Genomic DNA, 576,716 nt, shown 5'->3' with positions numbered 1-576,716 from the left:
AAAGTGATTCACTTGGTAAACAAGAGTAGGTGTAATTATCACAAAAGCAAACTTTGCTAAGGGGATAACTGTCAGAGCTCTTGCAGTAAAAGGTCTCTTTACCATTTTAATCCGACAGGCTGAGAGTTCCCTAGTGAAAACAATTCTCAGTAAAATCACAAATGTAACTATGGTATTCTTTTAAACTTTCATTTCAGCCATGGCTACCAAAACAAGCTTAATATTTACAATTCAAATGACATTGGTAGATTGGCTGATAATATGGCTTATGAAAAATCTTTTAGCACTGTATTTTTATGTACTGAACAATACTCTCTTATCAGCAGTGACACTTTAAAGAGTTTTGTTTATTTGCTTACTAGAAACCAAATAGGCCTGTCCCCTGAAAGAAACCAAAGTCAAATTCAGTTTATGGGGCAATTATGCATTCAGAATTTTTTTTTTTAATTTTTATTGGAGTATAGTTGCTTTTAACACAAAATAGATAGGCAACAAGGATTTACTGAATAACACAGAATTATAAGCAATATCTTGTAATAACCTATAATGGTATATAATCTACAAAAAAAATGAATCACTATGCTGTTGTACACCTGAAACACAATATTATAAATCAACTATATTTCAATAAAAAATAAATAAATAAAAGTACACTTTCCAGAGACTCCAGATGATTCTTAGCTCTATTACATAACAAAACCTTATAGTATATGTGTGTCATTGCTAAGCAGATCTTGTGGATTTCAAGCAACCTCCTCGTTTTAAAAAGAAAGTAAAAGTAACTTGTTCCACATCACACAAAATAGTGACTCAAACTGTGGTCTCTTAACACTCAGGTCACTGTTTTTTGTTTGTTTGTTTGTTTTCACTTTGGCCATATCTTGCAATGCTGCCCAATAAAACTTTCTGTGATGATTGTAATACTCTGTCTTTGCACTACCCCATACAATATCCACAGGCTAGGTATGGTTCCTCAGCACTTGAAATTGGTTAGTGTGACTGAATTAAAAAGTGAATCATTAATACTATTTAATCTTAATTAATTTAAATTTAAGTAGCCATATGTGGCTAGAGGCTACCATATGAGCAAGCAGTAATCAGCTCACTAAGAAATGTCCAGGATACTCTCTGTCTCCACCAGCTTCTAGTTAAACTGACACAGGAAGGGAGAGGATATGAGATTTGTTGCCTCTTTGAAATAGGGGTCATGACTTGTGTTTCCTTTTATTTCCCACATTCTAACACCTGGCTTTATACAGAGTAGGCAAAAAACCTAAATCTGTTGATGCTTTAAATATTCACTTGCTTTAACAAATGCTAGGGGCAGAAAAGAACAGTTTAGAAATCTGTTCACAAAAATTGCCCTGCTTGCATTTTCCTGCATTGAGAGAACCCATTCCTTCCTTAAAGTAGACTGAACCTCATCCAGGAGAGGAACCCTACATACACACTAATCAGGGCTCAATTTACATGGGATACACGGTAGTGGTGTTCAACCCAGAGGGTAGGAAGGCTCAATGAAATTGCTGCTAAGCAGTTTACGGCCTCTACTGTCCACATAATAGCAAGTGCATCCCCTCTTTATAATAAAAAGCCATTTACCTCTGCCTGGAGAGGAAACTTGGTAAGATCGATTAATTTTTTTAATGGAAAAAATAATTGAAAATAGTATTGATTTTATTTTTCAGATGGCCATTTAAATGGTAAATGTAAGCTTTCCTTATTAACAACAGGAAGAAAGTTGGTAGGAATGTTAGAAACAGAATGTAACCGTAGGGCAACCATCAATTATCATTTCTTTTTATTATAAACACTTTTATTTTTTCAAACTCTTATATAATTCTCTCCTGAAGACCCCTGAAACACAAATAAAATTAACTGTTACTGCAGCATAATAGTCTTCTCTAGTTTCTTTTAGTTATCTGTTTGTTCATTTGATTTGTTTCTAGAAAAGCAGGGCTTTTGGTACTATATGTTATAAGTACCCTTTTCCCAGGGCATGTATTTCCTTTCCTGTCTTTCTTTTTCTCTCTTTTTTTTTTTTAATAAATAAAAACATTCTTAAAGATTTAAGAATGGATGGCTTAGAACAACTACCATCAGTCAAAAACTCTTGTTGAATATATCTCAAGGGAGCTACTTTACAAATCCTGCAATGCATGTCAAATTCCATCCACTTCTTAAGAGGCCAAAAGGTCTTTTGACAGGGTCTCAGAATTTCATCTTCTTAAGCTGTCCTCTTTGAAGCAAACAGTTTTGATGCTCTGAAAACCAGCATTTATATCTATTGCTCCCAGTCCCCAAAGATCATAATTTCTTTGAACTAAATAATCAATGATGTTACCTAGGTTGCTTATTTAAAAAAATTTTGTTGTTTCTATGTAATCTTAGTGCTGTGTCAGGAATTCTTTTTTTAAATCAAATGCTCATTTTACTTTATATATTTAGGCTTTTACCAATCCTATTCTTCTGAATTAATGGAAAGTAGTTCATTGTTTGGTGGAATTTGTCCTTAACAATGGAACATTGTGCTATACACCATCAGTAATGGGCTTTGAATAACTTCATTATTGCCCAGAAAACATATACACCTAGGGTAAGAGAATTGAATGACCATTGTAAATATTTATAATAGACATAATCTTGGGGTTCTGACCAATAATTCAATTAATAAATTATGAATGGAAAAATACAGGTTTGTAAATATTGTCTTCTCTGTTTATAGGCTACACTGTTATTAGTTGCAACAGCAATGAACTTCACAATGTTGCATTTGGAGATGATCCTAAATCACTGTGGCAACTACTGAGATTTTTTAGAGTCTGTAGTCAGCAGTACCATAATTTTCACTTAATAGGCTTAAGAATTGGCCTGTCATTCATCCTTCAACTGAATGATATAAGCCCAAGATACCATCCTTTAGATCTCGGGAACGACCATAAAGAGAATATATATATATATTCTTGGTATATACATATATATATATATATATACCAAGATTTGGGGGATTCTAAGCTTAACACAGTTTCTAAAAAGGACTAACCCTACTGAGCTTTCCAAATCTCCAAGGCCCAATTATATTTCTTTGCTTCAGCATCACTTTTCAGATGTTTTCACCACTGCTGGTGAACACAGATAACATTGGGGTCACTGATGAGGGAATTCTTAAAAAGTGGGTTATTAAATATTAAGTTAATTCTAATTTATTAGTGATCTCAATCATTGCTTCATGAAGAGGTTAGTATCATTCATAAAATTATGTAATCTCAGAATTGAAAGTTCCTCAGATATAAAATAGTCTAAACCATTGCTAAAGTTTAATCTTCCTTCCATATTGAAGTTCTTCAACTATTTTAAGACAGCTATCATAACTGCCCCTAGAGTTTTCTCTCCTCCAAGCTAAATATCCTTAGTTTCTTTCTACTGTTCTTAACGTATGGTTCTTTCCCCTCCCTCCTGCTTCAACCTCAGTCACATTTCAAAGCTAATAGAGCCTTCAAAGGCATTAGATTTTAGAGGCAGGCACAGCACACTTGATTCATATGGAGCTTATAGTCAAATTGAAAATCCTGCGTCTTTTTGAATGCATTTCAGCTATAGGTTCTTCTATCTTATTTTATTCAGTAAGACTTTTTGACTTAAGAGCAGTTTTCACAGTCATCATAAAATTCAGGTAGTCTGTTGTTTCAGTTTGATGTTAACTTCTCGTATCTTGATTTGACTAAATAATCTCAGAAGAATAAAGTATGTGTATTGAAGTGACAAAAACAAATGCAATAAGTAATATGAAATTACGCAGGGAAAGGAAAAAAAAAGGTCAAATACCTTCGCTTACCCTTCTTTTCTCTGTAGGTTAATAGAGATTTATGGATCACAATAAATAAAATTATGCGGTCAGAAGCTCTATTATGTAACAATACATTCAAGCTAAAGTTTTTACCAACTGTTAAAAAAAAATCAAAGAATGTTTAAAAACCTTAAGAATATATATATAATATACATATTTCCCAAAGATTGTGTCTAATCAAAATGATTACATATTCAAAGTCATTAATACATCTGTTAAAATAATCCATATCTTAAGCAATCTAAGTGTATAAAAATTATTTGCCAATTTAATGTTATGAAAAGCATATAACTATTTTAACTGGTGTGCATTTTTAATAAAAATGTAGCAATGCTCTAGTAAAAATGAAAGCATTAAGATAATGCTTATGGTTGAATTCATATTGTAAATATTTCAAAATCAGAGGAATTTTAATGTAATTTTATTGAATATTATTTTACCTATCAATATCTAAAGATAATCTTTTAAGCTTGAAACCTAAGGTTAGTTCATTTCTTGAATGTACGTTTCACTCTATTATTTGTTATTAGAAGCTTCAATCATCACTGGTTGATTTACTTACCCACTAACTCAAAATTATGCTAGATGCTGATATGTCACTAAAATTTCAGTGGATAAGTGACTCTGATTCCCCTATGGAAATGTGATCCATGAGGAATAGATCCAAATTTTTCAAATTAACATATGTTTGGGGGGAGTATATGATGTTTTGTCAAACAGCAACACTTCCTTTGAAAAGCCAATGATAGTTGCTCTTCCTACTCATTTCAAATCTGCTCTATTCAAGTTTATATAATTTATGCAATGCTATTTGCAATATCCAGCTGCCTTGTAGTTCCACATATTTAAGCAATATAAGGAAATTTTCAGCAACATTTTCACTTTTAGAAGTGCTACATTGCACATAAAGACCTTATTTTTCAAAGTATTATAAATTACTAAACAGTCCTCCTATTTGGGTTGCATTTGGAAGCAAGTAATATTCTTAATGCATAAACTATTTTCAGATACAATCTTTTATAATGCTTACACTTGAAAATAAGCAAGCTTAAGCAAAACAATTCCTTCTAATCATTTTAAGTGATGTGATAAAGCATTTCATATGAGCTGGTAGTTCATTTGAAAGCCAAAGGTTTGCAAATCATGTCATCAGGCTTACATACACAAATAGTATAGAAAAAGATGTAGTCATACATAGCTGAGCAGGTAGGTACAAAACTAATCTGTCCTCTCTTTTCAGGGACTAGCTAGCATTTGCTATACTGCTAGCAAATTCCATAAAATCAACAATATCATACATTGTTCAACTCTTTCCTAGTCAAGGGGTCATAATAATTACTGTATTTTTTTAAGCCTAGAATTGCCAAAATCGAACACCTCTGAGAATCCTAGAATTGTTCATCATCAATCAATGTACATGTATGTACAAGAACTATTTTTAAAGTCAAGATTAGAAATTTATGAATAATATATCTGTCTTAGTTTGGGCTGCTTTTACAGAATACCATATACTGGGTCACTTATAAACAACAGAAATTCATTCCTCACAGTTCTGGAGGCTGAAGGTCCTAGATCAGGGTGCTAGCATGGTCAGGTTCTGGTGAGGACCCTCTTCCAGGTTGCTGATTGCCAACTTCTCCTTGTGTCCTCACATGATGAAAAGCATGAGATAGCTCTCTGGGGCTTCTTTTATAAGAGCACTAATCCCTTTTATGAGGGCTCCACCCTCATAATCTAATTACTTCCCAAAGCCCCCACCTCCTACTTCCCTCACATTGGGGATTAAATTTTTAACATGAATTTTGGAGGGACACAAACCTTCTGTCCATAACAATATCTAAGCCAAAAGGGCAATGTTATGCAAACCACAGTTTTAACTAGAAACACTGCAATAACTCTACTCATGTAGAATTTTCTTTTCTTTTTTTTTTTTTTCTTCTAACCCTCCTCACCCCTCACCCCACCCACAGAGTACTGGTCAGGTTTAAGCATAACAGCTAAGATTTACTGAGTGCTTCCTGTATGCCAAGCACTGCACTTAATTTGTATATGCATTAATTCATTGGATATGTAGAATTTTCCAAGGATTTGGGTAGTTTCTAAACATGGTCATATCACATTCAGACCCAGCCTGAACTTCTTTAAAAGTTTAAACGATATGGTATATTTCCAGACCCAGATGTCTGAACTTTAACACCTAGCACCCAATGTCACAATACCATATGCCTACTTCTTATTATCAAAACTTATAATTCCTGTTTTTTGGTTCTCTGGCAGAACACAAGTCTATCTGTAGATTAAGTAATGACTTCAATTAAAACGGTCTTAGTTCAGGTTACAAAACAACATATCATTCTATTTCCAAAAATATATACGCGTATATGTGTATAATTACAGCAGTGATTATTTTTGATTCTTCGGACTCCTAATGATTTTATTTTCTTTATTTTCTATAGTCCCTACAATAGCCATGCATTATAATAAAGAAATGAATAAACAAAAGTATTACCAAACTCAGTAATATAATAATAATAACCCTACAACATATTAGCAGTGAAGGCACTAAATCTAAATAGCAAAGTTCTGTCTTTCCCTTGCCTACATTTCCATAGTAGCTGATTAATTTTTGTGAAATGTTAAATTGCAACATAAAAGATTTCCCTTCTATGTGTTCTTATGTATAGAAATGCAGAGAGGAAGCGAGAGCTCATGTGACGTGTTATGAAAAATAAAACAATTTTTGACTACAAAAGAATTACCTGTCATGCAACACAGCACTCAGGTTACACAGTAACAATAAAACTGTCTTTCAATAAACTATTCAGGTAACATCACTGATTCTTCAGGTCCTTGGAGACCAAGAGCAGTAGATATAAGTATTGGTGTTCAAAGCTTCTAAAGTATTTGCTTCCGGAATGACAGCTTCTACAGATGAAACAATTCTGAGTTCCCACCTAAGACCCTTGGCCTCTTAGTAAGTCAGAGGATATTTGATATGCATGGCAGGGTATTTTGAAAAACGGTTCTCTCAAGTGATGTATAAATGAACTTTTTGCTAGATTTCTCCTGAGAGGGTGTGGACTTGGCAGCTGGGATCCAACATCAGAGTCCTGTACTGAAAAGATGACTCAGTCATAGAGAGTTTGAGACAGAGTGAAACTGGCCCGCCAGCAGTGTACAGAGTTGGGGGACAGAAACATTAGAGCCAGTAATAACTGCCAAGGGACAAGGCACCGAGAGAGTGTTTCAAATACAGGGCATCAAAAGTCCTTTATTATTTCCTAAAACTTAAACAAACCTTAGACTTGGGAAATGTTTCTCATTTCAAATTGAACACTTTGTAGCCCAGAAGGGTTGGCCGCTAGTTATTATATTCAGTTTGTTAGGTCATAAATTTATTTAAGTGGCATTTGTTGTTTGTGAAATATAATTTCTTGGAGCATTAAGTCTCCATTTTATAAGTATTAGAGCACAAACAGAAAAGGTGCTGGAGGGGTGTCAATGTTTCTAACATAGATGAAATCTCCCCTGAGATAGTCTCCACAGGGTCTTGATCTACCAATCTTAGGTCAAGTCCTGAATACAGATTTCAGATCTTCCTCCACTTATGGTAAACCCATCTTAAGTTGAAAATATCATAAGTGGAAAATGCATTTAATACACCTAACCTACCTAACACCCTAGCTTAGCCTAGCCTACATTAAACGTGCTCATCTAACGCTAAGACGTTTATAAAAAACAGTTGAGTTGAACATCTCACGCAATTTACTGAATACCGTACTGAAAGTGAAAACCAGAATGGTTGTAAGTTTATTTATTGGTTGTTTACCTCAGGATCGAGTGGCTGGCTGGGAGCTGAGACTCACTGCTGCTGCCCAGCATCATGGAAGAATATTGTACTGCATATCACTAGCCCAGAAAAAGATCAAAATTCAAAATTTGAAGTATACTGTCTACTAAATGCATATTGCTTTTGCACCACTGTAAAGTGGAAAAATAATAAGTCAAACCATCGTAAGTCAGGGACCGTCTGTATAGGTCCAGGCACAAACATTTGGAAACAGTGAAACAATCACTCTCTCCCCAACAATTCCAAACATCCAATAATAGAAGTCTCATTGGCTTGTCTTGAGCCATATGCTCACCCCAGTCCAGTCACCTAGAGCTGAGGGATAGGGCACTAAGGAGGCAGACATATAAAATGGCTGGGGTCCTGCCATGGGTGGATGGACCAAATAAGGTATCCACCACAACCTCAGAACAAACCCAAGAGGTCGGCCTAATCGCCTTCATCTTGTATTTCAGGCAACTGAAATCCTAATTTGTCCAAGGGCACACAGGTATTAAATGGAATCAAAACGACTGCCTCTGATTTCACATCCCAAGTCCATCAACTTTACCACCTGACTAAATTGATATATTGCCTCACATTCAAATAGTTTTAACTGAAGCATTAGCCTTTAAAATTCAAATATAGATGAAACTGATGATTACTTTAGAGAGATATATTTCATTCATTGAATTTACGAAGCTGATATTTTTAGCAGAATCTAAGTTGTGTAAAATGCAGATTTCTCCCTTAAGTTCTATGTTGTTAACTGTCACATTATATGTGAAGATAGTTCATTTTCAAAATGCACCAATACTCTATCCTTGGGGCAGTGTGAAAATATGAGTGATGAACTAGATATTCTTTCTTCTTTATTCCTAGGATACTAGCAAAGAAAAAAACAGTAGGGAGTCCCCATTACTGTCTCCTTTCTATTTATTACTGGAAGTCAGTGGCTTTGCTTTCATTTAATTTATGTTCAGTTCTATGGGAAAAATGTTGTCATTCATTACTGGAGACAAAAATAACAGTAATAGTGGAAGTCACCTTGATAATTCCAGTTAAACTCATTTACTTTCAAAACAACTGTGATTTTATAAAATCCCATAGGACTTTTTTTTCAGGATTGTGATATTTTTTAAATAGAATTTTTATAGGAATAATACAACTTAAAAATACATACAAAAGTGTTCTTTTTGTTTTGTCTTGTTTTGTTTTACAAAATGTCAGATGGAGAATAGCAGAGTACTTTTAATATGCTAGTTATAATACTGACCTTAGCATCTGCACAAATTTTCTAATCTTAAAAATTTCTAAAGTATTTTTTGCCTATGTAATTTTCACGTTGTGTCCTCAATTAGGTAATGGAGGCACAGTACAGTCTATAGCAAAACAAACTATCTCTTGGTACATCTAGCATACACTACACAAAAGTATGTATCAACCAGTCCTTTACATAGTGTATGAGTCAATATTCTATCCAATAAAGAATTAAAGGTAAAGAGGTACAGCAGCCGCGATGAAGAGTGGCCCCCACTTGCCGCAACTAGAGAAAGCCCTCACACAGAAATGAAGACCCAACACAGCCATAAATAAATAAATAAATAAATAAATAAATAAATAATTAAAAAAAAAAAAAAAAAAAAAGAGGTACAGCAGAAGCTCCTCTATTCTTATTTCCATTTCATAAAAGTCATGGGAAAGTCATTCTGGATTCTGGAGGCACCCCACATGGCCACCCAATCCATGATCAGTGAAGCAAATATCCTCCACATCACCTCTTTCTTGTCCTCTCTTCCTTTTCAAGTACTCACTCTTACATCATCAGCCTCTGGTACGTTGCACCTTTCTGTCATTTACAACCATCACCTTTTGATCCTGTCCATATAAATTCAGTGCTAGATGGAAACTGAGAAAGAGACTGGAGAGTAAGGACAAGAAGAGAATAAGAGTGTCAAAACCTATGGGGTGTGTTTATACACGACAACAGCACATCCACAGGTTATTTCACACTATTTTGACACATCTTAGACTTTCTCTTTGTTCTATTTAGTCTCTGACCTTACTCTCAAAACACTTCTCTTTCACTTCCTCATGTACAAAATCAGATGAGGGATAGCACCTCAACTAGTCATTTTGTTAAATGAAATGCCTGTTCCTTAGGGTTAAAAAAAAGAGATGGGCAGTTTTGCATAGAAATCCACACACTTGATTCCCCTCACTCACTTTCCCATTGGTGCTTTCTGTCTGGAACTTGCTTTCTCTCTCCTGGACCATCACAATTCAGCACAGTCAACTAGTTGTATATAGATACACACACACACACACACACACACACCCCAACCACCAAGTATTCAGACATCTGTGAATATTAGCTTTGTACAGGTGAGAAAAATTATCTGCACAGTCTATGTTGTTTAATCTACTTAATGTCTCTAGGCAGATTTACATTCCCACATTGCTATGGGTGAGAGATCCTGTGTAAAAGTATAAAATGAACTCTCCTAGGAACTCAAAGAAGTTAGAACTGGAAGAAATTCAGAAGTTCTCTGGTTCAATCTTCTCCTTTTACACATAAAAACTGAGGCTATGAGAGGTGAACTGATTTGTCCTAGGTCTCCTAGCTCTTTAGTGTCTGTTGAGGGTTAGGAGACTTGATTACAATCTCAAAATGAGTCAACAGGTAATATGTTTACTTCAAAAAATGGATTTAAAAAATAGACTTCATGATAAACAATAAGGATTTACTTATAGCACAGGGAACTATATTCAATAACATGTGATAAACTATAACAGAAAAGAATCGGGGAAAAAAAGGATATAGATATATGCACATATATACATGTATAACCGAATCACTTTGCTGTACACCTGAAACTAACATAGTATTGTAAACCGACTATATATACTTCAATTTAAAAAAATAGACTGCATGAATTAACAAAGGCTCCCTTATTGCATCTTAGGTAGGTATACATGAGCCCCAGGAAGTGTAACAAGGACACAGTGGGGATGGGGGGCGGGGGTGGGTTGGGATCTGTAGCACAGTATGACATTTTACTAGAACTCTTTGAATCATTTAAATGGATTTCAGATCCTCCCCTTCCTTTCTCAGTTGGCAGGGGAAGAGTTGGGTATAAAACTATTCCATATTGCAACTCAAAATTATCCACCTGAAGGCATCTCCTTGGCCATGGTGAGGTTATATATAGTGGGTTGCCTGCAGCCTCTGCAGAAGAATAGTGCCTCTTGGAAGTGGCAAGCAATAAGTAGTTTAAAAACTTTTAAAAAGAGACAAATATAAACATACATACTTGAAGTTATACAAGGAATCTGCTTAAAACATGGATTCCTGTAGAGAATGGAATCAGTAGACAGTATTAGAAGGATACTTACTTTTATATTGTGCTCTTTGATTTTTTTTACCACATACAATGAATTACTTTGAATCAAGAAATAATTGATAAACTTAAACTTTCTAGTTGGGATACCTCTGGAAGATAAAGGGCAATAGTACTGGGTCTTTTAGTCTCCACCAATCGATTTAATTCCCAAGTAATCAATTCTTAATATTTACCTTTTGGTTAAAGTAGATCTTTAAAAAAAAAAATTAATCCTTTAAAAAAAAAGAATTCCCCCTAACCCCAAACCCAAATCGTATCCTGAGAGATTGTAACCACTGGACACTACCTGGATGTAACAATTACAAAAGTTCATCCCTACACATATAATGCTAAGATTTGGATTATCCAATTCTAGTTCTAAGTCACTCAGTGTGATTCTTTGCGGGTGTTTGTTTGTGTCTTTGACTGTTTGCTTTGGTGTGAATCATCTTCAGATAAGCAGCCTATGTGGGAAACATTTTCAATTGAATAGTTCCTCTTTGTCTGAATCTCTTCTGCAATATTGGGCCAAAGGAACTATCTACCTTAATACCTTAAGAACTATATACCCTGCTTACCCACATTTATTCCCCTGAGATATCATGCATCACTCTCAACACAATGGGACATTCTTTCTTAGGTAGTACTAACTGATGCTGCAGATATCATCAGGTACTGTGCTCCCTCACTCTTCCCTCTCTCCTCACTCTTCCCCCTCTCTGTCCATCTCTCTATATGTATCTACATCTATGTCATACACACATGCTTCATTAGTTAGTGATAGTTTTATCCTTCTAAGATCAGATCTCTCATTCTGTAGAAAAGTCTTTAATCAATCTCTTTGAAAAAACTCACTTCTCAATGCTATGGTTTACAGTTCTGGATTTTCTCACCATGGGTCATATTCGCCCATCTGCAGGGGTGTAGGTTTAGGAATGGCTTTAGGGTTAAATAATTCACAGCTTCCACACCACCCACCTGGGCCCCCAACCCTTTTCCTATCCTAAGTAGCCTGAGCATACTTGCCAGAGACGGTATCAGAGACCTGAGATGAACATCAAAGCAATATAGCTTTTGTATCTTTGTGCTAAGCCAAAACTGATACTAAATTCTGTAATTAGAGACAACAAAGGGCTCCTTCCCAGCATAGCCTCATAGAACCCTATTTAACACTGTAAGGACACTAATAAATGGTTGCATAACTCCACACCTAAACGCATTTTCCTCTCCATTCTTTTTGCTCTTATTCGGCATTGCTGATGTTAGAACTAAAATATCTTCTTTAAGTGTGCTGTATCTTACCTGGACAATGGATAGGCTCACATTAGTGAAGAGCACAAGGTTAATTTTTTGGAAGCCACCTCGTGTGTTACCCACACCCTGCACACACATATGCACGTGTATGTACATGAACATATACACACACATATACACTATTAGAAGCTAGTGTCAGCTTGTAATAAAATAAATAAAAATAAATAAATTTGAAAAACTCCTTGGAGTCTGGAAAAGTCAGTACCGTCAACCCACTTGTTTTATTGACGTAGAAGCATGAGTTTTTTCCACCTCGCTCTAAATGTTTCTAAGAAACAGTAGCTCTGCCCTTCTTTAGTGCCTGTGGTGGCAGGATAATTCTCCAGAAATACTTTGAAGCCTTAGGCTCCCTTTAATCACATGGCTCTTGCTGTTCTTGATATTTTCAATGAAAGAAAAATCCTAGCAAGAATATTTATGTGCTAATTCTCAAGTAACTAAACTGTACTTCATCTATAGGTCAAATTCTATTATGACAGAAACTACTTAAATAAATTTTTCCATATAACAAAAATACCCAGCTGATTACATATTTCATCAAAAGTATAGTATAAGGACCACAGCCAGACTTATGTAGAGTTCACTGTAATAGGACCTGATTTATTGTGAGTCTGTAAATACTCTCATTCACATAAGCTATTCATAAGCAATCCTCTGTTTTCTGTATTGATGGTTTCTCTACCAGGGATAGATGACATCAAAATTATTATTCTCTTTGTGCAGTTCCAAAACACATAAAATTCATTGCTTTTAATCAAGTCATTTCACTTTCCAATTCACAGCCTCTTATTTGCTGTGAGTCCTGTTAGTCATTAGTATAAATTAAGATGGGTCTACAATTGTAATGATCCATGCCTTATTAACTTCCTCCCTTTATCAAGCACTGTGATTTAAGAGATATCAGTTCAGCCTACACATTCTGCAAAATTAACATTAGTCACTCCGGAAATAATTATCAAAGAAAGCATTTTGACAACAGAGAAAGAAATCCTGAGCCATACAGTACCATTAGCCATTTGTAAACTTAAAACTTATGGAAAGATAAAAGAGTAGAGCTCCATATGCAAATATGTATGCATCTATCCAGGAATATACGAGTGCACTTGTGTTGGATTTAATTACTCCATACACTGGACTCTAAGCATATAAAAGGTCTGGGAGTAGGTTTTAAATGGAGGTAGCATGGCTTAATGGACTAAGCTCTAGGACTTAATGGAATCAACGAGTGAATTTTAAAACCTGGTCTGCTACTAAAAGGTTATATAAACTTTAGGAGTCACTTAAATTTTTAGTACTTTCAGGCTCATTACTTCCAGTCAGGAACATCTGAAATATTGTTTGCCAAAATACACCCTGTTATCAGTTTAAAAATTACTAGTAGATGTTTCTGTCTTTACATGTGTCAATATTTTCATATTGATATTTTCTCTTTACCTACATGCTTAAAGGAAATAATTGTTAAATGAGATTTTACTTTTTACTTCTATTGCCTTTCCCACAGTACCTTTGTAAACCTATGGTTGTTGATGAGAGACCATAACCCTCTTTTTTTCGCTTAGACAATGGTAAACATTGAATCACTTAGATATTTATACTGAAAATAGTACAAAAAGGTAGATGTGGTCTGCCTCTTCAAGAAAATTCTGTTTTGACATTCTACCAGTCACATTTCCTGGTGTACTAATAATTAGCATAGAGAAATAACTGAGAAATGAACATAATCCTTAGGCAAGTTCTAATCATCTTGTCTCTGGATAGCCGTTCTGTAATCGTATATGATTCCTCACATTATCTGTCCCTTGGAGTTACGTTAAATTAAGTCATTTAAACCACCACTCCTACCAATAGATCTCCTAGACTAAAATAATAAAAGGTGAAAATTGTAGAGTGTGAATATAGACATCATAAATAAGACACCTCCTTCTTTGTTTATTTATAATTAATTCTCCAAAATATCCATCCAACATAGTTCTAGCAACCCTTCTAACATTGTGACTTGTCTCCTGGAGTATGCAATTCCAATGGAGTGGTTATGCACTGGCTTAAACAGTTTCTCTGCTATTTACTCCATCATTTATTCTGCTACACTGGTGATACAGAGGTGATAAGAACAGTAGGAAATCCTCATCTATTGGGATAATAAACACAACACCAAAGCACTTTCAAAGATCCAGGTGCTTTGTTGAGTGCTTTAAGTGCTTTACAAGGATCATCTCAGTTTATCCTCATAATAACCCTACTGGGAAAGGCACTGTAATTGTCTGACACTTTGCAGATAAGGAAACTGAGGCAAAGGATAAATTATTTGTCTAAAATCATATGCTAGAAAGTGGCTAACCACGGATTTAAACACGTGTAATCCAGCCAAATGTATGATCTGGAAACCCAAATTGAAGCCTGCTGGTTGGAACAATGATGCTGTAAGTGTAACAAACCATATTTACTCTCAGAGAATCAAGTCTTTGCATTCCAAATGCCTCCTTAGTTCTGATGTAGGTCTAAATCAGTTTTCTACAAAACACACCTTGCCTAGGCAGTATTATCCTGTGGATCCACTCTCTATTAATGTGAACAAATCCATGTCCCATGTAGAGGGAGAATATTTGAGGAAAAAGAAGGAGAAGGCAGCAAGCATTTATTGGATACTTACCTTTAGAAGGCACTAGGAAGCTATGTCAGCAAACATTTAAAACAACTCTAATATATAGGGACTGGCAACTCCATTTTACTGATGAAGAATCTGAATTGCCAAGAGGTTGATTAACTCCCAAAGATTATTCTGGTCGGAATCCAAGCCTACATATTTAAGATTTGGAAATATTCATGTTCTTTTCATCACATAAATAAAAACCCTAGACCCAACATCATTCCTTTCCACTTCCAACCCCAACATACAGAGTTAAAGCTATTTGTTCATTTTAAACTTAATTTTGTTTTATTTTGTAGGTTCAATAGAATTATTCCTAAGGAAAAATTTCACTGCTTAAGATGTAGCCTAGTTATAGAACAGGCTAAGATGCAGGTTGGGGATCAAAAAGAGTTCATTTGACCATATAATCCCTGTTATCTATTAAAACAGATTACATAAATTGCACTCAATAAGACAAAGCCTTACCATTATTTGATCTGCAACAACACATGTTCACCCTTCAAAACACAAAAAGGCGGCATAGGCTTTGGCAGAATTATGTGCAGATACCATAGCTAATCCCTTGAAAGAAATCCAAACTGATCACAAAGTCTTTTAGAAGACCATAACAAAAAAGAAAAGAAAAGAAAACCAGCAATGTTAAGGGAGATGAAAAATATACATGCTGATCAAATTAGTCTTGGAATCCAGTACTTAGGTGATAAAATAGTTTTATTCTAGAGACTCTCAGGAAATAAATGGATGGCAAGGGTTAATATAAATGCAACCCCTATGAACAGAAAAGAACAACGCCAGCCCTCAAGGTAGTGAGTCTTTCAACTGTATTTGAGTAAGGCTGTTCCTCTAAGTCCATGCCCTTAGTAACACTGTGCAATTTTCCTATGTGCTTCCAGTGCTTAATGGGAACAAACTGAGAACTGGAAAGATCTGCCAACTCCTGGATTTGCAGAGTAACATTAACTTTAAACCAGACAGCTGGAAATGGAAACTTAGCTGGAGTTTTGCAGTGGCAACCATGAATCAGAGACACTGTCTTTGGGAGAGTGACAAGCATAAGCATGACCTTGAGTATACTAGATACCAAGATCCTAAGAATACGAGAACTCCTTTGCTTTGGTAAAACCTAGCTAAACAAAAGGCTGCCTGAAACCTAATTTTTGTCAGGACCATAAGCAGAAATTCCTCAAATTCCAAACAGTCCTCATTTAAAGTTGGAAAAACCAGGTATGCCCCTAGAAACTGGGCAAAGCCATAAGCCATGCATAAAGTCAAAGGTGGCACAATAAGCCCACTTGAGATTCAAAATTCACAATCAGAAATCACGCAATCTAGGGCCTAAATCATCCTTACGCAGTCTAGAGAGATGCAGGGATGTCAATAGAGCACGTACATCAACCCAGAGTTGATGTATGTGCCAAAAGTTTCCAGATAACAATATGGGACAATGTCCTGGGGATACATTGTGGGAATATAGATTTTGACAACTGGTGATTTAACATATCCTTGCCTTTTTCTTCTTGATAACACTTCTTTTTGTTAAACATCACTTGACATATTGTCAAGGAAAAGGCACCAGGCTCCCCAGTGCAGAGAACCTCCCAGGATAATTATAATATCACAAAAAATAAGTTGGCCCTTCTTGCTAAGGATAATGGTATCAGAGACAACACATGTGGCTGAAAGCACACTGGGCTAGGATAGCAGAGACCTACAGCTATACCACACCCCACCACAAATTAACGGATTTCTTCATTGGTAACTGCATCAGTGGTGTTAAATGACTGTATACATGTAACCTTTCAGGAAACAAAACATGACAAAAAATAAACACATACATGCACAGAAGCGTGCCCACACACACACACATACACACACATACATACATACATACACATGAATATATGGGAATTGCTGCTTCAGGGAAACCAAGATGAAGGGGCTTCTCCCACATGCTCCTCTACAGTTGGTCTCTAAAACCCCTCTATAGAGACCCTAAGTCAGCTAAAAGCTATTTGAAGTTGCTAACATAATTTTCAAATGTGTTACCAGAAGACAGTGGGATGTTAACAATAAGAAACCATTTCTTAAATTTGACTTTGAAACCCCAACTACACTGTGTTTCAATAGTATTTTCTGGAAAATAGTATGGGAAAATCTCTGAACTCCTTAGGACGTTTTATTTTTTTTAACATCTTTATTGGAACATAATTGCTTTACAACGGTGTGTTAGTTTCTGCTGTATAACAAAGTGAATCAGCTGTACATGTACATATATCCCCATATCCCCTCCCTCTTGCATCTCCCTCCCACCCTCCCTATCCCACCCCTCTAGGTGGTAACAAAGCACCAAGCTGATCTCCCTGTGCTGTGTGGCTCTTTCCCATTAGCTATCTATTTTACATTTGGTAGTGTATATATGTCCATGCCACTCTCTCATTACGTCCCAGCTTACCTTTCCCCCTTCCTGTGTCCTCAAGTCCATTCTCTATGTCTGCGTCTTTATTCCTGTCCTGCCCCTAGGTTACTCAGAATCTTTTTTATTTTTTATTTTTTTTACATTCCATATATATGTGTTAGCATACAGTATTTGTTTTTCTCTTTCTGACATACTTCACTCTGAATGACACACCCTAGGTCCATCCACCTCACTACAAATAACTCAATTCATTTCTTTTTATGGCTGAGTAATATTCTATTGTATATATGTGCCACACCTTCTTTATTCATTCATCTGTCGATGGACACTTTAGGTTGCTTCCATGTCCTGGCTATTGCAAATACTACTGCAATGAACATTGTGGTACATGACTTTTTTTGAAATATGGTTTTCTCAGGGTATATGCCCAGTAGTGGGATTGCTGGGTCATACGGTAGTTCTATTTTTAGTTTTTTAAGGAACCTCCATACTGTTCTCCATAGTGGCTGTATCAATTTACATTCCCACCAACAGTGAAAATGAATTCCCTTTTTTCCACACTGTCTCCAGAATTTATTGTTTGTAGATTTTTTGATGATGGCCATTCTGACTGGTGTGAGGAGACACCTCATTGTAGTTTTGATTTGCATTTCTCTAATGATTAGTATGTTGAGCATCCTTTCATGTGTTTGTTGGCAATCTGTATATCTTTTTTGGAGAAATGTCTATTTAGGTCTTCTGCCCATTTGGGGATTGGGTTGTTTGTTTTTTTGATATTCAGCTGCATGAGCTGCTTCTATATTTTGGAGTTTAATCCTTTGTCTGTTGTTTCATTTGCAAATATTTTCTCCCATTCTGAGGGTTGTCTTTTCACCTTGTATATAGCCTCCTTTGTTGTGCAAAAGCTATTAAGTTTCATTAGGCCCCATTTGTTTACTTTTCTTTTTATTTCCATTTCTCTAGGAGCTGGGTCAAAAAGGATCTTGCTGTGATTTATGTCATAGAGTGTTCTGCCTATGTATCCTCTAAGAGTTTTATAGTGGCTGGCCTTACATTTAGGTCTTTAATCCATTTTGAGTTTATTTTTGTGTATGGTGTTAGTGAGTGTTTTAATTTCATTCTTTTACATGTAGCTGTCCAGTTTTCCCAGCACCACGTACTGAAGAGGCTGTCTTTTCTCCACTGCATATTCTTGCCTCCTTTATCAAAGATAAGGTGACCATATGTGTGTGGGTTTATCTCTAGGCTTTCTATCCTGTTCCATTGATCTATATTTCTGTTTTTGTGCCAGGACCATACTGTCTTGATTACTGTAGGTTTGTAGTATAGTATGAAGTCAGGGAGCCTGATTCCTTCAGCTCCATTTTTCTTTCTCAAGATTGCTTTGGCTATTCGGGGTCTTTTGTGTTTCCATACAAATTGTGCAACTTTTTGTTCTAGTTCTGTGAAAAATGCCACTGGTAGTTGGATAGGGATTGCATTGAATCTGTAGATTGCTTTGGGTAGTATGGTCATTTTCATAATGTTAATTCTTCCAGTCCAAGAACATGGTATATCTCTCCATCTGTTTGTATCGTCTTTAATTTTTTTCATCAGTGTCTTATAGTTTTCTGCATACAGTTCTTTTGTCTCCTTAGGTAGGTTTATTCCTAGGTATTTTGTTCTTTTCGTTGCAGTGGTAAATGGGACTGCTTCCTTAATTTCTCTTTCAGATATTTCATTATTAATGTATAGGATGCAAGAGATTTCTGTGCATTAATTTTGTTTCCTGATACTCTACCAAATTCATTGATTAGCTGATAGCTTTCTGGTAGCATCTTTAGTTTTCTGGTAGCATCCTCAGGATTCTCTATGTATGGTATCACGTCATCTGCAAACAGTGACAGCTTTACTTCTTCTTTTCTAATTTGGATTCCTTTTATTTCTTTTTCTTTTCTGATTCTTGTGGCTAAAACTTCCAAAACTATGTTGAATAACAGCAGTGAGAGTGGGCAACCTTGTCATGTTCCTGATCTTAGAGCAAATGCTTTCAGTTTTTCACAATTGAGAACGATGTTGGCTGTGGGTTTGTCATATATGGCCTGTATCATGTTGAGGTAAGTTCCCTCTATACCTACTTTCTGGAGAGTTTCTATCATAAATGGGTGTTCAATTTTTTTGAAAGCTTTTTCTGCATCTATTGAGATTATCATATGGTTTTTATCCTTCAATTTGTTAATATGGTGTATCACATTGATTGATTTGCATATATTGAAGAATCTTTGCATTCCTGGATAAACCCCACTTGATCATGGTGTATGAACCTTTTAATGTGCTGTTGGATTCTGTTTCAAAGTATTTTGTTGAGAATTTTTACATCTATGTTCATCAGTGATATTGGGCCTGTAGTTTTCTTTTTTTGTGACATCTTTGTCTGGTTTTGGTATCAGGGTGATGGTGGCCTCATAGAATGAGTTTGTGAGTGTTCCTCCCTCTGCTATATTTTCGAAGAGTTTGAGAAGGATACGTGTTAGCTCTTCTCTAAATGTTTGATAGAATTCGCCTGTGAGGCCATCTGGTCCTGGGCTTTTGTTTGTTGTAAGATTTTCACAGTTACAATTTCAGTACTTGTGATTATTCTATTTATATTTTCTATTTCTCCCTGGTTCGGTCTCAGAAGGTTGTGTTTTTCTAAGAATTTGTCCATTTCTTCCAGGTTGTCCATTTTATTGGCATAGAGTTGCTTGTAGTAATCTCTCATGATACTCTGTATTTCTGCAGTGTCAGTTGTTACTTCTCCTTTTTCATTTCTAATTCTGTTGATTTGAGTCTTCTCCCTTTTTTGCTTGATGAGTCTCGCTAATGGTTTATCAATTTTTTTTATCTTCCCAAAGAACCAGCTTTTAGTTTTATTGATCTTTGCTATTGTTTCCTTCATTTCTTTTTCATTTATTTCTGATCTGATCCTTATGATTACTTTCCTTCTGCTAACTTTTGGGGTTTTTTGTTCTTCTTTCTCTAATTGCTTTAGGTGTAAGGTTAGGTTGTTTGAGATTTTTCTTGTTTCTTGAGGTAGGATTGTATTGCTGTAAACTTCCCTCTTAGAACTGCTTTTGCTGCATCCCATAGGTTTTGGGTCATCATGTTTTCATTGTCATTTGTTTCTGGGTATTTTCTGATTTCCTCTTTGATTCCTTCAGTGGTCTCTTGGTTATTTAGTAGTGTATTGTTTAGTCTCCATGTGTTTGTATTTTTTACAGTTTTTTTTCCTGTAATTGATATCTAGTCTCATAACATTGTGGTCAGAAAAGATACTTGATATGACTTCAATTTTCTTAAATTTACCAAGGCTTGATTTGTGACCGAAGATATGATCTGTCCTGGAGAATGTTCCATGAGCACTTGAGAAGAAACTGTATTCTGTTGTTTTTGGATGGACTGTCCTATAAATATCAATTAAGTCCAACTTGTTTAATGTGTCATTTAAAGCTTGTGCTTCCTTATTTATTTTCATTTTGGATGATCTTTCCATTGGTGAAAGTGGGGTGTTAAGGTCCCCTAGTATTACTGTGTTACTGTCGACATCCCCTTTTATGGTTTCTGGCATTTGCCTTTGTACTGAGGTGTTACTATGTTGGTGCATAAATATTTACAATTGTTATATCTCCTTTTAGATTGATCCCTTGATCATTATGTAGTGTCCTTCTTTGCCTCTTGTAATAGTCTTTATTACAAGTCTATTTTGTCTGATATGAGAATTGCTATGCCAGCTTTCTTTTGATTTCCATTTGCATGGAATATCTTTTTCCATCCCCTCACTTTCAGTCTGTATGTGTCCCTAGGTCTGAAGTGGGCCTGTTGTAGACAGCATGTATATGGGTCTTGTTTTTGTATCCATTCAGCCAGTCTATGTCTTTTGCTTGGAGCATTTAATCCATTTACATTTAAGGTAATCATCGATATGTATGTTCCTATCACAATTTTCTTAATTGTTTTGGGTTTGTTTTTGTAGGTCTTTTCCTTCTCTTGTGTTTCCTGCCTACAGAAGTTCCTGTAGCATTTGTTGTAAAGCTGGTTTGGTGGTGCTGAATTCTCTTAACTTTTGCTTCTCTGTAAATGTTTTAATTTCTCAGTCGAATCTGAATGAGATCCTTTGTAGTTAGAGTAATCTTGGTCATAGGTTTTTCCCTTTCATCATTTTAAATATGTCCTGACACTCCCTTCTGGCTTGCAGAGTTTCTGCTAAAAGATCAGCGTTAACCTTATGGGGGCTCCCTTGTATGTTATTAGTTGCTTTTCCCTTGCTGATTTTTTCTTTGTATTTAATTTTTGATAGTTTGATTAATATGTGTCTTGGCATGTTGCTCCTTGGATTTATCCTGTATGGGACTCTGTGAGCTTCCTGGACTTGACTATTTCTTTTCCCATGTTAGGGAAGTTTTCAACTATAAATTTTCAAATATTTTCTCAGACCCTTTCTTTTTCTCTTCTTCTTCTGGGGCCCCTACAATTCGAATGTTGGTGCCTTTAATGTTGTCCCAGAGGTCTCTGAGACTGTCCTCAATTCTTTTCATTCTTTTTTCTTTATTCTGCTTTGCGGTAGTTATTTCCACTATTTTATCTTCCAGGTCACTTATCCGTTCTTCTGCCTCAGTTATTCTGCTATTGAGTCCTTCTAGAGAATTTTTAATTTCATTTATTGTGTTGTTCATCATTGTTTGTTTGCTCTTTAGTTCTTCTAGGTCCTTGTTAAACGTTTCTTGTATTTTCTCCATTCTATTTCCAATATTTTGGATCATCTTTACTATCATTACTCTGAATTCTTTTTCAGGTAGACTGCCTATTTCCTCTTCACTTGTTTGGTCTGGTGGGTTTTTACTTTGCTCCTTCATCTGCTGCATATTTCTCTGTCTTCTCATTTTGCTTAACTTACTGTGTTTGGGGTCTCCTTTCCGCAGGCTGCAGCTTCGCAGTTCCCGTTGTTTTTGGTGTCTGCCCCTGTGGGTGAGGTTGGTTCAGTGGCTTGTGTAGGCTTCCTGGTGGAGGGGACTGATGCCTCTGTTCTGGTGGGTGGGACTGGATCTCGTCTTCCTGGTGGGCAGGGCCATGTCCAGTGGTGTGTTTTGGGGTGTCTGTGAACTTATTATGATTTTAGGCAGCCTCTCTGCTAATGGGTGCGGTTGTGTCCCTGTCTTGCTAGTTGATTGGCATGGGGCATGCAGCAGTGGAGCTTGCTGGCCATTGAGTGGAGCTGGGTCTTAGCATTGAGATGGAGATCTCTGGGAGAGCTCTCGCCGATTGATATTACTTGGAGCCGGGAGGTCTCTGGTGGTCCAACGTCCTGAACTCAGTTCTCGCACCTCAGAGGCTCAGGCCTGACACCTAGCCAGAGCCCCAATACCCTGTCAGCCACCCGGATGTGTTATAGGGTCTTTCTTCTCCTAGGGACTTGGCCAGCATTTCAGGCAATGGGTTCTGAGCCCCAAAATTGCCTCTATTTGTCCCAGGAGAGGCTTCAGTATTTTCTTGGAGCTGGATTTGCTCTCTTGTACTTCTCCCATTGCCACAAAAACTCCTTCCCTGAGTAGCTGCTGCTCCTTTATCCTTAATGCCCCAATTGAACACACTTGAAGGAGACCTGAGCCCAGCCTACAGTAGCCGGGAGGAGCCAAAACCAGTCTCTCCTTAGGACATTTTAATCTAATTCTACTGATTTCATGTTTGCTAAAGGAATCATAAAATTTCACTGATTTGTTAGAGAAAAATGAGTAGAGGCACATGCTAATTGAGACATAACTCTGAGTATGACTGAATTAGATGCAGGATTCAATCTTTATGAAAAGGAAAAGAATTAAGACAAAGTAGTAAAATAGAGTTAAAAAGAAAAGAATAAAATAACGTGTATAATGTCAACTTTTCTAAGAGAAGCAAAGTCAGATCTCACCCTCTCTTGGGTAAAGTCACCTCAGGGTAGGGCGGATATTGTAGCATTTCATAAGTGAATCAGTGAGTTTCTAGCAAGGTGAAATCCCTTCACCTGAAACTGGAGACCTGTATCTCACCTGTGCAAACGGACTGACTCAAGATAGTTATGGTAAAGACTATGTAAACAATGAGAATGCCTGTAGGGTTCACTATTCTCAAACAGTTAGAGAAAATTTAAAAATTACAACAGTTCTTTTCAGAAAAGTGAAAAGAAAATATTCATTTTGCAATATCGGGGACCTCAAATTGAACAGTTATGATCCACTGTTTTTTATGTACCAAGAAGAGAAATCATGAGCCTGTTCTAGGAGTGTGAGACTCAAGAAATATGATATACAAAATAACAGAATGGTAAATACAATAACAGGATAAACCCTGATCATCTGAGAAAACTACGTAATTAAATTATGATGGGCAATTTATGAAATTAGAAAAGAAAGAGAAAAAATGCAAATTCAGAATAATTTCATTAGCAAAAGGTAACTAATCCCCAAAGAAACACGTCAATTATATCCTTGGTTCTGTCAGATTTGGGGCAAACTTAAATGGAGTAAATAACATGATACTCCAAAAATGATCTGAACTAACTTTCAACCTTTGCCTAGGTGTTTATCTTCTCATTAAACTAGCAAAGCGGTTTTTTTTTTTAATTGAATGTCCAGAGGAAGTTTATTACTATTTTCAGTATGTGAAATCTGACTAAAAAGAAGTACTGTTCCCTACTTAAGCCACATGCCTTATAATTACCAATTCATTAATTTATCCTCATTACTGTCATTCCCGTTTTGTGTGTGAGGAAACTAAGAGACAAAGGTTTCAGTTCACTTGTTTAATACAGCATATGGTATATGTGATGTCAAAAGAAAGGCATTCCAAAAACAAAAAGAAGCAGATTCACAGATATAGAGAACTAGTAAGCAGTAGGAGTGGGAAGGGGGGAGGGGCAATATAAGGGTGGGAGGAAAAAAGGGTCACTCTGGGATTATATGAAATCATGTGTGTCAAACTTTTGAAAATTGTAAAGCACTATAGAATTTAAAGACGCTATCATTTAATTTAAAAAAAAAAGGCATTCCAGAGAAGGTAAAACATGAATTGCATATTGCAAAACATGGAGGAGGTAGCCTAGACAAAGGGATAGGTATGAGGAAGCCTTTCCCGGCAGATGGAGCTGCTTCTGGACAGAGGGAGAGAGAATGATACATTTCAGAGACTGAGTGTTTTTGGAGAACGAACATGAAGATGTAGCAACAGAAGAAGGTTTAGGGAGTCAGGCTGGTTCTGTGTCATGTAGTATCTTGAAGGCCATGCTGGGAAATGAATACTTTTCCCACAGACCACTGAGGAAACATCAAAGGATTTTAAACAAGGATATTTGCATTTCCAAATAATCTTTCTGGTAAAATGTTGAAAAGGATTTGGAAGACAACAATTCTGAAATTAGGGCATTCCATTATAGGATTCTTTCCTTTTTTTCCCAGCTTCACTGAGATATAATTGACATATAACATGATATAAATTTAAGGGACACCAAGCGAGGACTTGACACATCTCCATCACCTCACATAATTGCCTCTGTGTGTGTGTGTGTATGTGTATATGTGTGGTGAGAACACTTAAGATCTATTCTCTTAGCAGCTTTCAAGTACATAATAAATTATTGTTAACTATATTCACCATGCTGTACAGTAGATCCCCAGGACTTATTCATCTTATAATTGAAAGTTTGTACCCAATACCCAACATCTTCCCATTTTCCCCCAGCCCCTGGCAATCACCATTTGATTCTCTGTTTCTATGAATTCAGTTTTTTTAAATTCCACATATAAGTAAGATTATACGTTATTTGTTTCTCTCTGTCTGACTTTTTTCACTTAGCATAATATCCTCAAGATCCAAGCATGTTCTTGCAAATGACAGACTTTATTCTTTTTAATGGTTGAACAATATTCCACTATATAACACACATATATACAAACACACACACACCATTTTCTTTACCCATTCATATGTCAATGAACACTTAGGTTGTTTCCATGTTTTGGCTATTGTAAATAATGCAGGTGCACAGCTGGAGGGGCTAGCCCCAAGTGCATGCACAGCTGTGGGTCTCAGCTGTGGGGATCTAGGCCGGCAGTTTGTACTCACACAGCAGTCCACTCCTACTGTGTGGATGATACTGGTAGCCCCTGCCTTCTTCCTTGTTCCAAGCCATCTCTGTATGTCTCAGCTTTGCTGGTATCTGGGAATGGTGAAACTGAAGGGGGACCTTCATGCGCTGCCCTGAAAGGCTGGGAAGTTGTTTGTTTACCACCCACTCCCATTTTCAGAGAGGAGAACTCTTTCCAGCAGAGGAGTTCCTTCTTGGTGCTGCGCAGTGCCAGTCAGGGAAATGGAATGATACAGGCAAAATAAAGATGTTTTTCCTTACCATTTTGTGTAGTTATTCTCAGGTTTTTTTGCTCCACCGTGTTGCTGAAGTTTCTTAAATGGACTCCTAAGCTGTCCCAGAGCTACTTTTGTTTGTAGATAGCCGTCTAACTATTGATCTTTGTGTGGGGACGGAGTCTGTGGTCTCATGAGTCTCCATTTTGGTGACCTCACTCCATATCATATTTACTGATTTGCATATGCTAAACAATTTTTGCATCCCAGAAATAAATCCCACTTGATCATGGGTTATGATCTTTTGAATGTGCTGCTGAATTCGGTGTGCTAATATTATGTTGACAAATTTTACATCTATATTCATCAGGGATATTGGTCTGCAATTTACTTTTCTGGTAGTATCCTTATCTGACTTTGGTAACAGAATAATGCTGGACTCATAAAATGAGTCTAGGAGTGTTCCTTCCTCTTCAATTCTTTGGAGGAGTTTGAGAAGGATGGGTGTTAACTCTTCTTCAAACATTTGGTAGAATTTAACCTAGAAACCATCTGGTCCTGGGTTTTTCTTTGTTGAGAAATTTTTGATAAATGATTCGATCTCCCTACTCATTAGTCTGTACAGATTTACTATTTCTTCATGATTCAGTCTTGGTAAGTTGTATGTTTTTCAGAATGTATCAATTTCTTCTAGGTTATCCAATTTGTTGGCATAAAATTTTTCGTAGTAGTCTCTTTTGATCCTTTGTATTTCTGTGGTTTCATTTGTAATGTTTGCTCTTTCATTTCTGATTTTATTTCAGTCTTTTTTTTTTCCTTTTTTCTTACTTAGCTGAAGTTTTGTCAATAGTGTTTATTTTTTCCAAAAACCAGGTCTTAGTTTCATTGATCTTTTTTTGGGGGGGGGATCTCTATTTCATTTATTTATTTTGCACTTGTTGAAATGCTGCAGGATGGTTATGTAAAGGAGGTATAGTGCAGGTACTTCTCAAAGATACGTATGGTCTATTTGGAAAGGACACGTCCACACAATATAAGGAACTGATTAAAAAAACATAGGATATGAATTAATGTGTGGTTGCTGATGAAGGAAGGCATGAGATTAAGCTTCAAAACAGAATGTAATGTTTACACGTAGTGTGATTAATTTTCTTTCATGTCTCATTGTCATAATGTTTCCTTCAATCCTTCCTTCGAACAGGCTGGATAAAACAAGCTATATATAAGCCCTCTCTGTGCCACTCCTGGGAATAGAGAGCAAAAAAAAAAAAAAAAAAAGTTACACAAGCATTTCTCAAAGCCTGATTTACAAAATACATGATGCTTTTCATGGAAAAGTTTTTAGATATTCACAAAGGGCTTAAGAATCTTGAAGACAATGAGAAATTCTATGATAAAAAGTCCTGCTTGTTTTAATGTAGCATTTCACAAAATTGTTTAACCACAGAAAAAGTTATCTAGTAATGTGAGTTAACATGACCTATATTGTCATCGGATTATTATGGCATTAATATGAGTAATCTTTGGAATGCACTTTGAGAAATTCTAACTTCTATTACTTAGAAGTGCTTAAAGGGACCTTTTAAAGAGAAAAGGAAAGCCTGTGGACAACATGATGCAGTTTTTCCTGAGTCAAACTGATCAGTGGGATTACTGAAAGATCCTACATAAAATGGTCTTTAAGAGTAAAAAAATAATAAAGCCACTGATCCCATAACCATACATCTCAAGAGGAGACATATGGGAACTATGTTTATGCAGATGGAAACACTGGTCATGGAGTAACTTAGAAGTCAGTATATAACAGAGAAACTGAAGTCAGGATATATTATTCCAGTGTTCAAAATACAAAGGTCAACAGACAAAAAGACAAATTACAGTATCTGGGTGAGACAGAGCAGCATGTCTCTTACTAGGCAATGTTGCAGAAGGAATATCTGTACTAATGGAAAAGTCAGAAACAGGATGGTGAAAAGAGCAATGTAGTAGCAACGTCACCAGCCCAGTTAGGCCTTTTTATTAAAAAAAAAGGAATAGAGACTTAAGGGAATACAGAAAGATTGTGATGAAATCCAACATTGTGCTAAAGAAAATGTTTCATAGCACACATTACAACCATCAGACACATTTCTACTAGCAGGAGGGGATGGCCTGCCTGAATACTAAGAGAATGAAAATAGAAAAAAATGTTTCCTCTTCAGAACCTGTAGCTCAAAGAGTTTATCTATTAATCATGAAAGGAACAGTGATTAAATAGGTGTCAAACAAGTATCAGTTACTTACAGGGATAAATTATATGCAAACCTGTACTGTTTAGCTATTAACTGAGATTATTCTCTCATTCATTCATAATTTGTTATTATTTGTTGACCAATAATAGTATTCTAAAGTAATTCAAATTTAGGTTGTTTTTAAAATGGTAATGTTTGAACTTGGGTGAAGTCAAGTCATGATCTTGGTGCCTGGGTAAAAACTATTCTTGACTATATCTAAGAGATGAGAGTTAACCAGGTAATGAGACTGTATGTACTTTTCTACCTGCTACATAATTGTGTTTCATATTTTACCTTCAGACAAACAGATGACAGTATTGATCCATCTTCAATTAAGGATGAGTTTAGAGGTATTTACAAGGTGTTTTCCTTGTGCTGAGTTTTGGTTTTATACATGTGGAATATGATATATACAATCTAGCCATACTACTAAAAACAGAGTTATGTCCTAATTATTAGTACAGTGCTCTAAAACAACCATGGACCAACATGAGAGTTGTCCTTTTAAGGAAAAGCTACACTTTCTAGGAAATATTTGTTGATCTTTTGTTTTTCTTTGACTTTTCTTTTTTTCAGTTACACCTGTTATGAAATGGAGAAGGAAATGTTATGCTTGCATTTTTTTAAAAATTTCAATCTGGCTAAATGTATCTAAAATATTCATAAAATTAAGCTTTTTCAGGATAAAAAAAAAAGACATGGTTTTCTAAACTGTTTATAAGAGTGACTCTAAGCTGATGGAGATATTTTGAGCACAAGGTGCAGCAGAATTTTAAATAACTTCCTCTCACTCCTCATCAGTGTCTATATGATTTCTAATCATTCCTCTACACATCAGCTGTGATGAGAATGAATCCAGGTGTGATGAACATGATGTTCTTGTTATTCTGAAGGACATTTATTTTTATTTATGCCATTGTGTTTAGGCTTCTCAAGCAATATTTAGAACAAATAGGCACACAAAGCTTCTAAGTTACACCTTCTACTAGCTCCATTTGTAGGGTGGGGGCAGAATCTCTTCTTGTTTGCATAAAAGTTTCCAGCTGGAATAGGATGAGTGAGGCCAGGACACTAATTCCCAAATTGCCCTTAGTCTGACGTGGCGTAAGGGAGTATTTTCTAAGCAGTAGTTTCATCTGAAGTTCCAGAAAAATTGAAAAGAAGAAAATACATATTTCCCAATGTCAACTTCTGTTAAAAGAAAAACTTTTCAAGCACAGATGTCGATCCATAGATAGAGTTGTTACGGCAAGAGGAACTTTCCATAATTATAGGTAATCATGCAAACCCCTTGGAACACAGATTCCACTTCATTTTTTGTTCCTGAGATTACAGAGTCTTGGGAAAGGGAGTATTTTCACTTATTGAGCTAACAGCAGATCTTCTGAAAAGCTTAGCATAAGTTTTTTTATTAGGCATATATTTGCTGACTAAACAAGTGACTCTTGTTTATTTCCACAGGATAATAATTTTGAAGTTCAATTCATCCACATGTCTAATGCTTCACATTTGTTGCTGTGCAAATAAGAAAATATCAAGAGCTAACTAAAGAAACAAAGCTTAATGTTAGGAGGCCACTTGATCACACCCAGGAAATGGTTATATTTGGTTGGCACTTATTAAAGCTGCATATTTAAGTCTATTAAGATGCAATTCATTACCTCTCCCAAATGCAAATAGGCTTTCAACCTTTCCAGAGCATCAGGATTTATTGTACGGTTCAAAGAATGATTGTATCTGCCTTCTGGGCTTGGTGTAGTCTAATTTCATAATATATACACAAATAGGATCTGTTCTCGGAGTAACATTGAGACAATTTCAGAGCTGTAAGTCAGGTGCTTGATGAGCTTCTGAAAATATTTGTTTAGTATTCTGAATAATACATATAATTTACAGTGTTATCCTGAGATAACAAGGAAATGTTATTTCAAATAACAGCTTACTTAGTAAACACGGGTGCCAGTGGAGATAACTACCCAGCTATCACAAGACAACATACATTCACTTTAGGTAAGCCCATATTAATAACGCATGTCCCAAGAAAATTATGAACATTGCTGTGAATTGGCTGACATTCTGCTCAAATAAGATTTCTCTAGCAGCTACAAAATTGTAAATGGATTAATGCAACTTAATTGCTTTGAAAATGCTTTACTGCATTGATAAAAATTACATTTCACTTAAAGTGAAGCCAGGGAAAAAATAATTCTTAAAGGCCACCAGCAAAGTGTAATCAAAATACATTTGAAATAATTATAATGTAAAGCATTAACAATATTTCCACTTTCATCAGAAGTTACTATAAAAATATTATACAAATCAATATTCACTTGAATTTTTAAACTTCATCTTTAAAAAATTTATACACTCCCACAAAAAATAAGGTACACCTAAATGTTTTGGTACATTTTATTTCAACAGTTAACTTTGAAATTTAGGTAGTCTGAAATTTATTTCTTCTATCATTAAAAAAATACATTAATTATCAAATCTGAATTTGTTATTTTTTCTGTTCATCCAAGTTTTTATGAACTTAATAAGATTTCAAACTATAATTCCAATTAGTTGCTTATCTATTTGCTTCTGAGGTACTTGTTACTAAGATGATAAAACACGCAAACATATTATCTCTCTCTCTTTATATAGTATATGCATATTATATATATATATATAAATTTTAAAATAAATATATACTATACAGAGTAGTTCTAATAATCACAATAAATACAGAATTTTTAACCTACATATATATCTTAGAGCAATGTCTGATGGAGTCTTGTAGAATTGAGAAATGAGACATAACTCCTTGCATTATCAGTTTTGTATTTATCATTGTTTTAGTATATCATTTTTTCCTGACTAGTCTTGTAATGTGAGAATGGTAGAGAAGTTTGGATATAATAAAATTAATCTAGATAATCAAAAGGAAAACAGAAAGTTAAAAAATTTCAGAAAATACATTCTGTTAATTAAGGCACAATTCTAAATCAGTGATTTTTAGTTATAATTCACTGTTTATAAAGGTTTTAAATATATTAAAAGACATTAAATTCCTCCAAATATTAAAGCTTTATTTCTCCATTTCAAGCTTTGGACCTACATCAATTTTATTTATTTTACAGAAAAACCAAAATGTATTCCAAGTTTTGTATTTTTGTTTACCATTTAGATATATGTCAACATGAAATAAAATATATGTAAAGAAATGAATGAGGAAACTTTATTATGAATAAAGAATATGAAAAATATAAATCATCAATAAGACACATTAGGACAGTGTTAAAGTTTTCTTAAAGATACACACACATGCACACACACACACACACCACCACCACCAAATAAGACCAATGTCCCCTTTCTCTGATCTCCATGTAAATTCCTCACTCCCATCAAGGAAAAAAGACAAGTTCATTTAAGAGTGCTCCTAGCAAATAGAAAAGTAAATTAGGCCATAAATGGCCCCCTTATCCTTAAATTGCCCCCTTTTCTCCATTCCTACTGTAATTGACCCCCATCATCTTGAATACTCTCATATTTGCCACCACATGCACTCATCTGTCATAAGAGAAGAGTCCTTGGACATTGATATCTGTCTGCTCTGCATGTATCTTTCTACAGAATGACAGGCAGGCAAGATTGAAGAAGGTTTTAAGTCTTTTTAGTTTTCAAACTTGCCCAAGGCTTCAACATTCTGGAAACAACTGGATAGAATGCCTAAATTCCTCCTTCAACACGTTCCAATCTCCAACTGGAACACAGGCCAATAAATATCTTCTCTTAAAATTGACATCAGTTATGTGAAAATTATTTCAAAGATTTGAAAATGGTTGTTGCGGTCTTTGAGCCTCATCACTGACAAAGCAAAATGTGTCATTCATTCCACTGGTATGTACCAGGTGTACTCATACAAGAAGAGCCCTACTTTTACCCAGCTTCATTCTCATGGGGGTAAGAGATAGATTACAAGAAAACAAATAAACAAGATAATTTCATCTTCCTTAGCCTTAGCTTACCCACTATAAAATTACTCATCAATTCACCCAGTCATTGAAGATTTATTGAGTCTATAATGTGTGGGCACTGCTCCAGTAGTTGTGAATAAACACAAAATTCCAGGTCCTCATGCATTTACATTCTAATGGGAGGAGACAGAGAATAAGCCAAATAAGCAGGTAAAACATATATTATGTTAGATGCTAAAATGTACCACAGAGAGAAAATAGCCAAGGATAGTGCATAAAGTAGGTTACGGTAATGGAGGCAGGGTATCAGGTTTCAATTTAAACTCAGGTAGTCAAGAAATTACCCTCTGTGAATGTATTAGGAGAGCAGAATTCTGAAGGAGGTGAGGGAGCAGTACCTGGGAATCACCTGGGGGCGATGAATTACTGGTACCTGACTTATTCCAAGAATAGTAAGAAACAGCATGACAGGACTGAGCAATCAAGGGGAATCATAGTAGAGGAAGAGGTGAAAGAGATAACAGCATGGTTTGGAGGGAGTGAACTGATGGTTTTAAACCTTGTAGACCATTCTAAGGACTTTGGCTTTTAATCTGAGAAGCCACTGGAGCATTCTGAATAACAGATTTCAAATGACCTGATATGTTTTAACAGGGGAGAGTCAAGACAAGCAATTAGGATGCTACTGCAATTAATTGGATGAGAGATGAACAAGAGACATTACTGTTATTCCACCAAGAGTGTAGCAGTGGAGGTGGTGAGGAGTAGCTGGATTTTGAAGGCAGAGTCTATAGGATATATTGGTGATTTGGATTTGGGATGTGAGAGAGAGAGAGAAGAATCAAGGATGACCCCATGATTACTAGGCTGGGTCATAGAAAGAATGGAGTTGCCATTAACTAGGATGGAGAATCAGGGGAAGAACTGACTTTGGAGGAAAGGTCAAGAGTTCTGTTATGGATATGTAGTCTTAAGATGCTTACTAAACATCTAGGACATCTAAGTATGGAGATAATTAAGAAATCTGGAGCTCAGGGGAGAGCTCCAGGTTGGAGGTATACATCTGGAAGTCATGACATTTAAAAGTATTAGAATGAATAAGAAAAGTAAGATAGTCTCATTCAACTACACCTTAGGGTATTTCTAAAGAAAATACTCTTTTAGATATTTATATTGGACCTAACACAAAGTTAAGCCTTTAATAAATGTTAGCTATTATTATTATTTACGATTCTGCTTTGTATCAACTACTTCTTATTCATACTTTCCATAAAAGTTAGTAACTACCAGAAACCACAGTGTCAAGTCTGATTAAAATGTGCTTCTACCCTTGTAATTGAGGTCATACATCACAGATTATACAGCGTTTAGAATATGGGTAGAAATAGGAAACAACATCCCTAGAGTAGTATGTTGCAACACTATACATAGATGGTGGTTTCATGAATATTAACCCTGGAGTATAAACTTCTGATAAGAAATAAGTAAATGTACAAATCAAATTAAGCACCCCCCACCCAAAAAAAGTAGTTTTATGTTGCTCTGTTACATGGTAATTTAGACTCAAAAGCAACTCAGAAGCAACTTCATTGGCATACAAAAATCATGAAAAATTAAACTTGGCCATATTCTGGACTATCAGATATAGAAAGTGTGTTGGGGGTATGCTGTGTTACCTTTTCTTTGTTTATGCTTTTCACTGGAAGAATTCTTCTATTTAATTAGTAAGGATAAGACACACTTAAGCATTTCCCAGTTATTTCAAAATATGACATGCCTTAAGATTGTTTTGAATTATAACCCTACTGAGCTATACTTAAAAAACAAGAGGGAATATTAAAGAGCAACAAGTGTTCCCACAATAACACTATGTTGATCTTAAAGAATGGGCTTTATGGGTAGCAAGTGATTAAGAGTGAATTAACTCCCATTCCCAAGGAAATACTGACAGACTCTGCAGTTACATTTCCTGATCTTTTCATATTTTTGCCTTTATGGTTCAACCAAATTTGGCAAAGCAGATGATTCACACTCAAAAACACATTTTAAAATCAGTATCAGTAGTTTTTCTTATTAGTTTTCTCATTTGAATCACTGTTAAATTGTAAAGCAGAGTAAAAATTAGTATTTTCTTGATCAGTCATTATGTTTCCACACAAGTTCCAAGATGCAAAGTATAAACACTGAAAGGCGTGGTTATGAAAAAAACCCTTAGAGACCATTGCACTATCAGCATACTTGCACTAAGAAGTCCATTAACAAACATAACTGAGAGCATTAAACATTTCAAAACATGTTACAAAAGCACCTATACCTTAACAGATATTAAAAAGCTGCATCTATTATGTCACCTAGTGGATAAAAAGAAAATAGCAAGACTACTCCCTATGTATTTGTGGGCAGCAAAATCAGATCTCATTTCTGAGTGTATTACAGTACCTGACTAGAAAATTTGTAGAAGCAACTGGATGGTGGATATAGTGGCTTCTTGTTCTCAGGAGAAGGAGTTCATTATTCAAACATAAAGTTATCTCCAGTACTGAGGAAGAGAAAAATCGAGAATCAGGTGATTAGTCTTAAGAAGGATTTTGTTTTTCATAAAAGTCAATCCAAGTCCTATCCAAAGAGAAATGTGATATCAATATTAATAGAAGATATGATGTCCAAGCTGCTTCTAATTTTAGTTCTATGTGAGTTGACCCAAAGAGAATATCATTTCTACTTTCAGCAAATAAAGTTATCATTTCCCTAAGAAATGAGGAAATAAAGCCAAATCTTAATATAGCAAAATCATATACAGACATGTTTAGAGGTTTCAAAAACCAGCTTGTAAGGGAATTTTTAGACTATTCAAAATCCAATTACTCCCAGGAACAAATATGATTGAAATACTTTGCCACAGAGAAAAGAGAAGGTACTTGATCAATGTCAAATATAAACTTAATTGATAGTCACAATTTTAAACCCCAAGACTGAACAATAGGTTAAGGATTTACATTCATATTGAGCACATTTTTAAAAATTGAGGTGTAATTGACTACAATATTATATCAGTTTCAGGTGTGTAATATAATGATTTGGTATTTGCATATCTTGCAAAATGATCACCACAATAAGTCTACTTAACACCTGTCACCATACATAGTTACAGATTCTTTTTCTTGTGATGAGAACTTGGAGCACATTTTTAGCAGTACTTGACTCTATAAATTTTCCACCCTATGCTTTCCAACAGAAGTATATAACCCAGATATGGAGCTTACAACTTCACAGCACAATCCTCAGAACTGGGAGATACATCATGCAGTTTTATTTTTCTTTTTAAATAATAATAATAATAAAAAGATTAGTTATTGTTAGAGTAGAGCTTTATTTACTGGAGCAACAAACACAAACTTAAAGAAAAAAAGCTCGCATATTCTTATAATGTCAAAAGAGGGCAGAAGCTTATATTCTAATCAATTTGTATGAACTTTTCTCTTCACCCCACTAATGAATACTTACATGGCAGAAAAGCAAACGTGAAATCTGTCAACAATTTTAACATGATTAGTTAAGGAGAACTGCTGCTAGTTCTCCTTACACTGATCTGAAGCATTAATATAGTTAGCTTGGGCAAGCTTGTCAACCAGGTCATCTGCCTTAGGCATGAACCTGGCATACAGCATTTTTGATAATCTTTTACTCGAGTCCAACTGTCAAGCAACGCTAATGCTATTTTTCTTAGGTGTCAGTGTAATTGCTCCTGACTGAGAAGTGACTTCGTTTCTTGGTGTGCCACATATCTGTAGCTTCTTGCCCAAGGGACTTGTCCCAGGCTTCGTTCATGTCATGTTCCATTAGCTATGGTTAACTAGGAGTAGACTTAAATAGCCTATTTTTTCTACAAATGGAAAAAGTAAAAGAATTGAATTTTCAATTAGTCACAAAGATTTTTCATGTAGGTGGCTATGTATGAGGACTTTTGTACATGTGTACATAAATGGGCACCTGTTGTTTTTTGCCTCAATCTTTACTGATAAAAACAGGCAAGTGGCAGTGATAAGCACTTCAATATTATCATGAGCCCGGGATCCCTGGTAGTACAGCAACAAGACTTCTGATTTTTCAAAACCAAATAAAGTCTAGCAGATACTGCTATAAGTATTAAGGCAAAAATCTAGAAGCACTGCAATATTACAGTTACACAGATTTAATCATGGCATTTTTGTAATAGTAATGAATGGAAAATAAGTATAAAGGACCTGTTAAATATTTAAAATATGAGAAAGGTCTAAATTTATTAAAATATAAAAATATTCATAATATATTATTAAATTAATGAGCAAATAGAAAGCATGTGTAATATGACTTTGTTTGGAGGAGGAAAGCTAAATATTCATAAGTGAGTATATAAACACAGAAAACTATCTCAAGGACACACTCCAAAATGACAGTGGTTGTTATTCCTTAATAATAAGACTTTAGGTACTTTTTTTTTCCTATTACTCGTTATATTGATAAAACTGTGGTATATCCATACAATGAAATACTACTTAGGAATAAAAAGAAACTAATAATAAATGAAAAAAACACAAATTAATCTCAAAATAAGTATGCTGATCTCTACATTAGTCAGCCTAATTTACCAATCTACAAATCAGTAACCAAAGGTATACCTAAAAGGTGAGTCACGTAGGAGTATTAGTGAAGGTGAAAATTATTAGTTTCCTTTCTAATTGCAAAGTTTTTCTCATGAAAATAAGATGTTACATATTGCTTAGCCAGACTGGGAAAATATGGAACAAAATTAACATTCCTTTACAGTCAACATAAATACTGCTATTAGCTGTGAACTTCCTAAATCCTTTCAAAAAGTTCATATGTTATGGTTCAATGCTCCCTAATTTCAAACAACATTACAAAGCTACATTAATCAAAACAGTGTAGTACTGGAACAAAAACACAGAACACAGACACATGAATCAATGGAGCAAAATAGAGAGCCCAGAAATAAACCCACACTTATTTGTTCAATTAATCTACAACAAAGGAGGCAAGAATATACAATAGGGAAAAGACAGATTCTCCAATAAATGGTGTTGTGAAAACTGGACAGCTTACATGCAAAAGAATCAAACTGGAACACTTTCTCACACATGTAAAAAATAAACTCAAAATGGAATTAAAGACCTAAATATAAGACCTAACACCATGAAACTCTTAGAAGAAAACATAGGCAGTATGCTCTTTGATATTGGTCTTAGCAATATATTTTTGGATATGTCTCCTCAGGCAAGGGAAACAAAAGGGGACTACATCAAACTAAAAAGTTTTTGCATAGCAAAGAAAACTATCAACAAAACAAAAACACCAGGCTGCCTACTGAATGGGAAAAGATAGTTGCAAATGATATATCTGATAAGGGTTAATATTCAAAATATACCAAAAACTCATAAAACTCAACATTAAATAAACAAAAAAAACAATGGGTAGAGGACCTGAATAGACATTTTTCCAAAGAAGACGTACAGATGGCCAACAGGCACATGAAAAGTGCTCAACATCACTAATCATCAGGGAAATGCAAATCAAAACCACAATGAAGTATCACTCACACTTGTCAGAATGTCTATCATCAAGAAGACAAGAGACAACAGGGGCAGAGAACAGGGATGTGGAGAACAGGGAACAGTTGTGCACTGTTAATGGGAATGTAAATTGGTGCAACCACTATGGGAAAAAGTATGGAGGTTCCTCCAAAAATTAAAAAATAGAACTACAATATGATCTACCAATTCCATTTCTGGGTATTTTTCCAAAGAAAACAAAAACACTAATTCAAAAAGATATATGCACCCCTGTGTTCATTGTAGCATTATTCACAAAAGCCAAGACATGGAAGCAACCTAAGTGTCCAATGATAGATGAATGTATAAAGAAAACGTGTTATTATTATTATTACATATATATACATACATATATATATGAATATTACTCAGCCATAAAAAAGAATGAAATCTTGCCATTTGTAACAACATGGATGGACCTAAAAGGTATTATGCTAAGTAAAATAAATCAGATAGAGAAAGAATTATTTTCTTATTTTGGGGGTTAGAGAAAGAGGAAGTGAAGGTAGTTGAAAGAAACAAACTTCCAGTTATAAGATAAATAAGTACTAGTCATGTAACATACAACATGATTAATATAATTAACTCTCCTATATGTTATATATGGAAGTTGTTAAGAGAGTAAATCCTAAAAATTCTCATCACAAGGAAAATTTTTCTTTTTTTTTTTTTTTTAAGATCTTTATTGGAGTATAATTGCTTTACATTGTTGAGTTACTTTCTGCTGTATAACAAAGTGAATCAGCTATACGTATACATGTATCCCCATATCCCCTCCCTCTTACATCTCCCTCCCACCCTCCCTATCCCACCCCTCTAGGAGGTCACAAAGCACCGAGCTGATCTCCCTGTGCTATGCGGCTGCTTCCCACTAGCTATCTATTTTATATTTGGTAATGTATAAATGTCAATGTCACTCTCTCACTTCGTCCTGGCTTACACTTCCCCCTCTCTATGTCCTTAAGTCCACTCTCTATGTCTCTGTCTTTATTCCTGTCCTGCCCCTAGGTTCTTCAGAACCATTTTTATCTTTAGAATCCATATGTATGTGTTAGCATACGGTATTTCTTCTTCTATTTCTCACTTCACTCTGTATGACAGACTCTAGGTCCATCCACCTCACTACAAGTAACTCAATTTCGTTTCTTTTTATGGTTGACATTCCATTGTTATATGTGCCACATCTTCTTTATCCATTCATCTGTCGATGGACACTTAGGTTACTTCCATGTCCTGGCTATTGTAAATAATGCTGCAATCAACATTGTGGTACATGAGTCTTTTTAATTATGGTTTCCTCAGGTTATATGCCCTGAAGTGGGATTGCTGAGTCATACGGTAGTTCTATTTTTCGCTTTTTTAAAGCACCTCCATACGGTTCTCCATAGTGGCTGTTTCAATTTACAGTCCCACCAACAGTGCAAGAGTGTTCCCTTTTCTCCACACCCTCTCCAGCATTTATTATTTGTAGATTTTTTAATGATGGCCATTCTGACCAATATGAGGTGATACCTCATTGTAGTTTTGATTTGCATGTCTCTAATGATTAGTGATGTTGAGCATCCATTCATGTGTTTGTTTGCAATCTGTATATCTTTTCTGGAGAAATGTCTATTGAGGTCTTCTGCCCATTTGGGGATTGGGTTGTTTTTTGATATTGAGCTGCATGAGCTGCTTGTATATTCTGGAGATTAATCCTTTGTCAGTTGCTTCATTTGCAAATATTTTCTCCCACTCTGAGAGTTGTCTTTTCGTCTTATTTATGGTTTCCTTTGCTGTGCAAAAGCTTTTAAATTTCATTAGGTCCCATTTGTTTATTTTTGTTTTTATTTCCATTTCTCTAGGAGGTGGGTCAAAAAGGATCTTGCTGTGATTTATGTCATGGAGTGTTCTCCCTACGTTTTCCTCTAAGAGTTTTATGGTGTGTGGCCTTACATTTAGGTCTTTAATCCATTTTGAGTTTATTTTTGTGTATGGTGTTAGGGAGTGTTCTAATTTCATTCTTTTACATATAGCTCTCCAGTTTTCTCAGCACCACTTATTGAAGAGGCTGTCTTTTCTCCACTGTATATTCTTACCTCCTTTATCAAATATAAGGTGACCATAGGTGCGTGGGTTTAACTCTGGGCCTTCTGTCCTGTTCCATTTGTCTATATTTCTGGTTTTGTGCCAGTACCATACTGTCTTGATTACTGTAGCTTTGTAGTATAGTTTGAAGTCAGGGAGCCTGATTCCTCCAGCTCTATTTTTCTTTCTCAAGATTGCTTTGGCTATTTGGGGTCTTTTGTGTTTCCATACAAATTGTGAAATTTTTTGTTCTACCTCTGTGAACAATGCCATTGGTAGTTTGATAGGTATTGCACTGAATCTGTAGATTGCTTTGCGAAGTATAGTCATTTTCACAATGTTGATTCTTCCTATCCAAGAACATGGTATATCAATCCATCTCTTTGTATCATCTTTAATTTCTTTCATCAGTGTCTTACAGTTTTCTGCATATACGTCTTTTGTGTCCTTATGTAGGTTTATTCCTAGGTATTTTACTCTTTCTGTTGCAATGGTAAATGGGAGTGTTTCCTTAATTTCTCTTTCAGATTTTTCATCATTAGTGTATAGGAATGCAAGAGATTTCTGTGCATTAATTTTGTATCCTGCTACTTTACCAAACACATTGATTAGCTCTAGTAGTTTTCTGGTACCATCTTAAGGGTTCTCTATGTTTATTATCATGTCATCTGCAAACAGTGACAGTTTTACTTCTTCTTTTCCAATATTGATTCCTTTTATTTCTTTTTCTTCTCTGATTGCTGGGGTTAAAACTTCCAAAACTATGATGAATAATAGCAGTGAGAGTGGGCAACCTTGTCTTGTTCCTGATCTTAGAGGAAATGCTTTCAGTTTTTCAACATTGAGAACAATGTTGGCTGTCGGTTTCTCATATATGGTCTTTATTATGTTGAGGTAAGTTCCCTCTATTCCTACTTTCTGGAGGGTTTTTATCATAAATGGGTGTTGAATTTTGTTGAAAGCTTTTTCTGCATCTATTGAGATTATCATATGGTTTTTATCCTTCAATTTGTTAATATGGTGTATCACACTGATTGATTTGTGTATATTGAAGAATCCTTACATTTCTGGGATAAACCTCACTTGATCATGGTGTATGAACCTTTTAATGTGCCATTGGATTCTGTTTGCTAGTATTTTGTTGAGGATTTTTGCATCTATGTTCATCAGTGATATTGGCTTGTAGTTCTTTTTTTGTGACATCTTTGTCTGGTATTGGTATCAGGGTGATAGTGGCCTCATAGAATGAGTTTGGGAGTGTTCTCCCTCTGCTATATTTTGGAAGAGTTTGAGAAGGATAGGTGTTAGCTCTTCTCTAAATGTTTGATAAAATTCGTCTGTGAAGCCATCTGGTCCTCGGCTTTTGTTTGTTGGAAGATTTTTAATCACACTTTCAATTTCAGTGCTTGTGATTGGTCTGTTTATATTTTCTATTTCTTCCTGGTTCAGTTTCAGAAGGTTGTGTTTTTCTAAGAATTTGTCCATTTCTTCCAGGTTGTCCATTTTATTGGCATAGAGTTGCCTGTAGTAATCTCTCATGATCCTTTGCATTTCTGCAGTGTCAGTTGTTACTTCTCCTTTTTCATTTCTAATTCTGTTGATTTGAGTCTTCTCCCTTTTTTTCTTGATGAGTCTGGCTAATGGTTTATCAATTTTGTTTATCTTCTGAATGAACCAGCTTTTTGTTTTATTGATTTTTGCTATCATTTTCTTCATTTCTTTTATTTTATTTCTGAGCTGATCTTCATGATTTCTTTCCTTCTGCTAACTTTGGGTTTTATTTGTTCTTCTTTCTCTAATTGCTTTAGGTGTAAGGTTACATTGTTTGAGATTTTTCTTGTTTCTTCAGGTAGTACTGTTTTGCTATAAACTTCCCTCTTAGAACTGCTTTTGCTGCATCCCATAGGTTTTGGATTGTCATGTTTTCCTTGTCATTTGTTTCTAGGTATTTTCTGATTTCCTCTTTGATTCCTTCAGTGATCTCCTGGTTATTTAGTAGTGTATTGTTTAGCCTCCATGTGTTTCTATTTTTTACAGTTTCTTTTCCTGTAATTGATATCTAGTCTCATAGCATTGTGGTTGGAAAAGATACTTGAAATGATTTCAATATTTTTAAATTTACCAAAGCTTGATTTGTGACCCACGATATGATCTACCATGGAGAATGCTCCGTGAGCACTTGAGTATAAAGTGTATTCTGTTGTTTTTGGATGGAATGTCCTATAAATATCAGCTAAGTCCATCTTGCTTAATCTATCATTTAAAGCTTGTGTTTCCTTATTTATTTTCATTTTGGATGATCTGTCCATTGGTGAAAGTGGAGTGTTAAAGTCCCCTACTATGACTGTGTTACTGTCAATTTCCCCTTTTATGGCTGTTAGCATTTGCATTATGTATTGAGGTGTTCCTAGGTTTGGTACATAAATATTTACAATTGTTATATCTTCTTCTTGGATGGATCCTTTGATCATTATATAGTGTCCTTCTTTGTCTCTTGTAATAGTCTATATTTTAAAGCCTATTTTCTCTGATATGAGAATTGCTACTCCAGCTTTCTTTTGATTTCCATTTGCATGGAATATCTTTTTCCATCCCCTCACTTTCAGTCTGTATGTGTCCCTATGTCTGAAGTGGGTCTGTTGTAGACAGCATATATATGGGTCTTGTTTTTGTATCCATTCAGCCAGTCTATCCATTCCGCCACTCTATGTTTTGTATCCATTCAGCCAGTCTTTTGGTTGGAGCATTTAATCCATTTACATTTAAGGTAATCATCGATATGTATGTTCCTATTACCATCTTCTTATTTGTTTTCAGTTTGTTTTTGTAGGTCTTTCCCTTCTCTTGTGTTTCCTGCCTAGAGAAGTTCCTTTAGCATTTGTTGTAAAGTTGGTTTGGTGGTGCTGAATTCTCTTAGCTTTTGCTTGTCCGTAAAGGTTTTAATTTCTCCCTCAAATCTGAATGGGATCCTTGCTGGATAGAGTAATCTTGGTTGTAGGTTTTTCCCTTTCATCACTTTAAATGTCCTGACACTCCCTTCTGGCTTGCAGAGTTTCTGCTGAAAGATAGCTGTTAACCTTTTGGGGATTCCCTTATTTGATGCTTTTCCCTTACTGCTTTTAATTTTTTTCTTTGTAGTTAATTTTTGATAGTCTGATCAATATGTGTCTTGGTGTTTTTCTCCTTGGATTTATCCTGTAAGGGACTCTGTGCGCTCCTGGACTTGATTGACTATTTCTTTTCCCATGTTAGGTAAGTTTTCAACTATACTCTCTTCAAATATTTTCTCAGTCCCTTTCTTTTTCTCTTCTTCTTCTGGGGCCCCTATAATTCCAATGTTGGTGCATTTAATGTTGTCCCAGAAGTCTCTGAGACTGTCCTCCATCCTTTTCTTTTTTCTTTATTCTGCTCTGCAGTAGTTATTTCCACTATTTTATCTTCCAGGTCACTTCTCTGTTCTTCTGCCTCAGTTATTCTGCTATTGGTTCCTTCTAGAGAATTTTTAGTTTCATTTACTGTGTTGTTCATCATTGTTTGTTTGCTCTTTAGTTCTTTTAGGTGCTTTTAAACGTTTCTTGTATTTTCTACATTCTATTTGCAAGATTTTGGATCATCTGTACTATCATTACTCTTAATTCTTTTTCAGGTAGACTGCCTATTTCCTTTTTGTTTTGTCTGTTGGGTTTTTACTTTGCTCCTTCATCTGCTGCATATTTCTCTGTCTTCTCATTTTGCCTAACTTACTTTTTTGGGGGTCTCCTTTTTGCAGGCTGCAGGTTCGTAGTTCCCATTGTTTTTGGTGTCTGCCCCCAGTGGGTGAGGTTAGTTCAGTGGGTTTTGTAGGCTTCCTGGTGGAGCAGACTGGTGCCTGTGTTCTGGTGGATGGGGCTGGACCTTGTCTTTCTGGTGAGCAGGACTACATCCGGTGGTGTTTTGGGGCCTCTGTGAACTTTTTATGATTTTAGGCAGTCTCTCTGTTAATGGGTGTGGTTGTGCCCCTGTCTTGCTAGTTGATTGGCATGGGGTGTCCAGTACTGGAGCTTGCTGCCCATTGAGTGGAGTTGGGTCTTAGCATTGAGAAGGAGATCTCTGGGAGACCTCTCGCCTATTGATATTACTTGGAGCCGGGATGTCTCTGGTGGCCCAATGTCCTGAACTCGGCTCTCCCACCACAGAGGCTCAGGCCTCACACCCAGCTGGAGCACCAAGACCCTGTCAGCCACACGGTTCAGAAGAAAAGGGAGAAAAAAAAAGAATGAAAGGAATAAATAAATAAATAAAATTTATTAAAATAAAAATTTTAAAAATTATTAAAATATAAAAAGTAATAAAAAAAAAGAAGAGAGCTACCAAACCAATAAACCAATCCACCAATGATAACAAGCACTACAAAATTATACTAAGATAAACATAAAAACATAAACTAGTCAGTCACATACAGCAAACCCCAAGTCTACACTTGCTCCCAAAGTCCATCACCTCCATTTTGGGATGATTCATTGTCTATTCATGTATTCCACAGATGCAGGGTACATCAAGTTGATTGTGGAGATTTAATCCACTGCTCCTGAGGCTGCTGGGAGAAATTTCCCTTTCTCTTCTTTGTTCGCACAGTTCCTGGAGTTCAGCTTTGGATTTGGCCCTGCATCTGCATGTAGGTCGCCCTCTGACATTTGTTCTTCGCCCAGACAGGAGGGGGTTAAAGGAGTGGCTGATAAGGGGGCTCTGGCTCACTCAGGCTGGGGGGTACAGAATGTGAGGCGAGTCTGCAGCAGCAGAGACCAGCATGACATTGCAACAGCCTGAGGCATGCCGTGTGTTCTCCCGGGGAAGCTGTCCCTGGATCACGGGACCCTGGCAGTGGTCGGCTGCACAGGCTACTGTAAGGGGAGGTGTGGATAGTGACCTGTGCTTGCACATAGGATTCTTGGTGGCTGCAGCATCAACATTAGCGTTTCATGCCCGTCTCTGGTGTCCACACTGATAGCCGCAGCTCATGCGCGTCTGTGGAGATCGTTTAGGCGGTGTTCTGAATCTCCCCTCCTCGCACACCCCGAAAAAATGTTCTCTTGACTCTTAGCCAGCTCCAGATATTTTCCTGGACTCCCTCCCAGCTAGATGTGGCGCACTAGTCCCCTTCAGGCTGTGTTCACGCAGCCAACCCCAGTCCTCTCCCTGGGATCTGACCTCCAAAGCCGGAGCCTCAGCTCCCAGCCCCCAGCAGCCCCGGTGGGTGAGCAAACAAGCCTCTCAGGCTGGTGAGTGGCTGGTGATCCTCTGTGCAGGAATCTCTCCACTTTGTCCTCTGCAGCCTTGTTGCTGCACTCTCCTCCATGGCTCCAAAGCTTCCCCCTGCCCTGGTCACCCCCCTCACCCCGTCCCCAACAGTGAAGGGACTTCCTAGTGTGTGGAAACCTTTCCTCCTTCACAGCTCCCTCCCAGAAGTGCAGGTCCCGTCCCTATTCTTTTGTCTCTGTTTTTTCTTTCTTCTTTTGTCCTACCCATGTATGTGGGGAGTGTCTTGCCTTTTGGGAAGTCTGAGGTCTTCTGCCAGCGTTCGGTAGGTGTTCTGTAGGAGTTGTTCCACATGTAGATGTATTTTTGATGTATTTGTGGGGAGGAAGGTTATCTCCACGTCTTACTCCTCCGCTATCTTCTCCCTGTTTCCTTTTTCTTTTATTTTGCATCTATATGAGATGATGGATGTTCATTAAACTTACTATGGTAATTATTTTATGATGTATGCAAGTCAAATCATTATCCTGTACACCTTAAACTTAAATACTGCTGTATGTCGATTTTATGTCAATAAAACTGGGAGAATAAATAAATAAATAAATTAATTAATTAAAAAATTTTTTAAAGACATGAAAAAGCATTGTGGTGAACAGACAACAGAAAGCACCAGGAAACATGAACAGAAGGGAAGACAGCTCTATTAGTAATATTTTACTTTTTTAAGCTGGATGTGGAAACATGGGATTTAACTTATTAATCATCATATTTCATTTACCTTACATACAAACATTTACATATATACAGATGTAATATTTTGGAGTCTGAGATATAATAATGAAAACAGTAAAATTAACAATAAAAATCAATGTCTGGGTAGGAACTCTTTTAAAAAGATACTTATTGTAAGTCAAAAATGAAAACATTACAAACAATAATAGCAAAAAGAAAGTTCAAGCAGGATATTGGCAGAAGACAATAACAGGGATAATTAATGAATACTGCTCTATTTATTATTCAACTATTTAAACAATAATTTACTAATTTTCTGTAAGATCATACAATATAATTACTGATATAAATACATTTGAATGTTGAATTAGCTTTGGTTCTTTCTATTAAGTACAATACATGTGAAATTAAAACACTATTCTACTGCTAATTTTATAGTTTTGATAATTGGACTGTGGCCTGCAAGCTGTTAACATTAGGGGAAGCTATGTGAATTCTATACTGTTCTGCAACTTTTCTGCAAGTCTAAAATTATTCAAAATAAAACAAAATTTTAAAGGAAAAATTATGATGAATGAAAGAAGCCAGATAAAACAAGAGTCATGCTACATGATTATATTATGTGTACCACCTAGAAAATGCAATTCTATAGCAACAGGAAGCAAATAAATGGTTGTCTAGGGCTGAGCGGGCGCAGGAACTGACTGCAAAGGGGATATAGAAACTTTTTAGAGGTGATACAAGTATTCTAATAGTAAATTGTCAAGTTCTTTGCGTGACTGTATACATTACTAAAACTCATTGAACTATACATTTAAAATAGGTACATTTTATGAAAATAACTATATTCAATAAAGATATTAAGAAAAGAAATGCATGTAGTTATATTCACACACCTATGCAAAGAGGTACATTCAAGGAAGTTCATGGCCAAATTGGTCATAAGACAGAAAAAAAAAAAAGGAATACCTTGATGATACCAAAATATCCAAAAGCAAGAAGTTGAAAAAGTTATTGTTCATTCATATAATTGGACAGTGTACAGCTACTAAAGAAAAAAAGACGTATGTGCCGATACAGAAATATTTCTAAGCTTCGTTAAGTAACAAAACATAAAATTATATGTAGAGTAAAATAAACTTTAAGAAAAAGGGGGAAATACTATAATCTGTGTATTTTTTCCATGATTATTTTAGAGAAGGATAAAGCTCCTTCTACACTCTTAGGTACTGTAGCTCAGCCTGTGAATTAAACTAATATAAAATTAACAGGAGAAAACATATATATATATATATATATATATATATCTTATTTAATATTTTTATATGCACATAGAAGTCTTCAAAAGGAAAAGGAGAAAGGAGCCCTGGGAGGAAAGGGTGGAGCTGGGAATTTACCAGAAGGAAAAGCTAGCTATTTCACTGAGCAGAAGTGAAATCATTTTTCTCTTCTCTACCAATAGTGAATTAGAAATGTTCCTCGGGAAGAACACCAGAATCACAACTAACTGCTGAACAATCATCGACAGGAAGACACTGGAACTCACCAAAAAAGATACCCCATATCCAAAGACAAAGGAGAAGCCACAGTGAGACGATAGGAGCGGAGCAATCACAATAAAATCAAATCCCATAACTGCTGGGTGGGTGACTCACAAACTGGAGAACACTTATACCACAGAAGTCCACCCACTGGAGTGAAGGTTCTGAGCCCCACATCAGGCTTCCCAATCTGGGGGTCCAGGAACGGGAGGAGGAATTCCTAGAGAATCAGACTTTGAAGGCTAATGGGATTTGACTGACAGGACTGGGGGAAACAGAGACTTCACTCTTGGAGGGCACACATAAAGTAGTGTGTGCATCAGGACACAGGGGAAGGAGCAGTGACCACATAGGAGACTGAACCAGACCTACCTGCCAGTGTTGGAGGGTCTCTTGCAGAGGCAGTGGTGGCTGTGGCTCACCGTGAGGACAAGCACACTGGCAGCAGAAGTTCTGGGAATTATTCCTTGGCGTGAGCCCTCCCAGAGTGCACCATTAGCCCCACCAAAGAGCACACAGAAGGCTCCAGAGTTGGGTTGCCTCAGGTCAAACAAAGAACAGGGAGGGAACCCAGCCCCACCCATCAGCAGTCAAGTGGATTAAAGTTTTACTGAGCTCTGCCCACCAGAGCAACAGCCAGAGACCTCTGGGACAATATTAAACGCAACAACGTTCGCATTATAGCGGTCCCAGAAGGAGAAGAGAGAGAGAAAGGACCCGAGAAAATATTTGAAGAGATTATAGTCGAAAACTTCCCTAACATGGGAAAGGAAATGGCCCCCCAAGTCCAGGAAGTGCAGAGTCCCATACAGGATAAATCCAAGGAGAAACACACCGAGACACACAGTAGTCAAACTGGTAAAAATTAAAGACAAAGAAAAATTACTGAAAGCAGTAAGTGAAAAACAACAAATAACATATAAGGGAACTTCCATAAGGTTAACAGCTGATTTCTCAGCAGAAACTCTACAAGCCAGAAGGGAGTGGCATGATATACTTAAAGTGATGAAAGGGAAGAACATACAACCAAGATTACTCTACCCGGCAAGGACCTCATTCGGATTCGATGGAGAAATCAAAAGCTTTACAGACAAGCAAAAGCTAAGAGAATTCAGCACCACCAAACCTGCTTTACAACAAATGCTAAAGGAACTTCTCTAAGTCAGAAACACAAGAGAAGAAAGGGACCTACAAAAACAAACCCAAAACAATTAAGAAAATGGTAATAGGAACATACATATTGATAATTACCTTAAACGTGAATGGATTAAATGCTCCAACCAAAAGACACAGGCTTGCTGAATGGACACAAAAACAAGACCCATATATATGCTGTCTACAAGAGACTCACTTCAGACCTAGGGACACATTCAGACTGAAAGTGAGGGGATGGAAAAAGATATTCCATGCAAATGCAAATCAAAAGAAAGATAGAGTAACAATACTCATATCAAATAAAATAGACTTTAAAATAAAGAATGTTACAAGAAACAAGGAAGGACACTACATAATGTCAAGGGATCAATCCAAGAAGATATAACAATTATAAATACATATGCACCCAACATAGGAGCACCTCAAAACATAAGGCAACTGCTAACAGCTATAAAAGAGGAAATCGAGAGAAACACCATAATAGTGGGGGTCTTTAACACCTCACTTACACCAATGGACAGATCATCCAAACAGAAAATTAATAAGGAAACACATGCTTTAAATGACACAATAGACCAGATAGATTTGATATTTATACGACATTCCATGCAAAAACAGCAGATTACACTTTCTTCTCAAGTGTGCACAGAACGTTCTCCAGGATAGATCACATATTGTGTCACAAATCAAGCCTCAGTAAATTTAAGAAAATTGAAATCATATCAAGCATCTTTTCTGACCAAAACACTATGAGATTAGAAATCAGTTACAGGGAAAAAAACATATAAAACACGAACACATGGAGGCTAAACAATACGCTATTACATAACCAAGAGATCACTGCAGAAATCAAAGAGGAAATCACAAAATACCTAGAGACAAATGACAATGAAAACAGGATTATCCAAAAGCTATGGGATGAAGCAAAAGCACTTCTAAGAGGGAAGTTTATAGCTATACAAGCCTACCTCAAGAAACAAGAAAAATCTCAAATAAACAATCTAACCTTACACCTAAAGGAACTAGAGAAAGAAGAACAAACAAAACCCAAAGTTAGCAGAAGGAAAGAAATCATAAAGATCAGAGCAGGAATAAATAAAATAGAAACAAAGAAAAGAATAGCAAAGATCAACAAAACTAAAAGCTGGTTCTTTGAGAAGATAAACAAAATTGATAAACCATTAGCCAGACTCATCAAGAAAAAGAGGGAGAGGACTCAAATCAATAAAATTAGAGATGAAAAAGGAGAAGTTACAACAGATAACGCAAAATTACAAAGCATTATAAGAGACTACTACAAGCAACTCTATGTCAATAAAATGGACAACCTGGAAGAAATGGACAAATTCTTAGAAAGGTATAACCTTCCAAGACTGAACCAGGAAGAAACAGAAAATATGAACAGACCAATCACAAGCACTGAAATTGAAACTGTGATTTAAAATCTTCCAACAAACAAAAGTCCAGGATCAGATGGCTTTACAGGTGAATTCTAACAAACATTTAGAGAAGAGCTAAGACCCATCCTTCTTAAATCTCTTCCAAAAAGTTGCAGAGGAAGAAACATTCCCAAACTCATTCTATGAGGCCACCATTACCCTGATACCAAAGCCAGACAAAGATATTACAAAAAAAAGAAATTTATAGACCAATATCACTGATGAATATAGATGTAAAAATCCTCAACAAAATACTAGCAAACAGAATCCAACAACACATTAAAAGGATCATACACCATGATCAAATGGGATTTATCCCAGGGATGCAGGGATTCCTCAATATATGCAAATCAATCAATGCGATACACCATATTAACAAATTGAAGAATAAAAACCATATGATCATCTAAATAGATGCAGAAAAAGCTTTTGACAAAATTCAACACCCATTTAAGATAAAAACTCTCCAGAAAGTGGGCATAGAGGGAACCTACCTCAACATAATAAAGCCCATATACTACAAACCCACAGCAAACATCATCCTCAATGGTGAAATACTGAAAGCATTTCCTGTAAGATCAGGAACAAGACAAGGATGTCCACTCTCACTACTATTATTCAACATAGTTTTGGAAGTCCTAGCCACGGCAATCAGAGAAGAAAAAGAAATAACAGGAATACAAATTGGAAAAGAAGAAGTAAAACTGTCACTGTTTGCAGATGACATGATACTATACATAGAGACTCCTAAATATGCCACCAGAAAACTACTAGAGCTAATCAATGAATCTGGTAAAGTTGCAAGATACAAAATTAATGCACAGAAATCTCTTGCATTCCTATACAGTAATGATGAAAAATCTGACAGAGAAATTAAGGAAACACTCCCATTTACCACTGCAACAAATAGAATAAAATACCTAGGAATAAACCTACCTAGGGTGACAAAAGACCTGTATGCAGAAAACTATAAGACACTGTTGAAAGAAATTAAAGATGATACCAACAGATGGAAAGATATACCATGTTCTTGGACTGGAAGAATCAATATTGTGAAAATGACTATACTACCCAAAACAATCTACAGGTTCAATGCAATCCCTATAAAATTACCAATGGCATTTTTTACAGAACTACAACAAAAAATTTTAAAATTTGTATAGAGACAAAAAAGACCCCGAATAGCCAAAGCAGTCTTGAGGGAAAAAAGCAGAGCTGGAGGAATCAGACTCCCTGATTTCAGACTACACTACAAAGCTACAGTAATCAAGACAATATGGGACTGGCACCAAAACAGAACTATAGATCAGTGGAACAGGATAGAAAGCCCAGAGATAAAGCCACACACATATGGTCAACTAATCTATGCCAAAGGAGGCAAGGATACACAATGGAGAAAAGACAGTCTCTTCAATAAGTGGTGCTGGGAAAACTGGACAGCTACATGTAAAAGAATGAAATTAGAACACTCCCAAACACCATACACAAAAATAAACTCAAAATGGATTAGAGACTTAAATGTAAGACTGGACACTATAAAAGTCTTAGAGAAAACCTTGGAAGAACACACTTTGACATAAATCACAGCAAGATCTTTTTTGATCCACCTCCTAGAGTAATGGAAATAAAAACAAAAATAAACAAATGGGACCTAATGAAACTTAAAACCTTTTGCAAAGCAAAGGAAACTACAAACAAGATGAAAAGGCAACCCTCAGAATGGGAAAAAATATTTGCAAACGAATCAACGGACAAAGGATTAATCTCCAAAATATATAAACAGCTCATGCAGCTCAATATCAAAAAAACAAACAACCCAATCAAAAAATGGGCAGAAGACCTAAACAGACATTTCTCCAAAGAGGATATACAGATGTCCAAGAAGCACATGAAAAGGTGCTCAACATCACTAATCATTAGAGAAATGCAAATCAAAACTACAATGAGGTATCACCTCACACCAGTTAGAATGGGCATCATCAGAATCTACAAATAATAAATGCTAGATAGGGTGTGGAGAAAAGGGAATCCTCTTGCACTGTTGGTGGGAATGTAAATTGATACAGCCACTATGGAGAACAGTATGGAGGTTCCTTATAAAACTAAAAATGGAATTACCATATGACCCAGCAATCCCACTACTGGGCATATAACCTGAGAAAACCATAATTCACAAAGACACATGCACCCCAATGTTCATTGCAGCACTATTTACAATAGCCAGGTCATGGAAGCAACCTAAATGCCCATCAACAGACGAATGGATAAAGAAGATGTGGTACATATATACAGTGGAATATCACTCAGCCATAAAAAGGAACGAAATTGGGTCATTTGTAGAGACGTGGATGAATCTAGAGACTGTCATACAGAGTGAAGTTAAGTCAGAAAGAGAAAAACAAATATCGCATATTAACGCATATATGTGGAACCTAGAAAAATGGTACAGATGAACCAGTTTGCAGGGCAGAAGTTGAGACACAGATGTAGAGAACAATCGTATGGACACCAAGGGGGGAAAGCAGTGGCAGGTGGGGTTGGTGGTGTGATGAATTGGGAGTTTGGGATTGACATGTATACACTGATGTGTATAATGGATGACTAATAATAACCTGCTGTATAAAAAAATAAATAAAATTAAATTAAAAAATTTTTTTAAAAAAAGAAAGGAAAATTAATACCCAAAGGAGCTGTCAGGCACAAAAGTTCTAATAAGGCTCACAGGAGGCTGGCTAGGGACTGTATTTCCCAGTCTCTCTTGCAACTAACTAGGATCATGTGATAAGTTCCTACAATGAAAAGTGAGCAGAAATCAGGCATACAATTGCCTGGGCATTTTCTTATAACAAAATTGCTTGTTTTGTATCCTGATCTTTTCCCCTTCCAACAGGCTGTAGGATGGACTTTAGCCAGCTTTGGCCTGCAGTGAAGATAGCACCAAGGTGATAGTGCGTTGTGAAGTTGAACTGAGCACAATGGAGCTAGGCATCTGCTTTTTATCTTCTTCAGGTCACTTGGAACAGTTGTTCTCTGAGGGAGAAATAAATACCTGTCTTTTGTGAGCTCTTACATTTTGAAATCTTTTTACAGCATCTTGGCCTATCCCCAAGCAACAACAGCAAGCATTTATTGTGTTTTAAATATAGTCTAAATTTTAAAGTTCAAGATCAATGGAACAAGTATATTTTAAATTAAGATAAAGTGTCAATCCCATTACTTATTTACCCAGTGTGCATATGTCAATAATATTTGAAACTTCCATTTTAGAATGGCATAGTCACTTCGTTGATTTTTATAACTCCTGTAGTTTAATTCCCAAATTGTTCCTAATATAATTACGTAAAAAAATTGACCCATTGTATGTCCAAAGGAAAAGGCTAGTTCTTTTCATTTTATTTCAGAGATTTGTTTTGATATTCACGTTTCTTCATTTTCCTAGACAACCTCTCACAGGATTATATTTCATTTTGACTGCTATGATATTGTTACTTGTTTACTTCTCATCAAATAATGTACTTTGGTATCTGATTAGCTTTACTATATTCTTGAAAGAAAAATGTCATCCTCAGGCTAACATATCTTACTGATAGCTGTCAGTAAAATAACCTTTGACACCTTCTCGATACTGCTCTAACAACTTCCACAAAACATACTGCAAACAAGGCTAGCTGGATTCAAAAGTGGCATTCATAATTTGAATTAAAGGCTCCCAATAATTATGGCCTACAACTCTATAACATTCTTAAATTTGCAGGAAATGTACATGGCTTGTGAATCACTTAATAATCAGCCAATACAAAAGCTTTCACATCTTGTGTCACTATTAAAACGATTAGTATAGTGTCGTTACTTCCATTCAATTCTTCTAAAACATGAAATATTTTCTATCCTGAAACTTCTATACAGTGATTTCAGAGTTTTTAACATCAACATTTAGAAACACAACTGACTGTTTTTCAAACTCAATATTCTGTAACCAAATAGATTATTGCTATGATTATTCTCATATTTATAATATGTTTACTTATAGGGGATTCTACATCTAAAAGTAAAGTTTTTCCTGAGAGTATTTACATAAGACATCTCTACTTTTATTTGGTCATCAATTTTATTATAAATTTATATAATTGTAAGAACTAAGATATCTCATATTAATGGGCTGCTATAGGGGATTGACTCCCTTTATGCTTAAATGATCCCACTTGGTCCCTAAAATTCATTTTGGCTTTTTTGAGGTTATTGGTGTTGAGTTTATTTTGGAACTCTAATAAGTAATTTTTTTTTAATTGACAAGAAAAGATATTCCAAAGACAGGCAAAGCCTAGTATGTGTTATGTAATGATGAAACATAGATGAAGGCTATTGCAAAACTCTAAATTTAGATGATGCCCAGAACCAAGGAATGGTCAATGAAGATGAAAGGGAAGGTGCAGATGTGAGAAACACTAAGAAATAGAATCCATAATGATAGGTAACTAACTGAATATGGGTAATGAGATTAAAAACAGGTCAAGAAGGCTATGAGGCCTTAAGTTTGGCAAACTTAGATAACGGGAGAGATGTAAAATAAGCATTTGATGAATGAAAGTAAAAGCCATGTCTACCTTGGTTCGTGAAATGGCAGGCACAGCAGGACTGTTGCAGGAGTTCAATAAATTTGGGACTACTGTTAATGATAATAGATGTTCAAATTCTTATGTTTAATTTACTTGGAATCATTCTTGTAGAAGGCACATCAAAGACTCTGACTTTGAGGCATGCCTTTCTTTCTGTTATAATTAATTGCTGCAGAAAAAATGGGGGAGGATAGGCATTTAATATAAATTTTGAAAATCTATTTCCAACAAGAGATTTAAGAAAATTGCAATTCAACAAATATTTACTTGAACATTTAGTTCTGGAGTTTGGGCTGGAGTTGTCCTCAAGGGGAAATTATAATTATTGAAGAACTCTAATAGAGTAGGGATTACATCAATTATTATAGGAGAAGTAACAACAGTGAACCATTGTTTTCAAATAAAATTTAGATCACTTTAGAGATACACAGAAAAAATAATTGGATCAGATAGCATTTGTGAGGAAAATTATGCTCTGCTGTTGCTGTTTACCCAACAGACGTCCACCGTCTTGAGTCATGGAAATGTTTGTCACTGATCTATGAAGACATAAATACAGAGATTCAAAGACTTTAGAAACTTTTATAACCATTTGAAAATGTGTTTTGAATATCATAATGAATGTATAAGGCTTTTTATATTTATTTCATACTTCTAGCAATTTATGTTTTTATATTGCAATGTTGGACTATGACTGAATAGAAACTTCCAAAAAAACTGGTCCTTCATCACAGAGAGGTTGAGAAGCTCTGTATTAGAGGATGGGTAATGTTTCTACATAAATACGGAGGGCATTCCAAGGTTTTCGCAAAGCAAAGTATTTCACATGTTCTAGGATCAGAAAGTAGCCTAGTTTCACTGAAGTACAGTGTGTATAAAGGTTTAAAGGTAGAGAAGGTTGTGTGTTAACTTTAGATTATCACTTAGGAAGTCTTGAATGCTATAGTTTAATTAAAGAGAACTTTCCCAAGGTTTCATTTACTGAATGCTCATTTGATTAAGCATCAAGATCAGGCTGATGCTAAACACAACTGCAACACGTCATTTTTCTATTAAAGGCACTTTGGTTTCATTAATGAGCATGTGTTATTTTCAAGTCACTCTCAAATTTATTCCTTATTTTCTCCCATTGTGGGGGGTATCTATGGTTTCTTTTGGAGAACTGCATTTTAAATTACAAGGTCTTCTCAGTATTAATTTTAAAAAAAGAATCCCCTGAATTAATGTTAATAAAGGATATATTTTTTAAAAGGTAGTATCACAACTTGCATAGAAATATAAAATGAACATGTGCCAAATATTGTATTTACCTCATTAATTAATGAGGGAACCAGTAAGATGTTACAACTGGTTCAAAGGAGAATTCAAATAACTCACACATATAAAGGCAATCAAGAATACTAAAATAAATGTGCAAATATATGTAAATCTGATGAATATCCATGAGGTAATAATCTACTGGACAAAATTCACTTTCATCTCTATGGATAAGAATTATTTGCATTACTAAATAGATCAAAGAGTATGAAAGGATCAGAACCAGATAGAATCAGATAACCAGGAAAGGTTATCTACCCAGAACAGTAAGTAATTTTTGATTTTTGTTCATTTTAATGCCTTTGGCAATTTTCCCCTACAATCCTATCAACTGAAACTTTCTATTTTTGTATGTTGTGTTTTGTTGTCATTGCTATTATTATTTCAATTTATCCTAAAGTAAGAAGAGGAGACTTATAGTCAAGCTTCCTTAAAAGTGGGGTTTCAGGGCTTCCCTGGTGGTGCAGTGGTTAAGAATCCTCCTGCCATTGCAGGGGACATGGGTTCGAGCCCTGGTCTGGGAAGATCCTATATGCCACAGAGCAACAAAGCCCATGTGCCACAACTACTGAGCCTACACTCTAGAGCCCGCGAGCCACAACTACTGAGCCCATGTGCCACAACTACTGAAGCCTGCACACCTGGAGCCCGTGCTCCACAACAAGGGAAGCCACTGCAATCAGAAACCTGCACACCACAAAGAAGAGTAGCCCCTGCTCGCCGCAACTAGAGAAAGCCCACACGCAGCAACAAAGACCCAACACAGCCAAAAATTAAAAAAAATTTTTTTTTTTAAAGTGGGGTTTCAAATCAACTGCTTTTCAAAAAGTTTAGCTGCCAGGCATTTGAGAAAAGGATGCGCTAAATCACTGTAGTTTCTATGCCTAACATCTTTTGGTGGCACTTATAAGTAGCCATGTGCTGTTTGTACAGTTTTCTTCCAAGTCTCCATTCAGAAAATTCATTTGTTTTTTATCCACCACCATTTACAGGCACTTAAAAGATCATGTTTGTTTCAGAAAATCTGCTTGACAGCCTGTGGTTTACAAGAGAAATTTGGTAGACATTCTGTTATAACATGGCAGGAGAGTGTAGAGTGAGCACGTAGCATCTCGGATTAATAAATGGGAGTGTCAGCACGCAGTGGGATGTTTAAGCAGCAAACGGCTTCTATGGAGGAGGCCCATACCTTACTATGTCTACTCTACCTTACACTGTTGATTTAAAGCCCAGATGGAACACAGCCTCGGGTTGATTGGTACCCTCTAAAAAGGAGCTAGTGGTTTCCAAAAAGGCCCTATTAGGCAGGCATCAATTCTTCCTAGAAACTTGAAAGGGATATCACAAGCCTAAGGGGCTTTCCAGTTTACACCTCTCAGACATGTTGGTTGATTAAGTTTGAGGGTCTTGTGTGAAGTGCTTTGGAGGAGTCCACACTGTGAGACTGGCAATACAATACTTCTTTTTGTGATTAACTTCCCTAGGGTTCTCAACTCAAAACCCTGCACTTGTACTCACTTCACTTAAAATTTTACAAAAGCCAGAACCCCTGAGGCCTCATTGGCTTCTATAGAAATTTGTCTTTGCTGCCAAAAATTTATCTTCTTTAAGAGAGGCCTATATCTTCCCACCTAGCTCCCCCTTGGAATACTGTCCAGCTGTGTTATCAGACCTCATACGCTATCCTTCCGATAGCTAAGATAAATCTGACTCTGTGCATACAATCATTCTGATTCAAATAATTGCATGCTTGGCTTAGTAGTGGGTGCCAGCCACAAATGTGATAATTTCTTCTTCCCACAGCCTCACACAAAGAGGTAATTTGTTCCATGCCCCCAGCAACAGGTAAACGGCACAAAACATGAGCAATGCCTGCATAGAGAGAACGGCACGTTTTACGGATAAAATGGGTGACAGAGAAATGATCCATATGCACAATTACTAAATTTGCATTAATCATTTTGGGATGGATGCTCTCATTGTATGAGTCTTGAGAAACCTGGCAGAGGAAAGCTGTTGCCTGGAGGATAAAAATAGCTTTATTCTTGCCGTCATAAGCCTGAGCTCTGGGGGATTCAATTCCCTTGCCAACTTTTTGAAACTCCAGCCCAAGGCACTAGAGTGTCACTTAAAGCCCTCCACTTCTTAATCAAACTCCAAGTTTTTCTTTTTCCAATACTTAGGTTTTATTTGCTCGCAAACAACAGTGTCAAACTTGCCTTTCTCATGGCAATTATGTGCTGTTCTTATACCCGTATGAGAAAAAGTATCCCACAGGTAAATACATAGAAGGTGAAATACAGCTATTAGTATAAAAAGAAAGATTTTAGGCTTCTTACAAACCATTCATTCTGCTTCAAAAATAGTCAGGAAGAAATGGTCACTCCTTGAGTGCCACTGAAACCAATTCTTAAGCCACTGATGAAAATGAAAGATCTGTGCCAGGAAGGTTGTACGAAGAAAACTATACATCTCAGCTGCACTACAACTACAGATGAACATTGAGAGGCTTGGAGGAAAACAAATTAAAACATAATAAGTGGTGAATTAGGGAACCAATCAGTACTTACATATAGTCCATGCCCACAAATTCAGACTGTCACTCTTGAATAGCTGCTTTCCATCACTCTCACAAACACTAAAAGCCTCTTCATGCCTCATTATGATCAACCCCCATACACATATCCCTTTAAGATTTCTCTTGTCTCTACCTCCTATATCTGCTTGTACCATCTTTGTGAGCACTGCTATAAAACCTTTCCTTTGGACCCTGTTCTTGTTCTAGAGGCATGTTCTTGAAGCAAGTTTTCAAACTAATCTTTTTGCTACTGAGGCCACTCTCACTTGCAAAATGAACTTTGGTTCTCCTTCATTCTGCCTGCAGATGACATCTGGAGTAGGCCAAGGGAATGTGGCGTGCACCTACAGCATCTGTTATCTCTCCCAACTCCAGTGAGCTCTGTCTGTATCATTCCCATCTTTCAAAGCTTTTTTTTTTCTCTCCGTGAAACTAGGCAAGACAAGCAACATGCCCTGGTGGCAAGAGTTGTGAAGTGGGAAAATACCAATTTTTTACAGAAAATAGTGGACTGCTAGCCATCTGTGGTAGGCAGAATAATGGCCCCAAGTCAACCTAATTGTCAAAGCTGAGGTCCACAGATGAGAGAGCCCAGGTGAAATCAGCAAAGCTGCCTACTCAACTAGAAGAGGACACAGGTAGGTGACAGGGCCCAGGCAAAACCAGAAGAACTGCCTAGCTAAACCTCACCTGAATTGTCAAACTATAAAATCATGATCTACATTCACATTGTTCCAGTAACTAAATATTGGGGTGACTTTTTGTACAGCAATAGCTAATTCCACACTAGTACCTCCACTATCTGACTTCACAGAGAGTTTGCATGCCTGGATATTTGTATGCCTAGATTCTTACATTCACTGATTCCGTCACAAGCAAGCTCTATGACCTCTGTCAACTCATTTAGCTCTCAATCTTTTCATCTGCAAAATGAGAAGTTGCTACCGTGTGATAAACAATACCACATTTAGCTTTATGAATCCATCAAGGATAAAAAGAGAAAAGGATTTCAAAATATTCCTTCCATTAAGACCAACAAACAAAGACAATGGCTGGCATGTCATCCACAAATTACCATTCATATTTGACTGGGAGAATGAATTTTAGCAACTCTGAAATCAAAATTAAGCCCTGAGTTGAATATATACATTCATTTCACATTTCCTCTTCTCATTCATTTAAGAGCAGAGCAGAAGAAACTGCAGGATATAGTCCAGTAACAATAAAAGTAAACAGCAAATAATAGATAGACAGGAGTGTTTGAATTACCAAGCAATAAGCCCCATTACTGGCCCCTAATCAAAAAATAGCACACTGCTCTCTGTTTCTATATAACTTAGTGATTTTGATTTGTATTGGGAAAGATGAATCTAGAAAATAGCTCTGTGCCTTCTGAAATAGACCCAGTCACCATAACAAAACTGAATATTTACTTTAAATGTAAGACAAACAGAACTGTGTGTGTGTTATCAATTTATTTCCTCTCAATTTCAAATCCATGCTCTTTAACTCTTCTTTGTGATGTTGACGTTGGACTCTACAATTTTCCCCATGCCAGCTGGCACAGTGTCAGGCTTTGTCAATAGAGGAAGCTGAAGGGATGCAGCAAGACCAAAACGGAAGAAGGAGCTCCTCTTCCAGATTTAGTAGGTTCTTATGTTGCAGCTCCCAGTAGATGGGTATGCAAGAGGCCCAGTGGCAGTCACTCTCTGGCAAGTTCCTCGGCCATGGTGGACTGCTCCTATGGGCTAACTCAGTCCATGGACACTGCAGCAAGTTTCTCTGTCCCCAGCTGACGACTTTCTGTGGATGGACTCAAGTTCTTACTACTTGCATTAACTATGGTACATGAAACAACATGTGTATAATGTCATTTTGATCCTTTTGGACTAGCAGTCATTATATCAAAAAATTATCATATAAAAATTCATGAAAGTTAACCATTCATGAATCATTTCTAAAGTTTCAGAAATATGATTTCTGGGTCCACAAAGTGGGAAGCATAAGTGTACTATCAAAGAATAAGCAAATTAAGAGAGTTACATTCAGGCTGATGTTTTTTTCTGGAGACTATAAGTTCACTGATTACAGTCAGAGGAAAGTCAGTAGACTTATTCTTTGTATGTAAAATATCAATCATGGTTTTAGGAAGGTATCAATCTAAAATATCAGTAGTACAAACACTTAGTCTTACAAATATTGTGAAATTTTGCTAAAGAGAACTGAATTCACTTTGGAAACTTATAGTGGACATAGGTTAGAAGAAGTTAATCATTTGGCTTATACTTTCTTTTAGGCCAGGTTCCCCAGAAGCAGATCTTAAGAAGATTCTTTTGCTAGTGATGTAGTAAGGAAATAATCCCAGAAGAAATCACTAAGAGAAGTTGATTGGGAGGTGGGGAACACGAGACAGAAAAAGGGAAGAAGATAACCAAGAATGCAATTGCAGACAATGTCCCAGAAGGGTACCTGCAGCCTGCTACTACAGAACTCTGCAGTATTATGTTTCAGAACTGTCCCAAACTGAGGTGAGGGAGCTGGGTTGTCATACTTTCACAAGACTGGTCACTAGCTAAGGGCCTGCTAGAGGAAAGTCCCCTTCCAGGCATTCTGGGCTCTCTGCCCAAGTGATCAGAGTAGCTCTAGTAAGCTGAGGGCTGACCTCTGTAGAAGACAAAAAAGCACACCAGAGCAGGGGGTTGCAGGTGTGGATGGAGTTAAGGATGAATCCCAGGGCATCTAAGCAGAGCAATAAGAGCATTTGATGCTTAATAAAAGAATTCTCTCCTTTTCAGCGTTTTTATTTCAGATGACTGTCAGAACTATTCTGAATGATTTGCAAAAGAGAAAACATCTGGAATCAAAGATTTTATCAAAAGATCAGGCATGGTGTCCAGTAGTAATAACCAGAGATGGATTTAGTAATCCCATGATAGTCAAGACCCCTCTTTTGTAAAATAAACAGAAATGGTCTAAGGAAATACAATGTAAGAAATTTAAAGATTACATGAAATTCTGTTTAAGTATAATCATTGGAGACTGTAGAGGTGAAGGTATTCTCCAGGGACCTCTAAGGTTTCTTTTCTTCTTAACAGTGTCACTTTATGTATTTGTTTGAGACTCCAAGCTGAACTCAAAGATTTAGGTATGCTTTCCAATTTGGGTTCAGAATATTTCTCTTTGCTTCTATGCAGCCTGAATCTGAATTGTACACATTCTCTGATGGTATATAAATACTGAAAGTAAAAAAAGTGGAGAGAAAACTGCTAAGCCAGAGAATACAAAGAATGCAGGAAAAACATGGGTTTTTAAAGGTTGCAACTAAAAAGAAATTTGGTAACTGATAAAATTATTACATGAAAAATTTGAATTCCACCCTCATGAGAAAAAAATACAAGGACAAGGAAGATGGCTTCAGGATGGCTTAATTGACTAAGGAGGGCTGCTTATGGATTAGAGAGCACCAGTATCCATATTTATGTCAGGTTATGATATATCACTCATATCCAGAAAGTATATTTACCTGGAAATAAATCTTAGCTTTCACTGACATTCTGAGAGGGTGGGATATACAAAAAATGCCTGGACTGATGTGTTACATTGTCAAATGGTTTTGTTTCTGGCAGATTTCCCCCTACGTAAGGCAAATATGTCTGGGTTCAATCTTTGGCAAGAATGAAAAATACAAACCAGATTCCACTCCTTTTCAAAAGAAATAGGATATAACAAGATTAATCAGATAAGTCAGAATAATCAGGAAAACTCAATTTAATCCTCAAATTAACAAACCTAAAATTATAAAGAATGTCAGTATCCTAAGAAATAAAGGAGGTATGAATAAGAAGAGATGAGAACAGATAATAGAGACTTTAGTCATACTGAAATCAGACATCTTTTTATTCCTTCTTTCTCTCTCTCTCTCTCCCTTCCTCTTTCTCTCTTTCTCCCCCTCCTCCACCACTCCTCCTTTTTCTAATGAGGAATAAAATACATATAATAAAGTGTACTAATCCTTAGCATACAGTTCAATGACGGACTTCACACACACACACACACACACACACATACACACACGTATATGGATCATTTCCAGCAAACTCCCAATTAAATCCAAGTAGCATATTCTAATTCCTATCATCATACATAAATTTTTTCTATTTTCAACTACTCGTAAGTAGATTTTTACAGTATGTATTTTTGGACATAACACTTTGTCCATGTTGTTGCACATAGCAGAAGTTTATTCTTTTTTATTGCTGTGTGTGTTACGTTGTGTGAATAGCCTACCTTTTAAATATCATTTCTATTGTGAAGGAAATTATAGCTTGTTTCTTTCGGGGAGCCATTATGAATGCTGCAGCAGAATACTTTTATACATGTTAATTGGTGAACATTAAGACTCATTTCTGGAGGTAAGGATATACAATGGAGAAAAGACAGTCTCTTCAATAAGTGGTGCTGGGAAAACTGGACAGCTACATGTAAAAGAATGAAATTAGAACACTCCCTAACACCATACACAAAAATAAACTCAAAATGGATTAAAGACCTAAATGTAAGACTGAACACTATAAAACTCTTAGAGGAAAACATAGGAAGAACACTCTTTGACATAAATCACAGCAAGATCTTTTTTGACCCACCTCCCAGAGTAATGGAAATAAAAACAAAAATAAACAAATGGGACTTAATGAAACTTAAAAGCTTTTGTACAGCAAAGGAAACTATAAACAAGATGAAAAGACAGCCCTCAGAATGGGAGAAAATATTTGCAAACGAATCAACAAAGGATTAATCTCCAAAATATATAAACAGCTCATGCAGCTCCATATTAAAAAAAAAAAACCCAATCAAAAACTGGGCAGAAGACCTAAATAGACATTTCTCCAAAGAAGAAAAACAGACAGCTAAGAGGCACATGAAAAGCTACTCAACATCACTAATTATTAGAGAAATGCAAATCAAAACTACAATGAGGTATCACCTCACACCAGTTAGAATGGGCATCATCAGAAAATCTACAAACAACAAATGCTGGAGAGGGTGTGGAGAAAAGGGAACCCTCTTGCACTGTTGGTGGGAATGTAAATTGATACAGCCACTATGGAGAACAGTATGGAGGTTCCTTAAAAAACTAAAAACAGAATTACCATACGACCCAGCAATCCTACTACTGGGCATATACCCAGAGAAAATCATAATTCAAAAAGACACATGCAGCCCAATGTTCATTGCAGCACTATTTACAATAGCCAGGTCATGGAAGCAACCTAAATGCCTATCAGCAGACAAATGGATAAAGAAGTTGTGGTACATATATACAATGGAATATTACTCAGCCATAAGAGGGAATGAAATTGGGTCATTTGTAGAGACGTGTATGGACCTAGAGACTGTCATACAGAGTGAAGCAAGTCAGAAAGAGAAAAACAAATATCGTATATTAACACATATATGTAGAACCTAGAAAAATGGTACAGATGAACCGGTTTGCAAGGCAGAAATAGAGACACAGATGTAGAGAACAAATGTATGGACACGAAGTGGGGGAAGCGGGGGGTGGGAGGTGGTGGGATGAATTGGGAGATTGGGATTGACATATATACACTAATATGTATAAAATAGACAACTAATAAGAACCTTCTGTATAAAAAATAAATAAATAAAATAAAATAAAAAGACTCATTTCTGTTTGGTATGTGCCCAGGAGTGGAACTGCTAGAACAGAGGGCATGATGTTTGGCTTTGTAGATACAAACAGTTTCCAAAGAGGCTGTTCCAATTTATATTTCCACTAGCATTGTATCATTGTTTCAAATGCTCCACACTCTTCCTAGCATTTGATATTGCTCTCCATTTAATTTAATCATTCTGGTGAGTTTAAGTGGTATAGGTTTGTGTTTATAGTTTGCACTTCCAAAATGACTAATGACATTACCTGCTGTTTTGTGTTTAATTTGATATCTCCTTTCATGAAGTGTCTGCTCATGACTTCTGCTCATTTTTTTTCATTTTAATTTATTTTTTATTGAACTATATTTGGTTTAATGTTGTGTTAATTTCTGCTGTACAGCAAAGTGATTCAGTTATACATATATACATTCTTTTTTAAATATTATTTTCCACTATGGTTTATCATAGGATATTGAATATAGTTCCCTGCGCTATACAATAGGACCTTGTTGTTTATCCATTCTATATATAATAGCTTACATCTGTTAACTCTAGCCTCCCACTCCACCCCTCCCCCAAACCCCTCCCCCTTGGCAACCACAAGTCTGTTCTCTATAACCTTGAGTCTGTTTCTGTTTCATAGATAGGCTCATTTCTGTCATACTTTAGATTTCACATATAAGCGATATTATACGGTATTTGTCTTTCTCCTTCTGATTTCCTTCACTTAGTATGATAATCTCTAGTTGCATCCATGTTGCTACAAATGGCATTATTTCATTCTCTTTTAATGGATGAGTAATATTCCAGTATGGACCACATCTTTATCCATTCACCCATCAATGGACATTTAGGTTGCTTCCATGTCTTGGCTATTGTGAATAGTGCTGCTGTGAACATAGGGGTGCATGTCTCTTTTTGAATTATATTTTTGTCTGGATATATACCCAGGAGTGGGATTGCTGGATCATATGATAATCCTACTTTTAGTTATCTGAGGAACCTCCATACTGTTTTCCATAATGGCTGCACCAATTTACATTCCTACCAACAGTGTAGGAGAGTTCCCTTTTCTCCATACCCTCTCCAGCATTTGTTTTTTGTAGACTTTTGAATGATGTTCATTCTGACTGGTGTGAGGTGGTACCTCATTGTAGTTTTGATTTGCATTTCTCTAATAATTAGCAATGTTGAGCATCTTCTCATATGCCTATTGTCCAACTGTATTTCTTCTTTGGAGAAATATCTCTTTAGGTCTTCAAAATTCAACATCCATTTATGATAACAACGCTTACCAAAGTGGGTATAGAAGGAACATATCTCAACATAATAAGAGCTATTTATGACAAACCCACAGTCAATATAATACTCAACAGTGAAAAGCTGAAAGCCTTCCTGCTAAAATCTGGAACAAGACAAGATGCCCACTCTCACCCCTTTTAATTCTACATAGTATTGGAAGTCCTAGCCATAGCAATCAGACAATAAAAAGAAATAAAATGTATCCAAATTGGAAGGCAAGAGGTAAAATTGTCCTTATATGCAGATGACATGATACTAAAGACTCCACACAAAAACTACTAGAATTGATAAATGAATTCAGCAAGGTAGCAGGATACAAGATTAACATACAGAAATCAGTTGCATTTCTTTACATTAACAATTAAATATCAGAAAAGGAAAGTAAAAATATAATACCTTTTAAAATTGCACTCCCAAAAATAAAATACTTAGGAGTAAACCTGACCATGGAGGTGAAAGATTTATACACTGAGAACTATCAAATATTAATAAAGGAAATTCAAGCTGGTGTAAAGAAATGGAAAGATATCCTATGCCCTTGGATTGGAAGAATTAATATTGTTAAAATGGCCATACTACCCAAAGCAATCTACAGATTTAATGTGATCGCTATCAAGTTACCCATGACATTTTACACAGACCTAGAACAAATAATCCTAAAATTTATATGAAACCATAAAAGACCCAGAATTGCCAAAGCAATCCTGAAGAAAAAGAACAAAGCAGGAGGCATAATCCTCTCAGACTTCAGACAATACTACAGCCACAGTAATCAAAATGACATGGTATTGGCACAAAAACATATATATGGATCAATGGAACAGAATAGAAAGCCCAGAAATAAACCCACACACCTACAGTCAATTAATCTTCGAAAAAGGAGGCAAGAATATACAATGGGGAAAAGACAATCTCTTTAGCAAGTGGTGTTGGAAAAATTGGACAGCCACATGTAAATCAATGAAGTTAGAACACACCCTCTCACCACACCAAAATAAACTCAAAATGACATAAATACTTAAGCATAAGACATGACACCATAAAATTCCTAGAAGAGATCATAGGCAAAACATTCTCTAACATAAATCCTACCAATGTTTTCTTAGGTCAGTCTCCCAAGGCAACAGAAATAAAAACAAAAATAAACAAATGGGACTTAATCAAACTTACAAGCCTTTGCACAGCAAAGGAAACCACAAACAAAATGAAAAGACAACCTACAGAATGGGCAAAAATATTTGCAAACGATGCGATCTACAAGGGCTTAATTTCCAAAATATACAAATAGCTCATACAACTCAACAACAAAAAACCACACAATCAAAAAATGGGCAGAAGACTTTTGCTCATTTGTAAGCCGGGTAGTCTATTTCTTAGTAATGTGAAGTAGTTCTTTATATATTCTGAATATAAATCCTTTTCCAGATATATTTTTACAGACATCTTCTCCCATTATATGGTTTGCTGTTTCATTCTTTCAGCAGTTTCTTTGGAAGAACAGAATTCTTCATTTTAATAAGATCTAATTTTCTTTTATGAATAGTAAATATATTGTGCTGTTTATGAAAGCATTGCCTACTGAAAAATCATGAAGTTATACCTCGATAATTTCTATAAGCCTTGTAGTGTTTTTTTTTTCCACATTTAGATCTATAATCTATCTAGAAACATTTTTGTGTATATGGTTCAGGTTCTGGTTTTTCCATATGGACAATTGATGAAAAACCACTTATTAGAAAAACTTTTTTCTTCTCCACTGATTGTATTGGCAAGTTTGTCACAAATCAGGTTATTATTACACTCATAGATTTAGTTCTTCATTCTAAGCTGTTCTATTGATTTATTTGTCTTTTCTTGCATGGTATCATACTGGTTTAATTACTACAGTTTTATAATGTCCTTATATTCTGTGTTGTATGTCCTCAAATTTTTCTTCAATATTGCATTAGCTAATCTAGATTATCTGAATTTAAACATTCATTTTAGAATAAACTTGTCAATGTCCACAAAAAAAGTAATGCTGGGGTTTTACCTAGGATTATCTTAAATCTATAGATAAATTTAAGGATACACATCTTAACAATATTTCCTCTTCTGATTCATGAATGTGGTATAGATCTTCATTTGTTTAGTTCTTGAATTTCTCCTAGCAATATTTTATAGATTGAAGTATAGAGATTGAGCACATTCTTTATTAGATTTACTCTTAGATGTTTTATGCTTTTTTCTTCTATTAGAGATGGAGGGTGTTTTTCAAATGTCATTAAAATTATAATTTATATGTAAATACAGCTGATTTCTAAATATTAACTTTGTATCTAGCAACATTTTTAAGTTCACTCTTAGTTTTCCTCTTTTCCACATTCTTCCTTTCTCTTTCTTTTTCAATGTAAGACCCCTTCATTTGAAAAAAGAATTTATTTTGTAGCCCTGTTCAATGCTACTCACATATTTTTATAGGACCCTTTTCACAGTTCTGTGATGATAATCAAGGATAAATCATTTACATTTATGTCAATTGCTAAAATAAGACCATATTAAAGTGTTATTTGGAATATTTTCATCTATCTGAAAAGTTCTTTCTATAAAAATATGAGAGTAAAGGAGTCTTCTAAAAGTGTTGTCATCAGTGTATAGAGAAGAGAGATAAGAATGAAATTTTAAGTCATTACTATAAACAAATCAGTGTCCACACACACAATGCCAAGAATAGGACTGAGGTAATTTGGGGATGATTTAGATAATGAAAAATTTAATCAATTTTCTTTCTCCTTTGTATGTGGATCAAATTTTCTAGTGAGGATTCTGTATGTATTTAAATTTAGTACATAAGTTTATTCTTTAATTTGACAAACATTTATTATGTACCTACTAAGTACCAAATACAAGAAATAAGGATTTTTCAGTCTAGTGAGAGATATACAACTACTGAGGCAATAAAAATTCGGTGATTGTTTTCTTGATAGGAAGAAAGGAACTGATGCTGCTCAGTTTGGGAGGTATGATTAAGAAGTAAGGTAGAAGTAGGGAAATGAGGTAAAAACGTTGTCTTAGCTGAGACACGAAAAAAAACAGTAGTTTTATCCAGGCAAAGAGAGGGAAGATAACATTTAGCAGAAGAATGAATAATATGTGAAATTGATAAATAAGTACAAATATTAGCTGTCTCTAAACAATATCCCCTGATTGACTTTTAAATATAATTTTTTGTTTTTTTCCCCCCTGTGGATAAATTCTGTCCTCCACCATCTCTTCTCCAACCTCTACTGTAAAGTATGTTGGAGGATTACTTTGTAATTTTTTTCCTTGCGAATGAGATATAGAGCCATATGACCTTTAATATCTTAGCACCAAAGATAAAAACCCGGGACCATTTTCTTAGAAGAAGGATAGTTTTATTTATGGTGCTGGAATGAATATGGAATTAGACTACAAAATTGGATTTCTCTTCTCTTTCATTTTGTTCTCTTTCCATTCCTCACCTTACCGTGTTCTGGAAAGGTACAGATTTCCATTTTACCTTCAATATACCGTAAACTTTATGTAATGAGCTAGGCTACTAGAGTTCAAAGACAGGCTTAAAGCATCTAAGAACTTTTTTTTTTTTTAGAACTTCTTAAATTTTTTAATTTAAATTATTGAAATGTAATGATTTTTAAAGCATTTTGAGTGATTTTTTGGGATATAAAATTATAATAATATATCTAATGTATATGTATTGTTCAAGAGGAACAATATGATATGCTATTTTACTCTTATGTTCAGCCTTTTGAGAATATAGGAACAAACTATTAAATACCCAAACACAAAATACAAATACATGCACTTTCCTCTACCAAATATAGGAACAAAAGTAATCCATTCAGATAAAAGGTTGATATAATCCAATAAAACAAAATTTCAGAAAATAACAGTGAGGATTATGCTAGTAATAATGAACCAGGATTTGAATAACAGGAGAATGACTTCATGCCTATAGTCTTATGTATAGGCTCTATTACAGATATATACATGCATACATATATATATATATATATATACGTATATAATGCTATATTACCACTAACTTTGTTGCTAACTTATTTATATCTATTATTTTAGCCAAAAGATAAAGAAATAACAACACTAGCCAAAGCCATCTCCTGTTTGATGACTTCTCATAGGAAAATAAACCAAAAAAAAAGATTATTTACACATGTGCACTTTTGTGTGTGTGTGCTTGTGAGTTCAAACATTGAACTCTACTTAGGGATTTAAGGTCCTATTCTTCATCTTTTCTAAGATTAGGGGAAAAAAATGTTTTTTTCTTTTTCCCTTCCAGGGGTGAGAGGCGGCCTTTTTACTAATCTCCAGGAGTACTTATGAATTAATTGAAACTTGGCAAAACCTTTCACTTTAAAGAATGGAGGTGGTTATGTTATAGAACCCCTGTTAAAAAAACAGAGGCTTTGAAGGTACTGCCCTGTCTCTACAAGTTATTTATTCTCAGGAAGAGAATATCAAACCTGCTCCAATTCTTTTCAGAAAAAGTGCTTCTTTTTGAGTTTTATTTTTAGAACCAATATGCCAAAATAACTTTAATCTTCTGAATCATTCTTAAAAACTTTAAAAAATTTAAATACTGAAGTATTCTCTTTGGAAAAAATAAGGATGGGATGGCAAGATGCTGGGCCCTAAAGAGAACCTTCAGATAGGGCAGTTGGGGAGACAAATGAGAAATATTGCACAACTCAAACTTTATTGACCCAACAGACGTTTAGGAATTGTTCTTTAACCTCTCCATCAGTTTAAAAGTCTTCACTGAAATATGAATATATCCAGAGAATTGAAACAGGATTTTAAAAAGTGCAGTTAATTGAAATTCATATTTAGAGAAATTTCTCAGACTCTAGGGCAGCTACTTTCCAGTGTGAATTATTATTATTTTTTCCCTGTGAATGACACACAATTTTCTGCACACCTAGTTTTAAACTGTGAGAAAAAACATAAATACTGTTTTATGCTAAATGTAACAAAAAGATAACTATTTTCTATTTCAACATTAGATGTTTCCTTATAGTATGTCAAGTGTTTTGAGCAGTAAATCTGCACTCCTGAAACTGAAAAGTACTACCATCTCCTGGGTATTCATGAAAACTGCATAAATGATTACAGTGCTAGTTGTAACAACTCCTAATATGTTCACTACAAACCTGATGATTCCTCTGCTGGGAGCTCTCATCCCAGTAAGCAAAGAGGCAAAATTCAAAATCTTTACGGAGGCTTTTCCAACTTTTTCAATCAGTCCATAAAGTAAACTGAAATGATTCCACAAGTTTCAACTAAACAAATACTTCCAAGCAAATCAGTATAAAAAGATCATTTTTAATCCTGAGACATTTTCAGGTCATGTAAAAATTGTTTGTCAAATATAATTGTTCTCTGTCCCTTTTTAAACATCATGATGTTTGGCTTTGAAATGTATTTGACTACAGTAAAATTAACAGTACACAGCAATTTATATGTAGATTCTAAATTGGTGAGTACAAAGATTCAGAACCTCAAAGAAAGCCTGCAAAATATAATTATAAACTGGAACAGAAAGAATCCTCGGTTTCTGCAACCTACTTAGAGATATTACTAGTAGAAACAGAGTATAGAATATTGCAAATATTCCAATAACTACTGTCAGGAATTCACTAATGTTTCTAAGCCTCCTTTTCCCACTGGGGAAGAAATAATTGTTCTTCAGGCATAAATTATTCACAGAAAAATAATACTCCTTTATTTTATGTGCTGTTTAAAGTCTTATAAAGCACTTAAATATGTGTTTAAATGTAAAACTAAATATTTATATACACATATATGTAAATATATATATAATAATCATATGTAATACATCATAGATACATATATACATACATAAAATTTAGAACTCAGAACAAAATTATGTGATTGAGTTCACATTCTCACAATAATGAGATTGATATTATTAAACAGATCTTTTTATGAGGAATCTAAGGCTTACAATAATAAATTATCCAAAGTAACATAATTAGTAAATGATAGACCTGGATGCAAAGTAAATTCTTTATAGAGTGGAAGTCCTATGAACTTTCCGGGCACCAGGAAAGGAAAATATCGTAGAATTATTATTTTAAAAAGCTCTGTAGAACCTAAATATTGAACCCCAGAATGCAATACTTTGGGTTTCCGATTGCTGAAATGTCCCTGTGAGGGTCACCTCTTTTTCTACATCCTTACTCACGGCTCCAGCCTGAAGTGATTAGTCAGAAAGGTAAACGCGATAAATCAATTCTTAAACCACCAGGTGTAACTGCATAAGTGACTATTTTCAGAGGTTAATTTTCTCTCCTGAGGAAAGACTAGAATCCCAGAAGGAATTTGGACACCCTAATATATCATGGATTAAGCTAATGCCTTTGAAATTGTAGTGATTTACTCTATCCAAAGATAAGATAAATGGAAGAATACCAGAGGAAACAAAAATAGAAATTGGATTTACCATTTCTTTTTCCTTAATGAAAGGATTTACTCAGGAAGCTTTTTACTTAATCATTTCCCATTGAAAAATGTAAATCTCCTAAGTACTGCAATGGGAGTCATCTTCAAAGAATTCCAAATATGCCCTGGTTTCAAGGCATACCATTAATTTTACATTATTCATCATCTTCAATGTCAAAAGTTGTATTCTCATCTATTAGATCATCAGCTAGATGACAATTATTTCTCAGCCATTATTCACTTTAGAACACATGCAACTATCTTTCCCAGCTGGCCAAAAAGAAATCTAAGAGATCTGAAAAAAAATGCTGGAGCAGCAATGTATTTGAAAATGTACCAACAGTTTCAGAATTCATAAATTGTGAAATGACTGTGGTGATGGCCACGATGAAGTGTAACCTATAGCTTGCAATGGTAATAACTAAAACTCTAGAGGGAATACAAAGAGAAACTATGAAAGGCTCTAAAAATAAACAGTAACAGACAGATTGAGGATGGAAGTCAAAACTTGAAGAGAATCCATCGTAGTGGTGAGTTAATAGCTTTTTTTCCCCCTTTTTTATCTCCCATAATTGATCTGAGAGCAAGCTGGGCCCCATAACTGCATAGAAGCCATGGATAAGAAAATCTACCAGTGAAGCCCCATTAAAAATGGGACTGTGAAAAGGAAACTCTTCAGTTGGAGAATGCAAGAGGAATCCCTGGTGGGATTTTATTGTTGTTGACTTGTTTTTGGTTTGTTTCTTTCCTGGGCCTGCTCTGAAGTCAGCCAGTATTAACTGGTTACAGCAGCAGAGAAACCTAAAACCTTAAGAGAATGGATCATTCATACATTGCTGGTTGGAACGTAAAATGGTACAACCATTCTGGAAATCAGTATGGTAGTTTCTTAAACAAAACTAAACTTGTATTTACCATACAACTCAGCATTTGCACTCTTGAGTAATTATCCCAGAGAAATGAACACTTATGTTCATACAAAACCTTGTACAGGAATACTCAAAGCAGCTATATTCATAACAGCCAGAAATTGGAAACAATCCAACTCTTCAATGGATGAATAGTTAAACTGTGGTATATCCTTACCAAGAATACTACTTAGTATTAAAAAGGGAAAAAGCAATGATAAATGCAACAACCTGAATGAAACTCAAGGGAATTATGCTGGGTGAAAAAGACAATCTCAAAAAGTCACACACTGTAAGTTTCCGCTTATGCATTGTTTCTTAAATGACAAATTATAGAAATGGAGAACAGATTAGCAGTTGATAGAGGTTAGAAAGCAGGTTAGTAAGGGGACTGGAAAAGGTGACTGTGATTATAAAAGGCGTAGATGACAGATCCTTGTGACAGAATTGTTCTGTATCTTGAGTATTATGGTAGTCATACAAATCTATACGTGTGATAAAATTGCACAGAACTACATTCATAAATTAGTGTATGTAAAACTAGTGAAATCTGGTATTGTCAGTAGACTGCATCAATTTCCTAATTGTGATATTTTACTCTAGATACACAAGATGTTACTACTGGGGAAAACTTAGTGAAAGGTATACAACATTTCTCTGTATTATTTCTTATATTTGCATCTCAATATACAATTGCCTCAAAATAAAAAGTAAAAAACCCCACAAAACCCTGAGGGAAATCCTGTCTAGGCATGTATAGCTAACAATATCCCTTTGAACACTGCCTTTGCTGCATCCCATAAATTTTCATTTTTATTCATACTAAACTATTTCCTAATTTCCCTTGTGATTTTTCTTCTTTGACCCATTGATTAAGAGTATGTCTTTTAACAGAATCACAGACATAGAGAACAGACTGGTGGTTGCCAAGGGGCAGGGGCTTGTGGAGGGATGGAGTGGGATGCTGGGGTTAGTAGATGTAAGCTTTCATATATAGAATGGATAAACAACAAGGTCCTACTGTATAGTACAGACAACTATATTCAACATCCTATGATAAACCACAATGGAAAAGAATATTAAAAAAAAGCATGTATATATATGTATAACTGAATCACTTTGCTGTATAGCAGTAATTAACACAACACTGTAAATCAACAATACTTCAATTAAAAAATAACAAAAAAGAAAATTAAAAGTGTGTGTTAAATTCCACATATTTTTAAATTTTCCTGTTTTCCTTCTGCTATTGATTTCTAGCTTCATTCCATTACAGCCAGAGAAGCTACACTGTATGAGTTCAATCTTTTAAAATTTATTGAGACTGTTTTGTGGCTTAATATTTAATCTAACTTTAACATTATATTTGAAGCAAGTTTCTTGTGACAGCATATATTTGATCCAATGTGACAATCTCTGTCTCTTAATTGGTGTGTATTTCATGCATTTACATTTATTACAAGCCAATCTTCTAATTTACATGGAATTACAAGAGCCCCAAAGAGCTGAAACAATTTTTAAAAAGAAGGATAAAGTTGGAGGACTCATGCTTCCCAATTTCAGAACTCACTACAAAACTATGATAATCAAAATAGAGTGGTTCTGGAATAAGGATAGGTATATAAACCAATGGAATAGAGTTGAACCTGTACTTTTATAACTAATTAGTTTTTGACAGAATTGCCAAGTCCATTCAATGGAGAAAGAACAGTCTCTTCAATAGATGATGCTGAGACAACTAAATTTCCACATGGAAAAGAATAAATTTGGACCTCTACATCAAAGCATATACAAAAATTAACTAAAATGTAATCAATAACCTGAATATAAGAACTAAAACCATAAAACACTTAGAAGAAAACATAGAGGTAAATCCTCGTGACTTTGGATTTGGCAATGGATTCTTAGATAAAACACCAAAAGCATGAGGAACAAAATTTTAAAAATAGATAATTTGAACTTTATCATAATTTAAAGCTTTTGTGTATCAAAACGCATCATCAAAAACTGTAAAAAGACTATGTAAAGGGAGAAAATGTTGCAAATCATATATCTGAAAAGGATTTAATATCCATAATATATAAGGAAATTCTATAACTCAAGAATAACAGAAAACAAACAACCAAATTAAAAGAATGGGCAAAGGACTTCCATAGTCATTTGCCCAAAGAAGATATACAGATGGTCAATAAGCACATGAAAAGATGCTCAACATAATTAATAATGAGAGAAATGTAAATCAAAACCATGATTAAATAGTACTTTACACCTACCAGGATAGCTATAATCCAGAAAAAAAAAAAAGAAAGAAAAGAAAGGAAAAGAAAAAAAAGTGTTGGTGAGAATGTAGAACGTTGGTGAGAAGGTAGAAATTAGAATCCTTGTACATTACTAGTAAGAATGTACAGTAATGAAGAGCTACTGTGGAAAACAGTCTGACGATTCTTCAGAAAGATAAACACAGAATGACCTCATGATATAGCAATTTCATTCCTATGTATATATCCCAAAGAATTGAAAGCAGAGACTCATACCTATATTTGTACACCAATGTTCATTCCAGTATTATTCACAATAGCCAAAAGCTGGAACTGAGCAAAACATCCATCAACAGATGAATAAACAAAATGTGGCAATATACCTACAATGGAATATTATTCAGCCATAAAAGAGAATGAAGTTCTGATAAATGCTACAACATGGATGAAACTTGGAAACATTATACTAAGTGAAATTGGCAATACACAAAAGGACAAATGTTGTACAATTCCACTTGTATAAACTATCTATAATAAGCAAATTCCTAGAGACAGAAAGAGATTAGAGGTTACTTGGAGCTGGGAAGAGAGGGAAATAGGGAGTTTTTGCTTAATAGTTATAGAGTTTCTCTTCGGGGTGATGAAAAAGTTTTGGAAATGAATAATGGTGATGGTTGCACAGTATTGTAAATATAATTAATGCCCTTGAATTGTACACTTAAAAATGATTAAATGGCAAATTTTATTTTATATATATATATATATACATTTTTATAGGATTGGAGGACAGATCTGTAGTTATTTGGGTTTAGAGATGGGGGAATGGTGTGTTTACAAAGGGTCAGCATGGGGGACTTCTTTGGGGTGATGGATCTTTTCTGAATATTGATTGTGTTGGTGATACACAACTCTACGCATTTGTCCTTACTCACAGAATTGTATACCAAAACACGTGAATTGCATTGTGTGTAAATTTAAAAATTTAATCCATTCCCCAAAATAAAAATCCCTTAGAAATAGTTTCCAGAAATAGAACCCTTTTGCCCACTAAAATAGTCACTTGATACACTCAAAGAATTTCCACAGAACTTCCAATTTTTGTATGATATTCTTTTTATTTGACTGGGACTGTTTCCTTATACTTTAAAAATATTTCCAAATTATATTTAAAAAAACCTGTAAATGCTTCATTTGTGGGGACCTTGGCTATACACCCAGGTTATAATCATAATTTACAGAACATGCACCAGTGTAGCATTCATGAAAATTGAACAAGAATATTATTAAGTACCTCATCAAGTAGATGGAATTTCATGATTTTCTGATGGAACGGGTTGGCTCAATCTTTAAGAATTGACAGGCCAAGTCTATCATCATATTTAAACCTTTACTTTGCCTCAGGTTCAGCTCTGTTCCTGATAAAGGACAATGGCTATTGGTCCTCTGAGCTCTGCCATTAATCATTTCTGAAGTCACGCCACTAAAATTTTTAGTAATTTTCATAAGATTGAAGAAGTGCTTTTTTTTCACTAAGATAAAACACTAGCTATCTTCTTTATTCTGTTTTTTCCTTAAGATTCATGAATCACATTATCTGTAACTATTTCTGATTTTCCATATTAGAAGTAATCATTTTTCTCCCAATGTATTTTTAATAAGTCCAATAGTGAAGAGTACTATCATTTCAGTTCTTTCAAAATGTCTAAAGTGAACAGTAGCTATACTTGTCATAACTGTCTCTAAGACTTTGCATTCTTTACCTATGAGTTCATATGCTAGTAATTTCCAAGATACTCCTTTTTCAGGGAATCATTTCAAATTCCATCTTTCAATTCCACTAACTCCCCCTGCCTGTACTACTGATGCAGAATCCCTCTATAGCTGCCACCTTGTATTTGATGCATACCAAGATATGAAAAAGCTCAAGATCAACACAACCAATTCTTTAACAATGATACCTGATCTCCCAAAACAAAAAAATCAAACTGCTTTATAACTCACCGAATTGCACTGAAGTCACAAATGTTCCTTTCAATGCGATATGGAAACACGAATTTCATCATTGGTCTCACAATAAACATACAAATGAGATTTGTAGTTGTATGTCTGAGCTTGGATGATCTCTAGTAAGTAGGCCATCTTTATGGAAATCCCACTGGAAAGAAAACTCATGTGTATTCCTTTCCAGTATATAAGATTGCTTTTATTTGAAACATTGTTCACCGAGCTGAAACTCTGTGCACTGTGATTTATTGTATTTCATATCTGGATTTTACAGTTATAATCTAATGGTAATAGAGGCAGAGTTATCTACATGCACTAAAGGCCTTGTAATATTTTCCTCTGTCTTCTGAGGCAAGGCCTATTACAATGTATTTACATCTTATATTTGAAACCTTTTCAGTTATGCATTACATATTCATGGGTTTTAAATTATCCACATCTACTTGAAATAATGTTGACAAATCTTATGTTTCCTTTTGGGTCCTTAATAGAGCTTCTTCCTCCCCACCATCAGGGTTTAAACAAAGGTTTATGGGTAAAAACGATGCTTATATTCTTTCTGCATTTGTCATCCATGGACACACATATATCATGGTACTATAAGGTGTAAAGGTAAAATAAAAGAAGGTTTATCGGGAAAACTCACAAGCAGAGATGCAGCAGAGTTCATGACTCTTCCATCCTCTTGGATCAAGTAGAGAGGCATGCTTGGGTAGAGCACAGCTGGAGAGCCTTTAAGCTTAGCTTCTGATACCCGGCTGTTTTACTATTGAGCTAATTCAAAACTGCTGCGGGAGCAGCCTGCTAAGCTATCAAAAGAGTGTGGGAGTTCTGGGAGGGGGAGAATGAGCCTCAGACTCATCCAAATTTGTCTCTCCTCAGCCCACCCCCTAGCCCTTGGTGGCTCATTAAGTATGAGTCTTTCCATTAGCTCTCATGGATTCTGGGTCACAGTGATTCTTGCATAATTACCTAGTAGGTCTCCTGCAGCTGAGAAAGATAGCAAGCCATGGCTTGAAACAATTGTGAAAAACCATTTTGGCCTTTTCATCCATATCTAAAATAGGAAATCTACATGCACCAAACTTTCTGGGGTCAGAGGTACTTGTGCCTGTCTAGTTGAGGTCTGCTACTCCTCTTTGTTTATGTTAGGCTGTATATCCACTTTTAATTAAAAATAAGTTCTTCAGAGATTCAGAAATCACCCTTTTGTTATCAAAAGCAACTTCTGGGCATAGAAGGTAGTTGTACAGCTATAAGAGGCAGAGCCACTACCTAGATTCATATCTCTCCAGATGTCCTTAATCTTGGCAACATACACTATTCATCCACTCACCAAGGTCATAAACCATCCATCCATAGAGCATTGCCAAAGCAAACACAAATTTTGAAAATACTGAAGATGGCTAAAATGTTCCTCCTCAAACTCTTACTAACTCATGACTTCAAGGTGCACTGTTGCTCAGCCGAGGCAAACTAGATATAAAAGCGTATGTACAACTTTTAAAGAGCGGCAGGTAGCCAGCCCAGCCTTATAGATATAGTTAATGGAGAGTCTAGAATAGGGGCAAACCGAGGATACTCGGAGTGTCAAAACTTTTCCCATTGAGCACCCCCATCCATTATGGTGGTTCTATGCCACTTGTTAAAATACCACTGCACAGACTTGAACAGACACTACAAAGAACTTATTGTCTTTAGAACTTGGAACACCTAGGGCAACTCACCAATCTGGGTCTATAGCCTATTCAGTCACCAGCCCTCCCACTTTCCTTCCTCTAGGAGGGTGTATTGCCGAAGGAACATTGTTACTTCCAAGAACAGCCCAGAATGGAGTGGTGTTTGTCCCTTCGTGGTTACCTGTTATTATGCAAAACATCATTTGACTCACCACTCCAAATGTAAAATCAAGCTTCTTAGAGGAAACTTGAAGGCATTGATGGGGGAATGTATGTCATCTGTGTTTGCTAATTGGATTTACTCAAAGGAAAAGTAAACTCTCTCCTAGCTTCATAATAGGAGGTAGTTTTACAACTTAGAGCAAGGTATCCCCCTAAATTAAGCTCTTACTCTCCCACAGAGACTGGTAGACAGAGACACTCTCTGCCTTTGTGATTACATTTCAAAGGGGTGGCTCCCAGGTCCTTGAGAAAGACCATGCTGGGCTGTAAAACTGGCAAGAAGCTTTTAAAAGATTTACACTTCAAAGGGGCATGAAAATAATTTATAATTATTTGTTTTCTAAAGTAAATGTTCCAAGAAAAGGGAGATCAGGGGCTTAGAGACTGGAAGAAACTTGTCTAAAGTTTAGCCATGCTGAGGGAAATGTTAAGGTCTTCTTGGTTACCAGGTATCCTGCCTGGACATTATAGTCACCAACCTGGGAGCCAAAAATGAAGGAAGACTTGAGTTTAAGCTCCAGCTCTGATCTATTCAAGTAAACATCTATTCATGTAAACATAATTCAGAGAAATACTGTACATGGAGCCAGGAACACTACACCTAAGAAATAAAGTCAGTAAAAAAAAAAAAAGAAAGTAATTTAGAAGTGGGGATCCAAAACTTATCCACTCTGAGTAGAAAATGGAACGTAAGTCAGGCAAGGGAGCCAAATATCAATGCGACCTCTCCTGGCCCAAGACACTACGTTCTTCTGCCATCCACAGAACACCTCGTTCATAGCATATTTTTCAAAGACTCTGCCATCAAAGTAGCTTCTCTTTCTAGGGATGTAGTAGTTCACTCACCCAACAGCTGCATGCTCTCTGATATGAGTGTTCTTTACCTGAAAAACCCTTTCAAACATACTTTAATTTGTTCATCTAATTCATCCTGTTTGATGTCCTTAAGTTACTGAGTCTCACACATATTTTGCAAAGCTACCAAGTCTTAGATACTGATACTTTTTTTCCTAGGCTACCCAGCAGACAAGCACAAGTCAGCAGGGCATTTGCATGGAGTTTCCAGAGTTACTGGGGAAAACAAAAGTAGCAAACAGGTACAAGAAGTCAAGCAGAAAGTGAAAGAGAGATGCCAACCACCTCCCTTTCCTCTACCACATTCACTAGTATACCTGGAGTTAAGTCAGTTGACTGATTTGCCATTTTTCACTACAAATATATTAAAAATATTTAATCTCAAAAGGAATGTTGAAATAGCTATTCTCCTGCTTTCAATCCACTCTCAATGCTGCCATTTAGCTTTTTAAAACTCAGAAATAATCCCTCATTCACTTCCTTAAAACTTAAGTGGTTCTTCCCAACTTCAGAATAAAGTCACTACCAAATTGCTTCACCTAACAAAAGGGATAACATGCCCCAAACATATTTCTTCTTCCCCATTTCACCCCAGTGGGACCTTGTGTACTGTTGCCATGTGAAAGGCACCTGCTGGAATTGTGCACTATAGTGAAAATTTCCAACACATTCCTTTCAAAAGACATTCCTACAAAAGACATTAATCATGAACTAATATATTTGCAGCAAAGGGATGGAATTTTCACTGTTAGAGTCAAAGTCTCTTTTCTGATCCCTCTTAAGAGTAGAACATAACCTCTTTAGGGACTGGATATATTACACTCATCTTTTGTCCACACTGCCTACGGTATAGAGCCTGGCTCATGGTTGACCCTCAATAAGAGTGTGCCAAATAAATGAAATAAATTAACTGTGAATGAATGAGCAGATAAATGACACTATGGAACAACTAGTTAGAATTAACTTAAAGCTCTGGAAAAGAGAAATGCAAATGTGTACTCTAAGGGATCAGATTAATGAAGTTAACCGGTATCAATGAACCACAGGTTCACCCTACACAGACAAACAAAACACTTATATGTATCCATGGGAAAAATGGCACAATACCAAGGATTCTTTTATCTTATTCTACTTTGGGAAGCCGGAAAGTACATTCCATTTCTTGAAATCACTTTCCCTGACAATTTTTTTTCAGTCGGTTGTATTGATTGATCTTCATCAGTTTTAGCCTTGAAATGATAAAAAGAGTGGAATATAAACAAAGAGCTGCCTGCACAATATTTAGGTGGAGAACATTCATCAGTGTGAACAGCTCTAACTTAAAAGCAGTAAGAAGAGTATTCCCCCAATGCCCAAGTATAGTTCTCAGATTTAATGAAAAAGAGACAATTAGAACAAAGGCACTTGCTCGCTTCAAGTCACAATTCATCAAGCTGTCAAAGACAATAAAATGCTACACACCTAATCTTTCCTGTTAACCATAATGTAGGCAATGCAATTACATTGTTGCAGCAAATTGGCAAGAATTAGAGGAAGAATTAATGTAAAAACCTTGTGAAATTTTCTGTTCCAGTAAATGGTGTCATTCATATTTAAAAATCCGGTAAAGAAATAAGTATTAAGTGAATTAGCAATAAATACTTCTTATTAGGCCCACTTTCTTGCTCAAAAGTATTAGAGATTTTTTTAAGTATATAAGCAAGGAAAAATTAATTTGTACCACCAAAGTCATCTAATTTTAATAAAAACAAAAGATAATTTTAGGTGAAATGGAAAGTAGCAATACAAACATTCAGTAATACATAGAAATGCAAGAGGACAGATAAATTTAATCTCAAAAATGGTCAAAATGCTTTCAGTGGACTTCTTTCATAAACAGTAGATCCATATGCACACAGAAGAGGAAACTAAGCTGATTACGAAATTATATGGTTAACTATAAAGAGTATTTTCTAAATGACTATTTTTCAAACTCAGCTCATGGCACTATAAGAAATACAGAAAAATAAAGCAAAGCCCCCACCCTTTAAAGGTACAAACGTTAATTGAGGACTATAAATGCCGGCCCAAGGATTAAAAAGATGCCGAGAAGTCGTGTCTGATCGAGAGGAGCTCACAATCCCCTGAGGAATGCTGTGGATAAACTAATCATTGCTGTTTATACTTTACTGTTCATGTATGCCAAGAAAATGGAGGACATGTATTTTTCATGTCAATCTCATCTTGCTTCAAAAGTCTCCACCTTGGTGCATAACAGTGATGAGACTGGTTCTTCAAGTTTGCTTGACAGTCTCATTTTAACTTATTAATTATTCAGCTAATGCAAAGTTTAACCCCTATCATGCTGTTTCTCCTACTTCTACTTCTGTTTCTTAAGAAACCAATGCATATATTGAGGGGTGGAGCTTGCAAGACTCCCAAGACTTCGACACTCTCCAATCTGCATCTTGTCTTCTGAATCCTGGCTGCTCTGTGCTGTGGGTTCACCAAGCTCAGTTCCCCTTTGCTTTCTCATCAACACCTTGATCCTTGTTGCCATTTGGACTCTCCCTATGTTTTCCTTATAGCCTTGGTCATGTGTGTACTTTGTCCCACCAGATCAAGCTTTCCTCCTCATCCTCCCCCAAGCTCATAAGCCAGCAGTATCAGTCACCTTCACCCTTCCAAAATCATGGAGGAATGTTTCTATTTACCCCTTCTGCACACACACCCAAACTGTCACTAGCTCCAGCTCTCTGTCTCTGTCTCTCTCTGCTTGCTCAAACAGAACATACATCCATTTCTACTCTGATGTAGCTACCCCATGTTGAATTCTCATTTTAAATTCCAAATAGGAAATAGAACAAAAAAACACTCCTTCCCTTTTTTTTCCCCTCAACAAAATACTGTCTTACCTCTCACCTATCTATACTATAAAACCTATACTTCTTTAGAGGAAAAGAAGATCTCTCTTCTACTATTTTCTGTCACCAGATACATACCATATGTTATATTCTTCTTATGTTTCTTCCAGGGGGCATAAAGCCACATACTTTAGCCCTAATTATGGACAGATTTTAAGAAGAGGAAATAATTCTTTCCAGTAAGCAAAATACATACAGAAATTCCTCACAAGTATTATCCCTGTTAGACCATAATTTTATTACAATATGGTATAGGAAGATGATGTTAATTTAAGAGACTAAAGAAGGTTTGGAAAAGAGGGCAGTTGATTACAATGGTAAAGAAAAGTTGAATTTTCAAAAGTTGAAATGACAAATACTAAAAACCAAAAGATCTACTTATATTTATACAGATGTATTTATTGACCAACAAAACATAAGAGTTCTGTCATAGACACAGATATGTGCTGTCCAGAGGCACCTCTTCAAGAATGAACTTGGTGTTAAGCTACGGCATATTGAGCAAGCAGCCTGCAGCTCTTAGCTCCTTCAGGGTGTGCCCCAGTTTCAGAAGTAACACCGTTTTGAGCCCATATTTATTACTGAGTAAGGTGAGGGTATGAAGTCCCAGGAATTTGGGCCTGATATGACACTCTGATGAGCATTACTCACTCTAGAGCTCCCTGCCAATTCATCTAGGGCTTTATGGGGCCCACACTACAATTCAACTCTTTCAAGGTCAAGTTTTGCCTCCTCCTTTTCCTTTCACAGAAGTTGATCCTTAATAAACACTTTGCACCCCAAGCTCTATCTCAGCTCCTGGAGAACCCAGAAGTACGGTCTATGAAAGTAGGCCAAAAGATGGAGCTTTGGGGCTAGATGACTCAGCAACCCGTAGGCAATGAGGACGCCATCACTAGTAGTAGGTCAAGAACATTCCTCCAACAAGGTGGCAGTCAATGCTTTACCAGTGGTGAATCAGAAGGGTATCCCAGGGAAGGGGGAATAAATTAGCACAGGTAAAGATCAGGCATTGCAACTTACAGAGAAACCTGTAAAGATAACAGGATGGGCCGGCTATGGCTAAGAGCCATTCATGCTCCATTTGGAAAGATAACAAGCAGCAGAGGTAACAAGGAACCAAAAACCAAGTATGAAAGCCAGAGGTCTGCGTGGCTGCCTACAAAGATGCTCTTATCATCTGTATGGCATGAAAGAAAAAGCCAAAGACAAGTCCAGGACCTAAAAGACCAAGTGGTTAAATGTCCAATAACAAACAAGGTGAAATGCCCAACTGAGGCAAGTCAGTTACACCACGGACAGGGCTCTGAATAGGAAATCCTAGGATGCTGACACACGTGAGATGGAGCTGCTGTCTGAGTATATACGAAGTAGATCCTATGGTGCAAGAGGTACACTGGGATAGATGTGATGTGGCCCAGATCCTCCATAGAGACGTGACCTGATGTGGGGAGTACGCTCCGCAGACACCCTCCGGTTATCACCCACACGGGTTGCTAAGTGAGGAGGGGTATAAAGTTTAGACAGTTCAGCCCGATGCAAATCACTCTGACAAGTGGACTTGCTCCAGAGCCCCTTGTTGGTTTGTTCTAAGTGTGTCTAGTTTGTTTTCACGATCTCCTCTGCCCAAGCTTGCCTCTTTCCCTTTCCTTTCACAGATTTCTCTCTCTCATATACATCTTGAATCCCAAACTCCATCTTAAAGACTGCTTCCAGAGACACCAACTTGCAACTCAAACTGTTCAAAGACAAATTGTAGTACCAGTATTAACATACAATTAGAAGGTATTTGTTGGCGGGGGGGGGGGGGGGGGGGGGGGGGACACAGGTTGTTGCCTATAGATAATTGTTAATGACTATTTGATAGGAAGTATTTGAGGTGAATGTTTGCACTTCTTTCTGTCATCTGTAAAACTATCCAATTCCTTGTAGGTTCTCAATCTTGGAAATTTCCCAGGTGAAATTTGAAACTGCCCTCCTCACCCCAGACAAGGAAGGCATGGAGAGACTTAAGAAACAGGCAGCCACTCCAGATTGGTAGGCGGCAGTTTTAAAAAGCACAAGAACTTACTTACAGGACTTGTCTTGGGTGGCAGCAAGATGAGTAGATCTCCACACCCGCCAGGATCTTAGTTTATGTAGAGGCCTTAAGTGGGTTCACTAACATATACTGTCCAGCTGGTCTCAGCACACATTGTTCTCTCGAGGCCTCATCCATGAAAATAGCTCCCGCTGTAGAAATGTTACCGCCCTTCCCGAGTGGAGCCCCACCAAGGGTCCACCTAACCGGTGTCACTGGAACCAACAGAATGAGACTGAGTTCGGCTCAGAAGCAAAGGAAAGCTTTGTTTTTTGATCAAAGAATGGAGAGGCGCAAGCTCACGCCCTAGAGTATATGCTCTCTGTCGGGCTCTGGGCTCCGTGGGCGGGGCTGCTTTATCTGCGGGGCTGAGGCGCAGTTCTCGCGAGTCCCGCACAGTCGCGTTGCTCACAGCACCTCAGAATGAAGCGCCTGGATTGGTGTCTCTGCACACGGCCCGCCCTCCGCCGCCGTCTCGATTGGCGGTGTTGTGCGCAGTGCTTCTGCGCATGGTCCACCAAAGGGACCAGGCATCAGGTGCAGCGGTTCTGCCCCGGAAACTCTAATCCGACGTGTTAGGTGTACGGCTTCTGCACACAGCCTCCTACAGGCAAGTGAAACTAGACTAAGCACAAAAGAAGAGGTTAGACCTTATCACCTAGAGTCCGTCTTATTTTTCCCAGGGACCCCAGTGGACTTTGCTGGTGACAGAAATGGCAGGCAGAATATACATTTCAAGGACGGGAGAGGGTGAGGAGACTCTGATGGGCCAGGTCCAGCTGGTGGGTCAGCCACAGTCAGGTCCTCCCAACGACCTCATCCAACACTCTTATGACCTCACCCACCTCCTTCTTCCTTAATGTGCCCCAAGAGGTCAGCAAGGGGTTTCACTAGCCTGGAGGTAGCTCGTTTGGCAGCTATCTGGCTGCAGTAGAAGGAGATGCCCAAGCAACAATCTAAGCACATGCGAGAGAAAACGCAGATTAAGATAATGATTTCTGATATAAGTAACAAATTTTTCAACCGAGAGGCCCATGATCCAAAACCACCGATTTACTAACTCTTCTATGTCTTCTCTGCCCCAGGCCGGGGTGGGGCAGAGTGAGGAGTTTTGGGGGGCCGGGGGGGTGGATCACTCAGAGCGTTCACTTGTATCCAGATTAATCAGGTATGAACATACATTGTTTGGATAATGGCATAGATGCCTCCTTGTGAGGCAGTAATAATGTCCCAGGCATTCTGTTTTGAGGGACAGCTTTTCTCATTGGAGACGTTTCAGTGTTCATTAAGGACAGGCTTTGCCAGCTATCATTTGAGGCAGGCTGGGTGAATTTAGTAAGGACTTCTACGTGTGCTATAACATCCTCCAGGCCCACGGAAGTACTAGTGGAAAACACATTACTTTCTCAAGTCTGTAGTCTTGAAACAGCAGTTAGCGTGGGAATGGTGGGCAGAAGGTACAGTCCAAGGACAGAGGAGGGGGTGAGGAGCCTCCTATTGCCTGGGTCCATCCCACAGGTCAACATGCAGTCACGTCCTCTTGATGACGCCCTCAAACATTTTTCCAAGCGCCCAAACAAAATATTGTATCATAAACTTCCATTTCAATTGTCCTTTATGGGGTGCTTCTGTCTTTGGTTCAGTCTTACTATTCTGTGCTCATTCTTAGTCTGAAAATTGGCAAACATTTGGATTCTCTGGTGTACCTGAACTAAGTACCATAAAGTTCACCTTTGTAACATATATAATGGATATGAATTGACTGAGATAGAGTATATGCTTAATATAGTATAGCTAGAAGAGTAATAATTATTATCTCAGAGCCATTCAGTCTAAACATCTTATTTAGGGTTCAACAAAGGAAGTCATGCAATTGGACAATATCAGGAAGGGAATCAATGTAGAAAGAAAAAAGAAGACGTCTGTGGACTTTCAGCATTAAAATGTCAGGGAGATAAAGAGGAACTGAGGATGAGCCGCCAATGAGGGAAAGGAGAAGCAATGGGGAATGCATGCCATGGGCCCTGCGAACAAAACTCCTTAGGAAGGAGGGAAGAATCAACTGTGTAAAATCCTTCTGAGAGATAAATTAAGATGAGAATACAATTAGTAACTGGATTTTGGAGTGTGGAAATCATTGGTGGCCTTGACGGAGGGTTTTTACGGTGTGACAGGGTCAACATACTGATTGAAATGGGTATAAGAGAGAATAAGAGAATACAAAATAAGGTTACATCTGTAAACAATGCCTTTTAGAATTTTTGTTACAAAGAGGGCAGAGAAGTTGGAAAGTTGCTGAAGATAAAATGGGGAAAAACATTTTTTAAAACAATGGATGAAAAGATGCAATTAAAAGGACTCTAGGCTCCCTTTTAACTTCAAGATTCAGCATCGTGATCATGTGAAGAACAGCAATGCAAATGCATTATTCTGCCTTACTGGGTCAATTTTTTTTTCCATATAGAGCTTTTACCAAAGATTTAACACGTAAATGTCATTAAAAAGTATTTCTGTTTTTCAGTCAAGTACTTTAAATTATGATCCACTCTCTTAAACACCTGCTCACTTCAAAACAGCTCATTGTTAAACACCCAAGTTAACTTATAATCTCTTAACAGGTTAAACAGGAGCACTTAACTCCTAAAGTATATTAGCTACAAATTGAACATTAAGTAAAAAGCACTCAAGGCTATTTAAGGCTTTAGTGCCTTCTTATAAAGGTATGGTATTTGCAATCAGATATGATTTCCATTAGTTATTATGGAAATAATCCACAGAACAATGTTCCTAATTGGCATTATAATAAAATGTTTCTCTTTGGAGCAAGAGTGGAATCAAGGCAAAGATGTGGATTAAAGTAAATGGCTCCCTTACCTTCCGGGACCATTTATTTTTGTCTCTCTCTGGTTATTTGGCCAGGAATAAGCAGGGACCCTGGAATGCAGGTTATATTTAGTTGACCCTCTCTATCAGTAGCTGTTTGCTTTGGGAGGCAGGTGAGTGTCTGAATATCACCTGCACCCACTGCCAGAGTAAGCAGACATCTAACTACTCCTTTGGCTCCTGGCAGTAACTGCATTACCACTTTCCTATCCAATTCCTTGCCCTGCTGTCCAGAGATGAGTTCTAAATGCCCAGGGCTCAAGGTGAAGAGATAGAAGCTAAGGCAAAGAGTTATCCCAATATCCAGTGAATTTGTATTGTTAACAATTTAACTTTTCAAAGGATTTTAGAGTAAAGCAATCAGCTCTCTGCTAGAGTTGGGCAGGACATAAGGCTGAGACTGCTGAATCAATATGTGGAAACCTGACTGACAACTCAGGTAATGTGATGCAGGATTTTGGACAACAACTGGAGATAAATTACTTAACAGTCGGGAACCAAAATTGTATTCAGAAAGAGACGTATTTTCCTGAGAGAAGTGAGGAGAATTGTACTGACAGGGAAGTGATGGGCACAAACAAAACTCTTGCAATTATTTCATATGCAACTGTATAAGTTCTGATGAATATCTTTGAATTGTCTTTGTGGAAGGTAGGGAAGTATTGCGAAATATATGTAAATTAACTGTGATACAAATTCCTCCTCTTTAAAGTACGTAACTTTAGAACAGTTAGGGCTGAAATATAGAAAGATGCTTATTTTGTGAAGAGAAAACTCAGTATAAAAAGTCGTATTTTTATCTCTCTAAATCATGATGCAATCCTTTTAGAATTCAATTTGACTTATGACAAACTGTGTGAAATACTTTATATAAAGTTTATTTGTATTTTTAACTAGTTTGTATTGGTGTGCTAAGGAAAGTTTCTTCCCCTCCTCCCAAACTAATACCCCCCTATAATGTAATATATTCAGTAGTTGCAAAATCCAAGATGAATAGATCTAGCAACCTTATCAACCCTAGAATATGTGCAGTGAAAAAGGGAAGGAGGATGCAGAGAGGGGCAAACTCAATTGATTATTCACTGCTGTAGTCACTGCCAATCAAGAGGCTGCTCCTATTTTCACATGTGTGAGCAAACAATGTTTGAAAGGGTTACTTCATTTCTGAATTTCTTCAGTAAAGACTCTTAAGTGCCTTCCAGGGTGTAGCCAAGATTTGTTTCTGGCTTTTCAGATTTCAATTCCCCTTTCTAATACAATCTATATATCCTTTTGAGGAATTACCTTCTCCAGTATGTTCTGCTGTTGCCATATTCAATAGATGACATGCTATATGAGCTAAGCCAATCAGATGCTTCCTCTTGAGCAGAAGGACAAAGGTACCAGATGTAATTGGAATCTATCCCATTCTAACAACCATAACTCACCCAGATTATTACTCTTCCTAGCCTGTTGTTCTTGCTTCCTAGCCTCTGGGACTACTTGACCTACTCATTTCCAATGCTCATACCCAGTGTCCCATGAATTTTTTAACCTCCATTATTTCCTCAATCAACTCTCTTTTGCTTAATTTAACCAGAGTTGATTTCTGTTGTTTGCAGTTAAATATCCAAAAATTTATACACAGGATAATAACTGACTGGCCCCAATGCTGATAGTTCTACTGGGTATTATGCCACCATCCTAGCTCTCCATGAACATACATGGGTGTGTGTGTATAAGAAATCTCAATGTGAGCTGTTCAACACTTATGTTACATCTTGGCCACTTCTTTTAATGTCTTTAGCAATCTGTGCATATGGCTATGATACCAAAACTAATCTTTTTCCTTGGCATCCTTTCTTGATGAAATTGATCAACAAGGGTACAATACCAAATACCTAGGAATTATCCTTTATACCTCCCTCCCCTTCACTACCTTTATCCAGTGCCTTACCAAGTCTTAATGATTATAATTTCTAAATACTTCTTAGGTCTGTATATATAACTCCATCTCTACCACCACTGCTCTGGATGATTATCATTTCTCTCCTGGGCTACTGCAAGAGCTGCCTGAATTATAATTATTTGTGTCCCTTTACAATCTATTCTCCACACACAGCCAGCAGAACAACCTTAATGAAATAATAATTTAAACATTTCACACTCTGCTTTAAACACTTCAGTAGCTTCCCAGAACTCTTAGGACAATGTCCAAAATCCTTAATATATCCTGCAAGCCAAGTAGTCTGACATTCCTCACTCAGCCCCTTACTTTACATAAAATGTGTAACCTGGTCACACTGATCTTTCAGCTCCAGGAAGGAGCTATGTTTCCTCCCATTACAGGGTCTCTGTACTTACCTCTATGCATTTTGCCTTTTCTAATTAAATCTTAAGCACCCTTCAGATTAGCATCCTTCAGTTAGTGTTTCATGCCCCCAGAAACACTTCCCATCCTCACTAACTACATCAAATCCCTCTAGTATATACTCTTCAGAATCATAAACCTTTCTTGACACCACTTATCTCAGACACACTTGCATTGTAGGATTATATGATTATCACTTTTCCCCCTCTCCCAACAATGAAATCTAAGCTACATGAGAGCAGGGACAAAATCAATGGTTTTCATCATTGTTTCGCCAGAACTAAGTGCAGTGTCTGACAGATGTTAGGCACTTGGTAATGGATGAATAAGGCCAATATTCTCTGCGAAAATATGAATTCCTTGAATTCTCTGTGGAAATATAAACTAATGTCTGACACAAGTACTCAAAAACTGATTGGGTTCTTCCACACTCGGGTTCAGTAAAGGAATTGCTGACCTTAACAACTGATGAAGGTTATAAACATTTTCTTTATCACTCAAGGTCAGGTACACATTTTGATCATAATCTGATATTGCATAATTTTTAAAAAAATTATTCTCAGACTCCCTTTGAACAATCAGATTCAAGATGCCAGGCATGGTAGTAGATCATCTTCATCAACAGTCCATGATATTGTTTTTTGACAGAGAACATTTCAGAAGAACTGAAATCATGTACTTCAAAAGAACATTTAACTTTTCCATTAACAGAGTACTTTATTTGAAATGCTTGTTAATAAACTCAAGATATTTAAGCAAAACCCTAAGTTAAATATCAACCCAAAGCCAATTAACTCTCACACATGTGCCTTTGATTTTCTGGTGACAACCTAAAGTACAGATTCAGACTCAAATCCAGTACCAAAGTCCATGATCCTCCCAAGGACTTGATGAGACTCACTTGGTCTGCTCTCATAGTTACAGGGTTTCCCCTGGTTCTCAGATGGTGACTAGTGTTGGCAATTGTTTCTGACTGAAGATGAGCCACTTTTCCTATATAAGTGTTCCATTCTGAAAGTGTTCCAGATGTTCCATTCTGGAAAAAAATATTGAATCTTATGCCTACTAAGGAATAGCCAGGGGACACAAGCATGCTTTCAAAAAACAACTATATCATCACTCCCATCTCTTGTCAATTCAAACCTGTCCTGTTGAACTACTTATTTCCTAACCTTTAGATGAAATAGAATGCAGATATATGCCTTTTCTCATTACTCTTAGATAATAAAATGGTTTTACTCTGGAAGTGTTGACAGCCATCTTCTGACATTTGAAGCTGAAGAAGGAAGCCAAAACCAAGAGAAAGAAGTTGAAAAATACAGAGAACATTTAGTCCATGGTGAAATTTTTTAGCCGAAGATCACATTGTGCTCAGATCTATTCAATTATGTGAGCCAATAATGTTCCTCTTTTACTTACTTCAGCTTGGTGTTTTAGTTCTATGCATAACTGACATATGATCTGCCAACTATGCCCAAGAAAGATTTCCCCCAGGTGGCTAACTGCTCGCTGGTACATGGTACTTAGAGATATCTTACTCCCAACTCCAAAAACACAAATCCACTCACTGAGGAAACATAGACAGTGCTATCTGTTCTAAAAACTCAAAGAAGACCACTAGAGGTAACAGAGTTTTCTGTTCTTATTTCTTCACTTCCTCAACCTTGACAGTGAGGAGGTCTTTTGATGCTGCCCTGTGATTATTTTGAAACACTTAGGCCTACTCCTCCAAAGACATAAGGACATAATTGCTATCAGCTACATGCAAACCTACCCAGGATTTCCTACATGACCTTGATGTTAAAGATCCTTGTCAAGATGGAGCCTACATCCTAATATCCTGGTGAATAGGGCACAGACAATTGGAAAAAATGTAGAAGAAACTAAGGCACTGAGGATGAGGAACAGTGGAGAGAAAGAAGAGATGTCAGAGAAAGAGATGGTTTCCAAATGCCCATTTAACCTAGGCATGCCCCGTGTAGACTGAAAGGTGACAGTGTGAAAAGGAAAGAATGTTTTGTATCATCTATCAGCCTCCATGTGCTTTCCTTTTTATGAAAAATAAGATTGTATTCCCTCTGCTAACAGATTGTTCATACAAAGCCTTTAAAATTGTACAAGATATAGCAAAGCAGTTAGAAAATGAACACTCCTGGAACTTGTTTAAATATTTCTTCTCCATTCTTTCAGCCTTAAGTCCCATTTTTGGCTCCCCTTGGGGGTGCCTTTCCTCTCATATAATAAATCAACAACTATATCTAAATGCCATATATGTACACATATATATATACACACACAAATATATGTAATTTTCTCCAGTGAAACCTTAAAATGGAAAGAAAAATACCAGTTGTGCATATATATACATGCACATACATACATATATATACATATGTTATGTTTACTTTTTCCAGTTGTCCATCATAAAATCTGTGCCAGAATCTATACTTGGTCCAGCATATGAAGGACCCACTTCTCTATGTTTTGGATAAATTTCTTCTTGTTTGTCTGCTTTTATAACACTTCCTCTCTACCCCTCCCTGCCTCTCAGAATTGCTGTGCAATTGGAAACTGTACCAGAAACTGTACTAAGAAGTCAGCACTTCATTGTTGCTTTTAAATACAGTAATTATTTATGAATAAAATTACTACACATACATAGAGTGAGCATTATATAGCTCAAGATTTTACAGATTCTAAAGCAGCTTCTTCCCAAGTAGGAGTAGACATTTAAATTACTTTCAAATACAGATACCACAAATTCAAAAAAACTTGGAGTGGGAAAAAGAGCAATGGGGATATATTGTCTGCCTTGTGTCTAGAGGGCAGTTGTTTTCTCCCCATTTGCCAAGGAGAGAAGTGAACTGAAAAGAAGTGCTTACCCAAAGCTGCCATGATTATGTTAATGCTTTTGGAATTTTTCCAAAGATTTTAACCAAATATTCAATCCATAACAAGTATTCCCTGTGGCACCGTTGAAGCATGCTGCAGTTACACATTATAAATGAAAGCCAAATCACACACTTATGTAAAATGACTGGTACAGCAGAAAAACAAGTTATGTATTTAATAAGCAATCTCAAGCTTGTAATGTAGTGAAACCCACTTGTAATGTCTTTCAAAGTTTTTTTTTTTCCCCTGCACACACTATTCATTTCTAAAGCTCTCTACAAGGCTTTTACAAAAATCAACCTAGCCGATATACCATCACTCCAATTTTCTTTGCCCATTGCTTTGAAAAACTGTACTCCCATTCACGAATATTAGTCATATCAAAATGCATGAAATGTGGTTGTACGGCATTCCTTGAAGCATGGTTTTTACTTATAAAATATGTATGTTAAAAAAAGAAGCCTTCAACACGGGCTTACACTCCATATAGTAGGCATGCTTTCTGTATTTCTAACCTGTGGGATACTTTTACATACAAAAGCCATTCATCTGTATTTTGTCTACCAAATGAAAGTTGTTATAGTTCCTCACATTGACATTACCCATAATTCTGATTGCCTTAATGAAGTAGCATAATGGGCATTTTTGCCAATTAAACATAAGGCTTTTGTTAAAAATTAAAATACTGGATGTGGCAGTCAATTCTGAAACAGACTAACCTGAAATTCTGCCAGCATATTTAAGCTGTCCATTTAAAGGTGAAACTATCCATTGTTGCTTTCAGCAGGCCCTTTACTAGCTGGGTTCCCTCTCTACTGAATTTCTTCATTAATTCCTATGACATTTTACTTTCCTTTAATTAGATAATTATCTAATTCCATTTGAGCTATTTGTAAATGTGTTTTCATGCATCCAACTCCTCAGAACACATTGTTTTCTATCAGGCAGGGAAAACATATTATACTGATAATTAGTTACCCCATGAAACAGTGTTATAAGAAATTTTTCTCTGATCAACTTTGATTGAAAACAAGTCAGTATTTTGCCAGTGAGTGCATACTGGCTTAGGTTTTCAGTGTATTTTAGATTTATTTTTAACCTTGGCTTTCTGTTTGAGCCAGAAAAGATCATCTTCTTCTGAGGATTTTTCTCCTCTTTTGCTGATTAGCTATAGAATGAGGAGAAGCACCTGAGGGGCCACATTAAGAAGGATGCTAAGCGGTTTACAAGTCTCAGTAATTAATGACTATTTTTACCACAAAGAATATAGACTGGCTTCTTCCATCTATCTAAAACTCAATGTAAGCCCCTATAAGCCTCAATGCAGCATAATTGGTGCAATAGAGCTGAAAATGAGATGGAGGATATAATGCAGCTTCAATAATCATGCCTTTAGCTAAAATGGAGCAGTAGAAGCCTCTGGCAGCCTCCAATGTGGTTGCCACTAAGATTTAAAGACAGCCAGCTGTTTAGTGTTCCTTGTAAAGCCCACATCACTGTTTATGTCCTTAAATAGAGTTCAAATGTTTTAAATAATGATATTTATGAGAATGATTTACTATGGTAAACAATTTACTTCTCAGCCTTTTGGCTCTAATTCGGTGTTTTCTCTGATTAGGAGTAATCATAGACTGTGTGCTTCTATTAGTTTTTATTCTGACCACCCTGTGCTTAAAATGTGCTCTCAAACCTCTTGGGATGAACAAATGAGTTTTGCTTTCTCAGTGTTGTTATTAAAAAACCCACTCTGCTGTAAATCATAATATGCTAATAATAGGTCTGAGGACTCAATTGGGAAAATGCAAAAAGCTTCACATTCCTGAAGGCATACTAAGTGAGACCACAATAAGTGCTGGATAATGTGTTTGTTTTAGATGTGTGACCATCCCCTCTACAGCCTGGATAGCACTGTTTTGTCCAAACCAGCCATAATCACAAAATAAGCTCTTGGTAGTTTTCTACAATATGACTGGAAAGAACACTCGAAACAAAAGAAGCAAACAAAGGGAGGGGCTGGGAATACCTTCCAGGAGATTCTAAGACAAGCCAGGGTTATTTTCAGCTACCTCTTTGAATAGCACCTAAGCATTTCACTCATGTTCTTCCTCACAATGCTGGCACCACCAACCGTAAAAATGAAAAGACTGGTTTCTTCAAAAAAAAGGCTATATTTGGAGACCCATTAACAGCATCTTCTATGAGTATTATATAACAGCTGAATGCCACCTCTCTGTGGATATCAAAAGTTAGAAGGTCTTTCTAAAAGCATCTCTTGAGGATATGCCAGGTATCCAGAATTCAAAAGATTCATTGTAGAAACCAAATGGAATCGGATTAATCAGGGATATGGTTAGAGTTAACACAATAATAGAGATAAATCCAATGGGACAGAGAAACCAGTTGTAGTTCAAATCTTTTAAGAATTACTATAGGGACTTTCCTGGTGGCGCAGTGGTTAAGAATCTGCCTGACAATGCAGGGGACACGGGTTTGATCCCTAGTCCGGGAAGATCCCACGTGCCGCTGAGCAACTAAGCCCGTGCGCCACAACTACTGAGCCTGCGCTCTAGAGCCGGCAAGCCACGACTACTGAGGCCGCATGCCACAACTACTGAAGCCCGCACACCTAGAGCCCGTGCTCTGCAACAAGTCACCGCAATGAGAAGCCCGCTCACCGCAACGAAGAGTAGCCCCCGCTCGCCGCAACTAGAAAAAGCCCGCACGCAGCAACGAAGACCCAACGCAGCCAAAACTTAATTAATTAATTAATTATTTTAAAAAAGCATTACTATAGATCAGGGGTCCCCAACCCCCAGGCCGAAGACCAGTACCAGTCCGTGGCCTGTTAGGAACTGGACCGCACAGCAGGAGGTGAGCAGCGGGCAAGCCAGTGAAGCTTCATGTGCTGCTCCCGATCGCTCCCCATTGCTCGCATTACCGCCTGAACCATCCCCCACTCCCCTGAACCATTCCCCACCCCCATGCCCCGTCTGTGGAAAAACTGTCTTCTATGAGACCAGTCCCTGGTTCCAAAAAGGTTGGGGACCGCTGCTGTAGATGATAAAATTCTGTTAGGATGAGAGTCTAAAATACTACCTATTCCATTACCCCATGACATATAACAGGAGGGTTTCACTGTGAGACAGTCTCCTGAAAGACACTGTGTACTCCCCAGTTCACTACTGCAGGAGTGCTTAGTAGGGAAACAAGTTCATAAGGAGCTGTGAGGAAGGTCCAAGAACAACTCCAACTGTTGAATGAAAAACAGAATGAAACAAAAGGAAAATCTGAATTTACTCATTGCAAACAAAACATTCATCATAAAAGAACAGATTGGGTATTTATCTCTTATTTTATTTTGACTATTCTCACAAGGTTAAAGACTTTGGTAATCTGAATTGTACAGTTTCCTATGATAAAGATATGAGCACACCAAATGTTATTCCCTTTAAACATAAAGCTGAATCCTGTGAAGATCCAAAGTTATAGCATCTAGGCAATATTACAGAGGTGATGCAGCATAATGCTCAAGATTGCTGGACTCCAGAGCTAGACTGCCTTGAAGTGATTCTTATTTCTGCCAGTTTTCAGCTGTGTAACCTTGGGCAAGTTCTTCACTTAATCTGTAAAATGGGGATAATAGTACAAACTATCTCAACAGATTATTGGGATGATTAAATGAGTTAATGTATAGAAACACAGTACTATTTAATAAATAAGTAAATAGAAGCCCAAATATGTACATCACTTTTCCAAGATCACATACTTAGGAAATAGTGAGGGCAGGACAAGCATCCTGTGATTCTGACCTGTACTTCACTGAGACGCCCACACTGGCTTGATGAAAGTACTGATGATTTTGGTGAGAGTGATTCTGGTGATGGGAGTACAAGTAAATGTAGGAACAAGTAATTAGGAGAGGAAGATGCAACCTAGATTCTGAATAAGCAAAATGAAGGAGGAACATTGAAAGGATTAGAAGATCAAAGGAAGGTGATGAAATACTCCACAGCAGTGTCTGTCTGCCCAGGTACTTGATTGGAACTATTATATATTAGATGAGGCGCTTATACTAAAATAGATGTGAACAACTGATTCAGGTGAACAATGTACAACTTATATTTGTACTTAGTTTATTCCTGCCCTACACATCTATGCTACCTTTCATGCATGGTCCTGAAAAACTGCTAATTCCTCAGTCTCATCCAACTAGGGAATACAATCCTGTGACAGGCTAGTCACTCTCCTTCAAACACACCTGGATTCCTTTTAAGAAGATTTTCAATACTATAAAGAAGTGGATATTACAGTTGCCTTCTTCATAATTGTTTAGTTTCATGAGCTCTACATACTGTCAAAAAGCTACTGGCTATTCTGCATAAGAATGCTGATTATATTGAACATAATGCCATATATTTGATTAACTTGTCCTTCCAAAAAATAATTTCCATTAAACATTGTCTGTGACAGAAATACCTCTTTTACTGTTTATATTCTCCAATGTCACATGGAATGTTTTGAAATTTTTTTTTCTAAGTTTGGTACTTCTTCATCCAATTTAAAATGATTTCCTCACTGGATAACCTTGGCTACATCTGACTCAGAACAATTCTTCACATTTTCTATAGGATTATCATACTATTACATGGTTCTGTTGCTACAACGCTATTGCATTAAACTAATAATGCACCCCAGATAGCATTCTAGATTATACATTTTTTAGGCAAGAAAATAAAATATTTTCCCCGACCACTCTAGAATTGAATATTCTCATGAATTTACCTATACACTAAGCTTTAGTTTTGCTTACATCCTCTTTAGCCTCACACTTTGTATAAAGAGATTTTTGTGACTTACTCTGGTTACTACAGAATTAGAATCAATGGTGGGTGTTAATAAAGGCAAATATCTGCTCAATAATAGAGAATTTTAAAAATAGAAAAAATAAAATTACAATGGTCCCTAATTGATATAGATACACAAATGCCTTAAAAGAAGGGAGTTGTCTGCTGTTCGAAATATTTAGAAGAAGGAACAAATCTATTACCAATATTGTAGAGAAGATTCCTGAGTCAAATGCAAAGTTAGACTCAGGGTCCTCTGAGATTCCATAATCCTAAACCAACTCACAGTAGATCTATCACAAGAGGTGGGAACAATTTTCAAGAAAAGAAGTCATAATTCTTAGTATATTTTCCATTTGATGTTTGGAAATTCATTTATTGGATTATTGTATTAAGGCAATAGCTATGGACTCTGGAGTACTATAGACTTGGCTCTGAATGCCAGCTTTGACATTTATTAGTATGTAGAATCAGGCAATTTACTTAACCTCTTGGAAGTGCTTTTTTTAATTGGTAAAGTGAGATTAATAATACCTATTACATAGGGTTAGTATAAGGATTGAGTAAAATAACCTTTTAATGCTAATACAATTCTCAGCATGGAGTGAGGGCACAATACATAGCTGCTATTATAATACATATAAATCAATAGAAATAAAACTTTTAAACAGCCATATCACTGAGGATGTTTTTAAAAGTTATAAAATGCAATTGTGCCAAAGTTGTCCATAAAACCGATTCATTTATAAAATGATTAAACCATTTTTTATCAGATCAATATATTCATTCCTGTGATTCAATTATGACTTATTGATCTGCTAATATTTCTTCATTTGCTTATGTCATCCAACTCCTTTATCTTGACATCCTCTGAAAGCACTTCAAAATGAATCTAGCACTGTGTTTTTCTTTTTTGGCAGTTACCTTCTTCAGTAGCTATAAATTTAGAGACCATTACCTTTGATGGAGAATCTGAAGGAAATTGGGGGGCAGTGGAAGGGTAGTAGAAGTGTTCATTGGAAGGAACCTGTTTGGTGTTGAGTATAGAAATAAATGTTGGCTACCCAAAATGAAGGTTCTAAAGAAATGCAAGGAGAAAACTCAGCACTGAGATCCTAAACACTAAATGGAAAATTAAGAAACCAGGAAACCCAACAAAAATAACAAAACACGACTTAATGAATAATTGGTTTAAGCTGGGGATTGTGTCCTTTTAAAATACTAATTTTAAATACATCACAAGTTATTTGTTGAGGAAATCAACTTAATTTATAAATTACCATCAGACATCAGTTATTTTTTATTTATTAAGACAGTGAGCAATAAAAACTTATTATATTTATAAATTTTATTGATTGTAATGATCAGTGTTGAAAAGAAGAGGAAAAATTAATGTTTCCAAATAGCAGATATGTAGTATTCTCTGCCAAAAGGGTAAACTCCAGGCAATGAGAATACAAAATTCAAATTCATGTCTTCTTTATATTCTCCAAAATTCATTTCCCTCAGAGTTTAAGTCACCAAACATTATTAAAGCAGAAACAATTTGCTCTCTTTGATCCCCTAGGTTGCTAAGTTGCTTCAGTAATCCATTGACAATAGTCATTGTCTAACATAGCTCTTTTGTTCTTCTACTGTATTCTCTGTCCATTGGTACCTGAAGATTCAAAAACCAAAATAAAAATAACAGCAATACTTCCAGCCTTTCCCTATCCCCTTCCCACTAAAAATACTTCTGGCTCTGCCTGCTAAGTTTCTGCCTTTTCCCCAAACAATGAGGACCATTCTGGAATTCCAAGCAGCTGTGTGCATTATTGTGATGCATTATTATGGGAAAGACTGAGGAAGAGGTTACACTAGAGACTAGAAGTTTGGGGAAGGCATTTTTTAGTAGATTTAGATGTTAGAGTTTGATACTGGGTTTGTTGTAGGTGAAGAGAAGAGTAATATTACAATGAACCTTATATCTTCTTGTGGAGTTTGAAACATGTAATCAATTTAATTCATTTTCACATTTCTTTTTAGTGGCCAGTCTTTGTTTTTTCTTGACCAATACAAGGCTAAGACTGGATGCTTGAATCATGGCTATATTATCTACACAATGAGTTTTTACTACCAGTTTACTGAATCCTTAGAATTGCAAATGAAGAGAACCATAAACAACGCAAAAGATGAAGCATATTGGGTATTGTTTTCAGTAAAGCTTGTCCAGCGCAGAATTCACCACCATTTACCTGGTAGTAGTACCCATCTGTGTGGTAATGCTGTTATAATGGTGCTTGGAAATTAAGTATAATGTACAGGCTGATCACACGAGGTCTATATAGATCTATCTCGGGGGCTAGGTTTTGAATCAGGGTTAGTAGGCATTTCTGTTGAAGGCAAAACTGAAAAGTCATAATGAAAAGAATTTGCGTTAAGTATAAGAAGGCTAAATTGCATCTGCAAGTTCAATTGAGCCCCAAGGTGCTGCACATAATTTGCTTTGCCTACTGACTCCGGTCACGTCAGTGTCCACAATTAATCATAAGGTTGTAATCCATGAAGTTCTGCCTGACCTACTGGTTGGTATATCTGCCTGGAAGGAAAACCCAAGAACTGAGGAATGGAGAAATCTCTCTTCCGAGGCCTTCTAAAGTAGCCTGGGATGACAGTAATTGTGGCAGCCCAAACTTTCTATCACCTAAAAGGGTAGTGAGAGTAGAAACATAAGGAGGATTATATTCCAAGCTTTCACATATATCATCTCCTTTAACCCGTGTAACAACTAAATGCAATATGAACTATGTTTTATGTTTTATGGATAAAGAAACTAGGACTCTCAGAGTTATATGCTCCAAATCACTCAGCTAGTTTAAGGCCAGAATTTGAACCAAATATAACAAGTGCTTTTTATTCATATTACTCCACATCCTTTCAGATTTCTTCCCCTTCTTTCATTGTTTTTCCATCTATAAGAATATGCCTTCTGGGACCTCCTTGGTGGTCCAGTGGTAAAGAATCTGCTTTTCAATGCAGAGCACATGGGTTCAATCCCTGGTCTGGGAACTAAGATCCCACATGCCACGGGGCAACTAAGCCGCACGCCACAACTACTGAGCTCATGCGCCTCAACGAGAGAGCCCGTGTGCCGCAAACTATAGAGCCCATGTGCCCTGGAGCCTGAGTGCCACAAATAGAGAGAGAAAACCCGCACACCACAACTAGAGAGATGCCTGCATGCTGCAACGAAAGATCCCGCATGCCTCAACGAAAATCCTGTGTGCCGCAACTAAGACCCAAAGCAGCCAAATAAATAAATAAATAAATAAATAAATAAATAAATAAAAAGAATATGCCTTCCTAGACTTTATACTCTTTTTTGTTTTTCTATCAAAATTATTGTAGAAAAAACAAGGGCAGCAATATTATTATTGAAATAATATGCCTCAGAATAATTCACTGAAAAAAAGTCTGAAACCTTGGTTGATATAAAACAAATTATCCTAACTATCAGGCTTTTGTCCTAAATTTAAATAGTCAAATAACTTAAAAATTAATATTTTCCGCCAAGATTGCAATGCCATTAATGAAGATCTTAAATAGATGCAAGTTTTCTAAGTGGCTTCGAAGCCATTAAGGAAATATTAAAATATATTTAATAAGTATCAGTGTTATGTATATCTTACTGCATTATAATACCTGGAACAATGTTCAGTTTATTTATGGTGCATATGTTACTCTCAGCCAATCCCCTGCTTGTGACTTATAAATGAATTTAATAGAATAGAATTGAATTGATTATTTATTTAATAGAATTGTCTTTATTCAAAGCTACAGGGTTGCTGGGCTTCTCCACTGCTTTTCTGTACTAAAATATTATCTTTTACAGTCCTAGAGATTATGGTACACAGTGAGAAGAGAAATATTCTTTCTACCAGGGTTGCAAAGTTTCCAAATATAAATTGAAGTAGAATCTACATAAATATTTAAATGTTCCTTGGCCTATTATTATCATTGTGTTCATAGTATGAGACTCATCTATGAAAGGAAGGCTGAATTTAAACTCTCTAACAAGATAATTACCCATTGCATCTAATTTTGAGGGTAAATTATTAAAGAAACTGTGTCTGTTTGCACGAATATTCTTACTGTGAAAAGTTACGTGGTCATGATTATGAAATAATCCTGGTGGGTGAATGTGGATATACCAGGATTCTCTGGTGATGTTTTTAAGAGATTCTGAACAGGTCTGAACTCAGGCTTTTAAAGAATTTCAAATCTGTATCTACTCCTGGTGCTGCCTGCCAGCTCCAATTTCTTTACTTTAAAGGGCTAATCTCCTTTTAAGGAAGGGCAGTAGCTCACCAAAAAGGAAATGGTGTGCTTGTAATGACAAATGAACATGGCTCTTCTCTTCTATTTGATAGAAGGGCACTTGTTCTGTCTAAATCGTATATTCTTTTGTAAACAGACTCTCCAGCCCTCTAGCTAGAGAAATCAATGCCCTGTGCAGATGGTGCCAGACTTTTATTCAGAAATGCATGCACTTGATTTATATTAAAGTTCTGATATTTAACCTTCTGTCTAAACCTTAAATCAGGACCCTAGGGCAAGGTCAAACATCTTCATCTTTTTAAATTTAAAAATTTGTTTCAAACTATAGAAGAGAAATTAAAATCCCAGAATGATTTGAGTCTGTGAGCATAAAAATAGCCCTCTAGCATAGTATGCATTTATAACGAGAGTCATAATCTAAGGATCAGTCTCTCAAAATGAGAATGAGAATCAAAAAGAATTAGAGGAAAAAAGTTGTGTCTGTGGAAAGACATATATAAAGCCCTATGAATATAAAAACCAAGCCAAGCCAATTAAAATTCAAGCTTATTTAAATACAACTCCATACCCTGTTCTCCAACATACATACAAATATACACATAAAAAATACAATGTAACCTAAAATTATGCTATTTAGAATTTTTAAAAAAGTAATTACAGGACTTAACTCATATAGCAGCTAGGGAAATTATCACAGGTTGTAGCTACTGCCGCCATAAGAATTGGTTTCAATTCAGCCTTTAATGAGATCAGCTATTTCTATTCATTTTCATGGGTACCTACTTCTGTAATGACAAGGATTAATTTGAAGTTCCTAGAAATGCATCACCTAGCTCACGTTGGAGGGTAGCTAGTCTGTGGGCCATAAATATAAATTCTTCAAGTAGTGAGTTGACTATTTCATTAAAACTGATGATGCTTTAGTATTTCATATGCAGAGCCATGCAAAGGTGGTATAAAGCAAGGTTTTAATATAGAAGGTATTTAAGGAGGAAAAGCTGTCATGGAAAGGTGATTGTTACTCACAGATGCACGAGTCGGGGTAGGGGGATGCTTCCTTTGTCAAGCAAGTGCAAAATAATGTCTGAATTTCAGGTGTCTCTTATGGCTAAAACAGGCCTGCAAAACATATCCCCACATTCAACATAGCCAATACAAAGACAGGGGAAGGCTTCTGTGGCATGGCTACCCTTCAAATGTCAATGATATGAATTTACTTCACTTTTCTTTAAGTAAAGATAATAATGATTGGAGGGTAATATTTGAGGTTTGGGAGAAGATAGTGCACACAGTATGGTTACTCAGCCTCCTGTAGGTTAGCCCCTGTTTGTAAGTCAGTATTTCCCAGCATTCTTCTCTAACACTGTAACCAATGCCATTCAGAGAGACAGTGCTGGCAATGGCAGGCTACTGTCATGCTCAGTGTGAGGGAAGCTGCAAAACCGGCATCAAGTCCACAAAGCACAAGTTCATTAAATTCCCTGAGAAGCCCGCAGTGACTCAGACACTTTGTGTTATGTAAGTTATGCGCATGTAATAACCAAGCAAGTAATTTAGCCTCAATTTGATCAATTCACTGAGGAGAGAAAAATAAAAGAGAGCCATTGTGGTTTCTTATGAAATCAGGGGCAATCACTGTCCTGCACTTCTCAATAAGAGTGTTATAGACATGTTTTCCAGATTCTATTTTTCCGGTAAAAGAAGAGTTGACCAGTATTTTTGAGAGTTAAACATTAAAAAACATTTAAAATATCAAGAATTATTTGTAAAATAGTAATAATCCACCTACTTTTTTTAGAGTGGAAATTTTATAGAAAATGATAAAATGTTTATTTCTTTCAAAATTCTTTCCAGAAGCTGTTCTGAATCTTAACATAGTGTTCATCATCTTGCAAGTGAATAATAACATATAATGATTCTTAGCCCTGCTGCAGAAATCCCACTTTGGGACCAGTATCCTCTGTGACATCTATAAACCAATGACAAGACAAGATCACCAATAATGATGTCCTGGATACCAATCAGCCATAATGTAGTGAGCCCATCTGGGGTACTTTCTTCCCCTGCACCAGACAGGTGAAGAAGGGAGCTCATAAGTGATGTATGAACCCTTCTGTTGTACCTAACAGAGGCAGAGTGTTTATCTTCCTAAATATCTGTTAGACTCCTGTCACTTAGATATATAATACTCCAAGAAGACGAAAGGAAGAGGAAAAAAGGAAGTTAAAAAAATGTATCTTTCAAGCCATTGTGCTAAGGAGTGTCAGGTCAGGGGTTACTGCCAAGTCTGAATAGCTCTTCAGTGAATATGTTTATGTAACATGAAAACCACAAATTAATTCAGAGGGAAGAAGCGAATGAAAAAAATTCCAAATTCATTATTTCCATAATACAGCCCAAACCATTGGTTAACTTCTTTCACTCTCAAGTTTTGACTGGTTGGTTTTGTTACTGTCATGCTAATCAAAGGCACAATTGGTAGACTATCATATGGAAAGGAAGAGCATTCATTTTTTTCTCAGCTTTATTGAGGTATAATATCATCTTCTCCTAAATATCTAAACTAGTATGGATCTTAACCTCTAAAAGAAAACATTTATTCCTTATCACTCTGATTCTTAGTTCCATCCATAAAATTGGATGAATGATTCAGTGGGTGGCTATATAGATTAAGTGAAGTAACATATGTAAAGTGGCTAGGACATTGCAAGCACTCAATAAGTATTAAATATTATTTTTATTCCTATAGGCGTGCAATATTTCAGTTGATTTTCAGTAAAAATCAACTTTTCCTTAATTCAGACTATGAGCAAGTGTTAGTTACAGTTTGAAAAAAGTGAAACAGAAGATTAAAAGAAACTGAAGATCCGGATAACTATTATTCACTATAATTGAATTTCCATTTGTGATTAAACTTCAGCTTCTTCATAACTGAAAAGATACTAGAATAGTAGGTCATAATATTTGTTGTAAATATTTCCACATGTAAGAAGACTGATTATTTCTGACTTCAAGGCCCCAGAGTACTTACACTACACTTCACAATTAAGATCCCAAAATCAGCTCCCAATTTCATATGTGAAAACAGCAAAAAAAGACTGGACAATTTGAAATTCAGTGTGTGAACTGCATTTTTGTTTTCTTAAGTAGCTCATTTTCTCATACAGTTAATCATTGATTTAGCAATATATTTTGGGCACCTACTATGTGCCAAATATATAATGTTAGTACTAGCAAGAAATATTAGAGTTAATAAGACAAGATAGAGCTTACAATTGACACACACACTGAACACACACATTTGCAATCAATTGAAAAACAAATATTGAACAAGAAAGTCAACCACAGGTCCTAGAGTCGAGTGGGATTTTGACAAGTAGAGCTAAAGGAGAAGAGAATTATGGGCAGAAAGAATAGCACAAACAAACGTCCAGATAATGGAAACACAAGATCTGATTTATCCTTTCTTTGTCTGCCAAAATCCCACTCTTTCTCCAAAGTGTAATACAATATTTAAACTGACTGCTTATCCCTTCCCCCATCTTCTTAATTGTTCTTCTTCCATAACATCTTTCATTTTGCATTAGTAAGTTAAGACACTCTCAAGATCAGGAACATCTAGAATCAAGAACATTTAGTTCTCTAGGATCTTATATGGTACCTGGAACTTATTAGTCACTAAAAAAATGTTCATTCTAGAATATAGAAAATGAGGGAAAATGAGAAGCTGTGATATGTGATTTATAAAAAGAAATATATATTTGGTCTTCATCCCCATTTTTGGCTCCTAAAATCCTTGGAATTTCCTAAGTGAGGAGAGTGGAAAAGGTACCTTTTTTATGTTAATGAGGTGACTTTTGGACCCCACCTAGGGATGGGGGGTAGGTTGACAGGAGAACCAACCATGTAACTTGAGGCTTGGGATTTTCAGTCCCACACACCCCTTCCCCCCGCCCCCCTCCCCCCCACCCCGACCTCTGGGAACAGGAGAAGGCTGGAGACTGAGTTCAAGCACCAATGGCCAGTGATATAATCAATTATCCCTAGGTAATGAAGCCTCCATAAAAAACCAAAAGGAGGGTCACAGAGCTTCTGGGTTGGTGAACACACGGAGATCGGGGAGAGTGGCACGGTCAGAGAGTACGGAGGCTCCACGCCCTTTCCCCATACCTTGTCCTACACATCTCTTTCACCTGGCTGTTCCTGAGTTATATCTTTTAGAATTAACTGGTAATCTAGTAATTAAAATGTTTCTCTGAGTTCTGTGACTGCTCTAGCAAATTAATAGAACCCAAGGAGGAGGTCATGAGAACCTCTAATCAATAGAGTCAGAAGCACCTGGGCTTTCGACTGGCATCTGAAGTGGGGAGAGAAGGGGTGCAGTCTTGAGGGACTGAACCCTCACTCTGTGGGATCTGATGCTCTCTCTGGGTAGAGAGTATCAGAATTGAGTTGAATTGTAGGACACCCGGCCAGTGTCTGGAGAATTACTTGGTGCTGTGCGGGAACCACATCCCCCAGACACCACACACACCCATTGGAATTGGTACCAGAATCTATTTAGATCTCTAGAATTTAAGTTTCAGTGACTGGATAGAAAGAGGTCAGAAGCGTGGAGTCCCTGAATAAGGAGGTAATTTAAGTTATTTGAGAAGAAGAGAATTATGATGATTTTAGTTTTGATGGCAATTAAATAGCCAAGTGAAGGTTCTGGCCAATTTTTGCATATACAGGACTAGAATTAAAAAGGTAGCCAGGACTCTAGAAAAATATTTGAGAGTTGTCCACATAGTGGTAACTGTGTATCAAAAAAAGATGAGGAGTGTCCTAACAAAGAAAGCCTGAAGGACAACTATTTGGGGGACAGAAAGAACATGAGAATACAGAAAATTGAGAAAAATTAGAAAGAGAGCTAGGAGAGCTTATTGTCAGAGGATTCCATGGAGAACAAAATAGTCAAAAAGAGAGAGATCAAGAAAAACTGAGAAAGAGTTATTAGAGTTGTGATTTCTGTGTTCACTGGATACCAGCACAAATTATTTGGCGGCAGAATGGAAGTCATTTTATCAGAAGGAATTTTTCTTCCCATGCTGGGTACACTTACATCTAAAACATATCGCAGAACAGAGTCTATAAAAAGTAATATGATATATCAATAGCTTTATGAGGAGTGAAAAGAAAGTGTTAATTCAAAGCCATTTCAATATATTACTGTGATTTGCACATAGTGACATCATTTTAGGAGTGCATTAGATGAAGTTTTTGTACTTAGGACTTTATAATACGATTTTTTTTAAAGCCTACCATTATTAACATTTCTGAAAGTTAGAAAATTTACACCAACTATTACAATTAAACTACGGTAAGAAATCAGTCTTGATGCAGAAATAAGAAGCCCGAATGCTATTTTGGAATCAGTAGTTACTATTTTTATGAGGGAAAGTGGATGTACTTATACAATACAGTAGGAGGAGAATCAGACTACCCAGAGGTAATTTAGCCTGCAGGTAGCCTGAATGTTTTGCACTTTAGAAATTGTGTATAGGTTGTGAGGACAGGAGTGTAAAAAGTGAAGAAATGAAAATAGATGACCAGCTACCCAGAGAATCTGCCTGATTCAGTTTGTAATTAGATGTTTAGATTATCACTCTTAATCTTTAAATTATATCAATTCTGTTGAGAGTGGAAGTCAAATTACAAATTGTAGAATCTTGTTAGCTGAGCTAGTTTAAGACACAATAAATTCATACTGAGGGTGAACCTTCTTTCTGTATCAGATAAATATGCAAAGAAAACATTTCCCATAGTAATATGAAAGTTAGTATATTTTCATGGTGGAATTAATTTAGTAATCTAGATTCGTGTCTTACGAAACCATATAGAAGTCAGTGTATTATCCTTTTCCCCTTTGGAGTAGGTATTCATTCAATCATCCACTCATTTACCCATTCAAATAATAATTGAATGCTTATTATACATCAGGCACTGTGGTAGGCACTGGTCATCCAATCATGAATAAGATCCATCCCTTTCTCTCAAGAGCCGAAAACCTAGAAGTGCTTTCTAGATACTTCAAAATTTGTTAAAGAAAATTAATAGAGCAACTTTTAAAATCCAATATATATATGCCATACAACTACCACTTAAATATCTCACTATATTAACCAACATTCTTTATTTGCCCTATATCATAGCCAATGTCCATAGCATACTGAATGCTCAAAAACAGGATCTCTCTTATACTCTCTAATACTTTTCCTTCCACTAGTAGAAGGTTTTCATGTTTTTGTTTTTGTTTTTATCAAGAGTACAATTTGGATTTGCTCCCAAACATGTTTATATAAGTTATGCTTATGATCGTAATTAGGTAATTCAATTAAATATTGCTTAAGCTGATTAAATACAGTTGTGAAAGTGTTTCTTTGATGCTGTTTCTAAGTTGAATGCTTTGTTAAGACTCAATAAAAATAGGTTACCAATAGGGCTGAACTAGTTTAGGAGACGCAACTTTAAATAATTAAAGGGAAAAAACCTTAAACGTCTTAAAGTCTTCTCTACCTAGGTTAGATTACTTCGCAATGGTCTTTAAGTTCTTGGTCCACTTAAAAAAGAAAACAAAACTGACTTTCATACAAGATCTATTATGTGAATGATTTATGTGGAAAGATGAACTCTAATCATTGGGCCCATCCTTTAGGGGAAAAAAAGCAAAAAATAACTTTGGTCTAATATTTAAAAAATAGTTAATGAACATTATTTGTAGGTTTTAGGTTAATAGGAAACCTTTAATGCATGCGTATAACATTATTTTGTGATTCCTCACTGTAACCAACTTTTTCAATTAATTGATCTACTACCAACCTTACCTGCATGTGATAGAAGGCTTTTTGCTGTGCTAGCTACAGACTACAATTCCAAAGACACATGGATATGGCATAACAGTGTTGCATACTAATTGCTTATGTAGATAGATATCATTTTGTTACTCTGAAACAGAGAAGATGTCTTTTGTTTCTCAACTTAAAAAAGGAATACTTTATTTAAAGGAACAGTTTTTATTGGGAAATACAAGAAGTTAGAACTTCATAGCCCTAAGGTCCTATTCTATGTTTTCTTCTTAGAGGCACAACAGTTCTCCCAGTTGATGGATAAAAAGTCCACAAAAGGGAGCCATGAGTTGGGTAGCATGTCCCTGGAAAGGAATGAGATATGACAGTTTGAAAATTGACTTTTCTATCAAAAATGTTGAGTTATTTAATTCTCAGTGATTCAGGGTACCGATAAATATTTTTACTTGGAATGAACATCCTTGAATGTTATGTTGTAAAAATGTCCAGAAAATGGGATCTGAACAAAGCCATTTTTCTTCCATTACATAGTAACAGAACAAAGAAAAACAAATGTGTTTACATACCCTATGCTTTATTAAACTACAATGACTTCAGTTGTTGCCTGTGGGATTTTTATGAGAAACTTTTCTTTGCTCACTCACGTGCAGGCCATTTAATGGTCTTGTTTAGTTCACACTCATTAGCAGGCTTAATGATTTAGTGGATTACAACATTAAAACTAAAATAACAACAGATTAAACTATCCAAAAAAAAGAAGAAAAATCCTCAGAAGGTTTTCTCTTGTGAATCTCTTTGGAAAAGCTAGAAGTCCTATTGTATTCAGTCTTTAGTCTAGAAAGATATGTAATTCAAATTATGACTTCCCTGTACCATTTTTACCTTCTTGTTTTATCCCAGTTGCTGACTTTAATAAAATTGCCATCTTGTTTAGCCATCTCCTCCATTTTACCCTTAAATCCAAATGTTCACCAAGTTTTGTTGCTTCTTCCTTTTTCATCTTCCCAATTCTCAAAGCCACCCACCAAGTCAACGACCTCCTTAGCTGACACCTGGATTCACTTTAACTCATGTTTCCTTTTGCTGTCCACACTGCACAGCACTTCCAGATGAATCTTCCTCAAACATGGTTTGTATCACTTAATTCTCCTACTTAAGAATAAATAAAGCAATCTATTGACAACATCGTTTATCTAAATGCCTCTTCTTGTTATTCCAAGTCTTCTATAATCTGCTCCCACTCAATCTGATATTTAGTCTCTTCTAATCAATTTTTAATTAGCTGGGGGTTTGAATATATAATTCCTTAACCTCAGCATAAATCCCATAGCTTATATCAAGGGTCTATAAACTATAAGCTGTGGACGAAATCTGCTCTATCACCTTGTTTTTATACAATCCATGGTCTAAGTATGATTTCTACATTTTTAAACAGTTGGGAAAAATTACAAGAATTCTATTTCACGATATGTGAAAATTAGATAAAATTCAAATTTCAATGTCTATAAGTAAAGCCGTATTGGAACACAGCCATGCTCATTTGTTTATATATTGTCTATGGCTGATTTCACACCACAAAGCTGAGTTGAATAAATGCAACAGAAACCACATGGCCTACAAAGTCTAAAATACTTACTATCTGACCCTTTACAGATATATATATATTTCTCTCTATATATTCATTTCCCTTTATTTAAAGCAATACATGCTAGCCATGTTATACTCTACTTCATAAGCAATTTTAAACATGAATCTCCTTTTGCAAACTTAGAAAAACATTTTCATCAAAATGCTACTTGGGGTGTAGTGAAAAATAACAGCAGGAGAAGAGGGGAAGGGAAGAGGCAACATAAGCATGGAGAAAGCGGAGAATTTAGTGAAAGAAAAAGGTAAGTAAGGAGGGCAGCAGGGAGCAGATTGTACGACATAGAGGGAGAAAAACAGAATCAGAATTACGTAAAAGTTAGAGCAATATTCCCAAACTAGCCAACTCCTGCCATGCTGCCCTTTCTCCCTATTAAAAAGAAAAATAATTAGCTCTTACTTAAAAGATGTAGTTATTTATCAGTTAAGCCTCACAACAAACTGCAATTAAGGCAATAATGTTATTCGAAGTTAGACATGAAGGGTGTGAGACCCACAGATGTTGACTAAGTGACAGACCTGTAACTGTAACTTAGATATGATGCCAACACCCACTGTTATAACACCACGCTGCCTTTCGTTATTCTTCAAGAGTTCTTTATTCAAGAGTGTATGTTTAGTTCTTTAGAAAATCATGCATTTTTAAAATCACTATGGAATACTATCAAATCTAAACTCAGCTTGCCTCTTACACTTAATAACTTCTTGTAAAATCCAGGTGTTGATTTTTACCTAAGAGGCTCTTGTGAGAAAGAGTAATCAAGAATTCTGTTGACCCAGGGAAATAAACTACACTGGTAGGTTTCAAGGCTATTGACCGATGATTAAATATCATCCTAATAGTGAATATTTATTGACCTCTTACTATGTTTCAGTCATACCTTTCTCACAATAATCTTAAAAGGTATGTACAATTAATATCCCTATCTGCATCATCACAGAAAAGTTTTGAGTAAATTGCCCAAAGTTACAGAGCTGGGCAGAAGCTGGGATATGAACTTAAATGGTCTAATACTAGAGCCATAAGATTAACAATTATGCCAGGTTAAGAAAATCTTTAAAAGATTTAAATATATGAGACTCATGAAAACCTAAATGTATGAGATTTACATTAGTGGTTTCTATTTTTTTAAAAAAAATGAATTACCTTGCTTTGATAAGGCAACAATTTGAATTTATAAGACTACTGAAGTGCTATCTTTGAAGACAAAGCAGCACAGCATCATGATGAACAAACACTCACACGTGCCTGTGCACGCATACACACACAATTACAAACGCAGTGGTAAGAAGTGCTATTGTGGTCAGGAAGATCCCAAATGGCATTATGCTTATCAACTTACCAGTAAACAGGAACTCCTCTGTGATGAATGGCATGCTTGGACCATAGTGTGGAGTTGCTTTAAGTTCAAGAAGTGTCTCTCCTTCAGGCAACACTCCAAGCCAGCTTTCCTCATGATCAGATCTTGGGACTGTTAACATAAAATGTTTGCTATCGTTACTGGGCTGTGAACGGTGCATAATGAACAGTCTGTCCCAGGGGGCCACAGTTCATGTAGCCCCCAAACACTGATGAGGCCAGAGATTGAGATGTCTGTTCAATCTTATTACTATTTTTAAGTCGATTTCAAGATAAAAAAGTTCTCTGGAATGAGGCGGAGGAACCTCACTGCTGCTGGCATAACCTTTTGCTGGTACATTCTCTTGGATGTTTCATCAACATAATGCACTGCATTTCACAGGAGCTGTACTATTTTAAAAGACAAATGCTAAAACTATAATGTAATGTTTAGATACTCTTTTCCTGGAGGTCAGTGTAAGGACACCGAGTAATTATATCATAACATGAGATACTTTATTACAGAGGTGCATATATATTACCTCTACTGGATAAAGCCATTTTTATTACAGCAATTTCTCATTTTTAAGAAACACTTTTTCCCCATTTAGGAAGTCTGACACTGGAATACATCTTAACATCACAAAAGCAGACATAAATGTGTACATTTAGTGAGGTGATACCCTACCTCAAATGTTGATTTTTACATCTTAAACTAGAGGGTCTCTTAAAATGGAAAAAATAATGCCATGATTTAATATTGGTATGGTATCAAATTATTTTTTTTTAATTTAAGAAAGCATTTTCAGGGTTTTCCAGTGCTGTTAAAAAGTGAACATATTTGTCTGGATCACATGGAATGCTCACCACCTCCTCCTGACAAAGTAAAGCATTAATAGTGGCAGCAACCATAACATTCTTGTCTCCCTTACTGCTAAAACCAGCACCCTGAGACACAGTGAGAATTGAAAATTCCTAACCTTCACCTCGGTTGATTGGAAAGTCTTCATTAGAAGTAGGTTCTCTTATGGCCCCATAATCTACATTTTAAAGCTTATTATCCACTGTTTTAGCCATTGATAAGCTGACAACTGTAAAACATTCATGAAAACACACTTGCAATCTTGCTAAATGCCTCCACTGTGCAATCTATTGCAGCAATGATATGTATTACAATTATTTCTTAAAGTACCCCAAATTCACAAATTCACCTTGTTTATACACACATACATAATGATGTAGTACTAGACCTAGATTTAGAATGATGCCCTTTTCTTTTATTATCAGGGAATTTTGCTTTCCATACTCCTATAATTATTTAACATGAACAGCTTTCTTTTTCCTTCCATCAAACAGCAGTGCTCACCAGCAATACAAATAACCAGAAGACAATTAGCCTTAACAGTCAACAAAGTGTTAATCATTATATATACTATGGTACATTTACAACCTGTAATGTATTGTTTTCCTTTTCTCATATAGTGTGAAGAAATTTGCAGGCTTGCCTAAAAGGTTTCTGACAACATAACTATCAAAATGATTATATAGGTAAAAAATAGAAGCAAACTTGTTTTTATTTAAAATTAAAAGTCCAAAAATTTTAATATCCTGTGTAGATCCAGTAATAACTGAAATGTTCTCCCTTTACTTGAGTCTTCATTTGATTGAATATATTAAACATATAAATATCAGGACTTTAGATTATAGAAAATGTGTCTGAAAATTCTTTCCAAAATATACCCCTGTAGACCTCTAGATGGCAAGCTTTAGTAAATTTTTAAAACTGGGCTGAATTCACAGTTTCTTACCAACTCTGTCTAATCCACCTATTGAAATAATTTCCTGTTAATAAGCTACTCAGAGGTATTTGTGCTCTTATGGAACAATGCATGAAAAGAGAACATTATATTTTTTTCTGAAATTTAATCCTCTTCTTTGGGATAAACTAATTGTATCTACATGGTGTACTAATGTCTTCTAGCAGTGTCATTTTGGTGTATCGGATAATCTGGAAAAGTTTTACTTGATAGATGATTTCAAGTGGTTTCTAAAATCAACTATTCATTTACAATTATGAAGATTAGCTACAGCTTTTATTTTAGGAATTTCAGAAACCTTATAGAATAATTTTTTAAAAGTCCTTTGAGAAACGTAAAGTATGAAATATGTGTGCATTGGTCATTAGAATTTCAAGCATGCCCTTTACAAAACAAATACTAACAAAACAAATTTCCAAAGCATGCATCTTTTTGGGATACATCATTCATGTCTGTTTAATTCTATAATCACTGCTATTCCTTTAGTCAAGTTAAAAATATTTGTTTTGAATGCCAACTATATTCAAGAGTTGTCATGGGATGAACTGAAAAAAATTAGTAAGAGAGTTGATAATTAACATATATGCAAGTGGCGTTGAAAAGGACAAATTTACTTTGCATATAATATTATTAGCAAGAATGCTGAAATATGAACTCCAGTTATAGCTAGGATACATATGTTAAATCTTCAATGAGGACTTGAACTAATATCAATATCACTGGCTATGAGAAAATCCATTACTTAGTGTGCTGGATATTATAGATCCCTTTCTGAAAGGTAGCTCGTCCTCAAACACATAGTAACTATGGAAAGAATACTTAGCATCATGTCATACTGGCTACTGACGACAACTGGGAATCTGCTCTAATTGGCATAAGCATCTGACAAAAGCTGGGACCAATTTCTTTTCAAATTCCAGATTCGGGTCACTAGGATGGGTCCCTAATCCAAGATGAACCAATAAGAGTCTTTCCCTAAAGATTATAAAACTAGAAAAAGGGGAACAAATCTCTCTCTACTAGCCGAAGCTATAATATATAGAGATAGAGATAGAGAGATAGAGACAGAGATAGATATAGAGATATAGAAATAGAGATAGAGATTGAGATAGAGATAGACATAGAGATAGAGATATCTATAGTTGGTGAGTTAGAGGCAACCACTTTTGCTTCAGATTGGAGGAGCCTAAATGGGAAAGAGTTCTGAGGGATTAACCCCTGATTCCAGTTATTTGTGAGGTTGAGCTATTTTCTTGTCTTCCCAGTCTGTGAGATAGCCTAGAAGCCAGTCATTAAGTTCCCATTTTACTTCAGCTTGTTCAAGTTGTATCTGAACACTTAAAACCAACAGAATCTTAACTAATACTTTTTGTTCTTTTGATAAAATAATATCTTTTGTAGTTGTATTCTGAAGGTAAATCATTTTAGAGCTAAATCAAGCAGCTAGGTTTTTAATTCTTATTTATGTAAATACTAACTGAGAGTGTAGACATCTTTAAAACATGACAGAACCAAGATATACCTTCTTATAAAATCCAGGTACATTAAATATTATTTATGGACAATAAGTAGAATAGTACATTTAACTTAGAAGACTTCAATACAAAGAAAACTTTGTGACCATAGAAATGTAAAAAGAACCCAAATGAATAAAGATAAGATTTTCTTTCATTCATAATTATAAGTGTAAATGAGTCTTCTTGGGGGATACATACATGTATCATCCAAGAAATGAAAAGACTGAGAATTTTTATAGCTCCTATAAAATACTTTGATCTAGATTGTGCATGTTAAACTGAAATGAGGTATAGAGGTGAAGCCCTGGCTTGAGCTCAGCTCTCCTCATCACAAGCTGGGTGCCCTTTCGCAAAATCCTTACAACTCAGTGTCACATTCTTTTCAGACAATAGACCTCCTTGTTTTCAACACAAAACCTTGAGATTTGCTCTGTAAATGCTTTTTAGATGAGCATGGATTTTCTCCTAATTTTGGATGGTGGAAAATACAGATGATTTCCACTAGGGGCTCCTAAAGTCCTACAACATGGAGAACACCTGCCTGAAGGTTAAGTCAATTCACAGAGAGAAGCAGATCAGGTGAAGAGAAATGCAGCAAGGGTATCACTTGAGCACATAGATCCAGTCATGCTGAGTCAGTCCAGCCCTGAGACTTTACATTTATGTACACTAATAATTTCTCATTTTTATCAAACCAGCTTGTGTATGGATTAATTGGGAACCAAAGGAGTCTTAAAAATAGCGTCAAACCCCACTTTTTTGACTCATGTATTTCAGTGGAATCTCTTATTCTTCTCCAAAGGGTAGAATCAGAGCTAGAGGATAAGAGAATCTTTAGTTTTATACAGGAAACTTAAAATGCTGATAGCTAGATAGAATGACATACCTAGAAGCAGCAAAAAGATTCATCAGATCACATATCCAGATGTCTGCGTTCAGGAAAATGTTATTTACATATAGTGATTGACAGAATAAGGTTTTCAAAAAGTTTGAGACGCTAAAAGAAAAAGTGGGTCAAACTTGAAACATGAAATATCAAAGAGATTTATCTTTTTAACAGAAGATTAGTGAGTCCCACCTAACAGATCTTTGCAGGTGAAAAATATAAGAGGTTTTTGATTATTGCAGAAATGTCCAAAATGACTAATGTGACTTAACTGAATAATAACATTATAATAATGCCTTTAAGAGGAATATTTTGACTTTTTCCTTGGTTTTCTTTATTCTATAACATAATTTTGCTAAATTCTGGTACAAAAATATGCATAACTTGAACACTTGTAAGAAGAGTATAATTGAAAGATTATATCCAGATAGTCAGCTAAAAACTGGAGTAATTCAGGTTAGAAAAGAGAAAATTCTGGGAAAAGATTAAAAAAAAAGATGTGATGTCAAAAGGCCTGAAGTTCTTGACCTGTCAATTGCTAGAGAAACTGTCTTGGATAAATTGCCTGGTATCTGTAAGTTTCGGTTTCCTCATCCATAAAATTGGATTGATGTAGTAGATAACCATGTGCCTGTCTTCCCAACAGCTTTTCTTGGAAAACATCCACTATTTACATGGGAACTATGATCAACCTTGTTTGTTTGCAACCTTGGGAATTTTCAGGGTGAGATATGAAGCTGGTCCCCATACACAAAAGGCAGGAAGAGGCTGAAGAAAGAGGCAGACCACTCCAGATTAGGAGGTGGTAGTTTTAAGGGAACTTAACAAGGCTGGTCTTGGGTGATGGCAAGAAGAGTAGATTTCTGTATAACTCTGCTCAATATTCTGTAACAACCTAATTGGGAAAGGAATTTGAAAAATAATTGATACATGTATATGTATAACTGGATCACTTTGTTGTACACCTGAAACTAACACAATACTGTTAATCAACCATACTCCAATATAAAATAAAAAGTCAAAAAAAATAAAAACACTGAATCAAAAGTACAAAAAAAATTTTTTGTTTAATTAAAACTAAAAAAAAAAAGAAAAAAAAAGAAGAGTAGATTTCTTCACCCGCCCACCAGAATCTTAAGAGTTTATACAGAGGCCTTAGCTAGGTTGTCACCTTTTCAGTCCAGATGGTCTCAACAACATCTTACTCTCTCGAGGCTATGTCTCTGAAACAGCTCCTAGTGTGGGAACTATGGACAGAACTTCTTCTCAACCCAGCCCTTGATAGGAAGAGAAGTTCTTACGATGATTGAGAGGCTCTTCCTGGAGGAGCGCCATGTACACTACTAGGAGCACTGAATAGTGAGCTCACCAGGAAGCCTCCTATTGCCTCCAAGGGCCCTCACCTGGAAGCAATCTCAGCCTGCAGCATACCTGGGGCATGGGAAGCACCCAACCCGTCAGGGATGGTAGGGAAAGGTGGGGCAGCTGTGAGCTGTTGTTCAGGTTTTAAGGCTTTGCACAGGCTGACCAACACAGCCTTGGGTGGATGGTCTGTCTTTTCAGGTGGGTCTGGCAGCAATGAAGTCAAACCACACCACACTGCTTCCCAGTTCCTGTTACCACACACTTTACGTTGACTGGGGTAGCCTTTTGGCTTTTTGAGCTCCCTCTCTGTCTTGGGCCTTTCCCACAGCCTGTACCCATTCCCAGGATTTGTCAGTTTCCCCCAGATCAGCAATGGATTTTCCAACATCATAAATATCTTGTCCCACAACTGGGCTCAGAATGGATATCAGCTTTCCATACCAGGTGCTGGGGGTGAATTGGAATATCTTGGCCTTCATTCCTGCAGCGAATGTGGCACACTCAGGGCCTTTAACAATGAGCAGAGATGGCCTGTTTCATTTCCAACTCCTAAGAATTTTTGGTACCTCCTCTATAGATTTCCAAGGCCCCAGGCACCCACAGAGATCCCCCTCACTGGGCCAAGCTTCCCTGCAGGATAGAATAGTCCAGTCTACAAGGGAGTGAGTACCTGGAACCTCCCGAGTGCCACGCGGGCGCTGCCGGAGGACAGGGAGTGTGGGGTGATATTGCTCATTCTCTCTGCCTCCTGCCTGGTCAGAGAAATGCCATCACCCCCTGTATCCCATAGCTGCACTAACCATGCCTGGATACTTTCCCTGGCCTTTGGCTGGAACTTGGAAGTTATATTAGTAAGCTTAGCGGGAGCATCTTCTCTCATCAGGAGCATTTCCTGAATTGGGGGCTGCCCTGCTGGCTGGGGTTGCTGTCACAGTGCTTTGGATTATCCTTTGTGCTAGAGATCAGATGTCGCAGGTGCTCTGTCCATTTCACTGTCGATCACATCCTCCTCTTCACTCTCCTCACTTTCCCAGGGATTCCACCTCTTACTGTCCTAACCAGGCTTTGTCACAAACATCTGGACCTTACTCCTCAGCGGTCTGCACCCTCCCAGCTTTGCAAAACACACACTAAGGTGTCCAACTTGTGATCCTGCTCTCCTACCTTGTCCGCCAGCCCCAATGCGAGCAGAGCAGTGGACACCCGCATGTCCTGCTCTAACCTCAGCTCTTCTGCCAACTCTCTAACTGGACCTCAGCCTCTAGTTGGACATTGGTGGCCACAGTAGAGGCCAGTCCACTGTGGGGGCCATTTGTTTCCCTTCTTTGCCACAGCATGCTCTGTGCAGCTCCTCAGACAAGGGTGTTAGACCAGCTGGCGTTTTCAGGGCATCCGCAGACTCACAGAGTGGTCCACAAACATCTAACATATAGGCCACCCCTCCCACATAGAGGTCAATGGCCAACTCATGATTTCCCTGGAGGATGCCTCTTTCCTGTCAAAAGCTAATAAAAAAACAGCAGTAAAACCAATGAATTGCTTAAGTAGTAATTAGTAAAAGTTTGTTATTCACACACCAAAAAACAACTATTTACAAACTGGGAGCACTCAAACTAGAACATGGAAGGAAGCTCAGAGGTGTATTGTCATAACGAAGCTTATATAGTGTGAAAGCAGTAAGTGATTATTCTTTACAAAGATTGGTTATAATACTAGAATTTTCTTAAATAAATGGGAATTGGTTAGTGGTTACCACATATCAACTTTGAGGAACGCTTTAAGTTCTGCTTATAATTTTCAGAGGCACAAGCAAGAAGTGACCCAGGACAGGTTAACCTTGCTTGTCTGGCAAAATAAACTAGATTAAAGCTTTGCTTGTATGACTAACTGGTTTTGTCTGCTCAGGGAATTTTCAAGTCTGGTGTCCATTTGCACTTGATTTTAATATTCCCAAGACCCATTTATTTGGTCTCTCAGTTGGCTCCCCAATCATCGGTTCTCGACCTCTGGAATTTCCCTAGTGAAATCTGAAACTGGCCTCCATACACAGAGGGCAAGGAGAGACTGAAGAAAGAGGCAGAGGACTTCAGATTGGTAGAGGGCAGTTTTTTTGTTTTTGTCTTTTTGGGTTTTTTTTTTTTGTTTTTGCTTTTTCTGCATCTATTGAGATGATCATATGGTTTTTATTCTTCAATTTGTTAACATGGTGCATCACACTGATTGATTTGCGTATACTGAAGAATCCTTGCATCTCTGGGATAAATCCCACTTGATCATGGTGTATGATCCTTTTAATGTGTTCTTCGATTCTGTTTGCCAGTATTTTGCTGAGGATTTTTGCATCTATATTCATCAGTGATATTGGTCTGTAATTTTTTTTTTTTGGTAGTATCTTTGTCTGGTTTTGGTATAAGGGTGATGGTGGCCTCATAGAATGCGTTTGGCAGTGTTCCTTCCTCCGGAATTTTTTGGAAGAGTTTGAGAAGGATGGGTGTGAGCTCTTCTCTAAATGTTTGATAGAATTCACCTGTGAAGCCATCTGGTCGTGGACTTTTGTTTGTTGGAAGATTTTTAATCACAGTTTCAATTTCATTACTTGTGATTGGTCTGTTCATATTTTCTGTTTCATTCTGGTTCAGTCTTGGAAGGTTATACCTTTCTAAGAATTTGCCCATTTCTTCCAGGTTGTCCATTTTATTGGCATAGAGTTGCTTGTAGTAGTCTCTTAGGATGCTTTGTATTTCTTTGGTGTCTGTTGTAACTTCTCCTTTTTCATTTCTAATTTTATTGATTTGAGTCCTCTCCCTCTTTTTCTTGATGAGTCTGGCTGATGGTTTATCAATTTCGTTTATCTTCTCAAAGAACCAGCTTTTACTGTTATTGATCTTTGCTATTGTTTTCTTTGTCTCTATTTCATTTATTTCTGCTCTGATCTTTATGATTTCTTTCCTTCTGCTAACTTTGGGTTTTGTTTGTTCTTCTTTCTCCAGTTCCTTTAGGTGAAAGGTTAGATTGTTTGAGATTTTTCTTGTTTCTTGAGGTAGGCTTGTATAGCTATAAACTTCCCTCTTAGAAGTGCTTTTGCTGCATCCCATAGGTTTTGGACCGTCTTGTGTTCATTGTCATTTGTCTCTAGGTATTGTTTGATTTCCTCTTTGATTTCTTCAGTGATCTCTTGGTTATTTAGTAACATATTGTGTAGCCTGCATGTGTGTGTGCTGTCTACGTTTTTTTCCCTGTAATTCATTTCTAATCTCATAGCGTTGTAGTCAAAAAAGATGCTTGATATGATTTCAATTTTCTTAAATTTACTGAGGCTTGATTTGTAACCCAAGATGTGATCTATCCTGGAGAATGTTCCGTGAGCAGTTGAGAAGAAAGTGTAATCTGCTGTTTTTGGATGGAATGTCCTATAAATATCAATTAAATCTATCTGGTCTATTGTGTCATTTAAAGCTTCTATTTCCTCATTTATTTTCATTTTGGATGATCTGTCCATTGGTGTAAGTGAGGTGTTAAAGTCCCCCACTATGATTGTGTTACTGTCGATTTCCTCTTTTATAGCTGTTAGCATTTGCCTTATGTATTGAGGTGCTCCTATGTTGGGTGCATATATATTTATAATTGTTATATCTTCTTCTTGGATTGATCCCTTGATCATTATGTAGTGTCCTTCCTTGTCTCTTGTAACATTCTTTGTTTTAAAGTCTATTTTATCTGATATGAGTATTGCTACTCCAGCTTTCTTTTGATTTCCATTTGCATGGAACATCTTTTTCCATCCCCTCACTTTCAGTCTGTATGTGTCCCTAGGTCTGAAGTGGGTCTCTTGTAGACAGCATATATATGGGTCTTGTTTTTGTATCCATTCAGCAAGCCTGTGTCTTTTGGTTGGAGCATTTAATCCATTCTCATTTAAGGTAATTATTGATATGTATGTTCCTATGACCATTTTCTTAATTGCTTTGGGTTTGTTTTTGTAGGCCCTTTTCTTCTCTGTGTTTCCCACTTAGAGAAGTTCCTTTAACATTTGTTGTAGAGCTGGTTTGGTGGTGCTGAATTCTCTTAGCTTTTGCTTGTCTGTAAAGCTTTTGATTTCTCCATCGAATCTGAATGAGATCCTTGCCGGGTAGAGTAATCTTGGTTGTAGGTTCTTCCCTTTCATCACTTTAAGTGTATCATGCCATTCGCTTCTGGCTTGTAGAGTTTCTGCTGAGAAATCAGCTGTTAACCTTATGGGAGTTCCCTTGTATGTTATTTGTCATTTTTCCCTTGCTGCTTTCAATAATTTTTCTTTGTCTTTAATTTTTGCTAATTTGATTACTATGTGTCTCAGCGTGTTTCTCCTTGGGTTTATCCTGTATGGGACTCTCTGCACTTCCTGGACTTGGGTGGCTATTTCCTTTCCCATGTTAGGGAAATTTTCAACTATAATCTCTTCAAATATTTTCTCTGGTCCTTTCTCTCTCTCTCCTTCTTCTGGGACCCCTATAACGTGAATGTTGTTGTGTTTAATGTTGTCCCAGAGGTCTCTTAGGCTGTCTTCATTTCTTTTCATTCTTTTTTCTTTAGTCTGTTCCACAGCAGTGAATTCCACCATTCTGTCTTCCAGGTCACTTATCCGTTCTTCTGCCTCAGTTATTCTGCTATTGATTCCTTCTAGTGTAGTTTTCATTTCAGTTATTGTATAGATCTTCTCTGTTTGTTTGTTCTGTAATTCTTCTAGGTCTTTGTTAAACATTTCTTGCATCTTCTCTATCTTTGCCTCCATTCTTTTTCCAAGGTCCTGGATCATCTTCACTATCATTATTCTGAATTCTTTTTCTGGAAGGTTGCCTATCTCCACTTCACTTAATTGTTTTTCTGGGGTTTTATCTTGTTCCTTCATCTGGTACATAGCCCTATGCCTTTTCATCTTGTCTATCTTTCTGTGAATGTGTTTTTTTTTTTTTCCACAGGCTGCAGGATTGTAGTTCTTGTTGCTTCTGCTGTCTGCCCTCTGGTGCATGAGGCTATCTAAGAGGCTTGTGCAAGTTTCATGATGGGAGGGACTGGTGGTGGGTAGAGCTGACTCGGTAGAGGGCAGTTTTATTAAGCAAGGAAACTTACTTACGAGGCTTGTCTTGAGCAGTGGCAAGAAGACTAGATTTCTGCACCCACCTGCCAGAATCTTAAGAATTTATATAGAGGCCTTAGCTAGGTTTAGATACTTATTTGGTTCAGATGGTCACAACATCTTACTCTCTCAAGGCTGTGTCCTTGAAAGAGCTCTTAGTGTGGGAATGATGGACTGATGGACAGTATGTACATTCCAAGGACAAGAGAGCAGGTAAGGAGCCTCCCATTCCCAGGGTCCAGCTCAAGCATCAGCCAGCAGTCACAGCCTCTTGATTGCCTCCTCCAACAAACCTCTAACTGTATTTGGTTGTAGCAGGTTCAGAAACCTCATCCCGATTAGTCCACAAGCCCCTTCATGGGACCTGAGAGCCAGAGAGAGGTCAGACGGTCTTCAATAGCCAAAGGTGGGAGATGACAGTTAAGGAGCTGCTATTGATGATAGTTACTGCCAAGGAAAGGCAGACTGCAGTAGGAAAGAAGCTGATAAGCAGACAGACTGACAGTTAAGAAATAGAGAGTCATGTTGTTTTGCTCACTGAGTCATTCGAAGTTCAGCTCTGCAATACTATTTGCTTTGTTGTTCAACTTTTCCTTGCAATCACTTGCCAGTACATTTCTCTTTTTTTTTTTACATCATCTTTGAAATTGGTATCTATCACTTGCTGCCAAGGAAATTCCTAATCTGATTAACTTTTCTAATTTTATACATTTTTTTAAATAAAGAAATAATATACTGGACATAACAGGACTTGGAAAACTTTAAAGCACTACCCAAATATAAGACAGTGTTACCTTGTTTATTATCTACAAGCAACCTCAAATGTTTGAGGGACTGTCATGAAAAAGAAGGATTTCTTGTTATAAGTAGTTTCAAATGGCAATACCAGGGAAAATAAGATTTGGCGAAATTTAAAAGGAGGAAGATTTCAGCTCAATATAAGGAAGAGGGTTTTAAAAACTGGAGTCTTCTAGTTTTCTTGCGTTCAACCCTAAAATTCTGTGACACTAAATATCTCCATGATTCTATTCCAAAGGCTATACCCATTCTAGTCAATGGCAACATTCCCTCAGCTCTATATTACTTTGGATAAAAAGCTATCTTTTCAAGTTTTCTACCACTTTTGTTTAATACACACATGCATACACACATACACATATATAAATACAAATTTTACATATATTTTAATTTTCTCTATATATGTGTATATAGTTTCTAAACCAGTAACTCTCAAAAAACTGAAGTCACTGATTGTTATTTTCTCTCCAGCAACTACTCCCATTTCTTTTAGCAAGAATAAATAGTTAAGATTTAAGGGAACCATTCGTCCCCATTCTTTGTCCATGTTTTTCATTGAAGCTGAATGTTGGGTTGGGATTGTTCAGGACTAGAGGATATGACCTCAATTAAGCCCATCAGTGTATTGAATTTCCTGCCCATAAAAATTGCTTAAAGGACAGGCACATAAACTAAGCTGGCTTAATTAGTGTGAAATCAGAAAGTTGCTCTGGACCAATTAAATGGCCCATCAGGAACTTTGCTGGGAATTCTGAGACAAAGATCGTTTCTTCAGTTGTAGGCATTTGACTCTGGAATCTGCCAGCAACCTTCATGTGTTTATGGGGGAAACAATCACAGAATAGGTTCTAATACATTAGAAACAGAGTGGAGAAATAAAACTGTGTCCTTGATGACCAGGTTGAGTCACTGGATTAAATCTAATATTAAACCTTTTAAAAAGATGAACTTTTATTTCCTTTTCGTGTTTAAGACAGTTTGAGCTCAACTGTCTTTAACTTGTAACTGAATGCATTTTAGAAATTCTTTTTTTATTTTTATTTTTTTTATGGCTGTGTTGGGTCTTCATTTCTGTGCGAGGGCTTTCTCCAGTTGTGGCAAGTGGGGGCCACTCTTCATCGCAGATGCGCGGGCCTCTCACTATCACAGCCTCTCTTGTTGCAGAGCACAGGCTCCAGACACGCAGGCTCAGTAATTGTGGCTCACGGGCCCAGCTGCTCCGCAGCATGTGGGATCTTCCCAAACCAGGGCTCGAACCCGTGTCCCCTGCATTGGCAGGCGGACTCCCAACCACTGCGCCACCAGGGAAGCCCCCTGAATGCATTTTAAATAATGCAAGTGAGGGGAGTGATGAATGAAGGGTACCAGAATAGGCCACACCAAATTATGCCTCTCTGGCATATGGATTGTTTCGAGGTAATGGCCATTGAGAACCAGCAGATGCTGGTAAAGGACTCTTAACAACTCTTATCAATAGGGAAAACTTAAATCTGTATAATAAACCTTACTAAACAACCCTTGTTTACCATACTTTTCTGGGTCACCTTCTTATAATTTGTTCCCCCCTCTCAGAAGCCCCAAACCCTAAGATGGTATATGGGTCCAAATTCCAACCAGCCCTTTGGGTTACTCATCATTGGTTGCTCCCATGGGTGTGCAGGATACACATGTTAATAAACTTCTGTTTGTTTTCCTCTTGTTAATCTGTCTTTTTACAGTCTAATTTACAGGGCCCTGCCAGAGATGGGTAAAGGAAAAATATTTTTTCCTCCCCTAAATGGACAACACTGTTCCCACTATGTTTGTTCAAACCCCATATACCTGCACAATCTGACATTATACCCTAGTGACAACAGTCACAAAATCCACCAAGGTAAGGACTGAGATGGCAAAATTGTAAAAATAAAAATTAAAAAGGTTTGAATTATTAAAAAACACAATTCAACTGAGTAAATTTGAAGATCTCATTGGCCTTATTAGGCAATTCATGAATTGGGCAGCATCCTTTCTAGCAACTGAAAGGGCACTCTGAGGTGTTCTACAAATGGAAGAATTTTATAGGAAGAAGGGTGGGGCCAGGGAGTTATTAGCAAAAAAAAAAGGATTTTTTTTTTTAAGCTGGGATATCTTTTGGGGGGGAGGGGGAGGGAACAGCAAGGGTTTTATCACTGAAATTGCCTCTTCTTCCTATGGGGGATGGAGTGGTCCCACACGGCAGATTATCTCATTGGTGCTGACCAGAAAATTCCAGACTGGTTGATTAAAATTACATATTTGGTGAAGGTAGAAACTGCTGTTAGGTTAGGTTTTAAATCTAGGTTTGGTACCTTGGGTTTCAGCACAAGCGACGCCATTTTGGGCCTGTGGTTTTTCTCTTTAACAGCATAAGATATTTACTCACATGCCATGGACTATGAATTGCCTACTAAATGTGACTGAGAATAATTCTGAAAAGTCTGGAGCTGTAGGTGAAATTATGTCATGCATAAAGTGTGTCTTCAGGACTACATTCCTCCCCTCTCACTATGAACCTACACCCTCTCCTCCAAAGAAACATGTACAGAATATTTATCTTTGCTCTCCAGTAACTACACACATATATGGAATACTTCCTGGATTCCAACATCTTTTTTTTTTTCTCTGCAAGAACTACATTTGGAAGGGTATTGGAGTAGGAACGACTTCATATTTTTCAACTCCCAGAGTTATTTGTGTTCCAAGAGAGCATGCCTGTGTGAGTCAACAGGAGTTGAACTCTTGTAACAAATGTTTCTAAGAAGCATTATAACAGAATATAACAGAAACTCCTATAGTAAATATGAACCCCATAGCCCACAAACTCTGGTGCTAAAAAAAACCAAAAACATAAAACAATTTTTTTAATTACTTAATTTAATGTCTATCTCAAGTCCTCATTCTGCCTCATGACAGAAAACAACCTATCTGAGCTTACTCTCTGCCTTCTAATTCTTGCTCCCTTCCAGGGGGAGACGGGAGGAGGGTAGTAGATGCTGAGTCTAATTTGGAAATATTATCAAGAATAAAAAACCTGTATCAAAATATTTTCTGCTATACTGCTTTATTAGTAAAGTTCTAAGAATTGAGAATTCTAAATTAATCGGATTGTTGTATCTAATGGAATTTGATCTTAACCCAATCATCTACCTAAAGCCCCACTTTACCAAAATAATATTGGTTTTTGAATAGAATTGGAAAGATAATCCTTAAGACAGCAGAATAAGTGGCTAATGGTGAAATCTCTAACATCAGTGATTAGAAGCCAGGAGACAGACTATTCACCCTATGCTAAAGAGATAATTCAGAAGAGGGGAGAGAAATGAATGGTTTTCAAAGAAAATTTCTGAGAACCAGAATTTGCATACAGTTTCCAGAAAACAGGTCTGATGAAGCAAGAATAGAAGATAATGAGCTAGGACATTTCCTCCTCTCCTGCAAGTCTGCAACCTCATCAAGATCAAACATAACCTGGCCTGGCTAGAAGTCAATTGGTAAAATAAATTATCAAAAATATAATTAAGTAAGCAGAGAGGCCTGGGCAAGCTTCTTGGACTTTTTTTATATCAAAGCTGTAAAAATGAAGCTTCCTGGGGTCATTCCATCAAAATCACTAACAAAGCCTACATCTGGCGTGACTCTGACCAGAGATCTCGCCTCAGAATCAATTAGGGCAATTACAAACTAGTGGAGCACAAGGGCTCATCTGTGGTTAATTGAGTAAAACGTACTTAATCAACTTTCTGAGTAATAAGTACATAGAAAATCAGAATCCCTCGGGTCCACTGGTGCTTGCTCTAAGTCCTGCTACTTAAAATCTGGCTCTTTTACGGATATGAAGGGAAAATGTTTGAAGGAGGAGAAAAAATGGTTCAGGATGGTTTATCTGGCATAAGAGGGTATTTATCACCCTTCCTATCACCAATAAACAATTTCCAGTATATCCGAAGACTATCTTTGTGCCCTAGAGAGACCACAAACATGTAAAAACAAAAAGAATCAATCAAAAGCAGCTAAACCTCAAGATTTGGAATCAAGATGGTGGAGTAGAAGTACATGCTCTCTCCCTCTTGTGAGAACACCAGAATCACAACCAACTGCTGAACAATCATCGACAGGAAGACACTGGAACTCACCAAAAAAGATACCCCACATCTAAAGACAAAGGACAAGCCACAATAAGATGGTAGAAGGGGCGCAATCACAATAAAAACAAATCCCATAACTGCTGAGTGGGTGACTCATGAACTGGAGAACACTTATACCACAGAAGTCCACCCACTGGAGTGAAGGTTCTGAGCCCCACGTCAGGCTTCCGAAACTGGGGGCCCGGCAATGGGAGGAGGAATTCCTAGAGAATCAGATTTTGAAGGCTAGTGGGATTTGATTGCAGGACTTCGACAGGACAGAGGGAAACAGAGACTCCACTCTTGGAGGGCGCACACAAAGTAGTATGTGCATCAGGATGCAGGGGAAGGAGCAGTCACCCCAGGAGAGACTGAACCAGACCTACCTGCTAGTGTTGGAGGGTCTCCTACAGAAGCGGTGGGTGGCTGTGGCTCACTGTGAGGACAAGGACACTGGCAGCAGAAGTTCTGGGAAGTACTCCTTGGTGTGAGCCTTCCCAGAGTCCGCCATTAGCCCCACCAAAGAGCCTGGATTGGCTTCAGTGTTGGGTTGCCTCAGGCCAAACAACAAACAGGGAGGGAACTCAGCCCCACCCATCAGCAGTCAAGCAGATTAAAGTTTTACTGAGCTCTGCCCACCAGAGCAACAGCCAGTTCTACACACCACCAGTCCCTCCAATCAGGAAGCTTGCAAAAGCCTCTTAAATAGCCTCATCCACCAGATGGCAGACAGCAGAAGCAAGAAGAACTACAATCCTGCAGCCTGTGGAACAAAAACCACATTCACAGAAAGATAGACAATATGAAAAGGCAGAGGGCTATGTACCAGATGAAGGAACAAGATAAAACCCCAGAAAAACAACTAAATGAAGTGGAGATAGGCAACCTTCCAGAAAAAGAATTCAGAATAATGATAGTGAAGATGATCCAGGACCTTGGAAAAAGAATGCAGGCAAAGATCGAGAAGAGGCAAGAAATGTTTAAATAAGACCTAGAAGAATTAAAGAACAAACAAACAGAGATGAACAATACAATAACTGAAATGAAAACTACACTAGAAGGAATCAATAGCAGAATAACTGAGGCAGAAGAACGGATAAGTGACCTGGAAGACAGAATGGTGGAATTCACTGCTGCAGAACAGAATAAAGAAAAAAGAATGAAAAGAAATGAAGACAGCCTAAAAGACCTCTGGGACAACATTAAACACAAGAACATTCGCATTATAGGGGTCCCAGAAGAAGAAGAAGAGAGAGAAAGGACCAGGGAACATATTTGAAGAGATTATAGTTGAAAATTTCCCTAACATGGGAAAGGAAATAGCCACCCAAGTCCAGGAAGCGCAGAGAGTCCCATACAGAATAAACCCAAGGAGAAACACGCTGAGACACATAGTAATCAAATTGGCAAAAATTAAAGACAAAGAAAAATTATTGAAAGCAGCAAGGAAAAAACGACAAATAATATACAAGGGAACTCCCATAAGGTTAACAGCTGATTTCTCAGCAGAAACTCTACAAGCCAGAAGCGAATGGCATGATACACTTAAAGTGATGAAAGGGAAGAACCTACAACCAAGATTACTCTACCTGGCAAGGATCTCATTCAGATTCGATGGAGAAATCAAAAGCTTTACAGACAAGCAAAAGCTAAGAGAATTCAGCACCACCAAACCAGCTCTACAACAAATGTTAAAGGAACTTCTCTAAGTGGGAAACACAGAGAAGAAAAGGGCCTACAAAAACAAACCCAAAGCAATTAAGAAAATGGTCATTGGAACATACATATCAATAATTACCTTAAACGTGAATGGATTAAATGCCCAAACCAAAAGACACAGGCTTGCTGAATGGATACAAAAACAAGACCCATATATACACTGTCTACAAGAGACCCACTTCAGACCTAGGGACACATACAGACTGAAAGTGAGGGGATGGAAAAAGATATTCCATGCAAATGGAAATCAAAAGAAAGCTGGGGTAGCAATACTCATATCAGATAAAATAGACTTTAAAATAAAGAATGTTACAAGAGACAAGGAAGGAAACTACATAATGATCAAGGGATCAATCCAAGATATAACAATTATAAATATATATGCACCCAACATAGGAGCACCTCAATACATAAGGCAAATGCTAACAGCTATAAAAGAGGAAATCGACAGCAACACAATAATAGTGGGGAACTTTAACACCTCACTTACACCAATGGACAGATCATACAAAACGAAAATAAATAAGGGAACAGAAGCTTTAAATGACACAATAGACCAGATAGATTTAATTGATATTTATAGGACATTCCATCCAAAAGCAGCAGTTTACAGTTTCTTCTGAAGTGTGCACAGAACATTATCCAGGATAGATCTCATCCTGGGTCACAAATCAAGCCTCAGTAAATTTTAAAAAATTGAAATCATATCAAGCATCTTTTCTGACCACAATGCTATGAGATTAGAAATCAATTACAGGGAAAAAAACGTAAAAAAAACACAAACACATGGAGGCTACAGAATAGGTTACTAAATAACCAAGAGATCACTAAAAAAATCAAAAAGGAAATCAAACAATACCTAGAGACAAATGACAATGAAAACAAGATGATCCAAAACCTATGGGATGCAGCAAAAGCACTTCTAAGAGGGAAGTTTATAGCTATACAAGCCTACCTCAAGAAACAAGAAAAATCTCAAATAAACAATCTAACCTTACACCTAAAGGAACTAGAGAAAGAAGAACAAACAAAACCCAAAATTAGCAGAAGGAAAGAAATCATAAAGAGCAGAGCAGAAATAAATGAAATAGAAACAAAGAAAACAATAGCAAAGAACAATAAAACTAAAAGCTGGTTCTTTGAGAAGATAAACAAAATTGATAAACCATTAGCCAGACTCATCAAGAAAAAGAGGGAGAGGGCTCAAATCAATAAAATTAAAAACGAAATAGGAGAAGTTACAACAGACACTGCAGAAATACAAAGCATCTTAAGAGACGACTACAAGTAACTCTATGCCAATAAAATGGGCAACATGGAAGAAATGCACAAATTCTTAGAAAGGTATAACCTTCCAAGACTGAACCAGGAAGGAATAGAAAATATGAACAGATCAATCACAAGTAATGAAATTGAAACTGTGATTAAAAACCTTCCAACAAACAAAAGTCTAGGAACAGATGGCTTCACATGTGAATTCTATCAAACATTTAGAGAAGAGCTCACACCCATCCTTCTCAAACTCTTCCAAAAAATTGCAGAGGAAGGAACACTCCCAAACTCATTCTATGAGGTCACCATCACCCTGATACCAAAGCCAGACCAAGGTACTACAAAAAAAAGAAATTTACAGACCAATACCACTGATGAATATAGATGCAAAACTCCTCAACAAAATACTAGCAAACAGAGTCCAACAACACGTTAAAAGGATCATACACCATGATCAAGTGGGATTTATCCCAGGGATGCAAGGATTCTTCAATATACGCAAATCAATCAATGTGATACACCATATTAACAAATTGAAGAATAAAAACCATATGACCATCTCAATAGATGCAGAAAAAGCTTTTGACAAAATTCAACACCCATTTAAGATAAAAACTCTGCAGAAAGTGGGCATAGAGGGAACCTACCTCAACATAATAAGGCCATATACGACAAATCCACAGCAAACATCATTCTCAATGGTGAAATACTGAAAGCATTTCCTCTAAGATCAAGAACAAGACAAGGATGTCCACTCTCACTACTATTATTCAACATAGTTTTGGAAGTCCTAGCCATGGCAATCAGAGAAGAAAAAGAAATAAAAGGAATACAAATTGGAAAAGAAGAAGTATAACTGTCACTGTTTGCAGATGACATGATACTATACATAGAGAATCCTAAAGATGCCACCAGAAAACTACTAGAGCTAATCAATGAATTTGGTAAAGTTGCAGGATACAAAATTAATGCACAGAAATCTCTTGCATTCCTATACACTAATGATGAAAAATGTGAAAGAGAAATTAAGGAAACGCTCCCATTTACCATTTCAATAAAAAGAATATAATACCTAGGAATAAACCTACCTAGGGAGACAAAAGACCTTTATGCAGAAAACTATAAGACACTGATGAAAGAAATTAAAGATGATACCAACAGATGGAGAGATATACCATGTTCTTGGATTGGAAGAATCAATATTGTGAAAATGACTATACTACCCAAAGCAATCTACAGATTCAATGCAATCCCTATCAAATTACCAATGGCATTTTTTTACAGAACTAGAACAAAAAAATCTTAAAATTTCTTTAGAGACACAAAAGACCCCAAAGAGCCAAAGCAGTCTTGAGGGAAAAAAGCAGAGCTGGAGGAATCAGACTCCCTGACTTCAGACTATACTACAAAGCTACAGTAATCAAGACAATATGGTACTGGCACCAAAAAAGAAATAGAGATCAATGGAACAAGATAGAAAGCCCAGAGATAAACCCTTGCACCTATAGTCAACTAATCTATGACAAAGGGGGCAAGGATATACAATGGAGAAAAGACAGTCTCTTCAATAAGTGGTGCTGGGAAAACTGGACAGCTACATGTAAAAGAATGAAATTAGAACACTCCCTAACACCATACACAAAAATAAACTCAAAATGGATTAGAGATCTAAATGTAAGACCGGACACTATAAAACTCTTAGAGGAAAACATAGGAAGAACACTCTTTGACATAAATCACAGCAAGATCTTTTTTGATCCACCTCCTAGAGTAATGGAAATAAAAACAAAAATAAACAAATGGGACCTAATGAAAGTTAAAAGGTTTTGCACAGCAAAGGAAACCATAAACAAGACGAAAAGACAACCCTCAGAATGGGAGAAAATATTTGCAAACGAATCAACAGACAAAGGATTAATCTCCAAAATATATAAACAGCTCATTCAGCTCAATATTAAAGAAACAAACACCCCAATCCTAAAATGGGCAGAAGTCCTAAATAGACATTTCTCCAAAGAAGACATACAGACGGCCACGAAGCACATGAAAAGATGCTCAATATCACTAATTATTAGAGAAATGCAAATCAAAACTACAATGAGGTATCACCTCACACCAGTTAGAATGGGCATCATCAGAAAATCTACAAACAACAAATGCTGGAGAGGGTGTGGAGAAAAGGGAACCCTCTTGCACTGTTGGTGGGAATGTAAATTGATACAGCCACTATGGAGAACAGTATGGAGGTTCCTTAAAAAACTAAAAATAGAATTACCATATGACCCAGCAATCCCACTACTGGGCATATACCCAGAGAAAACCCTAATTCAAAAAGACACATGCACCCCAATGCTCATAGCAGCACTATTTACAATAGCCAGGTCATGGAAGCAACCTAAATGCCCATCAGCAGACAAATGGATAAAGAAGTTGTGGTACATATATACAATGGAATATTACTCAGCCATAAAAAGGAATGAAATTGGGTCATTTGTTGGGACGTGGATGGATATAGAGACTGTCATACAGAGTGAAGTAAGTCAGAAAGAGAAAAAGAAATATCGGATATTAACGCATATATGTGGAAGCTAGAAAAATGGTACAGATGAGCCAGTTTGCAGGGCAGAAATTGAGACACAGATGTAGAGAAGAAATGTATGGACACCAAGGGGGGAAAGCAGCAGGGTGGTGGTGGTGTGATGAATTGGGCAATTGGGTTTGACATGTATACACTGATATGTATAAAATGGATGACTAATAAGAACCTGCTGTATAGAAAAATAAATAATATAAAATTTAAAAATTCAAGGAAAAAAAAAAGCAGCTAAACCTGGAAGTTGCATTGGTCAATAAGCTGAACATGAGCTTTGATCCAAAATCCTAGCTCTTAAAATGTTCTGCAAGGATGTTAGTTTATTTTCACTCTCTTACTGATGATACATTCTGAAAATTAAGTTTAAAAAATACTCCCAGATTAACTTAGCTCATTATTCCCTTTTCTTTTCAACCTATTCCAAGAGACAAGTGCCAGCTCTAGCAAGACAGTAGAAAATACAGCTCATGCTGGAATCCAGCATTTCCCAAACAACATTTCAGAGTCAATCAATCTCCAATGTATCTAATTTTTTGAAGACAGCTCTGTTACAGAAAGAATAGCCAAAAATCATTTCTACTGGGCATGGGGGCGGGGAGGAGACTACAAGCTAATTACCAGAGAGTTGGGGCAAACCATCAAAGTATATAGGTTTTTACTGAGCAATGAAATTTCTAACCTAAGCTATATGAGGAGTGAGTCCCTTATGTCTATGGAAAGACTACCCTCTAATTCTAATCTAAAGCACCGGGCGAATAAGCAAGAACTATTTTAAAGAATCCAAACAGCTCATTTCCTCCTCCTGCTGGGTACACTTCTAACAAGTTGGCATTAGCACACACCTTCCTCTGAACGGAAGAGAACAAAGAGAAAGAACAAACGAGATATAAAACAGAAAACAAAAATGCCCTAGGGTTGTTCTGAACTCCAGCGGCTCAGACTAGGTGAATGGTGCTTCATCAGCACAGTGGGAAGTTCCCAAGCAGGCAAGCCCCATGCCCTAGAAAATGCCTCTGATGTGGATCTCTAATCAAACTAAACAAAGAATTTTAAAGAGAGGATGAAGAAAAAAAGTGGCATGTTTTTATGGGAAGAATATTACGTTGCCTCGCCTTCTCTGGAATTGGTACTCTGGCACCACGCAACTGTCTGGAGTGTTCTCTCCCAGCAAAACAAGGCTCAAATTATTTATGTTTTCACTGTGTCACATTACACGAGGCTACAATGCAAAATAATCAACAAAAAGAAGCCTCAGGTGACACAGATGGTAGCACCAATTGTTTAAGAAAAAATACCTGATCACAAGCTTTGCATTAAAACCGCTCTGACAAATGAAATCATCATAAGAAGAAAATAGCACTTTGATTGAATAATAATTCTGAGTAAATGTCAACTTCCCCTATAGCCATTTGGCATTAAAGATGGCTTTGGAATAAAATGAGAAGGACACCGTTTCTTGTTTCACATGAATAGAGATTAAGTAGTGTAAGATCTTTTGAGAAGCAAGGAGAAAGATATCCCACAAGGTTTCGATGGGCTCAGATTTTTAAATACGAGGGTACATGTGTGTGCAGCCTATAAACAAACCATCAAATCCTTCACACAAGCACTGTTCTGAAGTGTTCAATCTCTGAGATATGTGGGAATGGAGGCCAAACAATCTAATAGAATAGCAGAGAAGGGAAGATACTAACCGAAGTTTAAATATATTTTCCCATATTTTATTGCCTACATGGAGGTGTCAGTGTATACAAAAATAACAGATACATAGAGCATTTAGATAACCTTTTCTGAAATGTTTATGTTTGTAATCTCATGTTGTGTTCTTTGTACAGCCTTAATATTTAAGGTGTCTCTGCAGCTCTTTAGCTTCTTGCCCCTTATATTCAACAATGATAGAGATGACAGTAAGAGTATCAAATACAGCTGTCGAGTTTGATATGTAACCCAGGGTCCCTGTACACCCTAGGGTTCGAGTGGCTGTAAACCCGGCATCTACAGTCATAGGCACTCGGGTAGGTCTTACCTCTGGGCTTGACATTGCCCTTGCACACCCAAGGTAGCCTGTCCTTTCTTTTTTCTGTCTGCTTCTAGAGAGCTAAGCCAAAGATTTCTCTTTTGTGAGTCTTTTTAGGTTTCGTCGCCTGCCATTCTCAGTTGGCCCCCTTTCTCATGCTATCCATAAGCTATTTTGTCATCTTGCTGCCTTCCCTCCCTTGCGCATGCCTTGCCTTGTGAAGCTCACTTACAGCTGTACACTTTCCATGCTGGTTGGCAGGCTGAGTGGTAGGATTTCATTTTTAGTGATTGTTGTGGTACTGGATGTCCCTTCTGATGTAAATAGAGCTCCACAGTTTCCAGGAAAAAAATGGAGGGTTCTATGTAAAGCCTTGTGAGTAATGGTAGAAAGCTTAAAGGAGATTAATGATTAGTCCCACCCCGGATGTCTTCCCCAAGCGTACCCAGAGTGAAAAGTTGGTACCCTGACCTGCTCTATTGCCTCAGTTTTCACCGTGTGGAAGGGTGGTCTTGGAAAAGGGGGTGATGCTTAATAACCCCCCATGGATTCCCAGGCTATTTTAGCGCCCCCAACACAGGCTGGGTCTCTTTTCTCACTTACCGCTATTAACAATCATTTGTTAGAAAGCTTACAAGCCAACAGCATGTACCGACAGCTTTCATTTCTGCATCTCCAAGGACTACCCTTAGCATTACAAATGGTCATCACAGGTGTAAGTTGATGCTGTTATTTTGATCTCCTTCCAAACAAAGACATTCTCCTAAGGATCTCCGCTGTGTGTGGCTGGCTCCAAATTACCAGTGAGTTATCGTGTATGCAGAAGGATTTCTGAGTGTTGTAAAGATGTCCATAATTTTTTGAGCTGAAAGAGCTTCCCCAGAGGCCAAATTTATATTCTGATAACATAATCCTCATGTCTCATCTCCCTAAGCAGGCCTTCAGGAAAAGATGATCCTGAAGCCAAATCTACAAACTATTCCTACTTCTACACCATTAGTAATAGGAAATGACTCTAACACAGCCCCTCAATTGTCACCCACAAGGCTATGTCCTCATGTACTAGTTTTGCATCAAAATTAATTCTATTCATATCCACATCTGTTTAGAAGTACCTCAGTTCAGGTCTGCTAATAATTGAAAATATGTCTATACGAAGTTTTGAGAGATATATAGAGACAATTCATGTAATTTCTTGTATTTCTCTCCTATCAAGAGAAAACTGCCTTTACTTGCAGGCAAAATCTACCAGGGACTCTGGGAGACTTCTTTAGCACTGCACAGTAGCTGATTGAAAGCAGGTCCTTCAGGGATTGTGCCAGTGCTCGAGAGAGATGGCAAGTCCCAACAATCGCTGCGGACAGCTTTTTGACTCTTCTTTACAGATGGTGATGACAGTCATGCTGCATCCTGAGATGCGTTACCAGTGCTTTATGGGAAGAATCCTAGAAGATGTCTGAGGAGCTCCTTCTTGTTCAGAAAACCTTGGCAATGAATACAGCAAAATCCAAGGACTTTACTATTAGTCATCTGCCTGTCCCGTCAACTTCTGGCAAAGCTGAATATTTTCCTTAGCACCTTCTTGAGTATTCTGTGTAATAGAAAGCCTTATGCATAATGGTAGAAGGCAATAAGGAGACTGATAAACTATTACTCTCAAGGATTTCCTCTCCAAAGGCCCTCACAGTGAAAGAGCAGAACCCATATACTTGCTGTCACTTGATCCATAAGACACTCCATAGTACCAACAAATGGGGAGCCCAAAAGAGGTATGAACATAGGCAAAAAACAGAAATGACAAAAATGCAGTAGGTCTGAAGGTTAGTCCAGGCTACTTTAATCCTTGAGGGTCTATCAAGCTGACTTCCCTTTGGGAATTGTTTTCTGGATAGCTTTGAAAGGAAGTGAACTTTGCAAGAAGAGTCTCAACCTGAATATTTTGGGGCTTGGTTATTAGCTTCGTCATGAATAGGCTTTACCTTCTCGGATCCTACTTTTCTATATTTTATTAGGATATCTCACGTGACCATCTCAGAAAATCTGCTATTGCCCCCTTTTTTTTTTTTTTTTTTTTTTTAGAAATTCACGTTCTTTTATTTATTTATGACTGTGTTGAGTCTTCGTTTCTGTGCGAGGGCTTTCTCTAGTTGCGGCAAGTGGGGACCACTCCTCATCGCGGTGCGCGGGCCTCTCACCATCGCGGCCTCTCTTGTTGTGGAGCACAGGCTCCAGACGCGCAGGCTCAGTAATTGTGCCTCACGGGCCCAGTTGCTCCGCGGCATGTGGGATCTTCCCAGACCAGGGCTCGAACCCGTGTCCCCTGCATTGGCAGGCAGATTCTCAACCACTGTGCCACCAGGGAAGCCCTATTGCCCCTTTTATAAGTGTCCAAGTGTGGCTTACAATTTAGGACTCTTCCTACTTCTGAATTCAAAAGACCCATGCTGTTGAGCAAAATGATAAAACATTAATATTTTTATAATTCTTCACAGGTGTACAGAACCACACATCATGGATAAGATGAACATATTGTAACACTCATCAAGGGAAAGAACAATGAAAAAATTCATTAGACAAGGTTCTATTTGCATATAGGAACAATAACATTTATTGAGCACTTACTCCACATGAGGCACAGTTTTTTACATGCATTTTACATATATCACACATTTAATACTCATAACAAAACTTATGCAGTATATGCTATTATTTTCCACATTTTATAGATGAGAAAACTGAAGCGTGACACAAATCAGTAATCTGATCAATGTAAAATTATTGGTAAGTGGCAAAAATGAGGTTAAAAGCCAAGCAGTCTGGCTTTGTAGCACGCTAGCTTAACCATTAGTCCATACTGCCTATGGTCAACACTAATCATTGCTTCGCTCTTACAAGGGGAATTGCTTGATTAAGATCACTAATGATCATGGATGTATCAATTCTGTATTGTGACAATGCTGCATAATAAAGCACTCAAAACTTCAATGGCCTATACCAGTGAGCATTTATTTATCATGCCTCACTGGGATTCAGTGACCTAGGCTAGGCTTAGCTGGGCTTGGCTGGGATCATTCATTTTTCTGCAGAGTGGTTCTGCTTCACATGCCTCTCCACCAGTCTCTGCTTGCATCTTGTTTACCAATATTCCATTGGCCCAGTGCAAGCCACATGGCAGAGTTCAAGAGTCAGAGTGCAAGGGCCCTACCAAAGGTGTATGGCAATGGATATGGACACAGCGAGAGGTAAAGAACTGGGTCATTCTAGAGACTGTCATACAGAGTGAAGTAAGTCAGAAAGAGAAAAACAAATACCGTATGCTAACACATATATATGGAATCTAAAAAAAAAAAAAAAAAGGGTCTGAAGAACCTAGGGGCAGGACAGGAATAAAGATGCAGACGTAAAGGATGGACTTGAGGACATGGGGAAGGGTAAGCTGGGATGAAGTGAGAGAGTGGCATGGACATATATACACTACCAAATGTAAAACCGATAGCTAGTGGGAAGCAGCCGCAAAGCACAGGGAGATCAGCTCGGTGCTTTGTGACCACCTAGCGGGGTGGGGTAGGGAGGGTGGGAGGGAGACACAAGAGGGAGGAGATATGGGGATATATGTATATGTATAGCTGATTCACTTTGTTATACCGCAGAAACTAACACACCATTGTAAAGCTATTATACTCCAATAAAGATGTTAAAAAAAAAAAAGAATTGGGTCATTATGTAAGCCTACTATAATTAGTTACAAGGAATGTAAATAGGGTTGGAAGCAAATTTTACTATATTTATTCATCCCTTTATCCATCCATTCAGTAAACTCCCATGAGTTTCATATATAAGCACTGTCCTTACATCCTTAGTCATACAAGATAAAATTCAGAGTTGCTCCTTCAAAAAGACTTGTAATCCTGTTGATGAGATAGACAAATCAACAGTTACCATACATCATGGTATTGCAAAGAATGTTATGAGAGCAAAGACTAGAGCTCCAAAGAAGGGTTGTATTCAATAAGGAGAAAGGATAAAGGGGAGGAGTGACTCCCCTAAGATAATGTTCAGGCTAAACTTTTATGTGTAGGTAGTTCAGATAATAGCAAATGTGCCTGCATTACATGCAGCAGGACATCAAGAGATGAAAATGGAAGTGAGATCATGAAGGGATTTGCATGTCACACTAAATAGCCCAAATTCTATCCTGAAGGCAATAGAAGGCTATGAAAGATTTAAGCAGATTATCAAACTTTTTAAAAATGTCTATACAATGCCTGACAATTTTCTGATGGATAATTTACAAGTTGATATATAGGTAGGTAAGTGGTATTAGACAGAGATAATCCTTCTATAATGTTCTTTTATTTTGAAGTCCCCAAAGACACTTTCTTATTGATGTTCCAAAGTGTGATTAGGCTTTGAATGACTGGTTCACACTTACTAATAAACAACATGTAAGATAAATATCAAAGAATCAATTTATTTATATGCACTGAGAAATATAACTTTTACACGAACCATAAGTATTTGAGTCAGCAGGGTTGGCACATTGCTTCCCCATGGCCAAACTATGTGGTCATGCAATAAACATTAACCAAAATCTGTTTTAATAATTTACTGTGAAATATTATAGTGACAAGGACCATATAACAGAGAGGCAGACGTGGAAATTAGATTTCTTGGTGAGCATGGAATCAAAACAATGGGAGTTAGATGAATTGAATGTTTAATGGCAACAGGTGAGAATACCTGTTGGTCATTTTCACAATAGAGTTGGACTTTCCATTCATATCAGAAAGACCTAAGAGCCGTCCCCTGGCTCCAAATCTTAAGGGCCAACCTTGCCTGTGGGACATAAGTAACTTGATGTCTAATGACTAGGGTCCCTTCTTCCTTTCATGATCATTACCTTTTGCCCAAAGTCTTGGCTTCTTTTCCTGCATTTCCACAGTTGACTGATGCCCCTTCTGTGTGGCACCTTTTTTCTTTAAATATGTTAAAACTTCAACCAGAAGTCATCTGGTCTGTCGTAAGTCTGCTGGTCTATAATCTAATATTGATTTTACCATTTCTCTCCCAGAGAGCCAATTATTTCCTTCACTGTCAACATTCCTAGTGGGCTTCTTATTGTAGCCTCTTAATACTAAAGAAAAAAAAAAACAAGGACACTAGAATGTGTAGTCAACAACTATTATACAAACATACATATGCAGTCAAGTTAAAAAAAAAAGACATTTTTGGTTATTTAATGATGTAGTTCCAATGGTGAGTTTTGACCTGTAATAAAAGCATATGAGTTTTCCCTAAGTTATTTAGATCAATATATTCATGAAAATATGTTTTTTTATTACTGGGAATTTTAACTTCAAGTAATGCATCTTTCTAATTATACAGTAAAGGGCAACAGACACCTCCAGGTAATCTTTGAAATAGGAGAAGAAACGATTTGTTCTCTGATTTTCCATTCTCCTTTCTTGTGCTCTTTATTACCATGAGCAAAATATTTGAATGAAACAGAATTTTTGTTTATAGATGACTAACTTCTGTTAATGTCGAAAAAGCCTCCTGACTCCTAAATAATAGTGTGATTACATTATGTATATTTCCTTGGCAAATGAGTGAAGGAAAAGGAAATAAAGTAAGCAATCTCCAAATTGCTCACTGATATTGGGCATTTATGGCTTCAACTATGTTGCTATGAGATAAGCAATTAAAATATGGTATTGCATGCACCCATAATATACAAGTCATGCAGGAAAGTCAGAAAAAGCTTACAACTATATAGAAGTACTGCTGCTTATGTGTGTCTGTTTCTTTTTATTTATTTATTTTTTACATATGATTTAGGGATTGGAGAATGGAGGATTACTACATTTATCAAAATGCTTTTATTTGCTAGTAGTAGAAAACACAACTCAGGCTTAATTAATAATTTATTGCTTTTGTGGATGAAAAGTCTTTCAAATAGTGCTTGAACCACAGCTCAGAAGGTATTGCCCAGGACTTTTATTCTTTTTGCACGTCTCAACCCCTCTTTCTGGGCATTTCCCTCATTCATTAGAGGCTTCTCTCCTTATACTCCAGGATAGATGGCAGTGGTTTCCAAACAATCATACTTCTGCATTCCTATCCAGCAGAGGAAAGCATTTCTGCCACAGTATCCAAACAAATGCCCTGATACTCATTCTGATCAGACCAGCTAAACCGCAAGCCCATCTCTGAACAAATCACCATGGCCAGGGAGCCACCTCTGTACCTGGCAATGAAGTCAGCTTCCTGCACCACATGCCCTCCTGAGATTAGGGAGGAGATGTTCATTACAATCAAGGTAACGCACCAAGAAAAAGGAAATAAACTTAGGAGTCAAGTAACTGACTTTACACTTTGGCTTTAACATCGAATAAAACACATTAAAAATTATTCCTATTTGCAGTAACATATTTGGTCAAGATGAATAGGGCACACAAAAAAATAATTTCACTGAAAAAAAAGAAAAAAAAATCACCTATGAAAAGGATTAATGGTAATAATGACAGACTTCATTGAATGAGATTGGGGTATTTGATATTTACCTTCCTCCACAACAGAACTCTATAACCATTTCCATTTGCCTTTTGGATATCCCAAAGTACCACTGCTAATCAAAAACTGCTGTAAGCCGCTAAGTTCAACTTCCCCTTTTATCTTCTAAACAGCCACAAAACCCACTGTCCAGTGTTGCTTATTATCTTCTGTCATCATTCTTCTCTGTATCAGTAGGAGGAACACTAGCATATCCCTGACAAGGAACACATAGCCAACTCAATTCCAGGGTGCTTTGCTTGCCAAAGAGTGAGGAGATTTGGTCATTTAGAAACTAGAAAGCAACTATCACATGCAAATTGAGACATATATTGCTGTGTTGCAATGCTCTGCCTGTTTGGTGTTTTCTCTACATTTTACCTTGTTTTAAATTGTTTCCATTGACAGATTTAAACCTTAATTTTTTTCCCAAAAGAGTTACTAATTATCCTTACGTAGTGACTAAACCAAAGTCTTTTCCATCTTCAGGGCTATTTAAACCTGCTATATCTTTTTTTTCTATTTGCCAGAAAGCACTTATTCTATTTCACGTGGCACAGAAAGCTTACTGGCTCCTGCAAAAGTAAATTCTTTTGCATGTAATCTAAAAACAAGGCAAAGTGACTTGACAGGTCTCCCCTTTACCCCCTCTTTCAGGATGGATTGCCATTTTCCAGGTACTATCAGCCCTGAGCAGTGGGAAAATTTCAAGATGTCCACTTCATAGCATCTAGACTTCAATGAACTAAACCATCAAACTGTTTTGTGCATTAAATAAAGTGTGCATTGGTAATGAATATTTTTCCAGTCAAGGTTGGTGTTATAAGGATTTAAGATGCAGAAGCTGAGCAATAAAGTGTAGATATAGCTAACAGCCTTGGAAAATAATTGATTGAATGTGGGTTTAAAATCAAGTTTTACACAATCTTATGAGATTTAATGAATTATCAGATATTTTATTCTAACGAAAACTTGGCTTCTATGCTAATCAGTCAAGGAAAGGTGTATTTGCTTTAGATTAATACTTCTATATAATAGAACTTAATTTACTTTCAAGAGCTCCTAGTTTAATTATTTACAGCTTGTATATAATAAAGGGAAAACACATATTGTGAGTTACCATTAACTATTTGAACTAGTAGGATATTCTACTGCTTAATCACAACATAAAACTCCTCATCCATAAGTATTTGTTATAATCACAGTTGACTTCCAAAGAGTTGTTGACATTAAATAATATTTATTTAATTGTGTATATTAGATTAAAAACTTGAGATAAAGAAAAAGGCAATAAGTGGAAACGGATGTTCCACAGTACATTTTCATAATTATTATTCAAATTCTTTCATTTGTTCCCTACGTCCTTCCTACTAAAGCTGCCCTCAATATTCCTAACTCAGAAGAGAAGTCACTGCCCACAGCCTGATCTTTCTGACTTCACCTACTGATGATGTAGTGCCCCACATTTCTCCCTACAGGACTGAGGCACTCATTTCCAACCACTGAGAGTCTAGACTGCTGGCAATTTTCAACTGAGTCTCTCTCCAAAATTTCCTGAAGCCAGTTGTTCTCAAACTTTAACATGTATTTGAATCACTGGGAGAGCTTAGAGCACAGACGGCTGTGCCCTCAGACTTCTGATTTAGTTAAGGGATCCAATATTCTACCTTTTTAACAAGAACCAGGATGATGAACCACCCTTTGAGAACCGCTGCCCTAAGTTGAAAAGAACTGCCTCACACAAGGTTACATCTCCCTCCCTGGAAGCAGCCCAGCTCCACTGGGAGTAAAAAAGTTAGAATTTCTTGCTTCCAAGGGACAAATCTAAAGGGTCATCTTAGCTCCAGACATCCTGGTGGGATTGGCTGTGGCATTTACCACTGCACAGTGTTTCAGTAATTCCGTTTGTCCAATTCTATGTCCATTCTTGTCCTACAGTTGTGGATCCTATGTGTACTACAAGACCCAAATTGATCTACTTAAAATTCCTGTCTTATTAATGGCTCTTCAGTATCCCTAGAATGCCATCCAAACTTGTGTCTACCTTTTGCATTCTTCCCAATTCTGGATTACTTAGCTTCTACTGTCTGTTGAATGTTGCTGGAAAAAAAATGTACAAATTCATAATGTCCTGCTCCAAATTAGCCCTCCACACTGCCTGATAGTACTAGAATGTGTGTAGGTAGTATTTTCTCCCTGTTTCCACATGAACTATTTTTTTCACTTTCTTTCTACCTCCCACTCCACCATTTCCTAATATACTCTCAGGTGGCCTTTTCATCACCTTACCTAATGGCACAAAGCAGATGCCAAAGTCACCCTCCACACTCCTTTTCCCTTATTCCTAATATCTCATCCAATATCAGGTCCTGATGAGTCTATCTACAAAATATTGCTCCAATTGTCTACATCTCTCCTTCCCAACTATCCATTCATGCCCCAGTGCAGGCAAATATTATTTCTCATTCTGGTAACATTAAAGCCTTCTTGACTAGACCCAGGTTTTTGTTACCTCCCATCCGTTCTCTACCTTGGCAGTGTTTCTAAAACAAAAACTTGATTTCGTCTCTCCCTTTTAATACATTCTTTCCACACTGTTCTACCATAAACATCCTGATGACCCACCTCACCCCTCCTCCACTCCACATATATACATAACCATCTCAGAATAAAGTTTGAAATTCTTAACTTGGCTTACAAGGCTGTTCATGATCCAACCCATGCTTATATCTCTTGCCTCATCCTGTGTCCCTACATATAATAAAATATGCTCCAGTACTTCCCTGGTGGTGTAGTGGTTAAGAATCCGCCTGCCAATGCAGGGAACACAAGTTCGATCCCTGGTCCAGGAAGATCCCACATGCCATGAAGCAACTAAGCCCGTGTGCCACAACTACTGAGCCTGTGCTCTAGAGCCCGCGAGCCACAACTACTGAGCCTGAGTGCCACAACCACTGAAGCTCGTGTGTCTAGAGCCTGTGCTTCGCAGCAAGAGAAGCCACCGCAATGAGAAGCCCGCGCACCGCAACGAAGAGTAGCTCCCACTCGCCGCAACTAGAGAGAAAGCCCACGTGCAGCAATGAAGACGCAACGCAGCTAGATAGATAGATAGATAAATAAATAAATACATACATACATAAATAAATATGCTCCAGTTATGCCAAACAACTTGAAGATCCTAAGCCTTGCAGAAGTCACTCATCCAGTAAAATGTGTCTGAGTCCCCAAGGCTAGGAACATTAAAAAAAAAAAATTATGGCAAAAAATTTTAAACCTTTCCAATCCTTGAGATATACCCTCAGACCCTGAGAGGTTGGTCATGAAATCCCAGGTTAAGAAACACTGTTATAGATGCAATCCTCTAATATAAAAGCAAAAGAATTGTAGAATTTTAGGGCTAGAATGACATTAAACAAAAAAGCAAGCCCAACTCTCTTGTTTTCCAAATAGGGAAAATGGTGCTCAGAGAAGTTAAATCATTTCAAGTGGCTATTATAGGAGTCAGAATAGAATGGGATGAGGGTGGGAAAAGTTAAAGAAATCTATTAAATACCAAAGAAAATGTTTAAAGTGGTTGTGTGGTGTCACCATCAATTTTGAAATCCAGATGTGTAGATGCGGGACAGGGGACAGACTGAGAGGACAGATCCCACACTGGTCTCCAAGGCAGACATGGTTCCTTCCAGAAGGCATTGTTGCCAGTGCCTCCTGGTTGAAGTCAATGAAGACTTAGAATGAGAAGAGGTATTGTACTTACATATTCATCCCTTTGAGTATGCTGGGTGTAGTGTTAATAGCTAACGTCTCAGGAAGAAATGCATTTTATATTGTTAACCGGTATACAGACACAAAGCAAAATACTTTTGCACACAACTAAATAATAAAAATTTTCACAAAGCAAACTCTGATGTCTTCTATTTTGTTCTATTCTAAATCATTAAGATAAGGGCTAACTGTGACCTGCTTAATTGTTTTCACAGTCCGTTAATGGGTTGTAACCCACAGTTTGAAAAATAATGTAGCCATGATTTCTCATTATTTAGTCTAAATTTGAGCTCTTCTTCATGTCCTTTTATCCATAACAGCAATAATACTTCATAATATCCCTATTATATTTTGCCTTCTTGGTAAATTGCATTTAATCTCCCAGCAATGTTTCTTATTAAGATTAAGCCATGCAGTAGGTATAAGAAGGATATATATACATATTTTAGTCAGCTCAGGCTGCCACTACAAAATACCATAGACTGGGTGGCTTAAACAACAGAAATTTATTTTCTCACTTTCTGGAGGCTGGAAGTCTGAGACTGGGGTGCCAGCATGATCAGGTCCTGGTGAGAGCTTTCTTTCAGCCACCTTCCTGATGTGTGCCCTGATGGTAAAGAGAGAAAGAAAGTAAGCTTTCTGTGTTTCTTCTTACAAGGACACTAATCCCACCACGAAAGCCCCACAATGATGGCTTCATCTAAACATAATTACCTCTCAAAGGCCCATCTCCAAATACCATCCATATTAGAGGTAGGGCTTCAACTTATGAATTTTGGGCAGACATAATTCAGTCCAAAGCTTAATGTAACGCAATGTTCTTTCAAAAAGAAAGAGTCTTCTACGCCTGGTGGAAAGGAAGACATGGGGAAAGTGGAAGTGAAAGGTGAAAAAAAAAGTCCTATTTACCTTGGAACCAAAATTCTAGGATAGGCTGTTAGAAACATCCATAGAGAAGGATGAAGGGGATGAAGAGGAAGGATGAAGGGGAAGAAGGACGAAGGAGAAGGGCTTACTCCTCGTTTTTAAGTTGTAACTTACAAAATTTCAAAACCCTTTGGAGAAGCAGCCTGACAACACAAGGTAGCTACCATAAAGTACTGATGACACAGGCAGAGAACAGATCATGAGACTGTGATCTCTTCGTTCTCTACAGTCTGGGAAATGTATGTAAGAAATCCAGAAGTTTTTATGTGACATCTTACAGAGTGTGTGGTAAACAGCCGAAAGTCAGAGAATTTGATATCATGATGTCAGAAATTTTTGCTAGGATTTCTGCTAGGATTAACTGAGGTGTGTGTCCTGGGTAGGAAATGGCTAGCATCTCAGGAATTTTCTTGAGCAGAGAGAGGTGACACTGACACTTCACGAAAGATTCAAGGACAAAAACCAAGGCCTGAAACCAGGCAAGATGATCTATACCTCGACTGGAGATACTCAGAAGCAAACCAGATAAGAATAATGTAACAGTATGTGTGTGGTCTATGTGCCTAAAACCAGAGAGAGGAGTAGGAGAGGTGGGATGGAGACAAAAAGTCTGGATATGGACCACAATGATACAGAGAAAGACTGAAACAAACTGTTGTTAAACTGGAATAGACTGTGATATATTTAATTGCTAAGTTTGTGACTTAAAACGTGACACTATTATACTACACTTTTCTTTTACGCTCACTCTCCATTAAAATATTCTGACTTGCCATTTTAACTTAAGAAAAGTATAAGGTTATTTCTAAAAATATAACATAGGTTATCATAAGAAGCTTGGGTCAAAAACAATGTGATTGCATGCTAATATTTTTGGAACCAAGTAGTTAACGCCTCACTTTCATTTACTTCAAAAATGATAATAGATTGATCTATGCCATGCATCAATATCACAAGTGTCACACACATTTGTGCAAAGTTCCCATTTATAAAACTAGTGTTCTTTGTACCATTTTATATAAAAACTACTCTATTCTTGGGAGTCCTCCAAACTATGTGAAAAGAAAAATGTGTAACAAAGGTTCAATCCAAGATAAATAGTGAGCCATTTCTGGATAAATTTGTAACTGAGAATAGAATGAACTCCACTGGCCAGGGCCCACTATTATACTACAGCCATTGGTGCTACACTTAGCTATTCCTAAGTGATCATTGACTTTTACTGTACACCCACTGTGTACTTATCACTGTGGTAAGTAGGCACTGAGGACACAAATTGAACAGGACAGAATTCCTGCCCTATCAGAGCTGTTTCATGTTTCTGCTACAGGAGCAGAGACAAGGTAGGAGGGCCTTCTTGCCGTGCAATGGGGCTGCATTAGGGAAATTGTGAGGGACAGCTTCACAGAGATGATAACTGGACTAAATCTTATAGGGAGGAATACTGTGTTATGTTTTTTAAAGAAATATTGATTTTTTAATACTTAAGAGACCTGAATGAATCTAGTAAAAAGTATTAGAATGGAGTAAGTTGGGGCCACAAAAAATTTGGAGATTAAATTTTGAGAACTTACCTCATGATTTCATGGGTTGGGTTCTATGACAAATAAGCCATTTAAGGATAACTTTTAAAATCCATGCAATAGTTATTTATTTTGAGGAGACTGCAATATACATTTGTAAATATGAACAAATACCAGCGGTCCTAATATTACCAGAATGACTACTTGTGGCTGGGAATAAAATATCTAGCAACAACATTATGTACCAATTCAAATATTTTTGTATTTCAAAATATTTAGACAGGCGAAGATGAAGTAACCTGAAAAACTCCTTGATGATTCAAAAATGGCTCAAGTGATGGTGATGAAATGAGATTTTAAATGCATATCTTGACCCAAGTTAGGTCAAATTCACTTTCCCAAGAATTTAAAATTGGAAGAGTTTCCAATGGGCTTCGGGTGCTGAACCCTGCAAAACATGTAAAATTAGAACTGGAACAGTCATGTTTGCCCACCAGCTTTGCTGGGCAAGCAGAAAGTCCAACTGCAGAAGAGTAAAGAATAGAGGGAAACAGAATTAAAGGCCAGGTGAACCCAACTGGAGGAAGGGAGAGACAGGGGTAAGTAGGTTACCTTGGTTTCTGGGTTGTCTTGATTGGTCTGGTTTGGGTGCTCTTCATTTTAGTCCCTTGCAAAGCCTGGTTGAATTTCTTATCCTTGGATTTTCTGAAATATGCCAAGATTGTCCCAGGTTTTGCCTAGATAATTATGAGTGGATTTTTTTACATCCAAGCAAATGATTGACACACTGTGCCTTTAAAAAAAAAATTAAAAGGTAGCCTAAGATCAAGAAAAAAAAGACAATAAATTATATAAATCATAATGTGCAACATCTCTATCATTTTTACTATTGACTCCACTGAATGAAAAGCAATAGAACATAAATAAATTCAAATGCTGCCTTTCTATTCCTCTAGGGTACACAGAACCAAAATTATATGTAATCTTAGCTGAATGAGATGACTCCATAATTTTATCCATAATAGGCAGTTTAGAGAAAAAAATGTATTCATTTTATCATTTCCATGTTTATTCTTTTGTTAAGTAGATTAAACTAAAATTCTCAGGGTGATCCTAGAATTTCATTTGAGATTTCGATGCTTTCCATCTGGAAAGAAGGCTAAGAGAAGAGTAACTGATTAGCCATTTATTTCCAAATACCCAAATATATTGAGAGTCTAATTGAAGATTTTTAATTATCCAGATGTTAGACACATGTAAACTTTAAAAATAGGAAAAGGAACTGCTACTTGATAAGTCATAGGTTAGGGCAGCATTAGGAATAGAAAAAACTTTAAAGAGATGAGTGTGGCCTTAATGACATCAACTACACTTTCTTATTGAGTGGCTACTCTCACCATCCTATTCTATTATTCGGTAACTTTATAGAGGCTCTCCTTGCTACTGGCACCCTCTAAATTTCTTTTCTTATTAACTCTTCAGAAATTCATTCACACAAAAGGGATTGATAGTTGCTCAATGTTAGCCTTCTCAGGAGAACTGTCATTTTAAGCCTTTAATTAAACAGAATAATCTTTTACTGCAGGATTTTTCAAAATGTAGTCAATAGAAAGGGGAGTATTTGAGGAACAAGGAAGTTTCCCTGATGCCTCTTATCATACCAGGCAGGTAGCCGTCCACTCCAACTCTCTCCTTAACAAATCAGGTCTTGTTTGGCAAAAAAGTATAATATTAAGCAGAAGTTATTATCATACTAATTCTGCCTTATCATTGTAACTGTTATCATTGCTATTCTCATTCATGAGTGAACTTTTTAACTTGAAAGTTTATATATTCTTCCCAAAAGAGAAAAAGAAAACAAAAAAGGAGAATTAACTCAATGAAGAATTAAGCAGATGATACTGAGGAGATATGGCACTAATAGCAATTTTTACAAACATATATAAAATAATTATACAAACGGTAACAAAAATAGAAGACATAACTTGTTCAACCTGATTTCTTGCATGTTGGTCTCTTGCAAAGTTCCATGAAAATTTGCAATACAAGCCCTTAAGGCAAATAATGCTGGTAGAGTTCTATGGTGGTGAATAGGTCGCCTACATATTACATCATATTTGTGTAGCAATAGGGATGGACTCTAATTCATAATTAAGTCGAGGGAGGAGCTGATACTCCTCGAACCAAGAGAGCTCAGGTGGCAGGTCATGCCATTGGTCAATACACTAAATAGCTGTAACCACAAGAAACTGGACCCCTGATCATGACAGGGAGAGGGAAGATGCTTCATAACCATACAGTGAGAAAAACCCACGGCCTAAGAGCTGAGGTTTGTCTCGCAAGTCTGATATCTGTTTCATCCCAAGTGCAATGGGCAACACTAAACCCCACATCAGCAACTCCTATTATTCTATGATTATTCTAAATAAGTAATTCCCCAGTAGGACAGGTATGTGGGAGATCTGGTCATTTGCCTTTGCTTTTATAAAAATATAAAATACAATATAGAGATTTAACATGTGGATAACTATACTGATTCATCAAGTACTTACTATTCACTCATCTCCCAACGAATAATTTTGGGGGACAGCTGTGCCAGAAACTGTGTTACAAACAAGACATGCCCAGAACTGGGACCCAGGACAAAGCACAGGAATGGGCTTTAGAATTCACATGACTGGGTTAAAATCCCGGTGCTACTAGAGACCAGCAGTATGACTTGAGCAAGCTACACATACTCTCTAAGCCACATTTTTTGTTCCACAAGATGGATGTTTGCAAGTTTGTCATGCGGATTAACGAAAATATACGGATAGCACCTAACATTAGTATAATGGCCACAGTATTCCATTTTGGTCAATTTGTTTATATTATAACACTTTGCTTTGAAAAAAAATTCTGATCATCAGGATATGTAAATAGATTCCTCATTTCAGAAACATAAATGATCAGGCAACAAATTATAAGAATATTAGTACCAAATTAAAAAAAAAAACTCTTTAGTAAAACATGGGGGGTGCCTTTTGTTGAAATAGTCTATTAGAGCATGGATGCATAAAACTAAGAGAGTATTTGTAAATAGCTTCTTCCAAGAGAATGATTATTCACACTGATAATCATTCATTGTTAGGCCATTTGTCAGCGGGAAATATATCAGTTCCCAATGATTAAAAAAAAAAAAGCAACCCAAAATTTTAAAAAGGGCTTCTTGAGAAGTCTCCTCACATACAATTTCATAGAACACATCTAAATAAGTCACTAGTGTGGGTGGGTTGCTAGGGAATGCTGTAGCTTAAAGCACTTACGTGATAGCTTTGAAAACATGGGTCCACGTGGAAATGAAATTGTAAGAATTAAATGGTCAAATCCATCCACAAACACATGTTTTGAAGATACTGCATACTGTCATAGACTGTACCGAATCTCCCGTTTGTAAACTGTCATCCCCAGGTGACTCCTGCCGGAGAGAGATGCCCACGATAGACCCAAGAGGATGCTCACCACTGGAACAGAAATAGTCTTCCCCACACCTTCCTGTGGTTGCAGCTTGAAGATCCTGAAATTTAGCAAACAAACCAAACGCTTCCGGTCCAGTGTTCCGAACTCAGAGATTGCTCCAGGGATGTTAAGTAAGAAAGGAACTAAACTGATTTATTCTGAAGGAATTCACTAGCTAAAAGTACTCCTATTCCTACTTCTTCTTGAACAATTTACTTCCCAAAAGGATTGCAATAGAATGAAGTTAATCTGGAATATATGCATGGACAAGCATAAAGGAAAATGCATTTTTTAAGAAAAAAATGAATTGCCCTGGCTGCCTGTTTTTATGAGCCAAACTTACTCCAAAAACTGGTCCAGGATGTTGCTAGCATCCAGTGGGTACACAGATGTTTCCAATACAATTCACACTAATATTAAAAGTTCAATATATACAGGTGCTTTGGGGAAAATTAATAATTTAAATAATTGGAAGACATCATCCTCCACTAAGTACCCTCAACTCTGCATCAACAGGATGTGGGACCCGCGGATATCAAGGAATGATTTGTACTACGTCATTTTACATATGGGACTTGAGCATCTGCAGATTTTGGTATCCAAGGTGGGTCCTGGAACCAAGGCACTCTGGATACTGAGGGATGACTGCACCAAGTTTAAAAGCATCGATCAATCAATCAATCAATCCCAAGCGTCTGATGCTTTAAATATATGAATCTTTTTCATCTCCTCCCAAATTCCATTTTACAGATGAGGAAACTAATACACAGAGACTCTTATTTACCCCGGGAAGCAGTACTGGGATGCCAGTATTCCAGTAGGGTCATACTTTCGAATCAATCATCTTAAAAAGGGTGTAGGTGGAAATTAAAGGACGATTGAGGAGATACATAAAATACATTCACACAACCTAATAACAGAGAAAAAAGATTTTTCCCATTACTGAGACAGAATAAAGAAAAATAATCTAATAAGTAGCTTCTAACCTGCTGGTGAAAAACAAAATAGGACTGAAGTAGTTGAGCTTGCATATGAAGGTACATACATTGTAAAAGGATAATTATTACTTTTAAATACGAGTTTTACCTTGAGGCATTGTCATCTATGCTACTTCCTTCCTTAAATGAAGATAGTTATTTACTTTCCCCTAAATTAAAATAAGGTTCATAGAAGGAATACATTTTTGAAATTAAGATCTATGATAAAGAATAGATTTATAGAGCTTCCATAGATTTGCTATCATTTTAGAGTACACAACTGAATCAGGTGAAGACTTAGAAAAAATACACCCCAGGGAGACATTCAGTATTGGCTAAAGAAACACATTCTGCTTTAATGTTTTGTTGTTGTTGTCGATTTCATCACTTTTTTCTAAAATGCTATGATTGAGCCCTTGGAAATCCAGGCTCCTTGTTTTTTTTCATGGAGTCTATGGGACTGCAGAATAATTTAAGCTTTTCATCTGAGTTAGGATCTTTACTTCTGCAGTTCATCAACCTCATCTGTCACGTATATGTCATGAAATGAGAAAAGCCTTAGAAGGCAGGAAGAAATTAAAAACAAATTAATGTGGGAAGATGATATAAATCAAGTGGTAAAGCCAAGAGTGAATTATCAAAAGATTTTTCATCAGGAGTGAATACATTTTCCTTTCTCAAGAGGAACCCATTATGTGTTTTTGTTTGCACTATTATACATCAAGTGGAATATTAAGGAAATAGATTTATTAGGATTTAGAATGTGTTTTACTCTGAAAGAAAGAGGAAAGAATAGCTGTCCTTCAAATTTAATTTGAAAACGCTTAAACCATGAAAGTCTACATAGGCCCTGGTTAGTAATGAATGCTAAGAAAAACAAACACTATTTTTAACTTAAAACACATGAACAAATCCTCTCCCCTTAGAAAAAAAATACCAAAACAATATCAAGTTAGAATAAGCATTATTTATTCTATCTAAAATCCTTAGAATTGATTCAGTCAGCTATGACAGTTTGAGGTTTTTTACGGCAAATCATGCTCTGTTTACTGAGAGGGCAAAGAAACAAATCAAGGGTTGCTTGTGTTCTCTAAGCTTGTTTTTCTTCTGGGTTAAATTGATTGGCTTTACCAGTGGGTTTTGAAAGATACGTCTATATAAAACAGAGATCTCAATAAGGAGTTTGAGATTGCCAAGCAATTTGAGAGAACATAAAGGTGGATAGAAATTCAAAGATAAAGAAAAATTAGCTTTTCTGTGGTAACCTACTTGTAACTTGCCTAATCATTCATCACACCTGTTATTTTATTAGAGAAACATAAGCAGCCATATTGGAGTCTACCTGGAGAAGTGTGTGTGTGTGTGTGTGTGTGTGTGTGTGTGTGTGTGAAAGAGACAGAGGCAAAGAGACTTGTAGGGAGAAGAACTGTCTAGGCATTTAATTTGGCTTAAGAAAGATATGTGGTAAGACTGGGGGGACTGACTACTGCAGTTGGAGAGGTGAACCATTACTGCAATAGGGAGAACATTCTGGACCAGAGATCTGCTGGTGTCTCAACAGTTAAGCAGGAAAGGGCCTTTCCTTTCTAGCGAGGAGTAAACAAGGCTAGAAAAAACCAGGTGTGGGGAAGTGGGATAAAGGGTAGCCTGATGGGACAACAGATCAAAGAATGTTCTACTGTGAGGGCTTCCCTGGTGGCACAGTGGTTGAGAGTCTGCCTGCTGATGCAGGGGACGCAGGTTCGAGCCCTGGTCTGGGAAGATCCCACATGCCACGGAGCAACTAGGCCCATGAGCCACAACTGCTGAGCCTGCGCGTCTGGAGCCTGTGCTCCGCAACAGGAGAGGCCGCGATAGTGAGAGGCCCGCGCACTGCGATGAAGAGTGGCCCCCGCTCGCTGCAACTAGAGAAAGCCCTCGCATAGAAACGAAGACCCAACACAGCCAAAAAAATAATAATAATAAATAAATTTAAAAAAAAAAAAAAAAAAAGAATGTTCTACTGTGAAGCCCCCCTGTTCTTGACAGGGGCTCTTACGGAGGGGTTGTATGTTGGCTCAGGCTGAAAGCGATCAAAATTCAACAACCTGGGGAAAGGAGAGAAAATTAAATTTGAGTGTTCTGATTAATCAGTAGAAATAAGCAGTTCAGCAAATCACTTATGAGGCAAAGAATCGAAATTTGGAGAGTCTGTGTCTGACTTGTCATAGGTAAATCAGATGCATCTGTGAGTTGTATTTAAATCATATGCAGTAGGGTGGTTCTCTGCAGTACGCTGTTTGCTAGAACACAGGAGTGGGGGATTTCTTTAACCTTCACTGTTTCTCTGCATCAAAGGGCCAGGACAAAATTCAACAGTCAGACTTAATGTCACTCCCAGCCCTGAGCCTTTCTTCTTGCTCTTGCCCTAAAAAAAAAATTTCCCTTACCCTCTTCTGTTACAAAGATCCTGGAAGAAACAGTTTGCTGTCTCAAGTGCTAGGGCAAGGGCAAGGATGGGGAAGGAAGATGATGTTGGGAAATCTTTAAAGAGGCCCTTGGACAACAACATCTGAGCTAAGGATGGCCTCCTAAAATGATTGTGGTCCCTCCAACAAGATAAAAAGCACCTAGAAGGGACATGTCATTTCATCAAACCCCTTCAGCTGACTGGGGGGGAGTCACTGCTGGAGTGTATAGTTTGTTTCCAGAGCTCTGAGCATGGGAGGCGCTACATGCAGCCTCTGGGCAGATGCAGGCTGGCAGAAGAGACTGCAGTGTACAAGGAGTTAAGATATGTTTAAATCCTCCTCCAGGCACATACTGGCGACTAGGCCTGGCTGGAACAAGAACAAAAAGGTCACATATGACAGCAGATCTCATCAGGGTGAGAAAGTATAGACCAGTGATTTTATTATGCCCCAGAGGCTCAGAGTCAGGAGGTATGTGAAATTAAGGGGGTGGTGGTTTTTTATCCCTCCTCGGAAATAGATGCTGCATAAACTTGAATAAAGTTCATAAACCTTTGAACTCCTATGTCTTACTTTCTTAGTCAAGAACACTACTCACAACCTTTATGACATAAGTTTATCCTGTGAATTCATAGGCCAATAAGAGCTTGAGAAAAAAGTTCTTCAAGATAGAACACCAAGTATTGTTACTGTTATACATACTACTACCATTAAAAGCAGCAACATACACCGTAAATTATATCACTAATTCCATAAGGGCGAAAAGAAATTAGTTCTGCTCATAAGTAACAAAATGCTGATAACTCTCATTCAATTTCACCATTTAGGAGCATTTAGAACTTTTATCATTATTGTGATAAACTAGAAGTGGGAATGTAGCCTGTGTTTTCTCTAATTTTGTAGTAATAATGTCCTTTCTGACATACCTTGTCTCTGTCATCAAGGTAATATGATTTGCTTAATTACATTTCTCGGTGAAGGTTAAATAACAAAGAACCACACCAGTGAATTCATCTTTTAATAGATGTTACAGTGAGCTTTGGTTAATGCTAAAGAGATGGAGAGGAAGGAGGATCAGGAAAGCAGATTAGACTCTCCTTTTCTCTGACTTGTCCTAGCTTACAGAATGTTACTATTCTGCATTCCATATATTAAATATAATTACATTTTAGTGTCATCCCCATTTCTCATAATGTTGAAGTGTTCATTGTAGCTTACCAAGAAGCCTTAAATATGGATGTATGGGAAGTTGGAATGAACGAAATTATTCCAATCCTGCTTTCTGTATCTCATTATCAAGGCTTCATTTAACCACTCTCCTAGAGGAGGGGCAGTTGCACTAAAATTATACCACCAACTAATGGAGACCACCTAGAGAGATGCCAAAAGTCTTATGCGCAGTAATTTTTAGACGTTTTCTGTTATCCTTTATTCAGCAATATCCACAATACCTATCTTGGCATTTAGTGAATTATTCTGAATCTGAAGCTTCATTTTCTCTCCTAATCATCACACTCCACGGTCCAGGTAAGTTCTGTCACCCTCCAGTTCTGTGGCCTCTGAAAGCAGCCACCTCTTTGTACTGCTTCCACCATAGATTCAAGCAATGAGTAACAGCAATAGAAAAAGCCCTTCTTCCTCCTCCTCACTCCCGAACAGGAAGAGCCAGCTGAAGGCAATATTGTTGAACAGGTTGACCTCAACTGACACTCCAAAAACATTCATGTAGCACTGCACTAGATGTGAATAGAAATAAAGATAAGTAAAGAAAGGGACCAAGCCTTGCAGAAGCTGACAATGTATTAATGCACTTGGGAGGATTCTGATAAGTTTATTCACACTAAACTGTTATAAGCTGACAAGTGTTAGTTCCATCAGGTGCTATTGCAACAGGTTCCTTAGCAACCCAGTTCCTCCTTCCTTGGTTGGGCCGTAGCAGTGGGAGAAGCTGGTGACTGGGTATTGTTGTGTGGGAACAGCTTCTGAGGAAATCTGTCAGAGAATTATAAAGTTGCCCAACAGAGGCTCCAGAGAACAGGCTGTCATCCTGCTTCATCCTGGACCTTTTAGAGAATGGGCTCCCTGAAATGTCCCTTAACAGATTCTCTGCCAAGCAAGAGGGCAAGTATGCAGAGCTGACCTTGGAGCCGGAAGTCTCAAGAGACTCATTTTCTCATTAAGGATTTTATTCCCTTTAAAAGCACTATAATGTAGCTTGAAAAACTACTTTCCTTTAAGAGCTTGTTTCACAGCCTGATGTACTTTGTGGGGTAATGGCCACAGAATTTAGGTTCAACTGTCAATAATCCTAAAGGGCACCATATCAAGTGTTCAGAACGTTAGGAATTTTAGGCTGGAAATAAAGTGGCCTCCTGAGTGAATTTCACATTTCAGTCAGTGGATAGAGGAGATCTGTCCTGAAAAAAGGTTTTGGGGAAAAAGTCTAGACAGTCTTTTTATAGGAGATTCTGTATTTCTATCTATGGATATATATAAAAATATATGGATATAAGATATATTTTGTAACTATCCTATAATACCATCTATGTACATATGCATACATAATTTCTTGTATTCAATCTGTGGTTATTCAACAGTAAAAAAAAATGAAAACCAGGGGCCAACCTATTTACACAAAAATTTATAGGATAGTTCTTTAATTTGGTCTATAATCAAAAAACAGTAAACTTTTTTTTCTTTTAAATGAAAACTAGGGGCCGGACCACTAATAGAAATTTAGCTGAAAGATATTATGATGACCTCTTTTATCACTTAGGCAGGTCATTGAATACGTTTAGGTTTAAAATATATGAGGGCTGCCCTGAAGGTCAAGGCCTTGGCCAGTTAGCTTGGAACAAGGCTTCTTTCATCTGTGACCATATAGATCCAATAGACTGTTGTTAGCGATGCATGGTATCATGTGTTCCTCTGCCCTAATCCCGAAGTGTAATTTATAAAGATTAAGTAGGGAGGAAAACAAGAGCATGTGGTTTTCTATAATTTGTGTATTTTGTAACTTGTCATGAAATTTTTCACATACTTGCTACTATGTAATATCCAGTAGAAGACAGGAGATGCCCACTTCTCAGCGGCTCAAATAGGAGACAAAATGTTGCAGTTGGCTAGGGACACTGCCTGTCATCTCAAGTACAAAAGAGTGAGATGGATCATCTCAGGAGCAGAGACCAGATACGTCGCAGGAACTCGAGGAAGTATGAACCGCTCTGTCTTGAAGAGGGCTGGGATGGGAGTGGCAGCCATTTCCAGTTCTGCTTGGAGCCTTCACCATCACGGGGTTAGAATCTAATGTACGACACGGTGACTATAGTTGGTGACACTGTATTGTATAATTAAAATTTGCCAAGAGAGTAGAACTTAAATGTTCTCATAAAAAAACTAAATATGTGAGGTGATGGATGTGTTAATTAACTTGATACGAGGAATCGTTTCATACTGCTATATACATGTATCAAATCATCACATTGTACACCTCATACATCTTACAACTTTGTCAATTATACATCAATAAAAAATTTAAACAATAAACCAATGTGGTCCATATCTGACTATTAAGGTTATCTGGAGGAGAAATTTTTTAAAATTTTGTGAGAAAAAAATCTTCTGACTGGCACCTGTCTCTTCAAGTTCTGAAGGTTTCATTCAGTCTTTAAAAAAAAAACCAAAGTATTAATTAATCAGAGCCTGAGAAGAAGGAAAGGGCTCTGACCTCAATCAAGCAGCTCCATATGACATATGACAATAACATATGACAAAATTAATAGCACGTGGTAGGCACTCAGTAAATGTATTTACTGAATAACAATAATAGTAATGATAGACAATGTCTGAAGAATTTACTATGTACTAAACACCTGGCTAAACACTGTACTCAGGCAATTCCAGCTGAAACACACGTTTTTCATGACCCATTGGACAGCAACACGTGACCTGGCTTAAAGTCATTTGATGGAAAAACGTTACCTGAACTGCTATGTGGCTATTTCTCAGCTTTTTTTTTATTCAACTTAGTGTGAATATCCATATACTTTCCTGCAGAATTGTTAATATGTTTGACTATACTGCTCAAATTCTGTCATGGGTATTGTATAATATATTACATATACTCCATTTAACCTTTCTTTAAAAAATAAAAATGTCTTAATTCTAGGGTACATCCAGTCTCAAGGGCTTTAGACAAGGGTTGTAGACACTAAGTCCTTCCAATAACCTTTGATTTGGTATTACTATTATATTTATTTTATGGTTGAGAAACTGAAGCACAGAGAGATTAAGTAGCTTTTCTAAGGTCACACAGCTGGTGATGACTGGAGTTAGGACCTGAATTTAGGCAGTTTGTCACCAAGACCTATAATCTCTACGCACTGTTTCATACTACTTCTTATATGGATAATGACACATAATAGAGAAACAATCAAGTTTAGTGATAGGATAATGGAATGCCTACATGTAACCTATAAGAAAATATTTTATAAACAAGCAAAAATGCTTTCTGTTTCATTTTGGACAACTAGTCCAATGAATTGACTAAGAGCTACAGGAACTAGAAAGCAATATTGCATAGAAGAGAATAGGACAAGGCCACTTTGTCAGTGGCAGGTCCTGGGAAACTCAGGACATCAAAGAAGAAGCAATTATCAGGGGGAGATCTTAGGAATCTTTGTGTTAGACGCCTGGAAGAACCCCAAGGCAGCCACGAAAAAGCAGGGACCAAAGAAATCAGGAGAACCACAGACCCACAGAGGTCCAAGAGGTGACTGAGAATCTCTGCTTCCTCTTTTCCTTCACCTGGACACTCCATTGGGATTACAAGGGTTGCACCCAGTTTGCTACTAGAAGCCCTTCCTCTTATTTCCCTCTGACAGGTGAACCATCTGTGAAGGCTAGTGCAGAGGTACTGGGGAAAAGAGAGAGAGAAACAGCTTGCATGAGGGTGAGTATTCATCTCGATAACATCTCATTGAAAAACTATCTTCAGGTTTATAATATTTAGACATATACTTAAAATAATAAGAAAGAGGTAAAGAGATGTAAAGTGATGTTTTCAACAACAAAGGAGAGGGAAAGGGGCCCTTCGCAAAATAACTGGCTAATATGAAAGGGGCCAGAGGACTGTAAACAGATGCTGAGGGCAAGCAAGGAGGAGGCTGAATAAACACACACTAATGGCCATAAGAGAAATGAGTTTTCCAGAAAGTTCTGTTATATCATGATGTGTTCTGGAGTTAGAAGGGGCTAAGGTGAAATAACTCTACAAGTAAGGAGAGGATAATTAAGTTAGCTGGTCTCTGAGCTAAATGCTGGCCAAGTAGAATGGATTGCTTAATCCACCATCTGGAGTGGTGTCCAATTTATCCTCGGACTCTCAGGCCTTTACTATGAAATTAGGAAGTCAAGTTCTTAAAACTAAACAAAGATGGTTATTGAAGTGTGTGATGATTCATTTTCTAGCATGTCTCTGTTAAGCAATGGTATTAGAAGATAACACTTAGAGTATCCTGAGGACAGTGACATATTGTCGTAGCCACATTGATCCACAGAAATGTAAAGCCATTTTTCCCAGAGGTCAAATGGTGATGTTAAAACAAGCTTGCTTAATCTTGAGGTAATGTTGGAGTTAATTTACATGTGGACTTCGGGTGATTTGTATCAGAGACTAAAAAACTATTAAAAAGATTTAAACTCGCCTCCCCTTTTACCCATATAAAATGACCCTTCTCCAAAGAACTCTGATGGGGTTCTAACAGCAAGTTCTTACAAGGCTGACCAATCAGCTAAATGGACTTTTTAAATCACTATAAAAATGAAGCATACTTTCAGAGATCAGAATGCCAATTATTTTATCTAAAATTTCTTTCAGAGAAATTACATTATAAACTAGTGAACCCAGCGTAGAACTGCTTATAGCACAGCAATGCATTCACACGACTATCATTAGTGGCCAGGAAATGTTACTGAAAAGTCAAAAGATATACATTGTGTGATATCCATCCACATGTGTCAAAAGTTTTTTTCTTTCTTTTTTTTTTTTTTTTAAATCTTTTGGCCACACCATGCAGCATGTGGAATCTTAGTTCCCTGACTAGGGAATCGAACCTGTGCCCTCTGCAATGGGAACACGGAGTCTTAACCAATGGACTGCCAGGGAAGTCCTGTGTCAGAAGTTTTGATAAGACAGACATGATAAGGCTTCAGTGTTTTCTGATAAACTTTGAGGATTCACTTTATATTCAAGACCCCTTGAGTTATGTTGCAAGAAGAAACTGGGTGTCTTTGTTCCCTGGGACAGAAGGTAAAGAGTAGAATGAAAAGTTATGAAATGAGACTTCTTTTAAAAATAAGTACTTCAGCCTGGTCATCTAATTCAACTCTTTGATATCTTTGAACTGTAGTAATAGTCTCTTGTTTTTGTCTGCTCAGCATGTATTTTCCTTTTTTTTTTTTTTTTTTGGCAATTAAGAACTCTATTTTTCTTTGCAAAGTAATTCAGGTAAATCTGGCCCCATTCCATCCTGCTCTGAGGGGTGGGAAGTAGCTATACCCAAACACATTTACAATGAGTAGCTCAAGGACAGTTATATGACCCTAGTTGAGCCAGGGAGTTAAGCCCTAGACTCTTTTAGAAATCCATGGAAAGAGAAGCTAAGTTAATAAGCCAAGAGCTGCCAACAGCCTCTGTATGGTGAAAGCCTGCCTGAGAATGAAGCCAACATAGAGAATAAAAGATGGGAAGAAGGGTGGGGGACAGGGGCGAGACCAAGGAAGCACTTGTTGATACTCTTTGGTTATAACTCTTCCTAAAGCTGGCTCTCTTATTTCTGGACTTTTCTGTTATATAAACTAATAATACCTTTTGTATTTATTATTATTTTAAGCAAGTTTATAATTGGGAGCCTGTCACTTGAAGGTTAAAGATTCAAATTTGCAAAAACTGATACTTGCAAGTGGGGTAAAGTATAGACTTTTGAACCGACTGAGTCAAAGTGGGATATGAGAAAGCTCGAATTTGTCTACCCCAGGAGATCATTGATGTTACCTATTATGCACTAACGACGAAGTAAATAGTCAAATTATCTCTTGCTATATTTTAGGAGTCTGGTGATGTGCCCACTGTAGTTGGAATTTTAGGTTACTAGGTATAAAAATGTAAAGACAGCTAAATCTTTTATCCTATGTCCTTAAAGAAAGACCAAGCATGTGTCCAAATGTGGCACACCAGAAAGCAGGAATGAGGAAAAATATACTGTTCTTGTTTGTTTGCTTGTTGCTATGAAGCTACAGTAATCAAGATAGGGCAATGTTGGTAGAATGATAGACAAATAGATTAATGGAAGAGAAAAGAAAATCCAGAAATAGACTGCTTTTTCACAAGGCACAGTCAAGCAATTCAATAGGAAATGAAAGTCTTATCAACAAATGATCTGAAAAAATGGAATAAAAGTATGAAAAAATATTAACTTTATTCATTATCTCACAATAAAAATTAATTCAAGATGTTCATAGACCTAAAACATTAAACCAAAACTATAACATTTCTAGAGATAAACGTGGACAAATATTTCCTGGAAACTTGGGTAAATAAAAATTTCTAAGAAAAGGCAAAACAAGCATTAACAAGAGAGAAAAAACACAATACATTGGACTTTAAGTTAAAAATGTCTGTTCATCAAGAAAATGAAAAGGCTGGAACAATATTGGTAATATGTATACCTAACAAATGACTTGAATCCAGAATATCTAAACTCCTACAACTCAATAACAGAAAAACAAAATATTAAATGGGTAAAATATTGAAAGATAATTCACAAAAGAATAAGCACATGGAAAGATCCTCGATATCATTAGTCACCAGAGAAATGCAAATTAAAACCACAATGAGATACCACGTCACATCAATTAGAAAAAAATTGAAGGAATTGATCAGACCAAACATTGGCAAGGATGTAGAGCAGCTAGAACACTCACACATTGCTGGTGACAGGGTAAAACAGTAGCACCACCTTGGAAATATGTTTGGCATTTCCTATAAAGCTAAACATTAACTTACCTCTGTCAAAGAAATTCCTTCTGTAGATATTTACCAAGAGAAATAAAAAAAATCTATTTTATACACAAAAACTCATAAAGTTTATAGCAGTTTTAGTCAACTGTATTCCCAAAGTGGAAACAGGTTAAGTGTTCCTTAGCAGGAATACATAAAAACAATGTGTGGTATAGTCATATATTAGAATACTATTCAACAATAATATTAATATTAAAAAATAAACTACTGATACACTCAACACAATGAATGAATCTCTTAAAAATACTATGTTGAGCAAAGAAAAGCCAGACACAAAAGATTACATACAATACAGTTCCATTTCTGTAAAGTTCAGGAGTAGATAGTTGCTCTGAAGCACACTCATCATGGCACTTAGCTTAACCCTAACCCTATCCCTAATAATATCACTTGCATTTCAGGCTCAACTATATCCAAGGGCTTTCTTTTTTCTTCCCAAATTAAAATATCTTCCTGCACCAATTCACTTACTATCCCAGCTGTCTTACCTTAGATAGGATAAAGGAGAAAAGGAAACAGAAAACTGTGGTTGATATACTCTTTCTGACTTGGATTCTATAAGATGGGTAGCAATAAAGAGCCATCATTCTGCAGTGAGGAGAGAGAGCTTTTGGGGGGTAGTAGTAAACACTTAATGCTTTTATTATTTCTGACTTAGATAAATTGGCAAGAGAAGAAGACTATAAAAATACTAACTTATGATGGTAAAGTTAGAACAGTGGCTGCTTATGTCAGGTAGGGATTAATTTGAAGAGAACTGAAGGTATTCCTGACCTTGACCGGGGTGTTGAATACATGGGAGTATACATTTTCAAAATTCATTGAACTATGTATCTAAGATCTTTGCATTTCCTTATATTTGTTTTTCTTCAGTGAAAAATAAAAATTTATGTGCTTAACAATATTTTTTTTAAGTGTCAAAAAACCAAAAAGACCTTAAGGCCATGGGTTGCCATTTGTGACTAGTAATCTACAATGCCTACAAATCAAGTAATCAAATTTTATAGGATTGGAAAAGCTGAATTTTTCTCTGTGAAAAATATAGTTAGTCCTGGCAGGAATCAGGAGTAAGATTGAAGCCAAAGAAGCCAGAGCTCGAGTCCTCATGCCATTTCTCTGTTTCCTTCCTGCTCGAGAAGATGGGGGATTACCACATTCATATTTCTGATGGAAAAGGCTTTCAACTTAAAATTATACTCAGTAAACTGGTTAATCAAGTGAGCAGGTAGAAAAGAACCATTTTCAGACATGGAAGAAGTCAAACAATCTAATTCTGAAGCGTCCTTTCATAGGAAGCTCTTTCAGGATGTGCTTCAAGCAAGGAAGGAAATAGATGAAGAGATAAGAAGGCAGAGCTCTTAGGAACAGGGGATCTCACACAAAATCAAGGAAGGAACACAAAGGACATCTCAGAATGGCTATTCTGTACCAGGTACAGATGGTGTCCAGTCTGTAGGGGTCAGGTCACATCACCAAAGAGCACATTATTCAATCTAGGCAACTGTTCAGGTTGGAGATTACCGCAGACCCACCAGAAAACCTCTAACATGATCTCCAAGAGAGCCAGCCTGCCAATACCTACCACAGAGGAGATACCAGTGACTGAAATACAAAAGCACCAATGACATAAGACCTTTGCCACTTTTGCCCTAAGCTCTTCACCCCTTTCATCCCCCTAACCAAGAAGCCAGGAAGTATGGAGGACGGGAGAGAGTTGGGGGGACAGTGAAAGGACAGATCCTATAATACTCCAGTGCAGGTCTCTGAGCCTAGTTCAGGACAGCCTGACCTTGGAGGAGGGGGAAAACTATGAGCTAGAGATGATACTGAAGGTTTAACTTGGAGTGGTCTAGACATATACCTAAAAAGAAGTCACAGTTTGCTTTTTCTTAGGGGAAGGGGAAGGAGATCTGACAGAACAGGTTTAAACTCAGTAATGGGAAAATAATTACCTTTTCCCCTTGTTTTTACTCCACTGAGTTAACTGTTCAATAATCTACTTACAGTATCTACTACCTGCCTGTCATAATGATTGAAGATTGGGCTTTCCATTTTTCTGTTACCACCACCCATATTCTATTCCCAGTAACTGAATGGAGTTATTTTACAGTATTTGATTCAGCATATTTACTGTTTGTCTCACTGTGATTATGAAAATATTTTCTATTGTGGATCCACAAGGACAACTATGATCACATTTCTTAATGTTACAAAACTTTCCATTTTCCCCAGTTACATCTTGGCTTAGTTTTTCAAGACTCAACTGAGAATTTTTAGCATAATAAAGATCTTTGATAATAATATTGGGAAATGTGTGTATATTTGCTAAACTACTAGGTATACAGTAAGTTACATGTGTTTATTTGTATTGCTTGTTTGTTTGTTTTTGAAATAAAGGTGTTGTATATTCTGAGATACTGTTCAATCCTAGCATTTTGATTGTTCTTTGCTTAAGCTTAACTTCTGGCCATTTGTGTCGTTTTATGGAGAGAAATAGAGTGAGTCTTCTTACATAGACTACACTTGCTTAACCAGTTCTGCATTTACTTATTTTTTGTAGACACAAAAACAGATAGATGAGAGAGAAAGAGAGAGGGAGAGATATATAAATATACATATTTATATATAGGAATAAACATATAAATATTCCTTATATATGTAATATTACTTGTAAAATTGAGATAATGTTACTTTATAGGATTGTTGAGGATTTACTGAAATAATTTATATAAAGAATAGTGCCTGTCAAATAACATGCTCAATAAACATTGTTTATTATTTTCAGAATAATATATAAAAATTATTCTCTAATCCCTTAGCATAGTCAAAAATATGGATGCATTCCAATTATTTAAAGAGTGGAGAGCACAATACTGAGGTTTAAGAGACCTAATTTTTAGTCCTGGCTTCTGTAACCTTCTCTGTTTGTGACTTTTACCAAAATGTTCTACTTCTATGGGCCCGAATTTCTTCCCCTATAAAACTAAAAGGTCTGTTATATACTTTAGAGTCTACTTCAGCCTTATACTTAGACAAAAAGTAAGTTAAGAAATGCATTTTCCAACTAGAGAAAGCCCGCGCACAGCAACGAAGACCCAATGCAGCCAAAAAATAAATAAATAAATTTATTTAAAAAAATAAAAAAAGAAATGCATTTTCTATAGCCAGTCGTTCGATAGACTTGGGCAAGACAAGTTAAGCAGTAATTTGAAATTGTTATGTTAACAAGTGCTTACTGAACACTTCCTATGAGCATGACTCTTTATGATGTACTGGCTCAGGGCTGGGACCCAAAGGGATTTCTGCAAATTTGGGGACCATATCATGAATAAAATTCTGTATTTATTGATAACAGATTTTTACAGTTACAACTATAGCACTTTATCTGTATAGCTATAACATTTTCTTTGTATAGGTCTATCACCTACGACTTAAACAGTTAAAGGACTCAATGCTAAATTCTAGAATGTGCTTTTCTCCCTTGTGACGTTTAGATCCAAGTCTGTCAATGGCCATCTCTGCAGAAGCTGAAAAACTGCTCTGCAACACTGCCAGCTCCTGCTTCAAGGTTGATTTCTAACAGATGTCTTACCCTTGTCCATCCCCCCTCTATTTCAGCTGCCATCCTTTGCACTAACAAAAGGAGTCTTTCGGCCATTTTATATACCTGCAGGAAGCTATGAAGCCCAGTGCATGAGAGCACATCTGGATTAAGATTGCCTTTTTCCCCTGACATACAAACACAAAGTACCTCACTGCAGCTTGCACGCTCTGTTTCCAAGTTGCTTGCAGGGGGCCTGGCAATTTGATAGATTTAATACAATGACATTCTGATCACAGAACCACTGGACTGACATTAAGGCATTAGGATGGATGTAAGTTGTCACCCTTAAACACTTCACAACCGACTGTGCAAAAATTTTTACCTGGGATAAAGAAAGTGTTCAAGAGTGTTCAAGAGTTGAAGAGTGTGAAACACTCAGGAGTAAACCACATTTGCTCCCTTTGGAATAATATTATACCTGCAGTCAGGATTCTGATTAGGACTGACATCAAATTCCCATTTTTAGGAAGGTCTCATTACCATCACCAACTGTGGCCAAAAAGGTAAAATAACATATGTTTATTTCATAAGGTAAATAATTTCATCTGGTAAATGCTGTATTCTCACACAGCTTCACAATAAGTACAAAGCTAAATAAAAATGGAAATTATTTTGCAAGCTTTCCTACAACTTAAAAAAAAATGAAAGAAAGATACCTTGGGACTTATTTTCGAGATACATACAGATTCTTGAAATTCTTTATTCTTTTATCAGCTCTGTTGCCCAAGGGGAAATCTGTACAACAGGCATCGTATGTCTTTAATAATGAAGCAAAGTACTGTAGGCTCAAATCTTTCTAGCAGCTAAGAAACCCAATTGTGTGTAGGAAATGCCAGAAGAGTTTGTTTTGCTAGAGCTATAAATTCAGCAACATTCAAGGGTTAGGCTCATTTCAATCGAAGGCAGAAAGGCTAAACTGATGAAAACATTTTAAAGGATAATCCATATGGACTGAGTCTGAGGGAAATTTCCCATGAAGCAAATACCTTCCTTATAAACCAGAGAGGTCTAGAATCTGCCACCTCCTTTTTGTGTTTAGAGGCTCAAACTTTATGAGACTTCTCAAAACAAAGTTTCCTCCTTCTTGAAAAAGGAAAATTGAGAAATTTATTTTAAGTACTTCTGGTATAATTTCTCCAAGTGAAATGTTTTCTCTATGATCCTATTTAAAAATATGCATTTGCAGTTTAAAACTGCAAAACTGGAGTTAGCAAATTAAGATAGTAAAGATTTGCTTCTAATGACACTGTTACACCAAACAGTACATTATATGCCTTAGCTGATGGATGAACAATGGCTAAAAGCTGCTATTAAGCAAAGTAAATACATTAAAGATAACTATAAAAATAATTGTATTTAAAGCATCAAGTAAACATTTTAGGCATCATTTCCATATGGTCTTCTTGGTGCTTCAAATTGATGTCATAATAAATACTATCCATTGAGACTCAAGATAAAGTCAATTCAAAGTACTGCAGATTTTAAAAATATTTAGTCAACAGTTCATTTTTCTTTCAAAAACCCATTCAGCTGAATAAATGTGTAATTTTAGGGACAGGAAAGGAACATGTTTACTTAGATGTTTTCATATAGGAAACCCCAGCACTACAAAAACATTGTACTGATAACAGACCAGCTCCGTCCTTAGCTAGGAACAACTAAGGAACACCACTGAAGCTGGTGTGTACTCGGTAAATTGAAGAATCATGTCATCTTGACTAATGAGCTTTTTAGCTGAAGACTCATCACAGATCTAAAATTTATATGTCACTTGGCAACAAGCCTACTTCAGGGCAAAATTCAAATTAACTCAATGTAAATATTGTTCAAAACAATCCCATTAATTTTAAGAGATTTAACAGAAGAATTCCTTCCACACACAAGTGAGCTCTTTATTTTGTAATTAGAAAATGGTGCGAAAGTTTTTCCTGACTCTATCTGTCTTGAAGTATTTGTACAGTCCAAACAAAAGAACTCAATGTTCTGTTCCAGAACTTGGTATGTTAGACAAGTTTCTTACTAAAAAGTCTTGACTTCTTTAAACACGGTTCTAAAAAGTGTGCCTATTTGACTTTCTAATCTAAAACAGGTTAGAAGCAGAAAATCAGAACGGGGCATGACTATATTGGCAGGCCATCAAAGAACAGGAAGAAATGACAGCTGAAAGGCTGGTGGAGAGGGACAAGTCAGAGAAACCATAAAATACACAAAGTAATTATAAAAAGTAAATACAACAAACTGATCCAAGACTTTAAAAGGCATAGCATCTTGAGGCAAACGTCTCCTCAAATAATTACTTTACTATACACTACAAAATTGATATGCACAGTGATGACACAGAGTCATTAAGAAAACATTGTTATGTGCTCTCCTCCAATAAGACAGGAAGTATTTAACACATCATACAAATATTCCCATAAAAATACTTAGCTTATTTTAAAAATAAAGCATGAGTATTCTGGGTAGACCCTTTTGTGGAATATCTCATCCCAATGATGTCAGACCTCTGAAGCCTAACTGTGTTAACGTCAGGCTATATGATACACAATATGACTGTCAGATGCTGACTGATAGTTCGGGTAATAAAATGTAAACAAACAATTTATTTGTAACCTTAAAAGTAACCTATTGCTACATAGTCTTCATGATAATAACATTTAATGTTATTAAACAAAATAGTTCTCTGAGTGGATATTTTAAAACTTATTCTCCACTCCCCTTTGGTTGAGCATTTATATTGGTTGTAACGATATTGTAATTAAAGCTTCATGTCTCAGGATGTTTTGCAGTATAAATAACAGAAGAAAAGGCTACAAATAACTTAAATTTGCTTAGATAGCCGGATACCCAGTGGCAGGACAAACTTCAGTTCTCTTTAATACAATGGTGCTGGTTTCATTTCTCTGCAGTTCCTCAGCTGCGCCCTTCACGGGTTTAGCCACAGGACCAGCTTCCTTTATGGTCGCAAAATGCCGCTAGCAGTACCAGGCTTCATATGTCCACAAATCAAGATGTGTGGCAGAGCAGAGAACAAATTTTCTTCCCCCTGATTACTCTCTCACAAAAACTCAGAAGACTTCTTTCCTGTCATCCCCAGAAAAACTCTCCAAGTTCACCCTCATGAAATATGTTAATCCTGGTACCTGAGCCCTGTGGCCGGCAGAAGGCCATTCACTGACTGACTTAGGTCTGGGTCACTGAACTAATCACTGTGGGATTTCCCTGAGACAATCAAGCCCAGGCCTGGAGGTTGCACTGGATCTCACCTTGACTGTGGAGGAGTCAACAACTATCTGAAGATTGGGTAATTATGAGGATGAGGGAAAAATCTCTTTCATTTAGATGCCTTCTTTAGTATAGTTTGTCATACATAATACAAATATTTTGATTTCATAATTTAAGCTTTTTTGGCCACAATGACTGGAACGCATTTGAATTTGTTTAAGCAAATGAGGAAATATTTCGGAGTATGTAAGATATACTTATTGTCTTATTTTTCCAGGACAGTACCCTTTCCCAGTATTGAGGAAAGTGTTTTGAAGGGAGCAGGCTTTTTTGTTGTTTACATGCTTGTACTTTCTTGGCAATAGTGACTGGTTGGAGGATGAGCGTCTGATACAAGCATAGCCTATCATAGTTCTCTGCGCCCCTGCTCAGTTGTGATTCATCCAGGGCACAGACCCATGGTCCACACCAGACTAGGCTACTTTCCAAAGAGCTTTATAAGTAGGAATCGTGGGAGCTGGGGAGGGTGGTTGAAAGCTGATTTTGTTTCACCTTGAAAAATTGTACCCAGAGCTGCTGGTGACCACCGTTCCAGCCTTGTGGAGAAAGCAGGTTTCAGAGACGCCAGGACACAAAGAAGAACAGAAAGAAAAGGTGGAACAGAAAAGTCCCAAAGGCATTGACAAAGGTTCTCTCCTCTACCAAACTCTACTCAGGCTGTCCTTAACTTTCTCAATTAGGTCTCCACTCTTAGACTTCCATGTTTGTCTCTGTATTGCCCAGTTTTACGAGAATCCTGCTAAGTTGGTTTAGCTAGAATTCTTCATCCTCCATATCTGATCACCTTTGGTATCTCATTGGGTTCCTCATCCTTCATCATCCCTCAGTTGATGTTGGGTCACCCTGCCCTGCCTTCAGCAAGACTTCTGTTAGGACGGTTTAGGCAGAATTTCCCCTTATCACTGTTGTTTCCATACAACTTTCCGTACAATGACCCACATCCTGCTCTTGGTTGTAAATTCCCACTTACCCATGCTGTATTTGGAGTTGAGCCCAATCTTTCTCTCCCACTGCAAGACCCTAGTGCCATGGTTCCTATTTCTATCCTTTGAAAAAAGCCTTCTTTACCATCATTAACAAGTGTCATTGAATATTTTTTTTTAACTACATGCATGCACCTGGTTCAAGCTGTGTCCAGTAACATGCAGGCCCTTCCAATGTATTGGGGTAGGAAGTTTCCAGAAAATTTGTCCCCAATTACTTTTATAGGTATCTGATGCTTATTGCCAATTTGCTTTCCCAAAATGTTGTCCTAGTTTATAACATATTCATCATAAATCTGTATGTATTTGCTATTTAATAGCTTGTACAATGAATACTTCTGAATTGCATATACTGTAGTATCACAGAAAAGTAGCAGAAGTAGGAGGAAATCTGCTATAGTGGAAGGACTATAGTCTTCAGGGTCAAGCAAACCTGAATTCAAAACTCTGCTCCTCCTGTTCACTAACCATATAATTTTTGGATAGTTACCTGAGTTTTAGTCACTTCAGTTACAAAAAAGAGCATATAATGCCTAGCCAGTGTCCTATTAAAAACCCAGCATTTAATAAATATCTTTTTCTTTTTTCCCTGGAAGAAAAAGATATCTCCTATTCTTAATTTAACTACAAATTGCTTGAACTAGGGAAACTCACATTATCCACATCTCTGTACATCATTATCTTAATTTTTAACTAAGAAATTTAAAAATCTCTTTAAAATCTAATTTTTATAATCAATTTAATATCTTCAGATTTATAAATATTGTTATATCTAAATCAAATTAAAATGAATAATTTATAACTATGCAAAAAAGGAGTTTCTTTTTCTGGGAGAATTATTACTTAGAGAATAAGTATATAGTACCTGTCTCCATGGAATTTCTAACTTCTTGACACTGTTCAACTGCTTTTTGAACCATTCATGATGCTGACTTTATTTGGCTGGTGTCATTAAGCCAAACGAAAGGTGACAAAACTGCATGAAACTTTGGTATTTCTGAGAAATCCATCTCTGGATTTCTTTACAATCCATCTCTGGATTTCTCTGGACAATCTTTACATTGTCTGCTTCCTTTGGTAACACTTTGCTTCAATAAATGTATGTCTTGGGGAATTTAAGGGTACATTTAGAAAAATGGAAAATCTACCTGTGTGAAATCACTGGCTTTGTGAGGTTCCTAATTATATACTCAAAACATATACAACCATGTATAGTTCATGTGTTAATGAACTTTTTTTGTTGTTGTTGTTAATGAACTTTTATAGTAAAATCATGAATCTGCATGCCTTATCAGCACTTCTATATTGATAGCCATTTCTCTGTAGACTTTTCCAACTTAATTTGCAAGCTATACTGGAAATATTCATTAGTATAAATTCTTGAAGTTTGAATTATTTTTAAGGATTTAATGAATCATGTCAGCAAGTTCACTTTAATTCAGAGAGAATATTTTATTGCTTAGCCTTAAATTTTAAATTTACATGTATGCTCACTTCAGGAAACACCTTAATTATTTAAAGCTTTCCTTAACATATGCAGATATAAAACAATAGTTTTTTGAAGCCGGAAATGTTTTTACATCAGAAGAGATCAGAAAAAAATGGATAAGAGTAGAAACACTGCTGGTTTTCATTTCCTTACATGCATTTGTCAGCTAAAGGTTACTTTTCAGGTCAGGAAAACTTGTATGCTAATCCCTTCTGATGAGAGAATCAAGGAAACATGTTGGGATTTTGTCTTTCTTAAGTAAAAGAATATTGTAATTCTCAGAATGGTACAGACAAGTATAAATATGATGCTACATTCGAAGTGCCTTTCTTATCTTTATATTTTCATTTGGTATAATGTGTAATCCACAAATAAATATGCACATAGGACCTAACACTTATCTTTATTTTTTTCATTTATCTAAAATTTTGCTAAACAGCGGAGCAAAGTTTGCAAGTCCTAAATCCCTCTGTAATGCTTGCACTGCAACACGTAATCTGGAAAACCTTGGGACGTTTTTATTTTAGGGGAAAAAGGAAAATATATTGCATAAAACTAGAGATTCATGGTGCAGAAACTTAAGTAAAAGAGGTTTGAGGAAATGAGGATTGGTTTACAGTAACATAAGCAAATTGATTCCTCTTTTATTTAATCTGTGTTGTTCCCTGGAAAGAAACAAGCACTCATGTATACACATCAACATGCACACACGCAGGGCTCACTGTAATCAGAGAAACAGCCATTGGTAGTTTGCTGCTTTTTGTTTTCTTCAGATAGTGGGTAAAGATACTAAAAGTCGAAAACATTCAGCTTTATTTTCTTCTCTAGATGTATTCTTGGATATAAGGATTCCACTGAGGTTAAAGATCATGTCTATTCTTTTTTTTTCCCCTCATAAATCTTTTGATAACAGTAAATGAAGGAAACATTTAACAGCAAGTCCCAGGGTGAGGGCTCATTTTCATTCAGCGATCTTCAACAACAGAAACACCTCAGACTAAAATTCAGAATGCTAAGTACACAAATTAATGACCAGTTATTTCAAAGGTGACCACAGAAACCATTTTGGTAGAGTCAAAAGGTTTTACAAAACAGAGAAAACATTACAAAATGTCCCAAGAGATGAGCAAATTGGTGGGGGGCACAGAGCACCCAAGAGCCAGCTTGGCAAGAATAACTCTTCCTTGCAGCTGTTTAGGGGGATCACAAAACCGGTTCCAAAGGGAGCCACTGTGGGAGCAGGTGACGGAAGGGGTCTGCCCAGCGCATAGCAATCCCACCCTGGGAATGAGGAAGGATTAGGGTGCAGGAGGGGGCGACGACAGAGGCACTGCTAATTTCCTAGCAGAAAACATCACAAGTCAGACTATCTGATTCTCTCTACCACACTAACACCAATAGAAACGAAGAATTCTTTCAAATATAATACAAAACCGACACCGAAAGAAAGCAGGTTTCCAAAACAACAGCTTGGCTTGAAATGACTCTTTTCGTTTTGTTTCTTCCTGCCACAAGTAGCAAACCAGTGTACAAAAATGTCACAAGAGCAGCGACAAGCGCACAAGTGGCTCACTCTATATACAGAAGAGGAAGGCTCGCACGTTCTCACGGACCCTACCCACCCCACAGAGGGCAGGGCAGGGTGTGCAATGAGGACGCCCCTTCGCAGTAGTCCGGGGCCTTGTCTGCGGGACACCTTCCCTTATGCCTGCTCCCGATTTACCAAAACCAGCACCGGCGTCTTGTGCAGTGGCCACGCCCACCCTTCTTTTCCCCTTGCCCACCTCCCCATCTCCCCTTCAGATGACTCGGGATTGACGTCTACAAATCCTAGGAAGTCTCTTTGGTTGGGAAAGGGGGAAAGGGTCTTCCGCCAGCCCCACTGACAACCTGCCCTCTGTGCGCAGCTGAGTCCACTTCACAAAACACGCAAGTATCAACGAGCACAAACGGCAAAACCCTGATGGAGGCCAAAGGGATCATCGGAGAGCTGGACTTGAGGTAGCGGATGGGAAAGGGCCCCAACCGCCCCACACGTCCTGACCACCCTGCACGCAGCTTCTGTGAATGCTGAGAAGTCCCAGGACAAAGAGGGAAGTCTGACTTGGGGAGACTTGAGTCTGTGCCTTCCTCGCAAGCTGACAGAGGAACACGTCACTGGGCCTCCAGGAAGAAGATGGGCCAGATCATCATAGAGAACCAAATACCGGGGGGATGGGGAGGAGATGGGGGGGCTACAAGCAGGCGTGACCATCTCTGTTATTTTGAGTTGATGACACAAGTTGGCCAGCTGAACAGAATCTTCTCAGTGGCCCAGATCCTCAGTCGAGGCTATCTGGGCGCTGGAGGGAACACTCCTCTCCCTTGCCGGGGCCGTTTTGAAAGAGACTATCCAGTTCTACAAACACTCTCTCAGACACACACGGAGCTCCCCCATGCTGGCAAATGGCACGTGGCAATTCGGCCAGGCTGGTTGAGGAAGCTCCTTGGCACTGGCAGGAAAGCCCTGGGGAGGCGCTGGGAAGCCCAGGCCCACAGGTGCGGGGGCCACCCTCCCAGGCAGGCCGCCGTGGGTCTGGCCAGGTTACCTCTCCGCATGGGCCCGGCCCAAGGTAAGAGCCAGGTGCAGACCGATTCACACGCCTGCTGCTCCCCAACACCTCAAACACAGGCCATGACTCTCCGTGGAGGAGGTTCGTTCTCTGTTCCCTCCCCCCACACGTTTCTAAGCCAATCCGGCCCCCAGAAGCCCCGCATTTCCCCTTCCCTTCCCCGGACAGGTGCATCTGCCTCGGGCCTGGCCAAGCCAGGCACATGGCTTCCACTTACTTCTTTCCTTCCAAGCAGCAGAAAAGTGCCAGCCAGCACGGGGCGCTGAGCTGTAGCCAGGGCAGAAGCGAGCTTTTGGAGGCACGCCAGTGCGGGAAAAGCTCGGGGTGACTGGCACCCCGCGCCAGGCCCGGAGACAGGGAGGAAGACAGCCGCAGAACTGCTCTGCCACCGAGCCCTTGGCGGCGGAGCGTCTCTCCCACGCAGACTGCTGGTCCCTAGCTGAGGCAGAGACTCCGCGTTCTGGCAGCGGGCAGGCCAGGCCCCCAAGGGCTCCTCCCGAAACCTCCGTCTAAGCTTCCTGCGCGTAGAGAGGCCTAGGGCTACTGAGGTCTCGCAAGCTTCCTCATCAGCCACGCCTACACGCAGCCGGTGGGCGGGGCAAATCCAGGCTCTGCGGCGGGGCCTCTTTGGGAGGGCAACCCTCCGAGATGGCGGAAAATGAAGGTTGTGCGTCGCGAGTTGCCCCTGGGGAGTCAGCGCGCTCGGTGTTCTCCCTCCTGCAATCCCACACCCCGGGGAGTGATGGCCTCAATACAGCGCGCCTCGGCAAAGGGGCAGGCCTGCCACAGTTGCTTCCCTGGGCGTTGCCATCCTCGGGGAGACTCTTCTCCACTCTGCCGCCTCCTGTTAAGTCCACTGGCTGAAATCACGACCACCTAGTCACTGAAACTCAGTCTAGGTCCGAAACAGTTAACAAGTGAAATACTGCACGGGCCCAGGGCAACTGGGTTGCCTGCAGTGGGAGGGGGAGGGGGGCCCATCAGGGGAGGTCACGGAACTAGCTTTTCTGTTCTTAAATCTAGTCTTAGTAAGAGCCAACAAGAGCATGGCCATTTTTATATTGTATCTCAAGTAGGTAAGGGGAGGTGGTAGATTATGGCATAAATTCAGGATTGGAGTTTCGCTTTGTGGTATCATGGGAGGTTTGCAAGGGAGTTGAGGATATGTTATGTATTTCTGGTGAAAGCAAAAGTAGCTGATGATCATTAGGAAATTACTGGCCTTAGTAATGCAGGTGTGAGAGAGACTGAAAGAATGAGAGATTGTGGTCTCTCATACAAAGGTATGCTGGAGTTCAAAATTTCAGAGAAGCAGCAGACCCTCATGTCAGATCTTAGTGTAAGGGAAGTGTCTAAGGTATCAATGCTTCCACATTTTTCGAGAGTAATAGATGACTGGAGAATGACAGCTGTGGGATAGAGGGATAGAGTGTGGCAGGAAACTCAAAGAAAGAAGGGGTTTTGCACAAGGGTAAAAGAATCAACATTGGGAAACTGCAGTGCTTTATGTCATAGATGAAAAAGATTTGATCCCTGTTTAACAGTCATTAAGGGCATTCTGTAAAACATAATGGGTACTCATTCCCTTGGCTGAGAGCAGCATCAGGTGAGGCCACTTTCCTGTTATTTGCTAGCCTCCTACATACTGGCTGGACATTGATACATTACCTTTTAATGAATAAATTCATTGAACAGTCAAGGTGGCAGAGCTAAGTAAACACACTGAACGTTTTTATTACTCATAGATATTTGGTCATTTGTAAGGTTGGCGTATTGCTGACTGTATTTTCACTTCCATTTTCTTCAGCTAAGTCATAGTGCTCAATTGTTTCTTCCTGAAAATGTCTTTTATATTTATAAATTCTTCTCCATTCCCTTTTTCTCAGCAGTAGTTCTGAGTTGGAAATCTCTATTTTCTCTAACTCTCGCCTCTCTCCTGTTTCAATCATCTTAATGCATCAATCAGATTAATCTTTGCAGAAGAATGATGTCAGTATCTAATTCCACTGCTCAAGAACATACACTGTATTGATTCTCCGTTAGGTGCACTATTCAGTTGTATTAAGTCCTTTGTTAATCTACATCTTCAGCCTTGCTCCCCACCACACCCCACTAAGAATGGTTTATTCTCTTCTGGCTGTTGCCCTCCTGTGTCCTCTGACACATAATATTCATGCTCACATTTTTGTCTTCACTAATGCTATTTCATCTGCTTCAATTGACTGTGCTTTTTCCATCAATGGGTCTGAATTCTGCCCTGTATTGTGGGCAAATTATAATCCATTTTCCAAAAAGAAAAATTATCATTTTAAATATTCCATCGTACCACGACTTTTCCCCTCTCTCAATTTTAAACATATAGCCATTCTCTTGTTTTGTTTTTCCAAATAGATTCGAAGCTATTTGAGGGAAAGTGTCATATTATATATTTCTTGCCCACCGCCATAGTGCTCAGAAACACGATATTGGGAATCTACGATGAATCACACACAGCTGGCATTGTGCTGTCAGTACACTATTAGAACACAGTATGTTTCTTGAATGATTGCCTTGGCATTTTTAAAAGAATGTCACCAAATGTTGACTATTTAGTATGCTATTTTTTACATTGCTCAGTTCTGTTTCACATCAGAATTTGCCAAAAGTACTGCTAGAATCAGCTTGTAACAAAGTCATCACTAAAATTATCAAGGCCAGAGCATAAATGGACTTTGATTATAAGTGGATGTTAACTTTCAAAGAGTAAGCTGTGACTATTCAATTCATAAATCTCCATTAAAAGACACTCAGTGACCTTAGGCTTAAGCCCCAAGAGAGCCAATTCAATTTGTACTTCATAACCTAGGAAGGCCAGATGCTAGTCTACTCAGTTCTGTGGCAGAAAGATATTTAGAAGCATCTGAAGGTCAGTCATGAGGAAAAACTCAAGCTCAATAAAAAAAGAAAATGAATAATTTAAAGTGACGCATAGCACACCATTTTGTTTCAGTTAATTCTATTTTCTACCTCTTTACCGTAAGACAGACCAAACATAAGAAATTCTAATTCTTTTCATAACCCAGAAAACATTTTTATGAAGAAATAAGTGTGAAAGTGACTTAGGTTTAAAAGTAATGAAATTATTCCTATGCCTCGAATTTGTATTGTAGAAAATTCAGATAAACTAAATTTCTGCAGTCAGGGGAGGGAAAGTCAGACAACAACATATTTTGGGGTAGATGACAACCCTGCGTAAATGTTACATGGCTTTTGTCCTGGTTTTTGCTACTGTTTTCCTCTATTGTCTTCAGAAGTTAAAGTCATGAGTAAACATTCTTGTTTCCTCACCTGCAAAATAAAATAGCCAAATCTTCTCAGCCCTCCCAGTTTGAAACACTGCATAATTAAAATTAGATTATCATTTCAGTACATCAGAGTTGGTGAACTACATTGCATGAGCCTTTTGTAGGCAAAATATCAAGGGGATAAATGATACGTTTAGGAGAAAATTCTCTTTTTGGCAAAAACTGTTTGTTCACACAAAAATTAATTGAACATACTCTCTGTGTCACTATATGATACACTACATTGTGAATTAAAAAAAGAGCCATAGCATATAAGGAATTGAGCTTCAAGGTTGTATAATAATATGGTTAGGGAGACAAAACAGACATATATAAAATGCTCATAGCAATGAAATACAACACCTGAAAAAGATAAGTCACTGGGAAATGTTAAAAGCTATGAGTTCAGAAGAATGGGAAATCAGAGGGTCAAGAAATAAAGTTCATTTCAGCTGTTGCATTAAAAACCAATACACACCTACATGCTAGATGCTTTTCTTACATTGTCTCCTTTAGGGAAATTCAAAGTGGATTTTGAACCGGCAGACTTTGGGTACAAAAGAAGGGATGGAAATCAGAAGTCTGAAGGCAGGATGACAGAAGCATGGACCGGCTAGCAGGAGCAAACTGAAGTTTGGAAATCAGGTGGATGGGAAATCAATCTGGGGGTGTACACACAAATTTAAGCACTCTCAATCCCCTCAGTACTGACAAAGTATTGTCCTCCCGAGACCCCTTCACCAGCTCATCAGCTTTGCAGGGGTTTTTTGTTTGTTTATTTGTTTTGTTTTTGTTTGTTTTTACTTAAAACTGCATTAATGCATTTATTTTTTATATTTTTAAATTTTAAAATAATAACACACAGAAAAGTTGCAAGTACAATAAAGATAAATTTTTTTCCCCTGAAGATTTGATCTGATGCCCCATCACCCCTAAATAAACGAGTGTATGTTTCCTACAAACAAGAACATTATCCTGTAAACCACAATAAAGCCATTAAAATCAGGAAATTAAAGCTTTGCTGTTTAAAGACACCTTTTTGGATTTCAAAAGCATCTTACAGTGAGGACCAGTTCCTTGTGGTTTGAGTCAGCACATAACTAGCAATTGTGATGTCAGAAGCACTTTTGAACCAAACTTTTGACTAAGTATGAACTGCTGTGCTTCACTGTGATGAACTCAGAAGTTTAGAGCCTGCACTTAAACAAATATGTTGCATGTACATATTCACATATAGATTCACTTGTTAGCCATAGCTTGCTTATGCCAAGCTCTCTTGGCTGGCTACATCAGCATGCATATCTTTTCTTCTTCCACTGCCTCCTCAGAGTGCTATGGACAGATTTCTTCATTTCCTAGGCCAAAAGTCATATTGGTGGATAGAGTTGTTAAATCCAAAAAATTACTGTTATAACAACTTTAGCAAGTATACAGAGTCTTCAGGTTGATTGTGACTATATTTACACCTTTCTTGAACATATCAAGATTCTAGTTCTTGATTTGAACATTTAATTCTGATATAAGTTAAGGAAAGCTCTTCGACCAATCTCCAGTTTAGGAGGTGATCCTATTTGTAAAAGAATTAATTTCTCTTTATGCACATTAGCTCAAAACTTAATCCATGTTAGGTTTCCCCTTTTGAGCAAGTATTTTCTTTTTCTAGGTGGTTCCAAAGCACTTGATAGAACTGATGTATGTATAACTACACCAAACTCACAACATGAACAGATTACACTCATTCCCAGTTCATAGTTTATCAAACACCATACCCCAATGGAAATAATTATATAGAAGAAAAGATACTTGTAACTTGTTTCTTCCAGCTCATTCCCCAAAAGACACAAAGTTATTAGGTTTTATTTCTTTAAAAGAAAGGGGAGGGGGCAAAAATCTCCCTTTCACACAGTAAGTTTTTTTCTTAAAGCTGTGGGAAAATCTATTTGATATAAAAGAAACAAAAATGAGTTACACTGAATAATGTCAGAAATAAATCCCATAGAAAAAAAGCTTCCTGCAAAAAAAGCCAAAGATCCAACAGTCTGACATAATTCTCTGAAAAAGAGATAAACATGCAGGGCTTGAAGAGGCACCCTAGAGTTTGAATGTAATTACATATTTGAACTTGAAGATAAAGTATTTGACATTGGTGAACATTCACTGAACACCTGTAAAGACAATTTTTTAAGAATTGCTTGCCACTCCTTAATAAACTTGAACTTTTCAATCATCCTGTCCTCCAATCCCTGTATATTCACAATTGTTTCAACCTGGTTTTACTCTCCTCACTCAGACATCCTTTTTAACAATGCTTTTTCTAACACTCAGAGATCACTTTCTTGCTTAACTTTCTGCTATATCACTGTCCTTCTAGAAATACTATCATTCCTTTTCTCCCATCTAACTTTCAGGTCGATAAGAATTGTAACAGAAAAAAAATAATAAAAAATTCATCTTATCAATGGGTCAAATTCACGTGCTCTAACCTACCAGAAGAAGTTAAACATCTACTAGGCAATTCTCCTAGATATGTTTAATCAGCTCCTGTAATGAGTATTAAAAACCATTCTCAGCTTTTGCAAGTTTTCAACTTGATGCTGCAGTCTTACTCTTCAAGGTGAAAAGAGATGCTAGTAACGTGTCCACCAGTTTCTTTCCTTTTCACCTAAAAATCTTATTTGATATCTCCTTCCTCTTTCCTGTCTCTGGAAGAATTGCCCAAATCACACTCAGCCTGTTCTCTCGACTCCAGTCCTTTCCACTTCTGAACTGACATCTTCAATTTTTATCCCTCTACTTACTGGCTCCTTCTCTGGCAGTAAATATACACTCTCCTTTCCTAACGTTACCAAACCAGGCGCATGTGTCAGACACACAGGAGGCCAAACACTGAGATGCAGAGGTTTGCAGCAGAGAAAGGGTTTGTTCCTTAGGCAGCCAAGCAAGGAGACTAGAGAACAAGTCTCAAATCTGCCTCCCCAAAGACAAGAGGCTTGGGCTTCCCTGGTGGCGCGGTGGTTAAGAATCCACCTGCCAACCCAGGGGTCACAGGTTCGATCCCTGGTCCAGGAAGATCCCACATGCCGTGGAGCAACTAAGCCCACGCGCCACAACTACTGAGCCTGCGCTCTAGAGCCCATGAGCCACAACTACTGACCCTGCGTGCCACAACTACTGAAGCCCGCGGACCTAGAGCCTGTGCTCTGCAACAAGAGAAGCCACCTCAATGAGAAGACTGCACACCACAACGAAGAGTACCCCCTGCTCGCCACACCCAGAGAAAAGCCCGCGTGCAGCAATGAAGACCCAATGCAGCCAAAAAAAAATAAAAAAAAAAAAAAAAAAAAAAAGACAAGAGGCTTGGAATATTTATGGGACAGAGAAACAGGGTCTGAGGCATGGAGAAAGATGATTGGAGGCAAGGAAATGATGAAGTAATCAGTGTTCTGAGCAGGCATATCTGAGTTACATGCTTCTTCATGCGATGAATGTTCAGAAAATGGTGGCATTAGTATGATCTAAGGGTGGAGTTTTGACCCTCTGAAGTCAAAAGGTCATTCATTGGGCCCTCATGAAAGCCCAGTTGAATGGTCGGTGGTCTCCATTGGTTTGAACTGGGCAAGACTAGCTCCAGGTTCCTGAAAAACTACTTACGCAACTGTTACTATAGTGACCCATATATCAGAGGTGTAATCTATAGGGGGCGGTTAAAGGAGTCGTGTGATGTATTCTCTAAGCTCTGTGAAGCTTAGAGGATATGCATTTTGCAAGAACAATTAAAGCAAGCTTAGGGACTTCCCTGGTGGTCCAGTGGTTAAGACTCTGCACTTCCACCTCCCCCTCACCACCCCCAAAAAAGCAGGCTTAGTCAGTAAGGGCAGGTTGTAGGATATTATTTATTAAGCAAGTTACAGTTTAAGGATCTAACTGATGACTGCCCTCAGTTTCACTAAGAAAGGGGATTATGCTTTTTATCTCCAGGTGTATTATCAAGCTTTTCTTTGTTTTTCTAACAAACCCACATTTGCCAGTCATTAGCTGTCCTCTGCCCGCTCACCAAATCTTCCCAGTCTCCTTCTCCTCCTACCTCCCAGCATTCTGTTGAGTTTTCCCTTAAAGAATCACCATTGACAATCTAAATGGGAGATCAAATCATGGCTTTTCACTTAGGTCTTTTCTTACTCCTCAGCAAGATTTCTTACCATTACCTACCTTTTGTCATTGCTGCTGTTACTTTTGTTCTAAAATCCCACTTCCTTTTTTCACATAACTTTGCATTTTCTGGATTCCCTTATGTCTCTCGAGATACTACTACCTACCCTTCTCTTGGTTTGTTATTACACACATCAAATACATGTGAGTTCTTAGAAAGGTCTGAGTTCAGAAATTTTAACTCCTAACTTCGTTTACCATCACTATATGGATGGTGTTCAAATTTATATCTCTGGTTCCTAAATTTCCTGAGGTAGAGACTGAAATTTTAACAGCTGCTAGACATTTCCACATGGATTAACCTCAGTACCTAAAACATAAGCGGTTCAAAGTCAATAACCTTATTTTTTCTCAATTTCTCTATTGTTTATTTCTATGTCATTTACTTATGTTACCATTTTTCCTCTTTAAATTTTTAAAGTTATCATTGGTTTTCATTTTCTTTTCAACTCTCACTCCCCACACCATCACAGGGCTCCAGCCAAACAGTCCTTCCTTTCCAACGTTCCAATATACAAGAATTTTCATCACCATGTTTTAGTTAAATAATACCATTTCCAAACAACACAATTCAAATTTCATTTACCATAAGGTATTAACCAAGTAATTGCAAAAAGTGAATTCTTTGATAGCTCTTCAGTCTATAAATTCTTACATAAATAACGGCTGTGATTCATGATCATTGGCCAATAAAATAACTTCTTTCAGGTATGTTAATAAGCGGTCACTGTGTGTTATTCAGTTTATGCACAGATTATATGTAGTTATTAGTACATATTGTTGACTCCTAGTATCCCGTGATAAACCCATGTGCAATTTTTACAAAAATGGATAACTGGGAAAGGAAATTGGCTAACAAAGATGAAAGTGCAGCAAAGAAATGATAAGCAATAACATTTTTTCGGGAAGGGAAATTGGAATCAAATGTAAATGATGTCATAGAAAAAAGAAAAAACGACTAGAGGGCAGACAGCAGAAGCAAGAAGAACTACAATCCTGCAGCCTGTGGAACAAAAACTACATTCACAGAAAGATAGACAAAATGAAAAGGCAGAGGACTATGTACCTGATGAAGGAACAAGATAAAACCCCAGAAAAACAATTAAATGAAGTGGAGATAGGCAACCTTCCAGAAAAAGAATTCAGAATAGTGACAGTGAAGATGATCCAGGACCTTGGAAAAAGAATGGAGGCAAAGATCACGAAGATGCAAGAAATGTTTAACAAAGACCTAGAAGAATTAAAAAATGAACAAACAGAGATGAACAACACAATAACTGCAATGAAAAATACACTAGAAGGAATCAATAGCAGAATAACTGAGGCAGAAGAATGGATAAGTGACCTGGAAGACAGAATGGTAGAATTCGCTGCCACAGAACAGAATAAAGAAAAAAGAATGAAAAGAAATGAAGACAGCCTGAGACCTCTGGGACAACATTAAACACACCAACATTCGCATTATAGGGGCCACAGAAGGAGAAGAGAGAGAGAAAGGACCTAACAAAATATTTGAAGAGATTATAGTCGAAAACTTCCCTCACATGGGAAAGGAAATAGCCACCCAAGTCCAGGAAGCACAGAGTCCCAGGCAGGCAGGATAAACCCAAGGAGAAACATGCCGAGGCACATAGTAATCAAATTGACAGAAATTAAAGACAAAGAAAAATTATTAAAAGCAACAAGGGAAAAACGACAACACACAAGGGAACTCCCATAAGGTTAACAGCTGACTTAGCAGAAACTCTACAAGCGAGAAGGGAGTGGCATGATATACTTAAAGTGATGAAAGGGAAGAACCTACAACCAAGGTTACTGAACACAGCAAGGATCTCATTCAGATTCGATGGAGAAATCAAAAGCTTTACAGACAAGCAAAAGCTAAGAGAATTCAGCACCACCAAATCAGCTTTACAACAAATGCTAAAGGAACTTCTCTAAGTGGGAACCACAGGAGAAGAAAAGGACCTACAAAAACAAGCCCCAAACAATTAGGAAAATGGTAAGAGTAACATACATATTGATAATTACCTTAAATGTGAATGGATTAAGTGTTCCAACCAAAAGTCACAGGCTCACTGAATGGATACAAAAAAAAACCCCCCATATACTATGCTGTCTACAAGAGACCATTTCAGACCTAGGGACACATACAGACTGAAAGTGAGGGGATGGAAAAAGATATTCCATGCAAATGGAAATCAAAAGAAAGCTGGAGTAGCAATGCTTATATCAGATAAAATACACTTTAAAATAAAGAATGTTACAAGAGAAAAGGAAGGACACTACATAATGATCAAGGGATCAATCCAAGAAGACATAACAATTATAAATATATATGCAACCAACGTAGGAGCACCTCAATACATAAGGCAACTGCTAACAGCTATAAAGGAGGAAATCAACAGTAACGCAAGAATAGTGGGAGACTTTAACACCTCACACCAACAGACAGATCATCCAGACAGAAAATTAATAAGGAAACACAAGCTTTAAATGACACAATAGACCAGATAGATTTAATTGATATTTATAGGACATTCCATCCGAAAACAGCAGATTACACTTCTTCTCAAGTGCACAGGGAACATTCTCCAGGATAAATCACATCTTGGGTCACAAATCAAGCCTCGGTAAATTTAAGAAAATTGAAATCATATCAAGCATGTTTTCTGACTACAATGCTATGAGATTAGAAATAAATTACAGGGAAAGAAATGTAAAAAACAAAAACACATGGAGGCTAAACAGTACGTTACTAAATAACCAAGAGATCACTGAAGAAATCAGAGAGGAAATCAAAAAATACCTAGAGAAAAATGACAACGAAAACACGACAATCCAAAACCTACGGAATGCAGCAAAAGCAGTTCTAAGAGGGAAGTTTATAGCTATACAATCCTACCTCAAGTAACAAGAAAAATCTCAAATAAACAATCTAACCTTACACTTAAAGGAACTAGAGAAAGAAGAACAAACAAAACCCAAAGTTAGCAGAAGGAAAGAAATCATGAAGATCAGAGCAGAAATAAATGAAATAGAAACAAAGAAAACAATAGGAAAGATCAATAAAGCTAAAAGCTGGTTCTTTGAAAAGATAAACAAAATTGATAAGCCATTAGCCAGACTCATCAAGAAAAACAGGGAGAAGACTCAAATAAATAGAATTAGAAATGAAAAAGGAGAAGTTTCAACAGACACCTCAGAAATACAAAGCATCCTAAGAGACTACTACAAGCAACTCTATGCCAATAAAATGGACAACCTGGAAGAAATGGACAAATTCTTAGAAAGGTATAACCTTCCAAGACTGAACCAGGAAGAAATATAAAATATGAACAGACCAATCACAAGTAATGAAATTGAAACTGTGATTAAAAATCCTCCAACAAACAAAACTCCATGACCAGATGGCTTCACGTGTGAATTCTATCAAACATTTAGAGAAGTGCTAACACCCATCCTTCTCAAGCTCTTCCAAAAAATTGCAGAGGAAGGAACACTCTCAAACTCATTCTACGAGGCCACCATCACCCGGATACCAAAACCAGACAAAGATATCCCCAAAAAGGAAAATTACAGACCAATATCACTGATGAATATGCATGCAAAAAATCCTCAACAAAATACTAGCAAACAGAATCCAACAACACATTAAAAGGATCATACACCATGACCAAGTGGGATTTATCCCAGGGATGCAAGGATTCTTCAATCTATGCAAATCAATCAATGTGATACACCATATTAAAAATTGAAGAATAAAAACCATGTGAGCATCTCAATAGATGCAGAAAAAGCTTTTGACAAAATTCAACACCCATTTATGGTAAAAACTCTCCAGAAAGTGGGCATAGAGGGAACCTACCTCAACATAATAAAGGCCATATATGACAAACTCACAACAAACATCATTCTCAATGGTGAAAAACTGAAAGCATTTCCTCTAAGATCAGGAACAAGACAAGGATGTCCACTCTAGCCACTATTATTCAACATAGTTTTGGAAGTCCTAGCCATGGCAATTGGAGAAGACAAAGAAATAAAAGGAATACAAAATTGAAAAGAAGAAATAAAACTGTCATTCTTTGCAGATGACATGATACTATACATAGAAAATCCTAAAAATGCCACCAGAATACTACTAGAGCTAATCAATGAATTTGGTAAAGTTGCAGGATATAAAACTAATGCACAGAAATCTCTTGCATTCCTATACACTAACAGCAAAAGATCAGAAAGAGAAATTCAGGAGACAATCCCATTCACCATTGCAACATAAAGAATAAAATACCTAGGAGTAAACCTACCTAAGGAGGTAAAAGACCTGTACTCAGAAAAGTATAAGACATTGATGAAAGAAATCAAAGATGACACAAACAGATGGAGAGATATACCATGTTCTTGAATTGGAAGAATCAACATTGTGAAAATGACTATACTACCCTAAGCAATCTACAGATTCAATGCAATCCCTATCAATTTACCAATGGCAGTTTTTACAGAACTAGAACAAAAAATATTAAAATTTGTTTGGAGACACAAAAGACCCAGAATAGCCAAAGCAGTGTTGAGGGGAAAAAACGGAGCTGGAGGAATCAGGCTCCCTGCCTTCATACTATACTACAAAGCTACAGTAATCAAGACAGTATGGTACTGGCACAAAAACAGAAATAGAGATCAGTGGAACAAGATAGAAAGCCCAGAGATAAACACACGCACCTATGGGCAACTAATCTATGACAAAGGAGGCAAGGATATACAATAGAGAAAAGACAGTCTCTTCAATAAGTGGTGCTGGGAAAAACTGGACAGCTACATGTAAAAGAATGAAATTAGAACACTCCCTAACACCATACACAAAAATAAACTCAAAATGGATTAGAGGCCTAAATGTAAGACTGGACACTATAAAACTCTTAGAGGAAAACATAGGAAGAACACTCTTTGACATAAATCACAGCAAGATCTTTTTTGACCCACCTCCTAGAGTAATGGAAATAAAAACAAAAATAAAGAAATGGGACCTAATGAATATTAAAAGCTTTTGCACAGCAAAGGAAACTATAAACAAGAAAAAGACAGCCTTCAGAATGGGAGAAAATATTTGCAAATGAATCAACAAAGGATTAATCTCCAAAATATATAAACAGCTCATTCAGCTCAATATCAGAAAAACAAACAACCCAATCAAAAAATGGGCAGAAGACCTAAATAGACATTTCTTTAAAGAGGACATACAGATGGCCAAGAGGCACAGGAAAACCTGCTCAACATCACTAATTATTAGAGAAATGCAAAGCAAAGCTACAGTGAGGTATCACCTCACACCAGTTAGAATGGGCATCATCAGAAAATCTCCAAACAACAAATGCTGGAGAGGGTGTGGAGAAAAGGGAACCCTCTTGCATTGTTGGTGGGAATGCAAATTGATACAGCCACTATGGAGACCAGTATGGAGGTTCCTTAAAAAACGAAAAATAGAATTACCATATGACCCAGCAATCCCACTACTGGGCATATACCCAGAGAAAACCATAATTCAAAAAGTCACATGAACCCCAGTGTTCATTGCAGCAGTATTTACCATAGCCAGGTCATGGAAGCAACCTAAATGTCCATCAATAGATGAATGGATATAGAAGATGTGGTACATATATACAATGGAATATTAGTCAGCCATAAAAAGGCACAAAATTGGGTCATTTGTAGAGACGTGGATGGACATAGAGACTGTCATACGGAGTAAAGTAAGTCAGAAAGAGAAAAACAAATACCATATATTAATGCATATTTGTGGAATCTAGAAAAATGGTATAGATGAACCGGTTTGCAAGGCAGAAATAGAGACACAGATGTAGAGAACAAACATATGGACATGAAGGGGGGAAAGTGGGGCATGGGGGTGTTGGTGGTAGGATGAATTGGGAGATTGGGATTGACATATATACACTCATATGTATAAAATAGATAACAAGAACCTGCTGTATAAAAAAAAAATAGAAAATAAAAAAAAAAAACGCTGGCTGTGGGAATGTTGACAACTCCAACATTGAAGAAACTCTAGATATGGAGCTAGATAGTCACTAGTTCACTGAAGATGGGCTTATTGACACAAATGAGGAAAGCAGTTGCCACAGCAAGGATATAGCTTTCCTAGAAGTGATGCTGGCAAAACTACATTAAAGGAATTCTCAAAGGTATTTCATGGAACTGAAATTTCAAACTATGGAATGTTGGAAGCCAATCTAAACTTAGAAAGGAGTACAATTCACCAAGGCATAGAAAAGATGTTTCCTCTGTATAGGAAGTTATATGACAAAAAGGCAAGCACTAATCAAGCTACTGTTGACATGTTTTATACAAAGAAACCAAACACGTTAATTGTTTGCAATTCAAATGTTTTAAATTACTGTGTGTTAAATAAATATTAGTCTTGCTCTTGTTTAAATTTTCCTTTACATTTATAATCTACAGTAAGAGGGATTTTAATGCTTTGATAAACATTTTAAAGGTTGTAAAATGGTTGTAGTTTTCTTTTTGATTATTGAGATTCTTTTGTATGGCTCAGCTTTCACAGTAATTTATATGATACCTCATCACTGTGCAAAACAAGGACTAGGTGTACTATCAATTCAGCTTCAGCACCTTCCATGTGTCCTCTGCTGCATTTTGGGTGTTCTTGCTCAGGAACTTCCTTACTCTTCTTAGATGAAGGATATCTGCAGATGGCAGAAGGGGAGTTTTGCCAGGAGCTTCTAGGCAGTCTCCTGAGAATTACCCACTTGGGTGCTGTAGGCAGCTCTGATAATCAAGAGCAGCTTTCAGCAGTATCTGGGCAATATCCTCCTGAGAATCACTGGCTTTGGTGTTGTAGAGAGCTAAGTTTATTAGCAGTGGCAAGTCTTATACTTTTGGATCTGCTGAAAGTCAGAAGTAAGCTTCCTCACCTTTACTTTACCAGCCCTTCCATGTCCCTAATAATAAATCACTTTGTAATATTTGTAGTGATGTCTGTCTTCCTGACTGCCCCTGATTAATACAATATTTAGCACCAGAAGAATTTCCTAGGTAAGAGCCATCTAAAGATGAGTCTTTATATTGGTTATCTCACCTAGTGAGACGTGAAGACAGTAATGAGTTTATTAGTGGTAAATGAGATGGTAGTCCATAAGACAAGGTGAAAAAGTGTATAGGTCAGGATGCAACCTGAAAGAAGAGAGGCCATTATGAGTATTTAAAACACAGGGACTTAAAAGCAGGAATTTGGTTACACTGTTTATGGAAAAGGCTAGAATGCATTTGGGGGCAGTTGATACATCTCTTTACCTGTGTAGTTCTACTGAAACTACTCTGGCTTCAGGCCGATTATCCCATCTCTGGAGTAGCAATTGCATTCAGCTTTACAACTGATCTCCCAGCTACTGACATTTATCCCCTACAAAGTACATTTTAGAGCATCTTTCTGAGTTACAGCTCTTATGTGCACCATAACATAATGGGGGAAATTGGCTAATGTCCTATAGACTCATGGTCAAGTCCTAACCTGCAGTGAGATCATGGGCAAAAGGCTCCTGAGTCAAAATTTTCCAGCAAATACAATGAAGGGATTGGGGTAAATGGTAGATTTCACATTTTGTTAGCCTTAGAACGTTTTGTTCAAAGAAGTGCTATGTGGACTTATAAACAGATAAAAGTAGACTTGCTCAGAATGAGGAATTGTGGTGCTGTGTAGACTTACCCAGTCAGCAGCCCCAAATACTTTGCCCCAGCCCCCTACTCACCATGTAGTTCTCATGGGGATTCCCCAAATAGCACATTATGAAAATCATTAGAGGAGTGGATTTTAAGGTCCATTCAGCTCTAAATATTATTATTTTTCTCCTACTTTGTAAATAATCCTTAATGACTATATAATCAGTAAAATCCAGTCTTCTTAGTTTAGATATTGAAGGTCATTTATAAACTGGTTCTAACATCATTCTACCATCATATCTCTTTTCCTTCATAGAGCCTGACTCTGAACTACTAATTCATGTTGAATGAATTAATAGGTGTTCATAGAGCATTCAGTGTAATTTCTTAATTCTAATATAACGATATGCCTTCTTTCTATATATCTATGACCTAATTCACCTACTTACTTTAACCTTATACATGCAAAGCCTAATTCTTGATTTTTTTCATCAGTTAGATCATTTAGTTTCATTGGTAAGTAAATCATTTAGGATTGGATTTGCTGCATTAACAGAAAATCCTAAACATTTTAGTACATTTATAAGGGCTTTTTTTTTTTTTTACATAAAATAAATCCACAGTAAAGGCAGGCCACTGTTGTATGATTGATCCATAATCATTGGAAATCTAGCATCTTTTATCTTTCCTATCTGCCATCGAGCATATTAAAGTTTCTCATGACCTAAGATGCAGGCAGACATCCAGCCATTTTATCCGCATACCAACCAGCTGAAGAAAAAGGTAAAGGCTATTGCTAGTAAATGCCCTAGTTTTCTATTTGACCTTTTAAGGAGTCTTCCTGGAAGTTCTACCTAACTTCTTTCTTTGCTCGGAATTTAGTCACGTGGATGGAAAAATGATGTCTTTTGGCACCTGAATAATGGTTCTATTATTGTAGAAGACAGAAGAATGGACATTGGATAGGAAACTTATACACTCTGCCATGACAGCAAATCTATTCGCTCCTTTGAGACTAACAGCATACTAAATTGTGAAATTCTATTACTTATTTATCATTACATTGCTAGAACCTGGCACAGTATCTCAATACATGAATTAATAATAATGAATGAATAACAACCTTATCTTATTTTAAACTGGCATTTGGCTAGCCTTCCAGAATGTCAAGAAGGGGCCTACATCATACTTGTTCTAGGAATGTGAGAAGTACTAGAAGTAACTGGCCAGTGAGGACAGAAATGATTTGTATTTGGGAATTCTTCAAAAGAAAGAAACTACGTGAATATTACTGACTTCGTTTCTGTAACTGCCTGTCAATAAGTATACATATCTATATATATATTTAACCCAAGTTTAGTTTTTAGTTTTGTCCAATATTTAGTTTATCTTAAATTTTTATATTACCTTCAGATTTCTAGTATAACAAATCTTTAATATCTATTTATAAAGGAATAGAAATATGATAAAAGATGTAAGAATTTATTGTTTTGTCATACACAAAAAATTCAGTTTTTTCATATATACTTAAAGATGTTTCACATATTATAATGAGATTTAACATCCTGCTGTCACAATATTGGGAAGAAATCTTCATGACTCTAGAAAATCCAAGTTTTAGGCTAATGAAATATCAAGGGAAGCTCCTGTACTTCTCATGGTACAGCTCTAAGTGGTTACTCAGCAACTAGTCACAATATGGAAACACAAAGCTACAGACTATGCCATCATGACAACCAAAGCTGTATTTTAAAATTTTGCCTATCTATCTATCTATCTACCCATCTATCTATCTGTCTTCTATCTTATCATTCATATACCTACTGCCTTACTCCAAAAATGATTTAGATGTATTACAAATATATACTACAATAAGAGATATAAAAACAAAATTTAAAAGTAAGAATAATGAGAGCAAAGGAAGATTGGGGTAACAACAACAAAAAGCAGATCAACCCAGAAATTAGGTAATTAAATGAAATGCATAGCATGAAATTATACTCATTTTCTAGAAGTTGGACTTTAATCTGGTTCTAAGATTTCTTATAACCTGGGGAAACTCATTCCAGAGAACTTTGAGATCAGTATTTGGGGATCCAGTTAAACAGCTATCAGGAGAATTCTGAACCTAGGGAAATAAGATTGTCCACTGACAATTAAATTATGAGATTAAGAAGTGATTTTAATGGAAATATTGACTCCTAGATAAGCTGACCTTGAAGGTAAGTGAACTGAACACACACACACACACACACACACACACACAGAATAGTTTGAAAGAGGAGTTATTGGTCATGGAAGCATAGAAAAAGAAGAGCAAGTTATCTTCAAGCTAGTGTATCATAACTATGTTTAAGCAAACATAGTGGGGTTTTTTCCCAAAATGTTTATCGATGTTCCTTGTGGATGAGAACTGAGTTAAACAATGTTAAATAAGTTCTGGAAACACTGAGTTAAACAATGTTAGACCAGTTTCCTTACCATAGGAATTCTCAGGGTCTTTAATATTTAATTTGCATTATGAGTCTGTAAGGGGAAATAAAGCATATAAGATTTCCCAAACTCAGTTGACAATTATGACAGATGCTATGCTATATTTTTATTGCACTGTTTCCCCCTTCCTGCACAAAGAAAGATCTAGCCTCCCCTGCAGTTAGGTCAGAACAGTGTGACTGAATTCTGGCTAAGAAGGTGAAACAGGAAAGGTATAAGCCACTTCCATCCTGGACTTACTCTTGTAATTCTACAGTTTTCTCTTCCATTATGACTTTGGAGGTCACATATTCCAGAAAGCATAACTACAAGATGGAGAGGGGTCACCTAGTCTGCACTGAGATGTGATGTGAAAGGAAAATACTCTTGTTTTGTCCAGTTGTCAAGATTTTAGGGCTTACCTGTAATTTCAGCCTCACTTTGCATAGCCTGAGGATTGTAGGCAAGCTCCTAATTTTTGGAGAACATTTACAAATATAATTTCTTAACATGAAATGTTGTACCAAGGTAAATGGTTGAAAAATATATGCCTGAGTATCTGAATGAATTATTTTGCCTATGGGATTACTAGTAAGTCAAATGTGGAACAAGTTTTACCAAAAAACCCCGAGTCTTGGTTCCCAAATGTTTTATTTGCTCACTTGCAGGCCACTACTCAAATAATTAAGTATAGTATCTCAGTAATCCAACACAGATCAACAAGACATATGTTTTAGACATTTGCTTTCAAGTAGTCGTGATTTCAGAGCTTTGCTTTGTCTGTTGGTCAGGGAAGGAGACGGGGAAAGGATGGTTGGTTATCATTATTTCAGCCACTTTAGAAAATTGCTTTCAAATTCTTAGCCTGCAAAGTTCAGTCTCCTTTCAGTTTTGGTTTGTCTCCCTGGAACACTGGGTATGATTTGTTTTAACACTACATTTCCTCCGTAAAGGAGATTTGTCTGTTCAGCCATCTCCTTTTACACAATTAAAAAAAAATATTAACTAAACTCTACATTTTATCTGAATTTCACCAGTTTTTCCCTAATGATTCTTTTCTGTTCCAGAAGCCATCTTGGACACCACATCCCATTTAGTTGTCATGCCTCTTTAGCCAGCTCTGGGCTTTGACAGTTTCTTAGACATATCTTGTCTGGCATTTCCTTGTCTGGGTAGGTATCTCTATGATAGTTACTCTTATGTGTCAACTTGGCTAGATTATAGTACCCAGTTACTTAATGACACGCTAACCTAGGTGTTACAGTGAAGGTATTTTGTAGATATGGCGGTTAACATCTACAGATGGTCCCTGATTTAGGATGCTTCGACTTACGATTTTTTGACTTACAATGGTGTGAAAGCAATACACATTCAGTAGAAACTGTACTTTGAATTTTGAATTTGATCCTTTCCTGGGCTAGTGGTAAGTGGTAAGATACCTTGTTGGGATGCTGGGCAGCGGCAGCAAGCTCAGTGCCCAGTCTGTGACATGATCATGAGGGCAAACCACTGACATACTTAGAACCATTCTATCTTTCGCTTTCAGTACAGCATTCCATAAATTACATGAGATAGTCAACACCTGATTATAAAATAGGCTTGGTGTTAGATGATTTTGCCCAACTGTAGGCTAATAGTAAGTGTTCTGAGCACCTTTAAGGTAGGCTGGGCTAACCTGTGATGTTCAGTTTGTTAGATGTATTAAACACATTTTGACTTCCAACCTTTTTAACTTAAGATGGTTTTATTGGGCTATAACTCCATTGTAAGTAGAGGAAGACCCTTATGATGAGTTGATTTTACAGATTACTCTTGATAATGCCGGTGGGGCCTCACCCAATCAGTTGAAGGCCTCAGGAGCAAAAAACTGAGGTTTTCCAGAGAAGGAATTTTGCCTCAAGATGGCCATATAAGCTCTTATCTGAGTTTCAAGTTTTGCTAGCCTGACCTACAGATTTTGGACTTGCCAGTCCCCATAATCATGTGAGCCAATTCCTTAAAATAAATCTCTTTATATTTGCCTTATATATATTATATAAAGAGACATGCACACATATATAAAATCTTATACACACATACAAAATCTTCTTATATGTGTAATCTCTTGATATATGATCTCCATATTGTATGTATGTACACAATGTATATGTATACACACATGTATATGTATTATATACACAACCCTTCATTTGTGTGTGTGTGTGTGTGATATTTTTCTCATGGTTAGACTAGAATTATAGGTTTTGGGGACTGTATTTTTGCCATTCTCATCACATCATATCGAGAGTACATGTTATCAATGTGACTAACCATGACCACCTGGCTGAGGTAGTTTTCTAGATTTTTCCACTGCAAAGTCATTATTCCCTTTTACCTACTCTGCTCTTTAGAAGGTGGTCACTAAGTGCAGCCCACACTCACAGAGGGAGTTGGGGGTAAGGAGACTTAAGTTCTACCTTCTTAAGGGGGAGTGTCTATGAAAATCTTCATCATTCTCCTGTACAGGAGATTTATCTCTTCTCCCCATTTATTTATTTACTCAATCATTTATATCAGTATGAATTCATAGATATTTATATTATACGTTACACAATAACACAATATTTATTTTATTGCTCAAATTATTTCAGGTATGACCATTGAGTACCTTTCAATTAACCCCTGTTTCCCTTTGACACACTCCATTCTTTTGATTTGGGGGCATCTCCCTACTTTCTGGCACTACAAGAAGCCCCAGGCTTATCTTGTATATTCCCTACCCAGTCCTAGAATCAGCTATTTCTCCAAGGAATCCTGGTTCATTCTTTTGGAAAATAACACTAGATACCAGGATCTGGAAGCTGGGTTCAAGCTCTTTTAAATTTTTGTTTCTATGCAACACATGACAAAAATAATTCCTGGAACTTGAATACTATCTTGCCACAGAGTGTGGGGCATTACAGGCCCTAGTTTGGCTTCAAATGCCATCCACTTCCCCCAGCGAAGACATTCAAATCCAACTAAAGACAAACAAGAGAATTCCCTGGTGGTCCAGTGGTTAGGACTCTGTACTTCCACGGCGGGGGGTCTGGGTTTGATCCTAGGTTGGGGAACTAAGATCCCACAAGCCGTGAGGCCAAACAAAAGACAAACAAACAATACAAATGAGAGCGTCAAATTTTTACCCTTGATCCAGAGATCATCAGTGGTCCATGATGGAAGACAGCAGAGTGAGTTGGATGAGCATGAGCCTAGACCCAAACAAGGATAATAATCATCATTTTTCAGAGTTCAGCAGACTCAGTGATAATGTGTATTAAGTGTCAGCACAGGGCATAGTAACAAGAAAGCACTGAACACATGGTAGCCAATGCAGTATGTCTTTAAAAAAAAAAAATATATATATATATATAGAGAGAGAGAGAGAGAGAGAGAGAGCGAGAGAAAGATATATTGATATATAGATATGTATATCTGCTTGTAATTAGTAGAATTAGGCATACTACTGCTGTTTCTATACAGCTGAGTGATGCCCACTTACCGTAAGAAAGATTAAAGGGGATAGGGAGTGACTCTGTGTGTATGTGTTGGAGGAGGGACCTCTGTATCATATGATTGGTTTTAATCAATAGTTGACAACGTGGCTAGAGGCATCTGTGAAATGAAATTACATGTAGTGTTTTTCATTATTTATATTACTGGGGTGAATGGACGGTGACACTACAAACTCAGTTAAAAAGAATCCCTAGTGGATATAAATAAAGAAGCAATAAAGCTATTTCATTTCCGCCCTCCTCTCTTTCTAGAGGAAAAACAAAAGACTTATAGCCAAATAGGTTGAGGTGAGAAATTCCCTAAAAGGATTAAGACATATATATTGCATTTTATTGCAAGATTTGCAAACTTCTTCGAATCCAAACGAAATCACTCTTGTTCAGATTGATGCTCTTAATATGGCCATATAAATTTTGGAATCAGTGAACTTTGTGAGTTTTCAGCTTACTTACAAATCATATGTATGTCTGTGTGTATTCACACACCCATGCATATGCTATAAATACATATATGTCAGAGGGTTTTTTATTCATACATTTACAGCTGTTTCCCATATTAACTTAGACAAGTATGCACAAATAATTTGAACACTTACCTCGTTTAATTTATATCCTTGTGCAGCAAAGTAGTTTTGCGTGATAGCTATTTTGTTAGTTTTCTGCTTTCCATTGTCTTTTTGTAAGTACCAGACAACTGTGGAAATTACAGATTGATGGTTGATAACTTTCTGCTTTCTTCAAGAAATTACTTTTGTGCAAATATTTACTTAATGAAGATGTGTGTTTCTGATGACAGTACAGACTTTCAATCCAAAAAATGATGGGCCAAACTGCTTCTAAACCATGAGCTCTCTTTTGCAGTTCTTAAGTTTCCTCTGTCATTTATTCCTCCTGCCAGCAGCGTATACTGGGCTGTGACAGAAGGGGAAGAAGGAAAGAAATAGAGACCCTCGACACCTGGTCGCTGTGTCTCACTGGAGGGCACCTGTGGCTATTTCACTTTGTGTACAGTTTACCCTGATCTACTGGTTACCATTAAGAGGTTGCTAACTTTTATTTGTAAGGGGTTACCTAAGAGCAGAGTCTGAGAGTAGCTGAGACACCAAGGGGGCAGTACACTGATTGCACGAGAAGGAATTCACTGGGACTTTCTAGTGCCTTCAGAGAAGAAGCTAAAATAAAAAAATAAAAGCAGTGGTGGAGGAGGACCGATGTTTCGGTCATCTGCAGTGGTGGAGGAAATGCAAAATTCCCTCCTCTGTAAAGCAGACCACACCCCCTGCCTGGGACAGTACGGATAACAGTGCAGAAGCCTTGAAGGACAGACAAGTGGCAGGTGATGGTGACAGTGTGTTCCTGACAACAAACTTGGAAAATGTCTCCAAACGCTGACTCACCATCCATGTAGCTATCGATCAAACAACAGTCATTTACAAAACCAATGACGATGCTCTTTTTTTACTAATTGTCTTAAAACCATGGAAAAGTCACTGAGTGCTTTCTAAAATGAGGCACTGGGAATTAAGAGCTATAACTTGAACTCAGGTCTTCTAACCACTGTATCACACACTTCTTTTAAAGCTCAGTGCAGGCTTCTAGGTGAAACAGTCTATGCAAGCTTATATGAGGGTCAAAGACGTCTCTCTGGTCCAGCAGAAATGACAAAAAAACCTGCAAGTAATAAGTAAACTTGTGAATGACACGCCCTTTGGTATAAGCAGATCTATCACAAAATCCCTTTTTTTCATGTAAATAAACATCACATTCTCTGCATAGTTTTTGCCAAGAGTTAAAATCCAGATGTAATATTTTAAATTATGGAGACAAAAACACATAACTACTGTATCTTAATTCCTCATACTACCAATTAAGAAATTCTGCCCTAAAGTATGAATGTTTCTCTGCAATTCTCTACAAATCACCACTAATAAGATAATAGAGCAGAAAAATTAGTAGGGAGTTCGTATGATTTTTTTTCCCCCCTGAAGGCTGGCTTTAGTGGGAAAATTTATCTACATTTCAAGTCTCACGCATTGTGAATGATAAATGAACTCTATCGCGTAAAGGACATGACATTGCTGTGCCTTAGATTTCTATTTTCTTTCATCAGAATATTCTACCTAGCAAAGTTCATAGCTCAGTGCTTGTCTCCCTATAAGGAATGTGTAGATTAATGAAACCCCACCACTGTAAAGAACCCTAGTTCAGGAGGACATGATTCAAAACAGGCAAAAAGAAATAATCTGAGAGGTGCAAGGCCAGGCAGAAAACTGCTTCCCTGTTTTGCTTTCTATCAGGTATGTCTGCTCTGGTTCATTCTAAACAGGAAGAGCAATAGGAAACCTATTTTATGATGCTTTCATCACCTGATTCAATGGCTGCAGGACCAGAGACAGTGAAAAGATATTTGCCCTGAAGCTGCAAGCAGAACACTAGAGGAAAACACATTACCCTTCATCGCTTCCCCCAGATCTATCTGCTCTCTCTCCTGTATTATTTGAAGAATAGGCTCCTTATCCAGACAACCTCCTGTATGAGCCCGCATAGCAATGGCTATAACCCTGATGGGTGACAAATGTTGAGTTGATATTGCTAAGGGGAGTGTGGAGTCAGAGGAAAAACTACATGCATTCTTTTACAGTTGCTATGAGAAAAGTCAGTTTATTGTCACTGGTTATTTTTTGATCTTGAGGAACATGGTGGCTAAATCCCTCATTTTATGTTAGAGATGAATACATCAGCTGAGAACAGGGCAAAGTGAGAAACATCAAAGGTACAGAAAAGAAAATATGAAAGGAGTTGACCCTCAGAATTCAAGTGCTATAAAGTGAGAAACATTCCAGGAAAAATGTTTACAGTGCAAGTTTTGATTATTAAAAACTATGGTGGGCTTCCCTGGTGGCGCAGTGGTTGAGAATCTGCCTGCTAATGCAGGGAACACGGGTTCGAGCCCTGATCTGGGAAGATCCCACATGCCGCGGAGCAACTGGGCCCGTGAGCCACAATTACTGAGCCTGCGCGTCTAGAGCCTGTTCTCCGCAACAAGAGAGGTCGCGATAGTGAGAGGCCCGCGCACCGCGATGAAGAGTGGCTCCCGCTTGCCGCAACTAGAGAAAGCCCTCGCACAGAAACGAAGACCCAACACAGTCATAAATAAATAAGTAAATAAAATTTAAAAAAAAAAAAAGGTGCATGAGGTTTAAAAAAAAAAAAAAAAAACTATGGTATTTTCTGAGTAAGCTAATATTAAACTAAAACATCCAGCACCATTAGCATGAGGGTAAATTCTCTTTTGGATAATAGAGCAATTACTAATACTTGCTAATATTAAAAAATGATGGAAAGACATCTGTACTCATCCGTGTTTTCTAGAACATAAAAAATTAAAACAGTAAAAATATTTATCCTAAAAAAGCCAACAAAGATAGATCACTCTCATTTTTGATGTTGGTAATAAACACAGCAGAGGAAAAGACCATTATTATAAGGCAGACAGAGTAAAATTTTGCATCTCTCTGTTGTGATTATTGAAAAGTGTAACCAGTAAAAAGAAAAAACTTCTCACTGGACTACATGATGGTGAGAATGCTACTGAATCAAAAATGAAGATGTAAAGTGAAATATAGTACAAATATTAAACTGTTCTATAAAGGCTGTTACGACAGGGAAGAAAAATCTAACTATTACATTCTATTTGGACTCAATATTTTATTTCTTTGCATGTATTTTTATGTTTCACACCTAAAACAACTGTTTATTGTTCTTGTGGCAGGGGGAACACTTGACAAAGGCAATTAACTTACATTACATTGTTAAATTTGAACTTTACACTGTGAAATCTAAAGACCATAATAGTAAGGTCAATCAACATAATGAAAATATAGCATATAACTACTCTGGTCTTTCTGACTTTCCACAGAGGCTGAAGTCAAACAAACAAACAAACAAAAAAACGAGTTCTAGGTGTGAAGTAATGTGTCATTTTTTAAAGAGTCACGATAGAAAATTAGCATATCTCTTTATACATAAGAAATGCAAAGGTAAGAAATTATAAGGTAGAACACAAAACATCATGGCTGCACATCATGTTATTATCAATAACAGGCACAGTACACAAATCATGGCAGTGCTAAAATGTTAATAACACATCTGTAAGGGGAAAAGCATTACAGAAGGCTTTCAGTAGTCTTTCCTAACGTGTGTCATCATCATCTGGCATTGCTGTCAGGAAATCAAACTATTACTGTACTTTTGAAATTAAGGCAAATAACATGTGTCAGACCTAGATTCAAGGCTTTACTCAAGTTATAAGAAAGATGGTTAATATGCAGGTTTAGCTATAAAAGGAAGTCTCTTTTGCTAATCTCTTCCATTACTGAACCAGTTTTTAATAGACTTTCATGTACTCCTTATTAGTCATGATAAGCTAAAAACAAACAAAAAAAGAAGCAGTCAGTATTAATGTAAAGGAAAATATTAAGTCTTTTAAAAAGTGACAGATACTTTATGTCTCATAAATGCATCATAATTTCTCAGTTATGAATGAATTACCTGTGGCCTGCTATTTAATAAACCAAGGGGCAATTTCATGATGGAGTATCCCACTGAGTTGAGATAGTTAATTCAGCTTCTAAAAGTGTTGAGGTTTAGAGCTCAAAAGTAGCTTAGATATCTGAGTTATTTAGTATAATTTCAAGTTACCAAATAGTACCTAAAGAAAAAAAATAGTATTAATCCCTACACCTCGTCCATCGTGCAATGTGCGCATATGTGGGGAAGGTCTCAGAGTTGAGAGAGGCAATTTAATATTCACTTTAAATCAATCCCCATAACATCACAGCAAAATAAACATTATCAAAGGCAATTTCGCAATTTTTTTTTTTATTGACTGGAAGTAAAAGATAGTTTCTGAAATGTTACAATTACCAAGTCAGGCCTTCAGAAATGAAGATATTAGCAGCTACCAAGATACTAAATGAACAAGAGATCACAAGGTAAAACTTATGCAAAATAAGGCATGGATGAGTTCACAGGCAACGACTTTTATCTTTGACACAATTCTTAGTTTTATATTATTATTACATACTTATTACAGTATTTCTAAACACAATTTGAAAAAGGAGAGTAACAATCTTGGTATTTTGTAATTTAGACCAAGAGATACCAGAACAAATAAAGTCACCAAATATCTGCCTTAAAAAAAATGCTGTATACATTCAACAGAAGTAATCAAACGTGACACATGATTCAAATCTGAACTTAAAAGGACTAAATAATTGGCCTGTAAGGCAAAACTGTTTGAAGACATGATATATCACACTTCCTTTGAGGATCCTAGCTGTTCAGATGGCTGGAAAATATAGTCTAGGATCTCCAAAATTTCAAAAAATATGCTCCCCTCTCCTCCTTAAAGAAAAGTTTGACATCATTTTCATAAACCAGTATTGAATTTCAGACACCTGACATTTAGGCTAGACAAATATATTTTGAAAAGCTTACACATTACAAGCTCTGGGACAACAAGCATGGGAAAACAAAGTGCACATCTTTCTTTGCTGGAGCTGAAATCAGATCTCTTCAGTTTGGTAGGTCCACATTCTGAAGGATGAGGGCCACTCGGTTTGGAATGTACACCTAAGTCAACACAATAGAGTCAGTGCATTTGAAAGAAAAACTGGGCGTGATGTCATCACGTCAGAGCGACTGAGGCATGAGGCAGTTTCACATTTGCCTAAATTACAGTTACCTTTACAATTCTACTGGCTCTGAGGAGACTCAAATCCCACAGTTCCAGCAGTTCTGGCATCAGTGTAAGACTCCTTTAAAACAGTCACCGCTAGAGGGCTCCATACGCTTTACAAAAACCAATGCTCCTCAGACACTAGGGACAGAAATAGCCCTGGCTGCTCTTTTTGGGCGCTATCAGGTGGTGAAGGAAGGCTGTCCTCCAGTTCACAATGTTATTCTATTCGGCGGAATAAAAGTAACATCCAAAAGATTGTTCACATCAAGACACTTTCAGTATCGCTCTGGTTTGTGTTTTCTCCTGTTATTTTAAGAACAAAACCTTAATGGTAACAGTATAAGGTATCCTAAGTGTATTTTAGGCCCCAACCCAATTTAAATCAATCAAGAAGCTTGCCACTGCACCGAAAATACAATCCACATTCTTTGCCTGCCCCGCGGAGTCCTGACTCAGCTCCTTCTTGAAAAGGTACAGCTCCCATCTCAGATCTGCTCTTCACTTACCCCTTCTCCCCTCACCAGGCTCTGGCCACAGGGCCCTTCCCGTTCCTTGAACACTCCACAGCCTTCCCTTCCTCTTGGTCTTGGCCCCTGCCTGCCCCTCTGTTCAGAGCACTCTTTACCTGGCTAGTTCCCTATCTCTTAGATCTTGAAAAATCCCAGTTCCACGGAGAGGTGTTTGTTCCTTGATAACTCTAGATCTGATGGTGTCTCCATGCCATTTCCTATCACAGCACCATTTTTGTTTTTTTCTGAACACTTAACAATTTGTAATTCTTTTTCAAGTTTATGATCAATCCTTCCCACTAGACCATGAGGTTTACCAGGGTATAGGCCATATATCTTCACATTTCTAAATTTTAGTAGGTGCCAATGGACAAAGTAGGTGCCAATGATGACTAAATGAAAGAATGAATGATGGAGTAAGTAATAGAGGGATCAATATGTGCATATTTCACAAGATATTCTTTAATACACTTACATCTAAAATAATTTTTGTAAAGCTGAGAAGTGATCTGAACTGCTTGAGGCTTATCTATGTGCTGCTTTATACATATTTAATTACTATTAACAAAGCAAACAGTAAAAATAATATTACAGATTGCTGTCTTCATTGTGACAGTATCTCTCCATTTCGGACTTTGTGAATATTCTACTATTTTCAGTCACTTTAACTGAAAACTTGACTGATGGTTAAAATAAAAAAAGAAAAAGGCTTTTATAATTTAGAACTGGAATGAAAGATGCAAAGCAAACAGGGCTTTAGGAAAAAAAAAATAACGAACAGAACAGCTGATTTTCATTGACTGTGACCATTGTACGTCCAATGCATGTCAACTCTGCAAATGAACACAATGTTTTCCCTTGAGGTTTCTGTGATAAAGACCTCTTACAACTGTTTAAAAAAAATAAGATACACCAGTACAGCTGGTTAGCTTTGAACATTAAAGATTAAAGCAGTTTTTAAATGATGGAATTTTGAGAAATTTATATTATGAATGTAACAACTAGGGAACAGTTTTTCTAATCTTTCTTTTTTTTTTTAACATCTTTATTGGAGTATAATTGCTTTACAATGGTGTGTTAGTTTCTGCTTTATAACAAAGTGAATCAGTTACACATATACATATGTTCCCATATCTCTTCCCTCTTGCGTCTCCCTCCCTCCCACCCTCCCTATCTCACCCCTCTAGGTGGTCACAAAGCTCTGAGCTGATCTCCCTGTGCAGTTTTTCTAATCTTGAATCAAAAGTAACAGTGATTTAGGAAAAGAACATGGTCATCTGAGAAAAATTTCACAAATGCTAACAGTTTACTGGGTAACTCAATGTCTCACAGTCTGATTTGCAATCCAGTACTTCCAAAAGATAAATATTACATCCTTGCAGTCATTAAGTGTGGGGAACCCACGTATTTCAATGCCATAATCAGTTTCCCTACAATTTACACATTGTTTTTAATGTCATATAAAACCACATCATGATTTAATTGCTAATATAATCTTTTCCATTCGATAGTTTCTCTTTGACTGTGATAGGTAAGATGTTATAAGATTGGTTCAACAAAAGAAAGCTGGAGGTACTCATGAACAAAGCAGGACTATTACCAATGGTCCGGACAAATCCAGTCCAAAGGATGGCCTATTTCCACAATGACACTACAGACTAAAGCAACAACAGACCAAAGCAAAAGAGGAGAAATAAAAGAAATCAACAATCAGATTCAATCATTTCTCTCTCCAGGTCTTCTCAAAACAGGCATGAATCAAGAGACAGTTGTCCTGCCGTTCTAAAGGAATTTGCTATGTACTTATTCTAGCTGTTTAGTTTGAGGAATCATAGTAACTAGGTGTAACTAATCAGTGGGACAGCAGGTTATAATCAGAATGGTTCTGAATTGTTCTGTTAGGGCCGTTCTAAAACTGAAGACCAATCTAAATTTCTCAGCAGCACCGGAAACTGGAGAAAAGAATTTCAGTTCCCTTTACCTTAAAAACATTTCTCTGATATTATTTGGTCCTATATACAGATAAAAATATTCTGATTAGCCCAAGTCTCCTGAGAAAGAAGCAATGAAACACACAAGTCAGGCCTAGGACAAAAAATGACAGGTTCCTGCTCAGTGTGGCACAGTGATATACCAGGACACGTCACCTCAATCTCTTACTGGATCTTATGCACTTTTGATATCTACTCTGATTCATAACCTCATACAGATTTCATTAATGAAATATGAATAACTATAAGCTGATAATTTAGAAGCAGTCTTACTCTCTGTGATCTCTGGTATTTTAGCTAGCCCAAATTTAAGTGTAAGACAAACTGGATGACATAACTTCAAGGTTTGCAATAAATGCATTGAGTTTCCTATTTTGTCATTTAATGGTTAAAAAAATCCGCCAAGAATTCTCTCTCAATGATGCTGGCCATTTTATATAAGGACCTTTATGATGCCAATTCCAGCCACACTTAGAGACCTCTTAATACTATCTGCTCAAAAACCATCAGTTGATAATTGTACAATATCATTAATGGGAATATTGTGTAATTATACTTTTTCACTGCAGTGTTAATTACCAGAATGTGTTCATGTTGCTTTAGAGCCCCTGCAGTATAGGCGACATGAAAGAATTTCCCCAAGCAACGGATTTTTCTTAACTATGGCTATTTATGGATTTTGGAGTTTTCTTCTTTATTAGGGTTCTGAGTATATAAATCAGTGTTCTTAGTAGTTAGGAAATGACTACCAATTATACTAAAGGACTTAAGATAATTAGAGCTAATCCTTATGATGAGACAATTACAGACATGAACAATTTGGGGACTCTATAATTTAGTGCTAATATTGGCTCTGTAAATCTCAATTTACAATTTTAATTCTATAAATAGTTTTGATTCATACGGCAAAAGAAATATGAACATATTTTAAGTAGATTTAAACATAAATGCTTATATTTAAATATGAACAACTCATATTTAAGTATATGTATATAGAAACCATTTAGTACACACATCACAAATAAAATATGCTGATAAACATGTTCACTAGGCCCACTTACTAACCATTAGGCTGTAAACATTTTGTAGCTAGGATCATATGAAGAACATGTGAGACAGCGTAATGTAGAGCCATGAATTTCATTTTTTCTAGCTATCTTTATAGTCCATTCTTCACAAGGAATGGACTATGCAAACCATTAGTATGGCTCAAAAAATAACTGACCACACAATAATCTACTATATTATGTCATCCAGGCAAAGTATTATGTTCTTCTAGGGTCAAAATTGAGTTACAAAGATTAATTACACAATTTTTGCAAACAGCCTGTCAAAAATTTGAAAACAGAAAATTTGAAAATAACTGTAAATAAAAAATACTTAAAAGGTAAATTTTGAAATGTTCTTAGAAATTGTAAAAGTTAGCAATAGCACATAATCAGAGTGATAACATCATTTGATGAAAAGGGCATTAGACCCTTAACAATCTATATATATACACTTGTCATAAAAAAATCAAAAATTATTTTGAAAAATAAGGGTGACATATAAAATAATTTTACTTTTCACGTACATGCTTTAGTTCATAAAATATTTTCTAAGAAAAAAATCTTATTAATGTAGAAGTATATATTATCTCATTTAATTTAGAATATGAAAAAGAGTAAACTTTAAGAATCAAAATTGATTTTGTCTGAAAAAAAAACTAAACATTTTCATAATTCTGGATAGAGCAAAAAACATTTCCCAACTTAATTTATATTTTCAATGCCTACAACTGAGGGACAACAAGAAAGATACCTCTATGCCAAATGGCCTATTTAAACTAAAAGTCTACCTTGAATCACTAAATTAGAATGGGAATAAACAGATCTACTTCTTAAGGATAAGGAGATTAATAGGCAAAGTAATAGATGCTGAAACTATTGCTTTATTCACATTTCACCATTAAGACTGCTTAAGTTATTGTAAAGGAATCTAATTCATTTCAGGTTCAATAATCTCTGCTCTTCCATTTGTGCCATGGAGTTTGAATTTATGAATCAGAAAAGAGAAAGAGAGCACCCCTGCCCCTCCTCGTGCACTGATTAAGATATAGGTTAATGTAAGTTCCTATATCAGGAACCAAAATATAGAGAAATCATTATGCTAAAATAGAGTTCCAAAAACTGTCAGTAAAGAAGAATGGAAAAGTTCTGCCCTATAGCTTCTTGGCATTTGTGAGATACTCCGACCTTAGCATATACGTTTCAACAGTAGTACATATGCAGTTCTCCTCTGGCTTCACAGTTTCAACTGATGGAGCATATAAAGAAGACACCGGGATGGTACCTGGTGATGCTGCATATATGACTATAGCATATATGACTATTTTAAGATTCCTTTGAGCTCTGTTTGTTGCTATCTTTGAAAACAGATTTGACACTTAATCAGCAGATCCTTTGGATTATTAAGCTTGCAAATTAAGCTTTGGCAAATACAGTGTACTAGTTATGATAGACAGAAATTTCATGGAAAAGAAAAAAAATTAATTTTTTTCTCCCCTTCCCTCTTTATTCAAGGCATGTGGGAGGCAGAAGGTGGTCGAATGAGACCTAGAGCACTTAGGGTTATGTTCAAGAAACCTGATTGGATCCCAGCACATATTGATCAGTTTAATAAAGAGTTCCATTATGATGATGCATTCTTATATTAGGGATGTATATTAATGTAATTTTTTTCTTTGGCTCTTTGAAGGATAACTCTGGTAAGAACGAATCTGTTTTATTGGATTTTCAGGTCTACTTGGGCTCCCTTATTCTTTTAAAAAAATTTATTATATTATTTTATTGCGTTAATATAAATTATTACAAAAATCAAAATGTCATATACAAAAATATATGAAATACTATAATGAATACTTTAGGTACACACACCTTGCTTAAGAAATTATCCCTAACCACCAACCAATTTTTTTCTTAATTGAAGTACAGTTGATTTATTGGGTTCCCTTATTTTTACATTAAAACCAGTGATCACTTCATCTGGAGTCTAAAGGCTTATTTAAAATGAGTCATTCCTAGATTGGTTCAAGATGGCAGAGTAGAAGGACATGCACTCACTCCCTCTTGCAAGAGCACTAGAACCACAACTAATTGCTGAACAATCATTGACAGAAAGACACTGGAACTCACCAAAAAAGATACCCCACATCCAGAGACAAAGGAGAAGCCACAATGAAATGGTAGGAGGGGCGCAATCATGATAAAATCAAATCTCATAACCACTGGGTGGGCAACTCACAAACTGCAGAACAATTAAACCACAGAAGTCCACCTACTGGAGTGAAGGTTCTGAGCCCCATGTCAGGCTTCCCAACCTGGGGTCCAGCAATGGGAGGAGGAATCCCCCAGAGAACTGGACTTTGAAGGCCAGTGGGATTTGATTGCAGGACTTTGACAGGACAGGGGGGAAACAGAGACTCCACACTTAGAGGGCACACACAAAGTAGTGTGCACACCGGGACCCGGGGGAAAGAGCAGTGACCCCATAGGAGACTAAACCAGACCTACCTGCTAGTGTCTGGAGGGTCTCCTGCAGAGGCAGGGGGTGGCTGTGGCTCACCACGGGGACAAGGACACTGGCAGCAGAAGTTCTGGGAAGTATTCATTGGCTTGAGCCCTCCGAGAGTCTGCCATTAGACCCACCAAAGAGCCTGCAGGCTCCAGTGCTGGGTCACCTCAGGCCAAACAACCACCAGGGAAGGAATACAGCCCCACCCATCAGCAGACAAGCCGATTACAGCCTTACTGAGCTCCACCCACCAGAGCAACACCCAGCTTTACCCACCACTGGTCGCTATCATCAGGAAGCCTGCATAAGCCTCTTAGATAGCCTCATCCACCAGAGGGCAGACAGCAGAAGCAAGAAGAGATACAAACCTGCAGCCTGCGGAATGAAAACCACAATGACAGAAAGATAGACAAAATGAAAAGGCAGAGGACTATGTCCCAGATGAAGGAACAAGATAAAACCCCAGAAAAACAACTAAATGAAGTAGAGATAGGCAACCTTCCAGAAAAAGAATTCAGAATAAATATAGTGAAGATGATCTAGGACCTTGGAAAAAGAATGGAGGCAAGGATCAAGAAGATGCAAGAAATGTTTAACAAAGACCTAGAAGAATTAAAGAACAAACAGACAGAGATGAAAATACAATAACTGAAATGAAAAATACACTAGAAGGAATCAGTAGCAGAATAACTGAGGCAGAAGAACAGATAAGTGACCTGGAAGACAGAATGGTGGAATTCACTGCCGCAGAACAGAATAAAGAAAAAAGAATGAAAAGAAATGAAGACAGTCTAAGAGACCTCTGGGACAACATTAAATGCACAAACATTCACATTATAGGGGCCCCAGAAGGAGAAGAGAGAGAGAGAGAAAGGACCTGAGAAAACATTTCGAGACACTATAATTGAAAACTTCCGTCACATGGGAAAGTAAATAGCCACCCAAGTCCAGGAAGTGCAGAGAGTCCCAGGCAGGATAAATCCAAGGAGAAACACGCCAAGGCATATAGTAATCAAACTGACAAAAATTAAAGACAAAGAAAAATTATTAAGAGCAACAAGGGAAGAATGACAAATAATGTACAAGGGAACTCCCATAAGGTTAACAGCTGAGTTCTTAGCAGAAACTTTGCAAGCCAGAAGGGACTGGTACAATATATTTAAAGTGATGAAAGGGAACAACCTACAACCAAGAATACTCTACCCAGCAAGGATCTCATTGAGATTGGATGGTGAAATCAAAAGCTTTACAGACAAGCAAAAGCTAAGAGAATTCAGCACCACCAAATCAGCTCTACAACAAATGCTAAAGGAACTTCTCTAAGTCAGAAACACAAGAGAAGAAAAGGACCTACAAAAGCAAACCCAAAACAATTAAGAAAATGGTAATAGGTACATACATATTGATAATTACCTTAAATGTGCATGGATTAAATGCTCCAACCAAAAGACACAGGCTCGCTGGATACAAAACAAGACCCATACCTTATGCTGTCTATAAGAGACCCATTTCAGACCTAGGGACACATACAGACTGAAAGTGAGGGGATGGAAAAAGATATTCCATGCAAATGGAAATCAAAAGAAAGATAAAGTAGCAATACTCATATCAGATAAAATAGACTTTAAAATAAAGAATGTTACAAGAGACAAGGAAGGACACAACATAATGATCAAGGGATCAATCCAAGAAGAGGATATAACAATTATAAATATATATGCACCCAACATAGGAGCACCTCAATACATAAGGCAAATGCTAACAGCTATAAAAGGGGAAATTGACAGTAACACAATATTAGTGGAGGACTTTAACACCTCACTTACACCAAAGGACAGATCATCCAGAGAGAAAATTAATAAGGAAACACAAGCTTTATATGACACAATAAACCAGATAGATTTAATTGATATTTATAGGGCATTCCATCTGAAAACCGCAGATTACACTTTCTTCTCAAGTGCACAAAGAACATTCTCCAGGATAGATCACATCTTGGGTCACAAATGAAGCCTCAGTAAAGTGAAGAAAATTGAAATTGTATCAAGCTTCTTTTCTGACCACAATGCTATGAGATTAGAAACCGATTACAGGGAAAAAACCGTAAAAAACATGAACATATGGAGGCTAAACAATACGCTACTAAGTAACCAAGAGATCACTGAAGAAATCAAAGAGGAAATCAAAAAATACCTAGAGAGAAATGACAAGGAAAACATGACGACCCAAAACCTATGGGATGCAGCAAAAGCAGTTCTAAGATGGAAGTTTATAGCAATACAATCCTACCTCAAGAAAAAAGAAAATTTTCAAATAAACAATCTAACCTTACACCTAAAGGAACTATAGAAAGAAGAACAAACAAAACCCCAAAATTAGTAGAAGGGAAGAAATCATTAAGATCAGAGCAGAAATAAATGAAATAGAAACAAAGGAAACAATAGCAAAGATCAATAAAACTAAAAGCTGGTTCTTTGCAAAGATAAACAAAATTGATAAACCTTCAGCCAGACTCATCAAGAAAAACAGGGAGAAGACTCAAATCAATAAAATTAGAAATGAAAGAGGACAAGTTACAACGGACACTGCAGAAATACAAAGCATCCTAAGAGACTACTACAAGCAACAACTCTATGCCAACAAAATGGACAACCTGGAAGAAATGGACAAATTTTTAGAAAGGTATAACCTTCGAAGACTGAACCAGGAAGAAATGGAAAATATGAACAGACCAATCACAAGTAATGAAATTGAAACTGTGATTAAAAATCTTCCAACAAACAAAAGTCCAGGACCAGATGGCTTCACAGGTGAATTCTATCAAACATTTAGAGAAAAGCTAACACCCATCCTTCTCAAACTCTTCCAAAGTATTGCAGAGGAAGGAACACTCCCAAACTCATTCTACGAGGCTACCATCACCCTGATACCAAAACCAGACAAAGATACTACAAAAAAAAAAAAAAAAATTACAGACCAATATCACTGATGAATATAGATGCAAAAATCCTCAACAAAATACTAGCAAACAGAATCCAACAACACATTAAAAGGATCATACACCATGATCAAGTGGGATTTATCCCAGGGATGCAAGGATTCTTCAATATACACAAATCAATCCATGTGATACACCATATTAACAAATTGAAGGAGAAAAACCATATGATCATCTCAATAGATGCAGAAAAAGCTTTTGACAAAATTCAACACCCATTTATGATAAAAACTCTCCAGAAAGTGGGCATAGAGGGAACCTACCTCAACATAATAAAGGCCATATACAACAAACCCACAGCAAACATCATTCTCAATGGTGAATAACTGAAAGCATTTCCTCTAAGATCAGGAAAAAGACAAGGATGTCCACTCTCACCACTGTTATTCAACATAGTTTTGGAAGCCCTAGCCCTGTCAATCAGAGAAAACAAAGAAATAAAAGGAATACAAATGGAAAAGAAGAAGTAAAATTGTCACTCCTTTCAGAGGACATGATATTATACATAGAAAATCCTAAAGATGCCACCAGAAAACTACTAGAGCTAATCAATGAATTTGGTAAAGTTGCAGGATATAAAACTAATGCACAGAAATCTCTTGCGTTCCTAGACACTAACAACAAAAGATCAGAAAGAAAAATTCAGGAAAGAATTCTACTCACCATTGCAACAGAATGAATAGAATACCTAGGAATAAACCTATCTTAGGAGGTACAAGACCTGTACTCAGAAAACTATAAGACACTGGTGAAAGAAATCAAAGATGACACAAACTGATGGAGAGATATACCATGTTCTTGGATTGGAAGAATCAATATTGTGAAAATGCCTATACTACCCAAAGCAATCTACAGATTCAATGCAGTCCCTATAAAATTACCAATGGCATTTTTTACAGAACTAGAACAAAAAATCTTAAAATTTGTGTGGAGACACAAAAGACCCTGAATAGGCAAAGCAATCTTGAGAAAAAAAAAAAAAGGAGCTGGAGGAATCAGTCTCCCTGTCTTCATACTATACTACAAAGCTACAGTAATCAAGACAATATGGTACTGGCAGAAAACCAGAAATAAAGATCAGTGGAACAGGATAGAAAGCCCAGAGATTAACTCACGCACCTATGGTCAACTAACCTATGACAAAGGAGGCAAGGGTATACAGTGGAGAAAAGACAGTCTCTTCCATAAGTGGTGCTGGGAAAACTGGACAGCTACATGTAAAAGAATGAAATTAGAACACTCCCTAACACCATACACAAAAATAAACCCAAAATGGATTAAAGACTTACTTAAGTGTAAAACCGGACAGTATAAAACTCTTAGAGGAAAACATAGGAAGAACACTCTGACAGAAATCACAGCAAGATCTTTTTTGACCCACCTCCTAGAGTAATGGAAATAGAAACAAAATAAACAAATGGGCCTAATGAAAGTTAAAAACTTTTGCACAGCAAAGGAAACTATAAACAAGACAAGAAGACAACCCTCAGAATGGGAGAAAATATTTGCAAACAAATCAACGGACAAAGGATTAATCTCCAAAATATATAAACAGCTCATTTAGCTCAATATTAAAAAAACAAACAACACAATCCAAAAATGGGCAGAAGACCTAAACAGACGTTTCTCCAAAGAAGACATACAGATGGCTAAGAGGCACAAGAAAAGCTGTTCAACATCACTAATTATTAGAGAAATGCAAATCAAAACTACAATGAGGTATCACCTCATTGGTTAGAATGGGCATCATCAGAAAATCTACAAACAATAAATGCTGGAGAGGGTGTGGAGAAAAGGGAACCCTCTTGCACTGTTGGTGGGAATGTAAATTGGTACAGCCACTATGGAGAACAGATGGAGGTCCCTTAAAAAACTAAAAATAGAATTACTATATGACTCAGCAATCCCACTACTGGTCATATACCCAGAGAAAACCATAATTCAAAAAGACACATGCACCCCAATGTTCATTGCAGCACTATTTACCATAGCTAGGTCATGGAAGCAACCTAAATGTCCATTGACAGACAAATGGATAAAGAAGATGTGGTACATTTGTACAATGGAATATTACTCAGCCATAAAAAGTCACGAAATTGGATTATTTGTATAGGTGTGGATGGACCTAGAGAGTGTCATACAGTGAAGTACGCCAGAAAAAGAAAAACAAATATTGTATATTAACACATATATGTGGAATCTAGAAAAATGGTACAGATGAACCTGTTTGCAAAGCAGAAATAGACACAGATGTAGAGAACAAATGTAAGGACACCAAGGGGGAAAAGCAAGGGTAAGTGTTGGGGGTTGTGATGAACTCAGTGATTGGGATGGACATATATACACTAATATGCATAAAATAGATAACTAATAAGAACCTGCTGTATAGCACAGGTAACTCCACTTCGCTGTACAGTAGAAACTAGCACAACACTGGAAAACAACTATACCCCAATAAAAAAACATAAAAAATTTTTAAAAATAAAATGAGTCAGTCCTAAAGCATCAGTAGTTATTGGAAACAAGATGCTGCTGCTGAGAAGACAGGGCCAATCTTTACCTTTTGACCGAGTTGGATCAGAATTCTATTACAGGCAGTGTTGAAGCTCTATTCTATTTCTCATGTGCTTGCAGTGCTGTATTCCTCTACCTGTTATGGAGACTTATCTGACCTTCTCCATTCCACCTGCTAATTTAGAACTGCACAGTCCATATTTGGAAGATCAATTCAATTAGTGCTTGAAAAGTAATCTCCTGACTGTTGCTGCCACTGGTTACTTGGCTTGTTTTAATTATAACAGAATATCTTTGCTCTTAAAAAATCAAAAGGATGTCAAGATATTTTTTGCCCACCCTCAAAGATTGCAAGCCCTCGCCTAAGATAATTTTTCCAAAATTGGGATAATATCCTCAAAGCACCTAGTGTCTTGACATGCTTAAAATAACTAAATAATTACTGAATAGCCACAACAATAGTAACTTTTGAATACATGTGCAGTAGCATTTTGCAGTTTCCCCAAAGCTTGGCTGTGTTAATTAATTTATGCCTCGCAAGAACCTCTTGCTGTAGGCAGGATACTATTATTAATCCTCACTATGCAGACAGGGAAACCGAGGCACAAAAAGATCAAATTACTCAAGTTCTCATAGCTGGTAAATGGCAGGCTGGGGACTTGATCCCAAATTCCCTGCCATGACATTTTGTGGTCTTTTTTACTATATTACCAGGCTTCCCTCCCCAAGAGAACCCTCTTTGGATACATGAACCTTTAGGAAAGTTGGCTATATAACATTTTTGCTTTCTGAAACTTTCAAAACCCTTTCAGTCTAGTTCAACTGGTTCAAGTTCAGCTTTATCACAAGTGGGTGCTACTTCTCCATGACTCCTCTTTATGAGCTGTCACCTTCCCTAACCCCTCAGGGGTCTCTAACTCTTTTGGTTATTTCAGAGCTTTAAGATCATTTTCTTATTCATTTCAGAAACTATTTGTATCAGTCTTATTTTACATGTCAAAACTGAATGTTCTGACAAACTACAGCAATCATTCTTTGGAGATAGAATCCACTAGCAGCTCTGAGCCCTCCCTCTTGAAAATACACATCAATCTAGATCTCTATCTAAGCCATATCAACATCATCATCAACACCCCACCTCAACACACACATAGGGTAACACCTAGGTTTCCCAAGGCTACTGACTTTCCTCAGAGCTGATAATCAACCACTTAATCTTGCTCATCCCTGCTCGTTTTATTTATTTTATGCCACTGTCTTTGACATATATAATATGGCAGCTTACAAAGTAAGGTGCTGGTACCATCCTAAGAGCTGGGAATATAGTAGAAAAATGGAGGAGCCAGGGGTACCAAACAGATTCTCATGCTTGACTTTTACCCAAACTTAAAAAAAGATGAGAGAATTTAACAGCAATGATAAAGCCATACATTTGTGGGATACATCCTGGCCTCACATAAGTGAAACAAATCTTTCCTTTTTCTTTTTTTCTTTTTTCTTTATTGGAGTATAATTGCTTTACAATGTTGTGTTAGTTTCTGTCGCACATTGAAGTGAATCAGCCATACGCATACACACATCCCCTCCCTCTTAGACCTCCCTCCCCCCATCACCCATCATCCCACCCAACTAGGCCATCACAGAGCACCGAGCTGAGCTCCCTGTGCTATACGGCAGGTTCCCACTAGCTACTTATTTTATGCATGGTTGTGTATTTATGTCAAACCTTACCTCCCAATTCATCCCACCCTCCCCTTACTCCGTCCATGTCCGCACGTCCATTCTCTATGTCTGCCTTTCTATTCCTGCCCTGCAAATAGGTTCATCTGTGCCATTTTTCTAGATTCCACATACATGTGTTAATATACGATATTTGTTTTTCTCTTTCTGACTTAAATCTTAATCCAAGACCTTTTATTGTGAAACAAACAAAAAAATGCAGATCTGAGACAGAGAGAAGAGGGAAGAGGAAGAAAGATATATGACTAGTCAGGAAAAGGAAAACATATATAATGCAGATGTGGACTTGGCCATAAATTAAATGAAGAATTCCTCCAAATCTGCAGAGCTTCTAAATTCTACATTAAAAATTTTTTTTATTGAGATATAGTTGATTTATAATATTAGTTTCAGGTGTACAACATAGTGATTCAAAATTTTTATATATTATACTCCATTTATAGTTATTATAAAATATTGGCTATATTCTCTGTGCTATACAATATATCCTTGCAGCTTATTTATTATATACATAGTAGTTTGTACTTCTTAATCCCTCCCCCTATCCTGCTGCTACCCCCTTCCCTCCCCACACTGGTAACCACTAGTTTGTTCCTTATATCTGTGACTCTATTTCTGTTTTGTTATATTCATTTGTTTATTTTTCAGATTCCACATATAAGTGATAACAAACAGTATTTGTCTTTCTCTGTCTGACTTATTTCACCAAGCATAATACCTTCCAGGTCCATCCATATTGTTGCAAATGGCAAAATTTTATTCTACATTTTTAAAAGAAATTAAATTTAGTAGTTTAAAGCAATATTCTTTCATTGTGTCAACATCACAAAGTAAAAGTTAGTTAATATAATACAACACTCTACTCAGTAATATAAGGAAACCAGAGAATTTTATAACTAGAATGAATTCAGTCATCTATAACTACATGAAAGAAAAAAATGTATATATAGATTCTTTTAAGGTGTTTTAAACTTCATTAGATAACCAATAATGTATAAATCTGCTTAATGTAAAATATTACAGAGAAAGCAAGAACAGAAGGAAAGTAAATTGTATAAAAATAGAAATATTCATAATAGAAAGAAAACTAAAATGTGCCTTCCTCTTATTTTTTGAGAAATAATTTTTAATCCTATTAATATTCAAATTTCCTCAATTGTCAGCTAAATATCCTTTATTATTTGTTTTTCCAAAACCCAGTTCAGTCTAGCACCACACGTTGCATCTATTTTTTTTAGGGCAATCCTCTTTCCCTACTCCCTGCCTTGTCTGCATGTTGCTTACTTGTTGAAGAGTTGTTTCCTTGGACAAAAACACATCATTTTGAAAATACAGAATTAAATTTAAATGAAATGAAAATACCTTAAAAATCTTACTTACCAAAAGAGAATAGGGATGGTTATTATGTTCAAAAGGTTTAGAAAAGAAATCGGTATTGTGGTCCAGTCTCTGGTGTCCTCCATATTCTGCTGCATCTGAATCTAGCACAATTTTGTACGTACAGCTCTTAAGGAATCACAACGGTTTAGGAGTTGAATGAGACATTATAAAACATTTCTGAGACAGGATTTAAAAGCGAGTATTTTGAAAACTGTTTAATGATGATTTCTGCTATGTTCTCATTTCTTCTCTAAGATTTCTGAGTTTGAGTTTATCATGTTTGAAAGGGGCTTTATAGGCTATCTAGTCCACACACCCATGGGATCCTTGTTATCTTTTTATCACATCACATGATCATCCATACCTATTAATGAAGAATCTACTTTCCTCTTCATATAACTAATTCCATTTGTTAGAAATTCTTCTCCATATTGAACAGAATTTTGATTTCTTGGGACTTTTTCTACCCAGAACAGCCATAAAGAATAAGTTCAAAATACAGTAATTTTCAAATATTTAACAATAGCTATTTTGTCTCCATGTGTCCTCTGCATACATAACTAAATACTTACTAAATGTAATCCCAGAACCTTTGATCATTACTCATTTGATATGGCTTTTTACTATTTCCCCATCTCTGAAGTCATTGCAGTTTGCTAGATCCTGGATGATAAAGTGAGGAACACAGAAGTGAACTAAGGGTCCATGTGTGGTCTGAAGACCAAGTAGGCTTAGTCTTTCCCCTTGGTTACAAGCATCATGTTTCTATTAATGCACAAGATCATGCAAACATACTATCCATCATGCCACAGGTGGATTCATGTTGCAATCATGTGATCTGCTACAACTTAACATCTGATTTTTCACAATGAGCTATTATGCATGTTAGCATTATTGTATTTATAACAAAATAACAGCTATGGTTATTATGTTCAAACTTATGCTCAGAAAGTCTAGAAATGATACTTGATTAAAAAATCCACAAGTAAATATAAATGGGTACCTAGAAATTTAAGTTTCTTCTAGCCTAAGGAGGGAGACAGATAGATGTCTAGGTGCTTTGTATTTTCTTTTCCTCGTATATAACTATTTAATCTCAGAAACGTTTGTATATTTTCATTACAGCTAAAGTTATCACATTAAAAGTACATGGGAAAAAAAAAGTGCACGCGGATAACAAACTATGACCATCATTTTCATGCCTAGGGGACCTCTGGGTAAGAGATGCAAATGGACGCACCACAGGAACTTTTGCTGGGAGTGGTGGCGCCATTTCAGTCAATCCAGGTCAGCCTACTCTGATGCAAATTTTGACTAATACTGTAATCAGCATGTTACTGTGTTTAAAAGAGAGGGAGAGGGAGAAAGACTGAGTTCAAAAGATGTCTACTGGGCACAAGCTCATTCATTCTAAAGTCACTCAATAGAGCTGCACATGATTTGAGCATATGGATTTATTTAATGGGGAAATACGGACAGTGAAAATAAATCATTAGGGGCATGGTAAATAAATGAAGCATTGTGGAATGAAAGGAACTACTAAAGTAGAAGCTTAGCTTTGGTTCTTCATCCTAGGTCATTAAATACTTTCACAGTCTTCAAAAAGCATTAAACAAAAACAAAAGGAGTACAATACAGTTTAGAGAATAATGACCTAGAATCCTTTCTAAAACACTTGAAATACAGTATCAACTATTAAATTATTGGTTAACAGCATAGATTATTGGTAGTTGTGACTGAAGACAGCAAGTATATCATGAAAAGCACTGATTCCCAGCCTGTGGGTTGATAATCACTGGTCATTGTGTTATAAGGGTCTCACGGAATGAGTAATTATGTTATTAAAATGGCTGGGATTCTATATGTACATTGTCTGAAAACTAAATTATGTTATTATACCCATTTGGTACTGTATTTCAAAGAATGTGCACTTTTTTGATGAATGAGATATAAATTCATTTAAAAAGTCACAGAATTTGTAGTAAGTTTTTTGATATATTTTCTCAATCAAGGATACTGAAAGAACAATTGTTATGTAAGAACCAATTTCTTTTTGACATTGAAAGGGATCATCACACTGAAAATGGTTAGAATCTACTCACTTAATCTATAATTTATAGCTATAAAGAAAAAGCTTACAAAAGCCATAAAGTTTCAAAATATCAGTTTAGACATATTTCTCTGATCTATAATTTAAAGAAAAAAATTCTGCTGTGGCCACTTTTGGAATTCCCCAGCCCTGTGTCTCTATTACCCAGCGAATACAACCACGTCCTTTAGAAAACACAACCCTTAAACTCCAGAAATTCCAACAATTTAAAACACTAGATTAAAAGTAATGATTGTGAAAGAGCTTTATAATTGTAAATTACTACAACATACTACTCAAGTGTCAACTTAAAAAAATGCACAATGTGAGAGTTGCGAGTTAAGTTTTATTTGGGGCAAAATGAGGACTGCAGCCTGGGCGACAGCATCCCAGATAGCTCTGAGAAACTGCTCCAGAGAGGCAGGGGGGAAGGTCAAGTATATATGTGATTTTGGTGAAGGGGGAATACATGCAATCAAGCACATATTTTTTTGCAGAAAGTTTCTGCTAGTCATGGGGAGCAGTCGTTGCCATGAAGGATTTTAGTGCTTTTCTAAATATGAGGAAATATAAGAATTGGGCTCATAAAATCGGCTCCTGAAAATATCTAACCATCTGAAGCCATGTTCTGCCAGTTTTTCCCAGAGCACAGAGTGCCTCATTTCTGCTCTCCACCTGAACTCCTTTCAGGGGGTGTTGAAAGTCAGCAGATGCAGCAGCTCATGATTTAATCCTTGTAGACGTAGATGGCAAGTGCCAATGGAAAATGCCAATTCATAGTTGACACAAAAATCAGGAAACCCCATCTTTTAGGAACACTGCTTAGCATAAACATTTTTAAAGAGGTTATCTGGGCAATTGGATTTTTGTTTTTCTCTTCTCTTGCTCAGGCATTCCCTCACTCTCTCTTTCTCATGTACATGTGAGCACACACAAACACACACAAATACACAGACACACACAGATACACACATGCACATGACGTGGGACCCACACAGCACCAATACCCCTACAGAATTTGTAGTAAGTTTTTTAATATATTTTCTCAATCAAAGATACTGAAAGAACAATTGTTATATAAGAACCAATTTCTTTTTGACATTGAAAGGGATCATCACACTGAAAATGGTTAGAATCTACTCACTTAATCTATAATTTATAGCTATAAAGAAAAAGCTTACAAAAGCCATAAAGTTTCAAAATATCAGTTTAGACATATTTCTCTGATCTATAATTTAAAGAAAAAAAATTCTGCTGTGGCCACTTTTGGAATTCCCCAGCCCTGTGTCTCTATTACCCAGCGAATACAACCACGTCCTTTAGAAAACACAACCCTTAAACTCCAGAAATTCCAACAATTTAAAACACTAGATTAAAAGTAATGATTGTGAAAGAGCTTTATAATTGTAAATTACTACAACTTACTACTCAAGCGTCAACTTAAAAAAATGCAAAGCCCTGTCTTCCACTAAAGAACATCCCTCTGAAAATATAACTCAGAGCCAATTTACACTTAAACTACCTTGTTCATGTGGTTTCCAGTTCCACAGTGGATAAAAGAAATTTAGCAGGACATCTCAACACCTTCACATCTCTTTTATTCATAGCTATCTCCCAACACATAGCAGACTTCTTTCTCATAATAGCTTCTCAATACATTTTTGAAACTGATATTCAGGATGACAATTCTGATTCACCAAGAAAGGCCAAATTACATGTCTTATTTTTTATATTCGAGGAGAGTAGGAGAAATTATTTTCCCATTCACTTAATAAATACACACAATGTAGGAGGCACTGTACAAGATATAAAATAAAAATGACTAAGATGTGGTTTTAGTTCACATGCAACTCATAGCCTATTAAGGGGAGATTAGAAACGCATATGAATGTCTATAAATAAAGCAGAAAGCAATATGCAATGAGAGGTAGAGCCAAGGAGGGAAGGTAGGATTGACAGTCTGTAAACAAAAACTTTTGAAGGCTAGGCTAGACTGTTAAGATTTATTTTGTAATTAAGTATGAGAACATTGAAGGTTTGTGAGAAAGGTTATGACAATCAAAAAAATTAACCTGAAGGTTGAGGGTAGAATAGGATGAACAAAGGAAAGACTAAGTCAGAGAAACCAGCCAGGGACCTAACAATGGTTCACGGATAGTAGTATGGCTAAACTTGGATAATGCAAATGGAGAGACATACATAAACCAATGAGATTTTGGATGTGCAACTAATGGTACTCAAATGTAAGGAAACTGATGCTCAATTTGGGGAAACACTTGGAAAGGGAGAATAGTTGTGCCCAAAGACACACAATAAGTTTAGTGGCAGAGCTGGGATGTAGACACAAGTCAAATTCAGATCTAATTACCCTACTCTCCACAAGTGGATGCCTATTTTATGCCAAGAATCAGGCAAAGTGTTTTCGCAGGCAGTTTCTTGTTTAATTCTAAATTTGAGATTCTAAGCATAAAGAGGTTGGAATGAACATGACATGAGGAATAAAAACAAGGAAAACAGATAAAGTGATATCCATCTGAGTGTTTAATTAAATTTAAAAGATTGGTGTTAAAGGACTGTAATTCTTAACATTACTTAAGGAGTCTGAATATCTGAGGTTTATTGCATTTGTTCTAGATCAATTTCTTGTTTAGTTGGTTCATTTGGTCACTTGATTGGGGAACATAAAATTATTGAACTGAAAAAATGTACCTTGCTCAATTTGGGAAAATACAGCAGGGGAAGAATGATAAAATGATAGAATTTTTATGGAGATTTTCTTTTAAAAAAGGAGATCAAATAGATCCCTATTCATTTGGATATCATTTTAAAATATTATTTCTTCTTATTTTAAATTCAAGAGCTTCCTAAGTATTTGATATATCTATAAACAGGCTGAAGTAGATAAGAAGTTTTAAGCATTATTTTATCATGTGTCCTTACATTTGAACCAAGGAAGAGCCATGTTCTGAAGACCTGTACTAATAAGATTAAAGAACAGTGAAGGCATGAAGACTCTTAAATTCAATGGTTTTTCAAATACTTCAAAAGCTGCTGTGTTTGCTCAGCCACTTGATAAAGTGTCTGTTCAAAGTATAAGGATTTTGATGTAAGAAGTACTATCGTTTATATCATTCTGCACTAAACTCACTTCACTCCTGCTGAAGAAACTAAGGAAATTTATTGTAAGGTACAAACTCTGAGGTTTCAGACTGAGTGACAATAAAAGGGGTTCTCTAGTGACTAGGTGGCCATGAAGATGGCAAAGCTGGTATGTTACCATATATCTTTAAATCTAAGACACCTTCAATTTTAAGATGAATTATTTTATACACCTCCAATAAAAAGAAAAATATCACTACCATGCTAATCACTGTAAGACACATCCCAATTGAAGACTTGTTAAAATGTGAAAAAAATGTACACTTAGAATATATGAATTTGGTATGTTATTTTTAGACCCGATTCTTTAATCAACCAACCCACAGTATTATGATTGCAATAACTTTTGGGAGTTAAGTGACCCCAGGAGAGAGAATCTGTATCAAAGGCAGAAAACAGTAGGTACGAAATTCTAAGGAACTGTGAATAAACATCTGGCAGTATAAGAACAGGTGGTAGAAAACAAAAATAATTTCATGTTTTTAACAGTCTAAAGATAACCACCCAGCACAGGACTTGCCTCAATGTTCTAACATAATGCTCCCCTTTCTATGTTTCATGAATTGAATTTTATTTATTGCCAGCCACAATTCACAAAATCTTAGGTTATGGCTGTATAGCGTCTCAAATAGATCTGTCTCTCTATTTTATAAATATAGTTAAATTATACCTCATTTATTGTCCTGAACCACAGAATTGGTCATAAATGATAACCTTTAGTTGCTCTCTCTGGTCTCTTTCCAAATATAGAAGTAGCAAAAACTTTGTGATGTGTTGCTGTATGTTCTATGAATGTATATGTGTGTTAGAGTGAGGCAGGTGTGTGTGTGTGTGTATGTGTGTATCTGATTTAGGCATTTCTATCTTTAGCTCTGTCATCTAGAATATACGATGACTTAAAAATTCACCAATGGAAATGATATTTTCATTATTTGTTTGAAATTATTACAGGGCAATGGACATTTATGAGTATATTACTTTCAATAGACAATATCCATTTAGCTTTTTGCTCTACCTAACTAACTTTAATTAAAAAAAAACTCCCCCAATATTATAATATTTCTAAAATAAAATTAAAACAGAGGGTAAAATAAAAATAAATAGGAAATTTACTACTGAATGTAGTCAAAGTATATTTTAAATATAATGAAAGGCAAGTGGAACTTCCCTTTAAGGGTACAATATATTTTTTAAAATTTTTATTAGTTTATATTAAAATTTTATTGTCCTTGTAAAAAGCAACAACTTCAATGCATGAGCTACACATGCATTCAAGTTTGTGAACACTGTTTTCATTAAAAGTTTAAATGACAACCACATGTTTTAATTAAGTGCAAAACAAAAGTATATTTCTAGTATAATTTAAAATGTGCTTGTTTCATCAGTAGGTTTCTGATTTTAGCCTAAAAAATAAACTCCAATTCCTGCAAGCTTACTTCCTTAACTATACATTCTTAGAAATTGTACAATGCAGAATAACAATAAAGTAAACTCAAAGGATGAGGGGCTCAAATATAATCTACCATGTTAATTAATGGATTGCTATGCTTTTTGAAATGCATTTTCATGCAAATTATTCGTTCATTCTTAGGCACCAAATTGAATAATTTAAAATATTGAGCACTACATATTTCTCCATGCAAATAGAAATATTATTCTAAATACTTTACAGAATTCTTTGACTAACCTAATTAGGAACTTTTCTTTGTCCTAGAAGATTATATAATTTGAACTAAAAAATGTCACTGTTTCTCAGTAACTCAAGAAAGGAAAAAATATGCCCACACTTCTAGACTAACCTCCCTCTAAAATTGTTGGTCTTTGTCTGTGCCATTAAAGATTATTACCCAAAGAACTTATAAATTCAATTATTTGATGAAGCAATAGCAATTATTTAGAACTGCAAAAGAAAAAACAACCGATTTTTGTACATCTTTTAAACACATACTTTGTCATCAAAATTAGTTTTGACCATGCAGATGCAACATTTTTTACAAACATATTGTGCTTTTGAACTCAAAATAATTTTGACATAGGCTATAAAGAAACGTCTTCACCCAAACTTACTCTAATACATCCTTTAATAGAGTCCTATGCAATGTATATATAAATGGAAAATATAATTGGATACTTCAAAGTTCCTGAAAAATGATGACAATTAGCATAAGTAAGCATCATCTAAGCTATTTCATGCAGACAGACAAGAACAGGAGAAAGCATCCTAAAACAGTAAAATACAGTGGGTGCATGGCTTTGGGGTCCAACAATTGCATTCTAAACCCGATTCTGCCAATTACCAACTGTGTGTCTTCCAGGAAGTTACTGAATTTCTTGGAGGCTCAGTTTCTCACTAGTAAAATGGAGGTAATATATCAGAGGGCTGCTGTGAAGATTCACAGAAGCAATGTACATCACGTGCTTAACACAGTGCCCAGTGCTGGGAAAAATGCTCAAGTTATTAGCTGCTCTTTATATTACTATTATAGACCCTGGACCATTTAAACTGCTGTCTAAAGTGATGAAAAATGTAAAAGTAGGTCGATTTACTTTCTTACTTTTTACACCCAACTTGGCCTTTTCTTCCTTTCTGACCTTTTTTTCCATTCCTTTCTCCCATGTCTTTGTTCTCACTAGAATCTAAACACTTTTCCTGTTATTTAAATAATCTGAACACTGAAGTTTGATTGGACAGTACACTGAACTATTTGAGGACTACACACTTTTTAAAATTTTATGAATTTGCTTCTGAGAAAGATTGAGACGCCTACTCTGAACATCCTAACTGAAAATTAAACACTTCCCCACACGCTCTTGTGTTTGTCCTGATTTTTCAACACAGCATTATCAACTTTTATCATCCTATAAATTTAATTATTATATTTTCTCTCTTCCTTTAATTAAAATAAACCTGTATAAGGGGAATATGTCTTTCTCCATCCCCCCTCTTCCCCTCTACCTGGGACCTAGATTAGTACCTGGAATATTTATTGAATGGATCTTCTTTTCATTATTTTCCTATGGCAGTATCCTCCTTGGGTTTTGATCTATGCATGCTCTTGCTAAACTTTAAGAAATAATTTAACACTACTTTAGTCATAAAAGAACAACCTTGATTTTCTTCCCTCATTTTATAGAGTTAATATTCTAGATCCGTACAATGTAACTTCTAACACAATCCCATTTCATTATCTATAAAGTTTTACTTGGACATTTTAAAAGATTTTTTTTCCTTCTTTTTGGAACAGTCACAACAGTTAAACAGATGCATGTCAGCTTGAAGCAATTAATTCTCAAGCGAATAACTGTGATTGGTATGAGCCCTGGAGACAGACATTTTATATAATTCTTAGTTGAAGTGGATAAATGATTACATGTTTACTAAAGTTGACATATACTCAAAGACTTGTATTATCAACTTGACTGGTTAGCCTTCTTTATACAGATGACTGAAGTTAAGCCTTGAACATCAGAATGACTATGAAAAATCATATATATATGATTTTATATATAATTTGGCAAGGCCAGGATATGCACTTAGGTATATAATATTTTCTACACTCTACCACCATCTGCCAGTTAAAGTCTGCAAAGTAAATGAACATTAAAATACTTAAACATTTGAAAGCGTATTCTTTTAGTGTTGGTAGTAGAAACATCCTTTTTCTTTATTTGAAGTCAAAATTTATTAGGAGTAATGTATAGTCTATATTATTCTTTCTCTTTTAACTTTTAAGACCAAATAGAAAATCTAATACTTTAGGGCTTACTCAGTGCTTCAGAAAGGTAAATGAGAAGGGGCTGAGCTAGCTTTCCTTGAGAAACTGTCAAGTAAAGCTTACAGGAGTATGTGTGTATGTGTGTGTGTGTGTGTGTGTGTGTGTGTGTGTGTGTGCGCACACATGCATCATTACTCCCAGTCATTCCTGAGCACTTCCGGGCACACAGTCAGTAACTATCAAAACTTTACCTAGGTTGATGATTGTGAGGAAGAAGATTCAAAGTAAACATTTCTCCACAGGCACCAAAAAAATTGAGTGAGAGAGCTTTAAACACACATACACATGTGATTGTTAATATATACATTTTCCAGGGGTATAATAAATCTAGTATAGTAGTTTACAATCATCTTGAAAACAATCATATTGGTTTAATCTTACTAGGTAGATGTGGAAAAGAATTACACAAGAAAAGAGTAAAGCTGCTAAGTTATTTCTGAAAAGTGCATTTTTGTACAATTCAAAACAAAATGAACCAATGTTTTGGCTATGATAGTCAAATATAAAGATGATTTACATAATTGAAATGAGCAAAAATTATGGCACATTTTGGATCAAATTCTATGTAGACTTAATTATTTACTTTTATAGTTATTTCACAAATGTTGAGTTTTATTTAGACTATCTAAGTATTATCAAAATTCCAAAGTGATGTGACTACTATGGTCATAAAAGAGTTAACCAAATCCAGTAAGACAATTCTGTATATCCCTTAGGTAAGTTGTCTGAAGCTGTCAACAAACAAAATATCACCAGGAATAAATTTCCTACATTCAAAATTATTAAGGCAAGAAAAGGAAATATATACAATTAAATGAAAGAAAGCTGATGATAGCAGGATGATTCTCTTTCACCTCTTTGTAAAGTGTTCTTTATTCTATGGGATTTTTAGTCCCCAGACTCTTTATCCTCTAATATCCTTCAGCACCTAGCATGACACTTTCCCAATCTGCACTTGAAGCTGAAATATACTTAGATTTATATCCTGGTTTAACAAATATTTGAGTAGTCATCTTTTTCCTTAAAAAGTCATTTTACCCCTTTAAAGTAAATATGTTTGTTTTAAAAATACTCCAGCTAAATTGATCTGTGTTTGTGAGTGTCAGAAACTAGGACAGTGTAACACTGCAAAAAATGACATTTAGTCAGAGACACCATTAACTTTAACAAAGAGAAGCAGAGAAAACAAAATTATAAGTAGTGAGACACACTTTACCTATTTTAATGGTGTTTCTACAGGGCAACAAAAGGTGAATTATCTGGTGCCCAAGTAAAAAACTGTGCTGGACTTACAGGAACTAGATTTAAATCACATTTATTCACTTACTAAGAATATGATCTTGTGAAAGTTATAAATCTTTCTAATGCTTATATTTAATTTGAGGATAAAAATACTTGCCTGACCCCATCACTAAGATGATGCGAGGGCAAGATGAGTCAATATAAATAAAAGTATTCATACACTGTCAAGTGTTATGCAATTTAACTTTTGGTACTAATTTGGAAACCATCTCTAAAATACATCTGATCCAACCAATTCTACTTAATTGAATAGAACCAGGTCATGCTAGATTTCTTCTACCTTTCAAAAAGCTATGATTCCAGGCTGCTCAGTATTTCCTAACAGTCATTAAACATCACAAAATTTCACTTAGTGAATAGGGGAAGACCATGGTAGAAGGGGCAAGTAGGGATCATCTTCACAGAGCTACAGCTGAAGTTATGAGCATGTGTGAGTTCTTCAAGGGAAAAGAGCAAGAAAAAAGAATAAATGATTGGGTTTGGATCTGAGGGGAAAAAAGACAACACAAAGAGTGATTGATTAGAGAAGAAAGGGAAATCAAGATAGTGGTGCAGCATGTGGAGAAAGTGGAGGTAAGGAAGAAAGGTGGGCCAATGGTACAAGAATGAGGAAAAGATATAGCAGGGAGCAGAAGACTTTTAATTCCACTACTTTGGAAGGACAGAAATCAATTTGTAGCGGTGAAATGGGGAACAGGAAATGAAAAAAGAAGCATGACAAGAGAATGTAGGCAACAGAGAGGATGCGTATCTACTCCTCTCATCCTTTCTTTTCCTTCCTTTTATTATCAAATTTCTAGTGCATTTTTAGAATAATGATAATGACAGTAATTATGACCATCGTAGCTAACAGGTACTGAGCTTATAGTATGTGCTGGACACTGTTGCCAAGCCTTTCACATGCCAGTAACTCATTTAATTCTGACAATAATTCTACAAGTAGGTGTTTTAAAAATGAGAAAACTAGAAAACAAAGACATTACTTTCATGAGTAAGTGGAAGAGATGGAACTTGAACCCTCAGATGGTCTTATTTCAGAACCCATGCTCCTAACCACTATCCTAGTAAAAAGAGCAAATTTCTCAATGTTTACAAGTATAAGACCCAGAAATACCTACTGCCATACAAGTTACATGAGCCTTTGTGAGATAAGAATGTTAGGGTAAGAGAACAAACTGAAGAAAGGAATGTTTCAGAATCAGAAAAGAATGCTACCACAGAGAAACTTATTTTCCTTTTGTTTTCCTTAGCTGGACAAAAAGGAAGAGTGTTAGAAGGGAAGGTAGTAGAGTGAAATTGACTATTTCCCTAAGTAATAAAGAGCTTATGGGGAAAAATTTACAGTAATGGTTATAATTTTACAGACAAAGAAAAGAATCTTCTGTTTTAATTAATGTTCCTATAATAAATGTTAATTGCTTGTCAATAAAAGGTAATATGACTGCACTTAAGTTATATATTAATTAAATAATTTTACTTAATAACATAATAAAGAATGCTTTCCTTATTCAACAGTTGGTATCATGTAACTACCAAAAGGATTAATTAGTTCCACAGATAAATTTCACAAATAAAATAGGGATTAATTAGGCATTTTGCCATCATTTAGGATAAGAGATACCACATTAATAGAATTAGAGATGGTTCTTACACATGGTTATAACTGAAACCACTGTTTCCAAGAACACATCGTTCATGGCTTTACTTTTTCCACTTTTCTCTGGAGAGACACAACTTTCTTTTGGTTGTAGCACCCATATATCCTTAAGAGCCCTTAAACAGTTATAATGAACCAGTAATTAAATAATGGCTTAATTTTAAGAAATCTTCTGGAATACTCAGGTACCATTTTCAAATATAGATGAAACACTGAGCCCTCAATTTGACCCTGTGAGATTCTGAGTTAGAACAGCTTAACAGAAAACGATGAAAATAAAAATATCTCACTTATAGAAGATCCAAACTTTCTCGTAGGCAGGAGATATTCACTGAAAAAAAAAAGAAAGGGGGGGGGGTGGGCTAATTTCTACAGAGAAGATCCAGAAGGAAAAAGTAATTTAACATTCAATATATTAGAAATTTATTTTAGATACTGAATGCTCTATTTAAAAAAAGCTGGCATCAGATATAACAGTGATATGTATAATTCATTTTTCAAAATAAAAGAGAACAATCTGTTCTGGACTAATTAAATAAAGGACTATTTAAAAAGAAAGTTTAGATATGAAATCTTTCAGGCCGGTGTTTTCATTGTGGATTTTTCCTTCCTCTATAGTTTGCAATGCTATTCCCTAGGAAAGGAAAAAGTTTACTAAATGAGATAGTGAATGTAAAGTGCTTGCAGCACACAAAGCATATGTTTGTAATAGATGGTAAATCTTATTATGAAAGTCTGTTCAGCAAGTATTCTGACAGCAGATTCCACAATTTTAAATTCTACAAAATCATGATGTATGTTACTGATAATATTTTATCAATTTTTCCTTTCTACCATTTAAGTAAACATCTGCTCTAAGGGAAAAGCAATAGATTATAGAAATCTTTGTGTTTTAATTACTTAATTTTGAACAACTTTTAAGGGCTCTTCCACCATTAGGAAACTGTATCCTCCATCTATCCAGCCATCCATCCATACATACATCCATCCATCAATCAACAATTTAGCTTAATGTTTACCTAATATATTCCAAGTAAAGATATAATTGCTAATATAAGAAAGACAGTCTTACCATTTATCTTGGAGTCAATTGCCATATAATAGTACCTCTTTTCACAAATTGGTAAAAATACTTATGCTAGGAACAAATGTTTTCCTCCCATTAATGACACAACTAGTAGGTGAGAATGTCCTGTTTTTATAGCATACAATAATATTTCTGATTTCTGTTTTCCCCAGAAAGACAAGAAATAGAGGAGAGAAATCTTGACTGAGCTATTGTTAGATGAATTTCTGGAACCAGAGGAGACTATCACTGAGGAACTGAGCTATGAACCAAAAACAGAAATGCTGTTGAATGACACTGAATAGCACTCAGCTATTAAAAAAAAAATCTAAAAACATTTGTGTGTAGTAAGGGCCCACTCGTTATTCATTACTACCTATAGTCCTATGAATATATATTAAACCAATCTAAAAGTGTTACAGCAGTTGCAAAATATTTTTCTTACTTTGTGATTCATCTCAAATTCCTGAGTAGAAAATGAAGCTAAATCATAGGCTCTTTATTGCCAGTGGAGGTGAGGGGTACACGTTTGTCATTATCATTAAATCACAGGGGTTTCTGGACAGTGTTTAACAATGAAAAATTACCAAAAGTACCTCTAGGTAATGAGGTAATGTTTAAAAGTATTACTTTCACCTTGAAACTAAAGAAGGCTAACCAAGGCCATGAGTGTACATCCATTTTGAAGCTACAGAAACAAAAGGAGGACTTATATTAAATATAAAATTGTTAGTAGGATTACCTGTCCCCATTCGCATAAAAAGAGCTTCATCACTAAATAGACACACAGAGTAAAAGCGCTCTTGCGCTCTCTCTCTCTCACACATATGCGCATGAGGAAAAGAAACATGCTTGCATCTGTTCAAAGTCACTATGTAGATCTTTTATGAGAAACCCTTGTACTTGTTTTTTTTTTTTTTTTTTTTTTTTTTTTACCAAAACATCTAAGCCTGGAAAACTAAAAAGTTAAGCTCTACATTTTTAGTCCAGAAATTAACCTCTACATATAAAATCTTGATAGAATGTGGCATCTAGCTAATCCTAAATTAAGTCCTTTGTTTTTATTTGCTGCATAAAGCCTAGATTCTAACAAACACAGACTGTTACATAACCATGCTTCAAAGGCTTCTGTAAACTAAGCAACTCACAACAACATCTCTGCCTTCAGTGATCACACTTCAGTGAATCATCCAAGTGACCTTATATGCTCATAAGAAACTCTGTGTACAGGTTGCAAATGTCAGTGTCTGAATTTACATTTTAAAAAATACATCTTTCAGCAGTTTAATGAAAATATTGCAAAGATCTTGAGTCAAATCCAACTATTTACTCGTCTGTTCCCTTAGCTTTAAATATTTTTGGCCTGGATTCACATATTCTTCACAAGCCGTAATTTATGATTATTCCTCTTAACATTTCAATACCGTAACAGTTTGAAAAGCCATTTGGAAAGGGGGCTGCTATAACACTATTATTCTCACCCCACCTCAAAAGCATGCTGACAAATAATTTGAAAACATTTGTTACTAGTGTTGTTTATGCTCTCAGAGTGATAAGAATCTGTACATACCAAGACACATACCTTATAAATGAGCTGTGAGGGCTTAACATTTACATAAATATTTTACAATAAACTTAACTGATGTGATGCATCAGAAGGTTTCACTTTGAGCAAAGAACTACGGCACATTTATATTCTCCAGAATGCAGAGAAATCACAATAATTGACCTGAGGCAATTATTTCATGTTTTGCTTTAAAAAAAAATTTTTTTTTTTTTAGTTTTTTCTTTTGGATGATGGTGACAGGGGTCACAAGGAAGAATTTGTGGGGAAAAATTTGTAGAGGGTGATGGTGAGGTACTGTGGGAACCTGATGAGACAGATGTTTGTGCCATGAAATTGTGTATAATTTTCTCATGCTACCTATTTTCCCAGAACTATATCAAAATCATTTTGAACATTACAAAAATAAGTTATCATCTCTAATACCACTATTGCTACCACCCGCAACTAAATGCACGCACCCATGAATGGCAGAAAGGGGCACCGTGGTCTAACAGAAAGAACATGGGCTTTGTAATACACTGCTCAACCTTCACCAGCCTGTGCTGGAGGGAAGTTGGATGTTTACTTAGAGGCCTAGTTTCCTGATCTGTCACATGAATCTAACACAACCTACCTTACAGGGCACCTGGGAATGTTAAACTACATACTTAATAAAAATGGCTAGCAAACAGAAGGCCCTCAAAAGAGGGCCCCTTCACCCATGCTCTCCCCTACGTCACTCAAAATGAGGCAGCATCATTTGTTTTATTCAAAATGGATTAGAAAGAGCAGTTTGTCCTTAGGGGCTTAGCAGTTTTCCTTTTGATTCAATGCTGATTTGATAATGGTCTAAGTGAAGAAATGTGACCACAGAAATACAATAATGATTCTGATACTATAAAGGGCATTATGTTTCTTTCTTTCTCTCCAGCTAAACAATGTAAAATCATAAGCAAATATACCACATCAGGAGAATGCATTTTATCTTCCTGCGCATGTAACCTGCCAGTACATTGGGTCTCAGTCCTGCATCACCCACATTGCTATCCACTGTATGAAAGAACGCTGGTGATTATTACACTGCAGATTAGTGGCTAAAAAGACAAATGGGAGACAGTGCACAGGCAAAGCGTTTTTACTGTTGCTACTTTTTTTGTTTTCTAGAATATGGCTACAGATTCCTTTTGCAGAAACAATACTATGTCCTTTAGCAATCACCATGAAGATCAGGTTCAAAACCTTAGTAATACAAAGCAGACAACCCTCTCAGCTTTCCAAATTTATCATCTTATTTTGAAGTGACAGCTAAAAGCATCCTTAAAGCGTTGCTTCTGTTCTGCCTGGCATTGCCCCCAAAATAGCTCCCCTTACAACAGTTTCTTGGGAAGACAGTCAGCACATATGCTACACAGATCTGAGTGAAAGTTGATGTCTTGCTATTTGATATACAGGATACACAGGTTCAAAAATGGAACTGCTCAAGAATTCAGACATGCTGCCTATTGCAGGTTTATATTTCATAGTGACAGAGGAAGTTCAAATGACTTCTTTAGAAACTTTAAATTTGTTCTGGTACCAAATCCTGCTTTTCTGGGAATTAAAAATTTGATGAATTTCTTGACTTGATTAATACATCCAATCTTGCCTCTGTGGATCCTTCACAGAGAAAATCTGTATTCAGTTCACTGGCTCAGTAGTTGGAAATACCAGTGGCATAGAAGAACACTTTGGTAAAGTCAGAAACTACAGCACAGAAATCCCAATGTTTTTGTACTTTCTATACCTGAAATGATTCTATAATGCTGAACTACAATGTTGTTTAAAGGTATAAGAATAAAGTCAGAAAGATGAAAGACCAAAAAGAAATGAGACTTGTAAAATGCTAAGGATAGTAAAAAGAACTGTTAAAGCTAAGCTAGAAACAACAAGAAGCTGAAAGAAGAGATCTATCTATTGCTTAGGGAAGATGGTACGATCATAACATTAATACTCTAGTGCTCTTGTATCTTCTCTATTAATAGTTTAGAGACAAAAAATAATGTTTTTTTATGTTCAATGTTAAATTTGGAATTTTAGTTAAATTAGCTGAATAAATAAAGAATAAGGGAGATAGGACATAATACAAATACACATAAAGAAAAGCTAAAGCTTTTAATTTGAAAGTGAATAAAATATGAGTGAAAAATGTGATGGCTACCAGAAAAGCTGATGTAACTTTAACTCCGTTAACGTGAGAGCAGTCTCAAGATAAGAGGAGGTAATGGGGCACTCTATATCATACTTGCCAGACCATATCTGGAATATTCTGCTGTTAGTTCTGGAGACACAATGAAGAGGAGTGTGAACAATGCTGGGCGGATTTTGATAAGAGAGACATGATGGTAACAGGTCTGGAAAGTATCACAAGAATCTATTAAAGAAACCAGAGGTATATTTGGTCTGGAAGAGGGTAGACTAAGGAGAGGTGGTACTGTGAGGAACAAGTTAAATGCCTTTTTGATTTGAATAGCTGGCATATAGAACAGGAATTGGCCCCAGAGTACAGAATTCATGCATTTACATTTAAGGCTATATTAAAAAAACAAACAAAAAAAAACTTGAATTGTTTACCTTGTGAAATAGTGAGATTCCTAAGACTGGAAAGTGTTCTGATGTCTGCTATGATTTGTGAAGGAGTATATAGGTGGGATTTCTGCACTGAACTGGGTTATTGGAGTATAAAGCGTTTCAAAAACCAGAAGTTTTTATGATTTCAAGCTAGGAGTTAGGGCTGGCAGTATTAATATAGCTAATTAGAAAATATGGTTTAAGGTATGTTGGAAATGCTCTCCTGCTTTCCTTTCCTCAAAAAAAAAAACCCTCATTATAAAAAAAAATTATTCTACTAGATATCTAGTCCATTAGGTCTTCCATACTTTTGAGTATTCAAAAAGACTGTTATTAAAATGCAAATGTCCTTAGAGGAAGCAATAACATATAGGAATTAGTTACAGCTTGTTGACAGAAAGACAGCAATGAGAAAGGCAGCAAGAGTAAATAAGGTCCAAGTGGGCACAAATCTGTAGAAGACAAAATCCTTGTAGTAAAAGAACCAAACAATATTTCTTCAAGGTTCTCTTAGAGACGCAACAGATGACTAAGGCTGCAACTATGACTTCTATAAAGATGTGGCCCAAATTTCCAAGATCTGTATATCATTACAACATTTAATGAGTACATTTTCTGAAATGAGTCATTAATGTAAAGCATTCAGTATTCATTAATATAGAAATTTTCTGTATAACAGGTGCCTATGGGCGTTTAAACAAATTGCTAAATTTCAAAAGATTCAATTTGTGGCAAGGTTTACCAAAACCAAACTAGACTTTCATGTACAGTGTAACTTTGTATCATTAAACAAAATTAACTTTTGGGGTGGGTTTTACTTAGTAAAATATACTATGTTACTATATATATTTTCATTTAATAATATTTGTTAAATTACACAGACTTCAGATAGGAGATCAATGCAGCTTGAGCCAAGATTTTTCTCCTAGACAGACATCATCATTGAAATTCCATGTATTTCCATTTGTCAGTGATGCTAAATTAAATTCATATTTTCTATTCCCCAAACTGGTTACTCCTCCTTGCTTTGATGTCCTCAGTCATAATACTACTACCATTCTTCTCACTCTTCAAAGTGAAACCTTGTATCTTCTTTTCTACAACCCATGTCCAAACAACTGCTGAGTCCTTTCACTGCAAGAAAGCGCTTCATATACCTCTTTCTAGCCTATGGACATTACTTTAGTTCATACCTTAATTATCTTTTACGTGTACTTCCATTTTTCATAATTGATATCTGTACTTCCAACCTCTCTCCTCATAAAAGCTAACACCCTGGATACATGAGAACTTTTCCAAATGCGTACATTCTTATCAAGTAGCTCCCTAGCCCAAACCCTTCAGTGACTCACTATGAAACTATAGAAAAAAGCCTAAACTAATTAATAAGGCATTAAAATATTCTATTATGTGATGGCAATCTATCTTTTCAGTTTTATCTCTGAGTACTTCTCCCTAGGGTCACCATTCTCCAGTTAATCTATGGTACTGTCCATTATCTAAGGATAGTCTATGATTTCCAACAGCTGGAATAGCCTTCCTCAGTTTTTTCTACAATTTTATCCATTTCTCAAGGTCCAGGCTTAAAGGTCTTTTCTTAATCAATCAATCGGTCCACCAATCATCTCTCTCTCTCTCCCTCCCCCATCCAGGCTTAAAAGTCTTTTCCTTTTCAATCAATCAATCAATCTCTGTTTTTTTTTTCTCTCTCTCTCATATTTATTTATTTTTCTTTTACTTATCCTCTATTAAACATGAGGATAAGTTTGTGGAACATTCCTGCCCCATCCCCTTTACTGCATTATGCCTTACATCTTAAATTGGTTTTGTACATCTCTTCTTCCCCACTTAGGGTCAAGGGCAGTACTTAACTAACAAACACTGCAATAGATCACAAGTGTTCTGTAATTGCATTTTGGTTTGATAATAATTAAAATTATGGTTTGATTATATGACATTATTAGATATAGCAGGATTTAGTCCAGGGGTATTACTTTAGCAGTCTGTAGCTGAGAAGGCTTATGTATGAGTTGCTACATGTCTAGCATCTGTTTGCATTTCTTCATGGAGATGGTGAGAACATTTGCCTCCTGAACAGTACAGCTCTTCTTTAGTGCAGACAACCTCATTACACTGATTTCCATTGTCTGAGCATTCTCTGTGTTAACTGGGGCAGAGTTAGGCTATTAGTCACAGCGATAGACTTCCCTCCCAAATGCTCTGATGTCCTGTGGGATGGTCATCTGGGAGGGTTGGGGTAGAAGACAGGGAACATCCTTCATGACCCTCAATGTCACTGAGCAGCACAGGTGCCACAGGCTACTTACCAGACAGTATGGCCCTTTACTCCTTACTGCCAAGAAACATGCTGTCTGGGCAACCACTTCACCAAGGAGGCCACTTCCTGGAGCCTCAGGGGTAATTCCTGATCATGATGATAGCTACTCATGACGATAGCATTCTCCTCCCTAGACACCTCTCTGGGGATATGGGACTGAATTCTGGTCAACGGGATACAAAAGGAAATCTGCTAAAGTGACTTCATTCTTGAAAAAAGACACAAATCTATTTGCCTTTTGTTGTGTCTGAAGGTGACATTTGGAACCATGGCTGTTATCTTGCAACTCTACCAGGTGCCAGCCTTTGGACACTGCTGGCACCCTGGGAGTTAAAAGCAGAAAGGCCAACGGACCAGGGAACTTGATGATATTGTCACAGTGCTGGGGTCCCCCTGCCTCAGGGCTTTCATTGTTTGGCAAAATGCATTTTCCTTATTGTTTGAGCCAGTCAAATAGGGGGTTTCTCTTACTGTAGCTAGAGACACCCTGACGCGTAGGACTTCATGCTGGCATCCGGCATCTCGCTCAGGTGGCAGACATTAATCATTGTTAGGGCTTCAGGGGAAGAACACATTCTTTCTACTGCCTGTTTAAAAATCTGTGCTGGTTTGTTGCTAGATCCTGAATCTGTCGCTTTTTTCCATGGATTGGGTAAGCCATAATCTCTTTAAAATACACAGCAGGTTTCACTTTGTAACAATGATCACACTTACAATTATTAATGTTTGTCTTCTTCACTAGTTTAAAAGCTCAATGAGGGCAGTGACTGTATCTGCCAGGAAATTCCTGTATTTCCAGCACCTAGCACAGGGCTGGCATGCAGGTGTTCAATAAATAGATGCTTAGTAAATATCTGTGAAATGAATGAATGGACGAGTAAATGAATGTACAGACAATATCAAAACATTCTCCCTATTATTTCCTTTGCTTACACCTCCCATGCCCTGATTCCTTACCAATTCAGGCCCACAAAAGTGAGCTATGTCCTGTATTTTAGGAGACAGGAAAAAGAAAGGGGAAGAAAGCTATCTTTACAGCTACTGTCTACTTGCTCACTCAGTGGAGAGGGGGAAAGGAGACAATCCTCAGGGGCGATTTACAAAATATTTTCATAAAGAGAAACAACAATTATCTCCTATACTACTAATAGTATATTAATAGTATATTAATCCTATACTACATATTGGATTAAAATATTACTTAATAAAATGTTAAAACTCATACTTTTTAGAGCCAGAATGGAGTTTAGGGTTAATTTAGTGTAACTGAATTAAGCAAAGATTTATCAACTATTTTAAGTCCCTCATTTTTCAGATGAAGAAACTGAGAGCTACTGTCACCAAGATCAGCATTAGTTTTTCTGATGCTCTATGATGCAATAAAAAAATTGAATGCAGACCGCCATATTCATTGGCAACAAAAAGGATATTTTCCTGGCACTGTCGTTCCAAGTCGGTAATCAGTGTAGCTGTTGCTTGGATGAAAGTTGAAAACAAAAAGAAGGCCTGCTCTCTCAAAAGCAATGATCTTATTGGTTTCATGCTCTTCACTAACATGGGCCTGTAAGAATTAACACACATAATACATTTAAATAATACCCAGATGCTGTTACAAGTAAATTCTTTACTTTTTTTTACAAAAAAGTTGTTTTTGTCTTTATTAACAGCCTTGTTAGTTATTAAGCCAAAAATGAAAATTCTAGCATGTTATATTTTTTGAACATGTTGCAATCTTGCCCTATCAAACTCTAGGCCAACAGCAGTCTCAAAAATTGCTTAAGGAGTATAAAAATCTCACCAGCAACTTGCCAACTTCAAACAAAGCACAGACAGAGGATTAGAGTTTTGGCTTAGGTTTTAGGTAAAAATATAGCACCTGTGCTATACATAAAGCATCTGTGTGTGTGTGTGTGTGTGTGTGTGTGTGTGTGTATTAGATCTACTTATAAGTGAATTTTCTTTAAGACTTCTGTTTTAGTCCTTAGATTAATGAGGTAAGGTATATAAAATTACTTTTCAAAATATGATGTAACATTGTTATTATATCCAGATTTCTGAAGTTGTAGTTTTCTTAAAAACTTTACATTATTGCACGACTTTGTCAGATTCAAAAACAACCAAGGGTCCTTCACAGTATACTTTTTTTTTTGTCTAATAATAGAGAAAGTCTGAAAAGGAATTACAACATCTACAAGCCCTCTTATTTTATACACCACATTTTACAGTAGGTAGTGAGAAGGCTTTGTTCTTTCAACCCTACCCTCTTCCAGCCCCAGCTCGGAGAGGACTCATTTCCATGCATGTCAGCAGCGCCACTCTTGGTAATTTAGAAATGTGAGCTAAGGCTCTAGAGCAAACAGCATGCCTTTTGGTATTCAACATTGTTCCTATTGAAAAGGAGCATCATTTTGCTTTCTCTTCTGGAATCAGCGCTACTAATAAATGCGATTAGGGCGTTTGTGTCATGTAGCCAATCTTACTGAAAATATAAGTACCTTTGTTCAACCATTAAAAAAAAAATCAGAGACACCAAAGTAAAAACACATCAACAGTAATTTCAAACAGCGCCAGTAGAAAGTAAATGGATTATAAGTAACACATATTATATGCTAATTTTTGCAAGGGAAAAAAAACCGCTGTATAAAATCTGAACCTGTTAATTACATTTTCTAAAACTTATTGAAAACTGAGACTTTAATTCCAGAGGAGAGTCAGGCTCATGAAAAATACAAAACAGCACGCAGGTATAATGGCATCTATTGAAATGACAAGTTAAGAGACCAGTAAAGGAAGGAAAAAAAGGAATAAAGAAATCTCCATGTTGTCAAAGCAGTTTCTTTATGACAGCATAATTATTTATATAAAGAAAAATAGTCAAAACAATTAAGATATTTCCACAGCAATTTCCAAAGTGGATTCCATGCGGAGCTTTTGTCATTTATTTTAACCAATTGAAATAAAAATTACTAAATTTAAACAACAACGACAAGCTAACCAGGAATGGAAGCAGGGAATTATGTTTAAGATTTTCATTATCTATTGGGGAGACTTCAGTAACATGTTTTGACAACCTGAAGTATGTCACAGGGCACTACACACTGAATAATAAAATGCTGTTTAAAAGATCTGCGTATAGATTTAAATCAATTGCCATTCTAAGCATGTACAACACTGGTGACTAAAACATAACATTTAGAGTAAAGAGCTTACCTGTGGAGCTGAAAGCCAATGACATCTTTCTTCTAATTTATTCATATCCCTGTCAAAGTTATTTAGGAACTTATAGCGGAGAAGGTCATCATCAGTTAAATGAAACTGCCTTCTTGCATAATGGTAGCTCTCATTATTTCCTTTTCTTGGGAAGTCTAACCATTCAGGATGCCCAAATTCATTACCTGCATTTGAAAACAAACATAAACATCACCTGGTAATATTAACATTTCTTATTAAGATAACTTAATAATTGTATGTTTTAAAGTCTTTGAAATCAGTTTAGGTTATAATTTACTATAGCTGTGCCCTATAAATGATGCACAACCCTGGCTTAGAAACAGCATAGTCTAGCATGCAGTACCGACAGTATTTGGACTCAAAAGCCCAGGGCACAGTTTTAGCCTGGTCACACATTCCTTGTTCTACATCTCATTTTCCTCATGCACAAACTGAGAACAGTATCTCTGTCATACTTCTTATTTCATCTCTGAAATAATCTCTGAAATCTCGGGGTAATTTTTGAGATCTCTATTTCTATAATCTCTGAAATCTGTACAACGCTTTGCAATTTCCAAAGGCTGTATGTACATTATTTTTTGATCCTCGAAGGAACTCTCTATTATATCCATTTCACAGATGAGAAATCCAAAGCTCTAGACAGTTAAGGGATTTGCCCAACCTCACATGAATAATAACTAGAAAAGCAACCGTTAAAATTTAGTTCTTCTCATTAAAATCCAAAGTTCTTTCTAACTCATCACATCAGGCAAGTACATTTTAAACTTCAGGTGCTTCAGAAACCCAAGTCATCACTTTTATTATTCATTTTCCCCATCCCTTTCTCAGATCCATGTGCCACCATTAGACGTATATCTTCAGTATAAATGTGTGTGTGTGTACGGCTGGGACACTTCGTTGGGAACCCATTTGATATTATTTCTCATTATAATGATGAGAACCAGAAACCCGATACACTTTAAAAATGAAATAAAATAATAACACCTACATATTATACATTCTTCCTTCTGAAAATCAAATTTAGATATTAGTGGTCTAACAGACTGGCTCCTATTGTTTTCCCCAGGTTAGATTTCTATTTTATGGCTTCTTTTTTTTCCTCCTAAAAATTAAACACTACTTTCCAAAATTTACTGACATTTGCCACTTTAATGCTGCAATTTTCTAAGCCACAGATTTCTCCTTTGAGTTGGAAAGTACCGTAGCTGACACAAGTGTGTCCTACTTTAAGGTAAATAGTTGCTAAGTGAAATAAGTGAGACAGAAAAAGACAAATACCGTATGATCTAACTGATATGTGGAGTCTGAAAACAACAATAACAGCAACCAACCAGCAAACAAAAAACAAGCGCATGGATACAGAGAACAGACCAGTAGTTGCCTGAGGTAGGGGTGGGGGGTTGGGCAAATGGGTGAAGAGGGTCAAAAGATATAAATTTCCAGTTATAAAATAAAAATTAAAAAAATATGGGGATGTAATGTACAGCATGGTGACTATAGTTGATAATACTGCATTGCATATTTGAAAGTTAGCTAGGAGAGAGTATCTTGAGAGTTGTCATCACAAGAAAAAAAAATGTCTGTAACTATGTAGGGTGATGGATCTTTTAACTGGACTGACTGGATGATCATTTTGCAATATATACAAATACTGAGTCATTGTGTTGTACATCTGAAACTAACGTAATGCTAGGTCAGTTATACTTCAATAAAAAAGAAAGGCAGAAAAGAAGCTAGCATATTAATATTCTAATAAATAAACACTAACAAGCTATGATGTGATTCAAAATGATTTACTGCAGAGTTGCTTTAAATGGTAAATTCTGCGAAGAAACACTGCAATTTACATTTAACTTTTCAGGACTACAGTCATCAAAATAAAAATAACATCCAAATATGTCTGTAGCAGCTTCATAAAAATTAAAGTGTCTGCAAAAATTTTCCTTAATTCGAGTATTTCAGTCTAAACAATATTTCTTATATTGTTGTTTGCTACGTGACAGAGGAGGGAACCAGATTTCTAACTCCGCGGGCCTTTATTTACTTTATGGTGTCTTAAAGTGATACGGGAACTTCCCTCTGCTACACTTAGGAGGCCTGCCTAGGTCTGGAGCCTGATTCACATCAGCCCATGGTGAACCCATGGCATAGCTTGCTCCATCATGCATTCAACGAGCAAAAAGATGCACCTCCAGAATTGTAGTCCAGCATATTCATTGCTGATAATGAAGGTACTGCCAGTCTGGAGAAAATTATATGTCCTAGTACTAGTGGGATTTCAACTAGTTGGGAATTTAGGAGAGACCAGAAATGCCATAGGGTAGCTAAAGTATAGTAGCCTACAAACCGGATCCAAGCTCTCTATAGGCAAAATACTTTTATTTTGGTATGACCATGAATCTCTGAGTTGACTCCAGTATTAATAAGCAATTTCTTTGGCCTTTTTGGGGGGAGATTGTTATATCACTGCCATCATGATTATCATAGTAGAAGCAGCAACAAAAGCTTAATGTTGGCTTATTATTTGCCAGGCACTATTCTAAGCATTGCACATGAATTAATTCCTTTCATTTTCAACAACCCTGAAGTAGTTACTATTATTGTCCCAGTTTTATAGGTAAGGAAACTGAGGCACAGAGAGTTATTAAGTAGTGGGACCTATGAGCCCAGACAGTTTGATTTTAGCACCCTCACTCTTGGTTACCACTCTCCCGTATTGCTTAGAAGCAGATACCATGGAAATATAGTGCAAAAATTGACCAAACTCTCATATGTGGACAGAGATTCCAAGATAATGGAATGATGTGCAAATGTGTTGAGTGAGAAGGTGAGATGCAGTAAGGAATTTGGTTTAGCCATGAAATAGGGCTTGTGGTGAGGAGAAGAGGTGAGACAGGCAGGGTGAAGCTTGATTAGGATGGGCCTTATAATCTTTAAACCTTAAGCTACTTTTAAGTAGGAGGATGCAAAGCTCAAATGTGTTTTTATTAAAGTATCTCTGGTAAATACAATGTGGAGGAGACACTGGATATTGGAAATAGCTGAATGGTAGGAAAGCTAACATGGAATTCAAAGTATAAGATAAGAAATAACCAGGGGAGTTCCCTGGTGGTCCAGTGGACTCTGCACCTTCCCTGCCAAGGGCCCAGTTTCGATCTCTGGTTGGGGAACTAAGATCCCACTAGCCGCACGGCGCGGCCAAAAAAAAAAAAAAAAAACAGAGAGATGACCAGATGCAGTGGGAATGGGGAAAAGAATGGCATTTTTGAGGTGGAAATAACAGGATTTGATGACTGCCTGCTGCATGGATTTTAATTCCAATGAGGACATTTTTGAGAAACATGAATTTAGGCAATTGAATCTCTCCGGGACTCGGTTTCCTCATCTGTAAAATAGGATAACAAGTTTCATAAAAGCTCTTTTAAGGTTCAAACAAGGTAAGTAAGGCACTTGGTACAGGGTCTGGCAGCTAAAGTTTTCAATGTCTGGCAGCTTTTACATTACACACTCATTACTGACGTTGCTCAGGAAAGAATGACATAAAAGCCAATAAGTGAGAGTTACTATAAACCTAAAATTTCTGGCTCCCATCATTCTGAGGAGGGAACTGACCAGCCCAACTCTGCAGCAGACATACAAGCAACCAGGATGAATTCATGGCAGCTATTTGGCTCTTCTTCACTTGGTTTCGTGGTACAACATTATTCTTCTCTTTAGAGTGTGGAAATTTTATGCTGATGCGTTTATTCGTATATTCAATAATACAAACACATTTCCCTAAGCCTAGTATTAATGTTCTTTGAATTATCTATTTTAGATCTTAAAAGGCAGAATTGACTGTGAAAGTAATTTTGCTACAAGACACCCAGATTGATCGGGCAAATCAGGTTGCTATGTTAGGAATCCCCTCTCTACACTCTTCCTTCATTATTCCTACTACATGTTCATCCTGCAACCCCTGAACAAGCTCTCAGGGGTTATTTATAGTTATACTATTTATTATACACACATATATATGCTATATATTGTATATATTATGCTATATAGTATATATTTTTATAGTATATATTTAGTATACAGATGATTATATTCCACCTAAAATTAACATTTTAGACAACCTTCTAAAACTATAGCTCAGTTCTGGTTGAAACACTCCTGGCATTTGAGGACCTCCTCATCTCCTAATTTCTTCCCAGTCTTCTTGAAAATGTGACCCAGGTCACAATTTCTGTTGCTTGCCATCTTTTCTATCTGCCTCAAGGTAGACTAAGGAGGTAAAAACATAAATTTTTCTCCAGTATATAGTTTAGCTTCTCTCTTAGTATCCCTCCTTGGAAGCCTAGTTTTTATCAGTACAGAATTTGAATGGTGTAATCTCATTACATACTCTCATAATCTGGTGTAATCTCATACATCTCATAATCTGATTAAAAGCTAACTACCTGCTCCCCAGAAACAGATACACACACACACACAGAACGTCAAGGATTCATGGACTCCATTCAAAAACTGATACAATGTGAAATTACATTATTATCATTTATTTGAACATTCTACCATGAAAATTCACATCCTTATGATCTACAGAGTAAACGATTGAAGAGTAGCACAATTACAATTAAATGAAGTAACAGATGCAAATTATTTAGAAGAGTACAAGACAAAATATGTAGCTCAATAAATCTTAGCTACTATTATTATAGTGTTATATTTTCTTTTATTATTTTTATTGTACAAGTAACGTACTGATATATTATTTTTAAAAATCACAATTAAATGCACATACACAATACCTGAAATCTTATCAGATAGCCACTTGCTATGGTCTGAGTGTTAGTGTCCCCCCCAAATTCATATGTTGAAATTTAATCCTCAGTATGATGGTCTTAGGATGTGGGACCTTTGGAAGGTGTTTAGGTCATGCGGGTAGAGCCCTTATGAAAGTGATTAGCGCTTTTATAAATACGAGACTCCACTGAGCTCCCTTTCTCCTTCCACCACAAAAGGTTATGACTAAAAAAAAAAAAAAAAAAGGATATGACTAGAAGTCTATGACCTGGAAAAGGTCTCTCTCTCAACCATGCTGGCACTCTGATCTCAGACCCCTAGTCTCCAGAAATTGTGAGAAATAAACTTTTATTGTTTATAAGCTACCTGGTCTTTGGCATTTCATTATAGCAGCCCAAGTGAAATGACATCACTGTTTCCCTGTTGATAAATATTTTATTTATTTTTATTTATATCTATAGGAATAGCTATATATATCTCTATCTATATCCATACCTATACTTATATACATATCCATCTATCTATTATTCTATCTATCTTACCTACCTACCTACCTACTTACAACTAGTTTTTGAAAAAAGGTAGATATATTATATACTATTTTGAATTTTAATATAAACACTTTCCATGTTAATAAGTATATTATCACCATGACAATATTCCATTTTGTGCATAAAATGCAATTTTATTTAACTATTTTCCTCGTGTTAGTCATTTTGGCTTTTTCTAATATTCTAGTATTATAAAAAAAGGCCAGTCTTATAAATGCATCTCTGTACACTTGTCTGATATTTCCCTAACATTAACTGAATAAGTAAAATACTGGTTCAAAAGGTAAATAGCAGATAGGATTCTAAGAGAAAACATTTCTCAAGTTTTGAACATTGCTAATTATTTGAAGACACAGGCACAGGTAGTAAATTGTTTCTCAAAATAATGTTTAACACACACACAAATTATATTCCTTAATGTATATGTTTAAGTTTCTACTTTAAAAGTACTTTTTATTACTCAAATTTAAGACTTCATTTTAGTGCCTTCTAACATACATTGATCTTAAACGTTCATTTATCTTTTCAATAACATCTAAAACTATTAACTATTAAGAAGAAAATTTATTATATGAGGGCAAATTAAGTACTTGGAAAAAATATAAGAAAAAGATGAAAGTGGTAAAAATGTTTGGTATCATAATCCAATTTAGGATTTTGTATGTCACTACTTTAAAGAACATTCCAATAAGCATACTTACATAATATGGAATATGAAATTAAACTTCTGAGTTAGAAAAAAGAACTGTTTAAAAAAATATGACATGAAGAAGACCTTATTCTATTAGAGAATAATTTATTAATCTCTATTAGAGACTAATTTAGACTCTCTGAAAAATCTCCTGGAGAGGCTTCTTTTTAAATTGAAAGATATAGAAAGTTGCATACAACAAAGAAATAGACAAAAAAATTCCATTAGTGATTGCAGACAAAACATTTTACAGAGTGGCTTTTGAATGTTATCTCTGTTGTAAATGATCTGACAAGGGGCAAATTAAGTTTAATATAGACAAATGCAACATTAAATTTCATATTTGGTTCAAAACTGTAAACACAAGCATAAAATAAATGGAAGCAAATCGCAGAAAGACTTTCAAAGTGACCTTGGATAACAGTGAACCATTCTCAGACTGAAAAGAGAGAAGTGGAAAATGCCCGTTAGTATCTTACACTAGTTCTCAGCTCACAAAGCTAATGAAGAAAAATATTATCATTAAAACAAGTTAAGAATGTTCTTCTCAGCTATGGTCTACAGATTACTTAGGAAATGTGGCAGCACTTGAGACAGTACAGTGAAACATGCCCACCCAAATAAGCTTATAAGTAAGGCCTGCTGTACATAAAGATGGATAAGAAATCTAAATTTATTCAGGTAATGGCAAAGAAGGTAATTGATTTGTTTTAGTACAGATAACTTGATGGAATAGGGAACACATGATCTGAATCAGCATTTTAATTTAACCAAATTAAAAAATATGTGTGTGTATATATTTCTAAATTATATATAAATATGTTATGTTTACATGCATACATAATATATGTATACATTCCTCAGTGAAAGCAACAGGCATTTATAACCTGGGGTTCATGCTTTCCTACCGACTCCTGATATTTTATGCAAAATGTTGTATGTATGTTCATCTGTGCATTTTTCTGAGGAGACAAAGTTGTTCTTCAGATGCTCCAGGCGTCTGAGTCTTAAAAAGGGTAAGAACTACTCACTGTATTAGAATGTTAGGAACTAGAAGAATGAAACACAAGTAAGGGTTTCTAAGCTTCATAAAAAAGAAAAAAAAACGTAGAAGCCTAAATTGAGGAAAGCATTTTAAAAATCTTCAGCTGGTTTACTCAACAGATAAGAGGCTTAGAAAAGTCACATTTAAACTGACTCTAGTGCAGAGAGGCAATGAGTGTGACTCCTGAGAACAAGACTTCCAAGTCCAAAATATGCATTACAAGTAACCTGGCACTAACCATCAAAGCATGCTCTTCCTGCTCATTAAATTATAATTATGATCACTAATGTAATACACAGGATGGTACTCGTTTCAAAATGAAGGGAGGATGGTAATTTTTTGAGCTGTCACTTGGGACATTTTGTAAGAAAACTCACAGTTCAGGCCACGATTCATTGCATTCAATATAGTAACAGAAGTGGATGCTTCCAGAAATGAGAAGGCTGAAAGCTTTAGCTAAACAACTTTAAAACAAACACAGGGAAGCAAGTGACTAACATTGCTACGGTTAATTAATGCTTCTAGAAAATTCTATGCAGTTCCTTTTCTCCCTTTCCATTTCCTCTGTAAACAGCACCATTCATGCCTGGTTAATTGTGAAAAATCTCTAAGCGCGAAATTCCTATTGGGATTTCTTTTCCTGTAATTAATTTTTTGCTGTTTGATGTAAAGGTCCAAACTATAAATTGACAAGAAGCCAGCTGTTGCAGTGATGAAATTCGAGACAATACAACTAATGAAAAAAGCCCCAGCTCTGTTAGCTGAACATTTTGATTAGCCGGTTTGTGTGTTTTGTTTCTCTAAAATGTAATGCATACTAATTTTACCTAGGAATTAATTAAAGTCTATCACAGCCTCCATGCTGTGGATGGTATGTAACTCTTTGTGGATACCAAGTTTATGTATATATGAGAATAAGGTACAGTTTTAATGAGAATATAAAAAACTTTAGCTCCTACTCCTCTTAACTGTACTGAAGACTAACTCTTAAAAGGAAGTATCTATTTTAAAATCAAATGCTTTGGTCTTTCTCAGGGCCATCAGGTCACCAGAAGGTGAGGCACAGAATAAAATATTTTTCTATATTAGGGAGTGTGATTTCCCTTTTTAGAAAAATAAACTTGCTATCTACTGCTCCATCCCACCTTTGACACTGATCACTACGGCTCCGGGCAGGGGCTACACTAGTCTCTTCTTCATTCTCCACAGCATGTTCCCGTGTATTATACCTATAAAAGGGACTCCTTAAATATTTGTTAAGGTTGGATGTTTCCCTCTACAACTGATAAAGGTCTAACATCATCTCTTCTGAGGTACAGAAACAAAATATGACAGTCAGACCCAGAAGAGGAGATAAAGACAAGCCGAACAAAAACTCAGCAGTGCTACTGGGATTTACCCTTAAAGTCTATCACAGCCTCCATTCTGTGGATTTTAGGTAACTCTTTGTTGATATCAGGTGTATCTATATTTACACATATAATGTGTATAAATATATATATGTGTGTATGTATATATGGCAAGTCCTAACGAAAATATTTAAAACAAACAAACTTTAATGCCCATTCCTCTTACCTGTACTGAAGACTATTTTAAAATCAAATGCTACGGTCTCTGGGTTCTCCCTGGAGCCTCCCTCGTGTACACTCTTCCTTCAAAAGGTGCAAGTCAGTGATTATATTCTGAGCCCCATGACTCCCTATATTGACCATATGCTCAACTATAACACAAAATTCTAATTTTAAAACTACTGAAGTGTATCCTGTGTATCAGATAACATGCTCAGTGTACATCAGCATGGTCCCTTTCCTCATAGAGCTTACAATCTAATGAGGAAGAAAGACAGAATTAAACAAATATAAAAATACGTATTTCCTTAAAGAGAGGAAGTGGGGAAGAAGGCTCAAAAAAGGCTTATGGGATCAGTATGAGTTGAAATAACAAAAAATTGTAGGGGAGGAAGGAGAGAATGGCGGCAAACTTCCTCCAAGAGCAAATATAAATGCCCAGAGATGACAGCACAGCAAGTTAGGGAGGACGGACTGATAATTATGTCAATATGCAGGGAAGGGGGAAGAGTCAGTCTTAGGAACTCAAACTTGGAATTCTAGAATTTCCATTGGTATTAAAAAACAAAACAAAACAAAAATCTTTGCATACTAGGCATGTATATAGCTTTTAGAAACATACAGGATAATTGATGCCACGGGAGTGGATGAAATTGCCTGGGGAGAATACTCAGGGAATAGAGGCAGAAGAGAGAGCGTATAATGGGACAAAGCCTGAGGCACACTCATACGGCTAGTTGGGGTAGAGGAAGAGGGGCCTGGAAAAGTTGGCAGAGGAAGGGCCAGAGAGAGAAGAGGAAAACCATGGCGGGTGGGAGACGGGAGACTGAGCCCTGAGAAGCAGTTCTTCCTAGAGGAAACAGTGGTCAACAGTATTAAGCGCTGGTGAGTTCAACTAAAACCTGAAGGCCTATAATAGACTGAGTAACAAGAGAGGACACTGATGAAGGAGAGTGACAGCAGTGATATCTGAGGGTATAACCAAAGAACTGAAAACTATACTGTGAGAAATGAATGCTTTATTTTCTTCTATTTGTTTATTCTATGATTTTCTGACAGGTAGTATATTTAACCAAACACCTGGGAGAGAATGGCTCATCTTAGTATGTAAGCTTTGCACTCGTAAATTTTAAATTCTGAGGCAGTTTATGGTATATATGTGTATGTATATATATTTCCTATTTTAAGGCATTTAAAAAAAGGATTAGTATACTATTAGGTTTCCTTAGAATTCCTGTAACAAATTTACAAACTAATATTTTGAACAAAAGACATGATAACTTCCAGTCCTTCGTCCCCTAGATAAAGGGCATGGTGGCCTGAATCAAGCACTATAGCTGCTGTCTTGCTCCATCTAATAATACTGTCGTGACTATCGTTCATGCCTCTGACACTGTGACAGCTTAAAGGGGCCAGAAATAATGCTTCTGTTGGAGCTGCGGTAGTGAGGCTGGTCAATACTCTCATTCTGCCCTGCTCTCCCCAACTTTCCCCCTGATTAATTATGCATAAAAAGTCTTGAGGCAATAGCCAAATGAGCTCTGGGCACTTGGGAAAACGATTTTCAACTTGAACTATGCTTGGGCCGTGGCCAAACCAATCAATACCTTTACTTATCTACATGATTAGAATTGCTTTGGGTGATAAGTTCCCATCAATAAAGCACAGAATAGGGGGTGAACACTTGCTTACCTCAAGTGTTTTGATAAGAAGATTATCAAAATAAAACAAGCAAACAAACAAAAAATACTCTTAACTATCAATGTCCGTAAGTACAAAATCAGATTAACTTTATATTACCTGCAAGTGTGGTAAAATAAACGTAGACACGTTTATAAACCAGTCGTTTTAAATGCTGAAGAATTACCATTATTATATTGATGGGTAATTTTATATTTCTTGATGCTTTCATTTAAATCACGAAAATGGAAAAACGTTTTAAATAAATGAAATGTAATCATAAAACTATATTAAAATAATAAAAGCAATAGTAATTACTTGAGAGCCCTCTATATACACAGACTCTGTGCTAGAATTTTTAGCAGTTAGTTCAGATAATAGTCGCAAAAACCCCTCAGTATGGGAGGGAACATTATTCCTATTTTCAGATAATAGATCAGGAAGCTAATATAACTATCTAAGGCTATAAGGTATAAAATATCACAGTTAGTATTCAAACCTATATCATCTGTATTCTTTCCATTTTATCTGGCATTAGGTACTTAATTTGAACAACATTAGCTGGAAACCTATTCTGAATGTACAGGCATTAGGGAAGGTAATGAAAGAGCTATAAAAAGGTGTAAAGGTATATATTTCCAACTCCACTCTCAAGTGTACAAATAAATTACACCTATTACTGACCTGTGCTCCGTTTGTGCCTTGTGTGTTCTGCTACTCCTGCTGTTACTACTCCAAGTGATAGCTGTTTGGTCTCCATGAGGCCTTTTTTAACTTCTGCAGGAAGGTTTTGGTGCTTGTGCTTCCACTAGTATTTAGATGTTAAATTTTTCCCTTGTTAAAACAATTACTTAAATAGTGTGAAAATTTTGGTGGTTTTTTTTTTTTTTTTTTTTGCTTGTCTCAGATTGGGGATAGACATCCTATATCCTAGTTATCCTATATTTTTATTTATTATCCCTACTGCCTAATCAAATAACAGGCACAGAGTACCAATTCAAGGATTTATTAAACCTGTGTTGAAAGAAAAAAAATGAAGGAAATCTGCTTCCCTTAGTAGGCTATAGATTGCTTATGGAAAGTTCTGTCTTACTTTTTGATTATACAGTTCACAGCACAGGGACTCAGATAAAGAAAGTATCTAACAATTTTTTTTTAACTGATTGCAAAATTGGTCTTTCTAAGGCCATAAGAAAAATAGACAAAAGTGCTTTGGGGTGGAAAGGGGATGGATAAAGAGGAGCATATCCACGTCACCAGGGAGGGGAAGATGTGTATCAGAAGATAACTTCAGCTCTCTATTCCTCAGAGGCCCTCCTCTGGCATTCTCCTCTGAGTGCCGTGCCAGTAGGAGGTAGAATTTCAAATTGTTCACGTTGCTCTGTATACTTTGACCTACATTCCATCTTCGTGGCACAATTTTGTTTTAAAATAAATACAAGTATCATCAAACAAGGATAAGACAATGAACAAAACAAACGAGACTGAATTGAGAATGTGTTATTTTTATGCAAACACCATTTTTAAGAGCTAGATAATATTTTCTTAAGAAAATTGATAGCAACAGTAATGGACTTTTGCCATTCATTCCAAAACCATTTTGATGCTACATGAAGCAGAGGACTCACGATACTCTTTGACGGGGAGTGGAGTGGGAATTAAGGGAGAAATTGTGGGGGGGAAAAAAGGGGTTCTTTAATAAAATCCCAACTGAATTCAGATTTTTCTGCAAGTAGTTAACAAATGCCTCAGAAAATGATTTGCTAATGGACAGCCTTGTAAAAAGTGTAAAAGTTTTGCATGCGAACAGGGCACCCACTGAAAGACTCCGCACCTTTCTAGGTGGTAGAAAACAAGAGAGGAAGACAGTAATGCAAAAACAAAGAATATATTGGCTGATTATAAAATTGATTATACATGTGGCTTTGTGGCTCTTCTAACTTTAGGTTTAGACTCAAAAGTTTAGTAATGGAGTCACACTGTACTATTTTTCCCTAAAATTTGCCTATAATTTAGGATATGTTACCACTAAGTCAGGGTCAGTTCCCTGTGGTCACATCAAACATACATAGTAATAGAGATTAACAAACTTCCCTAATGAATTATTAAGAGCTAAGCAGACGCATTTAGAAGGCAAGCATATAACCGCAGGAAGTAAGATTGGAAAGAAAATGTTCATTCAAATCCTCTATACTTCATAACCAACATCCATTTAACTCAATCCTGGTATCATTCCCAGGCTAGATGAATATTCTGTAAGAATCTAACGCTCTTTCAAGGCACAGCCTGGATATAGCTTTTCTGAGGTTCAATCTCCCACAGCCTTTCTTCTGTAGGCAGCAACTCTGACTCCCTAGTAGAGAGATTTAACTACCTGCTTATAACTTAATCAAAGAACCAGTATCAGTTTGCCTTTGGATGATGCTTCCATCCCTCCAAGTTCCTGCCAACAGCTAGTTATCCTTCTCTACTTCCCTGCTGTCAGCTCTTGCTTCCTCTCAGGCCGCTGGTGCCCAAGAAATGAGAAAAAAGTTCCCTAGCAGCACGGTGGCTTGTGGGAAACACTGTGAACTTCTTCCCCCAGCAAGAAGAAAGGTTCTCAGTAATTGTACTTGCTTGCTTCAGGTGTCTCCCTTTGCTCTGAATAAAATGGATTTCGAATTTTAAAAATGTCATGGCAAGTTTATGAACTAGCCTATCAACTGGCTTTGAAGGCAGTTAAAAGGGAGGGTTCAAAAACACAAACAATCTATGTCTTTAAAATAATAATATTTAAAATATTATGCACAAGTCTCCTAGAGAGGTTTGATGCGACGTAAACAACCACCATCACCACCCTCTACAGAGGTAAACCTTAAAATCTTCCATAAGGCTAAGTCAGTCTCTACACTTCCATAAAAGTTTAAGTTCTAATAAGAGAAAGGGTTTGGTAAAGAAAAGAACACAGAAATGAAGCAACACAACTAGTGATTTAATCAGTTGTGTGCTTAACTTTCATGGTATCCAACCATTTCATTAAACTATTCCATGCGGAAATGCTCATCACTATTATTTGTCCCTGAATGAGTAGAGTTTCTTTGCTCGCCTTTAAGCTTTATCTCCCAATATACAGAACTTGCTTCAGGCAAACCAGATGACCCACAGTAATATGATACGGCCCATGTTTCCTGCTTCCACATCTTCTCTCCAGTTAGTCCTTGGCTTGTAATGCCTGTTACAAGTCAAAAAGGCAAACGCCTCCAGAAATCCTGTCCATTCTTCAACTACCAGCTTAAACATCATCTTCTATGTCAGAGACAAATCTCCTTCAGCCTAAGAAACTTACCTATTTTTTTTTTTAGCTAGATAAACTGATTTCAAGAAAAGACACATTTCCTAACTTCCCTTTATGGCTCTCCTTTATGGCGCTGTGTCTAAGTTTTGTCCAAAGATATACAAGCAGAATTGTTTATGTGAAGATTCTTTCTAAAGAGCTGACTCAAAGGTGGATATTCACTTCTGGTTCCTCTTCCTTCTTCCTTATGTAGAGAGAGTGTTTGGGTACTTATCTGGACTACGTGGGAAGGGCAGCATTTCAGGTTTGTGACTTTTACTTTATACAACGAAATGTTTTGTACATGTAGATACACAATTAAGTGAATTTAATGTAATTGTACCAAAAAACCTAAGGGTATGAAGAATATCTAAGTAAACTTCCATTCTTCAGGTTAGAAATTATATGTATAGTACAGAGGGAAACAATATGAAATATGCTACTATAGAACACATATCTTAATCTGAAATGAACATACTGTATTAATTTTTAAATAATATGAAGAAAGCTATTCAGAAATAAATGCTATAGCTTGCCTAAAGAGTAAAGAAATATCCAAGAGACTCTAATTACACTAAAAATATATTAAAATAAGCATCCAGAATCATGGCTCAACAGTCCCTCACAAATTGGTACATGAATGTATATAAATACTGTGTCAAAGTTGTCCCAAAACTTCTTGAAACTTTACGGAAAATCATTGTCTTTTTCAGAGGAGAAAAAGAATCTTTTAACATTCCAAATGACAGATGTCAAGACTCATGGAATACCTAAATATTCATAACTTAGCAGACATTCTAAACAACCATCCAGGAATATATACATATTTGTTTTAATGTTATTCCTGGGACCCATTTTAAAAAAAAAGACTGTATAGGAACAGTGGGAGCACAAAGTGAAAACATATTAAGAGGTAAACTCTACTAACTGACTTATATAACCACAAATTCCATTGTAGTTTTACGCTTTCAGATAATTTTCTGACTATAACCTAGTCGAGTCTTCAGTAAATAAAGAATTTCTCTTATAGAAATTAGAAAATAGGCAAAATTATGTGTGTACAGTGAGTAAAACATGGGATATAGAAACAAATGACATGAATTTTAGTACTCTGTCACAATATATAACCTCAAGTTGTATAACTTTTCATTATTTGTAATATAGTTAGATCTTACACTTACTAAACACTTATTACATGCAAGGCATAATTCCAAAGACAACATCACTAAATATTTTAATTCTTACAAGTGCCCAGTAAGATAGGTATCATTATAATCCCCATTTATGACATGATGAAGGTGAAGTTCCAAAAAATTAAGTAATGTGCCACAGATGATACAGCTAGGAAGTAAAGCAGCCAGGATCAGAATGTGGGCAGACTGTCTCCAAACTTGAATTCATAACCATTGTGTTATACTGCCTCACAATGAAAATTATAAAAAGAATACTGACTTTGCAGGTTGGTTGTACTAAGTGAAGTTATGCATGCAAAAATGCTTTATAAACTTTAGAAGTTTAAAGAAATGCAATATTAATAGAAAAATGGCATAGGAGTATATACAGGAAAAAGAAAATGAAGAATAAGGATGCTGTGACTTGGTTACTGGCTGAATGTTACAGACAAGGAAAAGGAAGGAGCAACTGAAATGACTCAAGAGTTCAGCCATGGTTACTAGAAGAGAGATGATGATACTTATAATAATAATAATTTTTGAAAGGCATCACAATTTGTAGGGAGGATGATTACAGTTTTGGATTCAGTGACTTTGAGGAGCCAACAAGATACCATGTAGAGATCTCAGGCAGGCAGTTTCCAAATTTATATTTGTAGTTTAGAACAAAAGGTTCGATTCTGAGATGTAGATTGGGGGAATTATCTGAATTAAAGAGATGGACAAAGCCTAAAAGTAGATGAGCTCTCTGAGAAAGAAAGAGTAGGGAAAAAGTAAAAGAGGCCCAGGACAACCCCTGAGGAAGTACGTACATTGTAAAGAGAAACAAGGTGAAAAGGAGACTGTGAAGGAGACAGGGTCATGGCTGACAGAACAAGGAAGGCAGGGAAGGAAGACACGAGGGATGTGTCAAAGGGAACCAGGTGATCAAGAGAGTTCAGGGAGTAGGGTGCAGAGACCCGCAGGTCAATGATGGCCTTAGAAACCAGAGTTTCCAGACCGTAGAGAGGGCAGTGGGAGACCTACAAGGGTTTGAGTGGGCCAAAGAGTATGAGAAGGAGGGGTTAACACACATGACTATATAATGAAGTTTGCCAAAGTAGAGCGAAACGGATAAAAATACTAGTTAGTTTCACAGGTTAGTAACCTATTTCTCAATTTGAAAAATGTACATTTTAAAGCAATGTTTCAAGAGTTTTTGAGAGTTTCTCAGATTCATTTCCTAGTTATTTTATAATTATCAAAATAATTAAAACAAATGTGTATAAAAATCATGGTGAAAAGAACTGTTTCCAGTCGAATGCTTACTGTCGATATTGTATGTTTAGCCACACTATAAAAGGAGACATTTATTGTTTTATTTAAGTACAGTTGAAAAACAAAAACAATTTAGGTGTCACTAAAGTATATATCATCAAGTTGCAGGGGAAATACTGCTTGGTATAAAACATCTTGTGATAAGGGTCAGAAAACAGCAAACTTTTTTTCTAATCATTAAAATTCAAAAATTCTGTTTTTCTATCAGTAAGTCATAATAATTATATCTGCCTTTTCCAATTAACCTCCTCAAGACAAAACAAATATTAAAATATTCCTGACTCATAAGGAAACAAGTGTTTTATGTACCCATGGTTAGTTACATAGATAGAAACTGATTTTAGGAAACAAAACTATGAATACAAATGGATTTCAGTATACTAAATACTAATGTGTATAATGATTATATTATTTTCTTATCCAAGAAAATAAATAATTTTCATAATACGCATAGAACAATATAGAGATATTAGAACTTTTTTCCAATTTAAACTTATGACCTTAAAGTCAACTGATTAAATATGAACAGATATCCTTGTCTTTTACTAAAAATATGATGGGTGTCTTATAGGAAGAAAAATTAGAATGTAAAAGTTTCAGCTCTTTATCTTAAGTTGTCTGGCCTTTGATGTTATATTTGCTCAGGCAACTATTGCCCTCATTTAGTCGGGGGCAGCATATATTGGCAAGGGAAAAAGAAAAAAAGTGGAAAAGAATAAAAGAATTAAGTTGGAAGTAGGCTGGCGGTAATTGAAAACTTTTTTTTCTCTTTCAAAAATATTTAAAACTTAAATCCCGTCTTTTTTAGCTACTTGAAAAATATCTTCCAGGGGAATAAGAACTGTCATCAATACCACTGTTAGGAAGAATATGAGGCCAATGTCTTTGCCTCATTTTACAAAAAGAACATTTAGTTACATGGGAATGGCTGAGCCAGGACTTTTCACGTGTCTACCCTAAAAGTAGAATCTACACATCAAACTAGAAAACTGAAACAATTATCCTTGAGATACTATTGATACTTTGAGATAAACAGAATCTACTGGGTGACACTTGAACAGAAGGCCTAGAGTTACGATGAATAATACAGTGTTTTTTGACCTTTTTGTCATTATTGCCCCCTGACCTATGACACACACACACACAGACACACACACACAAGCCTTTTAAGACATTTTTTTCCTAATTGCTTCCACCCCGTGAAATTTAAATACTGCAGACCTACTGCATATCTGTTTAAATATGCTATGATGCTCTGGAGGGCAATAACGATTATAATATCTAAGTTTTGTTTGCCCTCCCTTAAGGATCAATTTTCACCCCCATTGGGGTGATAGCACCCTCTTGAGAATGCATGAATAAGGCATGTTTGTGAAACCAGGAAGATAGGCATGTTGCTGAAAATAAGTGCATGCATACTTCTCCATGTAGAGAAGGCACATGCTGTATGAATCAGGTAGTCAAGGAATCGTTTGATTATACATCTTCCAAGAGTATATAAAAAGAGCATACCTGGTACATGTGATCACTGCCCCCTGGATTTTATTCCCATGAAGCTCATTTTAGGAGCTGTCAGAAAAGTCTGGCTCTCACTTTGTTATACAGCAGAAACTAACACAACATTGTAAAGCAACTATACTCCAATAAAGATTAAAAAAAGAAGAAGACAGAAAAAAAAGAAAAGTCTGGCTCTAAAAATATTGGGAGTGACTAACAAATATCGTTAACAGTAGCTTTCCAACCTTGCAAGCAAAAGAACATGTTTGACTATTTTTACTTATTTATTCTGCTAATATTTCTTTGGCCTCATTTATAGGAGAGTCCATATACACACAGAATTTAAAAGTCTCCTAATTAAATGAGAGAGTCCTATCAGTTCACATAGCTTTCAGAAGACCTTGCTTTAATAAATAAAATGCCTTTCAAAAAGTCAATAAATGGATTTTTCAAAATGTACCGGAGTTATAAATGTTTATTTGCTCAACATGTAATAATTAAGTTCTGTCATACTACTATTTTAAAGTCTATAGCTAGGCATAAAATAAGCTGATCTTTAAAACAATATGTTAAATGCACAGCATTTTTACATTATAATAAAGAAAAAGAAAAGAAAATATAAAATGTGGAATGAATTGTTAACTACATAATGTAATTGATATTTTTTATTAAACTATAGACAATATATTGGAATAATCCAAGATATCTGAATGTCTTCTCGTTTGTGGAAAGGTGTTATCAAGTATAACATGAAACTTTCACTTATGACCTTTATATAATCATAATGTATGTAAGATTAAAGTATTGAAAAGGTGTGGATTATATAGGTTTTCAAACTTTTATTTTTGTCATCTTTTCATCCCCAAATGGTCATCTCAGCACATCTCAAAATGGAACCTCTGAATGATGGTGGTTTTGTGTATGTTGGTGAAGCTCAAACACCTATCATTAGTTTTTTGGGTTTTTTTTTTAATTCCTTCACATTCCAAGTGTCTTTATTTTAATCACAGGCACCCCCTCCAGCTTTACTAAGATATAATTGACATATAACATTGTATTAGTTTAAGGTGTACAATGTGTTGATTTGATGTACTTATATATTGCAAAATGATTACCACCAGAGCTTTTGTTAATACCTCCATTGGGTCACATAACTACTATTTTATTTTTGTAGTGAGAACATTTAAGATCTACTCTCTTAGCAACTTTCAAGTATATAGTACACTATTATTAACTGTAATCACCATGCTGTACATTAGATTTCCAGACCTGTCTTATAACTGAAATTTTGTACCCTCTGACTAATATCTCCCCATTTCGCTGCCCCACCCAGTCATTAGTTTTTTTTTGCTTGATCACTGTCCTTTATTTTTTTTTAACTTTTTAAAAATCATTTTTCATTTTATTTGGTATTATTTTTTAAAATAAATTTATTTATTTTATTTATTTTTGGCTGCGTTGGGTCTTCATTGCTGTGTGCAGGCTTTCTCTAGTTGTGGTGAGCGGGGGCTACTCTTCATTGCGGTGCATGGGCTTCTCATTGCGGTGGCTTCTCTTGTTGCGGGGCACAGGGTCTAGGTGCGTAGGCTTCAGTAGTTGTGGCACTCCAGCTCTAGGGCACAGGCTCAGCAATTGTGGCTCATGGGCTTAGTTGCGCCGCGGCATGTGGGATCTTCCCAGACCAGGGCTCGAACCCGTGTGCCCTGCATTGGCAGACTGATTCTTAACCACTGCACCACCAGGGAAGCCCCACTAGTTCTTATTAAAAGTAATTCATGGGGGCTTCCCTGGTGGCGCAGTGGTTGGGAATCTCTCTGCCAATGCAGGGGACACGGGTTCGTGCCCCGGTCCGGGAAGATCCCACATGCCGTGGAGCGGCTGGGCCCGTGAGCCACAACTGCTGAGACTGCATCTGGAGCCTGTGCTCCGCAGCGGGAGAAGCCGCGATAGTGAGAGGCCTGCGCACCGCGATGAGGAGTGGCCCCCGCTCGCCGCAACTGGTGAAAGCCCTCGCACAGAAACGAAGACCCAACACAGACAAAAATAAAAAATATAAAAAATAAAATAAATTTAAAAAAAAAAAGTAATTCATAAGGGTCTATTAGACAATGGCGTACAAACAAAGATGCAGAGCAGTTTCTGGATTGTTTCTCTCAAGCCATAAAATTCCTTTATAAAAACTGAAAGTTGACATTTTTAAAGTTTAATAGTATAAGATTTTTAGTTAATTTTCAATACATTTCCTAAATATGTTTTTAAAGAGCAGATAACTATTGTATTGTAGGCTTTCTATAATATAGTTATGAACTGTTTCGGCTTTAAAAGTTATGCTATCATTCTTTTTAATTTATAATTTATGCTTCTACAGGTACAACTTACTTTAAGTAACTTAATGATATGAAAATGTTTTCATGAAAGACAAATCAGGTGGTAATTCTTTGCTATATTACAGAATTCTTTAAAATAACACATTTTCAATTGCATCTCAAATTATTCATTTTTCAAACTCTAAATTAAAGAAAACTTTTCCAAATGATAGTTACTTCATAATGTGAGTTATACCTATACTACCTATATTTTTAAAACTGCTTAAATCAAGCACCTGGATCATTTTGGAATTATGAAATAAAATGCAGAGGTTGATTCAAACTTGCACAAAGAAACGTATCTTTTATATGACCTACATAGACCAAAAATTTCAAGCACTATTACTTGATTACTTTGGATATAAATATGCAGTAAGAATAATTTACCTAAATAATATAATGATAGTTTTATCCTTATATTACATAACTTAGGTGGAATTAACAACTAAATTTCTCTTTCATTTTGCGGCAATAATCAGAGGGATCCTAGTATTCATATGGCTCTGGAAAATGGCAGTTTTATTTTCCTCATAATCTTCAGAAAAATCTTTTTTTTTTAATGAAGTAAATGATTTTGAACCCATCCACAAGAGATACATCCAATTTATTGATTGATGTGAATAGTGTGGAAAGAACTGAGACCTACAATTTTAAACCAATTTTAAAGAACTCCAGTGACAGAAGATCTTGCAGTGCTATATTTAGTGTGAGGTCACTGCCCCCTCAAATCTATCTCTCACATTTTCAGTCCAGTAACATATCTAAACTGTGGATCTGACAATGTCAGTCTCCTGTAAAACCCTTCAATAGCTCTCTATGACCTGGCCTCTCTCTCATCATTCATGTCCTAAATTAATATGTCCCTCATTTTGTTTCACCTTCTTAGCTTTTAGTAGTCACCATTCCAGTGAGGGACACTCACAGAGGATCGGGATAGAGAGGAATGGGGCACTTTAAACTGAACCCCCTTTCTGCAGGACACCCTCCCTTATAGCCCACCACTTCCTCCCCCCGAGTATCAGTTTAGTGTTCTTCCCTGGGGCACTCACACTGCTCAATGCAGATCTTGAAGGTGACATTTATCACCCAACACACTTACGGCTATCTGGCTTTGTCAGTCTCCTTCCTGGACACTAGGCTCCGTGAGCTAATGCCTACGTCTTCTCTTTGTAAGATAGGTCCTAGGCTGGTACTTGACCTGGCAGTAGGTGCTGAATCACTGTAGAATGAAGGAAGCATAGGAGACTAACAAGTCATTTGTAAGACTGGCTTGAAATTTGAGAATAAGTTACTTTCTCCCTTGATTTGTTTCAGATTGCTGCACAATATAAAATTTGGTTTGTTATTTTCCTCTTTGACTTACCTCCTCTGGAGGGATGTCTATAGCTAGAGATTTACCAACATCACTGACAATCTTAGCATACATTTCAGGTAAAATAATAATAGAGTTGGCCCTCCGTATCCCAGGATGCAGAAACCATGGATACAGAAGACTGTACTGCGTGATTGTGATTTTACGTAAGGGACCTGAACATCCTTGGATTTTGCTATCCTTGAGGGTCCTGGAAGCAATCCCTGCCCCCTCACGGGAACTGAGGGCTGATTATATTGGCTAATATGAAGTACTGTGAGGCAGACAGAGCTGTGCTCAAATTCTGGCTCTTGTATTGATCTGAACAAGCCACTTAACATTTCATGTCCTTTATGTGTGAAATGAAGGCAATCATTCCTACCTCTCAGGATGGCAACACAGGTTTAAATGAGGTATTTATATGTAAAGCACTTACTGTACTGCCTTGCTCAGGGTAAATATTCAAGATATTGGAGCTAGTTTAAGACTAGCATGTTCAAAGACTGTCAAATGAAGACAAGTCACCCAAATAATATGCATGCCCCCAATCCCTCAAGGAAAATATATTCCCAAAGAGAAACCTATGTCTCTCCAGTGAGAAAGGAAAAAGAAAAATTACTATATTTCCCAAGGAATTTAATCTCTCTACTACTAACTGAGATTAGTGTGTATATTTCACCATCCTGCTTTGTTTGGGGGAGTGATGTGGGGTGGAGAGTTAAAACTCAGATAATGATCTAAAGTTTTATAGGCAAAGAAATTCACCTTCTAAATCCTATCTCCTGTTGGCAAATTGCTCAGGAGAAATGCTGTCAGAGCAGATTATTTGTGTTTGGAGCAGTCACCATCACATCCCAAGAGATGACAGCCATACATAGCTCACCAGCTCTAGTAATATATAATCAATCACCTTTTGCATCCTATGGTTATAAGGATTTTTACAGCCTGCTTGAATAATACCGGAAGAGTCAGCCATTCAAGTCTTTTAGCTAAAATAAACTCTCTGATCAATCCTGTTTGGAAGGAAGATCTGGGGGTTTCTTGGTAACCTCTAGAAGCCTATGAAAAGTTCTAAAAGGCTGTGAGCCAAATAACAAGGCTTACTATATAGTAAAAGTGGAGAGAAGAGAATTAGTAAAGCAGAGAAATGATTCAAGAGCCTAACGTCACAGCAGAAATACTGTGACATAAAGAAAATCCATACCATGGGACCAGTGGGGGAGAGTGGGATGCTTATTCATTTATTGGCATATCCTTTAGGCAGATTCCACCAATAAGATGAGGTTATCACCCAGGTGGGCCTTTGGGATTGGATCAGGGGGAGGCTTAGTTAAAGATATAACTCTAAATTAGGAATCCAGGGCTAGGTATGATGTCCATTATATATTAATTTATCTTTACTCACTGTCCTAGGATAATACCCTATTTTTTCCCTTCTTAGGAAGATGAGCAATTTGACAGAGGATCCTGGACCTAGCTGCCTCCCTGAATTTAGAGGATTCTTCTCTGGGGCACTGAAGCTCATAAAGTGAGGCTTTGGAGTTCTTTTAAAATGCTAGGTAACAAAGTAATAAAGAAGGTTTGATGAAATTTCTATGTTTCTAAATAATGTTAAATTACATAGTTCCTCCATTCTGCAAACTCAACCATCTACAACTCAACAATGGAGCTAGAGAAGTTTACATACTGAACTTTTAACCCAGGGCTATGTGGATAGTGAGTTCATTCAATGTTATAATGCAAACATACACATACATATACACACACAGTATACATACAGTGTGTGTTTGTGTGTGTGTTTTTGTGTGTGTAGTAGCCTAAGAGCAAAGAATTCAGATATTAACTTTAGAAAAAAATTCTGTTCTTTTCACTGGGACTTATTTTAAGGTCCAGGCCCACTTTATTGTTTTGTTACATTAGGAAATCTGCTGTGCAGCCTACGTGTTGAACTTCCTATTTGTGATTATCTCGCCTTGAGGAGAGAGATGAAAAGAAAAATAAGTGTCTCCCACATGTGGGAATTTTCTTTCTTTATAAAGATATGATCATATACCTTCTCCAGGAGAAAAGTCAGTGCCCTAGATGGTAAGTTTTGGCTAAAAATCCGTAACACATGAGGAATAATATTCCATTGGTTAGCATGTTCTGCACAGAAGAACAATCTTATTTTCCCAGCAAGCCTCTCTAATGAAATAAACATTTGAACCAACGGTAATAATTAATATCTCTACTTTCTGATGCAGTTTTAGAGCAATAAACCAGAGAGAAAAAAAATTCTTGTTTCTGGTGTAAAAGGCTTAGAGGCAAATGACCAGAGAGCAGCAGACCTTGCTTAGATGGATAAAGACTGGGGTCCTGCAGTGGGTCTCATCTTATTGCTTTAACCATTTCTTTGGAACTTCAGTAGGAGGTTAGCCCAGCTGAACAGTAGTTTAGGGAGAATCATTTACACCACACCCAATAACACCACTGACAACCACAGAGACCCCAAAAGAAGCAATGCAGGGACTTATACAGATATCCTACCCTAAGATCAAGACAGGGAGAATTAAGGACACATAGGTTCAATTGCTTCTGTTTTCCTCTCAACATCCAGATTACTAGTAGACCCTTTTCCTATGTGTAAAGGGTGTGATGTATTCAACTTGAACAATGTGAGTGGGCTAGAGAAAAATGTGGATAAATTGCATCAGAAACATTCTTCACTAGGTTAAGATGAACTTCTCTAAAGTGACTCTCCTCCCAGGTTATAATCGTCAGCAAGGATTTGAAGGTTCTTGTGTGAAAATTAACCTGTCAGAAAGAACACTTCTGGTACTGAGCGGGGTATTTAAATCACGTCGGGAAAGGGACAGGCGAGTCCCTCAGCTAGCCCCCAGTGATCCCAGCACAGTCTGGATCTGTCTTTGGCCCAACTTTCATTTTTGCATTTCCTTCCCATCAGTGGATCTCTATGTTATATATCTCCACAAATTAAAATCACTTTGTGAGATTTTTTTAAAAACCACTAGTGCCACAGCCTCACGATCGCTGACTCTGGCGTGAAAGGTTGATGAGGCTCAGGGTTCAGTATTTTAAAGACCCCCAGGTAACTGCAGCAGTACTTTCTTCTTAGCCCCATGCTGTACTCATGGTAAGTTCTCATTAAATGCCAGCCAAAATTGGTTATCAGTGTGCTGTGAATCAAATCAGGGCCATTACTTTTAAGTCTATGCCATTTTAAATAGATTCTATTTGTGTCTCTGAGCATTTTAACAGGGCTTCAAGCCATTTACAGCTGCTCATATTGAGAATTTTGCAGTTTTTCACAGCTCAGTTTTACAGACTTCTCCTAGCTGTGTCACATTCAGTAAACTTGCCTCAACAAGCTAAGAGAAAATGCCAAAAATCAGCACTCCTACTGTTCGGCAGAGTGTATTTTGTCCTCTTATAACTGCTTCAATTCCAGCACTTAGCAGGAAGACATTTAAATTTTTATTGTATTCCTATCTATCAGAAAAAAGAAGAATTTACAAGTTTGACACTAAACAATCACAGATGGAAGATGTGAAGTAGGATCACACATTTTACACTGAAGTATAATGTAGCTATCACTAAATGCAGACTGACACAAAATCCATCCAACTTTCCCTGTGGCTTTAGGGAGAATGTAACATATTCATTAAAGAATGTCCCACAGAATTTCAAATGTCAAAATACAATATAATCATATTGAGAAAATCCTTCAAATTTAGTAATGGAAATTTCATAATACTGCTGAGAGAGAAAATTGCCAGTTTGTAATTATGCCTCTTTCTCTGCAGGTACCACTCATTACAGAAACTAGGAAAACATCATGGTAATGAGATTCCTAAACAAGAAAGTAATAAAAACAGATGTACGCATACCAGATGACCACACTGTTAATAAAAAACGGTTTACTCCATTGTCATGATCTTAGTTTGTTTATAAATAGAGAAAACAATATAAGAAAAGTAGAAAAGGCTTCTCATTTAAATTTTATCTGTTGATAAAAATCTATTTGGGAAAGCTTCTCAATACCAACCAGGAAAACTCCAGAAGCAGCCCCATTCCTGTTTGCCTTGTTTGCTATGGGAAGTCCAAGTCCAGCCTCCTGGTCCTTCACTGGCCCTTCACTGACAGTTGGACTCACCACATACCCATCATCTGTCCCAACTTCCCTTCCTTGTACTGTGCCCTCTATGATTTCTGTTCTAGAACCAGAGAACTTTCTTATATCTTTTACATCCTCTTGGAATTCTCTCTTTACTTCCTAGCCTTAAGGAATCTTTAAAAAATTCCAAAGCCCAGGCTATAGCCAAGGCCAATTCAATCACAATTTCTAGTATTTTTTGAAACTCTCCAGGTCATTCCAGTGTGCAATTCTGAGAATCAGTGATTTATGGGTTCTCTATAATATCAGCTATTTTCTAATACTTTCAAAACCCTTCCCTCTTTTGACAGATGCCTGACAAAATTCCAACCCTTGATCAACCATGGCCTGCTAGGAAAAAAAAAAAAAAAAGTCACACAACAAAGAGGTTGATTTGGCTTATAATCTTGATTACAAATCTCAAATGAGCATTCAGTATTACCTAGATATCCTACTACAGTTCTCTAGTATTTTCACGTCTGAAGATGTCTATTTCATACTTCTACTTTTTTTCTCAAAAGTCTCTTACTCCTTCTACTCTCAAATGATGACTTCACTGATAATATATATAAAAGCTATCAAGCATGAACTTCTTTGCCTTCACACAACTCTACTTACATCCAGAAATTGACATGAAAACAATTGGTTTAGCTGAATGAGTGAATAAATAAATGAGGGAATAAATCAATGAGTCCCAATGATTCCAGATTATTTCTAACATTTCAGTTTTATTCAGTAACAGCTGATGTCGTGGGGAATATGTATTTTATGATTACAACATGAGTTTTCAGTTTTCTGGACTACCATGCCATATTATAGTAGTGAAACATTGTTAGTTTTGTTGATTTTAACCCTGCTAGTTCAGTACTTTTTAAATGAGAAATTGGAATCATTTATGTTTTGAGATAAACCTAGAGAGTTACATGCAACATTAAAATTGCTAATGGAATGAAGGTGTACTCATTTAGAAAATGGTATTCTATAACATAGAGTCCCCAGGAGGAAAAAGAAAATGGTAACCAGGAAAGCAAAGCTTCTGTTGCAAGAATGATTCTTACTTTAGTTCAAAGGCTTTCTGAACAAGTGGAACCTGAGCATGACAGTACTGAAAGTGATTCAGATCACTCTGCATCTGAATCTCTATCTATATGTGATGAAACTCAAGAAAATGAAGTCAAGTTGCTTAAAAAGATTTTCTTCAAGTTATAAGACACTTGGTTACGTGAAAATGAAAATATTTGGAGTTAGCTGTCCAATGTAACCTTCTCCTACCATTGCCCAGTCTAGGATAGGATTACAAAGAGCTTTCTGAAGAGCCAGAAAATTTTTCACAGAAACTGACTTGGAACTAACTCGATGATGACAACACTTAAATTCACGTTATTTTTGTAATTCAAATCTTTAAAAATGATTAAATAATATTATTTAGTTTTTAAATTTGAGATTAAATTTTCGCCATTTTGTTTGGATAGCTGATTCTTAAGATTACATGTGTCTGCTAATATTTTAAATCAGCAAGATATGTGCTTAATACTTAGATTTTAATTTATACTTTACTTGATATTTTAAAATATGTACATGTTTATATTTTAAATGAATTAAATACTTAGGTTCTTCTCTTTTTCTAGAATTCTAAGCAGTCTTTAATAAAGAATACCATCAATGCATTATTTTGGTATTTCAGTTGACTCTTGAAAAATGACAAGGTTTATCCACTAGTAACTTACAGTTGGCCCTCCATATGCTTAGTGCCTCCACATCTGTAGATCCAACCAACCACTTAGTTTGTAGTACTGTAGTACTAAATATTGAAAAATATTCATGTGTGAGTGGACACTTGCGGTTCAAAATTGCATTGTTCAAGGGTCAACTGTATCTGGAATTAATACTGCAGCATCAGTACTGGTGTTTTTTTCCCAGTACACAATTACTGGACATAGTAGCCCATTTGCCTGCCTGGCCACATCTCTCTATAGCAGTTCCTGACAAGTCACATGACAAGGCCATGCGACTACTCCCTCTGCCTCAGTAAGCTGGGTTAGGAAAAGGTAGCACTTCAAGATAACCAGAGAACCACCAGAAAATGGGGCAAAATATATCATTAACCACAGTTTCTTCTTCTTTGAATTGCTTTAGCAGTTTATCTACATACAGGTATAGGCATAGCGAGGAAACACTGTGGGTTCAGTTCCAGACTACCTCAATAATGTGAATATTGCAATATAGTGAGTCACACAAATTGTTTGGTTTCTCAGTGCATATAAAAGTTACATTTACACTATATTATAGTCTATAGTAATAGCATTATTTTTAAAAATAATGTACATATCTTAATTTAAAAAGTAGTGTATTGCTAAAAAGTGCTAACCATCATCTGAACCTTTGGCAAGCTGTAGTAGTAACATTAAAGCAAATCAAAACCACAATGAGATATCATCAAACACCTGTCAGAATGGCTATCATCAAAAAGTCTACAAATAACCAATGTTGGAGAGGATGTGGAGAAAAGGGAACCCTATTACACTGCTGGTGGGGATGTAAATTGGTGAAGCCACTATGGAAAACAGTATGGAGGTTCCTCAGAAAACTAAAAATAGAACTACCATACAATCCAGCAATTCCAATTCTGAGAATATATCTGAAGAAAATGAAAACACTAATTCAAAAAGATAACATGCACCCCAATGTTCATAGCAGCATTGTTTATAACAGCCAAGATATGGAAGCAACCTTAGTGTCCATCAACAGATGAATGGATAAAGAAAATGTGATACAAAAAATATATATACACACACACAATGGAATATTAGTCAGACATAAAAAAGAATGAAATTCTGCCATTTGCAACAATGTGAATGGACCTAGAAGGTATTATGCTTAGTGAAATGTCAGACAGAGAAAGACAAATAGTCTGTTATCACTTATATATGGAATCTAAAAAATGAAACCAACAAATGAATATAAAAAAACAGAAACAGACTCATAAATTAGTGGTTACCAGTGGGGAAATGGAAGTGGGGGGGGGGGCAAAATAAGGGTAGGAGATTAAGAGATACAAAGTACTACGTATAAAATAAATAAGCTACAAGGATATATTGTACAGCTCAGGGAAATATAGCCATTATTTTGTAATAAGTTTAAATGGAGTATAATCTGTAAAAATATTGAATCACTATGTTATACACCTGAAACTAATATAATACTGTAAATCAACTATACTTCAATTAAAAAAAGAGCACTGATCACAGATCACCATAACAAATATAATAATAAAGAAAAAGTTTGAAATGCTACAAGAACTACGAAAATGGGATAGATACAGGAAGTGAGCAAAGGCTGTTGGAAAACTTGTGCCCATAGACTTGCTCAACGCAAGGTTGTCACAAACCTTCAATTTGTAAAAAACACAATATCTGTGAGGCACAATAAAGCGAAGCACAGTGAAACAAGGTATGCCTGCAACATATATTCACTGAGGTCATCCTATGTGTAAAGCAGATGTTTTTCATTCTATATTTATTTTTAACCAACAAACATTAAATAACCACTGATTATAAAAATAGCATAGACATATCCACATAGATCATCAATAATCACATGCCTTATTTTTCTAATCTGTCTCCTTTTAGTTATATTACAAATAGATAAAAAAAAAAACCATAAAGCTAGTAAACCATCAGTCAATACCAGGCGTTTCTTACTGAAGAATTCATGCTGTTTTAAAGGGATTGAAAACCACATTTTTTCATTAAACTTGCCAATCAATGAATGATCTCTAAATTGATTTCTTCAGGCCCCAGTTTTTTCATTTATTTGAAGTTTAATATTCCCAACTGACTTTAATCTCACTCCATTGCTTCAGTCCTACTCCTTCTTAGACTTCCCCTAAGTTTGTCACATGGCTTTCTTGTGCCTTTCTATTTTTCTATGTTTGCCTGGCTGAAGCAGCTCATAAATTCCACCAACAATCTAATCTCTTAACCCAGTTGCCTACATATTTACATGACATTCTCTGCTTATCTCTATCACTGTATCTAGTGAATGTACTAGGTCAGAGATACTTGTCTGGATCCCCTTTTGGGTTTTGAGACCTTGAGGGCAAGAACTCTTTTTCACCCAGGAATATCCACCACTTAGCAATACCTGGTACATAGTAGATACATATAAATGTCTGAAGCATGAAGGAATGCTATAAATTGTGTTAAAACACATTCTAGAATGTGTTATAAATATATTAAGTGTATAGTTTAAATTGATATATATGTCAAATTCACTAACTTTTTAAACTGAAGTTGCTTTATATCAATCTACCTCTCTCTCTCTCTCGCTCCCTCCCTTCCTCCCTCTTTCTGTGTAAAATAAATCTGGGCACAGGTAGGCCAGAAAAACATATTAAGTTTTATACAATGCTCACACACACTCATACACAGATACCATATAATATACAATAAATGTTAACTGATTAATATCATATTAGCTTATCCTAGAAATGAGCATCAAGGCAAACATCACACCTCTTCATACATGAAAGTTAAGTAAGATGTTTTAGCATCAGCATTCAGCAGATATCACTATGAATTAAAAACAAAAAAAATAATCTTAACTCTTAGTGAGATTTACTACAGAAATGGCTTAATTTCTGTATAATTAACCACATAATACCACCTAGGAAAATGTCATTTGATTTTTAACAAAGAATTACTACCTTTACTGATGTTTTCAAGAGGAAATGACTTAAATATTTCAAGAAACTTTTACGTTAAACAATATACCATCAGATAAGATTCTAAAGAAACACTCTTGGATGGAATTGAAACGTCAGCGTTTAGGACCCATATAGTCAATGGAATAGCTAGTAATATTAAAAATAGTAATAGTAAATTTAACTTAAAGTTAAATTAAATTTAAATAAACATTAACTATGAGTTATGTGCCTGGCAATATTCTAAGTCTTGTGTACGTATTAAATCATTTCACCCTGAAAACAATCCTCTGAGGCAGGCACTACTCCACTCTACCACTGAGCAAACAAAGGCACAGAGTAATGATGCCCCTTACCCAGCTCACACAGCTAAGCTTGGATTCCCATCGAGATCATTTTCTTAACCACTATGCTCTACCTTTTCTCTAAAAGATATTTATTGACCATATTTTGGTAGCTAATCTATACACTGATCTAATAATAATTTTCACTTCTAATTTTTCACATTGTAAATAGAAGAAAAAGACAATCAGCTGCTGTCATTTTCTAGCTGTACAATATTAGGTGTGTCCCTTTTCCTCTCTGAGTTGTAGCTTTAGTAAAATGGGACTTGGAACATCTACCTAGGTACCTGAATATTCTTCTTTCACCCCACGTTTCTTTGCAAGCCAGACAGTATAAAAAAAAAAAATTTTATGAAGATTGAGTTAGATGAGGCATCTGAAAATGTTTTAGAAAATATAGCATGCTATGTCAATATAAATTTACTTTTATTAATATTTATTATAACTCTCTTATGATCAATGGTATAAAAATATAAAAATAATTTAACTATCCCTGCTCTCCTCTTCTATATTTGATTCTTTCATATGATGATATGATGGAATAATAGGAAATATAAACCTATTTATTCATAATCATTAAAATAACCTAGCAAATTAAAAAAAAAAATCATAGCAAATATTCCCCTGGCTTTAACCAGAGTGAAAGAATTTTTTTAAACTCAAAATTACGAGTATATAAGACAAAAACAAATAAAATAAAACAAATCAGCCAAACTGGTATCATTGTGAGAGAATTCATATTGATCTTAATTATTTTTGATAAACAGAACACATATCTAAATGCCTGATGAATTTAGGTAAATAGATTTAAATGAAAAACTGCAAAAGTATGTTGTTTTCTTACTTCTTTTAAATCATTCTTTCTCTACTAGAGGGAAATAAAATTCCAGAAAGCTAGTAAGTTTTAAAATGCCTAAAACATGAGTAAACAACCAGATTGCTCCTCAGTCTTGAACTTCTTAAATTGATCTTTTTAAAAATTAATTTCTTACATGCCACTTGAAAAAAAAAATAACTTTCCTTAAAACTACAACTGGTGATTGCAGCTAATGAACTACTGCTAAAAATAACTACAAGGTAATTATATATATGCATATACGTATATATATAAATATATAAAATATCCTTTTTCAGAAAAATGTGAGTCTTGTGATGTGCTAGATACTGTGCTAATTGCTACTAGTTCATGAAGATATAATAGTGAATAAGATACAGATGACCCCTATTTTCATTCAGTTTTAAATGTATCAAGGCAGCTATATATTTAATAGTTTTTTAAAATGTAATTTTGTTATGTGCCACAAAAGGTAGGTATAGGGTAATATAAAAATGTATAATAGGTAAAACTAGTGAAGTTTGAGGCTTTAGAAAAGACTTCTCTAAGGAAAAAAGATTTGTAAATGAAGGATTTTGTCAGGTATGGCAGGGGGGATCTGAGTAGAGTGATTTCAAGAGGGGAGAACAGAAAAATATACAGAATTCACAGTGGAAGGAAGTTGGTACATTCAGTGAACTGAGAGAAGGCTTGCTTGACTGGAGCAGAGCCATCAACGGGGAGACCCATGGGAGACCATTCATGCAAGGCTTAGAGGTCAGCTGGAGGACACTGCAGCCATTGAAGCCATTCAGCAGGAGACTGCCATGATCAGAAAGTGGAAAAAAATATTTAAAGTCATGATAGCTCACGGGGAAATATCAAATTTCATAAAACAACATCAATAATCAGAAATTATAGAGACTTTGGAGATTACTGGTTTCAAAGTTAGTAGAGAAATGCTAGATTTAGAAAAGACATTGAGACAGAAGCAATTTTTAAAAAGTGCTATATTGGAGTTAAACATTATAAGCCATTTGAAGGACAAATGTAAGAAGAAAACTTCAAAAGATCTTTGAGTCCTGTATCAAATAATAATTTCAAAATTATATTTGATACCACAAATATGTTCAATTTACAGACCTTATAGAGAGATGCTAGAAATAATTATGTTTATTTAGTTGTGTTACTATCGAAAGTTCCATGGGAAGAGTTTCCAAAACAGAATAGCATTTTAGCCATCCTCAGGCTGAATATATACAGTTAAGATTATATTAATATAAACATTTCACAAAATTTATGAAGTTACTGGAGATGTGTTAAGATCTTAGCTGTCCATGATCCATTTTTACCCTCAGGGAAAATATTGACCAAGACTCAAGAAACAGTTCTCATTATGAACTTTCATCAGACCTTTTTTAATCTGAAAGTTATCAATATTAAATTAACTAGGGCCATTAATTCTCTGTCATCTGCAGATAGTTTTGTTTTACTCTGATGCTCTGTTGTATGCTACAGGCTAGAACTGTCTTCAACAAAGGACAGTCTCAGGAAAAGGACTCTATCAGGTACCTCAAACTACTGACACTCCCAACTCTTTGCTATAGGCTTCTGAGCTGATACTGCTTACACAACTTCCAGACTAAAGCAGTAAACTAAGTCAGGATTACTAGAATTCTCAGATACAGTGGGCTTCAAGAATTAATGACAGGACTAACAGCATGAAATCAGAGGTCTTATTTGATTTTATTTCTCTAACAGGAAAGTTGTTTTAGTTTCCACATATATAAGGAAGCTCTTTCATTTTCTTTTTAATATATCTATATACACTGCAACAATTTAATAAACGCTGCTTTTGTAAATGAAATAAAACATTAAAAAATCTCTCACTTTACATGGTGACATAGTTGTTTACCTAAGTTCATTGACTTCACCTTTTCATCAAGATATAATTGAATAAACTGTGCGACTAAGGCCTTACTGGAAAAGTCATACTCGTGAATGATGTTCATTGTGTGAAGGAGGACTAGTTGCCTTTTAGGAACTGAGGCCGGCTTTACTTATGAATACAATGCCTGCAAAGTCCACCCAGGAAGCCCAGCCTGGTGCCTGAAAGACAAAGTGCAGTCTCACCAGTCATAAGGGCCACTTCCTGACAGGTTGGGAATATTAACAAATTTTGGTGATCCTGAGAGGAGAGGGATGCACTGAAAGGTACAGGTTGTACGGGTGAAATCTGGCGTATGGTTTATTGGGTCTGGCTTCCTAATCTCAAGTTAGCAAACAATAGAGGCTTTTAAAAATCCAATCTGAGATTTTTTAATAAAAATTTTCAGATAGAAATGAATTAATCTGAAGCTCTACAGCTTTTATTGTAGAAAAATATCAGTCTCCCATATGCATTTTCCAGTCTTTCCAGCTCTCTCTAACCTAAAAACTGGTGAAATTTCCTAAAACTCAAATGGTCATGGTTGACCAAATAGAACTGAAGATGGTATTAGTTGATTTTTATATTTTATCATTCAAGATCCTTCAGACAACAATGACCTTTGAATATTCATATTTTCCTATTTTTTAAAACAAATATATTTTTTTGTCCATCACAATATCTTGGGCGTTGGCTTCCACATTTATAATACAAGAATACTGGTATACAACTACCTCAAAGAAGACCAATAATATTAGCTCAATATGCTATGACATGACAACTATATCCTTCTTATGTTCAATGTATTACAAACACTATAATAATAAACTCAATGATTAAATTCAGAATAATAATTCTGTTTAAAAAAGTTCACCCCACTTATTGACAACAATATTAAATAAAATACCAGCCATTAGATTACTTTTGCATCATGTATTAGTATAACAATCATCTTAAAGTAATTTAATTTTTAGTTTACACATGACAGTGATTTAAAGAAATAAAGTTATAATTTTCTATTTTAAACCTGAACAACCAAACCAAAGTATTCTACATAACTTATGTCATATATAATATTAGTTAACATTTTAAACACAGATTGGATATATGTTCAGCTCATACTTACCCATGAAATTGAGATAGCCTTCTCCGCCAAGTGCATGAGTAATGAGTCGAATCATTTTATGAAGCTGTATTCCACGATCAATAACTGGAGTAAACGGGGTTAGAACACTCATGTTGGTATACATTTCAGCATCCATCAACCAAAATGCCAGAGACTTATCCCCAACGAGTGCCTATAAAAATAAAAGTCACTGAGATAAATGCAAATAATAGGTACTAAGCAGCTGTGATTTATACTAGAATAACATGTAATTATACAGAATGGAAACAATGCAGAAGAGGTGTGTGAATTAATATTAATTTCATGTATTTTCCAACAGTCACTATGCTGAAGGTGAGCTGGTGAAATACATGAGAGATCTCATGTATCTATGTTTCTTTCATTTTTAAAATAGCTTGGTGAAAAGCTCATGATAAGCTACCTGAATATTTGTTATAATAAGCTGATGCTTCACATTTTTTGAAGTTAGAATAAACATGTATTTTAATGTTGAGAATACTAACAGATATTTTTTCTTTTTTTTAGGATTTGAATAATGAATTTTTTAAGTGAATGAATTCTTTAAATTCTATAGTGCTTTACAATTTTCAAAAGTTTCACATACATGATGTCATATAATCCCATAATCTTACATTAAACTATTAGAATACTAATAGATTTTAAAAAATATCTTGCATATCATGATTTTATTGTTTTGAAAGAATGGAAGAGTTTCCTAAAAGTAATTTATATGTATATGCATTTATATTTATATAGATGTATTTATATATATAAAATATGTATATAAATATATTACAATGGACCCTCTCCCCTTCAGCAGCAAATTGACAACTTTTTCTTAAAATGTAAAATTTGCTTTCTCATTATATTTGCCATCTAATCTAAAATTAGTTTGTTTTATATGAAAATATAATAGTTGACAAATGGGGCAGGTAACTCAGAAACACCCTGAGCAGCAGAAGAGGCCTCTTAACAATCTGAATTATTTACGGTTAAAAATAGCTAACTAATGCCAAGTGTTATTTATTGACAAAAAATTATATATAGTGAAACATAGAGACTAAACCATAATCTCCTCACCCTATTACTGTACGATTATTTTCATTTTTAGAAAAATATTTTTACTTATAAACCTATTTTAATCTCTAAGCAATTTTCACATATATATTCATATTTATAATTTTTTATCAGGTTTAAAATTCAGTATACATTTGCTTTTATAGAAAGAACTAGGTAATTTGCATCTCTTTGTACATTCCCGACAATTTGTAATACAAGGCAGAATTATGTGGATCTTTAAAGTATGAAATAATTGGTAAATCCATACTGTTTCTGTACATTTGGGGAGAAAAATTATGAAATTAACCTACCAGTTTCATCTTCAATTTGTTTATTCCACTCATTTATTTATTCTTTTATTCATTCATATAAAATACACATATATTGGGAGCTCAAAACATGCTACAACTGCTAGGAGTTTGTAATAGAAACATATAATTTATGCATGCATTTTAATTTTCATATTGTTATGTATTTGACAAGAGATTCCTCCATCCTTAAATTAATACTATTCATTTCTTATTTTGTTATGTTTTGGTTCTGGTTTCTTCATAGGTATTTATTTGATCTGCTCCACAGCCAATTTAAGTTGAAAAGAAAGTACTGCCCCAACTAGGAAGATGTAAAACTTAATATATGTCTACTTTATGAGTGAGCAAACTTTCTGTACAGGCCAAACAGTACATAGTGTAGGCATTGTGGGCTCCTTCCTCAGTCTCAACTACTTAAACATACCATTATGGCTCAAAAGCAGCCATAGACAATAGGTGAGTGAATGAACATGGCTGTATTCCAATTACCTTTACAAAAACAAGCAGCAGACAGAATTTGGCCCATGGGCCTTGGCAGCTGACCTCTGGTCTACTTATACTTTCTTAACAGTTAAAGGAGACACCTGAAAAACTACTGTCTACCTTAAATTGTCAATTTCTGCTGAAATACCAGAGGAGCTTATTGTTTTAACTTTAATTTTCTGAATACATATACTGCAAATAATTTCAGAAAGTTTTACTGTCTTTTTAATGTATAAGGAGTTCATTTTATGTTGTTTATGATGATTCATAGGCTTTATGTAACTAAATGGCCTTTTCCTGCATTTATTTATGTTTATTGAGTGACTACTAGGAGTAGCACAGTGCTAAGGCTGGAAATACAAAGGTATCAGAGACAAATTTTCTGCTTAAAATGTGATGAGAAAGTGAAGAATGGGGAAACTATTTTTTCCCTATACACCTGGATGAAGGCTTCAGGGAGAATATATCTGAGCCAGGGCATTAGGTCTTTACACGAGCTTCCCAGGGGAAGTAGGCATTTGCAGGTGTGTGGGGAAAAATACAAGACTGGAGCAAGGTTGACCTACTCAGGAATGGGTGGAAATTTAACAGTACTGAAGAATAGAACTCTTGGAGGGTTGAGCAGAGAATAACCTTTGGCATGGGCCTGGATATGACAGGCTGTGAATGAGAAGCTTTAACCAAAAGATCTGGGTTGACAAAATTAGCTTTGCCCTTTGGAAAATACCTCGGACTATATTACAGAGGATGGACTAAAATCAAGAGGGACAGAGGTCAGGGCGATCAATCAGCAAAAGATTTCAGTGACGGAGGGAAAAAATGATGAAAGCTTGTGAAAAGGCATAAAAGAAAATCTTTAGAAGGAAACCTAAAATGGAAATTAAAATTAACCTGGATTAGCACCAACATTCCTCTCGTGACAACAAAGGAAAACATGTAAGATAACACTTGAAACTGTCATTCACAATCATTTAATTACAGTTTGGCAGGGTAAAAGTGGTACTGCATTTTGAAGCTGGAATTTATGGATCTATAAAATAATTTTAAAATGTTTTTCAAGTATGAATAGTTGTCACATAAAATAGACAGATAACACATTACATTAACTGTATTAAACTATAGAAATTTGTACTGTGATATGTTTATAATTAGGTATGTTAATAAATACAGAATGGTTTATACACATATTTATTTACCTGATCATGGCTCTCTGCATAAGCAATGTACTTTTCAAGGCAGCGTCTGTTTGTGAGTGTATACACTATATTGCCCATATCCCAATCTTCATCTTTATATTCTTTAAGTAACTAAATAAAAGACAAAAAATAATTCCAATACACCATTATCATCCTTACTTTAAATCCCAGTCTGAGGGTATACATCATATCAATCCAAATTATTTGAGATGCAGATATAAGCACAGCCACAGAGCAAAAATATCTTTGTCAAAACTTTTACTGAAATCACAGCTTTTATACAGACTATCCAAATGACAGTGGTTTTGCATGTGTGTGTGCATGTGTTTGTTTTTCTGCAGATGATTTGATCACTGCATTTTAGGATTTTTGTAACCTTTTTCCTCTGTAATAGCTGCTACCTCTTGATTAATGACCACAGTGAAGTGTTGTTGTGCAGTATGTCTTTCCGCAACTTCCACAAGGTAGAGATATACTTGCTACGTTTTTAGGTTTGAATGAAAAAAAAAAATTAGCAAGAATAATGTCTCATTCCATTCTTAAAAAAAAATTAAAACAACTGTTATTTCAAAGTGTAAAGCCTAATTATCATGAAATAATTATCATCTTAACAGACCACACATTTTTGTTTCCACTTCAGTTGCTACTCAGTCTCCAGTGTGGCTTCTGTTCCACTAACACCCCTTCAGTGCAAATGACCTTGCCAAAATCTCAGACTATGATTGTCTCCTAGGTCAGTAATTGCTCTTTCTTAGGCAAATGCTTGCAGTACATGATGATAATGCTGACCCTACCCCTTCCATGAAATGCTTTCCTTCTTAGTCTACCATTGCAAAACTCTTGATTGTTTTGCTTTGTTTTGCCACCACTCTAGACATCCTGTAAAATCCCTTCCTCTGCCTATCCTATAAAAGCTGGTGCTCCTCAGAGTTAATAGCGTAAAAATAGCCTGTTCTTTTACTCAACGCATTCTTTCTAAGTGGGTTCATTTCTCTTGTCCAAAAGTGTCAACAGCACGCGGATAGAAGCAGAATTCTAAAATGGCCCCTATGATTCCGGCTCCCTCAGAGTCACATCTTTGTATAATCCTTAACCTGGAGTGTGGGAGGGGCCTTTGAATACAATGGGTGCCCTTAGAAGAAATTGTGAGATAATAACAGTAATGTTTTAAGTTGCTAAATTTGTGGTAGTTTGTTACACAACAATAGAAAATTAATGAAGATTTTGGTACAAGAAATGGGGTTCCAGCCTGCTTGTATCTTCCTTTGCATGTTTTTTTTTGGCTCAGTGGAATTCAGAGGTGCTTAGCCATCCTGCGTAATTGCACTGTGAATCACTGAGCACCAGAGGACAGGCTGTATTAGGCAGACTAATGGCCACCCACAGGTGTTTACATCCTAATACCCAGAGTCTGTGAATATGTCACCTTACATGGCAAAAAGGACTTTAGAGATATGTTGAAGTTAAGGACATTGAGATGGGTAGATTCCTGGATTATCTGGATGGGCCGAATGTAACTGCAGGCATCTTTCTTAAAAGATGCCTGAATTGTCAGAGTAAGACAGAGATTTGAAGATGCTACCCTGTTGGCTTTGAGGATGGGGGAAGGGACCATGGACCAAGGAATACAGGAATACAGGTCCATGCTTTTACAGGCTTTTAGAAGCTAGAAAAGTCAAGGAAACAGAGCCTCCAGAAGGAATGCACCCTTACTAATGCCTTGATTTTAGCTTAGTAAGACCCACTTCAGATTTGTGACTATATGACAGTAAATTTGTGTTATTTTAAGACACTAAGTTTGTGGTACTTAGATACAGCAACAATTTGAAACTAATGTATAGACCTATACAAATATGCCCAATTAAGTTCGACTACTGTGTAAAAACAATTCAATGGAAGTAGGTTCAATGGCCTTTTCAACAAATCATGCTGAATGAGTTAGACATCCATAGGCAAAAGAAAAACAGAAAAAAATCCTTACACGTTGACTGCACAAAAACTAACTCAAATGGACTATGGGTTTAAATATAAAAGTAAAACTATAAAATGTTTAATAGAAAACATAGGCGAGTCAAAGAATTCTTAGGCTTGTCACCAAAAGAGATCTCTAAAAGGAAAAAAAAAAAGATAAATTGGCCTTCATCAAATTTAAAGGAAACAAAGGACTTTTGTTCTGTGCAAATCCACATGAAGAGGATGAAAAGACAAGCAAAGACTGGGATAAAATATTTGTCAACCACATACCCCACAAAAGAGTTGAATCTAGACTATATAAAGAACTCTCAAAACTCCACAGGAAATAAGTGATCCAATTAGAAAATGGTCAAAAGACATGAGCAGACATTTCACCAAAGAGGATATACAGAAGGCAAATTAGCACACGAAAAGATGTTCATCATCCTAAGCCATTAAGGAAAGACAAATTAAACCCATAGTGAGGTATTTCTGCACACCTGTTAGAATGACTAAAATAAAAAATAGTACAATAGCAAATGCTATTGTTCGATGATGTACAGAAATTGGATCTCACCAAAGTTGCTGGTGGGAATGTAAAATGGTACAGCTACTCAGAAAAATACTTTGGCAGTTTTTTAACAAATTAACATCCAACCACTATAAGACCCAGTAATTGTACTTTTGGGCATTTATCCTAGAATAATGAAAATTTATGGTCATACAAAAATCTGTACACAAACGTTTATAGCAGCTTTCTTTACAATAGCCAAAACCTAGAAACAATCTAGATGTCTTTTAATGGACGAATAATTAAACAAACTGTGATACATCCATGCCATGGAATACCATTCAACAATGAAAAGGAATACACTGAAGCAGAGTCACAGATATAGAAAACAAACTTACAGTTACCAGGGGATAAGTGAGGGAGGGAGGGATAAATTGGGAAATTGGGATTGACATATACACACTACTATATATAAAATAGATAACTAATAAGAACCTACTGTGTAGCACATGGTACTCTACTCAGTACTCTGTAATGGCCTATATGGGAAACGAATCTAAGAAAAGAGTGGATATATGTATATATATAACTGATTCACTTTGCTGTACACCTGAACTAACACAACATTGTAAATCAACTATACACCAATAAAAATTAAAAAAAAAAAAAGTTGAAAAGGAATAGACTACTGATACATGCAAGAACCTGGATGAAATCCCCAGAGAATTCGACTGAGCGAAAAATGGCAATTCCAAAAGGTTACATACTGTATAATTCCATTTATATAACATTCTTGCAATGAAAAAATTATAGAAATGGAGATCAGATTAGTGGTGGTCAAAAGTTAAGGAGTGACTGGGGGAAGAGGGAAGTGGGTGTGGTTATAAAGGCAACATTTGGGAAACTTGTGGTAGTGGAAGTGTTCTATATCTTGACTATGTCCATGTCACTATCCTGGTTGTGATATTGTACTATAGCTTTGCAAGAAGTTACCATTGGGGAATACTGTTTAAGAATTCACCAGATCTCACTGTATTATTTCTTACAACTGCATGAAAATTTACAATTATCTTAATATAAAAAGTGTAATTAAAAAAACTATATATAATGAAAAATACCAGATGCTCAATAAATATTTGGTGGAATTAATAAATGAGTGAATTCAATTAAATACCTATATTACCTTTACATGAACACTTCAGTTATTAGATAATAAAAATGATCAAATAAAATGAAAGAAGATACAGCAAATTTGGCATATTTTAGATAGGCAAATATTTGTTCAGTAAATGACTAAACTAATATGATATCCCAAACTACTGATTTTGAACTCTACAAGTAGAAAATGGTAAATAATTTGCTTTTGAACAACAAAAACATGAATGAAATCTAGCATTCTAATCTAACGCATACCCTATGTGTAGATAAAATGCATGACACATACATTCTGAGTATAGTTGTCATTTCTATCAATACTCTTGTGTGTTTTATTGACATTTGAAGGGATGATAATCATTTACAGAATATTTTTAAATGCACAAATTATAAAAGGAGAGGAAAATCACTGAGTTTTTTTTAAAATATTATTTTAACTCTCTCTTGTCTTATTAACTAAGGCTCCCACTTTGGTGATGAAAAAAGATGTTAAATAATTACATAAAACAGAAGATGATATCTGTCTTCAGAGGCTTTACAATCTACAAAGACAAGATGGCCATATCCTAAACAGAGGACAATACACTTTTTTCTACTTATATGATGTACTGCATAGTACAGTATCTTGAGCATACAAGGTACTGAAATGTTTACTAAGTTAAATTTTTTTTAAAGCCTGACATGATTGCTTAGAGAAGGAAATATCCTACTGTGAGCCATGACTGACTGGGAAATAATTCTAGGTTGATGTACACCTTGAAATATCCTTGAATTTGCCCAAAGACTGATGAAGGCTTTTCAGTAAAAAAAGTAAGATTTGGCACTTGTGAGGGGAAAAAAGTCTGTGTGGAAGATTAGAAATAATAAAAGATGGGGGGTGGATAAAGAACCTTCAACTAAGGTAAGAAACTTGAAGACCACAGCATTTTTTTTAAGTGACAAATACAAAGCAACTTTCCCAGGTATTAAAGTTGGAACACACATTTGTTTGTTCCTTTGATTTCTAAGTCTAATCGCCTCTGTAAAACCCTTGCTTTTCGACCTGACAATGTTTATGAAATCATTATAGATGGAGAAGCGGAAGTTGTGCTGGTAGAGTTTTAATGTCACAGCTGTGCACTGCCCAAATTGCCTAGGGATACAGAAAAGACAATTAAGAGATGATTACAATAACTACTTCCTTCAGAGTAGGCTTTATGTTTTTTCTATGCAAAGTTAAGCTCTTCCACCATTGTGATCTCATGGCACCTGTTCATGTCTGTACTAAAGGGCTTATCAGAAAGCAATGATTATTTGATACGTATCTGACTCCTTATACATATTCAGCCTATGATTACAGACTTGGCCACTCAGAAATGTTCTACATCAAATCTATGTAACAACTTTAGTCTTTTAGACAAACATAAAATGAAACAAAATATAATCCAAACTACTTGAACTATCATTAAATTTAATAAAATTGTATTAGAAATTATATACAAGGTGTCATGTATAATTATTCATTCCTAGTGCCTAACACATGGTAAGGGCTTTTAAATGCTAAATGAAGGAATGGATAAATCCAAATCTGTTGAGAAAAAAAACATACTATGAAGCAAGTACTGGGAATTAAGGAGTGACTTCTACATTAATTGATGATTTGCAGGCAGAAATGGATGCGTTGATGAAGTTTAATGTGTTTTAAATATAGAACACCGAACTTTCATATAATTGCATTGATAATGCAAAATTCCATTTACAGCTAACATTATATCAATCATATTTTCTCTGTGCCTGTATAATGCAAGTGTGAATACTTTAAATTAGAACTTTTAGAAGTTTGAGAGGCACCTTATTAAAAAGCACAAGAAGCAACACACTAATGAGAGAATTTAATACTTCAATTATATCTGTAACTAATGATCACAACCAAGAAATAAATCAAAGAAATAATAAATACACCAACATAATACATAGTATCCACAGGAAAAAAAAATTTACATGAAACCTTACCTGGATCCATTTATCCGGAATTGCCATGGCTAATCGATAGTCAAAGCCACCCCCTCCCTGGGAAATTGGAAAACACAGAGCTGGCATTCCTGATACATCCTGAAATAAAGAGCATCAGCATTATCAGTTCATATTGCTCAAGTTTTTACTATATATTCTTCTGACAGTAAAATCCAGGCCAATAAATACAAACAATAAATAGGGGCGAATACTCTTGGAGTATTTTGGTAGCATAACTGTAAAAGTAGATAAAATTGTGATAGTGTATCTCACTTCCCAATAAGATTTTGTGTAATGTTTTCCATTTCAGGACAAATTTGATCTCTTTTCCTTAGTAGCACATAGAGAACACAAAATAGTAAAAGTGTTATTGTTGAAACATAGCTTCTTACACTAATTTTTGAGTACTATATTAATTAACTACTGCTTTCATCAAACATAAAAATACATGTGCCATATATCTGTTATTCTTGTTCTCTCTGTATACAGCACGGACATACAGTGTATTTTGTGAGAACTTAGCTTCTGATGAAAAGGAAAGTAGAGTTAGCACACTAAGAGCGAAGCAGCAAGATGGCTTTCACTAGAGTCAGTTACACTTGGAAAGGGTCTTTGAGGTTATCTAGTGGATTCTCTTCATTTAGAAGATACAGAAATCGAGGCTTATTGAGGTGAAGGGATCACTAAAGACATGTTTCTCCATGGTAGAGCCAGGACATGGCCTTTTGACAGGGTCTTCCTACTGTCATGCCACCATTAGATTATCAGTAATCAAATAAATATACAATCAAACAGATAAGTAAAAAAGTAATGGTACAAGGACCCAGATGCAACAAAATACGTTATTATAACAACTGTGGTAAAATATGGGACAAGTACTAGCAATTCTAACTCCACAATATCTTTCCAATAAATTCTTCTCCTTTGCTCCATTTCTACAGACACTATCTTACTTAACCTACATTACTGTTTGCTTCAACCACTATGTTTCCAAACAAAGTTCCCCATCTCCAGTTTCTCTTTACCCTAATTGCTGCTGAATAGTCTGCTCCTATCACTGCTTGCAAATAGCTTTCAATAGCCAACAATAAAAAACTCAAATTCTTCAATTTAAGATATAATTCAACAAGTATACTTTAAGCGTTGACAATATAGTTCACTATTTGATTATCGGCTTCCTCGTTCACTGTTAAAATTTAAGATCCATGGAGCAGGACGTTTGTTGCTGTTCCTGACGCCGCTGTCCACTGACATATGCCAGGAATCTAGAATAGTAGAAGAGTCGCTGGCATAAGGCAGGAACTCAGTAACTCCCTGCTGAGTGAATGCATGAAGGTGCTGCCAAGGATTTCAAGATACATAAGACATAATACTTGACTTGCTGGATTCATGAACTAGGACCTAAATGAACATGCACACACATACACTTATCACGAAATGACAATGTGCGTGGCTGTCATAATTGTTAGCTGAAGTACACAGAAAGTGCAAGGAAGAGACCTCTATCTTTCCGTCGTTATTTCCACTACTTCATTTCAAATATTCAATACCTCATCCACTTTGAAACATTTACTCTTCCCTGTGCTTGTCACAAGCTTTTCTGTGTGTGTCATTGCCCAAATTCTTCTTTGGATCATTTTCCTTACTTCCTATGAAAGACTATCACATACTCTGAGCTCTCTGAGACTTAACTGCTTCTTCTTCCACAACACACCTCATCCTCAAACTCGACCCACAGAAAAGCTGGAAAAAAAGAAACATATGACCTCTCTGGACTGCCAAAATATGCATTAATTGTTTTCTAATGGAAGAGAGCTACAGTTAAATATAGTACATGGTGGAATACATCCATAAGAAAATATTTGTCAATAATATCTTATTTCTACATACTTCCTTAGAGTTTATAAAAGTGAAAAAAGATGAATTAAAAAAAGTGAAAAAGGATGAATGGTTAACAGAAAAGAAACCATTTTAAAAGAATTATATTTATCAAAATATGTCACATTTTCACAGATATGATAGGTATTCAGTTCAACTCCTTATAAACACTGGCTGAATATGTATTAAATCTCAGGCACCTGGGTTAGGCACTGGAATTACAGACACAATGCCTTCCCAAAAGAATTTTCATAAGACCCAGAGTTTTCCTAAGACTGGTGATAAGATGGCATTAAAGATCAAGATAATTTTTCTCAAGAAAACATTAAGGTATAGTCTATATTCGGTCTACAGGTAGTTTTAGCAAATAGTTTGAAAGGAAATAGAATCTGCTAAGAAAAATATTTGGACACCAATTGGTCTTAACTCCTAAATCTGACTCCTAGAAGGCTGCCCCATTAATGCATATGAGATATTTCTAGCTCTCTTTTGGAAGTACAGAGTTAATGACTCTTCTTTTAAAATCTTAATAGAAAAAAAAATAAGTAAACGTAACGGTCACTAAAATAAATATACTTTAAATATAAAGGGGTTGATGCTTACTGACATAGGATATTAAAATGATCATGTATGTTTCAAATGAAGTTAAAATAGTTTTAATTCTTTAATATCTAAAAATGACTCATGACTATTCCAGAGGGGGAAAAAGCCTCAGTCATCAAAAAAATATTTTTAATTAATACAGCAAATGTAACCATGTATAATAGTAGATATACAGAAAAAAGGCTTCAATTTTAATAACTATCATTATAAATAAATTCAAATTTCTACTACAGGACTTTATGTATAACATTGTATTGCACTGCATTGCATTGATTACACCACATTCCTTTCTTTAAAAAAAAAGTTCATGAGGATCAATTCCACATTTTGAAGAGACTCCCACTAGACAGAAAAGTGATGTATTGAAATTGAAGTAGTTTTCAATTTAAGTAGAATAAATTGAAGACACATCTTGTTTTAAAAATACCTAAAACCAAGTAATATAAAGTAGGCTAAAGTCTCAAAGTTTCCTTGGTAGAAACACTGATAATCAGACAAGAGCTCCCTAGATGATGAAACTATTTTACTTGAAATGAATGGAAAGATCAATGTAACAATTTTAAGTTTCATGTATTAAATAATTACTACTTTTTCTTCAGTACCCACTTCTGATTTGTGCTGTCATTAACTGTTTGTAGTAATTTGTCATATATAATGTCTCGGCTTCAAATTGCCATAAATATAATTGACAAACTAATTAATTTTTTTGATGTTTGACAGATAATATTAAAATATATAAAGACAAAATAAAAGTTTAAAAATACTAATTTACATTAAAAAATATTCAGCACAGAAAGTGTTAGCATAAGCACTAAAAAGACTTATAAGTTATGACCAAATATAGGTAGGTAGAGATTGTGAAACAATACAGAGTATCAAAATGGCATTGTAATTGTAGGGTTTTTAAATTTTATATGAAAATTTACCCCAGGAATTTAGGATCTATTGCTCTATTCCTAGAAGATATTTAGGAGGCAAAAGGTCTCTGTTCTCGATCCAGAGATAAACCAGGAAATCATATCACCTAGTTTGAGATTTGGAGTTTTGAGAAATGATGTATAGAAAAAAGGCTATACAAATAATAAACACTACAGGAAGGAGACTGTCACTACTGCATTTCATTCCAATGAACAAAATGCCAAAAATGTGAAAATACACCTTAACTCTGACTCTTTCAACAATAGCCTTACTACTCTTATATGCCAACCACTACACTTTGTATAGAACAGTTTTAACACACTAAGTTCAATTTTAATAATAATTCCTAGTTAGAGGACTCACAAAACCAGAGGGACTTTACTACTAAATATAAATTAGCCTAAGCATTTAACAAACTTCTTAATTTATCAAATTTATCACCAAGAGGGGAATTGTCAATTATGCATATACCGAATTATATCATTACAGTGCAGCTTTGGGACAGTTAATCATGAACCTTCAGTAATCATGAATAACTAGTGAACATTTGGCAATTTGAGAGCAATAACGTAAACAAGAAAGGTAATCGCATCAGAACAAGAGAGGTTTCAGAGAAGCTCGCAGGCAGTGATCCATGCCATCTCTAATGATTAAACCAGAAAGGAAAAAAAAACTTAAATAGCCGGATGCATATTAATATTCAATTCTTTTCTGTGCTGAAGGTCACATGGCAAAAGGACCTGTCCACTGATTAGGGTATTTTACTTTCTAACCACTGGCAGTTTCTTTTTTAACAATGGAATAATGACAAGTAATTAGGGTACACTATCTGCCAATAGAAAAACAGTGAATTCTGAATAATATGCCACCCACACAAGAGAGCTGCACTATAGTCAGGTTATAGTTGCACTTATGCAATTATTGACAACATAGAGATTATTCAAATATTGTATGCTGACAAAATGTTCTATTTTAAAGGGGGTCAGAGGGTAGAGATCATTATAGCTTTACCTCAGCTATTGTTATAGAATCTGGGTACAGCGTGTGAACCAAATGATTTGCCAACATGATATAAGTCAAAGCGTCTTCATCTACTTGTAGTCCAAAATACTCATGGTAGTCACCGGAAAAATTCTGACCTGGAGAACAGAAAACCAATATGGATGCATCATCTTAGCATGCAAGTCTTAACTCTGCACAAATGCCCCCACCAATTAGTTGGTTGATACCAGTTTTGTTATCATAGCAAAATGTCATGAACCAGCAATTATATGATTTAACTTACAAAAGTACTCCATATCTACATTCAAAGTTCAGACAATCCTGCAATTCAATTTTTGTTTTACAAAAGCAAACAAAAACCCTGTGATTTAAAATTTTAATTTAATTTGAACTGAATTTTACAGCAGGAAAATAAAGTAAAATGATACCAAAGAGGGCTTCCCTGGTGGCGCAGTGGTTGGGAATCCGCCTGCCAATGCAGGGGACACGGATTCGATCCCTGGTCCGGGAAGATCCCACATGCCATGGAGCAACTAAGCCCGTGTGCCACAACTACTGAGGCTGTGCTCTGGAGCCCGCAAGCCACAACTACTGAGCCTGAGTGCCACAACTACTGAAGCCCGCGTGCCTAGAGCTCGTGCTCCGCAATGGGAGAGGCCACGCAATGAGAAGCCCACACACCGCAACTAAGAGCAGCCCCTCTCGTCACAACTAGAGAGGGCCCGTGTGCAGCAACGAAGACCCAACGCAGCCAAAAAATAAAGAAATAAAAGAAATAAATTTTAAAAAAAATGATACCAAAGAGATTCATAAATTTTGTTTTAGATACATTTTTTGTCACACTAAGAGATATTAATGTTAGCTAGCTCCTATTCGATCCCTCTGAAGAAAAGCAAATATGAAAACCATCATAAAATTGAGACATAATGTTTATATTATTTTAAATATGGCTACAATTTATGCAGCATGGTTTTCCTATGATGACAAAAACAGTCTAAAATCCCTCAACTTCTACTTCCTCTTCCCCCACCTCCTGATTTGATTGCTTATAGTATATTTCACTTATTGGTATTATTATACTATGTACTTTATATTCCTTCAGTTGTCTACTCTTACTTTTAATTAAATCTAATTAGTGCTCAATGCCTGCCTTTTTTCCCCCTCATTTCCTATATCTAAGTTCTTTATTTTGGCTCCTTATTTTTCAGTTTGCTGGATTCTATCTCTAAAGGATATTTTCACAGGTAATTATGGAAGTTTTATTCTTCAAGTTCTTTTAGATTTACCCCTCAATGGCAATTCAAATATTCAATTCTCAAGTAACACTTTCTTTCCTTAAGAATTCTGTAGACATTGCTGTGGCAATACAGTGGTATGAGCCCAGGCATTTTTTTTCAACCATGAAGGTAAATTGTTTTTTCTTCTACATATTACCTGATGATTTTCTCTTTATCATGGAATTTTATAAATTAAACACTGTGTCTTAATGTTAATTGTGTCATCTCACTTTTTTTTCTGGTATATTATGTATTCTTTTGCTGTGCACATTATTTGTTTCTTTCTTTAATTAATTAATATTTTAATCAATTTGATACACATTAGTGTATACATGTCAATCCCAATCTCCCAATTCAACACACCACGCCCCCGCCCCCCACCCCCCACCACCTTTACCCCCTTGGTGTCCATACGTTTGTTCTCTGCATCTGTGTCTCAATTTCTGCCCTGCAAACCAGTTCATCTGTATCATTTTTCTAGGTTCCACATATATGCGTTATTAAACGATATTTGTTTTTCTCTTTCTGACTTACTTCACTCTATATGACAGTCTCTAGATCTATCCACGTCTCTACAAATGACCCAATTTCATTCCTTTTTATGGCTGAGTAATATTCCATTGTATATATGTACCACATCTTCTTTATCCATTTGTCTGTCGATGGGCATTTAGGTTGCTTCCATGACCTGGCTATTGTAAATACTGCTACAATGAACATTGGGGTGCATGTGTCTTTTTGAATTACAGTTTTCTCTGGGTATATGCCCAGTAGTGGGATTGCTGGGTCATATGGTAATTCTATTTTTAGTTTTTTAAGGAACCTCCATATTGTTCTCCATAGTGGCTGTATCAATTTACATTCCCACCAACAGTGCAAGAGGGTTCCCTCTTCTACACACGTTCTCCAGCATTCGTTGTTTGTAGATTTTCTGATGACGCCCATTCTAACTGGTGTGACGTGGTACCTCACTGTAGTTTTGATTTGCATTTCTCTAATAATTAGTGATGTTGAGCAGCTTTTCATGTGCTTCTTGGCCATCTGTATGCCTTCTTTGGAGAAATGTCTATTTAGGTGTTCTGCCCATTTTTGGATGGGGTTATTTGTTTTTTGAATGTTGAGCTGCATGAGCTGTTTATATATTTTGGAGATTAATCATTTGTCCGTTGATTCATTTGCAAATATCTTCTCCCATTCAGAGAGTTGTCTTTTCGTCTTGTTTATAGTTTCCTTTGCTGTGCAAAAGCTTTGAAGTTTCAATAGGTCCCATTTGTTTATTTTTGTTTTTATTTCCATTACTCTAGGAGGCGGATCAAAAAAGATCTTGCTGTGGTTTACATCAAAGACTGTTCTTCCTATGTTTTCCTCTAAGAGTTACATAGTGACGGTCTTACATTTAGGTCTCTAACCCATTTTGAGTTTATTTTTGTGTATGGTGTTAGGGAGTGTTCTAATTTCATTCTTTTACATGTAGCTGTCCAGTTTTCCCAGCACCACTTATTGAAGAGACTGTCTTTTCTCCATTGTATATCCTTGCCTCCTTTGCCATAGATTAGTTGACCATAGGTGTGTGGGTTTATCTTTGGGCTTTCTATCCCATCCCATTGATCTATATTTCTGTTTTTGTGCCAGTATTATATTGTCTTGATTACTGTAGCTTTGTAGTATAGTCTGAAGTCAGGGAGTCTGATTCCTCCAGCTCCATTTTTTTCCCTAAAGACTGCTTTGGCTATCTGGGGTCTTTTGTGTCTCCAAACAAATTTTAAGATTTTTTGTTCTAGTTCTGTAAAAAATGCCATTGGTAATTTGATAGGGATTGAATTGAATCTGTAGACTGCTTTGGCAGTATAGTCATTTTCACAATATTCATTCTTCCAATCCAAGAACACAGTATATCTCTCCATCTGTTTGTATCATCTTTAATTTCTTTCATCAGTGTCTTATAGTTTTCTGCATACAGGTCTTTTGTCTCCTTAGGTAGGTTTGTTCCTAGGTATTTTACTCTTTTTGTTGCAATGGCAAATGGTAGCGTTTCTTAATTTCTCTTTCAGATTTTTCATCATTAGTGTATAGGAATGCAAGAGATTTCTGTGCATTGATTTTGTATCCTGCAACTTTACCAAATTCATTGATTAGGTCTAGTAGTTTTCTGGTGGCATCTTTAGGATTCTCTATGTATAGTATCATGTCATCTGTAAACAGTGAGAGTTTTACTTTTCTTTTCCATTTTTATTTCTTTTATTTCTTTTTCTTCCCTGATTGCCATGGCTAGGACTTCCAAAACTACATTGAATAATAGTGGTGAGAGTGGACATACTTGTCTAGTTCCTGATCTTAGAGGAAATGCTTTCAGTTTTTCACCATTAAGAAGGATGTTTGCTGTGGGTTTGTCATATGTGGCCTTTACTATGTTGAGGTAGGTTCCTTCTATGTCCACTTGCTGGAGAATTTTTATCATAAATGGGTGTTGAATTTTGCCAAAAGCTTTTTCTTCATCTATTGAGATGATCATATGGTATTTCTTCTTCAGTTTGTTAATATGGTGTATCACATTAATTGATTTGCGTGTACTGAAGAATCCTTGCATCCCTGGGATAAATCCCACTTGATCATGGTGTATGATCATTTTAATGTGCTGTTGGATTCTGTTTGCTAGTATTTTGTTGAGGAGTTTTGCATCTATATTTATCAGTGATATTGGTCTGTAATTTTCTTTTTTTGTAGTATCTTTGTCTGGTTTTGGTATCAGGGTGATGGTGGCCTCATAGAATGAGTTTGGGAGTGTTTTTCCTCTGCAATTTTTTCGAAGAGTTTGAGAAGGATGGGTGTTAGCTCTTCTCTACATGTTTGGTAGAATTCACCTGTGAAGCCATCTGGTCCTGGACTTTTGATTGCTGCAAGATATTTAATCACAGTTTTAATTTCATTACTTGTGATTGGTCTGTTCATATTTTCTATTTCTTCCTGGTTCAGTCTTGGAAGGTTATACCTTTCTAAGAATTTGTCCATTTCTTCCAGGTTGTCTATTTTGTTGGCAGAGAATTGCTTGTAGTAGTCTCTTAGGATGCTTTGTATTTCTGCGGTGTCTGTTGTAACTTCTCCTTTTTCATTTCTAATTTTATTGATTTGAGTCCTCTCCCTCTTTTTCTTGATGAGTCTGGCTAATGGTTTATCAGTTTTGTTTATCTTCTCAAAAAACCAACTTTTAGTTTTATTGATGTTTGCTATTGTTTTCTTTGTTTCTATTTCATTTATTTCCACTCTGATCTTTATGATTTCTTTCCTTCTGCTAACTTTGGGTTTTGTTTGTTCTTCTTTCTCTAGTTTCTTTAGGTGTAAGGTTAGATTGTTTACTTGAGATTTTTCTTGTTTCTTTAGGTAGGCTTGTATAGCTATAAACTTCCCTCTTAGAACTGCTTTTGCTGCATCCCATAGGTTTTGGATCGTCTTGTTTTCATTGTCATTTGTCTCTAGGTATTTTCTGATTTCCTCTTTGATTTCTTCAGTGATCTCTTGGTTATTTAGTAACGTATTGTGTAGTCTGCATGTGTGTGTGCTTTCTACGTTTTTTCCCCTGTAATTCATTTCTAATCTCATAGCATTGTAGTCAAAAAAAGATGCTTGATATGATTTCAATTTTCTTAAATTTACTGAGGCTTGATTTGTGAGCCAAGATGTGATCTTTCCTGGAGAATGTTCTGTGCGCACTTGAGAAGAAAGTGTAATCTGCTGTTTTTGGATGGAATGTCCCACAAACATCAAATAAATCTATCTGGTCTACTGTGTCATTTAAAGCTTGTGTTTCCTTATTAAGTTTCTGTTTGGATGATCTGTCCATTGGTGTAAGTGAGGTGTTAAAGTCTCCCACTATTATTGTGTTACTGTCGATTTCCTCTTTTATAGCTGTTAGCAGTTGCCTTATGTATTGAGGTGCTCCTATCTGGGTGCATATATATTTATAATTGTTATATCTTCTTCTTGGATTGAACCCTTGATCATTATGTAGTGTCCTTCCTTGTCTCTTGTAACCTTCTTTAGTTTAAAGTCTATTTTATCTGATATGAGTATTGCTACTCCAGCTTTCTTTTGATTTCCATTTATATGGAATATCTTTTTCCATCCCCTCACTTTCAGTCTGTATGTGTCCCTAGGTCTGAAGTGGGTCTCTTGTAGACAGCATATATATGGGTCTTGTTTTTGTATCCATTCAGTGAGCCTGTGTCTTTTGGTTGGGGCATTTAAACCATTCACGTTTAAGGTAATTATCGATATGTATATTCCTATGATCATTTTCTTAATTCTTTTGGGTTTGTTTTTGTAGGTCCTTTTCTTCTCTTGTGCTTCCCACTTAGAGAAGTTTCCTTAGCATTTGCTGTAGAGATGGTTTGGTGGTGCTGAATACTCTTAGCTTTTGCTTGTCTGTAAAGCTTTTGATTTCTCCATCGAATCTGAATGAGATCCTTGCCAGGTAGAGTAATCTTGGTTGTAGGTTCTTCCCTTTCATCACTTTAAATATGTCATGCCACTCTCTTCTGACTTGTAGAGTTTCTGCTCAGAAATCAGCTGTTAACCTTATGGGAGTTCCCTTGTATGTTATTTGTCGTTTTCCCTTGCTGCTTTCAATAATTTTTCTTTGTCTTTAATTTTTGCTAATTTGATTGCTATGTGTCTCAGTGTGTTTCTCCTTGGGTTTTTCCTGTATGGGACTCTCTGCGCCTCCTGGACTTGGGTGGCTATTTCCTTTCCCATGTTAGCGAAGTTTTCGACTATAATCACTTCAAATATTTTCTCAGGTCCTTTCTCTATGTCTTCTCCTTCTGGGACCCCTATAATGCAAATGCTGTTGTGTTTAATGTTGTCCCAGAGGTCTCTTAGGCTGTCTTCATTTCTTTTCATTCTTTTTTCTTTATTCTTTTCTGCAGCAGTGAATTCCACCATTCTGTCTTCCAGGTCATTTATTCGATCTTCTGCCTTAGTGATTCTGCTATTGATTCCTTCTAGTGTATTTTTCATTTCAGTTATTGTATTGTTCATCTCTGTTTGTTTGTTCTTTAATTCTTCTAGGTCTTTGTTAAACATTTTTTGCATCTTCTCAGTCTTTGTCTCCATTCTTTTTCCTAGTTCCTGGATCATCTTCACCATCATTATTCTGAATTCTTTTTCTGGACAGTTGCCTATCTCCACTTCATTTAGTTGCTTTTCTGTGGTTTTATCTTGTTCCTTCATCTGGTACATAGCCTTCTGCTTTTTCATTTGTCTATCTTTCTGTGAATGTGGTTTTTGTTCCACAGGCTGCAGGATTGTAGTTCTTCTTGCTTCTGCTGTCTGCCCTCTGGTGGATTAGGCTACCTAAGAGGCTTGTGCAAGTTTCCTGATGGGAGGGACTGGTGGTGGGTAGAGCTGGCTGTTGTTCTGGTGGGCAGAACTCAATAAAACTTTAATCCCCTTGTCTGCTAATGGGTGGAGCTGGGTTCCCTCCCTGTTGGTTGTTTGGCCTGAGGTGACCCAACTCTGGAGCCTACCGGGGCTTTTTGGTGGGCCTAATGGCGGACTCTGGGAGGGCTCACACCAAGGAGTACTTCCCAGAACTTCTGCTACCAGTGTCCTTGTCCTCATGGTGAGACACAGCCACCCCCTGCCTCTGTAGGAGATCCTCTGACACTAGCAGGTAGGTCTGGTTCAGTCTCCCCTGGGGTCACTGCTCCTTCCCCTGGATCCCGATGCACACACTACTTTGTGTGTGCCCTCCAAGAGTGGAGTCTCTGTTTCCCCCAGTCCTGTCGAAGTCCTCTAATCAAATCCCGCTAGCCTTCAAAGTCTGTTTCTCTACCAATTCCTCCTCCCGTTGCCAGACCCCCAGGTTGAGAAGCCTGACGTGGGGCTCAAAACCTTCACTCCAGTGGGTGGACATCTGTGGTATAAGTGTTCTCCAGTTTGTGATTCACCCACCCAGCAGTTATGGGATTTGATTTTATTGTGATTGCGCCCCTCCTACTGTCTCATTGTGGCTTCTCCTTTGTCTTTGGATGTGGGGTATCTTTTTTGGTGAGTTCCAGTGTCTTTCTGTCGATGATTGTTCAGCAGTTAGTTGTGATTCCAGTGCTCTCGCAAGACGGAGTGAGAGCATGTCCTTCTATTCCACCATCTTGAAGAATGTCTACTGCCTCAGTTTTTGTTTTTATCCTCATCTCAAAGTGGGAAAGCATGCTAAGTAACTCAGAATGTTTTTCTTTACCATTTCTTGGGCTCTCTACCCATAAAAAGCATATCCAATATCCGTGGATTTCAGTTCATTTCACCAACTCCACAATTCCTTGGAAAATACCTAGCCCTCAGCACAGCGAGGTTCTGCAGGGGCATGTAGGTGTTTTAATCTAGGAGAGGATATTTTTGAATATTGTCTTGCTTGCCTTTTTCATCCCCTAAGTCAGCTTCTTTCCAAAGTGGAAGATATCAGTGAAACCTGTCATGTCTTATAGATTCAACTTCTTCCCTAGGAATGTTTCGTGTGGGCAGCATCACAATTGAGAGCAGATAACAGCATACTTTGAATATAGCATCTTTCCTTGGCAGCCACTTTTTGATTTATACTCTAGAGTCAATTTTTTGGATTGGTTGTTGCCAGTAAATATTTGGTCATTAAAAAAAGAATAATTATTCTCCATGTTATCGATTGAAGGATTAGGATTCTGTGATCCCACTTCTCTGTACAACTTTTAAACTGAAGATCTTTGATCCATATTTTTAATTACAAATTAATTTACAATTTAATTTTAACTGAGCACATCTATATTTAAAATATACATATTTTCTTCAATGTTTAATATGCAAAGGAACCCATACATTAATAAATGTTCTCATTTATTATTTTTGTTATTTATTTTTCATTACAACTGCTGTCATGTTCACAGCCTGAGGGTGCTGTAATAAATGGTATCCTTAAAAAACATTTTTAAAAGAATGCTACATATTAAGGAGAGCATATTATTAAGTAGATATATTTCAAAGAAAATCGTTATCTTTTATGTACTTATAAAATATATTTGACCCAATCTCTTGCCGAAAGGGGATCAGAAGTGACCAGAGAAAAGACATACACAATGGAACTAATAAAAATCAATCCAACAATAATGGTTACTGCAGCGACATAACTGAACCCCAAGCCTGGTTGTAATCTTCCAGTAAAAAATAAAATAAAATCATTAGTTACATCTGTAATGTATCTGTAATGTAATGTAATGTAATGTAATAGGTTACCTACCTATTCCATGGTGATGATAGAGCATGGATGTAACACCATCAAAACGAAATCCATCAAATCCATATTCTTCCAACCACCACCTTATGTTTGACAGAAGAAATCTTAAAACTTCCCAGCTAAAATATTAGATAAATATATATTTAAGCATAATGTATATAGTATTTTCCTTAATTCTTATACATCCTTTGCTAAGAGTAATAATTAAAATCAAAATCTCTCTCTTAGGAATCATGATGTTCAAAGAAATATATCACATAAACAACAGAAAACTACTAAGATTTACCTCATTTGTTTGGTGAAATTCATTCTAAAAGGAAAATTTGTTAAATTTCTTTAGCTGCAAAATCACTCAATATCTGAGAAAAACCTAAGGAAAAAATGTGTCAGTCTGGTCCAAAGTGCAGGGACTCTGTCTTGTTCAATGCAAACATACAGTGATTACTATACAGTACTGGTTACTTAAAAAAAAACCCCACAAAGTCTGTCACTTATCTCTGAATTTTCATCAAGATTTTTCATGTAATATAACCATAGTTACATAGTTTCTCCTTTTAGAAAATATAATTTCATTATCAATAGAAAACTGCTTTCAGCCTTCAGTGTTTGCTTAAAATATTTCCTTATTCTACAGTTTAAAACAGATATAGTTCAGAATAAAAAGTAAAAGAAAAAAAAAGACTTTTAAAATCAACCATACGATAAGCAGTATTATACTTACTAGACTTGTTTTGTGAGGGTAAAAGAAGGAGACCTAATTACTAGAATATACATGTTTAATAAAGTAAAAAGTTCTACAAGTTAGAGTCCTATATCCATAAAAACAGAAAGAAAACAAAGCACTGTTATAACTCAATTAAAAACACCACATGAAACAAGGCTATTTTGGACAATTGAAAAGAGGGCATCATCAATTAGTATTTTTTTTTTAGTCATACAGTTATGGTTGAGTTCTCTATCTCATTATAACTACGGTCTTAAGACTTTAATACCTCATTTAGTTTAATGACAAAGCAGTAATAGTGTACACAATTCCTTAACCCATTTGAAATTTATGTAATTTTGTTTACCTTCTATATATTAAAGAGCAATCTGACATAAGTGGAGATTAAGTCATCACAATCAACTCCAGAATTGTAAATCAAGACTTTGGGGCAAGATGAGTATCGTTGGTAATTAACTGCTTTAAATAACTTACTTTGAGTTTCAAAAACTTACTCAAAGTTAAGAAATGAAAAAAACCCAGAAATCCAAGCAATCCAGTAGATATGAAAGGGAGCCAGGAGGTTCTAGATTGTTAGGTCTAGGCCACGATGAAGGTAGAATATACCAATGTTTCTATTAATGCATATTCATTTAGGGTTTAAAGAGAAAAAATTCTGCTTAACAAAAAGAAATGAATAGATCAAAATTGCTCTATTTTGTACAGCAATTTCTAATATCTATACTTTTTTGAAGTTTCTTTAAAATTAATAAACTTTATTTTTTAGAGCAGTTTTGGGTTCACTGCAAAATTTAAAGGAAGCATGTCTACACTTTTTTTTTTAACAAGGTTGCTATATGAATATTTCAGAAAGAATAAATTTGCATATCAATAATCCTTTCTAAATAATATTTTGGAAAGGTCATACTTTTCTCATTTGTCCATTTGATTGGTAATGTATATTTTACTTCTGAAAGGCAAACTGAAAGTTATTTTTAGCCCAAAATACCTCAGCGTAGGAACAAAACCTGTTTAAAAACTAAATATCTTGGGTAGATGTATGAAGATATGAATATGTAAACCAGAGTTCACAGACTGTCCCTGGGCCTGATCTGACACGTATTACTGTTTTGTTTATCTTACAGAAGGCAGTAGACCCTTGAACAACACAGGTTCGAACTGCACAGGTCCACTTATATTTTTTTTCAATAAATATACAGTCATCCTTCCATATTCTTGGATTAGCATCCTTGGATACAGAGCGACCACAGTATTCATTATACTATGCCATTTTATGTAAGGGACTTGAGCATCTGTGGATTTTGGTATATGGTGGGGCTCCTGGAACCAATCTTCTGCAGATGTTGAGGGACAACTGTACTTTCAATTTTTCAGTTTGAATTTCTGAAGATGGAACATGTACTTTCTGGTTCCTCCCAGTACCTGCAAAGCCACATTTTCATACCAACCCTATTGACTCATTTACGTCACCAGCTTGGGCTGGTAGACATTTGCTGTCAATTTCTAACATAAATATTAGACATTTATGTTAGACAGGTAAACACATTCAAATGTGAAAACTGCATCCTAATATCTACAGAGATAAAGTAAGAGAAAAGAAGAAAAAAAGCCAATGATATTGCAATTCAATAAAAAGCAGAAAAGGAGGTGATGTGAATCTAATAATTAAAAAGTACTGCCCAATATCACATACTTGATTAAGGGCGGAGTTACTAAATGTCCTACTGATTCCTGTTATTACAATATTTAATCTACCTTCTTCTTGACCAAAAGGAGTTATAAAACTACATTTAACATACTTGGCTGTAACTATGTGAGCAGACAGATTCTTGGTATGAGTAAATAGAAAAAGAATTTCCTGTGATAATCAGAAAAGAAACAATAATGAAAATGGAGCATCTAATTAAAAAGTTCAAATGGGCTAAAAAAATACTAAATTCTATCCTATGGACCTCTAAAATTCTCTTAACCTGAAACAAAGTCTAAACAACATAAAAATTCTTTTAAAAAATCACCACAAGATTAAACAGATAGAAACAAATCAAATTTGTAGTGCTTTCAAAATAATCCATTTATTATATTTTATGAATATGTAAACCATTAATAAAACATAAAATAGATGTGTAGTCTGTAGAGATAGAAAAGAGATTCAGTTGACCCTTGAACAATATGGGTTTGAACAGTGTGGGTCCACTAATATGTGGATATTTTTCAATAAATATAGTATCTGGATTTTCATTTTATAGATCTCTAAATTAGCAAACTGTGGGGAAAAGTTTGTGTTCAATTAGAGATCACAATATGTAGAATCAAAAGAACTATATTTTGAGTCCTGATTCTAATCCAAACTGTTTCAGCTTGAGTGAGTCATTTATCAATTACTTTGTTTTTGAGACAGAGATAGCAGATGTGGATTTCAACTGAGCAGGGGTAGGTGCATCTAAACCCCAAGTTGTTCAATGGTCAACTGGACACAAAATTTTACAGGGGAGTAAACTATCTAGAATGAAAATAGTAAAGAAACAAACTCTAGAACATTCTGTTTTTTAACAAAATCTTGGGAAATACATTCAGGAAAAAAATCAGATCTAAAATTTTCAAGTTAGTAGCAGAAAATAGAAAGCAAAAGTTAAAAGTATTAATTCTCTGGTTATACATATTTTCTAAAACTAGATTATTTTAAAAAGTTAGTAAAAAAAATTGAAAGGTAACATTTTATAAATAAATAGCCTTTGTTGTTCAAGAAAAAATAAACTACCAGTGCAGGAAATAGGGGGAAAGACAGACTCATAATTATGTTCCCAATATTTCTGTAGTCCAGATTTTCTCTTATCATCTTAGCATGATAAATCCAGACAGATAAATTCACTCTATAAACTCAGGGTCCTAATAAAACTGATTTAAAACACAGGTTGCTTGCACTCAGATCACAAAAATTGGGGCTTTCAAGACCTAACAAGACAGAGAACCAGGAAGACTGAGGTCTGAGTCCCTAAATAACCAGACTGTACACGTGAGTAATTGCATGGACAAAATCCAGAACTCAAAGTTGAAAAAGAGCAGGTTTTAGAGGGTTTACAGTATCACTGGAATAAAGATGTAGCTTTTTTTTTTTTCTTACACTATGTAAACATCCAACTTAATGTTAACAATGTATTTAATTATTATATAAATATATTTATCCCAGGTCACTGAAGTTAAATTACAAGAGGAAAGCTGTACCGGGAGTCCTCCAGACAACATCCAGATTTAGTGATTCATTAGGAGACCTACAGGACTAAGCATATAGTCATGCTCATGGCTATGATTTATTACATACAGTAAAAGGATAAAAGCAAAATTGGCAAAGAAAAAGGTGCATGGGGCAAAGTTCAAAGGAGTCTAGGTGTAAACTTCCAAGAGTCGCCCTCTCCTGATAGAGTCACACTTAATTCCTCTGACAACAAACTGTCACAACACTTGTGAAGTGTCATCTACCAGGGAAGCTCGTGAGAGACTCAGTTCTCAGCAATTTTACTGGGGGCTGGTGAAATCTTAAATATATGTTAAAAATCTAAATCTAAAGGACCTCCAGCTGAGGTACTCTGTTTTGCACCCTACTTTTCAGCAGTCACATGTATGATGCAATTATTAAGCTTACACATGAATGAAATCGTTCACTGAATCTAAGCTTTGCCTTTTAAACAGAACACCAGAACAAGCTTAAGGAATATATACCAGTGAAAATATAGATTTCTGAAAGACGTCTATTACTAATCCTACTATCGTAAATTTCAAATTCAGCACCCATAAATTGCATGTTTCCTTCTTTGAGGGGCTGAGAAGAAGAGTTAGGATATATTCCAAATTATGACTGAATTACAAATATTACTCAATGTGCTCTGTAGTAATAAATGAACTGAATCATCTCAATTGAATGGTTTGCCTTGAGTCAAAGTAGGAAAACGTCTGGCAGAGGGTACAATAGAAAAGGCAATTTACTTTTTCTACTTCAGAATGTCATCAGACAGCCCATGACACAGTTAATATTTCCAGTTGATTAGAGTCCCATAAAAATATAAAGCAGAATTTAAGAGTACAGTTTTACTTTGGTGTGTTACAGCAGACAAGGTGGGGCTTTGATTTTAAGATTACTCCGTTGACACAAGGCTTTTAAAGTCTGTCCTTAAAAACCACAAAGTAGCCTAGTTTCCAAACAACTGGAAGAATTTGATGCTAACAAATATATACCTAGGAGCCAGCTTGAATGTATTTGAGAAGTAACCTATTTTAGTTATTAGCTTTCTATCTTAAACCAATTAACACATAAATTAGAAACAAATACTATGTCATATATACTGCCTAAGATCGATTGATTAGCTTATTCATATATTTTATGAAGCAAAAACAAAATCCCTAAAATCCAGAAAAAGATAATGAAATGCGCTGACTTTCCTGTGAATCATAAACCACTAAAAATGTTTAAATCACAGGTGTCTGATATACAAACTGAATACATCAATGAATAATATATACATTTAAGGATTTCTGGCAATCAAAATAATCAGTCTAATTGGTTTGGATGTCTGAAATATTCAACCTGTAATCAAGTAATGACGATTTATTAAGATAATTTTGTCACACAGATAATTCCAGTTTTAAGGTTTTTAGGAAATATCCCTAAAATCAAAAACTGTTGATTTGTCTCACATTCTGCCAATGAACTTTATAATGAAATAAAACATAGTCAGATTTTCTTGGCAAGCAAGTATAATCAGATGTAACCACACTTATTAGATGAAGTTACATTTTGTAATTCAAAACTATTTGCCTAATGTATTTATTTGTGGTCCTGAATAACTTCTAGAATTTTCAAAATCAGCCACTTAGTCCACTGGATGTTACTAACCCCACTAATATTGCATACAAATAAACAGGAGGCATTTTTAAACAGTGGCCAAATATCAAAATATGAAGAAAAATTATATATTCCTCTTAGCTATTACAGAGTCTTTGAAGCTGAATGGCTATTAAAACGTACATCATAAAACCATAAAGCAAAAGTTACATGTTTTGATCTGGGTATTTCAACTGAGGCAGCAGATTAACCTTAAACAAAGAAAGTACTTTGAGACTTTTTCTTTTATAGAAAAATATGGCATGTCAAATAGAAGGATAGAGTCTTGAATCACAATCAAAATAACTTTTTTTTTAAAGGAAGATACTCTTTTTAAAGGAAAATAACATTTTTTTAAAGGAAGATACTGAAAAGCAGGTAATATCTTACTATGTACTCTATTTTTAAAAATAAAAAAAACTCATCTATCAGTATAATTTTAATATAACTAGTCAATAAAGGGAAAATGCTATATTTTTGCTTTTTATTTTGTCAACAGAAATTATACTGTCAGTTAATTCGAACTGGCTGAGAAAAAGATTAAACATCAAAAAAGTGCAAAAAGTGCTTATTCATATCTCATACAACATAATAGTATCATGTATAACAAAATGTATCTAGGTCTTTAGACAGAATTATATTGAGGCTACTGTATATATTAATTTCAAACAAAATTAGGTAGCAAGAAGCACACAACTCTAATGAGACAAAGTATTAATTCAACTACTAAAAATCTGTAATAATATAAATTTCAGAAATGGGTTTTTATTATAAAATATGATTTTGAAGTTTTCTTTTCAATATCATGTTATTTTTTTTATTTCAACCTGTGCAACTTTATTTTATTTAAATTAATACACTGTTTAATCATATTATATCTACTGTGCCCTGGTTATCTACATTCATTATTACAATAAAACATTTTCTTCCCCTTAAGGCCTAAATTGTACTTAGCTTATTAAATATTGAATTAAAATTACCTCCATTTATATTATCTGTAAGTCTAATCAGGTATTCTCTAGGAAATAAGTAGGAAAGGATGGCATGTTATACTTTCATATGCTAAATGTTTCCAATTATACTTTTAACTAAAAAAAAAAAAAAAAATACTCGACTTGAGAAATTTTCAAGTCTCTCTTTTCTCTAAATTTATATTCTTAACAAGCTTGGTTACCTGCTCAGGTAAGATGAGAAAAATGCAAACTTCGAGGAGAGTGTGTTTGTCCCTGTGTATGTGTGTGCATGGGGGTGGGGAGCGGAGTGGTAAGGGACCAGCAGTGAAAGCAAAAGTGAAAGCTTTTCAGTCTGATACAAAAAAGGAGATAAATCTAAAATAAGTAATAACCCACTCTGATAATGATTAATTACCCTGAACGATTAAGAAATTAATAAATTTTCATACTATTTATTTTTAAATCAGTTTATATTTCTTTGCTTTCTCATAAAGATTGTTACCAAAGGTGATTTTTCAAAGCATTAGAGCTTATCAAATATACTATAAAAATTTGGACAAAACTTAGAAAGATCTTTTTCAAAGTAGAGGGCCCAAAAAGCTGAGCATCTCAAGGTTCAGAAAGCAGAAAGCCAAGCTAAATCATCCTCTATAATGAAACAAAGGGGAGGTATTATGTGAAATTATTACATATCTCAGCTGAACAAGGCATTGCTCTTCTACAGACCAAATCGCTATAGGTTAGCTAATTACATATACATACATACAGGTATACAGATACACATCCATCTTTTTCAAACAAGGTTAAAATTCAACCTTACCTATAGAATGAAAATAATTATTGCTCCAGATCAAAACTGACAGTGACTTAAACATATATAGATATACATTATTGGCAAATATTAAACTATAATTGGTAATCAGATTTTAAAAGCTTATTTTAATGGTAAAAGTTTAGAAACATTAACTATTTATATATTTCTCATTTTTCAATTTTTCTCTTCTGATTGATTTATTTCTAATAGAGTAACTTGATATTTAAGTGAACTACTATAATATTTCTATTGTAGAAAAATAACTCATAAACTTGATAATTTTCCATCACTGTATTAAAATTTGTAATTAGATATATAATGTTTATTTACTTATATTTAACCAGCTTCATTTCAAAAGACTGACTTGAGGCAACTTAAAGATAAATACCTCTAAACAGCATCAAAAATAAATGAGAAAAATACAAGTGAAGGAGAACAAAGACCTGTAGATAAACAAGTATAAAGCATCTGGGAATTAATTTTCTTTTCTAGTCCAAAATAATTATGATTTTATAGACTATATTGACTACAAGAGGATTTTCCTTGACTATCACCCCTAAATAATGAATATTTTACAACAACATTCAAGAAAAATACTATTACAGTTTATATAAAGTTATAGATATTTAGAATACTAAGGAAGTTGCAATGCAACAATGTACTCTGAGACCAAAAATGGATAAGCATTCTGGGGAGGAGATGAGTTGGGGAATACCAGGTGCATAGGGATAGAGATAAGGCAAGGGAAAAAAGAAGCACTAGTTTTTCAGAAAATGGTCTGTGCATGCCTGTGTGTGCTGTGTGTGTGTGTGTGTGTCTGTGTGTGTGTGTGTGTTCTGGGGGTGGGAAATTGAGGAAAACTGTATGGGAAGCTGCCATTAATCATATTTAAATTTCAACTATCACTCCTTCAGCAGTTTTCAAATTTGCACTAACCTTGTTAAATAAGATATAGTTCTTTAATGTCTATTTGTACACATTCCTACAAACAAAGGGAATTAGCATTTAGTGGGCTGGCTATAATAGAACAGAATGGAGAATATAGGTGTTATATAGAAAAGAAAAAGAAATTCAAATTCATTGAATGTCTACTTGCTTCTAGAACTCACATATTACATAGTCTCACTTAACAAGGCCGTAATATCAAGTGTGTTTCATGGTTGGAGAATCTGAGATTTTAAAAAGTTAAAATGTTCAGGGTCACCCAGCTAATAAGTACAGGTGGAACTCAACCTTTTGAGTCCAAAACCTCAACCCTTAAGTATAATTGGATAGTGCTACATTCAGCATGACCATTGTATAAGTTAGTTTTTGTTTTTGGCAATTTCCTTGGTACAATAATTTTTTAAAACCACATACTCATAGCTCCAACATGTGGTCATGTCAGTTGTATGAACTTGGGCAAGGTACTAAACTTCTCTAAGCCTCAGTTTTCTCAACTGTAAAATGGAAGATAATTTCAGCACACTCCTGAAAGAGGATTAAATAGGATAATGTGTATAATGTGGTTAGCAGTGTTTGATATATAGTAAGGATTGATTAAGGGGAGCACCTATTGGATAATAAACAGATTTTAAATGTATTTGTTTACATATAAATTAAATATAAATTGGAATAGACCAATGTGTTATAATACCTATAATTTTTTTCATATTGAAAATAAGTCTTCTTAAAGATAAGCACGTTTTGGCTAACATCAAAACAAAATGAGCCTTTTTTTTTTGCTAGTTGATTCAGCAGTTGAGTTGTTACACATTCCTTAGAGGATTCCGACTTCCATGGCCACCGTCTTGAGCCTTATTTTTTAATTCTGCATTTATTTTTTCTGGAGTAGTGTGCTGTTTACTTATTGGTGCATTCAACAAATATTTCTTGAGTACCTGCTTTGTGCCAGGCTCAATGCTAGGTGCTGGGGTTATAGTCATGAATAGAAAGCATACAACACCCATTTTCATGGAGCTTAGAGACTAACGGGAGAGACAGACATTTTACAAATAATAACACAAATGCATTTAATTACAATAGTGATTAATAACACAAAGAAAAGTATGGTAGTATGACACTATAATGAGAAAGGATCTGTTAATCTAGTGTGGAAAATACGAAGCTAGGTTCCTCAAAAAAAGTGATATTAAAGGTGGAGGTCTACAGGATAAATTGGACAATATATCACTCAAACTTATTGGAAATCACCATAAATTTAATTCAGAAAAGCTGTCAATCCATTTCTGACAGGCATAGCAAGAATACCTTTGTATTACATACTAACAGTTCTATAGTGTAATCTTTAACATGTGACCTCCTTTAAAAATCAATTCTAATACAGTCAACACAATCAGATTTTGTGGAAAGCTATTTATTAAATTAGCCTTCAAATAAACAGGTGAGAGCATGAAAAAATAAGAGATGAACATTTTTTATGTGATAATTTTGTGTGGCTGAACCTCTCATATAATACTCAGCTATTCATTTCTGAAATGTTTGAATCGCATTTCTCCAGAATTTTTCTATTTTATTTATTTGTTTGTTTATTTATTTATTTAGCTTAGTCAATAAGTTTATTATTGTCTTTATCTGAAAAACCTTCATAGAAAATAGTGGTTTGGTTTATCAGCTCCCAGCGGCTCATTCCTGAGCTCTGAGGAAGCTTGCCTTCTTCTGAGCTACTCCATCATTCTTCTGGGCATTTGACATTCTGAGATGGTTCTACTTCTTCTTTTAACCTTGTTTCTCGGGCTTCTTCTCATAGACTGGATTCTCTCCTACAGCAGCATGAGGTTTCTTATAATCTCCTCCATCGTGTCTAGAGTCACACTGTTCTTTATGTATTGAGAGAATTATTTCTTGGAAGCATCTTCACCTTCTTCAATCAGGTAACACATACAATCTGCAATGTTCTGACCCATGAAGTGCTTCCAGTGTACTTCTGCAATGGACTCCTTGCTTTCTGAATCATAACCAGAGTCTTTTGGTACTGTGAGGGACAGACAAGCCTCCATCCACAGCTCCCTTCAGGGCCCCCAAACCTTTATTTCAAGTAGTAGTTCCGGCAATCCCTGCATCCAAACAGCAGGCAAAGGCACCAGGTTGACCATCAGTGCTTTCTGCAGGGTATCCATGAGAGTTCATGAACATAAGCTGCACAAACTATCATATCTCCTTCTATATGGAATAAGCAATCTGACAAATGATATCTCTCTCGGTTACATGAACTATCATCCTATATTTGGGTTTCCTGTACTTATTTTTATCCTGGATTACCATGCATTTCTGAGCACAGTCATCAGCTTTAACCTCTCGTCTTCTTCCAAATTTCACTTGGTATCTCTTGAGGTAGGCCTTATTCTTGATAACTTTAATAAACCCCATCCTGCAGAACAGAGACGTGTGCCCACCGCTAGCCACAGACCTGCAGATCCAGCACCTCTGAGGGTGGCAGTGGGGTGGGGAAGTGGCCGGAGCCCGAGCTCAGGCACGGTAAGTAGCCAGAGCTTTTCTCTTTAAAGAGAATACCTTTGGGATAATTTTCTTTCTAGCAAGATACATCTCTGGAAAATTCCCACTTCATGTTATAGCCTCTTTCCCAATTAAGGCTCATGCTTTTCTTGAATCCTGCCCCAACTATTGCTCCCTTCGGCTGAGACTCTGCTCTTTCTATCAGTCTTAAGAAGCCATTCCTTTTTTCCCTTGCTCTCTGTGGCTCCTTAATCCCTAAACTAGCTCTCCATATGATCTCTTCTTCTCTTTCCCTTCCTTTTTCTTTTCTAACCTCTTTTTCTCTCTTCCTTTTCTCTCTCGTCAGCCTCTCTTCCTTTTAAATTGTCATTGATAAGGCAAAAGTGAAAGCCTATCAAAAAACTAGCTATTGCTTGAAATCATTAAATAAATAAATATATTTACTAATTTTGAAAAAAAATAAAGAAAGCAAGTGCCTTGGTTTGATGCATTTTACGAGAAAATTATGTCAGACTTCACTTAATGAACATCAAGGAAGCATTTGTAACACACACATACACACAAATAGCACTGAGTTAGGAGTCAAGAAAACTATTCCATCTGATTTTGCAAAAATCAGTATAAGCACATAACCTCTCTGAACCTCAGAGTGATAATTTTTGACAAGGAGTTACTAGATTATTTGTTCTCCTTCTAATTTAGGATTTAATAAACCTTTTATTAAAGTGAAAGATTAATTCAAGATCAAAAGTTTTCTGAGCTTCAGGATACAGAGTAAATAATTTGAATCATTCCACTATATGCTAACATAATCCAGACCTAAAGGTTTATTACATCAAATAATGTGTTTTAGGCAATAACAGAATTCTAGAGGATAGGGGAAAATAAACACACATACTAAAAAACACAACCATTCAGCCTCCCCCGCCAAGAAAAAAACAAATATAAGAACTATTACCCATTCCTCTCCCATCCAAACTCTACCTGTTACTCAAGTCTCAGCATAAGATTCACAGAATCTTCCTGACAATTCCTTAATTAGTGTAAAAGAAAATAGGAGATAAACTGGTTCATGTAACCAGTCTTCCCAACACAACAATAAATGTCTATGTGGTAGGAATCATGTCCTATACCTTTTTTAAAATTAATTTTAAACAAATTGACCTGAACTGAATTAATAAGGTACATAGAAAGCTAAGAAACTCAAATAAAATCCAACATTAACTCAGAAGCAGTTAAAAAAAAAAAAAAAACCTAGTATACATTACTTAAGAAACTGTGTTTTCAGAGTCATTGAAATAGGAAATGGAAATTAAGAACAAAACTCTTGACTACACTGGCATACATGTAACTTAAATATACTTTTGTAGGTACTTCAGATACCTACAAAAGTGGCTACGTAATTAGTATGATGCAGGCATTTAGGAAGATATTTTCACGAAGAAAACTAAATAAGAAATTATTTATTTGGGACGCTCAAATAAGATTATCCTCTTCCTTTTTCCCCACAGTTTACAATCTTTGTTTAGGGGCCTTTTACAACATGTTTACCACTATGAAAAGTAAAATCATTAAACTCTTCACTAATCATATTTCCTTATTAATGCATGAATTTGTTTATTTTAAGTTTTAACACACATGGGCATTCATCTGAACATATACCCCAATTAAAAAAAAAAATAATATATCCAGCCTCTAGTTAGAACAAATTCAGATTGGCCTGCATGTATAGCCTACATTGGAATAAAAATGCTTATGATTAAATATTGAAAATTTCCCCAAATGTTATATAAATCTCTGGTGACGACAATAAAAGAAAGAAACCATAAAAACATCAGTATCCTTAAGGAATCATCAGCTTCTTTTTGTTTGCTCCAGTTATAAATTTTGCATTTGCACATTGCTGCCTAGATTTTCAAAGGGTTCTGCAATGATTAATTTAACAATCTACCCATATTGCTGTAATATAGCCAAGAACTTTTACATATGTATAATTTATAATATTCATATCAAGGACAGATTAGTGGGCAAAATAAAACCTCCAATATCCAGGACTGTTATTAATGCAGAAATGGGCAAGCATCACCAAAATATGACTACTCAAAAAACAGACTTCTCAAACTTAGGCAATTTTACCCCCAAGCATATACAGAAATACACATAAACAGTGGTGCATCTTCATGAGAGTCAATTTGACCTGATTACTGTGAAGTAAACAAAATGAATTTCTAAAAATTCTAGTAATTATAAATATATATTGAATGCTTATTAAATGCTGGACCTTGTACAAAGAGCTTTGTGTGAATTATTCCATGGAATTCCCACGATAACCCTCAGAAGTGTGCACTACAACAGGGGTTGGTGAACTTTTTTGTAAAGGGCCAAGTATAAACATTTTACGCTCTGTGGGCCACACACAGTCTATGTCGCAATGATTCAGCTCTGCTGTTGTAGGTTGTAAGAGATCACAGACAATATGTAAAGGAGTAAGCATGACTGTAGTTCAATAAAACTTTATTAACAAAAACAGATAGCAGCCAGATTTGGCTCACAGGCCATAGTCTGTTAACCCCTACAATTAAAACTCACATTTTACCAGTGTCCATATGTAACTTTCACAGGGCCACACAGCTGGCCAGTGATGAAGTCAGAATTTGAACTCAGGTTTCTTACCGCAGAATCAAAGTAGCTTGCTACTATGCACATCTGCCCCTTGACAGCAACTTAAAGAGCTAACTGTAGTAAAATAAACACAAATATATTCTGAAGTAAAAGGCAAACTGACAAATTTGTAAAAGATAAAACAATAGATTAGAAGAAACTTCACATCTGCAATGGATGCAGGTCCTGGGAAATAAAAGCTTAGGCTCCTCAGAATATCAGATATCTGGTGAAAATTTTGAGGAGAATTTAGCCTATGCTTATAAAATTAACTTTTTTAAAAGGTCCCAAAATTATCTTAAATTTCCATGGTTTCAGGATTCTTTTTCATATATAAAGACATAGGATGAATTGTCAAGTCACCCACCCAGAGTTTTATACTTATAGTTATCAATGCCCAGGCACTTTGCAAATGTACAGCGTGCCGTCAGGTTGAGATTAATGACCCACTTTCAGGTCACAACGCTGCCCAGTCAGAGTGACCTGGTCCTATTAAATAAGTCCCATCTCACCTGGGATAAAATCCACTCTATAGTCCTGGTTACAAGGTCCAATACAATCAAGCACCAGTCTAATACTGTGACTTACTCCCTTCCACTAAGTGCCAGCTACAGTGGCCTTCTTTCTGTTCCTCAAGCACAATCAAGCTCATCTTAACCATATGGACTTCGCATCTCTGCCTGGAATTCTCTGCCCGAGTTGAACCCAAGCTCAAATGTCAAGCAGATTTTAACCAAATATGACCTCTGAGAGGCTTTCTCTGGACACCCAGGGATAATATATAAGAAACTATGTCTTAAGCAAGGAATGTTATAGTCATGTTCATCTATGATTAGTTTTATATTAGCCCCTCAAGTCCCTTGGAACTAAGTCTACTACTTTTTCCAAAATCAGTTTTTGTTGCTGAAATTCACTAATTTGGATACCTGCTGAATATCAGCATGTCACTACTTAGACAACCACCAATGGTTTTCTGGATCAGTGGTAAACTCTCCCATGCCAAACTATTTTTTTCCAGTAAGAGGGAATCTGCAACCTAAACACTATGGTCTATTCCTCTATTATACAAAGATTATGAGATATACCACATTAAAAACAAACAAACAAAAAAAACCCCCAAAACAAAACAAAACAAAAAAACCTTTGCACAGTATGAAAGGAAAGTAAGGAGAGGCACTATCTAGTTAAATTCACTGTGCTTCTTCTGCTGAAAATTGTTCTTGAGAAAGATTTTTATTTAACAAATATAAATTCTACATGTTACTCTTTGATTAAATCAGGCATTTAGGAAAAAGCTGCTTATTTGGGCTATACCATCTTCTCCCTTTCAGAAAATCCCTCCCAAACTACATTTTCAATACCTTTTTCAACCTGCACTGAAGGCCACTGAATAGGTTTGTGACATTTGCTTTTTCATTGGCATGTAGAACTGTCATTGCGAACAGTTCCAACCACAATACTCAATGACTCCCAAACAATGAGCAACACGAGAAAACTGTCAGAGTCACAATGTATCTGCTAACTCCTGAGGATGATTCCCTCTCCCCTTTGGCTGCTGGCAGTTTGCAATCTGGGGAGATAAAGAAAGAACAGAAAACTATCCTTTACTGAGAATAGATAATGGGTCAAATGCTTTATCCATATAGTCATGTTTAATTTTTTCTTTACACTTACACTAAGGGTCATCATCCTCTAATTACAGATGAGGAAACTGAAACAAGAGATTTTACGTGATTCTTCCAAAATCACCTGAACAGATAAGTGAAGGATTGGGACACTGGTACAGATCTGTCTGACTTTCCCCCCATCCAAAACATCTCTCAAAGCCAAAAAAACTTTAAAGTCAGATTTTATCCACAGACACAGCAACTGTACGGATGATTATAGCCTATATGTTTCCCTGCCTCCCAAATTATTTTCTAATCTTTGTTCCCTCCTTTTTTGTTTTGTTTTTGTTTTTTGCTTTCTCTTGTTATCATCTGTATTATTGGTATATTAGCGAAGTTTATAAAATTTTGGATGTATCCCAGGACGTTCATGGAGCTTGCAGCAATGTGCCACTTCACTAGCCATCTTAACTTGCCTTTTTCTACAGCCCTCTTGCTCACAGGTGGTTTCTTTTAATTTATCAATTACCATTACAATGTATTTCATTGTTGCTCTTGTTGATTGCTAATGGTCAAACCGACTTTGGAAAGAATTATAATATTAGAATATTTTAAAGCAGATGTTAGAGACTGTAAATATGTAAATTGCTCACATCGGAGCCACAAATAGCTCAAATTTGGCATTCTGACTTGTCACTAACATAAATATGTGATTCAGATTCATTCACAGCCAGTTACATGAGGAGTAGATGAAGACAAAAGGGTATAAAAATTTAATAAAGATGTAAATGTGAGCAGAGAATGAAATAGGCACATAAACAAGTAGAAAGGTCCAGAAAAATAATGGCTATACACAAAAATGAGTATTGCTCTGAAGTATAAATTCTTCTTATCATAATTTGCTGATTTTTTCCAACTGTTATGACACCCCATGTTATATGTCTGACCCACTGGTTCAAAATGGCCTTCTCTTCACTACAGCAACAGCAGTACTAAGTCAGCGAGAGCAAGCCTGTTCATGATGCTTCCACAGCTCTCCACCACCACTCAAGGATACAATTCCTTGACCTTTGATACAGCAAGCTAATCAAAGAATAATTTCAAAGCTCCTTTGTTTCATAGATACTTGTTAATCTTTGGCAATAGTTGATTTTATGAAAAGTGCGTCTCTTTTAAAGACGAAAGAGGGGAATATCTAGTTGAAGGCAATTGCATTTTTGTGAAGATTTGTCATGTTTACAGATCAAAGGCCTACATTTGTTTCTCGTAACTCATAAACACTTCATAAGGAAAGGCCTCTTTGAAGGTTTATGATCATATTACAGCAAGACAGAAAATATAATTTTGATTAATCGAGGTGGCCTATATATTTCTACTGTGGCTTTTAAGATAGAAAAGTTTAAAAGTGGCCCAGTAACCTCTGAAGCGCTGTCATCACAATGGCTGGCTGAAGGAAAATACAATAGCTCTTCGAAGCTCCAAGGCTTGTTGATAACACCTGTGATTGCAGGTGGCTCTTCTTGAAAAGAAACGCACCACCTTCCTCTTCAATTGTGACCACTGTGTTCCACAGTGGGTCAGAGGTGACCAGGGTGCTTTCAAGTTCAGTTTTAGACTTCTGAGGAACTGGATTGTGAGCCCTGACAAGTTCCCAATTTAGCCTGTTAGAAACATAAAAATGGTCTGCTTTCCCTCCTTTAACATATATTTTCATTCACTAAGTATAGCAGGAGATTTAATCTAGTGACTTTCGGAATCCAATTTAAATTTAAATGATAGATTGTAAGATTTTTGACTAGACATATATTGAGGCTTAAAAAAATAGTAATCTTCACAATACACTTGAGGGAGAGCAAATGAGGTAAAACAAACAAAAAAAAGGAAAAAAAATATATCACTGAAAGAGTGAGTGATTTTATATACACATTATATACCTTATATGCACATTACCTTATATACACATTATTTACAAGTCTAGAAGACAGAACAGAACCAAACCTTAGTACGCTAGAAGTTTTTTGACACAATTGTACTTTTGAGGTATAAAATAAATAGAAAACAACAAAGATACAATGCATGTCTATACTGGGCAATGGCTAAGAAATTTCTGACTAAAATATAATATGATATAGTCAGAACCCATCGGTATATTACATTCAGAATTCCAAATATAAGATGGATATAGACAAATTCAAGTTTGCTAATAAATAAGAATTCAAAACCACATAATGCAATAGGAAAAATAATTGGGGAGAAAATGGAAATACACACTCTGGAAATAGAAAGAGCCCCAGGTTATAATACTCAAAGGCACACTATGTAGAAAAGTGATTGGATCTGTCTTCTGAGTGTCCATGGGTTACAAATTGATAGACAGATTTTTAACTTAATGTAACAAAGAATTTTCTAATGGGGAAACCTGTCCAAATATGGAACGGGCTACCTCATGAGATGGGTTTCACACTACTGAAGATATCTAAGGGCAAGCAGAATTAGGGATGTTGAAGCAAAGATTAAAGATTAAACTATGTTACTGAGGTCACTTCAAACACTTGAGTCTATGAATTTTCTAGTAAGAGAATTGTCTACAATGAGAGAGACTCCAGATTGATAAAAAGAGCATCTCAGAGAAAAATAAATACCACCATACAAGTAACATTAGCTAATAGCAGAAATAAATGTAACTAACACATAGTTTATAAATGCTTCTTTGATGACGAGTTAGGGAGTACAATCAAGGTGACAAGTTTGAATTGTCAAAACCAGGATGTACTGAAGAAATCTGAGAAAAATCTCAAGAAAAGAACAGTGATCTGCATTGGGCTTAGTAAAAAACAAACATTATTACAAAGCTTAATAAAATGCATTCATCAGTACTAATCCAGCACTAATGGGAAGAAAGAAACACTAGTTGGTAAACTCAAGCTTTCCACTTATTACAGGGGTAGTAACACCAGTCAGGCAGGAATGGTCCATAAGACATTTACTTTACCGAGATTACATATTGTCTAAGACCATGTAATGTTTATAGTGTTAACTCTATGCTCATTTAAAAATCCTTAAAATTACTTATTTGAATTCAAAAACTATTTGGAACAAAACAAAGGTGACTTGTTTACTGAACACAAGGATTCCAACTAACTTTTAAGGCATATACTCCATCTAACATTATTAGATCAATTTTTGTTGTTGTTGTTGTTAATATGAGTTTATCGTGAGTGTGGCCCCTATAGCTCAATCTAAAGTAGGGGGTGGAATTCTGAACTCTAAAGTTGAGTATCAGCTCTGAGCCACAGTGATTTTAATTGGCATTGATGTTCTAAGACTGCATGAGCAGCAGATGTCCTGATTTGACTAACTCTAAACTTAAAAAAATCTATTTGAGAAGTTATTACCTACGTCAATATGCTTTTGAAAATGAAGCTTACTTTCAAATGCCCATGAGTGGTAATAGTTAAATGACTATTAACATTTTCATATGATTTTTTCGAGCCACTTTGTTTCTGATATAAAGAGGATTTTAAAAAATTTTAATTAAAACTTTTGATTTTGAGATAAATATAGATTACCACGCAGTTACATGAAATAATACAGACAGATCTTGTGTAGACTTTACCTGTTTACTCAAATGGTAACATTTGAAAAACTATGGAACAATATCCCAGCCAAGGTACTGGCATTGATACAGTCAAGATACACAATGACATCACAGGCAGCTCTCCTGATACCCTTTTAAAATCACATCCACTTTCCTCCTGCCTTCCCACCACTATCCTTAACCCCTGGTTACCACTAATTTTTCTGTTTCTTTATTTTGTCACTACAAGAATGATACATAAAAGTAGTTGAATCATATGTATGTCCTCTTTTGAGACAGGCTTTTTCCTGTCAGCATAATCATCTGAAAATTAATCCAAGTTGTTTTGTGGATCAATAGTATTACTTTTTATTGCTAAGTAGTATTCCATGGTATGGGTGTATCACAATTTGTTTAACCATTCATCTATTGAAGCATACCTGGCTTGCTTCCAGGTATTAGTTATGAATAAAGCTGCTACGAACATTCATGCAGATGGCTTTGTGTGTGGGGAGAAAAAGTTTTAATTTGGGGGGATAAAAACCCAGAGTGTGATTGTTGGGTTGTATGGTAGTTTTACAACTACCTCACTGTTTCACAGAGTGAAACACTTTACATTCACAGACTGTAAAATTTTACATTCCCACCAGGAATGATCCAGTCTCCCTGAATCCTCACCAGCATTTGGTGTAGTCACTGCATTTTATTAAAATAAATGAAATGGCTAAAGCCACTTCAACAGATGGGTGGTGATAATTCCTTGTAGTTTTAGTTTGCATTTCCTTATCAACTAACAATGTTGAATATATTTTCTTTCATCTGTTTATTAGGCATCTATATACACTGTTCACGTCTTCTGACCATTTTCTAACTGGGTTTTTGTTTTGTCTTTCTTTTTTTCCTTTTTTTAATGAGGAGTTTTGAGACATCTTTATATACAGTTGAATTTGAACACAGGTATTTTTCAATAATAAATACTACAGTACTATACGGTCTGTGTTTGGTTGAATCTGCAGATACTAAGGAACCTCAGATACAGAGGGCAGACTATAAGTCAAATGCAGATTAACACCAGTGTTGTTCAAGGATCAACTGTATTCTAAACTTGAGACCTTTGTTGGATATGTGGTTTGCAAACATTTTCCTCCAGTCTGCAGCTTTTCTTTTCATCATCTTAACAGAGGCTTTATATCATAATTTTAATAAAGTTCAATTTGTAAATTTTTCCTTGTATTGATTGTGCTTTTGGTGTTGAGTTTAAGAACTCTTTGACTACTCCTACATTCTGAAATTTTTTCTAAAAGTTTTCCAGTTTTACATTTTATATGTTAGTTCATTATCTATTTTAACTTTTATATAAGGTGTAAAATTTAGTTTGAGGTTAATTTTTAGCCCATGGATGTCCAACTGCTCCAACATCATGAATTGAAAAGGAAATCCTTCCTCCTTTGAAATGTTTTTCTACTTTTGTCAAAAATTAGTTGGGCATATTTGTGTAGGCCTATTTCTAGGTTCTCTACTCTGTTACATCAATTTGTATCTATCCCTACACTGATACAACATAGTCTTGATTAATGCAGCTATATAATGTCTTAAAATCAGGAAATCTGATTCCTACCACTTTCTCTTTTACAAGATTGTTTTAGCTATTTAAAACAATTGTTTTGCCTTTCCATATAATTTTAGAACAATCTTCTCTATGTCTTAAAAAAAAAACTTGCTGGAATTTTAATAGGAATTGTCTTAAACTGCTTTTTATTTGGGAGAAATGACATCTTCACTATGTTGAGTCTTCGAATCTGTGAGCACAGTATGCACCTTCATTTATTTAGATCTTTTCACCTCTTTCACTGGTGTTTCATAGTTGTCAGCATACAGTCCTGTTTAAATTTTATTATATTTATAAATAAATATTTCTTTTGAGAGAGAAAAAAGGGAGGGAAGAAGGGAGAGAGGGAGAGAGGAAGGGAGGAAGGTAGGGAGGGAGGAAGGGGGCACAATTAAAAATGACATCATATTTTAAAAAAAATTTTTATGGTCCCACGTTCATTGCTAGTACATAGAAATATAATTGATTTTTGTATATGTTTCTTGCATCTTGCAATCTTGCTAAACTTACTTCTTAGATCTTGTTTTTTGATTGTTTGGATTCCTTGGAATTTTCTACATAGATCATCATATTACCCATCAATAGGGACAATTTTATTTCTTCTATTCCAGTCTTATGTCTTCTCTTTCCCTTTTTTTGCTTTATTTCATTAGCTAGAACTTTCAACACTATGTTAAATAGGAATGGTGAGAGCACACACATTTGCCTCGTTCTCAAACTTAGGGGGAAAGCATTTAGTTTCTGGCCATTAAGTATATTATTAGATGTAGGTTTTTAGTAGATGCTGTTAGTCAAGTTCAAGAAGTTCTCTATGGCTATTATTCTGAACTATTTAATTATAAATGGGTATTGAATTCTGTAAAATACTTTTTCTGCATCAATGAATTTAATGCTTTTTTTCTTCTTTAGCCTGTTAATATGATGGATTATATTAGTTGATTTTAAATATTTAACAAGCTTCACATCTCTGGAATAAATCCTACTTGGTTATGGTGTACAATTGTTTTTATGTGTCACTACATTGCATTTGCTAATATTTTGTTAAGAATCTTTCTGTCTATATTCAAGAGGAATATTGGTCTGTGGTTTTCCTTTTATTAATGTCTCTATCTGCTTCTGGTATCAGGGCAATACTGGCTTCATAAAATGTACTATGAAGTATTCCTTCTTTTTCCATTTTCTGGAAAAGATTGTATAAAGTTAGTGTGAAGTATTTAAATGTTTCACAGGATTACCAATTGAAAACATCTGTACCTGAAAAAAAAATAAATAAAAACTTTGTATCACTATTAAACCAGTGTAGTCAATAGATACTTACAATCGGTTTTAGAAGAATCCAAAACATCAAAGCATAGAAAAAGATCATCTACATGTTAGATCATGGTAGGTCAAATGGAAACACTATTTCAAGACATCCTGATCTAAAAGTTGGGAGATATGAGATGGAGCCACAATAAAGCACCATGGGGTCATCACTGTCCAAGTGTTTTGGAAATTTTTCCCTAATTAAGACAAATAAATATTGACTGCTTTTATCTACTGAGAAAGAAAGAAAGAAAGAGAGAGAAAGAAAGAAAGGAAGGAAGGAAAGAAAGAGAAGGAAGGAAAGAGAAGAAAGGAAAGAAAGAAGGGGAGAGGAAAGAAAGAAAAAGAGAGAGAGAAAGAAAACATCTGTACCTATAGATTTATTATTTGAAAGTTACAAACCAAATGTCTTCAATAGTTATAGAATATTCAAATTATATACTTCATATGGGGTGAGTTGTGGTAGTGGTTTTTACGAACAGATCCATATCATTTAAGTTAGCAAATTTATGTATGTAAAATTGTTCCTAGTATTCCTATATTATCATTTTGATGTCTGCAGAGTGACATATCTTAAAAACTAAATAAAAGAACACTTTATTGTATTTACCCACACATTTTTTCCATTTTTTCTTCTTCCTCACTGATATTCCAGTGTTCCTTCTTTTTATAATCTCCCTTCAGTTTAGGGGATTTCCCTTAGCTATTCTTTGAGGATAGGTCTGCTGGTCACAAATTCTCTTCGTTTTCTTTCATTTGAGAATGTCTTAATTTACCTGTCATTCCTGAAGGATATTTTTGCTGGTTTCTAGTTAATAACTTTCAATAAATATCTTTAAGCACATAGTATTTTCTTTTTAATATATAGTAGGCTTATAGCCTTAGAATAAAGTACCTTAAGTGAAATAACTCAATGATCATGCTATAGCATTTTTTAACATAAGTGCTGACAAACTGTTTTCCAAAAGGACTGCAGAAAATTATACACCAAGAAAAATAGTGCATAGAAGTGATCCTTACTCTTAGAGAGAGGATGGACTACTAAGACCCTTCCAACTTCATGATTCCAACTGATACCATTGAGGAGGCTCATTTATCATGGTAATTTTTAGACATGACTGTATTAGGGTTCTCCAACAAAACAGAGCAAACAGGATGTACATATATATATGAGGCGACTTCTTATAGAAATCAGTTCAAACAGTTATAGAGGCAGAGAAGTCCCACAATCTAGCCTTCTGCCTGCTGCAGAATCAGGAAAGCTGGGGATATAATTCAGTTCAAGGGTAGCTGATGACGTAACTCCCAGTAGGAGGCCTAAGGCCTAAGAACCAGGGTGCCACTGGTATAAGCCTCAGAGTTGGAAGGGCCAAGAACCAGAAGCTCCAATGTTCAAAGATAGAAAAAGATGAACTTCCCAGCTCAAGAAGGGAGAGAGAGAAAGAGAAAATTCACCAGTCCTTCACCTTTTTGTTCCATCGGGGTCAACAAACTGGATGGTGCCTGGCCACATTGGTGAGGGTGGTCTCTTTATTCAGTCACTGAATCAAATGCTAAATCTCTTCCGCAAACACATCCACAGACACACCCAGAAATAAATTTTTACCAGCTATTTGGCATCCCTTAGCCCAGTCAAGCTGACACAAAAAATTAACCATCACAATAACAAGGAAGAATCAACTTTGAAGAGCAGTGAGAAGTTTCTTTTGCCTTTGACATTCTCAATCAATACTTGTTTATTCCCACACCACTTCACCTGGGCATTTTTGCTTCACTTCTCTTCCCCAGCTCAGAAACATCATTGATGATGCATATCCTACACTGAACTTTCTTTTCTATAAAGACCTTAGGGATGAGTTTAGGCCACACTACACTTTACAACTGTCCTTGAGAAAGTAGAACTACTGACTTCTATAGTTAGTTGAAAAGCTATGACTAGACCCAGAGATACTGGTGTTCTATTAATGATTTTTACCTTTAAATAAATGGACTCATCGGGCATTTTTGAGGGCTGAAAAACTTCTACACACCCAGAAACACCTTAACTAGTGTACTCTTGGAAATCTCTGAACTTGTATATGAGATACTTTTGAAAAGATTACACTTTAAATTATGTCAAAATAATGAGAATATACAGAAAATAATTTTATTTATCATTTTGTCATAAATTGCAAGGAAAATATAATTTTCATCCATTTAGTTTTCAAAAGAGATCACAAGTAGTAAAATCATTAATAATCATAATTTACGCATTGGTCTCTGCCTTATAAAAAGAAGCAGAAATAACCATATTATGCAGATGTTCAGCAGCATGGCTGAACTAGACCTGTAAAATTGATTCTATAGAAAATATGTCCTTCACGTTATCCATAAGTATATAAATTTGACTCAAGTTTATTGTGCAAATATATCTATACATACATTCATATTTTAAAAGTCTATCATTTTTCCATATAAATTTACAAAGACCACAGTGGTTTTATGGTCTTCTCCTATATTTGCCCATACTAAAATCAGAATAAAGAGAAACCTATATGTGACATACATTAAATGTACAGTTACAAATTATGCTAATTAAAATGGACAGATTGCTTATTTCTGTATTTAAGTGCATATTTCTGTATTTTTATATTTATATAAAATTATTTATAAATCAAAATAATCATAGCAGTTAATTACATGCCATGATAGATAATAGGATGGCAGATTGGAACTTATAAGTTATTTAGCACAACACATTTCATGGGGGTGGGTAAGATAGTATTTGATAAAATTGTGACTTTGTGAGGAATGGAGAAAAATTATAAAGCTAATAATTATATATATAATTGTTTGAAAATTATCCTCTAGGTTAGAGACATTCACATTTAAAAATTCTTTAGGGAGTTAATTAAAATAGAAAAAGTCATCACTTCTCAAAAATATGACCAAGAGATTTAATTTTAGCTTTGAATGCTTATTTTGACATTTTAAAATGCATTTTAGTATGAGGAAACAAAACATCATTTTCTACTTAAAGTTTTTCTTTTTGCTTTTTTTCAGTAGGTCTCAGAGTAAAACCTTTTCATAATAAGTAAAACAGCGTAATATTAAAATGTCCTCACCATTAAGATATATACAAATTTATAAAATGAAGTATCTCTATACTTAGGAAGAACTGGATTTTATGTCAGTTGGTATATTAGAAAATAGATCATGATTTCCTACTAAAAACACTGCTTTAACAAATTACTTAGGGCACAAATAAAATTAAAACTGAATGATATAAAACATATCAATTAAAAAGGCTTTACTATGTGGCAGCATGGGAAGTTAAAAATATTTTTGAAATAGAAATAGTTTTTAACATCAAAAGCCAAAGGAAATGGCAGAACATTTTGCATGAAAATATCTCATGAAATGTACAGAATACTCTCTCAGGATAAACATTTTTGTTTTAGGTACAATTCTAATAGATAATAAGCATTAATTAGAGAGCAAACACATGCTGTTGAAGTAAAATCAAAAGGTCACTGAAATGACATGTTGTCTAGTAGGAAAGACTAACATGGGGGATTTTTTCAATGTAATATATACATACATACACACACATATATACACATACATACATTATTAGACCTATTTAAATGCAGTATTTAAGTAAGAAGGGGAAGTCCAGCTTAAAACTATTGGAATGAGACAGGCAAGAAGACATTTAAAGCAGCAGGGACAAGGATAGAGATGGTAGAGTTTTTATGAAGGTTTCCTACAAGAGGAGATAGATATTTGGTCTTGAAATATAAGATAGTGTATAAAGCAAAGTAGAGGAGGGAAGGCATTCCAAAGGAGAAAGAATGGCATGGGTAAAGACACAGAAATTTGGTATGTGTGAGAAACTCTACATTGTAGAATTTAGAGAAGCAGAAAGTGATCAGATACTTGAGCTCCTAGTTTGCCAAGAACTTGGAAGTTATCCTTAAGACCAATTACTTTGAAAATATGACTCTTGTTCCCATAGAGCTTCAGTGAAGATGCCTCAGTGCTGAGTGGATAGCACACACGGGATTGCTAGAGGCAGCTGGGCAACCCCTACCTTGGTGCCTCAAGGCAGAGAAAGGATTAACCCGCTATGACTATTGCCTATTGTTCTTAAAGTCTGTGTGCTTTCTCCCAGAAACTGGCTAAGGGTATACAGCGAAGGAGAAGTGCAGCCACATCCCTGTTTCAAGTACTTTTTAAAAATAATGCCATCTCTTTTAATATGTATGTTTCTTAAAATTTAGAATTGGATCCTTTTGTATATCAAAAAGTTGTAATTGAATGTATTCATGGACCCATAGTTTCAGCCCTGGGGAAAACATACAAGGAGTTAGGCTTGTATGTTGTGACTGTTGTGACTACCCCACCCACCATCCCAAAAGCAAGTGCACATGCACACATTTTTACAACCACTAGACTTTCCCTGAGATAGCTGCAAACTGGATAGTACCCTTGTGCTGCCTACTGCCAATTGCAATTCTCACTAGCTAGTGCACAATGGCATTTTTTGTGCTCAAGACCTTTCAGGCAATCAGGGAACCCCACCTTCAGTCAGTGGACTAGGAACAGTAAGGATAATCTCTGAGAAATATTTGGGACCATATTTGAGATGGCATAACTGACTTGTGAAACCCTGTTTTATGTCCTTGGTTCTCATATTTCTATCTCACATGATCAAGAAAGTATCAAACTATGACATACTCTATAAGGACGAGGCAGCCTTAAGTGTGAGTAATTCTACAATAGACGTTGGATCTCCATTGTCACCAGAGCCATTAGCATTCATCTGTTTAGAAAACAACTGTCATAGGCTATAGTTTACCACTGAATGATTTACCCTTGTCAGTCACACACAAAATTTACACTTGAGAAAGCTTACTCCAGCAATACTATGAAGAATATATTTGGTGATGAGTTGAGTATATTTGAATCAATTGTCATGCAAGCTTACTTAGCTTATAATTAATTATACCTCCCGCTGTGACTTACTATTTAACAGATTTGACCTGGAAAACTGTGATTCTTTAAATTAACTCTTTTTGTTGTTGTCAACTTTCTGGAAATGTTAACTATATGAAAATTCAAGGAAAATGGAGGTAGAAAAATTGTCATTCAAGCATTTATTGATTGCCCTTCTCCAGCCTTTAAAACAGCTTCCAGTGGAATTTAAGGGAAGTCTCATAGTCCTAGCAGAACTTAGTCAAATCCAGCTTTCTGCTTGGTCCACAGGCAGGTGGGCCCACAAAATCACTCAGGAATCCCATCATATTTCCTTATCGATGAAACAACTCTCCCACTCTCTCAGATGACAATTCTACACCTCCTCTCATCTGGAATTTCCAACACCTCTCTCTTAACTTTTCACCTTCAGTTGACTGCCTTGACTTTAAAAATAAATGAAAAAATGGAAGCAATTACAGAACATCATCAACACCCAATCAAATCTACCACCGTCTCTGCTTAAAAGTCATATATCTGTCTCCTTATTATATCAGATAAATTGTCCCTGAACTTTTCCAAGACCAACCCTCCATTTGTACCCCAAATCCCACCTTCTCTTCCCTTCTCAAAGATTTGTATCTACAGTTATCCATTCTCTACTGACTCAGCAATTTTCCCTTCTCTATTGGTTCAACCCTATCAGCTGAAACATATCCTACTTTAAAAGAAACTTTCTGACTTACAACTCTCTATTTTAGCTACCAACCCACTTTTCTACTCCCCTTTAAAGAATATCCCCTCATAAAATTTATCGTTACACATGCTGCCTTCACTTTCTCTCTTCGCATTCATTTTTAACTCATCAAAAAGAGAATTTCAGCCCAACCATTCCAACAAAACCCTTTTTAGTCCAAATAAATGACCATCAGGCCAAATCAATGTCTACTTCTCAATCTCAACTAACTTAAGCCCAACAGATGCAGCTGACATGGTTGAGCCCTCCCTCCCTGTCCTTCTATTTCACCTACAGATCCTTCTTCCTGACCTCTTCATGTGAGAGTAACTCAGAGATCAGCAGTCAGACCATATCTCTCCTCATCCTCACTTTTCAAGTAATCTAATTCCATCTCATAGCTTGAAATACCTTCTATAAACAGATGACTTCTGATTTTAATTTGCCAGCCCTATCCTTTCCACCGAATTGCAGGTTCAGATATTTGACTGGCTACTCAAGATCTCCATTTATATGTCAAATGGACATTTCAAATTTAAGTTGTCCAACAATGACCTTTTAATTTCCCCCCCAATACTTCTCCCAGTTTCCTGCAGCTCTATAAATGGCTATGCTATACCTCATGCTCAAAAGGTATAGAGGTGCCATTTTCAGAGGCCCATTTACCTACTGGACAAAAACTTAGAAATAATTTTTCTTACCCTCATATTCAACTAATCACTCAGCAAGTTTTATCAGCTCTCCCTTCAAAATGTATTCCATTTTAATCTAATCAGTTCTTAAACCTCCTGATGGTACCACTCCTACCCCAAACACTACAATTTCTCACTGGACTGCTGCAGTGCAGATGACCCTTCATGCTGCCCACAATTCCACACCTACCCACATCCCTCTTCCTCCTAGCTTATTATCATATAGTGGACTTATCTTCAGTATTATCACACCATTCCCCTGATCCACACCCTTTAACAGCTTCTCATCAAACACAGAATAAATTGAATAAAATAGAAGAAAATCCAAACTCCGTACAGAAACCTACAAGGCTTTACATGATCTGACAACTGACAAACTCTCTGGATTTTCCTAAAATTATGCCTCACTTACCATTCTGCATCTTCTTGCCTTCTCTTGAAAACACTAAGCCCGTTCCCCCACAGAGACTTCACAACTGCTTTCTCCTCACTGTTCGCTCACCCCCCAGGATTTTATATTGCACCTTACTTCATTCAAATCTGTTTAAGTATTACCTCTTCAGAAATGGTTATCTTGATCACACTGAAAAACAGCTGCAGTCAGCATAACACTGAACACTTTTAGGTGACTTTATTTTTCTTCATGGTACTTGCTACTATCTGGAACTTTATTTTGTATTGTCTGCCTTTCCCATAAACAGGGCTCAGAGAACTGGGGTCTTACCTGGTTTCTTACTGCTTCATTTCCAGGATTCAGGAATATTGGGTACATAATAAGTGCTCAATGAAATTTTGTTTAGTTAATTAATTAATTTAATTAATTAGCTAATTCAGCACCTGTGTGTGCCAGACTTATTTTTAATACATGATTCTAAGCAGCAGATTACTTTATCATTAACATGTGTCCATAAAGCCCCCTGTCCCTATCATTCATTTTAAAAAGCAGAGACACTCAGAAGTTCATTGTATATACATATGCAGTATATATATACACATATACATAGTACATGTATATATTTCCTAAAGACATTTTACAGACATTTCTAATACATTAAAAAGTACTTCATTTCTATTTTTAAAGTAAAACTTCCTTTGCTTTAAAACTAATTTACCTGCACAGCATAGAAATCTATATTCTTGCCCCATTTTCTATCAATTTTAGTTGTGTTGAGATTATAAACTATAGTTAACAGCAAGAAGCCAAAACATTAAATAATCTATGATTAATCTGTATAAAACTTTGAACTTTAGATGTGTCTGTGCACATACGTATATAAACATGTATATAAATGATAAGAAAACTCAAATCTAGTGCGTATTGATATAAACTAGTTAATATCTACACAGTAATATAATTTATAAACACGCACAGCACAAGAATCAGATTTCTACTTTCTGCAGGATGTTAATAAATCCTGCAGAAGGAGTGGATAAAAGGACCAAGCCTCCCTCTGGCTTGTTCCCAGCTTCTCTGAATTGCCTGGGTTTATGCTCAAATGGCCTCAAAGGTTTACATTTCTTAAGACAAATTTTTAGCTGCAGCCAGTTTTTTCTACATGCTGAAATAATCAGTAGAGCAGGGAAATAAGCCAGTCATAATGAAGACAAAGAGGAGAGAAAACCAAAGCTGTGCCCTCACCTGATACAGACCTGAATCCTCTCCAGCCTCAGAACCTTGCTCCCCCTTGTATTATAAAAAAAGTCGGTGGAGGGAGGAGAAGGGAAGAGGAGGGGAGAGGAGGAGAGGAAGAAAGATCACAAAGAAAAAACGGAATGCTTCATTTCTGCCTTGATGGGAGAAATTCTTAGGTCTTCATCAATTCACAGATGACTATCTAATCTAGACACCGAGGATAGCATCTCCTCAGAGTATTTGGTTCTGAGTGAGGTTTTTACTTTTGCATTGCCTATATTTTAATATTTTACACCTTGTCTGCTTGTGGCAAGTGCAGTCTATATATTAAGACTTTTAAAAAGAACATAGAGACAATTTTCCCTTAGCTCTTTGCAGAATTGATAAGCATGAATAAAAAAATAAAATCCATGATTTTTTTTATTGTTGGGTATCTCCTTTTAAATATCACAAAATTTAAATTGCCAAACGTACAGCTGAGATCTATGAGACAGACAGACAGAGAAAGAGACAGAGAGAGAGACAGGGAAAGAGAGAGAGACAGAGAGAGGACAAAGAGAAGAACTAGGAGAATAACAAAGGCAGCCAGATGAATCTTTGATGGACTGATGGGGGAAGACTGATAATAGTATTTTGTTTAAGTTAGTGTAAATTCTGAAGCAGGTTGTGCTATTACTTACTGCTTGAGAAAATGGTTAAAAAAAGCTTCATTTCTCTAAAATGTAAACTACAAGTAAATGGTACTGTATGTTGATGGGGATTTGAGAGTGATAAGGAAGAGATGAAAATGAACGATGTCAATAAAATAAAGAATTAAAATGGTGACAAGCACTACTCTGTAAGGAACAGCCCATAGCTTGGATGCCAAAGCAAACCCACCCTAGTTCCATCCACTAACTACCACAAGTTAATATCACTATACCTTTAGTATTTAAGGTATTTAAGGGTTTAGTGAAAATTTTTAGCTTCTTACAAGGACACAAATTTCAAATAGGATATTCTTTACAAAAATGTAAAACCACCATTAACAGTGTTTATAGTATGGAATTTACATATGCACACTCAACAAAATATCCCCTAAAAATGAGATCAAAAGAAAAATAGGTTAAGTTATCACTATTTTAAAATACAAAATACAAATATAATTGCAAATCTTATCTACAGATTATGATAAATAAGTGAAGAATGAAGAGAGGAAGCCATGAGCAAGCATTCCAGGGGATTGATTTTAGACTGCTGAAGTTAAGAAGGGACTTTTACAATGTGGACAGGAAAATAAAAAGGAGCTGGCCATACAAAGGCAATACTCCAGGCAGAGGGAAAAGCATGCACAGAGGCTCCAAAGCAAGAACAGGACCAGAGTGGTTAGAGATTAATGAATGAGAGGAAGAGTAAGTTAGGACGAGACCAGAGGCAGGTCCTTCAAAACCTCGATGTTAGGATTTCTTAAAAAATCTCTTCTAAGTGCATTGAAGTGCCTCAAGGTCAAAGACATTTGAGAAATGAAGTGTTATTGTGCAGCACTTACTTGGAGATTCAAAATACACAATAGCTAATTAAAGATTCCAAGAATTTCAACTATAAAGAAATGTGTTGAACTTGATTTAATTCAGGGTTTTCCAAATTTATTTGAGCACTGAACACTCTTCATGTGACACACATGGATATCCTCCTGAACTTTCCTCCCTGGTGGATCATTTTCTATAGTAGTTACATGGAACAAACTGCTGTGACAGATCTGGATGCCATTGTTACTTCATAAATTAACTGAAATACCATTTGCTACATCTGGGAATAAAAGGACCTAAAATATTCAATAAGTAAGACTTCGTAGAGATAACGGGTTTCACTTTTTACTCAGTTGAACAAATATTTGACAGTCTACTCTCTGGTAGGCTCTGAAACACTGTGCTAAACAATAGGGTTACAAGATGTATAAGACCTATATTCTAAATTTGGGAGCCTTAGAAAACATAAATGTATTCATTCATTTCTTTATCCGTTCAATAAATTTGTGTTTAAGTAAGTCAAGCACTGTTCTAGTCTTGAGGGATAAAGGCAGAAACAAGACAACATTGCCTTTGCTTTGCTGAAGCTTATATTTTTGCCTGGTGTAGAGGAGAAAAGTAAACTAAATAATAATGCAATCCAAAAACCAGTATAGTAAAATACATATTAACATGTAAGAGAGCAGACAGTGGAGGTACATAATCAAATAAGAGCGTTTAACACAGGGCAGAGGTAGGAAAGAGGATCTGGATTTGAGAAATAATTTGGTAGTAATATAAAGAGGAACTGTAATGGTTAGATGGATATATGTTCAGAGTTTGTATAATACATAAATTCGAGGTCAACAAAGAAGTTGTGGAACAAACCATGGAAGTTATAAGAAATAATAACTAATTCTTATTATGTGCTAGAAACTGTTCTAAGAACTTCAAGTATTTTTAATACTTCAAATCTCCCAACAGCTCCATGAGGTAAGCTCCGTTTTAATCATCGTTTTAGAGATGGATGTGAGTACTAGAATATTTTAAATTATGTATGTGGCTTGCATTATATTTCTTTTGGACAGTGTTGTTCTATATGCTTCTCAGCAGGACTATTAGGTTTCTATTTTGCACACTTATTTTGTGCACACCTCACATATAATTTCCCATTTTTCCTTCTGACCCCACCAGCCGGCAGCCTGGCAGCACAGCAGTCTCCTGTACCAGGTGGTCGGCAGGGACAGCAGTACTGAGTGCCTCTCTCGCCACCTCTATGACCTGACAGTGTTCATCCCTTCATTTTGTCACTAAACTCCCCGAATTCTCTTCTTTTACAGGAGATCTTAGATACCTCACTTCTGGAAAGTGCTGGGAAAAGATAAAGAGATGGGCAATTTCTAACAGCCTTTCAGATATAACCACACAAGCTGGTCGATAAGCCCATGGCAGAAACAAGGAGGAAAAACTGCAAGTTAAGCAAAGCTCATGCCAGATTATTATAAGGCAACGCTTAATAATAACACTTTGTCAGAAGGAAAATATCAGGAGGACATGCTAGTCCAGCCTGGGCAACAAACAACAAACACAAAGGTGTGATCTCCTTACTCATAATCATTGTCACAACATCAATGGCCATGTGAAATACAAAGAAGAGACAGGAGATGGTGAGAACTAAGTGGGCCCTTCCTGCCTGAGCTAATCTAGGTACTGTTATAGCAAGCAGCTTAGCCATTATACTGAAAAATTTGTCCCCTAACTCCATTATTGGGAAAGACTGAACAATTTGATTTAGAATCTACGTCCTGAGACTAAAATTCTGTTTCCCTCTCACAACAAAGTACCATAAGATATTATCATAAGAAATAGATCCGATGGCCCTGGATTTAAAAGGCAAAAGAATCAGGGTAGTTAATCCAATAACTTTAATAAAATGCCTTCCTCACCCGAAAATTTTAAAAATAATAACAAGTAGAGGGATGCTTTGCTTATTCTGCATTGGAGGGGAACAAAGTACTCCACATAAATAAAATCTTCACAGTAACCCTCATTAAAAAATAGTTGACAGAAACTTTAACTTAATGTCTAAAATAACATTTAAAAATTTAACATTTTTAACGAAAATACTTTGAAATAACATTTTACTTTTTCCTGGTGCCTAAAAAGACATTTTTGAACATGACTTAAAGTTTTTTTAATGACTCACATTCATTATGATCAATTATTACACTATAGTGCAGTCTAATGATGCCCAGAGGGACAATTACAGAGTGTGGAACTGTTTGCTGCTGCACCTGAGGGGCCTCACATCGCTGTGCTTTCAGTTCTGGTTTCTGGCCTTGATGGGCTTTCTCCCTCTACCATTTCTCTTGGCTGTGATTTCTCAGTACTGTTAGATGTTGATCACGATCGGTCATTTCCACAAACGTTCCTAATTTGGGGCTTCTACCAAGAAAACGGTTGAATGTGCTTTTAAAAAATAGTGTGAGACCACAACAAATAAAGATCCACAGCGATTATGGCACATATTTGGCTCACGAAAAGTATTGTTATTGCTTGTCTTCAAGCCTCTAAGTATGTTTCAGAGGAATAGGTCGGCTGGTTAATCTACCCACAAGAAGACTGTGACAATGATATGGCAATGTTGGTAACAATGGCGATTATCATGACTACAAGCCAGGCGCCAGGATAAGTGTGTCACTAAATCTTCACAATCACAGGAGGGAGATACAAATAGAGTCTTATTTTACAGATGGGGAAATTAAATTTAGAAAGATTAACTAATCTGGCTGTGGTTACACGCTAAGTGGTGTAACCAGTATTTGAGCCCAGGCTGCTACCTAAAGCCCAGGCCTCTACCCATTCTCTATTATGCCTCCAAAAGTCAGTAACTACATTTATAGAAATTACTTACAACTTAGATGCAAGACATTACAATAAATAAAGGTTACTGAATTTTAACTCTGTAGATTTCTTCACTAAATGTGAATTTTGATTTATTGAGCCTGATTTTAAAAGGCATTTATTTTGTTGATTCATCTGCTACTTAAAATCAAGGAGATGTTAACATAATTCTGCTGAGAGACAGTGTCACACTACCAGTTTAGGTTTATAAAATTCCCACTGCTAATCCAAAGAAAGTTGAATTACAATGTTGTGTTTAAACTATAAAAGTATCATTGTCCTATTATCATATCTGACTCAGTACCTAATTTACTACCTAATTTTGGAAGTTTCATAGAATCTGATACTCTCTTAACCCAAGGTACATCTCAGGGTCCAGAGATAGCACTAGAGGCCCAGAGATTATATCAATCCCAAATGTGTGTCCCTTTGGTCTGAACAATAATTTCAAAAATTTAAATTAATTACAGACATTTAAAAATGGGGATGTTTCATATAAAATGTGGACTTCTGACTTCTCTCAAAGAAGTGGAAGATGTGGCTTCACATGGAAGCAACCAGCAGGAGCTTGTGAGTGGGAGCCCCTTCTAACAAGACCTATTTGCTCTGGGTTGCCAAGACCACCACCTGGCCTGCTTCCCTCAGTTACCTGCCTGGTTTGTGAGTTAAGCCCTGCTTTCACCTTTAGTAAAAATCTGAAAGTACAATTCCAAACTCTTCATAATATTCTATATTTAGCTTGTCATGTATTTTCAATGATGTTATTTTACATAGATTTAATAACTGCCCTGTGGCACATGATGAGCTCTTCATCCATGAAACCAAGATTTAAGTGTTAAACAGCTTGGTAAGATCAGAGAGGTAAAGGTCATGTAATTCTAAAACCACTTATTTTATATTATGTCAGATCTTTTATATCTTAACTATATGTAGTATTTATTATTATCATCATCATTTTGGCTGGAAGTATCTTTGATAGCTTTCTTCATTGAATTCCGTTCTAAAGAACATGTAACCACACCAAGTCAATACTTTGCAGTGTCATTTTCATAGCAAGCAAATCTGATGGTGAAAAGTTTATTAGACAGAGAGAAAGAGAAACAGAGACTGCTTTACTTAAAATATTTTCTATAAGAAACAATAAATATTAACTTTACTTCCACATTTAATACATAAACAACAAATATATCACTAAAATTAAAAAAATAAACAAGTATCTTTTTTGAATGTAACATGGTGATAAGTGCAATGGAAAAAAATTAGGTAGGGACAGGAGATAGGAAATGGCAGAAGACTGAAGGAGATATTTTACTTCAGGTTGTCAGAGAAGAAAGTTCAATAAGGTAGGTAGGCACCTAATGCCTCCAAATTGAATGATCCTTAATAAAGGTTATCACTATAGTCATCATGATAATCATCCCTCACAAAGATCAGATAAACCCACTGAACAGCTAGTTGGCCTCATTTGCCGTCCTTTACACAGTGCTGAGAATAGAGCTTAAGTCTTAGAAAAGTTGGCTATTATGCTGTTTTGTTTCCTAAAGCACTGGGAGAAAATGTTAACTATAACTGCCCCTGAGTTTTAGTGATGCTTTCAGCAGACAGAGAATTTTGAAAGGCTACACAGGCAAAGGTCTAATCTTGGGGAGCTGAAAAAAGACAATGAAATAAATCCTGAGGCTGATGGCTTGTCTTACTAACAGTGAAAGAAAAAGAAGCAAAATGAAGACCAAATAGAGATATCTCACCACCACAAAATTGGGATGGGAAATTCAGAAGTTTGAGAAAAATATGCCTGATCACTAGTCCAAATGAATGGGGGTCGGGGGGGGGGAGACCCTCAAAAATAAATAATTTTTATGTTACATATAAATTATGTGCCCTTCCAAAATTTTAAGAGATACCTATATTTTCTGAAAATAATTGGCTCACTATAACATGGGTTATTTATCTGCAGCATAACACTAAGGAAATCATTCAGCTAGGAAACCATGAAATATCTCTTCATAACTTCAAAACTGCTAGTCCATAACCTAGAAAACAGACATGGCTAAACAAGTTGTTTTGTTACACACAGATAAAAAGAGAAAAATGGATTTTTTCTCACATTTTACCTGCTTGTTTAAAAAGGTCATAAGAAAAACCCAGATATTATTATTATAGACTCAACAAAATTCACAGACTTAAGTAAACAACCACTGAATAGGGACCTTTGGACCATTTTCACAGGCATGTACCACTGCCTGAAGTTAAAAACGCTGCTTTTGAAGCCATGCTCGACATTTTCAAATTTAAGGTAAATTACCAAGTAAGAAGAGTCCTACTTTAGAGGGAGTTTGCATTTGAGAAGGTGAATGTTACAGGTGAGTAAGACCTAAATACTCAAGATATTTTCACAATATCCCTGTGCACTTAAAGTTTAGACTTGTGAGAATAAACAAGGCAGAGAATACAAAGTTTTACGAGGAACAAAGTTTACACAAAGACTGTAAATCCTTACTCCAGTGCTGTGCTTTGCATCAATGGAAACCTTTCTGCCAGGCTGAATAATCTCATAAACCCTGTAAGAGAAGTAATATTTCTACCATTCAAACTCAAATCCAGACAGATTAGATTGATATAGCAACTTTCTTAATCACCTTTACAAAAGAAAATTAGCCTGTCTGAATTTTGAATCTAACTCTACGTTCTTTGAAATAGTAGATTTAACCATTTGCCTCAATCAAGCTGAAATAAGGTCCTGGTTTAAACAAGGAAAAATTACTAAAAGGAAGAGAGAAAATTCTGTAAAAGAGGAAAACAGAAAGACTTTTTATGGGACGTCCAGCATTATTAACAATCTTACTGTGAAATTTTAATATTCTTAATGAATAGGCTATGTAAGTTATTCTTTGTTTATTTTTAATTGTCCGACTCCCTGTGGAATAGTTAACTGTTTGCTAAATCTATGTCCGAAATTGTCTTTTAATCTTCCATCATTTGCTTTTTATTAAGCAAATAGGAAAGGTATTTGTCTAAAATGATACTGTATTACTTCAACTTAAAAAAAATATTCAATGTTCTGAAATCTATCCAAAGAAATTAAAACATATACTTTCTTTTAGGGTTTTGTGCTAGTTTAAATATACAGAAAATATCTCCCTAAAGATATGACATAGGGTAAATGCTCAATAAGTTCATTCAATAAATTTATGAATGAATTGATCAGAAAAACAAGTTTCTTCTTCTTTAAAAAAAAAATCTTTGATGTTAACCTTAATTTACCTAAGCAATTATTTGTAAACTTTTTTGACTGTGTGCCTTATCAGCACACTCCTCCATATGTGTATTTATTTATTAATTGTATATATACCACTTTAGTAATATATTAATAGATCCACAAAAAGAAACTAAAAGTAAAGATAAAATAATCAAGGTCTGGTTAAACTTAAAATTGCTTTCACAGGTGATTTTAATGCTCCTCCTGGCTATAATAGCTCACTAAAATACATAGATATAAATGAAAGAAGGGAATCAATGGCTATCTTTATTAAGTTATAAAACTTTTTTTTTCCAACTCCTTCCACTATCTACCATCTTTCATGAAATATGGATTGTATATTTCATTTTCCCTGAGTTAGTTGGGTGATCTTGCCAATTAACCACAAGGTGATTCATTTATATTTATAATTATATTTATAAGTATAACCAATGGGCTTATGACAAACTATAATTGGAACAATTTTAGAAACTTGGCAAAAAATGCTCCAAGATTCATGTATATGCAAATAAAAGAATTTTTATGACTGAAATCATTTGTGGCAATAAAATCACGAAGATGGAAACTTTTTCTTGATATTTTCCCCAAACGGTTTCCCCATAGCTAAACTTTCTTTGAAAGCAGTTACTTCAAGTTAACTGTTAAAATGTCACCTATACCCTGAAGGGAGTGATTTTTTTGTATTTGTTTTTTCCCAAATTTCTGATAAGCATATGCACAGAAACTTCAAGCATATATATCTAGCAATGTGTCCTAGATGAATCTAAAACTTTTCCAGATAATACCTGTTTTCAACAGATGTTGAACACATTTACCCTTTTTATGCTATTTTTCTGTGTTATTGTGGCCATTTTTACTGTAGCAAAAAAGAGTGATTATTTCACCTGATGGCCTGTTGCTTTTTGTTTTTTGCTTTTAAGAAATCACAAAGCAGCATATGACTTTAAAGCTCTTAAAAAATAATATTTTGGAGGTTTCTATTCATGTCCTGGATGCTTAGTTTTTAAATACCCTGCTAATCATAATGGTGTCATATATTCATTAATTAATATATCAATGAACAATAATTCTTAAATTAAGGATCATCATTAATAATTGATTGTCATGATGTAATATCAAATAAATATATGCCAAAATTTTGTTTAGAATTTTAGTATCTATGTTTATGAGGGCTTATCCAAGGAATGTAAGATTGGCTTGACATTCAGAATCAATAAATGCAATTCACTCTATTGACAAACTAAAAAAGAAACATCACATAAGACATCACAGAATATTTAAGATTCAAATATCCACTCTCAGAAGGGAAGGCCCCATGAATTTCCTTCCACATTCTAACCCGTGGAAAAGACCTAGGAAGATTAAGAAGATCCACATATTATAGTGTATGTACTAAAGGATATTTTATTCCATGTGGTTATGACCTTAAAAAATCAAACTGGATTCACTTTTTGTTTCTGAAAGGAACTCTTATAACTCAAGATAAGAGTATCTTCCTGCCTAATAGTTGTCACTACAAACTCATGCTGACAGAATATGATTACACTACTTTTGTACCCAAATGTAAGGTTCGGGGGGGAAAAAATGAGCATGAGTTCTACTATGCTATCTCCTTTGAGATTCATATCTTATCTTTGAAGAAAATACTCAACAAAGAAACTGTTCTCATTCGAAGCTTTAGTAAAGGTTACGGTATAATAATTGCTAAGCTGCACAAATTGTGCAGTTGTCTTGTTATTTTATCAAGTGCATTTACATAGTGCCAGACACATATGCAAAATACAATTTAAAACTGAGACCATTAAATTATATCCATTATTTCTCACTCTAGAAACTTTTGAAACTTATGGGTGACAGATTTGTCAAGAAGTTCTCTTTACCAACTAAAGAAAGAACAACCCAATCTCTGTTATGAACTGTCACTAGTAATTTAGCAGAGCTAGAAGGCAGTTCAGCCGAGTAGACAGAAAATTAAAACATGGGCAGCTCCTGATTGGAAATTTATTCATAACAGGTAATGAAATAGCACAGTCAGGATCTCTGGTATTACCCAGAGTGAGAGATTTAATTCTGATAACTCTGATGATGACACTTGAATCAGAGATTATAAATGGTGACAGGTTGTGACATACAGATAGAATGAAATGAGCATCAGCAACATATCTCTGCAGAAGCTGATTCTATATAAGATCAACATTTTCTTAATTTCAAAAATTATTACACGTTTTCAAAAAAGAGGTTTATTAGGGCCTTAGGCAAACCCTGTACCATTTTTATATCTAATTTTCAATGGAGTATAAGATTAATCAACATATCAAAGGTAAGGGGTGAAAAATAACTTATAAATTAAAACATGAAGTATAAATTGTTGTTTCTGATATCACCTGGATAAGGAACAAGCCCAAAATTATAGACGAATAGCTATCCTATGTATAGAGTAATAGTAAAGGTTTGGGTTTTCCTGTGTTTATATGCATGAAAAGAATACTCATTAAGTGCAGCCACATAAAAATAATGTTATTTGTATTTGTAAAGAATAATCATTTTTATTTTGGATTTTCTATGCCTTTTTATATTTTCTAATTAACAAAAATGGCATTATTAGTTTTATAATGATTAGTATGTTTTTTGAAAATTGCCTATTTCAGACAAACTCTCTACCACAGAAATACAGCTGAGAAAAATACCAATATTTCCACATAGACAGGTATTTCAATACATCTCTTTTGAATTTGTGAACTGGCATATTTACTGTGTATGGTTAAAACCTGTTAGATGTGGGGATTTTAAAACTTAGTCCTAAAATTCTTTAATACTCCTGTCACTGAAATAAAAGGGTCTATTCCCCTTGAATCTGTAACTGTTTGGACAATAGCTTATAGCAGAAATGACGCCATGTCAGTTTCCAGACCCAGACCGTAACATGGAAGAGAAGAGATGTCACACTGACCTATGCCCCAACTGCAGATCTGGAAGTAAAATAAATAACTGCTGTTGTCCAAAGTCACTAAATTTTGAGCTGGTTTGTTAAGCAGCAGTAAATAACCAAAAGAGCATCGGACTTTCATCATGAATGCCGATTATAAAAATGGTTTTCGCATTACACCAAAACAATATTATATTACATATGCTATAACTAGTCAGAATAGAAGGAAGAAAATGTAAAAAAAAAAAGAAAAATGAAATACACTTTCATCAGGCTAACATAAATTTTATCAATAAAGTTTTTAATAAATTACAACACAGTATTGAGAAAATAATTCAAAGAATCTTAGAATCTTTAGTATGTTATAAATTGAAAAACCTAAATATTATAGAATTATTTGCTTAAATTTGGTGATTTAACTTTTTAAATTTGTTTTTGTAGGATTTATCTATATTGTTTAATGATGTTGTAACTAAAAGCATAAACCTATATAGAAAATACTAATTCTATAAAAATTAGAGAATTTAAATACTGTCAAATAGAACCACATATTGAATAATAGAAATACATTTTAAATGGAACTATATTTACAGAGGTCTAAGCCTACATGACATAATGCAGCCCCGAAAAGTATTAAAAAAATAATAACAAAGTAAAATCATGCTACATGTTATTTACCAAAAGTAAGCACTTGAGAAAGATTAATAGTTAATTCAATAAGAAAGAAACTAAGTATTGGGTTGGCCAAAAAGTTTGTTCAGGTTTTTCGGTAACATCTTATGGAAAAACCCAAACAAACTTTTTGGCCAACGCAATATTAAATAAAAATGTTAAATATGCCTTAATTTCGGTAATATAAACAATAGCATTGTTTTAAGACTATTATGTATAATTCCTTTTCCTTAGAAAACTGGATAACTTTAAATGGACTTTGAGAGCTCAGGATACAGAAAAATACCCTATAATAAATATTTTAATAAAATAAATAATCATTTTATAACATAAAAATCCACCTACTTAATGTATTTCTTTTCAAGGCACAGTTCCACAGCAGAATAGTTTCAAAACATAAAAATTTAACAATTTAGTGTATTTCTTTCATAAGGCACAGTTCTACAGGATAGAGTCAACATTATTCATCCAAATATGAACCAGAAAGTTCAATTAATTGTATTTCTCGTCCACAAGCTACTTTGATAAGATTTACTCAATAATGAAATTGTTAAGAATCACATCGTAGAATTAGCACAGGTTCAGTCCTTTTTACTCGTTATAAATCTACAGTATAAAAAGCAATATTCAAAAGGTGACACAAATACAAAATACCTTTACAGAGGGAATTGTATTAATCCCAAAACTCTGCCTCCTCTTATAATGAAAACCTGAGAACCAGAATGATTAATCGATTTGTACCAGAGTGAAACTAGGCCTGGAACCCAGCCACCTGCTTCTAACTCTTGTGTCTTTTCTCATATATTATGCTGCTTCATCTGGCACGAGTGATTCCTATACAGCTATGAAATATAAAATAATGCATGATAATAAGAAAAGAGTGAAGCAAAACAACTTCCTCCATATAAAAAGTCATCTAATTTATGCTGAAACATTAGAATTCTTCATTTTATCAAAGTCCTTGCTGAAGCATTTTTCTACACTGTTTGTTTTCCAGATATGTGCATATTTATTTATGGTACAACATCCAACAGAAAATTCATTAAACTCTTTCAGAAATATTATAAAAATTAGTTATCTATTACTTGACACTCTGCTACTTTTAATACACCTGAAATCATATTTTTATTATATTTTCACTTATGATAAAAAATGGATACAAGTTGATAGTATTTTTTATTTTACAAAATGTTTGCCATATTTTGGAATTTAGATTTAATCACCTAAAACACCCTTCTAATTAGATGGCAAGTCAGAGATGTATCTAATCTTAAGGAATTGTTTTAGCACTAAACCTTAGTTTATTATCTGTGAGATGGTCATAACAATAGTACTTACCACATGTAAGTAGAATTGTTGTGCAGAATAAATAAAATATGTAGCTAATATATCTAAATCCTTGGCACCATACCTGACATATTACATACTAATAAATGTTAGTTGTTATTATAGTTTAGCTGCAATCAAAAACATGGTAATATTAAGATAGCAAAACACATAGTATGATTTTTAAAAATGGCCTACTTAAAACAATGTGTATTCTTCTATTAAAAGGCGATTTGCTATGTTTAATTCAAACTGATAAAGTACTTTCTAGATATTAAAAAATTATTCACATTAACCTTTTAAGGGGCAATATAACCAATATAAGTTAAATAGCATATGATTTGTAAAACCGAAATTTAGTGCAACTTACCACTAATACACGTGCTAATCAAAACAAGGTAAATTCTATTAGTATGTTAAACATTTCTCATAAAATTTTTTTAAAAATTAAGAAATTAAATACCAGTGAGAGAGTATACATACAATGAATTTAGTAAAATTCCTTGAATTATTTTTAAACAAATAAGACATTTCCATATTCTATGTACGTACCTGGAGTAGGCAAACAATCGACTATCCCAAAGATTATGATTCCCTTTAGGTCCGTAATGAAAGTAACAGGACTCTGTCCCATCAAACATATTCAATCCATCTTCTGAATTTTTGGAGGCATGGCTATGTACCATATCTAAGAAGACTGTAATACCCATTGAGTGAGCTGTGTCAACCAGTTCTTTCAGCTCTTCAGGAGTTCCATAACGGCTTAAGGTAAAGGAGACAGCAAAAACATGATCACATCATATTTAAAACCAAACAGCCAATCATTTACTGAGACTCAGTTGTTTTACCAGCACAGTACTAGATACTTCAAATGTACAAATGTAGTATGATATAATACTTAGATACAAGTCAAAGTTGCTTAATATTTGTTATTAGGCATTTTTAAAAGCATTCAATAAAAAAAATAAATCTGGCTGTTAATTGTAGATTTATAGCACAATGAAAATTCACATTTTGAGTAGGTAGATAGTAAAATTCCGCTTCTCTATACTCAGAGCTTCTGATTTCCATCGCCAAGCCTAGCTAGTTTGAGGGGTATGGTCATTCCTGTCCACATACCTGGCCATCCCTTTAAGCATGCATGGTTGGGATTGTGAGGGCTCTTAGAATACTTCTTTGAATATCCTTGGTGCCTTAATTGAGGCCATTTCTCCTGTACTTACTTATTCCCAGACTGGAATGCCTCAAGTACCAGCGGGTCCTGTCACCACCCAAGCAGGAAAGATGGGCAGCTCACATGCACGTGGGTGTGTGTTACAGAGAAACTGATGATTGACTTAACAATGCAGAGGGCAACAGTATCCTAGACAGGAGCAGTTTCAGCAAAGTGGTGGAGCTCGTACTTGGAATGCGTTCAACAAAGAAGAGGAGTGGAGGAATTAGAGACAACAAGGACAGATAACTCGTTCAAGGAGAAGTCCTATGAAGAGAAACAGGTGAAGGGACCAGTATCTTTTCTGTATGTCTGGAATGCTATCTACCTACTCCCACTTCACTCCTCCCCCCAGGTAACTCTTTTTTTTTTTTTAGATTTGAAAACTGTTTATCTCTTAATCATGTTTTAGATCTCAGTTGTAACATCAGTTCAGATCTAATCTAAACTGATTAGACCCCTGATTCTATGCTATCGGAGAAATCTGCCATCTTCTTCTTAGCTTTTATTACACGTGGAAATAATAATATGTATGATTATTGGATTTATGTCTGTATGCCACCACACTGTAAGCTCCATGTGGCAGAGACAATGTTGGACTTGTTCAACTTGTGGTTATTCGGGTCAGTACCTCTCTGCATAGGACCCCTTGATGTCTTTCTGCCCAGAGAGCAATATTCCTTGGATTTCACCCTGGGAAGAAGGACAGTCCTTCCGTGGGTAGTATATATCCCACCAAGGGCCTCCTCAGTTACCTTCCTATATAAGTCAATCTCTTTCCAGAAAAGGATATGAGCTCTAGCAATAATGGCTTCCATAAGTCAGGATTTTCTGACTGAAGCTTAGGCCTCTGAACATATGACAATTTCAGCAGGCTAACTGGATATTCTGTACCAGAAATCATTTTGTGAAAACAATGTTCAATCAGGCCAGTCTCTAAGTCTTGATGAGAAAAGAGTCTATGATCTTAATAAAAGAAGATGCTCAGCTTCTATTAGCTCTGTTAACCCTAAAATAGGTTATAAGACATCACACAAAATATAGAAATTCATTTCATTTTTTAAATGTTTTGTTCAAACAAGAATAGATATAATTTCTTTCATTTTACCTTGAAGCTGCAAAGAAGCTTGTGATTTGGTAACCAAAACTGGCATAGTAAGCATGTTCCATGATCGCCATCAACTGAATACAATTGTATCCTGTATAAGCAAAGGTCAAATAGAGACTAAAAGCCACATTTTAAAAAAGTAATGAAAACAATATATAAACACAGCACCCTGTTCAAAAGGCATTAAATTTTACATATAACCTAGAAGATTTGGTCATTTTGAAAAGTTCTACTACTTTAACATCTTTGTTTGTCTGACCTTCTAACACAAAATCAGACAGTTAGTTCTTGAGGGTTATAGTCTAGCTATTTGAAATGTCTTCATTTTAACAAGTAATAAATGATATGCAAATATACTCTTAATTTGGCTTTAGAATATTAAAGATGGCAATCTGCATATGCTAAACTTCAGTTGCACTTGTAATATTCATATCGAAGATTGTGAAAGCCAAATAAAAGTAACTGATTGCAGGCCATGTACTTTTTATTTCACCTTTTTCTTTATATTTCTCTTTTTTCTAGCATAAGATATACCATACCACTGAATCCATTTTTCTACAAGGTAGCTTTTATAAAACCAGCATTAATGCTTCCATTTTCCACTGTTTCTAGGACCTATAAAATTACTCCACAGTCATCCATGGGCACACATGTGCGTGCGCGCACACACACACACACACACACACACGTACACCCACACACATCCTTCCTTTCTCTATCTGAAAATGTTTTGCTTTAACACTAAATGAATTGACTCAAATGAACTGACTCAAAAAAGATAGGTATGTATTTTTAAAAATCCTTAACACAAATATATTTATTAATGTGTTTTTAATGTAAGCAAATAATCAGAGTAGAAGAAACTTTGGTCTTTTAAAAAACTAAAAAAATCATTTTCTTCAAAGTAAAATATGGTAAAATTTTCAAATATGATTTAATTGCCTTCTGCAACATGCAGAGAAAATATTCCTATTCTGTTCTCAAAGTCTAAATTCATGTCAATATAACTTCTTGTGCACATATTTTAGTACATAATTAATATTGGAACAATTACGAATTCACGTTCAGAACTGAGGATTCATAAGTTTAAAGGATAACATAAACTCCATGATTCAGAATCTGTTGAAAAATTATTACTGTTGGCTTTATTGTTAAAAAAAGAAACAAATTAACTCTATCAGGCCTGGTAGAAACACGTATATAAACTACTGCTCAATAATATAAATCAAGTATAATACTTAGTCACAAAATACAGAGTTTGTAGTTTATTTCTCTATTATGTAATCAATATTATTCTTCTGACCAAGTAACAATTTATAGCTTTTATTATTCATTTTACGTCATTAACCATTCCTAAACTCACTTATGGTCAGAGTACTGGGCTAGGTAATTCAAACACAAAGATAAATAAGAAAATCCTTGTTCTGCTGAAACTTCTGCAAGATCCAGGTCATAAACAATTTACTACAGTATGAAATGAGAGACCATCTCAAGTATAACAACCTTAATATAATATTTATTAAATATAATTTATATTAAATTCTCCAAACATTTAATTAATTTTGGTTTCTGGAACCTGACCTCACCATCTCAGGTAATCAAGATCCCTATATAACTAAAAATTTCAACCATGAGAAACTTTTCCTCTAGCCAAAATGTGGACTGCCTACCAGAAGCAGACTAATTAAATGTAGTTTATCTTCCTGCCTAGCCACTGGAGCAGGTGCTAATATGCTGAGAAATGATAAAAAGCATTACCTATAAAAAGAAAATAACAGATCTAAAGCATTCTGAATCAATAATTCAGCAGTACACTATTCACTCTCCTGCTTGTTCCCATGAAGACAGGGTTTGTGTGATTAGAGTCCAATATACAAACACCTAGACCAATGTGACTCACACAGAAAGATGCACCACAAATATCTGTCTAATAAGTCATCCAGAGAGGAGCTATATATACAATGACTCTGAAACAAAATGAGTTCTAGTCACCTTACAAATGTAAGATTTTTTTCCCTAACAGACTAAAATGAACAGGCTATAATCAATGACCACTTAAATTGATAAAAATTCTCTCCTGCAGAAAAGTAATTATGCTTACGTATTTATCTATAATTTTGGAAGCCATCAATTCACATTAAAATTAAAATTGAAATTGGAATAATATCTTGAATTCTTATGTTCTATCTTATTCCATTTCTCTTTTCTATGCTATCACTATTACAGGGCAATTTGAGAAGCCTAAAATAACATGCATTTCTATTACATATTTAATCTCTTAACACAAAAAAAGAGACACTTGTAATTAGCTTCTCTAATAAGAGAACAGACTCATTAAAATTTTATCTGAATAAAAATCACAGTTATTACTTACCAAGGTCTTTGATTCTTGGTAGTATATTGCATGTAAAATGTTTATAAGAAGCTATTTTTCCTTCATAGGAAGAAATTCCCACATGAGATTCATAAATTCGTAGACCTCTTGGCTTCTTTGGTTTGGAATGCTTAAACTACAGAATATTAAAATTACATATAGAATTAAACCAAAAATGCAGGTATGACACTAACAGATTAAGCATGTTAAATGAAATGATGAATTAACTCAGTCAAACACTTTGAACTACTTTCACATATAAAAGGCACTGGCTACCTCCATTAAACTTTCTTTTGAAAAAAAATCCTTTTTAGGATCATGGTAATAAACCTATTTGAAAAGAGTAGTCATGCGATAGCTTATGCCTTATCACTGAGTGAAGATGTATTTTGAGCCTAAGCCTTAGAGAAAACATAAGAACTGTGAAATGCATACATAATTATTAAATGCAAAGCATTTATCAACAAGCTTCGATAACTTAAAGGACAGAAAAGTGAGCTCCAAGATACCTATAACTCTTATCAATAAGACAGCCTTAAAAATTACCCTAATTAATACATTCATGAGACGTCTTGACTATTCGTTGTTCCTAAGGACACTGATCCTGCTTCAAGCCCATGACAGTGAGAAATATTACACCACTGGAGAGTCTTTGATTAATCAGAAATTGTAGTTAAGATTTTTAAAAATCAGTATCCCTTATAGTTCAGTACATAGAGATTTAGTGTTCTTCCCCCGCCCACAACTTCAGAAACACACGATAAAACAAAAGCTCACTTTTATATTTTATTGGCTACAGATGATGGACTCTGATATATACATATATATATATATATATATATATATATATATATATATATATATATATATATATATATATATATATATAGCAAACGAGTACACTATGATGTAAAATATTAAACCGGTGGTGAAGAGAGAAGTTGAACATTACAATAAAAGTTATAAAAGTAAAAATTAATTTTCCTAGAAATATTGGAACATGCATTTATTTAAAGAGTTGTTGTTCTCACTTTATATGGGTGTTCTGGATCCCAGTGTATCCAGTCATAATTCACATTATCACCGTCACGGGTCACATACTTCGCCCACGGTGAAATACGATACAAGATCTCTCCACTTTTACTCCTAATAACAACCTAAAAAGAGAACAAGTTATTATTGCCTTAAAATACTTTCAAAATTCTAAGATAACGCATGATACTCTATGAGCACTGTGACAAGTAAGAAAAGGAGGAATGATCTTAAGAACCGAAACTGCCTTCCAGATGTGTGACCTTAAGGATGTTTAAATTCTATGGACCTTGCTCTCCTCATCTGCCATGGTATATGATCCCTAAAGTCATTTCCAGCTTGAATATTTTATGATTCTCTGGCAATTTTCATCATTGTCAACCAACCATTATAGTAGTTAATTAAAGTAAGCATACAGTAGATAGGAAAAAGGCATGAATATTATTGGAAGCTACTGTCAATAAATCAATCAACAGAAGGAGCTGATCCTACTACATTTTAAAAAAAGTGATGAGTTATATCACCATCTCTTCCTTTTCCTTTTCATAGCAATTAATGATAACATGGGTTTTGACTAATAATTGTATTATACACACAAACACACACACTACCCTACAAACATTTTCCTCTTCTCAATTTCTTCTACACCTTATTCCAAGTATGCTTTACCATATGAAACCAAACATTTTCCTTTTTAACCATTTATTCCTATACTTGCCAATAGTATCACTATTGCTATCAGTATAAAAAATAACAATAAAAATGCAAAGGCAACTTTTACAGAATCCACCAGTTTAGACTTAGTACTGAATAGAGGGCTTTGAATTTATCAGCATGGTTAAATAGTGAACAGAGCTTCCAAGTGACTAAAATATAGCTTTTTTAAGTTTTTTTTTTAATTAATTAAACCTTCTAAGAGTAGGTAGAGTGTGACAAAAAATGTTCAGATCAGTAGCTGATCTGAATGCTGAATGATCAATATGCTCTCAGCATTGAGAAAGAACATATTCTTTGGTCTCCTTTAATAGAGAAAAGCTCAAGTATGCATAATTCTTGGTCATTAAATATTTGTAGAATGTTTTATAGTTTAGAAAGGGCTTTCATAGTCATATCTCACTTGATTCCAGAGAATCTTTATAACCCAAATATTAAGTGAGTAGCCAGAAGTCCCAAAGTCACCAACTGGCAGAACCAAAAGCTAAGCAGAGCTTCTGATACTCACTTCCTTTTTCTTAACAGGCTTTAATGGCACTTCCTTCAGATACAGAAAAAGAATAAATCATGATTTAAGGTGGAGGGGGCAGGTGAGTGGTGAAAAGGAACATTTAACTTACATGAGCTCAATTCTATCTCCTCAGTTATGCCTCCCACTTATTAAAGCCTATCACAGCTAAGTGTTTCTATTATTCAAATAGTTACACAAAACATGAATGAATAGGATCAACCCAGTCCCGGAGTATTTTATCCCCCAAAATATGTCCCTTAAGTCACATAAATTTCTAGTATAATACACACAGTGATATATTTGAGAAAAGGCTTTTTACTCACTCATCAACCCAGGACAGGTTATGGGGAAATAAAATACCAGAAATCAGTTTTCAATGGATAGCCTAATCCATCCATCTATCTTTTCTCTTTTTTGAAAATGGCTCTACAACCTCTCCAAAGGATGATCCTGAACCAATAAGTATTTTTCAAGGTGTCTGCTGGCAGAGAGAATATTTGAAACTTTAAGCAAAGAACATGAAGAATTTCCTTATGCTGAATATAATTTCCACATTCTTTGGAACATTAACTTATTTATCTTGCTGTACACATGAATGTCTTCAGAGGGTACTGAGTGATAGAAGTTGGAAGGAACAGTCCTCCTATGGGTCTTTCTCACTCCTACATGTTTTGCTGGGTACACCAAGAATATAAGGTCCTATTGATGACAGAGGCCATTTCTCAGAGTTGTGTTTGTAGCAAGCAACCCTGAGGAATGAGATAATGTCTCCCTTCAAGACAATGGACAGGTTTCCTTACTGCTTGCTATAAAAGAAATGATTCCCTAAGGCAAATACTCCTCACCTATGAGGCAAACTAGCTGTGTGCATAGCATCCATCTAGACCCTATAGTGTCACCCCTATAAGACTTAGAAAACAAGGGGAACTAATGCAAGTATGATGCACATCCTGTGCCATGAGTAATAAAGCCATTTATCTCTGACTCAGGAGTCCTGTGTTTTCTGCTAGAATCCACGAAACAGTAACAGGTTAACTTATGAGCTTGAAGGTACGGCGAAATCAAATCCTATACCTGACAATGGATGACTTACTCATTTTGAATGACTTCAATATTTTTGTTACCAAAAGTTCTATTTCTTCATTTCTATTAGTGTTTTATATTAGACATTTTTGTTCATCATTTTTATTAATTTTGCTTCTTGGGGTGGAAACTTTTAATTATCTAATTCCTTCCTTTTTTCTTAGCAATAAAATCAGAGCCTGGATCCTTGAATGATATGTAAAACAAAGCTTCCCACCACATCTAGAACACTTCACTGTAATCATTACATAAACGGTAAATTCACTTCTCTATTCTTTAGGCTCCTGAATTTTGGATGTATTTTTGCTATAGCAGTTTAGATTTTACTAATAAACACACTTGCCAACAGTACCCACCTCACCTTGCCTTTGATTTACTGTTCCTAAGTTGCTGTGATAACAACTAAGAGTATTATGGTAAATCTAAATAACCCAAACTTGAGAGACCTTCCAATGAGTAAAAAATATAACCTTCTGAACTAAATTTTGCTCCTGAAATGTTTTAGGGGGCAGAAAGGGGAGAGATGAGTGTACTTACTGAATTTGTGCTCTCTTGAGTTCAGATTCAGACAAAAGATTTTTTAGATAAAATTTTATATCATTTAATTTACAACCTCAAAATAGAACATGCTGTATAGCAAATTGAAAAGAAAGCGCTAGCTTGATTGATCTTTCAATGATAGTAAGTCTAATAGCTGATGGGTAGAAGAGTTCACTTGGTACTAGCAAACTGAAAGTCTCATACACTACTAGTATGAGTATAAAATAGTATGAACATTCTAAATAGCAATTCGGCAATATGATCAAAAATTCAAAAAAAAGTTACTCTCAATGACTCAGCAATTCTAATTATAGATGTTTGCCCTGTAGAAATAATCAGAGAAGTGCCCAAAGAACTATATTCTTATCTATTAATCTTAGTGTTACTTTTATTAGCAAAAATTGAATGACTGAATAGTGTATGCTTGTTAAAAATTATACCACTGAATTATATTGCAGGTTGCAAGAAAATTCTTTCAAGTTATAAAAAAGAATGTATTGCATCTTCCTAATGTAAATATATACAAATGGTTGCCTATGGATAGAGAAATTATTAATAGCTTTTATTTTCCAGTTGTATCTTTCTATATTGTTATCAATTCATTTCATTTGTAGAGCTTCTATAAATCAGAAAAAAATAAGTATTCTGATAAGGATTGCAAATAGATGAATTATACAATTGTGTACATTTGTGGACCTGTGCTACCAAGTTCCACATATATGTGTGTATATACATACACTTTAAATATATGGACACAGTGTTAAAAATAAAACTTTAAAAAGTGTATTAGGGAATTCCCTGGTGGTCCAGTGGTTAGGACTCCATGCTTTCACTGCTGAAGGCTCAGGTTCAATCCCTGGTAAGGGAACTCAGATGCCGTAAGTCATGTGGCCAAAAATAATAAAAAGTATATTAATATCACCACATATCACTCCAATAAAAAATATATATAAAATCACTTTAAAGAAATATACTAATGAAAATAATATCATGATGAACTTTTGTAGGGCAAATTGATAATTTGTATAATTATAACATTTTATAACATGGTAAAAATGTCATTAGCCTCCTTTTCTAATGAGCCAAATTATCTCTTTGACTTATGGGAGGTTAACATCAAAAGACATTATTAAATTAAATAAAGAAGTGAATAAAATAAACCTCTACCTGTGCAAAAGTCAGACTGACTTAGTGAACTGTATGAAGTCAAATTTTATTTAGAAAATGACATTTAAAACTCAAATATACAATATAAGAAACAGTTTGGTAAAATAGTGAAGACCTAAAAAATTGTGTTTGTGTGTGTATATTCATTCAATCTAGGAATATCTTTTGAAATGGTTCTTGTCAAAGACTATTGTTCCTTTGGACCGAAAAATCACTGAGATAAGATGCTCCTCAGGTGGCCAACAATTTTATATGAAAAGAGTGGATGTGTTCAGCTGGTTAGAAGTGGTAGGATACTCTGGAAAATGGTATTGCATGTAACTCTGGGTTTCAAGACTGAATGTGTAGAAGACGAAGAGAAAAGGCATAGATATTGAAAAATATAATTTGATTTGCCCAGATTATACTACCAAAATCACAACAACATGCTATGAAGGAAAAAAAATATTAATAAAGATAACTATTTAGTAGGCTACAGGTCAAAATAAATAAGCAATCAAAGTGATTTCTAATTTATGAAGCAATGTTATCTCTTCCTCTTTTAAATTACCTCTAATTTATATAATAATATCTAACATAATTGATATTATATGTAATATGTATATAAGTATATAATATGTAAAATATATAACTGATATTATATACATATTTTTAAAACAATGGGTACAGTCATACCAACATGCAACGTTAAATATCAGTATCCTGTTGTGTGTGTTTAAAATGTGACTAAAAAAATGCGTGCGTGTATATTGAGAAAGAGAAATACATATGTATAGAACATATAATACTTTTAAGTAATTTTTAGGAGTGGGACAAAAATAAAAAAGAGCATTAGAAAAAGTAATCACAAGTTTATAATTAAGTAGAAAAATAAGTGATATTTCAGAGGAGAATCTGATGGTTCTACCAATGACCAGAATCCTGAAGAAAGAAATATGTGCTTTTAATATTTACAATTAACATAGCATAAACATTATTTTTAATGCATAGATATAATTATTAAAACTTTAAAATAGCTTAATATAATTTAAAAAGAAGTTCTTAAATCTCATTTTAATTCAACTAAAATTTTATGACTAATCTTTGTTAAAAAATAGGACATAGGGAATTCCTTGGTGGTCCAGTGGTTAGGACTCCATGTTTCCACTGCAGGGGGAACTAAGATCTCACATGCCACAGCACAGCCAAAAAATTAAAAAATTAAAAAAAAAAAAAAATAGGACATACGAGTATATATTTTTTTTCAGTTTTGTTTGTTTGTTATCCTTGCTTGGGCCAATTTTAAGATTCAGTAAGGTTACTTAAGAAAGAATCTCTTTACCATTTTGAGAGGCTGAAAAATGGCCTCTCATTTCATATGTTCATATCCTACTCTAGAATCTGTGAATGATAATTTATATAGCAAAAAATGGGTCTTTGCAGATGTAATTAAAGATCTTAAAATGGAAAGATTGTTCAGATTTTCCAGGAGGGCAATCGCATATATCCTTATAAGAAGGAGGCAGAGGGATATTTTACACATAGACAGGAGAGAAAAAAGCAATGTAACCAAAGAGGCAAAGACTGGAGTGATGCAGACACTAGCCAAGGAATGTCAGCAGCCACCAGAAGCTGGAAGTAGAAAGGAACAGATTCTCCCCAGAGGGAGTATGTTTCCGCCAACACCTTGATTTCAGCCCAGTGATACTGATTTTTAACTTCCGGCTTCCAAAACTGTGACAGGAAAAATTTCTGTTGTTTAAAGACACCAAATTTGTGCAACCACCATAGGAAACTATATAGAAATAAAGAAAAAAAATGGAGGCAATCACTCTTCTAAGAATAAAATGTAATGTACTTAAATTTAGTTAAATCTTGTCAGTGCCAGAAAGAGTTGAAAAAGTTATCTTAATGAGTAGTCTAAATAACACATTTTATCTCTTATTAACATCCTACTCCCAAAAAGTAGACAAACATATACCAATACATTTCAGTGACCTTCATTAAACAAAGTAAGTCCTTGACAATTCTCAGGAAAAGCAAACTCATTCAGAATAAACGTTGCTAAGCTTCAGAACTGATAGGAGGGCCTTCAAAAAAGTGAATTTGTAATACGCAGTTTTTACTGCTAGCCTACTCCCATGTAATTATTTTCAGGGGTTGAACAAAAAAGAGTCAGTCTTTACATGATGCAAATAAAAGCTCTAAATTTTCCATAAGGAAAAGCTAAGGAGCTATTTTTTCTACCTAATACCTGATGTCCATCAACAGAAGAATGGATAAAGAAGATGTGGTACGTATATACAATGGACTATTACTCAGCCATAAAAAGGAACGAACTTGTGCAATTTGCAGAGACATGAACAGACCTGGAGACTGTCATACAGATTGAAGTAAGTCAGAAAGAGAAAAACAAACATCGTATAATATCACTTATATGCAGAATCTAGAAAAACGATACATATGAACTTATTTGCAAAGCAGAAATAGACACAGACGTAGAGAATGGATGTATGGCTACCAGGCGGGGAAAGGGAGGTGGGATGAACTGGGAGAATGGGATTGACATATATATACTACTATGTATAAAATTGATAACTAATGAGAACCCACTGTATTGCACAGGAATCTCTATGCAGTGCTCTGTGGTGACGTAAATGGGAAGGAAATCCAAAAAAGAGGGGATATATGTATACGTATAGCTGATTCACTTTGCTTTACAGCAGAAACTAACACAACATTGCAAAACAACTAAACTCCAATAAAAATTAATTTAAAAAAAGAGATGGGACTATTTAAATAAATAGATGATCAGTTGTCAATAATAATAATAATTTTTCATTCTGCATTTTCTAATTAGGAATATCAGAAACACTATCTGATATTAAAAGGCTATTTATTTCATTGTGAACTTGAGTTTATATTTCAATTAATGAGAAAAGAAAACAAAGAAACCAATAAAAGTATCATGACAGTTTTCTAATAATAATAAGGTCCTGATATACAAATGACCACTTTGTGGATATACTTTCTTAAAACTACATATAATTGATTGGTAATATTATATAAACTGGGGTTATATATGAGCTATAATTGACATTACCATTATTTAGATATTGAGCTTGCTATAGTAACCAAATAAAATTACTCTGTCTCTTGAAAATTTTTAAATTTTGTTTAATTTTTTCTAGATATTAAAGTTCATACATTTTGGAGGTCTCCATCTTTGTTTCATAATTTACTTCATAATTTTCAATTAAACAAACAACCTGACACAAACCATGTGCATATAAAGTTATCATAAAAAGTTGTCACATCCTGGTGATGTCCTTTACATCTACAATGTTCAGGTATTGAGGGAAGTGAAAAAGAGATTAAGTGATTAGATTAAGCCCCCTAAGCTCTTTGGATACTGGACACTATCCTAAATAAGAGAAAGAAAAGGCAATATCCTTGCTAGTAGCTTGATGAAGAAAAGACACAAATCAGCTGAACTTCAAAAGCAATAACCTATTGATGAAAAAAAAATAACCTATTGATGAATTTTCACTGGCTCCCATTATTTTTGCTTTGTATAAAATTTCTCATTTTAAAACATGCCATCACAATTCAGGTTTTTTTTTTTCTTTAATAAGAAATTTTCCAAGGTTAAATCCTATAACAACAGCTTGATTAGGAAGAGTTAAAGGATTTCACTAACAGAAACAAAGCCACTAATTAAAGAAAAAAAACTTTCCTTAAAAGAAATGATTAAGTATACTAGCTATGAAAAATAAATTTGTAATATGACAAAAAGTATCATACCAAATTATATCAAACTTCTGCATAAAGGACACCAATGTATGGAATAAAAAGAGATTAATTTTGAGGTATAGTACTCATGGCCACTTTACTCCTGATTTAACAACAATTAGAATTACAGAGATATAAACATTCACTTCTGTAATACTTACACATAGGAGAGAAGAAACTGCAGAATATTGCCAAAAAGAAATAAATGAAGATCAGTAGCTGCTTCTTCTAAAAGCAGGTCCTTATTTAGAATGACTTAGAGAGACAGATGCTACTGTACCTATAAAAAGCAGTATTACTCCCATAGGTTTCCATCCCAGTTCCCCAACCTTCTAGTCTAGTTAAGAAGTATTACAACTATAATATTTTTTCTGTTTCTGTCTCTTGACTGAGGAAAATCTTTAATGAAATAAAGAAACAACTAAGTAGAACTGATAAAGTGTTTGCTTCATTTCAAGTACATTACCTGAACAAAAACCTTATAAAGTGAGGTCACTACAAAAAGACAAAATCCAAAGGGATTATGTGAGATTTAGGATGCAGGCATTGAAAATGATATCCCTGAGCAAGTGAGAATAACTACTCCTAAGTGAAAAGAATAGGAACAATGCTGAAATGTTGTAATCAGGTAAAGATTGATTAGGTGTCTTAGGTGAGAAAACAGATGAATTACACATGATATAAAAATATAGGATTTAAACTTCCAAGATATTGGAAGATCAATATAGTAATAAAAGAAAAAAGCTATGAAAAGGGGAAAAAAATCAGTGAGTTTTCATTACTGAAGAAGTGTGCTTCAAAGAGACTCATCCATGTGCAGTGAAGGCTAGAATTCTATTAAGTAAATAGAGTTATAATCTGGTATAACACCAACAAAAAAAATCTTAAAAAGTATTTTTAGAAGCGCTAGATGGGAGAGGTACTATCATAAGATGAGTTAAAACTCTCTTTAAAATATTTCATTAGGTACAATTATAAAAGTCTATATGGTGATAAATTGAATCATTTGAAAAAAAGAATATGATTCTTAAGCAATCACTCTAAGTGCCATTGCAATGAAGTAAAATATAAAATGTGAGGGCTGGGGGAGAAATAATTCACCTCTTAAGGGAAATCTAGAGAAATTCCAGGAACTAGATACAGAATATATAATTCTAAAAAATCATAAGCTCTTTTGAGAAAACACGTAACTATATATTTAATATACATCGAGATTATCTCTAAGAATATAATTAACAACTATTAAATAAAGAAAACAGTTAATAATGAAAAGGATTCAGAGTTACATTTAAATATTCTTTATAAATTAAGGTTTCATAATAGAGAGTGCAACACTATCACTCTTTTCTTCCACAAAAGTCACATATTTCGCCAGGTGCAGGTGGTATTAGGGGAAGAACAGGTATGTATGAATTAGGAAACACATAGTACACACATCATATGAGAAATTGATTAAGCTGACAGTATAATGGGAAATAGAACATGACTACATGTGAGATATGAAACTCAACATATGCATTTGGATAATTTCTTGTTAACTGATAGACAGTGACGATGGGAAGAAGTAGTGGTAAACAATAGGAGTCTTCACAATAGAGCTATTTACTTTAAACCTTCGTAGCTGAAGTGTATTTAAATTATTAAACATAGATATTTCCATCTTATGTAGATAGCGAAGGCACAGAACAGCAAATGAACTTTGATCTCCAAGTGTGACAAGCTCTCTGGAGAAGTAGGGAAACTTCTTTGACAGTGCAGTCAATAAAGCACACAGGTCAGGGAATTACCCACCTGACTTCTGCTTAAGGCTCAGAGAATAACCACGTGCTGAGGTGCAGTGACCTATGGTTCACTGTTTTCAAATATATACATATATATTTCATAAAATAAATATTATGTATAATATATATGTATATGTATATATGTTACACACACACACACACACACACACACACACACACACACACACACACACATATATATATATATCCATGAGACTTTTTTTTTTTTTTCCAGTCGGGGGCATACTGAGTCACTTGGGGAAATTTATAGTTTATTGGCATATTTGAAAGATGTTAAGATGAACAGACTGAAGAGTGAAAAAAAAGAAAACAAACCTTAAATTGAAGAGGGTTAAAATTCATATTGACATTTAACACACATTTAACTGTGCTACTCAGTAAAAGAATTCAGCTTAAATGTAAATATTTAAATCATAAAAGATTATATAGTACGTACTTTATCACAAGAAAAAGGTCCTGTAGGCATACCATTATTCATTATTATTTGAATTCATTATTATTACTTGGCCAAAGTGCAAATACTTCTATTAAATATAACCAAAAATAATACCCAACTTAACAGTCACAAAATGTAATTTTCTTCCTTTTTCTGGCACAGCATTAAAAGATCAAATACTAAACAAAAGCTCTCTTTTAAAAAAATATTAATGCCTACATAATTTAGAAGAAAAAAGCATGAAATACTTTTATTAAAAAAAATACTCCTAAAGAAAAATGAAAGTGTTCCATTCTCCATATTTTATAATCATATTTAAAATCTACTATGCCCACACTGAAGGACAAAGGAATAAAAGATTGTAAAATAAATGCAAGATACTTCACAGTACATGGATATAAGAAAAAGAGAGTCTGCTAATACATTTAAAGTATTTCTAGAATCAATGTTCACATAAAGGGTGCAATCAGAGAACCGATATTTACGGACAGTCTAATTTTCTAGATACCTGTGATTCACTTCTACAAGCACTAAAACAGAAAGAGAAAAAGAATATGTTTTATAGTTATCTTTCTAAAATGTATTATACATTCCCTTGTGACCTTAACAGAGGGAATTAAACACTTGTAGAAACTGATTTGTATACGCTGAACTGTGACATGGTTGGAATATGAACATTTCCCCCTGAATTCAGTAAAGAGAATATTAGACTTTTATATGTGTCTTTGACAGCAGTTTTCAACCCTGGATGTGCAATGAGAACCACCTGAGGAATATTTTAAAATAAAGATGCCCGAGTCCTATTTCTATCCACTATCACCACCCTACCTGTCACCCTTGATTCTGATTCTGTGAGCTGCAGTCTAGTAGCTTAGGAGATAAAAGCTAGACCTGAGAAAGCAAGAGACAAAGTAGCTACAGGGACCAGTGCTCCAATAATAAAGGATAGATTTTTATTTTTAAAAAGTTATCATGCAGGAAAGAAAACTAACATTAAAGTTACAGGGACTGCATTTTCTAAACCTTGATAATAATAAACACCTTTGCAAATGACAAGACATATTTTGCAATAAAATTTGTCTCAATTTCTACTTTGAATTTTTAATTTATTTCTTATATAGTGATAATTTATAATTTGCTTTCATTCTTCCTAGTCTAATCTCCCTAATTATTCTCAAACAATTATTCTGTAAACTTTCAATCATGAAAGGCAACCAAGCTAGCTCAAAATTTATTCATTTGTGGTCCTGAGTACACCCGTGAATGTCTTCACTGATTTACTTATCAAAAATTTTCCCCTGCACTTAAGAAGGCCTCATAAAAGAGTATGGTGAATCTATTCAAGTTTCTGATCTTGGCCTATAGTTTAACCCATCATTTAAAATATTTTACAATTTCTATACTATGTATCACAAAAATCATTTTGCAAAACAATATTTATCATAGCTACTTTAAACGCCATTACTAAAATTGGATGATTGTCTTTTCAATACTATGTTCTTAGGAATTCCATTTATAATCTTTATTGCAAAGTTGTAGATGATATTGGCTCTTCAGTCAGTCAAACCACTTTCTGGCATTTCTTCCTATTATAGAAAGGATGGAAAGTTTAAAGTCACATTTTTCACACTCCCTTGCAGCTAGGTTTCTGCATCTAGTAGAGGCACCCATGCAAGATCTGGAAGGAAGAAACTAGTACTTCAGTTAAATCATATGGAGATCAATCTTTTTTGCCTAAGAACCCTGAATGATGCTTAATCTAACAAAATGGCATTATCTCCATAGGCATGAGCAGTAGAAAACTCAAAAGATAATTGGCATGCCACAATTAATCAGCTCACACGCTCAATTTCCATTTGTACCTCCCCATATATAATTACATATACATTCAGAATCGCTTTTTCATGAGAAATAATCACAAAAAAAGTGTTTACCTGGGGAAAATTCTTTTCATTCTACATTTGGTTTCAAACTAAAATTTTAAGTTTTATAAGCAGAGTTGATATGATTATCATGCAAAAAGAAACAGATGTTGGCAATACATAGGAATCCTCAGAGGAAATAGAGAAAATGTTGGGGGCGGGTGGAGGATAATTTGAACCTAAACTGGCATTTGAAGCAGTACTCATCATAAAAAATATGAGAAAGATGCTTTGACCTAAAGTAGGACATCATTTGAAAAGAACACACCAAATTTGGATTATGAGATATTGCAGAGGCAAAGTAAGTTTGAAAAATGAAGTGGAAAAGCAGGCTCATATAAGGAAAAGTTGGAGGTAGAACCTGGAAAGTGGAGGCCTAAAGAATTGGAGGAGAATGGACCAGATTTCAAGATTAGATGGGTGAAAACAGAAAACTCCTAAGATGTGTCTAAAAAGTACCAGCACTGTGAAAACAAATAGTATAGGTATGCCCAAACCTGGGCCTAAAATGACAAAAAAAAAAAAATCTTTGAAAAGAAAAAGAAAGCACCTACAGGATTAATTCTTCAGATGTTAGAATTACTTTTGATAGAATTATTAATTTAAAAATGAGTTCATGTCTCAGGAACAAATGGAAAGGACTGATGCTCAGCTGAGAAACAAGTGTTTATGACACAGCTTATGGTTTTGCTCTAAGAAAAGACCATGCCTACAGAATAGCTTATAACTGCTTTAATCATCAACCAAATACTTATTAAAGTTTGGGATTGACATGTACACACTGCTATATTTAAAACAGATAACCAACAAGGACCTACTGTAGAGCACAAAGAACTTTGCTCAGTACTCTGTAATAACCTAAATGGGAAAAGAATTTGAAAAAGAATAGATACAGGTATACATATTACTGAATCACTTTGCTGCACAACTGAAATTAGCATATTGTTAATCAACTACACTCCAATATAAAATAAGAAATTTTTTTAAAAGTACCCACAGTAAAATTACCTATTTGTTTCAAGATTTACAGGTGAGTAAGGTGTACTTTCATGTTTAATTTACAGATACATTTGAAAGAACGATGAAAATATTTGCATGAACAGAGGTTTGCAAAAATCACCCACTAATTAGCAGTGCAAGACATCATGGATTATTATTTCATTATTATCATCTCTTCAAACCTCTCAACATAACTGTTCATAAATGTGACTTCTTAAGTTAATGAAATAGAATTAATTGGCCATCATAAACTAACAATATTTAGCATAATGATAGAGAAAATCCAGTTTAATATAAATATGCATATGTCAATGACATTGTTACTTCCAAAGGCAACAAACAAAAGCCATTACCTGTATATTCTTCAATTCATACTATTTCATTAAATTCTGATTTGTATATGAAATAAAGCCTATCCTGAGAGTTAAATTCAGAGGCAGTTCACAACCATGTTTCATAATAGTAATATATGTATTTATATATACACACATATATGAACATATATTGTTGTATGAGCTCCATTTAGATTCCGTAGGCTGAAGTAGTGTTTTCAACCTCTTAGGAAAGGTGATTAAATAATTAAGTTCTAAAAGTAATTTATGAAAATTAAACAAACAAATGAAAACTATCAAATTGATGTTAGACGTGAGACATTTTAAAGTAAAAGATCCTATTTTGACTCTTGCAAACCTTTTTTTTAAATAATATTTATATAGTCATCTTGGGATGTGGTAATGATTAACTGAAAATCTTTAAATCCAAAGTACTTCTTCAGAGTCTGTAGACAAAGTTACAAAGGATTACACAATAAAATCTAAGACCATGTCCAGCAAGATACTCAACACCACTGAACAATTTACAGGTAAATTTAGAGCATTTTTAAGGCTCAGCTGCAAACAGCAAAGAGGGTAGAAAACAAAAATGCTATTCTAAACAATGGTAGTGAAGACAGAACCCTGATCTTAATATCTCAAGAAAGCACAAAATTATTATAAAATTACTTTAGTTATAAAAAGAAACAGATTTGTGTGATATCCATTAAGTACATTAATATGATTTTACTTCTTTTTATAATAGTCAGTTATGCCAAGGTAGAATGCTTAGTCAGAGTAAATATCAATTTCTAGCTTATGTATATATCAGTCTATATGAGTATGGAGTTTATTTAAGTAAGTAAAACAGTAATGTACTTTTTGAGATTTGCATGATATACTGAGTGGGGGAAAAAAAGGAAATTGAGAACCAGCAGGCATAGAATAATCACATTTTTATGACTTTTTCTTAAAAAGCATATAAATACAGAGAGGCAGAGAGATAAGGAGAAAGACAGTATATCAATGCCTAGAAACAGATCAGGAAGAATACTCACAAAAACTAAAACAGTGGATGGTAGGAGGGAGAGCTAGGCTGTTAATTTTGAGAAACGCTACTTTGCTGTTTTCTTTCCATATTTCTTAATTGTTTTAAGTCCTGTTTTTTTTAAATACATTATGAATCATGTTTAATAATTACAAAGAAAAGTAAAAATAACTATTCTTTAAATAAAAATGAAAGCATTTCAAATATCAAAATAAAGTTTTCCTGGGTTGCAACTCATATCATACGGCCTGTACTGAGTTCTTAAGCCTCAACAAATATATATGTGCATATGTATATGGAAGTTTAATGTTTTTTATTAATGTTCTAAAATTCCAAAGGAAAACCACTCCAAAGAAAAATGTTCTTTTTACATCTATATGCTCAAGAAATTATGTAAACTGAAAATCTGTAAAGAATAATTTAATCTTAATCAAAATGCCATGCCTTGGCTTTCCAAAAGAGGGAGCTATAACTCCACTGCCACAAATGTATCAGTTGGATACCTAAGTGATATATTCAAACACACAATTTATTGAGTTACTGACATAAAATAATTTTAAGAAAAAGAACTTAAATTCTGTGTTTATTTTAGCCTTATGATTTTAATTGCCTAAAAAGCACAGTAAAATCTATGAAAAATATCATGATCCACAATAATAAAATGGAAGCTGCTCCAACTCTTTTATGGATCTCTCAATTGGAGAATAAAAATATGACAGAAGTCTCACAATGTTTAGATTTTGAAAAAAAACATAGATTCAGAGACCACAGATGTTATGGTTACTAAAAACTGTGGTTCTGATTATTACATGAAAATAAGATTTAGTATTGTTCAAAAAAAAACTAGAGACAGAATGCTATCCATTTCCTGCAGTGATTATTAAAAATATGAATATTAAATACTGTACCTGGGAGCCTCCTATTGAAAACAATGTTTACAAAACTGACTTTATAAATTAAATCAAATCTTTAAAAATGCATTGCATCTTTTGGAAAAAATAAGAATATAATCTAGTTTCTAAATTAAGAAAGAGAAAATCAATCAATGAATTAAAAAGCTCAAAGCAAAAGAAATATTTGTGCTGTATTATGACCAAAGAAAATACACGATTGATGAAAGAGGAGACATCAGCATCGAATCCAAGAAATGAATTCAACTTGATAAAGCAATGGTATCACTCTCTGGACAAGTATATTGTAAAAAGAATGCAAAACTGCCCTAGGTTAAATACATACACATATACATTTAAATATAAAATGCAAGCAAGCAAAAACAGTTGAAAGCAGGGCACCTATTTATTCAGGATGCTATTTACCATGTTTATTTTATCCACTCTTTATGTAATTACATTTAAAAATAGATGGTTTGTTTCTATTAATCAGCATGTGGCCAAATCACCAAGTTTCCACACATTTAAAATAAAGTTTGATTGAGTTGATTAACTACAGTTCTCCCAACTTCAACATAAGTCAACATATCGCAGAGGATAAAATAGAAGGCAAACTTCGCAGTTTGATTATTGTTTCAGTCATTTATGACATCGAACAAGATACTTAATCTAGCCAACATCCACTTTCTTCAGCTACAACTGGGAATAATGATAGTATCTATACCTCACAGCACTGTTAAGCAAGGGTTAAAATAGAACAAGCTGTTAAGCAAATAAAATGCTTAAAATAGTACCTTTAATATACTGAACACTCAAAATAATAATTTTTTAATTCAAACTGAAATGCTCTAAAAATTTAAACTCATAAAAGGACAATAGTATCCCTGGAAGACTATTCATAGTCATGAAAAATACTGCAAATAAAAACATCTCTCTTGATAATGTTTTCTTATTTATACCTTAAGCAAGTAACAGATCATTTATTTTGTGACAAGCATTAAGGAGCTGGTATTTTGTAGGCTCAGACCTTACTAACATGAAGAGATGCATAATCTTGGGAAAGCTATAACTTCCTTAAAATTTAATTTTCTGAACTAAAACAAGAATATCGGACAAGGATGATCTAGAAGTTTCCTTCTTGCTTGAAAACTCAAGGATGCTCATTATGAAAACAACATTGTGTGTATGGGTACACACGTTTACACATATGTACAAATAGAGACATAGAGAGAACAGGATGATAGAGAATAATAAAAAACAGCATACGTTAAGTTCTGAGGCTATGTGAAAATTGATGTTCAATCATAATGTTATTTCAACAAGGAAGGAACTTCTAAGCCATTTTGAAGAAGGAAATGGATTTGGAAAGGCAAAATACAGAAAATGGGACATTCTAGGAAGTGAATGGAATAAAGTAGATATCCAGAGGTGGAAAAAACAAATTCAAGGAGAGTAACAAAACCCGATTCTAGAGGATTACATGAATCTCTAAATAAAAAACTGGCACACTGAACAGAAGAAAGTCTAAAACAACAACAATCATTCGATTAATAAAGAAAATAGAAATGCCACACTGAGTTTAGGATTAACAGCTAAAAAAGTGCCAAGTACAAGATAAAAATAATAATGATTTACATCATTAGATCATTTTCATCCTTTAAAGGTATCTTCATGAAGTCATTAGTTGTGACATATAAAATATATATGTATATGTATGGGCGATTGGGATTGACATGTATACACTGATGTGTATAAAATTGATGCCTAATAAGAACCTGCAGTATAAAAAAACAAACAAAACAACTAATACTAAACTTTCATTGGGTTATTTGTATGGAAATATGTTAATATAAATGTTTCAGACATTACATGAAATTTCTAAAAATCTTGTATGTTCTGGTATAATGTTATAAGTCATAATCCTAGTTATTACCTTAAAATGTATATCTCAGAAATAACTAAAAAAAATATATATATATATACTTAATAATACCTGACTTATGAGGCTTTTTAGGATAAATAAAATTATTTCCCTAGCACACACACACACACACAAAATATATATATATATATATATGTGTGTGTGTATGTATATTGAACAAGTAAACTGAGGAACCAAGAGAGAAAATCAGTGAACTAATTACTAATGTTACTAATGGTTAAACTATAACCCAAAACACCTGACGCCTGGCCCAATGCTATTTCTATGAGGCCAGTGAATTCCAAATTCACCCACCAAATCATCAGGAGCTGTTTAAAAGCACAGAGCCCTATTCCTCTATGATGGCGATACAAAGCTATCTTTGAAAACTACTGTCTTGTGTAGTGGAAATGCCACAGGAGTAATTTAGACGAAAGGCAACACAGGCCTGAGCTACCAATGAAAAGAATAATATTCAAGAAATCCTACAGAGGTAGACTCACCTAAATTTCTCAACTGAATGTGAAGGTAATAGAAAGACAAAAGTAAAAGAACTATAAATTTACAGACCAGAGGACGGCAGATGCTTTGAGAGTGGTAAATAAGTTGGAAGTTTACACTGGTTCGCAAATGAGAAAACGAGCTTCGATTCCTCATATTAAATGCCAGTTGTACACTCAGATTTCGTCAGATTTTGAGATTCACACATATAACTGAAAGATATATGTATTTTTTTGCAATATGTTCAGAGATTTTTTCTGTTAAAATTAAACAACTTAAGAACTACATATGATATCTGAGTGTATATACATGAATATATTTTATGTTTATATGAAGGTCTACCTTCCCTCATCCCCCAAGCCCAAGCCCACAAGAACACAGGCACTGTTGAAACGCAGAGGTAACAGTTAAACTATATTGATTTCATCATTTACTTTTCTAGGAAAAAAAAAAATCTTATTTTAAACTAATTAGGCCAGTAAAAATACAAATGTCTTTAATTGCAAATATTTGTTACTTTCAAAGTTTAGTCTAATTAAAATTATTATCCTTCAAGTAAGTCTAGTAGAAGTTCTCTCTTCATAAATAAGGAAGGATCATTTATAAACAATATAAAACAGTCTAAGAAAAGCAAATATTTGCTTGGTAGTATACAATTTATGAATGTGAATTACCCTGTAATAAGGCTAAAACATATTAAAGGTATGGATCCTTTTGCAAAGGAATCTCTCTTTCAGAATACATTCCCATTACCCATTAGCCTAAGAAATTTGTTTTATCTGTATATTACTTATAAATTATGATAAATTAAAATAATATGTTTTAGGAAAATTTCAGTGTAGTGTGTTTGAGCAATTACATAAAACACAAAATAAGTGTACTAAGTGGTAAGTCTATATATGGTTGACAAACTTCAAGAGTTATAAGCAGAAACAGCCAAATTTGTTCCTGTGACTTGCTGGAGTTCACTGAAAAGACTATGGGAATTGTCTTCACCAAAATATGAAAGACTCCCTTGGTTATCAGATGGACAAAAACATGTGTAAAGTATGAGAACAGTATCTAAGTTCATTCTGGTGCTCACAGTTTAATACATTTCCTATGATACGTGTTTTTCATATTGATTAGATCTTATTGATTATTCACAGATAGTCCTTGTATTTGATTAGTCTCAAAACAACTAGCTTTTCTTATTTCCAACAGTTCCTTTCTTTATTAAGGATTCTCTATCCATCTTCACTGTGGTAGTTTCTTTTTGGCTCACAATCTCCTTGATCTCTCTCATAACATTTCATTAAGATTTCTTTTAAAGTTGTACAGAGATTTTATACATAGTTCCAAGATTCTTAAAATGTAAACTTTGAGTTAAGAAAATGAATGTTCAAAAGCACATAAAATTCTTTACATAAATAAGTGCTGGGCAAAGCACACACTTTCTATAAACACTCTTGTGAATTTTCAGACATTGGTGGAGTAATCCCATGAACACACCAGCTGAATCTCAGGAAACAGAGCATTTTGTAGGCAGGGAGATAATGCTGATTTACAGACTCATCAGATACTGGCTTATTATGCAAATTTATAAAATATTTGGCCTGTGCTCACAAAGTCTACAAAGATGTGAGAATTAAAGGCTAAATAAACGTGGCCTTTGCACATATGCGTGGAAAAGAAAATAGTTGAGATTACAGAGCATTAACTAAGTACCAGGCATTATTGTGAGTGCTTTTACCCTGCTATCAATTCTAGGGAGTAAGTATGATTATTATTCCCAGTTTAGAAGAAGCTACTGAGGTAAGAGAATGATTAGCCAAAGTTCACACCATTAGCAGGTGTTGGAAATAGCAAGTGAACACAGGTAGTCTGGTTGGAGTCCATGCTTGTATTTATTATGCTATTATCACCACTCAAGGGAACATGGAGATACATATCCTCTGAAATATAAGTAGTATCAGCACCAACATAATGTCAAAGCCATCTAATAGGCAGAGTGCACAGCAGAATGTTACATGGTATCAAGTACATATTAGATATTCAAGTGAGACATGGTACTGCACTGAATAGTGTTATTGGGCAGTACACTCAAAGGAGATTTGTTCTATCAGATGTATTATGAGAGAACAAAAATTTAAATAACGAAATATGTACTGTGAGAGAATAAAAACAATCACTATATTTCTTATTTATTGTGAATATGAAAAATCAGAAAGTTGAAATCTATTTGAGTACTCTTTCTTTGAAATTTTTTGAAATGTATTAGTTAGATTTTTTTTTTTTTTTAATACAGACTGGGGGATAGTCAAAAGGCTCAGCTATGTAACTTACTCAAAGCCATAAATGGCATATAATGAACTTATATATTCCAAAGTCTTTTTTATCCAACTCACTATACAAAATAATTTTTCATGACACCCAGCTAACAAGTTAGTAGATGGACTCTAAAATTTGTAAACATTTACAATAGCCAAGACATGGAAGCAACCTAAATGTCCATCGACAGAGGAGTAGGTAAAGAAGATGTGGTACATATATACAATAGAATATTACTTAGCCATAAAAAAGAATGAAATAATGCCATTTGCAGCAACATGGATGGACCTAGAGATTGTCATACTGAGTGAAGTAAGTCAGACAAAGAGAGATATCACATGATAACGCTTATACGTGGAATCTAAAAAGAAATGATACAAATGAACGTATTTACAAAACAGAAACAGACTCACAGACTTAGAGAATGAACTTATGGTTACCGGCGAGGTGGGGGGGGAGGGGGGAAGGGTGGAGGGAAGGGATAGTTAGGGAGTGGGGATTGACATGTACTCACTGCTATATTTAAAAAGTATAACAAACAAGAACCTACTGTATAGCACAGGGAACTCTGCTCAATGTTATGTGGCAGCCTGGATGGGAGGGGAGTCTCAGGGAGAATGGATACATGTATATGTATGGTTGAGTCGCTTTGCTGTGCACCTGAAACTATCACAACATTTTTAATCGGCTATACTCCATTATAAAATAAAAAGTTAAAAAAAATTAAAAATAAAATTAGTAAACATTGACATGGTTATTCCAACTTCATCTCCAATGCTTTGCATCTAAGGAAATTGCTGTTGCAGGACTCCTAGAACTGACTTAATATAAAGTGACTACATGAATTCATATACCCTAATCTTGTATTGGGGTAGAAGGGCTGAGAAAGGTCTCCATGACTTATTTCTCTGCTCAGCAAAATAAAATATAAAGTTTTGTTCAAGTACCCCTTTATTGCACCTGGTCCATAGTCTTCAGTGTTAGAATTAAAACAGCTGTATACAACTAGTCAAAATAAAACGAACATGTTCTTGCAAGGGACCTCCTCAAGATCTACAAATTAAAACAAAACAAACAAACAAAACAAGGAAAGAAAAGAAAAAGAAACAAGATTTGAGGACACAATTCTGTTTTTTAAAGCATTATCAACTAATGGATGTGCTAAGCAATAACAGAGTCCTCTGAACTGTTCTCAAATTATAGTCCCTGAAACAGCAACACTGGCATCATCTGGGAACTTGTGAAAATTCAAAATTTCAAACTCATCCCAGACCTACTGGATCAGACACTCTGGGGTGTGTCTTTTAACAAGGCTGACAGGTGTTTCTGATACGGGCTAAAGTTTGAGAACCAGTGCTTCAGGATACTGCTATACAGGGTTTTTTGGACATGCGAGTCCAAAAACATGGGGAATGAAGGGTTTATGAATAAAGGCAAAATCTACAGTATGATCACCGCAGTGGATGGCTGTGGATCATGCAACTTAGTGAAACTGAGTTGGGAGAAGGGCAAGATCCCTAGAGCAGAGGAGGTGAGGGAACTGAGAGGCCAAAACCAGCATGCTGACGGGTCTCCTATGAGGATATGAAAATTACCAAAAGTATTTTTGTTTAAAATATTCTCTCAAGGATATAACTGAAACATTTTAGGGTGTTCTGTCCTCCCCATATTTAATAATTTTATCCTAAAATATCTTTAGAAAAGATAGATTTTGAGAGTATAATTATTTTAATAAGATTCCATTTACTAATGGTTGCACTTAAAATGTTTAACCAACTTACTAGTTTTAAAAAGCAGTCTTCTTTCTAAAGCTCTTCTAATACTGCGTAAAATATCTTGAAAATCACTTACATTAATTATTACAACTTTACACATAAATTCTGGCTCACACCCTTTCCTTCTTATCTGATGTTCCTACAGAACTTATTTTTTAAAAAACAGTGAAGATTTAAGTATGTGTATTCAAAAATGCTCACCACCAACACAAAAAATAAATGATTAGAGCCAATACCGATTTAGCATTTTTAAGAAGGGAAGGGAAATCATTCTTTTTGAACCCTAATTTAAATTTAGGTATCTCAACAGTACCCATCCAGCTGTCCTATGAATTCTCTGTCACAGAGGTGGTTGGTTTACATTCTCAACTGTGCTACTCAAGAAAACCAGGTTAGAGCCTAGTTGCTGTCAGTTGCTGATTCAGCTCAGTATGCTTTTACATCTCACACTGCTATATTTACATGCAGTGTTTTCATTAAAATCCTACTCTTATTTTGTGCAGAAATTGTTGTCAAACTAAAAATAGCATTAAAAGTGAGACTGGCACTTCATGATAATTTGGACATCCTTCAAAAATGGCAAAATTTTAAGCCTCACATAATATCTAATAAATTCCAGATTGCTTTAGGATTTTACTTTCATTTTATTTGTTTAATGTTGGCGTTTGCAATGATCTAAAAGCATACCATTATGATTGCACTCTATGAATAATACTAGTTATATCCTTGAGTGTATATTATTAATATTATCAGCTATATCCTCCAAATTTTCTTTTTTTTATTATTAAGAACACCACACTTTTTCTGTTATAATGAATTAAATCATAAAAGTTTTAAAACAATGTGTTTCTATAGCATAACAAATGAAAAAAGGATACATTACTTACAGTTGTTCTGAGAAGTATAAAAAAATGAGTTTCCAGCACAAGGTTAATTCTTCCTTAAAAAGTTCCTTTTAAATGGCTATAGCAGTAAATGCTAATTGTATTCCAAAATCAACCCTCTATTTTCCTTTAAATAAGACAGAACCTGCTGAATTTTAGCTGGACAAATGGCCCCGAAGCTAAGCCACATTTCCCAACATTCCTTGCAGCTAGGATAGCCAATGTAACAAAGATCTGGCCAAAAGGATGTATATATAAATGATGTGTTCACATCCTTAAAAGAGAATGCCTTGACCTTGTTTTCCTCTTTCTGCAGGAAACACAGAGAGATGGTGAGTGCTGTTTATCATATAGATAACATACTTGGAGACAGAAGACCAATGGGATGTAAGGAACCTGGTCTGAACATACACATGTAGCAGAAGCAGCCTGTCCACAAAGCACCTACTGACTTGGACTTTTCCTTCAAAGAGAAACAATCATCTATCTTTATTCAAACACTGTTATTTTGGTCCTTGACAAAATAAAATATATATACATGTATAAAATAAAATATACACGTGTGCATGTGTGTACAAATGTGTTTGTGTATACTTAAATATATATATTACCTATAGCGTATGTTCTATTGAATATTCCTAAAAATTAAACAATGTCAAATTCTTTTCTGTGTGCTCCCAAATGCATTACTGTCTTTGCTACTTGCTCACAGGAAAACATGTATTCTAAAAAAACATATTAGGATTGGCAAAGGTTTATCATTTTAGCCAAAGGCTATGCTTGGTGGTGTTTTTAAACAGTTATCAAGAAATCACAGGAACTGTAATTAAACTAATATATTATAGCAACATAACATAATGTTAAGAACACAACCTCTATAGCCAGATTTCCTGGGTTTGAATCCCAGCTCTGCCAGCTATCAGCTAGCTATGTGACTTTGAGCAAATTATGTCATCTCTCTGGGCCTCAGTTCCTCATCTGAAAAAATGGGGATGATGATAATAGGACTTTCCCAATAGGGCTGTTATGAGGGCTAAATAAATTAATATTTGTTATATTTAAAATAGTAACTGGCACATAGTAAGGGCTATCTGATAAAGGAAAGAAAGAAAGGAAGCCTTTTACAAGGAACAAAGCGGATTATAATTATAGCCTAGTTTAGGCTATAAATTCTGGATAGTCAATCACTGCATATTTTAAATTATGAAATTATTTTATGTATTGCATTTTTAAAAGAAGGTAAACAGAGAAAAAACATAGGAGAAAAGGAAGAAATCAACAGGTTTGCAGGGGTTTTTTTCCTTGTGCTTGTCTCTGAAGGTGACCTCTTTGGGAAACGTATGTTATTTGTTCTCTGAGCTGTGTATGATTAGTTTCTTCATCATACACAGACAAATTAGGAAGGCTGCTGTGGTGCCCAGAAATCATCCGTTAAACAAAGTCAAAATTAATGATAAAATTGAGTTCCCTTTGTATTTGATTTTCATCTATCTGTACTCAATTATAAACGAGCTATCAAAGAAAGCTACCCATTAGCTCTTAATTCATAATGACTCCAGAAAGCAATCCCTATACTGCCATTGATATCTCACCAACAACCTCTTATTCTCTGCAGGGCTTTAGCTGAAAATGAAAAGGGAAAACAAAACTACATAATCCAAGCAGCTCCTGATCCTGAGCCCTACCATGGAAAACTAGGAAATCAGGCTTAATATATGCAAGGTGTAATAAGTTTTCATCTATATATGTGAAAGAGACATTTGAACTATTTTTTTCTTTCACCATAATTTATTGTGCCTTAAATAAAACAGTCATAATAGCAACAGTGCATCCCAGATTTCTATTTCATTGTGTCAAAAGCAAATATTCTTCAAAGTTAGAGAAAGCGTTCCATGAGGAAAAAGTTTAAAACAGAGATGATATGTGCTTTATCCAGAGAGAAATAACATCTAATTATTTATTTGGGGTAAGAGTGACATCATCCCATAACTGAACTTTTCTCTCTTCATAGTACTCATCTCAACGCCTAAACACTGACCTCTGGAACAACCCATAGTAAATCCATTCTGTAGCCTCCTAACTAACTGGTTCTGAACTATAAGGAAAAAGAATTAGGCATTGTCCATTTATTCATAGGTGATTTAAAGAAATATTAAAACAGATTTGAATCCTGATTTGAAATAATACCATGCCCTTATTCACAGATTTATGTACATTTAATTTATATTCTTCTTACTTCCAAAAAAGAAAAAAAGACTACTCACAATTTTTAAATATGATATGTTTAAAAATAAAATGAGAAGAAAAAATCAGCAGTTACAATGAAAGTGGTCAGAAGGAGAGAAGGGCTGGAGGGCAAGGAGACGAGATAATGGTCTAGGACTGGAGCTGGATGGTTATTGCAAGTGTACAATTCATTTAATTTTAAGTGTTCTGACAGACAAGAGAAAGAGGCGGTGGGGGAACCATAAGATAAAAATAAGCATTTCAAATCTTCAGGAGAAAGGCAAACTTTTTTTCTAATATTAAGTTCTCTAAACAGTGATTCACAAGAATCTTTGTTTTAAAAGTAACAGAAAATGCTAAAGATTCATTAAAACAAACTGTGATTTCCAGACCAATATTTGCTTAACTTCAGTTATTTTGTTTGCTTGTTTTTAACCCTGGTATCAACAGCATTCCTCCTATAAACAGCAATTCTACAGGCTGAAGATGCCTAAACTTATAGAAAATTTAAAATTACTGAAACACACTTTATAAATTTCTTTCACTTTCTATATAATGTGCATATGCAAAAATATTTCCAACAGTAGCAAGTGTACTTACCTAATGATCCCTAACCCTTTCATCCATGCAGTCAATAAACACTTATTGAATAGCTTCTATGAATCAGATATTACTAGGTTCCAGAGACACAAAGATGACCAAGACACTGACCCTGTCCTCAAAAAGTTCACACTCTAAAAGTACATATCATCACAGTGAGTATAGTGGAAACAGGCTCTAGAGAGGTTTATGGCAGAAGGGATATTTGGTAAGTAGAAAGTGCCATTCGGGATTATGAAAAACTTCACCAAAAATAAATGGCATATAAACTCTATATCAAAGACTAGGAGTTTGTCAGATTACTAAAATAGGAGAAAGCCATTCCACATAAAAGGGATGCTGTCTTTGCATTTGCTGAGATATGACCAGAACAGCGTTTAAGCAACAGCAAGTAATTCAGTATGGACAGTATACCTTATTGTTATGGACTGAATGTTTGTGTCCCCTGCAAAATTTATATGTTGAAACCCAACCACCCAGTGTAATAGTACTAGGAGGTAGGGCCTTTGGGAGGTAATTAGCATTAGAATGAGATCAAGAGGGAGGGTGGAGCTCGAAGGAATGGAATTAGTGCCCTTATTAAAGTCACTAAAGAGTTTGCTTCCTCTCTCTGCTCTCCACCATGTGAAGAGACATTACCAATGAGAAGCTGGCAGTCAGAAAACAGCCCTCGCTAGAATTCTACCAGGCTGGCACCCTGATCTCATACTTCCAGCCTCCAGAACTGGGAGAAATACATTTCTGTTGTTCATAAGGAGCCTAGGCTATGGTACTTTATTATAGCAGCCCAAACAGACTAAGACAAGGATAAAGACAAAGCTGGAGAGGAACCCAATGGCCAGGGTGTGGAGGGCTTTGTATGGTAAGCTAAGGAGTATGGAATTCAGCCTAGAGGTCATTGTTGTTCAATTCTTTTAAAACAAAGAAATCATTATTTAGACATAAACATACATGGGAGCCCAACTATAAAACAGAAAAGGAATCTCCTTATTTCGGGTGAGTGCTGTAGAATCTGAAAACTGACCTGGTCAGCTTCTTGTCACACAGTTTGAAAACCCTGTCTATAACCAAATCAGGGGTGGGGAGAGTTTATCACAAAGGTTTTTAGTCAGAAGGATAACATGAGCAGATTTCAAATTTTAGAATGATGACTATGGCTCTACTATGAAAATGGATGGGGGGGGAAAATGAGAACCAAGGAGAAGATGATTTATGAGGGTAAGACCATTTCAAGAAAAAAGTAATAAATGAAATCCTGTATTAGGACAGTGAATAGTGAAATTTTTAGAACATGAAGGATAAAGAGGAAATCCGGTTCAGAGAAGATGGCGGAAGAGTAAGACGCGGAGATCAACTTCCTTCCCACAGATACAGTAGAAATACATCTACACGTGGAACTGCTCCTACAGAACACCCACTGAACGCTGGCAGAAAACGTCAGACCTCCCAAAAGGCAAGAAACTCCCCACGTACGTGGGTAGGGCAAAAGAAAAAAGAAATAACAGAGACAAAAGAATAGGGACAGGACCTGCACCAGTGGGAGGGAGCCGTGAAGGAGGAAAAGTTTCCACACACTAGGAAGCCCCTTCGCGGGCAGAGACTGCGGGTGGCAGAGGGGGGAAGCTTCGGAGCCACGGAGGAGAGCGCAGCCACAGGGGTGCGGAGGGCAAAGCGGAGAGATTCCCGCACGGAGGCTCGGCGCCGAGCAGCACTCACCAGCCTGAGAGGCTTGTCTGCTCACCCGCCGGGGCGGGCGGGGCTGGGAGCTGAGGCTCCGGCTTCGGTCGTATCGCAGGGAGAGGACTGGGGTTGGCGGCATGAACACAGCCTGAAGGGGTTAGTGCACCACAGCTAGCCGGGAGGGAGTCCAGGAAAAAGTCGGCAGCTGCTGAAGAGGCAAGAGACTTTTTCCTCCCTCTTTGTTTCCTGGTGCGCGAGGAGAGGGGATTCAGAGTGCCACCTAAACAAGCTCCAGAGACGGGCGCGAGCCGCGGCTTTCAGCGCGGATCCCACAGCAACAGGGGCGCAGAGGAAAAAACGGAGAGATTCCCGCACAGAGGCTCGGCGCGTAGCAGCACTCAGCAGCCCGAGAGGCTTGTCTGCTCAGCCGCCAGGGCGGGCAGGGGCTGGGAGCTGAGGCTTGGGCTTCGGTCGGATCACAGGGAGAGGACTGGGGCTGGCGGCGTGAACACAGCCTGAAGAGGTTAGCGCTCCGCAGCTGGCTGGGAGGGAGACCGGGAAAAAGTCTGCAGCTGCCGAAGAGGCAAGAGACTTTTTCTTGCCTCTTTGTTTCGCGGCGCGCAAGGAGAGGGGATTCAGAGCGCCGCCTAAACGAACTCCAGAGACGGGCACGAGCCGCGGCAATCAGCACGGGCCCCAGAGACGGGCGTGAGACACTAAGGCTGCTGCTGCCGCCACCAAGAAGCCTGTGTGCGAGCACAGGTCACTCTCCACACCGCCCCTCCCGGGAGTCGGTGCAGCCCGCCACTGCCAGGCTCCCGTGATCCAGGGACATCTTCCCCGGGAGAACGCACGGCGCGCCTCAGGCTGGTGCAACGTCACGCCAGCCTCTGCCTCTGCAGGCTCGCCCCGCCTCCTCTGTACTCTTCCCTGCCCCCAGCCTGAGTGAGCCAGAGCCCGCAAAGCAGCTGCTCCTTTAACCCCGTTCTGTATGAGCGGGGAACAGACGCCCTCAGGCGACCTACACGCAGAGGTGGGTCCAAATCCAAAGCTGAACCCCGGGAGCTGTGCAAACAAAGAAGAGAAAGGGAAATCTCTCCCAGCAGCCTCAGAAGCAGCGGATTAAAAATCCACAAACAACTTGATGTGCCTGCATCTGTTGAATACCTGAATAGATAACGAATCATCCCAAATTCAGGAGGTGGACTTTGGGAGCAGGATATATTAATTTTTCCCCTTTTCCTTTTTTTGTGAGTGTATATGTGTATGCTTCTGGGTGAGATTTTGTCTGTATAGCTTTGCTTTATAATAGCTTTATTTTACTTACCTATATTATATCCTCTTTCTTTGTTTCTTTCTATTTTTTCTCCCTTTTACTCTGAGCCGTGTGGATGAAAGGCTCTTGGTGCTCCAGCCAGGCATCAGGGCCGTGCCTCTGAGGTGGGAGAGCCAACTTCAGGACACTGGTCCACAAGAGGCCTCCCAGCTCCACGTAATACCAAACGGCAAAAATCTCTCAGAGATCTCCATCTCAACATCAAGACCCAGCTTCACTCAATGACCAGCAAGCTACAGTGCTGGACACCCTATGCCAAACAACTAGCAAGACAGGAACACAGCCCCATCCATTAGCAGAGAGGCTGCCTAAAATCATAATAAGGCCACAGACACCCCAAAATACACCACCAGACGTGGACGTGCCCACCAGAAAGACAAGATCCAGCCTCATCCACCAGAACTCAGGCACTAGTTCCCTCCACCAGGAAGCCTACACAACCCACTGAACCAACGTTAGCCACTGGGGACAGATACGAAAAACAATGGGAACTATGAACCTGCAGCCTGTGAAAAGGAGACCCCAAACACAGTAAGATAAGCAAAATGAGAAGACAGAAAAACACACAGCAGATGAAGGAGCAGGGTCAAAACACACCAGACCTAACAAATGAAGAGGAAATAGGGAGTCTACCTGAAAAAGAATTCAGAATAATGATAGTAAGGATGATCCAAAATCTTCGAAATAGAATAGACAAAATGCAAGAAACATTTAACAAGGACGTAGAAGAACTAAAGAGGAACCAAGCAATGATGAAAAACACAATAAATGAAATTAAAAATACTCTAGATGGGATCAATAGCAGAATAACTGAGGCAGAAGAAAGGATAAGTGACCTGGAAGATAAAATGGTGGAAATAACTACTGCAGAGCAGGATAAAGAAAAAAGAATGAAAAGAACTGAGGACAGTCTCAGAGACCTCTGGGACAACATTAAACGCACCAACATTCGAATTATAGGGGTCCCAGAAGAAGAAGAGAAAAAGAAAGGGACTGAGAAAATATTTGAAGAGATTATAGTTGAAAACTTCCCTAATATGGGAAAGGAAATAGTTAGTCAAGTCCTGGAAGCACAGAGAGTCCCATACAGGATAAACCCAAGGAGAAACATGCCAAGACACATATTAATCAAACTGTCAAAAATTAAATATAAAGAAAACATATTAAAAGCAGCAAGGGAAAAACAACAAATAACACACAAGGGAATCCCCATAAGGTTAACATCTGATCTTTCAGCAGAAACTCTGCAAGCCAGAAGGGAGTGGCAGGATATACTTCAAGTGATGAAGGAGAAAAACCTACAGCCAAGATTACTCTACCCAGCAAGGATCTCATTCAGATGTGATGGAGAAATTAAAACCTTTACAGACAAGCAAAAGCTGAGAGAGTTCAGCACCACCAAACCAGCTTTACAACAAATGCTAAAGGAACTTCTCTAGGCAAGAAACACAAGAGAAGGAAAACACCTACAATAACAAACCCAAAACATTTAAGAAAATGGGAATAGGAACATACATATCGATAATTACCTTGAACGTAAATGGATTAAATGCTCCCACCAAAAGACACAGGCTGGCTGAATGGATACAAAAACAAGACCCATATATATGCTGTCTACAAGAGACCCACTTCAGACCTAGAGACACACACCAACTGAAAGTGAGGGGATGGAAAAAGATATTCCATGCAAATGGAAATCAAAAGAAAGCTGGAGTAGCAATTCTCATATCAGACAAAATAGACTTTAAAATAAAGACTATTACAAGAGACAAAGAAGGACACTATATAATGATCAAGGGATCGATCCAAGAGGAAGGTATAACAATTGTAAATATTTATGCACCCAACATAGGAGCACCTCAATACATAAGGCAAATACTAACAGCCATAAGAGGGGAAATCGACAGCAACACAATCATAGTAGGAGACTTTAACACCCCACTTTCACCAATGGACAGATCATCCAAAATGAAAATAAATAAGGAAACACAAGCTTTAAATGATACATTAAACAAGATGGACTTAATTGATATTTATAGGACATTCCACCCAAAAGCAACAGAATACACATTTTTCTCAAGTGCTCATGGAACATTCTCCAGGATAGATCATACCTTGGGTCACAAATCAAGCCTTGGTAAATTTAAGAAAATTGAAATCGTATCAAGTATCTTTTCTGACCACAACGCTATGAGACTAGATATCAATTACAGGAAAAGATCTGTAAAAAATACAAACACATGGAGGCTAAACAATACATTACTTAATAACAAAGTGACCACTGAAGAAATCAAAGGGGAAATCTAAAAATACCTAGAAACAAATGACAATGGAGATACGACGACCCAAAACCTATGGGACGCAGCAAAAGCAGTGCTAAGAGGGAAGTTTATAGCAATACAAGCCTACCTCAAGAAACAGGAAACATCTCGAATAAACAACCTAACCTTGCACCTAAAGCAATTAGAGAAAGAAGAACAAAAAAACCCCAAAGCTAGCAGAAGGAAAGAAATCATAAAGATCAGGTCAGAAATAAATGAAAAAGAAATGAAGGAAACAATAGCAAAAATCAATGAAACTAAAAGCTGGTTCTTTGAGAAGATAAACAAAATTGATAAACCATTAGCCAGACTCATCAAGAGAAAAAGGGAGAAGACTCAAATCAATAGAATTAGAAATGAAAAAGGAGAAGTAACCACTGACACTGCAGAAATACAAAAGATCATGAGAGATTACTACAAGCAACTCTATGCCAATAAAATGGACAACCTGGAAGAAATGGACAGATTCTTAGAAATGCACAACCTACCGAGACTGAACCAGGAAGAAATAGAAAATATGAACAGACCAATCACAAGCACTGAAATTGAAACTGTGATTAAAAACCTTCCAACAAACAAAAGCCCAGGACCAGATGGCTTCACAGGTGAATTCTATCAAACATTTAGAGACGAGCTAACACCTATCCTTCTCAAACTCTTCCAAAATATTGCAGAGGGAGGAACACTCCCAAACTCATTCTACGAGGCCACCATCACCCTGATACCAAAACCAGACAAAGATGTCACAAAGAAAGAAAACTATAGGCCAATATCACTGATGAACATAGATGCAAAAATCCTCAACAAAATACTCGCAAACAGAATCCAACAGCACATTAAAAGGATCATACACGATGATCAAGTGGGGTTTATCCCAGGAATGCAAGGATTCTTCAATATACGCAAATCAATCAATGTGATACACCATATTAACAAATTGAAGGAGAAAAACCATATGATCATCTCAACAGATGCAGAGAAAGCTTTCGACAAAATTCAACACCCATTTATGATAAAAGCCCTGCAGAAAGTAGGCATAGAGGGAACTTTCCTCAACATAATAAAGGCCATATATGACAAACCCACAGCCAACATTGTCCTCAATGGTGAAAAACTGAAACCATTTCCACTAAGATCGGGAACAAGACAAGGTTGCCCACTCTCACCACTATTATTCAACATAGTTTTGGAAGTGTTAGCCACAGCAATCAGAGAAGACAAAGAAATAAAAGGAATCCAAATCGGAAAAGAAGAAGTAAAGCTGTCACTGTTTGCAGATGACATAATACTATACATAGAGAATCCTAAAGATGCTACCAGAAAACTCCTAGAGCTAATCAATGAATTTGGTAAAGTAGCAGGATACAAAATTAATGCACAGAAATCTCTTGCATTTCTATACACTAATGACGAAAAATCTGAAAGTGAAATTAAGAAAACACTCCCGTTTACCATTGCAACAAAAAGAATAAAATATCTAGGAATAAACCTACCTAAGGAGACAAAAGACCTGTATGCAGAAAATTATAAGACACTGATGAAAGAAATTAAAGATGATACAAATAGATGGAGAGATATACCATGTTCCTGGATTGGAAGAATCAACATTGTGAAAATGACTCTACTACCCAAAGCAATCTACAGATTCAATGCAATCCCTATCAAACTACCACTGGCATTTTTCACAGAACTAGAACAAAAACTTTCACAATTTGTATGGAAACACAAAAGACCCCGAATAGCCAAAGCAATCTTGAGAACGAAAAATGGAGCTGGGGGAATCAGTCTCCCTGACTTCAGACTATATTACAAAGCTACAGTAATCAAGACAGTTTGGTTCTGGCACAAAAACAGAAATATAGATCAATGGAACAGGATAGAAAGCCCAGAGATAAACCCACACACATATGGTCACCTTATCTTTGATAAAGGAGGCAAGCATTTACAGTGGAGAAAAGACAGCCTCTTCAATAAGTGGTGCTGGGAAAATTGGACAGATACATGTAAAAGTATGAAATTAGAACACTCCCTGACACCATGCACAAAAATAAACTCAAAATGGATTAAAGACCTAAGTGTAAGGCCAGACACTATCAAACTCTTAGAGGAAAACATAGGCAGAACACTCTATGACATACATCACAGCAAGATTCTTTTTGACCCAGCTCCTAGAGAAATGGAAATAAGAACACAAATAAACAAATGGGACCTAATGAAACTTAAAAGCTTTTGCACAGCAAAGGAAACCATAAACAAGACCAAAAGACAACCATCAGAATGGGAGAAAATATTTGCAAATGAAGCAACTGACAAAGGATTAATCTCCAAGATTTACAAGCAGCTCATGCAGCTCAATAACAAAAAACGAACAACCCAATCCAAAAATGGGCAGAAGACCTAAATAGACATTTCTCCAAAGAAGATATACAGATTGCCAACAGACACATGAAAGAATGCTCAACATCATTAATCATTAGAGAAATGCAAATCAAAACTACAATGAAATATCATCTCACACCGGTCAGAACGGCCATCATCAAAAAATCTAGAAACAATAAATGCTGGAGAGGGTGTGGAGGAAAGGGAACACTCTTGCCCTGTTGGTGGGAATGTAAGTTGATACAGCCACTATGGAGAACAGTATGGAGGTTCCTTAAAAAACTACAAATAGAACTACCATACGACCCAGCAATCCCACTACTGGGCATATACCCTGAGAAAACCATAGCTCAAAAAGAGTCATGTACCAAAATGTTCATTGCAGCTCTATTTACAATAGCCAGGACATGGAAGCAACCTAAATGTCCATCGACAGATGAATGGATAAAGAAGATGTGGCACATATATACAATGGAATATTACTCAGCCATAAAAAGAAATGAAATGGAGGTATTTGTAATGAGGTGGATGGAGTTAGAGTCTGTCATACAGAGTGAAGTAAGTCAGAAAGAGAAAAACAAATACAGTATGCTAACACATATATATGGAATCTAAGGAAAAAAAAAAAAAAAAGGCCATGAAGAACCTAGTGGCAAGACGGGGATAAAGACACAGACCTACTAGAGAATGGAATTGAGGATATGGGGAGGGGGAGGGGTGAGATGTGACAGGGTGAGAGAGTGTCATGGACATATATACACTACCAAATGTAAAATAGATAGCTAGTGGGAAGCAGCCGCATAGCACAGGGAGATCAGCTCGGTGCTTTGTGACCACCTAGGGGGGTGGGATGGGGAGGGTGGGAGGGAGGGAGATGCAAGAGGGAAGAGATATGGGAACATATGTATATGTATAACTGATTCACTTTGTTATAAAGCAGAAACTAACACACCATTGTAAAGCAATTATACTTCAATAAAGATGTTTAAAAAAAAAAAAAAACACATGAAAGAAAAGTAGCTACTCTATCGCAGAAACAAAAAAAAAAAAAAAAAGAGGAAATCCAAGTGACTACCAAGAGAAAGGGCTGATTACATACAAAGGAATAAAAATCAAATTAACAGGATTTTATCAGCAACACTGGATATAAGACAAAACCAGAAATATAAAATCCTAGACAAATATATAAGATCTCAAGTCATCAATAAAAGAATTTCTATAGGATGTGAAATAAGAAAAGAAACTGTTAACAAGTAAGCTGCAAAAGCAATGATTTATGACAAGTTTGAGTTGGCAGGTGGTACACAGCAAAAGAATATAGTTTACCCATGACATAACTAGAAATGATCACTCAGGAACTGCAGAAGATTCAGATCCTATCACAGGCCATGACATAGTAGAAATCATCTATAAATTTATATGAAATACTAATGTGAATATGTGGTTCAAATGATTCATAATAGTAAATGAGATTTATATTGCTTCATTCATAGGTCTTAAATTTAAATTATCATCATCCAGCTATTTGTACCATTTTACTTTATTTTTTATTAAATCAGAGTAGGAGAGGATAGAAAACAATGAATTGGAAGTGAGGATATAGAAAGAGAAGACGTACGTGATAGTAAAGTTCTTCTTTCTAGGAATCTTTATGACATAAAAGAAAAAGAGAGAACATTCAGGATCCATTAACAGTGACTAATTTTTGTTAATTGATAATAAGATTACTTAAGTATTTTTATATGCTCTAGAAGAGAGAGAATGAACATTTCTGAGAAAAAAAAAAAGAGATCATTAAGGGTCAAAAAACACCACAGGTTAAAGAATAAATTGTTCATTTTTTAAAGTTATTGAGGTTTTTCTTAAAGTAAGAAATGTAGGATTTAAGAAAAAGCAAAAAAGAATCTCTGTCAAAATTTAGCAATTGTAGGGCCCTGCACGCTTTTAGAGTAAAATTTCCTAAAATAGATTCATTATTCCATTTAGTCTCCTTACACATGTGACATCTTCATAAGTCAATACAAGTCAAACTGACCACTGTCTCCCATATAGAATTGGTTAATTCCTGTATAATCTTGCTTAACTTTATTTTCTTTTATTCTCTAATAGACCCCTGACAACCTATTCATTAATCTAATCCATTAACTCCTTCAAGACCAAGCTTAAAATGCATCTCTTTCCATAATCATTCCCTAACTAACTATTCAACCTTGACCTTAATTCTTCTCCATCTTTCCAGTTTCCTAAGAATCTATCTCTAATTCTTGTTCTCTCTCCCTGTCATCTTCTTTCTTGGGCCCCCTCTTAGCCCCATTAATATTTAACCAAAAATGAAAGGAACTAACAAATATAAAAAAGAAACAACCACATATTCTATTTACTTATTCTTACTTTCCTGTTATAAACCTCTCAAAAAAAAATAAGCTTCTTCCTCTACTCCCTTACCAGCCACAGAATGCTCAAGTGACTCATTTGTTTATGGTGAGTTTTCTCCAAGTGGACAATAAATTCAAAGTGCAGGCATTTTGTCTTTTATTTCTTCACATACATCCAGGGAAAACAGTGCAATACGTCGAGTGCAGAAAATATAAAACTAAATATGTGCTAACTAAGATATTAAGAAAGAAAAAGAGTAAAATCTGATAAATTAATGTGGCGCACGCTCAAAACAGAAGGAAACACTCACACTTTCTACCTCACCCACCCTCTAGGCAAACAGAGTTATGCTAAATATTGGTAAAAAGACTGCTTTGGAAATTTACACATTTATTTTGTGTTTCCTGCCAACATTCTAGAGAGCTTCAGAAAAAAACAAAAGAAAAATGAATCAATTAAAAAGCCTTTATTCTCATCTACAGAGGAAGACCATTTCCTAGTATGTTATTTAGGTTCATTAACATTCATGGTGTATTTTGCAAACACAGAGAATTATAAGCTCTGTGGTAAAGGAAAGTGCATCTAATTCTACCTACACATTCTCCCACAATTAGATGTTTCAGGGTCTTAAAGGTTGATTAAGTTGAACCAGGTAACAAATGAAGTGAGTAAAGGATTTTCTGTGGGTCATAGAGAAGAAAATCTTTATCACATATAATAATATGTAAAGACACCACAAGCTAGAAATAATCAGTCTGACCAAAATTTTATAATCATGGCATACGATAAGAATATAATACTCAACCGAGGCCCCAGAATTATAAAATATTCTTCTATCCGGTAGATGTATTTTTTTCTTCTTTCTTTTAAATACAGGGGTTTAAGAAGTATAATCAAAATAACAAACCTACCAAACTTCTGTTAAAATAAATAACAGCAAAGGAATACAAAAAGTATTAACAGAGAAAGACAGAAAAGGAGGCAACAAGAGAACAGAAATTTCAACAAATTTTTGGAACTTAGAAAGTAGTTGGAGTGGTAAGGAACTAAGTAGACAGGAAAAAATTAAAATCTGCTATTGCAGAGGAAGAACCTGAAGAGAGTTGGTCAGTTTGCTTCACAGAAGCCCTAGGAAACTCGGCATCTGGAGGCTTCTAGTACTATGGCAGAAGGTAAGATGCAGTGTTAAACAAGGGCACTGTAGGCTCTTCAGCAGAGCCTTTCCCTAACCCATACAGATAAACGTGTATTCCTCCAAAATGCCACCTCTCACCCCTCAAATGGGAGATCAGATGTTCACTCTCTGAAAAACACTGAACTAGGAAGGCTCCAAGTTCAGAGACAATGAGCATAGCAAATGGCAGAGGTGAATCATATGGTTAAAAATAGGGGGATTCAGTGTCTTACTGAAAGTTGGGACCCTTATCTACTTTCCCTGTCCTTATGCATGGATGCCAGTAGCCACATAAAACTTCCTCCACTCCATACCCTTTCCACCCATCCCTTGTAAGAGACTGGAAGATTCACCTCTGGAAAAAATAAATGACCCCAGAGAAAAACTTTCACTTCTCTCCATCAATATAAAGGCTGTCTCACTTTCTGACTACCCAACAGTGAAGATCACCAGGAACAAAGGACACCAAAAAAATTTTCAATTGTCTTTTCCTAACTTATTCTAAAATATGATTATATTACCATGGATCACCAGGCATTTCAAGACAGCCTGCAACACAAAAGACAAGGGACTAAAAAAAAAAAGCAAAAACACACAGGAAAAGAAAATCTGAAAGAAACAGTGAGAGGGTGGGGGAACAAGAAGAAAACTTGGGGAAAAAATAAAACATCTATAATACTTTGAAAAAGATAAAACTATCTTTGAGTATTTAACAATGACAGAATCTACACAAAAGGTAGACGACACAGGCATGTTATTAGAAATGTTTTTAATGTGATTACTAAAATAATGCAGTTGGAAGATAACTTCTCAAAATGGAACAGAAAGTCAAAATGATGGGGAACTTGACAAAAAGATAAGAAAATCTAGGAGATTCAATATCCAAATACTAGAATATCCTAAAACAGTTAACAAAAAATGTGGAGAGAAGGAAATAGACGGAGAAATGACACAAGAAAATAGTCCAGAAATAAAGGATAAAGTGCTTATGAGATTAACCTTCTTAAGCAAATATGTAGACACTAATTTTTCAACGTGCCACATCCCTGCCCAATGGCATCTTTCTGCCTAGCAATCTCATTCTAGCTCTCAATAACTAGTTTCAATTTATGTAATCAATCTGATCTCTTATTCTCTAAAACCCAAATTCTTTCCACAAACTTTCTATCTCCTTTCTATTCTCAGGGAAGGTCACTTCAATACTCAGCACCTTGAAAAATGGAGACAATAGTCCCCACACAAAAAAGCAAAAGCAATTATGGTATAAAATAATTTGTGGGCTTCCCTGGTGGCGCAGTGGTTGAGAATCTGCCTGCCAATGCAGGAGACACGGGTTCGAGCCCTGGTCTGGGAAGATCCCACATGCCGTGGAGCAACTAGGCCCGTGAGCCACAATTACTGAGCCTGCGTATCTGGAGCCTGTGCTCCACAACAGGAGAGGCCGCGATAGTGAGAGGCCCGTGCACCGCGATGAAGAGTGGCCTCCGCTTGCCACAACTAGAGAAAGCCCTCGCACAGAAACGAAGATCCAACACAGCCATAAATTAATAATTAATTAATTAATTAAAATAATAATAATAATAATAATTTGTTAGACCTGAGACAAGGCTCAAGTTCTACTTCCTCTGTATCACTTTTTTTTTCCTTTTTCTCTCTGTGAACCCTTAGCCTGACCAGCAGTGTAGCACAATGGTTAGAACCATGGACTCTGCTATTAGACAAGCCTGAATTCAAGTCCAGGCAATACCGTCTACTTAACCTCTCTAAACTTCAGTGTACTCATCTATGAAATGAATATATAATAACAGTATTTTATCTCACAGTGTTACCGTGAGGATTCAATTAAATATGAATGTAAAATCTCTAATTTCTTTCATGTGTCTCATCTGAGGAAACTGCAAATGTAGGTATTAAGTTCCATGACCCTTTTCTACCAATCAATTGTATAACATCTAAATATAATTCAGAAAGCAACATGATCTGCTCTGAACTGAAATGTGCCCCCCACCAAGTTCATATGTTGAAGCCCTAACCCCCACTGTGATGGTAGTTGGAGACAGGACATTTGGGAGATAATTAGGTTTAAATGAGGTCATGAGCATGGGGGCCTGATGATAGGATTAGTGCCATGTGAGTGCCATCTGTAAGCGAGGAAAAGAACTCACCGGAACTCAACCACGCTGGCTGATCTCAGACTTCCAGCCTCCAGAACTGTGAGAAATTAAATTTCTGTTGCTTAAGCCACCCACAGTACGGTATTTTGTTATTGTAGCTCTAGATAATTAATACATGATCCTTCAAAAAGGTTAAAAGTCTGGTATCAAAAAACCTTTATCCTAGTCCATTTTGTTACTGATTTGGCAAGGAAAAGTTAAAGTACATAAATATCCTAAACACTTAAAAGAAGACAATTTTAATTGCCATTGCTAGTCATATGGATATTAATAGGAATGATTTTTTTAAAAAAGAAGAAAATGGAAATCAGAAGAAAAGAAAGGAATTCTTCAGTTTGCCCCCAACCCACCTTTCAAGTTCACTTTCCCCGATCTCTCACTTTTTCTGACGTGGGGTCTTTCACTGACCTCCTCACCTTATTACTTTCCTTTTAAAATATTTTTTTGGGTAAACTCACTTAAAAACATGGAAAGGAGACGTTTACATGACCATATAAGCAATGGGGAATCTTCTTCCAAAGTGTTCAATTAAAAAGACCAGGTATTTTGCAAAGAAAATAAAGCTATTATTTCAATGGTAGGTAATATTCTTTTTTGAGAATGGTTACCAGATAATTCGTAAGAGAAACATCCACAAGTGAGTTATAAAGGTCAATCCCTTGTGGAATGAAATAAATTTTCAAGTTCAATTTAAGACAAGATTTTTAATTACCAAGGTAGACTACCCAGGGACAATTTCAGATTGAAAGGCCAAAACCCTTAAGTTAGTTGATTTTTAATACAGAATTTAACCCCAGCCCCCACAAAGAAAATCTGATAAATCATTTCCCATAAGTGAAAAACTACTTATATCACCATATTGACATTATAATAGCATCTAAATGTTTCCTCAAAATTTAAAACATCTAAACACTATGAGTGATATTTTAGGCCTAAATTTCTAGTAAATTTATCCTCACTGAAATCTTTAGAGAATAATAATGAATAAAGATTACACAACAGTTGATTGATATTTTTTGAATGTTTACTGTTAGATATAGATTTTTTTTTAAGTAAAAAGGTAAAAGATGTTTTAAAAAAAATTTTTTTTATTATTTCATTTCATCCAGGTCAAATGAATTTATGAAAAAAAGCATAGTATAGTACATAGCATAGTGTTGAAAGCACCTTAGTCCATTTGGGCTGCTATAACACAATATCAGGAACTGAGTGGCTTACAAACAACAGAAACTGATTTCTCACAGTTCTGGAAGCTGGAAGTTCAAGATCAGCTGCTAGCACGGTCTGGTACGGGCTCTTCTCCAGGTTGCAGAGTTCTTGTTGTATCTTCATGTGGTGAAAGGGGTTAGGGATCTCTCTGGAGTTTCTTTTTTAAGGCCACTAATCCTATTTGAAGGGCTATACCTCATGATTTATGCACGTCTCAAAGCCCTACGTACTAGTACCATCACATCAGGAATTAGTATCTCAACATATGATTTGGGGGGAGGACACAAACATTCAGACCATAGGAGAAAATATAAAAGCTTTAGAGTTGGATGGGAGAGGCAAATGCCTATCATTATTAACTGTATATATTAATAATCATTCATTCCTAGTAATCATTTTTTCCCAATGTATAAAAACTACACATGAAAATTAATTCATTCACTGTATATAACAAAACAGAAACAGACTCGTGGATATAGAAAACAAACTAGTGGTTACCAGTAGGGAGAGGATAGGAGGGAGAGGGAAAATAGAAGTACGGGATTAAGAGATACAAAATACTACTTATAAAATAGATAAGCAACAAGGATATATTGCATAGCACAAGGAAATATAGCCACTGTTTTGTAATAAACTTAAATGGAATATAATCTATAAAAATACTGAATCACTATGTTGTACACCTGAAACTAATATAATATAGTAAATCAACTATACTTCAATTTTAAAAACTGTAAAAAATTAATTCATTAACCCCCCATTTAATGCAAAGAGTAGGTAATTGAAGCCCATAACATTTTCTAATTTAAGAAGACAAAAAAATTTCTGCAGCACTTTAAAAAACTGGAAATTTCAATTCTTAAAAACAAAATATAACAAAACAAATGGCCAAAAGACCTAAAGCAACAATGAAATCAGTACTATAATAGTAGCCTCGCTTCACAGTTTCCTAAAATCAGGACTTACAGACCATAGAAAAATCAAGCTCTATGGTTTATTCCTTCAAAGATTGGGCCTAAAAATGGCTTTAACATTCAATAAACATTTTTTGAGTGCCTACTCTGTGCCAGGCACTCTTCTAAGAATTGAAAACATACAGTATTAGCAAACAGAAAAGCAAAGGCCCCTGCTCTCGTGAAGCTTATACTGACTTGGAAAAGGGATTATATATATTAAATTTAAATCCCTCTTATTGTATACTGTAGCTACTTTTTCTCCTTTTCACTTCAGATTTAGGAGAACCTTGGCTGCTATCCCGTATAAAAATGTCCCTTTATTCCAGACAATATGCTCTTCTGGTAACTATATTATGTGAGGCAATATTTCAGTATTTTCAGGTACACTTATAATTTCATTATTTGTAAAAAACTGCAAAACAAACATACAGTGCATTTTTTATTTTAAATATACTTTAAGTAACTCTGGTTAATATTGTTAAATAACAAATGCCAATAAAAATATAATTCATTTACAGAATCTATCATGAAAAATGCTACGAATGCTATCACACGTCCAAGGAAGGGAAAGAGAAACAAGGGACATGGAAATATTACATAATTATATGAGCATGAGCTAAAATCAAGTAAATGTTGAAGGATTTAGATCGCCTCTCATGTAATCAAATCTGTGATAGGTAATCCAGACGTTGGGACCCATCCTTCAAGCCTCCCTTGAGGAGACAGAAGAGGGCAGCTGTGTTGGCTCTGCACACCCTAAATGCAGAGCTGCATGGTCAGCCAAAGCAGAGGGGAACTAGAGGACAGGCAGGCCCCTAGGCTAATCCAAGGAGAACAGGAGAAGCAACAGCCCTGATATCAAAGAGCAGAAAGAGATCAAGAAAATCATATCCCCAAACCCATGGGTCTCCAACACAGCCTCCCACATTTATGTGGCTCATCACAAAGTCAATTATATCAAGTCTGTCTCTACAGGTAAAAATTCTCTGCCCGGCTGACTTGAAGACAGGCTTCATTTTTTTTTTTTTTAATCAAACTTTCTGTTTTCCAGGCTAAACTTTTGCAATTATTCAGTGATCCTTCTATAAGGTTTCCAAAGTTGATAATAATACAACTACTAAGTTCAGTACCTTACCAACCGAACAATTCCAGTCTAACACATTTCAATTTGCGATGACTTCTCTTAAATTTTCCTCTATTTAAAAATTTACACTGTTTCTCCCATAATTATCATGCATCAGTTTACATTTTAATAGTTTAAATCGAACTTTTCAAACAGGACAAAAAGAAAATAGTAAGTTCAAATGAAAACAGGAGGGAGGAAAGTACCTTTAATTTGGATCCATGAGGTACTAGGACAGATCTATTCTGCTTTGGTGGGATATACAGCTCCCATTTTCCAAAATCCAGTTTTTTATATGGGTATGCAAATGGATTCCAATCATCTGAAAAAATAAAGACGATCAATTAACAATAGCATTATAGGACTAATATTCAATAAATTTCAATCAAAGTATAATATACTGCCTACTTATACAGAATCAAATTGCCTAAAAAACATTGTTTTCTAAGGTACTAAACAAAATACTCTACTAGTCATTTAGAAAAAGCAGGTTATGCTTAACTTATTTTTTTTAAAACATATTTGAAAGTTTGCCTTTTGCATCTTAAAATTAAAGATTACAACACATTTTCCATTGTACTTTCAACTCTATTACTTCTATCAATAAACAGAATGATGGGTCCTTTTTTAAGAAACACCATCAACAAAGGGAGATAATATGAAAAAAATAGAAACGCATTCTAGGCAACTAGATAAAATACATGTTATGGTAGAAAAAAATGGTGAAAAATTATTAAAATCATATTACCCAAATCCACAAGTATGTGATAGAACTGAGTTAAAATCTAAAGAAACGCCTCAAGCAAGAAAGGTAGAAGGTTATAAACTACAAGAGGCAAAGGAGAGGTGGACTGCAGATGCTGAAAGAAAGCCAAAATGAACCACAAGAGACCCATGGACACATAGAAATTTAACATGTAATAGAGGTGGCATTAAAAATCAGTGAGTAAAGGACACACTGTTTAATAAGTGGTGCTGGGACAATTGGTGATCCTTATGAAAAAAAATGAAATGGATCTGTACCAATAATATTACTGAAGAATCATTTGAACATAGATTAATATTTAAATATGATAGACAAAATGATAAAATGCTTAGAAGAAAATACAGGAAAAGATATTTATAATCTTGGGTTTAAAAGTGTTTTTTAGACAAGATACATACATGTACACACACATACACATACATACAAAACCTTAAGGAAAAGCCTAATAAATTTGACCACAAAAATTATAGACCTATCTTCATACATAGATAGATAGACAGAATGACAAGACAAGTTACCAACTGGGAGAATACATTTGTAATGAACATACCAAGAAAGAGCGTCTAAAATACATGAAGATCTATAATTCAATGAGAAAAAAAAACAGACCAATAGAAAAATCAACAAAGGTGTTCAAGGGAGGACATATGAATGACCAATAAACATACATAATGATGCTCAAGCTCACTCATAATTAAGGAAACACAGATTAAAACAACAGTGAGATGTCATTTCCCACCCACTGGCTTAGCAAAAATTAAAAGTTTGAAAATATCAAGTAGTCAGCAAGGATACAAAATAACACTGCAGCTGAGGGTACAAACTGGTAAAACAATTTGGCATTACATAGCAAAGTTGAAGCTATGTTAACTCTGGGGTCTAACAATCCTACTCCTAGGTAATACCCTAGGGAAATTCTCACAAATGGTCACAAGAAAATATTCAAAGACGTTCACTGAAGAATTGCTTGCAATAGCAAAAAATGGAAGCCATTGAAAGTTAAATCAGCCACAAAATGGGTAAATACATCATGGTGTAATTAAACAGGATGTTATATAATGCTATAAACTGTTTGGATTAAATATTCAATATATAGGAATAGGTAAAACATTAAAGTTCATTTTAAAGGTATATAGAAATACCATTAATGTAAAGTTCAAAAAATATGCAAAATAGTATTATATAACATTGATACATACATATGTAGTAAAAATATCAAAAGAAAAATAAGAATGACAAACATCAAATTCTATTGTGATTTCCACTGGGTAGAGGAAAGGGAACACAGGAAGTTTTAATAATTATCTGTAAGGTTTTATTTTTTAAGGTAGGTGGTGTACACAGAGATGCTTATTACATTTTCCCCTATTTGTTTATGCCTAAAATATTTCACTGTTTAAAAAAAACTTAAGCCCCTGTGATGCTATGCACTATAGTGCTATGAAATTAGATTCTCAATTAAGGAGATAAGAAAAACACCAAGAAGCTTGTTTTATGCTATGATTTCTTCTTTTAGACACCAATACTTTCACCACATTAGCCTTAAGGTTTTTCACTCTCAGCCAGTCTGAATGTTATGGGTAGAGTGGGGTAAGAAACAACATGTAAATAAAGGTCCTTCTAAACATTTTTCTACTCCCCATCAGAAGACAATCTGAAAATATCTAAAGGCGGTTTATCTTCAGGAACCGTTCAACAAGCTCTGTGTTACTATATTCTCCTACCCCTAAAACATCAAATACATCTCACCTGTTTATGATGTGACATTCCTTTACCAAAGCAAAGAATTTAGGGCATAATTAGAGAGAAGGAAAAAAGCTTGAAATATGAGCATCTAGGTAGTGTAACACTTTATACGTTTACTGAATTTCTTTTTAAGCTAATCATTTAAGACAATTAATAAATTAAGACAAGCAGCAGATCTTTTCCTGGTTAGTTAGATTCGAAAATAAAGGGTACAGTTCATTAGTTCATTCATTCATTCATTCATTCATTAAATATGTACTGAGCAGTTAATGTAGGCCCTGCTCTATGCCAAACTGAAAATTAGGGTTCAGATGACATTCAGATTTCATCCAGAAAAGGTTAAACTGAGTCAGTGCACCAAAACGAAGAGTAAAATATATAATATAGGATCCTCTAAACATTCAACTATAAATAAGACTGTTACTTTGAAAGTGAAACTTCAATTATATGGGAAATTTTCTTATGCAGATTTACTTAAAAGCTGTTTTCAATAATGTAAAAATAAATGTGGTTTTGAATATTAGTTTTTGAATATCAGTTGAAATAGTTCTTCACCTTGCAGTCACTTGAGTTTTAAGATCTGTTTAAACAGGTAATGTTATAATATTTGTATAAAGAAAAATATTTTTACTGAATCACATTTCTCCTTTCATAGTGTCTTAGAGACACTAACACACATGCTGATTATTTCTAATCCTACACTGTAAAAAATGTTTTTTCTATCATTTTCAAGAGCTTCATTTCATTAGCACACCTCCTCTTCATGGAAATCCTGGTGTTAACTTCCACTACACGTACATTTTTCTTGCTGAACTCCAATCTTCAAAGAAAAATTTGGAACATCTTCACATATGCTACCAAAGAAAATCCATCTACCAACCATCATAAGCAATGTAGAATATACTAAAGGTTTCATAAGGGAGAGAGAGGGGAAGGTTGGCAAGGGGCGTACATATATGAAACAACTTGAGATTTTTGCATTGGACAACTGTCTCCGCATAAATCCCTCTTCAGCCACACCACCACCAGTCTTTTATCTCCTTGATTCCTTCTCCAATCAGTGTTCAGCCCTGAATTTTCCTTACTCTTCCTCCTTCATTAAATACTACTGCTTCTTTCCATTTGAAAAATGGGCACCAACCAAACTAACCACTTCTACTGTACTGCAGGCATATGAAAGATTTTTTTCTAATAAAACCAGTTTATCCCTAAAATTGCTGTCTAAAACTAGCTAATAAGATGAGCTTTATTCTACAGGATACAGATACCTAAGGTCCAGGAACAGAATAGTCAGAAAAATCATTGGATTTGGATCTGTTCTCATAAACTTAACATTAAGCCCTTACTTAAGAAAGAAGGAACTACCATTAAGGTATATTTAGGCATGACTGTGGGAACTAATTGTGGAAGTACACAATTAAAAATAAGTAAATAAAAATTAAACATCCAATGATTGGTGTAAAAATATTAAACAAAAGTGAATGTTTTGTTTTTAAATGAAATTTTTTTTAGAAAAACACAGAAGGCAAAATAATAAGACATCAAAGATACATTTTGGGGGAATTTAAGTCTTAAGTGTCATGAGACTTTATTCCTGAAAATAACTGAAGGTAAAGTAATATTAATAATGATAAATGGTTCTAAGGCATATTAGATATATCTAAAGTGCATACTTTTAGAGCCAGATTACTCATTTTTCATTTTAATCCTCCATGACTTTATATCCTGAATCTACAAGATAGAATTAATTTTAATTAATTCTTAATACAAATAGTTTGTATCTCTATGTAGGCCTCAGGACAGGACCAAAAATATCCTATCACCACCTGTGACAATTATTTGTTTCTCTATCACACACAGAACTACACATTGAGAGTTCTGTAGTTCAGTGATTCTCAAGCTTTAGCTCACATCAGAATCACTTGTTAAAGCAGATTGGGCTGATTAAAACAGACTGTTGGGCCCCACCCTCAGAGTTTTTTGATTCAATATATCTGAAATATGGCCTAATAATCTGCATGTCTAACGAGTCCCTACGTGATGTTGATGCTGCTTGCTGAGGGACCACGTTGAGAATCAACTTCCTGGTTCGACGGCTGACTTCAGGTGTTCTCTGCTCATAGCTTTGTGAGTGATGTTCTAGATTAGATTAGATTTATAGATTACCAAATAATGTTCCAAGTCAGTAGCTCAAGGAAATTCTGAAATAGAAATTATCACTAATAATCCCTCAAGGCAAATATTACTCACATGAAATTCAGGATTTAGAATTTGGGATTCACTAGGGTTGTAAAGCCCAGAAGGATGACCAGTGAGATGAAGATTACAGAACAGACCTGAGATATTAAGGAATCTGAATGTGTCAGTGTGAGGAAACAAAAATTTACAATTTGAACATTAAAAGATAACATATATTAAGACCAATATTCAATATACTGCTATAAGTGTCTACAGAAAATGTTTCTTATAATATTCTCACCAATAGATTGCATGGTTAAAAAGTACAGGCCACTTTGATCAGAAAATGAATATAAATTTGAAGGCTTCTACCTAGAAAAGTAACATTAAAATTTTTAAGTGTTAACATTTTAACTCATCTTCCTTTCTGTGTGTCATTTCCTGCCATAACCTAGACATTGCTAGGCTCAAGGATGAGGTACCCCTAAAGCAATGTGTGCTTATTATTCTAGTCTTGGTGTTTTAAGAACATGTTTCCTGCTTGCATAAATTATTTTATTAAAACATTTTCTAAGACTTTCGATGATTATCAAGTTTGAATAACCTGACACAGTTTTTTTTTTTTATTTTTATTTTTAATTTATTTATTTTTGTCTGTGTTGGGTCTTCGTTTCTGTGCGAGGGCTTTCTCTAGTTGCGTTGAGCAGGGGCCACTCTTCATCGCGGTGCGCGGGCCTCTCACTGTTGCGGCCTCTCTTGTTGCGGAGCACAAGCTCCAGACGCGCAGGCTCAGTAGTTGTGGCTCACGGGCCTAGTTGCTCCGCAGCATGTGGGATCTTCCCAGACCAGGGCTCAAACCCGTGTCCTCTGCATTGGCAGGCAGATTCTCAACCACTGCGCCACCAGGGAAGCCCCTGACGCAGTTTAAAAGCAAACATTTAAATAAGTATTTTATTACTAACAGGCTGAAATTCATCATCATATTTTATAATGCAAAAGATTCTATTTGTCCATAGACTCAAAACCAGCAGACAAATTTAAATCGAGATATGGAAAAGAAACGATGTGTGATGCGCAGTTTAATATGAACTGCAAACACACATTCGGCACAGGCGATCAAACATTAACTAAGGTCACTGCATCAGGCACACAGATTCTATATTATCTCAAGCCCAACAACCTTTCTTTTTCTAATGTAATAATCCTCACATAAAATTCTTAAATGTCAGCCTCCTTCAAATATTCCCAAACTCTTTAACTCACAGTAAAGTATTTCTCTTCATCAGGACTTAGCCACCTCATTTCTGTAGAGTTTCTGCATTTAATATATATATTCCTTGCGCATGGTTGAAATGGTCCCAACTTACTATGTAGAACCACACCTCTGATGAAGATGCCAATGTGCTGAAGAATGTGGTCCGTACTTGGGCCAACCCTTGCCATAAGCAGGCTTCACTGAGCTAGTGAAGTAAGGTCCCTGTTGGATGTGGCAGATCTAATATCAGATCTAATACAAGGCCAGTACTGGCCTATATGGCAGATGTCAGTGACCTCCTATCTGAGTGGATATCCTTACATCATAAGTTATTAAATATTTGGAATATAACCTCCTTAAAGCAAGTAAAAACGCTTCCTCATCATACAATGTTGTTTAATTGTTTCAAGCTTCATATCATTCAGAGTTTACATAGATTTATAATGCAAAGTTGGCTTGTCATGATGGAAGTTTTGGGACTTCTCTCATGTCAAGGAAGCATCCAGTGTGTTTCCAAGAAGTCATAAGATCCAGAACTGGAACCTCCTATGGCATTGCCCTTACCCAGAATTATGGAAGGACCACACAATTTTTGGAGGTGGAGAACAGCAGTCCTGACATATAACCCTGTGCTTTTTGATCACCTTCTCTTTTCCCCTCCAGATAATTCTTCTCCTCAGATGGTTACTTGAGAATCATCAAATTTCTGCTGGAAGATAGTACCCTGGAAATAACCTTAAGACCTCCAGCATTACTTCTTAGGGAAAACTGCTCTTAAAATACATTAGTTTAGGAGAGCTGTGGTTTTCAAGAACAAAATCTAGAGTATGTCAGAATGCCACTAACTTCAGAACCAATGGGATGCTAATATCGCTTTAAAGAACAATATGCTCAGTCCTATAATATGTAGCTTTCTGGAAATTAGGGAACAAATTAAATAACCTAGAGTTTCACTCACTAAACTGTTCTTAAAGGCATGCATAGAAGAAACGTTCTCCGTGACCAAAAAAAAAAAGTGTGGCAAAAGTGACTTTAAATAGAATTAACTAAGTGTCTTTATTATAGGAATAGTATCTATATTATGATACTTTTATGAAAGAAAGGGGATGATAAATGAATATACAGTTGGCCCTCCATATCAGAGAGTTCCATATCCACAGAATCAACCAAACATGAATCAAAAATATTAGGGGAAAAATTCCAGAAAGTTCCAAAAAGCAAAACTTGACTTTACTATGTACTGCCAAATATTTACATAGCATTTACATTGTATTTACAACTATTTACATAGCATTTATGTGGTATTAAGTATTATAAGTAATCTAGAGATGATTTAAAGAATACAGGAGGATGTGCATAAGTATATGCAATACTACATCATTTTTAAGGGACTTGAGCATCCTCAGATTTTGGTATTTGCAGGTGGGGGAGGTCCCAGAACCAATCCATCAAAGACTGAAGGATGACTGTATGTAGTCACCTATGATTTCAAAAAGCATGAAGATGGAACCCAAAAAGTGAAGAGAAATGATTATGTATATGAAGAGGGAAAACACAGATTAGTTTTGTAGGATTGTACCTTGCTTTATTTTGACTATAAGACCAGGTAAACAATTCATAAAATTAGAAAATTTAATAAGTCAAAAGGAGGGGAAAATAAGAAAAAAAAAAAAAAGTCTCTTAAAATGGAAACAAACTGAACCTGTGTGATGGAATGTGCAGATGGGGACTTTGGGAAGTAGTTAGGTTATGAGGGTAGAATCCTCATGAATGGGGTTAGTGTCTTTATAAAAGAAATCCCAGAGAGATCACTCCTGCATTCCACCAGGTGAGGATTTCACAAAGAAAGGGATGCAGTCTATGAATCAGGAAGACAGCCCTCATCAGACACTGAATCTGCTGGCACTTTGATCTTGGACTTCCCAGCCTCCAGAACTGTGAGAAATCAATTTCTTTTGTTTATAAGCCACCCAGCCTGTAGTTTTTTGTTATAGCACCCTGAACAGACTAAGACAAAGCTCATCTCTACTTTTCCGTATAATAGGAAATTTCCATAACAAAATTGTAAAAACTATGTTATGAGGTCTCTGTGAACAAATACTTGTCCAAATCTCTTTCCTTGCTATCAATTGTAAAAAGTGATCTTATCAGCCAAAGAGTGTAAGATTTTAATTTATTTACGGTTTTAAACACAGATTAACCAACTGCTTTCTGGATAAGCAGTTGCAGTTCATACTCCCACCAGCAGCATATGAGAATTGTCAACTATCCATATCCTCATCAACACCGGAGATTATCATTTTAATAACAAGGCATGCCTGCCTTGTTCAACCAGGGTTCGCTAAGAGAATTAAGTTCGAATGCCCTACAGATCCATTGTATGCAATAAATTAACTTCTCTTCAATGCATCTTAGAATAGTACCTGTATGTACTACACTTGGGAGAATTTAGAAAATAGGCATTCAAATCATTTTCTGTGTTCTGTGGATCAGATTCGGAACCAGCATGAGAAAAGTTGCCTCTCCTTATTGTCCTAGCTGTAACAGATGGCTTTGATACACAGTGTTTTCATTTCTTTTCAAAGCAGGTTATAATTATAACTACTTATATTCTCTTTAATTCTATTTTTATTTGGGAGAAATTGAGTAGTGGGTATTATATTTTATTTTAAACTTTTTCGTTTAGTTCTAGTTTTATTGAACTGAATATAATAATGTGGCGTCCTTTATGGTCTAATACAGTGGTAACCAATCCAGTTATTTATTTACCAATCTATTTATTTTTAGCAGTATAAACCATTCAATTATCTCAAAACAGATTTTATGAAGGACTCCAGCATAGAAACTATGCAAAACATGTAAAACAGCAAAGCGACTTTGCTTGAAGTGCCCCTACCTACCTAAACCCTCATCCTCACCTCTTTCTCTCCCTTACAGAGCCTACCACTCAGAATTCAGTTCTAAAAAGTGCTCCAGTGTATGATCTACCTTTGCAGATCTTCCATAGATCCTTAAAATGTGTCATTTCTTTTTTTTTAATTCTCCATTTAATTTTAGTTTACTTCATCCACGACAAGTTAAGAATATGTTAAATTATATCATGACAATTGGATCTGAAAATTTATTCAATTTCTAACAATTCTTACCATCTACACTTGACCAAAAGTAAATGTTATTTGGGACTTAAGGATAAAAGCATTTATCGCTGCTGTGACTTATATTACTGATCTCTGTGCCATTTTATCTGGTTTGTTTTTGGTCTGGATTTGACTCCTTTTATTTTATAATCTTTCAGTGACAGTAAAACAGAGAGAAACTAATGGTTAAAGCCAAGAAGAGGTACATTATTTGCTTAGAAAGAATGCAGAACAGGACAAAATAGGAAGGGGAAAGAATGGGAGAGAGGTGCTAATGCAATATGGTCAATCATCAGAGGAAGGCATCCCATGTGCCAAGAAGGGTTCTCAATTATGTTTTAACTGGCTAGTACATTGAACTGTATCCCTCCATGTCAGCAAACATCTGGAGCTTAGTTGGAGGACTCTTACAGCACGTACTCCAGTTCATCCATTGTATCACTATTGACTGCAATTTAATCTATTTATGACTCCCCCAAAGTCATAAATTTGATTTGACTTTAGGACTCTTCTTTACACCCTAAAACACAATCTTTCATCTTAAGATGTTCCACTTGAACCAGTCCCTGCTGTGAGGGCATGGGAGGGGCCTATAGTAATCAGGAAAGCAATTATATAGATCTCCCTGCTAACCCTATAGCCACTTATGAAAATATTTCAATGAAAGTAAAATAATATTTTCTAACATGGCTAGCAATGTAACAGAAGTAAACCCATGTGTCAATGGTCAATTGATTTTCAACAAGGGTGACCAAGACCATTCAATGGGGAAAAAATAGTCTTTTCAACAAATAGTGCTAGGACAACTAGATCTCCACACACAAAAAGATATATTTGGACTCCTATCTTAAACCATATACAAAACTAACTCAAATGGATCAAGTACGTAAATGTAAGAGCTAAAACTATACAACTCAATGTAAAACAGTGCTGACACCTTGGAAAACAGTCTGGGTGTTCCCCAAAATGCCAGAGGTACCATTTTGACCCAGCAATCCCACTCCTAGTTATAAAACCTAAAGAAATGAAAACATATGCCCACATAAAAACTTGTATATGAATGTTCATAGCAGCATTACTTATGATAGTCAAAAGGTGAAAACCACATAAATGCCCATCAACTAACAAATGAATATACAAAATGATGTATATCTATACAATGGAATATTATTTGGCTATAAAGATGAATGAAGTACTGATACATGGTATAAGATGGAAGCTTGAAAACATTATGCTAAGTGAAAAAAGCCAGTCACAAAAGACCACATATTATCTGATTCCATTTACATGAAAAATCCAGGATAAGAAAATTTATAGAGACAGAGTAAGTGGTTGCCTAAGCCTAGGGGAGGGATGGGAAGATTGTGAGATGATAGCTAAAGGGTACAGGGTTCCTTTGAGATAATGAAAATATTCTAAAATTCATTGTGGTTATGGTTGTAGAAGTCAGTTTTAATATACTAAAAACCATGAAATTGTACACTTTAAACAGGTTAGTTGTATGGTATGTGAATTGTATGTCAATAAAGCTGTTAAAAAATAAAAGTATTTTAAAGGTCAGGTAGCCTTTATCTGTTCATTTCTATTGAGCTTTTGCACTAGACTAAAATCAGGTTCTATCAGAGATATTGTAAAGGGAAAGACCACAAAGGGAGAAACATATAAAAATTTAATACTGAGAAGATAGCTTGGTCAATAAGTAGACTAAAGAGTCTAGGTGGATAGTTGAAGACTTCTTTGAAGAGAAAATAATTGTTTCAAGGCTTTGGAAAAAGTAGAACAACTTGACCATATTAGAAGCTGGGGGGAAAAATATAGGCTTTTAAGCAAAGAAAAATGTATATCTTCTCCTTCTGGAGCCCAGATTTGTAGTAGTTTTGTGAGTGATTACCAACCGAACTGCTGCTGCTAATGTTAGAATTTACCTTGGACTCTGAAAGAGACCCATAAGGAACAGAAATCTAAAACTATCATACAGTCCACTCCCTTACGAAGGAAAAAAAAAAAAGGTTTGAGCAGAGGCTATCTCAAAACTAATGCTATAAGAAGGGAGAGTTTTATTATGATAGAAGAACTAATGAAAGTCATTAAAATAACAAAAAATAGGATGATTTGGTGACACTGATGGCAGCAGCAGTAGTTATGGACCGTCCTGTGAGGAAAAGGTGTTTTGTTTTTTTCTTGTTCAAAGCTAATTTCTTGATTTTGTTCTTTCTTTTTGTCTGTTTTCAATTATTTTCTCACACTCTGAGGTTTTCAAACATTCTCTCTCTTCAGGCTCTTTACTCTCAGCATCCAAATATGATGAAGTGATGTATTTGCTAATTCTGAAGTAACATCAATGACAATGAAGAAAACCTCTCCTTTGGTCCAAGTCATCCTTTGGTTCTCCTGCCACTGACAGCCCAATTTCTTGACTCCTATCTCCACTTCCTTATATCTCTTTATTCCCTAAAATATTTCTGAAATACTCTGGCAAAGGTCACCAGTGACCTCCAACTTTCCAATCCCAATTGTTCTTTTCAGACTTCAACTTATATGAGCTTTCAGTGGCATCTGAAACTCTTGGTCACTCCACCTTCAGTGTCAGTTATACCCATCTCAGTTGGTTCTCTTAAACCACTCAGTGAAGATGGGGAGGAAAAAAAGGGAATGCACTTGAAAGCTATTTCAGAGTTAAAATTGATAAGAAGCAGTGTTTTAGTTATTAGGGGTGACAGACAGTGGTTACTTGGGTGGTTACTGAAAAAGGATAGGGAATACAGAAGTAGGAGAGAAGAGAATTTACAGGAACTGTAAATGGTCAACACCATCTATTACTGCAGAAAAGTCAAGTAAGGAAAAGATGCCTAAATTGAGAGGATGGAATATTTAATGGGAGAACACATGGGAACGAGTGTACTATTATTTCTATTATTATTATTTCTATTACTTCTCTACCATATTTTTTTCTTACCACAAAAGAAAAGGGTACTCCCTGAAGAATAAAACCCAAAAAACATAAATAAAAAAGACACTGAAGCACTCATAAACCCAACCTCCTCTACACTAACACCTTATTTTAAAATTTCTCATTTTTTTTACTATATAGGTATTTACATGCACAGACATATGCATTTCCATAATGTAAATTATATATAAAAGTATGTATATACATATAAAATTTTAAACTTACAGTTTTGTATCCTTTTCTACATACTACATGATCAGCATTACTCCTGTCAGTACATATTCATTTACGACGGTAGTTCCCCAACATGGCTGCTTTTAAAAGTTAGAAGTCAATAGACTCCACCCCAGGTCCTTGAATCAGATCCAGGAGTAGGTCTGTACTTTTATAAAGCTTCCTAATTCTATGCTATGCACACACAGGTTTAGTAACCAATAATCTACAATATCATTCTAGAAATCTGACAGCAAATTAAGGGAGGGATCATCTTTAGTTTTCCAATTTATTTAAGGAAGGAAAGGAGTGAGCAACTTTATACACAGAGAAAAAGGAAGCAGCAAAGGGAGAGCCTGACAGGAGAAAGAAGAGGTAAGTAGACAGATTTACCATGTTAAGGATGAGAAGAGAAAATGATTCAATGCATATATTCGTGACATCAATTTCTTCTACTAACTTTTGAAAGCATGTGGGAAGGATGAATATAGATACAGAGATCTTTTTAGGGAAATGGTTTGGAAGTTGAAATATTCCTTTCTGCTGTCTTCTATTTTCTCTGAAAAGTAAGAGCAAGCATTATACTAATGGAAAATGAGGAGATAGTGAAATAAGGGATTATGCAGGGAGTAGTGAAACTGAAGTAGCTACTGTGGAAGATGTAAGAAAGAGATGACGGGATGTGCAAGTGATTTCTGTAGAGTGTTAATGGCCATGAACCCACAGAAGCAGCAGTTCATATGGCTGTGTGATTTTCCTCATGGTGGCTAGAAGCTGTGCATGAGCAGAGAAATTACACAATTTGATGTGAGCAACACTAAAGATTTACAAGGCGAGTGTGGTAGAAGGCTAATGTTCAAAGGAGATGAAACTTTCAGGAAGAGAGAGGTTGGAGAGCTTAGAGCAAGGGATCTAGAATAGCTATCAATGAGCCATAGACATGTCAGAAAGCATCATGCATCTAGACGTCACATTCAGTCTGGAATAACTGGTATCATGGAGTTGAGAATAGGGAAATGCTGCTACAGCAATCTTTGTACCTTTTACACAATAAATTTTCTAATGTTTTGCAACAATTCCCCTGTCCCTCATCAGCAGTCTCATCCCCCAACAAAAAAAAATCTTGCTTGCTACCTTTCACCCTTCCTAAGCATATCAAGACCTCTAAAAAACACAGCCACCCTAGCAGATTCATAAATATATGACTGAGAAATAAATGCTGACTTTTGCTACACAATGAGCTGGGGATAGTGTGTTACACAGCATTACTGCTGCTATAGCTGACTTGTGCACCAAGTAAGAGTGAGCACTACCCCTCTGAACTTCCCACAAATAGTCTAAACCTGTATCTATTATTACCTGCATCTATTACTATAAACCTGTTACCATTTATTATATGTGTCAATACTGATTTCCTTGTTTTTGACTATATGCTCTCTGAAGGTATAGATCAACCAAGTATTCCTCGTCTTTGTATGCCAACAGCCAGTACATTACTCCCATATAAGTACTCAGCAAGTTTTTACTGGATGAATAAATTTATAACTTTTTACGCCAAATCAAGATCACAAGACAATCTGGAAACTGGAAATTTAGCAAAGAACAAAATTAACCGAAAAAACTCATTCCTTTTTAGTTTTGCAAGGGAACATAAATAGTATTCTTCAATAAGACTTCATTATACACTAAGATTATAAAAAATTAACTCTACATTTAGCAAATAATATAACTCATTAAAAAAGCACACACAAAAAACTAGGTAATTCCTTTTTATTATTCTTCCCAATTAACATGGGTCACTAACTAAATAGTTTAAAAGAAAAACTATAGTCATTAAAAGAAAAAAATGTATTTACTTCTATTTAAGGTAGATCTTGATTTTTTTCCTTCATGTGCTAAACTCCAGAAGTATTATATATAGTTTATGTAATACATAAATATATTTCAAAAGGTCACTTTTTTTGAGTGGTGACATTTAATTATATGTTAGATGAATTATATATTATATATAAAGTAAAAAAGTTACAAAATTATAAGTTTTAAAAAGTGTTGGAGTTCCCTGGTGGTCCGGTGGCAAGGACTTGGCACTTTTACAGCCGGGGCCTGGGTTCAATCCCTGGTTGGGGAACTAAGATCCCACAAGCCACATGGTTCAGCCAAAGAAAAAGTGTGCATATACATTATATATAATATATAAATTATATGTAATTAAGCTAATATATATATAATAAAATATCACCACTCAAAAACAGTGATCCTCTAAAATGCTCCATATGCTATTAATCTAAAGATTCACAAAATACATAATTATCCATATATAAACACACGTAGCATCTAAAAAAGACCTCTACATGTTATTTCTACATTTATAACACACATAAGACATAATTCATTAAGGCTATGCTCCTTCTTTTCTGAAACCCAAAATACAAGAAAATTGAATCACTTTGAAATGAACCAATGTGTTTATTAGCTCTGTGGGGTGTAAGAAAACTTCAGTTGCTACTCTATGTCATGCTGATATAGGCATAAACTCTCAGGTTAAACTTCTCTTAGTAGTACAAGTTTCAATTTGGATTTTAAAAAGCTTGAGGGCATCAATTTTCACATCTTTCCCCACTCCCATTTCAGAAATCTGAGACCCAATTTCAGTAAAATACTGACAAGTTATATGGAGGTTTAACATGTTCAAGAATAAACATAACTGCCATTAAGGAAATTCCACATTAAAATAAAGAACATTTAAACCATTTACTATTATCAGGTTTTCTGGCTTCTAATATAATAGCCATTTATCTAAATTCAAAAGAATAATCATGTTTTTCTTAACAACTGCACTGGTCAGATTCAACACCGATTTATGATAAAAACCCTCCAGAAAGCAGGCATAGAGGGAACTTTCCTCAACATAATAAAGGCCATATATGACAAACCCACAGCAAACATCATTCTCAATGTTGAAAAACTGAAAGCATTTCCTCTAAGATCAGGAGCAAACAAGGATGTCCACTCTCACCATTATTATTAAACATAGTTTTGGAAGTCCTAGCCACAGCAATCCGAGAAGACAAAGAAATAAAAGGAATACAAACTGGAAAAGAAGAAGTAAAACTGTCACTGTTTGCAGATGACATAATACTATACATAGAGAATCCTAAAGATGCCACCAGAAAACTGCTAGAGCTAATGAATGAATTTGGTAAAGTAGCAGGATACAAAATTAATGCACAGAAATCTCTTGCATTTCTATACACTAATGACGAAAAATCTGAAAGAGAAATTAAGGAAACACTCCCATTTACCATTGCAACAAAAAGAATAAAACACCTAGGAATAAACCTACCTAGGGAGACAAAAGACCTGTATGCAGAAAACTATAAGACACTGATGAAAGAAATTAAAGATGATACCAACAGATGGAGAGAGATACCATGTTCTTGGATTGGAAGAATCAACATTGTGAAAATGACTATACTACCCAAAGCAATCTACAGATTCGATGCAATCCCTATCAAACTACCAATGGCATTTTGCACAGAACTAGAACAAAAAATTTCACAATCTGTATGGAAACACAAAAGACCCCGAATAGCCCAAGCAATCTTGAGAAAGAAAAACGGAACTGGAGGAATCAGGCTCCCTGTCTTCAGACTATACTACAAAGCTACAGTAATCGAGACAGTATGGTACTGGCACAAAAACAGAAATTAAGATCAATGGAAGAGGATAGAAAGCCCAGAGATAAGTCCACGCACATATGGTCACCTTATATTTGATAAAGAAGGCAAAAATATACAATGGAGAAAAGACAGCCTCTTCAATAAGTGGTGCTGGGAAAACTGGACAGCTAGATGTAAAAGAATGAAATTAGAACACTCCCTAACACCATACACAAAAATAAACTCAAAATGGATTAAAGACCTAAATGTAAGGCCAGACACTATCAAACTCTTAGAGGAAAACATAGGCAGAACACTCTGACATAAATCACAGCAAGATCCGTTTTGACCCACCTCCTAGAGAAATGGAAATAAAAACAAAAATAAACAAACGGGACCTAATGAAACTTAAAAGCTTTTTCACCGCAAAGGAAACCATAAACAAGACAAAAAGACAACCCTCAGAATGGGAGAAAATATTTGCAAACAAAGCAACCAACAAAGGATTAATCTCCAAAATTTACAAGCAGCTCATGCAGCTCAATATCAAAAAAACAAATAACACCATCTAAAAATAGGCAGAAGACCTAAATAGACATTTCTCCAAAGAAAATATACAGATTGCCAACAAACACATGAAAAGGATTCTCAACATCACTAATCATTAGAGAAGTGCAAATCAAAACTACAATGAGGTATCACCCCACACCAGTCAGAATGGCCATCATCAAAAAAATCTGCATGCCCACCTAGAGGGGTGGGATAGGGAGGGTGGGAGGGAGATGCAAGAGGGTGGAGAAATGCGAATATATGTATATGTATAGCTGATTCACTATGTTATACAGCAGAAACTAACACACCATTGGAGAGCAATTATACTTCAATAAAGATGTTAAAAAAAAGTATTTGTTAAGTGAATGAATAGATACAATAGTGAAAGAAAAAAAAATAAACTTATACCTAAAGGGAAATACAAAAAAAAAAAATCTACAAACAATAATTGCTGGAGAGGGTGTGGAGAAAAGGGAACCCTCTTGCACTGTTGGTGGGAATGTAAATTGATACAGCCACTATGGAGAACAGTATGGAGGTTCCTTAAAAAACTAAAAATAGAACTACCATATGATCCAGCAATCCCACTACTGGGCATATACCCTGAGAAACCATAATTCAAAATGAGTCATGTACCACAATGTTCACTGCAGCTCTATTTACAATAGCCAGGACATGGAAGCAACCTAAGTGTCCATCGACAGATGAATGGATAAAGGGGATGTGGCACTTATATACAATGGAATATTACTCAGCCATAAAAAGAAATGAAATTGAGTTATTTGTAGTGAGTTGGGTGGACCTAGAGACTATCATACAGAGCAAAGTAAGTCAGAAAGAGAAAAACAAATACAGTATGCTAACACATATATATGGAATCTAAAAAAAAAGGTTCTGATTAACCTAGGGGCAGGACAGGAATAAAGACACAGACGTAGAGAATGGACTTGAGGACACGGGGAGGGGGAAGGGTAAGCTGGAATGAAGTGAGAGAGTGGCATGGACATATATACACTACCAAATGTAAAATAGATAGCTAGTGGGAAGCAGCCGCATAGCACAGGGAGATCAGCTCAGTGCTTTGTGTCCACCTAGAGGGATGGGATAGGGAGGGTGGGAGGGAGACGCCAGAGGGAGGAGATATGGGGATGTATGTATATGTATAGCTGATTCACTTTGTTATACAGCAGAAACTAACACACCATTGGAGAGCAATTATACTTCAATAAAGATGTTAAAAAAACAAACAAACTACAATTTAAAACCAACTCATTAAAATGTTTGTCACTTTTAACCACCTCCAAACAGAGCCAGCAAGGAGCCCTCTCATCCTTAAACACTCTCCCCCATCACTGAGGGACTAGGCCACTCACTGTACCAGTTTTTGAACACACTAAGTTCCTTCCATTCTCTCTTGACAATTAGCCATCTGTCCACTACACAAACCCTTTAAATGTATACTCTGCAGACAGAGAACGATCTGCTGTTTCTGTGGCTGCCCCTGTCTCCACTACGCACTGGGAGGAGATCTCCACTCCTATGGGGACTGCCGCCCTACTTGAGACTATGTGGAGTCAAGCTCTTTGTTACCAGGCAGACACGCAATACCAATCAAGGTCATATCTACATCCCTTCAGTGCAGACTTTCTCTCCAAATTTCTCTTATTAAGGTTCCCAGAGAAACAAATGAACGAGATCTCAGATGAAGCACTATCAGTCAAATAAGACAATAAGAGCTAATACAGAAATAGCAACCAAAAAAGTCATAAGGTGGATATACCTCCAGCTTTAGTACTGGATCAGGCACACAGCAGAAAATCAATAGTGTGCATTAAACAGTTACCAGAACTACTCCTTATTTTATAGTTACATGTAATATGCATTTTAAACTATAATCATGATATGGCTCATCATAAAGTATGTATTAACCATTTGCTAATAATTCATTGTCTTTGTTATCGTTACTACTTATCCTAACAGAATGAATATCTCATAAGAGTAGCATAATCATGAATCACATTTTTAAATTATGACAACCTTATTTTCAAAAAAAGGTTAAACCACCTATGATTCTCTTTATTGTCTTTCTTTCCTTTACTAGACATTACAATCATTGTTTGTAAGCATGATTAAGTCCTACTAAATAACTCAATTGATCACCGAAGATCATACACTCAAAAGTCTGGCGGTTTTCCTTCAATATCTACTTCAATATATTATATATATGAGTTCTCTTTCAAGTCAGTCCACTTCTTTTAATTTTCCTGTCTCACAACTCGAAGGTAAAGAATGTACATCGTTTTATTACATATATATCTATTGTATCACACACATATGTATATGTGTGAATATATGTACATATACACAAACTCAACACTGATGTCTTATAGTTTAGATATAAAATTATCTCAAAAGTATAAATCATCTTCCATTTTGGAACAATACACCACCAATGAGCCTAGCAAGAGAGTCCACACATTCAAAATGTAATCCAGCAAAGACATGCTTTGACAAATTAGACAAAAGTGTTCATATTTTCCATTTAATCTTTTAAAAAATTCTGGATAAAAGCTAAAAAGGAGTTAGTGAAGAAATATTTATTGTAAATGTACTAGGTGTCAGGCACCGTGCTAAGAGCTCTCACATATACACAATTTCATTCACTCTTACTTGCTTTACAGCACCACACATAGCAGGCTCTTCCTATATGGCTGATGTTGAAGGCTTAAATCAAAATAAAGTCCAGATGAGGATAATTCATTTGCTTGCAACAATGAATTCCCATTTTCTGTATGCCTAACATGACCATGATTTCTTACTAAGCCTCTGAGAATGAATGAATCTCAATCTTCATTGAGAAAAGATTAACAACTCTGTAATGTTGCAATTACCTTCTGGGTAATGATGGTATATTTACAGGAGATTTCAGTTTGTGATTACCTCACCCTGTGGAGAGGAGGAAAAAAGAGAACAAATATGGACCATTTTCTATAGCAACTTTTCCTTTAAAAAGGAAATGAAAGTTATAGTCAATAGACTTACCTTTTGACAGAGTTTATTTTGATTTAATATGTACAATTAATCTGAGATACTTTTGTGCTAGTCAGCATGACCTAGCCATTAAAAAAAAAAAAAAAAAAGTTGTAACTGCCAAGAAGGATAAAGCTATAAAGCACTTAAGGTTATATTACTACTCATCTGAGTAGGTCTTAGCAGAAAGTAAGCCAGTAAAAGATAAAACGCCTCTTCTGACTTAGTAACCCTTAGAAAAAAAGGATCAGCTATGTTGATTGACTGACAGGAGCCACAGGCTGATCACAGACTAGAGCTGCAGCAACTGGTATCAACTCTCTCCCCCAACTCTACTCCTCTGACTTTTCTCAAGCAGGAGAAACTTCATGACCCAAAACACAGCCCAAACCTCAGCATCTGCTCAGAACAAAGGACCCTCATGTCCTGAAACTACAAAATGCAGTTCCAGGGCTAGAGAGAATGGTCAAGATTAGTAGCCAACTACACATTCTTCTTATTCAACTTACTTTTTCTTAATGCCTTGGGCTGAGAGTGCACAGTCAGACAGGACACAGAATAATCTTGGAGCACCTTCATTTCCTCTAATTAACCTAAAACCAATTCTGTAGTAGTGGAGGTTGCAAATCTAGCCAACACAGGCACCCAATATATATTCTTATTTATGTTTGCTTTTCTACTTTGACAACTTCATTCTTCATATGCTTTAACTTCTAGAAGAGTACTACCCATTGGACAGAATTATAAATGAGATAACAACCCATCAGGTGATAACACTAAAACATTAGGAAATACAATTTATAAGGATTGAGGAGTTGTGCTGTTGAGGTGTTAGGAGAATTCAGAAGGCAGACCCCACTTTTGTTCTCAGGTTTTAGTTTGGTTTGATAAGTTTGGTTACTTTTTCCATCAAGAGAAGAGTAAACCATACTTGGATCCAATATACTAAGTTATTAAATTCTTTCAGAAACTTTCTTTATATGTTCACTGTAATAGTTCAATTAAAATGTACCTCTTTGGGGCTAAACTTTATAAAGAATCCCTATTAAAGGCAAGTCCTGAATACAAGTTAAATACAAGCTAACCATAAATTTAATTTAAGATTTTAAACCTATTTCTAACTTAGAGAAAGGTTAAAGCAATCTACTTTTAATTAAATATATCTATGGCCAACTTAATTCCAAATCTTAAGGTTCTGCAACCCAATTTCTCATGATAAGAATATTACTAAAACTCATCTGCATTGAATGACAATCTTCCATTCCTCTCTGCTCTCTGAATCCATTATCTCTCTCATGGGAATGAATGCTTTGCTATGACTGATGATGAATAAGATATATAGGACAAATGATGCACTTTTTCATTTAAAAGACTAAAAAGGAAATTCACTTTAGTCTCCTTTCTGCCTCGTTTCATTAAAATCTAAATACAGCTATTCTAAGAGATTTTTTTCTAGCTCAGTTCAGTTTGACAAAAAACGCCTCATGTATCATTTAAATCAATTACAGAGTATCTGGAAATACACCTCAGAAGTTTCATTTTGACACTTTTTGGTTTAAAAATAAACACACAAAATGTCACCAAGATAAATAAGCAATCAGAAAATCCTTTAAAAAAAAAAAAGTATCGTGAAAGAGTATATTGTTTATAATTATTACTAAATTATATTTTAAGAGTTGTTTCAACTTTAGACAGTATTAAAGAAAATATCTTTATATAATTCTTTATTTGTAAAATACCTTTATATTTTATAAATATATCTTTATTTTTTTTTAACCTGAAAAATTATACAGCAATGGCCACAATGCTTAGAATAACATTGAAATCTCAATTTAATTTTATTACTAGATGAGCTTAGGCAATCACTGCCATTTAAGAGAAGACCATCCATTTCGCCTGCTGGATGAAAATTATTGTCCCTCTTTATCATCGCTGAATTTCCATGACTTAGCACAGTTTCTGGCACATAGAAGATGCTCAATAAATACTGCTACCTAAGGTAAGGGAAGCCGGAGGGATGAAGGAGAAGTTGTTGAATGTAAACTATAGATTTTCACATGCTGTTCTAACTTCAAGGACTTGAAACAAATCTACTTTCTAAAAAATCACCATATGCCCATGCACAACTGTATATTTAATGAATTAGTACATTATTTTGGAAATACTACAACTTTAACAGAGTAAGCACCTTATTTTAAGATTATATTCTATTACTCCAGGGGGAAATGAAAGAAAGAAACACTTTGATTTTACTTGCCCAGAGTTTAGATGTACTGGTAATCATATACACATTATTTTATGATACTTTAGAAGTCTCTGATAAATTGCTACAAAGTTAATTGTTTGCTTTAAGTGGATTAAGAAATAAAGTTCCATCTTCTTTTCCTTGAGAACCCAGACCCTTTTATAAACCTGAAACTCTTATACTTCTTAATATTAGTTACTAGCCTTGCTCAGGATTAATAAGATCAAAGATATATCCAAGGAAAAGGAGGAAGAGAGGGAAGAAAGAAAAAGGGCAGGAAGGAGGGAGGGAAAGGGAGCAAGCAAAAAGGAAGGGAGAAAGAAACCAGTGCACCAAAAATATTTTCTTCCTTAAATAGAAACGTACATAATACACTGATGTAGTTATTTATGATGTAGTTATTTAAAGAAGTTTGGGTTCACTTAGAAGAAAATAGAGTAAAAAATGCCTCTAGTGATTTGTGTACCCTCTAAATCATGTGAAGAGAAACCCGGGTAGTTGTTCTGATTATTCCCCATTTCTCCATGCTAGGAACTGCCTTAAGATCCCTCTGAGCTTCTCACAACTGCTTTTTGAGACCCTGGAGGCTGACATCAACAGACAGTAACCCAGGACTCCCCTGCCCTCCAGCTTCAGGCTGGGTCTGACCAATGGGAGACGCTGGCATAAGAGAAATAGTGAGATATTTAGCATCCCCTTCCATCCCTGCTTCTTTCAGGCCTTTCTTTCTGGCCACAGATTCTGGAACTGGGCTCGTCTTTGAGGGCTCCAGCTCTAACTATGCTCCAGTAACCATTCCCTTCTTTCCCAGACCTATGCCCAAAGCTAGAAACAACAGCTTCTGAGTCTGGTTGTTCCCTTAACCCTCACCAGCCTTCTCTGAAGAGTCCTTCATGAAACTATCTCCAGTGAAACCCCTGAGTGTGCCATCGGTGTCCTGCTGCTCCCTAATATAGAGGCAAAAATCCTGTGACTCTAAAGAAAAATTCTTCAACAGAATCAAGTCTTCAGATCACTAAAGCTGACACTCACATTCACTGGAGCTAAGCACACTTAGCAGTGGGCTGAGACATCAGAAATAAAGAAAGCAAGTTAGAACTGCTGGGGTTAAAAACAAACAAGCAAACAAACAAATAAACAAATTCCTATAAAGTGCCCAGAACTGTCAATCTGCACATGGTTCATTCACTTTCAGTCCTGATGGAGTTCTCTTCTCTCCCACTTCCCCCTTATTGGGATGAACATGTTTGAACAAACACATCTTCACGTTTCCATACATAAAGCGATGTCTAGATTAAGCATACATCAGCCTGGCCTATCTGTTTCATCAATTGGCAAGTATATCATACACATTGATCACAATAGAGATACAATTCACTTACATTTTAATGAGTAATTTTTAATTAAAATGGTCATGGTTACTCACGTAATGGTAGCCTTTTAAGAAGATCTTCCAAAATTTTCATTATTATTTTTACAGAAACATTGTAAGCACCAAGTATGTAATAATGCTTCTATAGGTTAATTCAAAAAGTTAAAAACTAATGAATGGTTCTTACATTACAGTAAATATTGTTTGTTGCAGTCAACTAGAAAACTAGGACTACAGATATTGTTCACAGTCTAACACCATGACCCTGGGCCACTACACTTAGGCTGTCCAGGCTGCTATGACAAAATACCACAGACTCGATGGTTCAAACAACAGACATTTATTTCTCACAGCTCTGGAGGCTGGGAAGTCCAGGATCAAGGTGCCAGAAGATTTGATTCCTGGTGAGGATCCTCTTCCTGGCTTACAGACTGTCACCTTCTCATTGTGTCCTCACATGACAGAGAGATAGAGAGCGAGCTCTGATCTCTCTTCCTTTTCTATTAAGGATATTAATCCCATCATAGGGTCCCCATGACCTCATCTAAGCCTAATTACCTCCCAAAGACCTCATCTCCAAATACCATCACGTTGGGGGTTAGGACTTCAACATATCAACTGGGGGGTAGGGGAGGCCATAATCATTCAGTCTTTAACAGACACCTAAAGGAGACTCTTTCCAGCATTATGTTTAAATTCAGCCTTACTTTTTTCTTCTACTGAAAACCTTTACTCATGTCCTAAAATTTTCTAAGCTCCCAAACGTTCTCTCCATTCTGCCATTTTCCTCCCAGGAAACTCCTCCCAGGGAATTTCTTCATGGGACTTCTCTTTTCACTCTCTTCCTAATTGTTCTCTATGGCTGTTGCACACCCGACTACTACTCTTCCACTTTACTCTCTCCTGAGCTCGAGTGACGGATTCCTGCATCCCAGGTCTTCCTCTTTCTTGGTTTATTCCTTCCTTTTGCTGGCATCCATACATAACCTCCTTAGGAAGAATTTTTTGAAGATAATGCTTCCTGAATTCCTAAATATCTGAAAATATCTGGCTAGACTCCTGAGTGATAAATTGGACAGGGAGTAGGAATCAAATATCCTCCACCCAAGAAATCTGAAGTAATTATTTCATTGTTCTCTACTTTCCCCTGTAAGTGATGAGCCTCTCTGATTCTTTCCCACAAGACATGTGTTTTTCTTTCCTTCCAGAAGATTCTCTTAAAAAAAAAATATGGGTTTCTGCTTTGGGTTGCACCCTGCCTACTATGTGCTAGGGTGCACATAGTAGTGTTGTGACTTCCCCAACAAAGATAGAGGGGGGAAGATGAACAGGAAGGATATATGAAACTACTGCGGCCGCTAGCTTATAAACAATAAAAGTCCTCAAAAAAAGAAGGCAATGCATCATCCACATTAAACTCTACCCCCAAGAAACTGTGATTCAGAAAGTGTGTTATTCACCCTGGAATCTTTTTTTTTTTTTTTTCCAGCTTTATTGAGAAATAATTGACATACATCAATGTATAAGTTTAAGACATACAACATAATGGCTTGATTTACATACATCATGAAATGGCTTGTGGTAATCAAGAAATGATTACCACAAAAGGTTCAGCTAACATCCATCATCTCATATAGATACAAAAAAAAAAGAAAGAAAAAATTTTTCCTTGTGATGAACAGTTTTATTTTAAATCTGAATAGTTTGCCTCCATTTAAAAATCAGATTTCTCTATAAAACTATTCTAGGTTTTCTTAAAAATATAGAAAAGTCTAGCAAAATACTGGGCCCACATTTCCTCATAGCAGCACTCTCCTTCCCTGTTACATGGAAAAGGGTTTTTCAATGTGCCAAGGTCTCTGGCAGCTTCACTTACTTATTGTCTGGTCCTAGAAGCCATTTGAGCTTTTCCCCAGCACTGAAACAACTCTGATGCTGAGCTCTGTCCTATAATCATGGAATTAACAGAGTTCTGGGGGGAGCTGTACAGAGTCACCCTGGAATCTTTACTTTACCAACACCCAAGATACTCTGCTTCAAGAGTTACATGGACCACACAATGGGGGGCAGGGGAATCATGATGAAGATGAAACTGTTCTTCAGCAGAGGGAACATCAAAAAGGCTGTTTAAAGTAAAGCATAACTAATTTGCTACAATGTAGGAAAAGCACATAACAGTATCTCTCACTGCTGAGTTTTCTAGAATTCTGAATAACTTAAATTCTATAGTACATATTTCTTTACCATAAAAAGACTTAAAAATTCACAAAGTTGGTAAACCTAACTCTAAAAAAAATTATTGAAAATACTTTAACAGATGCAGGGCCACTGAGCTAAACTATTATAAGGATGCTTTAGAATACCTAAACTACAATGTGAAGGGTGTCTTGTAGACCTGCATAACTCAGCAGGCCTAACAGAAGGGAAATACAAATCCAGAATGGAACCCACCCTACTTATTTCACAGAGGGACTTAATACAGGGAATTGGTTACACAGGTAACAGATGAAATGAGAATTCAAATATAGGACAATTAAGTAACCCAGGGATTAGCAATAATAGGAATCTGGTAATCCCCCTAAGGAAGAGGCAGAATTTACTGGAACCCAGAAGACAGGACCATCTAGCAGAAGCTGGAAATAAGGCAAGCCTTCCCTGCAGGAACTGAGCTCACAGAAAGAAAAGCAAAAAGAACAACACACCTGCTGCAGGAGACAAGGCCAGCCTCACTTTGGACAGAGGGCGGGCAAGGGAGTAAGGGAGAATTCCCTGGCTTCTCCCTCCTCCCATCCTCAAGTTTCCCCCACTAGCGCCTCCAACTAAACCAACTCTACAGAAACAGAGTTTACAGGAGTGTGGGAAATGTGATGCAGAGCAGAGCAGAAAAGGGTGTGTGAAAGGATATTAGGGCAAACAAACAAATGACCAGCACAGCCAAATAGCTGAATTTGGTAAGAATATCAATAACCAAGGCAACCCAGACAATTAAAAGCACATGTTAAAAAAAAAAAAAAAAAAAAAAAGCACATGTTCACATAAAATCCGGTACACAAAATTTCATAAAAGCATTATTCACAATAATAGCTTTTATTCACAATAGCTAAAAAGTAGAAACAACCCAAATGTCCATCTGCTCAGGAATGGATAAACATAATGTGGTATATTTATACAATGGAATATTATCCAGCCATAAAAAGGAATGAAGGACTGACTGTTACATACTACAAAACGAATGACCCTTGCAAACAGTATAATAAGTGAAAGAAGCCATAAACAAAAGGCAACATACTGCATGATTCCATTTATAATGAAATGCCCAGAATAGGCAAATCCATAGAGACAGAAAATAGATTAGTGGTTGCCAAACAATAGAGGAAAGACAAGAATTGGGACTAAATGATAATACATATGAGGTTTCTGTTTAGAGTGATGGAAATGTTCTGAAATCAGCGGCAATGGTTAAACACCATAGTGACTATACTAAACACCACTGAAGTATACAATTTGAAATGGTGAATGTTATGTTATGTGAATTATATCTCAACTTTTAAAATTTTAAAAAAGAAAGAAAGAAAACAAATAACTAAGAAGTGAGAGTATATCATAAGCCTTCAAGATTTAGGTCAAAAGTCATTAGTCCCCATGGTTGTTGGGCAGTGACACTGCACCACGATATCACTACTGAAGGTCACTGATACTTGCTGAGAAAATGCGGTATTATTTTCAGGTTCCTAATCTCTAAATAATACATCTGAGGTCCTTCTGCCACTGATTTACAAGCAAAACTAAGACAGCTAAGTCATTTTTTCAGGAACCCATCATAAGAGGTGGGTCCCTGACAGTCAAAATTAAAATGAATACTTTCACAGTTTCACATGAGGAATTGCAAAGCTACAAAGAAGCAAAAATTTCCTTTTTTTTTTTTCAATATCTATTCAAGCTTAAAAACACTTCCAACTTTTTTAAATAACAAAATAGACAGGGATTGAAAAAGTAAAGAATACAAGCTAGTAATAGGGAAAAGAGGGAAAGGATGTAAGGAGAGAGCTACAGATTCAAAGCCTGACAGTAAAACAGACAAAGCTTCAAGACTCATCAGTGAATTCCAGCTGACCTGCTTGGGACAACTGTCTGGATAAGTAAAACAAACAGTGCTATAAACCTTTTACAGATTTACTGCATTTCTGTAAACCACCCCCCTACAGTGCAAAATGATATTCAGTTGTGTTATCTGTGGCATAAGAAAGAAAATCACAACAAATTAAATTGGAGTTGCCTTACATGCCTATCTCAAGTGACAGCTTCTTAGAGTAATACAATTTGAACTTAAAATAGTTTAGTTGTGATCAAGATACAAAGAATGTTGATATATGTTATAGTCAGTCACACTTAGGGCTAGATGTGACTCATAAAACAGAACAACACTTCTCTAAGAAAACTTCTAACTTGATAAGAAAATAATATGAATAATGTTCCTTCTTTGTATAAGTAAATGCTGAGCTTAATAAAGTAACTTTAATGGATAAAATTATGAAAATGTCAAAAGACAAGTGCTGAAGAACAACCATAAACAAAATAATTTTGTAGACACTAAGTACAAGTGAAGCACCAAAACTGAAACCTAACAAAAAGTACTGTATTATCCAAACAGCATAAATTTTTAACAGGATACTTACAAAAAAGCAACACGAGGCTAGAAAATTATTAGTTATGTCACACAGTTCAAAATCTACCTTCTAGCATTAAGGTTTCTAACAGCATCCCTAAAATCCCAGGAGGTAAAGATGCTTCCCTATAAAAATAATCCTATTAGGCAGTATCACAAAGCTCTCTGATCCAGCACAACAACTGGGGCCAGAAGTTGGTTCATATATTGAAAATATTGGTTAAAGCAGAGAATGATTATATATATAGTAAAAATTTTATATATATTAAAAATGTTGCTTTAACTTAAAACACAAATATAAATATTCACTCACCTTCTGATGTAAGATTACAGCCATTTTTTAAGTTTAGGTCCTTTGATTAGGATTTTGTATCATCTTTCTTACACGAACCTATACCTACAATGCAATATTTATAATTTCCAATTTCCTTTGGATTAAAACAGATTGAAAGCTAAAAGGTGTATGCAAAATAACTGGCATCTGAAATCATTAGATTTATATCATTTTTTGCAGTTCACTTGTGCACGCTTAATTCAAAATAACTTTCCAACTTATCCTTACTGAGATTTTTCCCAATACTTAATAATTTTCTTTGCTGTCACACTCACAGTTCATCACTTTACATAATATTATATTACAGAATTCTAATGAAAAGAATGGGCATTCACAGGATTGGAGGCAGATGGGAAACTGGCTCATTACAAGCACACAAAGCAACTGGCAGGAGCAGAATTGCATACATGAAGTAGACCACAGTTTACTCCCCATGGATGCTCAGTATCCTGTGGGAAGCAGGCAGTATCATTTACAGTGAGCCTGTCAAGCAGAAATAAATTCAGTAAGTCTAATAAGTAGACAATGGTTAAGTAAACCTCCACTGTACATCTATTCCATTGAAAGTGAATAATCCATCAGTGAACACAGATAAAAGGGGTGAGAGAATCAACATCAGATTGGAAAGCTAGACAAAGTTCTAACAACTTTCTATAGAAATGCCTATTGGCTGATTAGTTATTTTAAGCTCACATCCATCAAAGAGACTATTTCTCATCACTGGTGCTGGTTTGGTTAACAACCCTAAAGCCTTCTACCTCTACCTTGTAGTTTGCCACCCCATCACCAAAATAAACAGTATCAGAGGTCCCCAGACACCCTGGAAATTCACTTTCTAGAAACATCACCATCTCCAATAAGCCAAACTGAAAGAAGCCACATAACAAAAATGCATTCACAGAGGACCCATGGGGAGTCGAAAATGTCTACATTGCAAAAGATTCCTTGAAGTTCCATTTGAATCCAAAGGTCGGTAGACATTCCAAAGAAAATTTCTCAACAATCTATTGGAGCATTACCCTACCTGGCACCAACTCCCCTCTGCTCCCACAGAAAAGACTATAAGATATCAAAAACTCTGGAAAGTTTACACTTTATATTATGAAGATGTGTTATTTGCCATGGGGATCATTTATATTATTATTCCCAATTTTTCATAAGCCTCCATAAAATCAAATTCTGCTTCCAGTATCACCAACATAAGGCTTGGTCAAATTATTTGGTTAATGAAATGGAAGTACAAATCACATTTGCCACTTCTGAGCTGAACCTTTCAGAGCCACGACAGGTTCCCTCCACTGCTCTTTCTCTCTGTCATGAGATCGGCACATCTCACACAGGGGCTGCTCCATCACCCTGGATCCTGGAAAGAATTTGACACTTGGGACAGAGCCACAGCTGACAACCACAGCCAACATGAGCAAGAAGTAGCCTTTGTTATTGTAAGCCATTAAAATTTTGGAGTTTTTGTAACAAGCCATACCGCAGTGAAAGCTAACACAACAACCATCGATTTAGTTGAAGGAAGAGAATACAAAGGAGGTTGACATCAGTGCTATACCTTCCAACCATAAATGACTTCTAAACCAATAAATAATGATCACTAATTTTCAGATCAGTGTTTCTCAAACTATCTATGATGATGGACCAGTTACCTTTCCTTTTTTAATTTTCCAATCTATTATAGACCAGTACTTACATAAAATATAAAAAATGAATTATTAAAAAAATCGAAAGAAAAGAAGACTTTCAAAATTTAAGCCCCAATATTTATATTATCATTATTAGATTCAACAGAAATAAAATTACTCTTTCAAACTGCTATTAAAGTTTCTAAATACTTACTCCCAATTTCTGACAATATATTATTATTGCAAACCAATTACAGTGGACAGACCACACTGCTCCACAGAGCACACTTTGAGGAGCACTGTTTCAGAGCATGTGAAATTAAGAAATATAAAGGCTTTTGTGATGATGTAAACTTCTTGGCAATTGTATAAATGGAAATTAAATTGTAGACAAATTTTGTCCAGAAAAGAGGTAAAATTTTTCCTTAGCTTCTTTCCCACTCTGCAAAAATATCTGTGGTTCCTTTTTTCTATAGGCATAAAAATCAGGGGGTTTTTTTCACCTTGTTTTTTCAGTCTATCAATGATAGACACTTAGGTTATTTGAAAAGTGCCTAGCTCCCAGACTTAGTAATTTTAAATGAAATGTTTTCAGTTATAACGAATAGGAACCCAATTATTTTATATTGACATATGTAGTTTACTGCCTTTCTCTCTACTTATTATCTAGCTACTGGAAAGCAGCTAGTTTTCTCCAATTATGTAGCAACCTGCAATAAACATGATTTAGTTCTAAAACCCCAAGTATATTTTAAATCACATTTAATTTTCTAAAGAATGAATCTTTCCTTTATTAAAGATGATTCAAAATTTCAGAAATTAATCTGAAGCCTTTAAAGTAGTTTCTGGCTGGCCCAGAAATACTTTTTGGGTGGTAAGATTCCAATCTTGATGAATGTCATTATATATCCACTGTCCTGGGTTGCTGCAGCAGCTGCTAGCTGCTTAAAGAGCGAGTTTTTTAAAAAATGACTGAAAGGAAAAGAAATGATTGTTTCATTTTCTCTCAAATGAAGAAAAATATATGAAATATATTTAAAGTGAAAGTGCTTTCTAAGTTTTAAAAATATGGATGGCAAAAGCCAGAGCCACCTCAGTTTGGGCAAAACAGAGACTACATCATTTGACTTTTGCAAGGCTCAACTGCCTTTTGAAATTAATCGTATTTTTTTTAATAAGAAAAAGAAAGACTTTTGCAAATTAGAGTACTTTTTCAATCTTGTCAATTAAGATTTCTATGGCAATGAGTAATGTATAAAATTACAATTTGCAATCTAGTTAGTATCTAGAGCAACCCAGTTAGGCAGGTAAGAGGAATATCATCACCTTTAACCCCACTAAGCCAGATGAAGAACCATGTTTAGAGAGCTCCACTGTGGGTTCAAACTCTAAACCCCATTCTTTTTCTTTTTCTACACAGCAATACATGGTAATTTCCTTCTTAAAGATCATTTATATTTGACAACAATAAGCATTTGTACCTAAAATATTTTCAGGTCAGTTGGCAAAAAAATACACTAGAACAGCATACATTTACCAGCAGTATTATATGTATAGTAAAGTATAGTGCAATTTCTAAAATGATTAGAAGAGAAGAGAGATATCACAATATGCTAACATATTTTGATTACTGGTGTAATTTTCTATAATACAGAATTAAAGTCTAGACAGTCTTTAATTTTCATTTCTTCTGAAAAATTATCAGAAATAGATGGTTAATCATTTAGATAAAAATTGAATTAAGAACATTTCCTTTTACTGTTTTCCTGTTACTGTAAATATAAGTAACAGTCAATTTATTCCTTAGCAGAAATAAGATTTTTGTGTTGGTTTTTGAAGATGTGTTTTATATTATCTTTGGAGGTGTAGGGAAGAGGTAGATACAAAAGCAATGCTTTAAATTATATATGTATATACTTCCATGATAAAAATATAAGTAAAATTATGTTACTTTTAACAACTCTGCCTATAGTTAAAGAAGCAATAGGGCTTTTTAGGTGATATTTCAAGTACATATATAGAAGTTAAGCTTACTGTTACATTAAATGACAAAGTAAGGAATTCTTAAAAATAACCCACATTACAGTTAGAGATTATTTCCATAGAATCTTTTAAGTTTACTGCTGTTTCAACTTAGCTGATAAATATGAAGTTATATGAATACAGTTAAATGTTTTTAAAAACATTTTAATATCATTAGCAAAACCACCTAGAATACTTTTTATTAATCTTCGTTTGTACTTTCCAATTTTAAAAAATCAACTGTAATTTTTTAGCTAATTAACACAAATTGTATTTTCCCTTCAGTTTAGTACAAATTTATATATTGGAAGACTAACTATAAAATCTCACACATTTTTGATGCTGAGAAAAACCTCAACAAAGAAAAATAACTTTCTTCTTGCTCATCTCTTCATAGCCATAAGAAATAGATTTTTATGCAAATAAGGGAAAAAATACAGAATTCCTTAATTGTATTTTTAAAAAAAGACATGTTTAGTTCAGTAATTATGGGTATATTTTCAGCTATGCTGTCATTATCATCAAAATTCTATATTCTACAAAGTTACATTAAATTAACACTCAGGTATAACATTCTTTTCCAAAGAACTATTATTTTAAATGAATTATTAACACAGAATTTTGGCTCTACTCTCAATTAGAAAGTTATTTTTCTTTCTTTATTTTTTTAAGCCAAAGCTCTTTAGTGAGAAAAGTTTGAGATCCCATATATAAGGAGATCCTGAGACCCTATAACAGGGCCAAAAAAAAAAAAAATCCCTTCATCTAGATAAGTAAATAAATTTAAATTTTCCCAACATACTGCCTGTTAATTATTTTAACAGTTAACTGTATTCTATTATACTTCTTATTTTCTATCACAATTTCATTTATCTTAGTCATTCCTATCTCTCCAGTAAAAATAAAGGCCCATTGATTAAATCTGATATTCTTCATGCCCTTAGACACTAAATAAATATTGCTTGATTGAAAATAATTGACTGAATGTTGTTTCAAGGATATGGAGAGATTTAAAATTATGTGATATACCTTCACAAAGAGTAGGATTTTCAAAAATCAAATTAAATTGAAAAAAAAAGTTAACAGAGGATATTTTTACACTAAAATAGGGACTAGATAATTTTGAGTTTTCTCTTTACAAAAGATTTTATAAATTGTTATACTTTTAATATTTAAACATTAAATCCTAAATCCTTAAAATTTTTAAATACAGTTTCCAAACACATATATGGTCCAACTGGATTTACAAGGAACAACTTTTAATAAATCAGCATTAGTCATTATGATAGCTACCAAATCTAGTTTCATATAGTCCCTTTCCCATATTTTTATATTTCTAAAGCCTATTTAGTAGGTTCAATCATAAATATGGGGGAGAGGTAATCAAATGCAAGTACCAAATTTTAACTGAGGTTCTTACAGCAGTCTTGGTATCTGTATGTAAAACTTTAACTTGAACACTCTCAAGCAATACCTCTCAATAAATGGCAGTAAAAAGAACTAATAAAATAGAATGCCAAAAAGTGCCTTGATTATAGGTTGATATCAAAGTGGTCTATTAATATAAAGCTAGTGGTCAAGGCAGTCACTTAGAGAAGATGGGGAAATAGTCATGTTTATGTATGAGAAAAAATTATAACAATTTTAACAACAATTTAAGTGAAAAGACTCCTAGCCTCAAAATATATTTCATAATAATCACCAGGCCAAGCTGTCTGAATCAGCAGACACACGATCTTTCTCAAAACTTTCCCTAAAGTTTTCAGTAACTCTAGAAACACAGGCAGCTGGCATCATCTAATTTGGGGGACTACACAAAGAATAATTTTAAGTCCTTAGACCTGCTTTTTCCAATAAGGGAGCCACCAGACAAAGGTGGCTATTTGTGCTTAAGATGAGGTTAGTGCAACTGAGAAACTAAATTTAAAGTTTTATTTAATTTTAATTACTTTATTAAATGTAAATTTTAAAACTATTACTCATTTGAGTTGCTAGAACTTTTAATAATGGTTGGAAAAACTTGGGTATGTACTTTTTTTTAAAATTAATTAATTAATTTATTTATTTATTTATGGCTGTGTTGGGTCTTCGTTTCAGAAGTGCGAGGGCTTTCTCTAGTTGCGGCAAGCGGGGGCCACTCCTCATCGCGGTGCGCGAGTCTCTCACTATCGCGGCCTCCCTTGTTGCGGAGCACAGGCTCCAGACGCGCAGGCTCAGTAATTGTGGCTCATGGGCCCAGCCGCTCCACGGCATGTGGGATCTTCCCAGACCAGGGCTCGAACCCGTGTCCCCTGCATTGGCAGGCAGACTCTTAACCACTGCGCCACCAGGGAAGCCTCGGGTATGTACTTTTAAACTGAAAATTGTATTAAATCTAAATATTGATCAAGTATTTCCAGTGGAAAAATACCAGATTTAGAAAGTGCAGTACAAAAGAATGAAAATATCTCACTAACAAATTTTATATTGATTACATGTTAAAATATGTTTTGATATATTGGGTTAAATAAAAATCTATCGTTATTAAAATTCTTTCAGTTGTTCTCCTTTATTTTTTTAATGTAGCCACTAAAATTTTTGAATTATATAAATGGTGTCCATTATATTTCTATTGGACAGTGCTGCCTTAGACAATATAAATAAAATCAAAACTTTTTTTAAAGTCAGGTTCCTTAAGGTATAATTTACACGTAGTAAAATTCACTCTTTTACATGTATAGTTCTATAAATTCTGACAAATGTATACAGTCATGTAACCACCACAATCAAGACATAATACATTTTCATCACTCCAGCAAGTCCCCTTATGTTTCTCTGTAATCAGCTCAAACCTCCTACCCCTAAACCCTGACAACTCAGTTTTCTGTCCCTACAGTTTTGCTCTTTGCAGAACAGTACAGCATGTAGACTTCTGAGTCCAGGAAAATCAAACTTTAAAGACCACGCTACCTTATGGTACTAAAGGATTATTATCATTTTGACACTTACTTTCCTTGTATTACGAACATTTTACCAAGGCTTATTTTGCCAGTTATTCCATTTTCAAAACTGAGCTTTCTTCCTTGTCACTATTACAGTAATTTATTTATACTTATAGAATAAAACTGAGCACACTGTATTTTAGTTATTTACATACAGGTTTCCTTCCACTAGACTGTAAGATGGAAGCCTGACTTCTAGAACCACTGTGCTTTCCATAGAGTTAACTGCCTAGTGAAATTAATGGTGCAGATGACAAGGCTGAGAAGGTATTTCCCATATTGTGTTATAAAAAAGGAAAAGGAAAAAACAAAGAACTGACTGATGAAGCAGTTTACCCTCTAGATTAGCTGTCTACTTTTATTGCGGTCTCAAAAAAAGATATTAGAGGATCCAAGTACTACGATGCCAAATAACCAGGAGCAAATGTTACTGGAGATTGAACCTACACCAATATTTTTACCTAGATTGCTGTTAGTTTTGTCAGAGCTTGATAACAAAGTTGAATAGATTTGGCGTACTCTGTCTAACACTATTTTTCTCATAAACTCTGTTATTTCTGGTACATGATTTTAAGAACATAAAGTTTTTAAGAAACACATGTATCTTATTACAGCAGAAACACCTTTACCACATGAAGGTAAAGACTGAAGAAGTTCTATGGAAAAGTAGAATATCTGTAATCAATAATATTCATAAAAGTTAAATATATGAAATATAACATCTATGTTTTAAGTAAATAAATAAAATATTACAACTGAGTTTAATCGTTCTAGAATACTTACTGAAGTCTCCAGTAAGAAAAACTCCTTCTGCTCCCGGGGCCCATTCTTTGCAGTATAAACCACCATCAGCACATCTGTGGACGCCAAATGATTCATAACCTCTGGAAAACTTATCAATACCACCTTCGTTCTCTCCAATGTTGTTCAAAGTCTGGTTAAACCGCTTATACCTTTGAAAAAGTGCAAAAGAAAGCAAATTGAAAAATTAAATCATCTTCCAGAAAAGCTACTATAATTAAGAAGTTGCTTTACTCTCATTCAGAAAAAGAAAAAAAAAATACATCATTAAAGAGGAATGATGTGAATAATTTCATTTATTGGTAGAAGTTACCTGGCATGATAAAATTATTCTTATCTCAAATAAACTGAACTAATCCAACTAACATTTTTTTTTGTAATTTCAAGCATTTTGGTATAAGAGAAAATATGATGGTTATGTTATTCCATGAATATTTTAATATCAGCACTATAGCAACTTCTATGTCAAGACAGTATAATGAAGGAGCATTCCTACATCTCTCCTCAAACTCCTACAAAAAAAAAAAATGAAGGAAAAATAGCTAAAAACCAGTAAGAAAAATAAAATTACTCTATAGCAGGTTTGGCAAATTTTTCCTGTTAAGGGGCAGACAGTAAATATTTTAGGCTTTGCCAGCCATATGGTCTCTATCACAACTACTCAACTATGTCTCTGAAGCATGAAATTGGCCACAGACAATATGCAAATGGATGGGTGTAGCTGTGTTTCAATAACACTTTATTTACAAAAACAGATGGTGGGGCCAAATTTGGCCTCTGGGCTGTAGTTTGCCTAGCCATGCCCTATAAGCATGGAAAGAACATACATCACATCAAACTACAGAATCTAGCAGCCAGGAGAAGAAACCAAAGATTGCTTTCCAAGCAGGACCAAGAATAACACATGGCTGCTCCTGAACCTCTCCCAGATTCCCAGAGTCCATATTCAGGGCTGGTACACAAAAACATACTACTACTTGCACTTATTAGCCCCAAGCCTGGGGAGAAGCAAAGTAGGACAAAACTGGTAAAACTAGAGAAATGAAGCATGTGGCAGCTGCTCTATGTCAGAAGTGAAAGTTCCAGAACTATGCAATGAATTGAGCAATGTCCATAAACTTCCCTGCTTACCCCATACCCTGAGGGGTAATCAATAAAAGTCCCAGAAAGATGGCATGAATCCAAGTAGGGAATATACAGGGAATATACAAAATGTAAGAAGCTAACTAATGAAGAACACCTCAAATGAGCTGAATGGAAAAAGAATCTTTCCACAAATGTTTCATGCTGTACTTCAACTTAAATAATAATGAATTGAATTAAAATAAGAGCTGAGAGATTATATGACAGAATAACAGAATGAGAAGTAAAATGAAACTGCAGACCCAAAGAAATAAACAGAGTATCAAAATGTAGCATTAGAAAATAATAATTAAATTAAAATTGGCAAGGAACAAAGTGTACATATAACCAAGGGGGGAAAGCGGGGCGTGGGGGGTGGTGGTGGGATGAATTGGGAGATTGGGATTGACATATATACACTAATATGTATAAAATAGATAACTAATAAGAACCTGCTGTATAGAAAAAATAATAAAATAAAATTCAAAAATTCAAAAAAAATAATTTAAAAATCCCTATTTTTAAAGATAACAAAAAAAATACTATACAATGGACATCCCCAATAAATGAGTATGAGAGTTACTGTTTCTCTACAATCTTGGCAATGTTAGTCTTATTAATCCATCTGATATTTTTTAACTCTCTGGTTGGTAAAAATATCTTATTGTGTTTTAGTGCTTGCATTTTCCTAAATTATTATTAAGGTTGAATGGCTTTTCTTAAATTTATTAGCTATTTGTGCTTCTTTTTCAGTGAGTTGAGTGCTGGCTAGTATTTACTAATGGTATAACTCTGGACAAATTCCTAAATTTCTCTGTGTCTCATTTTCTTGCCTGCAAAATGGAGATGCTAAGTGTATTTGATCAAAAGGGTTATTATGCAAATTAGTTGAGTTTGTACATGTAAAGTCCTTGGGCTATTGCCTGGCAAATAATATTCTCTCAATCAATATTAGCTATATCTTTGTCCTTTTTTTTCCATTTTAGGTTGCTTTATTTTTTGATTTGCAAAAGCTCTTTATATATTACAGAAAGTCATCTGTTTCCTGAAACACACTTATTGCAAATATTTTCTTCCAGTTGGTTTCCTTCTAGCTTTACTTATGGTATATTTCATCTTAAAGAATTTAAAAATTCTTTCTAGGGCTTCCCTGGTGGCGCAGTGGTTGAGAATCTGCCTGCTAATGCAGGGGACACCGGTTTGAGCCCTGGTCTGGGAAGATCCCACATGCCGCGGAGCAACTAGGCCCGTGAGCTACAGTTACTGAGTCTGCGCGTCTGGAGCCTGTGCTCCGCAACAAGAGAGGCCGCGATAGTGAGAAGCCCGCACACCGCGATGAAGAGTGGCCCCCGCTTGCCACAACTAGAGAAAGCCCTCGCATAGAAACAAAGACCCAACACAGCCATAAATAAATAAATAAATAAACAAACAAAAAACAAAAAACAAAAAAGACCCTAGTTTAAAAAAAAAAATTCTTTCTAATCTATCCATCTTTAAGGAGTTTTATATAGAATATATATAGCATTATATTTTGCTTAAAAGGTATTCCTAATCACAAGATTATAAAAGAATTCTCCCATATTTTCTTCCACTATACTTATATTTTTTGGTGTTTAGTGCTTATATTGCCTTGGAATTTTTTTTTGTATATGGAATGATGTAGGAATTTTAGTTTTCTTCCAAAGTGCGAGAATAATTTTCCCAGTGCTCTTTATTTCATATATTCTGCCCTTTCTCCACTGATTAAGATGCCTGATTGACTTTATGTATTAAATTCACATATATAGAAGGCATTTTAATTTATTCCTCTTTCTTTGTTCTTTTCTGTATCTGGAGGAAGAATACCACACAATTTTAATTAACATAACTACATATAATAGTATATTTAATTTTAATTTTTCTGTACATTTTCTTGGATATTTTAAAAACTGTTTTCCTTTATATGAACTTTACAATCAGTATGTCAAGTTTATTCAGATTATTTTACTATATAGATTAATTTGGAGAGAATTGCTACATACAAAATATTGAGTCCTTTAGCACATTTATTATTAGGTTAATCTTAGCATTTTGCTGTTATCATAAGATGCTCCTTGTCTACTACATTTTCTAAGTGGCTATTGTTGACAAATAAAGATGCTAGTGGTTTATTATAAAAAAGAATTATTAGGTAAGTGAACTGGAAATTGATATAATTAGAGAAAAAAGACAAAGAAATTGAATATACTAAGACAAGAGATATGCAAAACTAACAAAAATTATCAAAATAAGGATAGCTGGTGACTCTGAAGAACAAAACTAAATAAAATGAATACAAAAGACATAAAACTGTGTCATGGACATATATACACAACCAAATGTAAAATAGATAGCTAGTGGGAAGCAGCCGCATAGCACAGGGAGATCAGCTCGGTGCTTTGTGACCACCTAGAGGGGTGGGATGGGGAGGGTGGGAGGGAGGGAGATGCAAGAGGGAAGAGATATGGGAACATATTGTATATGTATAACTGATTAACTTTGTTATAAAGCAGAAGCTAACACACCATTGTAAGGCAATTATACTTCAATAAATATGTAAAAAAAAAAAAAAAAAAAAAGACATAAAACTGGACAGTTTTTCCTATAGAATTAAATCTGCATTTTAAAAAGAACACATTACGTTTTAAGAAAAATTTGGAAAACAAATGCACAAACACGCATGCACAGCATCTCCCAGTTTAAGCTACTGAAATTCAAAGGAGAAAGAAATAATTCTATGGACAACTGGTACAAAAAAATACGGGGAGGGGGGCATATTTTTTTGCAAAGGAGCATTACATTAAAGACCAAAACATAACAAAGCCAAGCCCACACAATTCTGAGAGGGAAAAGTAGTAATCTAAGGATATTATATGAGACACATGCCTACTCGAGCTTAAGGAATTCTTTAAATATTGCCAAATTTAAAAATAATTTTAAGTCTTTCACATTAATGAACCATTGTTGAAGAAAAGAAAAAATAAAAACACTTTCCATAAAAATTAGTCAATTAAAAGACTAAAAGCACACACACAGAGGAATGGACAGTCATTGGAGCAGTGTGGTTGAGCCCTAAGTCTTTAAATATAGAACCAAGGCTAATCAATTGTGCAATTATGTGAATGTGATAACAAGAAAAGAATCTCAATGGACAAGTGAAAACTTGATTTATAAAAAAACAAGAGGTAAGTGAAAGAGAGATGGAATAAAGCATGAGTGGTCAGACCCCTATTTTTTTTTAGAACAGAGTCACTCAACACTGACTAAAATTTAAGATTGTCATCATTATACTCTTTAATCTCTTCATTAATCTGAGATGGCCACTTTAAAGAAAGTCGTAATGTGAATTTCAGCCACTTCTTTCATTTTATTTCAGTCTATTTGTTTAAAATTAAATTTAAAACACATCTATTTTCCTCATGTTTCATTATATGATTTCTATCAAGCTATTTCTCTATCCTTCTACCTATATATAAGCATATAAAAAATATCAAGAATGATGTTCCCTTAATATCAGTGATGATTTTTTTGGTGGGGTTTCTATTTACTTTCTCCCTTGCATTGTTTTAATTATTTATAACAAAGAAACACCATTTCAACAAAATAAATGTTTTTTTCTGAAACTGTAAAATTTTTAATCATTAAAATATCTACATAATCCTATAAAATATTCCATAAGAATTTTAATGCGTATATAAAACTACGTTTATAAAATTTGGGGAATTCAAATAGTTTGAAATAGATCAGTGGGATAAAACTGAGTTCTTGAGATAGACTTGAACATATAAAGAAATTAAATACATCATAAAAGGATATTTCAAATAAGTAAGAATGGCTTACCTATTAAAATATTGGAATCTAAGTTTAAAAATTGGACCTCTAAAACCAAAATAACTTTGAAAGATCAAAGTTATAAATATTTAATTAAAAAAAAAAAAAACCCATAGTTCACAGAAAAAGAAGCACAAATGGCCAGTAAACACATTGAAAAGATGCTCAAATTCATACATAATTGAAGAAGTGCAAACCTAAATTTCAAAATTCCATTTTCCACCTAAAAGACCAGTAAACATGTGATAGTCTGTGCAGACAGAATGCAGGTCCAGGAAAAAGACATTCCCAAATACTCTTTAATGAAATATAAATTAGATAACTTTGGCATCAGCTATGAAAATTTCAAAATTACACTCTTCAACTAAGTAATTCCATTTCTAGAAATTTACCCCTAGGATATATCTATCACACAAAGAAGCAAAGACATGTGTACAATGATAATCATTATGGCATTATTTAAAATACCAAACCATGGAAAATACCTACCTGTTCAACAAGGGAGGCTGGTCGAATTAACTGTGGAACATGCAAACAACAAATTACACGAGATCCATTACGAAGAATGAGATAGAACGAAATGTGGTGATATGGAAAAATGTCCCAAGAGCGATGGCTTAGGGAAAGAAGCTGCAAAGCAGTTTTCCACAAAACATCTATTTGTATATAGAATATTCAGATAGGTACAGATGGCATGTAGATGGTATTTTCACAGGGTCCCTTCCTCTGCACCAGCGGTTGAATTCCAATGGGCTGAGGTGAACAGGAGCCTTAAAGCCTCCCTAGCCTCACCACACTCACCACATTTGCTTCAAAGACAAGAAGAGGTACAGCACAAAATCTGATCTGTGTAGTGCAATGCCTACGGGAGTGGTAGGTGTGAGTGGAATATTTCATATATGACCCCCTTTTGTATTGTATACATATACCCAACACACACAAATGCACATGGCCACCTGTGAGCGCACATGCCCATGGTTTCAAAAAAATTCAGATTACATTTAATCTATTATTTGAAACAAATTAGCTTTTAATGAAATGATACAACCCCAGTCTCACTGGCAGTCTTTACTCCAGTCTTTACACAAACTGAACCACCAACAGAAGCCAGGAAGGTATCATAAATATGAGAAGCTTCTCCCACACGAGGAACACAAAAGGGCAAGCCTGATGATAGAAGAATGACCAATGAGGTTAGCCTTCGAGTATGGAAAACAACACAGAAAAGAACTCTAAGTGAGATGGAGAGCACAAAGCCCAGCGAAAAGTGACAGTGTCTATTTAAAAGCTATAGCTTATTATTACCAAGCATTTGCCAAATCAAGTAAGAATGAAAAAATTCCAGATTTTTCTATGAACTCTCCCTAATTTAACATTGGCAACTGTTTCAAAAATACTTCAAAGACTGATCTAGACCAAAAAAGAAAAAAGGCAAAAAAACCCTCAATCTACAGATCTAATGAAAGACTAGTATTGCAAACTCTCTCGTACTCTCCAAGTTCTATGAGAAAATGATTGTTACCTCTTATAGATATTATTCAGCTATAACTCTTGGTGTATGGAAACTCTAATCCATATTAGACAACATAAGTAACAACATTCAATAAAATGATCAAACAGTAAGGAACAGTCAACAAAATAAATCTGGACTTAAGGTAAAAAAAATACATACACATACATTATCATAATATAAGAAAAATTACTGATTCTTTTTTAAAAAGATATCAACTTTGGGAGGGCGAATAAATGTGGCAATAATTTTACTGTCCATGTGGTTATAATATCTTTAAAACACAGTTTTAGATTTATTTAAAGTTTAAGTTTAAAAAATAATCATTCTTAAGACGTTTCATAAGACATGTACAAATGTCCCATTTACTAAAAATTGAACAGAAACAGGATTATAGCATGATATAATTCTAACTAAATATCTTGACTTCCTCAAGGTCAGCCCTGTAGCTTCTGATACAGAAATACACATTCCACTTTGAAATCACTGTGGCTCAAAAAAGAAAATGCCTGAGGATATAGCAAGCTCATCATCCCTTTGCCCTCTCCTACTACAGTCATCTCTCTCAATATTTTGCTATGAATTTATAGAATATTTAAAAACTGGGTCAAATTCTTGGTAACCAGAACATAAAATGAAGTTAGTATTGCAACTAGCATTTTGTACAGATATAAAAATATTATCACATTTGATCTCTACATTGATGTTTTTAATCCTCTTTTTACAAAGAAAGAAATAGAGGCACAGATAAATATGTAAGTTGCCCAAGGTCAAGAAGGTAAAAAGCTGTAGAGAGGTAGTATTGTTCATCACAAAAGGTATACTTTAAGGAAATCAAGAGACAAAGTCTCAAATTAAAAGTCACATCTTCCTTTTAAAAAAAGCCCTGTAAGTTTTATTCATAAGGCTATTAATCTTATAATTAAGAGAAACAGCTAAGGCTCTAGAATAAACAGTTTAGGTTCAAATCCTAACTCTGTTACATACTATATGTGACCTTGAACAAATCACTTAGCCTCCTTTTTCCTTAATTTCTTCCCGTTAAGTGGGGGAAATCTCATAGTTTATAAGGAATCAATGAAGTCATACTAGGAGTCATCCCCACAGTAGCCGGCAAGTGCTCAATAACTGTAAGCTATAAATTTTCACCATCTCAGTGGAAGGCAATGCTGTAATATACTTTTTAATTTACAATTTTTTAACTTATAATACTTGTTTAGATTTTAATGTGCACATTAATTATTAGCAAACATCAAGGACTGTTTCTCCTTAAATTCCAAAAGTGTTTGAGAACACATTTTTTCCTGCTATGAAAAATTACAAATATAGGCATACTAACCCATAACACGTACCAGGCACTCCAGATTAACTTGAATGTATGGAGTATAAAAAGTGTTGAAGAAAATTAAGTAAATTGGATTGATTAGGGGAAAAAATAGTTACTTTAGGGAAGCAGGAAATGATTAGTTTGGAAAAAAAATGAAACAGGCTACAGTCTTTGCTCTCCTGTAAGACAGCTCATCCTAGATCCGTACCGAAACTCTAATTTCAGGCAAGGTTGTGAACACAGGAGATATGTCAGGGGAGATGGATCATACCTTATCTGGAAATGTCTAGGATGTAGAATTCTTTCCCAAGTGCTTCTGAGTGGGCCTGAAACACAAGGAACCCATGGGGGAAATTCCTTCTTTGCTAGCTTAATTCTTAAGATTTTATATTGTCATCTGCTTCCTAGAGGAGACTTGGAATAGAGGCAAGCAAAAGCAGAGAAGTAAAAGCTCAACAGGAATTTTTAATAACTAAAAAAGGGGAAAATAAAGGAGAGGGGAATGGAGTTTTTTTTGAAACAAAAAATTGCTTTTTAAATCGGCCTTTAAAAAGACCTCAAGGTGACTGGCAGAAACTTTCTTCTTGAAGCACAAAATATGTGTAATATACAAACTTATCTATATATTAAACCTGTCAAGTGAAGAGTAGGCATTTGAGACTTTAAAGTGAATAGTTTATGTCCCTCAATCACGGATAAGTATTCAACAACAACAACAACAACAAAAACCCACAACATTTATTACAGGATAAAAATATTTATTGTGTGCCAATAATTCAAGGTCCTTCCCTCAATAAGTTCATCAGTCTAATAGAAGACTGTTCAACTCAGGACAGGATAGGGCTGAGATAAGCAAATGTTAACAGAAGAATAAGCAAGACAACAGAAAGAACTGATGGGAGAAGAGAACATTAGAAAAGGCTTTAAAAAGTGGCTGGCATTTGTGCTATATCTTGAAGGATGAGTAGTATATTCTGACAGTTGGAGACAAGACAGAGAAGAGCATTAAATGTGTAAAATTTAAGGTGGTTCTTGTGGGCTACATATTAGCTATACGTAGATGGACAGGAGGATGGCTAGAAATGTAGTGGCAAATCAAGATGGAAAAGATGGTCTTCAGCTAGATAATAAATAAAAAATGAAAACCTTTAAGACTTTAAAGAGGAGATAACTGATACAATCAGAGAGAGTTTTTAAAGGGAGCAGTTTGAAGGATGAATTTTAGCAGGCAGAGTATAGAGATTACTGAAGTCTTTATTAAATAGACTGAACATTAAAATACAGGGATTTGTGGACTCTTGTTATGCAGAATTGATCAATGAAAATAATTTAAAAATTGACATTATAGTAGACATGGTTTCTTACTTTTGAATGACGTTCCTTATATTTAAATGTTTAAATGTACTAGTCAACAAATAGATGTATAAATTTTCAAAATTTCATTTAAAATTTTAGTGACATTTCCAATCTGTATTCAATTTAACATACACTCTAAACTTCATCTATCAGGAAACAGTAAAATTGGGGCCATTTAAGTAAAAGTGACAAGCAAGGAGTGGTAAAATCCATCCATTTATTCCACAAATATTACTAAGCATCTACTATATGTCCAGTGCTATGCTAGTCACTGAGAACAGAGAAGAAAGAGTCCATGCCTTCAAGACATTCTTTGTTATGTGTGGGAGACAGAAGAGCAAAAAACAAAGAGCGAGAAAGCACCATGTAAGGCGTTGATAAGGGCTTATAACAAGAAAATAGAAGTAGCTAGAATGTAAATTCCCCAAAGACAGGGAAAATTAACACTCATATACCCAAGCACCTTAAATACTGCCACATATTAAGTACTTAACAAATAAATATTTAGTGAGCACCTATTACTTGCCAGACAGTGGTGAGGCAATGGTGACAGGATGGTTAGATTTAGGTTTAAAATTAAGATTATTACATCTGAATTTGAATTCCAATCCTACCTCTTACCAGCTGTAACTAAGACTCAATTTCCCTATCTAAGAATAACAGAATATATTTCATAAGATAATCAAATGAGATAATATACCTAAAATGCTTAGTGTAACACCTTTCGCATGAAATGAATAAGCACACTATTAGGACAATAAATCTATTCAATATGATTGTTGGATTTGAGGACAACATAGAAAATCAATAGCCTCTTCAAATATAAGAAAGATACAATCCGCCCTAAATGTACGAGACTCACATATTCACTCAGTCCCACCACGGTCCTGGCTTTGTACCCTCGTTTGACCGGCCCTATGAAGGCTGTGACTTGCGAGCAGCTCCTGAAAGAAGCCAGATACTACAACATTGATGTGTGGAGAAACAAAGGCCAAACTTTTAAAGGGATAAACTTTGACCAATAAGAGATAGAAAATGGGAAGCAGTCTGCAGATAAATCCCTCACTCTTGCTCCTGTAGGTCCTGTGTGACTAAACAACCAGCTTTATAAGGAAATGCATTATCTCACGTAAGACACTGATTCATTGACTTGAATGTTATAAAAAGTTCAAACGTATGGATCTACAAAAGTGAAAAGGAAACCAGGGGATGTGATGACCCAGTCAAGACACCAACTGCTGCCAAAATGAATGGAAGACAATTCACTCCCATCATCTCATTTCTACTCAAACTGATAGTAACATGCATGTCTGTGGTTTTTAACTCAAGCAGTTTTTCTTACTATTATAACCCTTACCAATGCCTATGTTCATAAGATTTGGGACTAGATGTTAATGAGTTCTTTCACATATAGAGTTAACCTAAGACTAATTTGTATGGGCCATGTTCTATGTTCCAGGCATGATGACACACTATAGAAAAGACAGATTTTAAAAATAAAAGGTTAGGTTCTATTGCTGGGCCCATTAGCAAAGTGACCTTAGATTTTCCCCTTAATGATCTCAGAGTTTCAGCCTCCTCATTTATAAAGCAGAAAGATAATACCGTTGATGTCAGTACTATTGTGCTTATATATAACTAGCCCACCAAAAATAAATTATGTCATGTCTCATCTTTCCTTTTTTTATACAAGAAATTAAGATATTTCTAAGTAGAAAAAAAAAAAACCTTGAAAAAATTGGAATAGTTATATCATGTTAATTATAATACAATAATAAAATCTAAATGTTAATTCAATTACAAGCAAACATTAAGCATGTTACTAATTTTAACCTTTTTAAAAAATCTTTTTCATTTTGTACCATCTCTAAAACACAATCAAATGCACTATGGACAATCTGATAACTACTATCCTCAGAGCATATTTAAGAGCAAACAGTTGATTTCTTATTTTCTGATGTTTTAGAATAAAAGCTATTTAAATAACAATTTTGTTCTTACTTGGCCTAAAGTTAAATGTAATTTGGCTACTTTGTATTTCAAATTAATAATATATATATAGAAATTATGATTATGTAGAAATCATTAAATCCTTCTTTTTTGGGAGGCAGAGAATGAGGTCAATTTAAAACTGTTAAAAGTTAACTTTAAAAGTAAGAGTGGCTACTATTTAAAATTGTGTCCTGAAAGTAAATAATGGCTGTTATTTATTAAATGTTCTTTCCTAATTCTGGTACTGGGCCATAGAGGTGAAGGGGTGGAGGGAGGTCACCGCTGAGATCCTTCCAAATCTAAATCCTACAAAACCCAAACCACGAAATGTTCTCATTCAATTAATAGAAAATTAGAAATACCTCACTTGGTGGTATTACTTAGAAAGCCTTATACAACTCCTTATTTATTTTAATAATAAAGTACTTATTTCTAGAGTTCAACATTTAGGATAATGGAAATGACATTTAATGACACAACATAAAGAACCTACTATATAGCCACTAATGTAAACATATTTTGACTTCTTAACATATTAATTAATTAGAATAAATTAACAAAATGTAGCTAGAAATTAATTTTAATCACTGTGTTTTGTCTCTTGGCTGCAAACAAATTAATAATATATTGCCCTTGCAGTTTACCAGGGTATGATTAATGGTCAATATTAAAATTTCTGGGGTCTTCTGGCAATGTGAAAACCTGACTGCCTAACTAGAAAAAAAAAGCCATCTGAATGCAATAAATCAGAATTACTGAAGGCAAGCCCTGTGAGATGGCCCATCTGGTCAGGCCTGCAAGTGTCAAGTACTGTCCCAAGCACTTTAAGCGGCCAGCCTCTTTATCAGCCACTCTCCCTCCAGTCACGCTCCTGTTCACGTCTTTGCTACATGCTCTGCTGATTACCTTGGAAAAGGGCAAGGCTGTAACTGTTCAACTGACCTTTCAGTTTATTTTCTCTCGTGTAATATGAAACATGAGCTAACACAGTCTTAGTCTACTGATTTTTAGGAAGAAATCTAACTTAATGTTTTAACAGCTCTTAGCTCAAATAACACTCTGCTCTGTGGTCAGGTTTCTCTTTGGGGAAAAATTACATGGCAAAGACCAGAGGTTCGGGCTAGAGGTCCTCCATGATGTAGACCACAATCTGCACAATAGCTATACTCCTCAGTATGCGTGGTTAACTAACCTGCTGAGAAGCAATTCCAATCTTTTAAATCACCAAGAGAATCTTGTTCTTAATATGATTCATTGTATCAATAAACAGATTAAAAGCAATGATGGTTATGTCTTTTGTCTTTAATATGAATGTCACTGTTACTCAAACATTGTCAAAAATTCTATACTCCCCAAAGTAGAGAGGGAGGTGAAGGAGTCAAAATATACAACTTCTAGACCATCTTTAAGGTACTAGTTATTTGAACTTAAGGAGGATAACCACCCAAAGCTTTAGCTTCCTCTTCCGTAAAATGAAGAAGCTAAATTGAAAGGTACCATCCAGGTCTAAGAACCTATAATCCGTACTCTAGCCTTCTTTGATTCAAAGTTGGGTCCTAATTCTTCCAACCAAGAAAGGAAAAAATTGCACCCCAATACAAAGGTTATTTTGGATGTCTCCCCCACACACACCAAAGAGTGTATATTTTACCATGCACAAGTAGCATAATTTTAAATACACCATTTTTCTTAAAATAAAATGCAGTCTATAAACCACTATGAAACATAAAATGCAAAGCAAATAAAACAAGAAAATATTGTCAGTCAACTGAAAAAATTATAATGAATTATAAATATCACAAATCATAAATGATAATGACTAATACCTCATGGAATACTTACTATGCTACAGGCACTGTTAAATATTAACTATTTAAGCCCTCACAATAACCCAGTGTGGAGGGTACTGTTATCATTCTCATTGTACAGATGAAGAAACAAGAGGTTAAACAATTTTGCCCAAGGCCACACAGCTATTAAGTGGGTGAAGCTGGAATACATATCCAAGACTTTCCTTCCAGAGTATTTGTACTTAAGCATTACTCATAATAGCACCCAATACATTTTGCAGTTTACAGTTTTTCAGTTGATTGGGACTGCTATACTAAATTTAAATTATTTATTACTTAGTATTTGTTAAATAATTTTCATATGCTAAATTTTTGATGGAAAAAACCTTTTATTATAGGTTAGAGTGATACAAATGTTCAAAAATAAAGTCATCAGAAAACTCACTTGAAAAAAATTAAAACTTATCATATTTACACTAACTAAACAAATTCACAAAGCATTTTTTTCTATTTTATTTTGTAAAGTCTAACAAAAGGCAGAAATCACATTGGTACTGATTCTAATTACCCAGAGAATTTTACTTGGAGGGCAGGTGTACCTGTCACGATGAACCTGAAGTAACTGAGTTAAAGCAAAATATGCAAACATGTACTATGTATACCTCTGATATACAGTTTCAAACGGGATGGTTATTATATCAATTATAAGATAAAAACTAATGGACACTAATTTTTTTTCTCTAAAAATCACCAAAGATCAGAAAGCTCATATAATGGTAATTGGCAAATCAACAAACCCAATCACACATTTGAATTTATTAAATATAGACAGATAGCCATGAACTTTATCCTTGTGAATGTTTTTATATTAGAGACAGGATAAATGAATCAATTTTCACTTTGACAATGGCATGGGACACAGTATACTAATATATATCAAAGAATCCAAGGAGATACATATATTTCCAACAAAAACTTCACATCCTTTGGACTAAATAGCCACGAAATATCAAAGGTTTATCAAACACTCTCACAAGATTTTTGCCTTTACTGAGGGAGATAAAGGTTTAAAAATTCTGTCAGCTACAAAACCAAAAGATCAAAGAGCTTTCATAGTGACTCCTAACATACTGGCAAGACCTCTTTTAAGTTATAAAAATCCAAGTTTCATATCTATATCCAACTATCTATCCATCTATCTATCTGTGTGTGTGTATACACACACACACACACACACACACACACACACACACAAAAGTCTTTTTTACATCCATTGACCTAACACAGACCAGACATAATAGGTCTGAAAGCAAAGAACAGCTTGGCAAGTGGAGTAGTCTGCTATATTGTCTGCATGTCTCAGTTTATTATTTTTCCAAATTACACATTTTATTCTTTTAAATATTTACCCAAATTGAGATTGAGATAAAGTATTTAAATGCTACTGAGCAACAATAATCTGTAGGTTTTGTAATGAAGTATAGATGTAAACCAACATTTTTAAATTTCACTTACCATATTATCAAGAGTCTCTGTGCCAAATTAAACTACTATACAAAGACCATAATGCTATAAGCAGATTTGAAAGAAAACCCAAAGTTAAATTCCATTCAAGTACAGCTAAATCTGTTTGCTAATAAGGCCACCCTGATGCTTAATTTAATAGCCTATTCAACATCAGTAAAATGGATACTTTAAATTCATCTAGAACTCATATTGCTTATGGGCAACAGTATTCTAGTTCAGTGCTCCCAAAATGCTCTGGCCAGATCACATAGTTGTACTGATAGTTAAAGCCTATTCATAATCAAAATTACTGGAATTGAGAACTCAAATAGGTTCCTCATCATTCATAGACCACCCTTTAAGGCTGGGTTCACAAAGAGTTTTGGCCAAACTGTCCCAATGGTATATTCATACAGCATTATAAATTTCTTTGCTGACATCTTCTCCCACCAAATTATAGATGCCATAAAGCCAAGGATCATCTTTTGTTTAATTTTACATCCTCAATGTCTATTACAGCGTCCATTAAGGAATAGGGACTATCGGGCGCCTTCAAGATGGTGGAGGAGTAAGACGTGGAGATCACTTTCCTCCCACAAATACATCAAAACTACATCTACATGTGGAACAACTCCTACAGAACACCTACTGAACGCCGGCAGAAGACCTCAGACTTCCCAAAAGGCAAGAAACTCCCCACAAACCTGGGTAGGGCAAAAGAAAAAAGGAAAAACAGAGACAAAAGAATAGGGACGGGACCTGCACCTAAGGGAGAGAGCTGTGAAAGAGGAAAAGTTTCCACACACTAGGAAGCCCCTTCACTGGTGGAGATGGGGGGGTGGGCAGGGGGGAACCTTTGGAGCCACAGAGGAGAGTGCAGCAACAGGGGTGCAGAGGGCAAAGCAGAGAGATTCCCACACAGAAGATCGGTGCCGACCAGCACTCACCAGCCCGAGAGGCTTGTCTGCTCACCCACTGTGGTGGGTGGGGGCTGGGAGCTGAGACTCCGGCTTCAGAGGTCAGATGCCAGGGAGAGGACTGGGGTTGGCTGCATAAACACAGCCTGAAGGGGGCTAGTGTGCCACAGCTAGCTGGGAGGGAGTCCAGGAAAAAGTCTGGAACTGCCTAAGAGGCAAGAGACCATTGTTTTGGGGTGTGCGAGGAGAGGGGATTCAGAGAACCACCTAAACGAGCTCCAGAGATGGGCGCGAGCCACTGCTATCAGCGTGGACACCAGAGACTGGCATGAAACGCTAAGGCTGCTGCTGAAGCCACCAAGAAGCCTGTGTGCAAGCACAGGTCACTATCCACACCTCCCCTCCTGGGATCCTGTGCAGCCAGCCACTGCCAGGGTCCTGTGATCCAGGGACAACTTTCCCAGGAGAACACACAGAGTGGCTCAGGCTGTTGCAATGTCACGCCGGCCTCTGCCACTGCAGGCTCGTTCCGCATTCCGTAGCCCTCCCTCCCCCGAGCCTGAGTGAGCCAGAGCCCCCTAATCAGCCGCTCCTTTAACCCCATCCTGTCTGAGTGGGGAACAGATGCCCTCTGGCGACCTACACACAGAGGCGGGGCCGAATCCAAAGCTGAACCCCAGGAGCTGTGTGAACAAAGAAGAGAAAGGGAAATTTCTCCCAGCAGCCTCAGGAGCAGTGGATTAAATCTCCACAATTATCTTGAAATACCCTGCATCTCTGGAATACCTGAATAGACATGAATCATCCTGAAATTGAGGCGGTGGATTTGGGAACAACTGTAGACTTGGGGTTTGCTTTCTGCATCTAATTTGTTTCTGATATTATGTTTATCTAAGTTTAGTATTTAAAGCTTATTATCATTGGTAGATTTGTTTATATGGTTGCACTCTTCCTTTTTTAATTTTTTAATATACATATGCATTTTTTTTTTCCTTTTTGTGAGTGTGTATGTGATGCTTCTTTGTGTGATTTTGTCTGAATAGCTTCGCTTTTACCATTTGTCCTAGGGTTCTGACTGTCCATTTTTTTCTTTTTTTTCTTTTTTTTCTTTTTTTTTAGTATAGTTTTTAGCACTTGTTATCATTGGTGGATTTGTTTTTAGGTTTAGTTGCTCTCTTCTTTCTTTCTCGCTTTCTTTTTTTTATTATTTATTTTTTTATCTTTAATAATTTTTTTCTATTTTAATAAATTTATTTTATTTTATTTATTTATTTTTTTCTTTCTTTCTTTCTTTCTATCTTTTCTTTCTCCCTTTTCTTCTGAGCTGTGTGGCTGACAGGGCCTTGGTGCTCTGGCTGGGTATCAGGCCTGAGCCTCTGAGGTGGGAGAGCTGAGTTCATGACATTGGTCCACCAGAGACCTCCCGGCCCCACATAATATCAAACGGTGAAAGCTCTCCCAGAGATCTCTATCTCAACGCTAAAACCCAGCTCCACTCAATGACCAGCAAGCTTCAGTGCTAGATACCATATGCCAAACAACTAGCAAGACAGGAACACAAACCCACCAAATAGCAGAGAAGATGCCTAAAATCATAAGTTCACAGACATCCCAAAACACAACACCGGACATGGTCCTGCCCACCAGAAAAACAAGATCCAGCCTCACCCACCAGAAAACACGCACCAGTCCCCCCCACCAGGAAGCCTACACAACTCACTGAACCAACCTTACCCACTGGGAGCAGACACAAAAACAATGGGAACTACGAACCTGCAGCCTGAGAAACGGAGATCCCAAACAGAGTAAGCTAAGCAAAATAAGAAGACAGAGAAATACACAGCAGACGAAGGAGCAAGGTAAAAACCCACCAGACCAAACAAATGAAGAGGAAATAGGCAGTCTACCTGAAAAAGAATTTAGAGTAACGATAGTAAAGACGATCCAAAATCTTGGAAATAGAATGGAGAAAATACAAGAAACGTTTAACAAGGACCTAGAAAAACTAAAGAGCAAACAAACAATGATGAACAACACAATAAATGAAATTAAAAATTCTCTAGAAGGAATCAATAGCAGAATAATGGAGGCAGAAGAACGGAAAAGTGACCTGGAAAATAAAAGAGTGGAAATAACTACCGCAAAGCAGAATAAAGAAAAAAGAATGAAAAGAACTGAGGACAATCTCAGAGACCTCTGGGACAACATTAAAAGCACTAACATTCGAATTACAGGGGTCCCATACGCAGAAGAGAAAAAAAAAAAAGGACTAAGAAAATATTTGCAGAGATTATAGTTGAAAACTTCCCTAATAGGGGAAAGGAAATATTTAATCAAGTCCAGGAAGTACAGAGAATCCCATATAGGACAAATCCAAGGAGAAACATGCCAAGACACATATTAATCAAGCTATCAAAAATTAAATACAAAGAAAAAATATTAAAACCAGCAAGGAAAAGCAACAATTAACATACAAGGGAATCCCCATAAGGTTAACAGCTGATTTCTCAGCAGAAACTCTGCAAGCCAGAAGGGAGTGGCAGGACATATTTGAAGTGATGAAAAGGGAAAACCTACAAACAAGATTACTCTAGACAGCAAGGATCTCATTCAGATTAGACGGAGAAATTAAAACCTTTACAGATAAGCAAGAGCTAAGAGAATTCAGCACCACCAAACCAGCTCTACAACAAATACTAAAGGAACTTTTCTAGGCAGGAAACACAAGAGAAGGAAAAGACCTACAATAACAAACCCAAAACAATTAAGAAAATGGGAATAGGAACATACATATCGATAATTACCTTAAATGTGAATGAATTAAATGCTCCAACCAAAAGACAAAGACTGGCTGAATGGATAGAAAAAACAAGACCAGTACATATGCTGTCTACAAGAGACCCACTTCAGATCTAGTGACACATACAGACTGAGAGTGAGGTGATGGAAAAAGATATTCCATGCAAATAGAAATCAAAAGAAAGCTGGAGTAGCAATTCTCATATCAGACAAAATGGACTTTAAAATAAAGACTACAAGAGACAAAGGAGGACACTACATAATGATCAAGGGATCAATCGAAGAAGAAGATAGAACAATTGTAAATATTTATGCACCCAACATAGGAGCACCTCAATACATAAGGCAAATGCTAACAGCCATAAAAGGGGAAATCAACAGTAATACAATCATAGTAGGGGACTTTAACACCACATTTTCACCAATGGACAGATCATCCAAAACGAAAATAAATAAGGAAACACAAGCTTTAAATGATACATTAAACAAGATGGACTTAATTGATATCTATAGGACACTCCATCCAAAAACAACAGATTACACTTTCTTCTCAAGTGTTCATGGAACATTCTCCAGGACAGATCATATCTTGGGTCACAAATCAAGCCTTGGTAAATCTAGGAAACTTGAAATTGTATCAAGTATCTTTTCCGACCAAAACGCTATGAGACCAGATATCAATTACAGGGAAAAAAATCTGTGAAAAATACAAACACATGGAGGCTAAACAATACACTACTAAATAATGAAGAGATCACTGAAGAAATCAAAGAGGAAATCAAAAAATACCTAGAAACAAATGACAATGAAAACACGATGACCCAAAACCTATGGGATGCAGCAAAAGCAGTTCTAAGAGGGAAGTTTATAAAATCCTACCTCAAGAAACAAGAAACATCTCAGATAAACAAGCTAACCTCACACCTAAAGCAATTAGAGAAAGAAGAACAAAAAACCCCCAAAGTTACCAGAAGAAAAGAAATCATAAAGATCAGATCAGAAATAAATGAAAAAGAAATGAAGGAAATGATAGCAAATATCAATAAAACTAAAAGCTGGTTCTTTGGGAAGATAAACAAAATTGATAAACCATTAGCCAGACTCATCAAGAAAAAAAGGGAGAAGACTCAAATCAATAGAATTAGAAATGAAAAAGGAGAAATAACAACTGACACTGCAGAAATGCAAAGGATCATGAGAGATTACTACAAGCAACTATATGCCAATAAAATGGACAACATGGAAGAAATGGACAAATTCTTAGAAAAGCACAACTTTCCGAGAGTGAACCAGGAAGAAATAGAAAATATAAACAGACCAGTCACAAGCACTGAAATTGAAACTGGGATTAGAAATCTTCCAACAAACAAAAGCCCTGACCAGATGGCTTCACGGGCGAATTCTATCAAACATTTAGAGAAGAGCTAACACCTATCCTTCTCAAACTCTTCCAGAATATAGCAGAGGGAGGAACACTCCCAAACTCATTCTACGAGGACACCATCACCCTGATACCAAAACCAGACAAAGATACTACCAAAAAAAGAAAACTACAGGCCAATATCACTGATGAACATAGATGCAAAAATCCTCAAAAAAATACTATCAAACAGAATCCAACAGCACATTAAAAGGATCACACACCATGATCAAATGGGGTTAATCCCAGGAATGCAAGGATTCTTCAATATACACAAATCAATCAATGTGATACACCATATTAAAAAACTGAAGGAGAAAAACCATATGATCATCTCAATAGATGCAGAAAAAGCTTCTGACAAAATTCAACACCCACTTATGGTAAGAACCCTCCAGAAAGTAGGCATAGAGGGAACTTACCTCAACATAATAAAGGCCATATATGACAAACCCATAGCCAACATCGTTCTCAATGGTGAAAAACTGAAACCATTTCCACTAAGATCAGGAAAAAGACAAGGTTGCCCACTCTCACCACTATTATTCAACATAGTTTTGGAAGTTTTAGCCACAGCAATCAGAGAAGAAAAAGAAATAAAAGGAATCCAAATCAGAAAAGAAGAGGTAAAACTGTCACTGTTTGCAGATGACATGATAGTATACATAGAGAATACTAAAGATGTTACCACAAAACTACTAGAGCGAATCAATGAATTTGGTAAAGTAGCAGGATACAAAATTAATATACAGAAATCTCTTGCATTCCTATACACTAATGATGAAAAATCTGAAACAGAAATTAAGGAAACACTCCCATGTACCACTGCAACAAAAAGAATAAAATACCTAGGAATAAACCTACCTAAGGAGACAAAAGACCTGTATGCAGAAAACTATAAAACACTGATGAAAGAAATTAAAGATGATACAAACAGATGGAGAGATACACCATGTTTTTGGATTGGAAGACTCAACATAGTGAAAATGACTATACTACCCAAAGCAATCTACAGATTCGATGCAATCCCTATCAAACTACCAATGGCATTTTTCACAGAACTAGAACAAAAAATTTCACTATTTGTATGGAAACACAAAAGACCCCGAATAGCCAAAGCAATCCTGAAAAAGAAAAACGGAGCTGGAGGAATCAGTCTCCCGGATTTCAGACTATACTGCAAAGCTACAGTAATCAAGACAGTATGGTACAGGCACAAAAAAAGAAATATAAATCAGTGGAACAGGATAGAAACCCCAGAGATAAACCCACACACATACGGGCACCTTATTTTTGATAAAGAGGGCAAGAATATACAATGGAGAGAAGACAGCCTCTTCAATAACCGGTGCTGGGAAAATTGGACAGCTACCTGTAAAAGAATGAAATTAGAACACTCCCTAACACCATACACAAAAATAAACTCAAAATGGATTAAAGACCTAAATGTAAGGCCAGACACTATCAAACTCTTAGAGGAAAACATAGGCAGAACACTCTATGACATAAATCACAGCAAGATCCTTTTTGACCCAGCTCCTAGAGAAATGGAAATAAAAACAAAAATAAACAAATGAGACCTAATGAAACTTAAAAGCTTTTGCACAGCAAAGGAAACCATAAACAAGATGAAAAGACAATGCTCAGAATGGGAGAAAATATTTGCCAATGAAGCAACAGACAAAGGATTGATCTCCAAAATTTACAAGCAGCTCATGCAGCTCAATATCAAAAAAAAAAACAAACAACCCAATCCAAAAATGTGCAGAAGACCTAAATAGACATTTCTTCAAAGAAGATATACAGACTGCCAACAAACACATGAAAGGATGCTCAACATCACTAATCATTAGAGAAATGCAAATCAAAACTACTGTGAGGTATCACCTCACACCAGTCAGAATGGCCATCATCAAAAAGTCTACAAACAATAAATGCTGGAAAGGGTGTGGAGAAAAGGGAACCCTCTTGCACTGTTGGTGGGAATGTAAATTGATACAGCCACTATGGAGAACAGTATGGAGGTTCCTTAAAAAACTAAAAATAGAGCTACCGTATTACCCAGCATTCTCACTACTGGGCGTATACCCTGAGAAAACCATAATTCAAAAAGAGTCATGTACCACAATGTTCACTGCAACTCTATTTACAATAGCCAGGACATGGAAGCAACCTAAGTGTCCACTGACAGTTGAATGGATAAAGAATATGTGGCACATGTATACAATGGAATATTACTCAGCAATAAAAAGAAACGAAATTGAGTTATTTGTAGTGAGGTGGGTGGACCTAGAGTCTGTCATACAGAGTGAAGTTAAGTCAGAAAGAGAAAAACAAATACAGTATGCTAACACATATATATGGAATCTAAAAAAAAAAAAGGTTCTGTAAAACCTAGGGGTAGGACAGGAATAAAGATGCAGATGTAGAGAATGGACTTCAGGACATGGGGAGGGGGAAGGGTAAGCTGAGATGAAGTGAGAGAGTGGCATGGACTTGTATATACTACCAAATGTAACATAGATAGCTAGTGGGAAGCAGCCGCATGGCACAGGGAGATCAGCTCAGTGCTTTGCGACCACCTAGAGGGGTGGGATATGGAGGGTGGGAGGGAGGAGATCTGGGGATATATGTATATGTATAGCTGATCCACTTTGTTATAAAGCAGGAACTAACACACCATTGTAAAACAATTATACTCCAATAAAGATGTTAAAAAAAAAAAAAAAGAAATAGGGACTGAACAAATGGTTCCCTATGTTTCACGATGGGGCATCTCTAATAGTACAAAACGTCAACAACCTTGGGTGATTTTAATGGTATTTGCTACCTATTACATAGCACTTACTATGTACCTAGTATTGTGTTAAGTGCTCTACAAACAAGATCTCATTTAATAATTGCAATTCTGTGTGTTGAAAATTCTATACTTATTACACAAATGAGGAACCCAAGGATCAGGGACCTTAAGTAACTTGATCAAGATGGCTCAGCAAGTTATTGGAAGAACCGGAATTTTAAGAGATAGAATTCTATGTAAAGGTATCTTAAAAATGGTTATAACATAATAGTGACTTATAACAATGGTTAATATATTGCCTATACATTCAAATCAATTTCAAATCCCCTTTAAGAATTCCCAAAGTTCATGTGGAATACTTTAGCTGTAAGTATTAATATTCATGCATAATATCTTTAAATTTTTGAGCACCCCCATGCATATCACAGATATGATTTTAATGAATATGTATGCTATACCATCCAGGAAATATTAAGAAGTGTTAAATTATAATTAAGAAGTGTTAAGTCTATATTCATTCATAAAAATGCTAACTATACCTTGTTAAGTGAAAAAGAATCAAGTTTAAAATGTGTTTTTTTGTTTAATTATGAATGTACATTAATGCATAGAAAAGTACCTCAAAGATTATACAGCAAAATATTACCCATGATCTCCAAATAATGAGGTTATGAATGATTTTTCTGAATTTTTATCTTTATGTTTTTCAACTATAAACATGCAAAGACAATAGAATATGAAGTAAATTACAAAAGAATCTATAATATAATTATTATTTTAAAGTTTATTGTTTAAAAGTTCTAAGAGCATATGTAATCCAACTGTCTACTTTAACAAAAGTTTGAAAGAATATTTGTTGGAAAGCAAACGAAAGAGGGACAGGGGGACAACCAAATAATGAAAACTTAAATCTCATTAGCTCTTCTACTATTCAAATCACTATAATAGAAGGTATAACTCTCCTGACTCAACAATATGATCTGCTACCACTGATAGCTCTGCTGAAATGAAGTGTCTGAAGCCCTTTAACGCCTTGAAGCTGACTCCCCCTATACATATTTTTCCCACCCCCTCTAATCCAGTTATTAATTCATTCAAAAAATGTTTAGGCTCTCTCTATATATAATGATCTCATACATGAATATATATACTCTCCTACTTTAATTGTCCAACACCTAATCAGGTACCTAACAACAACAGGCACTCCTGAATAAAATATCTCTTGAACTAAATAGAAAAAGAATAAAATTTGGTGCCTGTCTTCAAGAAAATCCCAGTTTGGTAGGGCTCCTTAGCATTCTTTGCTTGCAGCATCATTTCTTCAAGGATATGACCTATCACAATCTTCCTGACACTTCCATACTCACTCTCAAAATGTCAACCCCACCCCATCCCAGAAACTAACACAAATCCTCAGTGTTAAATAAATGTAATTTTTAAAACGAGGACTGCAATATCAAAAGTGCCATATTTAAATAAAAACTACCACCTACAGGATAAAAAAAATAAATAAACCATTCAATTTTTCACCTTATTTTTTTTTCTTAAAAAACAGTGCAATACATCTTAAATTACTTCACTGACTGTTGCACAGAGAGTCCCAGTGATAGAGCTATTTTATTATTGTTTGCTTCAATACCTATTTCCCTCCTTTCTTCTGACTTCCAGCAACATTCTCAAAACCATGCTTACAAACAATAAATACTAAAAGCAGTGGCACTGAAGCATGACATACTCATTCTCTTCGAAGACTGGTTACTACCAGAGCACAAAAGTCCAGCTCTGCACCCTCATGAGCAACATTATTTCTATTTAAAAACTCCCAGAGAAGACAGAGGCAGCCATGTAATTATGTATCTGCAGCCACTCAATCTGCCCAGCCTCCTGCTTATTAGACAGTGTGCAGGACTATGGAAAACATTAGTCAATCGGTCTCACAGGTCTCACAAATCAACTCCAAAATCAAAGCCGGAGCTTTGGTTGTGTGTTTGCTTGTTTTGCTTTCTTTGTTTTATTTCTCATCCCGGGAAAACACTAAGTTTCAAATTCCCTCCCTTTAACTTGCTACTAGAATGAACACCTAAACAATAATTGTACCCCATCAAGAACTGGGCAGCTCAACAACTGCTGAGAAAAGTATGTTTGACATTTTTCTCCACAAGACTCCATTCTCAGTTCCTGTACCGGTTCAGTGAACATGGCTATAATTGAGAGGAGTCCAAATGCCAGGAAAGAGTCATCCTTCAGGAAATATATATGTATATATTTAACATATTTTATACAGCTCACTTTAAGTGAATCTATATTTTTTTTCCAAATTCATATCAAAAAAATAGTATTTGGCAGCATTTTCTTATTAACATTCTAAATTTTAAAAATGAGAATGCTTCCAAGTATGATAATAAGTAAATTATGATACGGTTCACTAATTATTTCCTATAGTTCCGTGGTACCAAGATGTAACTTAAAATTCTGGTTTTTAACCAAAATCTCCCACTCTCCAAGATTTTTTTAGTAAATAAAAAGAATCAAAGATTTTTCAGGACAGAAAAAATCTCTTCCCTTGTTCAAGGGGGAAAAAAAAGCTAAAATCCTCAACCAATTACAAAATAAGTATTCCAAAATAAAATTCTATGTCCAGTTTCCACAGCTCCTCTACATAGTTCCAAAACCCCTTTGTAGTCCCAACACCTCAGGTTAGCAAACAGTGATTTAATGATTTCATATGTATATGTGAAAATGAGGTATTTTCCACTGAAAGAAAAGCAGTTCATTCATTGGAAGCAAAAATTTATTTTTTTTGAGGATAAAAAATACAAATCTAAAATTTGAAAAAAGTGAAAAATCCCTTCATATCCAAATACTCTAAAACCAATATTAATACTAACTTTAGGCACTTGAGTAACATAAATTCTCTAAAGCCAACGAATGCATTTTAACTTTAATTTCCGAAAAATATTTCTGTAAGTGTTACTCCTCCTGCATCCAACTCAACTGGATTACAATCAAGATTTTTAAGATACTGGCTGAAATACCTGTTACTGGACCTAATTTCTGGCAATAAGACCCAGAAATAGGCATATAAAAAATTTTTCACGCCACTATTATGCACATCAAACTGTTTTAAATGTCTCCTGGTGGGTACACTGCTTCTTAATTAAAGTTACTTGAACTCATAATCAAGAAGATTTTTTTTTTTTTGCCTCTTTAAAAGAATAAGATGGATCATATCAAGAATTCAAATTTACCTGATGTTCCAGTTTTGGGAAAATCCAAATATATTTATTTTTCATAAGATCATATTTCTCCTATCAGGATATATGATATCTAACAACACATCTCCCTTCAGAATATTTTTTGTACTAAAAGTGACCTCAGGATTCTCCTGAGACACATCAGGATTGAGAATACATATGAGAAATGCCCTTCTCTAAAGGAGGCGGCCTTCAGTTTCTTTTTAAGAACAATGAGATGTTCATCTCAGGACATGAAGAGGCAGAGATGGCTCAAAGAGTTATATATAGATGTTGCTAAGCAACCTTGGGGCTTTACGTGAGTTTTGTTTCAAGCTTGTATCAACTAGAGGGATTATTCCAAACGTCCCAGTGGTATTCCCCAGAGCTGATGATGCTCCCTTAGTTTTGGGCACCAAAGTGATGCCGCACAGCTAGGATACTAGGCTATGCCTTGGTGACTTCAGTGACAAGTGGCAAGGGAGATGAAGGGGTACCGGTGGCGGGTTTCTGGTCCCTTTTGTTCTCTTCCCTAAGGCAGAAATAATGCCCACGGTGATATCCAAATCAACCAGATTATTAAATTGAGGCACTTCAATGGGCAGGATACTTGGTATTCTTCAATAAAAATATGAAAACACAAACCATGCTGAATTCCTGGGCAAAATGCTCTTCAAATCAGAATTCTTCAAATGTCACACATCTTTTCCCTTGATGCAATATGTGTAACATCTCCTGAAAGGAAACCCACAGATCTTATCATTATTTGAGAACAAACAAAAGTCACAAATTAGTACTCTATTATGAGAAAAAGGGAAAAAAAATCATTAATTATGTGGTGAGTGTTAGAGAATCTTTAAGCCAATAGATGGGAATTTGACCAAGGCATCCCCAGAAAAATAAACTACTTTTTATGATGTGTTATCAGTCCAGACATGTTAATTTTCTATACTTAAATGTTTAGAGATGAGTAATTTTTGAATCACCTGCCATTGCATAATCCTTGCATAACACAAAGCCAAATATCTCCAATTTAGTTCTTCATTTGATGAGACACTTTAACATTTTTAAGCTAAAGTACAAAAGGGAATATGAATGTCAATATAAAATGAGACTCCTAGCAAAAATAGGAAAAAAAGTAGGCAGTATATTTTTAAATATCTTTTGGAAGATAAATTCATGCTGAATAAATTGAAGTGACATTTGGTTTCTCATAAATTCCAGCCTGTCCTGATAGCCTCCAAAGTAACAGATTCTTAAATGTAGCCTTTTTTTCACTAAAACTGACACCTAGCCAGAATTGTCCAGGCATAAGATTATTTTTAAAGATGCTCATAGGATAAATAGACTCATATTAACTAATTATATAGAATTATCAATTAACCTCCCAGTTAACACAGAGTTACCAATAAAAATTAGTTTCCTGGCAGTATCTGTTTTATTTGTGTATAGATTAGCTGTTAAATCACAAACATTATAAAACATTGCAAACGAGCCAAAAGATATAATAATACTAAGGGGAAAAAGGAATGATATCAAAACTTTCTGAATTTAAAACGTCTCACTGAGCAAGAATCTGCCTCATATAAAATATAGAAACAAAGACATTGGTCACCCTAAAGATAGTTAAATGTATTCAAAGTAATTTAAACTTTAGAAAAAAAATACAAAATTTAGTAATTTATGAAGTAGAAACTCTACAGGTGGGGGAGAGGAGGAACTATAACAATGCAATAGAAATCGATTTATCCCAATTACATTCATATGCTTTCTAATTACCTTGGCCATAGACCTATCTCAACATAGATAGTTCATGGAAATAATACAAAATCACCTCAACCAATTTTTCCTCTAAAGAGAAGAAACAGGCAGGTATTAAAAGAAAAAAAACTGAAAATAGTAAATCTGGCTAGCAGTGAATTACCAGTCTAGTCTCAAGCTAACACCTTTAGTTTAGCCATATATTGCAATAGAATCTACAATAGAAATACATCCTAATTAATACTTGGCCATCTAAAGAAAAAATAAAAAAGGAAGGAAGGAAGGGAGGAAGGGAGGAAGGAAGGAAGGAAGGAAGGGAGGGAGGGAGGGAAGAAATAAATGTTCCAAAGAAAATGGCACAATATGAAAAACCACTATTATGAAATTAATTCTAAATCAAATCTTTACTGATGCCCTCTTAAAAAGATATATAATAACAAAAGAAGTGATTAAATGTTTATCATTAAAAATGTGAGGACATTCTTTAAAGTATTCAAAATATGTAGAATATCTTCCATTTTTCCCCTCCAAATTCACCATCCAACCTTTTCCACCCTAACTTCAAGAAGCTGATGTATGTGGGCTGCATTAAACGGAACCCACGCCCTTCTCAGCAGACAACTGCTCTCCAATTGAAAAGCAGTTCCAGCTTACTACTAGGTACCGGTAGAAATTAACCACCTGCCCATTAACATCAAGTGACTATGAGATTTGAACTGCCCATGTTGAATTGGATGTTATCTGTTCCACCAAACCTTTAAAACGGACATGCAGAAAGGAATTCCATTACAAAACAGAAGTGGTAATACACAAGACCAAACCCAAGCAGGTCCTGAAAGCAAAAGTAAACTAAACTACACAAACAAGTGACTCAGACTACCAAGGCACTTGCTGCTACTATGCTACTGCCTCTCTCTAAATCCACGTTTGGCCTCAATGGGAGCTCCTGATGGCTAAGAAACAGAGGAGGAAAATGCATAAGCCTGCATAATGGATGCATCTGAACAGTATGCTTGCATAGTTAGAAGTATACTACAACTCCACTCAGTGGTAACCTTCTAAGTGAGCAAACTGGGTTGTACATCTGGTTTTCCACTTGGAGTGGAACAAGAAGTAACTAGAAGTATAGTTCGACACTGACTTACAGGCTAGCAACTACTACATGGTCTGGCCAGCAACATATAAACTTGGAAACACAGAAATTTAAAAATCGGTGACAGAGAGGTATGTTGATTGACCTCTAGGAATAGGAAGAGTATGTTGATATCCTGTTCCATGTAAATACCCATCATAGAACATGCATGAAGGGGTAAGCTCTTAAACACCAAGTGAACAAGTTGACCCATTCAGAAGATGTCAGTCAGCCATTTTCCCCAGTGAATACAGCCCTTGCTCATGTACAAAGTTGCTACAGTGGCAGGAATGTATGCTATACATGGATTCAACAACATGGTCTTCCCCTCATCAAAGCTAATCTGGCTACCACCTATGCTGAGTATGCAGCCAGCCAAGAGCAAGCTGGCCCCATAAGCCCCTAGAATGTTACCATTCTCTGGGCTGATCAACTAACTACTTTGTAGCAGAGTTGATTTCATTGGACAAGGAGGTGCAGCACATTCTGGGTATAGACTTGTCTTTGATGTTTCCACTAGTTTCACCATTCATGAACTTATACTTTATCAACTGCCATATTGGACGACACAATAGTGCCTCTGACCAGAGCGCATATTATACAGATAATGAGCTTACACTTAGGCAATCTACTTGTAGTATCACCAGATGTTTCATCACCCCAAACATCCTTTTCCACCCTTTATAAAATGGTACAATGGCCTGCTGAAGGCTCAGTTATGATGACATTTGGTAGGCAATGGACTGAGAGCTTGAGGTACTGTGCTGTGAGATACAGTATATGCTTTAAGTTAGCAGCCAAGATATAGTGTTATCTCCCCATAGGCAGAATACAGGTCCAGGAATCAAATGGAGGATGTGAGTGTAGCCTCTCTCAGTATCATATCTGACAAGGTACAGGAAGAATTTTGCTTCACACTGGGATTTTAGGCTCAGTGTGTTTAGAGGTACCAGTTCTCAAGGAGGAAATTCTTCCACCAAGAAATATGGTTATATTTTCAACTAATTGAAAGCTAAGACTACTCTCTAGCCATTTTGTGGTCTTTGTGCTACCGAGCCATGGGAAGAAGAGGAGGAAATTGAGATACAGTTTCACAATGGAGGCCAAGGAATATACTGGGAAGCCTCATGGTCCCAGTAAGGGACAACCCAATAAAAACAAAACCACCGAGGACTCAGATCCTACAAAAATGAACCCCATAAAGGTTCCCATAAAGGTTCTTCTTGCAAATAACCCCATCTAGCCAAGGTGGAGGGTGAGGGGTAGTAGAAGGAGGCATCTATGATTACAATGGGACCTGCAGCAGCTATGCTTTGTACCACTTAATCATATATTTTCTTTCTTTTTTCCTCTGTGCTATCTTATTTGAAGAATATTAGTGGTAGTCAATGCTTTATATTTCAGTGAGGATACGACCAGTTTGACATCACCTGATGATAAAACATCTAACAGGACTTTGTGCATTGCCTGTGTTGGAATCACAAACTTTTTACCTTAAAAAAACATAAGAGGGGCTTCCCTGGTGGCGCAGTGGTTGAGAATCTGCCTGCCAATGCAGGGGACGCGGGTTCGAGCCCTGGTCTGGGAAGATCCCACATGCCGCGGAGCAACTCGGCCCGTGAGCCACAATTACTGAGCCTGCGCGTCTGGAGGCTGTGCTCGGCAACGAGAGGCCGCGATAGTGAGAGGCCCGCGCACCGCGGTGAAGAGTGGCCCCCGCACCGCGATGAAGAGTGGCCCCCGCTTGCCACAACTAGAGAAAGCCCTCGCACAGAAACGAAGACCCAACACAGCCATACATACATACATACATAAAAAGAATGTAAGCAGACAAGAATAGCATTAAAAAAAATAAATAAATAAAAAATTAAAAAAAAAAACAAACATAAGAGTGTATGCCCAGAGGCAAAAAGGGCAGACTACGCCATACTTCTTTCATTTGTCCCTGCAGGCCCACTCTCCATCATTCTGCACAGTGTTCTCTGCCCCAAAAATATGACCTGTATGGACTATATCAGCAGACTTCTGGTGTCCAGTGGGTCTGGTCATTGAAGAGATCCAGGAAGACATCACAGACAGAAAGGTGAGTAAATCAGGATACTTGTTCTCCAGGCTTCCTCCTTGCAATGGAGTTGACTCTGTCCCTGGACCAAAGACCACTGACCTTCTCAAAACAGATGACTCTACATGATATTCTCCTTTGTGATTATATTAACTGCCCCTTCCATTATTCCTTCAGGGCTACAGATGGTAGTAACTCAGAAGCTAAGTCCCTGGTCACTGTATTATCCACTGTGGTTTCCCTACTACCATATCTTTATAAATAAATCATCCTCAGATTATACTGTTTTGATTGCCATCTGTTTCCTGTGGCAGCCCTGACAGATATAAGTCTAAAAACTTACCTTTATCCCCAAATAAACTAATTTTTATTTCTAATCACTCTACAGGAAACAATAGGAAGAACAAAAACAAAACAATAACATACAAAAAACTTTTTAGGTATACTGCTTATAGCACCATGAAGACAACTGTCTGATTTATTTGTTTATTACTATAGCCCAGCACCTAACACAATGTCTGACATACAGTCAGCATTAAAACATAGCTTTTAAATCAAAGAATATACATAAACACTATGAGAATTGCAGGGATCCAAGTCAATAAGTAAAATGAAATAGAAAGCCTGCTATTAATCAACATAATTATCACTCACAAACAGGACATTAGACTACAACACAGCACCTTTTATATTAGGCAAACATACACAGCAAGCCCATTTCTATCCAGAATAATAACTAAAATCGCAGATTCAACTATATTAAAAAATATTCCAAATAAATGTGGTCATTGCTCCTACCATCTATGAGATTTAAACACATTTAAATCTGCAAGCTACAAATAGTGACACCCAAGTTCTAGCACTGTTCCTGTAACTAGATGACAGCCGCAGCCAAGGTCACTTAAATTCTTCCCTATTGTTGATGTCAAAAACCTCAGAAACATCCTTAATTCCTCTCTTTATCTCATATCCAATCCATTAGGAGGTGCTTTTGACTCAATTTTTATAATAAATCCAAAATGCAATCACTTTTTACTACCTCCATTGCCACAATAAGGGTCAAACCACCATCATCTCTCACCCGGATTATGCAAGAGCCAAAACTCGTCTTCCTGCTTACATCTTTGCTTCCTACAATCTTTTACAATACAGCCACTCAGAGTAATTGTAATGATTAATTTTATAAGTCAACTTGAATGAACCATGGGGTACCCAAATATCTGCCTAACATTATTTCTGAGTGTCTGTGAGAATGTTTCCAGATGAGATTAGCATTTGAACCAGTAGACTTAGTAAAACAGATTGCCCTCCACAATGTGAGTAGGCATCATTCGATCCTTTGAGAGCGTGAATAGAACAAAAATGCAGAGGAAGGGAGAATTCGCTCTCTCTGCCTGACTGCAGAGCTAGGGCATCGATCTTCTGCCTTTGGACTAAGACATAACATCTGCACTCCTGGTTCTCAGGCCTTTGGAGTTGGACTAGAACTTATCCCATCTGTTCTCCTAGTTCTTAGAACTTTGTACTTGGACTGCAACTAAAACACCAGCTTTCCTGGGCCTCCAGCTTGCAGACAGCAGATGGGGGGACTTCTCAACCTATATAATCACATAAGCAATCTCCTCAAAATAAATCTTCATGTGTGTGTTTATGTGTGTTTGTGTATGTTGATCTGTTTCTCTGCAGAACTCTGAATAATGCAGTAATCCTTTTAAATCATAAGTAAGATCATGTAATTTCTCTGCTTAAAACTCTCCAGTGGCTCCCCATCTCACTCACACTGAAAGCCAACCAGTCTTTACAGTAATCCACAAGCACTTGTATATTCTGAGACTTAAGCAGTTTTCTTTCTTATGCCATTTCTTTCTGCTCTGTCCCTAACTCACTATTCCAAACAAACTGTTCTTTTTCCACTTTCCTGAATATTCCAGACAAATCCCTGCCTAAGGGCTTCTGCAATGGCCATTTCCTCTGTGTGGAAAGCTCTTCCACAGATATCTGCACAACTAATTCCCCTTCAGGTCTTTGCCCAAATGCCAGATTCTCTCAGTAGTTCTGACCTTAAAAAAAAAGCCTGTTCAAAACTTCCCCTTCATTCCAGTGTTCCTTATATTTCTCCCTGTTTTCTTTTTGCCATAGCATTTATCATCCAATATGGGTTAGGTTTATTATGTATCACTTGTCTCCTGCTGTGAGAAAGTAAGCTCCTCAAACGTATGGATTTTAGTCTGTTTTGTTCACTCTTAGATTCCAAATCCCTGTAATGGTAATTGACGGATAGTAGACTCTAAATAAATTGCTGAAATGGATTCTATTTCCTTACTTGAACAAAGGGTAAGAGCTGGACAAATCTGCCTCTCTTACCTATAAAAGTATTTATTTTCTGTAGTCATCTGTTACTTTACTAAATATAAATAAGATTTTACTCATTAATAGCGTTAGGTATAATCAAGTATAAAATATTTGCGGATAGAAATATCCTGATTTATTTCTAAAGTTTTCCAAACTAACTTTTATTCTCATTTTTACATACAAGTCATTAAACAATAGAGTTGTATTTTTAAACACCACAGTAATTTTTACATTTGGGTGTATATATGTATAAAATAAATACACTAAATTCCATAAAGTTTTTTTTCTAGTAGACAAACAACAAAAAATAACCACTATTCAAAAACAAAGTTCAAGTCAAAAAGCTACAGAAGTTTGTATTTCAGAGGTCTGCTACTGTGTAAGTTGTTCAAAGTGAATTTCCTCTTTTCAAATTAATATGGAGTTCTTTGTTTTTCTTTATTTAAATACCATTCATTTGGAGAATCAAAAAAAACCCTACAGACTCAGAGACGTGTTAAACCAATATTTGAACACTGTATTTAGATAAGTTTTGCAGAATTACCAGATTAAAGCACAGAGTTCACCATCTACTTTCTGGTATGTATGAGTCTCACTAAGGCATCTAGACTACTTGTTACTCCTTGCTCATCAGATACAAAAAGCATGATGGCTTTAGTACAGTATACTGGCCCATGATGATGTTCTCTAGATATTCAGATGATTAAGTTCTGTATTAGTCTAGACTCTCCAGAAATACAGAACCAATAGGAGATATATAGATATTTATTAAAGAGATTTATTAAAGGAATTGACTTACATGGTTACGTGGTTATGGAGACTGAGAAGGCCCGAGATCTACAGTCAGCAAGCTGAAGACACAGGAAAGGCAATGATTTAGTTCCAGTTTGAACCTGAAGGCCTGAGAACCAAGAGAGCTGGTAGTGTAAGTTTCAGTCAAAGTCTGAAGGCAGGAGAAAATCAATATCCCAGCTCTAAGACAGTCAGAAAAAGAGAGGGAATTCTCCCTTACTCTATGTCTTTTTGTTCCACTCAGGCCTTCAATGGATTGGATTAGACCCACCCACATTAGGGATGGCAATCTGCTTTACTCAATCTACCAATTCAAACATTAATCTCATCCAGAAATACCCTCACAGACACACCTAGAGCAATGTTTAGCCAAATATAAGGGCATCCTGCGGCCCAGTCAAGTGGATACATAAAATTAACAATCACAAGGTACCTATGAACCATATTATGACGGAGATCAAGAAACTGTCATTGCCCCTGCTGTAAATATATGAAGGTGTTAGCCCTTCTCTGTGGCTTGAAGGCCATCTGCCGTCTGATTGTCCTAATTGGTAAAGAAAAAAAAAAAAAAAAATGCCATATCAATTGCTGCATACCAGGTGCCAAAGACTATATTGATACTACATTTTAGAAAGCAAAGCCATTGGAGTCACTCTGATTAGGTTTCCCATAGTCTATATTTATTCTCCAAGATCCATCTGTCAAATCAGCAAACCAAAAGGGAATGTTACAGAAATCTCCATTGTTGCATCCTGCAAGTCTTTGAAGGTGGCCCTACTCACTGCAATGTTTCCAGGGATGTAGTCCTGCTTAGGGTTTTCTCTTTTGTTAGGAGGGGCAGTTCCAGAGGCTTCAACTTAGTCCATCCTAAGTAGTCCTCATTCCATAAGAAGTCAGTGTGAAAACTGTGCCAATTCCCGTGCCTGTTGCAACTATGCACTCAGGAAACTGTTAAGTATCCACAGGATTAGTCTGACAAGACATTGGAGCCACACTGATGAAGATTAAGTGACCTCCATAAGCCTCAACTCTGACTGATGTGCCACTGTGGCATTTACGTCCCCAAGATAAATCCAGAACCTGTTTTTATTAATTCTCAGAAGTCTGGGCTTTTTCCTGGCAAACAGCAGGTGCCTTTGGGAAAGGCTTGAAAGATTTAAAGTATATATTTGTGGTAGCATTTTCTGTCCCTTCTTAAGGGAAATCAGCCTCTCCTTTAATCAGGAGAAGCTGTTCTCCCTGTTTCAGTAACACAAGTCAAGTTTCTATTCAGCATATCTAGAATTTCCCCAATTATACAGATTAAGTAAAAATTCAGTAATCAGCCAATGTATCACAGTCCTAAGGACATGATGATCAATTAGCCATACCACAGAACCCTGCATTTCTAAACACTGACTGCTATTCCACACTTGAAGCCTATTATTGAAACAGAGGAGGACCCTGTGGGACTCCTGGGCGTGAAAGCCTTTCTGCATCCCCTGTTTCTTGTTTGTAGGGAATAGCCTTCAGCCTCCATGACCTTCCCTGAGTTTCCAAAAGGCAAGTCCAAACAGTAGCTAATCAGGGAAGGGAGGGGTTGCAGAGACAAGGGGGGAGCATCCAAGAAACAATAGTGCAGCCTTGGGGCAGGGTCCTGGTTCCATCTCAAGGGATACACATAAAAATATCTTTGAGCTCTTTTACAGAACTAAAACCCCCAACAAATGGAAGATGTTAGCATTATTCATTCCAGAGAAGGTCATAGTTTGATAACCTCAAGAAGTTCATCAGGAGACTACCTGAGGCCAGATTAAAGGAACCAGAGAAGCTCATTAGGAGACCACCTGAGGCCCTGCACACACCCTGATCCTTATCAGCAACTCTGCCCTTGAACCACTGCTATAAAACTCCTCACCAAATCCTCCCAGGTTGGGACACACAATTTTTCAGGGCACGAGCCCGCTGTGTCTCCCTTTGTCCAGCAAAGCAATAAAGCTATTCTTTTCTACTTCACCCAAAACTCTGTCTCCAAGATTCAATTCAGCACCAGTGCACAGAGGCCAAGTCTTCAGCATCATTATGGCAACTATAGCTACTTTATTAATGAAGCCTAAGCACTGCCAAAGCACTTTGTTACCAGTCCAGAATCCTATGATCCCCACTGAAATCAATGAGTCTAGTTCGATGGCAGCATACCCAATGACATTGCCCAGCCTAGAGCTACCACAGAGGTCTCATCAATACGTTCTTAATTCTTAATCAAAGGTGTCCCCTCTAGAATCTCAGGGCAGAGTGACAAGGTGGATGACAAGACTATCCATGATAAACCTACTCTACTATTCCCAACTTCCTATGGCTCTTCCTTCCTCCACAGCCTGAGAGTGTTCAGGCATCTCAACCGCATAAAAGGTTAGCCATTGTTGAGTTCAGGTTCTAGTCAAATAATCAAGCAAAGTGTTGAAGCCATTTCCAGAAGCTCAAGTAACACATTAAATCCAGATTATTAAGAACACTCATATCGATAAATCTGGCTCCGTCTGAATTAAGTATATTCATATCAGTATGTTCCATCCCCCTGAGTCTACTTTTCTTAGAATTCAACCCAGTACATTACTTCCAGATTGCTGCTGACACAAATTAGCTTGCTTACCTGATATGCCAATCATCCCTGTAAAAGGCTAGGATGTGAAAGGCTAGGCTCAGTTATGGTCCTGAAGAAATTGAAAGAAATAAAGGTAGATCCTGAAGAGAATAGTATCCCTTTCCCTATAAAACTTATAAATGATCTCTATACCTCTGGTTTATTTGTATTCATTTGGCAGTCTCTTGAATCAGTATTTTTCTTTTCCATTTATACAACTACCATCCCCTTCTAGGCTACTGTAATCACTTACCCGGAGTGCTGAAATTGCCTCCTAACACTATGAAAATGTAATTGTTACATACCATTCAGCCAAGGAAACTGTAATGAAAACATGAAGACATCGAAGGTTATAAAAAGGCCTTACTTTCTCAGAAAAATCCTTCTTGCAGATATATGGAAAATAGAAGGCGGGGGGAGGGAGAGGCGGAGGCAGGTAGAGAGTAGAAGCAGGAAGGCCAGTTCCAAATCGGGTCAGACATTGTTAGTGGCTTGGACTAGAGTGTTAGCACCAGAGATGTAAAACAACTGCAAGATTCCATAGGACATATTTTAGGGGATAGGGGAAGTAGGAAAGAAAGGATTCAGTGATAATAGCAGATTTCTACTGAATAGATATGTAGTGCCATTTACCTAAAAGAAAGAGATGGTCATCTCCAAGTGTGAATTTAAAGGTCAGAGAAAGGATTTGGGTATAGATAAAAATTTTGAAATAAATGAATATATACATGATATTCAAAGAAGCACTACCCAAAAATGTGATCCATGGACCAGTGCTGAGCCACCTACTGTTTATCACTGGTCCACGACAAGAAAAGTACCAAACTGAGGTTAAGCACTTAGAAACTTTTATAGCAATTGTATACAGTAGTTGTATAACTTTTGAATATAACTTAAAAACTAGGCTTTTATTTTGAATGTCTTTTTATAATATAATTATTCTAATAACTCTTGTTGAATTTTATAAAAGTATCAGACTCTGGTAGATAATCAATTGAAAAAAAAAAAAAAAAAAGACCCACCATTTACCATAAGTTGGACAGCACTGATTTAAAGCTATGGTAGTAGAAGCAATCACTTGAGGAGAGAATCCTAGAGAAAAATTCTAACTATGATTATGTATTTGATCCTTGTTGCCCTCATCATCCTTTAGCATCATAAAAATTGTATACCCTGGAATGTAATTCCCAAGATTGCTTTGTCATCCATGTCTCCTTATTACCATCAATAATATTTTACTGAGCATACTTCTTGCCAAGCAGTCGTTATATGGATTATCTCATTTCAAAATCTCAATAAAGCTAGTATTATAATCCCTATATTAAAGATTTTAAAAATTGGGGATAGGGAAGTTAAATAACTTACCCATGTCACATAACTAATAAGTCAGGGAGCTGAAATTTGAACACAGACCAACTGACCCAAGCCTCAGCTTTTAATTACTGCAAATATACATATACTGTCAACCTATCAATCAGACAGTTTATATGTTTTAAGGAAAATATTTCATGTGAAATCAAAACTTCTGTGTATATAACTTCCAGACCTAGGAATTTATTTATATCTTGGTTATCAAGCAAGTTCTGTTTACTAACATTTATCACTGGATTACTCTTATTACCTCCAAGGAGGCAATAACTGCTCAAGAACAAAAGATAGGGGCACACCTCCTAAAATCAAATATACTGCCTGGTAAATACTGAGTGAGCTAAGGCCTATTTCAGGAGAGTTTGGATCTAAGAATCTAACTTTCCATAACAGAAAAATAAAGTTTACTCTGCCCATCAACTTAGACAACACAATAATGTGGTCGCACTGATTCTGCAGCTGACTTGATTTTTATTGAGAGTGTTTTCATTATCAACTTGGGTCTTTTCCATGAGGCTCCACAAATAGGTTAAGCCAAAATAACCTTGGTTTGTCATCATTTGAGGACTAATTTATATACTCTATTTCTTTTTTTAGATTTTTTTATTTTTTAAAAATTTTTATTGAAGTATAGTTGATTTACAATGTTGTGTATATATTCTACTTCTTTAGAAAAATATTTCTGCCAATTTTATTTTTATTTTTAACCATAAACTTATATCGAAACATTATACAAATTAGGTATGGCTTTTGCTTAAGTTTCTAAATTTCCTTTCTATAGCCCATAATAAATAAGATTACAAATTAACTATTACATATTATAGTACTTTTATTTAACCCTACACTTTTCCATTTTTTTTGTCTAATTCACACCTGAATTTCATCTTACCTCCAAGAAAATGTGATATTAAATAATATTAACAATGGCTACTACTTATTTCAGTGTTTAGTGTCTGACAGACAACATGCTGAACACCTTTAAATACATATTCCCACTAACGTTTATCCTTGGAACAACTCTGGCACATAAGTATTTTTTGCCTCATTTTCACATATGAAAAAACTGTGGCTAAGTGAAATTTTAAAAGTTCCAATGCAGAGCCAAAATTTAAACCTAATCTTACCCCAAAATCCATGTTCTTAATTATTATGTGCACTTTCTCCCCTTCGTAAAATGTACAAAACTCCCTTTGTAATGATCACTTCTAGAGAGCAGCTTACTAACATATATTTTCTTGCATTAATTTTCTCCAGTGGATTACAAGAAAATCATTTCCTTCTCTGGATTTGTGGACACGTAAGTATTAGATGCTGGATGAAAATTCAGGTGGCAAAACGAATTATTTTCTAACTGAAAGTCTAAATCATGATTCGGTTGTGGTGAATTCCTGACATGTTAATTCTGTTCCACAGACAAAAAACCTCTGAGAGACATAAGGAAGGTGCTTTGAAGCAAGCAATACAACTTCTACTGAAACGACCACATGATCACTAGAATATCTGTTAATTTTAACATGGGATATTTTAGCACAATGTGAAGATTACTAGACTGAGTTAATGCCCTTACAAAGAGAAATTCTACCATCTTAGATAAGCCACTCAAAGTAGGAACAGCACAAGCTCCTTAACTGTAAAGTAGAGATAAAGGCACAAAATTAAACCTAGCTGAAAAATGTGCAAGAATTTGACTAGCAGTGATGCATTTTATGCATTCCAAGCACTACAGAGAAAAACAAGAAATTCTGATTCTTATAATAAAAGACTGATTTTATTGAAAACATCAGTAAATATGTTTGGGCAACTAATATGAAAGAAAAAATAAAAGGAAGGAAGAAAAGAAAGAAGGGAGGAAGGAAAGAAAGAAGGGAGGGAGGAAAGGAGGCAGGGAGGGAAAGAAAGGAAGAAAAAAAACTGATGTTCTTGGGTGGAGGTAAGTAGACAGTCAACATAGTCAACAACTTCATGCATTCTTGGCCTTGCTACTCAAATTTTGGTCCAGCAGCATCACCTGGGAAGTTGTTCAAAATGCACATTCAAAAGCTCGGCCTCAGACCTACTGTATCTGCATTTTAACAAGATCCACAGATGATCCAGAGGCAGGATTCTTGGCTATTTGTATTGTTACAGAAAGAAAGTAAAATCTCATAATGACTTTAGGTATCACATCATTTTCAGTACCAGACCTTATCTTGTGGCCTTTGGCTAGTGACTGCAGCAATTTCCCTCAATTACAGTTCTCTTCTGTCTAGTGTATTTACAGTTCACCATTGAATAACTCAGGGAGGTTAGGGGTGCCCACACTCTGCACCTGGGAAAGTCAGAATATGACTTACAGTTGGCTCTCCCTATATGCGGTTTCTCTGTATACAGGGTTCCTTCATGTATCCAACAAACCTCAGATTGCATAGTAATGTAGTATTTATTAGTGAAAAGTACCATGTGCGAGTCGACCAGTACAGTTCAAACCCGTATTCTTCAAGGGTCGACTGTACTTAAAAGTTAGGTGGTCTCCAACAAGTGACCAGGTAGTTCATGACTTTATGTTTTTGTGGAGGTTTTTTTTTTTCTGTTTTGTTTTTGCTTAAGAACCAACATTACGGGCTTCCCTGGTGGCGCAGTGGTTGAGAGTCTGCCTGCCAATGCAGGGGACGCGGGTTCGAGCCCTGGTCTGGGAGGATCCCACATGCCGCGGAGCGGCTGGGCCCGTGAGCCACAATTGCTGAGCATGCGCGTCTGGAGCCTGTGCTCCGCAACGGGAGAGGCCGCGATGGTGACAGGCCCGCGCACAACGATGGGGAGTGGCCCCCGCTTGCCGCGGCTGGAGAGAGCCCTCGCACAGAGACGAGGACCCAACACAGCCATAAATAAATAAATAAATAAATAAATAAAACCCAAAAAGTTTAAAAAAAAAAAAAAGAACCAACATTACACATGAGTGGACACCAGTTTAAAAAAAACAAATTCTCCCATTCACAGATGAAACCCTCATGAATTCTCAAATGGCTGATCTTGGATCAGCCTGCAAACACCACCCTTTAAATGTATGTAATATATGAGTAAATATATGTAATATATAATACTAAGTTATCATCACCTATCCTCAATATCACTTGACTTCTAATTGGTTGACCAGCCAGAAAATCAATTAAGGGGCACAGAACAGATATGGAACCAGGGAAAGCAAATAGGGGGAAAGAAAACAGGACAAAAGGCTGTTACTGCAAAAACATGGCTAATATTTAATAAGTGTGTATTTGTCTCTGAAATTACCAGTTAGCTTTTATTAAGATAATATAGAAATTATGTTGTAGGAGCTCTACTCTTCATGAATTCATTCACTCAGGAAACAAACACTTCCTTCTCTAACAGACTAACATACACCAATTCTACTACATTGTACTACGCAGAAACATTGCAAGACAACATAAAGAAATCTAGTATAAGTTATTTGCATCCTTTCATTCTTTATAAGTTAAGTATGCCTGCAGATTTCTGATGACCAGGCAAGATGGAAGATGAAAAGAAATGGCTTAGAGTCTTGTCAAAAACATTATTAAAATGAATGCTTAATTGTTGGTATGACAACCACTTGTAACAGTTCAGTCTGGAGTAAGCACTGTATTTATTGTTAGTTCTTGTAAGAAAATCTAAAATGCAGTAAATTCTCTTAAAAACTTTTTTTGCTTCTCAGCTCTTACATGAACCTCACATACAACGCTCTTATTTTTCTCCAAAAAAAAAAAAATCATTATAATTATTTCAACTTGAGGAAATAGTCTATTTTTTCCCATGCTACACAATGAATGACTTATATCTGTCTATAATCAGGCCTCTGCCTTAATTCCGAGGAACCCTGGAACATTTAATGGCACCAGTCCTTCCAATTTGAAGGTAACAAATTTGGGGAAACTTGTACTATTTCTTTTTTTTTTTTTTAACATCTCTATTGGAGTATAATTGCTTTACATAAAGCTGATTCACTTTGTTATACAGCAGAAACTATTTCTTTTTTACTTTTCACAGTACTTAAATTTAATGACCCCCAAAATCCACTACTGCCTAATTTCAATCATGTAGTCCTCATTATTGAAAGTGATTTTACTATTAAATGAACACAAGTTTGATGGCTTCATTAGGAAATCACAGTGAGCTTCTACTGTATTGCCTAAGAGTGTTGGAAAACACACACACACAAACAATTTCTTTAAAATCTAAAAAGTAGTTTTTTCTAGAAGAATCCATCACAAACAGTCAGAGCTAGAAAAAGTTAGAGAACCATTAAAGACTGAATGTTTGTGTGCCCCCCAGATTCATATGTTGAAATCCTAACCCCAGTGTGATGGCATCAGGAGGTGGAGCCTTTGGGATGTGATTAGGTCAGGAGAGTGGAGCCCTCATGAAAGGGATTACTTTCCTTATAAGAAGAGACTGTAGAGAGCTTGCTTCCTCTCTCCCTCTCCTCTCTCTGCCAGGTGAGAATACAAGGAGATGACAGACATCTCCAAACCAGGAGGAGTGTTCTCACCACTGAATCTGTTAGTGCCTTGATCTTGACCTTTCCAGCCTCCAGAACTGTGAGAAATAAATTTCTGAGGTTTAAACCACCCAATCTATGGTACTCTGTTTTAGCAGTCCGAACTGACCAAAGCAGGAATCAATCAGACAAACTTGACTAGTCACTGGATAGAGGTCCAGGCCACCCATTATTCAGCCAAGATATCTCACACACAGACACACACACACACACACAGACACACACACACAAACACACACAGAAAATGCCAAGTGACTAGGATTCAGTTAGTTAAAAAAAATAGAGTATAAAGTCAACAAAAGTCATACAGCAACCCATTCTGGCTTTTTGTAGCTTATTCACATTGTTACTATTTCCTAGGATATAGCTGAACCTTAATCAAACAGCAAAGTAAAATAAAATAAAACCACAATGGCATCAATAAATAGAAATTAACGATATATCTATATGAAAAGATTGCCTTGATGCCATAAAATTCAAGTGCCTAAAATTTTAATATTATTATTGTATTTTCAGCCTGAACTTTGCATTAGTACAAAAATGATTGCTAATAATGTATAATAATCAGTAGCATTACAAGTTTCAGAAATATTTCGTTCAATAAAATGTTTGATTTTTTTTTTTAAGCCAAAGAAAAAGCATTCAGACCTAGAGTGAATCACGATGTGATAGAGCCTCGGTTGTATTTAAAAGTGTAAATTCTGTTTTAAGCTTTTCCACTACACTTGAGAAAGAGCAACGACAAAATTCCCAAATGTCAACACAGATGGAAGTTGAGAGGAACAGCAATGAAATCTAAAATGCAAACCATAACCCAAAAAAGAAGTATTCTTCCTTTCTCATTTTTAACACTATGCTGACTACCTCAAAGAGAGGAAAATCCCCATTTTCTGCCATGTTTGTAAACAGATATCAGCACAATGAACGGGAAAACTTTTATTTCAACTCAGACAAGACATGATATAAAAACCATTTTTATACACACACAAACACACACATATATATGATATATACAAATGTATAATATATATTTATAGCATGGCCAGAGTTCTAATTTTATTTTAACCCTAAATCTCTCTCTATATATAATTCTAGAATCTCTTGAAAGCCTTCATATTATTATAGATGGTTCAAACTCTACCTCAGTGTAAGCCATTATTGGCTAATGATAAGAGAACAATGGCTTTCTCTTGTATACCTCTGTTTACCAGACTTTCCCCATTAAAAACCTAAATCCCTCAAGAGTATTTCCTCATTATAGAATTCAGAACCAAAAGCAGCTTCAAGATCCTCAGCTTAGAATGCTGTCTTACCTCAAGCAAAAATCAAGCCTAATTCATGATCATTTGGGAAGGCAATCCAGGTAATTTGTTTCATTCACTTTTAAGATACTACCTTAAAAAGGAATTTGCTGCCTATTAAATGAAACTGAATATCTTTTATTTATCCGTAAAAGTAAAACAATCTCTTATTCTAGCATGAATACTGTTGTTCAAGAAAATTTTGTGGATGACTTTAAAAGCTCAGGTGGAAAGTTAGAATTCTATTCATTAAGAAAGCTGAGGGACATCCCTGGTGGCACAGTGGTTAGGAATCCGCCTGCCAATGCACAGGACACGGGTTGGAGTCCTGGTCCAGGAGGATCCCACATGCCACGGAGCAGCTAGGCCCGTGCGCCACAACTACTGAGCCTGCACTCTAGAGCCCGCGAGCCACAACTGCTGAGCCCATGTACCACAACTACTGAAGCCCGCGCGTCTGGAGCCCATGCTCTGCAACAAGAGAAGCCACCGCAATGAGAAGCCTGTGCACCACAATGAAGAGTGGCCCCCGCTCGCTGCAACTGGAGAAAGCCCACACGCAGCAACAAAGACCCAACGCAGCCAAAAATAAGTACATAAATAAATAAATTTTAAAAAAAAAGATAAAATCTAAAAAAAAAAGAAAAAGCGAAGTCTGGCTTACAATCTAGAAAACTAAAACAGATTTGAAACAAAATTAAAAACAAGGTATGCCATCTCCTTAGTATAAAAATGAAATAATAATTTTGTGAACCACAGTAAAATCAACAAATAGAAGGCACTGGCATCTCAGCATTTGCTATGCAGTAAACACACACAAAAAAGACATTCCTAGCACATCCATATAGAATGTTAACAGTGAAGGTGAATGAAGTCAGCAAGGATAGAAATTACTAGTGGCCTGGCTGGAAAAGCATGTTGGGCCTGAGGCGAAAGAAGTTTTTTAAATAGGAGAGTGTTTTGAAATAGAAAGCATGTTAAACAGAATTGCCTGAGGACTGCTAGGAAATGAAAAATTACGCTAGCTGCACTGGGAACAGCAACCTGATAAAAGCACAATGCACAAATTACAATCTTCTTCACAAGTAGTATTAGACACAAGAAAGGTTAAGCTGTATGTGAGAAAGGTTTTGCCCACCACAGGCCACTACATGATAGGAGAATTACTTTCAAACATTTCTAGAGACCCTCCAACAACTATGGTAATAAATATTTCTCTATTTCTAATATCACAGAACAAGCTGGACTAGACTCCCAGTCAATATCTATTTGCAAACCTTTGAGTGCAAACCTCTACTCTAAGCTCTATGGAAAACACTGAAAGACAATAATGTGTTCCATAAATATACTCTTCTCTTCTTAAATTCAAAATCCAGCATCCCAGGGATGCTGGGTGAGTCAGCATGTCCTGAGCAGCTACAGTGTGGAAAACACAAGACTGAAGTGAGAAGGAAAACAGTATTCCACAAGAAGAGCCTGACTGACCACTCACGAGGGCAAATACTTTAATAAACAGTAATGTTTTTGCTATTATAAGGGTAACTATTAAGTATGCAAAGTGAGTAGGTGCAAAATGAATGAAAAGTATAAATGCTGAAGAAACTATCATCTAGAGGAAGTTAAAGCAAGTCGTGAAGAAAAGGGCATAAAACACAAAACATGTATGTGTTCGTGCACTCACACCCACTCACAATATTGTCATTAGTTTGAAGAGCGATCAAAGAACAATCCTTCCAACCCTACTCCTTTATAAGCAGAGACCAACTCAGGAATAATGCAAGTCACAATGAGTCACTACACATAAGCAAGATTCTTGGGACAAGGAAATTAGGAACAGCTGTCACTTGGGCTGAGTCAAAGTGAGGTTGGCATATCCCAAAAGGTCTAGGACTATCAGAGCACAGACCAGCCACCTGATCTCAGTTACTTTATCAAGAAAGACTAGATTTACTTTGGCTGACCCAGGTTTTTGTTTTGTTTTATGTTTGTTTGTGCTGTTTGTCATGGGACAGAAGTAATGCATTTAGCATATGAAAATATGACACAAATAAGAATCACCTAAATGAATAGGGCAAAGTGGACAAGCCATGCCAAATAATCTGGGGAACGTGGCTACCTAGACACTCCCAGGTTAATTAAGTATGTGGCATATCTCCATATCTACATTTAAGACACCATCCATTTTTTCAAGCATAAAAAAGGTCTTTTTTCAAGCATAAAAAAGGTCACCAGTCAATAATTTCTGACTCCCTCTCTCAGGCAAAATCAGAATCTCTCCAGGTCTACTTGCTTCTGTTATCATGAACACAGGGCTGACTGTACCTTTCTCCCTCCTTAATCTTCCTCTTCAATGTCTTTATGGGTCATGCCACCTCTTATCATAAAAGCTCCTCTTTGAAATATACAATCTAAGGCTGCACTCTCTAATACGGTAGCCACTAGCCACGTGGTTACTGAGCACTTGAAATATGGCTAGTCCCAAATGAGATGTACTGTAAATGCAAAATACACATCAGATTCCAAAGACTTAGTATGAAAAACAAATGTAAAATATCTCAGGCTTCCCTGGTGGCGCAGTGGTTGAGAGTCTGCCTGCCAATGCAGCAGACACGGGTTCGAGCCCTGGTCTGGGAAGATCCCACATGCCGCGGAGTAACTAGGCCTGTGAGCCACAACTACTGAGCCTGCGCGTCTGGAGCCTGTGCTCCCCAACAAGAGAGGCCACGATAGTGAGAGGCCCGCGCACCGCGATGAAGAGTGGCCCCCGCTTGCCGCAACTGGAGAAAGCCCTCACACAGAAACGAAGACCCAACACAGCCATAAATAAATAAATAAATAAATAAATAAATAAAAATTAAAAAAAAAAAAAAATCTCAGTAATTTTTTAATGCTGAAACAGCAATATTTTGAATACACTGGATTAAATAGTATATATTACCAAAAATAATTTTATCTGTTTCTTTTTACCTTTTTTAATGTGGCAAATAGAAAATTTTAAATTACATATATGGCTCATATTATATTTCTATTGGATAGTGATGATCTAGGTGAGACACTTAGTGGGGGGTCAGGTGGAGTCATTCAGTGTTCATTTGCATTTCTGCAACCTTCCTGACTGGGTGATACTCATCAAAATGTCCCCCTGACTCATTCAGGAATAGGTATCCTTAGCTTATGCAGGAACTGCCTCATTGCCTCAAAAAATAGTCCACAATCCCTTCCAAAAGGAGCTTATCTGCTATAAAGAAACATACCGATACGTTATCAAATATGATTTATAAACTATTTTAGAGGGTTCAGTTCTTACACAATGTGGCAATTCTTACACAAGAACATTTTGCAAATGAACAATTTTTGCAAATAAACTTCCACTTAAAAGCAACAAAAAACGTGTCAAATCAAATTATAACTTATTATGCAGCCATCCCTCAGTATCCATGGGGGATTGGTTCCAGGACTGATGCAGATATTTAAGCCCATGGATGCTCAGGTCCTTTATATAAAATGGCGTAGCATGTAATATTTGCATACCACCTACACACATCCTCCTGTATACTTTATTTTTTTATTTAAATTTTATTTATTTTTTTATATAGCAGGTTCTTATTAGTTATCTGTTTTATACATATTAGTGTATATATGTCAATCCCAATCTCCCAATTCATCCCACCACCACCCCACAACCTCCCATATACTTTAAATCATCTCTAGATTACTTATAATACCTAATACAATGTAAATGTTATGTAAATAGTTGTAAATACAATGTAAATGTTATGTAAATAGTTGCTAGTGCAAGGCAAGTTTAAGTTTTGCTTTCTGGAACTTTCTGGAATTTTTTATTCCCGAATATTTTCCAGCTATGGTTGGTTGAATCCTCAGAAGTGGAACCCGAGAATCGGAAGGCCAACTGTAGTTTTTTGTTGTTTTTTTTTAATTTTTTAATTTTTGGCTGCATTGGGTCTTCATTGCTGCGCTCATGCTTTCTCTAGTTGCGGCGAGCAGGGGCTACTCTTTGTTGCGGTGCGTGGGCTTCTCACTGTGGGGGCTTCTCACTGTGGTGACTTCTCTTGTTGTGGAGCATGGGCTCTAGGCACGTGGGCTCAGTAGTTGTGGCTCATGGGCTCTAGAGTGCAGGCTCAGTCGTTGCGGCCCACGGGCTTAGTTGTTCCGTGGCATGTGGGATCTTCCCGGACCAGGGCTCGAACCTGTGTCCCCTGCATTGGCAAGCGGACTCCCAACCACTGCGCCACCAGGGAAGCCCTGTAGTTTTAATAAAGATTAATATCTCAGCTATCATATCCTTTGACTCTTTCCAAAAAAGAGTCTCATAGACTTTGTCCACATTCTTCAAGACTCAGTCTTCCCTTTATAAAGAAATAATTTTAAGAATTTAAGGCAATTCAAATGAACTCCTTTGTGCTATATACTCCCCTTCCTTAACAGAATAGGACATGCTTTTATCTGTCTTACAATGAATTTTATGCACAAATATCTACTATAATTGTGTTTACTTGTAATCTCCCCAATTAGAGCTCCCATAGAGTAGGAAGCCTATCTTATATTTGTTCTGCTATCATATAGAAAAATGCCTGGGACAAAGAGGATGTCAAAAATTGGTTTGTTAAATAGCAAATTAGGCTGACAGCCTGTAACTCATATGCCCATATATACCCTGGAACAACATATGTGGAGAATAATTTTTTCTATGTGATCACCTTCTATATATTATCCTAAAGACCCATATGCAACAGTGAAACTCACAGTGAAGATGTAAGAAAAGTAACTTTGATATTAAAAGAAAACCGCTTTTATCTAAAAAAAGTTAGAAAATCATGTGACCATTAAAAACTTAAATGATATGGTTAACTATACTGGTACATATGGATTAATCATTCTTAAAAAATTAGAATATTTACTTATAACTAATTTGGCCCATTACTAACTCATTTTTTTTTTTATAGATCTTTATTGGAATATAATTGCTTCACAATACTGTGTTACTTTCTGCTATACAACAAAGTGAATCAGCCATATGCATACATATATCCCCATATCCCCTCCCTCTTGAGCCTCCCTCCCACCCTCCCTATCCCACCACTCTAGGTCATCGCAAAGCACCAAGCTGATCTCCCTATGCTATGCTGCTGCTTTCTACTACCTATTTTACATTCGGTGGTGTATATATGTCGATGCTACTCTCACTTCGTCCCAGCTTCCTCCTCCACATCCCCCATGTCCTCAAGTCCATTCTCTATGTCTACGTCTTCATTCCTGCCCTGGCATAGGTTCATCAGTACCTTTTTTTTTTTTTTTAGATTCCATATATATGTGTTAGCATATTTGCTTTTCTCTTTCTGACTTACTTTACTTACTTTACTCTGTATGACAGATTCTAGGTCCATTCACCTCACTACAAATAACTCAATTTTGTTTCCTTTTATAGCTGAGTAATATTCCACTGCATATATGTGCCACAACTGCTCTATCTATTCATCTGTCGATGGATATTTAGGTTGGTTCCATGTCCTGGCTATTGTAAATAGTGCTGCAATGAACATTGGGGTACATGTCTCTTTGAATTATGGTTTTCTCAGGGTATATGTCCCGTAGTGGGATTGCTAGGTCATATGGTAGTTCTATTTTTAGTTTTTTAAGGAACCAACATACTGTTCTCCATAGTGGCTATATCAATTTACATTCCCACCAACAGTGCAAGAGGGTTCCCTTTTCTCCACACCCTCTCCAGCATTTATTGTTTGTAGACTTTTTGATAGTGGCCATTCTGACTGGTGTGAGGTGATACCTCATTGTAGTTTTGATTTGCATTTCTCTAATAATTAGTGATATTGAGCATCCTTTCATGTGTTTGTTGGCAATCTGTACTTCTTCTTTGGAGAAATGTCTATTTAGGTCTTCTGCACATTTTTGGATTGGGTTGTTTGTTTTTTTGTTATTGAGCTGCATGAGCTGCTTGTAAATCTTGGAGATTAATCCTTTTTTAGTTGCTTCATTTGCAAATATTTTCTCCCATTCTGAGGGTTGTCTTTTTGCCTTGTTTATGGTTTCCTTTGCTGTGCAAAAGCTTTTAAGTTTCATTAGGTCCCATTTGTTTATTTTTGTTTTTATTTCCATTTCTCTAGGAGGTGGGTCAAAAAGGATCTTGCTGTGATCTATGTCATAGAGTGTTCTGCCTATGTTTTCCTCTAAGAGTTTGATAGTGTCTGGCCTTACATTTAGGTCTTTAATCCATTTTGAGTTTATTTTTGTGTATGGTGTTAGGGAGTGTTCTAATTTCATTCTTTTACATGTAGCTGTTCAGTTTTCCCAGCACCACTTATTGAACATGCTGTCTTTTCTCTATTGTATGTTCTTGCCTCCTTTGTCATAAATTAGGTGACCATATGTGTGTGGGTTTATCTCTAGGCTTTCTATACTGTATTATTGATCTATATTTCTGCTTTTGTGCCAGTACCATACTGTCTTGATTGCTGTAGCTTTGTAGTATAGTTTGAAGTCGGGGAGTCCGATTCCTCCAGCTCCATTTTTCTTTCTCAAGATTGCTTTGGCTGTTTGGGGTCTTTTGTGTTTCCATACGAATTGTAACATTTTTTGTTCTAATTCTGTGAAGAATGCCAGTGGTAGTTTGATAGGGATTGCATTGAATCTGTAGATTGATTTGGGTAGTATAGTCATTTTCACAATATTGATTCTTCCAATCCAAGAATATATTATATTTCTCCATCTGTTTATGTCATCTTTGATTTCTTTCATCAGTGTTTATAGTTTTCTGAGTACAAGTCTTTCACCTCCTTAGGTAGGTTTATCCCTAGGTATTTTATTCTTTTTGTTCCGAAGGTAAATGGAGTGTTTCCTTAATTTCTCTTTCTGATTTCTCATTGTTACCATATAGGAATGCCAAAATTAATGCACTAACTCAATTTTGAACTGACGTTGGGACGATGCCATGCCTTGCTCCTCAAAATATCATCTGGGAAACAGCAGCATCGGCATCACCTGGGAGCTTCTTAAAAATGCAGAATCTCAGACCCAATGCACGTAAAATGATGTTTACATAAATTGTAATAAAAATTGTTATTGTGGTGATGATGATAATTTATTAGTAGAGTTGTCAGAAGTCTCTTTTGGATGTTTAGTGCCTCAGACCCATCATAGCTAGTAATCATTGTAGAATGAACAAGTCCTCAAAAGTTCCACTTTACTTTTCTGTTTAAAGTGGGTAAACTAACACCTTTCATCTCATAATATCTAACCAATTTGTTTGGAAATTGACATGCTTGGATTTCTACTTATTAATAGCACAATGAATCCTGACAAACATCAAAGTAAATATTAAGACTGAAATAAAACCAAAGGCTAATTTCAGTTAGATAAAAAGCAACTAATCTTGGGAAATATTAGCATTACCTTTGTTAAGATTTAACAAACTCATTTCTACAAATGAGAGTATAACATGAAAAGTTTTTGGAGATTTACCTGTCATTTAAGTCAAGTAAACAGACACACCGAATGAATAAAATATTATTTTTCAAAGCAATATTTTTAATAATGTAGAACTGAAGAATATATGATACTAACAAATGAGTAGGTTCTAAGTAGAAGACATGAAATAAGAAAAGCCTTGGAAAGTCAAATTAAAGTTACAAATTCAATCTGTATAGATTAATATCTATATATGTTTGGAATATAACTCAAAAAAATAATGCTATAACATGATAAAAATATACAAATTATAAACCAGAAAAACTCTCAAGTAACTACTTGAAAATAAATTATTGTATCTTTCACAAATGTTTTTCTCCAGCTTCCTGAAGTTTGACACGCTGCTTTATGATAATAACCAAAAGTTAAAATAAGATCTTGGAAATAAGAAAACTGACAGATTAATTAGTTCCCACTGCTTTCAATAATCTATAGTATTTATAAAAATTGTCATTGTTCATATATTTCAGTGAGACCTGACTAAAGGCTTATTTTTTATTTTGATCAGGTGGCTCCCCAATATAAGTCTGTCATAGTTTATGATCTTTAAAAAAAAATTAAATATCCTTAGGAAACAAAAAAAAAAACCTTCAACTTAAACCTTAAGCAAAAATTAACTCAAAATGGATCATAGACTTATATGTAAAATGTAAAACAATAAAACTTCGAGGAGAAAACATTAGGGGAAATCTTCAGATCCTAGAGCTAGACAAAGAGCTCTTATACATGACAACAAAAGTATAAACCATACAACCAAAAAAAATCAATAAATTTCATCAAAATTTAAAACATTTGTTCTATGAAAGACCCTGTTAAGAAGATGAAAAGGCAAGCTACAGACTAGGATAAAATATTTGCAAAACAAATATCTGACAAAGCGGGGCTTCCCTGCTGGTGCAGTAGTTAAGAATCCACCTGCCAATGAAGGGGATACGGGTTCAAGCCCTGCTCCAGGAAGATCCCACATGCTCCAGAGCAACTAAGCCCATGCACCACAACTACTGAGCCTGAGCTCTAGAGCCCGTGAGCCACAGCTACTGAGCCCGTGTGCCACAACTACTGAAGCCCGCACACCTAGAGCCTGTGCTCCACAACAAGAGAAGCCACCGCAATGAGAAGCCTGCACACCGCAATGAAGAGTAGCCCCTGCTCGCCACAACCAGAGAAAAGCCCAAGCGCAGCAACGAAGACCCAACACAGCCAAAAAAGAAAAAATAAAATAAAATAAATTAATTAATTTAAAAATATATCTGACAAAGTACTTGTATCTAGAATATGTAAAGAAATCTCAAAACTCAAAGGTAAAAAAAAGAAAAATTAATCCAGTTAGAAAATGGACAAAAGACATGAACTGAACATTTCACCAAAGAGGATATAAAGATGCCAAATAACACTGTAAAAGACTTTCAACATAATGAGCTGTTAGAAAAATGCAAATTAAAACCACATTGGCTTATCACTACACACTTATTATAACAGCTAACACTTTAAGAAACATATTACCAAATGCTGGGAAGGATGCAGATAAGCTAGATCCCTCATACATTTGGGAATGCAAAATGGTACAGATATCATGAAAAACAGTTTAGCAATTTCATACAAAACTAAACATACATTTGCCATAGGACCCCAAAATTACACTTCTGGGAACTTCTCCCAAAGAAATAACACCTATATATAATAAACATATCTTAGCTTCACTGCTATATTTTTAATAGCCAAAAACTGGAAACAATCCAAATGTCCTTCAACAGGTGAATGGATAAACTGTGGCACATCCATTCAATGGAATAGTATTCAGTAACAAAAAGGAACAAACTATTGATATATGCAATTTGAATAGCTCTCAAAGACATATACTGAGTGAGAAAAAAAAAGCCAATCCATGCTGGAGAGGGTGTAGAGAAAAGGGAACCCTCCTATACTGTTGGTGGGAATGTAAACTGGTACAGCCACTATGGAGAACAGTATGCAGATTCCTTTAAAAACTAAAATTAGAGCTACCATATGATCCAGCAATCCCACTCCTGGGCATATAACCAGAGAAAACCATAATTTGAAAAGATACATGCACCCCAATGTTCACTGCAGCACTATTTACAATAGCCAGGACATGGAAGCAACCTAAATGTCCATCAACAGAGGAATGGATAAAGAAGATGTGGCACATATATACAATGGAATATTCCTCAGTCATAAAAAAAGAACGAAATAATGCCATTTGCAGCAACATGGATGGACCTAGAGATTATCATATTAAGTGAAGTAAGTCAGAAAGAGAAACACAAATATCATATGATATCACTTATATGTGGAATCTTAAAGGGTACACATGAACTTATCTACAAAACAGCAATAGAGTGACAGATGTAGAAAATAAACTTATGGTTACTGGGTTGGGGGGGCAGGGTGCGTGTAGTAAGGGGGAGAGGGATAAATTGGGAGATTGGGATTGACACAAACACACTACTATATATAAAATAGGTAACTAATAAGGACCTACTGTATAGCACACGGAACTCTACTCAGTACTCTGCAATGGCCTATATGGGGAAGAATCTAAAACAGAGTGGATATATGTATATGTATAACAGATTCACTTTGCTGTACACCTGAAACTAACACAACATTGTAAATCAACTATACCCCAATAAAAATTTTTTTAAAAAGCCAATCTTCAAAGATTACATATTCTCCGATTTAATTTATATAACAGTCAAAAAATGAAAAATATTATAGAAATGTAAAACAGATCAATAATTCCCAGAGTTTATGGATAGAGGGAGTGGGAATAGTATAAGTATAAAGGAATGAAGAATTCCCTTGTGGTGATGGAATGGTTCTGTATCTTCACTGTAGTGGCAGTTACATTAATATATACTTGTGATAAAACTGCAAAGAAGTGCATACAAAGACTGTTGAAAACTGAATAAGGTTTCAGAAACCTTATTCAGAGTGCATTATTGATACTGCAGAGTGTATCAATGTCAATTTCCTGGTTTTGAAACTGCCATACAATTAAGCAAGATATTACCACTGGGGCAAGCTTGGTAATAGTACAGGGGCCTTCTCTGTACTATTTTTGCAACTTCCTGTGGTTTATAATTATTTCAAAATAATTTTTTAAACCTAGTCTAACACAATTTGCAATTCTCTAAATTCACTATATTTTTTAATGTCCTCTAAAGGTACCTTAAACCTGCTACAACCAAACTTCAGTTTTGATAACACTCTTGTTTCTCTGTATTTCCTGCTTATGTGTTGAATTTGTGAGTAGAGGTTTCCCTTATACTGCATGGATATCAGATAGTTTTCAATAAAAGGCATTTTAGGGAAGTGAACAAAAAGAGACCCATTCGCTTCACTACGCTCCTGTGCTTCACTAGCAAGCACAACTTACACAACCAAAAGAGCACTGCCAATTGAAATGGTCAAGAGGATGGAAGACTCCCACATGTAAACAAAAAAATGCACAAATAAGCAAACAAAAATATGAGAGATTGTTAATGCTGAAAAATGAGAACTGGAGGGGGAAAAAATGCTTGGAAATGACGAATATGAATTTGTTTGTGAATCTCTAGAATCCTGGAATAATAATCAATCCTCTTGAGAAAAGATTGTAAAACAATGAAAAAGCAATGGTAACTCACACATTAGTTACTCATGTCCTCCAAACAGTAGCCTAAAATGATCATGGATAATAGACCTATAACCTCTTAGGAAAAAAAGAAACTAATATGACCCCACACACATTACTGATCTATTCTGACATCAAAGAGGAATCATTATGCTGTCTTTACAGTCCAAAGAGGAAAAAAAGAGGAATCCCATTCTTCCACAAACTGTTCTTTGGTCTACTGTCAAAGATGAAATACTGGGCTTCTCTGTGATGATAAAATCTTATATTTATACGGTAAGTCTGTAGCAGGTATGTTCTGAAGAACAAAGCTTACACATCTTAATCTTTTAAAAGAATAGAAAAGTATAATGTGAAAGCCCATAAACTTGCATGTAGTTAGGTAACAAAAGACAATTCATGTTTTAAAGACTGAGCATCAACTGTCATCTTTATTTTAGTTCCTTTCTTCTTTCTAACCCCACAAATACAATATTCTCCAAATAACGTAAAAATAAAGCAGATCATTTTTGAATGAGCCCAAGAGAACATGAAAAAATTAGTAGTAACTGACAAACTCATTTCCTCTCAAAACATCCTATTTTTAAGAGTAAAATACCTATGAAATTAAAAAGAGAAGACAGCGGTGCTCCCCAAATCGTTGGGCCAGGGGGCTGAAGTGAAACCAGACAGGCTCATTTTGGACTAGAGCAAGCAAAAGTGTCTGTATTTGTCCCAAGAAAAGAATCCAGAGAAATACAGAAATCCAGAAATACAAGGTAGAGCAAAGTGAAAGCCATGCCCCAGAGTCTGGTGATACTGAGGGATGTGGTGCAGACTTCCCTCAGAAGTGGAAATGCCTGGATTCTGCCCAGAAAGATTTGTACACAGATATGATATTGGGGAACTACAACATGGTATCACTGGGACTTTTTATCTTTAGCCAGACATTGTCTCCTCATTGGAGCAAAGGAAAGAGCCCAGGCAAGTTGTGACAGGTGAGACAAAAAGGCATTTCTCAGGAAGACATGCGTACAACTGAAAGCCTTGATTATGCAGGCTCACTTTCAGCTAAGGATGGCCATGCCATGGGACAGCTCTGACGAATAATTTGTAAATTGAAAGAATGAGATGGAGTTTACAGGTAAACTAACTTATGCTTGGCTAAAATGGACATAGTGAGTTAGCTTATACTCCTGCTAGGAAGACAGATATGGGCCCTAGATATGCCCAGCCATCTTCTAAGCATTAGAATCAAGACCATATGCTAAGGATAGTAGAACCAAAAAGATAAATGATGAGTCAATGCGAAGGCCCAAACCACTTACCCCCACTTTCTTTGTGAGAAATACAAACCTCTATTTCCATAACTCACAGTTTGCGGGATTTTCTGTTCTTTGAGGGTACGTTCAGTTTCTGTTACATACACCTAAACGCGTAACTGATTTTATCACATTCAGTAATAGAGAATGTAGCTGTGTTATGCAGCTATTCATAATTAAATATAACCTGTGGCTACTTGCTTATCATTTATGAAAATAAAAATAAATTATATTGATGATATTGAGTAACATACGATTTTATTAGTAAAAGAAATATTTCTCACTGCTAAATATTTGGAAAACTTCAAGGTTATCTATACAAGAAATATATTTGAAGACTTGCTTTCTGATTATCACATTTTAGATTACAGACCTAGAGCATATACCCAGAAACTGTCTAATTGTAATTTATCCTTCAATGGATCTATTAAAATACACATGAGTATTCCATTCCTTTGTTTTATGTATCTCATTGCAAATTCAAACATACTGAAAAGAACTGAAATCATCAAATAAAAAAAGAGAGGATAAAACAGACAAGGCAAGACATGGGATTTAAATTTTTTTTCTTATTAATAGGTCATAAGTTCAGATTCCACTAGATAATTCTTTCATTTGCAAACTTTTAAGTTGCTATTATGTATTTTTTTCTTCTTATTTTCAAAGTCATTCCTGCTATTAGTAAACTCGGTATGACCATTCCTCCAAGCATCCAGAGTTCAGGAGGAAGAAAATCCCTGCAGCTGTTTGATGTCCAAGAATATGAACACTTAGCAGTCAGATGAAAGAAGAGAAAAGACAGAAACGGAAGATCAAGAGAAGAGTGATTTGGGGTTTCTGCAGGGTAGCATTTACCTCTCTCAATAAAGGGAGCTTTGTGCTCATTACGTCCCAGAATTCATCTTGCCTTCAGCTTGTAGCAAACTGGCAACTGCCTTATTTCCTCTCCAAATTAAGGATCAAAATTTAAACATATTCTTTTCTTTCTCCATTAGATTATGATTAAAATTACCACCTCCTCACCTCATTCACACAAATGCACTACTAGGAAAGAGAAGGAACCCCTTAAAGTAAAGATGCTGTTAAGCAGCAAAATGAAGAGTTGTGGGGAATTTCCGGTCAGGTTATTTATCTGATGGTTGATTTCAGGACACAGGATTAAAGAAGCGATATCTTTACATATATTCCTCATCCTCAAGAAACCCCTATGAGGTGGGTCCAATCCATATTCTTCCAAAAAAGAAACTGAGGTTCACAGAGGTTGACTAAGTTGCCCTCGAATTCGAAGCTGTTTAGCATTTACAACAGCTAAAATTCAAGCTTCATCTTGCTCTTGTGCTTTGCAACATGGACACTCAGCCATATGTTTATTTTTTTTCCATTTCACATGTGAAGAAGCTAAACTTAGGATCTCAGCTATTATGATCTTTTAAACATCAGAAATCAATCAGGTAAGTCACCATAACTTAATGTCAATTGTATAATAAATTAATGAATGTAGATTGTATAACAACGTGTGTTTAATGCAGAATTTTGCCTTCTGTTGATGTACTAGGTTCCTGTTACCCTAAACACAAAACAGAACAGGGGCTGCTCTTGGATCTTAAGCACAAAAAAAAAAAAAAAAAAAACCCTGGATTCTAAACAGTAGTGAGCATCTACTGATGAGTGGACATCACTACATGAAGAGAATCTACTCTTCTGTAAAACAGTAAAGTTACTTTAGAATGAAAGGTAGCTGAGAGCAGCAATTCTCTCCACTGAAAACCCTTTCATGTTTTCCTTTAATATCTATAAATGTATAATTGAAGTTTTACACATGCTTTTAAATAGCAGCAGCATGATATGCTTATCAATCTAAAACGATAGCACATTTCACAGGGTCTGTGTTATCATCTCACTGACTAACTAGGGCCAGCCTGGTGGGAGCTGAACTGAATCGTCTAAGAAGTTACCACACAGAGTCATTTCTCAGGAGATGGTGCAGCAGGCGCCAGAGCCTAAACTAAACCAAATGCTCCATGGAGTCATTTTAAGGCACTTTGAAAATAAGAAGAGGTCACAGCCTCTTGCCCATCACTGTAAAGAATTCAGGAGTGACTCTGGAGTTAGTACAGACCTCAGCTGCAAGGCACAAAGGAATCTACTACTAGTACAGAAGAGCAGGACAGGTATGACTTATAATTTTTGGATTCTTCTTTGCCTTCTAGAATCATTGACATTTGACTTTCTTCAGAGCCTGCAACTTGGCCAGGCACTGAGAGAAAAGTGCACCATTCAGCTACAATATAAAATTTCTGCACCACGAGAATCAGTTTTTGGTGTGGTTGCTATTACATGAAATCTAAACTACATTCTAATTCTGATTAGATACCAGTGTAAAAGCTATTTTCATTTCTAACAAAATAGAGATGTTCACTGTAATTGTGATACTTAACACACTTGAGCTCACAAAAACCTCTCTTCCTATTCTTGAGCATGCAATTTGACCTGAGGCTCTCTTCAAACTGAATATTCCTTCAGTGATTAAACCCTTAGTCTCTGTGGAATATGGGAATATCTAATTAATAACAAATTTCTTTATTTTCTCTGGTTATTTTTAGCTTTTTCCTTGAACATACATTCCCCTACCCGAGACTACCACACATTAACTCCTGACAACTACTGCTTCTTCTCCTTCTGTCCATCCTAGCATTCCTAACATTTTTAGCTTAAGGTGAGCTTACCTGAGACTTACTGGTGTAGAAAAGAGAAAAACAAAACACTATAGTGTTTCCTGTAGGCCAGGTACAGTTTTACAGACTGAGAATATAACAGTGAGCAAACAATATAGACAATGTGCCTACCCATAGGAGCAAATAACCCAGTGGGAGATACAAAAGAGCAGAAACACAACTTCATTACAGTGGATGATCACCCTTACAATACAGGTTTTCAAGGTGGTAGGTAAGAGGTGCGAAGAAGGTTTGGGGATGGGAAGAAGTCAGGGAGGGCATTTAATATATATCTCTAGGCTGTGTCCTGAAGTACGTACAGGCACTAACAAGACAGAAGCAAAGTATGCATCAAGCAGAAGAAATAACATGTACAAAAGCCATAGCTGGACCCATGGCTAGACCAAAACAGGTGGCATCCAAGACTGGATAATATTCTGGCACACTTCAAATTGATCTTCTTTAAACATTTGGTAAAGATCTATTTTATGGGGTAGAGAAAAATTATTTTCTATTAATAAAAATTAAATATAGAAATGGGTTCCCTTTTTAATTCATTTCTACTAAGCCAAAAGCATCATTCTTCTGATAAAGATCAGAAAATGTTTCCAGTTCTTGACCTCTCCTGCCTTTTACTCAGTGATCCTTCTAGACTCCTTACTTCTCACAAACCTACACAAAATAAAAAATGAAAATCTTCAGTATTTAAGAAAGGACTACATGTGTAAAACAGGTATCATGTTTCCAATTTATTCTAGTGATATTTTAGTGCCCCTTATAGAATAGCCTCCAGACATCCTAGCTACCTCTTTACACTTAGCCCCCTTCTGATTAGGTGGTACAGAGTGAGAAGGAGGATCCAAAGATGAGGCTAAAAAGGTAGACAGGAACCAGATAATACAGAGTTTTGTAGGTCACGAGAAAGAGACTACGCTGTACCTTAAAAGCCATGGAATTGTTGAGAAGATTTGAAAAGGGAGACCAACTCTGAGGCTGTTTTTATAAAACAGGCTAGAGATGCTAGCAACTTGAGTAGGAGGAGAGCAGTAGGAATACAGTGTGGCATATACTTGAAAAGTAGTTAGGAGCTACTACTGACCAGACTTAGAGATAAAAAGAAGGGGAGAGGAGTAACTAAGGATAAATCTTAAGTTTTAGGCTTGAGTAGTTGGGAGAGGAGGATAACACACACTGAGATAAGGTATAAAAGGACAATCAGGCTTGGGATGAAACACCCTAAGTTCAGTTTTATACACATTGAGTTTTACACTTACAGTACATCAAAATGCAGATATTAGATATATAAGACCAGGAGACTAAGACCAGGGGAGATTTAGGGTGAAGCTAGATGTGGGTAGCCTCAGTACATAGATGGAATTCATGGGATGGATGAGAATGCTTAGGGAAAGTATGTGTATAAAACAGAAATACATAAAGGAACCTAGGGAAGAGCCCTGAGAATCTCTTATATTAATGATCTGAAAGAGGCTGAGGAGAAACCACCAGAGAAAACGGAAGAAAAGCAAGAGTACACATCATGGCTTCAAGGATCTAATAAGTGGTCCAAAACGTCCAATGCTAGAAATTAAGAGAAAGAAAGAGGTATTCACTAAATTACCAAGAAGTCATTTTTTGTGAACTTGTTGGAACAGTTTTATTAAAGAAAGATTAATCCCAGTTGCAGCAAGCCATGTCAATAACTCACCACAACCCAATCTCGGGGTCTTCATCTGTAAAACAGGAAAAACAAAAATATCCACCCTTCCTACCTTGTAGTTTTGTTATTAGGGTTAAATTAAATACTATAACATATGTAAAAGTTACTATATAAACAGAGGGTATAGACAAGTGTTACTGTAACTGTGTTGTTCATCCTCCTGTTCACAAATGTCAGTTTTCTGTTCCACCCACGTGGTTGATAAGTCACATTTGACTTACACTGGCCAATATGTGTATCAGCAGAAGTGGCTGATTGCTAGGCAAAAGCTGTAAGAAATAGTGCATAGTTCAAAATGTTCTCTGTTCCTTGCCCCTGCCACTGTAGAAGCATGTTTCAAAATGAAGATTTCATCAGCCTAGATCCTTGAATGATTGCCATGAGGAGAGCCTGACTCACGCTGACATGTAGCATGGGGACAAATAATGTTGTTTTAAAACACTAAGATGTTGGAATTATGATACAGCAACTAATTGCAGCACAAATAACAGGTGAAAAAAGCAGGAAAGCCAAGAGGAAAATCCTATCTTAGAAGGTAATCAATGAGATATCACAGGGCCTGTCACCCACGCTAATGTCTAATTTTTATTTTATGGCATGGAGTAATTCACTAACCCTCACACTTGATTCAACATTCCTACAGTTACAGAGAAGGTAAACAAGAACAAAGGTACATAATGGAATTTCTAATGAAGACATGGTGTTTGGGAAAGAATAAGACAGTCCATCAATGAGAAACTGCCTCCCCCATCACCGTTATACTGTTATTATTTGTACCCTAAATTTTCTTCACTCCTTAGTAAGCATACTTTGCATCTATGTTTGACTGGTTGTATATTTGTGTTAGGCCAAAGACACACTGCCTAAGTGGGTTATTAGAAATGAATGGAAAATAGGAAAAGTAATCAGGACCATACTTAACGAAGGAGAAATTCTTTAATTCTTCAAATGCTAACAGTAAAAGTTACTGCTGCCAAACGCCAAATTACTATTTGATATGCCTAAAGGGAACATGTGTGCTGGAAAATGGCAATTACTCAGAACCAAGGCCAGAAGTAGAATCCAGGTCAGAGTGAGGCACAAGGACCCACTGGACCAGCCTTTTCATCAAGAACACTGGACTGCTCCCACTTCTTTATTCTGGCCTTTGTCCCTCTCATTAGTTCTGACAAACCATGAAAGAGGATCAAAACTGCTTCAATCCCAATGGAGCTGAAGTGAATTACATGAAAGAAACACTTAACAAGGGAGGTTTGTCTACTTGTAATCATTTTTTTAAAACAGAGAGGGGAGAAACGGAGACAAAACATTTCCACAACTCTGCTTTTAGAAATGTCTTACGTGTCATTTTACAAAGCAACCAAGTAAATTAGTGTCATCAAAAGAGTCGGACCACCATCTTTTGCTCTAAATTTTTTTACTATTTCTAAACCAAATCCAATCCTGAACAATGAAGATCATACACTAAATTTCTTTGAAAGCACATATTGTAAACACTGAAGGCAATTTCACAAGGCTGCTCCCCGAATGGCTTATATAAAGGCCCAACATCTGATTAACTTAGCAACAGCTCAAGGTGACTCCTTTGAGGAGGGCCCATGCATTAGGATATACAAGCTCTGGAATGAAGTGTTGTATTCAACTTTGTGTCCCTTACTCTTTGTTCCTAAAGGACCCTTAATAAACAGTTGCTGAATTGAGTACAGGTAATAAGTGACAATGCCAGGTCATGAACCTAAGACTTTTATTTTCCCAAACTCCAAATCAACCGTGTTTCATTACCCCCAATGCTGCTTCTTGCCAAGTAACTACTAGAAGTTTTCTATTACTTGAAACTGTGACTAGGTATTCTGTTGCCATGGTAATTTTCAAGTGGCTCTGCTAAAAGGGCAGAAACCATTAAATCGCAATGTGCTTATCTCACAAATATAACTACTATAACTAGCATAACAACTATTTTAGTCTTAAAAATTATACCTTTTAAGTTCAGCTGACTACTGGAATTATTATCCTAGCAACTTCAGCATGATAGGAGACAAGCTAAAAGTAAAGCATACTAAATGGGCCTCTAGAAGTCTGGCTTTCCTCGCCTTTCTCCAGCTTCAGGATGGCAATCCCCAAAACGGGTTAGTACTCGTCAATGATGGCCCAAGGGGTAAAAAACAAAGACCAAGATAAGCTTAATCTTCTCTGAGAGGGGGAATATTAACAACGAAAGAAAAGCTGCCTGAAAGAATCCTATATAAAATCACAGTATTTGCTATAAAATAAGCGAAAAGGTTTTAAAAGCGCAATTACACAGGCCGGGTGTTATGCACACGCTAATTCACAGGACCACTCTAGTCCATGGAAGAGTCAGAAAACCTGCAGCGCAGTTGCCTAACTCCGCATCAGCACCTGAGGAAACGGGTGCTGGCAGCCAAAGCACACACCCAATGGCGCAAAACTGGCGATTCGAAGGGAGGGGAGAGGGATGAGGAAAGTTTATTCAGCGCTTCTGCCTCTAGTCCGGCGGCAAGAGTTGTTAACCCGCAACTCCGGAAGCCATTGAACCCAATTACCGGACTCAACTCGTCGCCCAAGCCCGGAAGTTGCTACCCACCCAGGTCGGGGGCGGGGCCGGCGGGGGTGGAGCCGGCGAAGGGCGGGGCCCGCACGTACGAGAGCCAACGGGCGGCCCTAGCCGCAAGCTCGCGGCTGCAAGGCGGGCTGCTGGGTTCTGTGGAGTGGGTGAGGGGGGGGCAATGGGGGGGCGAGGGAGAGTCGGGGGACAGCACCAAGGTGGGGCTGTACCTGCGCTGGAATTCCGGAGCGAAGGGCTTCAGGTACGGGTCTGCCTCTAGAAGTCGGGCTAGTTCGGGCATGTCCGCTAAGGCAGCGGCCAGCGCCTCCTCGGAGCATTCGGACCGAGCCTCCCGAGCCGGGTGACCCGCCGAAGCCGCCATCTTCCGCCGCAGCCCGAGTAGCCGAGGCCCGAGAGGGTCGAGTGGAGCGGGAGCGGGAGCTCTAGCCGGGAGGACGCCCAGGCGAGCTGAGGCAAGCCGCGGAGGCCCAGTTCCCTTTATAGCGGAGAGGACGGCCGCCTGTCCCCCTTCTCCCCCCCGCCGGCAGGGAGGAGCAGGACCCGGAGTGATCCCCGGACGCACGTCCCGAGAGGGGAGGAGGCGCCCAGGCCTCTCCGCCTACTCACGCGGCTCGCGCGGGAGGCCGCGGAGACCTGCCCCTTCCTCCCCCCGCGTCTCTGCCCCGGTGCCCAGGCCACCGCAGGAGGCGGTCCCGAGCGGACCTCGCTCAGCCTTGACCTTTCTTACCCTGACCCATTCTTGGCTGCGGAGAACCGCCGTGCCACTCCCCACCCACCCACCCACCCCCCAGCTTTTCTTTCTTTGAACAAGTCTCACTGGCGGCATGCCTTTCAAATGGATATATGGTTTTCTTGGAAGGGACTTTTCTTCTCTAAGTTCTGAGAGAATCCTGTAATCGTCCCAGAGATACTCTGGTGTTCTGGTATTATTCTCTGGGTTACCAAGGACTGAGAATTGGAATTATGAAAACTTTTACCATTCCCCATAACCTCAAAAACAAAGAAAGAAAAAGGCCCTTTGCCTTTTAAAATAATTGCTGTAAGCAAACTTTTCAACAATTAAACTATTCTTAATGAGACAAACGGTACAGGGAAGAGCATTAGAATTCAGCTGTGCCACTTACTAACGAAGTGATAAGGCAAGAAATCGCTTCATCTTGGCCTAAGAATGGGGGTCGCTAGGTAGTCTACCCCACTTGGAACTTACTTATATTCTTTCATTCCCATTAACTGACGGGTTTCTAGCTCACAGATCCTTTTCTAAGAGTACAGAATTGTGCACCGAGACAGTTGGACCGACCAACCCAGGAGTTTCCAAGCTACTTTGTACTTAGAAACTGGAGAGGCTTGGAGTATATCTGTCCCAGTTAAGTTCGAGGTGTGGACAATCCAAGTGGCTATGGAGAAGGACGTGTTGATCAGCCACGAACCTTGAATTTTAAAATGTTCAAAACATTTTTTGTGAAGGGGTTAATAAGGACTTGGTGAAAGATATCTAGTAACAGAGGGCCTGAAAGTGAAAGAGTGGAGGACTTGGAAAACCTTCAGAAAGGCATGTCTTATTAATCCCATAAAGATGACAACATGCAAACATTTGTAAATTATAAAACAACACTTGAAACTCAGAAGCAGGATACCCAATAGACCCACAGACCTGTATCCCAATCCTAAACTTTTCTCATAAATTCTGCCTATTGAAATCTGTGTTTAGCTGGTTAAGAGTCCTAAACCAAGTGTCTCCAAGACATACCCTAAGTCAGTCTTCTCATTCTTTCTGCTGTCACTCTTACGCAGGCAGCCTTCCTCTCTCATTTGGACTAACATATCTAAGGGTTTCCCCTTTCTCTTTCTCACCTCCAATCCATTCTCTAGTGTTTCTCGAGCTTTAATGTGCATATGAATCACCTAGGGATCTTGTTAAAAGAACAGACTTTCAGTTCTGAGTGGTGCCTCATACTCTGTAATTTTAACAAGCTCAGAGGTGATGCTGCCTCTGCAGGTTGGAAGCACAGTTTGAATAGTAAGGCTCTATGCAAGGAATAAATCGTACAACCTAAATGACGTGCTTGGTTCACCTGGAGTTAAAAATAAACTCCCTACTCTTCCCTTACAAGGCTTCCATAATCTGGTCCCTGCCTACCTTTCCACTGCTTATCATTCTCTGGCTTTACTATTCTGTAGTCACACTGACTTTCCTGAAACTCACTGAGCACTTTGTAGCCTCTGAGACTTTACTTGCCCTTCTCTGTATTGAGAATTCACTTCCCATAGCTGTTTCCTTCCCAGCATTCATTGAGTTCTCACAATAAATGTCAACTCATCTCTGAGAAGCCTCTAATTCCACTATCTAAATATCTCAATATCTTCTCTCCTATGCAACAGTTAACAAAATTTGCGTATCTTTTTCTCTTTTATTTATTGATCTCCCACTTTAGAATGTAAACTCCAAGAAAGCAGGGACCCATTTTACCTTGTTCACTATTGAAAAAGTATTTATTGAAATCCCATGTGCCAGCCAGTTTCCTAGGTACTGGGGATTAGTGATGAATAATACAAGTCCCAGTTGTCATAAAGCTCACAGAATAGGTAAATCTGTAGAGACAGAAAGTAGAGTATTGGTTTCCCAGGGCTGAAGGAAATAGAGAATGACTGCTAATGGGGAGAGGGTTTCTTTTAAGGGTGATGATAATTTTCTAGAATTGATTGTGGTCATGGTCACACAGCTCGGTGGCTAGACTCAAAACTATTGGAATTGTACACTTTAAGTAGGTGCATGGTATGTGGATTATAGCTCAGTAAAGGTGTTTTTAAAATACCAAAAAAGAACTTTTAAAGTATAAATAATATGAAATATACTCTTTAAAACTAACATATATCCCCTGTTGAAAATTACTAGGAGAAAAAAAAGAAAAACAGAGATCTGTGACCAAACTCTAGAGAGAGAAGTAGAAAGTAAGTAACTTTAAATAAAAACCAGCAGTGATGATAAAGGAGAATGTGGTTTCTGAGAAGACAAAGGAGAAATTCCAGAAAGAAGAGAGTGATAATAACCCTTTTATCTTTAATAATGTCATTGATAACCCAGGTTCCTTGGTTCTTTCATTTCCTCATTATGTAGGCTTTGACCTCAATTTTGTCTCCTCATTGTTATAAAATGGCTGCCACAGCTCTAAGCGGCACTTCTTCATAAGGCCACATTTAAAGGAAAGAAAAATGTTCATACCGTCCATCTTTGCCTAAGGGAAAACTCCTTCATAGCTCTTTGGCTAGAGCTAGGTCACATACCCACCCCTACACCACTGACATAGAGGAATATGACTACCATGCTTGGTTTAAATTAATTGTGATTCACTGCTTGAGTTGGGTCCACCTTCCCTTACTGCATTGCTGCCCAACATCTCGATAAAATGGTGATTCAACTGACATGGAAAAGCAGAATGGATAATCATGTCTGCCACATTTTCCTTTGCTACCCATCCTAGATTCCACTACCCATGAAACTTGCCCGTGTTATTAACTATCTCGTCTCCTTACCATACTTACATGGCAAAACCTGAACCTAGAGTTGTTGAATTTGCCTTCCCCATTCCTAAATCCAGACTGGTTCTGGGGAATACCAAAAAACAAACAAAACTCCATAACTGTAGAAACAAAAACCCTTCCTCATGCAAGGCAATCACAATTTTACAGGCCGTACACTGCATAAGGTATGCCCAACCAAGAGGGCAAATGAAGGCATTTGCCCTGAGGAAGAAGAACCATTTCCTTTGCATGAAGGTGCCTCTCCCTCCTCAAGCTATGAAACCTTAGGAGTGTGCCCACCAACAGGAGGCACTTCTTCCTAAATCACAAAGGTGAGTGGCAGTCCTGCCCTCAATTCTCTTCCTCTCCCTTGACCATAACACTCCTCTTTCTTCATTGCCAAGTGCTTGAGAGACTATCCCATTTACTGTTTAACACACTGTGGTCTCACTTATGTTTCTACTGTATTGAAACTCCTCTTTCCAAAACACCCAAAATCACCTAGCTGTTAAACCCAATGGGCAGTTTTCAGTTTTCCTATTTAATCTCTGAAGATTTGGAACTGCTGATCATTTTTTTCTCATCTATTGAGAAAGAAAAGGGTAGAAAGTTGTGACAGAATTTGAGCTAATAAAGATGTTTAGCCACTGTGAGATATGAGAAAGAAAACAAGTCGAGGACAAGAGGATTCCTGAATAATGATGAGAGCACAGCAGAGGCTGGATATCAGATACCTGAAATAGTGCCACATGGCCCAACCATTAGTTTTTGTTCATTGCTTGGTAAGCTGGGTGTGTGAGCTCAAAAAAATAAGTATTTGAATGAAGCTAGAGTTGGAGATTTACAGGTTGAGAATAGTAGAAGATTAGTAGGGCTGAGAAACTTGTGCTGGTGACCATGTCACATAATACTTAGCCATGGAATTCACTTAGTAAGGGTGGTTAAAACAATAAGGGAATTAAAAGATCTTTGTTAGTGCTCAATACTGATTTAGCAAGGATAAGAAAAGTGGTTGACAAAAAGAAAGTTGTTTGTGGTTAGATAAGAGCAGTGACTGGACTTATCCAGACTGCCTGAGTTCTCATCAGAGCTCCCCGGCGTAAAACTTGGCAAATTACTTTGCCTCTCTATGCCTTCATTTTCTCTTTTTTTCTAAATTTTATTGGAGTATAGTTGATTTACAATGTTGTGTTAGTTTCAGGTGTACAGCAAAGTGATCCAGTTATACACATACATATATTCATTCTTTTTTAGATTCTTTTTTTGTATAGATTATAACAGAATATTGAGTAGAGTTCCCTCTGCTATACAGTAGGTCCTTCTTGGTTATCTATCTTATATATAGTAGTGTGTGTGTAGTCATCCCAAGCTCCCGATTTATCCCTCACCCCTCCACATTTCCCCTTTGGTAACCATAAGTTTGCTTTCGATATCTGTTAAGTCTGTTTCTGTTTTGTAAATAAGTTCATTTGTATCATTTTTTAAAATTAGATTCCACATATGAGTGATATCATATGATTTTTGTCTTACTCTATCTGACTTCCCTCCTCTCTAGGTCCATCCCCTATACCTTCATTTTCTTAATTGCAAAGTAGAGTGAGGATTAAATAAGAATAGTTAATTATTTAATGAGTTCTTAGGATAGTGTCTGTCATATAGTAAGCACTATATGTGTTAGCTATAATTATTACTATTATTATTAATAGATAATATACTTACTTTAGGAGGAAAGTGTGGCTTTTCCATCCCTATATCCATAACACACATTCCAATTTCTCCATATTAATATTTAACTTATTCATTGATTCTGGATATGGCATACTTAAACATGGAAGAAACATGAGGATGGGTAGTTTTATTTATTTTACAAATTAAATATTTGAATGCCTACTATTTTTAAGGCATTATAGTAAAGCATTATGATCACGTAAAGAACTTTGATATAATCCATTAAGATATTCACAATATTAGACAATTCATACATGAAAATTTAAACAATGACAGCTCAAATAGTATACAGTTGTATTAATACCATATTTTAAAATTTAATGAAGTTTTAAAATCCTATTATTTATCTTCCTTCTCCTTGCTCTTTCTCCCTCTGCCCCTCAGTACTATAAGTGTTATCTTCTTTGAAGTAATGGAATTTAATTAGATATATATTCCTTGAAATTTCTCCATTGAAATATTCTAAAACTTGATAAGGCAATGGTTACACAATTCTATAAATTTACAAAAATGTCACTGAATTATACATTTAAAACAGGTGAATTTTATGGTGTGTAAATTACACCTCATAAAGGTAGTTTAACAGTTTATCTTGCATAAGACTGTAACTAAGACTCTCCATTGAAAAGGTGGATCTAATGGCTGGCAAGTATCGGTATCCCAGTCTCTAAACTGACATCCACTTATTTCTGGATTAAATTCAACAGAGGCAATGGCCAGCCAAACGTCCCCTCTACCACCTGCCAAGCCTCTCAGGGGACCCTGGAGGAAGAGAAGTTCATTCTGTCTTCAGACTCATTCACCCTCTCACCTCTCTACTTAGATGGCCAACTGGTGAGTGTTCAATGTGATGGTGATTGTTACCACCTGGAAACCAGAGTGAGGCAAACAACTTTTCCAGAGATGGTATTTAATTGTTTTAAGGTGATAATCATTTTCAATTACTTTTGTCCTAAGTTGTATGAGAACCAGTGACATAAAGGTGAAAGGCTCTAATTTTTGTGACAAATCCTCTGAGCATCTGGTCCTCTCCATTAGAATTTAAGCAATTTCCCTTTATCTCAGACCTACCCAAGCAAAACAGTAATTTTTATTTCACTCAAAGTACAGGCATCCTTTATGCCTTTATGTTATCTCTAGTGATTATTTTATATCTGAAATTTTCAGTACTTCTCAATTGTTTCTTATTTGAAAGTTTTGCAAACTTTCAGGTGCAAGATCTTGTAAGAAAGAATCAGGTAGCTGAGCTTATCGTAATGGAGTCACTCTGAAAAGATGGCAGCGATTCTTCAGAATAATAGTTAATAATAATAACACACTGCTTTCTACAGTCTAGGAGAACTATTTTATACTGCCTTTCAGAAAGGTGACTATGAAGGATAAATGCAAGTTTTTTTTTTAAAGACTTAAAAATTAAATGAAAAAAATTTAAAACAATGTATCTGTCAACTTTACCTAAATGGAACTCAGGTCTCTGGCAAGGTCCGGAACCAAGCAGAGAGCCAGAAAATGGGGGTAGCGGGGTGGGGGCTTTTTTATCATATAAAATTTGTCACAAAGCCCATGGGTTAAAGCCTCTTCTAATATGCTTATAGGAAGTTACCTCCTACCCCCATCACCTATTATAGTAGCTTGAATGGTGGTCCCCCAAAAGATATGCCCATGTCCTAATCCTTAGAACCTGTGAATGTTACCTTATTTGGGGAAGGTCTTTGCAGATACAATTAGATTAAGGATCTTGAGGAGATCATCCTGGATAATCTGGATGGGTCCTAAGTCCAATGAGAGTGTCCTTAGAAGAGAAGAACTGCAGAGGAGATAGTCACAGAGAAGAGAAGGCAATGTGACTGTGAAGGCAGAGATTTGAGTGATACAGCCACAAGTCAGGGAATACCAACAGGCACCAGAAGGTGGAAAAGGCAAAGAACAGATTCTTCCCAGAGCGTTCAGAGGAAATATGACCTTGCCAACACCTTGATTTCAGACTTCTGGGCTCCAGAACTGTGAGAGAATAAATTTCTGTTGTTTTAACTCACCTAGTTTCTGGTAATTTGTCTTGACAGCCTTAGGATACTGATAGACCTATTCAGTTTTTTTAAAATGAGTTCTCAATGATTGCAAATGGGAAGCAAATCACATGGCTGAGGGATTGCTTTAGAACATTAATTGGCTTATATATATACCACCTATTCAAAAATGGGATTTGAGGTAGCTAATAAAAATACTTGTGTTAAATGAAACAATACTTGACAAAAGCAAAAAACAACAAATCAGAACAGAAAAAATCCATGACATTTGAGCTCAGACCTTAGTTCTTAGGTTCCTAGAAGTAGCAAAAGCAAAGAAGGAAAGATATTAGGTATTTATAATTCCATAAAGTTTGAATTGTTTTTCCTAGTTAGAAATCTATAAATGATGGGTATTGAGTAACATTTTGAATAATATACTTGGAATACAATTTTAGATTAACTACAAAGGCCTTTCCTAGATAGTTTTTTCCTATGGATAGCAGTATGTTATTGTTGTAATGAACACAGACCTTGGAACTAGGCTGCCTGAGTTTAGATCTCTATCTGCCACTCACTTGCTGTGTGACCATGGCAAGTTAATCTCTTTGTGCCTTAATTTCCATTTCTGTAAAATGGGAATGATAATAGTGTCTGCTTTCATATTGAGAAGATTAAATGGCTCAATACATATAAGGTATTTAGAACATAGCATATAATAATCATTCAATAAATGCTAGCATTTATATTTCTTCTAAGGCAAAACAATAGCAAAGGAGAGTGATGTGTTCCATATACAAACTTTGCAATAATCTAGATTAGTACAAAAGTAAGAAGGTGTTAAGACCTGAGGATGGTTAGCACACCCTCAGGAAAAAAAGAAATGTGTTATTATGTCAATGAAACCTGACGTAGGTTCTGGTGGACACTAACACTGAACTGAGGTTTTCTAAAGAAACTCTCTAACCAGGAACCAATGTGTTCCTTGGATCAATGTTGGTAAACAAATGCTTGTTACCAATCCATAAAGAAAAATACAGGAATTGAGAGAAAGTGCTTAAAAACTTCAGTGTCAATTTGAATAATTTTATATCTGAAAAATATAATATTAAAAATGTGGGCTTGTATGTGACATTTTATAATTTTTATTTCTCTAAAAAAATGATTTTAATTTTATTTTATGAAACTAATGATCCATGACTGATTGTGGGGGAAATAACTTTTCCTTCATCACTTGTAGTTTGATAAGCTTTGTGCTAGACAGAACCAGAACTCTTCTCAGAAAATTTGTTATCTGCAAGTACCCTGATGAGTACATACTAGATACTCCCAAATTCTCATTTTTTTAAAAAAGGGATTATACTGACTTGGAACATTTTAAAAATAATTAGAATTTATGTTTTACATGTTCAAGGTCAAAGCTAAATTATTCACATAGGGCCTTGTCAGAGATGCTGATCTATTCAAATTGCACTGTAAGATGACCATGCCAAGTTATTGAAGGACAAATTGTAAAGGGTGGGGAAGTTGGCTAGGATACTACCCTGTTACATATTCTTTAGGTAGATATGTCTTTGGAGTTAAATAGGTTGAGCCCACTGACAATAAAGAAACAGGCAAAGGATGGCTCAAAAGACTATAAAATGCCTATTTACTAAAGCAAAATAATCTGGGTGCTTTAACCATAAACCTAGTCGTACCATATTATGCTGTAGGACATAAAGTTTTAACCTGAGAATAATAATTTCTCATATTTTGGACTTTGAACATATTTGAATTCCAGTCTCAAACTCTGTCATTTATGAGCCATATGACCTTGGGCAAGTCACTCTCAAAACCTCAGTTTCATCTTCTATAGTATAGATTGTAGTAAATCATATCATTGGGAAGATATGACATTACAGTATGATAATATCAAGACCATCACTGGAAGGGTACTGGCCCAAGGCAACTCAATTAATTTAGGAGGAGGCAGAGTTGAGCTATTATGACTATATCTAATAAAAGTTACAGTAGGTAGCCTTCCCAACTCTTCCTTCAGCCCAATAAAAGGACTCTCCTAATTGCCCCAACCAAAGGACAAAGAGCTCTGATAATATTGGGGTGAGTGAGTTATAATTATGATAGATTAAAATGCTTTAGGATACTGCTTGTGTAAAAATTAATGACAATCGTCTTCAAAATGAACCTTTGCAACATTACATTTCTAAATTCCATATAGTGTATAATTGTGGGGGGGTTTTTTCAAGGAAGTTCTCTTTAAAACTAAATTACAGAGAAAAAAGAAGCTGACATAAATTAACTTTGAAAAACACTGTTTTGACTATATACTGTAAGGGTAAATAAAGAACTATACATAAACACTGTAATCTAATTGGTAAATTTATTTTTCACAAGGGTATGGGCTAGGAATTCTGCAATTCTGCTAGGCTACTCTGCATGTCCCACAATTGAAAAAAATAAGTAAATAAATTGTAGACAATGGAAGCCAGGTTTCTGGCTGTCAGAGATTGAGGTTATAAATAAGCAATGGGGGAAAGATAGCATAGACCCTGTGGTGCTAGAGTCAGAGATAGGAATATGAACTCAGGTACACACACACACACGCACACACAGAAATATCAATACCAAAGAATGTGTATACATTGGTTTGTATAATACATATATTTCTTAGTTCTGTCTGCTGAGAGGATAGGGAAGCAGTGACACCCCAGTAACAACAAGCATACCCAGCACCCAGATCTTAGTTTCTAAACACCATTCCCCAATAAAAAGAGCCAGGGCTCCTTGAAGAAATGACTGATTCAAGGAGTGGGTAGGGGAAATTCAAGATAAGCCTGGAGCATTTTATAGTGCAAGAAAGTAAAATAATGTTTTTTAAAAAAAAGAATATGGGGGCATGTCAAAAGGACCACAGGAGCCTCAAGTGGTCCTCAGAAAGAGTCCTCAAATGGTCAAAGCAGGAATCATTTGAGCAATAAAATAAATAAGAGTAGTATTGGGCTCTTAGTAGTAGTAGCATTTATAACCCAAAAGAGCAAAGTAAAAATGAGTATACCCAAATGTATATAATTGATTGAACAAATATGTAAACGGGGGAGAAGGGAAAAATCTTCCTTCAGAAAAATTCCAAATAATTTATGTAGAGCCTCCCTACTCTAAGCAGTGGGGCTTAATTCTCCTCTACTGAAATGTGAGCTGGATTTAGTTACTTGCTTCCAAATTATAGAATATGGAAAACAGAAGAATAGGAAATTTATAGTGGAGAAACCTGTCAGACTCCATCTTAACTAAGCAATCAAAGTTAACACCACAAGTGACAAGACATGTTGATATGAGGTACCCCTTGATATGATTTGATAAGAAGCATTCTTCACCTCTGAGAGAGTCTTTCCCAAGATCCACTGAGAATTCCTAATTATGAGAAAATATCAGTCAAAACCAGATTGAAAGATGCTCTACAAAATACCTGACCAAGTACTCTTAAAAATCGTCCAGGTCATGAGGTACAAGAAAAGACTGGGAAACTGTCACCAACTGAAGGATACATGATGACTAAAAGTAAAGTGGTGTCCTAGAATGGATTCTGGAATAAAGCAAGATGAAATATTAATAAAATATCCAGTTCAGTTAATAGTAGTATACCAATGTTAATTTCTTAGGATTGATAAATGTCCTTATACAAGATGTTAGCATTAGAGGAAGCTGGGTAAAGGTATATGGGAATTCTTTGTGCTGTCTTTGCAACTTTTCTATAAATCTAAAATTATTTGAAAATAACTGTTTTTATGTTTATAATGTTAACTAAGATAAAATATTAATATTTGTTGATTTTGGAGAGAAAATACATGCAGGTTTCAAAAACTATTTTTCTATGATTTTAATTTTTTCTGAAAGAAAAATTATTGCAATATACATTTCCCCCCTTTTTTCCCCAGCGGTGTTTAGTGCTTACACAAACCTTAATGTTAAATAAAAATATATGTTAATATTTTAGTAATATCATAGTTAATCAAAACTTTCTGACTCTTCTAATGGAATTAAGTGTAATAGATTTTCTGAGCTTAACTCTGAGTTTACAAGGCTGCCACTTAGTTATCTGGTGGCATAGTGTTCTGAGAAATTTAAAGGAACTGCTACAAGTACCTAATTAATCCTTACAAAGTTGAGATAATCTGATTCATTAAAAGAACAATGTGTGCCTGTCACCGAACTAGAAATTTTTAATTACCATCTTGTACTTTGCTGATAACTTGATCTTCAGTGAAAAAAAGTGACTGTCTTTATGTGATGTACCACAAAGTTTAAAGTGCAGAACTTTAGGAAATATGGAAAATCACAGATAAATGGCCTAGATTTTAAGAATTTATTTTTCTCCTTTTAAGATTATTTTCCCTATACTATTAGATTTTTAAAATAATTTAATAGCAACTCCTCATTCTACTTGTCTTTCTAACTAGTTATTTCATTTTAGTAGCTAATACAAAAATTTCACACAACACTGAGAAACGTAGGCCAGTGAATACTTGGAAATTGCTTTTCAGTTTGTTAATTCTTCCACTATTTGCTTCCGTCTATTTTCATTCAAATGTTTCCATCTTTGCTAGAAATGTCTTCTATTTTTCAAGATTTTCTTTTCTTTTATGCTCTTTTCATTTTATTAGCAGTTGTAGTAATGCCTGTAAAACTTGAAAAGACTCACAGTATTCAAAGATTATGCAGTGAAACACAGGTTATTTACTTGATATTGGTATTAAAGGATTTTTTTTTAAACAAAGATTCTGTCCTTACATAAAATTAACAATCTAGGTAGAAACTTACCAATGTCAAAACTTGTTTTGAGGGCTTCCCTGGTGGCGCAGTGGTTGAGAATCTGCCTGCCAATGCAGGGGACACGGGTTCAAGCCCTGGTCTGGGAAGATCCCACATGCCGCGGAGCAACTAGGCCCGTAAGCCACAATTACTGAGCTTGCGCATCTGGAGCCTGTGCTCCGCAACAAGAGAGGCCGCGATGGTGAGAGGCCCGCGCAACGCGATGAGGAGTGGCCCCCACTTGCCGCAGCTGGAGAGAGCCCTCGCACAGAAACGAAGACCCAACACAGCCATAAATAAATAAACAAATAAATAAAATTTAAAAAAAAAAGTTCTAAATTACTTCTAAAAAAAAAAAAACTTGTTTTGAGAACTTTCTTGAGATAATTAGTCTTACAGATATCCCTGCTTGCCCACATTTATGAACACTTCCTAAATTAACTGTTATGTGGGAAGGTAACATTTCCTAGACCAACCATATTAAATTATTTCATGAGAGCGTTTATCATTTTACCCGACTCACTATTCTACTAGTTATACTGTACTTCCGAGCTAAAAAAACTGTTTGACAGAGAAAGGTTGAAACTTTTCCTTAGTAGGATGAGGTCAGAAAATCTAAGAATAGCTCCAATATAAAAGGATTGTAGAGATGGGATTTGAGGTACACATTTCTGTGAAGTTATCACTACTTATTAAATGACAGATACTCGTGCAGTATCTAGGTTTGTTTTTTCTTTTTCTTTTTTTGTGAACAGTATTTGGAATAGAATTTCTTACTCATTAAAATCGATACTTCTCCAGAGTACAGGGAATGTAGTTTAAATTAAAAAGATATACATACGTATGTGTATGTAGAAAGAAACTTTGATTCAATATTTTACCATAAGCTGAATTTTCTACAAAAGAACTATGCATAGAGTTTCTTAATCTTCCTATCACTCATCTCCATTGTTAAGATCAGCTGGGACTTCAGCTTCAGGTCAGATGGAGTAACAAGTACTAGATTTACTGTCCTATATGAAACAATAACAACAACAAAAATATCAAATCAAGGTGCTGGGCATCAGGCAACCTAAGAAAGTGATCCCTGAGAGATGGAAAACAAATGAGGTGAGCCCTATAGATGTCCTAGCTTACTGCCACAAGAGAATTTCCAAGCCACAGTTCAGGGATGAGGAACAAAGGCAGAATGTGTCCTGAGGAAGTGGAAGCTGAGGTCCAGAGAGAACAAGAAGGCTAGAGTTCATAGGACAACACCATAAAGGAGAGAACTGCACAGAGAAATAACCTAGAGTCATTCACATGGTCCCTGCTGAGTATTCCACAGAGTACTGATCAGTCTTTTCATTTGAGGAAACTGCTAGAGACTGTGAAATAAACATTCAAAAGAATTAAAGAGAACAGTGCTTAACATTCACACAGGGCCAGGAAAAATACTGGTTCCCTTCAGCCAGACTAGAAAAACTCATAATTCATGTGGCATTGTGTAGAGTACTCAGGAAAACCTTATCTCAGTAGTGGGGGATAATTAACTCTATGCTGGGTGCTTTTCTGAAGCCAACTAACAACTCCTAAAAGCAAGACCCTAAGGATCTGTTTCCAAGTAACTTAACTGCATGTATGAAGGAAGCTTAAGAATATTTACAGGAATAAGAAAACATCCTCTCAACAAGTAAAGTTTACAAGTTTTGGCATTCAATCAAAGATTTGCAGACATGCAATGAAGCAGGAAGACATGACCCATATTGAGGAGAATAATCAATCAACCAAAAATGACTTAAAACTGACACAGGTTTTAGAATTAGCAGACACAAGGACAAAATCGCAGTTATTATATCTGGAATACTTATGTCTAAAAAGTTAGGTAGAAATATTGAAGATATGAGAAAGACCCACTCAAACTTCTTGAGATAAAAACTGCATTGTTTAAAATGAAAATTTAAGGTATTGAAGAAATAGCAATAGAAACTATGCAAAATTTAAAACAAAAAATAATTTTAAAAAAGAGAATGCAAAGAACACCAGTGAGCTGTGGAACAATTTTAAGCAAACTTTTATATATGTAATTAGATCCCGGAAGTAGTGAAAAGAGAAGGAGCATAGAAAAAAATTTGAAGAAATAGTGACCAAAATTTTCAGAATTTTATGAAAAGTAAACACCCACATTCTAAGAAGCTAAATGAGACTTAAGAACAAAAAATGTGAAGAAAACTACACCAACACACTTTATAATGAAATTGCTTTAAACCAGTCATAAAGGGAAAAATTTTCAAAGCAGCCACAGGAAAAAAGGCATATTGTGTACAGACAAACAAAAATAAGGAAGACAGCAGATTTCTCATTGGAAAAACTCAAAAAGTAGAGCAATATTTTTAAAGATGTGAAAGAAAGATTGACAACCTAGAGTTTAATATTCAGTGAACATGTTCAAAAATGAAAGCAATAAAAGATAGTTCATACATACAAAAGATGAAAGAATTCATTTTGAGAAGACCTACACTACAAGAAATTTAAAATTTGCCAGGCAGATGAAAAATGATGCCAGATGAAAATATACATCTAAAGAAATGAAGAGCATCAGTAAAAATAGCTACATGGGTAAAAAATATAAATTTTTTCCTATAATTTAAATTTTATTCAAAAGATATGTGACTGTTTAAACAAAATAGTTGCAATGTATTGTGTGTTTTATAACAAGTAAAATGAGTTTAAAAATAGTATAAAGACTAAGAAGTAAAAACAGAAGTAAACTATCTTCAAATTACATATGGTGTATAAAATCACTTGATGTCATAAAGTGATAAGTTAAAGATGTATACAAAAAAATCTTAATACAATTAGTAAAATAACAAAGCAAAGAGGTATAACTAATAATCCAACAAAGGAGATGAAATGGAATTGCTAAAAAAATACTCAATTCAAAAGTGGGCAGAAAAAGGAGGGAAGCTGAACAAAGAACAGGAGGAACAAGAAATAAGAGATAATAGACTTAAACCTAACCATACCAATAATCATATTAGATATAATAGGTCCAGATATTTCAATTAAAAGGGGATTGTCAGATTGGATAAAACAAAAAGACCCAACTCAATGCTGCCTATAATAAATTCAATTTAAATATAAATATACAAAAGAGATGCTACGCTAACACTATTCAAAAGGAAGCTGGAACAACCATACTAATATCAGACAAAGTGGATTTCGAGGCAAATAATATCAACAGGGACAGAGAAGATTATTTCATAATGATAAAGGGGTCTATCAGGAAGACATAATAATCCCAAATCTTTGTGCATCTAAAAACAGATGTTCAAAACACACAAAGCAAAAACTGATAGAACTGCAAGAAGAAATAGACAAATCCACTATTATAGTTGGAAATTTCAATACTCTTCTCTCAATATATGATAGAATAGACAGAAAATCAATAACAATATAGAATATTTGAACATTATCAACACACTTAGCTTAGTGGACACCACTAAAGCACTCCATCAAACAACAGTAGAATGCACACTCAGTACACATGGAAAATTTACCAGGATAGACTATATATATATATATATATATTTATATAGACAATAAAATAAGTCTCAATCGCTTTAAATGGATTAAGTTATAAAGAATGTGCTCTCTGACCACAGTGGAATTAAATGAGAAAACAATAAAGAGAAACATATCTGGAAAATCCCAAAATGGTTGATAATAAATAACACACTTCTAAATAAGACATGGATTAAAAAAGAAATCAAAATAGAATTAGAAAATATTTTAGACTAAATGAAAATAAAAGCACAATATGACAGAAATTTAGTGGGATGCCACTAAAGCAGTAATTAGGGGAAAATGTATAGCACTTAAAATCTGTATTATAGAAGAAGAAATTCTCAAGTCAGTAACCTCAGCTTCCACTTTAAGAAATTAGAAAAAGAAAAGCTAACTAAGCCAAAGTATGTAGAAGAAATTAAAAGATCAGAACAGAAGTCGAAGAAATAGAAAACAAAATTAATGGAGAAAACCAAAGACACCAAAACCTAATTTATTGAAAAGATTGATAAAATTGGTAATTTTTAGAAAATTAGCAAATTCATTCCAACAATATATAATAAGGATTGTACATCATGAGCAAATAGGGTTATTTAAGGAATGAAAGGATGGTTTAACATTTATAAATTAATATATAATTTATCATACTGAAAATCTAAAATGAAAAATCATGTGATTATTCTCCATAAACACAGAAAAAGAATTTGACAAAATCCAACATCCATTACTGATAATAATTCTCAGCCAAGTATAAAGAGGAGGGACCTTCCTCAACCTGATAAATACCATCTATAAAAATCCTTCAGCTAACATACTTAGTGGTGAAAGACTAAATGTTTCCCTTTAAAATCAGCAACAACAAACACAAGGATGTCCACTCTCACCACTTTCATTCAATATTGTACCAAAAATTCTGGACAGTTCTATCAGGGAATATAAATACATAAATAATCCTTCCAAACTGGAAAGGAAGAAGAAAGTCTGTTCTTATTCAAAAATGATGTGATTGTCTATGTAGATAATTTAGTGGAAACTTCAAGAAAGCTACTAGAACTAATAAGTGAGTTTAGTGAAATTACAGAATATCAGATCAAATCACAAAAATTAATTGCATTTCTGGACACTAGCAACTCATGAGAGAGAATTAAATTTTTCTAAATTGCAACTACAATAGCATCAAAAAATATGAATTAGGGAAAATTTGGCAAAAGTTGTACAAGGTCTGTATACTGAAAACTGCAAAATATTGCTTTAACAAATTACAGAACACCTAAATGTAGAGACATATCATGTTCAATGATAGGAAGAATCAATATTGTTAAGATGTCAGTTCTCCCATACTAATCTATAGAATCAATGCAATCCCAATTAAAATCTCAGCAGACTTTTTTTTCAGAAATTGAAAAATTGATCCTAAAAATTCATATGGAGATTCAAAGGACTTGGAAGAACCAAAGCAAGCTTTAAAAAGAAGACAAAACATGTAGGACTAATACTCCCTGATTTACAATACTTATTATAAAGCTATAGTTATAAAGACAATGTAGTAATGGGGCCAAAAGAGAAATATAGACTATAGGAACAGAATTGACAGTCTAGTAATAGACTAATACCTATGGTCAATTGATTTTTGACAAAGGTCCAAAGACAATTCAGTGAGGAAAGAATAATCTTTCAATAAATGATACCTGAACAGTTGGATTTCTATATGCAAAGGAAATGAACTTTGATCTATACCTCTCACCAAATACAAAAATAGTCAAATAGGATAAAAAAACTGTTAAACCTAAAACTATATGAATTGTAGAAGAAAACATAGGAGAAACCCTTCTGACTTGGGTTAGGCAAATACTTGATTCAAAGGTAAAAGCATTGCCCACAGGGCTTCCCTGGTGGCGCAGTGGTTGGGAATCTGCCTGCTGGTGCAGGGGACACTGGTTCGAGCCCTGGTCTGGGAAGATCCCACATGCTGCGGAGCAACTGGGCCCGTGAGCCACAGCTGCTGAGCCTGCGTGTCTGGAGCCTGTGCTCCGCGGCAGGAGAGGCCACAATGGTGAGAGGCCCGCACACCGCGATGAAGAGTGGTCCCCACTTGCCGCATCTAGAGAAAGCCCTAGCACAGAAACGAAGACCCAACATAGCAATCAATCAATCAAATAAATAAATCTTTAAAAAAAAAAAAAAAAAGCATTGCCCACAGATAAACATATTGATAAATTTAACGTAATACAATTAAAAACGTCTGTTCTTTGAAAGACATTCCTTTTTTTTTTAGAGCATAACTATTCAGCATATTTATTTATTTTATATAACATTTGAAATATAGTCCTTTACCTTCCTTGTCATTGCTTCTTTTTTTTTCTTTTTTTTATTCAAACAGAAAGTCACAAAAATTATAATCATCCTCATCAGTTCACTCAGTTCCATGTAATTAATTTTTTTTATCTTGATCTTTTGTTAGCACTTTTATGAATTCATCAGTTTCCCATTAGAGTTCTGAAAATGCTTATTCATTCAGTTCAGCAGTATAGTCAGTTACCAGAAACCTGTACTTGTCAGAGTCTTTTCCATGAACTCCTTGAAGATGAAACCCTTTTATAGGAACATTTTTGCGAAAGCATCAGAGTGCACCCCGAACTGTCTGTAAATGAAAAAAGACTTAAAGTGACCACGGTAAAAGATTTGATGAACGTTCATAATAATGCAATTGACAAGGAAATTTAGTTATTTCTGAGATATACATTTTAAAGTAATAACTAGAATTATGACTTATAAAATTATACCAGAACATATAAGATTTTTAGAAATTTCATGTAATGTCTGAATCATTTATATTAACATAGTTCCATACAAATAACCCAAAGAAAGTTTAGTATTAGTTGTTTTTTGTTTGTTTGTTTGTTTAGTTTTTTACACTGCAGGTTCTTATTAGTCATCAATTTTATACACATCAGTGTATACATGTCAATCCCAATCACCCAATTCAGCACACCACCATCCCCACCCCACCGCAGTTTTCCCACCTTGGTGTCCATACGTTTGTTCTCTACATCTGTGTCTCAACATCTGCCCTGCAAACTGGTTCATCTGTACCATTTTTCTAGGTTCCACATACATGCATTAATATATGATATTTGTTTTTCTCTTTCTGACTTACTTCACTCTGTATGACAGTCTCTAGATCCATCCACATCTCAACAAATGACTCAATTTCGTTCCTTTTTATGGCTGAGTAATATTCCATTGTACATATGTACCACAACTTCTTTATCCATTTGTCTGTCGATGGGCATTTAGGTTGCTTCCATGACCTGGCTATTGTATATAGTGCTGCAGTGAACATTGGGGTGCATGTGTCTTTTTGAATTATGGTTTTCTCTGGGTATATGCCCAGTAGTGGGATTGCTGGATCATATGGTAATTCTATTTTTAGTTTTTTAAGGAACCTCCATATTGTTCTCCATAGTGGCTGTATCAATTTACATTCCCGCCAACAGTGCAAGAGTGTTCCCTTTACTCCACACACTCTCCAGCGTTTGTTGTTTCTGGATTTTCTGATGATGCCCATTCTAACTGGTGTGAGGTGATAACTCACTGTAGTTTTGATTTGCATTTCTCTAATAATTAGTGATGTTGTGCAGCTTTTCATGTGCTTCTTGGCCATATGTATGTCTTCTTTGGAGAAATGTCTATTTAGGTCTTCTGCCCATTTTTGGATTGGGTTTTTTTTTAATATTGAGCTGCATGAGCTGTTTATATATTTTGGAGATTAATCCTTTGTCTGTTGATTCGTTTGTGAATATTTTCTCCCATTCGGAGAGTTGTCTTTTCGTCTCATTTATGGTTTCCTTTGCTGTGCAAAAGCTTTGAACTTTCATTAGGTCCCATTTGTTTATTTTTGTTTTTATTTCCATTACTCTAGGAGGTGGATCAAAAAAGATCTTGCTGTGATTTATGTCAAAGAGTGTTCTTCCTATGTTTTCCTCTAAGAGTTTTATAGTGTCCGGTCTTACATTTAGGTCTCGAAATCATTTTGAGTTTATTTTTGTGTATGGTGTTAGGGAGTGTTCTAATTTCATTCTTTTACATGTAGCTGTCCAGTTTTCCCAGCACCACTTACTGAAGAGACTGTCTTTTCTCCATTGTATACCTTTGTCATCTTTGTCAAAGATTCGTTGACCATAGGTACGTGGGTTTATCTCTGGGCTTTCTGTCCTCTTCCATTGATCTTAATTTCTGTTTTTGTGCCAGTACCATATTGTCTTGATTACTGTAGCTTTGTAGTATAGTCTGAAGTCAGGAAGTCTGATTCCTACAGCTCCGTTTTTTTCCTTCAAGACTGCTTTGGCTATTCAGGGTCTTTTGTGTCTCCATACAAATTTTGAGATGATTTGTTCTAGTTCCGTAAAAAATGCCATTGGTAATTTGATAGGGATTGCACTGAATCTGTAAATTGCTTTGGGTAGTATAGTCATTTTCACAATACTGATTCTTTCAATCCAAGAACATGGTATATCTCTCCATCTGTTGGTATCATCTTTAATTTCTTTCATCAGTGTCTTATAGTTTTCTGCATACAGGTCTTTTGTCTCCCTAGGTAGGTTTATTCCTAGGTGTTTTCTTCTTTTTGTTGCAATGGTAAATGGGAGTGTTTCCTTAATTTCTCTTTCAGATTTTTCATCATTAGTGTATAGAAATGCAAGAGATTTCTGCGCATTAATTTTGTATCCTGCAACTTTACCAAATTCATTCATTAGCTCTAGCAGTTTTCTGGTGGCATCTTTAGGATTCTCTATGTATCTTATTATGTCATCTGCAAACAGTGACAGTTTTACTTCTTCTTTTCCGATTTGGATTCCTTTTACTTCTTTTTCCTCTCTGATTGCTGTGGCTAGGACTTCCAAAACTATGTTGAATAATAGTGGTGAGAGTGGACATCCTTGTCTCATTCCTGATCTTAGAGGAAATGCTTTCAGGTTTTCATCATTCAGAATGATGTTTGCTGGGGATTTCTCATATATGGCCTTCATTATGTTGAGGTAGGTTCCCTCTATGCCCACTTTCTGGAGAGTTTTTATCATAAATGGGTGTTGAATTTTGTCAAAAGCCTTTTCTGCATCTATTGAGATGATCATATGGTTTTTATTCTTCAATTTGTTAATATGGTGTATCACATTGATTGATTTGCGTATATTGAAGAATCCTTGCATCCCTGGGATAAATCCCACTTGATCATGGTGTATGATCCTTTTAATGTGTTGTTGGATTCTGTTTGCTAGTATTTTGTTGAGAATTTTTGCATCTATATTCATCAGTGATATTGGTCTGTAATTTTCTTTTTTTGTAGTATCTTTGTCTGGTTTTGGTATCAGGGTGATGGTGGCCTCATAGAATGAGTTTGGGAGTGTTCCTTCCTCTGCAATTTTTTGGAAGAGTTTGAGAAGGATAGGTGTTGCCTCTTCTCTAAATGTTTGACAGAATTCACCTGTGAAGCCATCTGGTCCTGGACTTTTGTTTGTTGGAAGATTTTTAATCACAGTTTCAACTTCATTACTTGTGATTGGTCTGTTCATATTTTCTACTTCTTCCTGGTTCAGTCCTGGAAAGTTATACCTTTCTAAGAATTTGTCCATTTCTTCCAGGTTGTCCATTTTATTGGCATAGAGTTGCTTGTAGTAGTCTCTTAGGATGCTTTGTATTTCTGTGGTGTCTGTTGTAACTTCTCCTTTCTCATTTCTAATTTTATTGATTTGAGTCCTCTCCCTTTTCTTCTTGATGAGTCTGGCTAATGGTTTATCAATTTTGTTTATCTTCTCAAAGAACCAACTTTTAGTTTTATTGATCTTTGCTATTGTTTTCTTTGTTTCTATTTCATTTATTTCTGCTCTGATCTTTATGATTTCTTTCCTTTTGCTAACTTTGGGTTTTGTTTGTTCTTCTTTCTCTAGTTCCTTTAGGTGTAAGGTTAGATTGTTTATTTGAGATATTTCTTGTTGCTTGAGGTAGGCTTGTATACCTATAAACTTCCCTCTTAGAACTGCTATTGCTGCATCCCATAAGTTTTGGATCATCATGTTTTCATTGTCATTTGTCTCTAGGTATTTTTTGATTTCCTCTTTGATTTCTTCAGTGATCTCTTGGTTATTTAGTAACGTATTGTTTAGCCTCCATGTGTTTGTGTTTTTTACGGTTTTTTTCCTGTAATTCATTTCTAATCTCATAGCGTTGTGGTCAGAAAAGATGCTTGATATGATTTCAGTTTTTTTAAATTTACTGAGGCTTGATTTGTGACCCAAGATGTGATCTATCCTGGAGAATGTTCCGTGTGCACTTGAGAAGAAAGTGTAATCTGATGTTTTTGGATGGAATGTCCTATAAGTATCAATTAAATCTATCTGGTCTATTGTGTCATTTAAAGCTTGTGTTCCCTTATTAATTTTCTGTTTGGATGATCTGTCCATTGGTGTAAGTGAGGTGGTAAAGTCCCCCACTATTATTGTGTTACTGTCGATTTCCTCTTTTATAGCTGTTAGCAGTTGCCTTATGTATTGAGGTGCTCCTATGTTGGGAGCATATATATTTATAATTGTTATATCTTCTTCTTGGATTGATCCCTTGATCATTATGTAGTGTCCTTCCTTGTCTCTTGTAACATTCTTTATTTTAAAGTCTATTTTATCTCATATGAGTATAGCTACTCCAGCTTTCTTTTGATTTCCATTTGCATGGGGTATCTTTTTCCATCCCCTCATTTTCAGTCTGTATGTGTCCCTAGGTCTGAAGTGGGTCTCTTGTAGACAGCATATATATGGATCTTGTTTTTGTATCCATTCAGCAAGCCTGTGTCTTTTGTTTGGAACATTTAATCCATTCACGTTTAAGGTAATTATCGATATGTATGTTCCTGTGACCATTTTCTTAATTGTTTTGGGTTTGTTTTTAGTAGATCCTTTTCTTCTCTTATGTTTCCCAGTTAGAGAAGTTCCTTTAGCATTTGCTGTAGAGCTGGTTTGGTGGTGCTGAATTCTCTTAGCCTTTGCTTGTCTGTAAATCTTTTGATTTCTCCATCGAATCTGAATGAGATCCTTGCCAGGTAGAGTAATCTTTGTTGTAGGTTCTTCCCTTTCATCACTTTAGGTATATCATGCCACTCCCTTCTGGCTTGTAGAGTTTCTGCTGGGAAATCAGCTGTTAACCTTATGGGAGTTCCCTTGTATGTTATTTGTCATTTTTCCCTTGCTGCTTTCAATAATTTTTCTTTGTCTTTAATTTTTGCCAATTTGATTACTATGTGTCTCGGCGTGTTTCTCCTTGGGTTTATCCTATATGGGACTTGCTGCACTTTCTGGACTTGGGTGGCTCTTTCCTTTCCCATGTTAGGGAAGTTTTTGACTATAATCTCTTCAAATATTTTCTCTGGTCCTTTCTCTTTCTCTTCTCCTTCTGGGACCCCTATAATGTGAATGTTGTTGTGTTTAATGTTGTCCCAGAGGTCTCTTAGGCTGTCTTCATTTCTTTTCATTCTTTTTGTTTATTCTTTTCTGCAGCAGTGAATTGCACCTTTCTGTCTTCCAGGTCACTTATCCGTTCTTCTGCCTCAGTTATTCTGCTATTGATTCCTTGTAGTGTAGCTTTCATTTCAGTTATTGTATTGTTCATCTCTGTTTGTTTGTTCTTTAATTCTTCTAGGTCTTTGTTAAACATTTCTTGCATCTTCTCAATCTTTGCCTCCATTCTTATTCCGAGGTCCTGGATCATCTTCACTATCATTATTCTGAATTTTTTTCTGGAAGGTTGCCTATCTCCACTTCATTTAGCTGTTTTTCTGAGGTTTTATCTTGTTCCTTCATCTGGTATATAGTCCTCTGCCTTTTCATCTTGTCTATGTTTCTTTGAATGTGGTTTTTCTTCCATAGGCTGCAGGATTGTAGTTCTTCTTGCTTCTGCTGTCAGCCCTCTCATGGATAAGGCTATCTAAGAGGCTTGTTGGGAGGGACTGGTGGTGGGTAGAGCTGACTGTTGCTCTGGTGGGCAGAGCTCAGTAAAACTTTAATCCACTTGACTGTTGATGGGTGGGGCTGGGTTCCCTCCCTGTTGGTTTTTTATCCTGAAGCAACCCAACACTGGAGCCTACCTGGGCTCTTTGGTTCGGCTAATGACAGACTCTGGGAGGGCTCAGACCAAGAAGTACTTCCCAGAACTTCTGCTGTCAATGTCCTTGTCCCCACGGTGAGCCACAGGAGACCCTCCAACACTAGCAGATAGGTCTGGTTCAGTCTCCCCTGGGGTCACTGCTCCTTCCCCTGGGTCCCGATGCACACACTACTTTGTGTGTGCCCTGCAAGATTGGAATCTATGTTTCCCCTAGTCCTGTCAAAGTCCTGCAATCAATTCCCACTAGGCTTCAAAGTCTGATTCTCTAGAAATTCCTCCTTCCATTGCTGGACCCCCAGGTTGGGAAGCCTGACGTGGAGCTCAGAACCTTCACTCCAGTGGGTGGACTTCTGTGATATAAGTGTTCTCTAGTCTGTGAGTCTCCCACCCAGCAGTTATGGGATTTGATTTTACTGTGATTGCGCCCCTCCTACCGTATCATTGTGGCTTCTCTTTTGCCTTTGCATGTGGGGTATCTTTTTTGGTGAGTTCCAGTGTCTTCCTGTTGATGATTGTCCAGCAGCTAGTTGTTATTCTGGTGTTCTCGCAAGAGGGAGTGAGAGCACGTCCTTCTACTCTGCCATCTTGGTTCCTCTTTGAAAGACATTCTTAAAAGAATGAAATGACAAGACACAGGCTGGGAGAAAATATTTGCAAAGCATTTATCTGCTAAAGGACTTCATCCAGAATATATAAAGAACTTTCAAAACTCAATTATAAGATAGTTTGACTTCGGAGCCCACTGTCTGCTCTCCTGGACAGTACAAAGTGTGTTTTGGAGTCATCAAGTACACCAACTAAGCTGCAGTGATAAGTTTATTTAGGGAAACTAGGCTGCAACATCTAATTAAAGCATAAGGCATGCTGGAACCAGGAAGTAACACTGAAAATGGTGGAGAAAAGTGATCCAGGATCAGATGGGACAAGGGAAATTGATCTAGTTAGATTGTGCAAATAGCTTGACCAGTCTAGCAAGGCTGTTCAAGGTACAGGGTCTACAGGTTGCAGCACATATTTTAGTCCTGGTGTGTGTGAGGAATGGTGCCATTCAGTGGACAGTGAGAGGCTTCACATAGAGAGTGTCAATAAAGAGTCAATCAGAGATACATCATGGTTGTGGGGATCTGTGTATTCATCATGCAACCCCAGGCTGTGGAAGTTACAGTATGTAGCTCTACTGGAGTAAAAAGGTTTTTGCTGAGAGAATTTCCTTTAAGGGTCTTATTCCTAAAGGAGACTAAAGTACTATATGCAGATTTGGGCTCAGGTTTGAAGACTTGAGACAAACCCTCCCTTAGAGGGCAAGTGCAGAAGAGCCAAAAAAGGAGACAGAGGAGATAGAAGTGTTGAAAAAGGCAGAAGAAAAAGAAGAATATTTACAGATATCAAGAGAAGAGAATGCTTCAAAACAGGCTTCATTAAAAGTTAAAGAGCGGTCAAGAAGTGTCGTTAGGAATTGATGATTAGACGATTATTTACGACTGTAAGAATGCAGTACTGGTAGTGTGGTGGGATAGGAATTGGCTGTTATAGAGACAAACCAGACAAAGTGATAGCAATGCAGCACTAGTTGTTTAGTGTTTATGAGAACCAGAGCTCCAGAAGCAGATCTTCCAGGTCTGAATACTGATTACATCCTTTAAAAACATTGCAACTGGGCTTCCCTGGTGGCGCAGTCGTTGAGAATCTGCCTGCCAATGCAGGGGACTCGGGTTCGAGCCCTGGTCTGGGAAGATCCCACATGCCACAGGGCAACTGGGCCTGTGAGCCACAACTACTGAGCCTGCGTGTCTGGAGCCTGTGCTCCTCAACAAGAGAGGCCGCGACAGTGAGAGGCCCGCGCACCACGATGAAGAGTGGTCCCCGCTCACCGCAACTAGAGAAAGCCCTCGCACAGAAACGAAGACCCAACACAGCCAAAAATAAATAAATAAAGATAAATAAATTAAAAACAAACAAAAAAACAAAAAAAACACTGCAACTTTGGGCAAATTGTTTAATCTCCTTCTGACTCAATCAAATAAGGATAATATAATAATAAGTACACCATAAGTTGTTATAAAGACAAAATAAAACCTTGTCACATAGTAAGTGTTCAAAAATATTAGGTATTATTAAGATCATGCATTCATTTCAGAAGTCTGGCTATGAAAGAAGAAAACTAGCCATATCCCTCCTTTTTCTTTTCACACCAGTTATGGATTAAGGCCCTACATTACTGTAATAATACAGTCAGAAATTATTTTTTTATTGAAATCAGAAATGGATTTTTTTATTGAGATTTAAACTCCATCTGCTTTCTTTTCTTTCTGTCCCTGATTCCTAAATCAACAGAGATTTCTCAGTAGCCCCCTTTTCCAGGATTCCTAGGTGCTTCTCCCAGTTGCTGTTCCGGGTGTGCCCAACCCTATACCATTTCTTCTGCCACATGGATGCCACCTATTCTCTTAATTGCTGACCACTAAGATAAGGGCATGCAAATGAAGGGTTTGAGAAGGCTATATTAATAAGAACATAATTTTGAATATATTCTTATGAATATATATTATAATAAGCATTATCCACAGAAGAATATGTTTATTATAATACTTATTAAAAATATAGTCATAAGAAGAATATATCCACAAAAAATTATGTACATTCTTGTGATTATACTATCTTATTCCCTTCAATCTTCTTTACCTTCACCTTGGTCTTCCACTCTAGCAACAGAGAGTAGGGAAGACACAAAAATAAACATTCCCGCAAATATTTATGTAATCACAATAAAATCTGGTCAACTAAAGCTCTTCAAACAAGCAAACCTGGTAAATTAATCAGTTAGTAAATTGGATTCTGGCCAATTGTGTTCTCTGCCTGCCCTTGGGTTCGTTGAGATTCCTTTGTATCCTTGTAAGAAATTTCCTCTCTTTTTATTTAAACTAGTTTAAGGTTAGTTTTTATTACTTGCTTTCAAAAAAACCCTTGACTATCACACACTCTCACATATGGCTGCTTTCCATATGCATGTAAACATCTTCCCTTTAACTGTCAAACTTCTCAAATGAGTTTATATTCTATAATCCCATTACCTCCCTTCTCAGTTATTCCTGGTGCTTTCTACCTGTACTACACTGTCAAAACTAGTCTTTCCATGGCTGCCAGTGAGTACCATGTCAATAACTCCAGTAGAACAATTCTAGTTTTTATGTAGCTTGATTTTTCAGTAGCATTTGACATTGTTGATTTTCACTCTGGAAATGCTTTCTTTGGTTTCTTTAACAATTTTTCTTTCTTTTTTTTAGATTTTCCTTCTACTGATTGTCTGTACCTTTTTGATCTCCTCTGTCACCTCTCTCTTTATTACTTGATCCTTAATGTCAGAGTTCCTCTGGAATTTTCCCCATTTTTGTTGTTTTCCCCCTCTTTTTATTTGTTTGGTTTGGTTTTTGTTGTTGTTTTCAGAAATGGTATCATTACCTACCCAGTTGCTCAAGAGGGAAAACTGACGTTCATGCAGTCATCCTTGATGGCTTCTTTTTCTTCATGGAGCACATAAATCTTAAAGAATCAACCTCCAAATTGCTCTCAGATTTATCCACTTTTCCCCTGCTTTCCTGTGGGTGCCAACCACCCTTCTCTATTCCCAGCATGGTGGTCCCAACTGGTCTACTCCAATGGCTTTCTCAGTGGTCTCTTGCATTCAGTCAATCCCTTCTTTAATCTATTCTTTACTCTCAGCTAGAATATTAAAAAAGTAAAAAGTAAAAGCATAAAATGGGTTAAGTCTTGCCTAAGACCATTTAATATATTTCAATGTCTTTTACAATAAAATCCAAGCTACTTAAATGGCTTACAGGGCCTTCCACAATGTGGGTGGTGCTCACCTATCATCTCAATCTTGTCTCTTACATACCTTCTTATATTTCTTTCACAGTTAGTTTCTTTTAGCTTTAGTGAGGTACTGTTAACACTCTGGCCTCTGGGCCCTCAAAAAGACTGACTTTTCCCTGAGCCTGGAAGTCTTGCCCCATTCCCTACTTTCACCAAGTTACTATGCACCCATCTTTGAGGTCTCAAATAAGATGTCATCTCCTTGACCCAGCCCTAGGTTGTCAAACACTAGATTGGATCCCATAACATCCTGCATATCTCTTTTATAATGCCTACTACACATAAAATTACTTATTTAATGCCTATACTCTCTGCTGTATTATAAACTCCATGAGAGCAAAACCTAAATCTATTTTATTGCTATCTCCCTAACACCAAGCCCAGGCCAGGCTGATAACAGATGCTAAAAAAGATTAGATGAATGAGTAAATGAATGGCTTTTTTTCTAGAATCTACTGTGTGACTATTATAAAGTTTTCTTTGAGACGAAGCAAGTGCTTTCCCTAAATCTAGGCTGGTCCTTGGCATTAATGACTTTAAGTTCTAACTATACACTGTGGATAGATGGAAGGTCCACCTTCCCCAAAATATCTTACCTGGTAACCTGTCATAATTTCTCTCCTTTGTTATTTGTTCTAAAACTGCCCTGCCTCTACCTAACTCACTTAAAGTCCCTAATTATAGGATTAAAAAAATATTAATTGCTTTCCTAAAGGTCAGTGTTAAATGCATATCATTTTTTTTCTGGGGGCAGAGTCTCACTTCCCTCTCTTTGTCCAATTGGGAGGATAATATTATCATATTTGCTTATTGCTAAAATGCTATCCCTAAGAATATAAGAGAAAGAACACACAGCTTTTAGTAGGAGCTGTGGGCTTTACCCAGAATAATAGGGCACCCTCTGACCTTTTTGTTTTGGAATACTAAGTAAGAAAATTAGCCATCAGGAACAAGGGTGACACTGAATAACTTTTCCTCCCTCACAATTTTGTAGATCTTAGCCCAAATGCTTTTAAAATTGATATGTATTATTTTTCTTATTTAAACCTTTAAATATTTAATTTTAAAATATTTCAAAATCATCAAGAATTACAGAAACTAACATAACGAATGGCATACTACTCCATAAAATTGATATGTATTTTTGAATAATTCTTTTAATCTGGGATAACAAAGTGGTTCCCAAGTAGTGGACTCATGTGCCAGCTCTCTCTGATATCTGTGTCACTGGCCAACTGAAGGCAGAATAAATGAAATTAACTCTGCAGGAGTAAATGGTGCCAAGATCCATGACATACATTGGAGAGAACCCAAGCACAGGCCTTAAACTGCATCCTAAAATCAAGGCCAAATCAGCAAAATTACCTGCACATAAATTTGATTTGAAAAAAGAAGAGTGAAAGAAGGCAGATAAGTAAAATATCAATGTAATATGCTTGGTAGTTGACACTAGAAGTACAAGAGGAAAAGGCACATCAACATACATACGTTTACTACATTTCATCAATCTGTGGTGCCCTCCTTCTCCATGTCTTTCATCTATGAAATGGAGGTTCATCTTACAAGTGATGATGTGTCAAATTTAAATGGAAATATGTTCTCTTTCCTAGTGATGCATGTAATGCATATAATGATGTGCCTTATAATCAATGGCTGATTGACTGATTAAAATACAGTCGATTGGAATAGATAATGAAATACAGTTACAATCGGCCTTCCCTATTCGCTTGCTCCTCATCCACAGACTCAACCAACCTCCCATTGATTTTCGATTTTCGATTTTTGATCTGCAGATGCAGAACCCACAATATAGGGAGCCAACTGTAGTACACCATTTTATATAAGGGACTTGAGAATCCGTGGACTTTGCTATCAAGGGTGAGGAGGTAGTTGTCCTGGAACCAACCCCCTCGTGGATACGGGAAGGGGAGCACTGTATTTGCTTGTAAATATGTACTGGTAGTATATGTTCATTGCCACATTTTCAATTCATGTCACAATTGACCATTCATTTTTACGTTTGGCAGAATTTCTGCATACTTTATAGCCTAAGAAGGAGAATGAGAAATGTAAGTAATAGATATATTTGATGGAGAGATATAATGTGTCAAAACCTCCACAGCTAGCAACAACCCAGAAAAGGCCAATAAACTCTGTAGCAACCATTACCATTGAATGGATCAGTAAAGACCCTGTATTCTCGAGAAAGAAGTCTTTAGAGACATAGATATAGAAAGAAAGAGGGTGGAGGTGGAGAGAGACAGAGAAGCACACAATATGCAGATATGTAAAAGCACCAATATAATTTTCTTCTATTTAAAGATGTCAGGAATATCTCTAAAGTTAGGCAGCAGGACTTCAAGGTTTCTTGTGTTTTTTTCTTACTTAGAACTTTCTTTTTTAATGTGTACATTGAGTGATAACATAATTAGTTGAGTTGGAAAATGCCAAATGAAAATGAAAAATCTAACACATGCTACATATGAATGTCTTCTCAGGAAATTCTTGTAGATACGTTTTTCTGTCAAGCAGTGTATGTCAGAGAATTGTACCTAAAGAAAGAAGACTATCAAACAGTGGCACCAAAAATAATCAAAATATGCTCAGTGGTACTCAAGAATTGCAGAGGAAGAAAGAAGAGTTTTATGTTAAAAATTTTAAAAAAGAAAAAACTAATCCCTTAGAGCACACACACACACAAACAAGAACTAATCACAAAGACACCTGTATATTGCATTCCCACAAATGTTCCTTACAAGGTAATACATTATTTTACAAGTCACCATCAATCAAAAGTCACTTTCAGTAAGGTATGGCTGTGACTGACAAAGGCTTATTTGTATATTTTTTTCCTGAAAAAATAGCAAGATTTTAAAAATATTTGTTCTTGCATGTTTCAGAAAGCTCCAGAGTAAGTCAGAAGAATTGAGAGAGGTAGAAAACAGCTTGTTCTTCTTCCCAACCACATCAGATTAAGCATTGAGCATAAGCTTTCAAAAGAGACTCTATGTTAGGGCTGCAGGACATCAAGAAGAAAGTGATGGTGTACACTGTCCATTATCTGTAATGTTCCATAATTGGTTCCAAAGCATGATATTCTCAAGGTGTTTTCCTCTGCCTCATGGTGGATTTGTCTGGTGATTGATTGCTTTGCTGATCATGATTCTTGGACCTTGGATCTGCTGCTTGCCTGCAGTTTATTTGCCTTTTTCTAACTCTTTTCCAGAAGAGTAGGATCACCCTGCAGGGATACCACTTCATGACTGGGATAGCAGTATTCAATTTTTGTATATAGTTTTAACTCTAACTTTTCTGGTTGGCAGAGTGAGTTGCTCCTCACAGATGCAACTCCCAGAATGTTTTAATGAGAAATGAGAGGGGAGAGAATTTATTCTCATTGACTTCTTTACTCCTAAGTAGCCTTTCCTGAACATGGAGCCTTAAATTTTATTTGTTGCCTCAACTGATGTATTTTAGCCAGTGAAGCAAAGTTTAGCAATTTTCTTTGTAATTAGTACTAGCCAACCCATACAAGGGTGTTAGCTTATCTTTTTGTTTTTTTAAATCAAAGTGCTCTTCATCCATAACAACTTAGTGTACATATATATTCTCTTTTTCTCATCTCCATCAATGAAATAATAACAAAAAAGAAGTTTTTAAATCCCTTGGACAAATGGAAATTTTAAATTTCAAATCTGTTAGCATCAACAAAGATGTTAAATATTGTCATTAAATTTTGTAGCTTGATATTTTTATTCTAGCAAAAACTTAGTAGGAATGTTAAACAAAAAATGATTTAATGTGTGGCTAATTTTTATTAGAAATAAGCAAGGTGATACATACTTTCAGGTTTTTTTAAAAAATAAGTTTTTTAAAAAATAAATTATTTATTTATTTTTGGCTGTGTTGGGTCTTTGTTTCTGCGTGCGGACTTTCTCTAGTTGCAGTGAGCAGGGGCTACTCTTCGTTGCGTTGCGCAGGCTTCTCATTGTGGTGGCTTCTCCTGTTGCAGAGCACGGGCTCTAGGCGCTCGGGCTTCAGTAGTTGCAGCATGCGGGCTCAGTAGTTGTGGCTCACAGGCTCCAGAGCGCAGGCTCAGTAGTTGTGGCACACAGGCTTAGTTGCTCTGCCGCATGTGGGATCTTCCCAGACCAGGGATAGAACCCATGTCCCCTGCATTGGCAGGAGGATTCTTAACCACTGCGCCACCAGTGAAATCCCTGAAAAATTCATTTTAATGGCAATTATTAGTCAAGATTCTTACCTACTTCAGAAAAATTTCTTGTGACATCTCTTTCAATTTGCTAGGCTAACATAATAGGGCTAAGGTTACCTTCAGTCAGCTTTTGGATCTTTTACTTGGCCATCCTGGAACCCAAACTAGTTCTTAAGTATAGCACCACCTCCACATTAGTCTCCTGGATTTGCATGAATTAATGTGTCATTGCACCTATTTCTCAAGCTGTATGTTTTCCATTTTTGAAAAGTAATGTTCTTGGCCAGCACTGTATGATATAGACGAATGATAGGACTCTCCATCCTCTGACTGCTGTATATGTAACATAGCTCTTAATCGGCAAAGTCTGCTTTTGACAATTGAAAACATAAGCATAACAGAGAGGATAATGATACACACAAATCAATTAAACTGATTTGAGCCTGCAATGTTGGTGCATCATTTAGTTTTGCAGATGGGTATCCTTAATCAGACAGTATAGGAGGTACCTTCGGTCCCAGAGAACTTTTACTTAAATCACTGAACCTCAAATACACTTTAACTTTACATTCATTTTAATAGTCAGAGGTGATGCATGGATTTAAAAAGTACTAACATTCAGTTGTAATTTTCTCAGTAATTTTAAAGTGCTTTGTGGTTTTTGCTTTTGAGCAGAGGAAAGAAATATATCAGAGCTGTCACAAATCTTTCATACCCTGATATCCTACTCCCCCTTCAATCCACAGATCTTTTATTAAATTCCACCATGCCTCTGCAGGAAATGTGAATAGTCATTGAAACTCGTTCTAAGCCAGGATTTGAAAGCTGATACACTGAAAAATGTACTCAGTATATGTTAAATGAACACCAAACTCCCTGACAATGAGAGGACTAATATAAGACTACGACACAGTTAAATTTAGAAATAGGATTAAAAATAGTCCCTGGGTTTTCATTTCAAGGTCATTCACAGACACAGTTCTCATAGTCCTGTGGAATTCCATACAGGTTAGATTCCATTTCACATGTGGAGTAGTCTTTTGTCCTTTCAGCCTGTTATGACTTTTGAAGAAATACAAGAAAGGTAACTAATATATGTTAAGTATCCACTATATTACTGAGATTATGCACAATGCTTTCCTTTACATCTGATAATAATGATGATGGTGATGATGATGATATTACCTGATGTTTTTTGGACCTAAGTGTGCTAAGTATTGATAATTTCCATTCTTACTCATACTTTTTCCCATCAAAAGATTGTGAATTTTGCAAATGAAGAAATTGGTGTTTACAGAGGTTCCATAATTTGTTGAAAGTGGCTGCCACTTTTACTAAATGTAAAGTAAGATTTGGAACTCAATTTTCTTTGTCTTCAAAGCCCATATTCTAAAAAAAATGTGAATGCAAAAGTTTGGGATTCAGAATGTCTTAATGTTTTTCATTCATGCATTGCTGATAATAATAATAATACCTACACCAGAGGATTGTTGTGAGAATACAATTAGTGAATACATATAAAGTTTTCATAATAATTGTGCATGGCACATGGTAAATATTTAAGAAACATTAGCTGTTAATACTTCTGTTTAATAATAAAAATAATTATTAGGTTGTTATATTCCAAAAGACAGCAATCTTTTCTTCATATATCTTATTTTATTATTGCAATACAATACAAAACACTAAAAAAATCTATCTATAAACATTCTCCTTTAATTCTATCTTCCCAGTACATTAAAATGGCAAAGTTTGAAATATTTATGCAAAGTATTATTTAATTAAATATTTCTGGGATCTATGACCTATTTTGTAAAATCAGCATGTCAAAGATAAGGATATTTCAAAGCCAACATTTACTAAAAGCTTTAATATTTGATCCTCAACCACTGTTTCATTTTCAAAATGTTCATCCTAGAGAAAATGGGAAATTGAATATAAAGCATTGTGTGAAACTAACTTTGTTTTTGGTCGTTCCCACCACACAGATAATGTTCCAAGGTTCAGACACTGCTGTATTTTTGAAACAGCCCTAAAATCCTTTTCTTTCTTATCCTTAATGGACTGGGAAAATTTTTCCTGCATTTGAGACTTCAGTTTGTTTCTCAGTTTATTTAGTAATACATTATCTAGTGACAGCCAGTCAATAAGCATTCTGGCAGGACATCTGTCCTTAAAATGGCTAAGTTTTCAGCAGGGCCTTGATGAAACAACTTTTAAGGCTGAGATCATTCTCAGTTTAAGACAGTGATAACAGCATGTACAGTTATTCCCTTCTCCAGAAATTTGTTTCCCAGTGAGACAGATAGCTTGCCAAGAGCTCTCCACTCTTGCTGAAGTGTTTTTTGTAACTGACATCACTCAACAAAATAGCAGTTTTACCCAAGCTTACAATTAGTAGAAGGCTTTTGAAGTACACTGAAACGATAGCAAGGAATCCCAGCAGAAGCTGGCTCTTAAGAAGGCTTCTTTCACTCTTCTAGGCCAACAAAAATGGCCCTTTAATATTACTTTTTAGTCATGGTTGTGTTTCAAATGAGTTATTCAATCAATAATAGTTGCCTTTAAAACAGGTTGGTGCTGTATGTACAGTGTGGAAATCATTAGTGCAGTTCACCAACTGTTTCTGATCTTTGGCTACCTGGTAGGATTTTCTTTTCTGATTTCCTCTTTACTTGGCTTCCTCAGGTGAGTCCATGTGACTAGTTCTGGCCAAAGGAGTCATGAACAGAAGCAACATGGGTCACTTCTGGGCCAAAACGTTTAACTGACAGAGTGAGACCTTCATGAACTGTCTTTCCTGCTGTCACAGTGATTGGAAGCATTCCAGATAGTGGTTGCAACATCCATCAGTCTGGTCTCTGAAAGACAATGAAGAGCGATACCCTCAAATGATCTGCACCAGATGTACAGAGTGAGCAAAACAATAAACATTTGTTGTGTTAGCCACTGAGACATTTAGGGTTGTTTGTTACCACAGCATAACCAAGCGTATCCTGAGGGATTCATGCAATAAGAATTACAAACAAAAATTTGTGGCCATTCAAAGAGCAAACTGGAAGAGGCAAGCTGGCATTTTTAGCAAGTTACTTTTACAGTCTTTAATGACATACTTATACTTGTTGCAACAGGCAGGCAAATTTGTTTCATGGGAAGTTAGATCCTAAAACTGGAGCTGTGATTTCTGAAGTCAATACCGAATACCTAAGTAGTCATCATGAAGCAAATACTCACTATGAATTTTTGTAATATCTTAAATTTTATTTTAAATATACATGTGATTATAACATGTATATGTATATATATATCTGCTTAGAGTGAAGAACTAGAGTAATTGTCTCATAAATCAGTTATTACTTATGTTCATTTAAAATATTATTACTTTAGATCATTTTTCATGATAGGCTACATTGTAAAAATGTATTATATTCTCAAAGTGGGAAAATGAAACATAATAATTAGAGACAAATTTCTCATCTCTGCAGTATTCTATTGCACAGGGGCACCAAACTTTGGTTGCTCTCCTTGCTTTGATCAGAAGTACTTTTCTCAAACTTCTTTATTTCCTGTAATAAGTCAATTGTATATCATCATTCATCACATATCTAAATCTTGCATGAATTATTTTGTATTTTTACTGTACACTACCTCCTAAGGGTGACAAATTGCCTATGTTTAGAGCTCACTATGAAAATCAGTGCTTAAAAAAGTTTCTTAAATTTCCTTTTCTAAATGTCTTACAACATTAAAGTTAGTGGAAACATCACAGTTCAGCCTATTAAAATTCCCCTGTTTTAATGTGTTTCAATCTTATTTTCTCTTTTTTTCAGTCTTCCCAGGTGTAACCACACCAGTAATTTTAGTCCATTCTATTATGGTATCACTTTTAATCCCCCATTATTTTCAGTATCCATCTTAGGTACTTCTCCAACATTGTGCTGTCACACATTCAAAATGTAAACAATGACCATGTTCCAGAAACTGCAACTTACAATGATGCATGATTATGTTACACTGAGAATAAAGACCTAGATTGTTAATTCTAAAAGAACTCATATTTGTTAATCTTACAGTTTTATAAGGCCTATTGATTTAAGCAGTATTTTCATAATAACCTAAACTTAACTTTCCCTCAGAAAATATTTTAAAAGTTTTTAATTGTTCTTTTTCATCCATACAATAACATGCTATTTTAGTCTGCAAAATGGTGTAAAATCAAATTTCCTGTATTAATGGATTTCAGAATTTACTAAAGCTCATAGCAAGGTACACACTATGAAACAAACCATCGTTTGTTAAGAAATGAAATCACTCCATCTTGGATGACTCAAAATAAGACGTGTGAAATTAATTTATTGAACAAGTAAAATTTGAAGTAAGGTACTGAAATTTAGTTCTTTCATGGAAGGGTAGACAGTGATTTCTTTCAGAATATGTGTCTGACTTTGATTAAAATTCTTCTGTTATGCTGCACAGATGAAAGAACAAACTATATTTGTTTTAAATGATAGCACTGGATTCTGAAACTGAGCCCAGAAGATTAGATGCAGATTTTAAAGGATAGTACACATCTGTGCCCTATTGCAGGTTCTTAAAACTCCACACCACAAGGTCAGATGAAAATACCAATGACCATTTGCTGTTCATTCTTGTGTGACAAAACAGATTGGCAATAGCTAATATTTCTACAGTTTGTCCCTAGGCAGATTTAAAAGCATATGTTAACTTTAATACAAAAGCTATGTTGAAACATTGACTCATTTCTACTTTTGCCTGTTCATTAAAACACACACACACACACACACACACACACACACACACACATCTACCCACCTTTATTATTTTTGAGTATACTTAAATAATTGGTGCGTATAAGAAATGGTACCTAATGTATACTCAGTTAGGATTTTGGAAAGTTGAAGCAACATAGTCCTAAATTACATACAACAAAAACTTTGTCATATGTTTGTTTTGAGTGGGATGAATTATCTTTTGTTTATATAGTATATGCCAAAAATAACAAAAAGAAGCAACTCAGGAAAGTCCAAGGTAATCAGCCATATATGACAACATTATCATGGATAACCTACAAATTAGAAAATTTATGTACAAGTAGTCGTAAGTATAACTTTAATCCACCTATTTTGAAATAATTTGGAGGCATCTTATAATAAAAGCACAGGTACATGAAGTATAAAACCATTAGTCCAAAATTAAAATATAAAATTCAAATTATAAAGATGAGGATGGGGTAATTAAACAGAAGAAAACCTCTGTTAACTAACCTCCATTTAATTCCTTACCCAAATAAAAAGCCTTGGATATCAATGAAAAGATTAACAAACAAATTAATATTTATGTGTTTTTGGTTTAAAGAATATGTTTATGTGTATGTAATTTTTAATAATTTCCATATTTTTCAGAAATTTTAGATAAACAACCAATTAGATCCCAACTGTGTAAGGATAACAAGGTAGCTAGTGCATTAAGAAACAATGATAGAGGAAAATAGTAGCAGCTGGGCATAAATCTTAGTTCCAAGCAGAAGTGGATTTGCCATGTAGCTAATAAAGGTTAAGCTTCAAGTCTCTGAACTTACATGAGCCCCTTCCATAGCCCTGCACTTAATTTTGTGTTCATGATTTTGAATTCTCTTTTCTTAGGGTTACCAAAATTATATAGACCTGTGGTCCCATAAAGCTTGGTTCCTGGCTCCAAGTTTCTTGTCAGTTAAGGAAAAATGTAGTTGATCATACAATGCTCAGTGTTTAATAATAGGAAATTTGCCAGTTCATCAGGAATAATAGACATTTTTTTCCAGTTGATATGCTCATAGAGAAATTTACCGTTAAATGTATTGACAAAATAAGTCCCTTGGCAATGATGTTACAATATGGCAATATATCACAGAAAAATGAAGTGTTATTCTACCTACAGTGTTCCTTTATATAAGCAGCAAAGACATGCTATTAAAGCATATTTCACACACTGTTTTCTTTTTCCAGGATGGCACAAAGGGGCCCTGGAGTCAAGTTTGCTGGGAAAGTTTGTTATGGGATGGAGGGTGGAGAAGAATAATAGCAGCCTCAAGGGGAGGAGAGAGAGAATAGAATAGAAAGAAGATGAACTAAAAGAACAAGCACATCATGTACAGAAAGGATATTATCCAGCTACAGTAGAGTAGAACGATGAACCGTCTTGTGGAACCGCAAAATTCAGCGACTGGTGTAGAACTTTCCATTGCCACCATGCATAAAATGAAAGCAATAAAATCAAAGCATTATTAGTAATGAAGAAACTGGATTTTCAATGCCACTTACTGACAAGATGATATAAAGGTAATTGGTCATGAGAATGTTTAGCATTAGTAATGGATTATCTATTTTAAAAATTGCTTTGCCATAATTAAATTACAAAAGTCACTGTTTCATTGCAGTGCATTCCAATATACCATATTAAAGAAAACAATAACTATTTCAAACACAGTATGTATATTATTTCCCAACAATAAGCATTCAAATTAGGGCTTGTTCATTGCTATATTACTGGCATATTGAGGGTGCCTGACATATACCAGATTCTCAGTAAATATTTTTTAGTAAGTTAAAAATTCACATGAAACACTTATGAAACTCTAGAATTTTAAAGTATTATTTTAAGAAAGATATAATATAGGTATTAATATACTTACTGTACACAGTAATTATGAAAAAGGACTCATTGTACAATAAACTATATACACATTCTAAAATTCACAACTTTACATTATGAACTTAATATATTGCAAACTATTAGCTAATCATTGTAAACATAAATTACACTCTGCAACCAATAACTTGCTTAGGGAATGCTGGGAGTGAAAGGTGATTTCGATTATTTATATCACTTTAAAGAACTATCTAGGGAAATTTATCATCTGCCTTCATTTTCTCATGTAGCAAATAGAAATACTTAGAATTATTCACTAGACTCTAGAAAAGCACTAAAATTTTGGATAATTTTTATAGAATTAACAATTGAGCAATCTATTGATAATATTTAAGAGCTTCATCAAAGGCTTTAGTTGGGAGACTCTGAAGAAATCTTTCTTAATGATTTTAACTTTATTTTTCTTTGTACCTTTGTACTCCCAAAGAATAGCCTTGAAGGCTAAAAGAACTCAAGATAAGAACTAAAAGTACTTCCTCAGAAGGGTGTTTAGGAAGAAGAAATATAATGTCACAGTCATACTCTTCAGTCCTAGCAATAATTAGTGTTTATATGTATATTATATGGTATTGTTTATTTAACTACTCCCCGACAGAGTCAGTTTCTTATCATCTATTCTCTACTTGAGTCTTTGTCTAGCGCCAGCAGCTTGGGACTCTGCCATACACATTATGAAATAAATTAAAGATAGGGTTATTTAGATTGTTTTGAATGAAAAATGCAGAAACCCAGAGACTTTTAGTTAAGAAAATTATTTCCTATTTAAGTTTTTATACAATAAAAATATACTTTTCCATCTACCCTTTCTTCCCTTCAGGTTAGAGATAATCTCTCAATGATACACCAAGAAAGAGAAAAAGAAAAGGCGTATTTCTCACTGGTATGTCCCTTTTACTGATTAAAACAATTAATATATCAATATGTGTGTCTGAGTGGTAAAAACACATTAATAAATTACTACCTGAGCCAGCCATTTGAACCTTTGGATTTAGTTATGTCATTACTGAATTTACAGTTTGCTAAAATGACTCCTATGTGTACATCAGTTAATTTACTATAATTTTATAATTTTGAGTTATGGAGTATGATATGATCTTTAAGTTATGTAAGTAGACGGTACCTATTCTTGCCTAACTAATAATTAAAACTTTGGAACATATTTTAAGATGAAAGTTCTAATCCCCTTTACTTTAAGAAATATTACACATGTTTAGATACAAGAATATTGCAATAACAAGAGGATTTGTGATATTTGATATAAAATATTTCCGGTTTAAAACAGAGACAGAAGTAGAAGTGTATCATCCTGTCCATTATTTGGGACAGAATTGTTAAAAATCTTACAGGGCAGGATTGGGCTCTTAAAGAGAATTATCAGCTAAAGTAAAGTGCTTAGGTACAAGGAAAAGGGCACAGAAACACAAGAGCAAGTATACATAGGGCAGGTAGCACACACATTAGAAATAATCTAGGGGCTAAAAGTAGGCACTTTCCTGAAGCAAATACAGAATTCATCAAAAGATTGACATCTAATTACAGGAAAGTCCTGGGCTAACAAATATAGAGGACTAAGAAAAATAAGAAAATCAACATTTAATCTGAAAGGGTTAAACCTGGCTATGATTATCTTAGAAATTGAAATGGAAATGTTCCTTCCTGGCTGTAATGAATCAGCTTAAAATTCTGAAGTTGTTCAGGACCAAGGACAAATGCAATTCAATACAGCCTCATAGATTTTCTCATCCCACTTGTCTGAGAATCATATATAATCATATAGCTGGAAATGACTTTAGAAATTATCAATCCCAACTCCTTTACTTTACAGATAAGAAAACTGAGGCACAGAGTTATTACTAACTTATCAAGTCACCCTGTTAGAAAGGGGTAAAGTTCAGCTTAGAATCTAAGTTTGTTTATACCTGGTACAGTATTCTCTGAGACATACAAATATATAAAATTACATGCACAGAAGATTTTGGCTGTCTTTATATTAAAAAGGTAATTTATATTTGACTTTTGTGTATGTATTTCTAAGAGTGTGTGTGTAGAGGTTAATAGTCTAAATGAACAGAAAGACCTTTTTCTAACTAGCCCAGATTGTCTCAGACTAAAATGTACCCTTCCTAGTTTTGGTATGTTTATTTGGAAATGGCCAGAAGGAAGCTGACCAAATTTAAAATATCTCCTCAGATCTTTTTTTCCTTTGTTTAGCAATGTTTAAAAAATTTTTTAAAAATATATTTTAAACAGTCACTTGCTATTTTAATCTCTTTATTCTTCAATTTTCCAGTCTAGTATCTGTGAACTCTTCTATATTTGTCATTTTTTTATGTTGGTCTGTGTTTTTGTATTGTCGTTAATTTAAAAATGTAAATAGTTTTGCTAAATTGGTTTGTTTTTTCTTTTTATTTGAAGGTTTGGTCAAGAAAAATTAGAATTTATAAAAAGTATACTATTGTTGAGATTTTATGAGAAAGCATCAATTAAGGGAAAAGTTGTATTATTCTTAGAGAATATTTTGTCTACTTTAGGCAGAGAGACTAAGAGGAACTAAAGCAAAGGCTAAGTTCAAGTGATAGTATAAGATCCAGAGGCTTATTTTATGACCTATATAGTCACTGAAATAATAAGCTAAATTAGAAAATGGAAAGATGAATCCTAATTTGGGAACAATATGTTTTTTTAAAAAAACAAAACCTTGTGAATAGGGAATATTACAACCTCTTGATATAGTGGAAAGATAATGAATTTTGGAGTCTGAATGCAAATGTTAGCTTGACTCTCTCTACATAATGTTGGGAAATTTTCTTAGCCTCCTATCAGTCCCAGTTTCTCTCTTTGAAATATAAGAATATGCTTTTGGATAGCATTAAATCACACAAGTAGACATATTCATCCTCCCTGATGAGGATTCTAAATAGCTGAAATGTAAATATCTGTCCTTGTCTCCATTCCTCCTCCTAGAGCCAGCTATCAACACTCAGGCCAATCCTTTAAGGTCTTTGGCTTTGATCCAATTTGCCATGAACTCTGGTGCAAGGTTCCAGAGATTTTATAAAGATATGGTATCCAGAGTTCCCTTTCACCAATCTGTCTAGCTTGAGTTGTGATAAACTCCAAAAGCCAGGTTACTAACTCTTATTTTAGACATAGTGTTCTCCAGAAAGGAATCTGGGAGAATCTTAGGGATTTTAGATCTAATCTTGGACTAAATGTTGTCCAAAAACTTCTGCCTATTTCTCTGTGGATCTCTAGGTTATTTTATCCTTCAGCACCTGCTACCTCATCCTACTTTGTTGTGGGGTTTTTGGAAGGGAGTTAGCTGTTGAAATTCAACTGGCTATTGAAAAAGTTTTCCTTCATTTTGCACTGGGTATACCATTTCTAATTTGGACTAAGCTGTTTCTTCATGTCAAACTACCACACTGCAACCTAATCTAAAGTAAAGGGACCTCACGTGGAGATCACAGACATATTTTTCTGTAGATTATAATAAAGTTAAACATAAAAAATTGTAAAATAAACATAAAAATTTTAAAACACCCTCCCTTTTCTTAATGTATATGGTCTGGGAAAAATCAAGCAAACAACTTTAATAAGAAGGAGATAGGAGAATTTGGTTTTGGATTTTGCTGTGTTTCTTTTAAAACTTTATTCAGATTTTAGCAGGAGCAGTTGACCATTTGTACTCAGGTAGGTTTGTCTGTTTGTGAGAGGGTATTCTTCACAAGTGGGTGTGGTTGCATAAAAAGATGAGACTTGAATTTACACTTCGACTTCAAAGTCTAAATATTAGTTTACATTATAGTTTCTAACCTGCTCTGGGCGAATTTATGTGTGCAAGTGCAATGGAGCTTGGCTCCCTAACGTCAAAAAACGTTCAGTTTTACTTTCTTGTGAAATGTACACATGGAACATATTTCCATTTATTCATTCCACTAGTAGTCTGTGATGTAAAGTTACATACTTTAGCAAAGAAATAAATTACTTTCTGAAATCTTAATTAGAAGCTAATACTTGAATTTGATCACTGTCTTTACATCTATACAGTCCTACCACAACACTCAAACACGTATACATTAAATCCAAGGAAAATTGTGAAAACATCTACCATTTGAGTTAAAAAAAACAAACAAAAGGAAACTATTTTAAAAATCTGTACTTTAGGACTTACCTGGTGGCGCAGTTGTTAAGAATCTGCCTGCCAATGCAGGGGACACGGGTTTGAGCCCTGGTTTGGGAGGATCCCACATGCTGTGGAGCAACTAAGCCCATGTGCCACAACTACTGAGCCTACGCCCTAGAGCCTGCAAGCCACAACTACTGAGCCCGCATGCCACATTGCTGAAGCCCACGTGCCTAGAGCCCGTGCTCTGCAACAAGAGAAGCCACCACAATGAGAAGCCCGTGCACCGCAACAAGGAGTAGCCCCCGCTCGCCGCAACTAGAGAAAGTCCGCATGCAGCAATGAAGACCCAGCGCAGCCAAAAGTAAATAAATTAAAAAATTAAATTAATTTTTAAAAAGTGTGTACTTTAGCACAAAGAAGAGGAAAAGCTATAATATTTAATTTTTGCTTCCGTGTACCCTTGCTGTCATATCAGTTATTATCTTGAGACAATTTGGGACAAAAATCTGTGTGATTTCCTTTGCTTGCAGATTGCATACCTACATAATCTCATTAACATTTCCCTGTAGGTCTCAGTTTGCTCCTTGAACTTCAGAGCTGTAATTAATTGTTGAAAAGGGTTTTTTATTTTTTCTTATATTCAGCCAATATCTGCTTCCTGAATCTCTACCGATTAGTACTCCTGAAAGTCCCTGGGTTCTGGGAGTCAGTAAGACTGGGGTCACATTACGTCATCTCTGGCAATATATGAGACCTACTGATAGTTTTGAACCTTAGTTTCCTTATCTGTAAAATGGGAGTAGCAGCATACATATAGTGCCTGAGTGTGGAATATAATAAGAGCTTTCTACTTATCAAGTTATCCTGCCTACTCCTTTCTCCCCCTTCCTCAAGAAGGATCTGGTATCACTGAAGAGACAAGATGGAAATGGTTGAAACAATTAATGAACAATATGTCAGTATGTAATTAAGCATTAAATCACTACTGTGTCTAAATATACATGTGATTTGTGGTACACATTATAATATGCATAATGTGAATTTAAATTAGAACTCAATATTTTTCAAAACGATTATAATAATTTTCCCCTGCAATACTTTCATGTCCTTCTGTTTTCTCTTTCTCTGTTTATGGCCATCTCTGTTAACTGCTTCTCCCACTTTCTCGTGCCCATATCCAATCAGTTACCAAATCCTATTGATTCTATTCTTATGTTGTTGCACATTTGACCCCATATATTTTTTTCCCACTTCCTGCTCTAGTCCTGGCCCTCCTTAACTCTTGCCTGTACTATCATATTTCATTCCCAACTGGTCTATTTGGTCCAGTTATTTCCTTCTTCAGTTCATTCAATAGATTCCAGCTGGTTTAATCTTCCCGAGCAGAGCTCTGATCAAGAAATTTCCTTGTTCAAATATTCTCATTTTCATACTTCTTGGAAAATGAAGTTCAAGCACCTTTTTCTGGAAATTAAGACTGTATGTGACCAAGCTTCACCTTGACTTACTCCTGTCTTACTCCTCACTACCTTGCTTAACAAACCCTAAAGCCTTGCCAAATTTGATACTTGCTGTTTTCCTTTTGCACTTTCCAACTCTTGTCTTTGAATAGTGCTTAACTTTAGTCTCAAATTGTCCTTCCCTCTTTCTAGAATGTTTACCATCTTTAGTTGCTTACACCAGATACTACCTATATCTCTCTCTTATTCGTGCTCCAACAGTTCATTGTGGCCATTTTAAAACACTCGTAATATTTTGCCCTGTTAACATGAACTTGTTTAATCTCCTCATCTGTATTATAAACTGCCTGAAAGCTGTCTTTACATCCAGCTCCTTAGCTAGCAAAGTTTTTAACTTGTAGATACAGAATATTTCTTTTGAAGACTCAATAGTTCACTGTGAGTTGGAACGGCAGAGTTTGTTTCATAAAGGAGGACAGTCTTTGAATTTGGGCAGAAGAGAATTTACGAAAAGACTTTTCATGACAGAAGTTTGTATAATAGAAGACAATCACCAAGTAAAGATTTGTGTTGAGGGTAGAGTTGGAAGTACTTCCAAGTAATTATAAAAATGTCTCATTGTAGAGATCTCAAAACAAGACAGAAGAGTTTTAAAAGGTATAGGATGGGAAAGTAGAAAGAACATTACATCAGGAGGCAGGAGACTAGCCACAGTTTTACTTCTGATAGTTATGAGAATTTTATAGACCTCGGGTACCATTGTGTGAAATTAACAGATAAGATTCAATGGTTTCTAGTCTCTTCTAGCTTTAAAATTCTATGCCTATAAAGAAATAATGGCTACTCTATGTTTTTGAGCAATTAGTGGCATATAAAAGCTGTACTTGACGATAGGAAAAAGATCAAAGAGGATTAAAAAACTTTATAAATACAAAATTTTACCCACTTTATTATTTTATATAAGTAAAAATAGTTAATAATTTTTGTAGAAATCTGTAGTTATATAAAGAGTTACAGGTTAGTGTATGTATATCCTCATATTGTCAGTTTATCATTTACTATTTGAATGTTGAAAATCCATAGGATAGAACCACAGTAGTCTGGAGGGGTTACAACTGTCATGCAGGCCCACACTCAAACCATCCCAGACAAATGAGGTTCTATCTTTGATTTTAAATACCTCAAGGTAAATGGCACAGTCTTTTCCTAGCTCAAATAGATCCAATTACCTCTAATGAGCCTGTTACAGTTTATTGAGTGTCTGTGATCCAGGTGCTTTTGCTGAAGCCTAAAGTAAAATTTTACAACCTTTTGTGAAATCTCCTGGACAAAATGAATAAAAATTACTGAGTCTTTTTTTCTACAAAAAGTATTTTTTCATCTGAATATTTATTGAGCACCTACTGTGTGAAAGAGGATGTGGTAGGCCCAACACAGAAGATAAAGATGAGTAAGACAGCCTTTGATCTCAGGGAGATTATACTTTGCTAAGATACAACAAACATGTGAAATAGATTGAACTTCTGAAGGGCTGACACATGGCAGGTATTCAGTAAATGACTGTTGACAAACCAAATAAGGTAGAGGTTAAAATATGTTATGTACTACCAGAGAGATACAAAAAGCAATGGGAACTCAATATCTTAGGGTTACCAGAAAAAGTTTCTCAGGACAGTTGTATTTGGGCCTTGGAATTAAGTTCTTAATACGAGTAAATGTTGGAAGGTCAGCAGGGTTTTGAATAATAGGAGAGAAAAATCCCAGAAAAAATTTAAAAGTCAGGTTAACCTAGAGTAAAATTCGAAAACAAGGAATGGCCTAATTTGGCTGTATTATAAGGGAATAGTGGAGAATAAAGTTAGAATGGTAAATGGCTAAAAAGATCTTCATTCTGTGGGCAACCTGGGCGTTATCAAGTATTTGTAAGTAAGGAAGTACTACATAAGATCTTTGCTTTCTCTTTTAGCCACTATACTTTAATATGACTATAGTGATTTTTAAATAGCACCTTCAATACTTAGAAATGAATGTACTGAAAATACAAAAAAAACACAAAAAATCACACATCAGCCTTTTTATTTCTCACCACTCTGGGCAGCAGTGTCAAGAATCAAACGGATTGTTGGTTGAAGTTCTCATTCAGCCCTTGAAGGGGGTGTCAGGGAAGTAGCCGTATGTGGTGACGATTATGGACTTCACATTCCAGTGCATATGAGCTTTTATTAACATTAGATTTACTATCATTATAAAATAAAGCAGGCCTATATAACATAATTTTATAATAGAACATCATAAAATCATATTTTAAAAGTATATTTCCCTAACATAACAAAAATGCTAGATTTCTATTATTGGGTGCTTCTTGCCCTAAAATTATGCCAGAAAAAAATTATTTTGTTATATCCAATCATCAGAGGGAAAGGTATGTTTTTCAGACAACGTCATCATTAAATAACTTAATTTTTCAAGTGGTGCTGGATGTTATATTCATTTGGTTCTGGGAGGTATAATCTAAATGCATCCCTATGTTAACAATCCAATTACATGTTAAATGTGTGTTTAACCTCAGCGCTTACTATAAACTGACAAATTCTGGATAAATTTTCAACTTTAAATTCTTATTATAAGTGGATCATTTCACCTTACTGATCAAGAGTTGTTTCCTCAAGATGTGCACATATATTTTCCAAATTTAAAGTAATGAACATCTATTGTAAAATATTATGGAAATATTATGGAATATCTTCATTCTCCCTGTCATTGAATTACACACTCAAACCCTTTGCCAGGTAACATTTTCTTATCTTCTACTAGGGTAGGTGGAGTATATTTTCCCACCACGTTGATGTTGGGCTTGGTCATGTGACCTGCTTTAGCCAATGGAATATGAGCAACCATATTACAGGAAGAGTGGTTTTGAATGTAGCAGTGTGGGTACGCATGAGCTCTTGAGCTTCTGCTGTCCACCATGAGAGGAATATGCCCTGAGTAGTCTCTGGTTCTAGAGGGATGAAGACAGGTGGAACAGAGTTGAACCTGATCTTCTGGAGTCCAATCCAGACTAACCGAGTCCTGGTAAGCCCAGCTGAGATATGCAGATCTGCAGCCAACCCATAGTTTGATGAGTGAGAAAAAATTGTTTGTTTTTATAAGCCACTGAGACTTTGGGGTTGTTTATTATTCTTATTCAGCATAATTGTAGCTATCATTGACTAGTACATGTATTCCTTATAATATTTTGATAGTTATGTTTCCCAAATAATGGTAAGAAATAAATGGAGTGTTAAGACCATGAGATTTATTGTAATAAATTAAATGTTAAATAAATGTCTCAATATAAATAGGTCTCAGTGATGGTAAGAAAATTTTGGTAACTAAAAATATCGTCTTCTCTGGAAACCACTTTTAGTCTCATGAGGCCCACAAGAAAGTTCAAACTGAAAAGGGGATCAGGCTACACAGTTTTCATATAGGAGAGCTGAAAATCATTTGAAAGTACTACTTCTCAAACTACATTTTATAAAGTTTCCCTTTTTATCTTAAAGCACAGCATTAAAAAATTGCTTATCTCTTTAGATCATCTGTCAGCTGCACATTGTCTTCTCTTTATAATTTAGTTATTAGGGACTGTGATGCAGGGCATGAATTACCTTTGTTCTAATGGAGACTTGCTTAGAATCAGTGGCCAAAAGATGTAAATTATACACAAAAGTTTTGTAACCTTAAAACTATGTACAAATGTTTGACAGGAAAAAGTTCCAATGTCATATGAGGATATGCTTATGAATCATAGACCCAGTTGAATAAATTCCTCAATTTTAATGGATGGCCTACACCATTCAAATAAGCTCATCTAAAAATTTTTACCATGAATACATATATATGAAAAAATATGTATATATAAAGTTGTGTAATTATTGAGTGAATATTTCCATTTCAGAGACATCTTGTCAAAGCCAAGAACTATGAGTAAGTGGATGAAAATACTTTGCTTCATAAACAAGTTGGCCTATTTTATTTGGCCTACTTTTTTAGGAAGGCAATTTCCTTTTACAGCAATTGTTGAACAATTAAAATATTATTTCACAATAAGATGGGAAAAAATAGGGATATTAAGACCATTTCCTTTCAATGAGACTAAAACCATTTTTTTACATATTTGTCTATCAATGCATAATAGACCTATCAAGTAGATGTTTTGTTATGCATCTCTAAGTCACATTTCTCAGTTTTAGGAAGAAAATATTTTTGAAAATGATACATAGGAATGAAAGATTTTTGTTTGATAAGATTTCCACATTAAAGTTTGGTATAATGTAGAACTGATTTAATAAAAGCTATATTTAGTTAGTTGGTTAATTCTTGGATGGAAAAAGAAATAATTATAGCTAGACATTTCACTTTTTAAAGCATATAGAGTTTTTTTATTTTGAATATCATAGTTACTTTGTTGGGGTTTTTTTTCAGGATCATAATAAGTTACCTCTATCCATCCTCCAATTAAGCACAGATATTTACTTAATTTCGGAATTGGTTACACATATTTTTTAAAAGTAAAGCTCTCAGCATCTAAAACAACATAATTAGGGACAAGAAAGATAAACTCAACTAATGAACATAGTGTTGAGAATAGAATTTTGAAAAATTAAATGATCTCTTGCTTTGCATGTCAGTGAAAACCTTTAGTTATTTTCTGGCAGGTATCTGGATAGACAGACGCTTTCCCATGTATTGACAGAACTGCGCAAAGCCCAATTAGTTCTTCAGCTTTACCAACATCTGTTCTTTCCTGAGAAGTAATTCCAAACATTTCCTAAGCAAGCAGAAACTTATTCATGTTATAAAAAGTTTAGGAATACTTTAGCTTAGTTTTATTTTTTATTTATTTTTAATTAATTAATTAATTTTTTTTGTCTGTGTTGGGTCTTCATTGCTGCGTGCGGGCTTTCTCTAGTTGCGGTGAGCGGGGGCTACTCTTCGTTGCGGTGCATGGGCTTCTCATTGCGGTGTCTTCTCTTGTTGCAGAGCATGGGCTCTAGGCGTGTGGGCTTCAGTAGTTGTGGCAAATGGGCTCAGTAGTTGTGGCTCGCAGGCTCTAGAGCGCAGGGTCAGTAGTTGTGGTGCATGGGCTTAGTTGCTCCGTGGCATGTGGTATGTTCCCGGACCGGGGCTCGAACCCTTGTCCCCTGCACTGGCAGGTGGATTCTTAACCACTGTGCCACCAGGGAAGTCCCTAGCTTAGTTTTATTTTTAAAGACAGACAGAGAATGTCACAAACACCAGCTTTAGATAAAATCTATGGTACATTAGGCCTAGTGCTTCACCCACATTAAAAAGATCAATAACCAAGGTAATGGAGAGGAAGTGTATGTACAAAAGAGGAAAGCAGAAGGGAAATAAAATATTAGAAATGTATGAACATGTGTACATTTTAGATTGCAAGTAAAGTTAGCATTTAATTTATATAGTATCTGTGTTGTGCTGTATTATTTCAAGTCTAATAGTCATCTCCTCAACTATGGTGTAAACTCCTTGAAACAGGCTTTGTGTTTTATAGTCCCTCTTTATTTCTTCTTTTTTTTTTTTTTTTGCATCTCTTCCTTTCTTTTATTATTATTATTATTATTATTATTATTTTTTTAAACATCTTTATTGAAGTATAATTGCCTTACAATGGTCTGTTAGCTTCTGCTTTCTAACAAAGTGAATCAGTTATACATATACAATATGTTCCCATTTCTCTTCCCTCTTGCATCTCCCTCCCTCCCACCCTCCCCATCCCACCCCTCTAGGTGGTCACAAAGCACCGAGCTGATCTCCCTGTGCTATGCGGCTGCTTCCCACTAGTTATCTATTTTACATTTGGTAGTGTATATATGTCCATGACACTCTCTTACCCTGTCACATCTCACCCCACCCCCTCCCCATATCCTCAAGTCCATTCTCTAGTAGGTCTGTGTCTTTATTCCCGTCTTGCCACTAGGTTCTTCATGGCCTTTTTTTTTTTTTTCCTTAGATTCCGTATATATGTGTTAGCATACTGTATTTGTTTTTCTCTTTCTGACTTACTTCACTCTGTATGACAGACTCTAACTCCATCCACCTCATTACAAATACCTCCATTTCATTTCTTTTTATGGCTGAGTAATATTCCATTGTATATATGTGCCACATCTTCTTTATCCATTCATCTGTCGATGGACATTTAGGTTGCTTCCATGTCCTGGCTATTGTAAATAGAGCTGCAATGAACATTGTGGTACATGACTCTTTTTGACCTATGGTTTTCTCAGGGTATATGCCCAGTAGTGGGATTGCTGGGTCATATGGTAGTTCTATTTGTAGTTTTTTAAGGAACCTCCATACTGTTCTCCATAGTGGCTGTATCAATTTACATTCCCACCAACAGTGCAAGAGTGTTCCCTTTCCTCCACACCCTCTCCAGCATTTATTGTTTCTAGATTTTTTGATGATGGCCATTCTGACCGGTGTGAGATGATATCTCATTGTAGTTTTGATTTGCATTTCTCTAATGATTAATGATGTTGAGCATTCTTTCATGTGTCTGTAGGCCATCTGTATATCTTCTTTGGAGGAATGTCTATTTAGGTCTTCTGCCCATTTTTGGATTGGGTTGTTCGTTTTTTTGTTATTGAGCTGCATGAGCTGCTTGTAAATCTTGGAGATTAATCCTTTGTCAGTTGCTTCATTTGCAAATATTTTCTCCCATTCTGATGGTTGTCTTTTGGTCTTGTTTATGGTTTCCTTTGCTGTGCAAAAGCTTTTAAGTTTCATTAGGTCCCATTTGTTTATTTGTGTTCTTATTTCCATTTCTCTGGGAGCTGGGTCAAAAAGAATCTTGCTGTGATGTATGTCATAGAGTGTTCTGCCTATGTTTTCCTCTAAGAGTTTGATAGTGTCTGCCCTTACACTTAGGTCTTTAATCCATTTTGAGTTTATTTTTGTGCATGGTGTCAGGGAGTGTTCTAATTTCATACTTTTACATGTAGCTGTCCAATTTTCCCAGCACCACTTATTGAAGAGGCTGTCTTTTCTCCACTGTATATGCTTGCCTCCTTTATCAAAGATAAGGTGACCATATGTGTGTGGGTTTATCTCTGGGCTTTCTATCCTGTTCCATTGATCTATATTTCTGTTTTTGTGCCAGTACCAAACTGTCTTGATTACTGAAGCTTTGTAATATAGTCTGAAGTCAGGCAGCCTGATTCCCCCAGCTCCATTTTTCGTTCTCAAGATTGCTTTGGCTATTCGGGGTCTTTTGTGTTTCCATACAAATTGTGAAATTTTTTGTTCTAGTTCTGTGAAAAATGCCAGTGGTAGTTTGATAAGGATTGCATTGAATCTGTAGATTGCTTTGGGTAGTAGAGTCATTTTCACAATGTTGATTCTTCCAATCCAGGAACATGGTATATCTCTCCATCTATTTGTATCATCTTTAATTTCTTTCATCAGTGTCTTATAATTTTCTGCATACAGGTCTTTTGTCTCCTTAGGTAGGTTTATTCCTAGATATTTTATTCTTTTTGTTGCAATGGTAAACGGGAGTGTTTTCTTAATTTCACTTTCAGATTTTTCGTCATTAGTGTATAGAAATGCAAGAGATTTCTGTGCATTAATTTTGTATCCTGCTACTTTACCAAATTCATTGATTAGCTCTAGGAGTTTTCTGGTAGCATCTTTAGGATTCTCTATGTATAGTATCATGTGATCTGCAAATAGTGACAGCTTTACTTCTTCTTTTCCGATTTGGATTCCTTTTATTTCTTTGTCTTCTCTGATTGCTGTGGCTAACACTTCCAAAACTATGTTGAATAATAGTGGTGAGAGTGGGCAACCTTGTCTTGTTCCTGATCTTAGTGGAAATGGTTTCAGTTTTTCACCATTGAGGACAATGTTGGCTGTGGGTTTGTCATATATGGCCTTTATTATGTTGAGGAAAGTTCTCTCTATGCCTACTTTCTGCAGGGCTTTTATCATAAATGGGTGTTGAATTTTGTCGAAAGCTTTCTCTGCATCTGTTGAGATGATCATATGGTTTTTCTCCTTCAATTTGTTAATATGGTGTATCACATTGATTGATTTGCGTATATTGAAGAATCCTTGCATTCCTGGGATAAACCCCACTTGATCATGGTGTATGATCCTTTTAATGTTCTGTTGGATTCTGTTTGCTAGTATTTTGTTGAGGATTTTTGCATCTATGTTCATCAGTGATATTGGCCTGTAGTTTTCTTTCTTTGTGACATCTTTGTCTGGTTTTGGTATCAGGGTGATGGTGGCCTCGTAGAATGAGTTTGGGAGTGTTCCTCCCTCTGCAATATTTTGGAAGAGTTTGAGAAGGATAGGTGTTAGCTCTTCTCTAAATGTTTGATAGAATTCACTTGTGAAGGGGCTTCCCTGGTGGCACAGTGGTTGAGAGTCTGCCTGCTAGTGCAGGGGACACGGGTTCGAGCCCTGGTCTGGGAGGATCCCACATGCCACGGAGCGGCTGGGCCCGTGAGCCACGGCTGCTGAGCCTGCGCGTCTGGAGCCTGTGCCCCGCAACGGGAGGGGCCGCGATGGTGAGAGGCCCGCGCACCGCAATGAAGAGCAGTCCCCGCACCGCGATGAAGAGTGGCCCCCACTTGCCGCAACTGGAGAAAGCCCTCGCACGAATCTTTTGTATTTCTGCAGTGTCAGTGGTTACTTCTCCTTTTTCATTTCTAATTCTATTGATTTGAGTCTTCTCCCTTTTTCTCTTGATGAGTCTGGCTAATGGTTTATCAATTTTGTTTATCTTCTCAAAGAACCAGCTTTTAGTTTCATTGATTTTTGCTATTGTTTCCTTCATTTCTTTTTCATTTATTTCTGACCTGATCTTTATAATTTCTTTCCTTCTGCTAGCTTTGGGGTTTTTTTGTTCTTCTTTCTCTAATTGCTTTAGGTGCAAGGTTAGGTTGTTTATTCGAGATGTTTCCTGTTTCTTGAGGTAGGCTTGTATTGCTATAAACTTCCCTCTTAGCACTGCTTTTGCTGCGTCCCATAGGTTTTGGGTCGTCGTATCTCCATTGTCATTTGTTTCTAGGTATTTTTTGATTTCCCCTTTGATTTCTTCAGTGATCACTTCGTTATTAAGTAGTGTATTGCGTAGCCTCCATGTGTTTGTATTTTTTACAGATCTTTTCCTGTAATTGATATCTAGTCTCATAGCGTTGTGGTCAGAAAAGATACTTGATACGATTTCAATTTTCTTAAATTTACCAAGGCTTGATTTGTGACCCAAGATATGATCTATCCTGGAGAATGTTCCATGAGCACTTGAGAAAAATGTGTATTCTGTTGTTTTTGGGTGGAATGTCCTATAAATATCAATTAAGTCCATCTTGTTTAATGTATCATTTAAAGCTTGTGTTTCCTTATTTCTTTTCATTTTGGATGATCTGTCCATTGGTGAAAGTGGGGTGTTAAAGTCCCCTACTATGATTGTGTTGCTGTCGATTTCCCCTTTTATGGCTGTTAGTATTTGCCTTATGTATTGAGGTGCTCCTATGTTGGGTGCATAAATATTTACAATTGTTATACCTTCCTCTTGGATCGATCCCTTGATCATTATATAGTGTCCTTCTTTGTCTCTTGTAATAGTCTTTATTTTAAAGTCTATTTTGTCTGATATGAGAATTGCTACTCCAGCTTTCTTTTGAGTTCCATTTGCATGGAATATCTTTTTCCATCCCCTGACTTTCAGTCTGTATGTGTCTCTCGGTCTGAAGTGGGTCTCTTGTAGACAGCATATATATGGGTCTTGTTTTTGTATCCATTCAGCCAGCCTGTGTCTTTTGGTGGGAGCATTTAATCCATTTACATTCAAGGTAATTATCGATATGTATGTTCCTATTCCCATTTTCTTAAATGTTTTGGGTTTGTTATTGTAGGTGTTTTCCTTCTCTTGTGTTTCTTGCCTAGAGAAGTTCCTTTAGCATTTGTTGTAAAGCTGGTTTGGTGGTGCTGAACTCTCTCAGCTTTTGCTTGTCTGTAAAGGTTTTAATTTCTCCATCACATCTGAATGAGATCCTTGCTGGGTAGAGTAATCTTGGTTGTAGGCTCTTCTCCTTCATCACTTGAAGTATATCCTGCCACTCCCTTCTGGCTTGCAGAGTTTCTGCTGAAAGGTCAGATGTTAACCTTATGGGGATTCCCTTGTGTGTTATTTGTTTTTTTTCCCTTGCTGCCTTTAATATGTTTTCCTTATATTTAATTTTTGACAGTTTGATTAATATGTGTCTTGGCGTGTTTCTCCTTGGGTTTATCCTGTATGGGACTCTCTGTGCTTCCAGGACTTGATTAACTATTTCCTTTCCCATATTAGGGAAGTTTTCAACTATAATCTCTTCAAATATTTTCTCAGTCCCTTTGTTTTTCTCTTCTTCTTCTGGGACCCCTATAATTCGAATGTTGGTGCATTTAATGTTGTCCCAGAGGTCTCTGAGACTGTCCTCAGTTCTTTTCATTCTTTTTTCTTTATCCTGCTCTGCAGTAGTTATTTCCACCATTTTATCTTCCAGATCACTTATCCTTTCTTCTGCCTCAGTTATTCTGCTATTGATCCCATCTAGAGTATTTTTAATTTCATTTATTGTGTTTTTCATCATTGCTTGGTTCCTCTTTAGTTCTTCTACGTCCTTGTTAAATGTTTCTTGCATTTTGTCTATTCTATTTCGAAGATTTTGGATCATCCTTACTATCATTATTCTGAATTCTTTTTCAGGTAGACTACCTATTTCCTCTTCATTTGTTAAGTCTAGTGTATTTTGACCTTGCTCCTTCATCTGCTGTGTGTTTTTCTGTCGTCTCATTTTGCTTATCTTACTGTGTTTGGGGTCTCCTTATCACAGGTTGCAGGTTCGTCGTTCCCGTTGTTTTTGGTATCTGTCCCCAGTGGCTAAGGTTGGTTCAGTGGGTTGTGTAGGCTTCCTGGTGGAGGGAACTAGTGCCTGAGCTCTGGTGGATGAGGCTGGATCTTGTCTTTCTGGTGGGCACGTCCACGTCTGGTGGTGTATTTTGGGGTGTCTGTGGCCTTATTATGATTTTAGGCAGCCTCTCTGCTAATGGATGGGGCTGTGTTCCTGTCTTGCTAGTTGTTTGGCATAGGGTGTTCAGCACTGTAGCTTGCTGGTCATTGAGTGATGCTGGGTCTTGATGTTGAGATGGAGATCTCTGAGATATTTTTGCCGTTTGGTATTACGTGGAGCTGGGAGGTCTCTTGTGGACCAGTGTCCTGAAGTTAGCTCTCCCACCTCCGAGGTACGGCCCTGATGCCTGGCTGAAGCACCAAGAGCCTTTCGTCCACACGGCTCAGAGTAAAAGGGAGAAAAAATAGAAAGAAAGAAAGAAAGAAAGAAAGAGGCTATAATATAGTGAAGTAAAATAAAGCTATTATAAAGCAAAGCTATACAGACAAAATCTCCCCCAGAAGCATATACATATACACTCACAAAAAAAAAGGAAAAGGGGAAAAATTAATATATCCTGCTCCCAAAGTCCACCTCCTGAATTTGGGATGATTCGTTGTCTATTCAGGTATTCAACAGATGCAGGCACATCAAGTTGTTTGTGGAGTTTTAATCCGCTGCTTCTGAGGCTGCTGGGAGAGATTTCCCCTCCTCGTCTCTGTTCGCACAGCTCCTGGGGATCAGCTTTGGATTTGGACCCGCCTCTGCGTGTAGGTCTCCTGAGGGCGTCTGTTCCCCGCCCAGACAGGACGGGGTTAAAGGAGCAGCTGCTTCGGGGGCTCTGGCTCACCCAGGCCGCGGGGAGGGAGGGGTACAGAGGAGGTGGGGCGAGCCTGCGGCGTCAGAGGCCGGCGTGACGTTGCACCAGCCTGAGGTGCGCAGTGCGTTCTCCCGGGGAAGTTGTCCCTGGATCACGGGACGCTGGCAGTGGCGGGCTGCACGGGCTCCCGGGAGGGGCGGTGTGGAGAGTGACCTGTGCTCGCACACAGGCTTTTTGGAGGCGGCAGCAGCAGCCCCAGCGTCTCACGCCCGTCTCTGGGGTCCGCGCTGATAGCCGCGGCTCGCGCCAGTCTCTGGAGTTCGTTTAGGCGGCGCTCTGAATCCCCTCTCCTTGCGCGCCGCGAAACAAAGAGGCAAGAAAAAGTCTCTTGCCTCTTCGGCAGCTGCAGACTTTTTCCCGGTCTCCCTCCCAGCCAGCTGTGCTGCGCTAACCCCTTCAGGCTGTGTTCACGCCGCCAACCCCAGTCCTCTCCCTGCGATCCGACCGAAGCCCGAGCCTCCGCTCTCAGCCCCCACCCGCCCCGGCGGGTGAGCAGACAAGCTTCTCGGGCTGGTGAGCGCTGCTCGGCGCCGAGCCTCTGTGCGGGAATCTCTCCGTTTTTCCCTCTGCGCCCCTGTTGCTGTGGGATTCGCGCTGTTAGCCGCGGCTCGCGCCCGTCTCTGAAGTTCGTTTAGGCGGCGCTCTGAATCCCCTCTCCTCGCGCACCAGGAAACAGGGAAGAAAAAGTCTCTTGCCTCTTCGGCAGCTGCAGACTTTTTCCCGGACTCCCTCCCGGCTAGCTGTGGTGCACTAACCCCTTCAGGCTGTGTTCACGCCGCCAACCCCCGTCCTCTCCCTGCGATCTGACCGAAGCCCGAGCCTCAGCTCCCAGCCCCGCCCGCCCCGGCGGCTGAGCAGGCAAGCCTCTCGGGCTGGTGAGTGCTGGTCAGCGCCGAGCCTCCGTGCGGGAAGTGCGGGAATCTCTCCGCTTTGCCCTCCACACCCCTGTGGCTGCGCTCTCCTCCGTGGCTCCGAAGCTTCCCCCCTCTGCCACCCGCAGTCTCTGCCCGCGAAGGGGCTTCCTAGTGCGTGGAAATCTTTCCTCCTTCACAGCTCCCTCCCACTGGTGCAGGTGCCGTCCCTATTCTTTTGTCTCTGTTATTTCTTTTTTCTTTTGCCCTACCCAAGTACGGGGGGAGTTTCTTGCCTTTTGGGAGGTCTGACGTTTTCTGCCAGCGTTCAGTGGGTGTTCTGTAGGAGCAGTTCCACGTGTAGATGTATTTCTACTGTATCTGTGGGAAGGAAGGTGATCTCCGCGTCTTACTCTTCCGCCATCTTCTCTCCTCCCCTTTCTTTTATTATTCCCTCTGTATTTCTTAACACAGGGCCAAGCCTAGTGCTAAAGACCCAATAAATAATTGTTGATAAACTGATTAAGCTTATAATTCATATTTGACAGGACACTGCAATGTTAGAATGTTCACTGCAAACAACACAGCCATTAGGGATTCAAACTGAGGTTATGTACAGCTTTTGGTTACCTCACCCTTTTTTTTTTTTAATTAATTATTTAATTAATTAATTTATTTAAAGCTGTGTTGGGTCTTCGTTTCTGTGCGAGGGCTTTCTCTAGTTGCGGCAAGCGGGGGCCACTCTTCATTGCGGTGTGCGGGCCTCTCACTATCGTGGCCTCTCTTGTTGCGGAGCACAGGCTCCAGACAGGCAGGCTCAGTAGTTGTGGCTCACGGGCCTAGTTGCTCCGCGGCATGTGGGAGCTTCCCAGACCAGGGCTTGAACCCGTGTCCCCTGCATTAGCAGGCAGATTCTCAACCACTGTGCCACCAGGGAAGCCCTACCTCACCCTTTTTTATTTCTAATTTTAAGATTGCAATAACTGCTACTGACTGAAATTTCTAAGACAATTTTCACTGCAGTTTAAAAAATATTTCTTGCCCATTTAAGTGTGTACTTAAGTGTGTATTTAAGTGTGTACTTTGTCTTCTCCTCTTCCTTTGGTTTTGTGCAAAAAGGAAAGGTACATTATATGCTCTTTAAGAATTGCTTTCTTCACTTTCAGGCACACACTAAAATCCGATGATGTGAGAAGACTACCTTTTCTGACAGTCATTTTATCTTCACTCTCCGACTAAAGTTTGAGAGAAGGAATTATTGAAATTCAATAAAGAATTATGGCAATCCCAGCCTTCACTCCCCTTGATGCCCCACAGGAAGAGTGGTAAGTCAAAGATAGTCATAAGGGCACACAGTTTTCATTATTACATGTTTCAAAGTTAGGGGAGAGAAGAGGATATATCCTCTCTCAGACCCAGATCGGGTCACAAAGTTCCAAACAGTGATATGGTTATGGAAGGACTATCCTGTCTTCTATGGACCACGTAGTATTCTTAGGAAAATTCCTAGAAGACCACTGACTTTTAGTTCTGTGTATTTAAGTGTCATACCTTTGTTTTAGACATAGGTAATTGAATCTGTCTGTAACTCAGTTGATGTCAGATTAGTTTTCTGGAGTTGAGTGGGTATTAGAACCCAGCTCTTCTCTCATTGGGCCCTGTGGTGGGAGCTGTAATGCCCTTTTGAGACAAAGAGGGTGGCTTAGGCTATGCTTTCTAAGTTGGGAATTTTTTCTTTTAATTTTTTAAAAAAATTATTTATTTTATTTATTTATTTTTGGCTGCGCTGGGTCTTTGTTGCTGCACACGGGCTTTCTCTAGTTGCAGCGAGTGGGGGCTACTCTTCATTGCGGTGTGTGGGCTTCTCATTGTGGTGTCTTTTTGCAGTTGCAGAGCACGGGCTATAGGTGCACGGGCTTCAGTAGTTTTGGCACATGGGCTCAGTAGTTGTGGCCCATGGGCTCTAGAGTGCAGGGTCAGTAGTTGTAGCACATGTGCTTAGTTGCTCCACGGCATGTGGGATCTTCCCGGATCAGGGCTCGAACACGTGTCCCCTGCATTGGCAGGCAGATTCTTAACCACTGCACCACCAGGGAAGTCCAAAGCTGTGAATTATTTTTACACAGTCTTGTGATGAGGAGTATGATCTTTACAAAAAGAGTAATAATTTTTACTAAACAAAATATCTGGGAGTATTACTGGAGAAGGGTATCTGGTGATTGTGTTGCTGGTTATGTACGATTCTAACTGAGGGGTATTGTTTTGAGAAAACTACTGCTAATAGACCCTGGACAAAGATTTTCAGTGCCACTAATCATTGAAAAGCTGCTGAGATTTCAATGTGTAGTAAGTGCCATATTAACTAATATTCTTGTTTACATGTGAATTTCACATAGCTTATCTTTTGGCTCATTGGACATAGGTCAGTGAAAAGTGTGCATAGTTAGCACTAGGGAGCTTTCCACCCTTTATGTCTTTAAGCTCAGTGAATCACTCTAACATCCAAACTGGCAAAGCACTATTTATACTGTTTAATCAGGAATATAATTTCAAAACATCGAGTTTGCAGCAGAACCATAACATTGCAATTTAGCACTCATTTTGTTAATGTGCTTTGTATCCCACTGAAGTCTCATCTTTGTAGCCCAGTGCCATATGTTACCGGTCTAGAGTAAAACTCTTAAGCAAGACAACATAAAAAAGAGTAAAATTACAGTGTGACATGTGCTATTGGTTACCTACAAACAACCAGTCCCCTCTTCTTCTTCCTAATCAATCCCTAATTTTGTTCAAGTTTGGGAAAAATGTGCTCAGGGTAGATGAGCCCCAGTCCCAGCCAAGGGTAGAAAAGATGAAGGATATAGGTCATAATCTCATTACCCTTTCACCAGGGATTCATTTGGAGTTTGTATGTAACTCAGTTCTTGCCAATAGGACCTGAAAGAAAATCTATTGTAAGGCTTCTGGGAAAGGTTTCTTCCTGATAAAAGAAATATACATGAGGAGAAAAACACCTCAATCCCCTTTCCTTTCCAGCCTCTGGATGTCGTTTTGAGGATTTAATGCATAGAGTTGCTGCTGCCTAGGGGCTAGGGATGAGGGAGATTGATGACATGCAGAGCATAGCAAAGCCGAAGGTTAGAAAGAGCTTAGGTACTTTAAGGCATTGTTAGGCTGCTGAGCCAATTCTTAGATCTGCTTCTCTCTGGACTTCTTGCTGAATGTCATAATAAGTGTCCTTATTGTTTAAGCTGCATTTAGCAGGGTCTTCTGTTACTTACAGACAAAAGCATTCCAACTGATAAAAGAAGTTAGTTAAAAGAATGCAGTTCATACCAGTGTGGTTGTTTCTCTAACAGGCAAAGGCAAGGCAAAGAAAAGAAAGGGCATTACTGGTTTACTAATGAGCTTTTTGTAGATCTGGTAGTTTAGAGCTTGAAATGCATTTCCCCCATAGAAATGTTATAAATGGTGTCTGGGTTCCCAAGGTAAGCCCATAAGGCCTATTTAATCCAATAATGCCACAAAATCTGTACAGTCGAGTAGAATTGAATCACCTTGGAAAACAATGTTTCCTTTGGGACAAAAATGAATTCAGGAAAAAAAAATGAAATTCAGAGATTCAGCTTGGCAAAACAGAAAATCATCACCCCAACAGCAATAAAACTGAGGACTCTCCTCCTCTTAAGGACTGGGCAGTGGGAATAATTATTAACCCATATCCCAAAAGGCAATGGTAATACTTGTTGCCTAGGAGTCAGCCTGAGAGAGGTCAAAGGCTACACAGTGATACAGGAGCAGGATAGAAGCTTGGAAGGCATAGGGTTACATATTTTCTTTCCCCTTTACCCCCTAGTTTCAGGAGTTTACCTGCCTGTCTCTATTTCTATACCACTATACCTACTGTTTCTAATAAGACAGTTCTCTCCCTCTCTTTTCCCTGAAACATTCATAACTTGTGCCACATTGAGGCAGAACAAATAGTATTATGTAAATATCGCTGCTTACCTGGTTTGGTTTATTCTGAACACCAGTGAGAGATATTGGCCGCTACTTAAAATATCTAGATATAAAAATAGCTGTTGGGGGGTGGTATTTAACTTGGGATGAAGTGGCAAGACACTCTGTTGATTTTAAATTAATCTGTGCTTTGTTCTCACCAGTAAAGTTGGAAGACGTGAGAAGTCTTATAGCTCACTTCTCCCTAAAACTCGAGAATGTTGCCAGATTTTGTGTTCCAAGTTCTGAACTTCTTGCCTTGTGGAGTTCTTGACCACCATATAGGCAGGGCCAAGTGCTGAAGTGCTTAGGACCCCAAAGGCAACTCCTACTCCCACTCTACTCTTTGTTGGTTTGTCTTCTCTTTAAGCCTAAACTTGTGCAAGGAAAAGGCAGACAAACTGGGGAGGAGAAAGACTTTTCAGGAGTTTTCTCAGAAAATTAGGAAGTAAATGATGATATGGGAGGCTTTTGTTGAATGATAGAAACCTGAGGCCTTTACCACCCTGAAGTCTTGAGATGTGTCAAGATCTCTGGTGGGATATTTGAGGTGGGGGATAAATTAATTCTTGTGATAGACAATAAAAATTACTAAAATGATTACAATTGACCTTTGAACAACATGGGGGTTAGGGGTGCTAACCGTCTACATGGTAAAAAATCTGACCATAACTTTTAGTTGGCCCTCCCTATCCAGTGTTCATATCAGCAGTTCTCATCTGAGAATTCAAACAACCACTGATCACCTAGTATTATACTATTTACTATTGAAAAAATATCCCCATATGAGAGGACTCACACAAATACAAACCTGTGTTGTTCAATGGTCAACTGTATAATGAAACTATGTACAGCTGACCACATGTAAATTACACATAAAGGGTATGTATCTGATACATCTCTGAGGACTTCTCTGATTTTTGCCATTAATCACTGAGTCCTTGTGAATATAAGAATGATTTCTAGTATACCTCACTGAAAGTCTCCTTTATGCATAACCCAGTATCACGTGGGTTCCTTATGAACACCACTCCTTTGAGGATTACTAGAGATTTTTAACTGATGATAACTACAAGAAGTAAGAGGTAGGGATTAAGGAAATGGTTCCTCCCTTGCTATTTCAACATCCTTTTTCTTTACTTAGACCTTCACTTCTATCCCCTGTGTCTTAGTCCATTCAGTATGTTATAACCAAAATACCATAGGCTGCATGGCTTACAAACAACAGAAATTTATCTCTCACAGTTCTGGAGGCTCGAAGGGTGAGATCAGGGTTCCAGCACAGTTGAGTTCCGGTGAGAGCCCTCTTCTGGGTTGCAGACTGCCAGCTTCTCCTTGTGTCCTGTCCTCGAGCAGAGGAAGCAAGTTCTCTCATGACTCTTACAAGGGCACTGATCCCATTCATGAGGGATCTACCCTCATGACCTTACTTAATCCTAATCACCTTCTAAAGGCCATCCTCCTAAAATCATCACATTAGAGGGTAGGGTTTTAACCTATGAATTTTGGGGGGACACAAACATTCAGTGTATAACACCCTATAATTCCAGGAGCCCTGTGTCCTCTGCCACTAAAGAAAGAGACAGGAATTAGTTCCTTAGAGTTCTGAAAACTGATGAAAAAGAGTACTCTGTTACATCTTATAGAATTATACTTTACGCAAAAAGCTCAAGAAATACATTCTCACCAAAATACATGAGAAAATATTAGGTGGGGGGAAGCTCCCTAGTGAGGCTTCTCCAGGATCCCAGTTTCCTTATAGGAAACATAGTTGGATTCCTTGCTGGGTCCAAGGTGGAGCCTGCAAGGCTGGGGAAGTCCTCAGTAGGGATTTACCAAGTGTAACAGTGTAATAGTTTTCTATTGCTATGTAACAAATTGTTTCAGACTCAGTTGCTTAAAACAACATATATTTCTCATTTCACAGTTTCTGTGAGTCAGGAGTCTGGGCAAAGTTTAATAGGTCCTCTGCTTAGGGTTTCATAAGGCTGCAATCAAGGTGTCCAGTGGTCTGAATTCTCATTTGGGGAAGCATCCACTTTGAAGCTCATTTAGCTTGTTGGCAGAATTCATTTTCTTATAGCTGTATGACTGAGGCTGGCTTTGCCACCCGCAGTTCCTAGAGGATACTTGCAGTCCCTAGAGGCTCTCCACCCCAAGTAGTCCCTACCCCCAGTTCCTTGCCACATAGACTTCTTCAACATGCTGCTTACTTCATCAAGCCAGCAAGGAGACTTTCTTCAGTCTGCTAAAATGGAATCTTGTGTAATGTGATATAATCATGACAGTGACATCTTAACACTTTTACCATATTCCGTTGATTAGACTATGATACACATGTTCTAACACATTCACAGGGGAGGTTCCATAAAGGCGTGGACACAAGGACACATCCGGAGGTGGAAATTATTGAGGGTCATATTAGGGTCTGTCCACCACACCAAGGTCCTTAAAATCTAACTACACCCTAAAACTCTGAAATAATTCCTTTATATGACTGTAAAAATTCTCTTTAGCATTTCTCCTAGATCTGGATTCTGGGTTCAATTTCTTACTATGTCATTAGCATCATCTCGTACCATCATATTTCAACAATATAATCCTGACCAGTTTGTACACAAATACAAATTAGACCAGGAAGATATTGGTCTTGCAAGGCTTTGCCACCACCCACAAGTCAGCCCTGATTCTGAAAGCCAGGTGGAAAGAGGGAATACCCAAAGGGTCCAGTCAGTTCATTGCATTTTTTACTGACATAGAGTTACTATTGAATGATCTTGGTTTTCTAGTGAAGGTGCATTAGATGGTTCAGATCTTTATGCAAACTATGCTGGTGCTCCATATTTGAGCCCCATGGTTACGGCTTTCTGACACTCTTTCTAGAGTCATAGACCAGGACAACCGTAGCCTTCCCTCCTTAAGAAATCCCATTGAGCCCAGGTCAATACTATAGTCTCTCTCCCCCCAGCCCAACACTCCCCCACCCCCACCCCAGCAAATTCCCCTTAGGGTCTCTGGGATGTCAGCAGAATTTAGTCAGGTGTACTTCTCTCCACTGAACAGTTTTCCTTAATTTCCAGTCTCAGGGAAAAGTGGTTGAGATTTTGCCTCCTCCATTCACCAAGGGTTCCTTATGCAAATTGGTGCACCCACTTCTGAGGCTCCGATTACCAAGAGTTAGATGCAGCCCTGCTATATCTACCAGAAGATTTGTTCAGTGAGGAATGACTTTATGCCTTACATTTGCATAACTGCACAGAGTAGAGAAGAATGCCTTTAAGATGATTTTTTTTTACCTCTTCCTAAACAGAGAAGCAGCTGGTACTCTGCTCCGTAAAACAAATTAAAGCCCTGCCTCACCAGGCATTCCAGGCACCCATTACACTGGTATTTTACTATACACGTCTTCAAAGCAGTCTTTAAGTACTGAGTCTTTATCAGTTGAATACTATGGGATGTTTTACTCTTCTCCCTTACGCTCTGCCAAGTGCTGGCTGGAACTGTGTGATTCTGCAGTTCTCTTGTCCTTCCATTCCCAGAAATCTTTGTCTGCTTTCTTATGCATGTTGTGGCTATAGGAGTAGTGTTTCAAGGTCTCTTTGCTGGGAAAAGCCTAAACTGAAAACAGCTGCCCCACTGGGCAGAAACAAGGAGGCCATGACATTTCCTATGTAGCATGTTAAACAGTCATTTCACATGTTATTGTTTAACTTTTTCACACAGCCCCAATATCATGTGTGTTACTCAAGCACATGGGGCCTTCGAGATTTTTCTAGAGCCTTTAACAGTGAATAAGTACAAGGAAGTAGGAAGTGGAGGTTAGGTAAAAATTTTTCCCTGCTTTGCTATTTATACTTTGCTTTCTACCTATGCCTCTCCATGAAAACCCATAGAGACCCAAATTTTAGAACTATTTTTCTCTATTTGAATCTATGGGAGATATGAACATTAATGATAATTTTTGAGTACTAAAGTTAGATGAGGTTAAATTTCAGAACAATCTTGACTGATATCTTCTTAGACATTTTATTATAGCAGAGAAGATCTAGTACCTTGAGGTGAAGAAAGAAAAAGGATAGGAAAGTGGGACAAGTGTCTGAATTTGGGAGGTTACTCCTTTCCTCGTAAGAACGGTGCGTGAGCACTGAGAGACTGGGATTGTCGAATGAAAACAGTTGTTAATTGTGTCTTCCTTGCAACTGTTAACTCTCCTATTGTTGGGTGAACCTGGGCATAAGAGACAGTAACAGGAAGTAATAGTTGAGTGGAGCAGAAATAGAAATCAAGAAAAAAATCCTAAAGCCACAACAGAGAAAAAAGGAGAGATTGAAAGTTCCTGTAGGCACTGCTCTTCACAGGTGAGATAGCTGTTATGATACAGCTATTTATATATAAGACATTCACACACACACACACACACACACACACACACACACACACATCCATTGGAGAATGCCGAGGTATTATTTTGGCTGACACAGCTAATGCAACTCGTAATGATCAGGGTTTTTAGTTACAGATGACAGAACTCTAGCTAATGAAAGCAGAAAGTGATTTATTAAAAGATAATGGTAGCTCCTAAATCACTGGGAGAACTGAAAAAAAAGAGACTCAATGCTGAATGCTATGACAACTCCCAAAACCATACCATAGAAATGGAGTACCCAGACAGCTGTTGCCTCTTCTATAATCAGAAATTTCCTGAATCAGGAAGCTGCTCTTATAACCACTTGCTCCAGAATAGCCAGCTCTGCCAGAAACCGTATCAGTAATAACGGCAGACCAGTGATATGGATATTATACTGCCTGTTTTTCCATGTGACTAAGTTCTAAATGAGGAACTTTTGCCAGTATGACTGGATGGGTAAACCTAATTCATATCTTGAAGCTTAGTCACAAGGGAACCTGGGAAATATTGTTTTTTCTAATTCTCTCAGCATCTGCATGCTAGGAATTAGAACAAGTGTTGATCAAGACACTACTGTATTCTGCTACTCTATTGAACTTAGTAGATAGCAAAGACTCCTTATTCAAAATGGAGGAATGGCTGGTGAAATTTAAGTAAAAAGATGACAACAAAACAAAACAAAGTAAGCTCTAAAGTGCCCTCCCAGTATTCACATCCTTGTATATACCTCTCCCATATTTAATCATTGCTGGTCAGTAAGATCAAGAGAATATGGTGTGTTACTTCTAAGACCATGTCATAAAGACACTGCAGTTTCTGCCTTGATCTCTTGGATTGCTTGCTCTGGGGAAAACTAACCTCCACATTGTAAGACACGCAAACAGTTCCTTGGAGAAATCCATCTGGAGAGGAGCCAACTTACCCACATCAACTTGCTAGCCATGTGAGTGAGCCATCATGGAGGTGGGTTACCAGCCTCAGTCAGGCCTCTGGATAGCCCCAGCTGACATCTGACTGAAACTTCAAGATTCTGAGCTAAAACACCCAATCCAGCTTTCCTAAAGTCCTGACAGAAATGGTGAGATAAATAGGTGATGGCATAGCAACCATATATTATTAATATTTTAAACCACAATATCTTGGGGTGATTTGTTACCTAGCTAAAGATAAGTAATACAAGCATTTTACATAGTGAGGTCAGGAAAGCCTCCCTAAAGAGAAGATATTTGATATAAACTGAATGAAAAGTAACTAACTATTTGATACTTAGGAAGTTAAGTGTTCCAGGCAGAAACAACAGCAGGTAATAGCCCTAAGGTTGGGAAGAACTTGGCTTTTCAAGGGACAGAGGAAGATGTGTATGTGTAGAGCATAATGTGTGTGATTGGGGGAGGATGAAATGGGAAGAGGTAAGTAGGAGCCAGTTTCTTTAAAATATTGTAGCTCATAGTAAGGAATTTGGATATTTTTTTTTCTAAGTGCAATAGGAGTTATTAAAAAGTTTTAATCATCTTAGTGACATGAGGCAAGAATGGAAGGTAAAGGAGTTGAGACTTCCTGATATACTCAACCAAGAAGTTTTCTTGTGATAGAGGAGCAGATATTTGGTCAAGCAAGGTTTTTTCTTTTTTAAAATGGGTACAATTAAGGCCTGTTTGTATGCTGATGGAAATGGTTTTAGAGTGAGGGAGAAATTAATGGTGCAGGAGATCAAAGGGATAATTGCAGAACAATTGCCTTTGCATAGACAAGAAGGATGAATTGGAATGACATCAAGAGAGGCTGTTAACTCAGTAAGAGCAAAGATAGAAAAGAGGCCAAATACACAGGGACATTGGCAATTAGACTGGGGAATCTATAAAAATGAGGTGATTTTTCTCAGATTGCATCTATTTTCTCAATAAAATGTTTGGTTTGATTATGAGTTTAAAGTGGGGATAGAGGAAGTTTGAATAAAGATGAAATAGATATTTGTGTTGCATGTCTGAATAAAAGGAACACAGTTGGAATTTCTGTTTCTTTCCACTTCTAGGGAAAACAACAAAAACAAGAAAGAGTAAAACAAGTTGTTATATTTAGTCCAGAAAAGCATGGCTGGTGGGAAGTGACGATAGAAGGGAAAGAAGAGAGTGAACTAAAAGAGCAGCTGATCTTGTTTTATTCCCCCTAGATTCTAGAATTTTAGACTTAAAGGGAAGCTTAGATGAGTATATTTAGACAAAGGCACAGTCTTTGCAATGTTCCCTTGTCCTTTCAGTTCTTTTTTGTTTGGTTGTTCCAGGTATTTATATTTATAAAATGAATTGATAATTTCTGTTTTTATCACTGGTGGAACCAACATGGTCATAACTAAAAAGTTGGGACTTTCACTCTGACAATAGGCACCAATGATTATCTGGTTGGATTTACTCATTCACCAAAACTGACTAAATGGCTACTTTGTCCACTGCAGTGTTCTAGGTCTAGGTGATAGGAAACAACAGTAAGTGAATAAGACAGACAAGCTCTCAGTCCTCCTGGGTCCTTTATCTACCATGGAGATAATCCATACACTACCATGCACTGTGACCTTCATCTACCCTGTAGATAATCAGGAATGTTTTCAATCTTTTAGCTACATAAAACACTTTTACCATAAAACATACCTCTAAGGTGCACCTATAGTTTAGTGTTAAGCGTGTGGTCTCTGAGCCTTACAGGGTTTGAATCCCTTAATCTCTCTGTGCTTTGTTTTCTCATCTCTACAGTTGGAACAATGATAGAACACACTTCATTCATTTCTTGACATAATTAAATGAACTTTTACACATGAAATGTTTAGTGCAGAGCCTGGCACATAATAAGTGTTATATAAGTAGTTCTTATTAATTAATATGAATGTATCTTCTTCATATTAATTGAAAAGGCTCAGGCTTCTCAGATACATTTAAATCTTGGTTTAAACCAGACATAATTTAGAAACTAAATGATCTGACATAACACCCTCCCCACTCACACAACTGCATAAGGACTTCAAAAGCAGATCTTTGTGTGTGTGTGTATGTGTATATATTTGCACATTTCACTGCTCCTGTGGAAATTATATATTCACTAGAGGAATCAGATACTGGTTATGACATTACTTTTATTCTGATGAAGTTTATTTTCACATTACAACTTTAGAACTCTATTTTACAACTTAATACTAAAATTTCAGTTAGTGCTGGAACTAAAAACGTCAAATCAAAATCAAACAACCCAAGATTGGTTCAAGATGGTGGAGTAGAAGAACGTGTGCTCACTCCCTCTTGCGAGAGCACCAGAATCACAACTAACTGCTGAACAATCGTCGACAGGAAGACACTGGAAATCACCAAAAAAGATACCCCACATCCAAAGACAAAGGAGAAGCCAAAATGAGATGGTAGGAGGGGCACAATCACAATAAAATCAATTCCCATAACTTCTGGGTGGGTGATTCACAAACTGGAAAACACTTATACCACAGAAGTCCACACACTGGAGTGAAGGTTCTGAGCCCCTTGTCAGGCTTCCCAACCTGGGGGTCCGGAAACAGGAGGAGGAATTCCTAGAGAATCAGACTTTGAAGCCTAGTGGGATTTGATTGCAGGACTTCAACAGGACTGGGGGAAACAGAGACTCCACTCTTGGAGGGCACACACAAAGTAGTGTGTGCATCGGGACCCAGGGGAAGGAGCAGTGACCCCATAGAAGACTGAACCAGACCTACCTGCTAGTGTTGGAGGGTCTCCTGCAGAGGCAGGGGATGGCTGTGGCTCACCGTTAGGACAGGACACTGGCAGCAGAAGTTCTGGGAAGTACTCTTTGGCGTGAGCCCTCCCAGAGTCCTCCATTAGCCCCACCAAAGAGCCCGGATTGGCTCCAGTGTTGGGTTGCCTCAGGCCAAACAACCAACAGGGAGGGAACCCAGCCCCACCCATTACCAGACAAGGGGATTAAAGTTTTACTGAGTTCTGCCCACCAGAGCAACAGTCAGCTCTACCCACCACCAGTCCTTCCCATCAGCAAACTTGCACAAGCATCTTCGATAGCCTAATCCACCAGAGGGCAGAGAGCAGAAGCAAGAAGAACTACAATCCTGCAGCGTGTGGAACAAAAACCACATTCACAGAAACATAGACAAGATGCAAAGGCAGAGGACTATGTACCAGATGAAGGAACAAGATAAAACCCCAGAAAAACAACTAAATGAAGTGGAGATAGTCACCCTTCGAGAAAAAGAATTCAGAATAATGATAGTGAAGATGATCCAGGACCTCGGAAAAAGAATGGAGGCAAAGATCGAGAAGACGCAAGAAGTGTTTAACAAAGACCTAGAAGAATTAAAGAAAAAACACCTAGAAGAATTAAAGAACAAACAAACAGAGATGAACAATACAATAACTGAAATGAAAAATACACTAGAAGGAATCAGTAGCAGAATAACTGAGGCAGAAAAACGGATAAGTGACCTGGAGCACAGAATGGTGGAATTCACTGCCATGGAACAGAATAAAGAAAAAAGAATGAAAGGAAATGAACACAGCCTAAGGGACCTCTGGGACAACATTAAACGCAACAACATGCACATTATAGTGGTCCCAGGAGAAGAGAGAGAGAAAGGACCTGAGAAAATATTTGAAGAGATTGTAGTCGAAAACTTCCTTAACATGGGAAAGGAAAGAGCCACCCAAGTCCAGGAAGCACAGAGTCCCAGGCAGGATAAACCCAAGGAGAAACACTCCAAGACACATAGTAATCAAACTGGCAAAAATTAAAGACAAAGAAAAATTATTGAAAGCAGCAAGGGAAAAATGACTAATAACATACAAGGAAACTCCCATAAGGTTAACAGCTGATTTCTCAGCAGAAACTCTGCAAGCCAGACGTGAGTGGCATGACATATTTAAAGTGATGGAAGGGAAGAACCTATAACCAAGATTACTCTACCCGGCCAGGATCTCATTCAGATTCAATGGAGGAATCAAAAGCTTTACAGACAAGCAAAAGCTAACAGAATTCAGCACCACCAAACCAGCTCTACAACAAATGCTAAAGGAACTTCTCTAAGTGGGAAACACAAGAGAAGACAAGGACCTACAAAAACAAACCCATAACAATTAAGAAAATGGTCATAGGAGCATACATATCGATAATTACCTTAAACGTGAATGGATTAAATGCTCCAACCAAAAGACACAGGCTGGCTGAATGCATACAAAAACAAGATCCATATATATGCTGTCTACAAGAGAACCACTTCAGACCTAGGGACACATACAGGCTGAAAGTGAGAGGATGGAAAAAGATATTCCATGCAAATGGAAATCAAAAGAAAGCTGGAATAGCAATTCTCATATCAGATAAAATAGACTTTAAAATAAAGAATGTTACAAGAGACAAGGAAGGACACTACATAATGATCAAGGGATCAATCCAAGAAGAAGATATAACAATTATAAATATATATACACCCAACATAGGAGCACCTCAATATATAAGGCAACTGTAACAGCTATAAAAGAGGAAATCGACAGTAACACAATAGTAGTGGGGGACGTTAACACCTCACTTACACCAATGGACAGATCATACAGACAGAAAATTAATAAGGAAACACAAGCTTTAAATGACACAATAGACCAGATAGATTTATTTGATATTTATAGGACATTCCGTCCAAAAACAGCAGATTACACTTTGTTCTCAAGTGCACATGGAACCTTCTCAAGGATAGATCACAACTTGGGTCACAAATCAAGCCTCAGTAAATTTAAGAAATTTGAAATCATTTTAAGCATCTTTTCTGACCACAACGCTATGAGATTAGAAATCAATTACAGGGGAAAAAAAACATAAAAAACACAAACACATGGAGGCTAAACAATACGTTATTAAATAACCAAGAGACCACTGAAGAAATCAAAGAGGAAATCAAACAATACCTAGAGACAAATTATAACAAAAACAGGACGATCCTAAACCTATGGGATGCAGCAAAAGCAGTTCTAAGAGGGAAGTTTATAGCTATACAAGCCTACCTCAAGAAACAAGAAAAATCTCAAATAAACAATTTAACCTTACCCTTAAAGGAACTAGAGCAAGAAAAACAAAAAAAACCCAAAGTTAGCAGAAGGAAAGAAATCATAAAGATCAGATCAGAAATAAATGAAATAGAAACAAAGAAAACAATAGCAAAGATCAATAAAACTAAAAGTTGGTTCTTTGAGAAGATAAACAAAATTGATAAACCATTAACCAGACTCATCAAGAAAACAGAGGGAGAGGACTCAAATCAATAAAATTAGAAATGAAAAAGGAGAAGTTACAACAGACACCACAGAAATACAAAGCCTCCTAAGAGACTACTACAAGCAACTCTATGCCAATAAAATGGACAAGCTGGAAGAAATGGACAAATTCTTAGAAAGGTATAACCTTCCAAGACTGAACCAGGAAGAAATAGAAAATATGAACAGACCAATCACAAGTAATGAAATTGAAACTGTGATTAAATATCTTGCAACAATCAAAAGTCCAGGACCAGATGGCTTCACAGGTGAATTCTACCAAATATGTAGAGAAGAGCTAACACCCATCCTTCTCAAACTCTTCCAAAAAATTGCAGAGGAAGAACACTCCCAAACTCATTCTATGAGGCCACCATCACCCTAATACCAAAACCAGACAAAGATACTACAAAAAAAGAAAATTACAGGCCAATATCACTGATAAATATAGATGCAAAACTCCTCAACAAAATACTAGCAAACAGAATCCAACAGCACATTAAAATGATCATACACCATGATCAAGTGGGATTTATCCCAGGGATGCAAGGATTCTTCAGTACACGCAAATCAATTAATGTGATACACCATATTAACAAATTGAAGAAGAAAAACCATATGATCATCTCAATCGATCCAGATAAAGCTTTTGGCAAAATTCAACACCCATTTATGATAAAAACTCTCCAGAAAGTGGGCATAGAGGGAACCTACCTCAACATAATAAAGGCCATATACAACAAACCCACAGCAAACATCATTCTCAATGTTGAAAAACAATGTTGAAAGCATTTCCTCTAAGATCAGGAACAAGACAAGGATGTCCCATCTCGCCACTATTATTCAACATAGTTTTGGAAGTCCTAACCATGGCAATCAGAGAAGACAAAGAAATAAAAGGAATACAAATTGGAAAAGAAGAAGTAAAACTGTCACTGTTTGCAGATGACATGGTACTATACATAACGAATCCTAAAGATGCCACCAGAAAACTGCTAGAGCTAATCAATGAATTTGGTAAAGTTGCAGGATACAAAATTAATGCACAGAAATTTCTTGCATTCCTATACACTAATGATGAAAAATCTGAAAGAGAAATTAGGGAAACACTCCCGTTTACCACTGCAACAAAAAGAATAAAATACCTAGGAATAAACCTACCTAAGGAGGCAAAAGATCTGTATGCAGAAATCTATACACACTGATGAAAGAAATTAAAGATGATACAAAGAAATGGAGAGAGATACCATGTTCTTGGATTGGAAGAATCAATATTGTGAAAATGACTATACTACCCAAAGCAATCTACAGATTCAGTGCAATCCCCATCAAATTACCAATGACCTTTTTTATGGAACTAGAACAAAAAATCTTAAAATTTGTATGGAAACACAAAAGACCCCGAATAGCCAAAGCAGTCTTGAGGGAAAAAAACAGAGCTGGAGGAATCAGACTCTCTGACTTCAGACTATACTACAAAGCTATACTACAAAGTAATCAAGACAATATGGTACTGACACAAAAACAGAAATATAGATCAGTGGAACAGGATAGAAAGCCCAGAGATAAACCCACGCACCTAAGTGGTGCTGGGAAAACTGGACAGCTACACGTAAAAGAATGATATTAGAAGACACCCTAACACCATACACAAAAATAAACTCAAAATGGATTAGAAACCTAAATGTAAGACTGGACACTATAAAACTCTTAGAGGAAAACATAGGAAGAACACTCTTTGACATAAATCACAACAAGATCTTTTTTGATCCACCTCCTAGAGTAATGGAAATAAAAACAAAAATAAACAAATGGGACCTAATGAAACTTAAAAGATTTCGCAAAGCAAAGGAAACTACAAAAAGATGAAAAGACAATGCTCAGAATGGGTAAAAATATTTGCAAATGAATCAACAGGCAAAGGATTAATCTCCAAAATGTATAAACAGCTCATGCAGCTCAACATTAAAAAAACAAACAACCCAATCCAAAAATGGGCAGAAGACCTAAATAGACATTTCTCCAAAGAAGACATACAGATGGCCAAGAAGCACATGAAAAGCTGCTCAACATCACTAATTATTAGGGAAATGCGAATCAAAACTACAATGAGGTATCACCTCACAGCAGTTAGAATGGGCATCATCAGAAAATCTACAAACAACAAATGCTGGAGAGGGTGTGGAGAAAAGGGAATCCTCTTGCACTGTTGGTGGGAATGTAAATTGATACAGCCACTATGGAGAACAGTATGGAGGTTCCTTAAACAACTAAAAATAGAATTACCATATGACCCAGCAATCCCACTACTGGGCATATACCCAGAGAAAACCATAATTCAAAAAGACACATGCCCCCCAGTGTTCATTGCAGCACTGTTTACAATAGCCAGGTCATGGAAGCAACCTAATGCCCATCGACAGATGAATGGATAAAGAAGTTGTGGTACATACATACAATGGAATATTACTCAGCCGTAAAAGGGAATGAAATTGGCTCATTTGGAGAGACATGGATGGATCTAGAGACTGTCATACAGAGTGGAGGTAAGTCAGAAAGAGAAAAACAAATATCGTATATTTACGCACATATGTGGAACCTAGAAAAATGGTACAGATGAACCGGTTTACAGGGCAGAAATAGAGACACAGATATAGAGAACAAACATATGGACACCAACGGGGGAAAGTGGTGGTGGTGGGTGGTGGTGGGATGAATTGGGAGATTGGGATTGACATGTATACATTAATATGTATCAAAATGGATAACTAATAAGAACCTGCTGTATAAAAAAATAAATAAAATTCTCAAATTCAAAAAAAAAGAAAAGAAATTAAGCATAAAACTTGATAAGTTATCTTGTAAAATATTAAACTGAATTTCCAAACGTTTGTTTATTGAGAAAAAACTCACTATTTTTTTACATTTCTAGCTAGGGTCTTTGGCTGTGAGAGTATATATCTATATCTATGTATAGATATCATTGTATACATATTTCATTACATTTGTAATTCATTATATACATATAAATTTTCTTGTAGACAGAATGGACTGATTAAATTTTAATTAATATTGAGGAGAAGAGTATCTGAGCTATTTAAACAAATTACTTTTCAGACTATTGTCCAAGATTAAGAAGGATTTAAACAATTTCTACTGTAAACAATTTTCCCTGTGGTTTTTTTTTCAATTTAATGATAAATCAGATTTACTGTAATAAGTAAGATCACTCTGTGCTTCATACTGAGAAATCTAAAATCTAAAAACTGAAAGGTGAATATTTCAGGGCTCTAAAATAAGTAAAAATCAGTAAAAACTGTACTCCAGATTTATTAATTCTGAATCTCTTTCATGAGTATCTGTGTCTCCTGATGTTCCTGTGATATTGCTCTTGATGTCCAGGCCTAGACTCTTTCATTGTAAAGTATAATATCTGTTATAAAAACTATGTTTATTTTTATACATGCTTTTGACACAATATTGTTTAGGTTCTTATGTTTTCAATTAAAGATACTACTTTGCTAAGTATAAAAAAAAAAAAGACTGTGTATCTGGCTGTCAATGAATAATATGTTCAATAAATATCAGTATATGTGCTGCTGCTGCTGCAAAAAAATAAACAACCCCCACAATCAATGGCTGCATAATTTAACGTATATGTTGTTCTACAAAAGCAAGTAGCATGAACATCAGGAAGTCTCCCTATTAACACCATCCTTCCAAGTATAACTGCTTCAATCATATTTATGCATTTACATCCCTACCCATGATAAACAGGTATAAGTTGTTTCCATTTAAGCCTGTACAGATCAATTATTTAGCTTTTTGCAGGTTTCTTTTAAACACAATTACCTTGAGGAAGAAAGATGAGTTTATGAAAGCTTCTAAGGAATTTATGCAAAAAGCAAAAAAAAAAAAAAAAAATGGTGCCCAAGTTGCCTTTCATTTTTAGAGTGCTTATTTTTTTCTCTATATTTAAAGGCTGCATTATGCCGGCATTATGCCGTCAATCATTCTGTAAATTAAACCTTTTGATTCCTAGTAGCATTATGCAAAGCTAGCTTATTGTACCTATTTGCAAATACACTATATTAGTGAATGCTTTCTTTTTCTTTTCCCAAATTGCCAAAATGTGTCACAACATACAAAGAACATCTTAAATGTTACCAAAATAGGAAGTTTTGTGTAAGCTGTGATAAGCACAATATATGGTATAGTCAGTCAGTCCAGGTGCCCAAAGAGAAGCAGAACATGAAATGAAAAAAAAAAAAAAAAAAAGTGAAAGCACTCTGAAAAAATTAAAAGCACAAAGCACAATATATAAATATTATGGAAAAGTCACCTAGGTGCACCTACTCATTGAGGACAACTACTGAACATGAAGGAAGTTTGATGAAACCAGGCTTTGGGAAATTTTTCACAATCCCACCCTTTTCTAGCTCCAGAAGTAACTTCACACTTCAGATCCCTTAGGTCCTATAAGGTGGGCAAGAGATTTTATGGGACAGATTTTCAGAAACAGAACAGAGGAAATGAGGTAAAGTTGAGTTGCTTAGATATTTTGGACTATTATGTCACAAATTTTGAACTACGGTGGCATAACCCTTCCTCCTTTATTCTATTAATTGTATTTAAATAATTGTATTTATTTGGGACAACACAAAATCTCAGTGATGATAGGGCAGAACCTGAGGAGGAGAGATGGAATTTACATAGCTAAGATGTTTCTATATCTCCTTACCTAGGCATTAACCACTATCTTTAGTAAATAGAAAATTTTAATTTAAAAAAATGACTTGAAAAGGCATTAATACTACTTGTGCATAGGGAGTGGAGGTCTGCAAGGGGCCAGGGGATCAGGGAGTAAAAGAAAAAGGGAGCTGAGTGTGGACAAGAAAAGAATGCTCTTTCCTCTAAGAATTTAAGAAGGAAATTTAGGATTTAGGTTATGTTACCCATTCTAAAGCATTGTTCGTTTAAAGGTGCATTGGTGGAGTCAGTATACTCTCAAATACAAACGCATTGTACAGACACAGAAACTATCTATGAGAAAATACTTAAGAAGCGTTATCAGGCAGCTATTATTAAAATAAAAATGCAATTCTAGCTAAATAATTATTTACTGTAATATTTTTAAGTATTATAAATTAGCTATCAAGAGAAAAAAAGAGAGATTTGGATTATTTATTCATGAAAGTCAGGAACAAACTAATATTCTATCTATCTATCTATCTATCTATCTATCTATCTATCTATCTATCTATCTATCTATCTATCTATCTATCTATCTATCTATCTATCTATCTATCTATCTATCTATCTATCTATCTTTCCTCCTGGGTGGTTTGTTCATTTGCTCTACAGTATTTACATTTCTATAGCCTTTTGGAATTTTCATAGCACATCTCCTCATTATCTCACCTCCTTTAACTCTCAGAGACACTGATGTGGTCCTTTTTTGAGAAGAGTGTGAGAGGAAAATATTTAAGCTCAGGATATGAGATTTACATTACACAACGGAAAAGTGTGATGATAAAAATATAAATTCATAAACAAATTACTGATGGTTTTAGGATCTTCAGAATTTTTTTTTTTTTTTACAGACTGTGTGTATGTGTGATTTCAGTAAAGTTTTAACAATTGTGTTGTACATGTTCAAATCTAATTGTCTTTAAAAAGTTGCTTTTGTCTACAGAGAAAAAAAAGCATGTCGGGATGAAAATAGATACTGGGTATAGGTGTTACCTGGGTTCCACAAGTGAACCTGGGGTCCTTTATATTAATATACTTGTTCAATACTAACTTAAGGGAGATACACAAATAAATTCACACTGCAGAAAAAGCTGCTTTCAATGAGGTCTATACAGTTGATGGATAGAATGCAAAGGAAAGAGAAGATTTTAGTCTCTGGGGCACAGTTTGCAGGGATTTTGATCCCCACAGTCCTGGTTCTGGCCTTACAAGTTCTCCAGCGGGCCACAGCAGCACCGCCAACAGCCCCCGGCTGGTCCATTTTTGGTCTTGAACCGTATCTGTCTGTTTACCTTAAAGTATAGTGTACAGCACAAATATTACCATTTTAAGATAGGAAAACATTGCCCTAAGGAGCTATGACTTTCTAGGTCTGAGAATTGCTTTGCATTTCTCTCCGTAAAGAAATAGTCTTTGATTGTACTCTTTGTCATTTCTATGCCTACATCTATTTCTATCTTTATTTTAATCTGTATCTATGTATCCTACGAATATTTCTTGAGCACACACAATATGCCATACAGAGTACAAAATAATCAAAATCTGATTTTGATGAATGCTATGCAGACAAGCAAAATATAAAGTGGAAACATAATTTGCAACAAATAATGACTGGAAAGTATGTCTGAGTTATACAATATTTCTGTTTGTTATGAAGTGAATCTTTTGATTCTTATTTTTCAAAAATGCGTCTCTTCTTTCTTTCTGTGCTGTAATCTAGGTAAGTTTAATTTCCTTGCTCTTCCTCTTCTAAATGTGAAACTTTATTTCTTGTTCGTGTTTATGAAACTGGAGAACAGGAGCTGGATTATCTGTTGCTCTTAATATTATTGGTTTAAGAGATCCTCATCTTGTTATTTCTAAGGAAAGAATTAAAATATCTTAGTATTTCTGTTTGTGAAGATTTAAAAGCTATTTCCCTTGAATGCTGTTATATACGACAAAGGAGCTAACTGCTTAATTCCAGGGATCTGTTATTATTTGTAAACTGGTTCTTAAATAAGGATACTTACAGATGCCTCTTGCTCCAGATGGTACCATTTAACTGCCTGTGTTACTCATGAGTGGTTTTCTGCTTTAGCGTTAAACAAATACTTAACACAGCAATCCTGTTATCAAGAATTCTCTCTTAAAATTGGAACAAAATCCTAAAGTGCTGCATGAAGTGGCAGCACAAGCAATTTCCTTCAGCATGGGACATATGGGTTAAAAATAAGTGGAGAATGAAGGTACCGGTGGGGATAAAAAAGAACTGTGGCCAAGTGGAAAGAGAAAATGTCTCTGGATTTAGCCTGAAGATCTGAGTGCAAATCCTTGCTCTGCTACTTATTAGCTTGGTGATCTTGACAGGTCTCAAAAAGGTAGGGATGAGGTCATCCCTTTCACAGGATTTGTTTGGGGACTAAATAAGACAGTAGTGTCCAACACTATCTCTGATGAATGTTAATAGATGTTACGAGGAAAAAAGAAAAAGTGGCTATGGTTGCACCCATCTGAGAAATGTCAAGTTAAACCAGGAAACAGGTTTCTTCAGTGAAAGACTTCTCAGTCTTTAAGATGCTAATATGTTTTGTGAATTTCCAAAAAGATATAATGTGTCATTATGTTTCCTAAATTTATTTTATTCCTAGCCATCACTCTTGTTGGAAAGATACTCCCTGGAACACATTTTGCGAAATGTTACTCTACTCTTTAAAGTGCTTTTCAAGTGTAAGCTGTTAAAAATTTAGATGTTGACAATAGACAGTAATCTGGGACCTGTACATTACTAATTTGTGTTCTGAAGACCTTTCTTATTTGATTCTCAAAATTAATCCATTATAAATAACATTTTAAAATAAATGGGAAATTATGGTACACTGTACATCAGATATTTAAAAATAAACAAACAAAAAGCAAAAGAAATAAAAAAAAATTTGGGTCCACACATTCAGAGACCACTAGCTAAACTTCTCAGTTTTATATTTAAAACATAACCAGATAGATATTTTGCCTCTTTTATGGGATTTTTACTGGAATTTTATTAGTACAGCTTAAACTGAAGCTCTGTGAAAATTTTAATGCTATTTTGGCATTAGTAATACCTGAAAAATATAAGAGTATTGGAGAAACAGCGTAAGTACTGGATAAATCTTAATTGAAATCCTAAAGGCCACTAACTTACTCTGTGACGGCTATAATTTATCAATACATACCACTCAAGTTTCAATTTTCTCATTATAAAGTCGGTATAGTAATACCAACCTTTCAGAATATTTGGGAAGCACAAAGAAGGAAATCATCAGATGAAATTTACTGACGTGCAACTGTTACTTCTGAATGATAACAGAAAGTCATGTATTTGTCTATTTAATTGAAGATGTATGTAGGACTGAGAAGTAGCATATGATCACAAATCCCAGTTTTTAAAAATTAGAAATCTTTATTAAAACGACTTTAATGTAAGTGATGATGCAGTTAAATTTCAATTTATATTGCAAAGAATAAAATGAAACATTTAATCTGTGCTACATATATGTATCTATGGGAATCTTTCCTTAAGTATTTCTCTCATATTACTTCTCTATGCTCTTCTGCATGCTCATGGTTACTTAGCTCTTATACTGGGATTTGAATTTTGGTAATTTTCCTTTTAAAATTCTAAACTATCTTATTGTCTCTTTTTATTTTATGTTTGTGATGGTTTCAGGAGTAATGCAAAGTATATTAATTATTCTCATCTTAAAATTATTGTCTGCATTTTGAATTAAGTGCTGCCTGATCATTGGCACGTATGAAAATCATTGTGAGCATTGGTTCAGATTACCGGGGCCTCACTGATATAAGGTGGAGGACTTAGAGCTGGATTGGTGTGTTTAAAGACCTATATGGCACATATATACAATGGAATATTACTCAGAAACGAAATTGACTTATTTGTAGTGAAGTGGATGGACCTAGAGTCCATACAGAGTGAAGTAAGTCAGAAAGAGAAAAACAAATACCATATGCTAACGCATATATATGGAATCTAAAAAAAAAAAAAAAAATGGTACTGATGAACCTAGTTGCAGGGCACGAATAAAGAGGTAAACATAGAGAACGGACTTGAGGACATGGGGTGGGAGGGCGAAGCTGGGGCAAAGTGAGAGTAGCATCAACATATATACACTACCGAATGTAAAATAGTTGGCTGGTGGGAAGCAGCAGCATAGCACAGGGAGATCGGCTCCATGCTTTGCAATGACCTAGAGGGGTGGGATAGGGAGGATGGGAGGGAGGCTCAAGAGGGAAGGGATGTGGGGACATGTGTATGCATATGGCTGATTCGCTTTGTTGTGCAACGGAAACTAACACAGTATTGTGAAGCAATTATACTCCAATAAAGAGTATGCTAAAAAAAAAAAAAAAGATAAACAATAAGGTCCGACTGTATAGCACAGGGAATTATATTCAATATCTTCTAATAAACTATAATGGAAAATAATCTGAAAATGAATATATATATATATATATATATATATATATATATATCTCTGAATCACTTTGTTGTACACCAGAAACTAACACAATATTGTAAAGCAGCTATACGTCAATAAAAAAATAAAGTACAAAAAAAATAAAAAAATAAAGTACAAAAAAAGAAAAAAGACCTATATGGAGGTTGCCTTCGGAGCTCAAGTATTTGTCTATTAGCAACTGAAACTCACCTAGATTAAAACACAGCACCCGCTCTGGTGTCTCCAGTAGTGATGCCAGATTCCCCTCTTCTTTTTAGAAACCTGCCCTAATGCTTATCCTGGGGACGAATATTGCGGCAAATCTGAGAACAGGAGGCTGGAGTGGCTATTCTTAGCCCCGTGACTAATTTACACCACCAATTGCCCCAGTGTTCCTGTTTCTTAGACTAGATATTCTGGAGTTTTTATGGAAACACTCCCTTCAGAGCAAGTCTCTGTTTTTCCTGTATTGTACTAAAGGTTACTCAGGTCTGTTAAACTTCCCCATCTATCTCCAATTGTTTGGTGTATTCAGAAGTTCTTCAACTTTCTGGTCAATACTATAAATTTATTTTAATTTTCCAATTGCTTCTTCTTTCTCTCCAATAGGATTTTTGGGAGATGAGAAGGAGAGGTAAAGTCCATTCTGTGCCAGTCATCCATATTCAAATGGAAAACCTTAAAATGATTTATAATTCTTTCTATTATCACTTCCTTTGAGTCTGTACATGGTCACAATGAGAATTTTCCTTCTCATTCTCCTTTTTGAACATATTTGACTATAGTCACCAAGAATCATATTTCTCAGCTTTTGACTTGGTTTAATACCTCAAAAAGGAAATTTCTCTTCAGAGCTGAATATGCATCATTCATTCATTCGTCAAATATTTGTTGAGCACCTCAGATACCAGGTGATGAAGAAATACAGACACTGCCTTGCCAGCACAGAGCTATACTCACTCCTTTTCTGCAAACACAGAGCAGATTTTCTTTAGTTTTTTCCTTGAGAAGAGTAAACCTGTCTTTACCTTTCTGGCTATTTAACCTATTGGCACAGCATATGTTTAGTTTTTGATTAAATAATTGCTTACTTTTTGTGAAATAAAAATCTTCATTGTAACTAAGCAACTGAAAAGAATATTTAAGGTTAAATATTAAGCTTCAAATACAACCAAAAATTAAACTGACGTCTTAATTTTACTGTCAATACCGTGTATATTCTAGAGACATTCTAATAAAATTGTTGCCATTATGTAGGATATAACTGATGGCCTTTAATGGAAGTGGCTGTCTTTAAATTATCTGAATGTATTTTTTATGGTCTTCCAAGACATGTAGAATTAAAATGCATTTTGTTTATATTGAAGAAGGAACTTCCTGATACTAAAATGGGATGAGTTTCTGAGCTTGACTATGGAATCTCCTCTTTGCAGAGTTTATGGAACAATCTGTGTTCTCATGTCTTTGGAAATGTAAATGTGGTTGTCTTTGAAGGCCAGGGACTAGACAAAGTATCCTGCTTTAGGTCCCTTTCAATCTTATGACCTGTTGCTATCTCAGCCTAGTCATCTCCAGTAAGTGTTTGTAAAACTGCCAAAATGCACATGAAACTACACTGTGCCTATGCAAATGAGTATATAGAAGAGATGGCGTGTCATCCTGGAGGTCTCTGCCTCTCTAACTGGGGCATGTGTGACCCCAGGGGTACAGAGTGTTATGCTGGAAGCATAAGTGTTATGTGAAGCTATAGAATGCACATGGTCCATCTTTATGCCATGTCCATAATCTTAAAAATATTAGAGAAAAATATTTTGAAATTTTATTTTATTTTTATTATAATAAATATGGATGTATAATAGAGTACAAATCACAAATTTTTGCACTGATTAAAAAAAAAATAAGACATAAGTTGTCAAAATGATCTTGGACTACTTTGGATTATTCCTCCATTGCCTCCCCAGGGGCACTCATTCACTCTCCTCTGCTATATTTTGGTGACAGTGGTTGCAGGGCTCTTCTGTACATGAAGATGTATGGCCTAAAATACTGGTTTCATTACCCATATCATTATCACAGCTTGAGTAACAATTTTTTTTTTTTAAGCTAGTGGTTAATTTATCTAGATTCAATGAACATTTGCTTTGAGACTAGCAGATTGGAACTCGGTATTTTTAAAAAATTGTTAAAAGAGAGTGATAGGCTAGCCTCATGATGATATCTGTATCTACATCTCTTTTTACATATATTGGTTATTTAATTTGACATATTAAAACATTATTAATGTCTTATTGAAAGGTAAATGTCAAAATGCATCAAGCATGCAAATCCTTTACATGTTATGCTATTTGTGGTTGGTTACCAGCCTAGCATCCATAGCTCCTCTTCACTCTAATTGTACTTTTTTTTTAGGGGGGGCGGGAATCTCTAAATTATCATCTCAAGGCTTTCAAAGCTGAATCTCTAAATGGTTCTAAAATACTCTGGAAATCACGACAAGTTTGAGATAAAGTACATGCATATTCAAATTACTCAAATGACACCTTTATTTTTAGTTAATTTTCATTTATGGATGCCTCTTAATTTTCTATCAAAACCTAGATAGAGCCATGAATTCTGTCAATTTTTTCCATTTCTGGCATCTATTTTAGAGATCTCTGCAAATTGATAAATCTGTATATATTGCTTCCCCTAGTTAATTTCACACATTTTTCTCCCCCTGAACATCCTTAACATTTAAGTCCAGAGCTGGGGCCAGGGCCAGACTCTGAGGGGAGAGTAGGCACATTATTTTTCTTGCTTCTCCTGTTTCTCCTTTCCCTCCACATTAGAAGACTACATGGGGAAAGATGTTTATTCTCCTTCTAGCTTTCCTTTTATACCTCTGGGGAACATCAGACTGATGGGATCTAATCCAGTCCTGATATTTCTAAACTTCCGCCAACAGTAAAAACTCTGAGATTTACACTGTCCTGTCCAGTTCATTTTTAAGCAACTCTGCACCCATGTGGCTCAGTAAGAACAATTTCATGAGTGAATTTTGTCATTTTTTATTTGAAATCATGAATCAAGAACCTATACAAACAAACATCTGATAAATAACCATTTAAACTTTAGAGTTGGAATGCATCATTTTCTAACCAGAGCAGTTCTGGATGGCTTCTACAAAACAGCTGTTTAAGGTCATTCATCTTCTTCTTAGACATTTTCAGTAAAAAGTGTCTTTTTGGATACTTTCAGTGAAAATTCATTGCTGGAATTTCACATTGGCAAATTTCACTGTTAAAAAGTCTGGTCTTAAAATTGATCCTAAATCTGCCATTTTATATTTTGCATACACTAGTCCTGGTGATGCCTTCTGGAATAAAATACTAAATTCTTACTCTTCTCCATGGTGTTTCTTCAAATATTTGAAGGAATCATATCTTCCATTAATCTACTATTTTGAAGGAGCTGGCTTATACCAGGTCACAAGAGCTAATTAAGATTTTCAGGAAGTTTGCAAACTGGTTGTTAAACTAGCCATTATTAAAAATTAAATTATATAAACTTGAAGTTAAAGAAACTATATTAAAAGAACATAAATACAGCTTATCACTTGATTATTTTACTGTTATCTGTGATTGAGGTTATTTACACCTATAACTGCATGACAGAAATACTATATATTGTTGTACTAGTGCATATATCTTCCCAACCCTGCATACCAAAGTGTTAGGTTGAAATTGTACATGGTGGGAGTATTTACATTATAGAAATGAACAAATGCTAAACATTAGGGCTTTTTTTCTCTTTTTTTCTGGAGAGCTTTTTATCAAACATTTACACCACACTACTGCTGCCTCATCTCTGATGCAGCCTTAAAATTTTATGCAGTTCCTATCGTCTTATAACCTCTCAAAAATTAGTTCTATATAATTTTATGAGCAACTCTGCTCTCTCACTCACCTTCTTCCAGGTGCCCATTAGTTTCTATTAGTATCCAGAACCTAACACAAATGCCCAATAGAGGAATTCCTATCAATTATTAGCATATTATTATTTTTTACATGGCCTAAGAAACATAGTTTTTATTGTTTGTAAACAGTGTCCAGGCATTATCCTTAGAAAAAAGGCCAAAATTATAAGTCACCCCACCTACAAGACAGGATTTTTGCGGGGCTCTAATAATGTAAATAAAAAAGCGCCATAAAAAACACCATAGTGTGTAACAGAAATATAAACAATTATTAGACTTTATTAATAGCAAGAGTGTGAAGGTCACAGAAAGTAATATTTCCACTATATACTTCATACTTCAATGATCAGAACAAATATCAATTATTTGTCTTAGTGCCTCATTTTAATAACAACATGTATAGATTAGGGTAAGTTCTCAGAAAGTTGTCTAGAATGATACGGAGTCTGGTTTTGATTTTGTTCTTCTATTACAGGCTTAGCTTTCTAACTATGTTTTGGTTAAACTAATACTAATATTTGTTTGCATTCCCAGGTGATTCACTAAAATTTTTACAGATTATCTCATAACTAAATAACATGCATTGATAACTGAGAGTGAGTTCAATAATAAGACAACTTTCTACAAATTTAAAAAAACTTCAGGGATTATAAATAAAACATTCTTAAAGTTAGGTTAGTTTTCATCTTCATATTTTTAAGATAATCTTCCATGTTTCCAGAGAAAAAAGAAAACTCCAATTTTTTATAAATGTGGAAGCCCAAAATTTTTGTAGCAAAATGAAACACATCAAAACTTATTCTTTAAAGTGCCATCATATTCAATAAATATAACCAAATATAAATTTGGCTGTAAACAGAAGGGATTGTGTGATGTGCAACAACCTAGAGTAATACATCACAGGAAAATAAAGACATGGAACCAGGGGCAGAAAAGGAATGAAGAAGGTAGGGCAAAAGGTAATGGGAGTTGGGGGATGAGGCCACAAAGATAGATTAGGCTGAGAGTGGTGAAGATGTCAAAAATGTTATTAAAGATGAGAGAACATACTTTTTATTCAGCAGGAGTTACTGGAGATGTTTTTAAAAACTGAGTAATCTGAAGCAATTATATTTTACAAGATAACATGGGCAGTGTTGTGGTCTGTATTAGAGAAGAGAAAAACCAAAGGCAACACGGCCAGTAATGAGTACATTACAATTCAGTAGCCAGATCAAATTGTATAGAAGTTTTAAGAAGTGACAGTGAGAACAATGCAGATTTGTCAATCCACATAAAGATGGTACCATAAAATATAAATAAACAAGCATACAAACAAACAAATAAAATCACCCAGAGAGTAAGTATAGTGAAAATATACCTTGGTTAGAATCTTAGTATGAACAGAAAAAAAATTCCAGAAGAAGAGGGTCTACAATGTCAAATGTCAAGAGTGAGAAGCCAAGTAGCATATATTTTTTGAATAGTATTCTGCATAAGCATCTTCATTAATATGCCGTATTATTTTAATTAATGTTTTGAGTTGATTCCTTTATTTAAACTTACTTTAAAAAACTAAGTACAGTTGACCCTTGAACAATACCAGAGTTAGGGGCACCAATCCTCCCTGCAGTCAAAAATCCGAGTGTAATTTATAGTTAGCCCTCCATGTCCACAGTTCTATCAATACAGTTTGTTCTGTATCTGCATTTTCTCATCCAGGGCTTCAACCAACTGTGGTTTGTATAGTACTGTAGTATTTACTATTGAAAAAGTCTACATATAAGTGGACCTGCACAGTTCAAACTCGTGTCATTCAAGAGTCAACTGTATTACTATTATAAACAGAAAAACCATAAATAGAAGGTAACTGTAAAATAGAAAACTAATAATACCAAATAAGAGATTATATATCACTGAAATTGACTTTTATATAATCATGCACTACATTTTGAAAAATACAGGACTAGGAAAAGCTTATATACATATATAATGAAGACTTAAAGGAGTTGAGTTTGGAGGAAGAGAATTAGATTGAGGAGACAACTGATAGTTTGTGAGCAGACTGGCTATACTGGCTTGTCCTTGAAGTGAACTGTAGGATTGAGGATGGAGGATGTAACTTTGACTGAGAAGAATTGAGTGCTTCCTGATGCTTCAGCTGGAACTTGGATATTTTCATCAGCACATCTGAGAGATGGTAACTTTCTCCTTTCAAACATGTTGCAGAATTTTGCATTGCATATAATTATATCTCTAATAACATAATTTTTCATCAGCAGTGGGAGATTTGTCTTCCTGCAAAGTAGGTTTCTCTGAACAAGAAATGAAAGTGTGTTCCAAAAGAAGACTAAACAAGTAAATCTATAGTGTAAAGCAATAGTTCTAGATTTGACATAACCATATTGAAAGAAATTGGCTTTCTTTATTTAGTGTTGGCAGATGCAATTAGAGTAAAAGAATTTTTTTTCAAATCACCTTTTCTCTCTTTTTAAATCCAAGTTTCTTTCTGTGGGGAAGTAGCCTCTTTTTATGGCTCTTTGTACAGTTAAAGGAAGAAGGGATCTTTCATGGCAAAAGGATATGCTGGAATGTACATGTCCTTCCAAATGTTAAAAACTTGTTTAGATTTGCAAAGAAATTGTCTTCATACAATGAAAATCTCTCAGGAAGTCCAACTGCTTATTTATTTGTTCTTTCAAGTGAAACAAATCATCATTAAAAAGGTTCAGCTTCCAATTAAGACCTTTTCGAAGCTTAGAGGGACTTGCTCACAAAAGTTCAAATCCCTTAGAAAATGGCTCATTGCTGCCTCAGAGAAAGAGAAAAATAGCTACTGATGAGATTCAAATCATTCTCTATCTTTTCTTTCATTAATTTTAAACATAATTCATAGGCCATTATGCTCTGGAAATCAAAAGAATTATTCCTTATTGTAGCCCACCATTTTTCATCATTATACACACACAATGTCCAATTTCACCCCACTCATTCAAAATGGCGCTTAAAGCAGGCAGAAAAGATTAACTCCAATACTTATATTTGGCTTTAATTCATAGCTTTCTAAAGAGTTTTACAAGTCTAAATATGTATTTACACAATGAATATGATGAGTCATTTCTAAAATGTAAACATACTAGTTTAAAAAATTGCTTAAATATGTATTTCTGCCTGAGCTTCTCTCAGAATATTCCTATGAGATTCACAGCAATAACTCCCTAATATTTGAATCACACCACTTCTCAGTACATTACGAATAATAAAAAAAAGAATGAGCAAGGAGTATAGATACCTCTCAAAGTAATCAAAATATTTTAATCCTTCATCTTTTGTGGTGTTCGAGAGCCATAGAGGCACTGCCCTTCATTTCAGATGGAATCACATTCAAGCTATTCTGACTAAGCTTTTAATGGTATTAGCAGGTTGCTGTTTAAAATCCTCTAATGATCAAACAGCTGGGCAGATGTTTCAGAGAAAAATAGTATTCACTTTCTATAAAGGAAAATACAGCTTAACACGTTGGCTTTTGTTCTTGGCTAGAAGACATTTCACTACATCATCAGTCTCTCTTTGCTTTTAAACAGTCTTCACATTAGAAAGCATTCCAAATGTTATTTTCTGCTGCCAGTGAAGGTACTGATGAGTACCATTTGAAGGCCAGTGTCTGAGGTTGGTTATCTCTGCCCTGAAGTGCCACTGCCAGTTTCAATTTTGGTCCAAGATGATGCAGAAGTGAATTCGGACAGCAGGGTTTGTAGATATGGACATAGAAAGAAAGGAAGTAGAGTATTAAAACTTATTTGCACTTCAATTTCTATATTATTAATTACACCTATTTCTACTATAGGGCAGTCTAGTCTAAACATTATTCCAAGTAAACTATTTTGTAAATGCTGCCTGCTTTATCTCTCTCTTGAGTATTTTCTTAGAAGTTTTATAAATACCTATTTAACCGATCTGACCTTGGAAGACTCCCCAACTCCTACTCTCTCCTCCACCACCACTCCCCATTTATAACATCAGACACAGCTGGTTTATCTAGGAAACAGACTTTGAAATGTGGAACTTGTGGAGGAAGTTTACTGGGGAATGTTTTCTAGATAAATAGGTATCGGAGAGCAAATGAAGCACTGGGAAGAAGAAGCTGAACTGAGAGGCAATCACAACGAAGGCCTCAGCGAGCCTCATGGAAGCTCTGGAGATGGGATGTCCCTTTAGACCTGTCTGCATGGAGGCAGAGGAGGATCAGCTAATGCCTTGGTTCAAAGCCTGATGATTCAGTGTTTAGGATTCTACAATCATCAAAGCATACCTGGTAGCAAATGTCAAATTTGGGTATGAATTATATCAGAAATTATTTTTGCAGAAATATTTATGTTGATGCTTATAGGATCTCAGGCTTTTACCTAAGTATCAGGAGGGTGAGAGATTTCATAATTAAGTATTTATTGAGGGCCTATGAACCAGATATATGATATAAATATGATCTCAATTAATCATGAAAGCCAAACATTTTATTTTTTCCTGTTTCATAGATGAGGAAATTGATCTTAGGTGTGATCAAGTGAATTGTTAAGGTTCATACAGTTAGCAGGATTGCATGCAAACCTATGTGTACATGCTCAGTGGTTGCACTGTACTGTTTTATAGGCTTTGGGGAGGGGATTTGGTTGGGAGGCAGGTGCAAACTAGAACCGATCTGATTGTGCAGCAAGAGTCAACAATCAAGGTAAGGGTTCAAATGGCATATTAGGACTCTCCAGAGAAACAGAACCAGAGAGAGAGAGAGAGAGAGAGCAATTATGGAAGCTGAAGAATCCCACAAATTGCAAGCTGAAGACCCAGGAAAGCCAATGGTGTAATTTAGTGTGAGTCAGAAGACCTGAAAACCAGGAGAGCCAACGGTGTAAATCCCAGTCTAAGGGCAGGAGAAGATGAGTTAACATGTTCCATTTCAAGCAGCAAGGCAGGAAAAAGGGATGAATTCCTCCGTCCTCTGCCTTTTGTTCTATTCAGGCCCTCAGTGGATTGGTGATGCCCACACACACTGGGGAGGGCAATCTACTGAGTTCCCGGGTTCAAATGCTAATGTCATCTGGAAACACCCTCACGGACACACCCAGAAATACTGTTTAATCTGGGCACCCCTTGGTTAGTCAAGGTGACAAACTAAATTAACCATCACAAATGGCAAAGCTATTCATATTTGGAAATATCCATTCTTTTAAGCCTGTAGTTTCCATGGTAATTGATGATAAACACTTAAAATCTTAATGTGCTTTAAGAAAATTAAGACATTTTATGATATCAAGGATAATAATGCCAACTAAAAAGAATCAATTACCTGATATGTTCCAGTATTGTGTTAATTACTTTAGACACGTCATTTTACAACATGAATACAGTTATTATTCCTATGTTTTAGGTGAGAAATGTAGAGAAGTTAAGTAACTTTCCCAAGGCCATATTACTAGTGAGTGACAAGCCTGGGATTAAAATTCAGACCATCTTACTCTAAAATCTGAGCTCTGAGCCACGGCTCTACAGGGCTTCTCAGTGATCTTTCTGAAATGTAGAAATGTCAAGATATAAAATTGTTCACATGTTGGTTTATCATGGAAATGTCAGTCAGCTCCTTCTGGAATCACTATAATTTTTGGAAGCAATGCTTATTCTTCCTTCCTGTATCGGATGATTCTGTTGTCAACTTACTTAGTTTGGGAATGCCATTCCTTAGAAACCTTTCCTGTACCAGGTTAGAGCTGGCCGAAAAAGAAACTTGTATGAAATTTGGGAGGTGGAAGTGAAGTAGCAGGCATTGTTCTCCGCAGTTTGTCATGGTGAGTTGTGGGGACAGATAGTCACAGAGGTATTGGCCCATCCCAGTTTGTCCTCTCTCTCCTACACTTTCCAGCTCTTCTTCCTGACTGTTGACCCTGCTGACCAATAGCAACTTCAGTATCATCATCAGTTTCTTGGATGTGTACTCAGAAAAACAAGAGCTTCTCATAGACTTCTCTACTAACTACCTTTTCGTGGTCTTGTTTCATGAGAGACCATGTGCCTGGACTCTCAAATCAATCAGTTGGTGATTCTTTTGATTCCCCAACTTTCTCTTTTGGGTCTTCACTACCCCAGTATTCCCCACATTTGTGTGAGGTCTAATTCCTATAATAAATTCCTTATCCCATGTCTATAATTGTTCTGCTTCTCTTACTGAATGCTGAATGATACAGAAATTAGTATATGGGAGTAGGTGCTACCATAACAAAAACCCAAATCATAAAACTTTGGGAGCAAGGAGTGAGACTTAAAAATATTTATAGAAAATTGACAAAGTTTTTAAGTGAATTTTACTAGAAAACATACATACAATGAAGTCAGACCCAAAAGGAAAGACAGTTCAAAATGAAAAAGAGCCGATGGGCTCCAAATTTCTATAGGAAAGAAGCAGGCTGAGAGAACTTCTCAGATGAAAATATGGGCAATTTTTTTATATGTGAGAGGGAGTTGCCAAGCTCCCGGGGAATGAACCCAGCTGAGAACAATGGATTGTTCCATTGAGAGGGCAGAATTGATTCATTGTCTCCTCTTCCCTGAACAGAAGTGTCTATTGTGGTTGTTTTTTCCCTGTCTCATCATTGAATGTTGATTATGCAAGGTCAGATAACTTGTATCTTTAAGTTCAAAGTTTTTTAGGTTAAAAGAAGTTGCATCCCACGAGTCTCAATGCATATCTGGGCCTAAGTTAAATGATAAGATCTTGCACTTTGGTCCAGAGCCTGATGCCATGATTGGATAAAACTTTGGGGGTCTTATTTGGAGATGAGTGCATTTTGCACATGGGAGAAATGGAAATTTTGGCCAGGAAACAATTCTCCCAAGCCTAGACATGCTGTTTCTGTCATTAAGAAATAGAGATCAGGGCTTCCCTGGTGGCGCATTGGTTAAGAATCTGCCTGCCAATGCAGGGTCATGGGTTCGAGCCCTGGTCTGGGAAGATCCCACATGCCATGGAGCAACTAAGCCCGTGTGCCACAACTACTGAGCCCGTGTGTCACAACTACTGAAGCCCGTGTGCCTAGAGCCCGTGCTCCACAACAAGAGAAGCCACCACAATAAGAAGCCCGTGCACCGCAACAAAGAGTACCCCCCGCTTGCCACAACTAGAGAAAGCCCACGCACAGCAACGAAGACCCAATGCAGCCAAAACTAAAATAAAAATAAATAAATAAATAATGATTAAAAAAAAATTAGTGATCAGTCTTGGATCGGGGCTGGCCTTGTGACCTCCTTCAGTCAACAGAATGCAGAGGAAGTGATGCTGTGCCAGTTTTGGACCCAGCCCTTCATGGGCCTGGCATCTTCTATGTTGAGTTCTTAGAGCCCTGAACCATTATGTAAGATACTATGGTTTTACTCTGATGAAGAGAGAAGCTCAGTACTTCCTAGCTGTTCTGGTCAGCCCAGCAACTATGGAAATGGAGTTATCTTGGAGATTCCAGCCCCAGCAAAGCCCCTGGCAGAATGCAGCTTCATGAGTGACCCCAGGCAGGTGGAGCTGAAAAACAGCCTGGTTGACCCTTCAATCCACCGAATTGTGAGAAATAAGAAACTGTTACTGTTTTAAGCCAGCAACATTTGAAGTAGTTTGTTATGCAGTAATTAATAACTGAAAGAGTTACAAATACATGAATTAAAGAACAAAGGAGCAAATGAATGATTAGAACAAAAGCCTTAAATGGAAGTAGATTGTATTACCTAGGATATCACTGGGTGTGTTATCACAAGGTGTGTTACTCTTTCCTTCCACCTAGTACCTTTTGTGAAGCTTTACATCTATGATTGCCTGTGGGCACCAAGTTGCTAAAATGGTTCTACATCTTTGTGTTTATTGAGATAAAAGCGAGGAAGAAAAAAAAAGTGTTGTTGGCTAGCCCCCAAAAGTTCTGACCAGGATAGCTTTCCCCTTTTCTCTCTCTTTTCAGGGCAATATCATGCCCATTACTTTAAAAACAAACAAACAAACAAACAAAAAACTTTATTTCTACCAAATATTGAAGCTATTTTAAAAAAAATGAGATCGGGAAACCTAAAGCAATAATGAAAAGACATGGAAAGTAAAACTTATGTAATGGAAGAAAAGTGGTTCTAAGACAATAGCTAAAACAAATTCAAAGGATTTAATACACTAAACTATCAAAATA

The 576,716-nt window shown here is 36.0% G+C and overlaps 1 protein-coding gene and 1 pseudogene across 1 annotated transcript; both read right to left on the bottom strand.

The window, feature by feature from the left end:
- Positions 1-200,896: 200,896 nt before the first annotated feature.
- GBE1 (1,4-alpha-glucan branching enzyme 1) lies at positions 200,897-484,420 on the bottom strand. Its single transcript, XM_036851650.1, has 16 exons — positions 484,024-484,420; positions 420,795-420,964; positions 385,481-385,596; positions 343,135-343,260; positions 342,104-342,239; positions 339,730-339,820; positions 337,961-338,170; positions 295,239-295,354; positions 286,710-286,837; positions 282,300-282,398; positions 276,689-276,799; positions 273,640-273,811; positions 239,214-239,398; positions 237,434-237,564; positions 216,464-216,581; positions 200,897-201,670 (listed from the first exon to the last, which is right to left on the bottom strand). Exons 1-16 carry the CDS (start codon positions 484,173-484,175, stop codon positions 201,614-201,616), a joined length of 2,118 nt encoding a protein of 705 aa, XP_036707545.1. The 5' UTR covers positions 484,176-484,420; the 3' UTR covers positions 200,897-201,613.
- On the bottom strand, positions 304,383-306,490 carry LOC118894910 (annotated as a pseudogene).
- Positions 484,421-576,716: the final 92,296 nt, after the last annotated feature.

This window comes from Balaenoptera musculus, chromosome 4, assembly GCF_009873245.2.
Source record: "Balaenoptera musculus isolate JJ_BM4_2016_0621 chromosome 4, mBalMus1.pri.v3, whole genome shotgun sequence".
Taxonomy (NCBI): domain Eukaryota; kingdom Metazoa; phylum Chordata; class Mammalia; order Artiodactyla; family Balaenopteridae; genus Balaenoptera; species Balaenoptera musculus.
The sequence above is the reverse complement of the archived record's forward strand: the minus strand, read 5'-3'. Positions and strand labels throughout refer to the sequence as shown.

Bases quoted from the DNA above. Each gene is read 5' to 3' on its own strand.
- GBE1 (XM_036851650.1), bottom strand. From the start codon at position 484,175: ATGGCGGCTTCGGCGGGTCACCCGGCTCGGGAGGCTCGGTCCGAATGC. The intron at 295,355-337,960 runs GTACGTACATAG...CTAATATTTTAG, and splicing joins CGATTGTTTGCCTACTCCAG to CTGGGAAGTTTTAAGATTTC. The intron at 282,399-286,709 runs GTAAAGCTATAA...TCTTTATTTCAG, and splicing joins ATTCTATAACAATAGCTGAG to GATGTATCAGGAATGCCAGC.